At 39.4% G+C, this 530,670-nt stretch overlaps 7 protein-coding genes and 1 long non-coding RNA gene across 29 annotated transcripts; 5 read left to right on the top strand and 3 right to left on the bottom strand.

The window, feature by feature from the left end:
• Window positions 1-4,719: 4,719 nt before the first annotated feature.
• Window positions 4,720-25,130, bottom strand: TMEM242 (transmembrane protein 242). Its single transcript, XM_009095289.4, has 4 exons — window positions 24,964-25,130; window positions 23,070-23,170; window positions 18,359-18,496; window positions 4,720-5,911 (listed from the first exon to the last, which is right to left on the bottom strand). Exons 1-4 carry the CDS (start codon window positions 25,097-25,099, stop codon window positions 5,813-5,815), a joined length of 474 nt encoding a protein of 157 aa, XP_009093537.2. The 5' UTR covers window positions 25,100-25,130; the 3' UTR covers window positions 4,720-5,812.
• Window positions 25,131-44,892: 19,762 nt separating this feature from the next.
• ZDHHC14 (zinc finger DHHC-type palmitoyltransferase 14) lies at window positions 44,893-139,943 on the top strand. 5 transcript variants are annotated; one of them, XM_050972927.1, is made up of 10 exons: window positions 44,893-45,517; window positions 46,457-46,989; window positions 98,637-98,809; window positions 107,799-107,957; window positions 118,765-118,902; window positions 122,535-122,583; window positions 126,228-126,330; window positions 128,052-128,161; window positions 130,587-130,689; window positions 138,719-139,943. In XM_050972927.1, exons 2-10 carry the CDS (start codon window positions 46,739-46,741, stop codon window positions 139,118-139,120), a joined length of 1,488 nt encoding a protein of 495 aa, XP_050828884.1. In that variant the 5' UTR covers window positions 44,893-45,517; window positions 46,457-46,738; the 3' UTR covers window positions 139,121-139,943. The 5 variants fall into 5 exon arrangements, with proteins under 5 accessions (XP_050828884.1, XP_009093539.1, XP_009093538.1 ...); XM_009095291.4 differs by lacking the exon at window positions 44,893-45,517 and having other exon boundaries at window positions 45,673-46,989; window positions 98,637-98,797; window positions 138,764-139,943; XM_009095290.4 differs by lacking the exon at window positions 44,893-45,517 and having other exon boundaries at window positions 45,673-46,989; window positions 98,637-98,797.
• A 42,081-nt stretch (window positions 139,944-182,024) lies between these two features.
• Window positions 182,025-240,910, top strand: SNX9 (sorting nexin 9). Of its 3 annotated transcripts, none has more exons than XM_030235370.2 (18): window positions 182,025-182,186; window positions 197,985-198,071; window positions 200,483-200,557; window positions 201,721-201,843; window positions 215,264-215,447; window positions 216,239-216,392; window positions 217,454-217,538; window positions 218,259-218,384; window positions 218,669-218,786; window positions 221,585-221,715; window positions 223,131-223,234; window positions 225,509-225,612; window positions 228,342-228,419; window positions 233,614-233,690; window positions 234,446-234,535; window positions 235,892-236,006; window positions 237,442-237,533; window positions 238,849-240,910. In XM_030235370.2, exons 1-18 carry the CDS (start codon window positions 182,175-182,177, stop codon window positions 238,894-238,896), a joined length of 1,803 nt encoding a protein of 600 aa, XP_030091230.1. In that variant the 5' UTR covers window positions 182,025-182,174; the 3' UTR covers window positions 238,897-240,910. The 3 variants fall into 3 exon arrangements, with proteins under 3 accessions (XP_030091230.1, XP_050828883.1, XP_050828882.1); XM_050972926.1 differs by lacking the exon at window positions 182,025-182,186 and adding an exon at window positions 196,062-196,124 and having other exon boundaries at window positions 216,242-216,392; XM_050972925.1 differs by lacking the exon at window positions 182,025-182,186 and adding an exon at window positions 196,062-196,124.
• LOC127059443 (uncharacterized) lies at window positions 236,448-254,957 on the bottom strand. 2 transcript variants are annotated; one of them, XR_007777292.1, is made up of 3 exons: window positions 254,735-254,957; window positions 254,215-254,311; window positions 236,448-236,889 (listed from the first exon to the last, which is right to left on the bottom strand). It is a non-coding gene; the product is annotated as an uncharacterized LOC127059443 (long non-coding RNA). The 2 variants fall into 2 exon arrangements; XR_007777291.1 differs by lacking the exon at window positions 236,448-236,889 and adding an exon at window positions 250,535-251,724.
• A 203-nt stretch (window positions 254,958-255,160) lies between these two features.
• On the top strand, window positions 255,161-321,428 carry SYNJ2 (synaptojanin 2). Of its 2 annotated transcripts, XM_009095294.4 has the most exons (27): window positions 255,161-255,296; window positions 264,471-264,557; window positions 272,690-272,960; window positions 275,358-275,583; window positions 283,811-283,894; window positions 285,661-285,722; window positions 288,478-288,574; window positions 291,645-291,817; window positions 292,227-292,308; window positions 292,538-292,687; window positions 292,785-292,950; window positions 294,748-294,939; window positions 297,035-297,119; window positions 298,357-298,497; window positions 301,466-301,658; window positions 303,324-303,482; window positions 303,700-303,856; window positions 305,624-305,741; window positions 307,567-307,785; window positions 309,014-309,092; window positions 310,464-310,632; window positions 311,047-311,196; window positions 313,744-313,878; window positions 314,889-315,001; window positions 315,714-315,822; window positions 317,080-317,282; window positions 319,003-321,428. In XM_009095294.4, exons 1-27 carry the CDS (start codon window positions 255,176-255,178, stop codon window positions 319,780-319,782), a joined length of 4,521 nt encoding a protein of 1,506 aa, XP_009093542.3. In that variant the 5' UTR covers window positions 255,161-255,175; the 3' UTR covers window positions 319,783-321,428. The 2 variants fall into 2 exon arrangements, with proteins under 2 accessions (XP_009093542.3, XP_050828875.1); XM_050972918.1 differs by lacking the exon at window positions 255,161-255,296 and having other exon boundaries at window positions 264,493-264,557; window positions 272,800-272,960; window positions 319,003-321,425.
• Window positions 321,429-323,003: 1,575 nt separating this feature from the next.
• Window positions 323,004-347,643, bottom strand: SERAC1 (serine active site containing 1). Of its 8 annotated transcripts, none has more exons than XM_050972923.1 (18): window positions 347,514-347,568; window positions 346,188-346,434; window positions 345,139-345,230; window positions 343,752-343,788; window positions 343,292-343,428; window positions 342,887-342,976; window positions 341,840-341,971; window positions 340,168-340,289; window positions 337,989-338,117; window positions 336,545-336,658; window positions 335,103-335,265; window positions 332,765-332,915; window positions 331,828-331,969; window positions 330,945-331,045; window positions 328,348-328,445; window positions 327,624-327,806; window positions 327,118-327,261; window positions 323,004-325,349 (listed from the first exon to the last, which is right to left on the bottom strand). In XM_050972923.1, exons 2-18 carry the CDS (start codon window positions 346,232-346,234, stop codon window positions 325,321-325,323), a joined length of 1,911 nt encoding a protein of 636 aa, XP_050828880.1. In that variant the 5' UTR covers window positions 346,235-346,434; window positions 347,514-347,568; the 3' UTR covers window positions 323,004-325,320. The 8 variants fall into 8 exon arrangements, with proteins under 8 accessions (XP_050828880.1, XP_050828876.1, XP_030091731.1 ...); XM_050972919.1 differs by having other exon boundaries at window positions 323,004-325,326; window positions 347,514-347,566; XM_030235871.2 differs by lacking the exon at window positions 346,188-346,434 and having other exon boundaries at window positions 323,004-325,326; window positions 347,514-347,643.
• Window positions 347,644-347,647: 4 nt separating this feature from the next.
• On the top strand, window positions 347,648-350,808 carry GTF2H5 (general transcription factor IIH subunit 5). 3 transcript variants are annotated; one of them, XM_018919991.3, is made up of 3 exons: window positions 347,648-347,727; window positions 348,751-348,846; window positions 350,408-350,808. In XM_018919991.3, the coding sequence occupies exons 2-3, from the start codon at window positions 348,812-348,814 to the stop codon at window positions 350,586-350,588; spliced, it is 216 nt and encodes a 71-aa protein (XP_018775536.1). In that variant the 5' UTR covers window positions 347,648-347,727; window positions 348,751-348,811; the 3' UTR covers window positions 350,589-350,808. The 3 variants fall into 3 exon arrangements, with proteins under 3 accessions (XP_018775536.1, XP_030092257.1, XP_018775534.1); XM_030236397.2 differs by having other exon boundaries at window positions 347,668-347,813; XM_018919989.3 differs by having other exon boundaries at window positions 347,700-347,856.
• Window positions 350,809-364,855: 14,047 nt separating this feature from the next.
• On the top strand, window positions 364,856-510,244 carry TULP4 (TUB like protein 4). Of its 5 annotated transcripts, none has more exons than XM_050972915.1 (16): window positions 364,871-364,925; window positions 388,189-388,243; window positions 391,225-393,507; window positions 459,890-460,018; window positions 460,335-460,496; window positions 476,489-476,669; window positions 479,160-479,294; window positions 483,533-483,699; window positions 492,575-492,799; window positions 494,994-495,228; window positions 495,718-495,862; window positions 496,722-496,866; window positions 498,095-498,188; window positions 499,519-499,662; window positions 503,097-505,681; window positions 507,426-510,244. In XM_050972915.1, the coding sequence occupies exons 3-16, from the start codon at window positions 393,256-393,258 to the stop codon at window positions 507,540-507,542; spliced, it is 4,716 nt and encodes a 1,571-aa protein (XP_050828872.1). In that variant the 5' UTR covers window positions 364,871-364,925; window positions 388,189-388,243; window positions 391,225-393,255; the 3' UTR covers window positions 507,543-510,244. The 5 variants fall into 5 exon arrangements, with proteins under 5 accessions (XP_030091407.2, XP_050828872.1, XP_050828871.1 ...); XM_050972916.1 differs by lacking the exon at window positions 364,871-364,925 and adding an exon at window positions 364,991-365,042; XM_030235547.2 differs by lacking the exon at window positions 388,189-388,243 and having other exon boundaries at window positions 364,856-364,925.
• The last annotated feature ends 20,426 nt before the right edge of the window (window positions 510,245-530,670 follow it).

Here is a 530,670-nt window from a genome sequence, read left to right as displayed (position 1 = left end):
AGCTTGCTAGCAAAGTTATTATCATTTGTGACTATACAGTAGCAATTGGCCTAAAAATTCAGATGAATTTTTTATACAATTTGTGGTACAGTTTTTAAGGTGCACTTTATTTTTCACTGAAATGTTTTAACATGGAGAATTTTGAAATATGCTTCTGCAGACATCTATAGGAATTGGGAATAGAAATCCAGTACATTAATTGAAAAGAACTGGCTGCAAAGCATTGGTTTTGATTGACTGCTATGTACTTTGATATCAGAGTAGTGTTTGGCATGAAGTAAGTCATCCCTGGTATGTGAGCTTCTGTTTTTCAACAGGATCATTGCAGTAAATTTTCTTTAACTCATAGTGTGTTCTAATAGATGACAAAAATAAACTTGTGACCCATAAGGACAGATTTCCATAACAGAGCCACACTGTGGTCCCACAGGACATACCAAAACATTACAAATACAAATACCTAATGTAGTAAGGCAATTTTTTTTTTAAAGGCAGATAACCCTGTGTGCCCAACCTGAAAATCCTTCTCCTCTAAAGGACTGCAAAAACGTACTTGTCAGTATTGCCTGTTTTTCTATTATCAATCAAGCTCTTACTGTGAGTATCTAAAATCCCCACATCTAAAACCATTTCTCTTTTTTCTTCATTCCTTTTAAAGAAAAAAAAAAGGACCTAAATGAAAGGAGAAGGAAAAGTAATAAAGAACTGGTATGGATCTACATACGTCTCTGTAGAACAACAGAGTATGAAAGCAATGAACCAGACCCAGATATATGAGTGAATCCCAGACTTTCTGCAAATCATCTCCACAGTACTCTTGAGATAAGTCGTACCAAATAATAAATAAGCTGCGTAGCCAAGCAGAGTCAAGAACAATAACCTGTCCAGTGCATTTTATCAATTTTAAGTCATAGTCCGACAGCCAAGAGGAAGGATAGGAATCAGGAATAGAGTTTAATCAGTTGCTATTGCTTGCCAGAGCTCCAGAGGCCTTACAGAAAAGACAAATGCAAATAAGTCCAGTGGTGCACAATAAAAGTAAGTTCAGTCTTGTGGTGAAAATGTTTCTTCTAGGGAAGAATACAGAAAGTGTTTTTCTACTGGAAAAATCCAACCAACCATGAAAGTAAATGTTCCCATTCTGAGCTGGTTTTTTGGGATTTTTTTAAAGGAAGAGCAAAGCAGAAAGCATTGAATTTGAAATAGGTCTTCATGTCCCAGGAGGCTATCCTGGGGCATATCTGACACACTGTCAAAACTGTTCCCCCTTTATGTTAGATATTCTTGAACTTTACCCTTTCCTATCCTAAGTGAATAGCTTGACCACAAAATTGTCAGTCAGCTCCTCAGGTTTTTTCCTCTTTCTCTCCAATGTAATAACCATTGTGTTATTTTCATTCAATGAAACAGCTTCAGCAGGAGATAATGAGGCAGATGCTGTCCCTGCACGTTCCTAAATCATACATTTGGCAAGAGAGTTTTGGTCTGGGAAGCTTTCCTGAGGCTGAGTGGGCTCTGCTGTAGAGCAATTGGCAACTGCTCAAACTCTTTGGAGTGAGTGAGTGAGTGAGTGAGTGAGTGAGTGAGTGAGTGAGTGAGTGAGTGAGTGAGTGAGTGAGTGAGTGCTGCACCTCCATCCTCGGGAGAGGAAAGCCTTGCACTGGCAGGTGAGTGCAGGTGAGCCAGAGTGAGAGACAGCGGTCACAGGGCAAGAGCTGCACCCCTACCCAAATTGCTCATTGTCAGCTACCTGTTCCCTGCTCTGCTGCTGATCAGAGTAACACCTCAGACTGGAAGGAGAGCAGGATCCACAGTTGTCAGACTGATGAATAACTGAACAGATTCTCTTGAAGCTCCAATTAATAGCAAAAAGTCTTTCACAGAAATGTGTCCAATTAAATAAAATTGATGATTTTGGGACATGGAGAATTAAAAATTTCTTAAACTATCTACGTAACAGACTACAAAATCTGATTTGTTCCCTTCCAGAACCTCAGGATTAGCCCCCAAATATGCCTGAATAAAGTCTCTGCAAATAGCTTTATTTAAATGTGAAAGGAAAAATAACTTGTTCACTCCATTCTAAGTTTCTAGTGCTCAGCACCCATGAAATGGATTGCTTATGGTGAGATGATGTCTTTCTTGTGCCTTCCAAAGTCTGTGAAGAATGTCTTCCTGGCTAATAGGTTGATTTAAATTTTATATGCTCCAGAACATGAATATGATTATTTATCATACTTGCCCAAGATAATGACAGTAAAGAAGACAAGGCTGAAATTCTTTATGATTTCCTCTCTCTCACAGCCCGTGACATTCAGCACACAATACACAGATGGCATGCCACATAAAGGATCACATTAGCTGCTAAACATTTTTTCTTCCCATTAACTAATTTGACAATATGTCCACACTATGAAAGAAATAGACAAATTACAGAAAACTTCTGTCAGCTTAATCCTGATTGCTAAAACAGGCCATTTGCCCAGATGGAATTGTTTTCTGGCCTATCAGGTTTGAAACATCTAGAAATTCTTCAACCACCAGCCCAGATTCTCTCAGTGTTGATTCAGCTCTTCATCCTTAATTGCATTTCAGGCATTAAACTCTCTGGAGAATTTTGACTGACAGCCTAAATATTGAAGGCTACTCTGTTCTGTGTGCATGTTAGGTGACCTGAATTTTCTGAAGAAATGAGCTCTTAGGAGCCTGCTTTAAGTCAGCAGATGCCATAGGTGACAAAAATCACAGCAGAAGCCCCTGAGATTTTTTTGCCAGAGTGGGCAGTGGACCAATATAAACAAACATTCCCAGTTTGTTTTAATTTGCTATCTTCTAGAGCAAATACACTGTTAGTGACTTTGGGGCTGATGGCACTGCGGGAGCTCCCTCTGTAATCACGAGCACAGCAGAGATGGGCAGAGATGGGCAGGCTCCTGATCTTTTCTCATCAGTGTTTTCCTATTTTTCTTTTTGCTTCTAAGCAACACAGGAGTATGGAGGAAGCTCATGGATTATTAAGCATTAGCCTACAGGCTAATTTTAAGAACATACATGCCCTCTGTTATTCCTAGAACTAAATGTGACCAGAAAGTTGAGAAAAATCAGGGGAAATGAAACAGAGACCAGCTGAAGAGTAACTTGAAAAAATTTGAACTCACTGTGGCAATTCTACGTTATCCACTCTGAGTATCAGTGTTGCAAACATCATCTTACTTAAGTGTTACTTTTTGCACAGGAAAAGTTGACGATGAAAATAAACTTCTGTTTCGTTCTTACATTTCCCCGAAAGAGGAGAGTAAGCCAGTTTTAAATAAAAGTAAGCAATTAAGGGGTCACTGACCCACTAACTTTTTTTGCATCAGTATCTTCTTCTAGTAATTGTTAGGTCTTTTTTTAATTACAATTTCCTGTCTATTGCTGTTTTTTGCCTACTTTTATTTGCTCAGTTTTAATAACTACATACACTATGGTATATAGCGTCTATTGATATACTAAGTATTTTTCCCTCTATTTGTTCATAGAAAGAAAAAAATGACCCATGACAAAACCAGAAGAATGTTCACCGAGTGAAGAGAGCTGCACAGTGCAGTAACAAATATCCAAGATCTCCCATGTTTTTCATGTCAACTGAGACATGATTTATGCTTGCACTCTTCTACACAAACCCTTATCTAGAGAAAATCCACTTCCAGCCAAAAGCAATAAAGTTTGGAATATGATGATCTACTAATTCCTCTCTCTTTGAAAGACGTTTAATGTTCAGCCTTATACCTCAACTTGGATTTATGTCATCAGTCTGTACTTGCCCTATAAGTGTGATTCTCTACTAAAGATTTCTCTGTGTATTTCACTGTTAGTGTTTTTTGAAGAGCATCATCTGGTATGCCCTTGTTACTGGGTACCCCCAGATTTAATTAATCTGATCTGTCATATGGATTTATTTTTTTAAATAATACAGTTACACTAATCCAATGGCTAACCATTTCCAGAAGGAACAGCTCTCTTGTGCCAAGACTCACACCTGCCTAACCCTCAGAGTTTTATACTCTAGAGGACCACTCATATTCCTTCTGAGTTTCTCCTTACTGTGTCCACTTGCAGTCACTGTGCTGATGGGGGTAAGCAAGGGTAGGACAGCTCTCTCCAAAGCCAGTCAGCAGTCAGCACAGATTCCATGCTTTGTACAATTCCAGGGACAGCCATTCACTTCAGTACAGAGCAAGCCATTTCTCCATTGAACATGCAAGGCACTTTGAATGACTGATTTAGGTGAGCTATTTAACCCAGATAAAGATGACCCAAATCCCACCTTAGAAACTAAAAGTAATCCTAAGGACATCCTGTGATTTGCATTTATTTAGTCCACTTCAGTGTCTGACCAGCTATAATGACACAGCTGCTTGTTAAACTTGGTAAGTCAGCACTAATATGCTTAAAAACAGGAAAAACAGGGATCACCACTCACATGAACTAACAAAAATATAAAAATAGTACCATTTTTCACGTGTGTATGATGGCAGTATTCACCACAATATATTTGATATTGAATTACAAGCATCAAGCTCTGGAAAAGACGTCAACTATTACACTTTAATTGTTTTAAAGGTATTATTTTAGTGTCATGTTTCATAGGAAAGCTATACTTCTCTATTATTCATCTGACATTTAAAGCTTTTTTATATTCTTTCCCAGGAATATAAAGACTTAAATCACAAAAGACAAGTTTTAAAAGGACTTTATTAAATCTGACAACTGACTAACTGGACTTTGTGCAATTAATAAGAAAATCTGGTAACTGAGCAACAAAGGACAGTTCACTGATAGCACTTTTTATTTTATTTCTGCAGTTTTACATATCTTTAGTTCTGCAAATACATTTGAGTAAGACATTTCTCTTTCTAGTTTACACCCACGCTTCATGAGGCTGCTGCAGTGTGGAAAATGTCACATTGCTTCTCCTGGTAGAAGAGCCACAGAAATGACTGGGACACACAGAATTAGTCCTGCTCATACACTTGGCTGAAAACATTTGAGTAGGACTGACTGGGTATCTCACTGTTTTATACCTTTTTCACTTACTGTTTCAATTGATATACAAATATAGTTGAGACTATTATACACACGATCAGATTCATTACTGTGGGATCCAATTTTAAAAAGTTAATATGAGAAAACAGTGAACTTTGTAGAGATCTGATGTTCTGCAGAGGAGCTCATAGGTCATGACTTGCATATTGGGTTTTAAACTTACTCTTCAGACGTATAAAAATGATTTAGATACTTTCTCTGTAGCAAATTCAAATATGTCCTTTATTTTTGAAGAGTGTACTATATGCTTTACCCTCAGGCTCAGCAAGAGATCTGTTATGATTGACTTGATGGTTATATTCCTAATAGAACAAGTCACTGAAAGTAGTGTTCATGTTTCCTAGAGAAATTTCATAAAATTCTTCTTGAAATGCAGGACGGGACAGGAGTTTACTGGGATTATATTCACATATTTACTAATCAAGATTAGTTTATTCTCTAAGTCTTTGAAAAAGTCTTTTTTCCAGATGAATCCAACTTATCTTGGAGGGTTCATTTTCTCATGAATCAACTATAGCAAACATGCTGAAAAGTACAGTATAAACTGGTTTGGTTTGGTTTGAAATCTCTTCCTCCTGGATGTCAACTGGCATTCCCAGGTTCAGTGCACTCAAGTCAGTAACTTGCTCAGTCTGAGTCTTCTTTGTTTTTCCAGAGGGGACACTTCTGCTACTTCCACTCCCGTTCTTGCTGGAAGAGATATCTCCAAATGGCTCTGAGTCTTTCACTTGGATTTAAGTAAGTTTTCCCATTCAACACTGGACTCACTATTTTTAGGAATTGCTGGAAAGATTGACTGCATCTTACTTTGGAATTCTTTCATCTATAAAAGAGATTTAAAAATAAAATCAGTTAACTGCTACTAAGGAACAAATAAAGTAGCACCATGAACCTCACAAAACAATGTGTGTGAGGTAAAGAATAAGTAAAAAGCTTTTAAAATAATAGAAAACCAGGACTTTCCCCAAAAGCATTAAGGGACCCACAACAATCACCCCTTCTAATGCACCCCACTGGGGTGCCTGATTTGGAGTGCTTGCCTGAATGATCCACTGCTGTTACATGAATCATTACACACACACACACATACACACACACACTCTTAAAATATTTTTGTTTGAAGGAAAATCACCTCCATAGAATGTGCCCCTATTTTGACTGCAGTGCCTTTTTCTACACTTGCAGTGGATAAAAGGTCCAGTAGTCTGTTCAAGGATTTTAAAACAAGGGCTAAAGAAAAATGCTGTTCAGCTCTGACAGCTTAGGTTTATCCCACCATGTGGATAAAGGTGACAAAACAGTCTCATCCAAATGTATAGAACAGCAGGAAAGAAAACAAGATTCATTACTATATATGGGACAAAGCTTTTCTTTCACTGCTGTTAAAATGCTGTGGAAGAGGAAATATTTCCATATTATACAGATATAGATAAAGATAGATATATGATATTTATAATTTATATTTATGCTAAGAACTTTATCACCAATATGTGATTCAATAGTCCTGGAATGCCAAAACCAAACATTCATTTAAATAAAAATCACTTCTATCAGAATATTTAGACTTAGTGAGCTTCTTTCTTTTTTACATGAGTTTTACATGCATTTTTATATAAAATTTATTTTTAAAGGATAGACATGGAAAACCAGAACAGTGAAAATCCTGTTATACAAGCAGCAGGATGTACAAAGGGAAGTTTTGAACTGCTATTTTTAGGAAGATCTATGACAGAATCTATGACATTCACACAGAGAAGACAGATGTGGTATTCAAACATTGGACGCAATGACCTCTTGAAGAGCAAATGCAGTCTCAGGCAGTATGTCCCACAGAGAGGTTCCAGGAAATCTAGATATTCCAAACAGCCACACAGGCATCTACTCTCATATGCCTACATTTTGCGTGTTATAGGTCATCAGAATTTATACAAATACCTCTGGGTTGTTTTCTCTTCAAGTCCTTCTGTGTATGAATAATTCTGACAAAGAACTGGTACTTCTTTGCAGACATGCTACTGGAATACAATTATTTAAGTTACAGCTGATACAAAGAATGAAACCATTCACAAAGAAATTACCAGTCCTTTACTAAGACAGTAGTTAACTATGATGGATAAAAGCATTTCAGAACCCTAGTTTTTGTGTAATAATGCCTGGGTACTTTTAATCAAATAAAAACACATGTTATATAAAGTAGAAGGAAAATTCAGAGCCAAATTATCCTTTTTGATTTTCTGATTTTGTTCCTAAGTAAAACTAATTCACTCTCTATTTTATATTTCATTCTGATCAGATAGTTGTTGTGATTAATTATTCCTTCTTATTTTTTAAAAATCTTGGCCATCACCCACAATTGTTCCTAAACTAACATTTTTGCTTCTTAGTTAAAACTGAGAAGCTCTCATAAACAGCTAATGTTTCCAAGAATAATAAACACCAGTATCAGAGCTGACGTAGAGGAACAGGCCAAATTACATTAAACAATTGCTGCCAATTCAATACAAGTATTTACAGTAGGAAATGTTTTAGGAGCTTTGGCTTAGCTGTTTTTTCCAGTCCTATGTAATTCAGTTATCCCAGCTCACTGATGGGCAGAAAGCATTCAATTTACTTAACATTTTTTGCTTCCTAAAGAGTGATTCAACTCTTCTACTCCTTCACCTCACTCTAAGTATTAGCTGTGTGCTTGGAACACAGGAATGGTCAAATACTAAACTGATGTAAAATGCTGTAGCTCTGTTGATACAACCAAAGACAAAATATTCAGCACAAGCCAATGATCTGGTGCAATATGGATTTTCTGGCTGCTTCTAAACCCAGACTTAAATTTCTCTTAGTGATAAATTTAAATGATGCAGTCATAAGCTCTACAAGACACCTCTGTTACCACACTAAAGATGCACAAAACCAAAGGGAAACTAAAAGTAAATGTATAAAGCCTCCAAAAATAAGATGATGGGTGGAGTAACTCAGAAATCTGCAGTGACTCCACTCTGACAACCACCTCATAATTATTAACATGCCAAACTCTAACTCTTGAATGCAAAAAGCAATCTTGTCTGGGAAATAAAACACTACAACTCGGTTCTGAAAGAAAAGAAAAGGTATTTATTTAGACAGCACTGAAACACTGCTAGCAGCTGCAGATTTAAGAACATTAGATAGATTTCTGTCCCTCCAGAATATTAATTTATGTTCTGCAGGTAAAAGCAACTAATTTCCTGGAAAAGCAATTTTTCCTAAACACATGGATCAGATCTGAAATATTTAATGTCTTTCTTTTGTGAGAAATGTCCTCAGCCTTGTCTTTGATGCTTATTTGTAAAACCACTTTGAAAGTGATGCCAGACTCAGTGTCTCATCTGCCACTTCCTCTCCCACCCGCCCTTTTCCACAAGCCTGCTCTGCACAAAAATAGCTTCATTGTGATTCACAACTTTGACCATGTTTACGGTTTTTCCACAGATTTGCCTCCTTAGTGATTCCTGGACATTGTTCTATTTCAATAAATCGTAATGCCAAGCTGATCACTACTGTGCATTGTGTTCTCAGGGTAACACTTCAGGCTGTCAGCTCTTTAGGAAGGACATTATCTGCAGTGACTGGCACGGGCCTCATAAATACCTGACTTCACAGTATGTCTAAAAGGGGGCCAATTTCTTCCTGGGACAAATGTCATAGCTACTCTTACTAGAAGTTTTCATTTTTAGAGCACTTGAAAGATACTACACATGATTATTTCTCTCCACAACAGGTTTTGAGTTCTCACTAGTAAGACGTTAAGAAACTTAATTAGTACCAGTCATGGACTCCTATTTCCCCCCTCTAATCCCAGTCAGAAAGTGCAGTCCAATGTTTCATTAGGGCTTTGATCTGGACCTCTAAGGCACCTTCCCCTTTCTTTCCTGTTCCACTAATAACATCAGCTTTTGAGTTTCTTCCTTTATTTCCACACTTGTGCTTAGTGCTCTCCCAATGCACTTCCAAATCCCAGTCATTGTCTTCCCTGAACTCAGCATTCCTCTAAAACTCACTTATCTTAAATCATGAAGAAAGCTTTCAAAGAGAACTAAGATCTGATGTCACAGAACTGGTGGATATCCACATATACAACCATGAAAATCACATCCCTAAGTTCCTGTCCCTTCTCTCCCACTGACAATGTGTGCCTCCTTACAAACCATTCTAATATCCCATTTTAGGCTGTAGCTTCTTAATGGACAAACTTTATGACCTTAGAGGTCTTTTCCAGTCTAAATGATTCTGCCACTTTCAGTCAGAAACATGGAATTCAGTCTTCTGGGCCTAGACAGATCAAACCCTATTTAATATATTTTTATAATTAGGACTAAATTTGGCCTCCAAAGTACCTCACACTGGCTTCCAGGTTGTTCTTGCTTGCATTTAGTTGAAACTGTATTCCTAGGCCCACTGCAACTTCAAAGTATCCTTGCACTGAAAGTAAAATTTGTCTGCTAAACATTGAAGTTAATCCTTCAACAAACTGGGCTTACCAGTGCCTAGTCCTCCAGCAGTGTGGTGAGCTTCTTGTGAAGATGATTAATCAGCTTTATGTTCTATTAATACTGAACACTTGAAGTGTGAGAATTGGGACCTTGTCCTTACTTGCTTTAACTCTTGGGACAAACACACTTCTTGATGAGGAAAATGCTGCAATTGGGAATCTCTGTCTTGTCCTGCCTTTTCTTTTCAGCAGATGTGCAACACAAGAGGTCTCTTCTCTCCCCTCCCCTCCCAGAAATCTCCTCCTGTATATCCTCCAGATTCCACAATACTCAAATCAAAAGGCTTTAATTTAAGTACAAGAGCTAATGTGCTACGTACTAAGCACTGGCATGTTTTGCACAGCTCACTGCAATTGCTGCCTCTTTATTATTGGCAGCCACACTGGCACTGGGGTACTCAGTTCAACTGTGATAATGTCTTCAATTAATAGCGCAGTAAACCAAGCACTAAAAGCTGAATGTATTTTACCTCTCCCTGCTGCCTTCAGTACCATAGGCCACTCTCAACTGCTGCTCCTGAACCTAGTGGTACATGAACAATTTGTAACACATTTCTTAACATTCCAGCATGCTCCATTCCTGCAGGCAATTCTCTGAAGTGAATTTCACTCAAGTGAATTTTATTTTTTTGTCACAGATATTACAGAGCTTTACGCTGTTTTTTCTCACCACATAAATTACAGTAACTGTTCTACCTCTGTCAGGCTTCTTTCTAAAAGGGTATCATCTACCTTACTGCATTAAATAATCTGTAATAGCTACAGATCACTGTTATTTTCTTATCTTAACCTAATGATCCTGCCTCAGATGGCAAAAATATGGGGACCTAAAAGCATCTTCCATTTAATAATCTCTTTTTAATGTACATCGTTGACAGAATGTCACACAAAAATTGGGATAGCACTATTACTGAGAGCACTTACATGGCCGTTCATATTAAAATGAATGGAAGAGGGGCTAAAAGAGTCTATTTGATTCCTAGAATGAAAGTTTTAGGAAGAAATGTTCTCTTTAATGTCTGACATTCATAATAGGCCAACACAGATTCCAGGAATTATTAGTTTCCTATTTTAGTACTCTTATCAGTAAGAAGTGCTTACATTAGCTTCCAAGTGAAATGAGGTTAGATGCCCTGAACTGGAATATCAAGTGGCAGCAGAATGCAGTATGTTCATGCCCTCAGTTCTCCTCAGCCACCATCCATTTCACAAGGCATGAAGATGAGGCAGGCTGCCCTGGATTTAAAAGCATCAGTGAGGATTGCTCTTGCCACCTTTTCCCAAATCTTAAAATGATTGCTGTTGCCCTTGTTAGCAAATGATTACCAAGGGCCACAGACAGAAATAGCAAGTTATTTGTAGAAAATGACAAATGCTGAGCCTTTGCAGGACTGGAGGAGCAGAGCAGCCAGCTTGGTGGCTCAAGGTGATTGTCCTTCTCTCAGTCTAAAATGGGGCACTCACTGAGAGTCACTCTGTGCTAGCTCTGGAGTAACATGGAAAATAGAGCTCTGGCTCACATTCCTACATCTTGTCCTTCGCTGGAAAAGGCATCATGAACGTCTGGATTATGCAGAATGGCAAGTTTATGAAAATGGCCCTGAGAGTGTCAATCCTGGCAGTAAACAACCTAATATTTTCATGTAATCTTACAGTACCCTGTTCAGCACCTATCTGCTAATTCCAGCATTTCAGGCTTACACAGAGAAAAGGAGCAGCAGAATTGTGTTAAACCATCTAGAGGAGTCAGCAGTTCATACTGGCCCCGTCTCATGGAGGCTTACACACACGCCTAACCTTGTGCAGTGTTGAGCACCCACTGTGAAATCAGAGGGCTATTCGCAGTGCCCAAAATTAAACAAACACACAAACACATTTTCCCACAAATTTCTCTCTATAAATCCTGTGTAAGTGGGTAAAACATATCCTGTGCTTTTTAAAAGAAAACCAACATGAAAATAACCTAAGTGAACTTTACAGGGAGAGAGGAAGAGGACCATCATTGTTTAGAGTGAAGCTGCCACAATTCCCAAACAATTTTCAGTATGTAGTAGCCTCCCACAGCTACTCCATATTCTGTCTTGAATCACTGGTGAACTACAGAGAACTGAGAAGTCATAGGGGTCAGGCTGCCTCTTTTCCAATTATTGGGTCACATGAAGAGATAAAAGACTTTAAATACTTTCCTCACATTACTTTTCCATGAGTGCAGATGTTGCTCATTCATAAATGGGAAGAGAGCTGATCTACATCACAAACATGCTTCACTAGCCTCCCTTTGATTTCATTTCTGTGCAAAAGTGACTTAGATCCCAAAGTGGGAAGAAGATGCTAGTCCAGTAAAAAAGCTTAAAGAAAGTAAAACTGCTCTGGGTTAAAACTAGATTATTTTGAATTCTAGGGAAAAAAAAGGACATGGTTAGCTAATTACGTCAATTCTTTTATTCAGAGTGACAGTAATTTTGTAAACTGGATTCTGAAAAAAAGAAGGAATTTCCTTAGGTTCAGAAATACAGAAGTATTCTTTTCACTTTTATACATTCCCATGTTGATACTTCTGAAATAAATGTGAAGGACTTAAATTTTTGTAGTATACAGTATGTTAAAGTAAAGGCTTTTATGCCATGCAGAAAAATGGAGTGTGGCTATAACTGAAGAATGTGCCATTTATTTCTGCAGACTCTTACTTTCAAATCTGGGTGCCTGGAAAGGACATCCACATGATTAGTCTATTATGGTGTATCAGTCATTGCCCCTTAGTCACCCTAGGCAATTTGAAAAATTAGTCTTGAAATAATTTTAAATTTAAAGTAGTTAAATATCCAAATTTATAAAGCTAGATGGTTAATGGACCCAAAATCTCAGAATGAGTGACTCAACCCCATAAACTCTTCTGCGCTGTAATTTGGATTTCTGAATTAAATTCAAAAATATGGATTGTCTGTTGAGCAACTTGAGTAATTTTTTTTTCCTTGATATGTCCAGGAATTCTATTACAATTATAATTATAATTATATACCATCCACGAGTGAGATTCAAGACAGGGGAAAGGGCCAGCAAAAACCTGAAACTCTTCAGTGAGGCTTCAGCTTCATCACCTTGATGGGGGCTGAATTCTATGCAGGAAGCTGTCAGAGGCAGTGTGACACCCAGAGGCAGGCAGGGACAGCCAGATGCCCCCAGGCAAGCAGAGCAGCAAGGGTCTTGGCCCACACTGGGCAGGCAAGCATGGCCTTGCACCACACTTAACACACAGGATGATGCCATGGAATAAGATGCAGCCTGACTAACTCACACCTGTCAGAGAAGCCTGGATTCAGATTCTACCTGTACATACTCAGTCTGCAGTTACAGATGGCCAAGACAGGGATCAACCCACTCATCCATGTAGGGTGGCACAGGGGCATTTCAGACCACAGGCTTCCCAAAGGGTTGGTGACAGCCAGCAGCTGTGAGTCACTCCCAGGACACAACAGCAAAACTCCTCAAGACAGCTACAGTCACAGCCTTTCCATTCCTTGAAATATTCTCTTACAGCCATCCCTATTCAGGAAAGCAGACTGTAGCTTTCCAGCACAAAAATTATTATCTTAATCCTTGAATAAGCATTCTGCCTTACCAAGTAAACAGTAAAGTTCACTGGTTTCATTTTTTTTTCCTTCTTGAATAAAGTACTAGCAGTACATATGTGTGGAGGCCAGTCTTCTCCAAACCAATTAGGCAATATAAGCAGTAGAGCAAAATGTAGTACCAACAGGAGGAGGAAGTGCTAACTTGTACTAATACTCCATCTTCTTTCTAAGAGCTTGAGTTTAAATTAGCATTGAGGAAATAAAAGAGCATTTAAAAATGGCAGATTTGATTTATATAGAAATATGTGATCATGAAATAGCAAGGAAAAGGTAAGTTTCTCTTATGCTATCACACACCAGCATGATAAAGAATAAAAATTTCATAAATAACACTTTTGTGAGGATTAAATACAACAATAATTAAAAGCTAACAAGAAAATATTTAGGAATTTCTCTAGGATTACTCTAATTATTTTAGGAGATATGGTGCTTTTAAAGAAACATTTACTCATTTATGAAACAGAGTAAAAATTTCAGCCACTGCAATATGCCTACACTGGGATTCATAAATCTTAGTACAATTTACAGATGCCATATATGAAGACTATGTCTCCATTCTCCCATCTTCTGTTTTACATTAATCCATTCTTAAAGCCAATGCTACTTTGCATTTATACTGAGCCTATGACTATACCTTCACAAATTATAACAAATATCTCTCTCTATAACCACAGGGATGCTATTTTTACGCTTAAAATGGTGATTCAGAAGTTAGATTTTTTTAATGGAGAAAAGCAGTTCACTTAGGAAATGTTCTTACCATCAAAGCCACAACGAGCATATATTCTCTGCATTGCTTTTAATTGTTTTAGATGTCTCTTTATGGCCAAGCAATTGTTTTAGACTCTTAATATTTTAAAGGTTAAGATCAATGAAAAACAGGATATTTCATTAGGAGACACCATAAAAGTGATAAACTAATATTTTATAAGTATATTAGTCACAAATTGCTAAGCAATTCTTCTAACTATTTTTCCAGCTTTCCACAGAACAACAACAATCAGAATCTCACCAACCTACATATGAATTATCCCAGCCCTTTTCCTATGGGACAGAGAATGCTTTTATTTTTGAGGAAATACAACCTAATTTATTGAGGACTTGAAGAACAAGAGGGCTTTTAAAGCCCTTTTAAATGATTTATCTTGTTTGTTAATTGTTGTACACTTCAGTCTACAAAGGCTGAGGGCACTGCTCTGCTTTTAAAAGAAGGTTCATAATTGCTGGCAGCTTAAATAAAAAAAAAAGAAAAAAGAACATCAGACATTAGTAGGTATGTTTTAGTATCCACCAAGTACTCTATAGCTGTGAGTTTAATTTAAAAGAAAGGTTTACAACTCCAAAGTTAACTTCTAACAAGTTCTAGAAAAGGTCTAGAAAATCATCACCTGCTGTAGGTGACCCTGCCTTGGCAGAGGGATTGGACTACATGATCTCCAGTGGTCCCTTCCAACCCTAGTTAATCTTTGATTCTATGACACTAAAATTTTTCCCAGTAATAAAAAGATGTGGTGGATCATAACACTAACAGAATAGGTAAATAAAATTTAAAAAGTTAAATTTTGGAAACTTCAACGAAAATACTTGTTTAGTTCAACTGTAACAACAGCAGCTTTAAGATATTTTGAATATTTTACTTTTAAAAATTTTTACTGAGTAAAATGCCATTTATTCTTTAACTGAAAATTTAAAATTTCATTGAACAGCTCATATGCAGAATGTTGAAATAAGATGTTTCAACTACTATTCAATTTTAAAATAAACTGGAAATCATAAGTTGGTCAAACCCAACCTTTTCTACAAAATTTCTTTCAATACTTCTGTGTTTTCCATCAGCAAATAGCCATCCCACTGCACTAGGAGTGGTCACTTATATGGTTTGGACATTGCAAGCTCAAAACCAGTAAGGTAATGTCATGGAAGATAACACCATGATGTGGAAGTTGTTAAATAGCAAATAAACTTGTTGAAAATAATGGTTCCATTTTATTTCAAGTTTGTGTTTAACACGGCACGTGTTTTTCCACATGGTAAGGTGCCTCAGAAAGGAAGGCTGCAGGTACATCTGGATGAGTCCCAGATTCAGATCAGGAGTGCTCTTTGGAAGCCAATCTCCCAGTTGCCCAGGCTCCCTGGGCATGAGTCAGTGTAACTACTGCACAATCTCAAAATGCATGACCAGCAGTTCCTTAGGGTGACACAAATCTGAAGAAGCATTCTAGCAGTGCATGTAACATAGTCCAACTGCCAACAGGATTTTAAGCCATGTCAGCATAGGGCAAGGCCAGTGTCAGTCCAAAGTTTGAAAATTCCTGGAATGGTTGTAGATATCAGGTCCTCAGGCTGCTAATGCTAATGCTGCCCCAGTGCTTCTGGTCGATAATACTCACTAATATAGAAAGAGTTTCTATGCTCAGAGATAATCAAAGCTGGTACAAATTCAAATATTTTCCTGAGCGATTGCAGGAAGCAAGTCAAAAAACTCTGATTATCACTGATACCTTATTTTCTCCAAGAATTACAATATAAAAGTATATAAGCACCATCTCTTAGGTTCTAAAGAAAGATTTCTTTTATGCTACTGAAAAATACAACTTAAACCATTATCCAACTAAGTCCTCATTGAACCATCACTTCTTCATTTCAGAATAGGAGCTGAGTGGAATTTAGTAGCATTTATTACTCATCAGCCTGTCACCGGATTACAGCAGTGGTAACTGCAATCAGAGAATGTTAAAAACCTAACCCGACACAGCCTAAAATCTTTTATATTCCTTACTAAGACATAAAGATCAGCCACTTACTCTCAACCCCTGGGTTATGCTGGCATAAAAGCAGCGGACTGTAAAGCTATAGGGAACCACCTTTAACCATGAGGCCATTTAAGAGCTGGAAGGTATTGTCACAGCACTATTTTAAAAATTAATGCACCACAGAGATTAAATAAAAATCTAGAATCACCAAGTCTGGTGTATCACCTCAGTGCCTGGAAGAAACAAGAACCGGCTTCTAGGACAAACACAGGCTGTCTCAGGTGTGAGGATGAGGCACCCTGCACTGTGGTTTCAGTTTCCTTCCTCAACACAAACTGCTGAGCAATCGCACCACTAACACAGATTAATTACAACGCATCAAGAAACCATCACTCCACTTTGCTTTTGTCATTTCATCTCTGGCTTTGGAAGCAATGGCAAGATAATTTAAACAGACACAAAGCTTAGGGTAATACATACTTTATCAATGATTCACTGTCCCATCAGTAATTCACACTCACAGGAAGCATGTATCCCACCATGAGGAGCATTTTGGCAGCGATGGCCAGTGAGGCCGCTCTGCTGGGCTGTGGCTGGGGGACAGCACGGCTGGGCAGTGCAGCACGGCTTCCTAAAGCCCGGCTGGCTGTGGGGCACAGCCGCAGTCCCGGGATCAGGGACGAGCCGGGCCCCCAGCGCGGCCGCTGCAGTTCTGGCCGGCGCCACCTGGTGTCGCTGCGGGGCAGCGGCGGCGCCCCGGCCGCGCCCGGCCCCGGGGGAGCCACCGGGAACGGGGCAGGAGCACAAACCCCAGAGGGCAGGAACATAAACCCGGGAACCCAACCGGGAGTGGGCGGCAGCAGCGCCCCCGGCTCAGTTCTGCCCTCCAGGTGTGCGGGAGAGGCTCGCCACCGCTTCCTGCCGGGCCGGGCCGCTCACAAGGCATTCCCGGCCGCGGCACAGGGATCGTTCCCGCCCAGTGACACCGACTGCACATCCCACTGCCTTCACGGCGGGGCGATGCTGCCGTGGGCAGCGTTCAAAGCACAAAACGCACCGAGCACACCTTGCACTGCACTGCACCAAGCTCAGAGACCAGCTCTGTTCCTTCTCCGGCCCAGCCAGGCCTGCCCCGATGTGCTGCAGACCGGCCAGGACGGGAACTGCCCCATGGCCTCCCTGGCCACACCAGTCCCGCACCATGATCTGCTGGCTCTGTTACTCCTTTTGGTGTGGCTTCTGCCAACCCATCACACCCCATTTTCCACTGAGGCTTCTCGTACTTTACTCTTTCAGATGACTCGAGCCATTAAACACTTAACAATTCAGTCTTACTTGGAACTCCCCTTCAAACCCTGCAAGTGAAAGTCAACTCCTTTATTCACCAAGATCCCACCTACAGAGTCACAGGGACTGAGCTGGCAAAGGATTTGAGAGAGCGCTGCAGCAGAGGTACTCCTACATGCAAATGAAGCATCCTCCTTGTTTGCTAAATGAAACACCTGCACTGCTTACAATCAGAATTTTACTATCCTTCACAATTTAATACTGAAAAACAATAGTAGTACCGTCTTTCTCCTTTATAGATGCTTTGCTGAATATATAAATAATTGCCATATAAGATAAAAGAAGTCTATTCATTCCTAGTCCTAAAGAGGATGCAAACAGCTCTCCCAAACTTATAGCTGCAGGGGACAATTTAAGTCATGGCTCATTACTAGGGGCAAACAAAAATGCTCACATGAACTTAAGTGTTCACACTCAACACTGAAATACTGGAACATAATCAGTTTACTGAAGACTGCCATAGTTGGTATCCTGGGATGTACAAATGCTTCCTGAGCTTCTTTGCCTTGACGTGACATGTCAAGGACCACCATTCTAAGGCACAGGATACTCAATTTTCTGTCCCTTGCCACTTCTAGAAAGCAAGCTGGCTTCCTTTCAGTTTTTCTACATCCTCTGTGCCCTGATGCAAAAAACAGAACTTGGACAAATAAATGTATTGCTCTAAAAATAGGATTCGGGGGGGTAGCCTTCAGTTCAATAAACTAAGTTAGCAGCAACTATTTTAGCCTCTAAATTAGAATACTGGCTCTTCTGTGAGATATCTGAAACATCGGTGCAAATAAACAGAAAGCAGGACAAAACTGTTCCTCCCCCTAAACTGTCTCCTCCCACAGAATGCCATTTTTTGCAGATGTAAGAACACCTCCCCTGTTAGCACACATTCTGGTTAGTCATTCTACAGGAGGTGACTGAAAGTGTAATTCTTAGGCTGAGGTAGTATAGAGATGCTATCCCAAGTTGCATTACCCAAGGAAAAATATGGACTTCAGGGGATCATATTTGTTACTCACACTGTGCACGCCCAGAGCCTTCCAGATGGCAAAACTCAGCAATCCAACTCCACACCATGCATAGAGAGAGCCCCACCCTAGGGCTCGTAAGGCCAGTGATGAACCACTCTCTGGTAGCGCAGCTGTGGCAGTAATCCCCTAGAGCCAAAGATAAAAAGTTCATGACAAAGTGAACAATAACTGGAAAAAAATAAACACTAAAAAAGTTAGTGATTTAGATTTTTTCCTGACCTGCCAGTTGCACTAGTGTGGCCACAGAAAATTTTATGGCTGCCAGCACACCTCAAGAGCCAAGAAAGGGGCTGGATGAAGTGTCTTCCTACCAGGAAGACTTCACTGTTGCCAGTGCCAGCTGGGGATGACTTTCAGTCAGTTGTTCCATGGGCACGAGAATCCAACACTCAGTTATCTCACCAGTCAAAATAAAAAACTGAATCTAAACCAGCCACAAGCCTTTATGCCAGTGACATCTGAACATAATCACTGCGTGCCCTTGATTTTGGTACTTTTTCATGGGGGGGCAACTGATGGCTTACAAGTCTTTATCTGCACTTGTGGAACCTGCATGAACACGAGCAGCTTTCATCTGAACACAGAAAGGGTATTGCCGTGACCCAGGGACTAATTTAAGAGGGCTACAACTCTGAAGAAGTTCTGGAAACCATTAGGGAAAATTGTGTAAAAGCAAACAACACTGAACCCATTCCCCTGCAGAGCTCACCAAGCAACAACACTGAAAATGCTGTGTGGTCTCCACACTTCTCATTTTTGTTAGAAGACACCTACAAGAGTAGGTGGCTTTAAGATACTGCTGCCACAGAAGTTTGCCATGAGACGTATCCTGAAAACACAAGTACCTTGAAAACGCTGTCACTTGGAAAAGCCACCTCAGGCCAAGAATGCAGCCTTGGCTATGATGGGGTCCCAGCCATAAGGAAACCCCTCTGTTACAGCACAAAAATGGACACTGCAGCTCCAGGGGCAGCAGGCACCTGCTGGGTGGCATCAATCCATGTGTACCCCACAGTCCCAGCTAGCCAGCTGTTCTCACCTCACAGTGCCCACCGTACTGCACCTATTTGTTAGAGCAAAGCTTCAACCTGTGCAGCCACAGCAGCAGTAACACAGACAGAATTCTCTTGCTCACAGTGGCAACTGCCATTCACAGGACTTTTTTGCCTTCTGAAGGATCACTGTTCAGTTGTTCACATGCAAACACAGATTTCAGATGGTGACTGTTAAAGATTGGCATTTATGGTCCTTACACAACTCAACAGTTCTACTTAACTGGGTATCTTGGAAAAAAACCAACCAAGCTCAGGGGTAACATAAATGAGACTACACACATAAAATCACAAAAAAATATTTCATTTATAATCTAAAATACTGAAAAGCAAAATTAACTTTTGGAAGGATCAAAAAAACTTTTCTCCAAAACATGCCAAATAACTGTTCTTTTTTTCTCATCACAAAAAGTGGGAGGAAAATATTTTGTATTCTTGCTTTAAAAAAGCTTTGAATTTTTTACTTATTTTTAAATGCTTCTCTTTCTTCCTTGACACAATTAAACACACTTAATATCTACCACTATGGTCAGTCAAATAGCACCAGTAGTTTTTCTCCTCTCGGCTTTGTATTTATTGAAATGTTAAAATGATCCCTAGACAGTCCTCAGCATTGACACTCCCCCTTTGGGATTCAGCTGTAGGCACAGCTACCCAAGGACAAACATGCACTCGGAAAGGGCACAAGCAAAACATATCTTCACCCTTATTTATTCCAATTTGGACATCCCAAAGTGGAAGCTGTTAACAAAACCACTGCTCTGTAAGTAAACACACACAAACAGCAGAGCTCTCTAGTCATGCTATAATATCAGGTTCTATTATCTCCTTACCACAGATAATGAACTATTATAACTCTTTCAGTAGAGACTGCTCTGAGTATTGAAATGCTGATTACTTTTGACATTTTTCCTGCTTCCATAGACTAACCATATATAACAACACTGAAAAAAAATGGTCCCATTTGGAAGATGGGAAATGAATGGACAAAAATACACTCTACACAGAATCTTTAAATAGGAGTCATTATCTGTGAAAATTGCTGGAAAAAAACCCAACCAACTACTATTTAAATGCTTGATTGTCCCAGAAAAATGACGGTAAATGGAAACAACTGATCTGGTTTTACTGACTGATACGGGTTTCTGTAAACAGGACAGCTGGTTAAATGATTATCAGATATGGTGTTCAGAGCATCAAGAAAGTTGATTAATGAAATGCTAAAAAATTTAAAAGGACAACGGTAGCATGGAAGAAAAAGATGACATCAACAAAAAAAATTTTTAAGATAATTGAATTTTATTCACTAACCTGCTATTCTATGTTCAAATTCTTAGCTCATCACTACTCTTATGAATTTTAAAGAAAACATTCTTTAATTTTAAAAATGAGCTTTTAAACAATATTGAGTCTTTCCAAAAACAGGCCAGAAAAAAACAGGGCAGAATTAACATATTTGTTTTCCAAATATATGCTGCTTTTTTTCATTTTCTTGGTTGCTGTTGTTTTGTTTTCCTCTGGAACATATAAACAGGAAGTGGGTGAAGGAAAAAAAATCATTGCTTTTTTATTCAGACACAGGCCTTGATTGTGTAACTGCCCCTTTGTCTGCAGAGCATGTCCAAAAGGAAGCAGTGCCTAAAATAAAGTGTGCTCAACTGTTTTGGTTGATTGTATTCAGCGTGTTCACTCTTTTGTGTGACCTAATCCATTGTGAAATTAAACACCTGGATAAATGCTGGTAAAACTGGACCCTTCTCAAAAGGAGGCTGCTGCAGCTGAGCATTTAAGTTTAACAAAAAGCCCCATCAATTAACCAGGATCATATCATCAACCCAATGGCATATGTATTGGTGGCTTCACTGTAACAGGAAGAAAATGCTAGAAACTGAGGGCTGGTAGAATTAATTCTTTCAACACCAGTGCTGACTGATGTTGGCTTAAAGTACCTGTCAAACTATGGCCTCACCTTAACATGGAAAAAAGTCATATTTAGGCATAGAACATCTAAAAAAGGTGAAATCTTCTGTAGTTATTATTATACATGATGTATTATCAAAAGTTACTTGCAGTAAGTAACTATAAATGTAAGTAAGAATGCTAAGGCAAAACCTCATTGGTACCTCGGAGAGCTTCTATAGAGTTAAGCCATTCTCAAAGTCTAGTCATTCCTTTTTAAAACTGCTCACTGACAAGTACCTTAACAAAAAAGTATCTTTCCACACTCTGGAGTACTGAAGTCAAGAGGCCCATGAAATCACGGATTTTTCTAGCAAACTGTTGCAATTCCTTTGCACAAATAGCAGCGAATACAGTTTTCAGCAAAGATTGAAACAATATGTATCACTTGATGACATTTCTAGCATATATATTCTCAGATGTCAATGCAATGTCACTCTTGATTAATTTCACATTGGTAACAGGACAGCTCAGACACTCAGGAATATATGCAAGCTGGAAAAAATGCAGTACTCAAGAGAAAGGAAGTTAAAAAAACATGGCCAAAAAGGAGACAATTTCCTTATGGCAATGTATTTCCACAGCTTGTGAAATAACTTCTCAGTAAATTTTTTATTTTGTCTATTTGAAAAGAGAAACTCATGCTTATGTTGTAAAGGCAATGAATGAGTTACGACACAGCCTACAGAGGAAAATAGGAAAGCAAAAGAAGGATCTCATGCTCTTTGACCAGAAAGGGAAATTATGAGTGATCAGAAATGAAGGTTCTGATATAAACTACAATGGAAGAATTTTTTTTCTCTTGATATGCATCGAATTAACTTGATATGTTATTGAATCATAATTTTTAAAATAAAAAGAATTTATGAGTTCTTAATTCCTTAAGAACATCTGTCACACATGTTGCATTTTAAGAGCTTGGTGGAGATGAGACTGATCAATTTTAAGGGCCTATTTTTATGCTTTTGGCAATAACAAAGCATTGGTGAGGAAAAAAGTATCCTTCAACTAAATGCGCTGTGTTTCAAATTAATACACCAGCACGGTGTAATTGCTAGCTCTGCTTTGCAGCTCTTTTCTTCAGAATGCACAAGTGGATCCAGTTAGTAATTGCCTGAGCTCAGATTCATTTTGGCCATGAAATCTCACAGTCCCATAGTACTAGTTCTCATCCTTCCCCTTACACAGTGAGATGGGAGTAGAGAGCTTTAATTTTGACTAAATGATCCCACTTACATATTCCACAGCTTACAGACCTTCTGCCTCCTCATTCCCATCCTTACTGCAGTCACCTCGCTTCCAGACTCACTGTAGCACTATGAGACTGCACGGTGAACTGGATCTCCAAGGTGATGCAGGCTCATGTCTTAAGTGTGCTCACATCACAGAATTAAGAGAGATCAGTACCTGTATTTCACTAACCAGAAGTATGATTCCAGCAAACGGTGTAAGCATTATGTATTTCAGCTAATCTCAAGTACTAAAGTATTTAGCAGGGCCTACTCTGAATAGATTTTTAAATTAATCCTACGCCTGTAACTGAATTCAATAAAACCTAGCGCTCTTATCATCAAATCTACCAAGTTGCACGTATACCAGCATGTCTATAAAGCATTCAATGCATTCTTCTTTTCTGCGTTATCACTACTGGAAAACTTAAAAGAACTTAAAAGCTTAAAAGAACAAACCTTACTGAACCAGTCTGGGTTCTTCTTTTTTGTCATTGCAAGTGTAGTGCCAAAACCTGCTATCATTCCTGCTGTAGCAACAGTACCTAGAAAAATTCCACCTGCCAAGAAAAGTTGAAGAAATAAAAATCAAGACTTTGTTACTTAAGGGGAAGGAAAAAAACAACCAACCTATTTAGAAAATAAAATCTGAAAATGTAAGATCTGTTAGCACATACTGAAGGGAAAGGCCCAGTTGTCTACCTTTTTTGTGCTCAGTATGACAAAATAGCAAGACAAAGAATTAGTTCTATGAAACAGGGCATTTTGAAAAAAATGGCATGTGTATGTATTTTCAAGCCACACTCAAAAATTCAAATCCCAGGATGCTTTTCTTGCAGTACTTTGACATTCCCCTCATTCCAGAGCCAGCCTACTAAAATCATCTTATTCTGTGGAGATACCTCACCCTGCCCTAAATGGGAAATGTAATTGGTTTTGTTGCATCATTTGTGATTTCAAATGGCCACCACCAGTTCCTCTAAAGACCATTACATAAGCAACGCTTGTTCTTCAGCTTGAATGTTTTAATGCTCTATTTCTTTAATTAAATAACTGAATTATTTTCAGTTATTAAAAAACGAAAATATTAAAGTTATATTAAAAAAGAAAGAAAATTACACCAGCAAAAGCTATCCCAAGAAAGAAAGCATCCCTTGCTTTTCAGTCCTTTCAGGGTTTCAAAAGTCACTTGAGGTACCTTGATCCTTTCTAGCTCTTGCACCAAAGGTACATGTAACTATACCTGCCCACTTTTAAGAAAAAGGCTTGTTATTAAGACTTACTGCACTGTAGAAACCAACCTGATTCATATTAAAATTTAAAAATTTCAGGGGCATTGCATATTCTTCCTTACTGTGATAAGGAAGAACTTCCTTATCACAGTAATCAGATCAATAACTTTTTTAAAAAGTCTCACTTTTTAAAAAAGTTATTGATCTGATTACTGTGATAAGGAAGTTTCCTGTATGCGTCAGTGAAATCTGTAAGGTGCCTCCTCTGCCCGGGAGCACAAAGACTTCGCACCTTGGCCAAATTACCCAGTCCACTAAGATTTACATTTCCAGGTCAAGTAACCAATAGTTCCCCAGTTTCAGACACAATAACTGGCGGCGGTAGGTCCATCCTCTAGAGGGGTCTGCTGGGATGGGGCCGCCTGAGTCCCGGCCTCCGGTCCGCCGGGGGGCGCGGGGAGACCGAGCAGACACCGGGAGCAGCCGGAGTTAGGGATAAAAATTACAATATAAACGTAAAGCCGCACAGCGCCGCCAGCCCGCCGTGCGCCCGCTGCCCTGCAGCTGTGTGCGGCTGCGGACACTCTGGCTCTGCCCTGGCCGCGGTTCTCCCAGCTCGGATCCAGCCCAGAACACCGGCTCTTTCCCTTAGGGAATCCGCAGAGCGCTGCCTGGAGCCCGCAGCAGCTGGAGGGCTCCCGAGGGCTCCGGCGCCCTGGAGCCCGGCAGCGCCGAACGCGGACCCCTCAGAGCTGAGCTCCCCGCCGGGCAGGAGGCGGCCCCGTTGGGCGCTCGCCCCGCCCGGCTGCCGCGCCGGGTCCGCTGCCCCGCGGGAGGGCGGCTGAAGGGTGCCTGAAAGGGTGACCGGCGCCGCCGCTGCCGAGGCCGAGGGGAAAGGCGGCCGGCGCTGCAGGGGCTTCCTCGCTGTGTCCAGAAGCCTCGGCGAGGCCATTCCCAAACGTCTGCCTTACTCCCCAGGGGCGGGAGAGAGGAACAAGACCTGGGGCTACGGCAAGGGGGGCACGGCTGGGGACGGTCTCAGGCCTGCCGCACACGCTGCTGCTCGTCCCTAACCCGTGCAGGGGGAGGAGGAGAGGGAAGGAGAGGAAGGCTGTCTGCACCTTTGATTAAGAAGAGCTTGTCCTGGGATGCCGCAGAGCTCCCAGCCCCCCGGGGCAGGGACAGCCCGCGCCCAGGGTCCAGCGGCGCTGCGGCCACAGCCCCGTCACGGGTGTCCCCGCCGGCAGCCGCCCCCATGGCCCAGGGCACGGCAGGAGGCGGCGGCGGCGGCAACCCGGAAGGAAAGGGAGCGGGGCTGGGACACGCAGCCGCCTTCCCTCCTCCTTCCCCTCCGCGGCCGCGCAGCCGGGCGGGATCCAGCGGCATCGCGGGCGCGGGCGGAGCTGCCGCCCCCTTAGGAGGGGCCTCCGCGCTTTGGGGCGTGTTCAGCATCCCGAGAGCCCGAATCGTGCAGAGGGGAAAATGGAAAAAAGTTGTCAAAGGCTCTTTTAGATCAAGTCTTTTGTATCAGGCTCATAAGGGTTTTGGTTTAGCGGGTTTTCTTATGGCCTTGGGACAGATCGCCTAATGGACTTTACGAAATAAAACTGGGAGAGACTCTTAATTCCCTTCTTGATTTAGTAAGCTGTATCTTGAAGAACGATGTTGCTTTAAAGTACATATTTTCATTCCAAATTGTCATTCTTTCAAGTTATGTAAATAGTTTTCCACACTACGAGGATATACAATTGGGATTTTTTTCATCTCTGTGCCACCCTAATTCTCAGGTGCTGATGAATATAAACTGATGTGCTACCTAATTTTATCACTTTATCAAACAGTGTGCTAAGATTCAGTATGAACAGGTTTTTAGTTATTACAATAAGTACTTCAACAGCAAACAATGAATCTAAATAAATCCAAACCAAGCGTTTCTTCCCCAGCTTCCTCCTTTGTATCTTTTAACATAATTTATAGAATGTATCTAAGGGTCTAATTATAGGGACTGGGTTGCTAGGCAAAAAATGAGTATTTTGGGAAACTTCCTGTTCATGATACTTCTAAATACCAACCCAAAGCTGTTTCCTAATAGTGTGCTGTGTAAATTAAGCAATATTTTACACAGAGAGCCCATCACTAACTCATTTTTTTCTAATCTGGACAGCAAGCAAATTATTCCTTCTTTCCTCTAGCAAGCAAATTATTCCCTCTTCTTTTTCCCATGATAAAAATACCCCAAAATCCTGCGTGTGCTTTGGAATAGAATTGGACTTTGCCACAAATAATAACAAAACATCCTGGAAAAGCTTAGAGAAGGACATCTTAGAAAAACTGCAGTGTGACAATGTGAAAAGAAGAAATTACTTTTTATATAAAGTATTTAAATTTATTAGAATGCATAAAACTAAAACAGGAACATGCATGTCATTTTGATTGTTATTGGTGTCAGGATCATCACTGCACCACCTGATAGAGGAATCCTTGAACTGTGAGAGAGAATTAGATTATTGTGTCTTTTGTATTATTTTGTGTCTTTGATGATAATAATCCTATATTTTCTTCTCAGAATACTTTTTTGAGTTCACATCAATCAAGACATCACTTTCTTTCAATTTTTTCCAGAACCAGGAAGAAAGAGAAGAGAAAGGTATAATAGTGTTATTTAATCCTGGTTTGAACAATGCCAAGAGTCTATATTTAAGAGAGTCAGATCAGATCTGTCTCTATTAATCATTCAGAGAGACTGAAAGTAGAGCATAAAGAGCATGAAATCCACTCTGAATAAGTTAAAATTCTCATTGTTGTAAATTTTACTTGCTTTAAAAAACCCAAGAGATACTCAGCAGAATTGTGTTCATTTAGGTTACAGTATTAATCTCTTCTTCTTGCATAATTGAATATAATATAAGGCTTTTTTTCCCCTTTTTATTGCAAAAAACTTTGTAAACCAAAAGCAGACAGTGAGAGGGAACCAATGTGTTCCACTTCAAAGGATGTGTAAATCTGCACTTGTGATTCTGATGTTATGGTTAAGAATTTCATATCAACCCCTGGGTTTTAACAAAAAATTGGTAACATGGTGCCTCTCCTATGGGAGTTCATATTTTTGTACAGTATTGGCGAAGGAGAAGTGTGGAGAGTAAGCAAAAGCACAAGGAAGAAAATAAATTTTAAAATAAAAACCAAAGAAACAAGTTAGCATAAATATATTCCCTAAGAGATTTTTATAACCCTTGCAAACACGTGGCATTGCTGCCAATAAGCAGCTCTATCAAGAAACAGAACCCCAGTGTGCAAACTTCTTAATGTAATGCTGTGAGATATTTCAGCCCTGGCCTGTGTGTCTGCTGCTCTCCTTCCTCTCTGGTGCAGGACTGCACAGTGGAACCTGGCCATCTCCACTAACAGTGAGACCCACTTGAGCACCAAGCTTGAAATTTAGGTATTCAGAGGCAAAGAAGCTTGTTGATAAGCTGGCTGGGACTTAATAAAGGCAGTCATTTGTTGTGTTCAGTAAGTTAGCTGTCTGATTTATATAGCCAAAAGTCTTGAGTGTGCCACTGCAAAAAATGTTGGCACCTGAGACATGGTATCCTGTTTGGAGTTTGAAAATCCAATTCAAAACATAGATGAGGTTGATTTGCATACATTTGCATACTGGTTAAACGGACATGTTCAGTAACTAAACTGGATTATGTAAAAGAACTTGGGAAAGAGCCGAACGCTGGTTTTTGAAAGAGAGAAAAATGCAGCAGTTGAGCTGCCCTTTGGCTCTCAGGAGAGCTGAGCTTTATTCTCTGCCTGACTCACTGGGGTCATTTCCTCTATTTATGGCAGCTTTGATATTCCTGAAAGCACCATGCAGCATCAGCACTGTGTACAGGCAGGGGCATGAAGAAACCAGTTGCATATTTCCAAACAATTTTCTAGTCGATTGGAAAAGAAATTAAAGTGTTCTGCAGCTATGATTTGGTTTCTGCAGAAACCTCTGTTTTTATAATTAGCTGGTTACTGTTGTGCATCTCCTAAGGATCTGGTGGCTGAAATTCCCATGTTGAGAGCCTGTTCTCAAATCTCTCGCCTCACTGCAGCAAAAATCTGGTCACTGAATAGAGATGTGTAGATTTCTTTAATTACAGAAATACTGACAAAAGGCAGTGATCATTTGTCAAATTCCTCACAATTGTAGGAAAAGCCTTGCACTGGAGAATCAAAAGACACATAAAAAATACTGGTTGAGCTGGCTTCACCCACTTATGGAGGGGTACTTTTTGTTTTGGAGGTGATGAGGAGATTAATAATTTTGCACAAGGTTTTGCTGTGGTTCTCCAAGCAAAGGCAGGAGCCAAGAGGCCGAATCTCCAGATTTCTAGCCACCTACCCCAGCCCCAGAGGTGCTTTACTAAACTGCAGCTTGCTTCTGCAGAATATGCAACACTCTTCCTTAATTCCACTTCTGCATTTGGGTATTCAGGAGCATATGTGAGGCATAACTTTGGACAAGACTGGGGGTGCAGGCATGCTGCAGAGACATCACAGCAGTGTTGTTTGTTATGGTCACAGCCTGGCCACGTTTCAGTAAATGGCAAAAGTCCCATAGGCAATCTGGCCAGAGTTCCAATTTCAAATCCCAAATTAGCATTTGGGGATGATGACATTATGGCTGGTCAGAGGCGCACTACAGATTTCAGAGCTGTTGATAACATATCAAGGCTGTCACATGCCTTGGACAGAATTCAGGTGGGGCTGCAGAGATGAGAACTCTTAAGTAGGGTCTTCTTTCATATGTCTGTATCTATTTTTTTCTGTTCTTGTCCTTTACTAAATTATATGTTTTATTACCTGCTCAGTGTTTATAATAATCTCTCGGCATGTGAAATATGCCCATAACTCTTTGACTCTGCCCACATTTACTAGAGAGGAAAATCACAGATCCCTTCCCAATTCCTGTGGTTATTCCCACTATCTTTAGTGACCTAGAAAATATATTTACAAGTTATTTTTTAATTTGACTGGATACCACATCTTTAGTGGTCTTAGTATGTTATATTTCATTATCAAACTTTTAATAGTTACTTTGCTGTACCATTTTAGAAAAACCTCTACTGTTGTCCAGGAGAAAAAAGTATTTCTGACTGAATTAAAAAAAAAAAAAAATTATTATTTCCATGATGTCACTAGAGCATGGCCTGGTACTTGTGTCTCAGCCACTCTTACTGGAATGCTGCAACCTGAGGTAGCAGCAGGAATCTTGAACCACCATCTGACGAGTTTCTGCTGGGTGACAACCTGGGAGCAGGATTTCTACAGAGAAAATCTACTCCTGGCCCATGGGGCCAGAACTGGAAACTTCCAAAATTATGGCTGGCAAGACAAAGAAGGCCTCTCTCAGTGACAGCCCAATAGACAGAGTTGGACTGCTGTGGCTCTAGGAGATTACTTTTTTGGTAACTCAGACAGGTTCCCACAAAAATAGTCAGGCTGAGATCAGACTGGCTGGAGAGATTGTGCAGTTTCTTTTCAAGGAAGATTTCATGAGGATAAAGCCATGAGTAAGCTGCTCTGAGCACACAGCTTGAACCTGCTTTGGGAAGGAGGCTGCACCAAGACCTGGGTGTCTGGTTTGACTCCTCCACAATTATGTTCATGGGCAAGCATAACTTCAAGCTTGGCTCTGATGGAAGCCCCCAGACCATGGTGGCTGCAGGGTGGGAAGGGCGTGCTGCTAGCACACACTACTGGGCAGCAAAGGGTCCCTCAGAAGCTGCTGCGTGGCATGTACCTGTGGGAACACTGCTGTGCCCACCCCGTGCCACTGGCCATGCTCATATGGGGACCCTCAACAGTGGTATGTGCTGCAGAGGGAAAAATTGAACTGGCATTTCATTTATTGTGGGAAGGTGGCCACTATAGATTTGACTTGTATATGCTAGTAGTATGTCACCTGCTGAGAAAGCCAACTGTAGAATTAATTGTCAGGAATATGAGATGTATATTTTTCCTAATTGGCTTCAGTGCAATCATATCCAAAGGCCCTTTTCACAGTCATTCACAGAGCTTAATTGGTATAGTTTAATATTACAATCTAAAAAGGCCTGGAAGGAGAGCTGGTATTAGGCTAGGTTCCTGATTAATTTTAATTATCACTTTGTGTAGATGGATGGAAAACATTTCTAATTAAATTAGTCTTGTTACATAAATTAATATTGTGCTCTGGATAAAGCACTTCTGATTTCACATCTAAAATATTAGATTTGAGCACCAAGTTTGTGCCAGAATTTTACTTGGCCGGTCAAATTGTCTTTTAAAATTACTTGACTTTTCAGTAGCATCTTATGATAGGTTTCTGCATTGAAGATGTTTGGCAATGACAGAATGATTCACGGGTAGGACAGCAAATAAAGTAAAATATAATAAAATAGAACTATGCAACTAGCATAATTTCCTAGTTCTATGAGCATGGGGGATTCACAGTCTGAATGACAGGAATTCATAGCATGACTGTCACACATTTTTTTCCTGTATTAATTTCATCTCCATCTGAGGGTGTTTGCGAGACATGAACCGCTAATCTAATACTTTGAAAACAGGGAAGCTCATTAGCAGCTCTAGGGAAGGGAGTGAGATGGGTGAGAAAGGTGCAGGTCATTAAAGGTTTAAAAGTAAAGGAAGTGTGAAAGTTTTAAGAAGGATTCCTCCATGTGCAATCTGTTTGTGCTCTGTAAAAACCCAAAGATTTTTGTATATCTCGCATTTCTTAATCATTAACAAGACCTGCAGTGAATAATGTAAGCAGGCAAATGGAAAGATGGAAAGGTGTCAGCTGAAGATGTCAGGCTTCATTTCAAGGAGTGGATTATAGACAGTCACTCCCTGATGACCAGCAGCTTCATGGCTTAGTACATGCAGCCAACATGTCAGGTGTAGAACGTGGCCCTTTCCAACAGGCCTCATCAGAGATTCAGTTTAAGTTTCCTGAGCAACTGGAGTCTGTGACTCCAACAAGGTAGGTATTTTTCAAGAGCATAACATGGGAGATAGATGGCCACTTTCTGGCAGAAGGTAGTGGGAATATTGTGTCAAGACACTCTGTGCATATGGAAGACCATTCCTGAATTTTTCTGCATGCATGCCCCCTTGTGTATGCAGTACATTACAGCTTACCATATATATCAGAATTTGGCACTACTGTATCTCCCTAAACATCGCATTAATCCATCTGTCTGTCACCATGGTAACAAGGCTCCCTATTGATGACTGAAGAAGAGCTGAACCATTAAAACTAAATGTACACTGTTTAAAAAAAAATCAGTAAGCTCACTTGGAATAGCACCACAGAGAGACAAATGATCAAAAATAGGCTAACTAATATTTTTAACGCATTATTTTTATAGATTATGTGTATTATGGACCTGAAATAAAGCCTGTTATTGAAATGATCCTTAAATCTGGTATTTGCTTCTTCGTCTCTATTTTTTATATAATCTGCTGAACTCAATATTAAAAATTGTGCATTTTATTAGAAATTTGCATGCTCCATAGTAATTCATCCTGGAGGATGGAAAGATGAAATTAATATCCTAAAACCACCACATACAAAGCAGATTAGAAATATCACTGAATATTTTACTGCACTTTTTCTTTCTCTCTCTTTCTCTCTTGCTTCCATACTTGTAACTTTGCCAAAATAAAATCAGTAAAGTGCACTCATTCATTAAAGGATCAATGTCTAACTGAGCACAGTTAGTTAGTTGGACCTGAGACTTTTTGAGAATCACGATATTATGGAAACTCTGACATGAATTACTGGACTTCATAAATCCTTCTTGGGCAATGTATTTCCATTTCTTATTACACTGGCGCCATGCATGCTATTAATGGTAGACTTGAGTCTATAATTCTATTAGGATTTAAAGAGGCCTTTGATTTTAGAGCCAAAATAGAACTTCTAGCTAACAGCTGACTTCTCATCTCCTTCTGTGTTCATTGGATGGTGCTTTTGGTTCTCTAGAAATGAGAGGACTAGAGAAAGAAATGGGAATACTGCATTTAAGAACACCCTGTCACATTCACTGAACTGAAAGTCTGAGTATTCTTGCTTATGTCAGGATTGATATCTGGCTTAAACTACAGCTCTGATCTTATGATAAACTCTTTGGTCAGGAGGCAGCTCATAAGGGTGCTTTATCAGCCCCATGAAAAGCTGACAGGTTGGAAGGTCAGATGGGGTCATTGCTCTGTCTGTCTGTGTGTGGGGATATGGAGTTTGTACATGTGCATGTATGTTGCATGGATGTATTTCACACAGATTTTATTAACTCTAACGTCCCAGGGGGCAAACATGGATGGTTTGTCCTGTTACAGGGTATATGAGCCTCTGGAGGACACGAAAGATCAACTGAACCTGGAAGATCAACTTGGTAGAACCAGGAGGCACAGATGCTACTAAGCAGTCTAGAGTTTCTGATTAACATCTGACATTTAAAATGTTTTCGGCTCAGAAGAAGCCACAGAAACTTACAGGTGTGGAGGAAAGCTCCCTTGCTCTCTCTTTTCTTTTCTCACTTCCTCTTCAGGTGGGTGAAGAACTGTGATCCCTTGAACTGACAAAAAAGGGTATTCCTGTGTGATATGAAGCAGACAAGAAGGCATCAACCAAAGAGAGTCCTCCTAGTTTCATTTTTGACAGAAAATAAAAGTACAATTCTGAACTTTATAAACACCAGGGTTGTGACATGTGGGTGGACAAAGACATGACAAAATGATCTGACAGCAAATGCTTTTGGAGGGCATAAAAGTGGCATTTGGCCATGCAGATGATGGACCCCTGTGATGTATGCTGTGATCTAATTTGTGTTGGTTCCAAGCAGTACATCACTACCACTGGATACAGCAGGCCTTCCAAAACAGTGGCAGCTACCAGCACAATTTCTCAGTGTTCTTCCAGTGAGCTAAGCTGTTTCTGATTTTGAGGAGCTCTTTGTTGGTCAATACAATTTATTTTGCTTTCCCAAATGTTAAAACAGCAATGTAGTTGTTTCACTGATACAATTAATTTCAAATAGTTTATTATATAAAGAATAATACAGAGCAATAGCCATCCTAAGGATGGAAGGAACTTTGCTTTTTTACTTACAAAATTATAAATTGTACCAACTTTTTAATTAAAACTCAAGAGAGTGTGTTAATATTCAAAATTCAAAATCCTTACCATTAAAAATTAGTATTCCAATTCTAATTATTATTGAAAAAAGAGTATGTTCTCTCAAAGAGAGCATTTTCAAAAAGAGTATTCTTATTTTCATGATTTTCAGAAATCACACCATTTCTCTTTGATTTTTTTAATTTTAATTGCATTTTTCAAAATCTAGACAACATCTTTTGTCACCCCAGTGAATTCCTTCCTCTTTTGAAGGAAATGTGAAAATTTCCTTCAAAACAGGAAATTGTTTGCCATTGTAATAAAAACTTGGTTTGAATCCTCAGCTAGCATGAGAGAGTTATTTCCCCCCAGCTGTATGTCTGTCTTCAAGCCATGCAGTAGTGATGTCCGCTCACTCCTGGTGTAAGAAATTTGAATGTCTATAGAGGATATACTTCTGCACTGCTGGTGGCTTTAGCTGCTAATCATATACCATGGAGCGTTTCTTCAAAATCTCTTTTGGCACCTTCCCCTTCTAAAAGTGACTTTCACCCTGTTAAAACCCCATCCAAGGAGGAGCCACATGGGTTCTGTCAGCCCATCAAGCAATAGAACTAGCCCAAGCAGCTTCCAGCCTGAGCATCCCTTATCCATGGTGGCCAAATCTGGTCTTTCTTTTCTGAAGTGGTCTCTGCATAGCGACACTAGTTGGAGACTTAAGACATAAGCACCTGAGTTTATTTAATTCAAGGGGGTTAATTATAATGAACTCTTCTACTTGTGAGAAGTACTTAGATCTACATGCATTGTACAACATGTTTTTATTTAAAGTTTTCTGCTTGCCATTCATTTTGAGTGAGATGTTCAAAGGCAGGCGTTTTCTTCCTTCATCTCAGCTCCATGGCTGGCCTCCTGGAGGGGGATAGTACAGAATGTGGGCTGCCTCTGTCTAGTGGGTAAATGGAGCAGGAACAAAGCAGTGAGATACAGATGATCTGCCCAAAAGAGTCTGGGTTTTGTTTTTGTGTGAGCCTTTCAAGATACAGGCCTGATTACTGACCATCAAAAAAAGCAGGGGAGGAGCTAATCTTACCCAGTGTAAGAAGATGGGGAGCTGTATCCTTCCGGTAGGTTGGTGGAGAGAAAAGATAAACTGGTGGTTTTCATGAGTTTGGAAGGAGGTGGGAAAAGGAAGTGGGAGGACTGATTTTTTTTTTTTTTGGCCTTTTTGTATAGAGAGGAAACTTGTATTTGTCTTCTTGAGGAGGTGCAGAGGAAGGAAAGAAATGAGTACTTTTTTTTTTATATGTATGAAGAGAAAAATTATGCCCTGTAAGCACTGGTTGAAATGAACATTCATTAAAGTAGTGCCTTTCTTGCCCTACAGCCCTACAGACCCAGGTGGTGCTTATGAGGCTGTGTTGTTGCTAATACATATTTGCCTACTGTCCCAGGGCTCAGAATTGTCTAGAAGCTGAGATAGATATAGACAGACTGAAAGACATCATTTTACCAGGCTATTCCACATTGAAGGGTTCACCAAATCCTGCATACAGAGATGGTGTGGGATGTACCCAGTCATAGGGATTCTCACAGAATCTGGAAAATTGACATTCCAAGAATCCTGGCAGTCCACCTGGTCAACAAGCTGAGTGCACAATCCCTCACAATCCAGCATGTATGCAGGTTGGCTGGGTGCAGACACTTCATCCAAGATAAAAAATCAGCAATGCCTGAAATAAGCACAAGTTCTCCAGCTTTGCAGAAGCTGAGGTTCTGCAGTGGGGGAGAGAGTGCCAGCTACCCACTCTGGAAGAGTAGAGAGCTGACAATAAGTGATATTTTTTCTCTTCAGTGTAGTTGTAAGAACTGCATAGACACATCCTGTGGGAATGTGAATCCTGTCTTTTGTTCCTGGCAATGGGGGGAGTCCACACTGGGCAAGAGCTATCAATATTTTCAGTGTTGCTGAAGATTATGTAAGGATATAAACTGTGGAGAATGGCTTTGAAGATCTTGATTGAAAACAGACCTTTGGATTTGCTGAAGCTCATCTGTACTACATGCCTCCTGAATATGCATGGCTGCCCAGAATGCCAGTTCCTGCTGAATGGCAGGTGCTAACTCTGAGACAGGCATCTGGCATGCAGAGAGCTTTTGATTATCTGCTGCTTGTTCCAAATACAGACCATAGCATGGTGCCACAGGGAATGTTAGTCTTCAAGATGCAAAACCTCATAAGTTATGAAGTTACTGAAAAAAAAATGCATTTCATATAATTCTAGAAGTTCTTGCAAGGTATTCAGATGTGATATCTAGAGTTGGCTAATCTGGCTCAGGCAGGCTGAGGAGAGGCCTGAGATGCTGTCAAGATTTCTTGAGCTGTTGCACAAGGAGCAGGTAGAGCAGGCAGCCAGCAAGCAAAGCAAAATAACAGGAGGTGGGGTGTTTGTAGTGTAGGCTGCACAAAGGTGACAGGTGTGCTTGGCTTATTGTGAGCAGCATGCTGTGGTTAGGGACTGCGTTGCTGAGCGTTGTGCATAATGCATGACAGGCAGGGCTGTGGCATGCAGATAAAAACAGTGTGGGATGGATTTTGCACTAAAATAAGCTCTGTGAGTGTGAAGAAAGCCAGCCCAGCTAGGGCTCTCCCAGTGGAGCCAGTCCGCTAGGAAAGCCCTAGCTTTGACCTGTGTGCCAAAAGCTACTCTGCACCAGATGCCTTGGATGAAGAGAATCACAAAAAAAAGGGAAGTTAAACTGGGTTCTCCTAAATCCCCCTGAGCTGCCCCTTCATGCCACCAGTTATTTGCTTTTTGTTAGAGTTTCTTTGTGGAAGAAATCTTCCTAATTGCAGTTATCTTCGGAAGTGGAAAAAAAGGGCAAGTTTCTAAAGATTATTTCCCCTCACAAGGTGTTCCTTCTGAGTCCCTAAAAATCCACCGGCAGTTTCTCCAATGGGCAGTGAATGCCAGGCTTTCCCCTGTTGATATCCTCTGTCCCTAATCCTCAGCTCTGAGTAGCCACCTGAAGATTCAGGAATCAACTTTACCAAGTATTCACCATCTCTGAGGCATCAAGGGCTGATGCTGTTTGCATGAAGGACTCTCAGTCCTCATGGAAGAAGACTTCATTCTTCTATATGAAACCCCACTTAATGCATTTTTGCATATAAATATTTATATTTGTATATCAATGTTAATTTTTTTCCTATTTTATTCCCTCTGGTATTCTGTACCTACACTTCTCTTAATCAAATAAAACATACCAATTCAGAATGCCTCCAAGACTAATCTTTGAATATTATTTATTGCATGAATAATTTTCTTTAGAATTCTGAATAGTTTTCCTGGATTTTCTGGTTACAGTTTTATTGGTTTAAAATGTAATTATACTCCAGACTGCCATTTGCTCATCAGAATTAATTTAGATGAATGCTAATAGATTAGCACTAGAGTTAGATTAAACTAACTCTAAAAAAAAATCAGATTTACAAGCTCACTCTCCTATTATGGTGCAAAAAATCATATGTTCTAAAGTATTTACAATCATTCTCAGAACCTTGGCCAAAACATTCTCTTGACCATACGAATAATCCCCTAGCTTTTCTTAAAAGAAGTTCTTGAATTTTTTAAAGAATAATTATTGGTTAAAATAATTAAGGTAAATAAATCTAACAGGAAAAAGAAATAGGTCTAATGGCACCCACATGGACATATTTGAAAAAGACAAACTTCTGAGAACATTTTAATGTGAGCCACTATGTTGATTTCAATATGGAATATGCATTTATTAAGTGAAAATCAGATTTCCATCAGAAGCTGTACTAACGGAAGAAGTACTTGCTAAAACTCTGCTTCCATAAACACATATGTAGTCAGGCACACACTTGTGAGCAAAGTCCATCCATTTAAGTGTTCACAGAAATATCAGAATGATCACTATAGTAAATACACGGACAAAAATAAAAGAAAAAATGTTTTTGTTTTATGCCTCTGACCACATTTGTGTATGATCAGTATCACATTTCTGTTAATTGTCAGACTTCCTTTCTTACTGCAGTGTTTTCAGCCATATGATTCATGAGTCATATCTAGTCTTTTGTATACAGAGCTCATTGAATATTCAGATTCCACAGAGTATAAATTACCAAGTAAATGAACTAATTTTTTTTTTATCCTGTTTGGTGAGGGGGAATGGAAGGAACTCAGGCTTTCCAAATTTGAAATTAATTAAATCTTTTCAGTGCTGCACCCCTGAGCAGAAGTCCTGGCTTATTCTTCTGAAAACAATAGCTCTGAGAGGTGTAAAATTACCTGCTCTCCCTTATTCTTTTTACTCATTGTTTTATGTTAGGAAGGTGGGAAAGAGGGGTTGGTATGAAACCCAAGACCAACATTGCTGTTTGCTGAGATAAAGTATTTACAGTGAGGGAGGGCAGGTCTCAGACACAAAACCAAGTAGTGGAAGGCAGAGAAGGGAAAGAAAAGAAAGGCTTAAGAGAAAAGCAATGATATAATACTAAATTTTTCCCGGTAATGATGCTGAACATGACAATGAGATTATTTTTGCCAGCAGTTAGCTCCATTTTGAGATGGCCTAGTTAAGTGTTTCATGATGCAGGTAGCCCCACTCTGGGATTCACAGAAGTCTCTAACTGCCTGATTCCTCCAGAAAGCCTTCTGTGTATTTTGTGTTAATCCATATAAGACATCATGGATGTGATCCACTGACAGCAATGGATGGTTCTTCTGTAAATGCTCAAAATGTGTAGTCCAAAACACTGAAAGAGCCCACAAGTATATTATGAAGAAAGCTTTTCTCAAAATGAGTGTCATGCTCCTACATAAGCTGGATGGAGTCACTTTCTTGCACTCCACAGCAAAGCATAAGTTCCTACTTTCCCACAGTGCTGTGAGTGGGTGTTTACTGAGGCAGCAGAGAAGAGAAGGAAGAGGCACAAGGAAATATACGCAGAGGGGGGCAAAAAAGGTTGTAGATGAGATAAACTGGAGTGTATTTGCAATTGTTGTTTTGTCAACCAGAAGTACAGTTCCTTCTATAGCCTCAAGCAGGAAACAGGAGGGGAAAAAGAAAACCTGTAAAAGGGATATTTTTTTAAACAGGAGATACTAGTTAAAGAACAGTATCAAAACATTTTTACCACATTAATTAGTTCATTAAAATAATTGTAGTTGACACCATCCTTTTAATTGTGTGACCCTTTGTAGGTGTGTTCTTTGTTTTGTTTCCTATGGGAACAGATTTTGGCAATTGTTTTACGTGTCAGTCTTCTGATACTCTTCACAGAGAATAAGTTGAAACTTGCTCAGCTGAATGAAAAAGAGAGAAGATGCTTCAAGTTTAACTATATTTTTTTTAAAGTTTCTAGAAAATCAATGAAAAAAAGACAAATTGATGCCAACACTTATTAAAGTACTTGGGTGTGATGTACTACCACCCCGGACAAGTCATGATGAGCTGGCTGATCTAACAGCCCATCACTAGGGGATACAAAGTCCCGCTCTCCCTTCCTTTTCTGTCTTTAAGCTGTGTCTTGTGTCCTCATATTTTGCCAGCTCTTGCATCCTGTGGAATGCTTCCATGAATACATCTGGTTGAGCCTGAATTTCAGTGGTAGATTAGACCAATCCAGCTGCTGTCTACAGCCTTACTCTCTGCCCCTTTACTTTATATATATTCAAGTTTATATAATAGATATTTTTTTCAAGAGGAAAGCTCTTTTTTCTTTCACTTCCCTTTCCTTGGGCACTCTGTTCCTGCCCCTCCCTTGTTGAAGTCCTTTGTCATGCTTTGTCATGTCCTTTGCCAAGTCATTTCAGCATGTTAAAGCAGAAGAAAATGAATTTCCTGAAAAAGTAAATAATTCTGTATTTTTTTTTAATTCTGCTGATATTCTTTACCAAGACAGCTCTGCAAAACATCTGATAAGCTGTGGTGAGACTGCAAGGGAGAGGGTGGAAGGATCTGAGGAGAGGACAGGCCAAGAGCCACCCTTCAGTGCAGGTTCAGGCACAAGGAAATGTGGAGCGAGAGAGGCTGTCCTCCCCTAGTGCTGGTGAGCTGCAAGCTCTGCTCAGCACTTGCCCATCTTTTTTCACTTCACCTTTGGTGATGTGGTGGCAGCCAGCTGGCCCCTGGCAGACTGTGGGCAGGCTCCCATCAGCCACAGTGCAGAGTGTGGTGGGCATTGTGGGGCACAGCAAGGTGGCTGTGATGGGAAAGGGAAATCCAGCTTGCTTCATCCACTGCCCCCAGTGACACTTGTCTTTACATTAATTGTGCAGAATGCAAAGAATGACACCTGGTTCAATGTCAGGGAGTTGAAAACAGCCAGAAAACAGCCAGAAACTGAAAAGCAGGTGTGTGGTAAAGAGTACAGAAAAAAAAAACCCAAACAACTGGCTTGATGAATTGGGATTAGGATACTGAAAATTTCTGTACAGTACCAACTTAATAAATGATACTGTTCTGCATCTACAAGGCTCTTCACAGGGGAGCAAAGCATCAAACAAACTGTAATTCACTCCACTCTTTGTGCAGCGTTTTCTACTAACACATCATGGAAGACTAAGTAAAATTATTTCCTGGCTCCAGTGAGGGAATTTCTGATGTGACTGGTAACACTGGAAAACATGGGGGTTTTCCTCATGTAACTGTACTTTCTTGGCCCTTTCTTTTGGCTGGCTCGTGTTCTGTGTCAGCCTCCCAGAATGATGATTTTTTTTTTTTTTTTCCTTCAGTCAATTTAGAGCAAGACAAAATGTTCAATAGGCTTAAAATACCACACTGACAACTTCATGCTCATCTTTATTTTTTCAGCTGAAACTGTAAGATTTTGAGGCCATCTGCCTTCATCTTTGGAAACAGTCATTGATCAGGGAAGCATGGCCAATCCCAAAAACTTCTGGAGTTTAATTGCATTTTAAGGAGAATTCTCATTTTATTTTGCTGGAATAAATTAAAATATCCATCGATTCTGATTTCTATCCAAAACAATGAAATTGTATGGTAGAAGGCCAAAGTCAGAAGTTGAAAAACTACCAAAATATTCCAAACTTTATATGATTAGGCAATTTCAGATTTTTAATTTACGAACAACTGTGTTTCTAATGCTTCGAAACGGGGGGAAAAAAAGCCACCCCAATCAAGAGATATGGTTTCAATATGCAATGGATAAATGTAAATACAGAATTGATTCTGGTCTCCAGAACTTGCAATGAAATAGCTCTGTTACCTCATCTTGCCTTCTAAACTCACACACTGCAGAGAAGTAATATATGTTGCACTTTGTTAGAAGGCTGTTCAGTAAATGCCAGTCATCTTGGTCTTTCAAGAGCAAGACTTAAGAGACACTTAACAACTTTTTGGACCTAAAACCCCCTATTTTTTTATTCTTTAGAGAGATTCTGATGCGCATTCTCACTCTCTGTTCCAGCCGTCTCCTATGAAATGTAATATTTCTAGTTTGCACAAAACCTTTTTCAAAGAAATCAAGTATTTTCACAAAGTGAATAGTTAATAAGACTCTAAAATGATGGCAGGGAGAGGTAGCTTCTGAAAAACAGCACAGAAAAAGGAGAGAAATATTTGGTAATAAAACCAGTTATATTGTAGTAAATTCTTAGGATTATTTGCTCTTAACATTGTAAACTGGCATGTGTGGTGTACTGTAGCATTCAGCAAGTATGGAATGTGCAAGACACTGTCAGTGTCTTGTATGGCTATGGTATTGTTGCTACTTTGTTTGAATGTTTAAAATTTATTTTTCCAAATTAATTGTGAAGGGTGTCTAAAATGTGCCTGGAAGATGTGTCCACAGCAGTGCCTAACTTACTTTCCATCTGTAAGAATAGCAGGACTTTCTGTTCAATATTTGACACTTCAAGTATTTTAGATTTTTGTTCATATAAGCCCTCTTTTTTGATTGGAAGCAAAAAGCAATTTGGCAGTGTTGGATGTATGGTGTACAGAGACTTTAAGTCCAAAATGCTAATGTCTGGTAGTTTGTGTTTATTCAATCAATTAAATACTTTTCCTGATACTGCTTCCATAACATTCAAGCAGCTTCTGCCATAAAGCATGCTAACAGATATTCTATAAATGTAAGGTGACATGTCATCAGAGCAAATTAGCTTCCCTGTTGTTTCAAGACTTGCCCTTGTGACACCTCCACACTGTAGACAGGGTAAGAGACAGGAATTTTCAGCAGAAACAGCTTTTTCATTAGCATTTGCCTAACAGAAAGATAGTCTGTCTTGGTTTCTTTTAAGCTACGTAACATTGCTGCATCATATTCATCTTTTGCATGAGATCAACCTGAGTCACAGCTAAGAAATTGGAAGAGTACATACTGCAACACATGAACCTACAAAGTTTTTTGAAAGAAGAATATTTGTCCTACCTACTGTAAGATTTCAACTATTTAGTGCCTCAAACTAATTTTCATTAATGTGATAAACAATAAGTACTTTGAGGGATAATGTTGAATCGTGTGAAATATTAATATTTAGTGTTTTTTGTAGGGGAGTTTTCAGATTGCTTTGGAAAAAAACTCCAGAGAGGTATTGCTATAAAAGATTAACACTTTAAATTCCAATGCAATACTAGTACTGATTAGGGACTAAAATAGGCTATCATGAAAAGTACAATGTGTAGGACTGGATGATCCTGGTAGAATCAAAATAGAGTCACTATTGAAAATACAAGTGTGTTTGTTCTCTGAGTTTGACTTTAAGAATTATTCTTCCCAGTACTCCTCAAATTCCTTTATGTATTTCTCTCAGTTAATATGCCTATGCTTCACTTCTCAACTACAATGCCTTAAAATCCAAGGAAAGACTGTGGCATGAGACAGCAGCTTGAATGAGGTGCTGGTATTGTTTACAAGTGTTTCGCTTTTGAAGAGTGTTTCTGAAATTAGCCTGAGTGCTACCTGTGAAGATAAGCCAACAATGACATTTTTGCATAAACCATTAGCTCTATTTGTGAATGTCTAAAATATTCCATAATCTCAGGAGAGAACAGTGCCATTTGACATGATACAGTCATTAATATTGTCAAAGCACAGAAGACAGAGCTCCAGCAATATGCTAATAGAAACCTGATGAAGACTAAAAATGCTTGTCAGTGAACCAAAAAAATCTGTCAGCAGCCTTCTGAATACATAGGTGCTGTATTCATTAAGAAAGAAAGAAAAGTTATTAGCTGTTTAAAAAGACCATTTCAAAGAATAAAAAATGCTGTGATATCTAAGTTATGAGATTGCAGGCAAACTGTTGACAACAGGCACTACAAGAGGAGAGGGAGATGGGAAGGAATAACGTACCTGCATCTATTATATGTGTGGAAAAAGGATGCCAATGCATTTTCATGAGAGATGATATCAGAAACTATTTTTACATCCTGCTGCCAAAGGCCTTCTTCTTTACACCTTGCAGAGGGAGACACCCCCCCCAATATTTTTTCCATGTGTCATTAACATTGCCAGAATTATTTCTGTGTATCAGTAAAATGGATTGTAGAATCACCAGCAGAGTGTCTACCAGGCTACTCAGTGTAATTTGGTTACCAAAATAATTAATTTCCTCCAAGGAAGGGGAAGTTACCCAGTGCTGGTCAGTCTGTTCCACGGTCCCTTTGTTATCAGGCATTGTTTATGGATAAAGAATTAGCTTATTGTATTAAAGGGATAAATATTCCATTCCAAAATTCAAAATGAAATTATGAAAAGAGAAAACACATTGCCTGAGAACTCAGCTGCATCCTTACGTGTTTTTGCTGTCTCTCCTAGGACAACATTCAGTCATGAGAGATGCAGGTGATTGTAATCAACTTTTTTCCCCAACTTTTTAGAAGAGTTTGCTCAGTTTGCTTGTGGCTTTTCTGAACTGTATTGATTCCTACTGCATGTCCCAAACTAGCACACTCTCTATAGCTTACACAGCTCTGCTAGTAAATTGCAAAACTGTAAAAGATGAATCAAAATGAATCTTTTTTAGCACTGGTTTATGCCTGCTTAGCCACTGCAGATCATAAAATTATAGAATAATTTAGTTTGGAAAAGAGCTTTAAGATCATTGAGTTCAACTGTAAACCTGGCACTGCTAAATCCACCATGTCCCAAAGCACCATATCTACCATCGGTGGTGATTCCATCACTTCCCTGGGCAGCCTGTTCCAATGCTTGACTATACTCGTAGTCTAGACATTTTTTCTAATATCCACTCTAAACCTTCCCTGGCACAACATTAGGCCATTTCCTTTTTTCCTATTACTTGTTGCTTAGAAGAGACCAACCCCAGCTGGCTACAACCTCCTTTCAGGTAGTTACAGAGAGCAGTGAACGAGAGTCACCCAAGCCCCCTTTTTTCCAGGCTGAACAACCCCTGCTCCTTCAATTTCTTGACATAAGGTGCTCCAGACCCATCACCAGATTCATAGCTCTTCTTTGGAGAATGTACTAGGAGAAACAACAGCAAGCAGCTTGCCTTAACTGTGGGAAGCCTCCCTGGGCTTTCTACACACACCCCTGCAACCAGTGCCCATGTAAGAAGGGCTTGGTGCAGGATGGCATTTATAGTTTTCCCTTTGTGGCTCATACCTTTCCAGGATGTGCAGTACTTTCTGGGATGTGCAGTCAGGACACAGTAAGGGTCTGTATGAACATGTCAGCATTGGTGGACAAACCTTGTACTTCCAGCAGTATGCCCCAATGTCCATCCTGGCCTGCATCAGGAGTGGTGTGGCCAGCAGGAGCAGAGAGGTCATTCTTCCCCTGTACTCGGCACTGATGAGGAAGCACCTTCAGTGCTGTGTCCAGTTCTGGGCCCGTCAGTTTAGGAAGGATGCTGAGATCAGGAGCATGTAAAGAGAAGGGCACAAGGCTGGTCTGGAACACAAGTCCTAGGAGAAGTGGCTGAGGGAGCTAGAGTTCTTTAGCCTGGAAAAGAGGAGGGCCAGGGGAGACCTTATCACTCCCTACAAAAATCTGAAAGGAGGTTCTAGCCAGATGGAGGTTGGTCTCTTCTCTCAGGCAACCAGCAATAGGACCCAAGGACACAGTCTTAAACAGTCTTAAACTAACCCAAGGGAAGTTAAGTTGGACATTTGGAAGAAGCTCTTCACAGGAAGGGTGACTGAGCACTGGAATGGACTGCCCGTGGAGGTGGTGGAGTCACCGTCCCTAGAAGTGTTTTTAAGGTAAGACTGGATGTGGCACTTCGTGCCATAGTTCAGTTGACAAGATGGTGTTACTTCACACGTTGGACATGATGATCTCAAAGGTCTTTTCCAACCTAGCTGGCTCTGTGATTCCAGCAGCAGAATGAAGCATGTGGATGCCGCCGGTGGAGCAGCGAAGCATTGGCACGCAGGAGAAGCAGGGACAGCCGCGCTGGACCTGCACCGGGGCTGTTGAGCGCTTTGGGCGGGGGGACAGGAACCACCTCTGAGTTACACCGGCTGACCCGGAACGCGGCGGGGCGGCGCCGCTCCCGACGGGACGGATTGGGGGCTCCAGCGCCGGCCTTCCGGCCTGACTGAAAGACAAACTCGGACGCAGCCCTTCGCGGTGGGGAAGGGCACGTACAGCTGCCCGCGGAAAAGCGAGGCCGTGCATGGGGAGACGGATTCAGGGAAGGCCGGGGAAAGTCTCCGCCGGCCGAGACCCGCCAGGGCAGGGCAGATGAGAGTAGATCAGCCCGGCCCGGCCCCGCCCCGCCAGGACGCCTCAGAAGGCATGCTGGGGCTTGTAGTCCTGCGCGACGCCGTCCCGCCTCCGGCGGCAAAACTACAACTGAGCGAAACTACAACTCCCGGCGGGTAGAGGGGCGTGTCTCGGGCGCCGTGTCCGAGCCCGCACGGGGCGGAGGCCGATCCCGCTAGGTCGGGCCGCACGGGCGGGGCTTCTCCGTGTCCACCGTTCGCTGGCGGGACTCGTCAGCCTTCGGCCCGGCAGCGGGAGCGGGGCAGGACGCGGTTGCCGCCCGGTGCTGGCGGCACACACCGCTCGCGGCACACACCGCTCGCGGCTCAGCGGAGCGTGGGTCGGGGGCGGCTCGGCTGAGCAGGAGGCGGTGGCAGTGGGAGCGGGGCTCCAGCGCGGACACCCGCTGCCCGACTCGCTGCCCTGCGCTTCCAGCCCGGCCGGCGGGCGGCTGCCTGCGGGGAGGTGGCGATGGAGAAGAGTTAGTGCAGTCACCGCGCTCCAGTGGCCGGGGAGAGGACCGGGCCGGGCCGGCTGGTGAGAGGGACCTGCTGCCCTGTCGCCGAGAAGCGGCTGAGTGACCGACCGGCCGAGAGCGGCGGAGGGTGCGCGCCTGTGTGGTCCCGTCCCCCGCCGGCTCCTCCCGCGGGCGGGCGGACGGGCGGGCGGCCGGCGCTGCGGTGGTTACCGCCTCCCCCTGAAAATGAAGAGGTGGTGGCAGCTGCTGCTTCGGGGTCTGGCTGCCGGGGGGAAAACCTGGATAGAGGCTCGTAAAGAAGGGTGAAGAGAAAGTCTCCGCTCTCTGGTTCGCGAAGGGGGAAGCCGGGCGTTTTTCTCACCTTGCTGCGGGGCCAGAGCACAGCGAAGCCAGGGACGCCGGCGGGGAGCCGCTCCTGTGCGCCGGGGGAGGGGGCGGGATGCGGGGGGGCGCCCGGCACCGCCGCGGGCCGTGGGCGAGAGCCTGCGGCGGGGCGGGGTGCGAGCGGCGGCGCTGAGCCGGGCGGCGAGGATGGTGCGGGGAGGGAGAAGTCCTGGCAGAGATCTAGCGGCGGAGAAGCCTCCCTGTCCCCTGCCTCCCACCCTCCCTGCCGCGGGGCCGAGGCGCTGGGGAGCATGAGGCGGCGGCGGGGACCTGTTGTGTAGGGGGAGGCGCGGGCAGGGAGCATGAGGAGGACCCGCTCCCGAAGCCCTGGTGTCTGTCGGCGACCGGCGGTGCCCCGGGCTGCCACGGGCTCGGGAGAATCCCTTCCTGTGGAGCGGTGACAGGGGAGCTCTGCGCCCCTCGGTCTGCGCGGAGCGGCGGCCGCTTCCCGCTGGACTGCGGCTTCGGGAAGAGGAGAGCTTCAAGTGTTCTTCGGAAGCTGGAGTTGCAGCCTGGTTCCTTACTTGCCTTTTTTTTTTTTTTTCTTTTTTCTTTTTCTTTTTTTTCCCCTCCCCTCCCCCTTAATGATTTGTTTCGCGTGTCTCTCGAGGGAACGTCTTAGGAATGGTCATTTTTAGCAGTGGAATCTGCTGCGCAAAGGAGGATTATAACAAATCTCTATGAATGATAGACTCGATTGCTAAACCTTGCCTTGACCAACCTTCTGACCCTCGGAGAAAACTCTCAGGGTGTGCGTGGGAAGGACAAACCCTTCCCATTTGAAAATAAACTTGATTAAAAAAGACTGTTTTTTTTTTTTTTTTGAGAGCCTAACTGATTTATAATTACTTTTTTTTTCTTTTTGTCTTGTTTTGTGATAAGTTGTTTTTAAAAGGATTGTCCTACGAGGCTGTTTTGTAACTGGTGGAGAAAGGAAGGATCCCTCTCAAGCGTTTCTGATATGACAGCTTTGGTTTCTGAAGAGTTAAATGGTGTTTGCATGATACACCTATTGCTAGTCTGGTAGCAGACTTTTCTTCGTTTTATTTGCTTTTTTTATTAACTGGGGCTGGTGGAGAGGGCTCTCTTGATCAGAAGAATATTTGCACATATATATTTGTATATATTTTTGGTGGGGTTCTCCCCACATTTTACTCTTTCTTGATGACTCCTGGAGGTGGTAGTGGGCCCATGAAAGACTGTGAATACAGTCAGATCAGCACACACAGCTCTTCGTCTCCCATGGAGTCTCCCCATAAGAAAAAGAAATCAGTTCCCAAGAGAAAATGGGAGGTTTTTCCTGGAAGAAACAAATTCTTCTGCAATGGGAGGATCATGATGGCTCGACAGACTGGAGTCTTCTACCTGACTCTTGTTCTCATCTTGGTCACCAGTGGACTCTTCTTTGCATTTGAGTAAGTGACTTTAAAGTCTTCATATATCCCTTGACCTCCTCTAGTTATTTATTTTCTGGCTGAAAGCAAAATTAACATTTTTATTTAGGAGAGGATGCTGACTGAATTCCACCAATATTGATTTATGTAATTGAAAATACCATCTGATAAGATGCTGAGGTGTTTGGGTTATCATGCTCTGTGGAAAATTAATGAGAATTAAAGTTGCAGTTGATTTTGTACCATAGGTTTCCAGCTCTTGCTGGTGTTGAAAGAGGAGTGTAAAACAGCAGGTTTGGGATGACCAGGAAATTATGAGGCTCCTCATCTGTCAGTTGCTCTGAGAATCAAAACTGGCACATGCCAAAATACTGACCCTTTGTCACAGAACTGAAGGCAAGAAAAGCAGTATTTTTCATAAGTTTATTAATTGGGCATGATTTTTTTTTTCTCTTGACATCACTTTAATAGCTTGTAAATGAGAATTTGAAGTGAGGAGAAAAAAAAGAGCTCAATTTTGCATGTACCTAGCTTTCCACCACTAGGTAACAGCATTACCTTCTCTTTGTGATAACTTGAATGGGAGTTTTGTCTTAGTTTAAGCTACATTTGCTTTGGAGGTTTTGACTGTATTTTTTTTAAGTAAGCTTCTGGTGTCCTTCTAGGGCCTTTTTCTCTGCAGCTCTGGAGTCCTTTTCATCTGTATAAAGTGAACACACAGTGACAGCAAATCAAATATACTGATTTTTGCTCTTATGTTGTAGTAGTTAAATTAACTACACATGGCAGTAAAGAATTAGGCACTTGATGTGAGCAATATTGTGTAACTTTTATTTGCTTACTTTTATTTAGGAACCAAGTACAAAGAAGTTCACACTGCTAAAATACTTTCCATAAGATTAATTGAGTTATCTTAAAGGGTTAGTAGTGCTCCTTTACCTGCTTTAAATTATTGTGGTTTGACTTGTGGCAGTAAAATATCTTCAAATTACTTTTTTTCTGCAATAAGAACTATTATTTATAACTAAACTTCAATGCTGCCTCCAGAAATTATTTTGCTGAGCAGTACAGTTGAAAACCAAAGGCCCTTCATTACTTGGTGCCTTCAAGCCAGAAGATAAGGACATTAACAAATCCTAAATTGTACCTGTTAAATGCAGATCATCTTAACAATAGTGGTAGCAGTAAAGAAGGTAAACATGCTCAGCAGGTAACCAGTAACTAAATGTATATATGAGCTCAGTAGATGAATTGTCATTAGTGGGCTCCAGGTTACTTTAGAGGGCTTTATTAAATGTAAATTCTTCTGCAGACATTATGAAGCAGCTTAAGTATCATTTGAGTAGTTGAAATAAGACAGACAGTGATGGTGTCCACGCTGCAAGTGTGTTTACTTTCCTGGTTTTAAATGGGTATTAAAGGTGTAACCTTTATTAATATGGTAGTATTGCATTAGGACTGGGTGCTACTCTCTTTGCCGTGATTAAGCTTTTGGAAAGCTTTTCTATGTGGGCTGACACTTCTGTCTGTGTGCAGTCTCATCACCTTCAGGACAGCCTCTGAAGCCTGCTGGACTTCCTGCAGATACCAGAACATTGAGAGTATAATGTTTTATAATTAGGATTGTAAAACTGATTTATTAAGCCACCATTTGCAATTTATTTATATGTTTTAACACTTTGATCTTCCAGAGATAAATTTTCTTTGCAGCTGCATGATTCAGAACTTCTAAAACAGGATGAGCTGCTAGCTGTTCATCACCTTCTGATTTCATCACTACTGTGAGCTACATGCTCTACCGGTCTTGAATTCTGCAACTTCCATTGCATATTTGACAATATTTGCAGTGTAACCATATGTGATTGACAAGACTTTTAGTCAAGGATTTTCATTTATACTTGGTGCTTACTCTTACTGGCAGTCTTGAGGCAGGGAGGAATCTTGGGCTTTATATAATAGAACTGTATAAATTCTCTGTGTGTGTACTGGTCTTGAGTCATTCTTGTATCACTTGCATTCCTAAAGAAAATCAAAGTAGAAGGTGACAATGGTATTTCATTTTTATAATGATAAGGTAGATTTTGGTCTTTAGAAAGCCCTTGTATTGAAAAATTATTACTCATCTTCTGAAGGCTAATTAAACCCCAAATCTAAAGACTGTGAGAATTGTGTTCAGTATGTCTATGATAGTTAGACTGCAGAGGATTGTTAATGTTAGAAAGAGGGAAGTCTCTTACTGAAGAGTGTTATTTTCAAGCAGTTTCTACTTGGGTCTGTTCCTAGTAGTGTGAAGTTACTGTTGATTGATCAGTGATAACATCCTGAGTGTTAAGTGTCACTGCCATTATTGGCTGATTTGATTATGGCGTTCCTCATTAACCAGGCATTTATTGAATATGACAGAAATGTCTTTCAATTCTTCATGTACCTGTGGAGCAAAGTGGTTTGTAAATGAATGTGTGCCCTGTGTGTCTAAAACATAAGGTCAAACTGCCATTGAAGAGGAAGGTACCCTGTATGTTCTTGGAAGTGTTTGTTCTTTTTTTTGCTACAGTGAAAATAAATAATTTTGTTCCCTTTGGTTTTGGAAACTTGAAAATGGGTACTCATGGTTCAAGTCATTCCCCGGTTACAGGCTGGGAAGGGGGGAAGTAGGAAAGGTTACTTTGACAGCTAATTCCTTGGAAAGCATCATGCTAACATAAACATGCTGACGTGTCCTTTATACTTTGGCTTCATTTGTTTCTTACGTGTGATTTCCCTCCCTTCTATTTTACTCTTGACATCCATGCATCCAGAGCTGTATCTCATGTGCTTTGGAATACTCTTTAGGGAAGAAATAGATTTCTCAGAGTCAGCAAATCCTATGTCTCCAAAAGCAAATGTATGTCACACATCTTGACCTGTATAGCTTTTGACATTGAGTCATGCCTTTGTAATCTTTCTTTCTTTATATTTATGCTTTTGTGCTTTTTTCCTGCCTACTTTCTTTAGCTCCTGCTTTCAGCTTATTTTATTTCTTTATCTCTGTTGACTTTTATCTCTCATATACTCGAAGTGCATTGCCACTTCTTTTATCATTTCACAGTTCTTTTTCATTTTCAAAGACATAAGCCAGAATTTGCTTAAAAGAAAAACAACAAACCATGAGTTTTCAAGCAGGTAAAATATTTATAAGTCCTGCTTCCCTCCCTTTCCAAAGGAAGAGATTGCAAATAACAAGCCATTTTATTTCTGTGACTTGTTTATTAAATGTAATGCGAATGCACTTATGGGTCCTAAGAGGGATGCTGTGCTGAGCTGATCTTAAAAACTATGCCTATTTTAAATTGCTCAAGATGAGACACCACAAATTACTGGATTTTTCTTTGAAATTTGGGTATGTTACTTTACCTTGAAATGTTTTTCAAACCCTGAGTTATTTAGCTGTTTGTTCTTTTTTCTCGTTAATTTGGCCTTGTATTGTATTTTGGTTTTTTCCTTTGCCTTGCATCAGTACACAGAGATGTATATTTTCCCAAACTATTTAGCACTCATTTATCAAGGTAGATGCATTTGAAGCTTAGAAAACAAATTTCTCTCCACAGAGCAAGAACAGCATTTGTAACTGAAGGACAGATCTGTTGCTGTGTGTAGCCAGTTGAACCATTGTATTTACATGTATGTGAAGTCCTTTATTTGTGCAATAGAGGCAGAACTAACATACTTCATACTTACTGCACTTAGCTAGGTATACATATTCAAAAGAAATAAGAGCCTTTTATGCTTGTGGTCATTTGGGGTCCTGTTTCTGTAGGTTACAGGAAAGAAAATGGAGCCTGAGTGACACATTTAACACAGTAGGATTTGTGAAACAAACGTATTGTTGTTAAATGGCAAATCTCATGTGGATGCACAAGATCACAAGTTCCAGAGAGGTGGCTGACGACCTCAGCTATGTTCCTACTGTGGGTTGCCTCTGGGTGCTGTCTTTCCTCTTGGGCCTTGCAGGGGTAGCAGGAAAGAACATGTCTGCACCTGAGCTGCTTCAGCTCAGGCAGGCAAATTAAACTTATCATAAAATGTGGGTTTAAGGGAAGATGCCGACTGAACTGAATTGACTCCGGCAGAGTCATGTTTTCTTCTGTCAACTTATTTGCAGGGTGAGTGGCTCTGGAAGAAAGTTGAAACAGATGGTAGGATGCTGGAAGGGCTGAAGCAGTGCAGCTTTTTTCTCTGTAAATGTGAATCAGAGCTCTATCACTTCTGATACCATTTGACGCTTGCACTGATTCAGCAAGCTGGAGGGTTTTTTAGTTTGTTTGTTTTGAGCTAACTAACACTTGGTTTTTTTAATTTTTGATTTTTAGTGTGCATTTGTGTTACTGCATTTTCTTCCAAAGGATGTATGCTGGAAAATTATTTAAACTGGGGCTGTTTATGTGCATACGTGTGTACAAACCATTGATTTCTTTGCTCTCGCTGCTGCTGGCAATCTGCTCCGTGCCTCCCACTTTGAAAACCGGTGTGACTGGAGGACATTGATGAGTCACACTTTCTGATGCCATGTGTGGATTGTTCAATATTGAACTTCTGTGGTGGAGTGGTGTAACTTGCTGCTCACTGCAACAAACCTCTGTGTGTAAACACTGATGTCAGTAAGCTGAGCATTTTTACTGTGGCATCAACAACCCTTCTCATCTTGTGGCAGGTGTTTACTGCTCTTGCAAGAGGTGGTCTCTTAGCATGACATTGTATGCCAAGTAGGTGGAATGTTCCTCTAATAACTTCCTTTATCTTGGTTCCTCTGCTCTTAAGGCAAGTAAGCTACTTGTGCCTCTTGATGACCCTGTCATTAAACTATGAGTTCTTAGAAGAAAGTGCTACCAATCAGACTTCAGCTGTTAGAGGCTCCTCTAAACTTATAGGGCATTTCTAGTTGAAGATGTCAAAATGGATTTTAAAGCAAAAATCATAGTATATAAACTAAAATTATTATTCAACAAGAGAACTGCATCCTTTTGTACATGGAAGGCAGTCACTGCCTAATTGTGCATGGTGACATAGGCGAGTGCAGTGTTGAGTGGGTGTTCTTTTCTCCCAGTTTTACTTTGTTGGTTGTTTTTTTTTTTTTTAACTTGTCATTAAAATTAAATCAGAGGAATATTTCTCTTCCTTATTTTGTCATATTACACACCTCTGATAACTTAGTGAAAAAGACATGGAATAGAGTAAGTCTAATCTTTAGGGTTTACACTTTGTATTGAGCAAATGACTTCTAAGGAACCGTATGCATTCCAAGCAGAGTGTTTATTCTTTGCTCTTAATTGCCCTGAAAATGTTTACTGTCAGAATCAAATGTCTCCCACCTACTAAGTATATCTAATACTATTTTCTTGATGAGGGACTTTTCTTCATTACAAAAGAAGAATCTCCTAAGTTTCTCAGTGATCTGAACAAGTGTGTCTGCTGAAGTTTCTCCCTGGCCAAAAGAGAGTAGTTTTGTACTACCATGTCTCAAAAGTAGTGCATCACTGAGCAGGTATGTCAGTATAAGCTTGTAAACCTGCTTTGAATTAATTGTATGATATAAATTGAAATAATTCTGCTCAGAAATTAACTAATGGCGTTTGATATTAGGTCATGCACTTCTGTTTTTCAAGGCTAGATCTATTTACATGGAAACGGACAATGATTAAGTGCTTCATTTTTCACAGTAAAATTCTGTGAGGATAACAGAAGGAAGGATAACCTCTCCTGTTTTTAAAAGTTCTGTCTTTACTTCCCCTGAAACTGCAGAAACTTTTAATGGTTTTGTAACACTAACCCACTTTCCAAAAAAGCTTTTTTTCTTTCTTTATGAGGGTGTTTGGTTTGTTGGTTTTTGGGGGTTTTGTTTTGTTTTTAGCTGGGGATTTTTTGGGTTTTTTTGGTTTTTTTTTTTTTTTTTGCATTCAGCTTAGTTGATGGCCTTTATCTGCTGTTTCATGGAGAAGTTTTGAACACTTCTAAAACATTTTTCTACTGATATTTCCATCTTTTCTTTGTGGAGGTGCAGGGAAATAAAAATAGGGACTAAAGTGGTATAATAGGATGTTGGCTTCTCAGATACTATATCATTTGGGGACCTCGAGGAAATCATTGTGTAGCTTTGAATCATTAATACAATACACATGCATGTTCAGAGTGAAATTAATGGTCAGCTTTGCCACCCAAAGCCTTGGGAAATTCAATCACTGCTGGTTGGTGGGTGATTTCTAGGCTCGCCATAAGTCTTGTAGATAGGCATAAATCTTTATCTGGAATATTTTATATTCATTCCAGAGAAGGAGGAAAAAGGTAATTTTAATAGTTTAATTCTTCTTTTATATATATATATATATATATATGTACACACATATACGTGTGTGTATATGCATGTATATATATGTATATATTCAAATGTTTACAAATGCTGATGGCTAATACTTCTCTGCATATTGAATCTCCTGAATATGAGTTTTGACTTGTGATCTTCTGACAGTTGTTTGATACAATCTATCTTAATTTATCACTGAAAAGTTTGAGGTTTCTGTTATGTGCATATTATGCCTGTTTTATTTTGTCCTTCCCTGAGTAGGTGCTGTTATCCCTTTGTCTAAATGAATGTGTGTTAAAGGTATAAAATGTATCTTTTGGAGACTAGTGTAGCCATGTTAAATAAATTTACACTATTGAAATCTCTATCTGTTCTTCTTGGAAGACTGGTATTGTCATGTGGCTATCTGGAAGTCTTCTCATATCAACTCTGCAGAAATTTTCATTTGTGTTTTAAAGGAAAGATGGTCTTTTCAGGTGTTTTTCAAGCTGGTTTCTCAGGAATCATGTTATATGCTTAGGTTCATATAAAGTATTCTTTTAATTCATGTTGAAAATTGGGCTAATAATGCAAAAAGTACCTTTGTTGCTATATGATTTAATTTCTGTAATAGCTGTCATGTTGCATTATTATTTTGTAAATTGCATTTCAGACAAAACAAAGTATCTCAGTGAATCTGGATGACCAAGAAATTTTCTTCTGAGTGTGGGCAGGGGGAGGGATGGTAAAATACTGTATTAAAAATATCTGGGTGTTTTTTTTGTAGATTTTATCACCTAAGTTTTACTTTTTAAGTAGTTAAAAACCTCAGCAGACTAAAGCTTCTAATGGAAATGGCCTCTCCATTCTAGTGCAGCATTGAACTGTGGACTATAACACTCAAACACGAACTAATTAATGAGAAGGTGAAAATTACTGCAGAAGAGGAGAAATCTGAGAATATTTTTAACTTTCTAAGCTGGATGCTTGTTTCAAAACAGCCCAGTCAAAAACCCTTACAACACTAGCCTAAAATACTGGAACATTTTGAAAAATTGCTTAAAAAGTTGAACAGCTTTATCTAGGAATTTTTTTTATCCTGATAGGTGATTCTTGCAAGTGAGGCTGTAGCTGATGACCTCTTCAGGTCCAGGCTACCAGTAAAGGTTTGCACATAGCAGTGCAGTTCATCTTTCATGTGACAAAGCTGATGGAGAAAGGGGGAAATCCTCTGAAGTGTGTTGGAACTACCAAAAGTTTATCAAACTTCATATAATTACAGGTCATTTATTTTTCAGAACTTAATACAAAACTGTAAAGTGGATACATTTTTTACAAAGCAAAGAGACAAAATGAGAAATCAAGATGAAGCCTATAGGTAATAGCCCCAAATAAAATTCTGTTTGTGTTTCTCATGTTGCAGAAGTACTAAATGATACTAACATAAAGCATACTTACAGAACGATGCTGAAGTTGCTTTGAAGTTTCAGTTTAGGGAAACACACACCCTGTCCCTTGCTGTGTGGTTTCTGTTTGTATTTGAGCTCCTGCTCATACAGCAGGGAATAGTCAAAGGGGGCTTTTTGCAGTGTGCATCAGTGGAGCTCTTACCCAAATGGATCCTAGAACTTCAACTACTAAGTTGACAGTGTGCTTTAGTGATTATATATGATGGTTGTATATGATTATATATGATGATACAATTCTGTATATGATCACTTCCATTTCATCAGTGTCCATAGGGTTTATTCAAACCAATGTGGTATGGTGCCTAATGAGGTCTTACAAAATGAGCTTGGCTAATGAGATCACAGCTGGTTTTGTTTTATGTTTTTCCACCCCTGCTGTCCCCTGAAGTTGCTTACTGCAGTAAATACTGGCAGTGTGCATTTGTTGTAGTAAATATGCAGTCAGCTGATGTACATAAAATCTGAAGAGAATTTCATTGTTTAAGTGCAAGATAACCTTTTTACACTGTCTGCATTGAATGAATATATGAAATTAGTTGGAAGGCTTTAGTATATGTTTCTTGTACATACGATCAATATATATCAGCTCTTAAGAGCAAGGAACAGATATATTAGAATTTATTGATATTTTAACATAAATACTTGGCATAATACTACAAATTATGAATGTAGATTAAAAATGTGGTCAGGAATTGGAAGCTTCCTCTTCCCACCACCTTCCAAAAGGAGTAACAATACAAAATTTCTCTGATTTTGATAAATTTTGTATCCCCTCTCTTTTGGACTGTATATCACTGTCTATATCAGGAGCTTGCAGTCCTGGTCTTGCATGTCCATTGCACATTTGTGCTACCCCACTGGTTATGAGTGCCATGATTCCAGGCAGAAAAGCAAGTGTCAAATCAGCCTGTACTTAAATTTTGCTGGCATGCTTGTTTGTGCTCATGGTGTGGGTTTTCATGGCACATCTATGCATTTTCCTTAGTAAACACTTGTATTAGCAAAAAGGGTTTTCTGGTGTTCAGTTAGTATATGGAAGAATTATAATTCCTTATTTGGAACTGTGTAGAGCAGTTAAAAGTACTAGGAAGAAAAGCAAAAGCTGGAATAGCTGTTGTCTCTCGTCAGCACTGTAACTCATTAATAAACTTGCTTCTTCTGAGTGTGGTTTCCTTAGAGCTGAAGCTCATAATGCATCTATAGGAGGCAAAAATACAGTTTTTAAGATACTTTTATTATTTAACATGGTTTGAACTCTTTCCAGGTCTGAGAGGCACAGGGTGTGGGAACAGCAAGTAAACTCTGTCATTAGTCTGGGTAGATGGGTTCATGAAGTGTGCTGACTGGTGTGACACCAAAGATTGGAGTGCATGGTTAAAAGAGGATATTCACTTCTGGTTTGCTTCAGTGCACTAATATGGAGAAGAGAAAGCTTGTGGGGGAATCCTATTTAACAACTACCTGATGGGGGAGAGGGAATGGAAAAAAAGAGAAAAGAGCCTTGGACCCTTCTCAGTTGTGTTCAATGACAAGACACAAAATAAATTACGTTTAAAACAGAAGAAAGAAGGGTGGGGTTTTTTGGTTATTTCTTTTTTTTTTTAGTCTGCTTGCCTGTTTTGTTTTGATTTGTGCCTTTTTTTTTTTTTTTTTTTTTTTTTTTTCCTGTTAGGGTGATTTGGCATGGGCATGGGTTGCCCAATGAGACTATGGACACACTGAAAACCAGCCAGATATAGACCTGAGCAGTCTCTTCTAGCTGACCCTGCTTTGGTCTGCAGAAGTTAGACTGAATTTTCAGAATTCCTGTCCTACCTCAGCTGCTCTGTGTTATCTGTGAAAATCAGAGAACTTACCATAACACAGCAAAGCAAGATGTTTTTAATCTAGCAAGATAATTTTAATCTTGTTTTGATGACTCATTTATCACCTGCACACTTTGTGAGAACTTCAGTTTTATCTAGTTGTAAAATATGAACTTAAAGTCTCAGTCTAACAAAAGTGAAAGTCATAGCTGTTCTTTTTGACCCTTCTCTTTTCTCACGTTTGAATGTGGCTTTCTCAGTTCAAAGTGCACTTTCTAACAGTTTTTGGAGGTTCTTTTCCTGTTTTTTTCTGCTGTTCCTCACCGAGCTTTGCCCTCTACTATTCATCTGGCTTTTGCTGAATTATAGTTAGTATTTTCTTTTCTTATAAATAACAGCATTAAGTTTCAATAAAATTCATACAGAAGAATGTCTCTGTATGCAGTTGTTCCAGCAGTGTTAGATGTTCCTCTGGTTGTCTTAGTCTTGCTTTCATAAACTTTTCTCTCCTTCCATCAGTATTCCTAGGTACTGGTTCACTTTTAATAGGCTAAGATCACTGTTGCTGTAGGAGTGTGAATGCAGTACAGTTGAAAGACTTAATTTTTCTCTTTCCACAGTCATAAAAAATAAGCCTTTTTTTCCCCCCGTAATCTGCATTGTTTGCCTATATCATTATGCAGATATGTGAAATCATGGGGTCTGTCTCCTAGTGCTTTAGCAGGGTCAAAAAGTCCTTCAGATCCTGCCAGTTCAGCTTCCTCCTTGAGCCTGCTACTTGACAAGATCACCTTCTGTACCTTAGATGATAGTGTGTTCCAGCTTCTAAACTTCTAGATATGAATGAAATGGCTTCTCTGAAAAGCTGCTAAAACTGGATTAGTTATCTTTGGGGAATGGAAAACACCCTAGATATGTCAGATTAGTCCAATCTCCCTTTAAAGGGTGATTTGCTAAAAAAAAAAAAAAAAAGTGTAAATAATTCCAGCGAGGCAGGTGTCCAGTTCTGGATTAAAAACTGGAAATAAAATAATAAGAGAAAAAAGCTTAAATGGTACAGAGCGTATTTTACCGAAGCAAAATATATATATGTATGACTCTCTATGTTCCATAGCAGCTATCAGAATTAAGTTTCTTCAAGGCTGGTGAAAGCCAAGGGGGACATCTTCCCATACCACATATCCAAAGCACTCATTTTTTAGAGTGAACTTCATGTCTGTAGAACTGCCTGCTTTGTTTGAGAGGCCAGAAGTTGACATTCTGCTCAAGATTTCAAACAAAACTTGAGAGGATTTTATAGGAGCATCCCAGTTTCCTTTGTGTTTACAAATCTCCATTGCAGGAAGATAAATCTGATGGTTGTAGAGTGCTGAAAAGGGTGGACCCACCTCTTCCCTTCTCCAGGCCTCAGATGTCACTTCTTTTGTCTCGTTCTGCTATTTTCTCCACCCAGTGGTGAGCCACTTCAGGGAGTTCCCTTCCTGCACAAAGACTGTCCTTTCCTTCTGCCCACACAAAGAAAAACTTTCAGCTGCTTTAGATCACTAAGCTGAATCTCTAAAAATTCAGAAAAAATATTATTACTAGTGGGAAGCAGGAGGTTGACAGATCATCTCCGCTGTGATTTAGAACTGTATCCCAACCTTAGGAAACTTGTTAAGTAGTCTTGGCTCTTTGGCACCTGTGAAGGTGCAAACAGAACATCTTAGTTGCTTTATGAAAATCTACAGAGTTTGGACTTTTTAACCATACTTTACTTCTGAAGTAACTGGACTGTAGTTTGTAGAACTTGAATTGCAGCATCTTTCAAATAGCGCCCCTTAGTTAATGTCTTAGAGATGTTCTGGTTTTGTTTTTTTTTTAAAGTCATCCAATTTGTAACACAGCATGGGCAGTAAGTGAAGCAGGGTTCCTTCCTGCATCATTTCTTGGGTAGTCTGTGTTCCCCATTTCCCGACTACCGAGCCAATATTGCATTTGATAGCAGAGCCTATGGAAAGCTCCATGAATGCTTCTTGGCTTTAGTCTTTATAAAAACAGCTGAGTTAGCTCAAAATATGTTAAACTGAACCAGGATGGGAGCACCGTCAGTCCTTGCCATTTCTCCCAGCTTCAGCTGAGACAGCAAACCACGTAGGGAATTGCATGTTTCTTCACAGGCCCATTTAGTTGCCTGCTTAGGTGGGGTTTTTGGTTTCTTGGTTTGTTTACTATTGTAAATGTCGAAGCTTTCAGCTTAGGAGGTTGTAGGAAGGATGATAAAGCAGTTAATGGAAATCTGAACAGCATGCAAGAGACTGTTGGAGTGTATGTCTCTATTCACAGTGCGATTAAAAAATAGCCTTTAAAATGATTTTGTTAAATAAGACACCTAAAGCTAATTAGAGCAGAAGGAATTGTCTATAGAGCAGAAGACGGGGAAGAAGCTGTGGACTGAAATCTGATAGAGATTAATATAATTCAATATAAGACCTTGAAAGGGTAATCATTCTTTTACAAGACCCAAAGCTCAGAAGGCTCTCTTCACCTTGAGGTATGGGGGCTTTGACACTTCTCATCACTGATGAGGTCAGTGTTCATCTTTGGAGTAGAATATGGTTTTTTTTCCTCCACAGACTTTTTTAGGATCAAGCTGCCCTGTGCATTGTTTTTAATACTAGCCTCTGAAAGCTGGAGTCTCATTTCCAGCACTTGAGTATAACACAAGCAGTGTGCTGGAGGGCAGAGGGACATGGCAGAGGAAACCCTACAGGGACTGGGTGGAGTAAAATAATTTTGCTTTTTTACTCAGCTCATACTCGAGAAGTGTTTCGGAAACAGGCAATTGCCTATGAATGTGAAAATCCAAACAGTCTGATATGTGAAAAACAACTGACATACTTGAGTCCCAGTAAGTGGAACTGCTATGGGCTGATATCCAGCTCCATTGAAAGGTAAACATGCCTTTCCCAATGCACATACCTTTCTATTATTGCATCCTAGAAAACTTTAACCAACCCTTCAGGCTGCTAAGTGGTACTCTGAAGGTGCATTTACCCTGGTTGACTCTTCTTGGTGAAAATAAGCTTATTTTCTGTTCTGAAACTTTTATAAACAGTTGTTGGCACTAGTTGTTGTTGTTGCAACAAAGAAATGCCTTTTGCAAAAGGAGATCAAAAGTTTGTTGCTTCTTCGTTCAATACAAAAGAAGTGACATTTTATTGAAATAATACTGTCACATATAATATTTTAATTTCAGCTTTAATGCAGGTGTTATTTCTGACTGCCCAGTAAAGGTGAAAAATTTAGGGGGCATATAATTTGTTAGTGAAGTTGACCCCCACAGACAAGAGTTGCACAGTTCTGTTATTCATTCAGAATAAGTGCAGCTCTCCACCAGCTATACTTGTCCTCATATTCTGATGGGAAGATGGACAGTTTTGAAAGGTTGTTCAATACATGCAGAAGCGTTGGGGGTTGAGGGGAACAAGAAGAGAAGAATTGAATTGTGGTAGTATTTGCTTCTGGAAATAAATTTCGTATACTCAGGGAAAGTTGTTTTGTTTCCATATATCCAAAGTAATAACTTTGGATAGGAGTGCTGGATTTTTCAGTTGTTACTGCATCCAGTACTGTAGACATAGTTGGACTGTACTGTTAAGCTGCTTATGCATGTTGTGTCCTATCAACATCCCTCTCACTTCAGAGCCTGAAAGTAAGAAATAAGCATATGAAAAATAGGTGTGAATAGATACGAAATGTTGACAAGACACGTGATGAAATGCTGTCAGTCCTGCTTCATCAGTGCAGAGTTAAGAATGCTGGGAATGATGCCATGGGGCATAGGAAGAACTTTGTTATTTGTCTCCTTTGGAGTTTGGTGATTTATATATTTGTTTTAAGAGTGGGTCAGGAAAGAGAGCTGTAATGGACAGTTATACTGGTAGTGCTTCAAGGTTTCAAATTCTTTTTTGTGGGTTTTTTTTTTCAGTCCAGAAATACTCTGCCCTTTTCTTACCATTCTTGATTTCTCTTGTGCTAATTTTTCATGACCAGGAAACTCTGTAGCTCTTCTTTTTTGATTTCCAGTACAGTAATGGTGAGAGAGAGTGGGGAGACTGGCTTGCAGGTTACATGTAGAAGAGCTAGTGCGTTATTCTGACTCTTGGTTGTACATAGGCAGGAGTTGGCAAGTGTGGCGGTCCCTCAAAGATGTGTGTTGTGTTGTCTTCATAAAAGTACTGACATTTGCCAAAACTTGATTTTTAACAAGTAAAATTTGATATCTGTGCCTCTGCTGGACATGCCTCTCTGAGGGCAAGGCAGAACTCCTTCACTGAAATTACAGTTTTGAGCAATGCCAGCTTAAGCACGAGTTTGGTAGCACAGCTGGTTTTGGGAATTAAGCTTTGCTCTTTGGGGCTGCTTTCACCTGTGGCTGTAGGCAGCATAAACAAACAAACTCTTTAAATTGCTTCATTCACCACTTGCCTTCCAGTTTCTGCAATTTCGAGTTCTGTACCGTGCAGAAAACATCTTTGTGTGAACTCCAGTTCATCTCCAGAACTGTCCCACCTAAAGGCGTAAGGGAAGCAGGATTCTCTGGAGGCATTTGAGGTGGAGGTCTCAAAACTAAAAGGCAGATGACAGAAGAAGGGGAGCCTGGCAGAAGAGTATAAAATTTACCTTCTACAGGCATACTGGCATTTTATTTCTTTTTGGCAGTCTTGAATGTAGCAGTCTTACAGTTTGTTTTAGAATAGCTTTTCTGTGTGTAGTTATTAGACCAGTAAGTTCCCAAACAGGCACTATTTCTGTTCTTTTCCACATACTCCTTCCCAAATCATTATCTTCCCTTCTCTTCTCTTGTACTAACAACTTGCATGTGCTTGCTCTTTACTGTTACGTTCTGTGGATTGATGCTTCTTCCTCTGGGTCTTCTTAGAGAGCCATAAAAGGGGCAGCACTGCCTCTTCTGATCAACTCACTGTAGTTACTGGAAGAAACTGGGAGATGCTCTTTGCAGGCAGCAGAGTACATTTGTAAATGAATGGAATTGGGTGTTCTGCACAGGAGGCTACTGCTCTGCTGTATAAAACAAGGTGGCTTGATGCATCACCTGTTTTTCACGTGGTACCTAATGCATTGTACAGAATACTTGATCAAGTGTGGCTAAATGCTGCTTGTATAGGAATTAAAATATAAACCCTACTTAGTAACCCTAAATACTGATACTGCTTTTCAGTCAAAGTTCTAAGCAAGTTTGATTTAAGTACACACCAGGTGTGAAACCTGTGGTGTACAAAAGTGACTAGTGAAACTGCCTAGGTCTTGATGACATGGAATTTGTAGCAAATGTAGGTTAGCAAGGTCCATGACAAAATGGTTTTTAGTGTTTACACTTTTCATTTCGTGACTATTTTATGTGCTTAAGATGCTATTCTTCACAAGGTAATGTAATGCAGATGGTTTGATGATTATACCAGCCCTATATTGACTGGTTTAGATTTTCATATTGTAGTGCTTCAGAACCTTCTTGTTTGCTATCATTTTTTTGTAATTACTTCCAACATAGTTCCTGTGTTCTGATTCTGACAATCAGCTTTCATGTGTGCTTTTTATATATCAGCATTAAATATTAATGTGTTTTGTTCTGTTTTGAAGGTGCAGAAAATTTACTGCTTCAGCTTTGGTCATATATCGTAGTTCTAAATTTATTTTCAGTTTGTAAGATGACTCTACCTTTTGAGTAGACAGCTTGTCTTGACTGAAGTGGACTAAAGTTCATTTACCAGTGGAGGAAACTGAGGAGATCAGCTTGGTTCTCCAGTGACAGCACTGGTCTAGTATGGATGAAAAAAGAATAAATACATCAAAGTAGTGTTTACCTGTAAGTAGTATTGTAAGAGGGTCAGGTGCTGATCAGACTACAGGCAACTCAGAGGTGTGTGCATGTGTGTGACAGACATGCTGGATGAAAAGTTTTGCTCCAGTACAGATTTTTTTCAGCTGTTGGTCAGCGGGCAGAAAACCTAGTTAATACTAAACAGCTGTCAGGATGGAGAAGCAAAACTACTTTTGCTTTGCTGTTTGTTGTTATTTATTATTCCAGTCTGACTTGGAGTAGGTTTTTTTTCAGTAAGATTGGCACTGGCTGCTTCCTCAACTAGTTATGAGGGCTCCCTGCCATTTTGAGTTTATTTTTCTTGCACAAAGCCTGGGAAAAAAGATGACCCTTGTTCTGAAGGTCACTGTGTCCAGCTGTCTTTCTGAGCAATGGGAGTGAATGCATTTCAGAACTACTGACCCTTCATATAATATTGTGCCACTGACTGCCCTCATTTCAAGCAAAGACCCACAGGAGACTGAAGGGATTGCAGCAGTGGTGGAAATAAATAAGGAGCATGTCCTGTTAAAGTAGCTGAATGCCATGGATTCTTGTATTGGCAGGTTCCACTGGAATTCTGGAATTTTCTTTAAGCAAAAATTCATCCACAAACAAACCTTTTTCTATATTTGATGACAGCAGAGTTTTAAAGGAGTTATCTTTTTCTTCTGATAAGACATGGACTAAATTTTCCTGCTGTTTGTGACTTTTGGTACATGAGGCTGTCTGCTGGGAGAGCTTGAGTTCAGTAATCTGCTTCTGTCTCTTCTCCATCTCATGGTTGTGAACTCAGCTGTGTCATCAGTTTAATAAAGTTATATCTGTAGGGTGGAGTTTGACACATGAAAAGGAGAAATTGGCCACTGAGAGATGCAAGCTTTTTTTTTTTTCTTCCCTTTTTCACTGGGGACAAATGACATCCTTTACTAAGAGGTAGCTGACATGTAGTTGTGTTCTAGAAATGTGGGGTTTGGCACAATTCATGCTACAAATTGAAGGCCAGCTCTAAGGTCTTGTTTCTTACAACCAGAAATATCTTTTGTGAGGCACTGTATCTTAAGGTGTTTTTTCTACAACCTTCTTTTTTTCATATGCTTATACTTCAACTTGTTCTTCAAAATTTCTGTTTTCAGTTTGTATTCTGCCAGCAGGACTAACATAGTCAAACCAAACCCTTCAGAACAGTACATTTCTCCTTGCTTAGATATAGGATAGCAATTCAACACATTGTGTGCTTTTTGTTGTGCAAAACAACAATGCAAAATTTTTAGAAAGAAACCTATTCTTAATGAGGGGCACTGAACTGTGACAAATAGGGCTATAAGGATCCATTCAGAAAGCAGATTAGATCAGATTATTCTCAGATTTGAATGATGATTTCTGTGAAGTGAAATCTTCACATATTTGGAAGACATCACTGGTAGTGCTTATGATGTGTACAAAAATGGTTAAATCCTGTAAGCATCAGTGTAAAGTGTTATTGTAGATCAGAAGTGGCTTGTATTTAATTACTTGAGCATGTTGCTTTTACTGGAGAACTCACTCTCCTTCCTAATAGTCCTGATGGTGCATGGCATTATAATATACAGGCCTATATATATTATAATGCCTATAGGTATTATAATATAATGCCTATAAGCATTATAATATAATACCTATAACATACAGGCAGTATAATGGAAGATACTGAATTTCCTTGGGTATTGCTTTCTTAACAATGGATAGGTTAGGTTGTTAAATTGAGAAATGTTTTGAATATTTTTGTTTCAATTTTCTGAACACCTTCCCTTTTATTTCTCTCAAAAATAGAGAACTCATCACTAAAACTGGCAGTTTTCTTAATCACAAGAATTTCTTCCTTCTCCTCCCCTTCCCTCTCATATCCTCAGATATAAAAAAGGCTGGGGTTTGTTTTAGTCAGAGGGGATGATGCTGAGAGAGTTACATTTATTCCTTTGGTTATGTAGAAATATGATTAAAAAATAGTTCTCCACATTGTTTAGGATGTGACAGGACATTATGACTTTTGAGTTGCAGGAGGAAGAATTCAACTTAGAGCCTAGTAGACACTAGGAGAAAAGAGCCTTTTCCAAGAACAATTATGGATGAGAACTGAAATAAATTTCCTAGGAAGATTATGGAATTCTCATCACTAGAAGTTGTTTGCAAGCCATGGCAAATCTGAAGTAATTCGTGATCTTTTCTTGAAGAAGAGTAACTTCCAAAGATGGTTCCACTGCCATGATTCATGAATATATCTATGAAATACAAGAAGGATTTTATCTGGAGCTGTTGTTTTTCATGTCTTTATTATTAATGCAGCACAGCTGGGGGTTGGGAGAAGGAGTGTGCTGTATATTGAATAGAATATAATTATGTCAATTATACAATGTATTGCAACTATTACGACATAGAGGGGATATTAGAAAGTGAACTTTCAAGAACAGAGATGCTGTTGTGACTCATGTAAGTTTTAAAAGGAACCTACAATCTGGAGTTTAAAGTAATCATAGTAAACTATTTATGTCTGAAGAAATCAATATAAATATTCACTGATGCCTTAGGAAAGGTAATTCATGAAATATGACATGAAAAATTTCATAGGTTGCCAAATTGATTAGATGGTATTTTCCAGTCTTAATACATTTAAAAAACCCATTTTTTTGTAAAACATACAATTTTTTGTCTGTTCTTATTAGTCATGTAGTTGAAATGTATTTTATTGTTAGTAGGAAAAATCACACCCCACCTAGTGAACATATAACTTGCTCATTGCCCACTAAGGTGATTCATTTGTCTATCTCTTGCAAAGCCCGTGGGGTTTTTGAAACAGATGGTGCTGCAGTCCTGGGCATATTTTTTTCAGATGTCACCTATGATATGTATCTTGGTGTAATAGGTAAGAGTTGGGCTTCTTTATTCCCCCTGGAAGAATAATGACAGAAGAGAAGAGCTTGGTGATGCTCACAGCTTGTTTGATGGCTAGAGGTAGGCTGGACCAAGTAATTAGGAGTGGTGTTTAGCTCTTGCCTGGCTGATTTCTTGAAAAGTGTGTGCATAGTTTCTGGGAAGCCCTGGAGCTGTATATGTACACTTAGCAGCTGTCTTGACATGTGACATGGAAAGGGCAAGTGCCTGCAGCCATATTCTGCCACTGGGAAAACTTATACAGTTACCTTATTAGAGACTCTGTGGTCCAGTATCCTAAATTTATTGTACTAAGATCAAAGGTAGGATGAAACTTGCAAAACTTCCAAAGGGCTTCCATGTGATTTACAGAGCTCTAAATATGTGAATTTCTAAATGATAGTATGTGTCACCTTCCAGTGAGTTAGAGCAGCATTGACAAGAGATATATTAAAAATCAATAGTGTGTGAAAATATGTTTGATGTGGACTATGTAAAATAAATGCTTATGGAATCTGTTCTTACTCTTTGCATTACTGAACTCCTAAATTTTAATGAACTAGTACTTAGGATTATCTTAGCAGGTTTACCTGTCCTGTGTTAGCTTTGGAATCAGAATGAGTCATGAAAACCTCAATTTAGCCAGGTAACTTAAGAGACAGGCAAAGGCAGGCGATGAAAGCGTAGGCAAACAAACTGCAGGAGCGATCTTGAGTTCAGTGGCAGGACTACAGACTGGCCCACAATGGCACTTGGAGGGTGGTTTGCTTCTTTTCCACTGTTGAAGTACATTTGGGACAAGGCTTTTTATGGAAATAATCTCTTAAATAAGTGTGAGGCCAATTTGATAGTGAGAAAACACCTGGATCTTGCAGCATGGTTGGAATTACTATGCTCCATTTGAATGTTCAGCTAAGTAATTTGAATAGGTAACAACCACCTCTGAACTGGTTGTTTTGCAGATCTTTGGCATCTGGTTTGTGAGTTGTTCTCACTCAGTGCTGCTGACAGTCTCTACAGCACTCAACAAGCAAAGACCAGCTGACCTGGTCTGTTGGTTACAGGTCACTTGTAACTCATTTCCTAAGGAGCAGAATCCTGCCCTCTTGCTACTCCCTATCTGTGACCACAGCTGTGATGGTGCATTAAAAAGGAGAGAGAAGAGATTTGTGTTATGAGTAGAAGCCAAGCTATTTTACTTTCTGTTATTTTGTGGCTGTAATGTTTTATGTTGTAAAAAAAATACTTAAGGTAACTATATGGGAACAGTAAAGCTTTCACAGCTGAATGTTTAAAATTTGTGGGATAGAAATGGGTCATAACTGCCTGGTATCATATTAATTGTGCATCTGTCTGAGGAGGGAAAAAAGCCAACTGTAGATTTTAAGTTCAAATATATTCTTCCCCAGTGCATGCCTGTTAAAAATACTGCTTTTGAGGCATCCTCTTCACTAATAAAAATTCTAAATGAGTTTCTTTGTAGGCCTGCCTTGTTTCCTGACAGTGGGACTTTGCAACTAATTTCATCTTTGTCCTGTTTTGTTGGGTTTTCTTCCTTTTTCTTCCTAAAGCCTGATGTAGTGTGGCAAAGACAAATTTAAGGTAAATAGTGTTACCTGTTTTTCAGATATGGTAGATTAATTGATTGTAGACTCTAGTGAGGTAATGTGAAGAAATAGGAACATATTGCTGTGGGTGATGCCAGACAAATCAGTTAGGGCTTGGTGTTGCCCTAACCCATTTCAGTTGGTCCTTTCAAGAAGTTCAAAATGTTTTCTGAAAAATGGAATTGAAATTGGTAGTGGAATTACTACTTGGACATGTTTGAGAATTAGTCAATGGAATGGATAGGGCCATAGTTCTCCTGCCATCTTTCTTCTGCTCCCATTGACTGATAAATATACATGTTTAAACCTTTAATATTAGCTGACAAAGAATGATTTGTATCTCAAAGATTAGAAAATAATGTAACATACAGAATAAAGATACAATTCTTGCAATGGTTTGGTTCTAAATTCATAAATTTTGTGTGTATTTATCAAGATCATAATGTTCTATTTTTTCTATTAACTACTTGATTATATTGTCTTGAATTTTTGACAGAAAGCACTTCAATTTTCTGTCAATCTAGGAATATTTAGTCATAGATTGAAAAATTGTAAATATTAGGAATACTTGAAAAAAAATCCTATTCAGTAGATTTAACCCCCTCTTATTTATAATACTTCATTGAGATCGACCCAAAATCATGTAGTAGGCGTTATTCTCAGTTGGTATTTTCAGGTGTATAACTTCAGATTAGGTGAAAACTTTGTGTTAAGGAAACCTAGGTGTCTCAGTGCCTTTAAGCCAGCAGGCAGTTTCTTCATATATTCTGCTTTTTTTTTTTGTAATGCACTATATAAATAGCCCTCATGGCTTGTACTGGCTTAGTGACTTAGAGAACTTTCTTTGGGGCACGCTTCTAGTCTGCTTAATTTACTTTGTTGGGGTTTTTTTCTAACACTAACTTATGTGAGGTCTCATTTTGAAGTGTGTACAAGTGTAATTGGTAAAATTATTTGGTAAGTCTGTTTCTTACATGTCATTTCATGATGATAGAATTATGTCTTTGTTATTTTAGGTCCAGAATGTAGTCACCAGAGTACTTATCTTCCTAATTTGGCAGCCATTAACGTACTTGGATTTTGTATGTGAGGTTTACCAACATCACAATTTGATTCTGGAAAGTGAGTAGAGTAGATTGTTTTGTGTTTCCAAAAGCATTGATTTTAAAATATTCTTATAATTATAGTTCTTGGGCAGGAGAGAATAGGTCACCACTTGAATAATAGCCAGTTTCACTACTATTGAAAGATACTAATATTTCTGTCAGTATTATCAATTGCAGAATTTTGCAGAGACAATGGTGAACTCCTTTGATAAAAGACAAAAGGTCACGAAATCAATGAAATGTGGGAATTGATTTTTTTTTTAACTTTACCATTGCAACTTTTAAGGTTTTCATTATGTTTACACTGAGTAATTGCTTGCATAGTCAAGGCAGAAACATAAACTTTTTGATGAGCAAATTCATTATTCATCCCATGCTGTCTGTTCTTGCCTTTTTTTGAAATCCTATGTGGATCTTTTCTAACTTTAAATATTTTGCTTTATTCTACACTTCTGTATGTTAAAAAAGACTTTTTAATGCAAACTTTTTTCTGATTTTTGTCTGTAGCACAGTCCTCTCTCAATATCTGAAAAATGCAAATTGAAATTACCTTCGGATCATTTTCCTGACTTAATAAAATGCTGCTGCAGAGTCCATGAATTTTCTTTCTCTGATTTTCTTAAGTTAAGGAATGCAAGTGTGAAGTAAAGCTTTCTTCCAGGTTTTTCTTTGGAGTTTGTTGTCTACTAATTTGTTGCTGATTTAATGCAGCAATATGCCAGATAGTTCAATTAATTTCTTTTGTATACCTCTCTTTTCTTTTATACACTTAAGAGTGATCTGAAAGACTTTGAAATTAATCAGAATGGGTATCTGCAGGGTATTCTGGAAATCTAAATTAAAGTTTGTTTTGGATATCTTTTGGAATATGTATTGTTATTGTGTCTTGTATGTGCTGTAGTTGGGGTTTGAGTAGATCCTGTACTTTGGCTACCTGAGCCAAGATTATTTTGTATGGAATTTGTTTAAATAGGTCTGGGTCTTGGTTTCTAGCAGATAATGAAGATTATATTAAATCAGTTGTTAAATCTCCTTTGCAAATGAGCCAGTCTGACTTCCTTCTCAGTGGAAAAATAGGTTGACTTCTCGCGATGATTTATTTTGTTGATGCAAACTATTTACAATATGAGCAGTATATATGGAAATATTGTTTCATTTCTGCTGTGCCTCTCTTTAAAAAGTTTCTGGAAAGAGGCCAGACTGTTTTCGGTTTTTGTTTATGGATGAGATTATCCAGAGATAAGGACAGGGAGAGACAGGACTATAAGGACAGTTCATTTCTAAACCTCGACAAAACAGTCAATGTGCCTTGGTGAGTTGGAGATGACTAGAAACAAATATAATCATGGAAGACACAGAATAGCATAAAACCTGTTGCCATCTTTGTGTTGGCAACTCAGATAGATCTGACTGTGCAGGTGTTGATCTCTCAGACTCTTTCAGTGACATCTTATTGCAAGTATCTGGCAACTCAGGTTTAGCAGGACTAAAACAAAACAGCCTCCTCTTTCCACATCTTTGATCAGTAGTAGCAGTAAAATGTACTTCCTATAGATTTTGGCTTGCTGGCATTGAGTGATGGCCACTGATCATGCAATGACACAAATGGATTTCCCTGACTTGCCTTTTCTCATCTGGGATGGCAGTAACAGCAGTAGATTTTGGTCTTGTGTGTAGGCAGTGGGAAATACTCTATTACTTGAGTACTTTGTATGTGTAGCCCCCAGCTCTCTTGCTGCTTGCACAGTGGTTTACTTTTGGTGTCCTGCCAGATGTTTGCTGGGATTTAGACATATACAGAGGAAGAGGGATTTGTAAAATGTCTGCTGTAAACTCATGGAAAGGTATACAGGAAATACTATTATAGATGACATGCTTTATATTTGTAGAAATGTTTATAGAGAGTGCTGTGGTTTTCAGAATTTTGCTGAAAGGGTGTAAAAGCTACCTTTGTACATGAAGGAAAACTAATTTGGGGCTATTTTATTTCATGGCTGTCTGTAGACCCTGACATCTGGTTGTGGAGTTCTGTCCTGAATTAATCAGTAATATATGGTGAGGAGACTTCAGGGTGTTAAAACGAATCTACTTAAAGATGAAGAAAAGAAGTGGTCCCATTTTGTGGACCAGTTGTAGTTTTTATAAAGTAAGCATGTTTTTGTGCTGCTTTTCAGAGAGCAGGAGTCCAGATCCAGGGCTTCTTCTGAATACTGTCATTACTAAAATCTGCTCTTGCACAGTTGCTTACAGGAGAAAGCAAATGTCTCTTTGTTACAGTCAGCAGAAATGTGAATAACTCCCATCAAAGTAAGCATTAATCCAAATTATTTTTTTGGATGTGTCAGTCATTCTACAGAGTAAGTAAAGAGTGGTCTGTTTTGGCACAGTTTCTGACTTCATAAATTTAGCCTTGTTATCAAATTTGGTTTCCTCCTTCCTTGCAGGCGAGGAATTACATTACACGATACTTAACAGAAATGCAGCAGAAAACACAATCTTATTTACCCACTTTCACAATAACCACCATTATTTTTCCCTTATATATTTAATAAACTCTTCTTCTTTAAGTTGTCAACCTGTGTTTTCATTGCTCCTGACATATATACTCGGAAAAAGGCATTTCTGTTTAAAAGTGTAATTTTATAAGAAGAAAGTAGTGAAGCTGCTTTTTAAATCTTCCATAAAATCCTTTTAAGATAACTGAATCTCCTCTCTGGGAAAATACCATGGAAAACCCTCAGATATAACACCTGTCCCCAGCACCCTCTTACCCTTCTCCCACTGTATCTCCAATATAAAAGCTATTTTGTGGAATACTAACTTCTTTAGCACCTCTCCCTTTTGATTTTAATTAGAACAAGCAAGTTGTTAGATATTCTTAAGTTCTTTGTACTTTCTCAAAATCATGTGGAAGGTTTGTCCCAGTCTTTTGGAAGTTCTGGAAAAGAAGCTGGAAAAGAAAGAGTAGATGGACAGCATGATTGTGTGCACTCTGATCCTTTGAATGTCTAATGTGACAGTAAAATGTTGAACTTCATTTCAGTTCTTCTTCACTTTCCTTGTGTGGTGGAATGCCCAGCAGAGAGTTTTGAGTGGTTTTTGTATACATGCACACACTGTACACGCTATTTTAAAATGAGGTGAAAATACTCAAATGATATTTAATGTAAAATGTAATTAATGTGCTTTTGTATGTTTCCCTTATTTTCTCTCTCTTGAATTCTTTTAATCAGAGGTAGACAAACAATTGAAACTTTAAAACTTTTTTGAAAACTAGGAGTTGAGATGGCATGCTCCCTCAATTTATGCCTGTGATCACAGTCTGAGTGGAAGGAGAATGTGCACAAAATCCTGGAAGTGCAGATCATGCACAATGAAATGTAATGCAAGTGAAAGAGTGATACTGTCTTGGATATTCTCTAGTTTTCTCTGATGAAAACAACATGCCAAATGCAACAATTTGCATTTTTCATCATGTCTTTTCCCAAAATCGTGTCTGTTTTTTCACTGAGATACTTCAAGGCTATTAGTTAAAATCTCAACAGTAAACCATATAATAGTTTATATCTGCCTCTTTCATGAAAATATCTATGTTTGCTTTTGGATGTTCTTTTGTATATACTCTAAATTATTAGAAAATGTGTGAGAGAGTTGTGTAATTGTTTGCCCAACTTATCCGAGGGGTTTTGTGGCAGCTGCCAAGGCTGGATCTGTAACTACAGAGAGGAACTGTTGCAGCTGATGGTCACAGAATGTTTCTTTGGCATTTATACTGTTACCTGTCTTCTCCTTGAATAGGAGTTCAGAGACACCAATGCTTTGGCTGCATCCTGTGCTTTCATGTGTGTCTGACTGAGACAGATGCCTCTCAGCTGCTCAACTAAACATTCTTAGTTTGAGAACCCTCTGAACTTGCATGCACACCATGTAGTTAAAATTTGATTTAAGTGTTAGCTAAACCATAGAGATTCTTCTGCTTGTGTTTCACTGCTGCCTAGGTTTAATGGTATTGAGCTCTGTAGAGGAATTGGCAAGTTTGTTTTCAGCAAACACATGTCATCCACTTGGCATAAACAGGATGCTTGTATGTATTTTTAGCATAATTGACTGTCTTTCTGGTACTTCAGATATGTAAACTCCTGGTTGTGATGTTTCAATGAGGTTTTTTTATTTGAAATAAATGGTATCTTAAATCATGCTGCTATTTATTTTGCTTTTATATAACAGCAAAAATAAACTGTTGCATCTTTCTCATAATAAAGTTGATCCCTATTGGATTATTCTACAAGTGGACTTGGGTGCACAAAGATGTTCAGATACCTGGTTTCCTGGTGGAATCATTAGAGATTCAGAGAGACACCTTGAATGCATTTTAGAACCTGGCCACAGGTAGTTTTAATTCTTTTTAGGCCTCAGCCTAAATAGTTGTGGTAGCTATTTATAGTGATCACTAGGTGAACTCTTCTTTGGAGTGATTACTTTATTGTTTAGAACTGTAAGGTTCTCTTGTGAGAAATATTGGTATGATAACTGTGTATCACAGCAAGAATAACCATATTTCAAAAATTTGATGTAGATCTGTATATACAAGCAAAGTTTTTTTTGCTTGTTGCCAAAGTGCTGCACAGTTTTGTCCTTTAAGGGTAACTTGACTTTGCTTTAGGAGCTGTGAGAGACAGTTACTGTTTTGGTAAATAGCCATGGTTTGAATATTATATTAAGCTGCCTGCTGACAGAAATTATTTTAATTGAGAATGTAATTAAAAAGAAAAAACTAAACAAGACAGCAACAACAACAAAGCTGCTCTCCTAATTTATTTAACCTTCTTTAAAAAAGAACATCAGTGGTTGTGAGGGAAGATGGAGGAGTAAATATGATCAAGTACATAGCAAATTGAATTTGAATATCAGGAAGGAGGATGTTTAGCATCCTAAGGGTGCTATTCTACCTTGTGGAGAACACCTCTGAAGGAGATCGTTACCTCTGGCAAAGAGGATAGTGATGAACTTTTAGGGTAGTGAGTGTTGGCTTGATTAAATTGCTTGTAATAATGTGTTTATTACATTAAAATAATGAAGAATGGGAGAATTCTTCATGGAGTTTGTGGCTAGAAGGGACCATTAAATTGTCAAGTCTGGCATCTGTTATATACAACAAGTCTTTATATTTCATTAAGGTCTGCTGAGAATGAACCTTTTGACTTAACTGACCAAAATGCAGTTTCAGTTTGTGCTTAGCTAAAATGCATTTTCCAGAAGTATATCCATCCTTCATTTAAAGATGGGAGTGAGAAGGCACCACTTTTTTGTGCTAGTTTTCCTCTCATGGTTGCTTCACTTCCTTGTTTGTAGGAAAAAATGTACTTCTGCATGATGGTAGTGATTTGAAAATGATCCTGACTTTTCAGGTGGATAACATGTGTAACAGCTGTACCTATAGAATAGGAATGCATATATGCACACAGTATGTGCATAGGTCCATATGCTCTGTCTTCATTCCATTTAATAAATGTTCTGGTTTGGAAATTCTGCTGTGCCCTTTGTCTTTTACATATGATATATGAATATAGTACGAAAATGACAAATTGATTTGAACGTAAATGTTTTTATTGTGGTTTTAATAAGTATAAATCTTCTATTACAATTCTGTAAATTAATTAATAGTAACCCAATTATTTCCATTTTTATTAATTATTTTTGCTCTGAATTTGGGGTTCAGAGCTTTCATTAAACAACATTATCAGAATAGCATTGCACGAACATCTGCCATAGATTGTAATAACTTCTCATATTTATTTTTGAGCATGTGGTAGTTGGATCTATAATTCTTCTCTAATTCTTTTTTTTTTTTGCAATATTTTACTGAAGTTGTATTTTTATATTTATTTTTGTCTCAGGTGTTCATGTTCCTAGTAGTCACCAATTCCCACACTGTATGGGGACTGAAAAATCATTTTGGCAGTGGACAAAATCCCTAATGGCTTTGCAGACTTTGATGAGAGGGTTCTTTTCAGCCAGGTTTTGGGTTATTAGAATCTGACCCACATAGTATTAATAGACCATCCAATATGGTGTTATTTTCCTTTCCCTTCATTATGTTGCTGTCTGGCGTGCTGCTGCAATAAAGTGCAGAATTGCATTCAGTATGTATGTTTTGGTAGACATTAGCATTGTTTTCTGTCTTGTATGGTTTGCTTTTGGTCATGTTGTGTGTCCTCCCCTTGCCCTGTAACAAAGTTTCGGCCTTTCATAGGTAATCCTCTTATTTTTAGTATGGTGACCTACATTTTTCAGCCAAGTATATCTGTTTGAGAAGCTTGGGACTACTAGCCATATTGTTGACTTTATTTTAGAATTTAGTTGTAGAGTAGAGCTCAGTATTGTGTTGAGATTGGGGTAGTATTCCTACCTTCCCCAGGTTTCTTTTGGTGATTGTCATAAAATCAGAATTTCTGTAGTCACTACTTCTTGAATTTTTTTTTTTTGTTTGACTTAAGAATCTAGAATTTAACTAAGAAAAGTGCTCTAAGCTCTCATGTGCAATTGAATTAATGGTAATTTTGTGTTAAGTAAATACAAAATTCTACTTTTATATATAATGAAAATACTATGCAAGTACACCTAGTCTGGAAGATATGCTGCTGAGTGTTTTGGTTTGACACCCAAACTTTGAATGTTTTCTGCCTTTCTGTGCCTGAATTCTTCCATCTCAAATTTTGAGGTAATGCTTTATTTTGGGGTTTGGGGATGTATTTTCAGGACAGTGTTTTGTAAGATGCTTAGTTGATTCAATTATGAGCCTTATTGAATACCACACCAGGAAACTAAGGAGTCCACCTTTTTACAAAAACTTGAGTAGTGCTCAGTAGAGAAGGTCTCTAACTGTATTTCAAATGCTGAGAAGCAAACAAAGTACTGAGTAGTTGCTCAGTAAATGTGTGTTGATTCTTCTTTTTAACTGAATCAGGGAGCAGCCTTGTGGGTGGTGGTAGGATGTAATTCTATAAATAAAACTCTCCATAATGCAGGCACACAGGGCAAGGGCAGATCAAGGCTCCCAGGCATCTTGCCCATTGCTTCTGGCAATGACTTTGACATTTGCTGACTTTGGAGTGCTTGATTTTGCAGCTTGATTTGTCTCTAGGCACGGTGTCTGTTCCAGGCTCTGTAACTAGGAATAGCCTGCAGAACCTATGACACGAGTGAGATATGGGACGGAACAGCTTTTAAAAGTTGATTTTGACAAGGGCCATTGTAAGGTTGAAAAGAAAAATGTCATGCCAGAAAAAAGGTCAGGCATTTGGGGGTTAAGAACAAATGACTGATATGCCAGTGTATTTGTAAACTGTGTTTAATCATTGCTGTGGACAATCCATAATTTATCTGCTACTAAGGAAAAGGAACATGAAATTTTCTTCTCAGAATGAGCAATCTAGTGTGGGAGCTATTCATCAAAGTTTGAATGTCAGAAAGGTCATGGGAAGAGATTTGTAAAATTTTCATAATTCCAGAAATAACCCCTTCGGCATCCAAAAAGAAACTTGAGTATTTAGGAAAGAACCTAGTGTATCTGATAGCATCCTGCAGCAGGGTGGGTCAGCTCTGTGATGGATGTTCTGTTCAGCAGGGCTGTATGTTTTCTCATACCTCTCCCTTCCACCCTGTGGGAAGGAAGGGGGAGATAACACATACATTCTGGGACACAAACAGAATTCATGCCCTTTGCTGCTTATGTCTGTGTTGTTTTGGTTTTCCTATTCTGTATGGAAACCAACAGTATACTTTAGAGACCCTATATTAAACTTGCTGTTAATTAAGTTCTTCAGATAAAAATCTCCCAGCAGGAGATTTTTTACTTGGGAGGATTTAAACTGGAGCTCTCGTACAGGGCCTCCTGCTGTAACATGCTGTGCTCTCTGTGAAGGCTCTACATAACAAAAATGTCAGAATGTGCAATGTATTTATCAGCCTGTTTGTTAATATTTTTTTTCTATTCAAATGTTTTCTACCTCCCTTCAGTTTTGTCATGTCTCTCTCCTGTCCTTATTTTTAAGTACATTCTATCTCAGAATGGTTTTCCTAGTATTTTTTTTTCAAGTTCCATCTCTTAAACTTGTTAATATCTTATGATTGCACATAGGAAAAGGAAATGTATTTCAGAGATTTTTTTTTTCCCCCTGGATTAGGTATGTCAAGATGCAAAATATTTGGTTGCATATTGTAAATGTCTGTGAAGTTCTCTTGGAAAATTCTGTTTCCAAAAAGATTAATATGAAAAATCAATATTATTCCCCTTTTTGCTCAGTTTCTTTCTCCACTCTCCCAAGAGTTTAAACATCTCTGATCAGTATTGATGCAGGTAGTGGCAGAGAATATATTCTTTTCAAAGCAAAAGTCACCGGAATTTTCTTTAAACGTTATTTTCTTTAAAAGCAATGCGGCTTTTAATACACAAAAAGGTCACAAAATTATTGAATTGTTTGGACTGGAAGAGAGCTTAGAGATCATCTATTCCCAGCCTTGTTCCACTAGAGCAGGTTGCTCAAAGCTCCATGCATCCTGGCCAGGAACACTTTGGGGATGCAGCATCAACCATGGAGCAATAAGTGCGCATTGTCAGACAAAGGAACACTTGCTACATAATTGGTAGGCTAATATAAATCTTGTAGGGAAGTATCTGATGGCAGCAGGCAATATTACCATGAATTTAAAAAATCCTCTAAAAGAAATTTCCTCTAAAATAATCAAGGCAGAGAGCAGAGACCGTTTAGGAACATCTTAGGTTCTTCCCTTACTGTTTCCATTCTTTGAGTAGAAGCAGCATGTAACAAGGTTTTTGAAATGTTCTCTCTTCCTTGATCTAAGGCTATTGATACAGTTCTTACAAAAATATGAAGCTTTCAGAAAAGAGTGTGGTTTTAAGAGCAAAAGAGTTTTAAGCATTTTGAGGACAAAGATCACAATGAACAAAAATTTGATTTTTCTATAGAGATTAAAGTGTGACTTCTATCTGGTTTTTCAAGAATGCCTGGTGTTGCATTAATGTTTTGAATTTTGCCTGTTTGGTCAACCATTTAATCTGTCTGCATCCAGTTTCATCTTCTGTGTAATATTCTGTGCCATTTTTTTCCTGTTTTTCATAATCTAGAGTGCAGCCTGGCAATTTTGTTCTTCCTGTATAGTGCTGATATTTGTAGTAAAAGATTGGCACAAACTTCTTAGCCAAGCCTTTTCTTGAAAATTGCTTTACAGACGAGTTGTGAATTTACAGTCATATGCTACTCCTGTATGAGTGTATCTAGAGAACAGGTTTAATTGCAATGATGTTTTGAAGTGCCTTGACCCTACTGAAAGTGGGTCCAGAAAGGATGAAAACTGCTGTTCTTAGTCTGAAAGGAATTAGCAGAGCTCAAGAAGTGCTATGTAATGGTTTTCTTGATGATTCATAGCACATTTTTTAGCCAAGAACAAAAAAGTTACTTCACAACCTGGTGCTTTGAAAAACGGTCAAAGAAATTGAGGAGGTTTGTTCTGGAATGCATCACTCCTGTTGCAAAGTTAAAATGGGTTTAAGTGCTAATCTGAATTTATTTTTATATATTTAGTTTTTAAAATAATTCAATTCTAAATTTATTTATTTGCTTTTTTGGATATGGACGTACCTTATGATAGAACATTTTCTTTTTGATGGATTTTTTTAGGCCAAAGAATAATACAACTGTTACGAATTGTGGAGTTGCACTGTCAGTTTTGCATCCTCTTGCATGTATCAGTGCTGCTCTGCAACAGACTTGCTGGTTTTAACCAATTGCTGAATTGCAATAGTTAGTTCTGATGAGAGAATACAATGTCAGAAATACTTCTTGTGAGCTTGCTTTGTCAGATGTCCTGGGAAAGAAGAGAATTTCCAGCTTTTCTCAGGCCAGATATATTTTTTATTCCTTACAGTACCATACAGATTATGATTAGTAGTACCATGGTGTGAAGATACAGCTGTAATGCTCTCTTTTCAGAATGGACTCCCACTGATGTTCAGACTTACAGCTAGCTAATGTTAGAAGTGGCAAGGGTCTTTATGTTGACTTTTATATATTATTTTTTCAGTGTATTGTCCAATTCCCTCTTTGTAGAGGTTTAGGTCAGCTTTTTACAGTTGATTTTAAAAAAGCACAACTCTGGCACTGCTAGTGCTAAGCCTTTGCTTTGAACCTTTTTTCATTTTCCATCCTCAGATTTCTCAAATTCCCCTGCACTAGCTAATGCCTGTGTCACCTGTCTTTGTTCTTCAGAGATAAAACTTCAAATTCAATTTTGGGTTGCTCCATAGCTAGATGCAATTACACTGGGAGCACTTCAAAGCTCCTTGGGACCCTGAGGGTCAGAACACGTGTGTGTGTGTGTGTGCACTCAGATGTATAAGGATGTGTGCGTGTGTATCTCTACAGACTTGTGTACAATATTAGATTCCTATTTTTGTTCAGGACATGAGAAGACAAAGAAGTCTAGCAAATTCCTAGGGGCTTTTGAGATTTACATGTGCGGCTATTTCAGAGGAGTTTAGAAATTGTGTAAATTCTGGGACTCTGCATGAGGGGATGGATTTTAGAGCAAAACATCTTTAATTCCCTGTTTTGCTTAGGAAAACAGGGAATTAAAGATATTAGGAAGCTTCCTGTTATGGTGAGCAATTGAGATGCTTATGATTTCATATACACAATTCAGGTATCTAATCTCAGTTGGAAGTCCTGTAACCTTTGCTGTCACCTTTGGAAGCTTTAATAGAAGACTAAATTTAAGTTTCTGTAGCTAAAAAACTCTTCCAGTCTGGATGATATTTAACATGATGTGTTGTGGAGTATTTGATGTATCCTGTTACTGTATCTGGTATGTGACTGCCAGCTTTTCTGATTGCCTTGGTAGCAGCATGATGTAATGTTGTGCTGAGAGTGAAATTAGTGTTACTTATAATGAACATTTTTTCTAAGCTTTTAGTAGTTGTATTTAGCAATACCATGAGTAAAAATAACATTTTGAAGTGGTTTTGAGGAAGCAAAATGAAATATTGAGGCAAAATGATGACTTAATGGCTTACTGCTTTACAATAGTGGCTGCTATTACAGCAAGATTTTTTCAAGTAGGAGTGAGACAGCAAATGTAGTACTCGAAAAAAAAGACCTTAAGTGCTGTTTGTGTTGGCTGTCTACCGGGGATGAATTTGATGCTCAGACAGAGAATGTCAAAATGAGTGGCTGTAAAAACCCTTGCAAAGCCTTGGCAAAGGTTGAATGTGAAAATAAATATTGAAAGAATAGTAAACTTCAGAAGTTTTGGGGAAATACAAGTCTTTGTTTCAAAGAGTGAGGCAGCAGTTTCTTCAGCTGAGACAACCCGATGAGAGGTTACTGTTACCAGAGGAGAGCCATCATCTTCCTAATCCCCTCCTGCTGCTGTGCCTATGGCACTTTCCTCTCCCGTGCTCCAGTTCCCATGCTCCATGGACTAGGCTGGGATTTCCTGCAGTGGCTGCTGCAGCTGGAAGCACCCTTTGCCAAAGCCCCCCCTTTGCCATGCCCCCCCTTTGCTATGCCCCCCCTTTGCCATGCCCCCCCTTTGCCAATGCCCCCCTTTGCCAATGCCCCCCCTTTGCCATGCCCCCCTTTGCCATGCCCCCCCTTTGCCAATGCCCCCCCTTTGCCAATGCCCCCCTTTGCCATGCCCCCCCTTTGCCAATGCCCCCCCTTTGCCATGGCCCCCCTTTGCCATGGCCCCCCTTTGCCAATGCCCCCCCTTTGCCAATGCCCCCCCTTTGCCAATGCCCCCCCTTTGCCAATGCCCCCCCTTTGCCATGCCCTTTGCCATGTATTTCCCAGCCCTTGAGCTGCAGAGCAGCTGGCCAGCTCCCAGGGAGGCTGGTACGGGGTGGGCAGCAGGACTGGGCAGTGCAGAGGGTGTGGGCAGAGCAGGACTAATTGGCTCCTTCTGTCACGCTGAGTTCTACCTTTGTCTGTAATCCCTCTGCTTTTTCATGCTACAGGGCAGTCATTTTCTAAATACACCCTGCATTAAAGTTCTAATTTTGCACATTTCAAAACCACATTGCTGGTCTGTCCTACCAAAGCTGCTCTGCAAAGGATCAGATTTCCTTGATCTCTGCCTCATGGGGTTTTTTTAGGACTTGCAGATTTTAGACCTCACCTTTTAAACATATATTTTCCCACTAGCACATTACAGTGACTTAAAATTCTTTTTACTGAAATTGGACTTTTTAGCCTTCATATTTTGCATACTATCTTATCAATATGCCTATTGTAACTTACAAAAACTCTGAGTTTCTTACAAACTGCACTAATCCTTTCTTGTGAAGCTTACAGTACAAAATGTTAACATAATTTTCTGCCTCAGCTCCTGGTTGATCTTTTTTTTTAAGCCTATGCCTCTCCTAATCTAAGGATTAGTACTGGTTTCCTATAAACTAAACAATTTAGATGAGGATAATTCTTTTGGCTAAAAGTCTTTAAATGTGCAGCTTTAACATTATTATTAAAAGTTTCTCACAGACAGAATTTTACTATTTTTATACAAGTTAATCATTATTAAGAAGATTATTATTTAATATAAGTGAGATTTTTCCCAGGTTTTCAGGAGTTCATCAAGAATTTATATTTTAGCAAAAAAGTGTAAATTTGAATAACTTTAATCAAGCCTAGACTTTCTCTAAGTCACTTTATTTGCTATAGATCAAAGATGCAGTCTTTTTCAGTTGTTTGCTGGGGGTAATTTGCAGGATCCATCACTTTCTGTTATCTATAGATTCATTTATTATTATGTGTGCCTTGGTTTATTTTGTGCAAGACTGAATTTATATTTTTTTCTTCTTCATTTTTTTTTTCTGAAAAACATATTTTTCTTTTTTTCTTTGAAAATTGGATTCAAACAGCTGTTTTCAGTGAAGCTAATTCATATCTTTTCTTAAAACAAAGTTGCTTCATAGCAGCCCTTTTAATAAATTAGGGTTGTTTACTGTAGTAGTAATCTAGGATCAGAATCTGCTTTTAAAAAGTGTTCTAATTTGAGAAAAAAATAATTGAAGCAGGCTGTCAAATAGAGGGTCAACCACTTCATGTTGGCTTTTTGACTTACATGTGGAAAATTAAAATTGCCAAAACAGCTAGGGTAAAAATGTGATTGTATTGGCAAATGCAATGGACTGTGTTCTTCAGAAATTCCTCTCTGTTCTTTGTCTTTTATTTTAATGGGTTATTCTCCTTTTGTGAGCTCCTGTTATGATTTAGATGAGGTAGAGGATTTTGGCCATCTGGAGTAGAATAAGGGCTTGGGTCACTGTGCAGGTGTTTTTGCAAAGAGTGTGGGACCCTGAATTGGGCAATGTGTGTCTGGATAGGACAAGAAGCAGGAGTTTCTTTGTAAGTATTATTAGTTCACCTCAGTTGATCAGTAAATATGGAAAGAATAATAGTGGGAGGTGACACTTTCATTGTACTTTGTTTACTTTCTTCAGTTTGATCTTTCAAAGTGTGTTCTAAAGCATTTTTTATGGTCATTAAGGCAAATTCAGAGTTCTTGTCAGAATTGGTTTCCAAATGCAATTATTTCTTGCTTGCTATTCATATGGTAACATATTACTACTTTCTTAGACTTGTTACAAAAACTTCCTACTTCATTTCTGGTTTAATATGCTGCTTTATTCAGTTTTCTGGACTATCATTGCCGTTATTTCTAATTTTTCACATTGTATCCTCCAGGCTTCATATATTCAAATGCAAATGTCTGTTACTACTCTTCTGTCCTCTCCTGAAAGAGTCATTCAGGTTCGGTTCTTTCATGAACTTTCCTGTAGGGACTACAGTTCCCATCCATACTGGTTCCTCTGCTGTCTTTGTAGCTGGAGAATTCTTTAACCCTGTGCTGTGTCTGTGTATCCAGCTTTCACATGGGTGTGGAAACCAAAACTCAGTGTTACTCTTTGGGACTCCAAGATCCAAAATCTGGGTACTGACTTCATGCAAAAACATGTTATAAGCTTTAAGTTAAAGTTTATACACACAGGGAGAATCTGTATTTCCTTCCTAATGCCTCTGCTAGACATTTTTGCTTTGGTGAGTAGATTTACACATAAATTAATCTAAAGTGGATTGGGTGATTTAACTATAAAGTATAAAGCTGCTTCAGCTTGCTTACAGTCCTGCCTTTAATTAAGATGATGCAACTCTGAGTGTGAATGAGACATGATTAAATTCTTAGTGCAGTTGATAGTGTCTTTCCATTCTGCTTTGTTAGACCAAGTGAAAAAAAAGTGCCACAAGAAGTGTTGCTGGTTGAAATAATGCACAAATCTAGTCTTAAGTGTCACCTGTATAACACATGAAAGTCTGACTAGATGAGGATTTTTAGAAGTGTATTTTTGTACTTGGTCAACCAGATGGCACTTGCTGGTCATTTCCATTGTGTTGACCCAATTTACTCAGTGTCATGTCCCTTAACACAACAGTAGTGGTGGTGTGCAGGCAGTTAGCACAAATACTTTCAAGAAAAAAACCTTGTTAACTAAGGATTGCCTGTCTTTTGGATGTTTGTATTTCTTCAGGGATCTTTCTTTTATTTTCTGAAGCTCCAGGCCATGCAAGGACATATATTTTTGTATGGCATTCATCATTCACTGCACTGTTGGGTTTCGGTGGGTTTCTTTTTTCCCATTTCAGACTTTGCCATTGATTGCACAGTCACAGAGTGAGCTGCAGGGCAGAGAGGGAAATGTACTTTCCTGTCACTCAAAATTTGCTTTTGTTGGAAAGGAAGCAGTGCTGAAAGGAGCAAAAATGAAGCTATTCAGTCAGTGCTGCATTGAAAATGCCTTTCCTCCCAAAATTATTCTTTTCTCTTTTATTATAGGTTTATAGCACCAGAATATAGCTCTTTCCTAGCAGTTTGAGATAATTGAAACCACTGAGTTACAACATCCCTCTGTATAAAGAGGCTCTCAGGTGTAGTCTTGGTAGTTGTTTCACTGCTGAGCAGAGGGAATTGTCCTCTGTCTGGACTCTGCCATGTTGGAGCACTGAAGTATTTGTCAGATGCTGAAATAGTCTTATGACCTAAGTAGGAATAAAAAAAATGGTTGCATTTTTATTTATAAGAACTGTTTATCAGGATGTGTCCCTGGGCTTCCATCTTTTAAAAGTTTAATTTCACTGTGAACACAAGGTGCTGCTTTATGGCCACTCTCCATGTCTCATGGCTAATGTGCATGGTGGCTGGAAGGACAGCCAGCACTCAGGACTCTTCAGTACTGACAGCAGGGATTCATCTCTTCACAGGAGAGGGCTGTGAACTAAGGAGAGCTGTTAGTTTGGAAGGAAGGGGTTTTGGGGCTTCCCAGCTCAAATGGTCAGTAAGCACCACTCCTGAGTCCATTTGTAGTCCTGCTCCAGTGTTAATCCTTTCCCAATTTAGAGGTGTTTGTGTCATCTTAGAGGTGGCACTGAGTATTTGGCTTTTGGATTAGGCTCATGTGATTCATTCTGTTTGCTGGAGTTGATGTAATCAACTCATCCAGGCAATGGGAACAAATAAAGATTTGCCCAGTTTCTTAAGCAGAGATTTCTAACAGTAAATGCTGGAGAGACTGATGTGGAGATGTGCTTTTCTTGCAAGCAGAAGGTGCAAAATGTCTGATGTCTGTATTTAGGCTTTAAAGAAAGAAAGTGAAAAATAAGGGAAGTTTGACAATGTAGGAGGTTTTTTACCCATGGAATCATAGGATTGTTTTATAATTTACTTAAGCCTAGAAATCATATAGTTATTGAAGTATTATCTCTAATTATATGTTGTAGTGTGGAGAATATATATCAACACTAACAATTTAAATGTTGTTCTATCCCAAGAAGATTCCAGTTCTACTATGTAAAATCATACAGCTAATATTTTTGCTTGACACAAGAGGAAGTTGCAAATTTAACAAATCTTATATCAAGTAGCAGTAACTCTCATATAATACCAACACTTTTCTTGTTATCTAGGATTCAGAGAACTGCTATATAACAAAATCAACAATAAGAGAAAGGAGCAAAGTCAAACTTCCCTTGTTGCTATGATGGTAATGATAGAATTTGCTTTGTAAATATAGTTCATATCTCTGCAGATGACAACCTGTTTTAACTTAGATAAGTGTTTTGAAGAGGCTGAGTGGAATTGGAATTTCTGTTTCAAAAAAGTTTTGTGAGTAAAATTCTGTGGAGTTCAAGAGCAAAATGTTGAAAGGGCTAGGGATTTTTATGTGCTTTGGCTTATTTCTTTGATCAGTCATCTCAATTATAATGGGCTGCAAGTTTTCCTTAATAGGACCTATTCATATTATCTCAGAATATCTGTTGCTTTCCTTGAAAGTTCAATATTACTACATAGTACTTAATGTGCTGGAGTCAATCCTGTATTGTGCCTCAAATTAAATGGATGTGTCTGATTTTTCCCTGAAAATATTTCAAAGCTTTTCTCCCTTGTAGCTGTGTTTACAGTTTAACTGAATATTATTTCACATCTTTGAAAGCTGGTGGTCATCTCTTTATTAACAATCAACAACAAGTCACGGACAACTCTAAACAATGAAAACAAACAAAAGACCATGTCACTTCTCACTCCAGCACTTACTCCCTGGAATATTGTGTCAGCACAAGGCAGGAGTGGAAATGACTAAGCTGGCTGAGAGGAAGAGGAGCTTCATTTGGACTCTAAACAAAAAGTTACTCTCAGCATGCTGGTGATGGAGGAAATTGCTTTGGTAGCAAATAGATAATATCTGATTGCTTCAAGGCTCAGATCCTGAAATTCAGAAAGTCTAGGGCTTTTTTTGAATGAAACTACTTTCTTGGAACATGCTTTTTTCTCAATATCATTTACTCCACAGAAAAAAAGGAGAATTCACATATCTCTAGAAACTTTTTACCCCCCACAACTTTGAAGTAATTTCCTTAGAGTTATTGTCTAAAATATTTGCAAAAATGTGCTGCCCATACCATACGTGGAAAGTATGTGTCTGTCAGCATCAGGTTCCTATTAAATATATTTGAAAACCAGTAAAGTTTTTGTTTGAAGCTGAATTGTATCATTTTATAAAGCAAGATTAAAACATATAAAGGACAAACACCTTGTCTCTTTAGGAGAAGCTGGAACACTTTTGGATTGATAAATTTTCTTAATTGTTTTGTAACCGTAGTATTTTTTACTGACACAACTAATAATCAGCTTAGTAACATATGGAGTTTCTATTTTAAGTCCTCCTTCTTTTTCTTCCCCTGTTGTATTGTGTAAGCCAAGCAGTGTTTCCTGTTAGTAATTATTTGTATTTCAGTATTACCTAGAGATTTCAGCTGATTTGCTTGCTGCTTAGGCAGTGTTTTTGTACAGTAGTGTCCAAGACCATCATCAGGATTCACTGGCAGCAAAAAAATCCCCCAATAAAAATAAATAACCAGGGGAATGTTTAGAGTTATACAGGATTTGGCACATAATTTTGTCTTGAATGTGTCCTGGGTAGGTGTATGCTCCAAAAAAGGAGAGGGATCAGAGTGTGGTGAATTGCCTTTGCACAAGGTCACGCAACAGAATGCTGGCTGATCCAGGAAGCCAGCTTAACTGATTCCTGGTCTCCTGCCCCATGCACTGAACTGTTTCTGACCTCTATTGTAGTGGGCCTCTCTGTCTCCTTTTTGAAAGAAAATAAAATATTATTTCATCAACCAAAAATGAAGTCCAATGCATACGTTCAGTGTCCTTCACAAGAAACAAAAGAAGCAAAGATGGATTTTTCATTTAGCCACAGTTAGAGGATACAGTATTGTTTGTGCAATACTCATTAGGTCTCCAGAGATTGTTTCCTAAGGATAGAAGGGCTGAGGAAGTGAAGGCATTGGCATGGTGTCGAAGCAGCTGCAGAGGGTTGGCTAAGCTACAAGCATCTGACTGCAGAGTAGTTCAAAAAATAAGGAATGGTTTTTGTTGTTTTGAAATGCTTATATAGTTTTAGCTAATTTTAGTATGAATATTATAACATCATATACAAAACAGAGATGATTGCAGTGTGGGGTTGTAATGTGGCATATTAACAACTGGGGGGTTTACACCATCTATTTCAAAAATATTTTCCATACTTTTTTTGTAATCTAGGCACTTCCCTGTACCAGTTTGACTATAATAGACTGCTTCTGGCCAGTAATGCTACCAGGGCCTTTGTTTGCCCTTTGCTTACTTTTGCTGATTACCTTGGCATAGAGATTTAACATTTAATTTAGTTCTTCAGTACCGTAACAGAAATACCTTGAGAGGTTTTTGTCAAGGGCGGTGTGCCTACAGATTTTCCAGTTATTTTTGTCAATTGTATGTATGTTTCCATGAACAAGAGACAAGGGGTTAATAAAGTAAAAATGAATAAACCTCTCTCAAACACTGGATTCATATTGGCACTAGGTTGAATTGCAATCAATGTTAATCGTGTTCCTAAATGCTGTCCTTTTCCTGGAACTTTACCCTAGGGTAGGACAGACTTTCAGAACAAGTCTTAATTTTTTTTTTAGGTTACAGAACAAAATACATCTGAAGATGCTATGAATAATTATCACTGCTGTTGAGAAGCAGCAGAATGTATTCATGTTCAAAGAGGGAGATTTGTGCTGTCCTGAGGATGTTCTCAGTGAGATGATCATACCCTTTGTGTAGTACATGAGCCTGAAACACAAGCCTGGCAGTGGTTCTGGGTTGGCAGATGTGGACTGTTACATTTTAATGGCTCTTTACCATTCTGACAGACTGAAAAATTGCAGAGAGCTCTTAGTATTTCTCAGTGTTGGTGAAGATTCAGACACCAGTAATAGGGCTCATATGAATTTGTGGCTATGAATTTTAATTCAAGAGTAGTTGCATTAAAAATCTTTTGGGAGAATGAATACAGCTGTACTGGTGACTTGGCATTTGCCATGCTGCTTGCTCTTTTAAGGTTTTTAGCTTTTCTGAATAGGATAATTGCACCCATAGCTCTTGCATGTTTACTTCTATTTCCCTCCAGCCCGAGTACTTTCTGCATGTTGTAAGCAAGGTTGTTAGTATGTATTTGGGACATCGAGGTTATTAATGCTGTATTGCAGTTTAGGACAAAAATGCAATGTTTAGCATTTTAATTAACATAAATTTGAAATAGAAGTTTCTCTCTGGATTAGAGTGTGGTTTAGGATAATGTCTTGTTTTTATAAGATGTGTAGTCTTCAGTCCTTTTTTCATCCATTCAGCAAAATCTCATTAGAATCTTCTGTATCCTTATAAGCTTTGAATTCATGGACAGAATAAAAATGTATCTCACAAACTGTCAAATAAGAGAAAAGAATGGAAGTGTTCTAGGAAAAAGGGGTTTTGTATACCTGTGAAGAAACACGAGCTTGTGCTCCTGGTCTGTCCTTTATTTGTAAATAGAAATTGCTTATTCTGCTGCAGTGTGGGATGTACACTTTACTCTGTCATTTATTCACTATGAGTTTTACTCTAAATTTTTAGAACTAGGAGCAAGATGCATCAAAGTTGCTCCTTTCTGAGCGCTTGCAGACAGAAAATGCTAAAAAACCCCATTATGTTGCACCTTCTCATAGAAAAACTATTCAGAAACTGGGCACAAGCCTGAAAACTCCTGAACTTTTTTGTCATGTAAGGGACACAGAAAGGAAGGAGGAGCAACACATTGGGCATTTATCCTTTCATTTAGTGTAGCTATTTGAAGTGACATAAGCAGCATGCTTCTTAGTTCCATATAGCTCGTGTCTTTGGCTGTAGTGTGTTCTGCCAACTGAAAGGCAAACTTTGCCATGGAGAAGAGATGTAATCAGAAGACAGGTTAGAAGAAGCTGTAGAAGGTTACCAAACTTTGGAGCTTCCTCCTGATTATGGTCTGCTTGTGTTGCTGTGTATGAAGGCCCTGATTAATGCAGGGGGTAGCAGCTTCTCTTTAACTTCAGTTGCAAATATCCTCAGATAAATTGGGACCGTGGTGGGGTGTTTTAAAATCTGCAGCTCCCCTTGGGTGCTGTAGCATGAAGAATGTGTGCATTCAGATTTGGCAAGAGGGCCCAGGCAGCTTCTCAGGCAGGGCAGAGGCTGAGGGACTGGCCAAAGCAGCAAAACTTGTTAAAGACAAAACACCAGGGCAAAAGATGGAGCTCATGATATCAATGCTTGAAGGACTCGGTGAAATAGGTTGCACATTGCTGATGTACATTTAGAGATGGTGCACTCCAGTGAAGTAGGCTGTAATGTGATGTCATTTTGTACAGCCAATGGCAATCTTTTATTTTATTTTAGCTTCTGTGCAATTGTTTTAGGTATTCAAAAGATTTCCATTTCTATTTAGCTTCATGCCCTGCTGGTTTCCTTTTATGTAAAAGTGCCAAAGTGAAGAGCAAGAGTTGGTGTAGTATTTGTATGGTTGAGAGTGACTGTGGGAATGGTTTTTATGTTAGCATCTGAAACTGAAAGGTGGACAGCAGAACATGTTTGACAGTGGAAAGATGGAGAATAAATCTTGTGTAGCAATTCCAGAGAGCATATTCTGGGAACAATGAAGTAACTGAGCTTTTCTCTGATTTTCATGGCTGGTTTGCTTTAGGGAGAGAAAAGCTTGCGAAGCTGTCTGCTGATGTCTGTATAAATACTGGCAAAAAAAGTATTCTTTCAGTGGGGATCATGTCATATGCAGGTGCTAGCAAGTTGCATAATTGAAATGTTAGAAGAAGAAAAGAATTTGAAATTTATAGTCACAGTGGATGTAACAAAGACCTTTTCTTTGCTTCACCTTCTTGTGACAATTTTTAGGAGTTTTGGCAGTCTGACAAAAATAGACAGATGTTAAACTGAAGAATAAATGATACTTTCAAAGAAGGATAGCAGTAACACCCTGTGTTTGTTAATCTCCCTTACCTGAAATTCTATTTTGGTTCACATTAAAATTAGGGGTTGTGGTAATTATTGGACAAAATTGCATATTAGTTGGGAAAAGGCTTGAAAATCTCAATGAAACAGTAGTAAAGGAAATTTGCATATGACAAAAAATTAAAACTGAGTGGGAATTTTGAATAAAATATTTTTAAGAAACTGTAAAAACTGGGCATTTCTTTGTTCCTTTTACATTCAGATCTGGTTTATGCATTAGCAGTCAAAATACTTGGTTACTGTACATCATGTAACTGTAAAGTAGCTGTTGTTCTTAAGTGACATTTGTGTGAAGAGCATAATTATTTTAAATGTGGAAATTTTTTTGTTGTTGCACTTGCTACAGAATCTTCTGTGATATCCTGAACTTTAAACCATTCACAGGGATGATTTTCAACCTCAATTCTTAATTTTTGAAGTAACTTTTCTGTGATAACTACATTGTACTTTTCTGTGATCTGTATTTTTTGATGTAGCTGGCTTAAGAGAAAATATGCTGGAATATGTTTTTTCTTATTTAGATAGGTGATTTAATCACCTTTATTTAATAAAAAATCATTAATTATTTAATCACCCAATTTAATGCAGCATTGATGTATAGTAGAAATAACTTTTGGTGAATCATAGAAGTGTTCAGGAAGAGAATATGAAATTAATCATTTCAGTCAATGGCCTTTCCCAAGAGGAAAGTGCCCCTCAGTGATGTGTTTGTGGAAGTACAGAGAAAAGGATAATATGATAAAGCCACTGATTTTCAATTTGAACATGGTTATCTAGGTTTGAGAAGTATTTAACATAGAAGTCTAGAAGGAGCATTTGAATGTCTTCCAAAAAAAGGAAATATTCAGATGAAAGTGTTGCATTACTCAAACACTACAGCCTTTTCTGCATGCATGCCTGAAGGTAATTAAATGCTATGACATTGCTAAACTCTCAGAGGCAATCTTTCATTGTAGTCTATTTCTTAAACTTTTCATGCCTGGACTCCTGTGACTTGCACCCAAATCTCAGTTCTAAGGCAAAACAGTAAGAGGCTATTCCTAGTTGTTTCAATTATATTGCTAATCCAAATATTTGTAGTGGTGATGCTCTCTGTGTAGATGAAGCACTGTGTGCTTTATTTTTTCTATGAAATAAATGATTTGCCTCAAGCTGGTTTTTGCAAGTTGATATATTTAAACTGACCCATTTTTAGATATGGAGATCTGGCACTGCTTTGGAATCAAGAGTGCAAATTAGTTGTTGGGGTTTTTTTTCAGTCTGAAGTAGCCTGCAGTATGCCAGTCTGCCTCTCCAATGAGTGCTTAGTGTGGGACAAGAGATTCTCATGAGACTGTGAGGAGGCAGCAGGAGAAAGCAAAGGATGCCATTTCAGGTAAAACTCCTCCAGCACTTGTGGAGACCCGTGGCAGTGAAGTTACTACAAACAAACCTCTTGAGTCTTTTTATAATCAAGTTGCTGAATTGCTCAGCTCTGCTTCATTTGGGGAAGAGGAGGTTAAGCTCTCTTGGTTTTATCCTCCTCCTTGCTTTATGTTCCCAGTTGCTCTATTTATAACAATGTGATATATACTTTTGATATGTAGGGTGGGTAGCATTATCAGTTCTCCATTTTTATAAGTAAAGGATCCCTAGGAAGTGCTGGATCTGCTTCTCAATGAATATTCAAAGGCTTTTATTATAATGGCTTTCACTGAGAAGTTAAGATGTAAATATTTTTTCCTGTATTTTAGATGAAAGTTCATTTGTATGTTCTATACAAAAGACTTGTGATACAGAGAACTGCAGAGGAAATAAGAGTAAAAAAAATAATAATAATCCAGGATAAATGAGCAGCTGGGTGGTGTTTGGATATCTCCCAGGTTAAATCATGGCAATTAGACACTGGATCCACTATTACTAAGATTATGATTATGGGTGGGATTTCCACAAAGCAGCTGAGTGGATCTAGAATTCACAGTTGAACTTCATCCTGCCTTCTGTGTGTTCCTACCTGTTCTCTGGCACTCATTAATTGCACAGTGAATCAAATTGTTTAGGAAATTGATCAAACAGAAGATGAATGTTTTTGGGAGTTTTTGAGTTTGGTGGTCTTGTTTTTTTTTTTAATTTGGTGGGTTTGGTTCTTTTCAGAAAATGGAACAGATGAAAAACAATTGTTCTGTTTTAGCTCAGCATTAGGCAGCTCATTTGTGCTGTACAGGGTGACAGTGGAATGTGACCAAAGGCAGGGATTGCATTGACAGGCCTTGGCCCTTTAGCAGGAGCTAGGCTTTACATCTAGCCTTTATACCCTATAGACTGGGGAGGGTGAAAACAAGCTATGGCTCATTGAAAGCTCAGAGTCCAATAACTGGCAGCAGCTTATTTGTGTGTGCTTCAGTTTCCAGAGGATGCTGTGAAAAATCATCTCGAAGCTCACACTCCTTTAGGGACTTCGTTGTGGCGTAAGGCATTTCCGCTTGTTTTGTCCCAGTTTTCATTTTGCTTCATTAGTACTTGGGATTAACCTGATGGTTTAGTTATAAAATCACATAACAGGAAATAATAAGAAGTAGTAAGGAAGCAATATGAAGCACAACAGGAAAGAAAGTGTTCTATATGGGCTGTTTAAAAGAAATTACAAGTTTATGTATTTAGTGGTATTCATTGAGTGGTGGTCTTACACTCTGAAAACCAAACCTTGAACTGTATGCAAAACTGGAAAATTTAAGTGCAAATATATTTTTAGTTTTTCAAGTAAGTAATTAATCAGGCAATGGAAATAGCAATAAAGCAAGACTTCAATTTGCTGTGTGTTTGGAAGCTGTGCCTTTTCTAAGTTTGTCTTTTGAGGATGTGTTATGCCTGCATTGACTTTTCATAAGTTAGGCATTCGATGTATCTACCAGTTTGGTAGATATTCCCCATTTTCTTACTACCTTGCTTGGAAATTTCTGGTCAACAGGTGATGGAATCATAGTTTTTAAAATTGTGTTTTGTAAAACAAAGATGTTCCTTATCTCTAGAACAAAGTAAAATATAATTGCCCTTGTAGGAGCTTCAGTAATCACATCTGTTTCACAGACAGGTTCATTTTGCATTATGCATTTTATTTATTCCAGCTTTGAAGTTTGACAGCAGATTGTTAGAGGTAATTCACAAAGCAATAAAAATTGGGAGGTCATGCAAGGCTGTTACTTTGATTGTTGTATATCTGCTGCATTAAACCCTTGAGATCTTCACTTGTAGGAGAGAGTTTGTGGTTATCTTCTACAATGTCCTAATCAACAGTGCTTGCTTTGCTTCATCTGAACTCCCACATTCAAATTCAACCAGTGTAAGTCTTATTTCAATAGTAATGGATTACAATTGAATTGAGTCAGTGCTGTAAGGAGTTCCATTGAATGCTTGCAGGTTTGAGCCAGAGGAGAGAAGTCTCTGAAGTCTCTCATGCTTAGTAATTGCTCATGGGTTTGAGCAGCTTTAAAGACCAAACTGCATCCACTTTCTGCATGAAACTTGGAAGACCAGTTGTTTAGCTTGCTGTTCAGGGTACTGTTAAGCTAATTTTATTTTGTAATAGGTTGGAGAGAACCTATAAAACACTTACCTTGTTAGGTTTAAGGATCATGCTGGTTCAGTAATCTGTGGGATTTCATCATATTAATCTTCTTTGTTTTAAGTAATTGTTTCTATGTGCTGGTAGAGGCTAGAATACTTAGTTACATGCTAGAATCACTACCAGTTTATATGTGTTTCCACTTTAAAATTATTTTCAATTAGAATTAATTTTAAATGGAGTTAGCCCCAAGAAATATAGCAAGTATTGAAAAAATAAGATGCATCTAATACTGTAAAATAGAGAATAAACTAACAATGGTTCTCATCTGAATCCATTCAATAAATATGCCTTTCTGATTAAGACATAATATCTGAGGTTATTAAGATGATGAGGAGGTTGTAGTCTGGCTATCACTTCTGTTCCTGTTGTCATTCTGCCTTTTGTTTGACAACTATTCTGTTTTCCATAGTCTTCACATGCTTGCAACATTCCAGATTTCCTGAATTTAAAATGAAGGAAATTGTCGGAAGAGTGATTTTTGTCTTGTATTTTATCAAATAGGTTTTTGAAACTGCTTTACCATTGTAAAATGAGGGAGTGTATGATTTAGAAAAAATGCTCAAAACAAATAATAATGAAATAAATTAACTTTTTAAAAGTAAATTTTAAATCCTATTGAAATTAGTCTGTGTGTCCCTTAATATCCCTTCAAACAATGCAAAGGAATTTTTAAAGCTGTACAAAAGAATGAAGCAGTTGTAGGAAACTAATGCAAAACTTCCTTAGCTACTCTTGTTAGAAATTTACGTTACTTGGACTAATCTATACTCAAATTATACCACATTTTTTGTGTGCCAGCAGCATGCTTCTGGAAAAAACAAGTAAAAAGAAGGAAGCCTCCAAACCCCAAAACAGTGAAAGTATTTTGCTCTGATCATTCTCTTTGTCCTGTTTATCTTTATAAATTCTTTATCAGGCAGCAGCTTCCAAGGTTTTGCTTTGCCCTCACGTTTTGCCCATCTTTACGTCTTCCTCTGCCTGTGTTGTTCATGCATGTCCTTGGCTGCACTGGCAACTTATCATTAGAAAAAATAAGTTATAAGCTATTTTTGTTCTTCTAGCCCAGAGTCTTGCTTTGCCTTTAATCTGTCTATATATGGGTATTCTGTTGCCATCTCTAAATTGGAAGAGGTCAAGGTTAGAACAGGGTTTCACAGGAGGTTGTGGTCTGAATGAAAACCTTACTGACAGCTGCTGAAACTGAGGTCTCCTCCCACTGTCCACATTTCCCTCTCCCTGTGGTTTCGTGTGTGCTTCTTTTTCCCTTGCTTTGTGCTAATATCCTTTTCAGGTGTATGTCTGGTTTGTTAGAGAGACAGAAAGAGAAGTCAACAAAATGGTGTCATTTTCATACATTTTAGTGAACTAACTTCGCTCACAAAAGAACCTGACGAAGATTTGTGTTGGCATAAGGGCAGAAGTTTGGGACAGTGGCTTGAAGCAATGATGTAGTGAAGTTGAAAGGAAGGGTAAGCTGAGAAGAGCTATAAATGAGAGTGGAAGGAGAAACAATCCCCTTGGGCTAGTTTAAGAGAAAGCAGCCCAGTCTCATTGAGATGTTAACTTGTAACATGTGGAGCTGAACCCAGGGTGCCCAGTGCCAGCCTTCTCCCTTCTGCTGGGCATGACCTGCAGCCAGTAGACACTGGTATATTAAACAGGCAGTACGTGCAGAAACAGAAACAAAGGTGGTGAAAACTTTGTAGGAAAAGCAACAATAATTTTATTTCTTTATGTTATGTCGCTCAACTATATTTATATTTTTCCTAGACTACATATATTTTATATCTGCTGCAAAGAGTTTTATATTGATGAACAGCTTGACATAGAGTATCCTCTTAGCAGTCTTGCAAGCCAAGCTTGTAGGGCTTTTTTTTTTACATTAGTGTAATTAAGTGTGATAGCTATTTCATCTTTGCATTAAATTTGTGCTTTTATTGTTTTCTGCATGCCAACTGAGCAAATATTAATTTAAACACTTCAGTGTATAAAACCCTGGTTTGTTGTTTGTTTTTTTTAAATACAGGCTCAGCCCCTCTCCAGATACCCATAGTAGATTGATTTGTCATTTACTGAGTCTCCCCATCAGTGAATTACTGTCAGTGAACCTTTCAGGAAAGTCATCATCTTTTCAGGAAAGACCTTTAGAGGACTTCTTTTCTTTCCTCCCCTTTTCTAATGACAATGCTTGAAAGTTGTAGGACTCTGACTGTGCTCCTCAGCACAGTTTCTAGATGTATTTTTCTGCTGATCTCAGTAGCCACAGGGAGTATGATTGCACAGTTACGAGGGCTGCTGGGTGGTAAGAGTTGCTTTTGTACTTCCCCTGCATCCTTTGTTCACAGGGGTGATGCTTGATAATTATCTCTTCTGTGCCAGGGAGTTTTTATTTTTATCGAGCTGTGACAGACTAGTCTTCCACCAGATTTTATTTCCCTCCTACACTCATGCAAACTTTCACATGATGCTTCAAAAAAGCAGCTGAGAAGCCAAGCAAAAAGCAGGGCTAAAAGTATCAAAGTTCTCAATTAATTCAAAACTTCAAGTCATGTTACAGTTTGCTGTATGCGGATCCAAACATTCTTGTCTGGAAAAGCCATTTTCACAGGAACAGTTTCTAATGGGGTCTGTGGTCTACTAATATTTTCTAAAAATGTGTTTTCTGGGGTAGACCTAGTCAGTACTTGCTGTCCTTACAGATGCTGATTTAAAACAACTGTTTTATCCTGTCTAAGATGTAAACTGAGGATGTCAGTTCACATCTAGTCATCACCAAGTGCCACTTGGAAAAGGTTTGTCACTGCTTGCTCTGTCCTGGAGCTCTCTGCTGTTTATCAAAGTGTTACTGGCAGTGAGCAGGTCTCTGCACAGGGATTCCCTCTGCAGGGAAAATTCTGAAATTTGATGTCAGGAAATACCCACTAGTGTACCCTCCAAAAAAGATACTTCTTGTAATATTCAAGGAAAGCTGCTGCCTGAAGGGATACATCCTCAATTAAATTAATTAAGGAATCTGAGCAAACATGAGGGATAATCTTTTTCTGTGTTCAGTATTTGACAATTCTAAGAGTAGTAACACTAGAAGTGTTTAAAATAATATTGACTTAATGTAGCAGTACAAATACATTTGTTATATAAGCATGCAAATATAAAATGTATAAATATGCAAGTATTTGCATGTATAAATCTGCATCTGTATTTCTACAGATTTTTTCACAATTTTGAGCTGAGATCCATGTTTTTAATTTGAAGGCACATTTAATAAATTTTTTAATAGCTCAGGAGAAGTAAGTTTTTTTTTCCTTTTTTTTAAACAAATGTGAAGAAAAAAAGTCTAATGGTATCTGCTGGTTTTTGTTTGGTTTGGTTTTTTTAAATTTATCTCACAAGTATTTCAAAACTTAATTGGATGTTTTTAAAGGAGAGATGTCATTGAGCTCTCTGTGAGCTCATGTAATATTATATGGTCTGTGCATAAATCAGGCTGTATTATATGGTCCTGCCCAGACTTACTGTCTGAATCTCTGTAAGGAGCTGCTGTAAGAAACTGGTTTCTCAGCTTGAAATAATTTTTTAATTGGTGGGATATGACTTGGTTATTATTCCCAAAGATGCCATCTTCAGTCTTTTCTGCATGATTGCTGAATTAATTTCAAGTCAGAGGTGGTAAAATATATGCTGTTAAACCTTGAAAGCAACTTTAGGCAAAGCAGATTACCCCACACTTGCTTGTTGTAAAGATTATACAGGGCTTTGAGGGTGGGAATTTTTTCACTGCAGGTGGACTTGGTTCAACAAGGCAGACAGATTTTTTCATGCTTTTTTACTGTACTGAAAACATGGCTTTTTAGCAGTGTTGGGCTTTCTTAGTATTTCAGCACATCGGCTTTTTCTTTCTACCAATTTTGCATGAAATTACTGTTAAAAGGAGACATGTTAGAGTCATGGCCCTTAGTTTCCATCCTGTGAGAATTAGTGCATGTAATGCCATTGCTGGTTTTGTGTTGGCAAGTGTTGAAATAGTACTGTGCCTGCTGTGCTACCCTGAGATTATCTCATGTTACCTTTCACACACATAGAGCTCTTGTTTGGTCAACAGACTTAGGCACAGTTGCAATTTCTTGAGTGCATGTAATGAATAATGCAATAGAAGAGTGAGAGAACTGAGCTATATTTAGTGTTCATTAATGTACACGTTCCCTCTAATCCTTTAAAAAATATGTTCTTGCAGCCTATTTGTACTCTTCTCTGAGCACATTACAGTGGTTTTGATTTCAGTAGTCCTTTGTGGCAAGAAATAAATTGAGCAGGACATTGATGCTATATGAAAGCTTCTCTTCGTTCTGACTGGCTGCTCCTGACACTAGAGAAGCAAAGCTCATAGCTACCAAGGCTTACATTTTGCTGCTGCTTCCTTTAGCTAGTACTGGTTTCATAAATCTGGGTCTTTGAAGATTTTCCTAAAAGCATACGTTTGAAAGATGTTTCCTAGCATTTTACCTGTCTATTTGTTATGTGAAACCCCAGTATCTTTTGGGCCTCTTCTTTTTTTAATCCCAGGTATCTTTTTAATCTTTTGTAACTTGTTGCACCTGTAGTATTGCATTAATGTAGGGAGAGATGATTTCCACTTGTTATGGTGTACACCATGTAATGCATATGAACTCACTGCATCCATGAAACCATCTAGGTTTGGTGAAGCAACCAAGTATTTTTTGAAGGGTTATGCAGGGATGTAAATGCTTTGTACATGGCAGCTGGTATGAAAAGTGTTTCCATTCTCTCCACCTTCCTGTTGCAAAAGTGATGGACAGTGGAGCTGACATTGTCATCACTTGCTTCGAGTTAACATTCCACTGAGGTTAACTGACTTGCAGTGCAAAAGCTTGCATGTCTGAATCATCATTTAAGGCAGTCAGCAGAAATAGGGAAGATAATGTTAATTAAACTTGATGAAGAAACTTTAGATTAAGCCCTAAGGCTTAGAAGTTACTGATTTTTGACTTCTGTTTTTAAGCTTATTTTATGACTTCTTATGCAGACATCAGAAGTACATGAAGCCATCTTGGTATTCTACCCACACCTACTTAATTATAAGAGCTATAAAGAGAGTCTTCAGCCTGTGTGTTTTCTAAGATGGTGCTGCAGTGCTTCTGTAATATCAGTGTTCATATCCCTTCTTTTTGCAGAGCTGTAAAGAGATACTTGTATTTATGTATTGGTTGGATTCCAGTCTTTCTGTTGATTTTGATTTAATCATATGTGAAACTCAGAGGAAAATATTAAACTATAATCCAGTCTTAAACCCTGCATGTGCATTGTAAATCTGGTAAACATAGAGCCATTTTTGCCCTGGTCACGGGCTGTTGATGTTGCCATAGACGTGCCCTGGGATTGTTTGTTCCCAGGTGTGTTGAACTGTCGTTTGCATTCTTCTTACTTTGTAAACGAGTAAACAGATTTACTAACTTCCAAGAAATGGGTTAAGAAGAAAAATCAGGAGTGACGTTAAAATTTTGATATGCACCAAGACTGTTAAAGGAATGCGTTGCATGTTCTTGAGCCCCATCTTTCTGGTGGATGATAAATCCATTTTTATAGACTTAATTATGTATTTCAGCATGGCTTATTTCTTCATGTTATGGGCTTCTTCAGGTTATTTCTTCTTTCCTCTCTCTGCCCAATTTACTTTTATGTAATTGGGCAGCAGGTGAACAAATATATAAGCTTATAACGCTGCGATAAAAAATACTTTATCTTCTTATGTAAATGAGCATTGCATATAGTGAGGTCATTATTATGCTACTTGTGCCTTTATTATATTGAACATGTTATGAAAAATTGCAGTACACCTAAACAGAAATTTCAGCTTCAATAAACATTCCATGGCAAGTAATGCATCAAGAGAAGAAAGTGAATTCTTCGTATGCATTTATAGAGGTAAAGAGTTTTTGAGAGCAAGTTGCATTATGTGTTGCTGATTGTTGACTCTTCTTCTTTTTCCAGTTGCCCGTATTTGTCAGAGAAGATTACGCCTGCTATACCTGCAATTGGTGGGATTCTTTTCTTTTTCGTGATGGGGACCCTGCTGCGCACTAGTTTCAGTGACCCTGGTGTCCTCCCCCGCGCAACACCAGATGAGGCAGCAGATCTAGAGAGACAAATAGGTAACACCGAAGGTCTGTTGTCTCTTCGCTTTCCTCCCGAGGGTGCATGTACTGTGTGAAGGCAGTGTGCTGCTCTGCTCGTGGCAGGGGTTACTCCTACCTTGCCACAGTGATTTCTCTGCAGCTGTAAAGTCTGGTGATGTTGCAGTGATTCCTGTGGAAAGATGATTGATCAGGTCTTCACCAAGAAAGTAAACAAAACCCTGGCCTTTTACAGCGATAGTTATTACTGTGAATACTTCTCAGCAAGTCTGGTAGAAATCTCTCTGTGGTACATAAGAGAATACTTTCTGAAATGTTTTTGACAAGAAAGCTGATTTTGCAAAAGATCTACAATTGTGCTTTTTTAAAACAGTTTATTCTCAGAATTTAACTGAATTATGTCATTTATACTGCAAAAGAGTCAGATAAGTCTCTGTGTTAATAGACAGTAAAAATGTTAAATTTTTTTTTTTTGAGTAATGCCAGCATAACTAAAGTATAGAGCTGGATTTTAACCATTCTCGCTTAGCAAGAGCACTGTTAACTAAATTCTGTAAGTGGGACTTCTACAGGTACAAATGTGCTGAATAGCTAAAATGTGCCACCTGGATAAGAGAACACAGGATGAGTTTGCAGAGCTGCTTCATAAATAGTGGGTTTGTGTGCTTAGTAAGCTACTCAGCCTTACTAAATGCTTCTATATCTCCTCTGATATGATAGTCAGTGGAAGTTCCGTTTTTTTGGAAGCTGTTTCAGAGAAATGCTCTCTCATGTAATTGAAAAGACAGGTAACAGGTCTGTGCAAGCCCAAGAGAAATACTGGCAGCATCCTTAATGTTTAATACCATAGTATAGTCCTAGGCTTTTTATGATAGAAGTATTAAAATGTTTGCTATTTATCTGAATTTCAGAAGTGCATAAAAATATGGAGAAATATAATGAAGCATTCATTTAGCACCTTTTTGTAACCAGTGTTATGGTTTACTTTTATTGATCCCTTTCAAGAAATTCTTTACTTAGAACAAGGTACCACCTTTAGTGCAAAACACAGGTACAGGTTCCTGTTCAAGGAATTGCTTATTTGCCCTGTGTTCACAGAAACATTGATCTATGTCAAGAAATAAATTATTTCAAATAAGCAGCTCACAACAATAATTTTATGTTGTCATCTGTCAGAGTTTTGACAAAATACAAAACTAAAAATACAAATTGAATTTACTAGAGGGGACAGTCAAAATGTCCTGTGTGCAGCAATTTCAGAACTTGTGTTTAAAAATGATAATTATTTTTAAATGGTATTGCATACTTGTTCACAGGTTGAGGCTGCTGAGCTGATCAAAGCCATGGTCTTTTCCTTTTCTTCAGCAGTAGCAAAGGCAGTACTCTTCCAAGAGGGGCCAGTGGAATATTGAAGCAAGGAATTACAGTGGCAGCAAATGTGGAGTCCCCAAGCATGAGGGCTTATGGCAAGTGTAATGGAGGAACAAGCTAGGTAGCTATAAGAAATCATTCTGCCCTGAAATTGTGATTCTGGATTCAACAATGGAAGTGGAAAGAAACGTTTTTGTACTGTTACAGTATGGGGTTTTTTATGTGCCCATAAAAGGTGTATCCTAGTGGAGTGGTATCTGTGCAACAGGAAAAGCTGAATGGCTCCTGCAGCTGAAAAGAAGACTAGATTTTCCAAATCTGTCATGCAGGCTGGATTCCCTTGTAACTTGCTATACCTTTCAACTTGAGGTACCTTCTAAAGATGGGGTGAAAGGTTAACAGTAATTTATTTTAGACAAGGAAGTTCTTCAGATAACTCACCTAAAAATAATGCCTTTACTAAATAATTTCTTTGTTAAAATGTGCTAATGTAACCTATCCTATCTGTAGCTTTTACTCTATTGAAATCATTCTTAGATACTTGAGTCTTACCCTGCCCTACTGGTCTCTTTTGGAAGCAACCTATCAGAAATTATTACAGATGCACTGAGAAACCGTTGTCCCAAGACAAGGAATTGTGATTTAAGAATGCTGTTTTCAAGTTCTCTTGAAATGTATAAAACTTTTTTTTTTTTTACTTTAGAAGGCATAGAATAGGATGAGCTGATTAGGAAGAATGGTTCTCAAAATAAGACCTTCTAAAGAAGCTTTGTCCTTTCAGGTGACTTTCTGGGAACAGGGTGGTCATATTAAGAGCAAAAAATATTTCTGCTTAGGCTATCAGCCTTCTTCAGGTGAAGAATGGGGGACTAACAGAGCTGTGTTGCTGCTATTTCCACCCCCTGTGTGCAGGAATAGAAAGCAATTATTTCTTGAGAATTTGCTATGTTCATAGATAAACAAAAAGTGAAAAGAACTAAAAAAAAAAAAAGAAATGTCCAAAAACCAAAAGGAACTTTTTTATTCAAAAATACTGTATTTAATGCAATTCATCAAGTTATCCTCATACAGAGGAAGGTTGGGAAGTGTAATAAGAGGCCATTTTGACTGTATTTGATTGTATTCAAAAAGATACTAGTGCCAGAAGTGGAGATAGTTCCTAAAGGTCAGTATAAAAGGATGGCACAAGCATATTGGGAAAGACAAAAGGAAAATAAAGTCAGTTACAATCAGCAAGGAGCAGTAGAAAACAACAGGACAGGATCTGTTAGAGGTCAGAGGAAGAAAGAAAAGCTGAAGGCATGCTGTGTAATTGGGAAATGAGAAATAGCAGAGGGCAATCTGTAGGATTCAACACTGCTTTGATCTCAGAAGATAACTTGTATGCTTCTCGATAGCTGATAGAAAGAGAAGAAAGAAAGTAGTTGTAGTTTAAAAGTCTTAATCCACTATCCTGTATCTCTATTGGTTCATATAGTGTTCTGCTTTAATAGAAATCTGTCAATTCTATCACTAAAAACTGTTCTCTGTCTGGAAAGACATGGTACATGATCAAATTATAAGAATTGTGACTGTCAAAGAACCCTTTGACAGTCTTGTGTCTATTGTGGCTATTTAAGTCTCAAAACAAGAAACAAAGAATTTCAAGAGAAATTGAGTGTAACCAATCTGATATCCTTCATTGAAAGAGTACCTGTCTTGGTGGGAAAGCAGAAGATCTGCTTCATTTTTCACTCTAATTAAGCTCTTGATGGTGTCCTGCATAGGATTCTTTCTATATAAGTTTAGGAAATAAGTTCTAGATTAAATTGCCACAAAGTCAGTAAGTACCTTTTCAAAAAGATACTCTAGCAGCAAATGCTAAGTGCTCAAATAGGACCTTTCAGAGACTGATTGTGGGCTCATGAGGAATATGCTTAACTCTAAAGTTGGTGCTGAAATGGAGAAATTTGCAATTACCAGGTTTGATTTTTTTAAAATGTATTTTAAATCATTTGAGTAGCGTTAGGGAAAAACCACAAAATGCATGAATACAAGTGGAAATCAAATACTAATGGAAAGGGGTCTAAGTGGTGAATGGTGCAGGAAGAGGAGACTTGAGTGTTATTTCCAAACAGATTGGGTTAGCACTGTGATATGACAAAAAGGAGGAATCCTTTTTTGGGCATGTTAGAAGAGTGGTTACATGAAGGAGAAGAAGTGACATTCTGGGATACCCAGTGGTGACGAGGGCTCAGTTCACTTTCTGGTTTTCTACAACATATGTAAAAACTCAAGAGGAAGGCAGCTAAATAGAGAAGTCTGGAAAACAGGACCTGTAAGAATATTTAACCCATACATGTATTTGGTCTAAGAGAGAGGAGAAGCAAAAGTCTTAAAACACTCCAGTATGCTGGGGTTTTCATATAACATAATAGAACAAGAGCAACTAGATGTATGAGGCTTATATAATGTAAAAATAACTGAGGGTAACTTTATTTACTATAAAAGTGCTATAATTTCACTGAAATTCAGCAGGATTTTTTTTTCTTTCTTTAAATGCAGCATTAAATGTACTGATGTAGTATTTCTACTTCAATTATAACTTCCATTAAAATTGAAAAGTAATTTTTCCAGGGGTACCCTAGTTGTAATTACATTATTGTCATGATGCAGGTAAGCATAGCTTCTGCAATCACACAAAATATTATATTGAGAGGGGCTTTTTCTTCTGTGGAAACACAAATACTAAGAGCAGCCTAATTTTGTAGCCTCTTTGCAGTTACATGTCTTTCTTGGAGTTAAGTCAGTGTTAAGTCACTTCAAGTGGAAAAATTGTGAACTTCCGCATATGAAGGCTTAGAAGGATAACCCAGTCCAGGAGAATGGGTTTTGTAAGCAGGAAAGCACTTGTCCAGTTGATGTATAAAAGTTTCACAATTCTTCCACAATATCAATCTTGCATCGGATAGGTGATGCAGATAATTGAAAAGATGGTCATGGTAATTTATCCTTATCCTTATCCTTATCCTTCCAGCCTTAAAATGCTTTGGATTTTTCTTCAGGCTGTCATAAGTTATGTATATCTTTCTCATTTAATCTGTGCAATTAGCTCAGGCCAGTTCACAGGACAGCTTCTGCTAGCTTGCTTTTGTGTTTTCCAAGCCCTGAACTCAATGTATGAGCTACACTGGCACAGTATCTCTGCAAATTGGCTGTCTAATTTACACTGATGCTCAAGACCACATTTGAGACTCCCTCAGAATTCCTTGCCTGCCTTTCTTTTGTTTTGAAATGCACAATTAGATTTCATTATGGCCTTATAAAATTAAATCCATGCCACAGCACAGGCATTTCATAGAACTGGCTGTGGCCTGACCGAATTGCATACTATTTGTGGTTATCACATTTTGCTTTTTTTACAAAAGTGGGATACCAGCTTCCCAGGCTTATAGTTGTACCTGATACACACCCTTAAACAACATTCTTAAAATAAATGTAGTGAAATTACTTTGTGTGTCAGGTAAGTCTTAGAAAGCTCTTCCTGTCTATGCTTCTTTCCCTCAGCAAATCACTAAATATTATATTTCTTTCTGGGAATGAGCATACCATTCACATGAAATTTTAGGCTTCAAGAAGATCATGAAACTCTACTTTAAAGAAAATAATACATTATAGCAGAAGAATCTAGGGCAGCAATTCCTTAAAGTTAGGAGCAATATGTGTTCAGTATCTCTTGATAGCTATCAGATGAAAAACTATGTGAAGAATGAGTTAGCAGCTGCTGGTTTCAGTCTAAACCAGGTTCCCAGTGTTGTTTGTCCCTGAGATTACTGTCTTGAAACAAGAGCATTTTATTTAAGTTCTCTTCCCCCCAAGAAATAAATTACTTTTTTATCTTGTAGCCCACTGTTGTTAAACAGTACCTTTAATCTGAACAGTTAAACACATAGGAAAACATTTCTTAGAGATTTGCATTGTTGGCTTTGGTTAGAATTTTTTCTATTGTTTTTCAGATGTTACGGATTATACATAAAGATTTTTTTTTCATTACCTTTTCATTTAGTCCTCAGGAAACATTAGAATTGTTTCAGTTTATTGATTTCTCAAATAATGTTGCTTGAAGATTGAAATTGTGTCCTTTTAAAGTTGTCAACAAACATTGCATGATAGGGTTATGAAGCTTGCATAGAGACAATGTAGGGCTGCCTTCTAGAGGCTGTTTGTCTCAAGTCCTTAGGAATGTTGGCCCAAAAATCCAACTCTTGATTGAGCAGGAGAGTCCTTGGCATATGTAGACAAACCTGCAGCTTCTGTCTTTTGTCTGCACCACTTATTTGTTTGTAGCATTGAGAAATCTAAGTGGAGTTTGTTGTCCCATTAGAAGGTTGCTAGGTTGTGTTGTATCTCCATTAAATACTTGGAGTATCTTTCTTAGAGCAGTTCAGGTCTCTTGGTCCTGCAAGGATATGGATTGCTTACGTGGGATTTTTGTAATTATGGTAATAAAAATGCTGGAGCCCCATCTAGTGCATGAACAGTTAACCTTGCTAGAGAAGTTACAAAATATGTCAGAATAGAGAGGATGGATGGCAACCCTATTAGTGGGTAAATTTTAGCCTTTTTTTGAAAGAACTTGCATTACTACATCTGTAATAGGTTGGATGAGTGAAATGTAGCAGTGATCAAACACAGTTTGTTTGGGGAAGGTGATTCCATAAAGGGTAATCTTTTTGTTCTTCAAGGAGACCTCATATATTGAAAATTTAACTGTGTTAGACCCCAAGTATGAGCAGTTGAATTGAAGGCAAACTACACTCTGAAAATTCACAGTGAGACCAGGACATGTTCAGCACATTTAGGTTAGATAAATTGTATTAAATCCAAGCACATTTGACCTTGCTCTGCAGCTTGTTTCCAGGAAAAAGCTGTTAGTAAACAGAAAGACTGGAACATTCAGGTTTGATTATGCAATTTAGGATTTTGAGAAAAGTTCTCAGTCCCTGGAAAATCAGCAAGACTGCTTACACTTATTTCATTTGCATGAGCTTTCACCCTTGGATTTCAAGATTAATTTGCCTTGGAGAGCTAGGATTTGCTGTCTCTGTGAACTTCCCTGCAAATGTTTGGGAGGAAATCCTCTTAGAAGAATGGTGTTGTAAATAAAATGGGCAGGACAGTAGTCTCACTTCTCCACCAGAGAAGACAGAGGTTGCCTTTGAGATTCTGCCAGAGCCCATCTAAAATAATTGTGGTGCACTTTATGAGCTTCTTGAAAGGAGGGGAAATACTGGGTTTAGTCAATGTGCCTTTTACAAAATAAATGTTTATGTAGGAAAAAGAGCATTTTCCCTCTAAAAATTCCCCTTGACTGGTTTAAGTAATTTTCTTTCAATTATTATGTACATACTCATGAATAATAAGATTTTGTAAAAGAAAAAAATCTGAAATATTACTGTTATGTTAGGAAGTTCAATGCATCAGTATTTCTAGCATACAAAGCTACACCTAGATGAAATTCAGTCTTTAGTAGTATTTTTTATAATTATGCACCTAAATTTGAGTATCAAATGAAAATATTTGGGTTTTTAATGAACATGCCATGCCAGCGTGTGTTAAATGCTTTATTCAATAAAATAAATTTGTAGGGCTAATGACCTATATTTATGTTCACAGTTTAAGCCTTATCTCAACCAAAATATGGTCAGAAATGGGTCTAACATTGTGTTTTGTAGTGCCCAAAGATTTCTAGAAGGACTGTGACTATTACAAGCCAATTGGTTATAATGTCACCGGAAGCTTTCTTAAAGTAATATGAACTAGAAGCAATTCTTCCCTCTCTTCTGGATTTAGGTTACATCCATGTCTCTCTATAGCCTTAAATACTATAAGCACAGTAGTGCTGTGTCTTCCAAAGAACATCTTTTCAGCTTATATGCTGCAATACACTGGTAGCATTACTTAATCAGAAATATTTGTCAAGTAGTATTGGCCTTGAGGTCAAAATCAGTATAACTGCTAGTTATGGGAACCACACAATAATCCATGCTTCCATGTGCAGGTTGTAGGACCTGGCCAAGCACCCCAAGCACATTGCAGGAATTGCTTTATATTGCTTTTTATATATATATATATATTCAACACAAGTGAATGTCTTTACCTCATCAGGCTGTAGGAGGCTGCTTCTATGCTGCTCTTTTTTAGTATTCACCACTTCATTCTCAGAATGGATGTTTAGGAGCTTTATACCTAGATTCCATCCATCTCAGCTATTGCCCTCTTCATTTCATCCTCTTCTCCATTAGAGTTTTCTGAAGTCTGGTTGTTTTAATGGTCAAGTTTATGGTGGTGTCCCAAAAAGACTTTTATTTATTGATGCATATTTATGGGTGAGCACTTTGCAGATGAGAGCTCCTTAAGCTGGATTTGCTGCCAAATCAGCACGTTGTATAATTGCACCTTTGCTAGCACAGCTGTGCTGTTGCCAGTTTGAATGCCTTGCTAGGTGGGAGACTTTCTGGTTGCCCTTTTGGAAAATACATAATTTGTAGGCTGTGTAATTAGCAGAAATTGAAATCGTGGGTGATATTTCTAACAATTTGTGCTCAAATACAAGTCATAGATCTTTTAGTTACAAGCCCCACATGAAAGCAGGACAATTTAAGACGCAGTTGTTCAAGTGACTTGAATGTGACTTTGAAATGTATTTTCAATCATATATTGGAAAAATATTTCAATTTACTTCCCTATTGTCTTAGCTGATCTGTTTTCCAAGTGTAATAAATTTAGGGGTTTCTTTTCCACTTCTGTGGTTTGATTTGATTGTGATTACACAACAGAAAAACCTAGAAAAAGGCACCACTTTTATACGTTGAAGTTTCAGACTAAAGCTCAGCTTGGGCAAAATTGAACTTTATCAACCTAATCAGTCCTTTTGATGGTGGAAAAAATATTGGTAATATCCTAAAATAAAACAAAATGAAGCTTAGAAACAAAACCCAAAACTCTACCACTTGTACCAAACAAGGTAGCTCGAAACTGGTTTTGTGCAACAAACAAACTTCAAAGTGTGTAGAGGTAACACTGGGAGTTGAGTGTCCAAACTTCTAAACAGCAAAAGCTGTAAAATACTTTTGTGAATGTGCTCTGTTGAATCACAGCATGCAAGAGATCTCAACATTCACCAGGCTCAGATGACAGAGCTGCTGTTACTTAAGTAAATGTGCAGTTTCTCTTCTAGGCTGTAGAATTCCTGCAGCATTTCTAGGGAGATTTTTTGTTATTATAGGAATTCTGAAAAAATTAGGAAGATTCTAAAGGTAACTTCCAAGTTTTGCTGTCCTACACAAGTAGTTATAGTTGCTTTAATATGTTATCTAAGAGCTATTAGGGGGTATGAAACTGTAAGAGTTTTGGGATCAATGTCATTGTCAGCATTTGAGAATTGGGTTTGGATGGTTTCTTTGATTCAGATTGATTTGCTTTGGATGCTATTTGCAATGAAATGTCTCTTTGCTGCTTATTACTCGAGAATTAGAAAGGGAAAATTTGTTTATTTTAAATGTGAACATACGAATTTGAAATTTGCTATAGAATGCCATCGAGGACAGTTTTGTGCATACATCATGGCTCACATGCAACATTTCATGTCTTGTATTTTCATGCTTAGATATAGCAAATGGCTGCAGTTCAGGAGGATATCGTCCCCCTCCCAGAACAAAAGAAGTGATCATCAATGGACAGACAGTGAAACTAAAATATTGTTTTACTTGCAAGATTTTCCGCCCACCTCGTGCCTCACATTGCAGCCTTTGTGATAACTGCGTAGGTGAGTAACAAAAAGATCCGGCATATGTTCAGTTTGGTGGCTTAGATCTTGAAATGAATACTTTCCATAGGAGACAGAAAAAAAACAGTTAGTGACAAGATTAGTCATGAGGTGACTTGCTCTGTTCATCTTTCTTTCCTACAATATCTGTTAAATGTGAAGAATTTTAGAGGAGGCAGAAAAGGAGACTTGGCCTGGGAGATGTTGCTGGTCTAAGAAGACTTTCCTGACTGCCCTAATGACAAAGAACACACCCAACTCGAATAAGGCCACGTATAATGTGCAGTGACCTTTCCAAGCTTTTGGAGAGTCTCAGAATTGTTTTTTTCACCAAACTAAATTGAGGGCAAGGAGCTGCTTCTCCAGTTCATTAGTAACTAACTGTAAGGCACCGTTCAAATGGTTAGGGCTGGGTGACCAAAATACACACTGCAGGTGATTCTTACCTTTGAGCAGTTCTATGACTAGATGTACTTATGTCAGAATCCATAAATTACTGGGCAAACATGCTATTGTGAGAGTAAGTACATGTTGTCAGGACCTAAGCATATTTTATAATTATGGGGTTGTTTTTTTCTCTGTGAATATCTTGTCCTTTTTCATTACTGTTTTCTATGGAGGTCAGACAAGGTGATTAAGATATGCTTGGATTTAAAAGCAAACCAAAAAACCCCTACCAATCAAATCTGAGTGGTTTCCAGTTAATTAGATCACATTTGCAGTTTAGTGCAGTTGATTAGAACACTGTTGATCTTATGCATTCAAGAAAATAATGTAGAAAGATGTCTCCAGCTGAGAAATGTAATTGCAGCATTCAGCAGTGATATTTTTAGATATAAAGTAGTCATTGGAAGAATTGAAGTTTTATGTTTAGATGATACTGGTTTAGGGAGAACACTTACATCAGACTGAAAAGCTTATTAGCCTTTTAGCCTTATAGAATTGATTGGTATCTGTAGATGGTTCCTTCAGTAAATAAATTTTTCTGATGTGTTAAAATTTTGTAAGTGTTGCAAAAGCTGTTGAGCTGGCTTTTATTGAGCAAGTAGGGATGTTTATGAAATGCAGTTGGTACATTTTTCACTAAAAATACTTTAGCAAATGTGTAACTTTAATGCTACAGTGTTGTGATGCTGCTCAGCAACTGGATAATATGTAAATACAGTTGTTGTCCAGTGTGAAAAGTTGAAAAGCTGTTGTCTTTACCAAGAGAACAAAAATAAGAGCAACTTCCCCTGTACAACCTGAAGCTCATTTTAAAATAACAATTTGGGGTTTTAATGCACTGGTATGAAGGATTTTCCAATAGGTTATTCTGTAATCTGTGTCCTTTTCATACCACATCTGGAAAACCTATTCTGTAAAACAGTAAAGTAGTGATGGCAGGGAAACAACTTATACAGTCTTCTGATCATGTCTGTGATGAAAAAACAGATGTGAATTATTATGAATATTTATCAAAAAAGAGTGAGCAAATTACTTATATAACTGAGGTGGTTTTTCTGCTCATAAGATAGGTATGATCATTGTAATTTCCTCTTGCACATTTTTATATTTGGAGTTATTTGTTTTAAAGTAATTGAATGAATTTGCTGTGGTTTTTCTCCTCAGTGTTTATAATGGGAATTACAATAAATAGACTTTTACAGGGTGCACTGTATAGCAGCTTTGTTTCCTGATTAGATACAGGTCATATAAATATTTGGGTGTACTGAATGCAAAAAGTGAGATCTACAAGTACCGGCAACGAATTTTCTATTAAAAATAGGTATCAAGAAAATTGGGTGGCTCATGTGTCTGTGGAAATGTAACAATCTGAGAGTGTACACTTATCAGAGTGTGTTACGCAATTTGCCACCACTTCTAAGTTAGTATTGTCTATATGATGATGCTTTTATTTAGTTTCTGAATAAATCTTTGAATAGCAATGAGTATTCTTGTGCCACTAATTGTCAGTTCCTTACTGATTTAACTAAACCTATGCACAAGTAGTCCTACTTCACATGCATATGGATATCTAAGTAACTTATGCTATTTAAACATAACATATGATATTTAAGCAGCTCACTACTTGTATGACCATGCATTCCTTTTTACCACATAGTTTCCAAAGATTTTGCTGCAGTTATAAACCAGCTAAAGACACTCTGTGGTACAGGAATGGAGTCTGTCCTCAGACCAGAACTGCTCAGAAAAAACAGTGTACTGCTTTTACCTTAATGTGTCTTACGATACTTGGCAAATAAATGCAGTGTGAAAGAGAGGTTCTTTCAGAGTTTTCTATTAATGTTTTTTATTCTGTAAGGAATCTATGGCAGCATTTTAAATATGTAAGTACATCCAAAAACTTACTCTTTATTTCTGCCTAATTGTTTAGTAAGCATATCTATTACTTTACCTTGCTTGATTTTTGTATCACCATTGTTTTTTATAAATGTCTATGTGGTATTTGTAGATAAAAATAACAAATAGCTTAAAATATGGAAAAAATAAAAAGAAAGAGCTAATTTGAGTTCTAGCCATGGTAATACTTCAGACTCCTTTAGCTCTGCAGTATTTTCCTATTAGTGTCCAGAGAAATCTCTATTTTCATACAAATGTTGTTTGTTCCATTTATGTAATACCTTAAAAAATTTGGCTGAATAAGTGTTCCCTGAAGCACATACCTTGGGTATGATTTGCTGTCTTTACTGCCTCTGTGAATGTCAGTTGGAAGTTAGCCCCTCAAGGCTTTTGTGTACCATTATGTTGCACAAGAATTACAAATGAGTTAAACATAATATGCATCTGAAAACAAGAGATAAAGACTTCAGAATAAAAGTAACCAAACCAGACATTAATTCTGAGCTCAAGGTAGTTATTGCTGTGCCTTGACAAGAGGTTTTGATGGCACTATGTAGTGCTAGAAAGAAGGCAGTGGTTGGACTTGCTTCTGAAATGACCTAATGGCGGCTCTTAAATTTATTTTTGGTCATTGGAACATCGACTGTGTGATATCCTTTTGTTTTGTTGGATTTTAAATAATAATTTTTGTTTTGTTTAATTCGGTTTCTATGATGAAAGCTGGACAAGAAGCAGGTGGCTATATCAAAACAATATGGGGAATTAACTTCCAAAGCACATGTAATACAGAAAATGTAAGTGAGAATTACCAGTGTGTTCTGGGGACAAGCTTTTCCCTGTTACTCCAGATACCCCCATCTTCCTAGCTGAAGAGCACCAATCACTTCAAAAGCAGGCTGAGAGGTGCATTGTAACAGTTTGGCTTTTCTCATGCAGACAGTGTTTCTGAGAACAATTTTCTCAGGACTTTGTAGTCCTTGATAATCAATGTGTATGTCAGGACTTTGGTCTGCTTGGTTTTAATTCTCTTCTGTAGCACTCTTTCTTCAGTACCTTATTATTTCCTTTCTTGCCATCACTTCCTTTTCATGGCCTTTGCTTATTTCCTTCCTTACATTTCCTGCAGAGAACAGAGTACAATTTTCACTTCATTTTGAACCTGTTAAACCTTAGCTCCAGTTGTCTTGCAATTACTGAATCTTTTGCTGAACAGTTAAAACCACAAATTTGGCTGCTGTGACCATTTCTTTATTTTCTTATGGATTTTCCCCAGTTTTTACAGGTGAGAAATGGCTTGGACTCTTTTTGTTTGGGTGCCCCAAAAAGGTTGAACAGGAAGCTGCCAAATGGAGTGCACACGAGCACTCTCAGAAGTGATGTATTATTTATGATTGTGCCATTTGTAAAATTAGATGGACTTTGGAAATTCAGGGAGCATGGCATGTGAATGTCAGGGTTTCTAAATCCTAAGCCAATGGACTGAAAAATATGTTAGTCTTTTTAAGAAAGAAAATCGTAATATAAGTTACTTAAGAGAGGTTGTGGCTTATGCATTGGTCTGTGTATGAAAAAATGCAGAGATGATCAGAACATCTGACTGTGTAAATGATGTTGTAAACCTCAAGGTGTCAGAGTAAAAATTAAAGAGAGAAATTACCAGTTAAAAAAATTAGGAACCTAAGAAAATAAACACATATTTACATTCAGTAACAATTTGCAGAAGGGTTAAAAAACCCAAATTCCAATAAAAGACAGCAGTGGAAGTGTGTAAAAAAATGTGCTTTCCTGTAGAAAAGAGAAAAATTAATCCATAAACTTTGTGGATGTTGTTACTTAGTAAGGACACTATGCTTCCTCTAGGGACAAATTTGGGGGTTTAAAATCCCTTCCTCCACAGCTGGGTGTGTGTCAGGCACTTGTGTGGGTATGCCAGGGTGTGTGTACTCAAATGGGTACCTAAAGAGAAATTGTCAAGCAGTGAGGTCCTTCACTGTGCACTCTTTGTACTTCCCAAAGAGCAGCCATTCTAAACTGCTGCTGCTGCCTTTCAAAATGTCACCATTAATGTGCATGCAGCCAAAGGAGTTTATTAATTAGTCAATATTTATTATTGGTGAGTGCAGTGAAGTGATCTATGTGACAATACAGTTTAATTATTATGAGCTATCCTAGGGCAATGGCTGGGTGTTTTCCTAATAAATCAATTGCTATTTTTATGTTGAAAATGAAGCATGTTTATTTTCTTTTTGTGAATAGCAATAGTCTGTTAGTAGTAAAGTTGATTAGCATGCAAAAAGTTGTTGTTGCAACTTATTTTCTTAAAACCCCACCCATAGCTGTCTGGAACGGTTTAAACAGTCATGGAAGTGGAATACATGTTAAGAAGCTCTTTTGTTTATTTTTCTGATTAACTTTTTGTTGTAGATACCCATGCACATTATTAACTTTTATCATTAATAGAGGTCCATCTTTCCTGGTGTTACATTACTGTTTCAGTTTTTTCAGTTCACATCACCTTGTAGAGATTAGTCCAGAATGTAATTTGAAGTAAACTTTTCCCAACATGAGAGTCAGAAGATGTAAGCTATTTCCCAACATGAGAGTCAGAAGATGCTCTCTTTCTGTTTGGTTTTCATGGGGTGTTTTGATTTGGAATCAGTGTCTGAAAGTGCTGAAGCTTGGTGATTTAAAGGATCCATTGTGCATTGTCTATAACAGATGTTCTAAAATAACATCAGTGTGCCTATAAATGTAACTTGCAATTGATCTTTTGTTATTCACTGCTTTTTTCATTTAAATTTCTACTCAGATTTCATTCCCCAAAAGTAACAGCAAAGGTATTGTCAGGGGAATGACTGTCAGGCAGGTGAATGGTGTGTTAATTAAATTGATCCAAGGGTTTGATTGCTGTTGCCAGTTGATGGCAAATCCTATCAGTGGGGGTGTTTTTTTAAATATTATTTAAAAAATAATTTTCCTAGGAGTGGTGATTTCAGTTGGTGAAACTGAACATCGGAGCTAAGGATAGTTTTTATGAATATGCTATGATTATTGGACATACATTTTTTTGTTATGTTAAATTATCAGATATTTTGAACTGACTGTAAAGGACTTAATGTAATGGTTGTATTTACTTTTGTACCTGTGTCCATCGCTTTCAGCAGTTTGGATTGGACTGCTGTATCTTAGAAGAAAATAGATACCCTTTGTAATAAAACATATTTCTTATATGGGTTTCTAAAAACCTCATTTGTTTTCTGAAGCATTTCAAAAGCAATCAGATTCTGAAGGTACTATTTGTTGTACAAAATGTCAAGTCAAGAAGCCTGAATGGATGTGATCATGTCCATGACATCACAGTTCTTCAAAAAGCTTTAATTGTCACCAATATAAATATGTGCAGATGTGTCAGTCTCTCTACATAATTACTCAGTGTGAGTCCTTGACAATGGACATTGTGGTCCTGTGTTGCACTACTGCTACTATCAAAGTAATTTCGAGTCATCCTGGCCCAGTTGGTTGAGCTGTCGTGTGACTTCTTACTGATGCAGGATTTGCATAGTGGGCTCTTGACTCTTTCCAATCATGGGACACCATGTTTGTATGTTTTAAATAAAGCTGGTAACGTTCAGGGAATGCCTTAGGTTTGTGCCTTTGTCCTACAATTCTTTACTTGCACAGGGTGGAAAAATTACCAAGTGAATTCTAACTTTTGCTCACTGGAATCTCCTGGTAACATGACCTAGATATTTTTGCACCTGTCGACTTCTTGTCTTTGAGTCCTACCTTCACACTGAGCTTTAGAAAATATGTGCTGGTGTGCAGTGATCCAGTTGAGCAAAGAAAAAAAGGAAACAGTTAACAAATACTGCAGACTGAAGGGACAAGCTGGCCTACAAATGTTCCATTTAAAAATGCTTTTGCGTTCCTTGTAAATTATTAGGCTTTCATTAAATGTTTTGAAAAGGGAAGGAAAGCATTTGGGTCATTTTGTGCATGGTTTCCTGGAGTGTAGTGAATGAAAAATGGAAGCAGGACATTTAAGTATTTAGGAGTCTACATGCTGTGCTGTGGAAAGGTAGAGATTTGACTCTTTAGTTCTGAGCAGCAAGGAGCGTGCTTTGGTGTGGCTTCTGAAGGAAACGCTGCATGTGTAAGGCCATGGCTTAGTAAAATGGGAAATGTTCTCAGTTTGGTTTTTATCTGAGGTATCCAACAGGTAATGTTTCTTATGCAAGTTTTAAATGTAAATGTTTCAAGGAAGGTAAAAAAGGGGGAATGTATGAAGTAGAGTGTTTTTCTGTCATCCAGTTAGCATAGATTATTAGGTGAGTGTTAATCAGACCGCTTGGGTGAGTGTTAATGAGAACACTTAGTCCTGCTGACAGCTTGCTGCTTCCAAAGGGATTTGAATGTCCTCCTCTTTATTTTTCTTCCTTATTTCCATGATTCTCTTGTTTGTGCCTGTTCACAGACCATTTGGTAACACAGCCATTGGTAAGACAGTTTTTCCTACTTATCAGTGAGGAAAATAATTCCTTTTTTTCTTTCATCATCAGCTTAGAAAGAAGAAAGTGGGATGAAGTGGCAGGAAAGGCAGCATTTGACCATCTCTTTCACTGCTACTATGATTTTGGATTGGCTCAGGTATCCTGTGAGGCCTCATCCTTTGGATTTAGTTATGGGGGTGCTGGCTATCCTCAGAAGTTATTATTTAAATTCAAAGATGCTGATCACTTGGGAAAGAGTAATGAAATACTCTGTTTTACTGTTACTGACAGTTCCTGAAATTTCTTATCTCTTTGGTTTTCTGTGACTTGTACAGCAGCATTTAGAGTCTCCATTTACACATCTCCTCTTTTCATTGATGCTTTACTTTATAAACTCTTCACACATTTTTTTCAGTCTTTTTTTTATTTTCTTCAGGTTTTGATCTCAGACCCTGAAAAATTATTCAAAACTGGATTTCTCTTGCAGTTGTGATAAGTGCTATCCTGTAGTAGGGTTGGTGTCGCAGCTAGGCTGAATTAACACTTAGCTGCTTCTGAAGGTGTTATTTCGTTCCTTCTCTGGCAGTGTGTTCTCAGTGCTTCACTTGGGCCCACGTTGGTGTTTGTCTGATGAGGTGATCTGAGGAGATAGGCAAAAGGAAGCCATAGTTTTAGGTTCATCTGGCTCTGTCAGCCTGCTCCCTGCAGAGTAAAATGAGCACCAGGCTTGGCCTAAGAATGGAGAGCCATGAACACACAGGTAAAAGACTTCACAGAACTGCTGGAAGGGTAGAAACTGGGCCACCTGTTCTTATCACCAGTTCTTGATTAGGTAGATACGAGATACAGCTGTAACATGAAGAAGGCAAATATCTTGCTGCTTTTGTTTGAACTGGATGTAGTGATGATAAATCACAATGTTTCTGTCCCATAGAGTGTTTCAGCTTTCTTCCCTCATTACGAGTTCCAATGCGCTTCTCTTAACAAGAGTTTATATTGCCAATGTTTTAATTGTCTGTTTGCCTCAAATATTTTTACACTGACCTTGCCACAAATGTTTGTTTGAATACAGTAGTATGTATCCAGAACTGCATTCATTACCTCTTAACAGTCTGTTCTTCACAAGAAATTGCATTTCTATTTGCTCTGCATTTTAAGTTCATGAGGGCTGGAATTCCAGTTTTTCTCAGCATTTTCAGTTTTTAATTCTCAGTTTTTCATTTCAGTGAAGTTGTCCTTATTGTTGTCCTTCATTTCAGTGAAATTGTCCTTGCTGCCAGCATTGTCCAAGTAGAGATGTCAGAGCTTCCTTTACAAAATCATTGGTTGTTCAGTTTTTGGACATCTGGAATGCTGGAGGTGAACCTTAAGACACCATGTTACTTCTTCATTAATACTTACTATTAGGTCGTGTGTTTTTCTGAGGAAGAAGAAACAGCTCCAGATTTAATAGATTTTATATTTCTTAACAGCATTAGAAGTTTCTGCTTAGCATTTGCCTCCTCATTTGCCAGGGTTGGCAATTTTCTCCTGCATTAATAACTAAGCAGAGCAGCTCACAAGCTGTAAGGCTGTTATCTTTAAATTGCATTTACATATTTGTATTCGGCTGAGTAGAATGTCTTGCCTTTTAATATACTGTTTTGTGGCACATGTCACATGCCTTTCTGTCTTCTGACTGAGAAAAAAGAGACCAAATTTATTTATCATAGGATTCACGTAAACCTTTTAATATGCCTCTTTTTCCAATAGAGTTGATTCCAGTTTAATACTGTAGTAGTGGTTTTTGCATCCAGCCTTTTTGGTCCATTCCTCCTTTGTAAATATCTTAGGTAGTTACTTAACTTCACAATAATTAGTAAGGTATTTATTGATATAGCAGAGCTTTTCTGTTCACCAGGAAAATTTGAAGATGGAAATTCAAGAGGACTGACAAATAGGTTAAAAACCCCGAGTCAGTCCTCAGAAAGGAGTGTGTGTATATATAGGAACAGGAGTCTATAGATGGAGGGGTTGTGTGTATGTGCCTGGCTTTTGTCTGCATTTATCTGAATCCATCAGATAGATGTCTGCAAATATATAAATGTTATTTCATGGCTAGCAACAGCTTTATGTCTGTTTTTATTTTATAATTCGTTTCCCTACCATGTCAGTATAAAGGAGAATGAATCTATGTGTACGGAATTCATCTTCCAAGGCATGTCATCTATATTTTTTAGCAGTAGGTTACAAAAATACCCTAGGATTCTGCTTTTTAAAATGGTTCTGTAGCTGTGTTTTTTTGTGGTGTTGTTTGCTTGTGAGTTGCATGTATGAATGAATTCAAATGAAGTAGAGTGATTTTCAGAATATGAGGGCTCATTCAGAAGCACGGATTTAAAGACAAGCACTTTTAAAATGCAATATCAATTTATTTTGGGAATACAACTGTAGTGCATTGAGAAAAGGTGGGTATCACCTACCCAGAGTGTTTAGTACTCGATATTCTTAGCAGTATTCTCTCAATCACAATATTATGAAGCCTTATCCTAAGAAAGTTCAGTAACTTCACCTTGAATAGCCCTGTTGGAATTTGAAACAGATTTATGGCAGAAACATGTGGCCCAAATAGCTGTCATGCAAAACCGTTTTTAAAAAAGCCTCTGAAAGACTAGTAGACTCAAAAATCTGTTGTGCATGTTGTTTAAACTTTTTTAATATTAAGATAATACTAAATACGTCTTTCAAGAAAAACCTCTAATATAGGCCTTTAACATAAATCCACCACTAAAATAAGCTGGTGTACTTGGTAAGATGTGCCTTTCTAACCCAGGGCTTAAAGGACTTTGGATTTATAGCTTGCCTTTCCTGTGAAATTACAAATAGTTTGATAGTACATCAGTGAAGGCATAAAAATCACAGAAAAAAAAACAGGATTTGGACAATGATCAGAGAGTGAAAGAAAGAGTCAGCATGAATGCATGTCTTATGGTTTTGGATTTGATTAAAAAAACCTTAAAATTCTGTCAGTGTAATCTCTCCAAAGTAAAGTTAGGAAATGCAAGTTTGTTTCCTGGCAATAGCTCTGTTTCATTACCCAACATACTGGGATGTGGAGGGTGGGTTCAGGCTGCCTGGGGAGAAGCAGAGTCAGTCATTCCCTCTGCTGCTTTCCTGCACTGAGGCATTTCCCCCATGTTGGGGACACTTGTTTCTGATCCACCCTGGCCTTTTCCTATCTGATGAATGAGTTTCTCAGAGAGGTAAAGAGAAATGGTTTCACTTAGTAAAAAGGAGACAGTCTATAGTGCAAAGGGCAACAGAGCATGCAGATGACCAGTTTTTATATGATGTATTTAAATTTTAACATTTGAAAAATGTTTGATGGGAATGATTCTGCTATTTTTAATGATCTTGTATGACAGCATCAACTCCAAGTGGAAGAATAGGTGGTCTAGAATGAAGAATGTCTTGAACAAAGCAATAAAAGGAAGTGGGAAGGTGTAAATATTTCATGCTCCAAAAATGGATGGATGATATGATAGTAGGCATAAGTCAGAGGTGTGATCATGACAGATGTAAAGGAAAGAACTTTAGAAATTCCAGTATTGACTAGAAGATGCACTGAAGAAAAAAGAACCACCTTGTTTTGAAAAAAAATCAAATACAACTGAGTTGCTAATGCCCCATGTGACAATGGATAAATGCATGCTTGCTGGTCTGACTGCACAATTGGTCACAATAAGGCTGTTAGTTTAACAGGAACTCACCTCAGCCATGCTTTAATTTCTTTAAAAACTGTAAGGTTTCATTCAAGTACTCCTTTCTTTTCTTTTCTCTTTTTTATTCCTTTCTAAATAAGAACTTCTCTGTGGCTACTTTGCAAATTCCAGAGTAATCATAAGTTTTAGTATAGTATTCAGAGAGCATTTTTTTGAATAAACAACATTTTATTAATTGTTTTCCATTTTTTTTTCTTCTGCCTCTCATTTCAGAACGGTTTGATCACCACTGTCCCTGGGTAGGCAACTGTGTGGGGAAAAGAAACTACAGATTTTTTTATATGTTTATTTTATCTCTGTCCTTTCTGACAGTCTTTATATTTGCATTCGTTATCACCCACGTCATCCTTCGTAAGTATGCTGGTGAAATCAGATTACGTATGTAGCCATTTGCTTGAGTTTTTTAAGTTAATATTTTGATCATTCAGGGTTTATTTATTTATTTATTTGTTTGTTTATTTGCCTTTTCTCTGAAGCTTCACAATCCCCAGTGAGTCCCATTCTGGTCTATAGTAGGCACCACTCGTAGTAGTCATTGGCCTGGCACTGGCTTTACCTTAATGCAGCCTTAATTTTTTTTAATTTTTTTTTTGTTGTCCCTTTATGGATGATTAATTGGAAAAGCATCACATATACTGTATGTTGAAGTATACAGGTAGTATGATGTACCTAAAGAACTTCTGTGTGCTTTTTTAGCTGGAAGCATGGGTCACTTGCCATCCAGACAAAGAGGTCAATTACTAGAAAATAGATTGGAGCTATACTTTCTGTAGTTTGCTGTTTAGCTTTACACCATTCTCAACCCTATTTTCATTTGCATAGACATTCTGAGAATAACCAATTCATAATACAGTGAATCAGAAATATTAATGAGTTTGAGACTGATTTTTATTTGTATTCTGGGTTGTGTTTGAGGTCCACATTTTTTTGGGTACTGTCTTTTGTTTCCATACCCCTGACTAATTTTGCTGGCTCCTATATGATGATGATGATGGTGACATTTATGGTGACAGGTTACATGACTTGTGTTTAAACACCTTTTGTATGTTGGGTTTTTTAGCCCATTATCGCTAGAAAAGCATTCTATATTTTTCATGTGTTATATAGGATATTGCCTTAAATTGTGTTTCTTTAACCACTTTGGAAATGTGATCTGTTTATTCCTTTGTATTCTGTATTGCAACAGAAACCTCGTAGAAATAATAATTTCAGTATATAACATATTTATAAAGCTATGTTGATAGTGATAATATTCAGAGAATGTTTTACTGGAAAAAATATGTCAGATTGTGCTCAATTTCCAAAATTGTTTGCAGCATGCAGGGAGAAGTTGTGTTTTAAAGAGCAGAATGCCTGCTCTTACTCATTCTTTGCAAAACTAAGAGGCAAGCACTGAGAGGCCCTTCTATAGCTCAGAAATCTAGTTCATAGGCTAGAACTGGGATATGTAATTTTGAGGGAGTCTGAATGAACAACTTGTTTACACTACCAGATACAGCATTTCTAATCCCAGTTGGACAAAGCAGAGATAAGATCTATATATTGTTAAAAAAGGAAAACTACTGGAAAAAGAACACTTGCCATTAATACTTAAGTGCTTGTTATTTATCTGGGCATACATGAGCATATACATGCACACCTTTTACATTTAAGAAGAAGGGCACATGGATTTTTATGCAATCTTTGCCAGTGTTCACGAGTTGAAACCATTCCTAGTCTGACAACTAAAAAAGCTATTTTTGACATTAACTTACCTTCATTTCAAAAGGACTAGAGTGCTTTTTCTTTAGTTTTTAGTATGAGTTATCAATATAATGTCAGTATTTCATTTTATGTATGTTAGGTAGGTTTACCTAGTGGTTTTTAAATTTACAGTGTCCAAACCTAACTCTTGAGTATGATTTAGACAAAGAGCAGAGTAATTAATTGTGCCTCTGTGTGATTGAGAAGCACTTGGGCATTGTCTAGGTGTTACAGATTATGTATAGTAAAGGTTAAATGCAGAATTGCCTGTCAGCTGCAAAATATTCTTTCCATGGAGGTTCATCTGCCTAGAATGAGACAAGAAGAAACATCCTTAAGCTCTAAAGGTTGGTCACTCCTCAAAGGCAATGGGAGCAGGTATACATGTGATTAGTTCATTGATGTTTAATTGATATACTGGAGCTTCAAGCCCAGCATTCAGATTTGTCTGCTATAGTCTTGACAGTGTCCAAAAAAGAGTTGTTTACAAATAAGGTTTTCTTATCACTCCACTCTCTTTATGCCTACCATACCTCTAGAAGTCCTCCTGTCTGCCTTTCTAATAATTACCACTCAATAGTTTGTGTTCTGGTTTGTAGCTCTTCAGTTCTTTAGCTGATGCTTTTCATTAAGCAGGGTTCTCAGTTCCTGAATCTGAACCTTTGCTCTCAGCATAGACTGCTTTTTGTTAGCGTGGCTGAAGGAAGTCTTGGTTTTTAGACCTCAGACTATGACCTTCCTACAATATTTCCAAGTCATACATAAGTCCTGGCAAAATTATTTTAGTGCCTTTTCATTTAGACAAATTTTTAAAGTTTGTACATTTTTTATAATGCATCTTGCAAGGTGGCATTTTACAGATTTTGGTGGGCCTAAGTGGTGATGAGATATAAGATACATCTTTTTGTTTTCTGTGGCCTTCTGAAGCATATATTGGAAATTTGTTCTTTCTAGGTTTAAGAATATGTGCACATAACATTACTGAAGATAATGAAACTAATTTGTAAATCAGTTACTAAAGGTACTGTCTTGTGAGATTTTCTTCCCTCTCCCCAAGTTGAGCACATTTCCAGCAGTAGAATCTGTCTTTACAGTTTCTTGTCTCTCTTTGAGACATCAGTATGTCACCTGTTTGTTGCAGTGAGGAGCCTTCCATCCCCTTCTGATGTTTTGGGCACTGCTTGGAAAAGTGTGACTAGCAGTAGGGCATGGAAATCACATCTATCTGCTGCCATTGCCATTTAGGATACTAAAAATAGTAAGAAGGCAGGGAAAGTTCCATTAGGCTTGTACCTTGAGACTAAGAACCAATTATAAGAATCTGAAAAGGCTCAGAAATACAAGGTAAGTAACTTCCCACTTGTAACAGTAAACAGTAAAACTGACCAGATAGGTCCAGAGAATTCTACATATATTTCTTTATTCTTGTCAAGAGAAGATTCTTCTCTCCCTACAGATCTTCAGATTCATTTAGCTAAGTGGAAATTTTTTCCTCTGGGGAAAACTTTCAGCCTGATGCATTTAAATCATTTATGTTATACAGTAAAGTTCAACTGTGTGCCTGTGGCTATGTCACATTAAGTCAGTTTCTGCAACAAATTCACTTGTTGCAATTGTGAAATCACCCTAATTGATTCATATCTCATGGTTATGGAACCCAAGTGCTCTTTTACTTTGCCTACTTCTACATTTCTAGTTGATGGGCTCATGCTTTTTTTGAGCTGTTTTCAGCTACTGGATTGACTTTTAGTTGCCCAGAGGCAATAGTAACCTATTAGAAAAATCTGCGTAGGTGCAGTAGGAGCAGAATTATAAATAAGAGAGCTTTGCTTCCAAAACAAAAGATGGAAAGTTGGGAATCTGAGTTTATAGAATAAATTTTCTAAGTCAAAAAGTTACTCTGAGAAATGGTATTTCAAAACTAAACAGGTGGTTATTATTTTTGTTTCCATATTAGGTCTGAAAAGAACAAGGGTAATCAGAAATTTTGTTCATGGGAAAGTATGTGTGCATCAATTTAGTATGATTGAGAAATTACCCTGCAGATGTTAAACCTGATAAGTTTCTCGAGGGCTTTTTTGATGTTGTTGCTGCTGAGCAACATATTCTCAGATTCATATTAGTAAAGCTATTCTATGATTATTTGGTTATCTTCAAATGTTAATTATTTTAACTATAGTAAAAACAGCCCATAGTCCAGTTTCTTATTTGGCTGGTAATTTTGGGTTCTATTTCTACAGGTTCTCAACAAACAGGGTTCCTCAATGCTCTGAAGGACAGTCCTGCAAGATATCCTTTCACTGAAACATATTGTAGATTTTGTTGCAAAATAACATCTGAGATGGTTCTGCTTGTTTTCTTGCTATTGTTGAATGCGTGCTTTGAAATTAATCAGTTAATGATTTCATCACTTCCTGCTCAATAGGATTTTTTGCCACATGTTGGAGGTAGGAGAGAAGACATAGCCTGGGGTGGTTTTTATTCTTCTGTTTTGCAGAGCAGTACTCTTGACAAAGATCTGTAGTTTCCATGTCCATTAAATATGCTTCATATTTTGTGGTGGAATTCATAAATGCATTTTGCACTATACACATGCTGTGGTTTCACTAAAAAAATTCAAGAATTGTTCTGCTTTTACAACTGAAGGTATCCAAAATGGCTGATAATTTTTGGAATAGATTTTGGAACAACACAAACAACATGCTTTCCTTGAAGAACTCAATTTCTGAAACTATTCTTTATGTTTTTAGAAAAGTCATTGTCAAATAGCAACTTGCATTAAGTTACATAGCAGTGTGTAAATTGCATACACAGGGACTACAGTTGTTGTTTGGGCTGGAAAAGACAAGGCTCTGGGGAGATCTCATTGTGGTCTGTCAGTATATAAAGAAGTCTCAGAAGAAAAACAGAGACTTCTTAGCAGAGCCTGCAGTGACAGAACAAGGTTTTAAGCTGAAAGAGAGCAGGTGTAGATTTGCCATAACAAAGTTTCTGCAATGAGACTGGTGAGATATGTGAACAGGTTACCCAGAGATTTGGCTGATGCCCCGTCTCTGGAAATGTTCAGGCTGGGTGGGGCTCTGAGCAACTTGGTCTAGTGGAAGATGTCCCTACCCATGGCAGAGGGGTTGGAACTAGATTACCTTTAAAGTCCCTTCCAACCCAAGCTATTCTGTGGTTCTATTCTGTAAATGCTCCATGAGTTTTTTATCACTTCATGGGAGCCTTCTGTATATTTTCTACTCAGTGAGATTGGAGCCAGAGAGCAGCTAACTTAATAGAAAAATGGGAAACTGATGAAACCACTGGCTAGTTTCTCTACAAACAGTAAGCTTCCCATTGCTTATGTATATGTTTTGAATGATTCCTGTCTGAAAAAATAATTTTCACCTCTCACAAAGACCCTATAAGGAGTATTCTTTCCTATTTGTCCATTGTCCCTCACACATTTTGCTTTTCCACACAAAGGTAGGAAGAAAAAACTGTCATTCATAGTTGTGCACCTCTTTCCAGGTCATTTTCCCAAGTGTCACATTCTGCAGATATATTTTTTTGTGTGCTTGTCTTCATCAGGTAGAATCACTGAGCTGTAAACTCCCTTTTTAAGTAAAGCCATGTTCAGATTTTTTTTCGCAAATAATTCTAAAAAGCACAAACAAACAGTTCTAAATAGAACAACAAAGCTTCCAATTAAAACAATTACAATCAATTCTTACAAAAGATAATTCTTTCAAACTATTTTCAAACTGAGAATAGCTTTCAGTTTTCCTTCAATCAAAAGAGAATGGCTTATGCATTTGAGGATTTTTGTACAGGAACAATAGCCTGGAATTCATAATTTTGTTCAGAGATGTGCTGTTTTAAAAGGCTTAGTAGCACATCTTGCAGAAATGCCTGCCTTGGTAGTGGTATGTTGGACAATTTAAAGCTTGGTTACAATTAACAGCAGTAAAATATTAAATAGTCCAAATAGCATTGGGAATGCTACTTTGGAGCCAGTTGATTCAGGCACAGAGAACATGGCCATTTAAATCTTACTGACAGTCCTGTATGAGATACTGAGGGAAAATTATACTGTATGATGCTAAGAAGATACTATACCATAATATGCTACAAGGCTGTACTTTGTTGAGAATGCATTGCTTTTTTGTGTTTGTTTTACAGTTAATGGACTTCAGTTGAATTAGTGGATACTGGTTCATTTGATGTAAACTACCCCTGCTGTTCTCAAGTTGGTTTTGGATCATTGTGTGGGGAACTGAAAAGTGTCCCTTTCTATGGGGAACTGAAAGAGGTCTCGAACGGAAAGGATTCCCTTTTTTTTTTCCCCAGCACGAATTATGTTATGGAGGGAAGAGCACACACTTTTCAGTACCCTTTTGAGTGCAGTTGTGATGAGGAGCATCCTGTTGATGTTATGTTCAGGCTGGAGGGAGCTCTTTTCCTTCTAAGGTTCTTCTTTTCTGACCTGGTGAACCTTTCTCCTGGTGTGTAAATTCTACCTAACAGTGCTCATCTGCAGCCTTCCTTACTATTTCTATTCTTTCAAAGCCCAGTCTGTATTGTGCATGATATTTTGGGCTATTTCCTTCTTTTACACATTTTGGAACCCTCTGCCAAGAGTCTGTTTCCTTACCCATTGTCCCTGGTACTCCTTGCTTTAGCTGTGGCTGCTGCAGAGAGTCAGAGTTCTTGTCTTGTGTTGGTTTGACATCACAGGGCCTGAGGAGGAAATGAGAGGCAGAGCAGTGAACCTGCTGCTCAGCAGTGCACTTTGCTCATCCTGCTGCTCTTGGAGCACATCTGCTCAGAATGCAAATGGCTCTTTTCTGGCTTTAAACCACTCTGATTGAAGTAGGTCCTAGGGAAGATTTTACAAACTCTTGAGGTATCTCCCAGTTCATTAGGGGCGAGCAGCCCTGCAGTACAAAACTCTTCACTTTTAACTAATGTTAGGATTTTTTATTGCAAGTATTTCTATCCATCCATGCCATTTCCAGGCCATGTCTCTGTGTAATGGTCAGGAGCTGTCATATTTTTCTTCTACTGGTATGTTCAGTAATAAGGGTGTATTTTCTGTGCTCTAAGGCTATGTCCTTGTTCTGGAAAATTTTGAGTTGACGTTGTCTTGGAAACTGACTTCACTAAAGGTTGATATGGTTAATATACAGATTATTTTTATCCTATTCTTCTCTCATCATTTTGTTCCTAGTGATGAAATATATGTATTTTTCTAGGAACCAAAGCCTTTTCTTCTGTTGAATTGTGTTCCCTTAAAATAATCCCAAAAATATTGAAGTATTATAGAAAACAGCGTTCTCAAAGTAGATGTTTTCTGAGTTCATGGCTGTTCTGTGTAAGTAAATAAATAAAAGCTGTAAAAAAAAGCCTTCTACAGAAAGTTTGGAAAGTTCCTCTTTATGCTTGATTCTATAAAGTTTAGAAGCAACTTTATTGTCTTACTTATGAGATGATGACTCTTTTCAAGTTAAAAGAATGATATAAACTGTAGTAAGTATGCAATGTTGAGTGCTGACAGTTTTTCCTAGTATACCAACCCATGCATGTGCACACCTTTGCTGCCCCCCTGGAGGAGACGATGCTCATGCTGGACGTGTCCCTGTGCTCTTCTCTGTAAGTCACACTGTGAGGGCACCCCACGAGCTCCCCCCCATGCACCTGGGGTGTGCAGCCCTGGACTTTGCACCTCACAGCAGCAGTCTGCTGCTGGGACACACTCTCCTCACAGGGTTTGGCAGGGGTGGTGCTGTGTCTGGGCTAGGCAGATGCCTTAGAGTTTCTTTCTTGCTGACCTCTTTGAAGTACTCCAGAGATCTCAAAGGACTTGTGTGCTACCCTGTATTTTGTGATTTTAACTACTTGTTATTGGATTTTTTTCCCCATTTGTGTATATTTCCTTGACTTTTAATTACTGTGCTGGAAGCTGTGGTGTGTTTTTTCTCAGTATGGTCCATTGTTGGCCTCTCAGGTTTTCATACATATTTGATCAGCTCCAATCAAACAACAAATGAAGATGTAAGTTTGTAGTATATTTCTACATATGTATTTCTAAATAGTAATGAGGAGGTTTTTCTCAAGTCAGACAAGTCTGCATAATTTTGTGAATACCTCAGTAGGAAAGAAGGAATTAATATAGTCCTGCTTGATTCAAAAGATCAGTTGAAATATTTTTTGACTATTTTTGTTGTGGTTTGAAGATGTGCTCGTTATGTACCTACTATGTCCATTGTGGTTGACACATGTAGGATCTCTATCTTGAAATAGGAAAATACAGGAGGGAGGAGACAAGCAAGTATATTTTATACAGTAGGAAATTAGTAAGTGCTTTTCAGTATCTCCTTTTCACTGGGAGGGGCAAATATTCTTTAACTCAAAAATTGCGTACTGTGAAACTTAAATAATGTGTTGAATTGTCTAAACAAAAATTTCATCCTTTATTTTATCTTACTTTTGAAACTTTTTTTGCCATTCTGAGGTCCAAAACCTCTGGCAAGGAGTATATCATCCATTTAAAGATGAACTTTCTCATTTCTACAGCTCTATTTTGCATATAGGATTCCTTTGTTTTGGTGTTGAATTATGCTTAACTGTGTGTGGAGTCTTCATGTGTCCTTCCCTAACTAAAAGGAAAAATGTTTAATGAATGAAAAAAGTATATAAAATTAACTAGGGAGCTGATGGTGTAGAAAGCCTTTGGAAATTTAATAAGTGATCTAACAAAGCACTGCAAGCTTTGAGTTACTTTATTGTAATTTTCTATTGTACCTTTTTCATAGGTATCTGGTAGATATAAAAGTAGCATCTTTATTATTGTCAAATATGTTTTGCTATTGTTTAAGGTCACAGTTAAAAGTAGAAATTTTACAGTAAATATCAATAAAATATCAGAAAAACACTTCCCAAGCAGGATCAAAATTAATTATGCCTCAGCATCAAGTATCAGAACAAGTAGCCTGACTTGGAAGAAATCTCCCTTGTTAATAAGACAGATGGGATACCCCGTTATTCCTCGGTCATTAGGTTTACTCAAGGTTGTCTCTCTAGATGGACTTAGTGTGCTTCCACCCTCTTCCCTCAAATAAATGTCTCTTCTGGATTGTTGAAAGATAGATAGCAGGGAGCTACAGTAGTGGAACATGTCTGAATATCAAGTAAACTGTTTAGTAATTTAATTTAAAATGTAAATTCGCAGTTGAATACAGCAAGACATTTTACTCAGGCTCTCAAGTATCTCACAAACAGAAAACTAGCTAAGGGGAAATGTAATAGGCAATAAAAGGTAGCAATGGCTGCATTTGCTTTTCCATCTTTTAGAACCTTTTGTGAACCTTAGGGACGATAAAGTTGTGTGATATTGCTCAGCTTACAAACTTACCCAAGAGTATGGAAAAGAAGTGCTCAATTGCTAGCTTTAATCATATTTTGCAATTGAGCCTCTTCTGCAAAACATGCTATAGTATTTGTAAAATTGAACTTGGACTATTATGTTTAGATGCTGAAATTCCTGGTTTTAGTATATTGATCTCTTGAGATGGTGGGTTGTCTACATCTATGCAGCTAAAGCATATGCTCATAAGGTTCAGCCTTCATAACAACTCAGAACTATTAAATTATTTGGAAAGTGTCATTATGGATTTTCTGTGGTCCCTTCTGCAAGTAGCATGTGCAACCTTAATTTCTCACAGCCATTTTCTGTATTGTATTACATGTGATGCATATTGTTCATATCTCTTCAGATTAAAGGATCATGGTCAAATAAAAGAGGTAAAGAAAATTATAATCCCTACAGTTATGGCAACATCTTTACTAATTGCTGTGCTGCTCTCTGTGGGCCCCTCTCTCCAAGGTAAGAGTATCAAAAGTGTTGTTAGCATAAATGAAGCCATGTGATTATTAATGAAAAAAATATTCTTTTTGATTATTTGATTTTATTCAACAAAATGAAATTTTTGGATTAGTGTCCATTAGAAGCTTTAAGTTTTTCTTCAGTGGTAAAGAGATAAGTTGGTAAATTGTGTTTAAACTAAGTGATCAAATCTTATAAAATTACATCTGAAATGGAAATAAGCTTGTTTGTTATTTGAACTTTCACCACTACAGTTAATAGCTTAGAGCAATAAAAATTTTCTAGTAGTTAGCTGTTGCATGAAGGTCAACCTTGAAGTTTATGAAACTTTTACATATATAGCAAATGTGACATGAGTCGAGGAACCTTAAATCTACAACTAGCTTGATAATTGTTGATTTTTAACTCTGAAATGTTGTATTTAAATGGACAGTATTTTTTTTTATTTGTTACTGTTAACATATATACATTGAATTGATTTTGGGGGTCTTACACCAAAGCAATTCCAAAGAACATGTAATGCATAATGTTTTGCTGAATAGAGTTTCGCCTCTGGAAGTCTGAAATATTTATATATTTGAGGTTGGAGGTGTTTTTTCATCTTGAAGAAAATGTAGTACAGAGCTGAGACTAGAGAAATAAAACTGGCAGCCAGAAAAACTTAATTCTTTTCTTATTCCAGTGCTCAGTGGTTAGGCAGTTCATGTGCTACATACACAGTAGGGGCCCAGTTTCACTGTAGAGCGGGGCAGAAAAATTTATAGATAATTTAGTGGCCTGCTCCTTGGTTGGTATGTTTTGCTTTGCCTGGAATTGTGAAGTTATGAATCTGAGCAAAAAGAAAGTAAATTACTTTATGGTCCAGAGTCTCAGGTGTTTAATTGGAGTGAGATTTCTGGCTTTGCTGTCAGGAATGTCAGAGGCAGTTCCACGAGCAATCAGAGTTTAACAGGGGAGACTGACATCTTTTCCTAAAGGGGAAACAACAGAATAGAGATTTCCACATACAGGGTTACCCCTGGTGAGAGTGAATAGCTTTGTCTCTGCTTCCTTCCTGTGTAGATGTTGCCTGAAGCCAACCTTTTAATTCTGAAATTTTACTTTTGATAAAAGTATGTGACATAAAAGCTCCATGCCACGCTTCAAATTCTTTTGACTCCGGATGGAAATCTTTATTAAAACTACATTGTGTTTCTCAGTATATGAAATAGTACATTAGGCTGATAAAATTGGACCAGACTGGCATTGGCTCATGTTTTAGAAGAGTTTTATGCGTTTTTTCCTAAATTCTGTGTAGGAACATTATTTAGACACTGACATGTATATATAGAGGCTCTGCAGGGAGGTATTTTGTGACTACAGGGAAAAATTTACTGACTGTAACATGTAAATTATAAGCTTGCTTCTTTTACTTTTAATCTCAGCTATGTCCCAAGTCACTAAATATTAGGGTTTTTCCTTAAATTCTGGAAAAGTGGCTTACCTGTAATTTCAGCTCAAAATTCAAAACATCAAGTGCCTTGAGCATGGAATGCAGATGAAGAAAGGATCCGTAAATAATCCAAACTTACCTCACTTATGTTGAAGATCATTTATCATTTTTAAACCTATGCTAGCAAATTCAGAATCTATTTAACATGTCCTCAACAGTTACTTTCAAATCCTAATTTGATCCTGGGCTATCAGCATAGGTCTAACCAGTATTCTGGTGCAACAAATTATATGACTACTTTAAGCTTCTTTTATCTTTAACTAGATTGGATTATTTCATTCTATGTATTTGGTTATAATCTTACACAGATTTTTTTTTTTTTTTTTTTGCTTACATTTAGTAATTTCTCCACAGAGCATTTTCTTAGAAATAAGAAATTTTATGAGCACATCACTTTGGTAAGCACAGTGGAACACTCTAAGCAGTGTTAAGTGGCTGTCATGAAACACCTGGCAAGTTAAGCTGTCTGTCAGAAAGAAGGATTAACTTTTCTCCATTCCTGCTAAATTTTGTGATTAAGTAGTTTCAATTTAGATGTGGAAGCTGGTAAAAAAAAAAAGAACCTTTGAAAGAGATACTGAATCAAAGTGCCCTAAGTGAGTTTTGTCATTTGTTTTTTCACCTGTGGTTTAAAATTCTTTGGTTTTGTGGTATCTGCTGGTGAGCTTCTAAGTCTATGGGATAAAAATCAAAAAGAGTAGCGGTGTGTGTGCTTATATGACAGGCAGTATCACAAAGAGCAGAAAGTACCTTACTGATGAGTAGAAAATCAAGTCTAGTACTTCATTTGACTAAAAGGGAACATTAGAAGGTAGTGGTGAGGTATTAAGGTCTGTTGTGCAATAGAAAGTTTTTATTTCTTTTAATTTAGAGGAGATAGTTATTGATCAGCAATGTCTCTAACACTTTTCCTTTCTTGTGATTATTCTGTAGCTTAATTGACAGAAGAGGATTTATACAGCCAGATACGCCGCAATTAGCAGGACCATCAAATGGCATTACCATGTACGGGGCCACACAGTCTCAGAGCAACATGGTAGGAGTCATCCCATAGTGTTGTTCATCAGGATTCCTGTGAATGTTTTTCTTCTCCACTTTCATGTGAACTAATCAAGTAATAACTAACTGGATACAGCTGACACACTGGGTGGAATAAGAGTTGTTTAATAAGAGTAAAGAGAAAAAAATAAAGTCCAAGGCTCTTTTTAATGTACATTTCACACAGTGTAATAGTTACTGCTCATGGATTCTTAAAAAAAAAAAGTCTTTTCTACACTGTTGTTTTACTGAATATACTGGCATTTTGACTTTTGCTGTTGATACCTATTGTGTTTTGAACTGGAATATTCAAGTATCATGGACTTACTCTGGTTCGTCATTTTCCAGCTAATTATTGTTTTGTGGCACTTTCTTCATACTCTGTTTCCTTCTTTGCTTGTGCACTGTGGTTTTGCATAGACTAATGTATTTTAAAAAGCAAAGATGAACAAAGAGATGTTTCTAGGGGAGAAATATTTTGAATACAGAGCAGGAGGACACTGAACACAAACAAAAAATGGCAACTGAATTGTTACAACAGAAGTTCTTTAAGCATCTTTGAAACTGTGCCAGTAGTGTTTACTTTGTTTTTTTGCTGGTAGCATTGGCTATCATAATGGAAGATAGGATTTCCAGTGCCAAGAAGAAGAGAATAATTGGAAAGAGATCTTTTTCTGAAGGCAACCATCTTGCATATGTGCCTATTTCTGAATTGTTGTCCACATATCTTCACAGTATGTGGGTTCTAATACTTTGTCAAAGAAGTCGTGAGTTACGGATACCCTCCCTCTGCCAAAAACGAGGAAGCCACGAGGCCTTCTGACATAGTTCAGCCTTTCTTTTGAACAAAAGAAGAAAAGATGCACTCTTCCCAGACAGATTAGTTTTAGTGTCACTGATAAACTCTTAGAAAAACTTTGCTGTAGTTCCTAAGCTGATTTTACTTAATGTTTTGAGAACTAAATGGATTTGTTAGTCTCCTTAATAAGAAAATGTATTAGAGACATGGTATTACATCTGAATCTTCTGAAGTACAATTGAGCAGAACAAGGTAATGCTCTGTGTAAATTTTATTCAAAATATTACAACCTGAAGAGAGAAAAGGGAGTTAAAAAAAAAAATAAAGCAAACATTAGAAATTGTCCGAGGTCTTTCAGGAATTACCCAAACATTACGATGCTCTCAAGGCTTCTTATTTCTGAGGATCATAAGCTCACACTATGTCCATGACATCAAATTGTCTTTATCATTGCAAGAATTTAGACATTATCATTATTCCTAGGTATTAATGAGAAAATCTTCACCAGTTTGTTAGAAAATTGACTAAGTTTGTCTCTAGAAATGGAGAAATCTGTTATGTATTACTTTAAGTCAAACAGGTAGCTGTTACAATTTTAGAGTGTAATACCTCTAATTAACAAATTCTTCAAAGATTTCTTCTTATATCCTAGAATGAGCTGGAGAATGAGCCTGTATCCACATGAGCTGGGAAAAGCCTGTGTTATTTAACAGTTGGAAATGTGCAGATTTCACTCCTGAAAATGACCTCTTAGAAAAGCTTGAAAAATGTAAAATGTCTTGTTTGGGTTGAAGGAATATTTTGGAAGACTGTAATGCCATTTTTCTCAGGGCATCTTTTCTCTCAGTCTGTATCCAAGACCAATTGGTTTCTAAGGACTGCTGGCTGTCAGCATTAAAATTTCTCCCTTGAGTTTTGTTGTAAACTGTTAAAGACTGGCTTCGTTTACCCATCTCTCTAACACTATTTTCCCTTCCCTGTTGAAGGGGATATATCTGGTACTGGAGCTGGTATTATTATGATTTCAGAGAAAGACAAAGTGAAATTCCTTGACTTAAAGGAGTATGTGTAGATCATAGCCATAGACCATAATATTTCTCCAATCGCAGAAGTTTGGCCATTTATACATTTTCAGAGATATTTCTACTACTTTAGCAAGCTTAATTCTTTTTGATTACAAGAAATAAATCAGCAGAAGTCTGAAGCATGTTTCAGTACACCTTTGTGGTGTGTCTCTCTTGATTTTATTGCAGAATGTATTATATCAGGTCTTCATGTCTAAATGTTACCCTGCTTAATCCACAGTGTGCTAAAATATCTCTCTCCATCATTGATAAAAAATAAAGATTTAAATCAGCATATTCTCTCTCACTTGTCTTCTCTTATTCCTTCCCTCTTTCATTTCCTTTCTTCCCTCAAATCTTTTATAGAATCAGCTAGGTTGGAAAAGACCTTTGGAATCGAGTCCAGCCTATGACCAAACACAACCTTGTCTACTAGACCATGGCACTCAGTGCCACATCCAGTCTTTTCTTAAACATTTCCAGGGGTGGTGACTCCTCCACCTCTCTGGGCAGCCCATTCCCATGTGTAATCATCCCATCTGTGAAGAACTCCTTCCAAATGTCCTAAACCTCCCCTGGCACAGCTTAAGACAACGTCCTCTTGTCCTGTCCCTAGTTGCCTGGGAGAAGAGCCCAACCCTCACCTGGCTAAAACCTCCTTTCAGGGAGTTGTAGAGAGCAATGAGATCTCCTCTGAGCCTCATCCTTAGGCTAAACAACCCCAGCTCCCTCAGCAGCTCATTATAGGAGTCAGTGACTAGTGGCTTTCTAAATAGAATTCTTGTGTTTCACCCAACGAGTCTCTTGTCCCTCATTGTCTCTGTGGGTTGCTCAGTATAATACTCTCTTTTCATTTATTTTAATGAATCTTTTAGCATAGCCTCATTTTTGCAGTTAAGTTCAAAATAAATATCAGGCTAAGTGTAAAGATGCCAGACGCTGGTTTTCAGCACAACACATTATCTCTTTTCAGGATACCATTTGTGGGGCACTCTATTGGTATTTAACAGCTTTTGTGGTAATTTTATCTCTGATACTTTGAATATTTAGTACAGGATCTACCCTACTCATGGTAGCAGCTCAGTTTGTCACAATCTCAGAAAGTCAGAGTCATAGCTGTAATCAGTGCTTGATAGACCCATACTGTGATTTTAGTTTTTTTCTAGATCTTCACAGAAGAGGTTTTTCTCATGTTCTCTCCATAGTATCTATCTTGTTTTACTAAAAGCTGAATCTCTATTGACTTCCATGAAGGCTGGAAGCACATACAATTATTTTCCTGGTGCATTCCCAGTGTTTTTAATTTCTTTTTCAACATAATTTGAAATTAGTCTGGTACATTCATTAGCCAGCTTCTTAATATCTTTTATCCACATGAAAAGCATGGTCACTTGGAACTCATAATCTGTAGTACTGGTAATTTCCAAAGTATTTCCCTAGTGCATTTTATTGCTGATTATTTTTATGAGCTCATCATCAGTTTGATTACCCAAGTATTTTCCTTATTCTTAAGAATTTTTTTGTATGAAGCACATTACCTCACCCATTATGAAATAATATTTTTCTCTGCAATTTATTCTTTCTCTTTTATTTTAAAGCTTGTTTTCTTAGTGTTGTGAAAAAAATTCTTATTTACCCATAAACCCATGAAGGACCAGTACTTGGGTCTGGACCACTGTAGTACTTAATTTTATCTTAAAGCAGGGGTTGATTCTTGGGGTTTGATATAGGGTATTTTATTCTTTAGTAATCCCTTCGGGGGAAACACAGAATATGTCTCACTTGATGAAGATTTTTTGAGGAATTAGTTTGGTTTATATTTACTATGATATCTCTAGGAATTCTCTAATGCCTTATAAAGTGATAGACTTTGCTTTGGTTTCACACCATGTCAGGACAAGTGTATTTCCTTATTTTTAAGAAATTTCCTTATATTCCTCCATTCCTGGGCATTTCTTCTTCAGGGTATAGGTAGTGTGTCCCAAATTCCCTTGTTTCTAATTCTCCATTTCCTTTCCTGGATGCAAGTTTTTTAGTGTTTTCTAACATATATGTACTGCTGAAAATTGTAGGAACTGTAGTGCATGCACATTTATTACCAGTGATAAATGCAGGAAAGTCCTCTCCCACATGTTCACTTAAGTGTTTCTGTTACTGATCTGGAAATAGATCCAGCTGACTCAGGGAGCATTAGCTCTGACCATCCTTTGATTTTCATTCTTTGCGTTATTTGGAGTAAGTATTTCTATCATGACAATAACAGAATTGGCAAGGACCACAGCCCCATTTTTCTGGGAGTTTTGCGAGTGTGTTTCCTTGTATATTTACTGATGTACTTCCCAGATGCCCAAAACAAAACTCAGGGTTCTTACCAAGTCAACATTACCACAGTCAAGGTTGACAGAGGTTTTTCCTTAATGCATTTTACTTCACAGGTAAAACGGGTTATGGGCACATGCAAGTAAATCAATTTCAGCATTTGCTTTGCATATGTTTTAGGAGCAATTCTTTTGATAGTGCATGTTTACTGTGTTTTTATGATCTAGATTTATTTTAGAAGATACACCCCTGGAATGCACCCAAGTTGCTCTGAGCATTCTCAGACTTTCAGTCCATAAGAACAAACAGTCTCCAGTCTGAAGTAAAGTCTCTGGGCCATGAGTAGCTTCCTGTTTGGCTTCAGAAGGCTTCATAAACCTACTCATCATGAGTCTCTGTGTACTCATCTACTAGCACTGTACTGCATGGCAGTAGAGCCATTGGCTTGGTGGGGCTTGTGGCTCAGCTGCTGCACAGCAGCCACAGCACCCTGATTTTGTTAGTGAAAGCCTCCACGGCCAGGAGCAGTCACACAGCTCTGTCCCTCCACTCCTCACCACTGGTTGTGTCGAGAATTTGGTATTTCTGCATTCTTCCTGTGACTTCATAGCACTGTCAGCCTCCTCTGAACTCTGTGTTGTTTGTACTTTATTCAGAGTTTGTGAGACTACTCAACCTGCTTTTTTCCATCTTCTGGAAAACTGTAACAATTCTTGAGTGTTACTAGCATTTAGGAAATTTTAAACTAAGTTTATTTAATATTTAAAGTAAATTATTCTGATTATTTAAAAATAATCACATTTAGAAATGTGAAAAATATATTGCCATGTAGAACAATATTATCATATTTTTGTGTAGCTTAGAAAAAACAGATTTTCTTCAGAAAAAAGAAAATATTTTTTCTTCATTGTTTGTATTTATTGTGAAATAAACACAGAATTCCAGGTTTTGTCCAATTTGCTTCAATTTCTACCTTTTTATGTGGAAATAAACAGATATCTAAACATTTCTGTGCATACATTTAGTTGAATTTCTGTACTTGTAGAACTTATTAAACTTGTCCTACCTTCAGAATCTGCTGTTTCTCTGAAACAGTGGAAATTTTAAATGAAAAATAAAGTCAGCATATCTGAAATAAGAAGATGCTGGTGGAATAATTTTTGCAGTAGATTTTTAGTTATTTAGATTTTAATGCTCAGCTTCCTTTTTGTTCCAGTCATGGGCTTTTTTGTTTTATTTGAAATTCTGGTGTTGGATAATTCATATAATTAGTAGCAGCTAAGACTTCCTGCCCTAAATTTCATTCAGTCAAGAGTGAAATAACAAAGTCAACAAAAAAAACCCCACCATGCCAACCCTATAACAAATATGATTTCCTTGGTTTAGTTTTGTGTTGGCTGTTTAGGCTCAAGAATAGTCTACCTGTGTATTATGAATTATTTTTATCAGATGTTTTTGAGAGCCTCATAGAACTCACATACTTTTTCTGGCTTAAACCTTGCAATAGCTCCCTTTCTGGAAAGCTCTTTACAGCCTGTATTTTCCTAAGGATTTTGTGCTGATCACTGTTGAACAGACAAGTAAAAGAAAACCTGAAATTTATCTAAATGAAAGGAGAGGCTTTAGGGCAGTGACAAGTGGAAAATGAAGAGATATTTAGCACCTGAAGTTGTAACACTATTTAATGGAGCTTTATGAGGCTATCTTATCTTTTTGATATTAATTTAACTGAAATGCCATAGCATTCCTTAAGAAGAAAATTAATTCAGACTATAGAATGAGTTCAAGTAAATTATCTTCAGCTAATACAAAGCTGTGTGCTTGTATTGCCTGGAACACGTTAAAGATTTCCTTTGGAAGATCAGAACTGAATGTTCTCTAAAGCAATAAGTCAGCTGCTAACATTATTTGTTTTCAGTGTACCCCAGTGGTTATAAGCATTCCTTTGTTATTTAACTTGTTCTTTGGCTACTGCCTTTCAGAGAAAATAGTTTGAAAATTCAGTTAACATATTTTTAAGGTCTGCATGGTAAGGTTGGTTGAAGTTTTAATTTAAATAAGCAGGTGTGAATAACAGGATATTAATCAAGAATGAGTTATTCACACTGAATTAGCAATTGAAAGCTTTACTTTAAAAGATGCTGACAGTTTTCTTCTTAGTAAGGTTCTTAAGCAAGGTTATGGCTTTAAGCCTGTGACTAATCCCTCTGAAATGATAGGGAACCACTTTAGTTGTTTGGCTGGAGCTGTTCATCATTTTGTAGGGTGAAGATTGCTTGCAATTTATGTTAAATCAATTTATGTAACAGAAGGCCAGTCCATTTATCTTTCTGAAAGCAGAAGTCTTGGAAATACGTACCTGAAGGATTGAGCTTCTGCCTGTCAAAAGTAATTGGTCTGGGAGTCCTAAACCACTTAGATGTGTTTTAAACACTACCTATCTCTTATGACCAAGTAGTCTGTTTGCACACTTGCTGAATGTTAGGTGTGTGCATCCAGCATTCAGCTATTCAGTGGTGAAATTGGAGAACCTGAAAATAACAGATTTACTTTAATTAACCATTTTTTATCGTGATTTTCATCCTACAGTAAAGGAGGCAAACGTCTTCCCATGAGTTCTCAGTGTGGCACAGTGGCATATTAAACTCAAATGGGCATTTTAGGGAATTGCCCATTTTGTAACAATGGTTATGGTCAGGAATATCTGAACAGATGATGGATCTGTAATATGTAGTAATTTGATAAAAATCTAAGAAGTCAGTCATAGAGCAGAACATACTGCTTTAATAGAATACTTGAAATAACAGTGAATAGGATGTCTTACCTCTGGATATATCTTTTATTCTGCTTGCTTGCCTCCACGTCTTTCATTGCATTTGTAGTTGTATTCACTGGTTGTAGTGTTTTTCTTACCCAGCAGAGCAGTACTTTGGCAAACTAATCTTACAAGATTTTGAAAAACTGCAATGTTATAACTGATCAGACAATGAATTAAATATTTTTTCCATAGGAGCTCTCAAAAATCATGCCACTTCATGTTAAAGAAACTTAATTTGGCAGTAGGCTATGCACTTAACTAGCTGGACATTATTAAAATGCACACCTGTCTTTTCATCTCAAGGAATGAGGGGTAATTTTGTGTAAACTGTTTTTAGGAATTGTGTAGAGCCAAAAAAATCAATTTTGGTAACACTCACTGAGCTTAACTGGATTTATATAATGCTGGATTTGGCTTATTATTGAGACAGTGCTTGCCAGAAAACTTGTGTTTTGTACCTTGATTCATCACATTGTCAGGATTAATCAAGAAACAGCCTAAAATTCATTAAGGTTGATCTCGATGCAACTGCAGTGCTGCCTGCTTTCTACACATCCTCTGGAGTATGGAGTATAGTGTAGGATATTCTCTAGAATTTATATATAATGTATTAAATTGTGAGAAGAAAAAAATTGTAACTCATGGAGCTTTATTACTAACTGTGTAAGATATCTCTGTCAAAAGAATTCTTGTTCTGGAAAACCTCTGTGGTAGGTTAATTCCTATGTGTGAAGACCAGTTAAAAGGAAAAATTTGCCTAGTGTTCCCTTAAATGAACACTGTAAATGTATATCATCATTTTCTTTGATAATAAGCCAAAGCATTGGCTCAGTTATGCATGCCTTTCTTTCTTTTTCCTGGGCAGCATGCGATGGGATGTTTGGGTGGCTAACCATGGAATGATACTAATGGCTTTCTTTTTTTCTCTTCACATCCCATTCTTTTCCATACGTTTTTATCCATCTCCTCCCTTTTTTTTTTCCTCTGTTTTGTTTTTATATGATTTTGACACCCTTCCATTCTACAGTGTGACCAAGATCAGTGCATTCAGAGCACTAAATTCGTTTTGCAGGCTGCTGCCACCCCCCTCCTACAGAGTGAGCCAAGCATAACTAGTGAAGAGCTCCCTTTACCAGGAAAGACTTCTCTCAGTGGGCCTTGTGCAACTCTGACTCTAGGGCAACCAACACCACCATCCTCTATGCCTAATCTGACATCAGACTCAGGTCTGACAGACATCATACCGTTAAAAGAGGAGCACGAGGGCCACCAGTTCCTCACTCCCGAAGAGGCGCCGTCGCCGCCCGGGATGCTGCCCAGCGGGAGCCCCATCGCACACAGCCGCACCATGCACGTCCTGAGCCTGGCCAGCCAGGACTCGCTGCACGAAGACTCCGTGCGCGGCCTCGTGAAGCTCAGCTCGGTTTGAAGAGCTTTTCTGGACGCCACGCCGTGTCCTGGTGGCTCTACAAATCTGTGCTTGGCAGGAGTGACGCTGCAGTGCCGCTGTAAGGCTTCGTAACATGCCTCTAATAGAAACTTTATCACTTCATGGAGTCTACTAAAAGGACAAGTGATTTTTTTCAATGGAGCTATGGCATTTTTTTGACCAGGTTGTTAATGGTTGTGCTTTTACTTTTAAATAAAACCAGAAAAGGTCAATAATCTCGTTTCCTGAAGGTTGGGTACAGCGAGTTGGAAGCCAGCCTGTACCAAACACCATGTACAATAGAAAAGAGAGATTCTTGGATGTAAGTGTCATGCTCTGTGTTCTATGCTCTTGTAATACACACTTGTTACGGCTTACCACACCTGTGGCCAGAATGATCTGCACTTACATGTTATGCTACCAATATTTGAGATAGAAAATTGCCATTCCATTTGTTAATACAAAACAAAACAAAAGACTGCAGATGTGGATTTGCATGCCACGCTACAGTATGTGTTACAGTGGTGTTGGTATTAAGAGAAAGTGCTGCTTTTTTATTTGTGACTTTCAAAGTGCTGTTTCATTTAAAGACAGTACAGCAAACAAATGAATGGACTATATTTTTTGAATTTATTAAATTTTATTTTAAATTAATCAGTGGTGCCTAGAAGATGATGAATTACTGATTTGATCATGTTGCATATCATTTAACCTTCTGTTTAAGTGTTTAAGTGAGGTATTGTGTTGTGCCATACCACAAGATTCTTCCACTCCCTAATGTGATAAAATTACCTGTGGACCTCCAATAAAATGACATCCTCTATTTTTGTGGACGTGTACAGTTATCCTTGCACAGTTTTCATGGGGCAAAGATGGGGAAATCATGACTTGTTGACATAGTTTGTAAAGATTTGGCTGGAATATGTGTGCATGATAAAACTAGAGCTATGGAGGAATATCTGGTTACAATTAGGATTGCTTCACCATTTTATATGGGTTTGTTTGAGCTGTGTATTTGTTCCCAAAGGAGCTTTATTTGGAGCCAGTAGAATTAACCTCTGCTTGCACTGTAATTCACTGTGGCTGAAGGGTGAGGGGCTTAAGATTCAAGACAAAGACAGAGCTTAGGGAAGTAATCTTAAATGAATAATAGTCTGTAGCTCTTTCCCGGCCATTGTTCATCATTTGTATTTGTCCTTTGATATTTTAAATGGAAATTCTCATTTCGTGGAATTCTTCTGTGCTCTTTCTTTTCTTGCTTAAGTGCAACTAAAATGTTGAAGAGAATTTTATAAGTATTTTTTGTGGCAGCGGAAGAGAACCTTAGTTAAGCTGAAAAACTGTAATAGCTTTAATACTGTATTTACCTGCTTTTCAGGGTGTGGAACCTGGAGTCTTCTCTTCCTAGGACAAATTACATGCAGAATGGGCTTTATCCAATGTTTTTATGGCATGAAAGCATTTGCCAGTTAAGAAATATAACAGTTCTATATTGTTGACCGTGGTCATTCACTGACTCCAAGCTAAAAAAAGTCTTTTTTCTTTTAACTTTTGTTGTTGAAATTGAGAATAATCAGCCTGCAGAAAATCCTTCACCCATGCTATTGAAGATTAAGACAAAATGCTGACAAAATCCCTACTCCTGTAAGCTTTCATGAGCAGTCTGTTTCTAAAACTGATGATGTTACCTTGGACCTAATTCAGTGTGTGGAACACAGCAGTGCTTTCTGTCTGTAAGTGCCGCAATGGGTCCACCAAAGAACCTCTGGCAGACAAATCTGTCCTGTTATTTGAACCACTGAAGAAGCTCTGGCAGATAAGTCTGTCCCAGCTATTGTAAACCACCTTCCCCGTATTTTCCAGAAGGTGGGACAGTCTGGAGTTCTTTCCTCCAGCCAAAGTGTAGTGACAGACATGTCCCAGTTGGCTGGTCTCCCAGTAAGCCATGAGTTTCAGCACTTTTGTGTCTGCTCTTGAAGAAGTCAGTGATGCTCATCCTCTTGATTTCACCTCTCCCCAACACAGCTTCTTGGGTATGAAGCCATGAACACCTGCATTAAAGCAGGCAGTGGATTGAGGGCTGGGGATACTGCTCTGATAGACCTGGGGAAAGAATCCCAGCTTTGAGTTTGTAGACTAGTACTTGATGAATCATTCTGTTCTCTGATAGGTGTCTGTGGGTAGTTAACTGTGGATGCATTACTCACTACTTAGAAGGGCAAGTCAAATATTTTTAATGTGGTATCAAAACTTTCCATTTGTACAAGTCATGATGAGGATGATTATTTTAAGGAAATTGTTCTTTTTAAGTTTCCCTGAAATAGCAGATGGATTTTATGTTTCCAAGAATACCGGCTTCGTGACAACATTTGTATGTCACTGCCACTAGGGAGTAGTGAAGAAGGCTCTGTGCACAATAAAATTAGTGTCAGTTTTAACATGAAAGGGAAGGGAGGGGGACAGGAGTAGAGTCTTTATGCTATTTACCTTGTGCTCGTGCTCTTCACCATCATTTTTTGAACCTTCTGTTTTGTTTACATGAGAAGTGTAAGAGTTACAGAACATGGTGGAAACAGAGGTTCTGCTTCAAATGTACTTGTTCAGATGACTTTCTTTTAGTTTTTAAGATGGCCCTCCTTTTTTCTGAACGGGCTGCCTATGTTTTTAAATTTGGCTTTTGAGAATATACTGAATACTTTGAATTCGTTTATACATTTATATCGCCCCTATTTTAAGTCTTTTCCTCCCCGTCTGTCTGTTCTAAATGGTGACATCTTGAACCTCCCAGACATGCCTGCCTTGCGAGGACATCTGCTGGAAGGCTTCGGAACTAAGTCCTAACCCATCCGGATCGGTAATTGCAGCCCTTGACTGGCAGCAGTCAGTGGTTCAGCAGCAGGTTGATCACAAAGGTACCTCTGACTGGGCTTTTGGATGCTTCCCCTCACCTCCATCACACCTGTCTTCAGTTCTGGGCACTCCCTTCGTTGGAACTTGTGTATTTATTTGGAATGAGTCAGCAAAGTAACTATTCATCAGCTTCTCTACAGATTTGATTGTTGATATTTTATTTTGAAGTATGATTACAGAGCATGCACACTGAGGATCCAAAATTATAATCCTTGTGAGTACTGCACAGGGTTTTTTCTATTTTTATTTTCTGTGACAGTATACTACTATTAAATAGCTCTTTCCATGTTTGATTTATAAATCTAGAATAAAAATTGATATTTTCAGAAGAGTAATTTTTTTTCTTAAAAGCCTGAAATCTTTGAATGTGTAGAAACTGGTTAGTCTATCTTATTTAAAATATTTGTTCTGCTTTGGTTTTTTTAGTAATATTTTCCCCTTCTAGTTATCTATATAATCTTCTTTGTAGAATGAAATACAGTGCTTCATAAAAAATTTTAAGGCTCTTTATTTTTGTGATTTCTCAAAGATACTTCTGTCTTAAAGTGAGTTTTGTATTCATAGCAGTTAAACAGTAATGTAATAAATATCCAAGTGCTACTGCATTTTCCTATTATAGTATATCCTTTGGTAACTTTTCTTTCCTTCCTGTGAACTCATGATACAGGTAGATGTATTTCTGCATTCCTTAAAAATAATCTCATAGGTGGAAGATTAGCTGGTTTGCAGTTGTGTGCATCCTAGACAATGCTCCCAGAAGAAGCAAACTGATGTCATAAACCCAAAGATGTAAGATATGGGTAAGACAAATTTTGAGACACGTCTTACAAATGTGATGACCAGCTTGCAGTAATGGAGATTTTTTTTCTAATTTTTTCAGTCTATTCAATGATTGTAACAGTTCACAGTGCCAGAATGGTTGCTAATGTTCAAAATCCTAAACAAAGGGGCTTCACTGGAGAGCCAACAAAACTGAGCTTCTATTTGTCTTTTAGTTCCCAAATTCAATACAGTTTGAAGAACAACTCAGCAATGTTGTAGAGAGATCTAGTCCTTACTTTAGTTATACTCTGGTTTAAATGATATGTGGGAACTGTCATGTATTTGTTGACTTATTCCTTCTCTCTCTTCCCCTCCTTATCAGCAGTGGTAATCTGAAGCTGAAGATGGATATGTTAGACCATGGGCCATTCTGAGTCTTGCTATTAAAAGCCAGTTGCTGTGCCCAAATGATCCTGTTTTAGGGACTGCCATGAAATGAAGTGGTATACTTCAACACAATTTCAGATACTCCTAGGCCCAAAATATGAATGAAATGTGTTTTAGGCAGTTGTGTGTGGATTTAGCTCACTTAAATTAGAGCTGTCCTAGTTCTCAGGATTCATCTGGGTCAGGGCTCCCTGATTTTGGTTGCCTGCCTGCAAAGATGTTGCAGTTTGACAGCTGAGTGCACTGCCTGGGCTACCAAAAGGCTCATGAGATGTAGTGAGCTATTTAAAGCTATGGAGATCTAGATTAATTCTGAGTCATTGCAGCAATTCAGTTCTATCAGCAGAAGGCAGCTGTCTGTTGCCATTCAACTACACAATTTGAAAGTTGATGACAAACAAGACAAGTTGGGGAGACCAAGTTTTGGATGTTCTTCTAAGGAGATTAAATAGGAGTTTGTTTCTAAGGTAGGTCAGAGAGGACAGAAATAAGAAGATGAGAGGGAGAAAGAGTGAAAGCAGAACAGATTATCAGGTGACATGGAGGAAAAGAATAATTACCTGTAAGCTGTGGAGGGCAAGGGAGGGGGCAGAAACAAAAATGTCTCATGGGAAAAAAAACAAGGACGTCTGTCAATGTTGATCATACAATATATTTTTAAAACCCAAAACAACAATTACTCACTGGTGGTTTTTGGGGTTTTTTTTTGAGAAATTTCTTAAAAGTCATTCTAGAAAAAAAAATAATAAGGTCAGACTTTTGAGAGAAAGTGATTGTAGGAAGATGGTAAGGAAAATGTGAGTAGTTAGTTTGCCCTCAAGCTCCTCTCTTAACATCTTTTTCTATTTCTGTTTTGAAAACACATCTGTAAATATAAAAACAGGTGAAGTCTTGGCTCCTTAGAAGTTGACAGGAATATAAGGACATGGATAAAAATGAGACTATGATAAAATGGGACTATGATAAAATGGGTCTATGATAAAAGTGGGAATTGCTTTAGCATTTTGAACTTCCAGACTGTTAATCATTTGAGCATTCTGTATTTCCATACCAGAAGTGCCATTGCCTTGGAAAAATGAATGGGGTCTTATGGTTTAGTGTTTCTTGGTGATGCCTTAATTAAATTTGCCCATCCTTTAGTGGAGTGTTTCACTCAGCAGTAGTCTCACCTATTTAACATGAAGCCTGGAATTCAGTCAGAGTTTCTGTGACTATTGTGCAAACTGGAATTCAGACTACAGGCTAGATAAAGTTTGTGGTTTGAAAGCTGGAAAGATCTGTCCCACAGAGATGTATTTACTTTGCAATATATAATGCAGTCAGTTCCACTGGCAACAGAATGTTGATGGCAATGTTACCTGGATGTATTTTACACGCTTTCCAACTTTAGCTACATTGCCACTTCTGAAAACCTGGAAAACAGAACCAAGTTTAATCCTAATGTAATTAAAATCTCCTCAAACCCAAAGCTGGTAACAGCTGCTGGAACTTATCTGTATTTAAGTGTAGTTACAAAACAGAAGGGACCACCTTAAAACAGCTTGGCTGAATGATTACTGATGTGAGGAGAGCTCTTGTAGCCTTTCTTTAGCTCCTCTTAAAAGCACTGTCTACAGCTGAGAAAAGCTAAAAGTGTCTCACTTTGGGCTTGTGCCCTGCAGTCTGTCCATGGCAATCTGCAGGGATCCAGCTGCCCTGGGCACTGCAACTCAGAGGTGGAAATGAACTGGGTTGCTGAGGCTGTACTTGATGGGAATGAGCTTCGAGGGCAGGGAGAGTCAGCCGAGGCGGCGGCACTGCGGTCACAGCAGCGTTCCCGGGAAGGCTGGGAGTGATTCCTGTCCTGTGCTCTCACTTGGCATGAGGGGTTGGGTGGCAAAGGTGTTAAAGTCCTGGCACCTGCTTCCTGAGTCTTCTGTCAGGAGAGAGTGCTAGTTCAGGATGGCTTCACACAGGAAAGTTCATTTCTCTATTTCACTATTCTTCATAGTCGCTAGTTTGAGGCTATGCTTTGGATTTGTGCTGGAAGCAGTTGATAATTCAAGGATGTCATGTAGTAGTTTGTAGTTTGCAGGCAAACTACAACAAGCAAGAGAGATTGCAATAAACAGAAAATTGATTTCAGGATATCTAATGTGTCTGCCCTGCTACCTGCTCTGTGGTAGGGGAGCAGTCGATGGTGGTTATTGGCTGGAATGGGAAGAACGCAGCTAGACAACCTTCCTTTTTTTATTGAAATGTTAAGTTTCCTTCTATGTAGGTCACAGAAAATTAAAAGCATGCTCTGTAGTGCTGACCAGCAAATTTTCTAGCATGCAGAGGATTCCTAATATTTTTATGTACCTTAGTTTTCTTTCTAAGTTGAAAGGAAAAATAAAGTTGAAAAAATTTTCCGCAGGTTCTGGAGACTACAATTGAAGAATCTTTTGGAACACAAATGGTGTTTGATTTTTAAATAAACAGTAAGTGTTTAGTGTTTATTTTATTACATATATGAAATTGAAATACTAAAAAATCATCTCAGAGTTCTTCTTTGTTTTTTGTATTCACAAAAACATAAGATGGTTTGGAAGGGATGTTAACGATCATCCAGTTCCAGCCCCTGTGCCGTGAGCAGGTACACACTTTTACCACAGTTAGACATGAAGAAGAAAGCAAAGCTAAATGCTTTATTCCATAATTACACGTGTAGCAGCTGTTTCTAATATTCTTGTCTTACTCTTTAATGTTTCTTTCTCTCATATGAAAGATTTAAAATCTTCTTCCATCTGTAAATTAATGTTCTGTAACACGTTGTACTTTGTTTTTTTAATTATTTAATAAACTTCTGATAGGATAAGTCAGAACTACTAAAACCAGTTTACACAAATCTGGAGAAAAAAAATCAAAATGCTATTTTTTATTATTTCTGTCACAAGACTTCACAATAGCAATAGATTCATGCAGTCAGTGTGAGATGACTTGCTCTGGATTCCACATACTGACCCATACACATAGGAAACCATCCTGAAAAAAAACCTAAAAAATTTGCATTGACAGCCTAAAATATGTTATGGAAAAAGAATATATTGGTGAGGAAGGGGCAAGAAGATTTAATCCGAATGTTCTGGATATAAATGCCTGGGACCGAGTTTCTTCTGGCCTTTGGCTGAGTATGTATCCACATAAGTATTGCATTTTGGAAATGTGTTTTCTTGTTACCTCTGCTTAGCACTTAGACTCATTCCATGGAGCACTCTTGTGAAACAATACAGGTTTCTTCTAAATAGAAAATTAACCAGAAGGTAAGTTCAAGCAGCATAGTTAATGCAATCCAAATGCCCCCAGGACCAGACTGGAGCTGGTCCAGAGTTTCTGTCCTCAAAACAAGTACAGTGTGGACATGAGGTGAGCAGCACCAAATCTTTTGCTGCAGAAATCTATGCATATTAAACTCACTGCTTGTGAAAGTGGGTATAACCACAGATTGATTTTCCAACTGACTTGTATTGTTCCTCTGGTTCATACTGCTGAAGTTGTGCTCTTTCTTAGCTGAAAAAAACCCCAAAAACTAAAAGAAAAATCCCAAGAACCTAGTATCTGTCAAAATTAGCTTTTATTAATTCATAGGTTGTTTTTCTTTAAAATATAAAAAATAATTCTTACATGAACAATGTGCTGAAAAAATGCTCCTCAAAGTTTGTGAAATGCAGGACTAACACCTGCATTTCAAGGATGAGCTTTCAGTAACATCATATTCCTCTGCAAGCTGCCTATTCACTCTGACAACCTGTCATCTAAAAATCTAGTGGCCTCTTTTCTGGTCCATATCAGTTTGGTTAGCTGATGAGCCTTAGCATGAATTTTTATAAGGAGATGGCTTCTACTTTGTTTTAATTTATGCAAGTCTATTTGAAGAGTTTAAGGTATGTTTTATTTCAACTATTTATGTTGTTGCTGAATTATGGCAAGATTCTTGTCTCTGCTCAATAGGCTGTTGCTCTGATCTTACATCCTCGACACAGTAATTAGTGATCCTGATGCTTCAGGAATGGATCAATGTTTTCAGACTGATGGTTGCACAGTTGCAGATTTTCTTCCTACATGCTTCTGCTGCTGCAATGACAGAATTTTACTGGCACATATGTCAAGGATAATTAAGGAGCACTGATTAGATTACACACCTGAAAAGTCTTTAAGAGGTGCATTCCTCCCACTGACTGTAAGGAAAGAATATTGAGTTGCATTAAAGAAAATAGAAACGTGGCTTTTATCTAGCCTCATTCAAGCAGTATCTCATTCACATAAACTTGTATTTGTGGTCACCCTACAGTTTGTAAAGAAGCCACATGAGTGTGAAGAGGTCACCTTAAGGTCTTTAATTCAGTGTCTTTGCAGCGAGGTGTTAATAGCACAGTTCAGTGACAGATGCATTGCCTTTTCATTAAAGGAAAATGAGTGGGGGATGCTGCCTGCAGCCTGGTGCATGATTCACAAGGACTGTGTGTTAATCAAGCACACATACAAGCCTAAAATTTCAACTGGTTAATACTTTTGTCTTAGTCCAGGGACTAGCTCTTGACCCAGCACGCTGTTGATGTTATCCATGCTTCAACATCTGCATCGAAGCCATTTGTTCATACTGAATATTCTGTACCAAAGCACACTGTAAGTAATCAGTCTCAAAACACATCAATTTCTTGATTTTTCTTCAAGCTACCTCTTGCTTATTTCTAAAAAAAAAAAAAAAAAAAAAAAGGGGGGGGGGATTCTTTACAAACGGTTCCCCAGGGTTATAATTAGGCAGTTTTATGTAACCAAAATGTTTGAGCTAACATGAATTAAAGGACATGCAGTGACATGATTAGTTATTAAGATTAAATTTACAATTTGTAAGTAATTTAGAAATAAAACCACATGCATGTCTTCATGTGAAATCACAATTTTGGATATCTGCCTTGAGAGTGCTGGTAAGTTTAGATAAGTGGAATTTCCAAAAGAAAAATATAGCTCAGAGGCCAAAATCTCTGACTTAGTTCAGGCAGCCCCACATAATTAAAGGCTTCATATTTATTTTGGTTTTATCATTTCAGGACTTACAGAAATAACTCCTGTGTTCATACAACAGGCAAATACTGTGTTTGTGCAACAATATTCTTGGCATGCAGACTCTTGTAATTAAATGAGCAATATTTTATGAGCAAGATAGATTGAAAGACCAGTGTACTATTCTGGAGTGTAGAAAGTCTGTTTGATTTTACTTTTTTTAAAACACAGCCTTGCAATACTCTGTTCTATTATATTTGATGTCATATGATCTATATCAAAAATCAAACAAATATCCAGGTTTGTTGTCTCAGTAAGGTGCTTAGCTGATTTCACAGAGCCTGGTGTTTTCCCAAGACATTATGATCATGTAGATCTGAGATGCTTTTTCTGTCCTCACAGATTTAGGCACTGTTCTGCTTTATTTAGTGCTCAATGTTGAAACTTTTTCCAATGGATAATGCAATTACCTACAGTTCTGCCCCTATCAAGGAGGAGGAAATCTTTCCAGGCTTTTTTTCTGCTACTTGAGTTTCATACTTACCTCTACAGTTTCCCCTGCACTTCCTTATTCCTGGAGGAATAAGGAAGTGCAGGGGAAACTGTAGAGGTAAGTATGAAACTCAAGAAGAACATTCTAGATGTTCTTCTGTCCTGCTCTGTTTTTCTGATTTGGTTCTAGAACAAGATGTTTCACTAGGAAATTTAATCTAATGAAACATTTAGCTGTGTTTCTCTTCTGATTTCTAATTGCACCTTTTTCAAGGAGGGGTCAGCTACAAAGAGAGTTTCAAATGTTCAGTTCTTAGATTGGAAGCTGGTGAGGTCTATAGCCTTCCACTGAGCCTCAGGTGTCATGTCTTCTGTTTGAGACAGGACTTGGTGTTGGGGGAGTCCCCTCTTGTGTAGATATTTTTTAGTTTCCTCAGTGAATATAGGAATTTACAGGTATAACAAAGATGCAGTCATATTTATGATCAAGTGAGTGGATAAATTGAAACTTGTTCTGGTGATGCAGGACCTGAAAAAAGTTTTCCTTGTGGTTGTATGAATTTCAAGGAATAGGAAATAACAAGATTGTATTGGATTTGTCAATGAAATACATTTCAAAAGCAAACAAAAAGGCACACCCCATTAACATGGGAAAAGAGCTCCTCTACACTCCGGGATTTTTAAAGGGGGCCTTTTTTTCTGGCCACACTCACCTTTGTTACTTACACTTAACTGTCACTTGTCATCACTACTCATTTTTGTGTTTCCTTTTGCTTTCTAAATTCGGAACACACCAATTTTGACTCTGAGCTAGCTGATGGAGGAGTATATTGCCTCACTCTTCCCATTTTAGGGGTATAGGTTTCCTGCCCAAGACTCATATTTCCTATGATTCTCCTGCCATAGCAGCATGACCATCTCCCACAGCCTTGTAATGTCCACATATGTACAGATATACATAGGTATATAGATATAGATAGATATAGCTATAGATAGATAAGCACACACATGCATGCTCCCTGTATTGCTCATGGGGTTTGTTGTGCTCTGGCTGCCCTGCTCTGTGTTGGCTTTTGCTGCCAGTCCTCTGTCCTGCCTCAGGCAGCCCTCAGCACACTGACAGAAGCCCATCTCCACCCACCATACAACAGCTTGCTGTCATCCTTCTCTGGCAGCTCCAAGGGTTTTGGGAGGATCCACACCCTCAAGCTCATGCTGAGTGCTTGAGTCTGGTTTTCCTTAGAAAACCCTTCTAAATGGTCTGCTCAGTTTTGCTCTATGCTTTGACTTTCTTTACAGGCAAGTCCTCTGTAGCACAGACTTCTATCCACACACATGTAATGCTGAACCTGATTTTGTTTTCCTGTTCAAAGAATATAAGCCATAGAGTAGAGCTTTTTTCAGTATACTTCTGCAGCTCCCCTGTGTTTCTAAGTTTTATCTAAAGTAATTCTTTGAGCTCATTTGAAAGTCTGCTGAAAGCTTCAAGATAGCAGATTACTTTGTGTAAGTGGCTTGGTGGACGACTCAACCAGTAAATTATTTAGTACCTGTCTTTCCAGAAGGGCTGAAGCTAGGTTATGTGTTCTATAATTCAGAAAATACTTAACACTTGAGTGAACAGGCACATACAAAAAGAAACATGACTCACCCAGTATTAAAGTAAATCTGTTGCTTTCAGGTGTAATTTTTTGTCCATCATTGTTCAATGTTCCTTATTCTACAATAAATAAAGTAAGGGATGTAGGATTATGCACCCAGATCTAGCAGGTAACAGGAACAGCAACAACCCTGTTTTATTGTAGCATTTAAAACCTGTTGGATTATAAAAACTGGTGTTGTTTGTTCTTTTTTCTTCCAGAATAACTGCTCATTTCGCTGCAGTTGGGTTCAGTGATGTGCTATTTCAGTCCTCCAGAAAATTTACTGCTTTTTTCCTGTGAAAATATGTATTTGCAGAAGGGATCTGTGCTGTAGATAAATGTGTTATCAGATCATCTTAATATGCATCTCTTCCATTAGTTTACTGAAGTGTGGTTCATAGCTGCTGCTTTCTTAAAAAGGAAAGTTTCCATACAATAATTGTGCCCACTTAAAATAATATGGGAAGATTGTAATGTAGTTTTTAGTAGTGAAGCTGAAGAACTGTAGTGAAACTGAAGAAAAATGACTGTGAAGTGTGTCTTCACATATGGCACCTGTGCAAAACTGTGCTCTCTATGTCTTTATGTTGTGAAGACTTTGTTCTTGAAATGGGAGATTAAGTAGGAATTAATATATTTACCAATCAACGAAAAATAAATGTTTTTTTCAGGATCTGATGTAGACAAAATTAGCAAAATGGTGTGAATAGGAAAGAGTTTTGTAATAATTCCGATGAGGAAAAAAAGGACCCCACTTCCCCAATTTTGTCTGCAGTCAAGGTCATCTGAAAGTCTTTTCCTGCCTACCTGTAATGCTGCAAAATTGGCTAAGCAGTTGATGGTTTTACCCATTGCATGTAACAGGAGTTGGAAGCTAACACACATGGTTTTATACAAAACTTCATCGTCCAGTGGTTTGATCAGCCAAGATTTAAATAAGATTAACAAGTAGGGGAAAAATCCCTTTTCTTTTGATCTCTTTATTGCATTATCCGCCAAGCTTTGAGTCACTGTTGCCTCAGGTTAATGTTTGAAAAGAACAATTAAGTAAAGAGGTTTGCATTGATGCAGGGTTCAATTTCTAAATTATAGAGTCAGTGGTGCTCTGCAGTGATGAGAGTTAGATGTGTGTGTGACCTAGCAAACAGATTACATTTTTGTTATCCTCTCTTGTTTGCTGCTTTAATGTTGCCTTCAGTAAATTCTGGGATTTGGAGTGTTTATTTGTCTCTTATAATTTCCAAGAAAGTAAGAAGCTTTTGTGTCTTTCAGGAAATTAGCTGGGGATTTTTTCTGCTTGAAGCCTCCAGTCTTAAAATTGGTGTCATTTGTTCCAATTTAACCCATGTTCTAGGCTCTGGAAACGGAAAGTTTAGCCCTACAAGGAAGCAAAATATGGGTTTTAAGGGTGTTTTTTGTTCCCTACTCCCATTTTCACTGTGAGGAAACTAAATTAGAGGTGTGTGGCCCAATCAAGTCATTAAACAGATGTTAGTACTGCAGTAGGTTATATCTCCCAGAAAACAAAATATATGGGTTGAGTGTTAACCCCAGATTAAATTCAGGAAATAATTATTGAGAAGGAGTATTGCTGGAAGGGACCCTGAAAGCTTCTGGTCACTCCTTGTGTCCCAAGACATACAAATACCTGTCTCAGTCCCCAGTTCAAGCCTGAACTGTTTATGGTTATATCATGTTTAATGAGGGAGACTCTCCAGGCTCTCACCTTCTGTTGCTTCAGCAGCCTGAATTCATTAGACACGTTTTCTTTGGGTCCCAATTCAATCTTAAATTATCTTTCCTATGAGTTTAGGTACAGCCTCCCACAAGGTGACTGGTTCCTATTATCCCTTGTCGTGGCTGTTGGGGGCATGCTGGGCAGGCAGCACTTTCCTTGGCACTGGCACCTGAGTTCTCTCCTTGAGCAGAGGTGCCACTGGTTTGCTCTGGTGAGGCTCATTCCCCTTCTCCCACCTCTCACTGGACAGCAGAAACCCCGTGGAAAGCCAAATCTGAGACTCTGAGCCCCAAATCTTTACTGAAGAACTGCTGCCCAGCCAGCCCTACTTGCTTGAACCATGTTCTGTACTGTTTCCATAGGACACTTGGGGCTGTTTTGTAAAAACAAGTAACTGTTGTTATTTAGGGAGGCTTTATATATCCTGCTTGTAAAGGTCTTCAATAGACATCTTACTGGATTTGATTTTATTTCGGGTTTTTTTTTTTCCTAAGATGCAATAAAAGTGACGTAAATCTGAACAAGTACTTACTTGTACTTAAAGTACTTACAAGTACTTTTATCTTACTGAAAGTATGGGGAAGATAATGGAGATTTTTTAAAAAATTCATTTCAGTGGATGCATTGTTACAATCTGATGCCATTTCATTCAAAATTCCTCATACAACTGGTATAATTCCTTTGAAAGAAAGCTTGTCTTCATAATACAGTTCTGATAAAGTTTGGGTACAGCACAGTTCAGGAATGGAGGTCTGTTGGGAGGTGGATGGGGAAGGAAAAGGAGAGAAGGAAAGAGATGAAGTAAAGAAGAAGCATGTGTTTCTACAGGCAGGAGCTATTACCTGGTTTGAGTCTAAGTAAGAAGGTTATTTGTACGTAGTTCTGCACTTTAGGATGTGCTGTGCTGAAATCATTTGGATATACGGAGTCTGTGCTTTGCTTTTACAGGCAAGTTCTGCTTGCTCAGCACAGAGTAAGCAAATTTTACACTCCAGGAGCTGCCTCCTGAGTGTTCTGTGGAAAGGACCTTAAAAGCAGCAAATCCCCTGCTCTCACCCCAGAGAAAATAGTACGAATAGCAAGTACCTAACCAAACAGAGCATGATGTGTAGTTTCAAGCCACCATATATGTACCATTTGCAAGGTATTTGTGGATTTGCAGTGTTCATTTAGTCCCTCAGGCTCCCTTCTCAGTCATGGGGGGCACCAGTGCTCCCCAGTAATCCTGCAGTAAGTGCTGAGTCCACTTGTTCTGGTGTGAAATATCCTGGGACACAGCTGTCCCAGCAGAAGTCTGAGCATGCAGACTGGTCAGTTCAGGGGTCCTTAGCTCCCTTCTCTGACATAGCTGAAATGCAGCCTGTGTATGAGAGATTTATTGCTGTGTTTGTTTGTTTGTCAGAGAACTTGAACTGAGCAGCACTGCTGATGTTCTCTGTTTGATGAGAGGCTGTGTAGGGCCAGAAGGGAGCTCCTGTTCACTGGCAGGCAGCATGGGTCTCGTGCTGTGGTTCATGCAGTGCTCTAAGTGTGTTCAGGGGATTTGAAAGGGAGCTCCAAGGAGCAGGTGAGAGGTGTGTAGGCAAGGAACTTTGGGTACATTTACCTCCTGCCCTAAATAGGCAACTACACTTCCAACAGTTCAGTCTTTTCCAAAGCAAATTCAATTATTCTTCACAAATGGCTTGAGGAGATAGCTGTAGAGGAAGAGAGAAGTATGAAAGACAAGTAGAACCTCAAATGCATGTCAGCTTCTGGTTCAGCTCAGCCCTCAGCAGAAAACTTCTGGAAAGCCTGGACATCTCAGCAAGCAGAGGTGAAGACCAGTCCTCAGAAATCCTATAAAAACATCACTGGCCTGGAAATAGCAGAGCCCTGAACTGGCTATCACTTACACAGCGAATTGGAAACAAATTAAAAAAAAAAAAAAAAAAGCAGGAAGCACAAAGTTATAGCAGTCATTGCTATGAAAGTTTGATGCTTCACAAGCACTCAGACCTGGTGATCTTTCCAAGGTGTTTTTTATTGAGATAAAAGCCCTCTTTTGAATACAAGGCAGTAGCTCTAAGGGGTGGGGGGTGGTTTGTAAGATTGGGAACCATTGAAGGCACGTCTGCACAGTAATCATGGGCTAATTAATCTTAGTGTACAGTCAGCAGAGCCAGTCATGTGGAGCAAGTGTGCCATGCAGATCTACGCTTCGTGACTGAGTCGTGGGACTCAGGAAGCTGGATGGCTGACTTGCTTTGTGTGATCTCAAGCAAGTTGTTTATTGTCATCATGTTTGCTGTACCAAATGTTCCACAAACTGGTTGAGTTCATTTTGGGAACTAATGTTGTGTTACAATACAAAGATGCAGTTCCCAGGCAGAAAAGGAATTTCTCATAATCTTCTGTTTCCTCGTACGTAAAATGTGGTTTCATGCTCCTGCCCTCCCCCCTCCAGAGAAGAATTGTATTTATTTAAATTTGCTTACTTCACTGAAGACCTGCACCAGTGATTTTGAACTTGACAATTCTGGAGTTCAAGTTTCTCATGTCCTGCAGTCCCCAGGTGCTCCAGGTTGCTGGAGTAATATGTGCTATAGTGTGATATGCTTTAAGTGTATGTTATGGCACTTTATAGACTTGTCAGGGATCAAGTATTTTTCACACAGATCTTTACTATATAAATTTACTACTTGCATATGTGCACATGTACCTACACCTAAGCACATTATAATAGCTGTATTTGTGTGTAGATAAATGTGTTCTGATATTGATAGTCATGGCAGGTTACAGTCAGCAGAGAGAAAAATCACTCCCCTTCCTGAGTTATCCTCAGGCATTAAACTGTCTCCATTCAGGGATGCTTTGTTGGGTAAGGAGACAAAATATGACAATGTTGTGCTTTGATTTATTTATTAATATTTATTATTATATACTTATTAATACTCAATAAATTAGGTAAATACTATATTGCTAATAAGTATATAATGCAAAGTGGCATTATATTTCTTAAGTGGAACGTGTTTCCTATAGTATGCTGCTGAACAAAAACTTGTGGTGACTTTGACCATGTGTTAGATGCTATACAGGGATCTAATGGTAGCTAAAATAGTGGCTTCCACTAAAGTGGAAAGTCTGTTTCTCAGACCACCTGCAATTTTTGAACTTCCTGTTAGTCTATTAAAAAATTAGCTGGTTTTTTTTTGTTGTTGTTGTTGTTGTTTTTGTTTTGTTTTGTTTTGTTTTGTTTTGCTGCTGCTGTTGCTGCTGTACTAGACTTAACAGAAGCTGAAATTTATAATTTGGTTTTTAATTTGTTGCCTCAGTAAGAAAAAAATGGTTGTTATTGCCATAAAGATGTTATCAGTCACTAGCAGAAGGAAGAGCAGTCATTTTCAGTCTAGGAACTGAACTGAGAACCTCTGGCTCTGCCAGACTTTTCCAGACAATGTTTCTTCAGTGTCTGCCAAGCCACATGATTCTGTACCGAGCTGAAACCTTTTCCTGCTCTTCCAGAATCTGTGTGGACAGATTGCAGTCCAGGTTCAGAAGATCTTAGTGCAGCTTTGTTTGCTTCATTGTAAATCTGTCCTTCAGATTTCCGAGTTGCACAGGAGTTCAGGCATGCCAGGGTGTTGAAACGCCAAGTCATGCCTTTCCTCCCCCAGCTGTCTCTCCAAGGCATCACAGAAGCACTTTCCTGAGGCATAGTGCCACCTTCCAGATCCTGAAACAGTTTTTATGGAGTCCTTACTGATGGACCCTACACATTGGTCACAGGCAGGATGGTACAGTTCTGGGAGGAGACTGCACAAAAATTACTTTACTCTTTGTGCTGCCCCAACCAGTGACAGCTATGAGCTGTCCTGATGCTCTGAGTAGCAGGTTGGTGTCCTAGAAATTGCGGCAGCTCAGGCTTATCTGATAATATTTGAAGGAATCCAGTGCAGCAGAAAAGAGCTGGCAGAGTGCAAGGATCCAGACTTCCTCATCCAAGAGGAATGCAGTGCAGATGCTGCACAGTCATGGTGCCACTGGAGATTTGCTCTCCAGTGTGCAGACCTTGCAGTGACATCAGCCTTAGAGCCTTTTAGTGCTGCCAGGGTAGTTCAAAGCAGTGACTGTGCAAGCCAAAAGCTAGGCCAGTCCCTTTTTAAGCACATGGAGTTGGAATAGAGGAGGAAATATTTCTTTTATTTGGGCTGTGGCCTGGATGAGGCTGTCTCATTGTTGTCAGAGATCAAATGTACCTGCCAATGTCTGGCAGACATGTATGTGGAGAGACTGGAGAAGCAGGGATGAAATGGTGTTGTCCAAATTCTAGGGCTGTCCTTACTGGATGCAAAATAGGAAAGGGAAGACAAATTTCAACTTCTTTCCATTGCAGTCTAGCCGTACCCCAGTGTGGACAGCAAGTTTTTTTTAAGTATCCCATTCACTCTGACCCCTTCCTTACCTTTGTGGTTATCCACAGCAGAATATGTGCCTGTGCTGTAGCTACCCTTGTTATTAATTACCTCTCTCAATCCTAATTTTTATTTCCTAGGAGTGTGTAAGCCAGTATTTTCTGTGATCTGCATTTCAACACAGTGCATGGGTCTATATCCCATAGCACAGTCTTACTTCTGCACCTTCTTTTGTACTTTCAACCCATATTTCAAGGTGATTCAGATGTAGTCATGTTGGCTAAAATTATACACCTTTGAAGGGTAGATATATGTTATTTTCAGCCTGTCATTAAATCATAGTGGAATTTGAATGGCTATTCTCCAGGTTGTAGCTGGGGTGGTTTGTTTGTTTGTTTGTTGTTGGGGTGTGGGTTTTTTGTTGGTTGGGGTTTTCTGATTGTTTGGGTTATTTAGATAAGTCAGTAGATTGCAAGGAGAGGAGAGGGTTTGATTTCAGTCAGCCAAAGGCAGTGATACATGCCTGCAGTAGACCCAAGGGAATGAGGACCAGCTGTATCTGCTTGGCTTGCAACTGTCCTCCCAGTGCCTAAATGAAGAAGAAAAGATACCAACAGCCAGTGAGTTTTTGTTCATGCTGAAGCATTTTCTCTATGGAAAGTATCTTAATGAAATTAATAACTTCTTACTTACTGAAATTTCTAGAAAACTGTGAAGAAGCTCTATAGGTTAAGTTCAGCTCAGCACACTTTAGGAAAATAATAGTTTTTAATCCTCCTTTTCACTAGCACTCATGTAAAAGTAAAAGCTGTTCTGTAGAAAATTTTTGGCTAATATCACAGTTTTGTTCCCTAAAAATCCAGTAGTAGATCAAATCTGTTCAACATGAAATTAATTTTAGTATTTATTTCTTTTTGTTTAATTCCCTGGGAGCAGAAGGGGTGGCATCTGTAGTGTCCTAATAAATCATTTAGATTAATTCAGTCAGGACTGGTTTCACATGAAAAGGTTCATAGAGCTGGTTGGTTTCTTTATTTCCTTATTATTCAGGATTATTTTAATCATTTCAAAATGTCTTTGTGCAATTAATAAAATAGAAAGAGCAAGTTTCAGAAGTAGAACTATGTGTTACTTCAAGTTGTAAAATTAAGTTTTGCCTCTTCTTTAGGCCTTATTACACATATAAATAGAACCAGAGGAGCTGGCAGGTCACTATCTGTTTAGTCCAGTCATATTTGATTGCAATGGCCAGAAGGAAGATGCACTATGTCCTGCCATGAGCAGTGAGGAAATAATCTCTCAGAGGAAGGGCAGGTCCAAGATAGGAAAACTGCTGACTTTTTGCCATTTCATAACATCCAAGATGGTGGTGTTCTTTTCTTGTTTAAAAAGACAAATATAAAAAGCTGTGTTTCCCTAGAAATTTCCATTGCTTTTTGTTCCCACTAAGATCTTGGAATTTGTTTTGCTTGGATACATGTGGTTGTGGCTTTCCCGATTAGTCAATACATGTTTCCTCCCCAAAAAATAACTTCTCAAACACTTTGTTTTCTTACTTTTGATCCCCTTATTAAATACTTTGTTGTTATTTGGTTTGTTTTCTCTTTTGCCTTCTGAGGCAAAGCAATCAGGTGCCTTGCTTGTCTATGATACGAGGTCATCAGTGAATTTAGGTTTGCTGCAATTTGCTTGCACATAGAGAGAGATGCAGGGCCAGTTCTGGACAGCAGCACTCCTTGCAGATCATCCCTCTTCACAGCAAAGCTCAGGACCCCCTGGGCTGTCTCCAGAAACTGCTTTCTCCAGGACTTGCCTCCAGTTAAATCACTGGAGCTGAGCTGGGGTACCTCCTTTTGTGCAGCTGCCTGGCAGTACAAGTAGCTATGGAGCTCTGACCATCCAATGTGCACATTTAATCTGGGTTTATTTAAATGCAGCAATGTCCAAAGCCTTCTTCAACAGAGGCTGAGGGCATAAACCTTAATGTCTCATAGAGCACCTTCCAGCTAAACATGGACAGAGGGCTTTCACTTCACAGTGCCTGCCTGGGAAAGCTGCAGTGGTGATTTGGGTCTACAAACAGTGCAAATGCCATTTTGACTTCTGGTTCTCTGATATTCGTGCAGTGGTGGCAACAGCCAGTATCCATCACCCAATTCCTGTGCTCAGCTCTCATGTGTTATTTGCTCTTAGTGTACACTGCTATACATCCACAAGGGTTCTGGTAATGTAGTTGAATTCTAGAGAGGTTTAATTATGCCCATGCTTTTCCTTTCCTATCCTCTGGTGCCTGCTGTTAGCGAAATAAGACCTTGTGATCAGGAGGGCAGGAAAGGCTGACCACCAGTGCTGGGAGGCTCTGGGAGCTTTCCTCAGACTTTCCTCCCAGGGCAGCAAGAGACTGGAGCAAGAAGGGTTTGGCTGCCTTGTGCTTGCTTGTGTTGTTGATCTCCCAAAGCAATTTTTAAAAAACAAAGAGATTGCCTGAATCAGTGTTTTCATAGCCTTTGTGCATGACACTTGCCCGCTATTTTACAGTGCCTTTTTTTAAAAAGGGGTGCATTCTGCTGCCTGATGCACAGATATCCAGCTGAAGTAATTCCATCACTATGCAGTGAACCAAACAGATTTGTTTGAACAAGTAATTTTCTTGGTGAATAGAAGCAGAATAAATGAGTGCTCTAAATGTATTCTCAGCAGAGGCCAGTGGTTTAGGTTGTACACAGCACTAACCATGCAATTCAACATTTTTTTCCTAAGTTAGGGAGTTTGAGGTTCAATTGAGTGTCTGTGCAGGAGGTGTTCCCTCAGCAAAGCACCCAAACCCATGTGCTCTGAAACAGCTTTACTTTTCCCAGGACTGATTTGTGACCCTTTTTCCCCTATCATTTTGCCATGTTCAGTAAGGTGTGCCTGAGGAGTTGTTCCAAATTCCCTCTGAGTTCCTATAAAAGACAGTAAAAAAGCCATGCTTGTTTATCTAATGTGAAAGTCTTGGATTCCCCCTTTTCTAGGTGACAAGCTGTAGATGCTGAAAAGGGTTGAGTCTTTTCAGGGTGTATTTGCTAGAGACAACTTCAGATTAACAAAGAAGGATCATTAGTATATCCCATTTTTACTTTATTTTTGAGCCTGGAGTTTCATTTTCCTGTCTGCCAAACTTTGTGCTGTCATCTCCTGCTGCAGTTCCTGCCTTCCCAAATGTTAAACTCCATTAAGTAACTAGCACTTCAGAGCCAACCTGAGTCCTAACAGATTGCAAACCCACTGTGAAACAGAATGTCCTTCCACACGAGGCTGGACAACATTCATATTGCAGGTTCTTTCACATCATTATCCATGTACTTGATATGAGAATATGAATTTATGGGGTAGTATACAGTATAATTTGTCATATAAAATTAATGGGGTTTAATGCACATAACCTATTACTGTGGATGAAGTATTGATTAAATCCCTTTACTGCAGTATAGCCTCTGTGAAGAAGAGTTTGCCCAAACCCTCCTTCTGAAACAGTGAGTTATCTCTTCATGGGACTTATTAGTCAAAGCAGCACCCTTTGGCTTTTCTTGGCCAAGGCATGAGATCTAAAACATTACCTGGGTGCAGATCATTCCTTCTGCAAAAAGAGGCCTGGGGGAAGCTGAGGGACAAAATCTCTGTCAGCAGACTGCACCACAGTCCCTCACTGGGGCAGGAACTGATGTACCATAGGAAGCTCCCCAAGGCGTGGCAAAACCTGGGACCTTACATGACCTAGTACAGAATTCTGTGCTTCAGTGTAGGAGCTTTCCCCCATGGCAGCTCCCTGAGCTGCAGCTGCCTTGGGACATTTATCCCTCAGTATGGGGCTGTTACTGCTGTCTGAGGTGCTTCAGGACCTGTTGCTATCACAGCTGAATGCTTTGCACATGTCCTGCACTTGCCCAGGATTTGAGCTGGCACCTGCTCGTAGCACACTGCACCTTAGCTGTCCTGTCCCTGCCTGTGGCCTGGGCTGAGGTGGGGGTATGGCTGGGCTCTTCCACAACCTCCCTTCAAGTCATACCAGCACAGTCATACCCAACTGGTAAAAACCAGGTCTGCAAAGGTAGTGGGCACCTGCTACCTGCTTCAGCAGTCTTTGTAGGAGTGCTGGCACTTAAATAAGACTGGTGCTTAAACTGTTTTGAAGACTCGCTGTGAAGCATCTGAGTGAGGCTGTGTTGCAGCAGGGAGGTGAAGTGTGCCCTCCAGGACTTACTCCTTCTGACCTCTTCTGGAGAGGAAAAAGGAAGTCAAGTCTTCTGTTCCTGGTGCACTCCAACTGCATTTCCTCCCCTGAGCAATCCTCCAGCACAGTCCATGCCTGGTGGATGGGAGCCCATCATTCTACCTGCCTATGGATCGTGCCCTGCAAGCGTGGGATCAGTGGGGTGCACACATCCCAAGTTTCCCCCTTGCTGGGCACTTCAATGCTGCATCCTTGCAAGAGCAGTAGGAATTATAAAGCAGCCAGCCAGTTGGTGCCCTGGCAAGGATTCAAGTTTGCTTAGAGTATCTACGTTGGCCAGAACTGCACAGCTCCCTCTTCTGCCTTCATCCTGGCTGAATAAATGTAGAAAGACACCTCTCAGTTAAAGAGCATTCCAACATCTTCCCTGGTGCTTTGAAATGTTTTCCTATCTCTTTTATCTGTTAGTATTGGCAAGTGCCTGTGTTGGCAGCTTTCCGGCTTTTGTCAGAAGCCATCGGATTGCTCTGTTAAGCCTCAGCTCCTGAAGCCAAATGATAAATGACAACCTCTAGCCTTGAGGGTTTTTTTTTATGGCTGAGAAAGAAATGCTGCCATATCAGAATTTTAAAATCTAGAAATTAAGGGGGAAAAAAAGAGAAGTGACTACTCATTGTTGTTAATAATAATAAAACCATGATGTTACACTAGTCACACTGTGAGACATGTGGCAGTGAATAACCCTTACCAAAGGTCACAGAAATTTAAAATTTTGCTAGGAGAAAATTCTCCAGGGAACAACACACTGACACAAATCTTCATGCTGTATTGCTTCAGCCACTTGGGCAGCACTAGGTGGGTTTGTCGGTGTAATGACTGGTATCTGCAAAGTTCCTCACTGTTAGCAAGGACGCGGGTGCTTTCCGAGGCAGAGCAATTCCCTTCCTCCAAATGCCTCTCTGTGTCCAAGGCTTGGCCTGGCATTCCTGCATTTCTGCGCTCTATTTCCAAGGGGATTGTGGCAGCCAGCCAGCATCTCTGAGCGGAGGCGATCACGCAGAGGTAAGCCGTGATTTCCTTTGTGGGAAGGACAGAGAATAGCTCCTTGTACAGCGCATTGTAGCAGCTGCGGGGATGTGCTCTGCCGGAGCTCAGGAGCGTGGCTCCCGGTCGGAGGTTAAAGATTAGCAGCAGCACACCTCGAGCCACAGACAGACCGTGCCCCTTGCACTTAGCTCTGTCCCCGGCTGAGGGCTGGCTGTGCCGGGGGAGCGCTGATGCCTCTGCTCTCCCAAAGAGCCCCTGTTTGCCCAGGCAAGTGCAGCTGCCTTGTCCTTTTCCAGGGAGGGAACTAGGGACAGAGAGGTTAAAATGACTAAGCAAGGCCAAACAATGAGTCAAAACCAGCAGCCGAGCTGGAGCTCACGAGTCCTTGGCTAGCGCTCCCGTGTTTTCTCTGCTGCTGGAGGAGACGGGAAGCCGAGAGGCGGGCGGCGGGGAGAGAGGCGGCCTGCGGAGGGCGGAATAAATACTCGCTTGTGCGCGGGGGAACACAACCTCGTCTGTCTGCTCCTGAGCGCCGAGAAGGAGTCCAGTGTGCGCTCCTGCCATAAACTGGAGAGCCAGATCCTCTCCTGCACTGCAGCTGCTTTGTGCTGCCCGGAGGAGCGTGGCCCCAAGGCTGGCACGGCTGGGCAGGAGGCGACACCTCCGGCTGTGCCATGACCGCTTTCCCTGGGGTGCCGGAGGGCTCCTGCCTCGGCAGGCAGGACTTGAGCGAGCGCACCTGCAGATGGCTGGCAGGGTGCTCCTGCAGCCTCCGTAATTTGGGTATTTTGGGGAACCTACAAAACACCAAGATCCACTTGACATCCGAGTTCTGGGCACTGTCCTTGGCCACCACTTGTAGCATGACAAGCACAGAAAAATGTTTTACGGTGTTGGCTCGTTAGATGAAAATAGCTTTTCTGAAAGTACCGCATACTTTTGATCGATATTATTAATGTTATGAATCCAGATGGTTTGAATTATGAATCTGGATGGTTTCATGCCAGATTTCAGTCCAGACTGGAACTTTAACAAATGAAATCTATCCTCTCCTTGAGGGAGCTGCTCATGGAAAGAACAATATACCTTAAAATGCAGTGAATGGCAATGTCAAATAGTTTCCTTATAGTGTCATATAATGTGCATATAAAATTTAAAAACTTAACTGCTTTACAATTTACAATTTAGGCCTTATAAAAATCAGAGGATATTATGATGCTTGAATTAAATAAAGCTAGATTTGTTGCATTCCTGGTCCTGCCAATATGAGGTGACTAAAAGGTCACCTTCCTTGACCTCCTGCCTTTTAATTCCAAGATGCTTTTGACTGTTTCCTGGCTTTGTTTAGCAGAAGCATCCAGCTCTGTCACGGAGCTGACAGTCACTGAGAGTGTCATGCTATATTTGTGCTTTACGCAATATTTGTGTCAAAAAGCCTCTGTCTAAACAGACTCAATGTCAGTAAGAGATGACCCTGGAACAAATGGTCTGAAGTCCCAGAAAGCTGATCTTTTCCCAAAAGTGACTAATGTGAGGCAAATGGAAAATACAATTCTGAAAATATTGTCTGGTCCAGCTGTGTGCATCTGATTAAAAACATCAATTGCTAGAGTTTTATTCCATATTAATTATTACACATTTTGATTAAACAAAACCAGGAAACTTCCAAATTTTAGGATGCATTTAATTGTGTCAGTATCTCATATACTGACAGTTTTGGTATCTATTTAAAGGAACTCCAATGTAAAGACAATATATACTCTAACTTTTCTCCCAAATTGCTTTTGTTTCCTTGCATCCAAGATGGAAATTCTTGTCCCCCCTGGCAATCCTTCTGAAGATCACATACAGCTGGTTTTCCAGTAAGTCAGCTGCTTTCCTCCAGCTGGCCTCTGTGCAATTGGATAGGTTTTTTCAGGCCTTGTATAGGTCTATCTGGAGTGTTTTCACTGTAGTCTGTACTCTACCTAGTAATGGGAAATTTTTTTAAAGTGTGTAACAGAGTATAAAATCTGAGGAAATCTGATAACTCAGAAGAGAAAAATTCAAGATGAGAAAAATCATGTCATTTCAAACAAAAAACATTATCACCAGAATAGCTTAATCCAAAGAAATTCCCGTCAGACTCAGCATGGTCATATGACTTTAGAAAGAGCTGAAAATACTTCCTAGCACCATTCTTCTTAGGGCTTAGAATATCTATGAATCTGATTGTAATATATTAAATAAACAAACAAAAAAGCCATCTCAGTTCAACAGCTGAAAAGAAAATCTAACTCCTAAGGTATATGCTCCATGTAGATGTCAATAATAATAATCATCATCATCTGCTTCTAATAATGAATTTAGTAATTACAGCCAAACTCCACTGGCCATAGCAAATGGTGGCAAGAATTACTTCAGAGGAGATCTGGCACTTCTTTTGAAAGTAACACAAAGTGGAATGTTTAAAGCACATTTTCAGGATGTTGGACTGCTTGAACTACTCTGACCTGTTGAAATTTGGGCAGGTGGCTTGACAGGGAATTCAGCATAGCATGCAAGAATGCTTTCTAGTTACAATGTAATGTGGCAAGATAAAAATTTGGATTCAAGAACTAGTTGTCAGGAAATTCAATCTCCAATGAGCAGCTTGGGACACAGGGAAGAAGGGTACAGGAACTGTATGAGGTGGTGTATGTTAATACCCATGGTGTGGTTTTTTAGACAGAAGCAGTAATGGGGCAGCAAAGAGGACTGTTCCTGAATTCAGCATGAAGAGTTTCACAATGCTCCTAAGGAAACACAAGGAGCTACTCCAGTACAGCAGCCCTTGCTTCTGTACCAATTTGTTTGGGGAAAGGGTGAGCCAGTCCATTACACACAGTGCAAGGGAACATCCTCTGCTCTACCAGAGGATGGCAAAATTAAAATTGCCTCAGACTGAATCCATCTGTCACCACAGCATGTTTTGCCCTCTCTGTTGCAATGTGCTGATAACAGTTCCTGATCCCTCTGGCATGTCGCCCTAAGGCAGACAAGGAGATTAACCTAAATTTAGCACGATATTATTCAAAAAACAACCTCATCTCTCAATTTTTTTTCCTTAACTAAGCAGTGCCATTCTGGTAAGTGGAGAAGGTAGGAAAGGGAAATGCCTTTTTTGCAGGATAGAGGCCTCCTAATTGCAGGATACCATCTATCTTCTCAGGATGCATCTGACACTGAATTTCCTCCAGAGGCTTGTGAAAAAGAAATATTTTATCAAACATCCTGAATTTTGCTGCTGTTTGGGTTTAATTATGTCATTTGCTAGTCAGGAGAATTCTGAGATACCTAAATATGCCAAGATACTATGAAGTTCTTTGAAGGTCTTTTTGTAAAAGACCTTATGCATAATTACAAAATTCTTTTGTAATTATGCATAAATCCAGTCTGAAGGAGATGCATCCAGATAAAGCAGTGTAGGTTGACTAAAGCTATGTAAGTCATTAGAGTGAAATTCAAGATTTGTGTTGGTTTATGTTCTTACTGCCTGTACAGGATGCAACCTTGATAGTTGCTACATGATCTAACAGAAAAAAAGGTTGTGTCTTGTCCAAGGATATGTGTTAAATCTATTTTTTCTGTTGTATATCTAATTACAATCTAAACTATACAAATTATTTTTGTGTGTAATAGTTGCTGCTTCCTCCAAAGTATTTGTGACAGGCATCATAGCAGCTATCAAGGGCTAGCTTTTCCAAGACTTCTGTGCTCTGAGTCCAAGATTCTTCTGAAAAATTTCTCATGTGACACCTGCCTATAACCTGAGCTTGTGTTTGTTCAGAGATTTTATACTGTGCTGTAAAAAGTAGTCAGATATTCCACATAGGCCAGAGCCAGTTCTGGGTTTACTTGTGTTTACTGAGTCATTTTCTTCAGCAGGTCTGTCTGTAGGGGTGAGAGTACAAGGAACTTAGAGAAAAAATAGGGGGCAGCCAGCACTGTTTTGAGGATGAAGTTCAGCACTAGCACAGGTATGGGGCACCAGCCCCGTGCGCTTGCTCCAGTATAGGCTGCTGCTCAGAGACACCACCTTGTCACTGTTTTTCAAGCTCTTCCTGAAGCTCTTATCACATGGTCCTTATTTATGGTTATTGCATCAGGACAGCGTGAATAGGATCTATTTGCTGATGGGTGGAGGACTGGTTTGGCAGAAGAGCCTGATTCAATTTGTGAAGCAATTTGGCCGGTGGGTCATTAAAACACACACACACACACACAGAGAGCACAGCCATGTCTGGGGAGATGTGTAAGTAATGAGTAGCAGAGGAGATTAAACACCTGCTGACCCATCAGGTTTAAAGAGCTGGGAAAAGGATGTTGCCTCTAATCCAGAGCAAAGCACGTGATGAAATAGCAGCAAACTCATGGTTTAGGAATCCCTGAGTGGATAATTCAGCCTTTTCAGGCTGCAGTGATGAATCACTGAGTGTTTTTCTGGGTGTGAGCCCTCAGGTGAGGAGATGCTGGCCACACTGGAAGTGACCTCAACAACAAGCTCGCTGGCACAGATCAGGGCTTGTTCTGAAGCAGAAAGGCAGTGGACCAGCAACACAGAGCATACAGCTAGAGTTTAATTGTAAGGTTAGGATTAAATAATGATTTGTGAAGATTTAAGAGCACAGCTTTATTACATGTCTGAGGCCAGATAGGTACTGTTAGCATCTAGCTCAGCAAATGATAATTATACATGCTATCTTCAAAAGAAAAGTAATCTGAGCTGCAGTGAAATTAAGTTATAAAGGTAGCAGTGACTGGAAAAAAAGTGAGGGTTTTCTCTCTTCTTTGTCACTGCAAAGAGCTGATGGAGAGACATTCAGATTTTGTGTTTGGAGACTTGTGATCAAGTGTAATGTTGTTGTAGACCCATCAAATCAATGAAAATGCTTTAGGCATGGATTCAGTCATATTTCTGTGATCACAGGATGGTATATCCATCTTAAAATATAGCATTTGAACAAAATGCTAAAGTAATCTTAATACACTCAAGAGTTTTTAAAGTGCATATGAAGTTTTGACCAGGTAAGTTTGAGTAGCTGTGTGTACATACTCAATGGCTCACTATGATATTTCTGGGATATTTTGTAAAATGGGTTATCTTGTCATGCTGCAAGTACCTTCAAAAATAAGTTACCAAAAAAGCAAAGAACTAGAGACAAGCTAGCACAGCAAACAAAACTACCTGTCCCTGCATAAACAATGCTCCTGTGCTCCAAGAGGACAGACAGACAGACACCACTGTAATTGTAGTGAAGGCCAGCACCTTGCAGGCATCAACATTGCTGGAAATGAGGGTTTGGATGTCAGGAGTTTCCATAACCTCATTGCTCACAGAAGTTTGCTGTCTGGGCAGAAGTGCTGTTGCTGCAGCAAGCCAGCTCTGCCCCTGGCAAGGACTGCGTGAGGAGGGCAGTGAGGGAGAACTGCATTGAAACTTGACAAATCACTGCTGCTGCTCATTGCTTTAGGAATTGTGAGAAGTCAGGAAACATAAGACTTATTCCTCTTCACCTTCCTGATTGCCATGTAGGAGAATACATGGACAGCAGCAACCCAATTCTGCAGCCTTCTCCAAACCTGGTGGGTTTAAGGGGCAATCAATTTAAATTTCATAAAAGGACAGCTCTGCCTGTTGGCAGGCAACAGCTGAGTGCTCATTGTACTGAGTCATGCTCCCTTCCACGAAAAGAGGTTAATCTGTCTGCCCAGCCACAGCTCTGACTTGTGGCTCAACAGAAGTCTTGATCCAAAGCTTGTCCACGGTCAGTAAAGGGGTGTCTGTCTGTCAGCTTTGGTGAGACTAAAACTCTGTGAGGATTCCCAGTATCCAGATAAATCTGCTCAAGGGCTCTTTGGCCACAAAAAGGAATGCATAATGTCTAGTTTTAAGAAGAAACATGAAGAGTGTAGACATGAGGAGAGTCTGGTGTTTGAGCAGTGTCAGTGCCATTAAATTGCTGAATGGAGTTAATTCAGGAACTCCTTTGCTCACCAGGCTGTAAAGTCTCCATTAAAAAAATTTTTAAAACCCAACAAACCAAGCAGCAAACACTTCAGCTTTATTTGTGCTGTTATGAAAAGCTGAAAATTATAGAGGGGGGAAAAAAAGCAGCTGTTTACAATTTCCTGAAATTTGAGACAATGCAAAAAGTTTTATTTTGTCTTGATTTGCTATTTAAGTGCTAAAAGAAATTTCCTATAATCAAAAATGCTCTCTGCTTTTATAAATCCAACTGTACACATTCCACCAGCTGAGGCAAAGCTAACAGGTTTTGGAATGTGGCAGAAAGTTTTACTAATGAATGATTAGCATTTATCTCACAAATAATATCGCTTTGTTTCAGTCTGGCATAGGACAAAAAAGTATCTGAGTTTTAAAAGCCTCCTCAATAAATCATTACCATAAACTTAAAAACACCCATTGCACTTGAGAACAGGGAAATTGGAAATTAGCATGCTGACTGTGCTGACTGTGCCCTCCTGTAATTCTCCCTCTTAGGGATGGCTCCAGATAAAAAGCTGCTGCCTCCCACACCAGCACCTGCTCCAGCATTTTAAGTGTCAAGAGAGGAGCAGATCTGGTCTGGGGGCATCATTTTTTGTTGGGAAAAATTATCTGCCATGAGTCCAGAGAAATGGCTGGAAGGGTGGAAGTGATAGAGGGCACTTAGTGAGATAGCTACAGCTTGGTGGCTAAACAACTCTCTAATCTGTTAACACTTTGACTTTAAATATGGTCACTTTTACAGTATTTTCCTCCCACCTACAAGTTCCACAGTCCATGAGAATATGAAGCCCTATAGAAAATTTTTCTTTGGGAAATATATTAATCCAATATTATAATAAAATGTCACATGATTAATACTGTTCATTAGGATTTGTTTACTTCACAGACTTGGTTAATGAGGTCAAAACCAAGAACTTTTATTCAGAAATAGAGTACATCCACCTACATTTTAATTAATTAAAAACCAGACATCCCATTTCTCTTCTGCTGGTCCGTTGACCTCTGCCCCTAAAAGTCTTGCTCTGGCTATAGGATGGCACAGAACAGTTTGTGGGAACAGCTCCTCCACCCAGTAAAACCACTAATGTCACAGAAAGGACTTTGTGGACTAAATTCTTTTCTCCCTACACAGGGTCTATACTTCTAGGCCATGCTTGTCCACAGGTCCCTTTTGTCCATTTTTCCTTCTTTTGTATTCATGTGTTACCACTTGCAGTTTGGTTTTACTGTAGCAGATAACTTCCTACTTTAACAGCATTGAACTTTTGCCTATTTGATCTGCTGAGGTACTGGAATCAGGAGAATTCTGCCAGCTCTTCCACATACTTCCCATGCAACCTTGTGTGCCAGGCACTTGGGCTGGGCAGTATCATCCTTACTCATGGTGATGACCATGGAAAACACATGAGCAGTCCCACTGAGTGCTCTGGCTACAACACATGAGTGAGCAATCACCAGCGTGAGCAAAGGTTACAAAATCCTGTACATAACTTCTCTGCACCTGGATTAACTACTAGGAAAAAATATTATTTCATTTTCTTAATGAGCGGTGCGAGCTAAAATTCCTTAGCTTGAGAAGAAAGATACTGCAGAAGGGTAGTGGAATGACAGGATGAACCTCTTAAGCTCCCCATCCTATGTTGAGGTATTCAGTAGCTTTGATAATGCTCTCTCTGAAATCCTAAACAGGTGACTTCCTCCCAGGTGTGAAATATTCTGGGTCAGAGCCCAATTATTGTCTCTGAGCTGTGCTCCCTGGCCTTCTGCAGAACTTCTCTCTCAGAACAAGCATCATGATCAGATTTAAACATTAAATCTTCTTTGAAATATATTACTAAAAAACTTGACCGAAATCCATTCAGAAAATATCTGTTTCTGACATAAATTTTGAGTTTTTCTGATAGGGGTCTGTTTGTTTGTTTCCCTTTGACAGAAAAAAATTTCATGTTGTCTCTGCCAGATGAGGAAAACAGGTCATGTTGGAAACATGGGTAACATGCTGTCAGCACCCCCACCCCCAAACAAACCAATGATAAATGCTACTTGAAGCAGGTTTAACATATCTAAGAGATTAGGATCAGTCTTTGTCTCTACCCTAGATAGCTTGCTTTTAAATGTGACCTCTTTTCCTTGCCTAGACAGATGCTCTTTGTCTGCTGGGACCACTCCTGTAAAGCCATCCTGACAGCTACTTTGCTTCCCAGTCTCTCCCGAAGGGCCAAGGCTCTTCCAAGTGGTTTCCTCCTACTGAAAAGACTATAATTAGCTGCTTCCTCCATTTTCTTCTGTTTAAAATTGGTCTTATACAGCCTTTCTTCCTATCTTCTGAAGCCTCATCCCCCATCCTGTCCTGCTTTTGTAAGAGGAAAATGTAAAAGGAAATGCTATGCTATGGGAGTGTAAGCACATTGTTCAATAAAGGCAAAATACAAAATTTTATAGTAAAGAATCGACATTTTCTTCCTTTCCCATTGGGCTGTGGCTTATCTGCTACCCAAAATAGATACTACCTCCTTCTTTCTGAACTCTGACTTCCTCCACATTTATGCTAAATATTGTTATTATCCTGTTTATCTCAGTAACCCAATTATTAAGGTTTCCCTTATTGCTCCAGTATATTTTCCCCTATATTTAAGTAGCTGTATAATAAGCTTTCCTGTCCATTTCTATCAGTGGAATAGCTTTTGAAAATGTAAATCCAGCAACAGTACTCAGATTCAAAAACTTCAGCTAAGAATGTATTTTGAAAGAATGTTATGAGGAAATTCTTGGTTTATAAAGAATTTGTAGCTGAGAAGTCTCCAAAATCTTAAAAGCAGAGACTTTTCTTACAAAAAAAAGTCGGATTTCACGGTTAATTTAACAGAATTTAGTGTCAATGTTTTTAAACTTTTTCCAAAAAAATCCCCAAAACAAAGAAAAAACCAAACCCCCCAAAACCTCAGAATCTTAGCATCTTCTAAAAATTGGCTCTGCAAATTTAGGGAACTTGTCTTAGTTAAAACAAATTATGTGCCAGCTTTTCAGATTTTTCCTACTCAATTATGCAGGTCTCAAAGCTCAGATCACCAAAGAAATGACTGAAAAGCTATTTTAAGTTATTTCATGTGCTAGTTTATCCAAGCCAAGCTTTGTAATAAAAATGTGACAATTTGCATTCCTTTGTAATTTAATACAAATTTATTCCTTTTTAATTTATTATAAATTTATTCCTTTTAAATTTATTTCAAAGGAGGATAACTTTACAAAATAATTTTCTAGATTTTTGCATAGGCTTTGGCAAGTACACTCTTATCTACTGAACTTTATGTGTTTGAAAATAGATATACAGTACTTCAAACAGCAGCTCTGAATTATTGTGGAAGCATAGCTGTTAGCATGTGTTTCTTTTTAGCTTTCTAGCCTAGGACATTTTGTAGGACACACATTCACTTTGCCAGCTGAAGTTCTTGTTTCAGTCTCAGTCTTGAGAAGCCCTAAATCCTGTTGTTCATTTCCATACTTTGTTCCTGTCAGTTGTATCCATCAGTTCATAAATCTAAAGTCAAGTTGCTGAATCCAGAATCTCCACCCAGTCCAAAAGGCTTCTGCATGTCTTTGCACACCATAACTTTCAAGATGATTACCCTATCAAGACCTATAGAATAAGCACCCAGTTAAGTTTTGTGCTTCAAGGTACTCAGATTACATACTAGACAAATCTCACTTATTTCTTCACTGCTAAACATAAACTTCAGCTAAGGTCTTAATTAGTTAGTATTAACTAGAGGAATTTCCAGTAGTCAAAATGCAGTAGGTTGAACAGGGAAACATTTAAGATGTGAGCAGTTTCACCCAAACTCTCACAAAACTCTAAGACTACTCAAGAAGTTTATCCTGCTCCTTGTCTAAACTCAAGCTTATTGCTGGGTTTTCCTGGTCAGGATCTCTGCTATGGTAGGTCATCTACACTGGTATAAGCCAGTAAAGAAAGTATATGCCCTAGGAAATCCAGTGTGCCTGGGGATGTTCCCAGCCCAAAATGGAGCCAGAGAAAATGTCAGTGACTGCCTTTAGCCTATAATACAAACAGTCTCAGAAGACTGGCAAACCTCAGCAGTACTGTAGGCACTTGGTTCTGCTGTGTTGGCATTAGCACAGGTATCTTCTGCACGTGCAGATGTTCAGAGCAACAGCTGTGTGCACTTCCAGAGATTCTGTGACATGAGGTATCAGAAAGAAGAATCAGTACCTGTCACTGGGAGCACTTATGCTGAAGTTATGGGGAGCCCCACAAGCTGTTCTGCCATGAGGATTACACAGTAAAGCTCTTGTCTTGCTTGACAAATAAAATGTTCATTTGATTTTAACAGAAATATACTGTGACATCCCTTATCAGTGGAGACAATATTCTGCTTGAGAGAAAGAATGGCCAAATAATGATACAAGGCTGACAAGAAAGCTGACAAAGAAAAGCTATTACACATTCAGCTTTTATTTAAAATTACCTTTGGCCCCTAGAGCAGCCAGGGCACTTCCCCACATGCTTCTGCCACTGGTGGCAGATAATGAGCCTTAGAGAGAGCAAAGTACAGTAGCAGCAGTGGCAGCATCATCCCTGCCAGGCCCCAGCTCTCTGCTGATTCAGGTTGTCACTGAGCCAACAGAGACTTTCATTGCAAAACAATTAATCTACCAATGCTTTAAAACAAGACTGCAGCCCCTTTCCTCTTTTGACTGGCTCACTAAAAGCCCACAGCAAAGTCTGCTGGTTTAACTTCTCCTATGGATGGTAACATTCCAATTATTTTGACATTGTGAAACCTGGACTTTGCTAAGCAGGTAGGAGAAATAATAAATGCTATTAGGTTACTCTGAACTGTCTGTTGGCATTCATGTCCCAGGAGCCAACTGGTTGGAATAACAGCTATCAGGCTCAGTTATACTGGAAAGACACTTGAAGCAAAAACTGCCAGTTAATGGGGATACCTGAAGGAGGGATGGTGTCAGAGAAACTCAGCAGAAAACAACCTGAAGTGTCCCTTCTCACATGCTCTGTAATTAAACATAAGAGGAGTCAAGATTTTCCTTCAGAAAAAAACACTCCCAAGGGAGACTCAACATCTTACATAAAAACAAATGTGAGAAAATTACTCAGAATACAAAATCCAAGGCTGTAACACAGCCAGAGGCATTTGGCTGAGTGAGACAGCAGCAATTGCTGCAGGGGACACCACTGTAGATTTGGCTGCAGAGATGTTTCCAGGCAGCCAGCCCACATGAATGGAATAATGGCACCTACATTGCTGAGAGATGTCCCTGCTGGATCAGATCAGGCTATTCTGATGGCTGAGTTAAAGGAACAGTCCTTTTTGTTTAAAAGGAGCATATCTGGCTGTCTCATTGGGCACAGGATACACATGTATAGGTTTGCCTGTGTTAGGGAACACCTCTCAGCTTCAGATGAACAGCATTTTTGCAGAAGTTCCACCTTGCCTGTCTCCATCCCTCCCCAAATCATGTGACTGGGAGACTGGAGAGTTTAAGTCTTTAAGTCATCTGTCCTTGAGGAGAATTCTGCAGTTAGAACTACTTTTGTGCACGGAAGCTGCTGAACAGCTGGAGCCTGAGGAGAAAAAAAACAACCAACAAATGGTTGTTGCCAGCTGGGGTCAAAGCAGAAGCTCAGCGGGGCTTGTTTGGAGATTGCTAGGGAGAACAATAAAGAGGTTAGCAATGAGAGAAGTGGCTTCTTCAAAAGTGAGTTTCTGTGGACTGGGAAAAACTTCTTGGCAGGTCAGGAACCACCTGTAGGGACCAGAATGAGGTAAGGCCCAGATTTTTATCAGTGTTGCAACTGCCTCCTTGATGGTGGTCTGCAGTGCCCAGGGCTCACTTCTCTGCAGAGACACTGTGGGCCTGGAAAGGTGCTATGAAACTCTTCAATTTCACTGCCATTAAAAATTTCAGGGAAAAGTGATCTCTGGATCTGATGTGGAATTAAATCTTTGAATTTGCTTTGCAAGGAAAAGAAGGAGATGGTTAGGAAACTTGACAGGTCAACAATTTTGGAATGTGGGAAAACTGTTCAGTGTGGGTACAGTCCTTCATAGGGAAGGCCATGACTGTAGATTGGATGGCCAGAGCCTGCCTCCAGTCCTATCTCACACAGATGCAGGGCAAATCCTGCGTTGTTTATGGTGGAAAACAAAGCTTGGAAATAGAAGATTCACAAAAGACAACTAAAAATATTTGGTTTCATGACTCACTGCAGTGCTTAAGGGGTTTTATGTTTGTTTGGGGTTTTTTAAATGTCATATTACAGTCACATTTCCTCTACCATTTGTTATCATAACTTTAAGGAGTTTCTTTTCAATTTAATTTTGTGACATTTTCTGTAGCAGCAATTTTTTATTCTTCTGACCACCTTGGACTAATGCAGCAATGACAGGAAAACACCAGCAACCTTCTAATAAAGAACACCTTTCAGGTAAACACACCACTGGAGACAAACTGAATGATGTGATTTGCTGAAAAACCCCACAGATTGGGTTCAAGAAAATGAGAAAAGGTGACCATCATATAGCTGGTCTTGTCCTCAGCATCTCTTAGGTAAGCTCACTGCAGTAATTTCTAAATGTCAGCTGTTACTTTGATAGCATAGTGCTTTTGTATTTGTTCAGTGACTGCTTTTGATGTCAAGAGCAGCTGCATTCAGTCTTCTTTATTTTAAAAAAAATAGAGTAGAGCTTAGCATCTGAAAAAATTTGCTTTGTGTGACTAACCACAAACAGGACACATGACTGAGTGGTGCTGCGTTTGCTGTGTTCCCCTTCAGTTTGAACAAGTAAACTTAAAGGGGAACTCTCAATTAACAGAATGTGTTTAGAGCTCCTCATCAAAGCAAGCTCCAAATTTTACCCTCTATCAAAAAAAAAACCAACCAACCAACCAACCAACCAAAAAAAAAAAAAAAAACAAAAAAAAAAAAAAAAAACCCAGGAAAAGTGAGAGGCAGAATTTGCTCCTCTTTGTCTTCTCTCTTTAACCTCAGTGTAAGAGTCAGATTTCCAGGAAATAGTTGTAGGGTTTTTGACATCTGCCTTTCCTGGGTAGCTAGAGCTATCCCTAGGGCTGCTTCTGATAATTTGAAGAAAAGAAGTGCCAGCTAGTATGAACATCTCACATGCAGAAAGAAGTGAAGCACTTAAATCCCTAAGGTATCATTTTTATTTTAACACTGGTAATAAATTAAATGCTTGAGTAGAGTCATTGGTCTTGCTAGTAATACTGGATTTTTAAAAAAGGTTAGAATACTTAATTCTATAAAGTACCTTGGAACTGCCAACTATTTAATACTCCTACTAATCAATTATCTTGTACCCTGCAACCAAAGAAAACTGTTTTTCTTCAAAACCTTAGGCAATGTTACAAAAAAACCCATAGATACTTGAAATTTTCTGACCTGCCCACAGTCACATAATTTGCTTAGCAGCAATGAAAGATATTCAGCCTACAAAGCCTCTTTTGTAGCCAGCATCTAGTCATAGGCTTTCCTTTTTCTTCTCTTGTGCATTATTATCTCTGTACTGGGACAGCATGATCTTTAATGGCTACAATGTGCAGAAACAAATCATAAGGGTCTAAGGGACCTTAGGATCCCAAGATCCTCTCTCAAGAGAGGATAAACTTATAAGAGGTCTACATCTAGTTATAGTACAATGCAATTAATGAAAGCTTCTACTTGCTCCCTTTATTTTATCTCCCCTTGGGTTTATCTGGCCTAGAAGACAGATTATGCACTGGAGATCTAACATGGGTTGACACAAGTGAGAAATTTATAAGCATTAGAAAGAGGCTTCATTGCTCTTTCTCTAGCTGCAGGGCACCCTAACCCTACTAAAGAGAACACTTAGTGGAAATTAATACTACTTTGCATTTGCTCTGAAGCATTTCTCATCACCTTGACCTTGAAGTGATCGTTAAATGTGGGTTTATGAATGCAGGGAGACCTGCAGATCAGCAGCTTCTTCCTGTGAAATAATTTCACTGACAATTATTTCTAAAGGGATCAGTGACTCAAAAAAATATTTGATGGTTAAAGGATGCTAAAGCCTGATTTAGTCTTTTTTGGTGATCTCATAATACAAATGCTACAGGACTGAATTCATTGTGTATGGAAACACAGCCAACAAGAGACCCTGAAATCCCCAAAATTTCCATTATGAAAACTGAAAAAATGTGACAGAGTAATACACTGTTAGAAATGGAAAATCACAAACTATTTGAAAGGTTGGAATTGTATTGCCCCAAAACATCTGTCTGTGTCATGGGGAAAAATTGTGAGTGAATGCTGTGCTCACTGGGGAGCAAAGAGTAAACCAGGGATACAATACATTTGAAACCTGTGCTGGTCAGTTGAAATGATAATTCTTGTTTTCATAAAGAGAGCACACAAATTAGTATATTTACATTTAAAAGCATATACTCATGACAGAGCATTTATCCACAGGGTCTGCAGCTTTGCTTGCTCACTGTCACAATGCAGAGGAAACCATGCCTTACAAAGGTTTGATACTGACTTGAATTTTAATATAAATGCCCATAGATTTGACCCAACTTTCATTAAGCTGCCTCAAAACCCTGCAGGCTGGTGCTACACTGGCAGACTCATAGTGTGCCACTGCTCCCCTCCAAAGAAACTCAGAGACCAGCACAGAAGGGCTCAGACCACATTTGTCCTTCCGTAGCCTTCTGTAGCTTTCTACTCAGTGAGGATAAACAGGCTGGACCTTCATCTCAACATGTCAGCAAAAAATAATCGTTTACATCTTTGTCACAATCAGCTATCTTATGTGTTGGAAGACAATTTGCATGCCATCTTAAAAAGCAAAAGCTTATTAAAGTTGACCTCATCATTTATTGACTTGTACATTTAGGTGAATACGCAGTGGATCACACTTTTGTTGCTTTGCTTGTTGAAACTGCAGTCCCCTGAGATGTGAGGGCACAGCAGCTGGCACAGCCCTTCCACCTCAACAGGAAAAATGGAAATAAGCCACAGGCAGACAGCACTCCAGATGGAAAGGGTCAGTGGTGGTAAGAATCAATAGTGCTAATGGTATGTCACTTTTACTAAAGCTAGCAAGAAGAAAATGGAAACATCCCTTTTAAAATATACTTTTTACTAAACTGTATTCTATTTTTCAGGAAAGCTGAGTTCAAAATCTCTTGATCCCAGTAGCCCTTGCAGTGAAACACAAATGAACATAGAGTATGAACAAAAGATCTAAACCATCTAAAAGTGCATGACATATATGTAGGTACAAGTATCCCATCTCAGATGTAAGCATCTATAATACCAGTGTACAACTCAGAAGGGCATGTAAAAAAGTAAGAATTTTATTAGTGTTAGGTGTTTTAAGAAGCACCTTGCACAAGAAAGCATGATTTTTGTATAATTTCTTTCAAAGCTTATACTGCTATAAATTACATATATCTATCACTGATTATTCTGCTGAAAAGTGAGAAAAAGAGTACCAGAATTGTTCAAAACATTGGTTACAGTAAAGGAAAAGAGGGAGAGAAAACCTGGTCCCTCCACTATTACCTAAAGAAAGAATAGATCATCATGACTAAGCAAGCTCTGAACTGTTGCAGCCATGGTGCTCATCCATAAGGATATGCACTAGGTATTTAATCCATACATCTCCCTCTCCCCTGAGTGTGATCAAAGCAGCACCAAAACATGAGCTTTGCAATCAACTTCACAAAAGAAAAAAAAAAAAGGAAAAAAGATAAAGACTGCTTTCAAAAAATTGACCATGTCTGAAAGCCCATTGCAGCAACATCTTGTCTCTGGAACACCCATCCTTTCTTTCTCTTGCTCTCTCTCTCTCTCTTTTTTTATGGATTTTTAACAGAAAATTGAATCTGGGGAGTTCACCGTGACTTCAAACTGTTAGCTTCACAAAGATGTGTTAAAAACACCCCAACACCCTGAGTAAAGAATTTGGCAAAGCGTGGCATTGCACTTTTCCCACAGTGTAAAGAAAACAGCGTATTCATACACAGCACAAAACCAGTCTTGGCTGTATGTTTATTAGAAATATAACTATATAAAAACAGAATTTACCTTGAAAAGGGCTAAAATTATATGCCACAGTTCAGATAATAATGATATTGGATTGTCAGCTCTAAGAAGATAAAATCCTTAATTCACAATCAAATGCATGAAGAACAGTTCTTCTCAGAATTGCTTATTTGGAGAGAAATTCAGAGACTGAAAACTCACAGGAATTTGGGTGCAATTTTGGGTGGAATTTTCTAAAGCAGCTTTTCCAGGAAAGTCTGGAGCTAAAATCCAACAGTATTTCAGGACTGCCTTACTGTTTTGATAGTGATCTTCCAGCACCAGGTGCAGAGTAAGATTGGAAAATGTGTCTGTAATCTCCTGAGCATCATTTTAAACTGCCATGCAGAGTTCTGGGTAAATGAGAGGTAAAATTGTGCTTTCCTGCAAATGCCATATGATCCAAGATTTCAAATACTTTGTGTCCAAAAGTTCCCAATGTAAAACAAAGGAAAATATTAGCATTTTTTCCCTTAGAATACATTTTGTTAAATGTATTTTTCAGATACATTTGCAAGTGATGCCACTGGACATTCCTGAACAGAGCAATTCACAAATGGGATTCAGCAGCTGCTCCCTTCCTGCTCTGTGCAGATAACATTAGGTTTCATGCATGTGACAGCTTCTATCATTTTCTGTCTGAATCTGGGGGAGGGAAGGATACAGAAGATAGGAGGAAGCAAAATTCTCAGAAACATTGAAGAAATGGTGTTAACACAATTGTGAAAGAGAAACTGCTGCTCAGCTGAGAGGAAACATGACGCCCAAAAACCTCTTGGAGAGAAGGGGGTGAAGGTGTGCAGATATGACTTTTGAAAATGAAGAATACAGTTCTTATTTGATTCATAAACCAAATACATTTTATTTTGAGGCTTTAAAAATGTGAAAAATCTCTACCCCTTCTTAAAACAAGAGGTGTGTATCAGGTGACTAAGGTAAACATGATAATTAAAAAGAATAAAAAAATAGTTGGAATGTTTTTGTAATTGCTCCCTAGTCATTGTTAGGCTTTCCTGATTAATGTAGTTAGAAACCTCGAGCTAAAAGCATTTAGTGTGGAACTGATGTTATCGTGCACACCACATTGTTAGGCTTTCAACCAAGAAAAAAATCACTTCTGCCTTTATAAAAAAACCTTTGAAAATAAAGACCTAGGACAATATAATCTCCGTAGGCCTCCTGCAAAGACTTCCCAAAACCATGCATTTGACAGCCTGCTCCATTTGCAAAGTTGTTGCCAGTAGTGATAATTGCTGCTGAAAATGCCTCCAGAGGTGAGGTGAACGCCTCAGGGCCACCTCAATCACCCAGCTACTGCTAGGGGCACAAACAGGGGCTTCCAGCAGGGACAAATCCAAGGAGCACCACCTCAAGGAGCTCCAGAGGATGGTAACTTATAAACCCAAAATGTAGTTCTTTCTCCAGATGGTTTTCAGTTTGAAGGTTATTTGAAGAACACTGTTTCTTTATCATTCCCCACCAAGTTTGCACAAGTCAGAACATACAAGGTCACTGACTTCCTGTGAGCTTGAAGCTACAGGCAGGCCTTGCTGAGCAGAGAACATACTCAGCAAATGTTCTCAGTGTCCCTTCTCAGAGTCCATCTTTAATTTAAAAAATCTGCATATCACTGTTGGCAGGACCTTTTCATTTGATGAGGCTCTGCAGAAGATCACTTCTCCCCGAACTCTGAGTTCCTGGGAACCACTGTAGACCAGCTAGCTGAGAAAATACACACCTAGTAGAAATCTGTAGAGAGAAGTTACTTATGTGCAGGGTAAGAGATTTTCTTCTGTTACTGATTGGTTTTTTTCTGAGGTGGAGATATTTGTTATAGCATACATTGGTGCTTTAGTGCAAAGTGAATAATTAGTCAACTGTGTTTGAAAGCTGATAAGCTCCACATAGAGCACTACACTTCAAAACTACCAAATGCTTAGATATGTAAACAACCCCACTGAAGCCACTGAGATTTCTTTTATGTCTAATGCTAAGCAAACATCCAGTCCTAATTAACTAGGACATAGCTTGGTAGCAGAAAAGTAACTAATTTCAGAAGTCTGGGAAATTTTAGGTGGTTTCATTGGCAATTTGTGGGTGTTTGGCTCTCTGTGTTAAGAAATAATAAAGCTTACTGCTAAGAAGGGATAGGTTTACTTGTAATCCAGAGTGATTCTTAAGAATATCTTCATTGAAACAAGAATTAACAACAATTGATTGCAAATAGTATTGGGAAAATCCCATTAACTTTTTGTTCCTCAGAATATTCTCTCACAGTGAAAGAAATGGTAATATTTCCCTCATCCCACAAACTTGTCAAAAAAGACATTTTCAGGAGTACCTCACAGTGGAAAACTGTGGAGGCTTTAAGCACACAGAGAGGCTGAACAAGTCATGACTGTGCTGTTCATTCTCCAGGTGGCAAGCAGAGCTCTGCTAAACCACACTGGGTAGCAGCTGCAAATTAAACTTTTCTGGCAGTAAAGGATGACACAGACTCAAGCTTATGCTAAAGCCACAATTATTATATTTCACATAGCAAAGCAGCATCTGGAGAAAGGACAGAGGGTGCTTCACAGTCTTATCAGCTGGGGATCCCTAAAGGAGACAGTGCTGGGTCTCTGGGCATCGTACCTCTCCCCTTTTTATAAGATGTTCACTAAAGGACTGGATCAAAACATGCCATGTTGGAAAGATTGTTGCTGAGAAAGTGGAAGAACATGGTATCTTAGTACAGAAATGAAGCCACCTTCAGGGAGTTTTGCTTGTAAGGTAGATGAGATGCCAGTCTACTGATGGACCACATGGCAAAACTGATGCTAAATATAATACTTCAGCTTAAGGGTGGTGTCCTACAATGTTACTTGTGAGCCACGCAGGAAGGTTTCACTTTAGGTACTGCTGTTCCATAAGGAAGTTGGAAATGTTGTATTTAATTGAATTCTGAAAAAGCTAAAACCAGAAGCAAATGAGTTTGGAAATTTCTGAAGTTAATCAGTTTAATCACTCAAAAAGTGGTGGCAAATGAACAGCCAGCTTCCTCTTATTTCCTCATTCTCACTTTCCATGGAAACTATTTCACAGGTCCAACTAGGAAAATTTTTTCCAGTGTTCAACCTGTGAACGTATTTTTCTCTTTTAATAAAGCTCTCACTGAGAAACTATACCAATAGCAGAAAAAAAGCTTGTAATTCTATGGGCAAGGAAATATAGATGTAGAGTTTTATGCAGTTTCCCTACAGCCTACCTGCCTCCTAGGGCTCTCCCTGGTGTCCCTGATGATTACACTGTGTATTTCCTTCTACAGAAAGGGAGTCTCCTGATTCCAGGCCAACCACTATAAATACACCAACAAGAAGCTGCACTTTTTGGATGGTGCAGTACCTTGCACGATCACTGCCACCGTATTTTCAAATTCCCTTTGTTTTAGCCTCCCATCTCATCTCTCCTGCAGGCCGGGAGTCAAGTGGGGCTGCAGGCAGTTTTTATGAGACGGTCACAGAGCGTGCAACAGGAGCGCTACCGACCTTGAGCAGCTCGCTCCTGGGTGCCTTTTGCTGCTGCTGATAACTGCTGTACACCAAGGCCCGGCCGAAACAGGTCAGGGACGACGTACACCGCCCTGGCAGCCGTGGATGGAGCCTGGCCGAGGAAAAATTTGCTTTCCTTGCTGTATGGTTGCTTTGAAATTTCCATTCAAAGGCACCCGAGGGGCACATAACGCCTTCCTGCGGGCTCTCTCCCTCACGCGAGCAAATTTGAGGCCAAACACTGACTACAAAGCAAAGCCATTGAGGGCAGGGGGGGTGGGCGACGTCCGCCCGCCGGCCCCCATCGCCCCCGGGACGGGCCGGGGCGGCTCCCCCGGGGATCACCGCAAAGCAGCGGGTGCCTCCCTCCCCCGGGCCCTGCCGGAAAGGCTGCGGGCGAACAGCCCCAACAGCGTCCTCGGGTGCCGAGCCGAGCTCAGCCGGCGGAAAGGGCGGCCGAGGCGGGGGCATCGCGGCGTGGCCACATCAGCCCCCGCCTGCCCAGCGCCGGCGCTTGGCTGCTGAGGCGCACAACGGCCCCCAGGAGGCGGCGGCGGCGGCCGGGGACGCTGAGGAGGAGCCGCCTGCGCGGCCCAGCGGCGGCGGCGGGCGGGCCGGACACACCGACCAACCGACCGACGGACCGAGCAGCCGCGGCACGGAGAGAGGGAGGGAGGGCAGAGCGGCAGCGCAGCCCGCGCCGGCAGCGCCATGGCCACCAAGGTGAGCAGCGCCCGGGGCTCGGGAGGCGGCGCCGGGGCGCCCTCTGTGCCAGCGGGCCCGGCCGGGCGGGCGGGAGTCCCGGGCGGGCCGGGGGTCGGGGGAGCCGGTCCCTCCCCGGACCCTGCCGCCGGCCGCGGGAGGGACTGAGGGACGCCGCGCTCGGGCCTCGGCGCCACTGCCCGGCCCCTGCTTGGGGCTCGGCGGAGCAGCGGCGACTCCGGGGCGGGGGAAAGTTGTTTTTCTGCTGTGTTTGTGCCCTTCCGTCCCCACTCCTCGGCGGAACGACCGTGGGGTCGAAGAGCCGCCGGAGGCCGAGGGTGCTGCTCCTGCAGCCCGGGCGCCCCTTGCCCCGCTGCCACCGAGCCCGGGGAGCGGCGAGGCGCTGGGAGAGGCCTCGGCCACCGGCGGGCCCGGCTGTCCCGGCCCGGCTGTCCCGGCCCGCTCGCCCCCCGCCGCCCCGGCGCGTCAGGGCAGCTGATGCTGACCCCCTCGGTGGCATCCGGGGGTGGCTGTGCCGTGTCTCTGGTGGGAGCCCAGAGTCCGCACTGCGCGATCTCTTTAGAGTAAGCTGTGATTTTACACGCGAAAAAAAAAAAAAAACAAACCAAACCCAACAGCAACAACAAAAAAAGACAGGAAGTTAAATTGTTTTGTTCAGTTCTTCAACAGTATCTGCTGCTAATGCCGCTGTCAAAATTAGCCCATCCTATCTGAAAGTGGCCCCTTTCTAAACAAACAATATTTGTTTACTATATTGGTTGATGAAAGCATCTCTGCTTGTGTAGGTGTGAGTTAACATGCATCAACAACTCATCTGTGACTTGTCTAAGTATCTCAGGAAGACTTTTTTGGTATTTGAAGTATTACTTTGAGTCACCTGATTCCATTAGGTTGGCCATCAGTTAAAAAAACTTCCTTTTACTGAGGCCTTTCTCATACAGTGCACTACTTATGTTGCTCTTCTCAGCGTTGAAGAAATTCCACATCTTGAATGTGTCAGATTTAGTGTATAAGTAGCTGTCTCTGTAACCATGTAAGCTGATGGTGGCTCATGTTTGGGTAAACTTTTTCCGAAGCACCGAGAACTTGATTTTAGATTTCAAAATCACTTAGGCAGTTTAAAAATACAGTGAATATAGTCAATATCGTGAAATTTATGTTTCTGCTGAGCTTTTAGAATATTGTTGATAGACTTGGTTTTTACATTGGTGGGTTCCAGTAATTCGTGGGATGTGTGTATGAATATATTTTACTCAATCTAATGATTGTAGGTAGCAAGAAAATTATTCTGGTGGCTATATACCACATAATACACAGTATGTGAGGCAGATACTGTACTAAACCAGTGTACTGTTTCTCAGCTCACTTTGGGGTGCACTATCCTCATGGGATCCTGTGTTCTATGCCAAACACATGATCCATTTTATTCATACATTTGGAAACTTTCACTTTGCTGTTCTTTAAATATTTTTTGGAAACATTATGGCCCCAGACGGAAGGGCGTATAATTTCTGACTTCCTAATCCAGACTGGCTTAAAATCAGGTGGTGCAATTTTTTTCATTCTACACATTGCAAGATATCATAATGTACTTTGACTTGAAGGCTAAAATTGGTAAACGGTAGTCAGGAAAGAGTTGGTATTTTATTGCTATTATTTTGCTATGCTGGTAACTCTGAGCAGTACTGAAGAGAAGCTTACTTTATTTTCTGTGAGCTCTGCCCAGGAGATGGGTCCCTCTCTGCAAACTGCCCTGGTCTGGATTTTATTTTGTTCACATTGTGTGAACATCAGCTATAGTAAAGGATATATTGTCTTTTTGAACAGTGTAAGGGAGTAACTGGCTGAGAAAACAGTTTTTAGGAGCTCAGCCAATTAGCCAGTCACCATTTCATTTGGAAAGTAATTTTTTTTTTAATTGTAAACAAATTTCTCACCTTCTGCTTGTGCTCTTTCACAAATTGCCTCCTTTTGAAAGAAATATGCAAGGTGTATTTGTATTTTATGTGAAGTGTTAACAAAACTAAACTGTAAGTAGTTGTCTGGAGTATGAATTTTTTGAACTTTGTTGGTGTCAAATCCTATATTAGCTGATAAGGGTGACTAGCAGTCTGGCCTGGCCTGTGCTGCACGGGCTGTTAGTGCTTCCTGAATCGATTCCTGTTTAAACTAGAACATACTTTCCTTGGAAGGCTGGGGGCAAATGCAGTCTTGATTTGAATGCTTTCAATGATGAAAAATTCAGTCTCTCTTTTTTGTTGATGTTTCTAAACCATCTCTCTTGCTGTTGATGCATCTTTCTTTTGAATCTGAACTTGCCCAGCTTCTCTTTTCAGATTTATCATTTTCCCTACAAGATTTACAAATGCTTGAATCAAGGTGTTAGATTTCGTGAGGATGGAGGATGCAAATAGGTATTTCTTCCATAGCTATCTTGTAATCCTTGGCCAGTTTTCTTGCTCCCACTTTGATAAACCACAGCAACTAAATTCCTTGAGTTTTCATGTATGAAGATGTGATATGCAGTTGTGTAATGTACTGACTCTTTTCTGTACCATTCAAAATCAATGCAAAGGGGAAAGGACTACTATTTTCATACCAAGAAGCCTTTACTGATGCTTTCCTAGCATATTTGTTAGCTGGCAACTTGGTAGGGAGTCTTCTGTCAAAGCAGGTGGGGTGGCTGTAGGCCTTAAGCACTCTGAAGGCTGTGGAGGCTGTGTCTGATGTTGTGAGCTACATTAGCAGTGGCCATTGCTCCTTCTCCTTTCTTGCTCCTCATCCCATGCTGTATGTACATCCCAGGAGTCTACTCCAACACCTGTCAGGCCTGTTTTTAAGATACAATAAGTTGCTGAAATAGGAAAAATATTCACTGAATAGAAACAGCAGCATCATTTCTCCCGTTCTAGGTAGTTGCAGTAGTTGAAAGTTTGCTCAGAGCTGATACAGAAGGTTGGGTGGGGTGGTACAGTTGGCAGCAGGAGACTTTCACAAAGAAGGGTGAAAATATAAATGGGAAATGGGGGATCTAAGGCTTCTGGAGGCAGTTCTTCTGTCGGCTAGATCCTTACTGTAGCTTGGCAGTGGACTTTGTGGTTTGCTCAAGGTTATGTGCTCAAAAAACTGAAACAAATGTTAAGCCCTATCAAAATAAGAAAAAAAACAAGGTTGTTTAGGAGACTTCTAGCATTTCACAGTCATTTAACTGAACCCGACTTCAGAGCTAAAGTAATTTCATGTCCACATTTAAGAACCAGTGATTTAAGCTAGATACTTTTATTTTGGATGCTTCCTTCAGAAACAGAGTTAACCTTACTAATTCCTTCTTTTTAACTGTGTCACAAATGATGTGACACAGAAAGTGGCTGAGCCTAAAATATTTTCTAAACTTGGTCACAAGGAAGATGCAGTTAAATATTTCTGTCACAGTTGCTTACAAAAGCCACAGGTGAAATTGTCATTCTTCTATTTGTTCCTTTGTGGTTTCTTTGGCCTTTCCTATTCTTTCCCCACTAGAGTTTGCCAAGTCCTAGCTTTACTCATGTCCTTTCTTTTGTTTTTGAGCTTCATTGAATAGGGAGAACTAGAAATGTCAGGAAGTAATATGCTGGCTTTTAAACAACATTCTCTTTACCTTAGCCTATTTTTAAACTTATTTATTATTTTAAAATGTAAGCAAGTCCTTTTCTTGAAAAGGCTGATGTTTTGCCGTTTGTTAAGCCCTGATTTCAGAAGGAAGTGAGAGAACTGAATAGGCTCTGGGCAAGACAGTTCTTCCAGTTTTTTTGGAACCTGTGCTGATAACATGTGGTGAGAGTTTTAATTTAGAAGTTGAAACTAGGCGCTGATTTATTGGTGTAACATTGTTGATGTTGGTGACATTGCTTTCCCAAGAGAGGTATTTCATAGTTTTTGATAAGCTTTGTGAAGTTGTGCCCCTCTTACTGTCAATTCCAACAGATTTTTTTTTCTTTATAACTTTGAGGACTCATTTATCGGTTCTGTTTTCAGGACTGGGCCCCTTTTTGTGGGAGGAAATCCTTTGAAATGAAAGCTTAGGCTGCATATTCTGTTCTTTAAAGAAGATACAACTTAACAATACTTCTAAAACAAGGAAATGTTGTTCAAGGCTTTCTTATCCGTCTAATGACGTTGGATTTTCTCTTTTAATGTCACGGCCAGGTATAGTTGAATTCAGCCTGGTTCTCGTAGTTGTGGTGAAGGAGGGCCGTGATTTACATATGAAAATTTCAGGCAGGGAAAGGTAGCAACACATTAGCCTTAAAGATTATTATCCCTAAGTGTGTATCCTTCCTTTCATCTTTCTTTTTCATTCTCTATTACTCTCAACAGTGTAAGGCTTCCCAAAGAAGTCCCACATTTATACCATCACTTGAGTTGGTTAGAAACAATTCTTTGTTCTGATTTGCAGCTGGGAAGTGAAGCATCCTTCTGTGCTAAACCCTCCAAAATACCCAGACTTTGTGTTCTGTTAATCTGCATTCTGCATTGTCCTAACTTTGGAAGTAGACTCCTTTCATAAATCTCATCTTAAGGGAAGATTCAGTTAATAAATCTTAGACATCTGTGAGTTGGGATGATCCACTACTATGCAGGTCACGTCATAATCCATTCAACATGTTTCGTTATTTAAATTCAGCAAAACAAGACATAATACAAAACATGAGATCACAGATGATCTGTGTACTTAGGTTGTGATGGAACAAAATTATAGGTGAAGTAATAATTTTGATGTTACAGTCTAATGATATGAAATGTTGTTGGGTCTTTTAGGCTAGTATTAAGTAGATGTGGGGATACTTCCTGGGGCTTTTTAGATTATTTTGGTTTGGTGGTTTGTTTTTTAAGGGGAAACAAGTTGACTAGAGAAGGGCAAAATGTTTGGTAATGCAGATTAGCCACAAATTTCTGACCTAGTGGAGGAGCGAGATGCTAGGATGAGCATGAGAACTGATGCAGTTATTTTATGAAGACACAGGTTTTCTGTTCTTATGTCTTTCTGTCCGGCCTTATGGTCTTTTAAAGGTTCAGTGATATGTGGTTTATGTTACATTGCAGCAATTACCAGTTCAAGGTTTCTCATTTTTGTGCTGGAAAGCTGGAGAGCTGGTAAGATTCTGAGTGATGCTGTGCTTGAGTAATGATTCCTCTGACTCAGTTTTTCAAAGTTATTTTGAGCACCTAGGCAGAGTCATCAGAGACTCATTACCAGAGGTCATAATTTAAAAACATGATTACAGCAGCCAAAGAGAAGGAAGTCTGATATCAAATGTCATAAGCTACATCTGGTTTTTAGATTCAGAGTTTCAAGTTTTCACTCTGGTAGAATTTCTCGTATATTGGTATTACTTCAGCAATAAAGCTTTACAGTTAACTGTAGCTTCGTAAGAAGGTTTATTTTCTGCATTCTTTCAAGGTTTTCCTCTGAATTATCTTCGTCCTCAGATTTTCAGGTCTTGAAAAAAGTCCTAGAAGAGTGTCTGAATATTCAGTAAGCCTCTCCTTATTTGATTAGGGCATCTGGCAAATTTCAAAGTTTACAGGGATCACCACAGTAAAAATCATTTGAGAATTTTGCCATTTCAAATATGTGGGTTCCCTCCTGTATTAAATTTACAAGCAATTGTGACATTTATGATGTTGGAAGCAGACTTTTGAAGCATTTTAAAAGCAGGTAATAGAGAGGAGACTGTAAAATAGTGGGAGTGATTTGTTTCAACCAGCCCTGCAAGAGAACAGATGAACATTTAGATATCTAGAATGGTTTCAAGTAAATAGATATTGCAGTGTTTAGCTTTTAAAGCTAAACCTCTTCTATTTCAAATCGTGTTTCACAATTACAATTTCTCCGAATTCACTTTACACTTCTCGGAGGGCTGAAAATCAGAGCTTGTGCTTTTATTTTCTTTTGTTGCATTCCTGCTTTCTCAGCAGTTTATGGTTGGAAAGGAGCTTCCCAAGTAACTGAAAGTTCAAACAACAGAGCAATTTTGTAGTAGTCCAATAAGCAAAATTCAAGTGCTACCAAAGAGAGAGAGAAAAAAAGTATATTGCTTACAGGAAAATGTAACTTAAACTCTGAGAATTATCACTTTATTTCCCAAACCTTCTTTATCTTTGAGCTTTGTATGAATAAGAAACCTCTGTCAACAATATATTAAAAAAAATAAATTTAAGAGCAGAATCATTTAACTTTGGCAGATAGTCCTCTGTAAGACCCACAGTAAGGGGAGAAGGGCACAAGGAACAGCTCTTCCTGTAGGGAGCTGCTGTTATGTAGCCTGGTCCGGCTGTTGTGTAGTTGTGAGGAGACATTTGGGACATGGCATGGTATGAAGGGCACATGAGCCATCCTGGACACTGCTGGTAACAGGGTGTGTGCTCATAGAAGTTTGCTGGGTAAAGTCAAACCAGTGGCTGTGTGTGAACATGTGTTTTGTGGGTAAAAGCTCTATTTCCTCCTGTGTTTTAGGGCAGCTCTTCCCCCAGGTCCTGCCCTTTAAAGGAAGCCACTGTACAGGAGGTGTTTCCAATGTGCAAAATAGGTGGCTGGAAGGAGGAGGAGGTGGTGAGAAGAGGGGCAGTGCAGCCTGTGGGAGGTCTCTGGGGAGTCCAAGCAAAACAGCTGCTTCTGGGGAGAGGCAGCCATGTCTGGCCCAGGGTTTCTGCAAGTGGGACTTGCCCAGCTGAAATCATTCAGTCCCACTCCTGTAAAAAAGTGGAGACTGGTGAAGAATTGTTTGATGGGTCTTATTTCTTATGACTTGTCATTGAGTTACTGACTTCTGCTCTGAGTTGCCATCTGCTTCTCCTTGGCATGGGAACTGTTGTGCTTTAATTTTGTGTATTCATATGGTATCTTTGTTTAAACACAGTAGGTTTTGGACTTGCTTTGCTTTTCCCAGCCTTCTGAGACTGCAGTTCTCATTGTTCAGAGCAAAATTAGTTGTCATCTCAATTCAAGCAAAGTGTTTGCTTTCCTGGTTGATAGAACAAAATGGCTAATTTGCAAGAACAGCTATAAAAATACTCTTAGAATAGCTTTAGACTATACCTCCCTTCTGTATGATGAGTTTGGGGATTTTTTCCCCCCTCTATGGTGATTATGTAAGTGGTTTCCAGAAGAAAGACAATTGATATATGGCTATCACATTTCTTGTTTTTTCTAGTTCTTATTTAAATTCTAGTATTGCCTGAAGAGCCTAAACAATTCATCTTTCTGCAGCAGTAAGGCGATGACTGATGAGGTGCTTCACCTCATAGCTTCATTGGGTTTGAGAGTGAACCTTAAATGTCTTATTTCCTCCACTGCCTTGGTTCTTTTTTGGGGGGTCAAGGTTTAATTCAGTAACTGAAAATCGCAATTACATATGATAATATAATGTAATTAGTGCTTACCTAGTTACAGCACACTTCTTTCAGCAGTACTGTAATTTCCTTCCTTAATAGCCCTGTATTTTTCTTCTGAAAATGATTGCTTGTAGAATACAAAATTAAGCATCTTCCTTGCTGCAAATAACTAGACCACAGTCTTGGATGTTTCTGTGAAGGTTGTTGAATGACAATTTTTTTATCAACCACTCTGTCAAGCTGCCAAATTTTCTAGTAATTTGTAAGGAAGCAGAAGTTCTAACTTTCTTTACAGACTTATTTGATACTTTCTGTCACTGTAAAGGTTGCTGGTACAACAAAAGTTTGTTAGGTGTTCTGTCAAACTTTGAATGTTGCATGACTTAATCCAGTTCTGTCATTCATTGCATCTCTTGGTTTGTTTTTTTATTTATTAAATTCATCTCTTCAGGCATTCTTTTTCTTCTTTTTTTCTAACTCTTTGTCTTAAAGTGGGATATGCTTACCCTGCTGGTGTGCATATTGCATTAAATTGCAGGTCATTAATGTCCAGTTCAAGTACTGGGTGTTCTCTGGCCAGGTCTAATGACTGAGATTTGCTTATTTGAGCTGCCATTTATCATGAAATACTTTGTAATCTTACAGGGTCATGTACTTTTCTACACTGCCACTAGAAAAGCCTAAAATAGCTGTAGGCTTGGATACTTTAGAACCCAAAAAATGTGAACCTTGCCCACTTCTAGAGTAAAAAAGTGATACAATGGTAATGCATTTATGTTGGTGTAGCAGTTTCCTCACTTGTGTTCATAAAATGAAAGTAAACATAGGATTTTACAAAGTAGTGTTTCTAATATATAAGAGATATATGAGATATAACAAAACAGTATACTGATTAATGTTGGTTACTCAACTAACAGAGAATTTAGCAGAATTCCATGTGGAGAGCTCATCCTGCGGTGTTTCAGATTCCTTCCCAACTGCTTTCAGTGAGCATGCTATTCAGCATGTATTTTCCTATTAATATTTACCAGTGTTTGGGACTTCAGAGTAGTACAGCAATTCCATTCTGTATTTTATGGATGAAGTTTATTTGAAGCAGCATCATTTTAACATGCACTTAGTTTGCTTTGCCAGGTATTCATTTGCTTCTAGATAGGCCTGTGCATGTGGTACATTGAGATCCACAATATGTAATAGTGTGCTGAATCTGAAAGGGCTTGAAGTTTGCTAGATAACCTTAGCAAAACTTTGTGCCTCTCCAATTATTAGATAATTACTCATTATTTCTAATCTCTGCTCTCGTAGAGGCAGCACTATTGTGGCTACAAGCTGTCTTAATGAGTAGGTCACAATGTGGCAATTTTTCTGGTGAATGCTGCTGGCTTTTTCTGAAACCTTCACATCTTACTGGCTCTATTCTTTGGGGACAGAGCTGTGCCCCAAAGTTTTAGGCAAATATCAGGGAACTTGGCACAGCAGGCTTCTGAAACACGCCATTAAATATTGGTTCAGCAAACAGTTGTAAGTTTTACAGTTTGATTTCAGAGATACAGTAATGATTAATCTAGGCAGAGATTTTAATCACACTTGAGATAAATGCATCCTGCCTGACATCCATAAATACAAACCCATGCTGCACTTGCTGCATTTATTACTTGCTGTAGTCGTGGTGAAACTGGAATTAATGTTATCAAATTCAAAATTGTTGAGTTCCCAGTTTATCTGAGGGTCTGGGAAAGATTGGTATTCAGAAAGGAAAACATGGGGAAGGCTGGGCACTTGGAGCAGTGTAGTAAATTGATTCTGAAAAAGATCTGGTATCACTGGAGTTCCTCACTTATGGTAGGAGTTTTGCAGTACATTTTTAATTGATGACTAGTTTATAAGTAATGTTTTAAACAAGAAAAAAGCTTTTCAGGTGCTTAACCCAATGGAAAGCTCAGATGTGATTCAGGGGAGTATCTGAGTCAGTATTTGGAAATATCTCTAAATCACATGGGTGTCTTAAATGTATTTCTGCAACTGAATTTCCCTTGTTTCAGTATTGCTTGGGTTCATGGAGATTCTGCTCTTGGGTCTGACAATACCCCATAAATAAGTCAGTATGATAACACCAAAATGTAACCAAGCACCTCTTTTAGTAGTGCCTGATTGTTATTCTGAAAATATGCTGGTTTTTTAAACCACTGAACTGCTTATAGATAATTCTCAGACTTTAATATTTTTAAGCACTGCTGTAAATCTGGAAAACATCACAGTTTCTCTTTGCTTTTTTCATGCTCTGTGGCATGGTTATCTACCCACCTGGCTTATAACTGCATGGAAAGAAGCTGTAATTTCTTTCAACATCTTGCAATTTTGAGATCTGTTTTACTCTACCACTTTTAAGAGATCTTAGTCATATAACCATTTTAGACCTCATTCTGCATCAGTGACTTTTAGTCCCAGATGCTTGAGTTGAACAAGAGGCTTGCTGTGTAGGAATTCACTTGAATGCAAGCTCTTGGTGTGCATTCTGCCTGTAATGCTGGCCAGGAGCACATTTCACTGTGCTTTGGGGTGTGGTGATATTTGCTGACAGGTAGACAGCTGTAAAGAAGCTCATGTTCTGTGAATCAAAAATAAAATATGAAACAAAAAATGAGTGGGACTAGTCTGAACGGAGTTCAGATGGTCTTTCATGACCAAAAAATTATTTTCAGCAAGACAGTGAAGTCCTTTGTGGTAGATCTGGAGAGTCAATCTGTCCTCACTGAGGAAAGCCCAAGTTGCTGAAGTGGCCAGTAAGCTGTTGTCTTTATTACTACAGGAAACATTTCCAAGTCTCTTTAACACTTGAAAACTTGCCGAGACACTTCTTTCTTACTTCCATTCTAATTCGAGAAGTGCCAGTGGTTTAAACCACACACATGTTGGTGGGAATTGAGTATTGCCTTCCTGTCCCTTACCATATAAATGTGTCAGACTTTGTGGTTTGTACTTTTTGGAAATGCTTCGTATTTTGTTGTCAATTCCAATATGCTATAGACCTTTTAATCCAGTAAAAATACTTAATTAAATACCTTCCTGAAATATTGTAGTCACATGCAACTTCTGAGTTTTGCATCTGTCTGCAAACATATTTTACTAGTGGAAAGAAATTACACAAGTCCTTGTTTCTTAGATTTTTGTCTGTGTTCAATTTAGTTCTAATATGCTTTTAGTCAATACTGTTGACTTCAAATGATTAGCTGCAGGCGAGTGAACTTATTTTAGAGTTGAAAAATTACCCAGAGGAAAGTGAGCCAGTGGGTCAAGAAACATTTTTAATGTGAATTTGTAGAATAATATGAGGATCCAGCAGTTAGAGCTGGTGAGAGAACTTGGACTAATGATATTTGAATATTGTGGCCTCTCTTCATCCAGAAGTAGAGTTCTTTACTGAATTTAGTTCTACTTTTTGGATGAGTTTGATTTAATTCTGATGTTGCTAAAAGGAAAACAAAATCATATTGAAAAGAAATGTAATACTAAAGGGAGGTTTTAATTAAACAAGTGAATTTTATTTTTTGCTTGTTGTTCAATAAAATCATAGTATAAACTGTTCCAGTTTCTTCAAGCTAGTTTTCTAGGCAAATGTTGCTGGGTACGTGCACAAGAAGTGATGCCTAGCCCAATACAAGCAATATACATTTTCTCCAGTGTCTCTATAGTTCAAAAGATAAACATTTGTGTCTCCTTCTTAATAAATCTTTATCACTTTACTGGCAGTTGGTAGTATAATGGATAATCTCTTGAATTCCTAAGGTACCGTTTCTGTAGGAGTCTCTCTTAGAAGACAGTGTCCCTTGTGTCCTCCTAGTCTTCTATTGTCAGTTTTGGTTTGTGTCTTGTCTCTTAGGAAAGCCTGTGAGAGGAACATGTAGACATTTCTTTACCACAGTCAGGACAGAGAGTAGCTGCTTCTCCAGGCCGAGAGTCATAGCACTTGAGGAGCCACTTGATATTTCTGCATAGGCCATCCAAATGCACACTTTGCCTTACAGTCTGATAGAGTTTGATAGAGGGACTAAAATGAAAAGGCTTTTTTTTTTTGTCAAATCATAGCCCCAGATGTTTCCTTTATCAGTAGTATAAATGTTTTTATATTTTTGAGGTCAGGCAGGATGGGGCTTTGAGCAACCTGGGCTAGTGGAAGGTGTCCCTGCCCATGGCAGGGTTTTTGAAACAAGATGATCTTTAAGGTCAGTCTGGCCCAAACCATTCTATGATTCTGTGATTCAGTGCTGCAGATGATGCAGTGAAAATCTCTTTGGACTTTGAGCACTTAGAACTTTTGAACGAGCTTAGATTTCAGGCTAAAGGGTAGGGAAATTATTAAATCTCCCAAAATGTTAGGCACTGTGGGAAGAGAGCTGGTGTCCTCAGTCCTCTGAGGTGGGAAAGGCATGAAGGGCTCCTGTCTGTATTCCTGTATTCTTACTGTTTTTCGCAGCATTTTGGACACCAGCCCTTTTAAACTTCTTGCAGAATTCCCTGTCATTTCCACAGAAGGACTTAGCATGTGTTTTGATCTGTGGAGAGTTTTTTCAAAGATGCATTAATTAAAACATGGCAGCTTAAGTGGTCTGTGAATGGTGAGACAAAACAATGGCTAAGCTGTCATTTAGATCTGTGTCTACCCTGTGTCTTCCCCTGAGCTTCACTGGCATAGTGAAGACAGAGAGGGGTTTAAGGCTTCTGCTTCAGCTGATAACAAGTCTGGTGTCTTGCACTTATTCTAAACAGTAAAATACCTACAAACCACTAGTTTTTTACAGACAGTAAACACAGGGCAAATTGCTGGGAAAAATTAGCAGAGGAAGGAAAATGCAAAAATAGTTTTAAGTTAATTGGTTTTTGTGTGGAAGAGTATTGTCACTCTTTAGACTAAATGCTTCATTTTGAACCATTATTTAGGAAGTAATCAAAATATACTGCTAATTTCTGAAGTGATGTATTTGCAGCTAGGCTTTTTTCTTTATTATTTTCTTTCTGCTTTCTTAATTTCTCCAATCCTGAGATCCCAACCTGTATCCCAGCTATGCTATTTCAGTTTTATTCTCTTAGAACTGCCCTTTAGAATGAATATTTTATTTCTAAAAACAATATTTGCAGGAAAAAGTAATTCTGAAAAAAAACTAGTGAAAAAACCCTCACAAAATATGTACTAAAAACCAAAACCCAAACCCACATCCAAAAAGCTTTTAGAAGATAACTAATAAAATGAAGTCTGGGAAGAAATAAATGCAATTTCCTCTTCTGTGCTTCCAGGTGTGAGCAACGTAGTGCATATCAGTATTTCACAAGCAGCAGATTTCAAAGGCTTACTATACCTACTGAAGAATATTTGTACTAACTGAAGCAGTTTTTGTAGCAAGCTGTTCTGAAGTTTATTCATACCAGATGTGTTACTGGAGTTACTTGAGGTGACCAAAAGCCCTTTGTTGTTCATCCCAGCTAAAAGCTTAGGCTTCTGTCCTAGAAGAAAAGTTCAAGTCTTCTCACTGACACAGCCCTTTACAATGTGAGGACTTTGACTTGTTTAGAGCCAATGCTAATGATTAACTTTTCTTTATTTAAAAAAAATTATTTATTTAAATTTTGGCATTCTTCCCAAATTATGGTTTCTGCTCTTCCAGTAGATGCAAGTTTTAGAGAAACCTGCACTTATCTGCCTCATATACTTCCCAAAAGAGAAATCCAGAATTTGATCCTCTTTCTGTCAATATGGGAGCTGCTGCCACCAGCATGAGGTGTTGCCATCTTGCTGCTGTGAGACAGCAGTTGTATTTCTGGCAGTGGCAAAAAGCAATTTAAACCTGTGAATCCCTGTCTCTTGACAAGAGCAGTGCAGGGTGGCTGAAGCTCTGAACTGCTGAAGTGCCAACTGTGAAGAGAAATGTGTGCAGTTATGGGAATTGCATGCTATGAAACTTCTATGGATATAGAAGTTTCATAGCATGAAATTTCCTTTGGAAAATATGGATATTTCCTTTGGAAATTTCCTTTTCACTATCTGTCACTGCCAGCTGACCAAGAAAAGCAGTTGTGGTATAAGTTTCCTAAATTGTAACACATGGTTGAAACAGATGAATCTATGGTGTAACACGAGATCTCTTCCTAATACAAATTCAGTCCTGTGCGGAGGGAAAGCATTTTCAGAGGCGTGTCCAATTTTTTAGGGGCTTCTCCCAGTTTTTGTGCTATAAATCATACTTTGATGCAGAACTGTTGTATTGCAGTCAGGAAGTCCAGCATTACTAAAACAATTTGCTTCAGAAGTGGAACTTAAAGAAAAACCAGTAGTCATTTTTTGTGGGTTGTTGACCATTTATCTCAAGGAAGGCTGAGGCAGGGAAGATGTTGTAAAAGCTGCTCTGGGCACAACTGATGTGCATTAGCTCTTAGCCTGTCTGCTTATGGCTGGTGAGGAATACACAGGGGCTTTCACTGTCCTTCTCCATGACAGAGCTGCTCTGCTGCAGCTGAACTGTAATGCAGGCAAGTGTGGCCCTGTGCACATCAGGATTGTTCAATTTTGGGGTAAGGTGCTTTTCCTTTTTTTTTTTTTTCCCAGTAACTTTAATTTCACTGCCATATCTGGAGACTCTAGTATGTACATTTTTCCTTGTATTAGACTGAAATACATTTTACCTTTCTAGTCTGGTCATCACTAGGGATGTTTTGCCAGTTTTTCTAAAGGCTGATAAAATTTGTCTGTTGCCTTTTTTTCTGATAAGCTCTCATCATTCCTGTGAATAGAAGCAAGAATTTAATCCTATGGTATATTACTTGAAAAAGGCTAAGAAGACTCCCTGGTTAAGAAAGCTGCTTTTCCCATGATTCAGATGTCCAGCATCTGAGTGCTGTTAAATTGACTTGCAGAAAATGGATAAATTCTGGCAACCTACTGGAAAAAGGACATGTTCAACCCCTCCATCTGCTACTGCTGAGGGAAGAGCTCTGGAGGGAGAGTAGTGCTTTTTACGCCCCAGCTTAAAATGTTATTGTATTTCTAAAGGTGTGCTGCTTCTCTTCAGTTCATTTTTCAGGAAAGTAAAGCAGCTTATTCTTATATTTTCATTGAGGCCAGATGTGCTGCTGGAAAAAAAGCAGTCAGTGTTATTACTGAACACAGTTTTTGCCTCTTCACCTCTGTTTTACATAGCATAATGTGAAAGTGCTGAAAGCCTCCATTCTAAGGAAAAAGTTTTCATGCAAGGGAGCATTCAGAGTTCTTAGGACGCATGGTTTTCTGCAATGTTGTGCTGCTCTAGTGGAGAACACCAAGTGTTTGATTTGTTGTGCACATGGTTTGGGGTTAGATTTGTCAGCTGAACAGCTGAAACATGTGTGGGTTTTTTCAGCTCTGTTTTTATTTACACTGAAGTAAAGTATCTTTTGACCAGCCAGAAGTATTTCCACATGATACTCATGAAATTAAAATGTAGGGGTGGGAAGTTCTGTTTTCCTGTGGCTTTCTGTAAGAAATTGCATCTGGGTGAGGATTGTAACAACCTGCAGTTTTGAGACAGGCAAGACTTGATGGTAAATGTCTTTCTTTTGGTATTTTTTTTCCTATCACATAGCTTACTTTCAACAGAAATTATTTTATTGTCTCCTTTGACAGAAAGTATGACTTTTTGGTTAGTTTTTTTTTCTTCCCCTCACCCTCCAAGTATGAGAAGGAACTTATTGCTGTACACTGAATGATGTTATTAGTAAAATGTTTCAAACATTTCTTAATGTGGTGTAATCGCAGGGTCAGTGCACAGTAAAGCCTTTGTGTATCTAAACACTTAAAAATTAGATTTGTTTTGTTTTTCCCTCCATCCTCATGCCAGATATAACAAGCCTAGTCTCACTGCTTGTTTCTGCATTTGCATAATTCTTCCCATATAGAGTCTCAAAACATAATTTTACATATTACATTTTATGCACAGCAGTGGTTACTTACATCTGCAGTTACTTGCTTTTCTTTTTCTGAATTGCTTGCTCTGTGAACTACTTCCCTTTATCCAAGTTGGAGTTGGAATATGTCTTGTATAAAACCAAAAAAATAAAATTGTTTGCTAAAGTTAGGAACCTTTCCTTCTTCCCCTGGAAAACATTGTAAATATAGTTCTGGACATGACAGAGAACTACCGGTCTTAAATCCCTGTGCTAGATTATCTCCAACAAGCTCCACATGAGATTTTTGTTTTTTAAAGTTGTTGTTACTGTTGAGTATGCAGTTCAAATCTAGGAAATGTCAGCTTCCTATGTGCTGAGTTGCTCTTTGTACATTCAGCCTTACCCCACTTACTATTTCTGTAACTTAAGGATAATTTGTGCTGATGCTTTCTTAATGAAACTTTCTAAGGAAGCTGGAAGCCTCACTGTTACATTCTTTTCCACATATAGGCTCGTGTTATGTATGATTTTGCTGCTGAGCCTGGAAACAATGAGCTGACGGTCAGTGAAGGGGAGATCATCACAATCACCAACCCGGTAAGAAAACTGAGATGGAATTTGCTTCAGTGCACTTTCCTGACCTGCTTCTATCAGCAGATGGAAGGAAAACAGTGGTGGTGACATCTGAAAGGCCCGGCTACCCTTCTCTGAAGAATTAGCAAAAACCAGAATACAAAGAATTTTCTAATAATCTTGTGGAAACAAATGCAATGTTTTGGAGGATGGGGCCTTCTCAAACTGTGCCCACACACGTAAGAATGTACTCAGCTTTGTTTTCCTCTAAACAGAGCTGAGAGACAAGTAAGAGGAAGGAACTAATGGTGATAATAGCCTGTACATTTGAATGCCTTGTCTATTTTTGTGTGCCTAATATTGCACATTTAGTGTGTATGTAGTCTTTCATGTGCTTGCCATTGCATTTAAATATGAAATCCAGCTCACTTCTAGGTTTTGGGTTTCTTAATCAATGACTTCAGCATTCCAAGTTTGGTAAAGAACTCACAACAAAAATTTTTTACTGAAATTTTGTGTCCTTTCATAATTAAAGAAGTATGAACAAGGAATAGGGAAGAAGTGGTGACAGTACTATCACAATGCAATCAGGGTGTTTTTAAATGAATAGGGCTTTTCAGCACTGACATTTGATTTATGTCCACATTTTGAATTTCAGTGTACTTTAATTGTCCTATATAATTACCCTTGGTAACAAAGTATTAGTTGATTCTGCTTTGAATTTTATGTAATGATATGGCTTATTGAATAGGCTTGCCTTTTGAAACAAATACAAACAAAAACTACCTGATCATGAAGGGAGGTCTTATTTATCCATTTGTGTAAAACACATGCAGAATAAACTCAATTTTTTGAAGATCCTAGGCATGTGTAATCCTTATAATTTTTAGTTCCAATGATCTTAATGATCTTAAATATTTGAAGCAGATATTTAACAGAGCCAGCACCCTCTTGGATAGTGTGCTGTGCTATGACAGGGGTAACATCTTGAATGAATTCAGGAGTTTAATGCCATTTCACAAAAGTAAGATTAAATGTAAATAAATAGATCATCACTTTTAAGCTAGTCCCACTGACCAAGACATCTGTGGCTTAAGGCAGTATACTCAAAACTAAGTAAAACTTTGTTTTATGCTGTCGATGATAAATTGCCGCAAAGGTTCTGATCTTTTTTTATATGATAAGTTCAGATGGCAATAGCTGAAGTAATGCAAAGTCCACTGATGATTGCTTTCAAGTGTAGCAGTGCAAATATGACTTCTGGCTCAAGATGTCATTGCTCTTGCAGTTTAACCAAGCTAGCTGAATTTATAATCTGAGATGACTAATTATTTTTGTGTTCTTGAGTATTAAGCTTTTAGGTATGTAAGAGAAAATAAATGCAAGTTGTTATTTCAATAACTGCTTGATCTTTACTGCATAAAATCTCGAATACATAAGCAGGCTTCTCCTTATTGGAGTGCTTGCAAAGTGCAGGACTATATAAAATTTTGAAGTAAAAGAACAAAATTGTGAATAAAGAAATTAAATTAATTAAAAAGCAAATTAAGAAAATCTAAAATTTAGTAATTGCTGTCTGGCATATGTGTCTCCAGTTCTCATCTGTAAGCTAGCTTGATGTGTAGCTATGTGTTCCCTAAAAAGATTGATTTAAAACAGAGCTGGCTTATTCCAGATAATGTTGTCCTGGAATTAACTTCGCTTAACTGCAAAGGTCTACAGAACTTTCTTAGTGTACGTAGAATATGAGTTTACAAGACCCCAGACAATATGAGGATATTGTCACTGAGATCAAAGCTGAACTGTTATTAGTTCCTTCTAAGCTAAAAGCATAAGACTGCTTCTGAAAAGAAATGTGAAGTGGAAAGAATGAGTTCAAATCTAACATGGCATGTGGCTCTTTTAATTTTGAGAATAGCCTTAGCATTTCTGTGAGTGATATCTCTCACTCATCACATGTCTCTGCACCTTCAATAAATGAGGCAGAGATTTTACAGATATCACCAACAGTTGTATTCTTTGAGTCTTGTTTCTTTATAGTCTGTTTATTAAAACTAATTCATTGAAATGGACATACTAATAGCTGTGTTTATATGCAGTCTGTGGCCAGACAGTTGATTGTGGTTTCATAAATGATCAAAAGTGCTGAAAAATCAATTATTTTTCCCCTTCATGCTTGTTAAAATCTGAAGGCCAGAATAGCTGTGTAAAATCAGCATGGTCTGTGCTATGTTTAAATGAGTATCTGCTGCTTCAGCAGCTTTGAGTGAGTTTGTTCAGTTTCACAGTCATAGCTGTGTTTTGAACATTGACAGCAAGACAGTACTTCCTGCTGAGCATTTGACATTTGACAGCAAGACAGTGCTTCCTGCTGAGCTATTTGAAGCATGTTGTGGGATCCATCTACAAAATTATTTCTAAATTACTTCTTTTAGGATGTTGGTGGAGGCTGGTTAGAAGGAAAAAACAGCCAAGGCGAGAGGGGACTTGTTCCAACAGATTATGTTGAGGTAAGTGACTACACTGCTCAGCACTAAGAAAGCAGAACTGCTGAAAAGGCCATCCTCTGGTTTGCTGACCAAACTGAAATGTTCAAACAGAAAGCTTGGAATATAATCTCATTGTAGCAATTGTAGCTGACTTTGGACACCAATGCAAATATGCCATCTGAAGCTCCTGAGCTTCTTAGTGGTTTACCAAGAAATGCAGCAGGAAGCTATCTATAGTAAATACAGCTGATCTGCAGAACACAAATTGTTTTGAAACTGATTTGGCTTTGGGGGTCTCATAATCCAATAATTTGGGCTTTTTTCTCTCTGAAGATAGCAATATGGAAGTGAAATGAGTAATGCACATTTGCACTGGTGTTACTGTGGCAGACTTGACGCATGCTTATAAATCTGGAATGGAGCCACATTCCTGGGACTCAGGATGTGGGTTACCAAATCCAGGGACTACTCAGCTTTTCCTCCTACTGAGACCCTCTGTTGTCTCTTCAGTATGTGCTGTCCTGATTGTTGTTTAAAGACCAGCAGTATGGTTTTGGGAGTGGAATGGGATTACAGTGCAAAGACTGCAATCACATTCACTTTGGACGGCCCAGTGTCTGCATGTGTGCGGGTTGCTGGTTAGGTGGGTGAATACCTTGGCTGTAATTCCTTCAGCCTCTTAGGGCATTTGTCTCTCTTCCTTCAGCACTGCTGTGTTAATTAAAAAAAAACTAACAAAAGGGGGAGGAGGGGAAGGGAAAGCAGGATCACGCTGGCTCACATGACCTTGTGTTTTTGCTTCAGTTGGTTAGCTCATGGTCTGGTAGCTTTTGGCTTTCTAAACATACTGTGCCAAATCCATCCCCTGAGCACTGAGTTCACAGTCTCCAGGCACTTGCATTAACAACCTTTAATCCCTAAGCAATTTATAGATAGGTGTTCACTGCCACAACAGTCTTGTATGTTGTAGTTGTAAGGCAACCTGGGTCCATCTGGTGTGGAAGTAAATCCTCCAGAGTATCATGTCAGTTTCTTGTAAAAAATTCAATTGAATTTGAATTTAAAAAGGTTATATGCAAACGTCTTAAAGTCTACTGATATGAGTGTTAGGATGATTATACATGATAAAGCCTAATTTGGTTTATTGAAGCATGAAAAATCTTTCTCAACCTTTTCCATTTCAGATTATAACAGAAGCTGCAAAGGATGGCATTAGCTGTGGTAACTCATTAGCTGATCAGGCCTTTTTTGATTCCCTTTCTTCAAATACAGCTCAGACCAACTCTGCTGCCAAAAGCAGTAATCAGGTATGTCTTGTGGGTTTTTGGGCACTGTGGGCATGGAAAATTTTATTGACGTAATTGCTTGCTGTACTTTATTTGTGAACCTTCATGAAAGTACTAATTAAAATAATTGTGTTTTCATTAAGGAACATTTTTGTTGAATATTAATGATGTGTGTGACTGGTCAGATACTGTCACTGCTGGAAAATTTAGTAGTCTTAACACTTTCAGAAATGGAGCATTTTTATTCTTTCCAGTCTGCAATGATACAAATCTGTGACTACTTCAGTCTCTGTAAGTGTAAGTGCACTCTTAGCAAATTTATTTTATTTTCAAGCTACTTCTTTTAGTATGCTAACCTTATTAAGGAACCAGAGCTTTCTTTTTTGATGTCTTATACAATTAGGCTATCTGTACATCAGCAGCCAGAGTGAATAGATATATTTCTTTCTCAGAATTTGAGCAAGAGTAGTTTCTTGGATTAAAAAAGATGAAGTAAATTCATGCATTATGAGTTGAATAAGGGGCTGACTTTTGGTTTGCTGCAAGAATATTTTTGTTCCTCTATTCACAGCTTTTTGCCTGGTGCACCAGTTCATTAAGCAGCAAATATTTAGTTCCAGGTTAGATATCTGAGGACACATTATCTTAAACACAAGCGGTTTATTATGGTCTACAGACTGGTGCATGTCCCACATGTAGGAAGTTAAACATTTTGAAGTTCATAGGTCAACAGAAGAACAAAATCTGCTTTTTTTCCAACAGCAGCCTGCAAAGGTCTTTTGTGTTAGAAAGTAAATACTTTACTTATGGTAACAACTGGGGAAACACACCTGGTTTGTAGGTCAGTTAAATATCAGTTATTAGTTCTCTTAATTGCACCACAGGACTTTGACATGAAGTGAGATCTTTTGAAAACTCTACATGGGACATTTTTGTATGACAGTGAACGTAGCTGTTCATTGACTACAGAGTGTTTGATTTGGGTTCCTTGTAGTCAGCTGGACAATGACAGGATTGTTATTTTGTGACTGCATGTCCTCACTAGAGGACTCCAAACCTCACTGTGACTGTCTCAATGTTTATTTTTTTTTTAATTGATACCCAGTTAATATGTAAGGCTAAATGCAAAACTCATGAAATGCCTCATGAATTTTTCATGTCAGACTGAGCCAAAGGTTTTGATTATAGGTTAGTTTTGCCTCAGTAAAAATTGCAGTAGTTTGAGTGCAGCATGGGGAACCTCTTTTTCTCCTTGCTGTGTGTTACCCTTGCCCCATTTTTTCCTGCTGTAGTGTTCCTAGCAAAACTTTGCATCTGAGAAGGCTTGAGATATTTGCAGCATCTACTTGCTGCCAAATCAGAGAGTACTGTTTCTCAGAGGAGAAACCTAATTTAATTTGATCTAGGAAGAATTACTTACTAATCTAATGCAGAGAATATTTTGAATGGGAATAGAGGTATCTGTCAGATCTTGTTCTGTGCTTAACACATGGTCTTGTGCTTGGAGAAGAGAAGAAAAAAGGTCTTGTCTGTGCAGAGGGAAAGGTTAAAATAAAGGTATCTGTTATATTCTAAATAATAGAGAGTTACTCTGGCAGTCTAGGCTTGCAAGTTGCATTTCTAGAGCAGTGAAAAGCTTGAAAATGCGGTCACTTTACACTGTAGTTTACACAAGATCAGCAGTGTACTGTCCCTGTAATATATACAGATAGCAGGGTTTTTCATAGATTTTAGAAAAGGGTAACTTCATGAAAACAGCCTGTCACATTTGCGTCAGTGCCTTACTCTTAGAAGTGTCCTGTTCCTCTCAGTTACCCTTCAAATGCTGTGTGAGACAGCTGGGAGGACCACTGTACTGTAATGCATTATGGTAAAACTATATTACTGACATTAATATAGTTAAGGAGAGTGGGGGAGAGGAGGACAGTGTGCACCTGGATGTAGTCAAGGCTATGCAAGATGCAGGGGAGACAGATTTCATCAGGCTGGTGTCTTTAGGTCTTCAGTTTTCATGGTTTTTTCCCTAGGAGGAACCATTCTGTTGTGTGGTCAGGGTTCTATGTCAAAAGTTATTTTCATTTTCTCAAGTCTTGTTTTCTTTAACTGAGTTCAGTAACTGCTGTTTGGTTATATGCATTTTCTAGAAAATTGTAGATCTTGATTTGAAGACTGGTTTCTTCAGCTTCTGACACATATCTGGTAGTTTTTTCTAGTGGCTTATTGCTAATGGGATTTTAATTTGTATACTAAGCAGTCTAGAAGTAGTTCTGGCTTCCACTTTTGACTGTTAAGCCTTTCTCCCAGATCAGAGAGCTCTCCAGTGCAGGCATTTTCTCCTTGCAAAAATTCTGTGGCTAATTGTCTTCTTAATTAAGAAATTCTGTCTGTTCATTCTGTCTGTGTGGTGCAAGACACTATTTTCTTGCTCTCAGGAAGAAAAGCAAGCTTTCTTTTCTTCTGCAGTGACTTTGATCTTGTGTCTGTGAAGTTGCTCCTGTGTGTATCTATCGCGCGGTGTCAAACAGATTTGACATTGCTGTGCTGGTGTAGAAACACCTGATGGAGAGAAGGATTGCATTGGTTCCAGTAATACTGCACCAGAAGGTCAGGCTGAGTCACTCATCCCCTGCATACTGACATGTCTCTTTGAGCCACTTTCAATAAGAATGCAATCTCCTACTTTGTGGATATGGCCCTTTTTCCTAGATGTATTACTCTGAATTTGGTTGTGATAACATTTTTGTTTTTCACATGAGTTTGCTGAGGCACTTTGACTTGAGGTCAGATGCACAGCCTGTTCAAAGCTTTAATGACCAACTAGGTCAATATACAAAGTCTTTAATCTTAAACAAAACTCACATCAGGCTATGGAGAGTTAAGAAAAATGACAAATTATGTGTCAGTGTAAGGGGAATGGATGCTGGAGGTAGCACTGTAGTGGAAACTAAAATGTTTGTAGATAAATTAGTCTGGTAGACTGAGTAAGATATAGCAATATTCCTAAATGCTGACATTTGATGGTATCTATTATATTTTGCAGTAACACAGTGGGGTTGCAAGTTTATTACAAGAAATCTTTATAAAAACAATTCTAAATAAACAGGATGTTTTAGGATTTTTTTCTTACTACTATTGTATTGAAGAAATTGCTTTCTATAAACATTGTCACTCTCACATACACATGGTTGCACAATGCCCCCACCCCCCAATTCAGTTAAGTCAGAAGATGTTTTAATTCTTAGAATTCCTTACATTCTTGTAACAGTAAGTAAAAAAAACCCAAACCAGGTTGTTGTGTAGTCTTTCAGTGCCAAGATTTATTAAAAATAATAGATCTGGCTGAGTTGAAATGTGAGTGTGGTGCTTTTTCCTTTTCTATTTTTAGGAGTCCAATTAAACCACAGTGCCGTGGTTTAACCCTGGTGGGCAGCTCAAGCCACTCAGCAGCTTATTACCACTTCAGAGGAGTGGGGGAGAGAACAGAAGGGTAAACATGGGTAAACTCTTAGGTGGAGATAAAGACAGCATAGTAGGTAAAGCAAAAGCTTCTCATGCAGGCAAAGCAAAATAAGGCATTCATTCTCTGCTTCCCATGGGCAGTCAGGTGTTCAGCCATCTCCAGGAAAGCAAAGCCCCATCATGCATAACCATTACTCAGGAAGATAAATGCCCACTCTAGCAACTCTTCTCCTTCTTCCCCCATCCCTTTTTGCTTTCCAGTCAAACAAGAGACTTTTGGTTTCCTACTCTGGAAACCATAACTTTTTGGTGTTAAGGAAACATCATTGACTCAAACAGTTCTGCTTCTTGTCTATTTTCCTAAGAAGGTTTTTGTTGTTTTTCAGCAAATAATCTCCTGAAAAGTAATTAAAGAGCAATAATTAAAAGCAGTTTCTTTTCCTTCCTTTTCTTCAATGAGAAAGACTCAGTAATCCCAGCAACATTTTGATATTGTAGCCTACCAGAGGTTGCCACAGATGTAAAGTGACAGTAGAAAAGGGGCACGGAGATATTTCCTAAGGTGAAGAGAAGAATTCCACCTGACCCTTGGCAGTTCACTCTCTCCAGCTCATTCCTTGCATCAGCAGTGTCCTAGCAATGGCTGCCTTGATAAAGTTAGCAGCTGCTCTTATAAAGAACTATCTGAGAAGATGCTGAGGACATTGAAGCAATCAGAGGAAGCAGTGTAGCTAATTAAAGACAAAATGAGGGAAAATTTTGACTCAAGGTGACTATTCACACACTCAGAAGAAAAGCAGATAGGAGAATTTAATGTTGCGTCTGCCTGTAACATTTGTGCTTTAATGTCTGAAAAGCTTTAAAAAGATTATTCAAGAAAATACAATTTAAGGAAGCCTTAGCTGCCAAGGATGGAGGGTTGGCTTGGCTTTTTTATGAGTCTCATGCTGTTTTGACTTGGTAGCTCTTAGATTTCTCATTCCCTCTGCTCTCTATATCCTTCTTCTCTGTCAATCCAATCTCTGTTCCTCTGAGTGGCAATGCAAGGTGCTAATTTCAGTCTGTCATTTGGAACAGCCAGTGAGAAAGTATATCAGCACTTATGCTATTTCTATTGGTTAGAGTTGCATATATATATTTATCTTAAAGTAAGTTTTCTGTAGACTCTCTTGGTATTGGAATAATAATGGCACTGAAATGAATATAAATATTGTCAGGATAAGCCAAGTGAACGTAAAAAATAGAATGAACAAAAAGATTGTAATTTCTGATGTAAAATGCATCGCGTGTTTTTCTCTTATAGTATTTCTTTGATGCTGAGTTTATTCCAGAGGCTGTAGCAGTAGAAGATATTCTCTTTCACACTTCTAGATAGTGCTTCTTATTGCAGTTGACAAAGAGGTTATTATCTTGGTGGCGTTTGAAGCCTTCATAATTTAAGTATGTGTGGAAATGCAATCAGTAATGTAGAATTCATTCTGAGTTGTCTCCTCCAGCTCAGTTGGTTTGGGGTTTTTTCTGGTGGTCAAGATTGCTGCTTCTCTAGTTAAGGATGCATTTGCATTTATTTGGTTTGTGTTTCAGGTTCAGGGACTGCTGTTTTAACAGCAATGATCTCTCTTCCCCTATTCTGAACCACAGCTTGTGGTGTTTTTCATTTATCTAACCTAAAACACTTTAAAAGTTGTGAACAAGTAGCAGCTCTCTTTTAATGATAGTATTTATCTGAATTATTTAGATTTTGTTATAACTATATTGGCACAAGTGAGTTATTTTTGTTGGGAAGTTAAAACACTCTCTGTACAGTAATTTCATTAGTGGTCCATCAGAAGACTGTATGTACAACTTATCACAATGTAGTCCAGCTGTTTACAGCCTGTGTAACCTGCAGCCTTGAACATAGGATAGAAATGCTATAAATTTTAGTATTCTGTATATTTTAGTTTGTATGGTTTCTCCTCCCTTGCTTCTAGAGTTCAGTATAGCTTTTTTATTCCCCCCTTCTCTGCAGAATAGAAAGCTAGTATTAGAAATGTAAAAATGAAAATAAATTAGGCTACTGCCTCTCTGTTTCTGGATGGAAGTGGATCACAGCTTCATTGACGTAAGAGCTGTAGATGTGGCTTCCCTATATTTAAGATACAAAAATAATTCTTGTACCAAACTGTATGTTGCATTTGTAGAAGAGTTTGTTCCCTTTTCTTGACACTGATTCTCTAATCACTGCCAAGTCTAGTTCTTGATGAAGATGACTGTACAGTTGTTCTTAGTTTGGGATAAAATAAGTATCCTGAGAGTTAGCATTGTGAAAAAAATCAAAGATTTTTCCTTTGATTCGTGCTGACCCTAGAGAATCCACATGTTTTGTGTCTTCAGCAGAGCAGCAAGGCCTCATAGATAGGTACAGGAAGCATTTAACAGAAACCTCTGATGTTTGTATTGATTTATCCAATGGTAAGAGTGAAATCAGTTGGGATAGTTTCTCTCGCAGAAGAAATGTGATATAAATAGATTCATATGTATGCAAAATCCTTTCCTTTCTGAAAGCTGTGGGACTTATGTATAGACAGGATGAATAAGTAGCTAGTGAAAACACTTAGTTTGATGTCCAGGAGCTGAGGCAACTCAAGTTACCTAGTATGTAGACATAAGTTGTTGAACATGCGTAAGGAGAGCAGCAAGGAAGCTTTTCCCAAAACTTTACTTCATATCTTTCAGGCTTTTTGGAATGAAGTGCTGGAAATGCAAATTATCATTGTTAAATTTGCATACCATAACTCCCACTCCCCCTCCCTGAATTGCTGTGAGCAGCAAAAAATGCTAAGAATAAAGAAAATAAATATAGTGCTTCTATTAAGAGTGCAGTATTCTACTTATGTGGAAATTCTGACATGCATGTTATTAAATTCCAGTAACAGTGTTTCTGTTCTCTGATGAATCTGTGTGTGTAGTAAAGGAGAAGTATCATCACAGGAAATGTAACTGGCTTGCACTTGACTAGGTCCAGTTTGTCTTGTTAAACCAGTATCCTAAATTATCATATAAAACATGCAGGTAGGTTCACCAAGGGAGTTACAATTACAGTTGTAACTTCTAGTTCCTGTTACAGATAATGACACTATAAAATCCTCTGTTGCTGCATGTGATTTGAAAACAACTCTTTCCCCTCCACCACCTCAGTCACAATATTGCATTCAGACTGGTAACAGGAATTTGTGACCAGCTTTCATTTAAGCAAAGTACAAGGCAGTGGCTTCTCTACAGTATTGAAAACAGTGGCTTGCTTGCTTTGAAATGAATCACATTTACATATTAAAAAATAACCATCAACATATGACAGTGATTTTATCAATTCCAATTATAGAGTTGTGTTGAGCTTTTTTGTGGATGAGCCAGTGGAATGCAAAGGTTTAGGCAGGAAGCTGTTAAACTGGTATAATACTGTGATCACTCGTCACCTTCATCTGCACCCTTACCCTCAGGCAAAATATTACTAGTGAAAGAGTTTTCCACAATTTACAGTGTTGGAATGCTTTTTTCCTTGTCTGATCCACAGAATTGCAGAATGGGTCAGGCTGGAAGGGACCACAGTGGGTCATCTGGTTTGACCTCCCAACTCAAGCAGGGTCATCCAAGAGCACATGGTACAGAACTGTGTCCAGATGGTTGTTGGCTATCTCCAGTGAGGAAAACTCTACAACCTCTCTGGGCAACCTATCACTCACACAGTAAAGAACTTCACAGTGCACAGTCACTCACACAGTAAAGAAGTTCTTCCTGATGCTCAGGTGGAACTTCCTGTGCATCAGTTTCTGTCTGTTGCTCCTTGTCCTCTTGCCTGGCACCACTGAACAGAGCCTGGACCCATCCTCCCTGCAGATAGTCATAGACATTGATGAGGTCCCCTCAGTCGTCTCTTCTCAAGGGTGAACAGGCCCATCTCCCTCAGTCTTTCCTCATAGGAGAGATGCTCCAGTCTCTTAATCAGCTTTGTAGCCCTCCTTTGGATCTGCTCCAAGGGCTCCATGTCTCTGTTTTGCTGAGAAGCCCAGAACTGGACACAGCTCTCCAGATTAGCCCTCACCAGGGGTGAGCAGGATCACCTCCCTCAACCTGGCAATGCTCTTCCTAATGTGCCCAGGATACCATTGGCCTTATTGGCCACCAGGACCTACTGCTGGCTCACGGACAGCTTGTTTTCCACCAGGACCTCCAGGTCCTTCTTTGCAGAGCTGCTTCCCAGCAGGTCAATCCCCAGCCTGTACTGGTGCCTGGGATTGTGAGCATTTCTCCTAACCTGCAAACTTACAGTGCCACGTGGTACACATGTGTTGCACAGTCCCCTGCACCACAGCAGGGGGCTTACTGCAATATGTTGTTTCCTTCCCGAGTTGTTTTTTTTTGTTTTGGGGTTTTTTGTTTGTTTGTTTTTGATGGCGTTCTTTGGTTTTTGGTTTGTTTTTTTTTCCTCACTGAGCACTTCTTTTAAAGTAGAATCATGGGCATTTGTAATTGAAAGTGATGAACTGAAAATAGGCAGTAGCGCTCTTAAATTCCTCCAAAAAAAAAAAAAAAAAAAAAAAAAGAAAGACAACTAGGGACACCCCCTTCTCTGTTTCCAAATAAAAATAGAGTGCTTTTCCCAAAAAGGAAGAATAAAACCTTGTTTAATCTTTGTAGCCGGATCCTGGGATGTCTAGATGACACAAGTCAACTTCAAAGAGGAAGAGGGAGTCTTTCTTCTCTTTCTGGCATTGCTGTGATTGCTACTTAGAAAACTGTCTGAAATTTCTCATCTGTATTTCAATAAAAAACCATTAAGAATTGAAATCAGCTTAAGAGAAGACAAGGATATAAAGAAGTGACTTGATTGCCATTTACATGTGCAGGTGTGAGTAACAAAAACAGGAACCTGAGAGAGCTCCATTGAATAAATTATATGACATTTTTAGTGTCTGAAAGTTGAAACTAAGCAAATTTAATATTAAAAAAAAAATCATTTCCTTGAAGCAGTCAGGGTGACAATAGATGTGTTTTCCCTCCCCTCATCCTATCACTCAGTATTCCTTACTCAAGTCTAAATTATGTATCTTTCTAAAACACCATTCCATACTTCAAAGATGGATAGATGGAAATTCTGTGCCTGCACTGTGCACAAGCAATGCAGCCCCCAGTCCAGTTTGGTTGTGAATAACCTTATAGGTAAGGAAATGGGATTTGAAACAGGAAAAGAACAAAAACTAGCTCTGCTCATGCTACTATCTCAGTTTGTCCACTGGTGATTTAGATTTATTTCCTGCTGAAAACAGGGAGTGTCCAGTGGTTGTGTCTGGGCTTTGTGTTGTTTGTGGGCTGGCAAAGCCCAGCTCTGGTGCAGAGTTACGAAGGGGGTATTGGGGTTGGTAGTGGAGGTGTTGGATGATTGTTTCCTCAGGAAGGAAGTGAAAAGACCAGAATGGCTGAAAGGCAAATGGGCTCCTAGAACAGCATTACTACAGCTTCCTTGGCAGCTGCTTCCGGAGGTCATGTTGCTGTCAAGTATTTATCTGCGGGAACATTCTAGTGTCTAAGTCCATAAAGCTGGTTATTCATTAAAATGTAGCCCATCTCCTCTTTTGCTTTTCCTAGAGGATTTCTTTAAGGATGTTTATGTTGTACTGTAGAAAAAAGGGCCTTCCTTCAGAAGTGGAAGAAATGCCCTGGACCACAATGCTAACATAATGATCTACCAAGAAGAAAGCTTAGCCATAAAATATTGTGGGTATGGCAGCTGCTTTAGTTATCTGCTAATGTGCACACTCTTCCTATCTTAAACAGCACAGTGAATGCAGTTCTGTGATTGCTGCAGAATAGGCTTTTAGCCCTTCATCTTTCTTCATGGAGAAAAACACTTGATTTTTAAGGTGTCTGCCTATATACTCAGTTGTTTGGTGTTTTTTAAAATGTATCTATCAGAGACTGTTATCCAAAGAAGTTTAGTGTAATGTCTGAGTATGCTTAAGGCTTTGTTTCCATGCAGGTAACTAAGGCAGCTATAAAACTGGAGAGGTATGTTCATTCCTGTAAGCTATTGAACTGAGTCACCTTGACTTTTCTTGTGTTTTCTGCCATTGCTCTGCGCTGTCTGTCTCTTTTAAACCCCTCTTCAAGAGCATAACACTTCTCATTGCAGCTTTGGCTGTCCTGAACTTCCCTTGATCTGATCAGGCTTACTTTTGCTACTCACTGCTTCAGCATGGCTTCTGTCTCTGAGTAGATTCCAAGGTGCATTTCTTACAGTTGGAGGTCATTATTTTTGATGGCACACTTCACCTAGATCATTCTGGGTACTTAAATTAGTTTTACCATCTGAACATTGTGTTTGTTTTGGCTTTTGTCCTTCAGCAGTAGAATGGATCTATTTGTCCATCAGGGGTATGCATTAACAGGCGGAAGGAGTCTGCGAGAAACAAATTAGTTGGCCAGGAGAGCAAATACAGATTTTTAGCCAGGGTGGAGAGATACCTCAGTGCCTTATCTTAACTTTACTGTCTATAGCTTTGAATTCTCAGGAAAACAGCAAATATGTCATTTCTCCAATTTAATTCATTATTCATTTGGTAAAGATACTGACATTCCACTTCCAAGCTGAGGATTTTTCTGTTGTGGTGGAATTTTTTCTCATTCAATTATTATTGGATCTTTAAAAACATACTAGGCTTCTCTTCCCATCCTCCAGGCCCCACCAGTAATGATCTGTTTCTGTACTGAGCTTGAATCTGCCCTTAGTGGAATCCTCTTAGAACATTCAGCAATGGTTCCCTCTGTTGTCAGTTCCCAACATAGCCCTTTTGTCTTGTTTTTACTCCTAGGACAGTAGGAGTGAGCAAGTCCCTAGCAGTCTACAAAAGGGTAAATCAGCTGCCTTTTAGGAGTTTATCCTTAAATTTCATCTCAGTGTGCTTGTTTGAATCACCTGTGGGTTGAGCCCTGCTCTCCTGATCAGTCTTTGGAAAATGTGCTGTGGCTGATGTACCTCAGGGAGCAAGGAGATGCAGTGTTTAATTTGAAGGCTGATCAATTTCTTAGTTGAGGGGTGTGGCATTTCTTTTTGTGTACATTTGAGAAGGCTTGAATACTTGGATATTAGGTGGGCTGTTTCATATTATATTGATTAAATATTAGCTTCTTGTAAGGGCTCTTCAGCTTTCTTGTGATGACTAAGGAGAGATCAGAGGATTATCAGTTTCAGTTGTGGAAAACTAAAGCTGTAAGAACGTGGCTTGATGCAAAATACTTGAGGTTTAATTAGGGTTTATTCAGCCAGAGCTAGGCCACACAAATGGCTTCTCATATGAAGATTGTCAGTGGCTGAAATCCACAGAACTGCTCACTGGGGCTGAGATGAGCTTTTTAATGACTGCTATGTCTTTAGCTGGTCCTCCGTGAGGACCAAGACCTTGAGGATGGCAGGCCTGATTCCTGAGCCCTTCCCCATGTTTCCTGATTGTTGACTGCCACTTAGGAGTGTCTACAGTAAGTGTGCATGTAGGAAAACATTGCAAGAAAGGTGAAGAGGGTCCTGTAAGTGCACCTTGAAAGTTGTTATCTATAGATTCCTAAGCCATCTTTTACTCTCTTGCCCAGTACTTCAGAAAGAAATGGGGACCCTTTTGGCTGAAAGGAACAGAGGGGAGAATAGCATATTCCACCCCTTTTATAGCCTATAGGTGATACACCTAGGGGTAAGACCTTACCCCACAGCTTTCTTGAACACTTTAGGAGTAAATTTTCTGATTTGAAAAGTGCTTCCATCTAGGTACATGTATATAAGACATCTGGGAGCACAATTTAAGTAATACATTTCCCTTTGCTCTACAGCATCTGTGTATATCAGCATTCGTCTGTGAGTGTGATTGCTCTTGACAGTCATTCTTTAGTAGTGTCAATATTATTGCCCTCCTCTTTTCTGCAGCAGATTTTAAGGTTTCTTTACCATTTACTGATGTATCAGATTTCATATGAACTACTACAGAAAAGAGGAAAACTTTACTCAGTCTTTTGGTGATCATGCCACTTCTGGACTTTCATTTGCTAGTGATCAGCAAAACATATTGCAGAAGTACTGGTATATTAATATTATGCAAACTAGTCTTTGCTAGATGCTCCAAGTTATGTTAGAATCAAGGATGATTTTCCATGTGGTTGGGCCCCAGCCTGGTGTGTTTTCATTTAGCCAGGAATGAGCTCTGGCTAATGCCATGTGTGGTTATTTCTCTTTACATAGACTCATCCCAGGTGAAGATAGGAAGAGAACAGACTGGTATAAGCTGTCTTTGTAATTTGCTCATAGTAGCACTGGTATCAGCTACCCAAGAGTATTGCTGCCCCAGGGAGTAATATTCTTGCATCAGTTTCAATCTCAAAAAGAAAAAAAAAAAGAAAAAAAATAGTTCCCAACTTATCACTATAAAAGCTTTCCATGTAACCTATCTCTCTCTCTCAATTCCTAGAGACCCACTGACACTTGTGAATGGTGATTTTTTCCCCCAGCTTGGGGGCTTGGTCTTCATTTCCAGATCCTGTAAAGTTGTGAACCTAAATATATAAAGGTGTTATGTGATAACATAATTTTTGAGTCTTTATGATTTGATACTGTCTATGAAATCTGACCGTCAGATGACTTTATTTGAGAAAAAACTGAAGGGAAACATCTTATTCCTAAGTAGAATATCAAAGTTAAAATGGGAGGAAAGAATATTTAGTGGAGGAAATTGAGATGTGGAGTAGCTGTACCTTTTTTGTGTAAGACACTTATGTAACATTTTTGCAGATAATAATTTAGTTTTTAGTGGGAGTTTTATTAAATTTCCTGTATTGGCAAATGTTCTAAGATACATGTAAATGTTGTAGTCTAATAGTAATTAATTTATATAAGGTACTTCTTCATGGTAAAAATAATGAACTAGCATCAGTAGGATTTGAGACTTCTTTTTACAAAACTCAGTTTCTCCCTCTGCTGAACAAGACAAGCCTTCTCAGCTTTGTTTACTTTCCTTCCTCTTCTCTTTCTTCCTCCTACACTTTGGGTGTGTGGGTTTCGATATGTGTGCAGCTTTTTCCTTCTTCCAGCAAGTCTCTGCACTAAATGTCTGGAGTAGACTACACTTAACTAGTCAATGCTTTTTCAAAGGGTACTGTTAAAATCAAGGACCTGAGCAGGATGCTAAGCTATTAAGCCAAGATGAACTTGCCAAATGCAGCAGTTAGCATGTCTGCTCTGCACTCCTTCTGAGGTTTCCACCTCCACAACTGCACTAGCAGAAGGGGGTGTGTGAGTGCCTTCACCACAGTCTTATGCTGAGAGAGTAGATCTACAGGGAGATACCAGACTGTTCCCTGGCAGATGTCTGTTTTCTTCTTCCATCTTCACTGTGAATGAGTTAAGCTCTGACAGGGAAGCTATTCAGGCTAGGCTTTAACTCCCTAACTTCCGCACCAGTAGTGATGGTGTGGATGGGCAATTCATTATTTGCTTTTAGTAAAGCCACTAATCTGAGTTTAATAAAATAAGTATTTACAAAAACCTAATTCTGGACTTCTGAGTTCTGGTTTTAAATGTGCTAATTAGCCCATGGCTTTAGGTAATTACTAGTTCACAAGTACCATACTTACTAAGGTATCAGTGTTAAATAATTACCATGAGTGAGATTTGCTTCCTAATGCTGTTGCAACAAATAATTTAGTTACCCTGAGGAAAAGCACTCTTATTAGAATGTATTGGTGTCACATTGCTGGAAAGCTGATCAGTTCTTCCCAGTGCTTGCTGCATGCAAGAGTTGTGTAGCTGGAAATGCAAGATTTGACAGCTGGTTCTAAATCAAACAAGTGAAGTGCTGAATGCAAACTCAGCCTATCAGCAGGAGATGAAAGACTTCATGGTTGTACATGGTTGTTGGTCATTTCTTCAGCAATTCTTTACTTTTGTCTTCATACAATGTAGGCAAGCATTGCCAATGATCCTTGGTCCAGCTGGAACGTTGGGAAGTCTGGGAACTGGGATAATGGAAATGCTGTTGACAGCTGGGCAACAAAACCTGAAAGTGCACCTGGCCAGAGAAACAGCGCTTCAAATAACTGGGAGGCAGCAGCAGCATTTGGTCATCCACAGGCATATCAAGGACCAGGTGTGATAATAATGCTCTTTTTTTTCCTTAATAAATTAGAGTAAGTGGACAGTAGAGATAAGAATTACTTAATCTTTCATAACTATAGACCATGGTTTATTTAAAAAACAAAACCAAACCAGGTTCCTAGTAGCACATTGCCATATGGGTAAGCTGGACACTAAAATAGTAGGGGTTTTAAAAATTAAATAATTTTTTTAAAATTGATTCCACAGTAACATCTCAAACTTTTATGGAAATCTGACAGACCAAAGTCTTGTGAATACATGATCTCTTCTCAGGCATGTTGTTCAGCTTGTGTAACGAACTTTTAAACTCCCTTGAATTTGTGCTCTTAGGCCTTTGAAGGAATACTCTCTTAAATCCTTAATTTTAAGAAGTGACTAGCTTTTCAGAAGGCTTCTCTACCTTTTGTAGTAACAGCCTAAATTAAGGGAAGAACTCATAACTGGGGAGTTATGGGTTCTCCCATAACTCCCCAGTTATGCTAACTTGGAGTCTATGAATATGGAACACAGTTGAGTTCATCTTAACACCATCATCTTTTTTTTTTTTTCCTTTTTTATTTCCCCTCTCCCTCAGTGGATTTCCAGTGCACTGCTTTGCAGGTTGTATTTGATGGAGATAGTGGTAATTGAGGGGGAATAGTAAAATGGAAGGCTGAAAGAGATTTTAATATATTTACCTGGTTGATTGTTTGTATGTGAGTGCTGAAGTACCTGCTTCTGCTTTTGAAGAGAAATTATGTAACTTTCTCTTTTCCCTGTCCCCTGATCCCTCCTGTACTTCAGCAGCTGCTGATGATGATGACTGGGATGATGACTGGGATGACCCAAAATCAACTTCACCATCTTACCTTGGTTACAAGGAGACTGAGGCATCAGAGGCTGGGGGGGTCCAGCGTGGAAATTCTCGTGCAGCTGCTATGAAGCTACCACTTAACAAGTAATGGAAAATGCAGGGGAAATGTGTATATATTGAAGAGAATTGGAATTTGTCAAGATGTGTAAATTCAACATCCTTGATTAAGCAATGTAAATATTACAGTTTTGGGGCAGAAGGAAAGGTGGATTTGTTGTTCAGCATATTCCTTAAGCAAGCAGAGGACACAGATCTCTGAAAGCTTAAAAGTATATGACAAAGCTGTGTGATTTTTTGAAGGTGTCATACAGACAGATGACATTTTCACAATGCCTGAGCTTCAAGTCTTTGAAATTTAACTGTGTTTGACAGTCTATTCTTAATGAAAGTCGAAGGTGGTGGATGACTTGTCCATACAGTAGAAACTGATTAGAGATGCTGCCCCAGAGTTCTCGAGTAATCTGAGTTTCTAGTGGGGAAAAGTTCTGTTCTACTGTGTTTGTGCATCTTCCAAGTTGATTCTTGAGCCACAGAAAGTTTGATTTTATAGACAAAAATCTTACAGTAGCATCAAGCAAGGGCTAATTATCTTCCTAATTACAAAGAGGACTACCATTTGCTTTTTATAAGGCATTTTGTAAGACTTTTAGAATATTATAGTGGTTGTTTGGCTCTCTTTTAATTGGTGGAGAAATTATTTAAGATAACTCATGTTTCAAAGCACTTGATAGATCTTCTGTTTATCATTCTTTCAGATGATTGAATTCTTGTAATTTGAAGTCTCAGGTGCATGAGCATCTGTGTGTGTGTGGTGTTTCCAGAGAGGGTGAGGCTGCAATGTTATGATAGATGATACTTTGTGACCTCCTGTTATGTTTGGTATGATGGTCAGCAGAGCAGGAATAACCACTTTGCTCTGCAAGAAAGGGCCTATTACACACACAGACACACAAGATACAAAAAAACCTGGATGTCAGTAGCCAAGATTCTTCTGCGTTTTTCCATGCAAAATGTTGACTGTTACAGTAATTCACATAAACTTTTTTCTATGCTTGAGAAATATTTAGGATTTTTTTCCTGTAATAGCAGGTAGTTCTGCATGTCAAAGGAAGGAGAATTAACTTGTCACTTCATTTTATTGTTAGGTTTCCTGGATTTGCAAAACCTGGAATGGAACAGTATCTATTGGCAAAGCAGCTAGCAAAACCCAAAGAAAAAATTCCCATAATTGTAAGCTGGGGTTGTGTATAATTTTTCTGTGTGGGTGGTATGGGTTTTTTTGGTTTTCTTTTTCTGGTTGGTTGGGTTTTGTTGGTTGGTTGGTTGGGTTTTATAATCATCCTCACCTTTCCCTGTTTTCTCAACTGAACTTTAATCCTCAAGGTTGCTATATATATTTGGATCAGAAGAAACTGATGCTGAACACATAATTAGAAATAGAACTGCCATAATAAAAATCATAAGTGTGGTAATGATGATGATTCTTTTCAGTACTTTTTTCCTCATGCTGTATCTGCATTACTTGTGATGAACATATGCCTTTTTGGGATTGAGATGCAGAGCAAATGCATTACACTGCCTATTCATTATCTAGATAGTTACATGTCAGAGCTACATTTGTAGAGGTTTGCAATATTCAGTCCTGATGGTCAGGTCACTTTCTGATCTGAAAACCAAACTCTTCTGTCTATATGCTGTTCTGGGTGAAATGTGGTTGAAATAGCCCTAGAATTCACCATTCCTTTGTTATTTGGGAAAAATTGTAAAATACACAAGATAAAGTCAGCTGCGGTCTTTTGTCCCTGATTGCAAGAAGCCTCTGTTTCCAGACTCTCAGCCTCTCACTGAAATCAATGGAAGCTCTCAAGTGAAGAGAGAAGATATTTATCACATTGTTTGCAGCTTGTGCAACATGATGTATTTAAAGATAATATTTGCAATTTCTTACAGATTGGTGATTATGGCCCAATGTGGGTATATCCTACCTCTACATTTGACTGTGTGGTGGCAGATCCCAAAAAAGGTTCTAAAATGTATGGTCTCAAGAGCTACATTGAGTATCAGCTGACCTGCACTGTAAGTGTATCTGAAACAGGATCTTTTGCCTCACAAATATGTGTCATTTATACATAAAAATAGAAATTGTGTGACTTGGTAAGAGCGTTGTAAGAGTAAGTGGTAGTTGTAATGTTTTTTTACCTCAATGATTTGCTTTTTTCTGAAATTACAAGTTCTTCTGTATTAAGGCTCTAATTCATAAATTTTATTTGCATTCCATGTGGTTACTGTTCTGGTCATGCTTGTTTCATGTGACTGTGTGTAGATGCCTGTCCAAGTTCAGAGTTGTGTTTCTCTTACAGAACACTAATCGGTCTGTCAACCACAGATACAAGCACTTTGACTGGTTGTATGAGCGGCTCCTGGTTAAATTTGGATTAGCCATTCCAATCCCTTCTCTTCCAGACAAGCAAGTAACAGGTAATTATTCCCAGTTCTGAATTCATGGAATGGGAAATAAGGGAATCAGATTTTTATAAGGTTCAGTTATTTCTTACTGTTTGTTTTTCCCATTATTTTAAAATAATGTTTCTCCACTCAAAACTTACGAGTTGTTATGACTGATTGATAATAATAGATCAATACTAGGAGAATCACTTCAAAACTCAGGTTCATTTATCTAGTCCAGTGATTTTAAAAAAGGTAATTAAAAGCAAAACAAATCCCCCTAGTTACTACATGAGATAATAATTACTATTGGAGAGAAGAGATAGATACTTATGTTCCGTATTTGCTGATTGGCTGGGCAGATGTTTTTGCATGGGGTTTTTTTTAGGGCTGGGGAGGGGCATGCATTGTGTTTGGTTTTTTTTGGGTTTTTTCTCTTTTGCATTTGATAGTCACAGGGTTCCCAGAGGAAAGGGAGCATCCCCTGACTTGGTGGGATGGGGATTTTTTGCTTCCAAGTGAAATGTTGCAGCTGTTTCTCCTCTTGCTTGATGTCACACTTGATTTAGAAAGCATCTTTCATTTGTATAGTGTTCTTGTCTGGTTTGATGTCAGTTCAGCTTGACCAAGCTGTCTGAAGCTTGTGGAAATCTTTTGTTCTGACTTTAAGAAAAGTGTGATTGGGTCCTTGTAATGCACTTAAGTTTAGTCATTGCAGCAGAATGTGACAATGCCTATGCATTTTCAGTAGTCTCTGGCTTCCTTTCTACAAGTGTATGCTAAAGGGCATGTGAAGGAAAGAATGGTCACCTGTATAGGAGGAAAATGCTTACTTTAGCCCATTTCCACTTGTATGTTTTCTGGTAAGATTATACAGTGTCTAAGCCAAAACCAAACATTTAAGCATTGGCATGTTGCCAACCACATGGCCATGGGCATCACTCAAAATGCAGCAGCTCTGCTGTGCTTGAAGAAAGCTGAGCATTGATGAAGTTGCTGGGATAAATGCCGAGGAAACTGAAAAGTGAGGAAGTGACTTCTTTCCCTTAGCCTCGTGTTTAGAATTGACCAGCATTTCTATTAAACGTGTGCATGTCTGTTAACAGGAAACCAGAAGACATGATGGGGTCCCTAGATTTCATTGTAACTATGTCTTAAAAGACCCAAGAGTCTGGTATCACACTTTGGCAAAATCCATTGTGTGTGAATTTCTGTCTTCTGGAATCTGTGGGAGAGAATACCTTGCCCCATGCAAAAAAATAATAATTAAAAAAAAAAAAAATTGTGTCTCTTTTTCTAAAACATGAAGAAATTGAAAAAAGGGTGCTTAACTTTCACTGTGCTTAGGAGGCTTCTTTCTGAAGACTGTCTACAAAAAGCATTTCTGTCAATTTGTCTTGACAGAGCAAGATTCCCCACTGACTTTGTCAGGATCCTGGTTTTAACGATATACTGGTGATGATATGCTTAATGATCAGCATGTAACTTGCAGCTGCTGCTGTTCTGGTGTTCTGCACTCCTTGCAGGAATGCTGTGGAGATTTCTGTATAGATTAAAAATTAAGCAAAGGATTACTGAAGGGTATAGAATGTCTCTTCCAGTATTTGATTTTTTGGTTTTTTTTTGGTTTTTTTCCTTATTTGCAGGAAAAATACACATACACAAAGTTCATTTTTCTTTAGTTTTGTTGTTTACCTGCTAGTCTTGCTAGTTTCCATATTTGCAAAAAAACTAAAAACCCAAAAAAACTAAACCCCAAACTACAAAACCCTCAACCTTGTAGATCTGCTGCCATAGAAACTGTGCAGTAGAATTATATTGGAACAGTACATGCGTTCAAGGCTTGTCATCTGTGCTGCTGTGGAAATCAGGAGAGTTGGGTGCTGGAGGAATTTCTCTTTCCTTACAAATCCTGTTCACTGTATGCTTTACAAGTCTGATGTCATGCATTTTTTTTAAATTAGAAAGGATTCTCTCAAGGAGACACTTTCTACTTAAACAAAAAGGTTCTCATGAATACGCAGTGATGATGCATTACTGGTTTAAGAAAAAATGGTTACTTAGTTTGTATTAAAAATATCTTAAGTAAAATAAAATCAGTTACAGTCTTACATGTATGTGTATATTCTAACCAGTTTATGCATATGATTTATTGATATTTTTTGATTTTTTTCCACAGTTTACCTATATGGAAGTACGTTTAAAGGAGACACTGCTTTTTAGATCTGTGATTTGTGTTTGAGTGATTTCAAATATTTTTGAGCAATCCAATTGTAATGCTTTTTGAGCTGTTTAATTTCAGTGCTTTGTTAGCTTGTACTTGGCAACTTGTAGTTCTTTTTTCTTCAATGGTTTTGAACCTCATATTGACCAAGACTTTACTAGACTGTTCCAGAAAAATGCCTTCATTCCAGGCCTATGCCTGGCTTTTCTCTTGAGTCATCTGAATACCTAGTTTTTCTGTCCAAAAGTTTATTCATTTTTTTCCAAAAAAAAAATATTTGAATTGTGGGTGGGTATCAGGTTTTTTTTAAATATTTTGTGGCTATCTTTAAAAGGATCAGAACTCTTGATCAGTAATCAATATTTAAAATTAATCAATTTATGGTTCTTTTGGTTTGTTAGCATAATGGCCCATTTTTTTATGAGCTGGACTCAATGATTCTTGTGAGTCCATTCCAACTCAGGATTCTGTGATTCTTGTAAGTTCAGAGTCATTAAATTGTTAATAACTCACCAGATGAATTACAGGTGGTTTCAATTTAAATTTAAAAAAGGAATTTGAAGGTGCTAGCCTGTAAATGTAACAATTATTGTTCAATGTGTAACAGGGCGCTTTGAAGAAGAATTTATCAAGATGCGCATGGAGAGGCTGCAAGCTTGGATGACGAGAATGTGTCGCCATCCTGTTGTCTCAGAAAGTGAAGTTTTCCAGCAATTTCTCAATTTCCGAGATGAGAAGGTAGGAAATGAAATAAAGCTCTCACACAGAATGAGATTGAGGAATTGCTGTCTCCCCGCATTTCCCTTCAAACCAAGAGTTTGGCTCTGTAGCCGCCTCACTGTGGGCAGTAGTGATGGGCTAGAAACTGCTGGGATTCCTAACTCAGCTGATTGATCAAAACAAGGCATAAAATTGCTCTGGTGAAATGCTACACTCCATTCCCACACAGCTGTGCTCTTCACAGTAACTTTGTTACCAGTTTTTCACCGGACAGTTTGTATCCTCCAGCAGAATAGGAAGATATATAAAACTCTTTTCGCTGTTGCCCTGCTGTGTCTCTGCTGGATTTAGTAATCACTGTGATCCTCTGAGTGGTGCTGCTCTGCTAACAAAAGCTACTTTATAGCAGATCTAGGTTGTGCCTCTATTATATTTAAAAACAGCCCCCTGCCTCATCCCTATCCCTCAAAGCCACGGTTTTTCACTGAAATGGGTTGTAATAGCACTATGTTGCAGCCTTTATCTGATATAACCAGCCATTTTTTATTTGCACACACACTTTATTATGCTTTTTTATAAAAGAGATTTTAATATCTTCAGTAAACTATAAATAAAGTAAGTAAATCTTCAGTAAATAATGGTTTCTTCATGATTGAGGTCCAGCTCTGTTGCTAATTAGGAAATAAACAGAAACACTCGGCTGCTTTCTCCTCAAAATAATCATACTTCTAAATACTCATAAAATTTGCTGAAAAAGTAAATTATCCAGTCTTGTCTTAAAAATTTCCAAGGTTCAAGTCCCCTGTGACTAAGGTCACAGCTGACCAGTTTTGAATCAGAGGCTGAACTAACAACATACTTCTAACCAGAATTATTCTGTGATCCTGTAAGTAGATGCTTAATAATGTAGTAAGTACTAGTCCTGGTGAAATGCTAGTTGGATGGTTAGTGGCTGCCAGCTACTCAGCACTTCTTAGTTTCTTCTTTATAGATGTATAAACAGAACAGATGTTGCAATACATAGGGAATTTTTAACCACTAAGAACTTAGCATCATAATTGCATAATAGTTTCATGATCTTAAGAAGCTTCTGATATGAGACTTATCCTACATGTGGAGACAGCTGAAAATCATTGTTCTTATACTGTATCTCAGTAATACACTAGAAGGGTCTGTTGATACCAGAATTTAGACAACAAAGTGCACAAAGGAGGCGGGGGAGAACTTTGGGAAACTGTAAAAAGCCTTGGCTCCTCTGAAGATTTCACTTCCTAATGAAAGGTTTTAATTCAAGGGTGCTCCGTTGATTAACAGTTCTCCTAAACATTTAATTCACTCCTAAAGCACATACCTTCAAAGAAGGATGAGTGGTGGTCAAACTTTGTGTCTGTCTTGTCTCTCTTTTCTTTTTCTTTTTTTTTTTTCTTTTTAAGGAGTGGAAAACTGGAAAGAGGAAGGCAGAAAAAGATGAAACTGTAGGAGTCATGATCTTTTCTACAATGGAACCAGAAGCTCCTGAATTGGACATGGTAGAAATGTAAGGTGATTTTTTTTTTTTTTTTTTTTAATGGGCATTATGCATCTGGTATTCAACAGATGCTGAGATAATCCAAAATTCAGATACTAAGTGTGCACGTATATTCATGGATTTGAGGAGGTATTCATCAAGGCAGAGCTGAAAATTTGTTTAAATAATGAGATTTTTATATCAACTCCTCCAATACTTGGTGGAACTCTACGTGATGTCTTTTTGACTTCAGTGGCTGAATGCTAATCCTAAAACAACTTATGTGAAATTAGTTGATAGTTGATTAGTTGGGATAGAGTTCTGTCAGATCCTATGGAGTTATGTTTTATATTGCTGTGGAAGTGTGGTTTGATCTTTAGTCTTTCAACAGTTCCAAAACATGCTAAACTTACCACGTAGCTTAGGAAAATTGTATATGGACCAATAAGCAGAACAATGTTTCTGTAAAAAAGTTGCATGTAACATGCACACAGTATTATTTGAATATCTGTAATCCATGGAAAGCTATCAAAAATTAAAAGTAATTTAAATTATCAAATCTCATTCTGGAAATGCAAATGGATATATTTATTTTATACATGTGTATATTACATATACATGCCCTTAGTGTATATTCTGTAGGTGATAAACCTTGGAGTTTCACAGAGTTAAAGACTGGATTTATTATGCAGCCTTTATTTCACTTCTTTAGGCTTAATAAGTTTTCTTAGCATGCATGACAAGCTTTTCTTACTGTTCTGGAGCACAGAAACCTGGATGTTTTGTGTGTGTGTGGATAAACTCGATAGAAGTTTTTAGATCCATATTGAATGGATGCACTGGCTGTGTGGTAGCAGTTCTGTACCAGCAGAAAAACATACACATTTTTAGGTCACTTACACTTCAACCTTAACTACTTTGCTTTAGTGGTGTGGTTTCTGTATATCCCAGTGGTGTAAAAGCTGAAGGGGTGAATGAGAGGGATGATTTTGTACCCAGGGTGCAGGAGAGGGAATGTACTTCATACACATCCCTGGCAGAGAGTGCCCAGCATGTGGTCAGCTAAACAGTTTGTGCCCAAGCAGGGAGGGCACACCAGCCTGAGGAGAATGCTCACCAGGGGTATGAGTTCCTGGGCTGGGGCTGGCAGCCTGGAGTCATGCTGGGGACCTATTTCCAAGCAGTTGCAGGGGTGGCTGTAACATCTCAGATGTCCACATGTTCTAGTGCATGGTAATGATGTTAAAAGTGTGTGTGTCTTGAAAGCCATTACTCCACTTACAAAGTGGGCAAACCAGCTTGTTCAATAACTGTTAGGTTCTTCAGTGTGAAGATGTTCTTTACTGAACAATTTTGCTACTATTTTGAGAGTCCTGCACAGACTCATGACCATTTTCAGTGATCTTGAGACCATAAAGCGTGAAGTTTAGAAAATTGAAGGATGTTTTGCCCCTGAGGTAAGGGGAGTAAAGCAAGAGCCTCTTAGAAAGCCCAGGTGCTGGTTTTGTGCAACTATGTGTGTATGGTTTCCAGCTGAGGAAGGAAGTGCTGGTGGGGAAGTGGGAACCTCTAGGTTCTTGGGCCACAGCTGAAACTGCTGCCCTGGCTCTGGGGAGTCACTCAGTGTCCCCTTGCTGTTACAGCTGTCTCGTGCAGGCTTTGGTTGAGAGCATTTGAAAGATTGGATGCAATTTAAATAAATCTCATTGGAAATTATAAAATACACATTTAGTTTTCTTTTGTAGAGTTCACAAATCATTGCTGTGTATGCAGTGCTGTGATAGTGGAAAACTGATAGCTGCATGCAAGCATGCTTAAAGAGGAGTACAAAGGCACATACTAATTCAGAATTCTGGTTTTTTGCTCCCTATAATGCAACTCAGCACAATGATATTGACAATATAATATGAAAGGATGCATATATATTTCCCTAGGAGAGTTGCTATATTACTTTTTATTCACCTATGTTAGACTTCTATCAAAATACTTGACACAGTTATTTTCTTTTTATCTTTTCATTGTGTATGTATTTCACTACTTCTGTTACACTGTAATAAGAGTGCTAGTCCAATGCCATGTGTCTATGAGTCTAATAGAGGAGGGAAAATGGAACAAATAATGCCCATATATAAAGAGGGGAATTCTGAATTCAGTGAAATGGCAGAAATTTCAAGGATTGGTTTATATCTCTGATATTTTTTTGAGAAAGAGTTGTCATTGCTTAACATTTCAGTATTGTGTTTAAAGTTAGCATTATGCATGTATTAAACTGCCTTTTGCTTTTGCTTTTTCAAAATGCCACAGAGAACAGAAATGTGATGCAGTGGGTAGGTTCACCAAAGCAATGGATGATGGAGTTAAAGAGCTGCTGACAGTGGGACAGGAGCACTGGAAGAGGTGTACAGGGCGTAAGTGTCCTTCTGAACTCAGCACTCATTTCTGTGGTGCTTTTCTCTCTTCTTTTTTTTAATGTGTATAATTCAAGACACATCTTTAAAGAAACTCCTAGATTATCATGGGAATTGTACAGCATTCTGGCTATTTTCAGTCTAAGAGTATAAATTGGGGAAGTTTTTGGTTAGTATGTTTGATGTGGGGCTTTTTGTTGGGTTGTGTGGGTTTTTTTCTTTATCTCAGAAATATCTGTTCCCTGCCCATAGGTTTAAAAAGACTTAAAAGTAAGTAATTCCAGTAATGCAGCTAAAGCCCTTGTTGGACCTGTTCTCATATATTGGTCATTTATTTGAATTTTAGTGACATGGGCAAAATAGACCTGTTTATTTGATGAAATCATATTTTCAAATAATTGCACCTTATTAACCCCTTATTTAGGATCCTTGCATGCTAGGAGGAGTGATTTAAAGATGAAATGATTTTAAGAGAAAAAGAAAAGAAAAACCAACTTGATTCTAACTTAATCTTTAGCCCAATTCTTTTTTTTCCTATCTTGTCTCTTCCTTCCCACAGATATTTAGGGTTGCAGAACTTCACACCAAGTCCCTATGACTCTGCCTGGGCTCTAATTTCCTAGTCCACAGCAGTGTTCAGTGTTTGTGGCCACCACAAGGCAGCTATTGAAAGGAAGCAGGTACTACAGCTGAGGATCATAATAAGAAACACTTCAGGGCAGGCTGTAGTGTCTGGCAACCAAAGACCTATCACATAAATCTCCTTGAATCACCTTAATTTTTTTGCTCTCCTTTAAACTCCCCCCCAAAAAAACCAAAACATCAAAACGTTGTCCCCAGAACTTTAAGTATATTTCCTGAGTTATGTTATTGCCTCTTACTAATCAAACACTACAGCTGAATATTTGGGGCTGACCAGAGAGAATGGGAAGTGTAGAAGCTCCATCTCTCATGGAAGTGATTACATTAGACTTCAGTATCTATAGGATGTTAACTTTAAATTATTTACATTTCTCAACTTTGAATGAAAAGGTTTCCTTCTGCAGACCACTGACCCTCCTGCTGGACAAAAATAGTCTAACACATGACAGAGCTCTAACATGGTACAGATCTTGCTTCACTAGCAAATTTTACTGAGGGGAAAGTGGAGAACAGGAGAAAAAGGAATAAGGTTCCTCAGATGAGACTAGAAAAAACAGCATTGCTATCCAGTTACAGAAGCAATGATCAAACCAAGGACTGGCTGTGACTTGTGCTTACACTAGAAATTCAGTATTTTTTAACTGCCAAAGTCTTCCTAAACTTACAACACTAGAGCTTTAGATACTGAGTGACTCTTCTAACACTTACAGCTATTAATTAGTTAGCATACATGCGGCAATACAGTTGCAATTTTGTTTTTTAAAGTCTTAAAAATTAAATTTTTTAAAAAACTTTTAATTTTCCAGACATTCATACTGAATTAAAAAAAAAAAAAAAAAGAGAGAGAGAGAGACTGGTAAACTGGAACATGCAAAATGTTAGTAATCTTTTAGGTTTTAAGTTCCCTGTCAGCTCTAGACTTGACTCTTAATCTGAAGTATTTTTGGCACTTCCTGAGAAATAGTTACATGCCTTCCATTCAGTGAGATTTAATATAACTGACAATGGAAACTTCTTAAATACATGTGAAAAGAAGCCCAAGATTCTTCACTAAAGTTTCCACTGAAGACTCAGTGTAATGGCTGATAACAGAACTCTAGTACTCTAAATTGTACTCATAGTGTAAGACAGACCAGTTATCATAAATAGTCTGACTTCTGGAGACGAGCTTGATCAAAGATAATCAATAAACTTAGGCAGTTGGGGTGGGAGGTTGATTTGGGGGTTTTGTGGTAGATTTTTATACCACACAAAAGTGTTCTGTAAAAATCAGATACTGTGGGATGCTAAACAGCTAAAAACCTTCTATATTGCCTGAGCAGTGTACCCCCTGAATACAAATATCTGATAAAACCCATACCTACTTGGGTTTTTTTTTCTGCTAGCATAGGCAGCATATAAAAAATTGCTTTTGCTTTTCAGATTGCTTTTTAGGCCTCTGGAGTGATGCTGTTCAAATTGTTAATAATGAATGCACTCATAAATCACAGCTGATTGATGTAATTGTGATGGAGTAATTTATGCATGCATGTTCAATAAATAAATTGCAAAAAACAATTTTATTATTCAGATACTTGCATAATTTTTATATCTAGATAATCTTGGGTTTTAGTGCCTTTGAATATAAAATTCATTATTTGTGGAGAGTTTAGGTATTATGGGTCTGTAAAATAATCTCCTCTTTAAAATATTAATGAGACCTATTCTTGAGATCACACTGCAGCACTTCTCCCTCTTTCCCCATGAGGGGGAAGGGAAAAAATCTTACTGTATGTATAGAAGGACTCAGCTAGAAATGCAGTGAGATTTCTTTTTTTTTTAAATAGCATTCACATGCTGTTTCCCCAAACATTTGTACTTTTCAAGAATCCAGATTGCAATTGCTTTATCCAGTTTTGGAACATTTGTAGCAGGGGAGGGGGTAAAGAATAGGATTGTAAATGTGTCACTAGAGAAAATGTAAAACCTAGTTGTTTTTGACATCTGCTTCATCAAGTTTTGGAAATGCTGCAGATTTAGTCTCACTTACCCATGTCAGTTTTTTGCTTTTGTTTCCCCTCTTTTCCTCATCCTTTTCCCACTTTCAGCACTACCCAAGGAATACCAGAAGATAGGAAAAGCATTGCAGAGCCTGGCACTGGTCTTCAGCACTAGTGGATACCAAGGTAGTTCTATAGCTTCATTTGTACTTTGCTTAAAAAGAGGTATTTTAATTACATCATGCTACTTTTTTTTTCCCCTGAAGATCTTAATGCTTTCCTCTTTGAAAATGAGATGTCAAACAGGGTTCTGGAAAAAATTCTAAAACCTTTCTTTTGTGTATGTTATGGTGTTTTTATGTTCTAGTCTGCAATCTTGTCTTCTCTCACTGTGTAATCTTGTGGTGGGCTGGTGGTGGTGGAAGAGTTTAGTTTGATCTCTTAATATATAATCTGGTCACTGACCTAACTGGTCAAACATGCTGTAGCATTTTTGTGATATCAAAGGAAAAGGAGAGAAAAATGAGGCCTTGAAAATGGCTGTCACAGAACTATTGTGCCACTTCACGATACAGCAACTCCACACGTTGATGGAAGAGTTACTACAATGTTTTAGAATCCATTATGTGGGCTGGCTACTGTAGCTTTTTTCTGTAGGGTTGGCTACCCTAGCCTTTTCTTGTCCTTCACCTTTGCTTGTCCTTCACAAGCCCTAGAAAAGACCCGGTTGTGTTAGGTAGGAGGGAGGGAAAAGGAGAGTATCAATTGCTCAAAGTTTTCCTAAAATGTATTTAGACCAAATTTAAAATATGTTAAGCTCTACTGCTGTTTTCCAGACAACTGGAAAATATTTCCTCATAGACAGAGGGTGCCTGTTGAGTCAGTTTTCCCTGAGATTCTCCTTTCAAAGGTGTTTGAGGTTTTGGGTTTTTTCTTTCTATACTTGATAGCAAAATTACTGTGTTCTAAAACCTTAAGTGCTATAGCATAGAAGCTTCCTGAAATGTTTTCTTAGAAACAATCTTAGAAATTTTAGTTGACCAGTACTTACTCTGACTACTCATCTGTATCTTGCTTTATAATCGTAAAACTTTTAGCCCTATAAATGACGTACTAAAATGCAACCTTCTGAAACACAGGTTCTCTGCTGCTGGAAGTATTGGAAATAGTGCTTGGAAGTATTGGAAATATTGTCCCTATAGATTTTTCTCATATGTGTCCTGTACTTCAACAGGAAGACTGCTTAGTTAGAATTGAGCATAGCATATTGCTTAAAAGTCACTTTTGGATGTGAGAATGAAGTAGGGGATTTGCATGGTTATGTATTCTTAGCATGGGTTAGAAAACTGTAAATTCTGCCTGGATAAAATCTGTAGCAAGAAGTCTTGAGAAAGAACTGAAAATTGCTTGGGCTCTAGCACGTTCTTTTGGCAGGGTAAAGGGAAAACAGTATATCATAAAGCTAGGATACAAAATTGCAGATCAGCCTTAGAAAGGTAAGCTTTTATTTGATTTCCAGCATCTTTGATTGGTATGAAAAAATTGATCTCATGATAGTTTGGGAACAAGGCAAGCATGTCTGTCTTTGCTTTTTGCCCAGTCATAACTGTTTGCACCTGTATCCTGTTGAGAAAAGTACCCTTCCTACAGATGCCTTTGCCTTGATTCCACCTTTTGCTCTTTTCAATAATTTGTACCTTTATATTATTTCCAAATTAATACTATATGGGATTCTTTATTTTTTAATTTGAGTTCCCAGGAAGAGAGAGCAAGTAAGATGCAGATGTGGCTTTAAATGGCTTCATCACTGCTTCTCTCACTCTGTCCTGCCTGCTGCTCATGTATGGATTCACGTGATCATTCCATCAGATACAGGTCTATGGATTAAGCAGAGTCTCTGCAAAAGACATATGCACCTGGATTTAAACTGATAGGGTACAGCTTTCAGGATGTCAGTATATAAAAGAGGACACATTGCTTCCAATGAAGAAGTAGTTAGGCTGAGTATGATGTATGATTTTTCTGGACTATTAGTGAAGAGGAATGGTTCATTCAGCCATGCTTGAGGACACTCAGCTCATTTTCTGTTGGGAGCTGAATCTCTTCATCCTCTTTTTTTTTTTTTATTATTTGGATGGGTTGCTTTTTTGGATTTCTTGTAATACTAGTGTTCTGAAAGTTTAAGCATATAGGCCACTGATGATTGCAGAGATTGATTTGATGACAGAAACATTTCTAGATACTGGTAGCTGGTATGACTTCTGACATACTTAATTTATTGTTAGTTGGTTCATTTGCATAGTTAGTATGGGATGTATCTATTGCCCGTCACACTTTCATCAGTGATGCCTGCTTACTCTGCAAAGCTTTATGTGTAATGATGTCTTCTGCCTTCTCTTCTAATTTCCAGCCTAAAATATTTAAGATTGCACCAGCCAAGATACACTTGTTAATCTGACTCACTCTAGCTCTTTTTTCTTATGCTACAGAATGAGCCTTATCTATTCACTGCCAGCCCCAGTGTGTGTTATGGATCTGTTCCCAGTACTTGCAGAGGCAAGGGTACCTTTAAAACTATTAAGGACACACTGAAAGTGTCTGATTTAACTTGGCTATGGACTTATGTACTGTCCAGTTGGTTCCAAGAATGTGCACTTTGCAAGCATGATCCTGGTCCAGAAATGTGTATTGGACAGTACCAGAACAGGCCTGGAAGTGTCCTGCAGCCTGGTAACGTGTTGCCTATGCTACTGTGTCATAGGATACTCTAAGGTTAACACAGCCTTAAATAGCATGGTGCCTCTTTTGCGGCACCAAATCTGGAGGAGTCTTTCTCCTATATTAAGAAAATGTGAATGACTGGTATGCCATTCAACCATAGTAAACTCCCCTAATCCTACATCACCCCTCAGGAATTCTGTTAGGGAGTTACACACAAGTTTCACTATCCTGTCAGCTAGCAGCAGGCAAATCCTGCTTTACAAGCTGCTTGTGTGCTGAATGAATCAGTTTGAGGTGTACTTATCAAGAAAAGCTTTGCTGCGAGTATTTGCTGCTAGTAAATCAAATTTTGTGATTTTTCCTACTGAATTATATTAAAATGTACTTTGAAAGAAAACAAAAATACTTTTTGACAAAAAAAAAAAATTGTCTGTCCCAGACAAGACTTGGAATATTAATTCCCCCAATATGTCTGGATGTATTCCTTCTGAAATTATTATCACTGCCATCTACCAAGCAGTTGAACTGCTAAGAGATGTTCTATTAAACATCTCCAAAAGGCTTCTCATAGTTTTATGTGTTTCTTAATCTCCTTATGTCTACAGTATGTAGACTATAAATCAATGAAAATATCTGTTTCTCATTGTGGTTGGGTTGAAACATCTGTGGAATATTACTGGCCATTTTAATGCTGTTTTTATAGCTACCTTCAGTCAATGCTTTTAGGCCCTCTCTGTTTCTTCTGGGGATCTATGTACTAAACACTAACATAATTTTGTTATAAATGTTAGCAACATTTGGGGCTTTCTGCTACTCTGTTGATTAAAGGACCCCTGACATCCTGATGTATCCTTGCACTGGGACCCAACTCGCTGAGAGACCCAACTCACAGACTGAGTTAGAGAAGGCAATTCCCAGCTTTGCATTGGTTCAGAAGCTGAGAATGCCAAAAATAAAAGATGATTGCTTTTGGGAGGGTTTGTCTAGATCCTTTGAAGCTCTCATCTACGGAGGTTCCTTGAGTGAGTACAGAAGGGGAGGATTTTGTTGCTCAACTTAAATATACATACATACTCTTACTCTTTTTTTTTTTTTTTTTTTTTGGTACGTTATGGAAAGTTACCATATTTTGTGGCGTTATAAAATGAATAGCAACATCTAGACCAACGTGGCTTCTGACTCTGAAGCCACACCATGTTTTATCCCAACATCTAGGAGTCAGTTGTCTAAGCAGCTGTTACTTCAAGTTTACTTCTGAGCAGACAAAAGAATTCTGAAATACTGAAAATACTTAAGCCTTAAGACTGAAATAATAAAATTCATCACCCTCCAATTTTTAATTGTTTTACAAAAAGGTGAAGATATGTTATGAATTGTGTACCTCTTGAGTTTCACAATGGGAATTAGTCTTGGTGGTTTTATTTTTATTTTATCCTAATAGGCCCAAATAGGAGAAAAATAATTATTTGTTTAGCAGTGTTTGTGTTACTGGACTGATTAGTTCTTAGGATCAGTCACTTTGCCTCACAGCTTTTTGACTTTATGAAAGCAGTCTAATGGAAAGTAGGAATTGATTGATAGAACTGAAGCAACATTCAGTCATTACCTTGTTTCCTTTAGGACATGCTAAAATGAAGGAATCCTATGTAATAAATCTCTAATGCAGATTGGACCATATGTTGTAATAAATGCTCAGATTAATCATTAATGAAATCTATAGTACTTTTCAATTAAGTCACTGATTAATATCTATAGAATAAAAAAAAAAAGTTCATAAAAGACTAACCACTGCCTAATATCAAGACAAGTCTGAAAGCATAAGAAAAACTCTTTTTTCTTAAACTAAAGTTTGATATCTGCAAACTATACCTTCGCCTTTCTACTCTCTACCTCAATTTGCTTTCTGTACTGTTGACTACGTGCTTTGGACAAGCTAACATGGATGGGAAGGTGAAGTTGCATGAAACGTACAAGAATGTAAGGCTTGTTTCCATCTTTGTCCCACGTAGCCTGTCCTGTTAGTAATACACTGTTATGAGTGCTTGTGCTATTGTCTAGCTTAGGATTTACAGTGATGTTTGTATTGTTAAGCATAGATTGTAGGGTCCTTTGATCTGTTTCATATGAGTATGAAAGTTAGAAACTCAGTCTGAAAACCAGTGATTTTTACAGAGCTTGAAAATATTGTCTAAGAGTTCTCTAAAAGATCAGAAGTCTTGTTGTCCAGGTAAAAAGTTACTTGAGCCCCCCTTTTGCTTCTCTGACCTTTGAACAGTTATGGTCCAGGACTGTCAGAGAGCTCAGGAGTAGTAACACATCACCTTTGTCAGTCTGTCTTTTGTAACCCTCCTCATTCTTCCTTCCTTTTCATCCTGGTAGACTTCCTGTTGCCCCATGTGGAGGAATACCTCTGTATTTAAACTGCATAAAATTATTAAATGTGGAAGTACTGTGGTAGAACATTAATTTTCTACAAGACCTTTAGTTTTCCTCCTTTAATGTTTTAAAAAGTTCTTTATTTCTGCTGGTTATAAAAGGATGGCTAGCCATTTATTATTGTAAATAGGCTGTTTTATAAATTTGCCTTGAATCAAGGCAAGTTTCTTGTTGTAATTGACTTACTGTAATTTGAACACTGATGTTTGTTGAACACTTCTAGGAGAATCTGATCTCAATGGAGCAATAACAGAAGCAGGGAAAACTTATGAAGAAATTGCCAGTCTTGTAGCAGATCAGGTAGGAGTATTGCAATGGCATAGTGTGTACAAACATATCACCTATTTGGATTTCTTCTGACTTTTCTTTTTTCCTCTTTGATTAAAACATAGCTGCTAGTGCTATAGGCCAATTAAATTGCTATTAACACTTTTGAATGCATTATCATCTTCTTTTCTACTCTGTGTCAGCTCAGGGGGAATGTGATGAGAGTGTATTTCTGTTGGTCAGAAAGCCCTCATTCTGGTTTCTAAAATACCAAAATGATTGTTTGGTCTTTAAATGTGTTCATGTAAAGGTCTTGATTGGTCCTCAAGACATGCATTGATGTTTAGCATGTAACACTTAAAGTCTCCAAAATGCAGATTCTCTTTATCTCAAGGCTGAGTCTGAAATTTCTTAAGACACCTTTCCACATTGACAACTAAGGAGATGCACCTGTGCATGTACATATTTGTATATGTAATGAGAGACTGCACTGCAAACTCTTCTTGGGTGAAAAGGCAAAACCCCATCACTTCATGAGCTAGTGTTAAATGAAACAAAGAACAGAGGCATCTGCACAATGATGCTCAGTGCCTTGCTCTAAAAAGCTTATATTTTTTTAAAAAACCTTTTCATATATGAAAAACTTGCATAAACAATATTTTGGTTGGGTTTTCTTGATTGTTTCATCCCCTTTTTTCCCCTTTGCCCTTTCTTGCCATCATAGTTTCTTTTCTGTGATGTTTATTTGCCACAGATACTTTTACTTACGCTTATGCTTTGTTTATTAGCCAAAGAAAGATCTTCACTTCTTGATGGAAACAAATCATGAATATAAGGGATTTCTTGGTTGCTTCCCTGACATCATAGCAGCTCATAAGGTATGTGATGTGCCTTTCTTTTTAAGGGCTGGGCAGTGGGGACAGCAGCAAAAGTGGTGGTATGGTACCCTGCATTTGTGCAGCAGCCTGGCCCCTGCTGCTGAAACACTGGAAGTTTCTGTGAAACTGGTGTGTTGATTTTTAAAATAAGAAGTACTTAGAGGGAAGGAAAACTAGAATTTCTCTCAATAATATCACAACTTTCTGCTATAGTAGAGCAGTAGAAAGTTCATGATTTTCTTCAGGTTGACTTCATGTCCCAGTGGGGTGAATAGCAGTAGCGTAAATTTGTAATATTTGAGCCTTTATTTTTTTGATAATAAAACCATGTGAGTGTTGTAGGAAAACTTGTGTACACTGACATGGCTGGCTTGCTGATATGTGATAAATAATCATGCACTGCATTGAAGTTTCTTTAATATCAAAAAACAGAGATCAGAGCTAAGCTCTAACATTTCTGAGGGAAAAAACACTAAACAAAATACCAGCAACAAAACCCAACCACTTTGTTCTCTGTAATCCAAAAGCCACAGCGTACAGTTTTGGATATTTTGCCTTTTTTTTTTTTTTTTTTTTTGGGTCATAGAGTTTTCCTTATGGTCATGTGTCTGCTGCAATGTATTTAAAGAAACTAAATATTGTGAAGTCAAAACAAGTGCACAAATATGTGGGGTTGGAGGTTTTTTTGATCACTAGATAAAAGCATATCAGATATGTGTATTCTTTCTTCAGGATGTTTGCAATTTCTCATCCCACAGAATCATTGAGGGAAAATACCATAAAAGGAGAAAAATGTTTTTAAAACTTGAAACATAAGCCTACTGCCAAGAGACATGTAAATAGATTCTCTTGCATGTTGTTTGGCACAAATAAATTGTGAAGGGGAGGCATATCTTTTTATTCTTGTTATTTATGTGACTCGAGGATTTTCCTGAATCAATGGCTATATATTGCATTGAGTTGTAGTCTCTTGAAAAACAGTGTTATGTTGCCTTCTCTTGTAAAATGTGCAAAGAAGATTCTACAGGCTTTCGAGTGTCAGTTAAGTTGGTCATCTGTAATTTCAAACTGGGTCCATTTGTCTTTTTTGTATTTATTCTTGTGTATTACTGCCTGTACCAAACTCAGTTTGCTGATGATTCTGATCATGCCTGTGTTTGAAGTCACTTTTTGCAAGGACTCTTGGAATCAATAAAGTGAAATAACAAACTTTGGATGAAAATGTGAGAAGGCAGAATCGATCATTTTGTGTACATATGTGTACTGAAAACTCAAAATGTAGCTAGTGGCATTTTAGATTACTATAAACACCCCTAAGTTGACTACTCTTAACCTTTCTGCATTTGATTTCTACAGGGAGCAATAGAACGAGTGAAGGAAAGTGACAAGTTAGTTGCAACCAGTAAAATAACACCACAAGACAAACAGAACATGGTGAAACGTGTGAGCACCATGGCTTATGCACTACAAGGTAAACCAAATTTTGAGATAAATGGCAGTGTTGTAGACCTCTGAAGGACTTCTGTTAAGCAGCATACTTTGAAAAAAAATCTTTTGCTACCAGGAATAAAACCTTGGCATGGGTTGTTTGTGGGGGCTTTTTTGTGATCTGCTTAGAATTTTTCTAAATTGCAGTTATTTTGCCTCTCCCTTTTTTTAAAATATCACATTGCTGTTGCAAAAGACACATATTTTGAAAATGCAATTAAAAAAACCCCAAAACAACTTCCTCAGGCTGATTCTTTGATTTGGAAGTAATATGTCTCAAATAAAAGCATGGACTCTGGTGCAAGAAGCAGGTCATCATTAGCAGAAATGTTTTTCTGACTTTTAGCTTAGTTAGACATAATCCATCTCCCAGATGAAATTCATGTTCTTTTGGATAAGATCTTTATTTCCTGGATATTTTTTGAATGATCTTTTTCCTCTTTAGGTTAGAGGTGTTGTAAATACAAGGTGTAGTACACCACACTAGAAAAACTGGGGAAGTGAGCAGTCAGGGCTCAATCCTGCAGGATATCAAGCCATTAAGTGCATCCTGTTACTGACTTCAATGAGATTACTCATTACTGAGGGGGTTGCATCATTTTTGGATGATCTAAAGGCAAGAGTACTCATATATATATTATGTGACGAAGTCAGAGCAGCACACAAAATTGATTTTATTTAAAAACAACCAAGAAAACTCCTCATCTCCTTCCTCTTAGTCACAGTAACATGAGAAGATTGTGTTTTATGTGTGGTAATTGGGGAAGAGACCTCTAGGATGACTTTTTACAATGCAGCATATTTCTTCTCCCTCCATTGATTTCCCAAATTATATTTAACTTCTTCTTTCAGTCATAAGCTGTGATCTGAGAAGAGATGTAGAAATTGATGTAAGGTGTTACAGGTTCAGTAATGCTGTTTCTCAGGTATCTATTGAAACAGCGTAAGTCAAGAAGGAGTCACACACTACTGGTTGTATCTTTTTGTTCATTTTGGTTGAGCTAAGTATTTACAGCTGTGGCTTACAACTTGATAGCTATACCCTTGGAAATCTGAATGTCTAAGCCAAAATTCTGTTGGAAACGCTTCAGGAAGGAACAGTTACCTCAGTAGAAGAAAATCCTGCTTGTATTTTTTATCTAATCTTTGTGCACCTGACTACTGTAATACAAGGACCTGGCTTTGTCCAGGAAGTGCCCAGGTTGGTGTGTAATTGACCCCCTACAAATCTGACAGACAATTCCACTATAACTTGAGTGCTGCAAGCAGAACAGGTTGTGGAAGCATGAGAACAGTCCTCCCCTGCTGGCAGGGCTGGACACTGAGCTTGCTGCAGAGAAACTAACTTGAACTGAGTGAAACTGTTCCTAATTATAAATGCTTCTGTTAAATAATTTGTCTCCTGGGTCTGATTGCAGCTGAGATGAATCACTTCCACAGTAACCGGATCTATGACTACAACAGCGTCATTCGTCTCTATCTGGAGCAGCAGGCACAGTTCTATGAAACGGTAAGGGACAGGGCTTCAGCACTCTTTGCTTGGCAGGTACTGTGCTGCTGCTTTTATAGGAAATACATGCTTTAATCCATGCTCCCACAGAGCACATATTTGAAGAAATGTACAAAAAAAAAAGTAAAAGGAATCACTAAAAACCCCTGAGAACTGAAAAAATGAGTTAAAATATTTTCCTTAAAATACTGTCTTATGTATATGATTGTTACAATAAACCCAGTAAAACTAAGAACTACTGTTCAGAAACCACATTGTTGATAGCTTGACTTTTTTCTTTCCCCTTGCTGGTACTAGGGTTACCAAGAATTTTAGTTCTCCGATGTGTAGTAAGCAAGGCCTGCTGCACTGAACAGAACAATAAAACATTTCAAAAAACTTTCCTCCCATAGGATGGGAGTGAGAAGGGAAGTTTTTGTGATTTAAAGCCTGATGTATACAAGTGTGGGGCAGGAGGGACAGGAACATTTCAGGTGACATTTAATATTTTAAATCTGAGCACTCTCCCTACCACTGTAGTTCTCATTTGACAGTGTTCTCATGCATGTATCCTTTGTGATTTTTAAAAAATAAACCAAGAACAAGCTTTCCAATGTGATATGCTGGTAAAACATTTGAGTTTGAATGTGCTGCATCCTAACTTCTGTCACTAAAAGGAGTCTCATGAGTAACTGGTGCCCCTTCAAAGCCATAAAAGTTGCCAGTGGAGCTTTAGAGGTATCTCAGTGGGTGACAACTGTAGGTCCCCCATCAGGTCACTGCTTACTTTCCTTGAAACATCTGATGGGGTTAGGCTTAGGTTGCCCCTTACTGTCTTTCAGCCTCTTGTCCAGTCTTTTTCAATCCTTCTGGTTGCAGCCTCACAAGTTTTCTTCTACCAATGCTCTCTCCCTCAGTACATGTTCACATGTGGGGTCATGGCTCCCATGAGAACTGTGGGGAGTGCACAGGAGCTCTGTTCTGATGTTTCAGCATTGCTTCACCAGGGAAGTGGGTTTCCTGGAAAATCTGGCTTTGTTCCTGTAGCTCTCTTGTGCAGTGCAGTGCGAGACAGGCAGAATAACAGCCCTGCCTACAATGCTTTCTCCAGCACAACTGGAGCAGTGAAAGTACCAAATTAACGAGGCAGAAAGTGTATATATGAGAAGTCTTTATAATGGAATGTTTTGAGAGTCCTGCATACACAAAACCTGCAGTAATGAAAAATGCAGTTTTTCATCAAATGAGGGAACACCTAATTTTTTAGCTTGCAATCATATTTATGCACAGTGTAAAGCGACTGCATATTAAATATCTTCTGTTTATTTTTTTTCAGATTGCACAGAAGCTGAGGCAGGCACTCAGCCGCTTTCCTGTGATGTAGAGAATAAGGAGTATTCAACAATACAGAACAACTCCAAAGTGCTTTTCTGATGTGGGGGCAATGCTAATAAAAACTTGTTAGCCTTTGCAAAAAAAAAATCCCAAACAACCCCAAACCAACAAGAATCAGTTGTTAAAAAAAGTATTATTTCAAATTTTCCTTTATCGGCCTAAATCGTACAATAAGGCTCTCCTGTCTTGAAAGCTCTCCCATTTATAGCATTATTTAAATAAAAACAGCTGAGTAATGCTGTCAGTTATAGGGATCTAAATTATCAAGCTGATATGTTGCCATGGACTTCACGAAGACTTGTTTGATGTTATTCCAAAAACTCTGCATCAACACCAGAGTGACACATTTGTAGCTTTTTTTTAAAATGGGAAAGCAGACAAACTTAAGAAAATGACCTAATATTCATTATATTCAGCTCTCCAGCAAATCAGTAACCAGGAGGAATTATATTCATGTATGTTTCTGGCACATGTTTGTGATAATCTCCTGAACGAACACTTTGTTCTTAAGTTTTGCTTCCCATATGCAGCCATGGCATCCTGCTCCCAGTATGACTTCTGGTAAATATAAATCATTCTTCCCTCTCTTCTTTTTCCTTCTAATGAAATCTTGTTCTTGTGGCGCACCACCTCAGAGCTTATGTCAGGCTCACTTTTTCACTATGCACTGTGTAAGAAGACAAAGTACAAACAAGGAACGAGCCATTCAGGAAAGTGTGAAAAAAAAACAGTTTTCCATACCAGCACTTTGACACCCCAATGTTATGCCGTAAGGCACTGGTGTTTCTCAGTGCTGTACAGGGCCAGCTTCCCCTCTGACAGTTTGTAGTGTTTCAGCAGAGGGGACAATGCCACATCTAACCCCAACTAGTAGACCTCCCGAAATTCCAACTAAGCTCAGGTCTTCGTGTAGTAGTATGGTGTGCTATTGGTTCAGGTTGACTTTTTGTTGCCTTCTAATGCAAACTCAAAGGTGACAAAAGTACTGAATAACATCATTAATTATTACACAAACTCTGTTATTTGATCATCATCTTTCATCAAGTGACTCAGTATCCTCTTCCATACTACTGAAATACCATTTGAGGCCTTGGCTTTTCACAGAATCAAACCAAAAAAAGCCACCACCAACTGTGTTCACAATGGGCACCAATACAGTAATTCATTTCTTGCCATAGGCAAGCAGGAAAGCCAAAACACAGTTTCTACTAAAATGTGCCTAGAAAATAAATATTTTAGTTAAAAAAAAAAAACAACTAAAAAGGCATTTTACCAATAAGCCATTCTAAGTGACGGGTACAGTCTGCCAGTTCAATAGTTGCCTTATTCTGTTTTGCATTGGTGTTACTTTTCTGTGCTAGAGGAAAATCTGGGTCTGCCTGAATAACCTGAAACCAAACCAAGCCAGACTAGGCCTAAGTCTAGATGCTTCTCAGTGTCACGAGTTTTGTTCACCTTTTATAAACCTTGTCTTTTTCTCCTCCCAATTTTAGTTTGCTTCCAAAATTCCATAGTGCAGTGTTGTTTGATACAGCCATTTAAATATGTACAAATTGTAAAGAATGTGTATAAATGTTTTACACCAAATGTAAGATCTGCTTGCATGTAGAAGCAACCTATATAATAAATTGTTACAATGTGTACAGTAAATTCTGAAATCACTTTTTCAAGCCAGCATTTTTTTAGCATTTGTATATTCACTTTTTGGTAATGAAATCTCTTTGTAACAGACTCTTCATTTGGGAGGGGGAAGGGGGTTCTTTTTACCAATCCTTAAATAGTTCCATATGCACTAAAGTTGAAAGCTCTTTATCTTGAATAGATTGTTTTGGAATCTTAAGTGTGAGCTCTGCATTCCCAGTGCAGGGAAGCTATGACAGTAGCAACTGTGTCAGATGCAACATTTTGGCAAAAAAATAAAAAAAAAAGAAAAGAAAAACTGTTTAAAGATTTCTAGAAAATGAAGTTAAACTGATAATAAATATTTATGTACATCCACCAGACTATTTTATCTTTTTTTTTTTTTTAAATCATCATGTTGGTTTTTAACAAGGTGAGTAGTATGAGGCAAATCTTCTCTGTAGCTTTTCACCAGCTTACACACAGGCCAGCTGAGGAATGAGGAAGCATCCATGTGTCTTCCATAAAGCAGGCATCCCGACTGGATGGTATAATAGTGCTAGTGACTGTAAACCAGCAAAGGCTATGCATATGCTGTAAGCTTTCTTTATTCAGGTCAGTCCAGCTCATGGCTGATGGAACCCTCCTGACTGCAAATAAGTAGTAGAGCACAGTGCTACTGTGTGTTCCTGGCTTTGTGTCAGCATGGTGTTGACCCAGAATAGAAATTCTATTGTCTTTGATATTTGTTTTTTAAATTAGATGTGAATAGTGTCATAGTTTAATTGCATGAGTTGGGGGTAACAGAAAATGGGCACACTAAAGATGTAGTCATAAAACAGAAATAAGTTAGTGCAAGTTAGCGCAAGGCTTGAGCAGTGCCCTCCTGTGTTTTGTTTGTCATAGCTGAATAATTAGTCTGCAGCATCCACAGCCTTACTGTTCCCTGGCTTATGTTTTCCTTCCAGGGAGAGCCAAACACTGGCATTAGCCCAGTGACTTCATAAAAGACATCAACTGCCCAAGCTCTTGGGTTTAACTTTATACTTGAATTGCTTATTCCGTTACCGCAACTACATCTATTTTTTAAAAATAAAATGTAGCTTTACAGAGAGGAAGGATACCTGCATTTCTTGTTTGCAATCCAACGTGGAATTAGACTGCAGCAGCAGACTCTGTTATAGGGTGTGGTTTTGGAGGTGTACTGTTGACTGCAATTAGAGTGTTCTTCAATAAGTCCTAATTTTACATGAGTATGGAAATTTTTACACTCCTAAGTAATTCCTGTCTTCTGGCACAAGATAATTGAGAAAGTCCTACCATAATATACACTAGATTCTGTAAATCCTAATTAAATAATACATCAATTTTACTGCTACCTAAATTAGTCTTGTTCAGGCTCTTAGAAGGAATTCAGACTAACAGCCTTGTGAAGAAAATTCTCACAAAGGAAGAGATGCATCTCTTGTGCTGTGGCTTAGTTTGACATACACCAGACACTCTGCCACTCTGGATTGGCCAAAATGACTCCCTCCACAGCCTCAGGCAGTGCAATGCAGCAGCAAGGAAAGCATTCACTAGGCAGGTGTCCTGTTATTGCTGCTTCTGCTTTTTGTAGGACTTCCCATGAAGACGTGCGCATGCACAAGCAGAGGCCTCTTAGTTGGTAAGGGGCGGGGAGGTCTTTGGTCTCTGGGTTTTTTCACATACATTCCTATAATTCCTCTGCTAAAATTAATGCTAACACCTGAGGTAACCACTGGAGCAGAAAAAAACCCTTTTTTCCTGTCTAAACAACACTAACAAAAACAACCTTATAGAATTAGAAATATATTGACTGGCTGGTGACCAATCCACCCATTCTGTCACGTGGCAATGTCAGTTACACCCATGCTGTTCTAAAGAACATTTGAGTCACAACTTGGATTAGCTGTTTTTTCCCTTTTTTTTTTCCTCCCATGGCTCTTTGCACATGAGTTGTGACTCTGAGATTTTGCAGTATTTAAACTGGCCTAATTTCCTTGTCTTATAAAGAATGTGTTTGCCTATTTTTAATCTTCTGGGCCTTTTAATCTTTCCTGATTGACCAGATTTTCCTAAACTATCCTAAATTTTTTGTGTCCCTTCAGATTCCAGCTAGTATTCTTACTGCCTTCCTGCTGAACTTTCTGAACTCTAGATTCTTCTCATTTACAGATTTAAAAACTGTTTGCTTCACAATAGGATTTATTAGTTTCTTTGAACTGATCCTGTCTATCTGAAGCCAGCTTTCTCATTTTTACTAAATATTGTTCTTCCCTTATTCTAGTCTGTGGCCATATTCTGTTAAAATGCATTTTTGTATGTCAGTTTTCTGTTGGGGCTGAAGCAAGACTGCATGTAATACTTATTATTTTCTTTTAACAACAGACTTCTGCTACCCTTAGTTTTCCTTCTGTATCTACCATCTTCAACAACTATTCATTTTTAAAATATATTTGCTAATAAACTTGTCATAGCACACATTTGTCAATTCAAGGTCACTTTTAATTCACATTGCCTTCTGTTGCAATTAAATCTCAGTAGATCTAAATCTGGAATTGTTACTCTTCAGTCATTTTTAATCTTGTGAAATCTCATTCCCAAAAACTCCACATATTTGATGAATTGTTTTCCTAAAAAGTATGTAATTCTAAAGATGTAATTAAGTTGCTGGCTCCAAGAGGTTTGTTAGAGGTTATCTTAGAAGAATTACAAACAGCAGGATTTTTAAAAATAACAGAAAATATAGAAAGATTGTGGGGACTTTTTAAAAAACAGTATTAAGTGGTTTGGTTTCTTTTGAATTGTATTTTAGTTATTTGACCTTAGTATTGACCTGTCCCTATTAAAATGTTTGTCAGAGCCTCCCCCCACACCCACCTGTGTGATTATGGGATGCCTCAATGACTAATGAGTTTGGTCACTCACAGGAGATGCAAAAATAGCGGGACAGCAGACTGAAGTTTATAGAATGAGGATTGTAAAGAACGTGTTCTCTTCCTTTTGATACCAAAGGAGAGGATAAAGGGGTTGAAACCATGGCAGTAATAAACTGGAAGACAAGACAAGCCTTTTATTTGTGACCATTTGTAACAGCATATCTGAAGAAAATCAGTCTGTTTAAAAAAATAAAACAAATACAGTTGTGGATGGAACTGGATACCAAATATAACAGTACTTCCAATGGCAAAGCTAAATATTTATCAGCCTTCATTCAATCTGTAATTATATCAAGATTTAGGTGTCTTAAGGTACTAGCTATTGTACTGTATAGCCCTTCATATAAGGAGTAGTAGCAGTTCCTAGGACTATTAATTATTTGGAATAATAATTATGTAAAATAATTTGCAAATAATATTGCCATTTCAGACACAGTTCAAGAAACACAAACTCTTTGTAATATTTGTAAATCTAGATAGAAGTTGATCTCTTAATCCTATTAAATGAAAATATTAAATGTATCACTTCATTATGTTCACTCTTCTGCTTCATATTTTGAAGGAAGAGTATCTCCCTGCTCCCATATGATCCTTGTGCACTGCCTGCTCATCAAGACCTTTTTGGACCCATCAAAATTGATTGCACTTCTGACATACATTGCACTACATTCACTTTGTTGGCATCTCTGAGACCCTGTATCTGCTGTAGGGCAGGAGGGGGTCATTGCTGGTATGTTCTTGCCATTGTATTAGAGTGTTGTGAGGGCTTTGGTAAGCACAGCACCCCCTTACAATACTATCAGCACTCACAACTGAACTATGAATCTGAAATACCTACTGACATTTCTTAAAGTCCCTTAAAATGTGAGAATCCGAACTTTGTATTTGGTTGGGGTTTTTAAACATGTCACTATAATGTCCAATGACAAGCTGGAAACAAAGCCCAAATGAAAGAGTGATGCTGTTTATCCAATGATCATCTATCTATATTTCATTATTTTTAACAAAATTCCAAGCCAGATACAGAATCTTGTCAAGTTTGGTGTATCCAATAACTTATCAAGTTAAACTCTTGCAAAAGGAAAAGATGCTTCAAAGTAAGGACCAAATAGGAGTGAGGGTAATTTTTCTAACTGTTGACTAGTTCCTGACTAGTTGAGTCCTATTTTAAGCTCAGTAAAGATTTTGTTTAAAAATTCAACAGCTGGGAAAGAAGTGAAAACTTAAACATAGCGTCTGTTGCATTATAGTAGGAAAATATAAACAAGGCTGCTTGCTGATGGGATGGATTTGCTGAGCTTGACACACTGCCCCAGAAGATTCCCATCTGACTGCACTCACCAGGACTGCACCATTCCAGATGGTTATGCCAGCAGAGAGAACTGAGGAGTAAGAAAACTCTTCATGTGTCTTCCCTGTTTAAGTAGCGACACTTTTCTACCTGCTTACAAATAGGACCAACCAAACTTAAAGCAAGGACTTTTTTCCAAGCCTCTGGGAAGGAGGTAAGTCTAGAACACTTCTTCCCTACTTGGAGCATGTTTATGCTTGTTTGGCAATAGTAACAACTTGTGCCAGTCTATCTGCTACTTACAACCACAGTCCTAATGCTTGTCAGAAAGGAAACAACATCCAAAAAAGCCTCCCAAACAAATAAATCCACAATGCAACTGTTCATGAAAGTCTTCCAAATTTAAACCAAATTCACAATCAGTAAGAGGAAGTTGCTATCCACAGACAGCTATACTACAAAATAAATCTGCGCGATGGCTGCAGGATTTGGGATCTATTTGAATGTGCTGTAAAATTATCACTGAAAAAGGGCAACTTACAGGGACTGCAGTGGTTTCACAGGGGATTGAAGGGCTGCTCCTAGAGTAAGAGTGGAGTTCAGGAAAGTTTTTTGTAGGTACTGTCTGGCACAGCTCCCCTCTGAGCAAGGAGTTCATATTGTAATTTTCTAGTGTTAGAATCTAATAAAAATGACTAGTGGTCTTAAGCCATTTTTAAATAGTAAAATAAAACAGCACTTCCTGAAGGGATTTTTTTTGCCACACAGAAGAAAACCCAAAACCCAACCCACAAGTAAACACTGTCGTGGATGTTTGCAAGGGAGCTCGAGCAGACACCTGCAGCTAGGCCCTGGGCTGTTTCTCACTGCTGTGGAGCCAAGGAACAGGAATCAGCTCAGGTGCACTGCTGAACCCTGGCTGGGTCTGTGTGTGTGTATGTGTGTGTGTGTGTGACACACAGGTCTGCTGATGAACTCTGCACATGGAGAAAGACAGGACAGATGTGCACTGTCACTGTCTGATTCCATCCTGCCATTCCATTGGGATGAAATGACACCTCAGCTGATCCTTTGCAGCCAGCTAAGATCTTACAAAGCCAAGTGGTTCTGCCCTGTGCTTTGCCAAAGAGGCTGCCCTAGACAGCTGCTGGCCTTGAGGGCAGAGAGGAGGTGTTGAGTGTGAGTGTAGCACGGTAAGGAAACATTCTGAGAAATCTGTCTCAGGATACCTTAGATTTTTCTCCTATGGGACTCCAGCCACCACCAAGTTAAACTCAATAGCCAGCATTAGGCTATTAGTTCAAGTGCAGATAAACAAAAAGTCCTGTAATCACCCTTATCTACATGTACAGATGTGCTTCTTAAAGCACCAGGTTGCTTAAAAGTAGTCATAAAGACTTCTCTGTGATATGTTGTATCCTGACTCATCCATTCTGAGCAGCAGCCTCTCCAATTAAACTGAGATTAGTTAATCTGACTTCCCAGAGGCATTTTTAAACTCACAGAACATCTCTGCTTTTATTCAGGCAGATTTTCAAGTCTCTGCAGCAGTGTTTCCATGTGGAAAGGATCTGCACTGGTTCTGGCCCTTCCATGTAGTTTGCAATAAATCTCCAAGATCTGGCAAAGTCTATTTCAAATTTCTGGAATAAGTAAAAAGAGAATTCTGCTGAACTCCCACAAAAATATGCAGGGAACATTATTTAAGATAGCTACTCTGTAATCTCAGCACAGGAAAGCTGTCACTGCACAAACCTTTTTAAAAGACACGGGAAGTAATTGCAATAGCTATAGGTGTCAGGGTCACTAATTACAGAATCTAACCATCAATGGACCAACTGGGCCAAAAGCATCAGAGAATTAAACAGGTGGAGGGACAGAGAAGAGGAAGGGTAACAGGAGGGCAGCAAGAAAGGCAGTCCAAAGAGCTACTGATGTAGAGGTAAAAACAACAGCAGCAAACACATTGCACAGGGTGAATCCTAGTGGGCAGGGTCTGTGACAGAAGAAGGGCTCTGACTCTTGGCTTCAGAGGGATGACATGAGCTGGTTTTCTCCCAAACTACAGCTTTGCTGAGCTTTTCCAGCCACACCCACACAAGGTCTTTCCACTACCTGCCTCCTTCCCATCAAACTGCTTTATTTTGGCCTACCCACCCTCTGGGCTCACCCCTTCCCACACACAGCAGCATTCCCAGGTCACTGGTACTGCTGGGGTGTCTGTAATGGTGGCGGAAACTGAGAAAGTGTCCTGAGCACAGCCTACAGAGAAAGGTGGTTTCTCACCGTCCTTTCACTCAGGTAACTTTTGAGATAAACACACACAGAGACACACACACATATTTGGAGTGGAAAAAAAAAGAATAGTAGTCTGCAAATGAGTTAAAAAATTATGTTAACTTGGGCATACACATAGTCTGTGGATTTAACTGGTGTATTAGGAATAAAGTAATATACCAAAATGTTTGTTCAAATAACTTTAAACCTTGTATCCCCTCAGTTCTTCTCTTTTCTTCTCTGTTCCCCTCGCTCACACACTGTGCTTTGTCAGCTACCCCTTTACACAGCACTGACAGAGGTAACACCACATTCTGCAGTCCTCCTTTCCTTTCAAGAAAAACATATGCTATTCACTCTGCCTTCACCATAAATGGGGCTGTGAAATAGCTTGACTCCTTAGCCAGTTCGGTCTATTTTACCATTTTAGTTTTTATTTGACCTTCTCCAGTTCAAAACTGGTGGTATACTGAGGAACTCCATTAACTACTGTGATTTGAACTAGTTCACATTCACTGTCTTTTCAAATTATTCAGTCTGTTATCTTGCCACAAAGCTGTTGAGAAGCAAAGGAACACCTGAGATTTATTGCCCAATGCCATTCAAACTTTACAAAAGGCAGTTGAAAAAAAAAACAAACCCCCAATTAAACAAATACGTTCTCTTCCTTCACAGGAATGTGTTATTACACTGCCTCTTGCTCCCCTTGCTCTTTGGTCTGAAACCTCTGCTAAATCTGAAAATTAATGGATAGGGCTTTCTAAAGCATGGGGAGGCATAACACCACAAAGCATCTGTTTATAAAATGAAATGAGAGAAAGAACCCTAACTTCATCTTAAAAGCACCACATATGCTGCTGTACTGGAAACAACTCAAATGGAAAAAATGTTGAACATTTGATCACAGAAGAGTGAATCTATGCATGCAAGACATTTTGTGTTCCTTTTAGACAGTGACTGAACGACTCTTTTTGCTATGAGGGTTAGTATCTGGCATACAACCACTAGTCCATTACCAAAGGCATGAACTAGAAATTCTGTATCTTAAAATAGATGCAGGAAACAAATCCCAAATCTTAAACCTGGGGAATGTTTCCCACTGAATTTTGATGTACCAATTGAGATTCTGGATTGTATTTCCGATTTTGGCGAAATTAGCCTACTCATTCCAGAGATGTAAGGTTTTTCTCAGTAGTCGTAGGATGCTGGTACTGGTTGTGAGGTGGCTGATTTGATTGTATTAAAGAGGTGTTCTCCAAATAGAAAACTATTTTAACCTTTTTTTTCCCATTCATTTACTTGAATAAATCTGAAACTTTTAAATGGACAGGTTATGTCCAATATTCACTTTTGTTCACTAAAAAGAAAAAACAAAACCACCTTAATTTAACTTTTACTTTAGTTTTGTGTTTTATATGTGAGAAAAAAACAGAACTGAAATGTGAAAGAACTTTAGGATATAAGCCTACATTGGGTTTATACCTATATTTCTGTTGACACAGAACATGTGCTCATCTCATTAACAAAATCCTGTTATAAAATACAACTGTAAATAGCCAGTACTGGACATAATAAACTCAGTTAACATGTCCTATTATGTTCAATCAACTCCCACTAATGTTTACACACAGAAAATTCATAAAAGATATTCTCCCTTGAATGTCTGTTCCCACTGAGGGCAAACTAGAGTTCAACAAGCTTTAAACAAATTAACATTCATTAGTTATGAACAGAACACGGAAATGCCATTCTCTTTGTCCTCTCTTCCCACCCCCTCATTTGTAAATGCCTCATTATAGGTCTCACCTACCTTGTATGCTCCTTTGTTTTTTCAAGTATAGTCTGTGTTATCAAATAGGACAAAATTACTAAAGATTTTTATACTATCAGAATTCATTTACAAATTAATCATAGTAAGAGGGATCAAAAATTAACATTTCCCTCAATAAATAGAGTGATAGAGTGTACCATAAAAATTATCCAGAAACATATGAAGTCCTGCTGTCACTTGCCTGGCTGCATTTTGTCCTTGACTTTCCTGGTTTTTGCATGATTTGGTTACTCTAAAAATACAAGGGGGGGATCTTATAATTTTAAATTATTTAGTTTTCAGGTCAATTGTCTGAATCATAATCAGCTTTCTGTTGTGTTCTAGCATTGTCCACTCCTGTATTCATCTGTTTCTCTCTGTCTAGTTGCATCTCAACAACAATGAAATTTAAGGGGTTCTGAACAACCACGAAAACTCTGCTTTTTCTTCTTACATATATGGAACATCAATAGAATGGTGAAATTCTTATTTAAGACTGAAGATAGGAATCACTTTATTGCAGGCAGTCTCTTCCAGTAGTCCAGTGTCATACCATCTGTGACAATGATGGCAACTATATACTGCTGAAATGCCACAACTGGCAATGTGGGATTGCCTCTTCCTGGAGTTTTCTTCACAGCTGATTTATGGACAAAAGGAAAGCATTTCTTTTGCCTCATCAAATCTATATCCCTTGGTATGAGGTAACCAGTAAACTACCTCCACTGCTGATAAGCAAGAGAAGTGTGCACAATTTTTGATGATGAGGCATGTGCTCACTGAGGAAAAACTGCCAACATACTTGCTTCAGCTCTTCCTGTGCAGATATTAAGCAGTCCACTTTAAATTCACATTTTCTATTTTATTAAGCGTTTTGTTTTTCCCATCAGGAGTTCCAGAAAATGAGGCAAGAAGCAGTGGAAAACTCTGTGGCTTCCTAGTCCTTTGAACATAAGAAAAGGATACCTACAACTAATCATAAGCATGTCAGTCTGGAAGAAAGAATAAAAATTTTATCTGGTTGTCTGGTCACTATTACTGCCTAAATAAACGTCATCTGACTAATGTTGCTCTTCTGCACATAGTTTTGGGATGAAGAATGTTAAGCTTTAAAACAGCTGCTGTTACTGAAAATAGTCTCTTAGTAAGAAAAGGCCAGTGCCTGTAAATGCAGTGGATCTGCCTCTCCAGAGGGGCCTCTTTCACTTAGCACACACAGAGTTAAAGTATAGGTGGAAGAGGAGGTGAGAAATTCCAATGACCTCCCAGCAATGTGGTTTTTCATTAGCAGCATTTCTAAAACTGTTAGCACTCCACCAGAGCATCTCTAACCACTTCTGCTACACCAACAAGAGCTTGAATTCACAGCCCAATCTTCTGCCAATCTGGAGCTACAGCCTGCAGCTGGATAGACCCTGACTCAGTCTGAGCCTAAAGCTAGTTTGCTTCCAGTCCAACCACCTTGAGCAGCCAGACCTGCACTGTTTATTCACTTGAGAAGCAAGTTTATTCACCCAAGCAAGGAGCTACGAGATTTATGCTACTGATATACTTAAAGTCAGGCATATGTTTAGCTCCTGCTGAACCAGAAGCTCAGGTCTGAACCTACCCACCCACCCTCCCCTTCCAAATAATTGGTTAAAGAGTAATACAATACAGACTAATTAGCATTAAAAGTTTCTTTTTCCTATTATAAGGATCACAAACCGAAATGGCAAGGAATAAGGGAAGCTTGTCGGGAAAGGATGTAAACAGGAGCAGAAATTTAAAAATACTGTCACTAACTGAAGCAAAGAAAATGTCCCTGCATCTCTCCTCTTACACTCATGGCAAGGTCAAATGTTCTTTGTCAAAATCTAAACAAAGCCATATTAATTTATCACTCATGTTTCTCATGCTCTTCAGTTATTTTTGAGGAAATGCAGTTGATTTTAGTGAGTAAGAGTGACCTAGCTCAAACTGTATTGGATTGTCTCTGTAACAAAGCACCATATGTGTTTTGCACACAAAGTTCTTTACTAGGCCAAGAGAAGTGCAACCAACTAGAATAGAAAGCACTTCTCTCACCAACAGTGTTAAGAGTTGACATTAAAACCCCACAGTTACTTTCAGAGCAACATTTTGAGCACTTTAGCCTAGAAGTTATAAATGCTTCTCTGTGTCAAATTCAGCTGTAAATTTCATTCTAATGTTAGCTAGAAAATGTGGAAACATAGTGGAAGTTTTTGCATATTAGCAGCAGTTACTTGTTTTGAATGCCATGTGCAGAAAAAAAAAAGCTGAGATATTTCCCCTATTTCTTTACCTGCTAAAGTCAAAAGTTTGTTATAAAAGGCAAAACCCAAACTGTTTTCAATGACCTTATAAGCACACACATTTCCTGAGGAATTTGTGACCACTGAGGCTATGTGCAAGTGGCCAAAAATCCTGAGGAAATGCCGTTATATATTTAATCTCAGAGCTTCAAAAAGTTACCAAAAAAGCTATTTCAGTAGCATAATATTGGACAAAGAAAAGTATCTTTTGTTTGTTTCTACAGTGTATCACCAAAGCGTTTTGTAGAGCCCCAGACTGCAAAGTTAGATACAGTAGACAGACAAGTAATACTACAGGGACACCAATCCTATACCCCAGAGTCCAGGATATGGGGTTCACAGAGCTATTCCAGACAGAGAGCAGACAGCTAACCCAAATACTCCTTGCTCTATCCAGTTCTTCTGAACTCTGTCTTGCAACATTCCTGTTGTTCCTCTTCAGATGGTCTTCATTCAAACAAACAATGCCACCTGCTAAGAGCAGCATGCTCTTTTTCAGGGAGGCTGTTATCCAGATCCTGGAAACATCCATTATCAGGAGGACCTAGGAACAGGAGTGATTATGATGCATAGCAATGCTTCCAAGGTAAACAAGGAGCTGGGGAGGAGAAGGGATTGGAAATTCAAACCAAACGGAGTGACTTTGCAAAAGACAGAAGTGTTCAGAAATTACACTGAGGTGAGAAATTACACTGAGGTGATTTCTTCTGCTGAGGTAAGAGCTGAATGCTTAAAAATATGCACACAGTGTGGACATTGTCTTCAACACAATTTATACCACAGGTGAGTTAACAAGGACTGAACCTGATTTAGTAGCTGAAGGCTGTGTCCTCCTACCATGGAGGCTGCCCCTGACATACTACTGCTGCAATTTTGTTTGAACTGCATTTCACATAGTTCCACAGTCAGCAAACATCATCAGACCTTAAGGATCCCTCCACTTCTGATACAGAGGGAGAAGGATGTCCTGGCCCCTATGAAGACAGGAGATGGAAAAAGAGTTGGAAAGAGAAAAGGTAAGCAAAGGGACATAGCTGCAGACAAGAGATATTCCACCCTCCAAAACAGTCCCACTATTCTATGCATGCTGAATAGCAGAGAGAGCCCACCGACCTGTTGCTTCTCCCAGCTGAAGGCTGCAGGGGCAGCAGCAGATCACCTCCCACTTTTTAGCTGTGGGAACATTCAGAAAGCAATGCAAAATATCTGTGACTGCTCAAAGAAAGAGTGATAAAGAACCAAAGATGGGTGAAGAGGGGCAAAGAAGCAAGGATGATGAAATTGTCAAGGCAGGAGATTAAAAGGAAGGAAAACTCCACAGAGAAAGAAGGATGAAATGAAAAATTGCTGAGGAGGTAATGAGAGTGTATGGCCTGGGTGAAAACAAGTGCTGTGGCAAGAGGGAATGAGTTCACCTGAGGGACTCCTCAAATGACAGCAGGAATTAATACTGCCATGATACTCACATACATAAGATCTAGAGCAAGACAGCTCAACTCCACATGTCTGCTAAAAGATGCTCTGTCAGTCTCAACACTTTCCCTTAAAAATGGACTTCCATGCACTGAAATACAGTCTGAAGAGGAACAACAGGAATGTTGCAAGATGAAAAGATCTTATCAAAAGAACACTTCTGCACACATCCCCAATATATTGAAGAAGGTTCCTATATGAGCCCTAAATTTAGATGTCATTCTTTGAGAAGGAGTTAGTAAAATGAATGGTTTTATTTACTGCTACTCTTCACCATTATCTGATTGTTACTTCCTCAGGCTTGTGTTTCCAACACAAAGCCTAATGAACTGACTTACTGCTTTTTGAGTGGATGTACTGCAACTGGAACACACTGAAGAGATCTGTTTGTAAGAGCTTAGAACAGACTCAATCAGAGAGCCACCTATGAAGCAGTGTTTTGTTATACACACTGTTAAAGATCTCCAGTTTGCCACCTTCATCTGAGTTTTTCTCTCACATCCTTATCTGATCATTATGATTTGAGGTGCTAAAATGTACTATCCTAGGTGCACCAATCCTTTCTTCAGTATTTTACCCAACAAATCGGACAGTAACCTTTTTCTTAACAATCCCAAATTGTGTGTTCTTGGAAATTGCAGTGAAAAGAACTAATGACAAAAATTAGTAAGGACTTGAAACACAGGCAAGAGAGGGACATACCTGTGTCCTCCCAGTGAGAGTTTGTTCTCATGATGGAGTTTAAAGGGAATTGTGAAGAATAACTCCTCAAAGACACACACACACACACACACACACAAAAAAAAAAAAGAAAAAAAAAAGAAAAAGAAAAAAGAGTGGGTTTTTTCTGCTATTTTTAAACACATAAGTGTATGATCCAGGGCAACTTTTTAAAGTGATGTGTAATATGACACAACTCTCTTGGGCAGCACTGATTAAGCGATACTTTAAGTATTTAATCTCAAATGAGCGCTTTTCTCTAGGGAAAGAGTGAAAGATGTCAAAGACATTAACTGATTTTTGGTCTGCCATTCACATTGGGTAGCAGTTAGAAAGGATCCCCTTTCTGTTTAAAATTGAGCATGGTTAATCTATGTTCTTACATCTTCGAAAATTCCCAAACTTTAAGCTATGCACTGTCTTGTTTTTTTCATCCTGTTCACTTAATTTCTACAGTTTCTGGGTAATTTATTTTGCTTTACCCAGTACTTTTAATCTCACCCTACATACTATAACCAAAGTTTAGGATCGGGGCAGGGGGGGAAGCCCCATGCAAACACCAATCCCACTTTCCATACCAGACCCTTTCAAAATGCTTTTTGAAGAGGCACCATAAAACATAAAATCAATCTCCTTTCGTAAGTACTGCTGGTTATAAAATAAATAAACCAGATGTGTGTGACAGAAAAACAGTCTGCAGTTTTCTCTACACCTTAATTTAAGTTATAATTCGTGATGTTAAAAAAATAGAATTCTGCGTGGTTTACCCGTGTATGAATAGGACTACATGTTCTGCTAGCGGTTACAGCGAGTTTTCTCTGATCCGAACACACTGGCGTACCTGTGCCTGCCTCCTCAATCCACTCGTTCTCGGTGAACTCCGGGAAACAACCAGCACTCACCCAGCACAGACTCGCCAGGGAACTGTGGTGGGAACCCTGCAACACCAGAACACGTGCACTGTGCCTTTGCCCGAAACTCTTATACCGCGGGACAGCGCGCAGTGGGAAAGCAGCTCCGAGGGGAATTCCCTGCCAAGCGAGGAGCGGCGCCGGGATCTCGGGCGGCCGCTCCCGCAGGAAGCGGGAAGGAGCGCGGCTTCTCCCCGGGCAGCCGCGCCGGACGAGGGAACAGCTCTGGCGCCTCAGGGCGCTGCTGGGCCGGCCGCGCTCCCGGCAACTCGACGGCGACCTTCGCCACCCGCGGGGGTGGGGAGCGGCACAGCCGGGCCGGGGCGAGCAGGGCCCCGGGCACAGCTGGGCTGGGAAGCTCCGGGTCGGGCCGGGACCCACAGCGCGGCCGCTGCTCCTCCCCTCACCCGCGGGCAGGGCGGGGGGCAGCGCCCCGCCGGCGGCTCCTACCTGTGCCGGAGGAGGAGGAGCCGGAGCCACGGAGTCAGAGGGACAAAGTTAACTCTGGAAAGTTTACCGTGGGTGGGAAGAGAGAGGCGGAGAGCAAAGGGGAAGGTCGCTCCCGCCCTGCCGGCCGCAGCCGGGGCTCCCCGAGGAGGCGGCCGCAGCGGCGGGTCCGCCCGCGGGGGCCGCTCCGCTTCTTTCGAGCTGCGCTGGGCGCCCCTCGCCGCGGAGGCACTCGGAGGCCTGCTGAGGTGACCGGCGAGCGGCAGCGGGGCACGGCCGCCCTCCTGGCCCGCCTGCTCGGTAGAAGCGGCCCGGACCGGGGACCGTCGCCCGGAGAGGCTCCCGCGGGGCTGCCGGCGGCCCTCGAGCGCAGCGCCGTGCGGCTCCTTCGCCACCCTCTCCGGCGGGACCCCTGCGCCCTCCGCCCCGCGGCCGGCGGCTCCCATGGCTCTGAGCAAAGGGCTGCGGCTGCTCTGGAAGCAGGAGCCGGGGCCGAGCGCCCTGCTGGAGGCGCGCAGCCGCCAGGACTGCCTGTTGCTGGAGGCCGGCACCGTGGCGGCGCTCAGTAAGTGCCTGCGAGGGCGGCCGTGGGTGTCCGTGGGAGCACGGAGCTGGCATGTCCCTGAGTGCTCACTTCTGCCTGTGAGGGGACAATGGGGTTAGACGGCAGCAGGCGGTGCCTAGGAGCATTGGGGCGCTTTCTTCCGTGACACAGAGAGAGGAAGGGGAGCGCGCAGAGCCACCTCAAGTGGGATGCTGGCTGCGGAGGGCGTCTCGCCTTACTTACACCCCGACCTCCAGCACTTGGCCACTTGCTGGCGCATTTGGGTGACGCCCGGTACGTGCATGGAGGGTTGCCCAGCATCTCCCGATCCGTGTTCCATCGCTGCTCTGGGTATCTTTAGCCTTCTCACCAGCAGCCGGGTTAGAAGAAGCAGGAGAGGCCACCCGGCTGCGGTGGGGTCTCGGCACAGGGCGCCTCTAGTATACAAACAAGACTTATCCTCTACAGCCTTGGCTGCAGAGGAGGGCCCAGGTAAAGAAATCAGGTCCGCTGCCTCTTGAGGAAGTTTCTAGTCAGCTACATCAGGGGCTAACCAGCAGTAAAGATAGCCAGCTCACAACAGAGATGTTTTGGGACGACTAACTTGAGCCATGGCTCCCATAAAAAACTGGCTTCTTGCTGTGTTGCCCCTGTGGTTTGAACGGTATTTGGTTACTTGAGTGTCTGGCTCTTACTGGAGGAGTCTCGTAAAGCTTCTCAGGGTTGTCTCACCTTGTTCTTTTGGTACTTGTTAGACCTGAATTAATGCAATGCTGATGTCGCTAATGTTGAGGCAAACACAGAAAAATGAGGTGACTGGGAATGCAAAGGGCAAAAACCAATGTAGGAGGACACATGCTTGTGCTGTGTTCTTTAATTGTGTTCTGTGAAATACCTGTGCCTGCAATCATACTGCTGTCCACAGCGTTGTAGGAGTCTGTTCAAGAAGCTCAAACTGTTGTAGTAAGATCTGTGTGTACATTGCGATTTGCAAAATGTCATTTCAGGATCTGGGTCCACTGAGCTGAATCTTCTACAGTGTACACTGGCAGGACGTGCAGAATAAAATGATGAAAGCCAGAAAAGTCATCAAGGGGCAGCTGATTTCTCAAGAATGGTTCTGATAGTGGGAAAATTTTGACCAGTCATGGAAAAGATGGTATTGCCACACTGTAGGGATTTTTGTTTGGTTGGTTTATTATATTTTATTAGCGTTTCATATTGTGCAATATATTGGGGGTTCCGTTTCTTGTGAAATTCTTTGGTAATGGTGGACATAAATGTGTTACATTTTTCTAGAGAGGGGTTTTTGTGGCAGTTTTCAGTGAAATGGCCATGAAAATTCAGTTAGTACTGAGCAGAACTAGAACTTTACTCACTTTCCCTGAAACCCTAAAGCCTGTTGACATTAAAACTCTATATTACTATTAATGGGGTTTGGTCTGTATTTTGTTATTCTGAAAAAATCTAAAGCAGCTCCACTTTTAAAGCCAATGTGCATGAATAAAAGGGAGAGTCCAGTATTCACCTAGCCAGCCCTGAGCCACCTGTATAACCAGTGGTTGGAACCACTTGAAATCTCACTAATTAAAGGAATCATCAACACAGAGTAGTTTTTTCTCCCCCAGTGTTGCCATCCCCTGTTTGAATTGCTATGCCTGAAATGATTTAGTGGCTGGAAAGTTGCCCAGCCAAAAAGGACCTGGTGATGCTGCTCAGCATCCATCTGAACATGATCCAGCAGTGTGCCCAGGCGAACAAAGAGGCCAGTAGCATCCTGGTCCATCTCAAAATAGGAGTGTGTCCAGAGAAGAACAATGGACCAGAGAAGGATCTGGAGCACAAGTCCTGTGGGGAGCATGTGAGGGAGCTGGGGTTGTTCAGCCTGGAGAAAAGAAGGTTCAGGGAAGACCTTATCACTCTTTACAACTGCCTGAAAGGAGGGTGTAGCCAGGTGAGGGTTGGCCTCTTCTCTCTGGTAACAAGTGACAAGACAAGAGGACATAGCCTCAACTTGCTCCAGGGGAGGTTTAGATTGGATATAAGAAAAATTTCTTTGTGGAAAGGATGGTCTGGTATATGGAAACAGGCTACCCAGGGAAGTAGTGGAACTGCTATGCCTGGAAGTGATCCAAAAGTGTGTAGATGTAGAAGCTGGGAAACATGGTTTAAATGACGAACACAGTGGTACTAGTTTAATGGTTGGGCTCAATGATCTTAGACATCTTTTCTAATCTTAATGATTTTGCGATTCTATGATTATAGAATTTATCCAGTCTCTCTTAAAATGTGTTAGAGGAATTCTGAAGTAGTGATTTGTATAGGGTTAAAAGCCTGTTTGCCATGCCTTTTGGAAGTCCAGTGTCATGTCTTGAGATAACTGTGATCATGTCTGTGTTGGCATTCAGCCCACTCCATGGTAATAACTTTGTCATTTTATTTCATTTGATTCCTCTTTTCCTTCCTGGGTTGGTTCCTGTATTGTAGGAAAAGCTAGTTTGTCCAGTGGAGCCTGTTTAGATAACTTCTGTTTATGCAGCAGAGGATCAGAAAAGGAGGGAAAACCAGTAGTAGGTATTGTGCTGGTGAATTTAGAAGAATTGTGAAGAGGAAGCTTCCCAGCAGGGTGGTAACAGAAACAACATGAATTCTGTTTTGTTTGACTTGCCTTTAGGTTACTAACCATAGAACATGACAGTGGGAGGCTAACATAAACTTTGTATATGTGTGGTTTCAGACATACTAGTGCTAGGATTGTGTTAGCTTTGGCATCTCTGTCTAGTTTTCTGTTTCTAAAATAAAGTTCTTTTAAAATTGCATACCTGTGGTGAAAAGGAGTTTTGCAACTGTGCCTCTACACTAAATAAAAGCAGATTGGTATACCTGGAGCACTTAAGTTGTATAACAGTTTATGTAGTTTTGCAATTGCACCCTCATGTAAACAGAACTGTAGAGAGGAATAATCATAGATGGACAGTGAAGGCCTGAGAAGAAATTTTAGTCATTGTTCTTTTTTTTTTTCCCATAATTACCAAGTATCTCTGCCCTTGAACAGGTAGGACATCTGCACTTGTGTAAAGTTTAATTGCTTCTATAATAATTTTGTACTGGAAGAAATTTAAGTGTTGGATTTAACCTAGTTCAAGTGGCAGAAGGGAGTGAGAATTGTCCTAGAAGTGGTGTTACAAAAAAAGCAATCTGAAAAACCACACACTTGTACAGAATCAATACAGGCTATAAACCTCTGTCAAACTCCTCATTAAAATAAACACTTTCAAATGTGTAAGCTAACAATTTGATGCTGTCTTGTGAATGGATGACTTAATACTTTGTTATCTTTATAAGATATAAAGAGAGGAAAATGACAATTTTAGTCACAAATTGATTATGCTTCATAATTTCCTTACTGCATACAGAGATTTAATACCTGAAAAATATTTGCATCCTTGATATCCTTTGCATCCTTTCCAGTAGTGGAAAAGTATTGTAAAGATCTCTAATTGCCTGAAGGTCATCAATTTATAAAATGAGAACACTAGTCCTGTAATGGAAACCTAAACTAAAAAACTTTTGGAAAAATCAAGAAATCAAACATCACTGCAGGAAACCTAGTTGCATATCCCTAAACCTCTTAATCTGCATAGTGATGTGATATCAACAGAACAGTTTTCTGTTCTACTGTAAGTTAAACAGTATTTTTGAGGATAGGAGTTTGTTTTCCTTCTCTCATGATGTCACTGTAGGGTGGAGGGTAAAATTCACTGTTTTGAATTGAATGACACATTTTGCTGGAGGCTTTTTTTTTTTCCCCTATCCACTGGCAATCCTAAAGCTTCAGTCATCTCCTGAAGGAGGGGTGACAGCCTGAAACAATTCTTCCAGGAATTCTCTGAACTAGAAGATCAATATATTCTGTGGAAGAAACCTAGAATCATGAAGATGAAGAAAAATTGTCATTGATTTAGAAATTTTTGCTTAATACAACAGGGAATATAGATAGATATGCTGTTCCTAGTTTAACACATTACAGTTTCAGTGGCTTACAGATGAAGTGAACTGCACAAGGTAGTTCTGGACTGCTGTCAAGGCAGTTGCTAAACTAAACTAAAGCTATAGTGCTGAAAATATGGTGATTTAACTTTATTATGGCAGGTAGTTTCAGTGAAAATCTGTCAACAGGAGTACTCTGCTATTGAATTTCAGCATAATAATATGTTTTCTTAAGGGCAGAGCCAAAGGCTGCAGAGATTTTTTTTTCCCAAGCTCTTTGATTCTGCAGCTGGTTTTATAAAGGATGTTACATCACCTGTTATGTTAAATCCTAAATGACCGTGGTGTCTGGAAAGTACAGAAGTTCAAAGCTGATACAGTGTGTGTTTTTGCAAATATGTCTGAGGTTTTTCCTGACTTTTACCCACAGATCTGGGAAGTTAGCCTTTACTGGAGACAAACTTAGAATTAAGGTGTGTGTGTACACTCTGTGGAGGAGCTCTGTGCCTCCTCTGCTGCTTCAGTTGCAGGTGTGTGTGTGTGGTTTTCTGATGCAGTGGAGTGAAATCAGGGTAAAGTCTTGCAAAACCAGGAAGCAGCAGTTATTTACCTGTGCATCTTTTCCTTCTTTTGTACAGAAAGCTGTTTCTGTGCTGTGTGTATAGTCACTGTTTACAATTAGCTTTGGTTTTGTGTTTATGTGAGCAACTGTGCCACTGAATGGGGTGTGGAAATCAAGCACCAATACTTGTGTAAGTACTGTGAATGTATTTCTAAGCACTCTATCCAAAACAGTGAGCCCTCCACCATGGCTCATTTCTACTCCTGTGCTAGAATATTCATCCAGCTAGCACAAACTTTTGTGAGGTTTTCTATAGTTTAGTGGTGTTCAAACTTTTCCATTTGTGGAAGCAGTCTCCAGAGCAGAAGTCCTGTCTTCCTTGGTTATGCTGGCACTGAGCACTTGCAAGCTATGGTTTCTCAGGCTGAACATCACTGCTTTAGATTACAGGAAAAAGTGTGTGTTGCAATTCTTTCACTATTGTCAAAATGCCAGCTGGGCACAGAGAAGAGGGAAGATGTGTTCGTGTAAGTGTAGAGTGTTGATTACAAGACTTGTTTTCTATGCTAGGAGACAAGTAGTGGTTGTGAGGGATGAATTCTTTGTAGTGGTTATGTCTGCAGTTACTGCTGCAAGTTTCTATGCAAATATGAGTCATCTACGGCAGAAACCACATAAAGATAATGGCCAAGCTTCAGAGAAATCACTTAGAGACTTCCCTTTTATTTTCTTGACTGCCTGCAGCAGCATGGAGCTGGCCAGTAGAAACTTGGTGGTTTCATTAATCCATTAATCTTTGATTGTGAATTAATATATTCATATATGCACATCCAAGTATGCAAACATAATCTCTCACTAGGAGCAGATTGCTCTCAATATAATACAGAAAAACAGGGAACTGGTCTTTCCAAAATGCCAATTTTCTGGTTTTTTCATCGTGTTTTCAACCAGAAATGTATCTTACTAGAAAATTGGTAAACACATTGCTTAATGCTTTAACTATTTGGATTCTCTTAACTGTAGCTCTGACCACAGACTTCTTCCTAAGTCTGTACTGCTTGGCCTATATGCTGTTTCTGAATACAGTCTGACTTTCATAATGCCTGTGTAGCTTGGATAAAATGTGAACAGGAAGATTTTAGTGGTGAAAGATATTGAAAATACAACAAAGTACTTTAAATGTGTCTGCAGATGACTGAAAACACAATTTGGAGGCAATTGTCTAAACTTATATAATACCAGACATTGGACTTATTTCTAGGGAAGATGCATATGGTAAAAAAATATGGGAGTTTTGGTATGAAATTTCAGTTTGATTATAGTTTTTCCCTGTTTCTGGGGAAAGTTCACACCTCTTTCCCCCAAATTCAAATGACACAAATAAAGTCATCCCATGACGTTGACCTTATGTTTCTTAAAGTACTTAGAAATATACTTCAGATTAGAATTTTATAGCAGTACCTACAGGTAAGCAAGTGACTCTTTCCAGAGTCAGGCTGAAAAATCACAAGGGAGAAACAGAATCTATAACCCAGTCTCAGACTCTTTTTTTTCCCAGTAACTTTTCCTGTATTTTTATCTTGAAGTTGCAGGTATTACTGTGTCTGTCCTTAGTGTTGTACTTGGAATTTTGGTGCCTTTCTCTACCCTCTTACTCCAGTCACTGACCATTCTGGGGTCCATTTGCTTGACAGTTGTGCTGAGTCTTGCTGAAGTCTGGGGGTTCAGCCCTGAGGAGGGGTTGCATGAAGGAAACTGTGTATGTTTGGTCAGTTCCTTCTAGCTGGTAAATTGAAATTGCAGCTTTTACAAGCAGGAAGTCACACTTGGTTAGGCCATATGGTATAATGTAGTTGTATATCTTTTCCTGGTGTGGGGTGTTTTGGCTCTGAAATATTTTATGCATGGAACAGGTCACTTTTAATTGATTTTATTGCAGCTTGGTTTCATTGAATTATTGTATGCCCCTTGTTTTACAAGGGTTAAAGTGTTTCATAGAAATATTTCCCTTTAACTCTCTTCATACAACAAATAGCACGTAAGTTTTTTTCTCTGTGTAGCCAGACTCTTTCTGATTCTGACTCATGTCCTGGCACTCCTTGAATGCTCTAGGAGATGTTTTAGGTTTTGATGACAGTTATTTGAGATTTCAATGAGACTTTGAGATCTCAATACTTCTTTTTAATAACAGGATATGAACCTGGCTCAAGCCCTCTTCAGTAATGTCCTTTGTGCAACACCAAGGAGTTTAACAGGACAGGAGACTTCAAATACCCTTGGTATCTTTAACAAGGGGAATTTACACCACCCCTCCAAATGTGGTCCATAGGCAGTAAAACATTCTGGCCTCTCTGTTTGCATGACCCACAGACATAGTTGTGTCTGTTGAGTGCCTTCCTTTCCTGCTCCTTCCTTCCAGGCAGCCCTGCTGGTGCTGCTGTCTGGGCTGATGCTGCTGTGCAGGCACAGGTTCTGACAAATGGCCTGCCCAGAACAGCGGCGTTCCTGTACCAGGGCTGCCAAAACTCAGCAGTTTGGCTGCGTGTTTGGAGGAGTCCTGTGCCAGGGCTGACGGGTGTGTGATGCCACTGGCTTGACCTGGGAAACTCTAGTGGGTTCCATACATGCCAGTGGCAGGTACTTCTTGCCAACAGTGGAATGAGCTATGTGTTGCCTAATTCTACACTGCAATAAATTCCATTCTTTTGGATTGTGCTCTTACCAGACACTTTTAACAGCCAAGTGTCCAGCTTGTAATTCTATTTTGAAGAGCATTGCCATGCTTTCGAAGTGACTTTTGAAATGCTTTCAGGTTGTGCCTGGTCTGCAGCTTTATGAGCTCCTGCATCTGTCTCAGATCTGAATCTCTTGGTGTTTCCTTTGTTTTAGATTTCTTCCTAAAGCTGGAATATATGGAGCAAGAATTTTGGTTTTGGTTTTCCCTTTTTATTTAAGTAGCACAATTATTTTAGTGTAGACAGCTTTTAAAGGAGGGAACAGATTTAAGAAAAAATTGTCAGTGTATTGTTGCTGCTCTTTTCTACTTAGTAAAGATGCCATGGAAAGAAAAACATCACCTTCTTAAACCTGCTTTTTTAATACGTAAGAAAGCCTTGACAGGGAGGTTTTTTTCAAAGACAGAAATGTTGTTATAGTCTATCTAAACTGCTTTTGTGAAATTTTTTTTTTAAGTGCCTGAGAACTGAGTTTGCAGAGTCTCAGCCCTTAAAATGTGCCATTACTGAGTATTTAAATCGTTATTGTCCAGAGATTTATGTTACCCAATAAAAATCACTTTATCCTCTGTCTGCGGCTTATGCTTTGCTTCACTGGTGTGTGTGGTATCAACATTTTGCTAGTTTCTCCTGATTTACTCAGTGTTCTAAGAAAGTAGAGTAAGTAAGTTGTGAAACTATGGCAGTAAAAACAAAATTAAGAAAGAATTAAGTCTTTTTTATTTGTCACAAGTGCAAAAATTGAGATAAACATGTTTTAATTACTCTTGGGGGTTGCCTCTGCTAAGGAATTTTGCAAGAGGAATTGTCCTTCATTTCACTTCAAAGTGTCAGCAATATATGGGATATTTATTTGTTTTCTGTGTTTCTCACTGAGCTCTTTGCCTCTTGAGATTTATAAAGAGAAGTCTCTTTCTTTGCTCTTCTGTCATCCATTGCAAGCAGTCCAGTTTGTCCTTTTTATACCCGGAGGTTTCAGGTTTTAACTGCTGAAGTTAATTAGGAGCATAAGATTGCATATTATTAGCAAATCTCTGAAAGTGCTATTTATGCTGTTTATCTGTAGTAAAAGGACATTTGAGGGTTACAGTCTATTTTCCTCATTTGGGAGATTAACCTTGCTCCTCATTGGGAAAATATACAAAATGCAGACTTACTCATTCAGGAAGTATGCTGGTTTTATGTTAAAGTAGCCAGTGGCAAGTTTGATATGTGGTCTGGCTTAATATCTAAATGTTCATTATGTGCCCATTGAATTTGCTTGTTGCAGAAAGGCCCAAATATAACAAGAGCATCTGACCCTTCATTTATTTAATTAGCTAATTCTTACTTCACTAAAATATGTGTAATTCCTCTTGAAATCAGCATCTGGTGTTGTGTCTACATCAAATCATGTTATCTTGCATAAAAAAATTCCAGTTCTGTCTGGAATTAGACTGAGAGTCTGGAAGTATAAACTCTCTCTTTTTGTACATCAAGACATATCAATATATTATCATCAAGATAATATCATATTATCGTATTTTAGCTTATGGCAAGACTGATTTATTCTTGTTCTTATTTTAGAACAGTGGAAATTTTATATGTGCTCATGTATTTCTTTATTTATTCTGACTGCGTGGCATCTGTACCATAGAATAAAATTGTTACTAACGATCACGTTGATTTGAAAATAAAGTGAGTGCTCTTTTTTCTTCTAGGGTGGTGTGTGGAGTTGTGCATTTCTGTCCAATCATGTTTTATTCTCTATGGTTTTACAGCATTTTAACCCTGCCTTTGTACTGTAGTCTTGTTGACTGAGAAAAATCAACTTAGGTAGCGTTGGTTTCTGTGCAATAGGAATAAAAGCAATCTGAAAATTTTATGAAGACTTGGTAACTAAGTTTCCTGCCTTTCTTTCTTCCTTAGCTCCAGAAGAAAAGGATGCAATTAAAGGACAGTATGAAAAGCTCATGGATGCTTATGGCTGCTTAGGAGAGCTTCAGCTTAAATGTGGTAAGTCACCATCTGTATGCCTGAGATTATAAAATGCCCAGGCAATGCTAAATGACAATAAGTGGCTAAAGTTGTCTAATTCCTTAAATTGTGAAAGCTAGTTGAACTTTGCCATGTACAGTCTGGAAAATATCTGTTTCTTTTTATATTTTGGGCCAAAACCATATCACTGAATGATGGATGGATTTTTTTCTTAATTGGTTTTGTCTAACATTCTTAGCTGCCTGAAGATAATTGCCATTCTTCTTTCCCTACCACATTTGCCCAAGGCAAGCTATGATTTCTTAATTCTTCTTTAACGATCATGTTTAGACACTGATTATTATGGTCATCTGAGAGTACAGTACTGCAGATTGCCAGTCCTTGCAATAATGCCTAATTGCCTTTAGTCATTCATACAGATAAGGATTTGCAGAAGAAGGCCTCTGGCTTCAATTAGTATAGTAAGGAATGTTTATTGTCATTGCAGTAAATTTTGGAACAGTTTGGGAATCTTGATTTAGGAAAAGACTTGTTATTACACTGCCTGCAGGAATGTGAAGTGCTTAAAAATCACAGATTATTTAGATGCATAAATAAAAAAGCACTGTACACGTTATTCCTGGGTCGGTACAATGAGCCCTAATTTTCACTTGGAGAAATGACAAGACTTTTCCATATAACTTGATGCTTGGTCAAGGAGTCTACCAAAGGCAGTGGTGGTGTGAGCAGTGGTGTATTTAGGCCAGTAGATATAATTGTGTGGTTTTATACCTTGCTTACCATTTTTCAGCCTGAGAAATATGACTTGAAATTGACCTGAAGGGGCAACTGCAATCTGAAGGATTTTTGTGTCATAATTTAAAACTGTAGGTCCTTCTAGTCTTTTTTAATGCATGTGGACTTTTTGTTTGTTTTGTTTCTTGTGGAGTTAATTAGACATTTCTCTGGAGATTTATATCAATTTGCTAATGTAATTTAAAGTGGAGGACTCGTGATTAGTTTTTCTTGGCACTTGGGTCTGTTTTTCTTCATAGAAGTCTAATGAATCCTGTTGAAGTAATAAAGGAATATAGCTATTTAATCCAATCTCTTCAAGCTACATATAAGGGTAGTTTTTATATGTAGTGGGAACCAAATATATCCAATTTTCGTCTTCATGTTAAAAGGTGAATGATTTCAAATGGGGTGTGAAATATTTTCAGCCTTACTGTTTCTCATGTACTTATTTCTTCTCAAACAACATATGCTTAACTTCCGTGCTCTGAAAGTGTGAGGGTTTTTTGTTTCGGAGTTATGTCAGGGTACCTCTGCCTGTACCTCTAATCTAGCATTAGATTACAAGTTGTGGTACAGGACTTGTTTTGGAAGGGATTGTTAAAATTCAGAGAAAAGTCAGAGGGTCATGCTGTAATGGTAAGTGAAGGTAAGCAAACATTTTCTGCTTCTGAACATGTTTCAAAAAGCAAAGATACATGTCTGCTATCTCACTATTCAAGATGTAGCCCAATTTTTTGTCACAGTCTGGTTTAGATTTTTCATCTTAATTGTGAGTTCCATCCCTTTATCTGTCGCTTATGTTAAAGATTAACACTTCAAAGAAATTGTTCTGGGTTTGTGTAGCAAGGTTTTGGTAGCAGGAGGGGCTACACGTGAGGCTTCTCTGAAAAGCTGCTGGAAGCTTCCCCTGTGTCCATGGAGCCAATGCCAGCAGGCTCCAAGACAGATGTGCTGCTGGTCAAGGCTGAACCCATCAGCAACAGTGGTAGTGCTTCTGGGATAACAGATTTAGGAAGAGGGAAAAAAACCTGCCCAGCAGAAGCTGGAGAAGGGCAGAGTTAGAATATGTGAGAGAAACAGCTCTGCAGACACCAGGGCCCGTGAGGAAGGAGGGGCAGGAGGTGCTCCAGGTGCCCGAGCTCACATTCCCCTGCAGCCCCTGGTGCAGACCATGGGGAAGCAGCTGTGCCTCTGCAGCCAGGGAGGTCCATGGTGGAGCAGAGATCCACCTGCAGCCCAGGGAGGTCCATGGTGGAGCAGAGATCCACCTGCAGCCCAGGGAGGTCCATGGTGGAGCAGAGATCCACCTGCAGCCCATGGAGGTCCATGTTGGAGCAGAGACCCACCTGCAGCCCATGCCAGAGCAGGGGGATGCCTGAAGGTGGCTGTGACCCATTGGGAGGCACACTGTGGAGCAGGCTCCTGGAAGGACCCATGGAGAGAGGAGCCCATGCTGGAGCAGGTTTGCTGGCCAGATTTGTGACTCTGTGGGGGATCCACCCTGGAGCAGTTTGTTCCAGAAGGTCTGCACCCTATGTGAGGGACCCACTCTGGAGCAGTTTGTGAAGAACTGCAGCCCATGGGATGGGGTCATGCTGGAGAAGTTCAAGGAGGACTGTCTTCCAGGGGAGGGTCTCCATGCTGGAGCAGGGGAAGAGTGTGAGGATTCCTCTCCATGAGGAGAAAGGAGTGGCAGAGACCATGTGTGATGAACTGATCACAGTCCCTATTTCTCATACCCCTGTACCACTGGGTAAGAGAAAATTGGGAGTAAAGTTAAGCCTGGGAAAAAAGAGATGTGGAAGAAGGTGTTTTGGTCATTGTCCTACTCTGTTTTGATTAGTGATAAATAAAACTAATTTCCCCAAGTTAAGTCTGTTTTGCCCATAACTGCTAAATGATCTCTCCCTGCCCTTATCTCTACCCATAAGCCTTTCATTTTATTTTTCTCCCCTGCCCAGCTGAGGAGGGGAGTAACAGAACAGCTTTGGTGGGTACCTGGCATCCAGCCAGAGTGAGTCAAACAACCACAGGAATGCAGTGAAGCTTTTTCCATTTTTGTATAATGTATTTTAGCAGCTGCTAACACAGGCATAATTGGCTAGCTCTTCACTGAGCTTCAGTGATTGCACAGACTTTGTTCAGAAGTATCAGCATTTTTCGTTACTACTAGAAACATGCAGACCATAAGTATTAAATTAACTGAGAGTATTTGTGAAAATACATTCCACTGGGATGTTAAGAGTATATTTGCAGAACAGAAGGGAAAACTTTTTGCCAAGACATGAAAGATGTCTCTGAACATTTCAATTTATCTGTAAATATCACTACTTAGAAATCCAAATAAATCACATTGTAAGCCTGCCAAAGTAGATCATGCTTTTCACAAGAAAGTAGATAAAATATGTGAAACTGACTCACAAAGTTAATGTTTCCCACCAGTAATAACATTCACTTGTATGTACTTATGTCTGTTAACATGACTCACTAAGTTCTGCTTTCTTTTGTGAGATGGATGGCAGCAGAATGAATTGTACAGTGTCTCTGAGCTGTACCTCAGCCAAGATTTTGCTGCCAAAGAAGATCTAGCAGTGACAAATACATCTTAAGCAAAGTGTTAGAAGTGCTGGCTTTACAGTGGTTTTTTCAGATACTGTGATGTCAGGAAGAGATGCATACATAAAGGGATATTTTAACACCATCACCACATAGGTTGTTTGGTTTAATACAGCTGCTGTATTTGGGGAGGCATTCTGAATTCATGGGATTGTGTATATACTCTCACTCTTGTACATAACATGGTGTATAGTAGAAAGGAAGACATTTCAAAGGCAAAGAGGACAACTAAGTACCTGTCTTCTGTTCTTTTTGCACGTATCCTAAAAATGTGGTTGTGTTTAGAAGAAGGAGAAAGAGGAGTATCTTTGAGACTAAAATGATAGTTTGGAAAGTCTTGGCTCTTTTCGTAATTCTGCTGTACATATACTCAGGAATTTTCAGCTAGGTAGTTAGAGTGCACTGCTTTGCTGTGTTCCGTTGCTATTATTGAAGACAGATGAGAGGTGAAATTGGTTTTTAGTGGACTACAAAATGGAGTGGAGTATGTGTGGAGTGGAGATGGAAAAGTCTGAGCATGACTGTGATGGAATGGAGAAAGAGTAAAAATTGAAGAAAATCCATTTTGGAAAGAAAAGGCAGTCTTGAGTGAAGTAGTTACAGTTAAAAAGGACAAAATAAAACTTGAATATTGACTCCTTTTCACTGTAGCTCAAAATAGGCAACATTGAAATCATCCCCTAAGCTGCAGGGGAAACAATTGCTTTGAGTCATGTAGACAGGTTAAATACAGAAACTGCAGCTTATTATTGTATAGTGTGACGTACCAGAACTGCATTTCCTGTTCAACTTGGATAAAGGCAGTTGGTTTCACAAGAGCATTTGGAAAAAATAGATGGAAATTATTATTGTCTTGTTTCTTTGCTAAATATTCTTCATCCTCTGCCTCTCTTGTGCAACCTAATAAAAGGGCATTCAGCACCAATCACTGTGAGCAAAACATTTCTTAAATTTCTTCAAAAGTGTTCTTTACAGATTGTTGTCGTGATTGATAGCTGTAATGGGGCAAAATAATGATCATCACAATGCATGAACCTTTGTACACATTTATCTGAGATCAAAGTTTGGCTCATAAGCTTTGAAATAATTTTTTTCTTTTGTATTATATGTGGGTCTTGCTTTTTCATGGATGTGTTCCTGTAGAAAGCATGATCAGTAAGGAACACTTCACTTCTTGCTCTAAAATGATTTCAGACATTTCTTTAAAATATTCCATATTGCATCCCAAGGATAGGAAGGACATTTCTACAGTTGTGACCTTCAATTGAAGTTCTTAGAATGGCTAGTATTAATCAGGAGTGTACATTAAACTACATGTGTTAGTGAAAGGAGAAATAAAAATATTTTTATTTTCCAAGGTGGGGTATGGTAAATAATCTACAGTGGATGTGGTTGGTGATTGGTACCAAGTGAAACTGACCTGAAAAGGCAACTGAAATCTGAAGGACTTTCATGTCATAATTTAAAACTGTAGGCCCATCTAGATGTTGCTGGTAAAGGAGGGAATACAGGGAAAGCCTTCTCTGTGTATAGCTGTATAGCTTAGTGGTGAGTAATTTCTTGTACCTTAATGGAAACATGACTAAAAGATCATAGTGGAGCAGTGTTTTGGCAGCATTAATTCTGCTGTGCAAGGTTCTAAAAGGGTGAAAGGTTGGCAGGAGCATTGCCTCTGTTCAGAACCCAATGGCTACATCTGTGCTGTGAATAAAATGAGCAGGACACAGGCACAGAGGATAGGATATTGTGATTAGCTTGTTCCCTGTGCCAAGAGGACATGCACATCAAACAGGGATCTTCCTCCTGCAGACAGTGCAGTGATAGCCCAGAGCTGGCTCTCAGAACCACTGTCCAAATACCACCTAGAATGAAAGTGCTATCAGAGGATAGGGCTTGGGACCCTTTTCCAAGGTACAGAGTTAGAGAGATTTGTGTTAAGCTGGGGCTGTGATGTTATAGGGTTTCTGCATTGTCTGTTTTGCAGCAAATCCTGAGTGATTTAAGCAATAAGAGAAGTCAGAGCTGTTCTGAAGACCACCTCAACTCACAGAGCAGCCTGGGAGGACTAAGTAGCAAAGCAGGCTAGCTTTAACATACCTTAAATCTCTCTTTTCATCCTTTTTCTCCAGTTTCTGGGCTGTAAGTGTGAGCTCCTCTGCCAGCCTGTCTCTGTTCAAAGGTGTCATGAAAAGTGTGTGGTGTCTACTCTGTAATTTGGAGTACGGTAGAGAGACTTATTCTGTGTGAATAGAACTGTAGAATGGCTTGAGTCAGAGAAGACCTTTATAGACCATCTATTTCCACTGCCCCTGTCAGGGGCAGGGACACCTACCTCTAGGCCAGGTTAGTCAAAGCCCCTTCCAACCTGGCCTGGAACTCTTCCCAGGGGTGAGGCACCCACAATTTCCCTGAAAAACCTCTTTCACTACTCTTATTGTAAAATATTCAATCTAAAGTATTCAATCTAAATTTGCCTTCTTTCAGTGGAAAGCTGTTGCCCCTTGTCCTATCACTACAAGCCCTTGTGAAAAGTCTCTCTCCATCTTTTGTTATAGGCCCCCCTTCAAATATTGAAAGGCTGTAATAAGGTTTTCCCTGAGTCTTCTTTTCTTCAGGCTGAACAACCCTGACTTTTTCCTGTGGATTTAACTGCCCAGTGGTAGAAGAGTATCACAGCTTTAGAAAACCAATCTCCTTATACTTCAGGGACAATGCAATACCTTCTCAGGCATGGTAACTTTTTTGGAGCTTTTTAGCTAGTGATTTAAGGGAGTAGAGATGCTGGACCTTGGATGAGAGTCTAGATGAGTATCCCATTTGGGGGTGAGTGGTTGAGTGGACGAGTTAGTAAAAACAGTTTATAATCTGGTAAGCGAAAATAAGTTTCTAGTTAAGACTAATATTCCTATCCAATTCCTTCTTGAACTAGAGGATCATTCTGTTCAGATCCAGTGATTTTCCACTGGTTGCAAGCTCCTCAAAGGACAGAACCACAGGTAACAAGCCCTGTATTATTAAGTTTTTGTTCTCTTTGTCTAATTTAATGTTGACTTTCTCATTTGATGTCTTCTGAACCGTCTAGGAAAGCTTAAGGTCACCGAAGGCAATGAAAGTACTTGTACTCTTTGTCTCAGCATCGCTCCCAGGCAGCTCTCCAAGTCCTTCACGTCTGGTTTTTTGTGACTAACAAAGCTGACTGATATTAAGGCATGCTAATAGTGTTTCTATGCATTGCTTCCAAAGTCTCGTGAGTGAAGGTTACTTTGAGCTGATCAGTTTTGCATGGTTTCAGCTAAGTCACAGAAGCTTTTTGCTATCCTGAGAGATGGCTAACTCCTCCTAACCCTTTCTGGAGGCTGCAAGGTAGTATTTGGTCAGTTATGAACTCTCGTGGTGATAACTGACTTGTCTCCTCCTCTTTATTCTTTATAATTACACAAAGTCATGTGCAAGGGAGGAATAAACTGTCAGTATTTCTAGCCCTCTGCTGTGATATCACAAGCACAGAAAATATACTTCTTGAAAGCACTCAAGAGGGAGAACACGGCATAGTGTTGTTACAGAAAGAAATGTGATGAACAGAGCTTTTTAGTAAATACCACCTACTGGCCTTTATACAAAACTGGAGTCAGCAGAACAGAATGAATAAGATCTAATCTCCCACCTTGTCCTGCCATTCCAGTCCCACGTGCCTACACAAATATTCTGGCCCTGCTGAAAACCACCCCTAACTCTAGCTTCTGTAGCCAGCCTGTTATCTGAAAGCAAGGACTCCCCTACTGGTGTTTCAGAAAAAGAATATTTGTTATGTGAGAGCTGGTGTGCATTTTCAGACATTGGGTCACCCTGGAGGGTTGAAAAGTGATCCTAAGTGTCCCCCTTTGCTGTCTGAAACCATACTGTCCCAGATTGTCACTGTGCCCTTAGCTAATTAACTTGCTCTTGGCAGGTCAACTGTTGGTTCTGTTGTCCTAAATTAATAAATCTTGGCTCATTTCCATCTTTTCTTACTAATTAGAGTGACTAGGATGACATTGTCTCCATTACAGGCTGATTTAAGTGAATCAAGTAGTTTCTTTGTAGCAAAACCAGCATTTCCAGAAAAAATTGTTTTACTGTTTCTTAATTATCATTTCAGAGAGAATGAGCAGAGGTTGAGATGGATCTGTGTATGAGAGATCTGATTACAGTGATGTTCTCAAGCTCCAAATTTATCTTTTAGTTTTGGAGCCCTGAAGTTCAGCTGCTTCGTTATTTCACAGTTATGGCAGCTGTAATGGTTTTATTGGTAGCTGAGATTGTCGTTGAATCATGTACATGCTTTAGTGATACAAAAAGCAAAATCTTAAGAATTGGTAATACTGAATTTACAAATGTCTGAACGTCCCCAGCTTCAGCTGAAGCCAGTAAAGAATCTGAATGCTGTATGTTCTGTAGGGTGGTGAAATTGATTTTTTGAGTAGTGTTACAATGGTAAGCACTTTGCTCTTCATAAAGTCGGTGGCGAAAACACACTCTAGTGCAACAAAGGATGTCGATGGAGAAGTGTTATGGAATATTGTGCAATTGCAGCCACTTATCTGCAGTCAAGAGGAATTTGGAAATGTGAAGAACGTGGCCTGCATGCCTGTTTTTCCTGTTTGTTCGCTCGTGAAGCAAAGACGCTGGCCTCTGCTGGAGCCCTGTCGGCATTGCATGTGACGAGGAGCCGAGTCCCCCTGGAAATAACCCTTTCGTAACTGTCTGTCACTTTCTAGGTAACACTCGGCTGCACTTTCTGGTCCTGGTGACAGGCTGTACGTCGGTGGGCAAAATCCTGGATGCTGAAGTTTACAAAATTACTGCAACAGATTTCTGTCCTCTCCAGGAAGAAACTAAGGAAGATGAGCGTGTTACTGCCTTGAAGAAAATACTGAACTCTGGGATGTTCTTTTTCTCCTGGCCTAATGCAGGCTCAAACTTTGACCTGACTGTGCGGGCTCAGAAGCAGGGTGATAACAGCTATGAATCTGGTAACTCGTTCTTCTGGTTAGTACTGCATGTTATACCTGGGGTCTTCTGTTGTCCCCACCTGTATCTCATTGGGCAGACATTCTCAGAGGGAAATGAACACAGGCATTTCAAGTCCAGCTCCTTTCATTTCATTGACATGTCCTTTTACAGGGCAGGTGGCTTTAATGAATTCATGGTAACTTGTGTTTAATTAAAATTGATCTGATAGTGAAGTGCCATTTTAAAATGACATTTTATGCTTCAAAGGGGGAAATACAAGATATATATTGCTCATACTATAGAAACATCTCTCTATATGTCATGAATAGTTTATCCTGCAGTCCTTTTAAATAATTTTCCTTAAACTTATCTAATGGAAGCGTGTGCTTGAAATAAATCAGCATCGTTTGCACAGAAGTATCTGTTATTTTTTAAAAGTATGTGTTTAAAGTCTGTAGTTTATTGTTTCAGTAATGTGCACTAGTTTTTATGTTGAAAACATCAATATTAATATGTTTACAGCTCAGTGCAAACACAAGTTGCACAAAACAAAACTGCCACGATACACTGCTCTGTGCTTTTTACTTGCTTGTGCTTATAAAGCAAAGAAAAATTATCTTGTATTGTGGTAAGTATTGGTTGAGGGGAAAAGAGAAAGCACAATGCTGGGTTGATGTAATTCAGTTTGTTTGCTTTGCAAGTTTTGGCATAATGCTTGCATTTCTATACCCTTCCCCACCCCCGCCCCCTTCTTTTTAAACAAAAAGTCACACAGCAGGCATAGCTGTTCTGGAAATAAATGAGGGTTTGATGTAGGTGGAAAATAACTGGCAGGGTTAAATGTGAATGTGCTGCTAGAATGTGCAGTGAGGCTTGTGGCCCAAAATAGGTGAATATTAAATAAGCAAAAAAGTTCATAATGGGTGATAAATTAACATGAGAGAGCAGTTCAGTTAGGCTAAATAATCTTTCCAGCTATGATGTGATTTTGACTGGTAAGATCTAGTGGGTTGATTTTTAAGCTTAAGAAAGATACATAATAAATATTTGCTTTCAACTGTGCTAGTGATGCATCCCTCTTCAGAAGCTCATCAAGCATTGTCAAGTCAGACACATGGCAGAAATTACTTGTACTCCAGTGATGAGACTGCTAAGATGGCAATATCCCATAATAAAGAACATCTAAAACAACTCTTTTTCCCTCTACTCTCTTTTGAATCTTTTCTTCTTGGAAGATAAGTATATTTGCTGCTTCTGGCTAAACTAGAAGTAAATTCTGAAGAGTTTCCATTCTCCAGTGTGTTGTAGAAGAGGGAAAAGTGGTGACAACTTCACATTAAAGGCAAAAAGATGCTCCAAAAAAAATTATCTTGAGGTATTTAGGTGATATGGGAAATTTCAGACAAAAAGTAGATGCTTGAGGAAAGTAAACAATGAGATAAATAGTTATACAATGAAAAGTGTAAGATGACCCTAGTTATAGGCAACACAAACTGCCTGTTTAATGAACTGCAACAACAGCAAAAAATTCTACTGCAATTTGCCTGAGTGAGGACTTCCTATGTGAGAGGAACTGGGAGAAAGAGGTGGAACAGATAGCAAAAACGGCACTTAAAAAGAGTTAAATTGGGCTAAAAAAAAGGAGCTGCTTTTCTGTTACATATTTAGATTAAAAATATAATTATGCCTTGCACCTTTTTTGGTAAATGCTGTACTCTAAAAGAACAATTCTTCAAGAGTTTCGCTCTCTTTTACAGATCCTCTATTGAGCAATGCATGGTCATATAAGATATTTTCCTGGCCCTCCTATGTGACTAAAGGCACATTTTGAAACATGAAGAAAAGAAAAACTTCGTAATAGAAGAGATTAGCATCATGGTTAGCTAGACATGACAGGTTTCTTGAATTGTTGATCTTGAAGGTTAGAACAGATTTTCCTCTTCATTTTAGTTGTACTTTTTGCAATATCTCCAGTGACTTACAGATCCAGTTTCTGCTTGGATTTTTTTTTTTTTTCTGAAAATCCTGTTGGATTTGGAACCAGTTCTTCATCTTGCAGTGAATGCTAAGGTCCAGGCAGTACTCTTCCAAAAAAAAGTAATTAGCTTGACATCACTGTAATTTATGAAAAGAATACTAAATATAAATTTCTAGAGCTGAAAGAGATGACATTTGCATCTGAATTTGTAAGACAGGTACAAGATATAAAGACAACACCTTGGTGGTAGCTGTGTGGTTAAAATTTGCCATGTTCAGTTCACTGTAGTAGTTCACAAAGGTTTCTTCCTGATATTTCCTGGGTTGAGATAAGGTACAGCAGAAAAGGGGTCATAAAACATTAATTGATTAAATTAGAGATTGTTGTCAGGTGGCACCCATGCCTGTCTGTTTGTTTTACTCAGTAATGTGTCTGTGTGTTGTTGAACCTTTCAGGAACCAGCTATTGCATGTGCCCTTCAAACACTACCAGGTGAACTGCTCCGACTGGCTGCTGAAGGTGGTGTGTGGAGTCGTGGACATCCGCACTGTTTATGCTTCCCACAAGAAGGCCAAAGCCTGCCTCATCTCCCGCATCAGCTGCGAGCGGGCTGGTGTCCGCTTCCACGTCCGAGGGGTCAATGATGATGGACATGTGTCTAACTTTGTTGAGACAGAGCAGGTAAGTGCACCTATCCAATGGCTTTGCATAATTTAGGCCACTCGTGTTTAATTGGGGCGGAATTTTCAACGAGAATTAAAGGAACTCAGCAAGATTTTTTCAAGAAAATTTAAAGTATTATTGCATAGCAGATCTGTCTGTTCTTGTCCATTAAGCATTTCTTTGCAATCTGCTTTTTTTCTCTGTTTCTGACTTTTCCATTCACACGGTTTTCACTAACACTTTTCATTTTTTTCCCCGAGTGTGGAAGTCTGGCCATTTGATACTGTAGTGAAATGTAGACAAGGGTTTTTAAACCATTCAGAAAGGTGTCTAGCAAAGGTGCTGGCACCTCATCTTTGACTAGGAAAGTTCACTGTCAAATCATCTTTCTCTAGTAAAGAAAATGTTGAAAAAATAACATCTTCTCAGAGTCAGCCAAATTCCAGTTCAGCTAATTTTGGAGGAGACTGCTTTTATATTCCCCACTGGTTTGTGGGGGATCCTCTCCAATGTGAGGTGGTATGACAATTTTTATACATACGTGGTAAAAGCCTCATTTCCAGCTGATGCTGAGACAAATTATGTGTGTGAAATGCATTCAGCAGTCTCCCTTGATTGGCACAGCCAAACAAAATAACTGAATCACTTGGTTTTATTGCACATGGTTTAGCTTGCTGCCTTGAAATTCAGTAAAAAGCACTGGACCATGGAGAATGAGAATCTGAAGTCTTCTGTGCCAGCTGAAGTGAGTGCTTTCTTACTCAAGTACAATCAATTTTCCTTTTTGAACTGAAGTAGTAATTACTAGCAGTCAGAACCATCACAAAGAAATGGATCCCTGTATAAACAGAATAGACAAATGGCTGGTAGTTTTCAACAAAAAGCAGGGATTTGCCCCTAGAATTTGGTTGTTTTCAGCATCTTCTGGGCATACCTAAAGAGCTGCATATGTGGCTTTGATTGTGTGTGTATGTGTCTGTATATGTAGGTGCATGTGCAATGAAAGTAGGTTGCTTATGTGATGTTCATAAGGGGAGCATGAAACAGTGAGGGCAGCACTTGAGCTGTGTCATTGAAAGCCTGTGCCTGTTGGCTGAGGAAGGCACCCCCTCTCAAAGGTGCCCACACTTTTGTGGGCTGACAGCACTAGTATTTCCTCTGGGCAATGTGTGAATATAGCAGCTCTCACCCAGTGAGCTCCTTCCTGTTATCCCACTGCATGAGCCAGGCATGCCTTCAGGCAACTGTTTGTGCAAAATCCAGCCATTTTTGGGTACTTTCCACATTTCCTCTAAGATGTTGTCTTTGTGATACAGCTTTAACCTTTTCACCTGTTTCTGCCTAAAGACACCTGTAGAGCTACCTTAGATTTGACAGTGCTTTGATCCTTAGGAGAATGCCTGGAGGAGTTGCAGACTGGTATTCCCCAGCCTGCTGGTGAGGTTTGATTCCTAAGAGATGCTCAAAGCATGCCCAGTGTTCCACGTGTGATTTTCTGCCCAGTGGTCGAGTTCTCTCTGGGCATGTGGGTGACTTTGCTCATGTCCCTCCTTTTCCTGGTTTGCCTGCATTTTCAATTAGGCTGACAGTTTTCCACTTAGTGTTTGGGCTCCCACAAATTCTGCCTGTTGAATGTGAAGCTCTTCCCCTGCAGTGCTTGGGTCTCTAATGCCAGCCTCCAAATTTTCTGCTAATAATTCTCTTGTGTGCCACTGCTCCAAAGCAATTGCAAATGAAGTCCTGTAACATCTACACCTTTCTAGAAAGTCTCTCAGTGCATTGGGAGATACAGCTATGTCTGCTTACTGGAGAGTGGAATTTTCCTCTGGAACCTGGGGACAGAAGAAGGGAGATCTGCCATTTTAAGTGATACCTGGTACATTCTGCTGTTTTAGTTGAGTATCTTCTTATGAATATTAGTGTAAAGCACTAATCTTGTTACTCAGGATTTGAAGAATGTTCTCTTGCTGAAATGCAAGGGAAAGAAAGTGTTAGAAAGGGTTGTCAGCTTTTTTTCAGTGAGTCTCACATTTGTGGCATGGTACTTAGCAGTTGACTTGTTATGGGAAATACTTCTGCTATCCTGCTCACTAGGTGGGTCAGAAGTAACTCATTTTATTTTGTTATATTTCTGGAGTACATCATGTTAAAAATTATCAGCATGAAAAATAAGGTGGCCTTTGCATTCCAGCAGAAAACCTGAGGATGGGCTCCTGGTGAGTGGCAAAATGGTACTTGATTGCTGATGCTTCCCTTAGCTGGGTCTGGGTCAGGCTCTTCATGGGAATTGCTGTACTCTGCTCCCATTCAGCCATATGCTGAAGTGGGAAAACGGAAGGCTTTTGAGTGTTTTTTTTAACTGGGTAAGCAAAAGTGCAAGAGTGAAATGGCTTTAGGGTGAAAGGCTTGAGCAGGTTCAAAATTATAACAAGAGTTTGCAGTTTTAAAGGGTTGTGTGTTTTTGTTTGGTTTCAAAAACCAAAGAAAAGAAAGAAAAGAAGGTTGCTGTTACTAATGGTGCTAAACACTAGTTTTACCAAGCTGCATGTCCTAAGAAAGCAAAGTTGGGCTAACCACTAGGATGCCCGAGAACCAGTTCAAGCTGGCATCCCCTTGCCATTAGGAAGGAAGAGTCCAAGAATAAACTCTCTCCTACTTTCATAGTAAACGACTGACTAATCTCCTGTGAGGTAATATCTTGGCAAAATAGCATTTTGTTTCCATTTGCTGGAGCCTGTACAGTATAATGGCATGTTGGCTATGTGCTTTCATGGATAAATAGCACCCTAGGATTCTGAAAACCAAGGACTTTTCCCCTCTTTGTAGAAATTGCTTCTAACATTTTTCTGTTTTTAGAAGAGGGAGAAACAATTAATCTTATCTCCAGGCAGCTCTTTTATGCATCGATGGTATGCTTTTGTCTCCCACTGAGTTAGCCTTGTGGCATTTCAGCTCTGCAATGAGTCATTTTTTTGTGGGCTCACTTAACTGCTGTGAGTCAGTGTTTGACAAGAAGGGGGAAAAAGTAAAAGATCTTCACTTTTTCTTAAAAAAAAGAAGAATAACTTATACTATATCTTTAAGCTTTTTGATAATTTGGCTTGTGTCTTTATGAAGAAAGAAAGGAAATATTAGAGGAAACACATAAGGAAAAAGAAAATGAAGGGAAAAGAAGGCAATCCCTTCAATGTGTACTTTCAGATTTGATGACAAATATTTTGTAATGGGATGGTAGCCCTTCCTGCTTGCAGCGCTTGCTGTATTGCAGTTAATTCTCAAGCAACTTTTAAATCAGGCTGTTTCTCAGTTGTAGCTTAAATGTTTCCCTTCATCTTTTTTTCCTCCCCTAGTAATCCTTTGACTTTGCGACTGTGTTGCATTTTTGTAATTCTTTTCTTCTGATAGCTTTGAGGAACTAGAATTGCTTTATTCATTTAGTCTGTGTGCCTGTTACTGTTTACATTTCAGTTCTTCTCCCAGTTATCCTCCAAAGAGTTATGCTGAAACTTTAGTATATGGATTACAAGGAACAATTCTAATTAACCCAAGACAAATAAATTGTTTCAGCTTTTCCCCCTTCGTGGAATTGTTCAGTAAAGAAAATTGAAACCTTGAGAAAGCACTAAAAGGAAATACCATGAATTTGAATGAACCTTCCCTTTCTTCCAATTTCAGAAAAATTTGTTAGACATAGATTAAGGAAAATGATCCCTATTTCACAATACCTCCTAGACTGTGTTGGATAGCTCTCCAGGAGAGGAATGAATGCAATCATGTGGTTGATTTATTTTCTGGTTTTAATATGATCCTAGGCAAGGCAAAAAGGATTATTTTGGCAGATAAATCCTTGAGTCCTGTGGTCTGAGCTAAAGGCATTCACAGAGATGTGTCTTTAGGCCATCTGCTGTCCACACTCTTTGTGTGGCAGTTGGGGATTCCCCAGTAAGCCATCTGAGTATGCATTTCATCAGGGACTGCGTCTCTGTGTACCCCTTGAGTCTGTAGTGAATTTTGCTGTTTGAAGTTGTGACCGGATGATTATTATTTCTAATGAAGCTGGGTGATGGAGATTAGTGAATAAATTATTCCAAGCAGTAAATGGTCTTGGAACATCAGTGGGTTGACACAGATGTTTGCTTCTTGCCCAGAAGCTTTTTAGCAGTACCTGTTAATTTGCCAGGAAAGATCCTTAAATTGCAGGGACAAGGTCTGGCCCTATGCAACAGAAGAGAAAGTACTGACAGTTCAACGGTACATTTTTCAGTCTATCACCCTTGATCCTGGAGAAAGAGGCCACAAAGAGAGTCTAAGACCACAGAAGCAGAAATGAAAACACAGCAAATTCTAACACTGGAGGTCAGAGGCCAAGTAATCTATTGTTAAGGCAAATAGGTCTTAACATGGGTTAACTGTCCAATTGCTACAATGCTGTCTGATGGGAACCTGGTCTGGAAGTTCATGCAGCTGACTGGGTTGGACTGTAGTATGGGCCAGAACCCTTGAGATTAATGAAGTAGACCTCAAGGTTTTTGAGGATTTGATAGGAATGAACATTCTCCCTGGGGTACATAGGCACCAACTTGCTGTTATTTTGGATCTAAGACAAGAGATAAGACTCCACAAAGACAGAGATTTAGCAGGATGTATGAATCCTAGTGACCAAGTGTTGTCCAAAAAGTAACTGATTGTTGTTGAACTTCTAGAGGAAAACCAGTATGATCTTCTTGTCCACAAGAAAAGGAAAACAAAGGACCGGAAAATTCTGGACATAAGGCATTTAACTTTTCTTTAAATTTCTTGTCTTAAAGAACTGTTCATCTTTTGTCTAGTACCTTAGAATAAAGGCAATGGCTCTGCTAGAAGACGGGGTAAAGTTAAAACTAGAACAACAAAAAAGTGGGACAGATATGTGCTTGTAGAAAACATAACATTGTGCACAAAAACTGATCAAGGCTGTGAAGAATATGAGAAAAAAACTGTACTTGTCCATGCATAAGCAACAAAGTTGGATTCTTTTCTTTATGAGTGTAATTTCAATCTAAATATATTATCAGTGCTTATTTAAGATTTAGCAAATAGGGTTTCTTACAGTGTATGTGACTGCTAAGATTATGTCCATTCTTGATCTGGAAAGTTGTCTTAGTCTTTAAACCTGCTTTCTTAACAAGTCTGCTGGTAGGAAGTCTGTTGCCACTAATATTGTAAGATCAACAGATGTGTACACTAAAAGGCAGTGTCAGGACCAAGGGTCATGTTCCTTGGAGTGGTGAGTGAAGAATAGTGGGTATTACTGAAATTGAGGGGAGATTTGCACAGTTATAATGCTTAATGAAATGGTTAGAGTCTGTTTAGGAAGGAATGACTGGCAGAGAAGTCATTTTAATGAGTCTCCCACTCATTAAAAAAATATTAAGTCTTTTTCCAACTCGCTGGCAGCTTGGAAGAAAATAATTTTGGATTCATCTGGGTCATGAGAATGAGGTGAAAGGATTGTGAAAGACCAGAAAATTGCTCCAGAGAACGGAATGATGAGCCCTGTAAGTGAACAGGAAAAAAAAGTACTTTCTTGTGAATGACTGTGTTGGAGAGGCTGTGCTCCCAGTTCAAAAACCTCATCTGATTTCTAAAAGCTACACGGCAACATACATTAAAAACGTCAGTTTCTTTAAAATGCTCTGCCATCATAAAATAATCCTGTATTAGAACTCAGCTTCACAGAGGATCTCTCAGCCCATCACATCAAGGTTTAGGCATTCTGTTTAGGTTACAGGAATTATCAAGCAGTTTGAATATTTTGGTTGTTATTCAGTTCTTTAAAGGGACAGCTTAACAGAGCAGAAAATAGAAGAGCTAATGGGTCAAAACCAGTGAACAGAAAATATGAGTGGTAGTGGTAACAAACATCTGTTAACTCACTAATAAGTAGAATCAGAGCATCTGTTAATGTAGAAATAAATGTTTGATCAGTATTTTTCTTCTGTATTTGGCAGGAAGAAGGTAGGTTATATATTCATGGTCTGTAACTGAGGAAATACTTTCCATTTAAACTGTAACTCAGAAGGATGTTAAACTGCAGGTACTGAATTAGAATCACCATCTGTTTATCAGTGGGTCTAGAGATTTGCAGCTGGATGTCTAAAAGAGCTGGCCAAAGAAATACTTGAGCTGTCAGTTTTGCAGTTAGGTGTGGAAATGGGGACTTCCCAGAATACTGTAAAGAAAATTGATCATCTGTAGCAAGCTGTTTGAGTGGCCACCTTGTACTTCAGGTAAAGCTTTGTCTCTATTTGTCATCATTAGGTGTTTCGTTTCTACTCAATAATTGTTAAGATGATGATTGTTGTCAAAATTTTAAGTAGGCCAGTCCTGAATCTTTTTTTTTGCACAGATTCAGGTGTTGATATTCATTTAGTATTAGTCAGGATAATGCTGGGACTGTAGTAGTGCTATTAATTTGCTTTACCTTGGAGTGAGCTTCTTTGGCTCCATGGCTGTGAGTGAAAAGATGATTCCGTGTGTAGAAGTGTCTGACTCATCTTGGCACAACCTATCTCAGGGAGAATGTGATAAAGAGGAAGAAGGTGGGGCTTCTTATTCCTCTCGTAGTCCAGCTGCAGAAGGAATGATCTCTTCTGAGCATAAATGTACAAAGAAAAGGCACACCATTGTGTTGCCATGGAAATTAGCTCCTTCACTCAGGTGCCAATAATGTTCAGAAAACTTTACTGGAAGAGCATGTTTTAGAGCCACATTGCTCAAACTGTGGCACAGGCCTTGCAAGAAAGCTTTTCTGAGCAACCCCTCTCTTGCAGGAGGTTGGGCTAGGATGGAATGTAACAGAGAAGAGGGTTCTTAGTGCTTTGGTGAGAGGTTAAAAAGATGGAAACGTAGTTTTGCACTATGTCTGGGCTGGCTATCCTTCTAGCACTGACATTGTGTCCATGATGAAGCCACTTAAATCATCTTAGTGAAATGGAGACAGTTTCAAGTCCTCTGCAAAAATATGGTAAATATTAAATAAATGTTTTGTCACCAATTTTATCTAAATATATCATTTTCACACATGTAACTCTAAAAACTGTACATTGATAATGCTTATGAAGATGCCAGGTCGAGGTCAGGCACTTTCCCTGAGCCAGCCAGTGGCCACATCTAGTGGCAAATCCAAAAAGACAAAACACTTTAAGGCTGTAGAGAAATCCATTTTCATGCTCTATTCTATTTTCAGAGCTCCTAGCCAGCTGGCAGCAGCTGTGCCAAATGATATGATGTGGTGAGAGCAGCTACCTGGATAACCTGGATAGCATTCCTCCCCAGGGCCACAGAGCAGTCATTGTCATGCATGAGATAACGGAGATGTGTATCATGTGTATCAAGTATCCCCCGTGGAGAGCAGCCAGGATTCCACTGCTAAGTATAGGCCAGAGGAGGGAGCTGGGCTTTGCACAGTTGCTCTGTGGTCATATTCAATCTGAAGATAGTACCTTTTATGCTAAGTTCACATAATATAACACTTTGGGTACTATGGATGGGGGAAGGCAAAAGGGGAAGTTAGTCTTTGTGGTTTGTGTGGATTTGACCCAAAATCAGCTTGTTAACAGTGATCCTGAGACCACATAAAGGGAGCGTTTGAGGTCTGGTTGGGAAAGGGAGAATTTGGAACCTCTTGTTGTAAGCCCCCTGGAAAAGAAGTAGATCACATTGCTGCTCACTGTACCTCAGGATGGGAGTGGCAAAGCTGCTGGTTTCACCGAGTTTTATTTGGATTCTCTGACAAGGCACAGCATGCAGTGAAATAAGAAATGGTAAAGGCAGCAGGAGATAAGCTTATCCTCCACCTGACGTTACCCATCATCAGTCACAAGGAGCAATGACATTTTGCACAGTTGAGTTTTGTGAGAGGGACAGCAGGAGAGTATATGCCTGGTCTTTCCGAGTGTCTCCACCAGTAGACCAAATCCATCTTGATTGTGGATGAAAGATGTGGTGTTGCTTTAAGTTTTCACTTGTTTCTGGTGAGAAGTGAGTTGAATCTGCTGTGATGACATGAAAGCAAATACGCTGTGCTTTGTTCCACTGCCTGTGAGACTATGGAAAAGAGGCTGAGCGGTAAGTGGATACAGGGAGATACATGGTTTCCTTTTTTTACCCTTTGAGTTCAGTGTCTTCAACTGTCCCCTGATGAAGGGGCCACAGGCTGATAGATCTAACTGCAGAACTACTTTCCTTTTTTTTGTTTTTGCAGACAATTTACTTGGATGATGATGTCTCTTCCTTTGTGCAGATCAGAGGTTCTGTTCCATTGTTTTGGGAGCAAACGGGGCTTCAGGTAAACAAATATTCAGAAAGCCTACCTTGCTTCTCTCGCTACTTATAATTTAGAATTAACATAAATATATATATATATATATATTTAATATGATCTTCAATGCTCATTCTGTAAAAGTGCTGAGCTCTTTCATTTTAGGTTTATCTTGTAGGAAATTTTATGTGTTTAGATAAACAGAACTATACCAGACAAATGGGTATGGGTGACTGAAGTTTAAAGTTTTTGTGTGTTTGAATGCCTCTGCAGGGAACTCTTTGTAAGGGACTGTGTCCTAATGTTATAAACTGTAGCTTACAGCTATATCTTTGTAGCATTTTCAGTTTTATTCCTCTGAAATGCCTGGTTGGCTTGATGATATTGACCTCCACAATACAACTGGAGTATCTAGGTTTACCAGTGCTCTATAGGAGCATGGTATCATGAAACATAGTAAAATGTCTGGATGGTGTGTTTTTGGGATTTCAGTCATAAGGGTGATAATGATCTAATCTGATCTTTTGTGAGGCAGAGATGTAGGATTTCATCACAAGATTATTGCATCAAATATATGGTCTGTGACTTGCAGTTTATATACAGTTGTAAGGCCAAATAAGAATCTTCCTAGCACACTTTGCATTCTTTTAACAGAGAGATACACAACTGAAATCAGTATGCACATATAGTTGTGTGTGTTAGTAGAGAAAGTACATTGCATAACTGTTTTTTAAGACACTTTAAAGGTTACATGGTACTTTTTTTGATCATTAAACTAGAACCTATATACTGTTCAGAGGCACTGGATTTGGCACAAAAGGAAATGACTAAAGGATCCCTGTCTTGTTGTCTTTTTTGCACCATCCAGTGCAATACTTGCTTCTTTTTATAAAGCAAGTTTGTCCATATGATTGTGCCGCCCATGGTGTAGCTGTACCCAGCACTGTTATTCTGTATGTTACAGAGCCATTGAGCATTCCCTCAAGTACTTTTGGCTAGTGGGTAATATCTCTATTTAAACAGAATTTTTGATTTTTTTAGTAGGCCTGGTTTTTTTGCCTAATCTTAGGATTAGATTATGTACTCTTACTCCTTGGGTGTGAATGTACTGGCATTGGTGTTAGAAAGAATTGCATAAACCAACCTCATGTAAAACAAATAAAGATGATTAAGTATAGGAAGCAATGCATGATCCTATGCATATTTAGGACTGTAGTTTTTGAAGAGGAAAGAAGCCGTCTGTAATAATTTTGTAACAGTAGCTACCATTCAAAAGGAACTTGAGGCTACTGTTGTTGACATCCATATCAAAAGACCTGTTAGTTTGATGGTACAGAATTTCATCCTTCATATTTTTGAATCACTGTTCTGATACTTTTGAAAGAAGTCAGAACACACAACCCATGGAACTGGCATAAATGCATCCCTCTCTACCAAGGCAAGGACAGTAAAAATGCTAGGCTCACAGAATACTCATGTGAGGCAGTGTGTGCTATTTGCAAGAGGAAGCTGGCAAAGAGATGTGATTTGTTTGGCCATAAAAAGATGTGTAGGTATCCCTTTGCTTAATGGTAATTGTGTTTTCACTTGTAATTGTAAATGTTGTCTAATAAAAGATGGGGCTTTTGTGTTAAGGATATTATGTGTGGGGGTGGTTGGAGTCTGTTAGAGATGTCTGGTGCTGTTAAAAAAATGTTTTTCTCTGAAGGAAAAAGGGAGACATCTAGTGACTTAGGACTCTAGCAGTTTAAGAAGGTTTTTCTATTTCTTGGTCTTTCAATATTTTATTTTAGGTTGGTTCCCGCCATTTAAGGCTCAACAGAGGTCTGGAAGCCAATGCACCTGCCTTTGACAGGTAAGTTTCATTCCACTTTGGAATCAACACAGCAGCCGGGCATGTATCCAAGGTTCCACAGCTTGGTTTTCCTAGGAAATCTTGAGAAACATCTCTCAGATGATGTGGCAAATGCCCCAGGTGTAGCAGATTATTAAGCTGGTTCACTTAATTTAGTCACTTTTTTGGTGCTTTTTTTCTTCTTGTTTCCAGTGGTAATTGAATTAATTTGGTCTTCTGGCTCACTTCTGTAAAAGTTTAGAAATACTGAGTGATATGCAAAAGAAGTGTTTATGCAAACCTTTGTGAGCCAAGAGATGTGAGTTTACACTTATGGTACGCAGAATATGTGTGCTTTACCACTCTAACAGAAGTAGCTAAAGAGTAAACACTGCTTTCACTCCATTCTGGGTTTGGTCTTTTCTTCATTGTTTTCCTCCTACACAGAAATAGCAATGCCTTATTCTGTGAGCAGTGTTGTATGATGCTATTATGCTGATGTTTTCTATTTTATGTCCAGACTAGCTTGTAAATGTTTTTAAACCATTAAGACTTTGTCAGCTAGACACTGTAGAAAAAGACATGCATTAGCTTGATTTCCTTTGACTAGGAAATGCTATCCTCTAAGGGTGTATTTCTACTGATATCCATGGGAACAGTGCCTGAAAAACACATGAAGAATTTGGTCTGTGGGAAATTTTCACCTTGTAAGTGCAGGTCAAGTGATTAATTTCTATTTTGGTTTGGTTTTGGCAGATCAGGTTGTATGTTAATTTTGTGTAAAGCCTCTTTATTACCACAGCTGTTAGCACACAGGACATTATTGACTGTTAATGGTTTTGCTGCACTGAAGACCCCAAACAGGGATTAGAATCTAAAGGGACTGTGCACCATAGCAGTTTCTGCTCCAGAGGTTCTTGGCCTACATCCTCCAAGCTTTTAAGGCTCTTAAATCCTACTTAATTCAATGGCCTTTGAGACTCTTGGTCTCTTGGCCATCTGGTGATGTGATAACTTGCCCTGTCAGTGTCCCTGAAGCTCCATCCGTAGAGGTTTGCATTCCACAACAGAGATATTTCATGCAAGTAGAAAACAGTAACTTATTCAGCATCCTCATGTACTACCCATGAAAGTGAGAGTACCTCAGGAAGGAACAACCTTTTTCTCTTGACCCTAATACAACTGGTGAATAGCTTTTTCCTAAGAAAGGTGAATATAAGGATAAACTTGCACAATTCCTTCTTTCCCTTGCGCCTGTAAGTTAGATGAACCTAGGGATCTCTGCTTACCAATCTGCAAATGACAATCCTTTGAAAATGGGCAAGAAATAAGTGACTATATGGAAATAAGTGCTTATATGGAAAAGTACACTGGAATTTAACAACCTGATACAGCTTTTCTGAGATGTTAATTTGGCCTGTTACATTTAACCATGTGAGAAACGGGTAGTAATCTTGTTAGATATTTTTTCTTTCTCTGTCTCTCTCCCTGAGAAATCCACAGGGAGTTTTGCTTACAGTATTGAAACAGATGACTTAAGCTTCAGTAGTTTCGTTGTAAGGAAGCAACACTGGCAGAAGAGCCACCTTCTTGATGGTGGTATCAGAAGGGTGCGACTATATGGAACGAGTTGGCATACAGAGAACTGGTTGCAGAATCAAGAATACACCAAAAAATGTATTTAGCTGTGTTTTCTGAAGGCAATGGTGATGACTTCTTTCTTTTCTCCCCTTCCATGGTTTTCTGTGTAACTTATCTCTGGTTAAAAGATTTAAGAGTAATGCCAGAAGATGCATGCTTGCTGGTTTTCACTCACTTTGCCATTACACGCTATTTTGCAGCATGTAATAACTTCTCATTTTTGTGAGTTTATTTTTCTTGTCTATTTCTAACCAGCTTCCTCTGAAGTACTACTACAGTGTTGTCTGTACATGATGGAAATCAACTTTAAGATCTGATTATGTCTTGATGAGCCAACACAGCTTCTGCAGACCATGCATTCCAACTTGAGAAATATATTTTGAGGGGAGAATGGGTGTTTCGGCATCTGGCTAAAAGCTCTTGAGAATCCCTAAATGTCAGGCTTTGAGATTTTAGCGACATAGACCCAAAATTCCAGCCCACTTTATACTTGTCCTATTTTGAGCTTTTCCTGCAGAATCTGAGCCAAACAACTTGGCTAAAAGGACCTTTGTTCTGATCCAGTGCAGCAGTTCTTATGATTAGTCATACTCCTGCTTGATTTGAGTTCAGAGTGAATGTCTCCATGTTGCAGTAGCTCAGAGATGTTTGAACCCTGTCACCTGTGACGTGTGTTTGGACTTCTCTGGCCTTGGCAGTGGAGTTATAGGCCCCACTGCTGCTGCTGACTCCTAGTAGTCTCAGCTCTGCAAGACGCCAGACAATTCCTTTTGAAGTGTAATACATTTTCCTCTCTTCTTGTCTTTCTGTGTAGTTCCTAGGATAGCAGCCAAGAGGTAGGAGCAGGAAGTGCAATGTCAAAGCTAACAGTGACATAAAAGATTTGGGACCTATTTCCTAAGACACTTCTTTCTTTAATTTCAGTACAGAATATTGTATCAATTCATTGCATACTTTCACCATTTTTACTTTAATAATGGATTGCAAGGAAACTGAGAAAGATGTCTGTAGATGGTATGGCTAAGACTTTCTGCTGGATGAAACAACCAGTGATCTCTACTTTGTATTTTGAAAATGGCAGTTGGCAACATAACTTAGTTTTGTTTAGTACCTATTATGGTTGCTTTTGCTGTAGGCATATGATGCTTCTGAAAGAGCAGTATGGAAAACAAGTGATCGTTAACCTATTGGGAAGCAGAGGAGGAGAGGAGGTGCTCAACAGAGCTTTTAAGGTAAAAGCAATGATTTTCATTTTAACCGCTGATTTCCCTTGAGCCTCCATGTTCTGTTTTCCTTCTAGCCCAGGAGGTGATAAACAGTATTTCTAAAGAAATTATGTTAACTCTTTACCACATGTTGCATACTGAGAATAGTGCTTCTTGGTTTCATGGCTTAGTTTCCAGCACGACCTTTCTGCTTACTTCTTCATACATTTGTGTACATTCCCTTAACCAAACTTAAAAAGAAATTGCCTGAATACTCCTAAGGATAGTTCACATTTGCAAAAGTGAATCATAGCCAGCTTTGACATTGCATGCAGCCACCTGTGCAAAACTATATCCCAGTCTCCTGGGATTGCTGGAGCTGCCTGGGGGCTGGGTGAACCTCGATCACTGAGCCCAGTGATTTAGCATCACTGAGCTGTCTTGCTCTGATTGTAATGGGAAATAGCTATCTGGCACTGATTGTGTTGGGAGTTGGCTGCCTGAGCACCAGATGACAGTTTGGTATACAGAGAGAGATTTTCCTGGCCTCTAAGTGTCCCCAGGCACAACTAATACCTGAAAGCAAGGATGTCAGGGTTGTAAAACTAAAGCTATGCTGCTTTCTAGTGTGGTATTCTTTTTAAAACTGGTGTGAATTTAAAGCCCCAGATTAGCACTGAGTGGGATTTGCAGCAGTGCAATAGCTGCCTGAATCTGGCTGGGAGTTGATGGAAGTCTGCCTCCTTAAGTGTTTGTTTCTTTAGCAAACTGACATAGATACTTCAGAAGTTATGTTCCTAAAACTGATAGGATGATTTAAGTACACACCTGTAGTAAGTGCCATGTATATATCATTGGTAGAGAATGATACCAGCAGTTCTGAGCTGAAACATTTCTTATGTGAAACTAAGCAAAATAAAAATTGTGGTTAAAGAGTAGTGCCTGGTTTCTTTCCCTCTCTGTTGCAATAGGGAATTTAGAGGGAGTGTCAAGTTTGTTGATAGTTTTTCTGTGTGACCATTTCCTCCTCCTGCAAAACAGCTGGAAAGGACTATTTACTTCCCCAGCAAAAAATTATGAAGTGAAGGTCTCCCCTTGTACAGAATGTGGCCAAAGAAAGTGATTAATGGCTAAAACTTGCAAGGCAGTGAGGAAGGCACAGGAGTGGAGTCTGGTCCTGGTTTCTGTTTTCAGCTTCTAACTGAATTTCTGCATGATATGGCTAAGACTCTGTGATCTTTTGGTTTCCCTCTCTTCAAAATAGTTTGCTTGTTTGTTTTACAAACCCCACTGAAATTTAAAGGTAAAAGATAACAAACTCTGAAATGCTGAAATAACTTATGTGGATAAAAAATGACATTTGTTGATAATTTGATACTGTTATTTTCTCAAACTCTCACATTCTTGAAGATCATGTTCTAGCCAATATCATGCAACCAGACATTAAGTCAGAGACTGGGCATCTCTAGAATAAAGACCTTGCATTTGTTAATTTAATTTAAATAAATTTTAAATTGTTTTATCTAAATTGTTGCTTTTTTGCCTATTTTAGAAATAAATAAACTCTGAGAATACCCTGTGAGCTCAAAGAATTTAGTCTGACATAACTGAAAAGAAATAAATATTTTATTTTAGAAATAAATAAACTCTGAGAATACCCTGTGAGCTCAAAGAATTTAGTCTGACATAACTGAAAACCAGTTTTGTATTAATTCAGAATGACTCCTTGGTCATTTCTTTACCTTTGTATTTTAAGAAATGGATGTTAAGAAAGAATTTAGAGTTAATTTGACTTTGATGATTTTAAAGGGCTTGAATTAAAAATTAAGGAATTCATAGGAGTGTGATTAAGGTTGCAAGCTTGTCTCCTGTCATTAGTTTCTCCATCTTTTTTTTTTTTTTGCTTTTATTACTTTCTCTTCACTCTTCCTTCAACCTTAGTAATTCTTATCAGCTTTGGTTCAAATTTTTCTTGTAATTGCTGTTGCTGGGCTCTCTTGATCAGAATGCCAGTTACCATTAATTTACCATTTATTATGCATTACCTGAATCAGACCAGACCAAAAATCAATACTGTTCCCAGGAAATGCTGTTCCTCCCACAAGCATTCCCTGTAACAGATGTAATTATGTTTACAGTAAAAGCAAGACTGTAGTGTAGAGTTGCAAATACTCTGACAATAATTTACACTGCAGCAGTGGGTAAATGCCATCCTCAAGTGCATTACTAGTGCCAGCATCTGTCAGGGCAGATTGGGGTGTCAACAGTAACAGTCTAATGAAATACATTTTACAGGTCTCTTTCCAAGCACTGCCTTTAAATTTCTTTCTGCAGGAAAGGCTTAATGACTTACTCAGTACAATTATGCTGGTGTAACTGCTACGTGTACACTTTTAATGTAATATCAGGTTTGTTTTGTCCAGTGTGTGTCACAATGTAAGTGGAGAAAATCATCCATCTCTTGGTGTGCAGGAGGGAAGAGAATAGACAAAGGCTTGCATAGTTTGAGTTAATGTAATGGTTCTCTCTGCCTTTCTTGTGGAGAACAGGATGTATTACTGTTGCAGATACCTTAATGATGTGGATGTACTGTTGCAGATACCTTAATGAAATTTGTGGTGATTACGGAAATGCATGTGAGGTCATTGAAATTGGAGATGAAATACTGAGGCTATTTGTGCCTCTTCTTTCACTTCTGCAGTTTACCACAAACACTTTATAGTACGTTTCCTGGGGTGTAATTGCTTACTTACTTCTTCCCCCTGAGCCTGCCTAAAGCATTGCTAGTGCTGTCCTCATGCACAGAGGTAGCAGCAGCCCATTGCTGAAGGGCTGCCACCAGCCAAGGCACAATTCTAGTGTATACTTTGCAGTTACAGTTTTCCTGCAGGAAAATTGGGTTCTAACAATCAGGTTTACTTCTGTGAAGAAAACAAACAGGGAACTTCAGTTGTCTTTTTAATGTCTGGCCTTTCAAAATTCCCTATGAACTATGTGATTAACAGTCAAGACTTATTAATGATAAAAGTGTGCTGGTATCAATCCTTATATGTGGCTTGAGCAGGGTTTGTTTTCCTTCATTCTCTTATCTAAACAGAAACTGCTATGGGCCTCTTCCCATGCGGAAGACAGTCCCATGATAAACTTTGACTACCACCAATTTGCAAAAGGTGGGAAAGCTGAGAAATTGGAAAATTTGCTGAGGCCTCAGCTGAAGTTGCACTGGGAAGACTTTGGAATCTTCACAAAGGGCGAGCATGTAAGTCCACGGTGAGTGTCTCTGCCCCTCTGTCCCAGTGTAGCCGGGCACTGCTTGTCCTGGCCTTCCCAGGTTTCTTGCTGTGTTTGGACCATGACCATAAATTGACCGTCTTGAAATCAAATTTTAAGACAAAGTGTAGTCTTGGTGCTAAATCAATGATTTGGCTTAATTGCGTCTCCATGGTTTCAAATCTGCAAATTCACTAGTGCGTGGATTTGCTAATATGGTGTTGCAGATGTAATCAAGTAATTAGATGTGTTAATGGAATATATTGTGCACAGTGTGCTTGCACTGTCAAAACGTGGGTGGGTGTATTCAGGCTGAACGTTTGATGATCTTGTTCAATCAACTCATGATTAGATGTTATTTTAAAATATACCATTTTCTCCTCCCTCCTCTTGTGTTTGGTTACCAAAGCCTGCAGACAGGTACTTTTCGAATGAATTGTTTGGACTGCCTGGATCGTTCTAATAGTGTACAGTCCTTCGTTGCACAGGAGGTGAGTTTGTCAGAGGACCTTCCATGGGATACTTGTAGTACATACATTGGCTGTTCCATGGGAAAGACAGGAAAGAGGCTGTAAGTCTCAATTACGCAGGTCAGTCTTGCTGCTCAATGATACAGAATGGTGCTGGCTGGAATACTGAGGATAAAAAGCAAATACATGTTTGAAAACAATGTTGGTTTCTTTTTTGTGTTTTTTTTTTCTCCTTCTGCACCTAATCTAGATACTGTTTGCTCAATTAGAGAGCCTTGATTTGAACTCTAAACCTATAATTGAGCGCTTTGTGGAATCCTACAAGGAGATGTGGACTCTCAATGGTCAAAATCTGAGCAGAGTATTTAGTGGCAGTCGTGCCCTTGAGGGGAAGAACAAGGTAAAGAAAAATGGCAAAACTCTTAATTTACAAGTAAAGAAAGATGTCCTCTTTATGCTTCAGTGTCAGTTGTATTCGTAATTCCTGTCTGCTGTAGGTTGGGAAGCTCAAGGATGGTGCCCGCTCTGTGTCTCGTACCATCCAGTCAAATTTCTTTGATACAGTGAAGCAGGAAGCCATCGAGTTGCTGCTCATGGGTGACTTCTACCATGAGGAATATGCAGACAAAGGCAAGATGCTCATGGACCAGACTGCACTGCTGGGTAAAGCCAGTCTAAACGCTCCCTTTTGCTTTTGCATCTGCTTGTAGCTGTCAGATATAAGCAATTGTGCCCTCAATCAATATATAAGCTGCTGTTGCACAGATCTGTTTTTTAAAGCACTACTTTCAAGTGACCATAGCACAACTCTTACACTTATTTCTCATATTTTGTTTTAACTTTCGAGTATATTTTTCTGCTCTTTAATGGTGATAATCTCTGACAGTTTAGAGTTGGACCAGAGGGAAGTATTTTAGGGCTATATTCCTAGTCTGTCCTGAGTTTGTCTTGAGGAAGTCTCTTGAGCTCAGCCTTTTTATCTCCTTCGGTGTGTCCTTGCAGTTTGCACATGCTTTTAGCCATTTGCATCTTTAAAGGCACATCTCTGTTATTTTAGTTCGTTTCCTGCTTTATTCCAGGCTCCAATAGTCCACAGCATAAACACATTTGTTTGCACCCATCTAGAATAAACTCAGCTCTCTCTGAGAAGATATTTACATGCAAAATATAAAATAATTTCACCCACAATGAGTGGTCAGTTTACTCCAGAGAACCATTCAGCACCACTTCAGTCTTGGGCTTGTTCACTGATGTTGACCACAAGGAAAATATAGATTACTTCTCTATGCCTGACTGCAAGTTGGGTAGTTAACAATTAACTCTGCTTCATTTGTTTAGACAGCAAAAGCACATTGCTAATTTTCTATAGTTGTCAAAATAAGTGAATATAGCAGTGGTTTTTTTTGAAGAGTTTGCCCAGCTAGAGAGGCACGGCAGTGGTAGATTTCTACTGATGTGAGACTGTGCTGCTCTCCATCTTTTCTTCCACATTCTAAACTTCTAAGGGCTTCAGTTTAAGTTGCAACTTCTGACATGCTTGATTGCTTGTCCTGGTTTCAGGAATAGAGTTCATTGGCTTCCTCGTGTGTGGTATGATGTTGAGACTAATGAATGAGCGAGTGCTTGTGTGTTGTACTTGGTTGCCAGCTGGATTTAAACCACAGCAGGCTGGTAACACACACTGAGAGTTTTAGTTGTTGCTATATAGTGTTTCTACTAAGTCAAGGACTTTCCACTTCTCCTGCTCTCCCATTCAGAAGGCTGGAGGGCTACAAGAAGCTGGGAGGGGATGCAGCCAGGACAGTTGACTCCAAAGGCCAGAGGAATATTCCATACTAAATGATGCCATTCTTGTTATATAAATTGGGACGGGGGAAAGCTGACTGAGGGCTGCTGCTTTGGAACTGGCTGGGCACTGTGCCACACTGGTGTTGTATATTCTAATTCTATTATCTTCCCCCCCCTCCTTTTCTGTCCCATTAAACTGCCTTTATCTCAATCCATGAGTTTTCTCACTTTTACTCTTGCAATTCTCTCCTGCATTTTGCTGCAGGGGCAGGGAGTGAGCTGGGATAAGTACTACTAGGCACTGGTTGCCCAGTGGGGTTAAACTATGACAGTGCTGTAGACTAAACTGAAAAGATTATGGGAGATAAACGAATTTTTTTGCTTATTACTTGAAGAAGTACAGAAAAATGTAAGCTGAAAGTGGGTGACCAGCCATTCCCAAGCTTTCAAAGGGTGCCTGGTTTCTGGAAGAAAAATTGCTGACATCAACCCCAGTTATCTTGTAGCTACTGCCATTGCCATAGGAGTTATTCCCTATCTTTTGTATTGTTGCTGCTAGGGTAATGTTATTATTTCAGAGTGACTTTGCTGCTGCAGTTGTGGATGGTTTCTGTTCTTTTATAGCACATTCTTCTTTTAAACACCATCTTTCTCTCTCCCCTCTTCTGTCAGTAACTCCAAGTATTTTGAAGGCCATGTCAGAGCGTCAGTTTGAATTCACGAGCTCCAAGCGTGTTCGTGTTGCCACAGGGACCTGGAATGTGAATGGGGGAAAGCAGTTTCGAAGCAACATCCTTGGTACCAGTGAGCTGACAGACTGGCTGCTGGATTCTCCCAAGCTCTCAGGAGTTTCAGAATTTCAAGGTAAGACTTCATAGTCAAAATGTGTAAGCAGTATTTGCTGGCATCTCTAGAGACAGTGAGTCAGGACACAGGATTTGACTAGCCTTTCAAAGGCAGTATATTTTGGAGGGCATTTTCTGTCAGTTCTTAGGGGTGTATTTAGCTTCTCCATGCTTTTGCTGCCGCCCTGCAGAAGTGGAATAGTGTGTAAAGAGCTCCTGACAGTCAGAGGTCTTTGAACACTTTGAAACAGTCCATGTGACTGTTTCAAACTTTCAGCAGGTCAGAATTCAGAGCTCTCTTTCATGCCATCCTGAGATGCATCTGCCTATTCTGCACCCTGTATGTCATTTTCTTCTTCCATATCTCTGTTCTTTGTTATTTATCATATGCAGGAGCTACATGCTTAGGTGCCATCAGAGCATCTTGGTCTCTTATCTGGAGCTAAACATATCTATGCAATCTGGACTATGAGCTTGTCTGGAAATGTTACTGTCAAAGCCTTCAAACAAAAAGATTTACTTTGTTGAAGGCAATATTTCCTTTCTTTAGCATTATAGAGAACTCTTATGCTTGTGGCTTGATGAAATTGGCTGCTGAATTTCTTATTTATGGAACAAGGTTAGGTATTGCAATTGGTTTACAGATTTTTTTTTTATTAAGGTAAATGAAAAGGGAACATTCTGTCATTTAAAAATTGAGTGGTTGCAAAACCCATGCTTTTGTTGTTACAGTGGAACATTTAGTTTCCTGCAGGCATCATGAGCATAGTCTTGTACCTAACCTTGTAGCTCAGGAATACATTCCTCAGATCCTTGGCTCCTTTATACAAGTTGTCTCATTTGAAGCCTTAGTTCCTGAGTGGCGTGCTCAGATTTCTGAGCAGCCTAGGTAAGTGATTAGTCCAGTCTAGTCTATGTCAGAAACACTTCAGATGTGTTAGCACATGACTGTGCCCATAATACTAGAATTTGTTTAGAGCCTGTCATGTGTTAGCCTTGCCAGACCATCCCCTGAGAGAAGCAGAGGAGCAGGGCTACATGGAGCAGGCAGCTCTGACATGGCAGGTCTGAGCGGCGTCTGGAAGAGAGCTGAGTTATGTGAATGGGCAGGGCTAGGGTGCGACCATGGAAATGTCTAAATCCATGTTAATGTCAGTGCAGTGCCTACACAAATGGGCAAGTGTTCAAAGACAGATGTCCAAAATTATTAATGGGAAATACATGTGACAGTGCCTGTCTGGTTAAGCTAGTAAAGGAGGCTAGCTGTCATGCTAGTTTCACCCTTGTGTCTGCACAGAGTTGCTGCATATGCTGCTTTTTGTTTGTGATTTCTGAGTCAGATTTGATTTAGGTTCCTATGTTTGTGTATATTTAGATCTTCATGTTGAATTAAGTTACAGTCACTGGGGTCATATGGCACTTTAAAAAAATGTAAAACTCTTTAGGCAATGGACAGACCTAATGGGTCAACAGATTTGCTTCAGTCTATTTTATGACAGTATCTAATCTTTGATGTTTCCTCACAGTAATATGCACAGAGCCAGGGAAAAAGGGATAGGGGTCATTGTGCTCTAGGGTGATCTAACCTTAAATACAAGTGATCTAAGAAGGACTTGGAAGAAAGAAGGCAAGAAGAAACTTCAGAAGTGTCCTTAAACTAGATAAATTTTCTAAAAGCATTGAGTTGGAGGTGACATACTGGAGTTTAGACAATTAAGTTCAGTTACACAAGAATCTGTGTGAGAAAGGAAGAGCACACTGGGTAAAATGACAAGTGGGTAGGAGATGGTGAGTAGTGAGGTGTTGTGGCTTTAGTGATGAGTGGGGTGCAGGAGAGAGGGCTTAACACTGCTACAGTATAATGTTCTGTTCTGAACTGCTTCCTGCAAGAGAGATGGAGACCAACTGGTGGGAGAAAAGCAGGAAAAAAAATCAGAGGAACTGCAGGGGATGTTTTATGAGATTAGATTAAAGGAGCTATGAATATGTATTGCTTGGCAGGGGATACACAAGATAGAACTACAGGAAGGATCTCTGACAGAAATTAGAATACAAATCATTAGAAGAAACAACAAAATTGTAATTCTGGCATGACTTTTCCTTCCTGCCAACAGATGATGATAACTGCCCTCCTGACATATTTGCAGTGGGATTTGAAGAGATGGTTGAATTAAGTGCAGGGAACATTGTGAATGCCAGGTACGTAAAAAAAGCCACTAAACAAACAAAACCAACAAAACCCCCTAATCAACCAACCTAGAAACCAAACAAACAAAAAAAACCCCTTGCAACTATAAAAAAACCAGCCCAATCAAACAAACAAAACCCCAACAAACAGAACATAATCTTCCCCAAAGGAACTGGCCATGTTCATTTTTATGGTCACTGGGCTCACTTCGTTCCAAGTCTGTTGTTTGCAACCAGAACTGGAAATATGTTTCCCATTAAAAAGTGTCACTGGGATGATGTTGAAAGGGCTCAGTTTCCTAAGTCTTTTAAGTCTTCATGTTGTCAGAGAAGAATTCTGATGGTTGAGGTTGATCTAACACTTGTTCTTAAAGCCCTGTCTGATGTTGGAAAAATGTGCTCAATGACTACAAACCTAATTGCCATTCATGTGGGAATTCAAAAATTGTCTAAAAATGTCTCTGTGGCTAATTATATTTGTGAAAACTGTGGCTAGAGAACAAGTTAACTGCGAAGCCTAAGGCTGGGAGATCAGCGTGTGCAGTAGGCCAATGTGTTTACTGGTCCTTGTGAACCTGAATGGAGTTGGAACCCTGAAGATTATGTTTCCAATGCTGATTCATTAGGCTGGCCATTTAGTTGTCTCTTTTGGGAATGACAAGTTGCATCAGTGTCTTAGCGTGGCTGCTGGGCTGGTGGTATATCTGCATGGATATGTTGACTTTGAAGAAAAGAAAAAGCTAGATCCACTGACGTGAAGGAATACACAACTGTTCACAAACCTTTGCTAGGAACAGCCAACAGCTGTGAGTAGCCAGTCACCTTCCAGTCACAAAATCCTGAGAAGATCTCTCCACTGTGAGCATAGGAAAACTTACAAGTCATGAGATTGATTTGGAAATTTGTTTTTATGGTTATGATTGCTGTAATCAGCTTCCAGTTAACCCCAGTGAATGGGTGTATCCTATGTCATGTGAGTGTGGATGTTTCTAAGTGTATTAGACAAAATCCCTCATGCATCCAGAAGCAGAATAACTGTATTTGTGTGCTGTGCCTGGGCTCACTGACCCTGCTAACTCTAGGCTGGCTTACAAGGAGGTGTTATCGGTCTCTGCCATGCATTCTACAGCACTTTGAGTTCTACAGCCTAATGGGTTGTCTGTAAACCTAAGGCACAGTTAGTCTGTTCATTTTATTGACTGTGTGTGGTTTGTTTTGATTCCATTAAATGATTTTATGTTTGTTCCAGTACAACGAATAGAAAAATGTGGGGAGAGCAACTTCAAAAAGCTATTTCCAGGACTCATCGCTACATTCAGCTGACATCAGCACAGCTTGTTGGTGTTTGTCTTTTCATCTTTGTACGACCATATCATGTCCCCTTCATCAGGTAAAAAAAAAGCCAAACCAAAAAAAACCAAAAAAAACCAAACAAACCAAAAAAAAAATCACCCAAAAACCCCAGCAAACCAAACAAAAACAAAAAAACCCTCCTCAAAATAAAAATAACCTAACAACAACAACAAACCCCAAACCAACCAACTAAAAAAAAAAAGCCCCAAAATCCACCCTGTGTCTTTAGTGACATCTGGTGTTGGAGTGTGGCCAGAGAACATGGAGGGGGATTGCTCATCCTTGTGGGAGTCATGCAAACCTGGATTCTGGTCTCTGCTCAGCATAGAGAAGAGGCATGCTTCCAGACAGCAACAGGATGGAGTCCCAATCCCTGGGTAGCACAAAGGCCAGGCAGCCTCAGTGTCTTCCTCCAGGTAGCTGAAAAGCCAGGCATGCTCCAGGTGGGCAGTCAGGGTGGAGCACCTTGTTTCGGTGCTGTCTTCCTGGGAAAGGAATGACCTGGGCCAGTAAGTCCAAGAGTGGTTGATGCACTGAATGAAGACAGGTGCCTGCCTCTGCCTGAAGGGCAGGTTTTACTTCTAGCCCTGCCCATACTGTTTCCTTATGGAAGCAGACCTGAAAAGAATGGGGGAAAGAGACCTAATTTTGGCCCTTGACATTTTATAGAATTGAGAGGTAAGAGAACCTATGAAGTGTTTGTCTTTCCCAGATGTCATGAGAGCCAGAACTGGATGCCCAGTCAGGAGGGTGCAGAGCTATATATCCTCTGCTTACTAGCTCAGCTGTCCCTGGAGAGTGATCACACTCCTCCTAGAAAATTACCAACCCATGGGGATACTTGCATTAAAATGCCTTTGCTGTGGGCAAGATTCCTTTGCTAAGTGTAAAAGAATTATGCAGGCTAAATGTAAGTGGTTAGGAAGTGAATAATTAGCCAAAACTATCTTTGGGCATCTGTCTGACCTTAATGATCCTAGATCCAAACACTCCTTTCTATCCCCATATTAGGGCACTGATTGGCCACTGCATTTTGTGATTAAAATATCAAAAGCTGCCTCTTTCATCCCTGTGATCTCATATCTACTGAAAACCTCAGAAAAGAGCTTGTGCAACATCAGATGCTGTAGGCCAGGCACAGCAATACAGGGCAGGTAACTGATGGTCTTGCATTGCTGCTTTCCAGTAATCTTTCTTCAAAATTATTTTAAAGGGGTTTTTTTTTGTTTTTGTTTTTGTTTTGTTTTTTTTTTTTTTTTTTTTTTGCTGCTATGAAGCGGTCTGGAGGAGAAGTGTTTCTCTCAGTTTGTGACTTTTCTCCTGGCTTACAAAAAATTTGAGTAATCCAGTAGGAAATTCATGGTTTAAATGGAAATCAGAAGCAGAACAGCACAGCAGTTCTGTTACAGTTGTCAGACTGCTGGAAATTGGATGTAGCCCTTTGCAACTCAAGAGAAAAAGGGAAGTTGATTTTAGTGACCAAGTTTCATTATTTAATGCAAATATGCTGCTATGTGCCATGTGAGCATAATCAAATCTAACCCCTGTATGCTTGCATATTTTTCCCATGTCTAGAAAAGGAAAGGAAAAATGTTTAGAAGTGCAAAAAAAAAAAGCTTCTGTGCTTACAGAGATTGAAGAGATTTAGACAGAAGATAGAGAATAGAGAAATAATGAGACAAGATTAACTACAAGCAGCTGAATTTACAGTGGGTTATCTCAGCACAACCTTTGCCATGACCAAAAATCAGTTGAATACCAGTCAGGAGATGGGTAGGCAGACAGCAGGAAGGGAGAACTTTAGAGTGAAAAGACTGAACACCATGCTTCTGTAGGAGTGCTTAAAACCCATTGTTTCATAGAAAACTTTGATGTTCCTCCTTTGCCTCCCTGAGGGTGTCTTCTGGTGGTGTCCTACTGTCAGGAAAAGACAGGAAATTAAAGATAGAGAAAAAAGGTACAAAAGATGGGGGAGGAAGAGAGAAGAAAAGAGAGGGGGTGGGGAAAGGAGACCTGTAACATCTTGCATCATTTACATCACAAATTTCTGAGAATAATTCAAATAAGATTTAGCAGTTTACTGCAGGTCCCTTTTTAACATCAATAATATTCTTGTCAGATCTGCTTGATGTTTTCTCTGGAAAGTAAAATTTTCTGACTGGGAAAAACATGCTGGGGTTGGCTGAAACAATGATTTCATCATTTACTTATCTAATCAGACAGCCATGCTTTGTTCTTGGAGTAGCCTGGCTATTTGGGAGAAATTACCCTGAGATGAGAGCAGGTGGTCTGCTTTATCAAGTTATCTTTCTGTAGTGAAGTGTGTGCTAATCATCACATTGAAATACTAAGTGATTAGCAACATGGAGACCTTAAGCAATTTGTCATCAGTACAGAACTCATTTGAGAAGTTACATATAAATAGTTGTATCCAATAATCTCTGATTTTATCACATCTGATTTAATGAAGTATGGGTTATGATCTGCTGCTCTTTAATTAAATGGAAAATCCATCATGAATTGTGAAGTTGGGTTTCAACACATATGAACAATAAATTGTTAACTGTCTGAAAAGCAGATTCCCATATGTTCAAAAGTAAAAGGAAGCATAGTAGTAAATTTAGTTATTGTCAATAACTTAAGGATCATGGGAGAGAGAAACTTGAAAAGTATATTCTGTAGAAATTCCCAGTATTTCAGAAATTAGGTCTCGCTGGTCTGTTTGGAAGGGACAAGAAAAGTAGAAAAATATTTTCAAACAGTTTTATTTCTGTAGTATTGTATTAAACTTAATTTGAAACATAAGTACATGAACATCAAGATATTAAAAGATGTGCCTAAAACCCTAAAACCAGCAAGCTTTCTAGAGGGGAGAAGACATGGCATTGTAAACTGGCTTTTCCCTTTATGTTGCAGTCAAAGTTAATTGAATGTTTGTCCCTGAAGCCTTTTACTCTGTTCCCTTTCTATTTTTTTTTTTTTTTTTTTTTTTTTTTGTAATGCAGGGATGTAGCAATAGACACTGTGAAGACAGGAATGGGAGGAAAAGCTGGGAATAAAGGGGCAGTGAGCATCCGTTTTCAGTTCTATAGTACCAGTTTCTGCTTTATATGCAGTCACCTCACTGCTGGGCAGACTCAGGTGAAAGAGAGGAATGAAGATTATAAAGAAATCACACAGAAACTCAGCTTCCCAATGGTAAGTGTAGATGTATGTGTGCTAAAAATTTTGGAGATAAAGGTGGTATCCTTACATCATGAAAGCTGGTCTCAGGCTGCCTTTGACAGGTCATCAAAGAAAGCATCTCAGTACCATGAAAGAAAATGTTAAAGAAAATGTTGGCAAATAAATAAATAGGGAAGCATGTTTCACAGAAGACTAGGTGCTACCCAGTGTAGCACTTGCTTTACAGAAGTACTAATCCTTTCAAAAAACAGAGTTGCTCCAGTGCTTAAAAAGTCCTTGGCCTTGTACAGTTAAGCTCTAGATGACTGATGTTGGAACTGGAGAGCGTGATATTGATAGCTCTTGCTGGCTCTAGTAAGTGAGAATTCCTGAAAGACCATCCATGCCATTCAGTGCAGCAGTGCCTTGGCTGCTTCTGGTCGGGTGTGATGGATCAGTTCTTGGGCACTGACGTGGTACCCTCTGTTCTCTTCCTTTCATCCTCGTGAATGTGTCACTCTCAAGGAACTGCTGGCTTCTTTCAGAGCATGGCAAGTAGGCACCACTGGTCTGCATGAAAAACTTTTCCCCTAAATTGTGTCAAAGCAATCACCCTAGTGTTTTAATTCCAACTTGTCCCCTCTGGACAGTCCATAATCCATGGGATTTGGTGGCAGGGCTCCTCTGCTTCCCTTAGTGTTGATTGCTTTAATTTCCACGATATCTTCTTTCTTGGGCCTCTCTGGAAAGGCCTCAGCCAGGAAGGGATTGGTTGAGTTTGTGTATTCTGGTTAGTCAGCAAAAAATGGCATTTAGGTTGCAAAGCATAAAATTTTACCTTCCCGTTGTTTGTAAGGTTTAGAGGCTTGGCACGTGCAGCATATCAATCAGTTGGTTTATGTAGGAGCTAATACTGACAGACTGGACGTCCTGCAAAGAAGAGCTGTTCCAAATGGCCATAAAGTTGTGCTTATGGTAGTTTTTCTTTCTAATACCTCGTTAACTATTTGATGTCCTTTACACTTTAAACAGCTAAAGGTACCTTGTGTGTATAAAGCATATAAAGAGTGCCCTCTAGTGCTGTGACAGCCACAGTCTGGAACGTTTCCCTTATGAATCTCTGGTGCTTAGAGACTTATAGCTGTACTGGGAAGGAAGGAAAAAAAAAAAAAGACTGGTTAGAGGATAGGGTGCTAAATTTAGAACTAGAGTGAATTTTCATTGACGTTTTATTTAAATACCTTTACAAAACTGTGACGGGCACATAAGATTGAATTTGGAGGTTGTTCTTACTCAGGAGCTTGTTGCTAAATTTGCCTTGGTACCAGAAGCACATTTTGTGTTATATTTAGAATATGCAAATATATGCATGTGAAATGTGTTAGGGAAACAAACATATTTTGAATATTCATGACAGACAAATTGTGAATATAAAGCTAGGATCCAGCTTAGACATACCTTCAGGAAAGAGGGGTCAGAGTCTGACATTCTTGTTTACAAAATTCAACTCAGTGGGATGCCAAAGCCAGTGAAGGAGCCATTCTATTTTAGCATAGAATTAATTTTGACAAATAAATAGTGACAAGTAGGTCCAGTATTTAGTAATTCAGAGAGACTGAGTGCTAAATTTCAGTGCATTTTAAAGGTGTTTTCATGAATGTGATCTAACATTAACAGTATTCTGTACCTCAAAACTAGGGGCAGAACATGTTCTCCCATGACTATGTCTTCTGGTGTGGTGATTTTAACTATCGCATTGATCTAACGTATGAAGAAGTCTTTTACTTTCTCAAACGTCAAGACTGGAAGACACTTTTGGAATTTGATCAACTACAGCAGCAAAAATCCAGTGGAAAAGTAAGGCAGTGTGTCTCATTTTCTTGAATAGCTGCATGTTGGCCGGGTCTTTCTTGTTCCTTGAGAGAGTGAAGAGGTTGCACTTTCAGACTCTTTTTTGTAGCACATGAATGCAGCAATTGGTTTAAAAATCAGAGCATTGTTTGCAAGGAAGTTGATATGTCACAGTGGCACCTTCCTCATCTGTAACTTAAAGAGATGTTCTTTATTTAATTAGATTTTTAAAGACTTCCATGAAGGGACTATTAATTTTGGACCAACATATAAATATGACGTTGGCTCGGAGGCTTATGATACAAGTGATAAGTGCAGAACCCCAGCATGGACTGACAGAGTGCTTTGGTGGAGAAAGAAACTGCCCTTTGAAAAAACAGGTGCGTAGAATCCTTCTTTAGCTGAAAGTTGGTTTAGAATTCACCTAGAACCCACTTAAGGGGTTTTAATCTACTGAATGGTGCTTTACTCGAGCAGATGTTCTTTCAGCTTCACTGGATTACGTGTCAGAGATAGAGAAGGCCCTTTCTTCTTGTGTGTGAGCAAAGGCTTTATGCTACAGGTGCTGGGAGCTCACTAAGAAACTGAAAACAGCCCAGCTGTAGTAGTACAGAAATAATACTGTTGTTTTTCAACAGAATCATTAGTCCACATAAAGTTTCTGTGTTACAATGGCTAGATAGTTAAAACTGCATTTCTCAGTAGATGTAGAAACAGTTTTCTGTAATTTCTTCTGTACTGGTAATTCTTAGGAATATTTCTGCTAGTTTATAGAATTGGGAGAGGTTTCATTAATTAGTGCTTATAAAGTACTTTGAATTCATGAGTGGCCAACACAACAGAAAGGCCGATTGAACTGGTTATTCAAAAGTTGCAGTTAAGAAATAAAAAGTATTTCTTTGCATATCAAGAGATAGTTCTCATAATCATTCTCTCAGTCTGCAGGATTATCTATCCCCCAGTGTTTCTAAAATTTAAATAAATTCATATTAGAAGTGTAATTGCTGGACAATTAATTTGGTCTGTGCCTGCAGATGTGGTTTTTCACATGCCTGGAAATTTCTGCTTAGAATCTAAGTCATACCATGACTATGTAAAGTGTAAAAACTACAAAGCAAAACTAGGGCAATGAGAGAGTGCATGTCATCATGATGCAGATATTCACTCTAATCTAAGGAATGAAAAACAAAGTAAAATGAGGAGCTTAAACCGTTGATAGAGATGCAGTCCAGGAAAGAAAAGCTTTCTGAGAAGTAACAAGGAAGTTACAAGTGCCCTCTTGTGTAGGTCTCCCACAGCTGGCTCACATGGGTCCATAACTGACTGGTACATTCCCAGCCCTGCAAAGCTTTCTTAGTTTGCTGCCAGAGTCCCTCTCCTTTACTGCTGGTGGCGAGGCTCTTCTGCCTCTCAGCTCTTATTGAGTTACGTCTTGGTGTTGTTGTAGGCTAAATGATTGCTTGTTTTACCAGAGGAAAGTGTGGCCCCAGTGTGAGTGATTAGGAAGAAATACCATATTCCATATTAACTCATTTTCAATTTCACAGGAAAGAGGGACAGAGTTATCCATTAATTCAAGCAGTGACCCAAAAACTTCCTTGTTACTAACAATAGAATACCTCACTCTAAACTCATGTCTAGAGCACTTTCTGTCACCTTAAGTGTTGCAATGGAATTATTTGGAGGTTGGATTTTCGTGGGTTTGGTTTCTCCTATCTCTTGTGTATTATTTCTCTAATCTCTGTCTAATACTCAGATTTACAAAATAATTTCCAAGTGCAGTGTCTGGTTTTATGCTCAGTGTTGAGGTAGGAGATAAAATACTAATATGACACTATCAACCCCTGTTGTACAGGGGGTACAGATAATTAATTGGGTGACATTCTGGTCAACAATTTTGCACATGTCTTACTCTGCTGATCAGCTGTCTCAGTTTCACTCTCAGTCCTTTCTCTTTTTTTTCTTTCTAGTCCCTAATTTGTAAGTCTTGTAGGATACAAGCTCTTCTTAGAATGATATATACACAAGAACTAAAAAACTCCACCACCCACTAGCAGGGTCTATAGAGAGCTTCCTAACAAAATAGTGTTTAACTGCTAGTAAAACTAGATTTGAGTGAGTTTTAAATTATGTTTTGTGCTGCATAGCTGGAGAGATCAATCTTCTGGACAGTGATCTGAGTGCTGATACTAAAGTCAGGCACACTTGGACCCCTGGAGCCTTGATGTACTATGGGAGAGCAGAGCTGCAAGCATCTGACCACAGGTAACTAAACAATCAGAGAGAGTTTAAAATGTGCCAGGTTAAAATGTGCCATGCTGAATTACATCTTCAGAGCAAGGGACTAAGTCTGATTAAAACAGGAATTATACCTTTATTCCATGTTCAGTACCTGCTTGATGGGTCTTTTCCTCTCATGGTGAATTTTATACCAGAGTGGCCAGTATCTAAAGTCATGTATTTATTTTTCCTGCACAGTGATTGCAGCAAGGGTTGGAAAAGTTGCAGCAAGAAGTACAGAAAACAGAGCTTTCTGTTGCTTGGTTTTGAAAGGCTCTGATAGCTAAGGAAGCTGCTCTGATGGATTTCCACTCAACTTGCTGCGGGAAGGAGGAGGTTGGGACTGTGTGGCCTGAAGAGGTGTAAGCCAGGCCACACAGGGACAAGTTTGGCCTCTTCACAGTACTCAAGTGCGGGGCTTCTGTGCCTCCTTTAAAAATGGAAATGGGAAAAGGTAGAAAATCAAAGGCCAGCGTTTCTGGTTGGTCTATATAATTGACTTCTCTTTAGGGATATGAATGACCTATATTTGATAAAATTGCTCTCTGCTTCACTTCTGAGAAACAAATTCTGAGATAAATACACTTTGAAAGGTCCCTTATATTCAGAATACTTGTCTCACCCCTTGCATGCTTTGTGGAAATGCTACAATATTGCTTCTCCTAGCAACGCTCAATGACCCCCCAGTAGCTGTCTGTGTGCTTCTGGTGGTGCTCTTGCATGCCAGGACTGTTCTGTATTCCTCTAGCAGTGAAGGAACATGCCTTTTGCAATCAATTTCTTTGTGTCAAGGCTCTGACATTGCTGTGTTCTGCAAAGCACAGCAGAGCTACTGCTCTCATTATGTGGGACCCTGAGGATGCGATCTGTGAAACATGACTGTTATACATGGTTTTCTATTTCAGCAAACTTGACTCCAAAAGTTGCTTTTTAATTACAGTCAGCAGCTTTGCTTTCCCAAGGTTTGTGCTAGAAAAAGGGCATAGCTGTATCTTTGTGACATATGGAAATGCATTATCATTCGCAATGCCAATGGAAATAGTTAATGCTTCCTATACATTTTTTCCCTCTGTTATCCCTTTCTAGCCCTGCTGTTGTTGCTTTCATATGTTCTGGTAATGTGTATTCAAGAGCCAGGACAATTGCAAGTAGAAGGCAGCAATTTTGACACAGCTGTAAGAGCAGCTGTCCCAGTCACTGGTCTGTGTGTATGTGCAGGTGAAAATCTGAGAATGTGGATTGCACCCACTGAGATGAGTTCTACTCTTTCAGACAGCTCTCTCAATTTTATTCAGACCTAACACACAGAGAAGTAATTTGTAAGAAATGGCTCAAGAAGCAAGTTTGCAGTGTTGGCTGCTTTAGTGTAATGAATTGGCACATATTTGCTGCATGACAACATTATACATCTAGAATACCTTGTCCTTAGTTTTTGGAAGAAGATATGTGGCCTTGTCTAACAGAAAATAATATATTTCCATATATATTAATAATATAATATATATTAATAACATAATATATTTAGATGTTTGGGGCCACAGCTGTTTGATAATGAGTGAAGTATCCTGAAATTTTGGTCTGTAGGTTGCCATAAGTGCTTCATAAAATTGTTATTTCAATTAACTTATGATGTGTCTTCAATTACATTCAGCTAATGAAGGTCTTGGAAATATACTTAATAGTGCTCAGAACATGATGCTGACCACTGCAGAAAAAATGAAGCTTACTTGTCCTCCTTCTTTATATAGATTTTAATTTTATATAAGCAGTTCTTATTTTTAAATAGGTATTTTTCCTTTGTTTTGTGTAGGCCAGTGTTAGCTATTGTAGAAGTGGAAGTTCAGGAAGTTAATGAAGCTGCCCGTGACAGTGTTTTCCGAGAAGTGTCATCTTTCCAGGGACCACTGGATGCCACAGTAGTGGTGAATCTGCTATCACCAACACCTGAAGAGAAAAATGAATTTCCTGAAGACTTGCGTACAGAGCTTATGCAGATGTTTGAGGATTATGGCACTGTTGTTCTGGTCAGGTGAGTTTGGGATGTGGAATGGCATGGCATCTATTAAAAACCACAGACTGTCCTGACAGAGTTAACTTTGTATTGGAAAATTAAGTATGTAGAATTCCTTTACTGCACTTTCAATTCTTCGTTAGAAATTGAATGCAAGTGTTTTGAATATCTTACACCTCTCAACAACCTTTTAAAGAAGTAATCCAACAGCTCTCTTGTCTGACTGGAAGAGAATTTTATTCACTACAATGCCATAAAGCAGAGACTTTGATGTAAATCATCATCTTTATATGCAGGCCTCACTTCCAAGCATTGCTGCTTCTGGTGGATCCTCGGGCCCTGCTTCACCTCCTCTGGGGGTCTGCTCTCTTCCACCACTCTTTCAGACTTGGCAGGAATTCCTGGCTGGCTCTCCTTCCTGTTGGGGGTCATTTTGCTTGTTTGTTAACAGTACAGCTTCTCACAGAGCTATCACCCACTGGGTTTGAGAGGGAGAGTGTGATACCTTCTGGCAGAGCAGCTTAATTTCATTCTGATTGATTCTCTACAGGGCTCCAGCACAGCTGTGAGACTTCTGTTTTGAGAAATACAGGCAAAAGACCTAACAATGACCTCTGGGAAACACTGCCAAAAACTTGTTCATGTTTATTTGATTCATTTGTTAGTGGAGAAAGCTGATGACCTGTTCTTGTGTAGATGTATGAAGTACCAATATAAGCTGAGGGTTCAAAAGCAGCTGTGCAGGAAAAGCAGCACCACCTTGCTTGTAAAGAAAAGGAGCAAGAAAAGAACATGTTTTGGTGGAATGTTCTTGGTTTATTTTGGTTTTAATTGCTTTAGATCTTGATGGAACACTACTCTGGGAATATCACCTGTCATCTGAGGTGAAGGGATATGCAGAACCATGGAAGTTAGTCCAGAGGGGGTGTAGATATTGGACTGGGTATCCTTTCAACAGTTACTGAGATGTTTGTCCTGCTATTCCAGGGGTGATCGAAAAAAGGGCAGGGTGCTGGGGTCACACAAGGGAGGATTGGAGAGAAAAGGAGCCCAGCTGGGATTAATAGATCAGCTGCTCCTCCTCGATAAATAGAATTGTGAAGGAAATTACAACTAAAACCAAATGCATAGCACTGCATAAGTATGCTGAATATAGATCTTTGTGGTGGTTTTCTATCATGCTAGCCTTTAAAGGATTTTATTCAATGGTGAAATAAAATTGTTTTTCTCTGCCTTTTTTCACTAGGATCTGTGGAGGTCAAATGCTGGTGACATTTGCAGACAGCAAGTCTGCTCTTCGTGTTATGGATATAGATGGTGCCAAAGTAAGACTTTCTCAAACATATAATAATAACTTCATAACAAATTTCTCAAAAGTGGTTGCTTAGAGTGAGGTACTTGAGTTTCTACCTAAATCAAGTAGCATTGTTTCAAAGGGAGTTAGTGCTCATGAAGTCCTTTACTTTCATATCTGCTGAGGCTGCTAATGCAGTACTTTAGTTTCAGGATGCCATGAGGTGACTTTTCATGGACCCCAGGCAGTGCTTAGGATCTGGCCTCTGACACCTGTGCAGAACACATGAACTTGTTCATGGTTGTGGCTGCTTGAAGCAGTTCTGACATTCTGTGTGACTTCATACTGTGGCCAAAGCATCCTCATGATTGTGGTTTGGAGATTTTTTATTGCTCCACTGTATCAAATAGGCTCCTTCTGCTAAGCTGCAGCATGATTCATTGGCTTCCATGGCAAATCCAGCATTAGCAGTAGGCGTTTACCTTCACATCCCCTGCTTTTCCTTCCCACACACATACTCTACAAATCATTGACCCCCTGTTGAAAAAACTGCTTGTGGTACTGCCCTGTAAACTTAATATTAAAGTAATGGATTTTAACTCTCATTCTTCTTTTGTATTTGCAATTTTATCTTCTAATTTGACTCCTGCCATTGATGTAATTTACAGCACAGACTGAAACACAGTTGTATGCACACAGTGTGTGAAGGTGCTGGGAATCTGAGTTGGGAACTTTTAAACTGATTTTCCTGTCAAAGCTGCTGTCTTGTCTGCCTTTCACCCCAAATGTCATAGAGCAACACACAGAAGCAGCTGAAGTCCTAACGTGTTTGAAAATACACCTTCCATATGCATCACAAATAAGATTTTCTGGTCACTCTCCTTGGAGGTTGCAGCAGATACAAAACTCTTGTGTGTTTTAAAGCTGCTGACTCAAAAATGGCCCTCTTTCATGCCAATATTGCTATTTCAGTGTCGTTTTGACAATATTTTATGTTTCACCTATTTCTCCAGTATTTCCCAAATGCCGCAGCAGTGCTTTTGAGCTGTGAAGCTCATTTTCTTTCAAGAATATTTTTACAGTCTGAAAACTTGGTTGTGGGGGTAAGAAGAGTGTTTCCTTTCCATTTGGCTTCTAAAGTGAAGCGTTAGTCGCATCAATTTCTGAAGCACTTGTACAACTTGGTCAGAGCATGGTGCTAATATCATCGGGGTCCTGGGTTCAATGCCTGCATGGGCCATTCCTTTAATAGCTGGACTTGATGATCCTTCTGGGTCCCTTCCAACCCAGAGTCTGTGACCTGTGTGTTTCTGAACAGGCTGACAGAACTTGATTGTTCTGTTCTAGTATTCTTGTTTTTTGAAGGTGCTTGGCAAAGTGAAACAATTCTTTCTGTGCTTAGGTTAGAGGCAGAACAGTGAAGATCCAGCCCAAGACTAAGGACTGGCTAAAGGGCCTTCAAGAGGAAATTGCACGGAAACGAGACAGTGTTGTCCCCATGTCCCCCACAGCAAACTCCCACCTTCTGGAAGAAAATTTTGACTTCTCAAGTTTGGACTATGAGTCAGAAGGTAAGCAACATGCTTCTAAGCTAAGTAGTGAGAAATTGCTTTGCTGATCTTAGTTACACAGAATCAGTGCAGTACAGTATGAGTGTCAGTGGCACCTTAATTTGTATTGAAGCCACACTTCTTAAAAAGACAAGTGTAATTAAAGCCATGACCTGACTCTGTGCCTGGACATAGAGCTGGTACTTAGATCATCCTGTCAGTTCAGTGTTACATGTTAGCAAATTCAATGTATGGTACAGCTGTCTGTAGAGACACACTGTAATGAAACACATGGCGTGGTTACATAAGAATCTTGCCTAGACTATATATTAAATTATTAAATTAACTGATAGTATAGATTAATTAATTGGGAGTGTAGAGAGACAGAGAATGAATTTTCTCATTAATTCTTTGTTACCTAATATTTTAATCCAGGTGATATAGAGGATGAAGATGATTATTTAGAGGATGCTCTGTGTCAACACCTAGCAGCAGACACAGCAGAAGATATGTCGGAGTGCCCTGGACACTGTGCATCCATAGCTCTTTCAAACAAATCTGGACAAACCCCTCGCCTGTATAAAGGTAAAGTATCCACCTGCCTTAAGGTGAGACCTGAAGGACTGTTGTTTGTTCTCCTGTTGTATATATTTCCCTGTTCCTTTATATTTTCATTCTAGGTTCTCCTGTAATACCTATTCTTGCTCAACTCCCTTTAAGTTGATGAAACTCATGATGATTCTTCTTCTCTCTAGGCTAGGGCAAGGCAGGCAAGCTGGAAAGTGCTGGTTTTCCTTTTCTAGCCAGAGGAAATTTAATCTTTTTATCCATTTGATGTTGTTTGGCACCAGAACATAAAACAAAAAAATTGCATAATATTTTCTTATTGGTGAGGGCCAAAGCAAAATCAAACCAGAATAATCCTGTTGATTCAGTGATGGGCTCGTCTCTGTCCTTTGAGCAGTAGCAATGGCAGAGGAGTTAGCTGTAAGCTCGGAGGTTGCTGTGTTTAAATTACTTCAGAGCCCTGAAGTTTCTCCTTTGTTCCCATTTGATTTATTCCTGAAGGAGTCGAGGTTCATAGAATATATATACATATAATCATTCTTTAGGTACTTCATGAATGTGTAACCTTTTTCCATGGTTACCTGGCTCGTTTGCACAATATTGTGAAGTGACTGGGTAAAAAGAAGATAAAGCTGTGGAGAGAAAACTGATGAAAACTGAGTCAAGAACTAGCCAAGCCAGTCTTACAAGGGTCTTACAAAGGGATGTGATCAGGATGTGCTTGAGTGGCCAAGCATTGACAGTCTGGGATATGTATTAAACACCTGATTGTGACAGCAGTGATTCAGTAGCTGTCATTCTGCACTCTCTCAGAAGTGCTTTGTCTTCTGACATAAAAGTGAAAACTTTTAATACCCTCAAAGGTTGAGTCAGAAGTAGAGTTCAAAAAGATTAAATGAAATTCGTACACTTACACAGACAGATTTTCCAAACAGAGTGATTTATGGCTTTCTTGCCCACCTTGAGTCATAGGCTGAGTTCAGTGTGGCCAGACCCAAAGCCTTTCCCTGAGTAAAGGAGTAATCAGTCATTATTAAATACTGTGAAGTCAATCACTTTGTATTATAGGGTGCCTTGCCCTCAAACCACCTCTGGCCTATTGTGTGATGATTCATTAAACCACAGAGAATTGCAGTGATTCTTGTCACTCACACTAACTCTTCTCCACAAAAAAAAATCTCAAAGTAAACAGAGGTAATGGAGTATAGTTTGAAGGAGGTCAGGGTGGGGTCATGGTTTCACACAACTCAAAATATGATATATTCAATTAATCTTAAAGTGTCTGCAATTTCAGATTCCTCCATAAGCTCCCAATTCTGCCTGAATAACTTCTAATTGAAGGTATGATGACTGTGTAGCTGGTGGTAGGCACGGATGGAGAACAGGCACAATAGTATGTGTGTGTTTCTGAGGTCAGGGAAGGGCACAGCTTCACTAAACTGATGTCCCTGCCAGCAGCCTTTCAGGGATGGAATTGAGTGGTAATGGCTGGCTTTTGTTGTGTTCATTTTTACTGCCAGAACTTCAAACCGTGCCTCCAGGTGCCTGCATGACTCCTCGGGTCCTACTGATGAGCCCATATCTGCAGCTTAGAAGTACTGAAAATGCAGAGAGCGCAGGGAGGGCGGGCTGGGCAGACCACAGGCTCTGTCTCTGTGGCTGCCATCTGCTGCTAGGTGGGAGCAGGAAGCTGTGAGGCAGCTCCTGATCCCCTGCAGAGCGCAGCTTCCGAAAAACAAGAATTTGTTTACACATGCCTGAAGTGCAAGAGACTGCTGCTGCATAATTCCTTCCCCATCTCTCCAAAACACAGGGACAAAATGAAACCTAGTGAATCTTGGAGCTTTAAAGAACAAAAGCTGCATAGCTGGGCAGCCATGGCAGGGTAAGAGGACTGAAATGAAAGTCTTCACTATAGCAGATGTGGGAGAATAAAGCAATCCATACTTCTCTCCTCTCCAGCTGTCAGAAGGGCTTAGGTGGGATGAAAGACGGAGTAATTAGTTAGGATGTAAGGTGTAGCCAAGAGCTAGCAGATTGAGGCCGCTGTACCTTTTAGGAGATGTTGCTGGAAAGCAGAGATGTCATGATTGAGCCATTCAGACAGATTTTTCTCTAGTATAAAAACAGTTCTCCTGTGGAAGAGAAGGTGTCTAATCCTCAAATAGAATTCCTGTTTGGGGAGGGGAGCAAGGGATTCACCATGACTAGCCATGACAGTTTGAATGGGAGCAGGTTGCCACTAAGTCTGGCTGTGAAAATCTCAGAATCTAACAAGGTGCCAGGTAACCCTGGAATGAGATGCAGGCACTCTTTATGTTGGTGCAAACAGGTAATAAATGGTGGAAAAGGAGAGAGAGAGAGAAAGAAGCATTTGACAAAAGGGTCGATGCAGTGGGAGCAGGCAGACATTGGGGGAGAGCAAAAAATGTGCATGGAGCTGTCGTGTTGCTGAGAGACCTGGCTGAGGCTTGCCACTCATAGTCACCTCTCTCCTGATCTCTCAGATCTGGTGTGCCTCACCCAGTGTGTATCTAACTCAGACACTTCCTAAAATGTCCCTAGATGATGCAGACCTCGCTGATTTGAAGCGGGAGCTGGAGGCAAGTGGGGAACGCAGCCGCCGCATTCCAAGCAGGTCTCTGTCCATTCCTACCCGGCCTCGGCCACTCCAGCCACCACAGAGGCCTCCCCCTCCTGGTGAGTTGAACTTTCTTTAATGTGGTGCTGGCCCCAGCTGAACAGCTTTTGCCTGCCATGTCTGGGTGACAAAGAAGGTCATACCTTGTTCTGAAATGTCAGGTTGTCGAGGGACTTGTACTTCCCAGCTTGTTTCAGCCTGGGTATTACTGCCATTAGTAATGGGAGAAGTTTGTCTTCAGGACAGTTACTCCACAAAAGAAATTGTCTTTTGTAAGGATAGAATAGCCAGTATGTTTCATACTGACTCACCACTCAGGTTAGTGAGTTGAGCAGCCACTTTGTGGCAATAAAGATAATTGGTACTTATGCCTGATGACTTCTGAAGTCACTGAGTGTTTTCTTGCAGTTTTTGGATTCTGAATTAATTGCAATCAGAATTTTAAAAACCTTTGACAAAATACTTATTCTGGACAGTTTTTGTCCTTTTCTTCTTCGTAAGCAATTCTTGTCTTTATGAAAGAAATGCAAAGTGGATTATGATTTTCAGTGAGGCACAAAGGGAAGTGATACTTTTTACTAAGCTCTGCCTCCCCTGAGATGCCATTCAGAGCTGTGCTACTCCTGTTTTTATGGCTGCTTCTGGATGAAAGCTGATTGCTAGATGAGCATAATCATCTTTGCCTCCTGTATAGACAAGGTATACATCATGTTTTTCTTGCAGCCCAAAAGTTTCTCTCTTGTGTACGTTTTCCAGACTCAAATTAGAAGCTCTGTGATGCTCACATGAAAGAAGATGAGTTTTTTAGGATTATTCCCATTCATTTTTGAGTCTGTTGCACAGAAATGCCAGCACTGCTATCTGCATTTCTGTGCCTAGAATGCAATGTTAGTGCTCAGCTGAGGTTATCTAATTAATTAAATGAAAGAAATACTAACTACAAAACTGCTTGCTGAAACAGTTCAAGATTTTGAGAGGCTGATGGAATGCACATTGGTTTTGCTCCATTGCAAATAAAATTTTGTACCAGCTCTTGAATGTAAAAAGACATTTTTTATTCCTCTTCCAGCTGGAACATCAGGCAAAAAGTCCCCCTCAGATGGTTCCCTCTCTCCAGGAAGCCATTCCACCTGCTCCATCCTGGCAACAGCAAAGCTGCTTCCCGGAGCCCCTCAGCAGCCAGTGAGTCCTGCTGCTCAGCATGGCCCCTTGGCACTGGCCTGTTCCCTCCCATCCACATGGAGAATCATGTACAGGATGCACCTGTCATACCAGGAAGGAATCCATCACATGTCTGAGCTGAAAATGCCAAGATAACTTCTTGCACTGTAATACTAAACTGTAGGCCCTGCTAGGCAGCACAAAAATGTTAGTAAGTTAACAGGAGTTAGGAAGGCCAAAGAGGGAGAGACAGAATGAGTGGTGTAAGACCAGAGCATTGTTGCTGTTTTCTGACAGATGCTAACTTGAATTTTTAACACTATCATCATATGGTTTAATTATTTTCTCACCTCTGTTTTGGTGGGCCGTGTTAGTGCCCAGAATGTAGGAAAAGTCTTGACCACTGCTAGCAAGGCTTTTAGTCCCTTGAGGGGAGGCCAAGACCAGAATGTGGAAATGCCTCCTCACTCCTGTCTTGCTGGATGAGGACCCTGATGCATTGAACAAGGGATGGCTAAGGGACTAGCTGTGGCACTCAGGCACTGGCCTTCTGTCAGCTGCCAGCAAAGATGTACCATTTGCTGAGAGATTCCCATTTCTTAGTATTTATAGATCACTGAATAGCCCCTTGCAAGAACAGAATTCTACAGGTGTATGAGCTTAGCTGTAGAATTAGAGGTGTACAAGAAAAATGAGTTTTCTCAAGATGGCTTGTTCTGCTGTTTTTTTAAAGCCCAAGGTCCGGACTGGAATAAGCAAACCTTACAACGTCAAGCAGATCAAAACCACCACAGCTGAGGAAGCAGAAGAAGCTATTAGATGTCTTATGGAGGCCAAAGGAGGTAAGCACAGCTTTCTAACTGACTTCTAAAAATCTTTAAATAAAGAAAACTGTAGGTTTATTCATCTCACCATAGCCCAGATGCACATATTCCTATTCAGAATTTCACCTGAACACATTCTTGCAAAATTCTATGTGGTATTCTCTGTCAGTTCTGATAATATTAACCTTGTTTTCAACATTATTAAAATTTTATATTTTGTTGTAGAACCTGCTACTAATAGAACCTTGGGTTATTTATGCCCAGATTTGGTCAGAAAAATGAAAATATAAAGATGGAATTTTACTAAACTAATGGTGCCTGTGTTAGCTCAGAGTTGCATAAAGGATATTTGCTGCTCTATTTACTGAATGCTCACTATTCCAAGCAGAACTACAGAGCAAATGCAGCTCTAGGAGGAATAACCTGGATTCTGTTCACATTTGGACAGCAAGTACAGCTGTAACCTAGATAAAAGCTTGCACTACTTCAGCTTGAATAGCTAAGCTAAAAGGCTACTCTGTGTTTAGGCTCTCTGTGTAGTCCCTGGAGAAGAGAGCTTCTTGCAAGGGCAAGTTAGGGCACAAAACTAGCTTAGGTACTGTGAATGTACCCCCCAGGGTTGCATGCAGTCTTTCTGCTGATGCTGTATGAATGAAAATGGCTGCCTGAGTTTGCAAGGCTCTCAGTTTAGGAGAAAGCCACCCCTTTTCATTTATACCTAATCCCATTTATTCAGAAATATCATAAAGGCATCTTGATGTTTGTTCCTCAGTGCTGTTAATTTCATTTTGAAATGAGATTTATTCTCCATTGATTTTAAAATTCAGATTCACTTGGTGTGGATAAGAAAATAAGTCTGGTCATCATTGCTTCCAGTCCCTTGTGCTGTACCACCAGTTGGCATTTACAGTTCTTTCTAAAACACTCTACAAGATGCACTTGGTATCACTAACTTGGTTTTCCAGATAATGGCAAAAGGATGCTCAGAGCTTGAGCCCAGTACTCCTGAACTGCCAGCCAGTGTTTTTTCCACTTGGCCTAATGGTGGCACAGCACTGCTGGTTCGGCATGAAATTATTTCGGACAGGGAAGTTTTCCCCTAACAGCCTCTTACAGATGTTACAGGATTGCAAAGTGCTTAGTTCCAAAACCTACCTTCTTGACCTGAGTTGGCCCTATAGGCATGAACATTTTGGGAAATGTGGTTGTGAAAGAAATTATCTTGCATCTATGTTCTGATCAGGCCGAGATGCCATATTTGCTTTTGCTTTTCAGGAGTACAGGAAGATGCAGTAAAGCCTGTTCCAACCAGAAACCAAACTTCCTCCAAACCCGAGGCTCTTCCCAGCATCACAAAGTCAGCATCATTTCAAGGGGTGCAGGCAGGAGCAGTGCCTGTGCCTCATCGTCCCCCACCCAAAGTTCCAACTCCAAAGAAGCCAGTGCCCCTGCAAAGGACCAGAGTCAAGGGGGAAAATGTAAGAGAGTTGCAGCAAAATACACCCAGCCTCCATTACACAGTGTGAATGATGGAGGGGTGGGCTGGTTGTTTTTTGCAGGAAGTCCTGTCGAGTCAGCAGCTGCTGGAATAATTTTGTGTATTACAGTCACCAAGGCATAAAAATGCAAGAAAAATTGGAAAGAGAGTCATATGTAGTTTTCCTATTTGTCAGTCCATTCTCTTGTTTTTCTTCTGGTTTGTCTAAACCTTGTCAGGATTTAAGACTCATTTGTTCTTTATCACAGTCTCTAATTCTGACCATGTGTGGTCTGCTCTGTAAGGATTTGAGGCAGCTTCTTCATCAATTCTGTGTCCTGTGTCCTTTCTTACTTTTCTTACACACCTTGTAATGGGATTCAGCCTTTCAGTTTGAATTCTGTAGTCTACTCAAGAGTTCATATTCTCAAAAATACAAAGCTATAGGTGTTCAGGTTTTAATATATGTCAGGTCTTTACAATGGAGATAATAGTTCACCTCTAGAGCTGGTAAAATGATTATCTAATCTGTAAAGCAGTTTGAATACAAGAGGAAAGACAAATACAGCCTTTTATATTCTTCCTTTGACAGAATCTCTGCTAAAGAAGCTCTCTTCTAAATTGCTAGGGCTCCTGCCTTACCTTCCTTTGGTAAAGGCATTTGCCCCTTCCCTATAATGGACTTTGTGCTTTCTTTATTTAGCAGATTCACCAAAAAACCCAACCCAGACAGCACAGTCTATGCCGAGGATGGTCAGTTTGTTTTGTTTAGGTTGTCACCATTCCCAAGTCACTCTTGAAAGGTGCTGAGAGGGATTGCTATTTTGGTGTTAGTTATGTCAGAGCTTCTGCAGGAATAGGTCTATTTCAGGTTGACTCTGCCCTGGAATTCCACTCCTTCCTCCATCTGAGGGAGGTCAGATGGGAGTTGTGTACTTGAAAACCTCTACCCAATCCCCCTCTACCACAGTCGAATGCAGGCAACTTAACAGCACATAGGATGAAGTGGCAAGGGATATGTCCAGCATGAGATACTGACTGCATGAAAAAGCTTGTACATTATCTTTTAATACTATGCAAGAATAATAAAGAATTTAAATGCTTTCATTCAGTCACACAGAGTGTGAGAAATCTGAAGCAGTCCTTGCCCTCCTAGACTGAGCTGGGCTTGTTATTTATATACTTTTAAATGGTGGATGTAGACTGGACTTTGAGAGCTTATTTTTATCTTCAGTTGCCAGCATCAGTGAGACAGGACACAGCCCTTAATGCATTTATTGGGTTAGCTTAAGCTAATTCTCCTTCAACCTTATCTATCCCAATAAGCTACACCTAAAGGCATGGGCCTCCCTATGCAATCTTGCTTAAGTAATATTAGTCAGCAGAGAGATGTAACAAATAACTCCTCAGAACTGTGTTAATTTTGCCCCGAGCAAAAATCCTAACCTGAAAAGGTGATGGTCAGAAAGAGCTGTGACTAAACAGGCTGTAGGGTCCTGGTCCTTCACTAGCTCTCTGAAGGTGAGTGCCAGGTGCAATGCATGAGCCCAGAAGGTACAGTGGAGCACTATGCTGTCAAGCCTCCTCTTTGTAGTGCTTTTTTTTTATTCCAGGACTGTCAGCTTTTCTTAGTAACGCTGTCAATTAGACTTGCACCAGTAGTGACTCAGAGTTTAAGGTCCCTTTTTGTCCTCACATTTCTTGTTCCATTTCCTCCTCAGGCCATGTCTCCAGAAGACCAATTAGACCAACAGACAGCACAGTCTCCTTTTGGCTTGCTAGAGCCCCATCTAGAAGCTGGAGCTATCCTTAGACCAACCAAGATCACTCCAATCCCTAAACCCAGAACACAAGCTGGGAAGCCTCAAGAGAGCAGAGGAAGCAGTGAAAGGCAGCCCCTGTCAGCAAGCACAGCTGAGGCCATTGTACTGCCTCCCCAGAACGCTCCCTTTGCCCCAAAGGTGCCACCACGAAGAAAGAAGTCGGCTCCTGCAGCTTTTCACCTCCACGTTCTCCAGAGCAGTGACAGCCCCCTTTTTAGTGGGTCACTGTTCAACTCCAACAACAACAACCCTGGCTCCTGCCCCCAGACTCATGGCCCTGCTCACTCGGGTCTCACAGCCTCTGCCGGCCCAGCAAACAGCACAGCTCAGCCCTTGGCACCAAGTGCTGCAGAACTGATGGTGAAGCTCCAGGGCCCTTCTGCACCAGCAGGCCAGCATCCACAACGACTGGATAGCAGCTCCCTTCCAGAGAACACCAATCTTCTGGACCTGGACATTCATTCTTCCTTCCCTCTTTCCACACAGGCACCGTCAGCTACTTCTCCAGCACACACTTCAGAAAATTTAAATCGCCCCAATCTGAAAGATTTCAGTCACTGGGTTACATTTAGTGATGATGAAGACAGCAGTGCAGTGGCAGAAGGGTTCAACAAACTGCTCGTCTTGGAACAAAACAAAAATACCTTAATGAAAAAAAATACCGATTTAGAGTTGTAAAATTTTACCCTCTTAGTGTTCCAAAAGAAATCATAAATATGATGCAAAATTTTTAAAAAATATCTTTTTTATATTTAATGAAATATATCATCTGTCCATGCTACATTTCATTTTCACGTTCAAAGATATGGCCCCTAGAGCAAAGTATATAAAGTACATACAACTTAACATTACCTACAGCTCATTTGAAAACTTCCTTATTCTAAGTTATTTCTTTTTATTAATCCATCTTAAGATGTTTTATTTTATTTCAGGTAAATCATATGTAAGAACACGTAATGATGTATGGAAAAGAAGACATTAAAAAAACCATTTTCCTTTGGAATATATATTTCAATCAATTTCTGTTGTTTGAAATAAAGCATCCTTACTTCGAAGAGTTCGTCAGCCAGTTATTCTGGAACAGACATCCCAAGGGGGAATGTACACCAGTATAACAACAGCAGTAACACTGGTATTGCTCTGCTGCAAGTTTCCAAAACTCACGCTGGTTTTTGTTCCCAAGCCCATGTCCAACAGCACAGTTTGAGAAGGGACTGTAGTTTTCCAATGCTGTTTCACTACAAAGAGATGCCATAGGCTGCTTGTGCATTGTCTGTGCAGATCCTGAGGAAATATGGGGAATGGCTGAGACCAGCTGATGCCACAGGTATTGTCTTATGTTAAAGGCAGTTTGGCAATTCAGTAGTTGTGTCCCTGTTCTCACTCTCTTTTCATGAGCAAATGCCATGCCAGTCTTCTATATCCACAGCACAGATGAGGAGTGAGCTGGTCCTTTTTGCCTTGCCTGTGGGGTAGAACTGCGCACGATAGCTGCCATTTGTGCAAAGCAGGCAGTTAATAACCAGATTGCAACTTGTCATGGTAACTTGTTAAGAGAAGTATCAAGATCTTTCATTATCAAAGGAAAGAGAACATTTTTAAGCAGGTGGTGAAGCTGAAAAAACAACTAATTTAAAAAAAAAAATCAAGATGTATTTAAAAAGTTAAGAAAGTCTTTTTCCTTTTTCCACAGAAAAATTAATTAGCTTGTTCTGAACTTCCTGAACACTGGGAATGCAGCCATTTTCTTCCCCACAATGCCTACCTATTTCTCTGCCACTGCCAGATTTTGAACACACGAGATCCTGTAAGAGAGGATGCTGCCTTTGAGCACCTGTCATCCTCCTCTGCTCTCTCGCTTGCCAGACACTTCAGAAAAATCCCCAGAACCTTCAAAGGCCAAGCCCATAAAGCCCAGTGCTAAGCTTCTCATGTGAGTGTCAGCTTAACGTGGTTGCAGGCTGGTGAATAATATAAGATACTCATTTCCCTACAAGATGACACAAAGCCTTTGCCTCTTGGTCCTCCTCTTAAAAAATACAGTGAATATTTATGGGCACATCTCAGTATAAAACATTAGCAGTAAAAAAGAAAGAGTACGGTATATGATCACATCCAACATTTTCTGCAAAGATAATTAACAGCTCTAGGACAGCTAATTTACATGTTAATGAAAGTGTTAGCAGGAAAGCCAATTAAACTGGATTTATACAAGTCAAATAAAATCTGCTTTATTGCTCTCCTTGAATAAGAGACGGATGTGGCCTTTAGCATTCTATCTTATGTCTGTGTCTGTGGCAAGCTGCCCACTGAAGGATGAATCCGGCAGCTCGCTGGTTTATGCTATCAGTGACAGGAGATATTGCTCAGTCGCAGCAAATCAAGGGAAGGGGACAGACAGTCCAGCTGAAAAGGTTACAGCACAGAATGAGGAATCTCCTGTCTCAATAAATTACCTTCCGCAGTGCTGCCCAACGTCCCAGCCAAGTGTTTTCTCAGAGGCAGGAGCTTGTGACCTGCTTGTGATCTGGTGGTTCTAGTTTCAATAGTCAGAGGAAGCAAAGCAGAGCCAGACTTGCTCCATGTTTGGGAAATCACTAGGGAAAACTCAAGACTGCAGGAGGCAGTGACTCTTTCCTTCTCATTTGGGATTAAGCCAGGCCCCACCATGTGAAAAAAAGCCAAGTAACCTGATCTCTTACTACCTGATGTCCACAGCCAGGGAACCCACAGCACAGCTCTGTTCTCAGCTCTGCTGCCCATCCTCACTGGGACATAATCAATGGAAATCAGTGTCCTCAGGGACAGCTGTCACTCTTCAGGGGCATGTAATGGGCTGTAGGGAGTGGTTATCCTGTGACATTCTTCCAGTCATGGAGCCAGCAGTTGGCAAAAATTGCTGATGGCAGTTGTGAAGCCAGGTATGATTTACCAGACACAAGTCTCCCAAGTGTCTGCTTCTTTAGTTTGTGAGGCTTTGGCAAGCCACCACACGTGAGCTTGCCCATGGCTGCAGTACCGCAGCTTCAAGGTGCAGTAGGCATCCTGGTGGCTCTGCTGCATTCGTGTTTGGGGTGGGTAAGTGGCTCTCCCTGGTAAAGCAACTGCCTGATTTAGTTTTTTTAGGGGGGGTTACCACTAAAACAAACAAAAGAAAGAGAACTACTACATTGGTTAGAATTTTCACTCTGACAAAACAACACTTTTGCTTTTCCCTTTTCATCCAGAATTGAGATTTTTACCAGATGGAAAATTTCTCATTTCCAGCCAGCTACTCTGGCTGGCACCAGGGAGCACAAATCACAGCAGAAGCCAGTTCACAGCACTAATCACAGCAATGGAATACTTGGTAGCTGTTGCTGCTAGAAACACCAACACAGTCACCCCAGACTGCTGGACAACAAGGGCAAGAGGAATGACCAGCCCCTTTTAGCCCTCCCTTCCCATCTCACTGTTTCCTCTTGGATGCCACAATGCAGATGAAACATCATCTCCTCAGACAACTCACACGCAACCTGCCTGCCACACCTGCAGCTGAGCCACTGGATGGCATTAAAAGAATACTTTGAGACCTGAGAATTTACAGAAAGACACCACTCTCAATTAATGTGACACCAGGAAGCATAAAAGTATCCAATTCCTGGTGGGAAGCAGACATGAATGCTAGGCCACAGAGCTGCTGGCCCTCAAACTGATGTCTGTACACGCTTTAGAAGACACTGCTGCAAAATCCAAAAGTGCAACTGGCAAACTGCTCAGTTTGGCAAAACATGCCAGAGCAGCCACCCCCTAGCGCTGTGCCTCTTACCCAATCAAAAGGTAACGTTACATTCTCCCAGCACAAGACAATCACTAAAATATTTGCAGATCTTTAACAAAAAAGAACACGGTCCAGAGTATTCAGCTGGCAGATCATTAACCTTTAATACACATTGTGACATAAAGACAATTTTTAAATCACATTTTATTACTATATTCAAAAAAAATAAAACCCAAACCCAACAACCCCCCACCAAATATTAGTTTTAGTTACACATATATAAATACAGTTACAAAAAGGAGAATTCCAGTTACAAAACATAGATGCATTTACTAAACTTAATGTTTTTTTAATGTCACTGATCTGAATCCATGTAAGCCAAAGGAGTCTACTAAAACTAATAGATTTGTCACATGAAACAAGCATTCAGTTATTAGAAGTCTTGTCTATTCACCATGAATTCCACATACTCTACTCTGTGAATACAAAGTGTACTAATATAGTTACTCTCTGAAGTCTAAACCACAGTGTAAAAAACATAAAGCTCTTCAGAAATAAGGACATTTCTGTTACATTTTCTATACAAAACACTGCCATGCAGTGTTCTTACCTACATCTCAGGAGGGGAAATGCTCTTTTTGCCAGTGTAGTGCTGTACAGTGTCTGTGCTGCTCTTGTGAATTTTACTTTGCAGCTCCCTCAATTTCCAGAAGTGTATTTTGAGCTACAGTGTCCTCCTGGGCTGCTCTCAGGACCTGGCAGGACTGCAGTGCCCACAGCACCAAGCCCATGCAGAACTGCAAGGTGCATCCCACCTCCCTGGCAGCTTTCACAGCCACCATTTGAAGGACACTAATACTGGATCCATCTCACAGGAGTGGCATGAGGACACCCCTCAAGCCTGTCATCTATACAGACCTTATTTAACAAATGGTCAGCAGAAGAAGTACAGCTTTACACAGCCCATGTTTGTTTTCAGAGAGGGATGCAGGTGTGAAGAAAGGGAGTAATGAGACCACAATAACATGAGGCTGCTTTTAACCACAGTACAAATTATTTAAGACTTCAAAAAAGTGACTGTGCACTGCCACTTTTTCATCTAAAAATACTGATTTCTCATCAGTACTGTTAGGGTATCCTAAACATAAACATAAACTCAAATAAGACACTGCTGGTTTTCTCTGTATCTACACCAGCATATATATTTGGGCCCCAGGAAACCAAAGCATTTGTGGTAATTTCCAGTGAGGCCTTACAATCACCTGATTTTCTTCCTGCTTTACTTTTTTCTACCTCAGCTCCAAACTCCAGCTATCAGCTTTCTTGTCAGGGCCTACATCTCTTGTGCTCCACCTAAGCATTTTCAATGCTCTTCTTTAAATCAGCTACAGAAAAGTTTCTGTATGAGTAACACGAGCCAGGGAATTGAATGCACCAACTTCTTGGAGTCTCCCAAGAGCAAAGAAGAGCTGAGCTCATCAAACACATCTTCAGTGTGAACAAGCACAGAACTGCCCTGTCTGACCAGATACACACTGTCCTAAGGAAAGCAGTCTCACAAGTTGCTAAGATTAGGAGGGAAATGTACAAGGAGATGAACATTTCTTTTCTTTTGTTTTCATTAAACCGACAACAATTTTCTAAGCAAGGCGAGCGACCAACCTGTCTCTTTCTCATGCAGAAAAACACATGCTGTGTCTGCTGACCAATCTGGGTGATGTGTTAAAAGAAAAGGCAAATGACAAAACCTCCTAAAATTGGGTCACTAGGCCAAAACACTACCTTAATTCACTTGAGTACTAATTTTTCAGGCTCCAGTCAGGCTACCCTAACATGGACAATAAACCAAAACTTTGCAGCAGCTACATACTGCTTCTCCCCTTTGACACAATAACCATCTCATTTAATTGTTTCTAATCCTGTCTATAAGACTTTATCCCAGGTGTATATTTACCTGCTTTCAAAGCAAGCTTGGAGTTATTTTTTTGGGGTGGTTTTTTTTGGTTTTTTTGTTTTTTTTTTTTTTGGTTTTTTTTTTCTTTTTTTTTTTTTTTTTGTTTGTTTTTTTGTTTTGTTTTGGTTTTTTTTGCTAAAAGAAGATACCCTGGGCACACACTTTCTTTTTGCCAAGTTTGTATTTGTCTTGAATGTATTTTGAGAAAGAAATTGGACAGGTACCTTAAGTTCAAGATGTACAGGAAATTATTCAGCAGCAGATACTATTGACACAGCACCCTTGTAACTTTCTGCAGATCCCCTAACAAATGTTAGAAGTTTCTGTGTCACACCAAACACAGGACACAAGCAGGAAAGGATGGCAAAACCTCAGTCTCACAGTTCTTGGGCTAAAACATCCTGAATGAACTGCAGTGTACGTTGATACAGGAAAGCATCCTTCTTCTTTGGCTTGCAAATATTTAGATGATTAACATCCACTGGAATAAGGTCTCCAATTCCTATGTCTGGAAAAGGGAAAAAAAAAAACCTACCAGAGTTCATATGACAACCTAGACTGAAAAGAACATCTTGCATTAGCAATTTCTCTCTCAAAACCAACTTCTCCTATCTTCAGTAAAACTCTTCATCATTATTTTATCATGTTCTAAAAGCATCAGTACACACAGTTATGGCCTGACAGAGCTCTGTGCTGCCACAAAACCCACACTGGCACACAACACCATTTAGGTCAGAGTTCTACTGTCTTTGTCTGAAATACACAAATGTACATTTGTCCATACAGACAACTTTGCTGAAACAAAACTTCATTTACTGATAGCACAGTCCTGACTGAGGTTTAGGCATTGAAATGATCAGGGATGTAGTTTAATGGTAACTTGAACCTGATCACCACTAATTGCCCATATTCCTTACCCAAATACTTTTACATGGACATAAAAATCTGGACTACAACGAACCTGAAATATGCTGCAAATCACTATGCACATTTCCAGATAAATGAAATATTTACATTGCTTAATTGTAGAATACAAATATTCCATTTTCAGCGACTGATTTTGGGCACACTACAGCATTTATTCTTTCTTGACAGCCATCACCACTGACTTTCCAGTTAGGATACTGTGACTGCCACATCCCAGTTTATTGAGGATTCACTCATCACCTAGAGAAATCCTCCATTTTGCTTGACTTCTGTATCTCAAACCATGGAAAACTACACTAGAGCAAGACAAAGCTCTGCTTTCACAGAGTGGCCTGCTACAGAACTGCCATGTGCCCTCTAAAGGCTTTCAAGAGCACTCATGGGCTGCACTAGGTGTCACTCCTAGAAGAGGAGACATGCTACAAAATTACAAGAGCACAGTACTCACTTGGGTTCTGTTACTCAGCCCTCCTTTTAACATTATTTTGGTATATAATAACAAAAAAAGGTCCAGATTTTCAGTCCTGGCCAATAAAACAGTATCAGCAACATTTTTGCAAAACATTGCTGCTCAAGAAGATATGTTGCAAAAAAATGCTAAATAGTGACTCAGATAAACAGGGATGTATAGCCCAGCTTTTTCAGAGAACCTAACCTTGCACTCAAGCTAGTGGATTTAGCTGGTGGAAAGCCTGATCTAAAACCTAACAAAGCAGTGGTTTCTGGCTTTACAGATACCTCGGGCAGTGCAAAAGAAAGACTGAAAATATAAGACTTAAAACAGTTTTCTAAGTTGAACACACATAAATAAAAGCAAGGGAAAAAAAATTGTCTGGTTTCCCCTTCTCCTAAAAAAGGCAAAAAGATGGAGGGAGCTCTACAGGAGGCAAACTCTATTGCTGGAGTTCACGAGATGTGGAAGGTAAAGGATTCTTAACACTGAAAACCAGCTTTGTGACTTTTTCCTTCCACTAGCAGTTGACTAATTTTCTTTCTTAGTTTTTTAAAGGAGAAAATAGCTGGAGTTTATAGAAGTATCTGAAACACTATGCAGCCTACCTATTCAAAGATAATCCACAACTAGTCATAATTTCAAATGAAAGGACTACAACATCAGACCAGGGTATACCCTGCTATTTTAACAAATGTTATTGTGATTTCAAAAAATCAAAACAAACAACTGCTATTTTAAGACCTAAATGTAGCTGCTTCTGATCTCAGCAGTCAGAAGTTTAAATCAAAAACCCCCACACTGTAATAGATTTATTTTATTACGTTATTTCCCCATAATATTTATAACCTTTTCTTGTTATTGATGTTTACATCAATATGTATCATATTAAAATAAATTAAATGGCTTTTTCTCACTTACCTGCTGACTCCACAGGTACAACATGCAGTTTTAACATGCTGCCTATGTGTGTTGGTAGGGTTTCTGCAAAACTCAGCACAGAAAATTTCTTGTCTTTGGCAAAAGACAAGAAGTCATCATTCAGTTCTTTAAGGGCAGGAGAATCTGAGAAAGAGCAACATAATTTTTACAGTGTTATAAGATTACAGCATTCTTCTGGCAAGACTACGCTGCTAGAGATGTTTTTATTACTATGACAGTAAAAAGTGTAGCATTTTGTTTGTAATCCCTTTTTCCAACTAGCATATGCAACAATTACTTCTGACTCCCCCTTTTCCCCTCACCTCTGCAATCAAATGAAACAGCTACTCAGAATTGCTTGCAATAATTCAACACACAACCCAAAACACAAAAAGGAGATTTGTTGTTTTTCCTTAGCTTTCTCTGACAGCACAATGAAAAAACCCAAAGCACCAAGAACAGATTAGCAGAGTTCCTGTTGCTAGATGATAGCAAAGTGAACATACCCTTGCTGAGCTCTTTAACCTCCACAGATGGGAAGAGGAGATATCTGGCATTTATAGAATATTCAGCTAGCTGGGAACCATGGTGAGGTACGCTATAAAATATGATTCCTCTGGTGTTGTTTACAATTTTATCCATTTCTGGATTCTTAGAAGCATCCACCAGCATCTTTTTGACTAGAAGACCTGGCAACAGAAGCTGTATTAATGGAGGGATTTAAATCACTGAGGAATAATGACCATGCTATATTAACCATGAAACAACTAACCATATTCTTGCTTTGGTTGATTAGTCCTTAGATTGTCAAATATGTAAAATTAACTTGAAAAAAACCCAAATCACGCTTGAAGAGGCATCAATATAAAATGTCAGTGAATGATGCAAATCCAATTTTGATTTCTGTTATGTGTTGCTAATGACATTTACTATATGCCTGATCATGGAGAAAATTTTGCCTCTGGATTTCCATTTACATGAATTTCAACTCATTGAGTTTTTAAATCAACATAGTAAGAACAAACAGCAATAACAATCCTTTCAAAATGTATATGCTGCTAAATATAATGCACTAAAAAAGTAGAAATCTGTTTTTCATTTTTAGGTCTTTGCCAATTTTTTAAATAAACTGTTCTGAATAATTGCATTTCTACCTGAATTTGGTTAATGGCTTATTCTGAAATCTTTAATGCAAATAAATGCTTTATATCAAACAGGCAACATGCTTACCACCCATGCTATGGGATACCCACACCAGAGGTCTGTCTCCAATCCCAGCAGCTTTGAGCTTGTCAAGCAGCTCACTGCTCCTGAAAGCAATAGACTCCCTGCAAAGAAAAAACAAACACAGGCAACATGGAGTGTGACAGATTAAAAGGCAATGTTAAAACACAATGAATTTTAGTGCTGCACATTTATGAAAGCGAATTAGGTAAACAAATACTAATTATTTAATTATTGTTTCTACATTGAAAAAGGCCGAGAACTTTTGTAAGGATCACTTCACAAGGACAATGGGAATTGAGCTAAATTCAGTTTCTTGCTCTTGCTGGAAAGTCTTTAATTTCACTCAGCAAACATTTCTATTTTCTTGACAAGTTGTTTTATGGAGTTTTAAATAGTTTCATTTACACACTGTAGCAAAATACTTGTTATTCTATGAAAGCAACATCAACGCATGATGAACTTTACACCCTGCAACATGAACAAACCTCATACACACTTTGCTAAACAATGCTCAAAACGTGGAGCAATGCAGAGAAATTTAAAAACTAAGTGCATGATCAACCAATACATTTTAAAAATTACAACCAATGTCAGTTACACTTGCCAGACAATCTCCGAACGCTTTCCACTGGAACAGTATGAAAGCACAATAATCTCCATTTTATAGACAAGAAGACTGAGCTCTGGAAAGGATAAGCTACACACTAAAGTTTGAAAATGAATCTGTGGTAGATCCAAAACAAAACCAATGCCAATGCCCAATCCAAGCTTGAAAGTGCAACACTTGCACTTTTCTTTGCTCCTTGCAGTGTAACAAGAATCAAACACAGAAGGCCCTTCTGTAATGAAAACATCAGGATATGGGGGCAACCACTGTGCCAAATAATTCACTTCATCTCTATTGGTCTCAGCATTCTCACTAGAAATTGCTTTATAACACACATGAAAAGAATAATCAAATGTGTCTTTTCAGATGAACAGTACGCTCTAGGCTAGCAGAGAGACATAAAAATTCACTTTTAAAACAGTGAATGAGACCATACATATAAGATCAAACCTATGGTTGTTTTTCTACTGCAACCTCATTGTTCCTGCTAGTTAAAAATATCTTCAATATCTGTCTTTTATTATTAACCACATAAAATTATCAAATATTATGGTTGGGTAATCATAAATAGCCAGTAATGAAAAAGATGTTATCTTTGGGAAAGAAAAAGGAAATCTATGTTTATTTATTTTCACATACTTGCTCCAGATAGACACAAGATGAGTTTTCTTAGAATCATTTATGTTTAAAAGACCTGCAAGATGATGGAGTCCAACTGCTAGCCCAAAGACAGCCAAGTCCATTACAAACCCATGTCCCTAAGAGCCTTCTCTGCCTGTCTTTATATTATCTTCAAGGATCAGGACTCAACCACTTCCCCAGGCAACCTCTTCCAGGGCTTGACGATGCTTTTAGTGAAGAATTTCTTCCTAATACCCAATCTAAACCTCCCCTGGTGCAATTTAAAGACAATTCCAGTCTCTTGGACCTTCACAGGCAACCACCTACATTCTCCTTACTGTAATTTTTCTGCCTAATTTCAAATAGGCACATTAACAGTCATGTGTTTCTCATTTTCTCCCTGCTTACTTGTTTTCCTTAATGCAATAATTGCCAGAGAGAGGAGGGAATGAACAAGTACCAAGTTCCCAGTCTATACATGTTGATTTTTTTTTCTTCCCTGCATAAAAAACACTATTAATTTTCAGATTCTTAACTTGTAAGCAGCCATGCACCTGTCCCTGCTGAAGTACACAAGTTGAATTTGCAGTACTAGTTACATGCTTAAATATCTGCATAAATGTTTGAAGGATTCTGATTTAAAGATCAGTGAACCTAATAACCAAATTCTATTCGAGACAAAAAACCTTTATAGGCTCAGTGTTCTTATTCTTCAACATGTTTGGTGGTAGCATCTTCCTCTGACCTACCCTGTTCAAGGGCAGGAAAAACAGCATTCCTCTGGCAAGGGCAATTACAGTAACTGTATCTGATTCAATCAGAGTGTATTTTATCATCAGAGTAACATGTGATCTGAAACAGGCTTCCCAGGAAGTGTTTCAGTCCCCATTCCTAGAAGCTTTAAAAACGCATGTAGATGTGGCACTGAGGAACATTGTTTTGTGGTGGCCTTGGCAGTGCTGGGTTAATGATTGTACTTGATCATCTAAAGGGTTTTTTCCAACCTAAATGATTCTATGAAAAGATATGCTTTATTTTATCAGGAGTATAAAGCCACAGTACAGTGATTTTTTTGCTGTGCTTATGAAGCATTACTGTGTCACTTTAAAAAAGAAACCCTTAAGATATAAAGTTGTATTTTCATTTACTAATAGCATCATTTAGAGTCTCCCTTAACATGAAGCAAAACTGTAAGAATTCATGAGGCTAAAAACTTTAGCATACCATGATTATATTAAATATTTTTCCTAATTTGATTTTTTTAAAGCATCAGGAAAAGTTAAATTGACTCTTTCACAGCAGGTGATCCCAAGGATCAGCTTTATAGGTCTATGTCCTGACCCCCCCAAACTGCAGATGCTGCATTTCTTACCTTTGAGCCTCAACAGGACATTTTGCTTTCCAGTCACTCAAATGAGTGTCATACTCCACAGATATGATTCTAAGGGAAGGACAGTCTGAAGCAAGCCATGTCTAAATTAAAGAAAAGCAAAACCAAAGGAGCTTATAATTGATGTACTTAAACTCTTGAAAGCAATGGAGAAAAGGTGTTACTATGGGGACCATACCAAGAAAGACCTTTGCTCTTCAGTTAATCCCCAAATATATGTTACACCTGGATTGTCATTCTTTTATCACATGCTGGTGATCTCTAGACTGTTTCTGAGCCACAAAGCAGGCAAAGAATGGAGATTAATCTCTAACTTGTGCACTCCTGGCTCCCTCTCCTGGGTGCAACGAGTTACTAAGATTACCAACAGGACTGATCAGATCAAATTTCACAGACACACTGTTAGTGGCTATACCAGTGAGAGTTTGCTTGGAGCAGTAATTACTTATTCACCAACAATACTTAAATAGTAATCTGCACAAAGTAAGGTACTCATACACCAAAGAGAGAAAGGGAACTTAATTTAAAATATTCTATAAATCTTCCTCAGCAATAATGTTCCATTAAAAAAAGAAATAAAAAAGAAGAGAGAGCACAAGGAAAGCAGCCATTGCCTCCTCTTTCACTAGCATGTGAATGATGTTGAGAACATAAAACTTAGCAGGGATTTTTCCTTGCAAGAACAACAAACAAGTCATTAACAAAAATTTATCATCAGGAACTTTAAACTGCCACTTGTAAAACAAACTACAAGTAATCAAATTAAAAGAACACATCTGCCAGACAGTGTCCTTCTAGATGCTCAGGACAGCTCTCATGAATGAGCAAGCAGCAGCCACATGTGAAAATGTTACTGTCTTTTTACCTTTGGCCAGCACTGAGTGTAGTCCTCTTCCCCTTCTGAGGCCCTTCTATCCAAGTGCCGGTCAATGTCCTGCTGCCGCCAGGTTTTAAACGCAGCTCCCAAAAGGCCATGAACGAAAAGGATGTCTGCTCTGACAGGCTGGCTGAGCAACCAAAAGGAAATTTTAAGAGATGTGGTACGTGTTCTTTTAGCAAATTGGAACTTTTAACCTAAGGGATGCCAAAATGTTTTTTTTAACATTACACGTGACTTCTTACCTTATGGACAATATTTAATGACATTTCAAAGAGCATACTCGGATAAAAACAAAAACTAGGGAACCTCACAGAAGAAAGATATAAAATGAGGTACAGAAAGTACCCACCTCACAAATCATAATTTTCTATAATGAAAAACACCTTTCCTGCCAGCTATTGTTCCTGTGGCTTGCTAGCTCCAGCCTTACCATCACATTAGATCTTCACTGTAACCAGAGTAACACCAATGACCCAGGGAATAGTTGCTACTGACACCCGCGCTGGAGACTGCTTTAGTCCCAGACACACAATCACTATTACTGAGGATGAAAATTTACTGCAACTTAGGCCAATATGTGCTGTTGTCAGCAGAATAATTACAAGGCACTGTATCCCAAGAAAAAGTGCAAAGGTTAAACAGTTGCAACCCACACAGAGCAGTAATTAATTTCATGGTTTGTGTTCAAATTTTCCATGCATTACAGTAATACTCTGTCCACACCCAGGGACTTCTCCAACCAATTTTACTGTTCTTCTACTTGACAATCTAAATTCAGTCCTTTAAACCCACCAAAGAACAGGAGAGGCAAGGTAACACCTGTACAGCAGCACTCTGATGCTAACTCTTCCAAAGTTTTGTAACAGAACAGCAGAACAAGTAACTCCAAGTACAGGACGTACAATGGCTCCTTCTACTTTACCTGCTACGATACTGTGGATGTAGGACATAAACACCATCTGCATATTTTTCTTTCACCATGTCCCTGTCTAGATTAGCCAAAGCTCTGGATGCATGAGAAGACTGAATGATGTGTGGGGATTTCATTACTTCAGCAAGAACAGAAACCCAGCCTACGTTGAGAAAAGGAAGGGGCAGGTCAAAAATAGAAACATCATCTGAACAGAATTCAGAAACATCAACCATCAAACCATACATCTGAAAATAGATGTTAAAACTTAAGAATGGCAACATCAAAATAAATTATTTCAATCTACTCTTTACCTCAGCAAAGTCAAGGCTAGGTAAGTGGAATGTCCTAAATTCAAAAATTCAGATGTATTTTACTACTGTTCATCTTATGATCTGAAGAAGAAGCCCTTCTCAGAAGAAAAAGAAAGTGTATCAGCAGGTCAGTACAGCTATAGCAAGAACAGATTTCAGATCTCTTTTTCCAGGTAAAATGCCAGGAAGATGTAGACAATGAAGCTTAAAGCAAAAGAAAGGCATAGAAAACAACCTACAGGAGCAATGGCAGATAAAAAAATTGATGCTCGCTGGGAAAGTACAATAATTTCTAATTTTAAAATCCAGTGTAAGAAAACTCTCTATGTGATTAAAATATCTTTGCTATTCTAAAATTTGTATACTATTTATACATTAGAAACATAAGACAAATTGGATACAATCCTCAATAAAATTTTAAGTCAAAGATACTATGGCTTACAAACACAGTATGATACTCTTCCTAAGGTGTAAAATTTTCTCTAATATGGAAGGGAATTGTCATAGACTACTGAGAAATGTAAAGGAATATCTTTCATGTGCATATGCACACATTTCTTTAAAATCCTGATAAATCTTGTTGTTGCTAGCAAAAACGGCCTATAAATCACACTTACATTACAGTCAAGTCCATAAAGAAAACCTGGGAATTTACTTCATGAGCACTGTTTCAAAACCATGTACTTACATGTTGTTACTAGTACAGTCTGTAAGCTGCTAATTCAAAATCATTTACTGTAGACTGAGGGAAAGAACAAATTGACATTCGAGTTTTGCCTTAAACTAATAAAACTACAGGGACCTTTGAGGACTGTAATCTTTATTTAAGAATAATGTATTTAAATTATGTATTTAAGCAGAATATATGCTGACCACTGTGAAAGTTGTATTTAAGAAGAGTACTATCTAAAGTCTTCTTTCAGTTCTCTAAACACAATGGAAGACTGCCAAGACTGACTAAAACTAGCTTGGTCTCTGGTTTTGCATTTCTCTTAAATTAGTCAAGACGAAGAGTCTAAAATAACTGTTCAGAATCAAAAATAAGTGTTCTGCCCCCAGATCACAGCCACTACAGAGTGCATTACTGTTTTTCTTCTTCCTGTGCCAGCAGTTTTTGCAAGAAAAAGAGCCTTAGAGGTTCTTTCTTCTTATGCATCATCCAGCAATAAAAGAGAAGCTTTATCAACTCTGGACTAGCAGTATTCAACTGCTTATCTCTGGAGTTTGACTCACTGACTAAAATTCCTTTTGTACTGAGAGCTCTGTTCCAGGGAGCTGCTGACTGTCCTGTTTCAGTCTCTTCTTCTACACGTATGGTTTCACCAATCATTAGAATTTAAGAATGGTGTCAGAGCCTGGGACAAAGGCCTTTATGTCCAGCTGCATTTCTTCAGAAGTGAACAGCATGGAAGCTGCAGACCAATATATGAACAGAGCAACAAAAGGACAATTATACAGTTCTGATTCTAGTCTATACCCTCAGATTTTCTGCAGCCAACCTGGTTTCCATTTGTAGAACTTTATGGATTTTTCATTTCATAAATTTGTCTCATCACTCTTTGAAGCTCTGTGATTCTTCAACTACCATAATGTTTTGTGGCAAGTTTTATTTTGGTCATGCAATATATGGAAAATACTATTTATTTGTTCTGTCTCTTTATGATTTAATGTACAAGAACCTTTGGTCTTGCATTACAACAAACAGCAGATGACCATTCCCTCTTTGCCTTCTCTATACCAGTGAAGAGAATTGTATAAATCTCCATCATATTCTCTTTCAGTTGCTTTTTCCATGCTGTCTTAGCCTAGTTATTTGTTCTTCATATCACAGCCATTGCAAATTTTTAATCATCCTCACACTCTTTTCCTGTGCCTTTGCTACTTCTCCTTTGTGTAAAAATGCACACTGTATTTAACAGGCAGATATCAGCCTGGATTTATAGAACAGCATATTGACATTTTCTATTTATTTATTTTATTTATTTATCTGAAACTTTTGGAGTAGAAATCTACCACTGAGACAGCTTTTCTTTTACCTGCACGTACTATGGATGAGTGCAGATGTTCATCCAAAGCCATATTCCCAATAATGCGGATTATGTTCCTCTGTATCTTTGCTGAATCTTTACGTAGCTGGTATATCCTCTGCAGTAGCTGGAGGCCTCCTTTAGCTTCAATTTTATCACAGTGAGAAGAAATCTGGCATTACAAAGTAAATGCAGTGACAATAAATAGACATTCTGCAAAAGGTTTTTTAGATGCTGTTAATTCATAAAGTAGGGAGTTTTAAGACGCAGGTATAACACAGCCCATGTTGCATAGAAATTATATTAATTTAGAATTTATTATGCCACATTAGAAGAGGAAATAGATGTTTTAATATGCAAAATGCATAATTCCTATGAATTGACAACTTGAAAATCTCTGAGTACCACCTCTCTACCCTTCTTCATGTCTGAGGGAGATGAAATGGTCTCCACTTGGCATGATCAAATTTCAACTCAACTTTGAGAGTCTGAACAGGTCAATTACCTGTATTTGCTAAAAGCACTATCGCAACCAGAGCCACTTGTTCATCACCCAAAATGCAATCATTGCAATTCCTTCTCTTCAAAATGAAAAAGATTTTTTACATTCCAGATAGTACTGCTATCATTACTGATCCTAGGACAAACAATTTAGTCCAGATGAATATGCAGGGTAGCTTTGGAAACTGCTGATATCCTCAAGCCTGTGGCTTTCAACAGGCATTTGGAATGAGTAGAGTCACAACTTGATTCAACTGAAAATCTAGAATATAACAAATTCTAGACTAAGTCAGAATTTCTATGTACATGGAAGATGTGAAAAGAATACCAGGAAGCTGCACTTTATCCATCCCAACTATCAGTAACCATTTGGTGTTCTCAACATTGTTTTTCAGTGCTCTAGGCTTCTGAACAATTAACTGTAAACAGAAGAATGTAGCAATAGGAAATAAGAAGCAACACTGTTACAAAATGTCTTCCATACTCCTCATCTGTGCCAGCAAAAAGCAGACTGGTCCTGGGAAGGCCACACAATATTGCTGTGCAATATTCTGCCCAAAGAATACCTTTGTGTACAGGTGAGGTTTGCATTCTGTTCTGGTTTCTGATTAGAGTGAATTCATGACACTATTTTGCTTTGTGAAAACCCGGCATTACATCAGAGCCACACTTTTACCTCTTCAAAGACATACAAGTATAGTACAGGGGAATTTGTAAGGGTGAATTAGAAAAAAGCAACAAAACTTCCATACACTTCCTCATGAGAAAAAAAATTACTTTGTTACAGGAAAGTGCTCATTTCACAGCCATCTCAGTTGTTTAAACATTCTTACAGAAGGAGAAAGGGGTAGGAGACAAGGAAATGGCAACTCCTTCCCAATACATGAGAGTGCATTAGAGAGGAATGTCTATAAATGTAGCTTTTCAGCTACAGTTTAAAGACAAATTACCTTGGAATGCTGTACTAAAGCCTGCAAGCAAAAGAGTTCCACTGTCTCTGAAGGAATTTTACTCAATGTCTCACAATATGGAAGTCCATTTCCTCCAAAACACCATAAGCCTCCCTGAAATGAAAACCATAAAAATAGTAACACATTTCAAATGGCTACATAAAACAAAGCATTTCTAATCTAGAATGTTAAGTGTGTAATGATCTACAGAAATTGCTTTAAAGAGTGCACAGCATGCATGCACTTCTCAAAACGTACAAATTACACAACAGTACATCATAAAAGTATTTACTATTTTTAACTGGAAATATTAACTAGATTTTCAGTGGGGTCTCCTTAGTCTATTAACTTCAAAACATACAATAAAGGGGCAAAATGCAGTATTCTCATTTTGTTAATGAATGTCATCTTTTAAGATCATTTGCTTAAGCAGAAAAAAGCAAGAATCAGCGTAACTCTAGACTTGCAAAACTTAGAAGAGGAGGAAGAAAGGTCTTCAATATGTGGCACAGCCTCAGAAGACCAGTCTCTCAATCACGCAGCAGAAAGACCAACATAACCTCGATAAAAATCAAAATACTTCCAAGTGTGATGTCTTACCAAAGCTCCCTTTGTAGCACGAGCTCTGGCTGTGAAAACAGTAAAGGAGTGATAGTATAAAAATAGCACACATAACTCTGTCATAGAAAATAAGGAGTTATTGCACTCTGGAAACTCTAAATGAAGACTGACAAGCATTGTTATTAAAATGACATTCATTTTTGTTATTGCATCTTATAAAAAAATAACAGTCACTGATTAAGGAAGTCAGAACTTTTAAACAACAAAAAGTAAAATTCATAAGAGAGAGTGGATGAAACGAACAAAATATTATTTTAAAACAATAATGGCACTTTAAATGACATTCCTAAAGCCACTTAGGAAGTTGTTGCACAGACACAGCTGGAGAATTCCTAGATCCAGGTCCAAACAGACCATAGACTACTGCAGTTCTGGTTTGGTAACAGGGACCTATTTCAAGGAGGCACTTCCATGTGATGTAATAGAGTTCACTATTTAAGGTGTGCTAATAACCTACCACTTTACTAATCTCATCAGTAAAAGAACATTCAAACAACAGTAAGATGAAATGTGAAAAAACATTTTATGAGCACTACGAGGGGAAGGAATGTTTTGGACAGAGTGTTGAAATGTCTGCTTAATGGGAAGGCTTGTAAGACATAATCTTTAACCACGCCTTTCAACTAGCACAGCTGGGAAATATAAACAAGCTTTCAATCAGACAGACTGTATTTACAAGAGATTTTGCTCATGTTCTACACTCACAAAGTGTCTGTATTTCTCTTCCTCTTACAATGATAAAAAATATAGGAAAAGATTTGTATCTTTGAGCTCTGCAGGCACAAAGAACCCAAACAGTTCTGTTTTGCAGATGGCAACTCACCATTTGTGCAGCAAGAGTCTGGCTACTTTCACGTAATGCAAGAGATGTGAAGTACTGGACACATGGATCAAGACCAGTCTGAGGTAAAGATACCAACAACAAACGAAGTTCATCTTCTATGGGATAATCCTGTGAGAAGTAAGCATGAACAGCTTTTAGGTTATTTTGTTCAAAGCATGAAGAAAAATGCAGAAGAGAGGAATATCTGAAATAATGGAATCAGCCATACTAATGAGGCCACAAAATCTGAACCTTGGACTTCAGTGCTCTGCAACTTCAGTTTAATAGTTTTATCTGTAAAGACTTTAGAAACTGATAATTACAAAATCACCAAATAAATTATAAAAAACCAAGCTTTACATTTCATATTTTGGTGACATTATTCTAATGGTTTCAAAGACTAGAAGAAAAACCAATTCCTCTTGGCAGAGGAAGCTTAAAAGTTCACCCTTAACTAAGAGAAATTTTCATAGAAACATAAAATACTCAGAGTTGCAAGTGACCCACAAGGATCATAGAAGTCAAACTCCTGGTCCTGCACAAGACCACCCCAAGAATCACGCCATGTGCCTGAGAGCATTGTCCAAAACCTGCTTGAGTTCTGTCAGGCTTGGGCCATGAACACTTCCCTGGGGAGCCTGTTCCACTGCTCAACCACCCTCTGGGTGAAAAACTTTTCCTGATATCCAACCTAAACTTCCCCTGACAGAGCTGCAGGCCATTCCCTAAGGTCCTGTCACTGGTCACCAGAGATCAGTGTCTGCCTCTAAGCATCCCCTCACAAGGAAGCTGTGACTGCAATGGTCTCCCCTCAGTCTCCTCCAGGCTGAACAGGCAAGTGACCTCAGCCACTCCTCATGTGGCTTCCCCTCAAGGCCATCCACCATCTTTGTTGCCCTCCTTTGGACACTCTCTAGTGTCCAAAGGAGTCTAATAGTCTAATATCCTTTTCGTACTGTAGTGCCCAACACACGGTGCTCAAGGCGAGGCCACACCAGTGCAGAGCAGAGTGGGACAATCACCTTCCTCATCCTCCAACTTGTGATGCTGTACTTTTGGTGCTGCTCCATTAAAATGAATGTATACAGTATCAGTAAAAAATGAAGACATTTCTTTTAATGTTTGGTCTAAAAAATTAATATAAGTATTAGTTTAACAATCCATATATTGATTGATAGATTCAACAAAGTAATTTTATTTGCCCACCATCATTGAACTTGCCGTTATTCTAATTCTTTGATAAAATCAGAGATGGAGACTTATTTATGTAGAGCTGCCACAATGATTTGCTTCAACTTGCTGAGCAGCAGATTGGTAACTCAGCTTCAATCACCTAGCAATCATATTGCTCTAAAAATATATCCACAACCATATACACTAGTGTATATTTAAGGACTGACAGGTCCAGATCCACTAGCACATAACGTTACCAAGGCAAGAAAGCAAAAACTGAGAATATCACACCCAATCAAAGCTGATATTCAGAGTTCTGTTGGTTAAGGTACACAGGTATTTTCTGACAGGGCCTTCTTCCCCTCTTCATTGTATTAGCATTCCAAAACCTTGTATATTATACTTCATAGGCCAGTTCTGTTTATTGAAAAAGCTGATGTCATAACTCCTCAGACCATCATATATAGAACATCTACATACATTTAAAATGTGTTAATTTTTAACTTAAAAATAAAGCAAGGCCAAATTTATCCAATAAGGATCTGCTGGCACCCAAAAGCTGGCAGTGAAGAGGTGGGCCTACAGTAGAGCACCAACTACTACTGAGGAGGAAAAGGCCTCCAGGAGCACGCTCCATGTGTAGGATTCTGTCCATGTCAACAAGGCAATCCAGGATGATTTCTTCACATTGCCTGCTGGATGGAGACAAGCAGTCTCTGACAGACTGGTAACTGGCTCAGACTTCATTGCTTGTAAATATGTCATGTGGATAACAGTCCAAGAATAATAATTGATCAATGCTTCCAACCTTATTTCTTTCCATCGTGCCACTCCCTAATGCAGATATACCCCAAGGGTGTATCATATATTAGTTTTGTATTTTGGTATTTTACTACTAGTCAGTTACTTTAAAAGAACTTCACTTTCAACAAAAGTTAACAACAAAAGTAGTAAAAAAGAAGTAAGCAACTAAGAATCATCTAATACCCACTTTTCTTTTACTTACAGTCTTGATTTTTGGCAATGGTGGTGGAGGCAGGAAAAAGCGAAGGTCGACATCTTTGGATCGAGCCAAACCTATAGCAGTCCTTTGATCACAGGTTTGAGCAGCTGTGGCATACTGATAATCTGTTGTACAAGAATTTCAATGTTGGAGTTAAAACTAACCTTAAATACTTAATTTTGTTTGAAATGTAGTTTGTGATCTTCTTTTCAAGTAAATATACTTGAAAAGAAGAACCATCTCTCTGCAGTCTACTTAGAAAAACTCTTTGATTTTCTAACCACAAATTCCAAAAGTTAAAAACTGCAGATGTTAGACCAGCACTACACTGAGCTGAAATACACCTGGGCACTAACTGTTCGTTATAGGCCAGTTTGATAATTCAGTGGCAAACTGAAGGAAAAGAAAATAAAACCTTGAAGTGGATCAACACTTTTTTCTACAAAAATTTGATTCTATTCCTGTTACTGTTATACAGTTCTAGAACAAAACTGACAAGGCATTTAAAATATACTTTTCACAGTCATAGACTGGCAACACTTTTCCTTTGGTGGAGGCAATTTACATCTGCAAACTGAACTCACTGGAGCTGAACACTTTGGTCCTAACAGAACACTTTGTCCTAGTTGTGAAAAATCAGCACATACTTTAAGTCCTAAACTTTCTTTGACTAGGTTTTGAAGCATCAGGTTAAAAAAAGCCTGTTTCCCTCATGAGGCAGTTGACAAGAATACTTACTGTTTGTGAAATGTCCAAATACTACAACAAGGAGCACTACAGAGAAAGGGAGGTAACAAAGGGCAACTAAATTTCTGAATTACTGTGCTCTGAAATCACCTGCTAAGAGTATTCGTCTACAAAGGACAAAGTTCAGTTTTGGTACACCCTAGCTTTGAAACATTTTCAAACACAGTTTGCTGGTGTAAATTCCCTGTGAAAATTATTTAGAATTTGAAAAAGTAAATTTGAAACAAGATAAATCCCATGGTGTGAAATTGCACTGGAAGAGTGAAAGATACACAACTGACTAAATTACCAAAACGAGTGTCCAGAATGGAATGTCACCTAGTTTATGTAGCCTAGTGATGGAGGGGAAAGGAGGAAACACAAATACACAGACGCACACCTCCCCTTTACTTGGGGTTTCAAAGATATTTGCTGCTAGAGCAAGAGGGAGAACTTATTACTATTAAATAATAACTAGGACAAAAAATGGCTTACAGATAATGCCTGCACTCTACCTCTGGTTTGCCAGTACTACCTATCAGCTCCTAACCAATTTTTATTAACTTAACCAACGACCTTAAACTCACTCCTACAGAGGCTTATTAAAAAAATCACTGCCAAAACTTGTGACTGCATTAGCAATCCCAACAGAAAACCCAAGGAACTAAAGAGCATGAACTGCTTTCCCACGCCACAGCAATGGTTACAAATCCTCTGGTGGGAAACTGAGAGATGCCTGCACTGCAGACACTCACACTGTGTCAGGGTATTAGGAAAGAACAGCTACTTGATATGTAAATAATTCCCCCACATTTTAGATCAAGTTTCACAGCATATTTAAGCTTCTTGCAGCTACTAGCTTTTCTTCACGTTGTCAGCAGACTTGGAACAGCTAACTGAGACTCTGTGGAATTTTTGGGACAAATTAGGCTACATCAGCATACATTACCATGCCAGTGACTGTTGCTTGCCAGGTCTTGCACAGCCTGCAGTCGGACTGCTTTGTCTTCTGACTGACTTCTCTTTAAGAGAAGCCATAAGGCACACTCATGATCTTCTCCATCAAAGGTACTGAATTGTTCTTTGACCAGGAAGCAAATAAAATCCAAGTTATTAATGAGTATTTTAACCAGCCACATTTCTATTTGTGGAGTACAGAAATATGTAGTTTTTTAATATTTGAGTATTACTTGCTCACAGTAATTCAGAGCGTAACATTTTAACCTTAAATTAGTACAATGAACAAGGACAGAACGACATCAGTAAAATGCTGATCCTAAAATGGTGAGTTTGTCTCATTTTAGTGGCACCAAGTTGATATTTCATGTACCTACATGACACACACAACCCCTGGCTGGCACTTACCAACCATAATTACCAGCAGGAGCTGCAAATTACTAGCAACTCTTGAGGCTCTGACCTTGAAGAATTAATTTCATAAGATGACAGTGGACATGCACATTGCTATGATCATTTAACAGAGAGTTAAATAAGAATAGACAGTATGCCTCAGGAGCACAGTTTCTGATACAAATGGAAATTCTTGTTTCAAATTACTTGAAAAAGCAGCAACACTGATCCAAAAAACTGTGCTGCAGTCAGTTAATACTGTCAATTTCGATGAAAGTATACATAATTTTCTAAAATAAGATTTTGAGAGTATTTCATCCTACAAACACCTTTTTTACACAAAAATTATATCAAATATTAACTCGGTATCTTAACTTTTAAATCTCTTCTGGAACAAAGAAGAAAACAACCCTCAAATATCCTCTTAACCATCACTTTCATTGACTTGAAGAAATTGTTCTAATACACAAAAAATAGACAACTGACTGATAATCCATATATATAGAGAAATTGTAAGCTATATTATCACTGTTTCAAGAACAAAAGAACATGTAAACTTGGTAAGAAAAAATGTTTTACTTCCTAATTTCCCTACTTATTGTTAAAAAATAATAATCATAGATAAATTCCTACTTTCAATACCTACCACTAAAGGGTCTCCGGAAGATTTTAGCTTCTGTTTCTAGAATTCTCCTCACTGCTTTATGGACTTCTTTTCTGGCCTTGTATGTAATCCCTACAAAAGTATTTTTGTATTACTGGAAGTCTGAAAGACAGTTCCCTCACCTCACGTTTCATAAATATATGGAAAAAGAAACATACACACATTTACATACAGACATTGTATAAAGAGAATTATCTGATATATAGAGAACTATGTACAGAAAGAACTATCTCAGAAAAACCCCAAACCAGTCAGCAGCTTAAAATAAATTTGGTGACATTTCTTTGTAACAGATTTCAGGAAATATAAATTTACTTGTTATATTAGGGTGACTTCCAGAAACATTCTATTCTCTTAGAATAGAACTCAAACAATTATGCATCTTACCTTGATATTCACTTGGACTTAGAGAAGCTGTACGTACGTATACATAGGATTTAACTTTTTCTTGATGTAGAGCTTGAGTATCGATTTGCAGTAACTTATTTAAGGACAGGACTTCATATGTAATGAATACAAAGCCTCTTTAAAGAAAAAAAAAAGCTGCATATGAATATCAACTAAAGCAACATAATAAAGAAACTAGCAATCACACTGGCATAAACCATAGAGATTTTACAAAATACATAACAGTCTGTAGATTATTTTGATTTAGCAAAGTAAAGGCTATAAAATACTTGAAATAGTTATAACTATATACTTAGTTATAATTATCAGAAATTGTGCTTCAAGACTATATTCTACCATGTCTAATGTCCCCTAGTACTATCACATTTTTGAAAGACACACATATTAAAATTTTCACCATATCTTTAAGATACATATATGGTCATTAGTTACAACTTACCCTAGTATAAGTGATCCAGTTACCTTTGCAATTTTTCCTTGAAAAAATCAAAACCAAATGTCAAACAAAGTTGTGTGCATCACCTCAATATAACCTACAGTTACCATTTGATTATCAGACAGTAAGAATACCAATCATTAAGAACAAGCTTTAAAAAAAAATTCTATTGCTTTCTAGCTTTCAAGAAATTATTAACCAAATTTACAACTGGAGAAAACATTACTAGATTCAGATTTCCTGCTCTCCTAAGCAAGATGATAAAACATGTATCTTGCCAGTGATATTTACTTTGAATATTGCTACCTCTCAATTGCATGCACTGCTCAGCTACCAGAATCAACAGTAAGCCTTCTCTGCCTGTAACACTAGCAGTGATTTGGAACTCAAAATAATTTTAAGGAGTTCATGTTTTCTTACACGTTGCAGCTATTTCTTCAGTATATATTATTACATACAGGACTATGTATGTTTTTGAGAAGTCCTGCAGAATCTCCATAAGCAAATACAGTTAAAAAAAATTCAATTGAATCTAATGTATAAAGCAAACAGATTACAAATACAAGCTACTTGCAACAATTTGCCTTTTAAACAAAATTATTCCTTCCAGATTTCAGCTACTTTGTATCTACAAAGTTGATCTGATTATCTGGATATAAGGATCTCTATAGAGAGAAACTCTTATCATTACCAGCAGCAGCAAACCCAATGTAACACATCTCACCTATCATGAATAATTTCTTTTCCTCAGCATGAATTGGGAGATTTGCCCCACAACCACTGCTATCAGCTTCCATCTTTGTGAGGCCATAAGAATTTTGCATGCAGACAAGAGGCAGCAGCTACATGTTGAAGAAATAACTGGCAGAGAAGTTTGAAAAAGAAAAAAAAATGCAATGCTTCCTGTAGAGCAGAAATTGAAATATCCTATCTCTAATGCTCAGAAATAAATTTCAGAACTGTAAGAATTGTCATTATATGCTGAAGACACCAAAGAAAACAGAAACTAAGCAGAGCTTGAAGTAAATAAGGAAAAATAAGTAATAGAAACAAGCTTTATTCACTGTTCATGAATGTAACTATTTCAGGGCTCTTGAGATTACAAAATAAAAAAATCAGATACAAGTGAAATTGAGGATATTTAAGGAGATCCCATTTAATTAGGGAAAGACTCTCATCTAGTGTTCATATCTGTTCCCAGATAATCTGCTGGTGTCAAATTACATATCACCATGCAAAGCAAGGTCAGAAGCAGAGAGCAGGAACAAACAGAAGCTTTAATCACGAAGCATTCAAGGGCTTAAAAGTTCAGTATTGTTTAATTAAGCATGGTGTCATGTCGCTCCTTTTTATTAGAACTTCAAATCAATACATAATGAACTCTACTTACTGATATCATTCCAGGGTAGGTGTTTTTTTGTGGTTGGACCAGAAGTTCCTATTTTTCTGTAGCAAAATACACAGTAAGAAGCCACTGACATTCTGCATATTGAGAGGGAAAGAAAAAAGTAACGATTGATTAGAGACTTACAGCAGAAATCCTGTAGAATTTTTTTTCTGTCTTTTTACAGCAAAGGTCATGATGGGAAAGGTCACAATAAACCATGTTTGTGTCATTTTGCTCCATATAAAGCACACTGACTAAAGAACTCTATAAATTTCTCAATTTATGGACTGAATAATGGGCTGAATTTCAATTATAAGAAAAATTTAAAGCACTTTTTTATCAATTATGTTACTGTTGATTTTAGTGACTAAGTATCTCCAATTAACTTCTCTGCTTCTAAGTTTCCTTTCCTACTTCTTAGTCACTCTTCCCTAAATACCAGATATGGTCCTATCTCCATCAAGACATGACTCAGTATGACATGAGCTTTAATACAACTCAGTAACCAACCCTTTTAAAAGTTCATAATTCATTGTGTTGGCAAGTTTTATTTTGACTAACAAGACTTAAAGAGCTACTACATTAAAACTAACACTTTTTGCATACAGTGCAGAAGTAACATGAAACTCCTATCTTCTAAGTGAAATTTTAGTGTTTGCATTGGTGCAATTATAGTAACTGAAATACTGAGTTACTGTGTTTACAGGCATGTAAAAACACACCAGTATCTCTCACATACTAACCAAATTCTTGTCAAATTACTTCAATTTGACACAATCACAATTAACTCAAAATGATAAAATGTCACATGTGTAAACCCGATGCTGAAATATGGAAGCCTGATAGTCTCCTTGAAATTAAGGTAATCTCTGCAGACCATGAAAAGTGCTTATATCACTTTTATCATCAGTGCCCAACATCTCTAAACAAGGGGATTCTTTTTGTGTCCTTCCTTTAATAAGTCTTCCCTCTTTTCTTATTTCCCCAAAAGTTTTGATTTTTCCTTTCTCTCTTGCTTGTGTTTGAGAGATTTTGAAAAACATCAGCATTACCCCAGCATTGTCACAATCACTGCAAACTGCGTTTTGACTTCTGTCATTTCCACATCGTTTATCCTTTCACTTCAACAGAGAGCAACACACTGTGAAACACTTTAAAGACTTTGACCATCAGTCCTCTAGAGACACCTCTTCGTCCTCCAAACTCTTCTGCCTCCAAACTCCGTCTCATGACAGTTCCTTTACCACCTTTACTCCCAGAATTGCAGCATTCCCATTTAGTCTTCTCTCTAACCACAGTCTGAAACAAACATGTGGTTCAGTGACAGCAGGTACCACAATTACTAAAATTTAAAACATGCACCTGCAAACACAGGAGGACAAAGTGAGCACCACTCCTCTGCTGCCAGGAGCTCCTGTTCTGGTCCAAAAGCCAGCATCAGATTATCAAATGTTAAGGGTCTGGAATGAACCTTAAAGATCACCTAATCCCAAGACCCCTGCCATGGGCAGGGGAACCTCCCACCAGACCATGCTGCTCAAGGCCTTTTCTAGCCTGGCCTTGAACACTTCTAAGGCTGCGGCATCCACAATCTTCCTGAGAAATCTGTTCCAGTGTCTCCCCACCTGCACAGTCAAGAATTGCTTATCTAAATGTCTCCACTTTTCGTTGGCACCCATTGCTCTTTGTCCTATACTACAGTTCCTGACTAAGTGTCCCTCTCTGACCCTCCTGTAGCACCCCTCAGACACTGGAAGGTTGCCGCGGGGTCTCCACGCAACCTCCTCTTCTCTAGGCTGAGCTACCCCGACTTCCTCACTCTGCTTTCACAGGGGAAGCGCTCCAGCCCTCTTATCAACTTCCTAGCCCTTCTCTAGGCTTCCTCTAGCAGCTCCACGTCCTCCTGATGTAGGGGAGCCCAGGTGAGGTCTCGCCAGAGCTGAGGAGGGGGGCAGAATCGCCGCCCTGGATTCGCTGCCCGCTTCAGCCGGTTGCTCTCGGGGCTGCGAGCGCGCACTGCCGGCTCACGCTGAGCTTTCCAGGCTTAGGCACACACCAATATAATGCAAAAGGAGCCATTTCGCACCGTTGCACAGCTGGCCCAGGCAGCTCCGAGCCCCGTCCCGCACCGGTGTGCGGCCCCCACCTACCCGCCAGCGACTGCGCAGCTAGGGCGTGTTGAAAAAAAAGACAAAAACACCACCGCAAACCCAACTTTAAGCAACACAACACGAAAAGGGGCAAGGAGCCAGGCTGGGGTGGCTCTGTGCCTTTCCAAAGGGGAGGAACCGCGCACCCATTAACCCTGACCCCGGCCGGCCCGCCCGCCCAGCGCCGCTCGCCATCCCCGCGCCCCCGGCCCGGGCCGCAGTTCGCACCTTACGCCTGCGCCCCCACTCCCTGCGGCGGCCCCCGCGCGCCCCGTGACGCCATCGCGCCGCCGGCAGCCCCGGCCAATCCGAGGGAGCTGCCGGGGGCCGGCGGGCTCGCGCGCGTGCGCGGGCGAGGCACTTCCGCAGGCAGGGAAGGGGCGGGGCCGAAGGGCGGGGGTGAGAGAGCGGGTCGCGGGGAAGCCCTCTGCGTGTGCTGGAGGTGAGGGAGCGGATCCCGGGGAAACCCTCTGTGTGCGGCGGGGGTGAGGGAGTGGAGCCCGGGGAAACCCTCTGTGTGTGCTGGAGGTGAGGGAGCAGATCCCGGGGAAACCTTCAGTGCAAGGCGGAGGTGAGGGAGCGGGCCGGAGCCCCCGGGAACCTCTCAGTGCAAGGCGGAGGTGAAGGGCAGGCGGGAGGGGGGATTTGGATCCCTTGGGAGCCCCTCTGACCAAGGCGGAGGTGAAGGGCAGGACGAGCCAGCAACTCCGCTGGGGAGTAGGGTTGTCCAAGGAGTCTTTGAGTTTATTTGGATTTGTGTGTGGGGCGTGTTGTGCTTTCAGATTTCCTGTGGTCGCCAGGGCTATTATGGATGATAATATAGTACTGCCTTTCGCATTTTTAGATTCGCTTTTTGCATCTTAAGTAGTTTGATACGGTACAATTTATACTTAGGTTAACTGCTTTTGTATACTATAACCTGTCAGTTTGTGTATGCACTGTATAGGTCATATGAATATGAATAATGTGATAAATATATCATAAGCTTTATCAAACTGTTAAAATAGAGACGAAAATCCTTCTATGTAGATAACTCAGAGAATAGTGTAAAGCAATAAGTTTGTTTCTTGCATCTGTGGACTGGCCTCCACAAGTGATAACAGTGACAGAAAACAGAGCATAAGCATCTGGGAAGGATTTATCAATTCTTTGCCATCAGGAAGTGTGAAACAACAGGTTAGAACTACAGAAAGAAATAAAATACATGGACCCTAATCTACAGAATGTCCTGTAGACAAGTCAGAGGTTAAAACCAAACAAGAAAAACATCAAAATCTCAATAATGTATAAAGTAATGAGTATGCATGTAACCCCAGAAATGTAACTATATATTGAGAACATTATTTTAGGCTACCTTTGTGCTCTTTGGCCATTTGCCAAGGCACCCCGGCGCTGGAAACTTGTCCTTCTTTTATCCTTTACTAAACTTCTAAAAATTCTAAAGAGTGAACTCTGTTTTTCACAGTGTGATCCAGAGTAGGGGTTGCTCTTGCCAACTCTTCAGTGTTCGTGTGGGAGCTGGGAAGATGGTGAATGTTCTGAAAGGTGTTCTGGTTGAATGGTGAGTAACAACATTTACTGCCTCTCCTTGTGTCAAAGACTGTGTTTCTTTAGACCTGGAAGTAACTGAAGAGCCCAGACAAAAGGAATTATTGTGGGAGGGATGATTCTGAACAAGCAGAGAAAAGTGTGGCCTTTGGGGGAAGAAGGAAAAGGCAACTGTAGATAATCTTAATGCCAAACTCCCATTTTTCTGTTCAAGAGACTGTTTTCCACTTATGCCTAACCTCTTTAAGAAAAGAAAACTGCATATAAATATGGGGTAAAAAAATAGGATGTTGAAGAAATTAGCAATCACATTGTTATAAAAATCCAGGTTTTTTTCAAAATGTATAACAGTCTGCAGATTATTTTAATTTAGTAAAGGTAGTAAAATACTTAAGATGAGCATTAACTGTGAGAAATTATGCTTCAAAGCTATATTCTACCATGTCTGATGATCCCCTAATATTGTCCCCCTGACATTTTTTGAAAGGTACACAAGTTAAAATTTTAGCTGTATATGTGAGTTATCTATATGCTTGTCAGGTACGACTTACCCTAGTACAAGTGATCCAGTTATCCTGACAATTTTTCCTTGAAAATATTCGATGTTCCCTCTTGTTCTTTTATTGCTTGCAAACAGAGTTTCTTGCTGTTGTTGTTTGTGAACAAAGTGTTTCTCTACTGATTCTTGAGGGAGATGAGGTAATCTTTCATTTCTCCTTTCCTGTTTTGTTTTTATTTAATCAGCTCTAGACTGAATTCTGTGCAAGGCTAACATGTGGTTCTGTTTGTAGATCATATTCAAAAGGAATGTGCTAGGAGTTGGTCAATGTCAGTTTTTGGTGTAGGTGCAATGTACCTGTTTTCATATAATCTCCCCTCTGGACTGAGACTCAGGCCCCTGGCTACCTCCAAAATTAAAGGAAGCATCACTCAAGATTTGTGGGGTCATTGTATAGAATTATAAGATGTGAAAGATTTCTGCTGTACACCTAATCTCTTAATATGTTTGCAATCTATAATTGCACAAAAGCAGTTCCATACTTCCAAAATGTTTTCTTCTAAACATTTGAATTTTATTTAGAAGGTGACATTGTAACTGTTGAGTGTGAGAAATGTATAATTCTTATATGAGCACTCTTTGTCTGTGCTATACAACTTTGAGTGAGATCTGTGTTCTTCTCTTTTTTGGTTATCCTTATGCTTTAAGGAGACATGTTTTTATGAGGCTATTGCTGAAATCAGAAATGTAAATTCAGTCTTGCCTTATTGAGGGTTGGCCTTTTGAATTTTAGTTTTGGATTTGGTGTTTTTGAAGCTTCCTAAGCAGCCGCAAACAGAAATTTCTCTGCTAATCAAGCATCTGGTTCTACTCATTAGACTTTATTACCGTTTTATTTTTTGTCTCCATGGGAACCAAAACTACTGGAGAAGAAATGACTTTTACTAAACAAACTGTATTTAAGTTGTGAAAATTAATTTTAGTTTAATTCCTTTGGGAATGTCTTTGAATGGTGTTTCTTCTGTTTGCAACTGTAGCTAACTGTGAGTTGGGTCTGATGTGTTTGTCTCTACAGTGACCCTGCAATGAAGCAGTTTCTGCTCTACTTGGATGAGTCAAATGCTTTGGGAAAGAAGTTCATCATACAAGACCTGGATGAAACTCATGTCTTTGTATTAGCTGAGTTGGTCAACTTCCTCCAGGAGAGAGTGGGCGAGTTAATGGACCAGAACTCGTTTCCTATTACTCAGAAGTGAGAAAAGCCAGAGAAATGAGATTACTGCAAGTTTTGGAACCGTGAATTTCAGTAGTTTGGGTTGTTACTGTTTTAATAGATAACACTGTGGCATGTAAGTTCTACACAGAAGTGGCTACTATAGAAAATGCATCATTTTCATAGACAAAATAGTCTGGAATTGGATTTTGTTTCTCATTTTGAAAGAATGTGGTATCTTTATTAAAAGACTTTAAATTATACACTTGAGGAGCTCCCTTGAGAATTTTTGATGCATGCTCTCTGGTTTTCATTTAGATTTTTATCTTGCAAGATGATATGACCCAAAAAATAGAGTAGTGTTTCTGTATTGGAATGCTGTATGAAGTCTTCTGATGTGTTGTGTTCCTGTGTGTGATTGAATCTGATTGTAGTGTGACTGATAGAAAGTAAAGAATGTCTGTTGAATCTGTGCTTGATGGAGCATCTCTAAATTGGAGGCATGGTCCGATACTGCTGTAACTTGATGGGTTTTATACAGCAAGATGAGTTGGTCTGAGTGTTTTGTTGTGTTGTTTGGGGTTGAGAGTGTTGGGGTTTTGTTGTTAAAACATGTTACAAATGCCCCATACTCCTTGCTGACTTTTACCAAGGCTGTGCTTTCTGAGTTGTTCTGAGTTTGGGGAGAGGTGGTGGGAGTTTGGAGGAGAAAGAGGGATATGGGGGGATTGGGACAACAAAATCTATTGCCCTAGAAAATCATAAATTAAAGGGGTAATGGGAGAAATGGGAGACCAATCACATAGATATAATTGCTTGTATTTTTTCACTGAAGCTGATTGTCACAATAAGCTATGTGATCAGACTCCCATGCTGTACCTAACAAACAAGAAAGCTGCGTTTGGATTTTTGCTTATGGGGGTTTTTTTTCTTCAATTTAGTTCCCATATTACCTTTTGCTGTAGTGTCATGGTTTTGTTGTTTGGGGTTTTTTACACTGTGTTTGTAACTTTAGCTCAGACACTGGCTTGGTTTTCAGACCTACTCATGTACATTGGATAGATGCCACCTTTTTGTCTTTGAGAAAGAACAAGTGTAAAGAGAAAGGCTTTTATAAGGAACAGTTTTCCTTACTGACTCTCCCACTACTGCTTGTTTCTCTTGTCCAGTAGATATCAGATTACTTGGTAGGTTTGTCCTTGTTTTTTTGTTCAGATTTGTTTTTTGGTTTGCATTGTTTTTCTTCAGGAAGAAGGAATTTTCAGGAAAACATTTCACTAGATGTTTTTAATCAAAAAACTGTCTAAAGAAAGTTCTGTAGAATTGTGCATTTTCAGGCTCATGTGGATGAGCAACTAGCCCTGTAAAATTTAACTTCATGACATTTCTGGTACCTTCCCTTTTATCTGACTGTATAGAAAAATGAGGTTGTGTCCAAATTGTGTAATTTCTTTCTTTCACAAGTGGGTGCTTCCCTGATTAAGAACCAGCTACATGTCTTTACCTGAAATAAGAAGTTTAAATCTTATTTATAAATCTTATTTATAAATGGATTATGGTTTCTTACCTATTTCTTGAGATTGATCTCAAGAGACCGATCAAACACTGACCTCATAACTGTTATTTTTTGGAAGATTATTTGGTGCTCATTTATTGGAGAAATTATCAGTAGTTTTAACATGGCATTACAGTTTAGTACAATTTCTTTAGAAGTGTCTGTTTCCTTTCTTTGGAATCCTAATTTATTTTCCATCCAGATTCCTCTGAAAGGTAAATCATCCATCACTCTCTTCAAATTTCAGCATTTGAAAACTCATGTTTGGAATCCGACATGTTAAACTTCTCTGTATTTCGTATGTCTAGTGCTCCATTTCTATTGTGACTTTCCTTTTCAGTCTATAATAAACTTCTTGCAGTTCTTGTCTTTTTCTCCTGGTTAACTATACAGCTTTGCTGCTGTATTCCCTGTATTTTAGCTTATATTTACAATTGATAAATGGCTTATGCAATACAGAGGGATAGATGTTCCAAACTGTATAAACTAAACAGTTGGGCATGCATTCTTATACTCTCTGCCCACAACTTAGTTTTTTTTTGAACAAACAAGTTAATGGCCTTTTAACTTCTAAACCTGTCAATACTTTTGATCCTTCCTGTACCCTAACAAGGCATAACCAGTTCTGTGCTGAAAGAATAAACAAAAGATGTGAAGATGTAAGTTGGTATCAACATATGTAGTCTAGGGAGCTGAGTTCACTGTAGTTCCTAGAGAAAAAACAATCTTGAATCAGATAGTATGGCGAAGGAAATCCAATGAGGAAACTTTTAGAAGTTGAGTATGTGTATGATTTTAAAAAGCATTCAAATGAAAAACCCAAACAAGGGTTTCTGTGATTTGAATAAACTTGCACCTCTTAAAGGTTTGGTTATTTTTAAATGCATGTAGTCCTAGAATTTACGTGCTTCAACAACAAAAATATCTGCCCAAATGGGAGAAAAGTAGATACTAGTGTTAAAAATACGTACACATTTTGAGATAATCAGCATTTACACTTACAGATTTTAAATGTTTGTGCTGGTTTTCATTCAGATGCGTAATATTATTGGTGAGTACAGCTTGGAATGAAACACTGTTAAAGATAGATTTTTTTAAAGGCTGGAAACATTTGAGAATAAAAGCTGTAGGAGATCTGTTCAAATAATCCATGCTTTGATAATAGGTGAGAAAGGGTGAGAAAGTGATAGGGTGAGAAGGTCAGCTCTCACTGTATTTGGAATATTGTATATTAAGTTAATGTTTGCATCCATAACTAATATGTACTTTTTTGCTAGTATCTATCAAAGAACTACAGTGTTCTCAGGTCCTGCTTGAGCAGCAAAAGTAGAATTTGAATGACAGACTTGTTGCTGCTTGTAAAAGCACCAAATTTTATCTTGAAGGGTTTTCACTTCTCACTTTTAGCTCTCAGTTTGAGTTGAAAGTATTTTGTGTACTGGAAGAAGAGCATGGTAGTACAATTACATAAAAGACACTTACTTGAGCTTCCTTTATTGCTTGCTACTTATTTATGCTTAGATCTAAATAAGATTGCAAGTTTACTTTTTAGCATTTTGTGATGTAAACAGTTGTTTTTGTGTAGTTATTGTAACTTGAACATGCTCATAAATTCTTCTTTTGTTAACACATGCAGAAGCTAAAGAGTTGTATTTGATAGAAGGATGAGACAGATCTCTAAAGGAAGGTTAAGAGAATTTGAACAACTTAAACAACGTTATGTGGGAAGAGAGGGATGGAAACTGAAAGTGCAGCTTCCTAGTGAAAGAAAGCAATAACATTTCATTTTTATTGAAGATTCTACTATTGGGCATTTTGGTTTTTTTGTTCGAAACCTCAGATTTTTTTTTTAAATTTTGTTTATTAATGGCCTTCAAAGAAAGTTGTGTAAAAAGCAAATAAGTCTAAGTGCTGCATATTTAGATATTCTTATAAATTGTGGGATAAACTAATTCAGGAGAGGGGTTTATTTTAGCAGGGGGCTTGGCAGCACAATGAGTATGATCCTGGTTGGTCAGTATAGATAGGGGTTGTAGTGACTTGGTTCACTTGTGACCAATGCCTGAGTCCCTCTTCCTTCTCTCTGATACAAGAACTACCCCAGGAAGAATAATTGTCCAGTACAGTAAAGGAGGAAATAACCGACAATCACTAGAGAGAATGGATGTGTCCTCAAGAAAGAAAATAGAGAATGGTTTAGGAAATTCTACCATTTTACCTGAGAGAGTGAGACTGAGTGGATTTGATTCTGTAGCTAAACTGCCTTTCTCTCACAAAAAAAAGTAGGCATCTGAACCCATTTGAATAAGAGTGGTTTTGTTTATTTGTTTAATATACTTATAATGATAACTGGGAGACTTGGGGGGGTTATTTTAGGTTTTTGGTACTTACTGGTGAGAGCTAGATGGCTGTCTGATGTGCTGTACTAAACCTCCAAGTGCTGTTATACATTGAGAATTCCTGGCTTTCAGTCTTTCTAGGTTTTTAGGGTGCATTCAAAAGCATATCCTCTGATTCCCTCTATTTTTTCTTTTCCTAATTTGCCTTAACAACTAATTTCACAGTTTTTTTCTCACTCAGATATGCAGGGCCAACTCCTGTGTGTGAGAACAATCCAGAGAACATGTATTTTATGTATTAACAGGATTGTTTACTGTCAGCTGAAGTAAACAAGATTGTTTACTGTGAATTAAAGATAATTGTATTTCATGGTGTCATAAAAAATTACTTATATTTAACCTTTCTTAGTTGGCTTCTTCACCATAAAAGTTCAGTCAGCCCCTAGGCTGACCTTACAAAAGTAGGGCACTAAAAATAATATATAAATGTGTTTACATATAAATATATATATCTCTGTGTGTATATATATATATATATATATATTATATATATATATATATCTGTATATGTATCTTAACAACTCTTTAATCATATAAACCAACACAGTCTGAGAAGAATACTTTGCTTTTAAATCAAACTCTAGGCCATTGAAGAAAACAGTAAGCTTTTTTTGGAACAGCAGTTCCAAATTCCATATAAATTTCCACGCTGACTCCTTGATTATCTCACAAATGATCCCATTGAAGCTGGTGGTGGTTACTGTGAAATGAATGCCTTACTCAGTATGTTAGAATTGGGGGTTTGTTTTGTAATTTAGGCTGTAGCAAGGCCTTTATGTGCTATACAAAGTCAAGGATTCAAAATAAGTTGAAGTTCACAGGGATGGAAGAACAATTTCTTCCTAAATTAAGTCATTATCTTTGGGTTTATGACCTAGCAGCTAATCAGAAATGTAAACAATAGGACATCTGATATAAATTTGATGTGGACCTGGGCGTTTTTTTGTTTTGGTTTTGGTTTGGCTTTTTTGGTTGGGTTTTTTTTTTGGTTTTTTTTTTGTGTGTGTGTGTTTGGGGGTTGTTGTTGTTGCTGTGGGGTTTTTTTTGTTTGTTTTGTTATGTTTTGTTTTGTATTTTTTTTACCTGAAATGAGGAATATAAGTAATGTTTTGCCCATTTTTGTTTCATATAAAAGGGTTTTAGGACTGAAGAGCTGATAGTTTGAAAGCAGACCAGTAAGGGGAGCTCTTGCCAATATTTTAAGTTGCTTAAAAAAAAATTGTTGCAGCTTGGGCAGTGGTGGGTCAGGGACTTACTGTGTTTTAGACCTCAGATATGCTTTCAGCTAGAGGTGAATATTCAGCTTCAAAGTGTCCTTCTAAAAAGATATTCACTGTTAGAGATTTTGGAGTATTTTTAGCTCAGAAATTTCTTAGCTGTTTAGGTATCCAGTGTTTTCTCTCTAAGCGTAGGTACACAGCCGTGTCACATTAAAATGATGAGTCTGAAATGTGGTCTTGCTGTCAGATGTTACTGGTAGGTCTGTGTATCTCCACACCATGAGCCTGCTTTAGAAGTTGCTCCATATTAAGTTACATAGATTTTAGTGAGTGTAAATCAAAAGTATTCTATTGTTGATAAGAAGTAAGATTTATTAATTTTTTTCTCTTTATTTCCTCATAATACAAAATGCATATGATTGTAGGGTACCAGTTCCTCAAATCACATGCATCATACTGTGTGGAAGACAATACAACATTCAAATTTACTGTATTTCAGTCTGCACTGGGGATTTCTGCATCTTTCTCCTTACAGTGTTGCTCATAATGCATGGCAGTGAGACATACAGAAAGTTTTTCTCTCCTTGGCCCGCAAATGAGTAGCTTTATTGGTTTACACATATGTAATGGAACAATTCAATACATTCCCTAACCAAACAAAAAACTACAACACCTACCAATTAAGTTTTAATATGAGGGGCAACCCCCTCCCATGGTCTTTGAATATTAAGGATTTTATTTTTCATATAGACTGAAGAAGTAATTTTCTCACTTCTGATTGCTTAGCACTAAAAAGAAGATTAAGACTAGAAACAGACTATAAAATTGCTGTCCAGTGAAAAAAATTTTAAAGTGAAAATTTTAGAGCATTGCTGCTAGCTTTTAGCTTTTTGTACTTGAGCAATTCTAGGTGTTAGTAACAAGAAGTGTAAGGTTCCTGGAAGAAGTCTTAAGACTCATAATACCAATGCAGGAATGTGCTTGAACACACCAAAGAAAACCCATCCAACACCAAAACTGACAGGTAATTGATTAGCCCCATAACTAGCCCATCATGAAAGAAACAGCAAAATTTCTGGATGACTGCAGGCTGAAGGAGTTGACTGTCAGAGCTGTGCAGCCAATCATTTGTCTATTACAGAAAAGATGGCCCCAGCTGTAAATGGCAGGATGTGCAGAGCCAGGGTATCCTTGCAGCTGTGAAGATCTCACTTGCAGATAAGATAGTGGTGCATGTTTCTGCAGTGTTGGCACAGCTCGTACACTGTCAGGAGAGAGAGGTACACACACCAAGCAAATGATCTCTCACCATTTCGTGTGTCGTGCTCCTGATGTACCAAAGGTAGAGGGGTGACGTGGGAGGGCAAAAGAGAAAAAAGGCAGGAAAGAGGGGGGAGAGTATTTTAGGTTTGTAACTATTATTTCCTGTTAATTCTGAAATTTAACAAGATCAGAAGGAGCATAAGGATCAAAAAATTTACTTGCAATTAACTAGATCTTAATTGGTTTACAAAAGGCTCTGTGTTTATCCAATCAGAGACCAATTATAATTCTTAATATTTATCCTACTTAATATTTCTCAATATCAATTTCTTAATATTAATTATTAAATAATATTTAATTAAACATTAAATATTAATTTCTTAATATTTCACCTACCTTTCTTAATATTACACCTACTAGTCTACTTGGCTCTGTCCTGAATGGGACCACTTTTCTCTGTGGAATGATAGTATAGTTTTACTTTCTCTTAATCTCTTAATTCTCCTACACTGGCAATTTTATTGTGTGTAAGTCATATTTTGCCTGTGTGTCATATCATTAGATATACAGGTATTCCAGAAGCTAGAGTTTCAGCAGAAGTGAGTAACCCTGGAATAATGATGAACTTCTGAATCATCAACCAGATATGAAAGAAAAATTTCTTTTCAGCTGTAAAATGAAGGATGTTCCCTATATTTAATTTTACTTTTGGTCTAAACAGACTAATTTTATTTTTCATATAAGGAAAGTTATAAAATCAGTATAAAACTGAAGAAAAAAGAAGCCTGGTTTCTTAATGAATATTTGAACTCAAATATTGGTTAAGCAAATCAAATTGTAATGAAGGACTGTGACAGCTTTTAGTGTTGGTCAGGTTGCCTTATGGGCAGAGGGAGCTGCAAATAGCACTTGAGAGGAGCCCTAGAGGAGGGATGAGGAGTGGGCAAAGCTAAGCATCTGACCAAATTAGGAGGACTAGGGAGCCTGAAGTCTTGGAATTAGTAAATGTTTCCCCTTCAGGCTTTAAGTAGGGTTTTTAAAGCTATTTCTGCCTGTTTAGCCTGTTGTGTGACAGCAGGAGCCAGAAGGAGCTGTAGGGAGTGGGAAGGGAACAATTCTGAGGGTGGATGTGTTTCAGAAGGTGGTTCCTAAAGTATTTTGCTGCAAGTATGAAAAACTAGACCAAATTGAGACTGTCTTTTCAGTGTGCAGTTATTCTAGCTCATTTTTTAATGTACTATAAAACAAAAGAAACCGTGAAGGTCCAACAAAAAAACTTTTATTGTTTGACTTGGTAGCTATGAGAAGCAATCCACTACACTCTAAATTTGAAAGAAAGTGAAGGAAGCCTTCATGTAATGCATTTTTGCATTGTCGTCATAGTTACATGAATATCATAACCAAAGCTAGTCATAAAAACAAATAGGGAAGACTGTCAATATAGTCTGCCTGGACTTAAGTAAAGCCTTGGACACCATTTCTCACTGCATTCTTCTGGAGAAGCTGGCTGCTCATGGTTTGACCTGGTGCTGTTTGCTGGGTAAAAAGCTGTCTGGATGGCAGGGCCCAGAGAGAGGTGGTCAGTGGTGCTTCATCCAGCTGGCAATCTGTCACTTGTGGTAGGCTGAGTATTGGGCTCAGTCCTGTTTAACAACTTTATCAATAGTCTGGACAAGGGCATTCAGGGCACCTTCAATCAGTTTGCAGGTGACACCAAGGTAGGCAAGAGTATTGATCTGCTGGAGAGTAGAAAGGCTCTGCAGAGGGATCTGGATAGGCTGGACCAGGGGGCTGAGGCCAGTGGTACGAGTTTCAGTAAGGCCAAGTGCCAGGTCCTTCTCTTGGGTCACAACAACCCCAGGCAGTGCTACAGGCTGGGGAAAGGTAGCTGGAAAGTGGCCTGGCAGAAAAGGACCTGGGGGTGCTGGTCAGGAGCTGAGCATGACCCAGCTGTGCCCAGGTGGCCAAGAAGGCCGATGGCATCCTGGCCTGGATCAGCAATGGTGTGGCCAGCAGGAGCAGGGCAGGGATTGTCCCCCTGCTCTCAGCACTGGTGAGACTGCACCTCAAATCCTGTGATCAGTTCTGGGTCCATCACTACAACAAAAATACTGATGCACAGGAGTGAGTCCAAAGAAGGGGAACTGAGCTGGTGAAGGGTTGGCACAAATCTTACAAGGAATGGCTGTGGGAGATGGGGTGTTTAGCCTGGAGAAAAGAAGGCTCGTGGGAGACCTTATCACTCTCTAGAACAACCAGAAAGGAGTTTGTGATGGGGTGGGGGTTGGTTTCTTCTCTCAAGTAACAAGTGGTAAGAGGAAATGGCCTCCAGTTTTGCCGGGGGAGGTTTAGGTTGGATATTAGAAAAAATTATTCACCAAAAGGTTGGTCTGGCATTGGAACAGGTTGTCCAGGGAAGTGGTGGAATCGCCAGCTCTGGAAGTGTTCAAATGGCATGTGGATGTGGCACTTGGGTATATGGTCTTATGGTAACCATGGCAATGCTGGGTTAACAGTTGAACTTGGTGATCTTAGAGGTCTCTCCCAACCTTAATGATTTTATGATTCTACAGCATGCTTACTCTGTGGGAGAAAGACTTTTCCTTGCCCAACAATATTTTTTAACATTTAGGGAGGGAAGGGATTTTGCAGTCCTTAGACTGAGTGGCATTACTGTAAGGTGGAGGTCTCAAGGGGGAATAAACATAGAAAATTGAGTGCTAATAAGGATAACCGGACCTTTCACATCTAGAATTTATTTTTGTGTCCTTCTAACACTAGGATTAAAAGGATCAGTGAAATCCCTAATCAGGTATTCATGAAAGTAAGGCATGTTTCTTAAATAATTTTGTTTGGACACGGAGCTGCTTTCTACCATTGTATTATATTTTGCTAAAACCATTAAAAATACAAAAAGTCATCATATTCTTGCAGTGTATTTTTCTACTCTTAAACTAGGTTGAAATGTCTTTTTTTTTCCAGTGGAATAAATGGACTGAAATATTTGGTCATGTTCCTTTATAGAACTACCCACAATAATGCAGGCATTATGCTGTAATTAAGCTGGATTTAATTTGGGTGTTTTTTTAAAACGAATTAACATTTCAGTTTGCAATGGTCTCTGTATTTGTCATATCTTCTAAAATAGAAGGTGATAGTACCAACTACACTAATTTGGGACTCTGGTGCTAAACTGTGCTCAAAACCTTGAATATTTTGGTGGCTTTTCTCTTATTTCACATTTTTCAAGATTTATCTCTTTGCTTTTGTATTTGAATATCACCTCCATTGAATTTTGGGGAAAAAAAAAAAGACTGCTGGTATGGGTCTCTTTAGATTTAAGCTGAAAAAGATATAAATTTATATCTCAGCCATTAAGGCACTTGTCTGAAAAACCTAAGGACCTTGGAAGTATTTCTACCACCTGCTGTTTGTTTTAATATTCTAATGTGCTCTTTGCTAAGAAAGTTATATTAATATATCTTTTTTATTCAAAGGGCTCACATAGAACTAGGGTTTCATGATGCTAGACTTCTTGGGAAGTGCATAAAAAGGGAGCCTAACCTGATGCAGTAAGTGAAATAGGCAAAATTACTCTGTTTAATAGAGTAACACACAGATAGTCATGTCTATTTCTCCTGGCCCTCCTTAGTACCCATTTCAAGTTTAATTTAATTCTTCAATGTAATTGATCAGCACACTGTATAGACCAGCACACTCTTTTTCATATTCCAGAACTCTCTTTGAAATTCTGGGAGTATTAGCTTCTTTCATGATGTCATCCAATACCTTCCAGGTATTCTGTTGCTGACTGACAGATGCAGATTTTTCTTCTCCTCTCTTTTCACTTGATGCCTTCAGTTTAAAATTTTCAAGACCATCAATTCATGACTTTGTACTATCATATTTAATCCTATTCTTTTTAGTGGTCTGCTTCTGGGGGTCATCCATTGTTTTCTGAATGATGTATCTATTTTGAGTCTAGGCTGTATTGTTGATCCTCAGTTTGTGTGATCAGCAAATTTTATTCGCACACTCATATTTTTGTTCTAAAGTCACCTAAAAAATATTAGAAAGGACATTATAATGACTAATTCTTCAGGGACTCCATTTATTCTATCTCCTCTGTCTGTTTTCTTTGAAGCACCATCCACTGCCACACTTAACTAGTTCTGATCCCTTGCCATTTGTACTAATCTTCATCTCTTCAGTTATTATCCTGTGTGGCATAATTTAATACTATGTAAAGTTAAAAAAACCCCAAAAACAACCCACATGTGAATATATTTCCCTTTAGTAGTGTAGTGTTTTGACCCTGTCTGGGTGCCAGGACTCACCAAAGCCACTCTATCACACCCCTCCACAACTGAACATGGGAGAGAAAAGAGTTCATGGGCTGAGGTAAGGACAGAGAAAGGTCACTCACCAAATACTGTCACAGCCAAATCAGACTTGAATTAGAGATATTAATTTAATTTATTAGTAACAAAATCAGAGCAGGATAATGAGAAGAAAATGAGACCTTAAAAACACCTTCCCTCTCATCCCTCCCTCCTTCCCAGCTCCACCTCCTCCCCCTCTGGTGCAGGGAGACAGGGAATGGGGGTTCTGGTCAGTTCATCACCATATGTTTCTGCCACTGCTCAGGGAGAAGAGTCCTTCCTCTGCTCCAGCATGGGGTCCCTCCCAGAGGAGACAGCTCTCCATGAATTTCTCCTGTGTGAGTCCATCCCATGGGCAACAGTCCTCCCCAAACTGCTGCAGTGTGGGTCACTGCTCCATCGGACACAGCCCTGCAGGCACAGCCTGCTCCAGCCTGGGCTCCCCACAGGGTCACAAGTCCTACCAGGAATCCTGCTCCAGTGTGAACTTCTCTCTGAGGGGCTGCAGGTCTTGTTTTCCCTGTTCAGGTCTTGAAGAAGGGGGGCAAAATATATGTGGAAGGTTGGAGCTGCTTCCACAACAAGCTGGAGTGAACAGCCAGGCAAGTGGAGGGTTTGGTCAGTCCTCATTCAGCCTGGCTATTCCCTCAGCTAGAGAGGAAATCCTTGCTTTGTTGGGGAATCTGCCCAGGTTAGCTGACTTGTTTCTCTTTTTTCCTCTGTGGTGAAGGAAAATTCAGGGCAAGGTACATCAAAAGGAAATGCTTTTTGGAATCAGCTGAGCATATGAAACTAACAAAAATGCATTAAGTTTATGTGTGGAAGGAGTGAACAGATTTGCATGTGAAAAAAGGGAGCAACTTTGCGTATGAAACTCTCTAATGCATTAAAAATACAATCATTCATGCTGTAAATTCAGATAGAGGTGAAGGAGAAAAGTAGAATAATGGAGGCATCTACAAAAACAGCTTTTGCATTGCAAGACACTTCAGTACCTATTCTGGGTTCTGTGAGGTAGTGTTCTGCAAGATGAATTCTATGTGCCTTTTTTTTTATGACCTATAAAAGAAATTTTTCTATTTCTTTTAATTTTTTCATACTGTGAGCACCATAATCTAATGAACTTGTACTTTAGGTCAGACTTTAGTAGACTGGAGGAGGAAGGGATGAGCGGGCTAGTGAAGGAAAAAGTTGTCTATTTCCTTTGGGGTTTATATATTTTGTATGTATCTTCAAAAATATTGTGAAGTGTGAATTAAGTATGCTTTAAAATGCTTCATTATCCTTTAATCACAGTAAAATTGGTTCAAAAAAGTACAAAGTAGTTTCCCAAACCTGTTGCAATACAGCAGTGGTATTTTCCCAAGAGTGATCTGTTTCATTTATGGAGCAACAGTGTCCCCTAGGCAAGTTACAGGACCATGGTCTATTGCTATAAGTAGTAGAGATCTTAACTTCTGTTTTCACTTTGGAAGATGAGGCCTTGTCATATCTGTAAGGATACCCCTTGGTTCCACTCAATCAATCAGATTATGGACTCCATCTGAGATTGCTGTAGCTTCCCTTCTGCACATGGAGGAATGCTGTAGGCCATCCCCAGCATGGAAAAAGATCTTGTTGATTCACACATGCAGATGAAAAGATGGGAAATTGTTCCTCTGTTGCAAGGTTTAAACACCTGAAGTATCTGGTTCTAGTTCCTGGGACTCTGGTGCATCTGTGTAAATTCATTTCTGGAAAACAAATGTGTTATGTTGATAGAGTGAGATGGAACAAACATCTTCCCATGTATTTTCCTTCATTCCTCATCACACAAGAGGGTACAGAATGGGTGGGATTCCTGCAAGGTATCAGTCATGGTTATAGGGTGTAGAAGCTGGTGAGCAACTACCAAACAGATTTCAGTTGTGATTAGGAACCAGCCACAACTTCTCATGCAGCTCAGGAGGGACTAGTGGGCAACACTGTTGCACCAGAGTTAATGTGCCTGGGGTGAAGAGGACAGGATTACAAAGGCAATTAAAGCTGCAGTGGTGCTTTGCAAAGCTCTCTTTGATTTTTTTTTCTTTCCTACCTAAATTTAATTCTTATGTTGGCCAGTAAACCAGGAGTTGAGCTAAGACACGGATGGCTGAAGTTGAACACAAGAATTGAGTGAACAGTGGTTTGAACTATTCTGGCTCCTCAAAATTTTCTACTGAAATATATGAAATATAAGCCTACCAGTGGTGGTGATGGCTGTCTTGTGAGGATATCCAGTGGGCAATTCAGGGAGGAACCTGGTCTTCGCAGCTCACCAGTTGATAGCAACTCTGTAATGCACCCAGAAATTGAGCTTTTTTTAAAAAAAATATTATTTATTTAGCTATAGGATCCTTTAAGAGGTGTCCCAGGGTTTAGCTGTATAGTGTAACTGAAAATCTTCAATAAAAAGCAACTTTTTTTTCTAAATGAGAATTTTATTAACAGACAAAATGTATACCCAGGTCTAACATATCTCAGGCTTCAGTCTTTCAGATTTTTGCACATGTAGCTGGTCCTCTGGCACAAAGTTTGGCCCCTTCTTGCTATAGGTTGTAAGATAAAATCCTTATGGAGCTTTGGACAATAGTGTGAAAAATATGTATCTTTATATTTTCTGAAATGTTCTGTAAGTTTTGATTACTAAAGCCAGCAGGGGATAGGGCCTTTTCAGTTCCTGCTCCCAATGTACTATCCATTGTATGACTTTTCTAGAGCTGATAAATGCACTTTGTTCGAGGTTTCCTTAAACTACTGAGTGCTTCACACCTTTTATGTTCAGGCATTTTGTTACTTCTTTCTGAAGAAGTGAATGTGCATTGAATGTGATACCAGAACAAATCATCAGAGTTTGCTTTTACCGAGGCTCCCCCAGGTCTTGTAGTTGTTGGTATCTCTGGAGTGTATCCTTTATTTCCAAGTTTGAAGGGTAAAGGCATTCTTTCCGACAGGACACCCCCGTGACCCATCACTGTGAGCGTTATTTTCTGGGAGCACAGGTTACGCTTAGCATGGAACACTGGTCAGCAGAGTTAACTTTCGCTCGCTGTGGCGTTTGGTGCGAGTCAAAAATGCAGGAATACAGCGCTTGTTATACCTGCGGGGAGGAGTGTGAAGTACACGATGGGGCTCGATGCCCCAGATATTGGCACCAACTTACTTTCCTTCTTTCTCAGCCCCGAAGGCAGGAGGGGCAAGCCCGCTCTCAGCGCTTTGCTGTCACATCGCACCCGCTATTGTGGTGCCAGCGGGCGGTGAGGGGCTGGGAGCACAGGGACGTGCTGGCGGCCCTTTCCCCCGTCAGACGAGCTGTTCCCACGCCGGGCTGCGGTGTGCCCCAGCGGTGGCCGTTCCCAGGCCGGCTCCAGCGGGCCGAGCTCGGAGCCAGCCCCGCTCCCGGCGGGCCCCATCCCGGCCCATCCCGGCGCGGCCGGGCGGGCGGCGGGGGCGGAGCCGGGCCGGGGCAGGGCGGCGGTCACGTGGCGGGGTCACGTGGCGGGGGAGCCGGGCCCAGCCGCCGCCGCCGCCGCTCCGGGAGCGGTGAGAGACGGAGCCGGGAGGCGGGCAGGGAAGGAGGGAGGGGAACAGGGAGCGGGAGGGAGGGAGCCCGCGGGCGCGAGTGGCCGCCGCCCGCTCCGCCGCCGCTGCCGCGCCGAGGTGAGTGCGGGAGGTGGGGCGAGATGGGCCGGGCGCTGTGCGGGGCCGCGGGCGGCTCCGGGGCTGTTTTCCTTTTGTTCCGGTGGGCGCCGGCCGTCGGCAGGGCGGTCCCGCTCCCTGGGGGCGGGGGGGCCCCGGTGCGCCGCCGGGACGTGCGCGTCCGCCCTGTGCCGCGAGCCGCGTCCTTCCCGCGGCGGTTCCCCCGCGTCCTGCGGGCACCGGCCGGGATGAGCCTCGGCAAGGCGGGCGGGAGGCTGCCCGGAGCCCCCGTCCTGCCCGTGCACCTGCGGCTCCGGGCCGTGGGGCGGGGGTGGTGCCCGCCCTCCCCCGGAGGTCCGGGAGCGGCCGGGGGTCCGGGAGCCCCGGGCGGCGGCGGCGGGGAGGGAAGCGCTGGCTCCGGCATCACCTGTGACTCCCCGTGCGCCGCCCGTAGCGCTGCCATTTGTAAATATTTTTGTCTTTTTCTTCTATTTTTTTTCCCTTCCCGCTCCGTCCCCCCCGTGCCCCCGCCTTGGCGGGGTTGGGAGTGGCGGGGGGCGCACGGTTCGGAGTCGTGCCCCGCGATGTGCAGAGATCCGCCTCAGGAGCGCAACTCCTTCGCATTCTTTGTGTTGTGTCTTCTCGTCGTGCCTTTCAGTAAGCGCCTGTGTGCGAACGTGTTCCAGCGCCTTGGCTTCCTAAAGGTTTCCGAAAAAGTGCAGGAATCGTTTACCAGTTCAGTGCTTAAATGTGTCTGAGACATTAGAACAGGCGATTAAAACCAGCTGTATGGGGTGAGATCAAAGGTCTGTCTTGTTTGGATTGCCGTTTCTGCAAGTGGCACGTAGCAGATGCTTAGGAAACACCATAACAACAGGGTGAGCGTGCTGTGATTCTTTGGGAAACCAGCCAGGCCTCCAGCAATTTGAGGTTAAGGGATTGCCTGAGTCAAATGTGATGTTTTTGTGTTTAAGAGTCCTTTTTTGCCCGTAGCTTAGATATACATGTTTTTCAAACAAGAACTAAACAAAGGCCTCTTAATAGAAAATGTTTATATTTAAAAAAATATAATTGCACTCATATTATTGTCATAGGTAGTTTCATTTTGCCAGGATTAAATTTGCCTGTCCAGGGATTACTGATTCATGAGCAACATCTTGTGTTTTGAATAGGTAAGGGGTATTTGCAATGGATGTTTTCTATACCTATGAAAACTGTAAATAAAAAAAATTGTTTCTTAATGTTTGTTTTTACAGATAATTTGCAAAATTTGAATCTTAAGGTATCTGTTGAATAAAATGAAGTATCGTAAGAGCTGTGTCAAAATAGCAAGTCTTTTACCATAATACAGTATTGATAGCTTTGGAGACAGTCATATGAACCACTAACATTTAACTGTTTATACTTAAGCTTAAAGACTTAAATTGTTGTCTCAGTGCGTCAAGATTTCTGGTAAAATTATTTTGAGGATACCATCACAGATTTTTTCCACAATAGCAAAATCATGGTGATCCCCTGGGATGCTAGCTATCAGCTTGATCCTGTAATCCTAATTCAAGAAATTGCTTCATGCCAGCAGTTCCTAACCTGATTGCTCTTATAAGGAACATTTTTGCGAGTGGGCCTCATTTTTCACAGGCAGTGGGAATGTCAGGCAAAGTAGAGCTATTTAAAAAAACTGCATATTCCCCCACGCCCCCAATGGAATTTTGTAAGAAGGTCATTAGCAGTTTCTTGGGGGCTGAAAGGAGGTAGTGGGTTGATAGTATATATAGATAGCTATTTATAAGATTAAAAATAGCTTAGAAAACTGACAACTATAACTGTTGTGAATGATTTTCATAGAAAGACTATTTTTTTGTACATTGCATCACTGCTTCTGACAACAGACTGGATTTCTCACCTAGTCAACAGATGTTTATTGTAAAACCCTTAACACATTCATTATTCTATGAAAATCCTACTCATGTTGAACTATACTAAGCCTGTGGTGGACAGCTTGAAATATTCATTATATTTCCTTCAGTAAGGCAGTGAATAGATTTAAATGGCTCTATTGTGAACTTGCACCAAGAAAGCTGTTGTAGTGCAGCTGATTCATTTTTATATCAAAAAAATTATTGATTCAGCTGAACTTTCAAATAAAATCAGTTTTGTTTATAGCTAGCCTTTAGAAAAAGTTGTACTTGTTTTATGTAATTATTAAGCATACTTAGAATATGCAGCTTTTAGCATTGCTTTTCATTAGTAGGTCTCAAAGCATCTTGCAAAAGAATTCAGTGTAATTATTCTCTTCTTATCTTAGGGTAATTATTATGTTATCTAGTGCTCATAAAGAGATCATTGTCTGCTGTGATTGCTATAAGAAGCTCTATATGAAAGTCTAATAATAAAATCAGACTTTTTGATTTAGTTCTTTTTTTATACAATAAAACTCCAAACTCACCTTTCTGTTTCTGTTGTTCATTTAATGAGGACTGAGGTAATTTCATACCATGCCTTCCATACCAGTGTTGGGAGCTAAGCCTGTGCTTTATGGAGGACAGACTTCTCTTCCTAGTGTCAGAAAAAACCTTGCTGAAGGCTTAACTAAATTCATTGATGAGTTAGGAAATGCTTCAGGACAGTTCCTGTTAAGATGATCCAGGTACTAATGGGGCATGTCTCTAGTTCAGTTCCCAGGGAGCTTGGCTGCTCAGAAAGTTTGTCCATATGTCTCTTGATATTGATCAGGATGAAACAAAGGCTGTGTGAATGAGTGAGTTACATGGCCAGCATCCTCTTATGTGTTTTACTTCATCTCTGCTGGTGTAGAGCTGGTAGAAATGGTACAGAATCTTTCATTTTTTTAGAGTCACCATCACTGTCTCATTTTTGTAATGCATCTGGTGGCAGAACAACTTCTTATGCTAGGAATGTAAAATACACATCTTTAAGTTGTTTTCCAACTGTCTCTATCGGTTGGGATGTGCAGCTGATTGTTACTAATTACGTTATTAGTGCATTTTCATGGCTACTTAGGACTTGAGGTCTTATGATGAGTTGATAGTTGGCAAAATAAAAAGTTGGTGTTTTTTTAAAAATTCAAGATAATATATTAGGTGATTGTCATCTAGGGATAAAATCCAAATTAGGAAATGTATGGTAAATTTCATAATGGAAAGATTATAACTTGAAAACTGTATAGTATAATATATGCTAAATAATATGGAAACTGTATTTCTAGACAGCGTAATGCTATCAATAAAAAGAAGCTATAACTATAGAGCTAAGAAGAAGATCTAGAAGAAGTTATAGAAGATCTACAACTTAGATCTAAGTTGTAAACCTTTTATTAAGGCTTAGCTACTGTAATAAAATGTTTGTCAGAAGTTGGGCAGGTGTAGTCAGTGATTTCAGCTGGCTCTCTGTAGAAACAGTGCCTTCTTGTTGGCAGACTTGCATCTAGATTTCACTTAGATTTGTGTGGCTTTGGATTATTTGGAAAAAGGTCCAAGAAGAAATGTTTTGAAAAGTCCAGTTTCAAGGAACTGCCTGTTGCTGTGCTCATTGTTTTTGTGTGACTCTTGTTTTGATCCATGTTTTTATTATTTGATCCATTGTTTCTGTATTGTGTAATTTTTGATTAATGCCTTTGTTTACATCATTTTACAGTATTTAAAACTTGAGTATCTTTTAAGTGGTTCACAATAATAGTTTTCACTTTGTGCTCACACCCTTGAAAGGCCTCAGTATTAATCTGCCTTGTGCCATATCCTTGAAAGCTATACTATACCAGATCTGATCTGGGGAACCTCCCACTGGAAAGCTGGGCTGTGTAGTGTGGAGGTCCTTTGTTGCCTTCTGCATAGTTTGAGAGCTAACAGACCCAGCTGGTAGTCATACACTTTCCTAGTGCCCTGGGTTTGAATAGTCTCCAACATCCTTCTCTAGTGCAAAATACTCTTTGCAAAACATTCCCTTGAAGGCTGACTCTCCCATTAGAATAGAAAGTTCTAGCATTTCTCAATACATCAATCCATCCTATCAGTTCCTCCTCTGCTTTGTACGTGCAGTGGAATAGATTAATCTCCTTTGAAAACACTCTTTTCATGACATATTTGTTGAAGCAAATATCTTGCAGCTGAACTGTTTTCTAAATAAAGTCCTTGTGTATCTCTTGTTTCACTAGTTTGAACAGTAAATTTCAAAGGTGGCCAAATCCATGCATATAGCCATTTAAAGAGAATTGGTACAAGTACTTTACCAGGGGTCTCTGGCACCACTTAAGCAGACAAAAGACACGAAAAGGAGCCATAAATGTTGGACACAATATGCAAGAAAAGAATCCGTCAGCATGTATGGCAAGAATATGATAGAAGAGCAGTGTTTTTGAAGATAAGTAGCAAGTAAAGTTATTGGGAAAAGCAAAGGTTGTCTGCCTGCTGTGATTGTGATGGATCACGGTCCACAGGAGACTCTTTAGTTGGAGAAAGACCATAACTAACAAAATTCTTAAATGAGGGAGAAAGCACTCTCACTTTTATTCTCTTTTGGATGCAGTATCTAATACAATGGTAACCTTGGTCTTTTGAGCATGCAAGCATTAGTAGCAATGTTATTGCTGTCTCTGCTTTATAAAGAACAGATCTCTCTAGTCTATTGGAATGGTGGGATGACTTTTATGAAACCTTTTCAATTGTAAATAACTAAAAAATGAAACACAACCCTGGAGATCTACCTATCTAAGATCTGATTAAAATACACAGAAGGTAGATTGACTAACACAAATCCTGTCTTGCAGATCATAGAGGGTATGGATAATAGTTACTGTTGTATAAAAATAGAAAAAATGTTACTCATAAAGCTATTTTAAGTGTTAAGCAAAACTTTTAAGGGGGAGTGAATTCAGCTAAGGGAGAGGGAGGAAGAGTTACATACTTGTGGTGTCTTCCCCAGCTCTCACGAGTCATGTAAGTATATTAAGAACTGTTACTATATAAATATCCTGGCTGCCATACAAGTGCCCTACATAGTGTTGGGAAATGAGGGACTTGAACAGTGTAGGTGTTGAACCAGCTTTAGATATTGTACCTTCTTTTTTCCCAGGCACAAAAATATGGACCTATGAATGGCATATCAGCTCAGACCAGAGGTGTTTCTGCATCGGTATCTTGTTTTTTACAGTGAATGATAGCAGATGCCCAAGGCAGAGTATGATAGGGTGTGCAAATAGCTGAGTGTCTGAAGGGAAGTGTCACTGGATTCTAGCAGGGTGCATTTTAGGGGTCTGTGTGCAGATGGTATTTAATCATTTGGGTTTTAATAGTTGTGGTGAATTTATGCCATCTCTTTTTTGAGGCCTTGATTGCTTTAGCACCTGCAGCATCCTGTGGCACAGGAATGACAAAAGTTTGACATGTCCGTTAAACTTTTAGTTTGTTTGTTGCCTGGTTAAGAGTTACAGTCCTCCACGCCTTTAATTTGCTTGATGTAAACCCCTGGGTTTTTCAATTTATAAAATTTGATAAGAAACTTCTATGGGTAAAGTGGAATGCTTGATGTGGAACCCATGGAATGTCAGGCCTTGTATGCAAACTCCTGTGTGCTGTGAAATATAAAGAAAGGACTCTTCATAAAAGTTCTTTTCACTTTGAGTAAAGTCCATTCATCTTAATATGGAACCTGAGAAGTGCTTATAGTGAGTTTTGCTCTTAACAGTGTATCTTTTTCATAGAGACTGTGGGGTTCCTTTCTACTGTATTTGAATTCTATCTGTAGAAACATTGTGAGCATAAAAAGCTGACCTGTGGAAAGTAATTGCCAAGTTCATAAGATTGAAGAAAGTTTTGATTGAGGTTTTAGGAGAGCTTTTTGTAGTTGCATAATAGAAGACTGGTATTGTATCTGTATTTGTCCCATCAGTCATTCAAAAAAGAAAAGACATTCCTGAATAATTTGGAAGCAGAACAATATGTAAATGAAATCTCTCTTTCATATGGTCACTACAGGAACTTTCATTTCATCTGTAAAGAAATAACAATGTCAAATAGGTTTGATTTGCATTTCCCAGCTTGGATTGGGCTGGAGTCTGTTGAGGACTTTTCTAGTTTGATGTGGACTTATCCCTGGTTTGGATTTCTGCTTCCTGCTCTTATCTGGTAGGGTTTGTTAGAAGATCATCTTAATGATGTTTGATGCTTAAGGTGAAGGATCCTTTATGGAACATATATATATGTATATATTTATGTTAATTTGTCATCAGAAAATGGGGCTACACCTTCCATTCTCCTGTGAGTGTTTATGAATTCAATTTGCTATAGCAATTAAAGTGTTTGAATTTTAGGAGATAATTAAATAAATGCATTTGTATTTTATATTGACACGAGAAGCTATGCGGTGAAAATCTGCTAACTTGCATGAATGATCAAGGGATAAAATTAAACCAGCTCATGTTACAGGTATGCAGTTTGGAACCATTTGCTGTTTTTCCAAAGTGGAGATGAAGATATAAAATAGATTAAAAATAGATTAGACCAGTGGGGGAAGGGACATGGTTCTTCTGAAGATACCTATACAAAGTCTTATGGTGAATTGTAGCAGAGCACTATGAGCAAAAATTAGTCTGTTTCCCTCAACAGCTAAATTTGATGCAGCAATAGGATTCCATTATAAGCAAATACAAATCATAGGATTAACTCCTCTTTCTCTGAGTTACAGACCTTTTAGAGGTGGATTCATTCCAGATTTTGCCAGCCCACTGAGGAGACATTCTGCCTTCCTTTATACCAATATAATAACCCTGTGGAACATGTATTAAATCCAATACAAGTTATTTCTCAGTGTTGCAAAGAGAATTTTTGAATTTGAAAGTCTGTTCACTGGACCTGTAATAAGATTGAGGAAAGTATACTATATTAAAAAAGTATGTTTTGAGCTCAGTACTTGTGCTAGTATTAGTGCAGTATTAGTCTCTCCTTCCAGAGGCCTCAGGGGCTCATGCTGGGTGAGTGCAGTGGCAGCATCTCCTGAAAAACACCTCAGCCTGCTTGCTGCAGGTCTCATTAGAAAGGTGCTGGTATGCTCTTCTACAGAGGAGATGGACATGGAGAGAAGACATAAGTAAACCAGCAAAGATGAGGTGTAGAGTCACATGTCATCCACATATTATCATAAGAACTGTGTATTATATACTTTACAGTAGCAAGTTGCTGACTGTGTCTTTTAGGAAGACATATTCTGTCAAAAAATACCCATATCCAATAGATGAATAACCAACGTGTGGCTGACAGAGAGATGGTGAGGGTGCAGAGAGGGGTGAAGTGAAGCAGTATGAGAATTTAATAACCATGTCGGCTCTTACGGGTAGGATGCGCGATGACTTTTCAAAGAAGGGATTTTTGGGTCTGGCTGCTGTGGCTTTTGCATGGTATCTTTTAAATCCTTTTAAGGAGTTATAGAGGGCTTTGTTTGTTTCCTTAGTTGTTATGAATTAGAAGTCAATAACAGACACCCCCCACCCCCCCCAAATAGTACTTACTTTTATTAATAAAGGAATTGGAAATTGCTCTTTCTTCCAAGGATTTAAATGAGAGACCACTGAAGAGAGAGTTAGGTTGTAGCTTGGGAGTTGAGGAAGAAGATGAATAGAAAATTCTTAAAATACAGATTCATTTTCAGTAATGTATTGGGGTTTTTTGCAGTTATTAATGCAGAAAGCAGGTGACCTGAATGGTGTTTCTTCTGGGCTAGAAATGACCATTAAGCTGCAAGATCTCATAAAAGATAGTCTCCTATTTCCATGGGATGCAACAGTAAAGACTTTTGTCTCTGTCATAGGAAGTATATGTTCCAAAGGTTGGATAGTTGTCTTCCCCTTATCCCTTTGGAGTTTGCTTTAAATATTTCTGGTGGCTTGGAGAGAAAATATTTGTGATTTGATTGTCTGGTGCTGTGGTGCCAGAACAAGCTCTTGCAGTTTTAAAATAGTATTACTTGTTCAAGCCCCAGAAATACTAGGAAAACTTTGTTGCCTGCTTTGGATTTGAAATTATGTCCATCCTTATCATCCAAGGATGCACAGGGAAACCAAGAAATAGCCAGCATTTGTTTAATGAAAATTCTCCTAAAACAATCAAATAACCTTTAAGTGGGAAATGATAATAAAATTTTTATAGTGCCTTCAGGAGGAGATTTGCTACTCGTTGTCCATTTTTTTTTAAGAAAGGTAGAATGGGACAGATAGGTTGTGAGGTTTTGGATCATACTGATTTGCCTCCAGGGGTGTTGTTTCAGGTTTGACAAATACCATGCCTGATGACTGAGCATCCATAGTGATGAGCAGCAGTCTGTTTTCACTTACATTTACTTCTGCTTTGTTTTGTTGGTGTGGAGACCTAAGATCTCAGGCTTTCTGAGTCTGACATGCTCAAGCTGTGAATTACTTTTCTGCTAAGAGGTTTGGGTTATTGCCTTCTTCACTGTCAGGACTAGTGTGGAAGGACTGAATGGAAAATCCTGAAGTGCTGACATTGCTCAATTTTGTTTCTGTTTTGATTGTCCCTAATGACATCTTTAAGTGCACCCATCCACATGTGGGGTGATAACACTTGATAAGAATGGGCTTGAGGTGATGGAGGTTTAGTGGAGAAAGCATTGGAGAACCTACTGAGGAGTACATGAGTTCTTTCAGTTTGTGCTCATAATTGGGCTGTGAGCTTGGGACATATGGGGTGTATTGTTTATGTGTATTTTTATTTCTTTGTTATGGTTTTGATTTCAAATTAGTTTTCAATGTTTAGGGCAGTTTCTTCTAGTCTTTCTGGTTAAGAGTTATGACCATATTTCCTGGGTGTTGGTTATTGTTACTGCCTGCCTTCATTGAAATTCACAATTTTGTGATTTTGTGGAATGCCAGGCAAGAGACTGCATTTTGTTATTGCTTCCTGATTTCCTCTACATCTTTATAAGAAATGTGATCAGGAGACAAATTTTGGGGGTTTCTTTTGTCTAGTTTTAAAACACCTAATTCTGTCAGCTGATCTATAAACTTACCTGGAAAATTACTCCAATTTAAAAATAAATAACAATTGCATGCAAGCATACTTGGTTGCATGGCAAGATCTATTTTTAGAGAAGGTTTCTGCCGTGTTTTTACTTCATTTTAGATTCAGAGTTTTACCTTCATTTGAGACATCCTAAGGAATTTTGGCTTATTTTCCAGTCCTTCATAATAGATTAATGAATGCATCCTCTGGATCAGATTTCAGAATTGTTTTTGTAAGGGAAGCCATGCTTATCTTCAGGTAACCTCAGGTATTCCAGTAATTCCTAAGGGTGTGTTTGAGGTTCTGCCTCAGCTTGTTTGTTGTTTACTCGTGGGTCTTGTGGTTGGAAAGGTGGAGTAGGTTGTAGGAGGCTGCTGCCATGCGGGTGCAACAACTTAAAAAGCAATTGCAACTTCATGCAAATGGGTGTTCTGATGAAATGACAGTAATTTAGGAAAAAAACAAAGCCATCCTATGTCAGTCTAAAGTAACACCTAAATTTTGATTGGTTTTTTTTTTTTTGCACTAGTTGATGATTTGATGATTACAGCAGCGGACTGGGAGGCAGAACTCCTGCGCTTCTCTCTCAATTCTGCCATAAGCTTGTGTATTGCCTTGAGATGCTTAATTTGTCTTTTACTTAGCAGTATAGTGGGAATAATGCTATTTTACTACTTTTTTTAGAAAAGTGACACTAGTAGAGCGCTCCTAGGACACTGGATAAAGGGTTCAAAATATCAGGGTCATGTGAAAAGAAATCATGGTGTAGTTGGAATAGAGCTAAATGTTCACTCAGCTGAAGATGACTAGTCTACACCTGCAGAAAGAGAGGGGCCTGAAATGGGACAGGTGAAACTCTAAGTACTCTTATGGAACTCCTAATTTCCTGGTGTTCCTGTTGATTCTTGAGACTGTGAGCTCTTAGCTTATCATTTAATGTCTGTAAACCATCAGAACAACACTGCTAAAGTTGCAATACTTCAAAATATTATTAATTCTGGCAAAAGTGCATGGCTGGATGAGGTACCCAGATAAGGTCTGTATTTGAACATACCCACTGAAGTGCACTTGTATTGAAAAATTCCTCCACGTGGTTGTAGCAGATAGTGAATCACAGGGTCCAGAGCATTGCTTAGAGTACTGTGTGTTGGGAGTTTTGGGAGTTAGCAATGACAAGTCTTTATCCCTCATTCATTGGTAAGGGTGTGTTTGTGAAAAAAGGTTAGTGCATTTTATTCACCCCTATGTAATCGAAAACATATCTGTGGAGTGTTCAGCTTTATTCGTAGAGATGCTTTCTGGCTGCAGATATTTATGTAAGGTTGTGGGAGTTTTCATTTTCACAGTCCTTTAGCAATGTTTGTATTTACTCAAGCAGTACAAATAAAGCAGGGATGCTCTTTTGTTGGATAGTCTTAGCCTACCTGTTTGGGGTTGTTTCTGGAGAACAGACTGCTAATTCCAGTTACAATTTTCTTTAATACTTAAGTCAGCTATTATGCCTCAGATTTATTTTTGGACAGCATAGTATAAAATATACAAAATATAATTTACTGATGTCAATGTTAAGATGAAAATGAAACATTAGGGTTATGTAGTCTGAAGTTCCACACAGCACTGTCTTTGGATTATATGTGAAGATGAGTTACATTAAAGTGGTGTTCTTTTCAGAGGAAGTAAGATGTAAGTTCATGATGCAGGTATGAGGCTTGCTCTCACACAGTTAATAGGCCTGCTGTTTCCTTGTGTCTGGATATAGGCAGAGACCTTGTGAAGAAGAGAACTGTACTCCAGGCAAAGAGGCAAATATAAAATGCCTTGGGTCACAGAGAGGAGTAGGAAAAGTCAAGAAGGTCCTTTTTTGTGGTTTATGGGTGTTTAGGTGCAAATGTTTGTTCAGAAATTCGCCTGAACAAATGAAATACGCCATGAAAAATGCAATGAACAAAATCACCTACTTCTCTGATAATTTTCTTCACTATGTTTCTCAAGTTGTGATGCAGAGCTTCCTGTGTGTCTCACCTTGTTACCTCTCATTGTTCACATGTCTTGTTCATCTATCCTTTTTTCTTTCTATTTTTTGAGGGACTTATTCTTTGCCTTTGCAGGTTTGCTTATATTCTTTGAGTAACTGAGTAAATTCAGGGATCTCTCAGGGGTTTAAATTGATCAGAAGATGATAGCACTGTCATTTTTCTTCCTTTTTCCCCTCTGCATTTTTGAGTTGTTCTTTCAGGACAGGCTCCTGTGGCTATGTGGATGATAGTGTGCACAGATCCTCAAAGTGAGACTGTTAAGGTTTTTGCTCTCTAGACTGTGATGTTTGTTAGGTGGCCTGTACCATAGTACTCAGGTCTTCTCTTTCAAGCTTTTCTTGCAGGGTATTTCAAAGCTGTCTGTTTTAAAGTAGAATAAGTGATAACAGGGAGAGAGAAGTTGGGGGAAATGCTGGATTCTGTACCGAATAAAACTCAAAGAAATGCACAGCTTGTTTGGCAGCATTGGGTTCTCTAGTGCACTTTGCAGCACACTTGCTGTGAACTGAGAGCAGAGACCTTTTGTTCACTGTTTTATAAAATTTCAGGCCCAGAACTCTTGCCAAAACAGTATTTAGACAAAAAAATGGTGTATAGGCACTGCTCTGAAAGCCATAGTCTCCCTTCTAATGTTGAGGTTTTTTGGACCATACTCTCTACTATTTTAAGGATCAAAGGCTTAATGAATGAGATACTTCAAATTGTGAATTATTTGCTCTAGCACTCGTTCACATGCAGTACCTTCTGCAGAATTTTTCTGGTATTCAGTAACAAAGTGGACAGGTTTTCCTCAAGTAGGTTTGTTTAGTCTGTGTTTAATTTTTTTTAGTTTTGTTCCCCTCTAGATTTAAAATCTTGACTGATTATAAACAAGACATTCTCTCATGCTAGTAATAAATCTAAATTTGCCTTGGGACAATTGCCTCTTTCATAGCATGATGTCAGTGGAAAGCCTGAAAGTACTGCCACACAGCAGTTTGCTTTCTCAGCTAGAAAAGCATTGTTGATTGTCAGTGCTTGTTAGATCCTTTTTGTCATAGAAATGGGTTGTGTATAACATAGTAGTGACATCCTTTGGTCAAAGCCCCACAATTAGCAGGGTATCATGGTGTTTTCATTTGAGAATATAAAGACATATTTTGCTGAACCTAGGCCTTGTTCAACTGGAAAGATTTCTTCCTACTTTCTACTGCTGGTTTTTTTATTTTTTGTTTGGTTGTTATTACATGTTTGTGTCATGCAGAAATGAAAATGAAACAAAGGTACACAGGTTTTGGGCTGAGACAGATGTATTGATTGTCAGAGAGGTGTTTTTGTGTGTCCTAATCTGTTCCCCCAGCTGTGTTTTGTGGTTACAGTAGTAGCCAAAAATATGTCTGGAAAGAATCCAGCATGAGGATAACACTCTTCTTTAGGAGCATGCAATCTGTATAATTTTTTAAGGCAAACACCTATTATATATTTCTATCAGTTGAGTCTTTAGGAGAATAGTATGAAGGGAATCATTGCCCTCCTAAATTTTTCTTCAGCATTTTCCTCTGTTTTGCTTTATTGCTGATTGTACATTATTTTAAAATAATACAGTCCTATCTCCCTATGTGAACTTAGTATCTGATTTATGGAAACAGGATTGTCTTGCATAGTGGATTTTATGGACATGTAATTTCTCATGTAAAACAGTGTAGCATTTCATTAGCATGCTGATAAACAATGCATCAGCAACTTTGGTTCTATATAGTTTGGGTTTGGTTTTTGTTTTTTGTTTGTTTGGGGTTTTGTCTGTTTGTTTGGTTTTTTAAGTGTAAAAATAATGTCTTACAAACATTATTACTAGTCTGAAGGATACAGATTCTCCCACTTCCCTTTCCCTCAAACCCTGTGTCCCTGCTTAGCTAGTTAAACATCCCTTGTACTAGATGGCTGATGATGCTCTAACATGTGTGTACAGATTCTTGGCCTGTTTACTCAGTCCAGGTAATTGATACCGTGCCTGAAGTCTGATTTGAGCCTTTTGGCCAAGGACTTCAGCATCATGGCTCAAAATGAAACTGCATGACTTCCACATCTTAATCTAGTTCTCTCTTTACCTTGTGAACCACCTGCCTCTTTCCAGTATGACCTTAATTCATCCCATTTTCCCAGAAGGAAGCATGCTCCTTTTGTCTTTGCTTTCCTCTTAGAGGGATTCCCTCCAGCTCTGCCATCAGCTGCATGACTGGGATAATGCTTGTCCTGACCTGATGTCACAGCTGGAGGGGAGCACATCAGCCACTGCTCAGGTTGGAGCCAGCTTCTAAAGATTGGCTCACTGCTGCCATCTGACACTGCATGGTTTGGCAAATAACCATTGCAATTTTTCTTGTCAAATGCATATGTATGTGGCCTTGAATGAGGGGAAGTAGAAATACAAATTTCTGCATAGCGTGTCTTTTATGGACAGGATATATGCATTGCTCATGCTGTATTCATCCATCAGAAATCTTGTGGGTGTTGAGATTGGAATTATGAAGGCTCTATTTTTTTCCTGATGCTTTAAGTAAATAAAACTAAGTAAATAAAACTAATACATCCAAAGAGTTTTTTTTTTTTTTTTTTTTTGTCTGTAAAGCAGACAAAATGTGTTGAAGTCTGTCTTTGTCCTTTCAATATGTCTTTTCCTGCTGTACCTGGTAGAGACTGTCACAGGTTTGCTGCTCAATGGTTAGAAGAGGATGTGTGCCTCTACCTTCTGCAATTCATTTTAGAATTTGGCTTTTTAGCTTGGTTTAGCCTCAGTTTTTCAACTGAGATTTGAGACCTTTTAGTGTTGTGATGGACGTGCCATGGGTCTGTAATGGAAGAGGAGCCTATGGCAATAGAATTGCCAAGTCTTTTTTTACTGTGCTGTGTTAGAGAACAGGGTGGCTAAAAATGGATATAAAAAGATACTATTTTTAAGTAGGACTTTCTTTGTCTTAGTCTATTGTAGTAAATTTAGCCTTTCATAAAAGTTGTGAAATCGAATTAAAATAGCTTTAATAATAAATTATGTGAGTATGTATTGCTTAAATGTTTTTGCTGAGGTTTTAAAAGTGCCACAGATCACTAAAATCAGGGAAATTGCTGGGTAAATAACTGGTTTCAGTTTGCTGAAGGAGCAGATCAGCTTGCAACAGATTTTCTTCAGGCATAGAGGAAAAATTGTGTTTATTTCAGTATAATTTATGTCAGGTTTTTTTTTCAAGGAGAAATTGAAAAGGATTGTTTTCTTCTTGGAAAATGTAAAAAATAAGAAATTTGATGTTGAGATCAGCTGTTTCTACTGATTTAGTGATTCAGCATCTAAAAAGTCGCCTTAGGTCAGAAGCTAAAGATAAATCTTCCTTTTGTTTAAAAACAAATTAATTTTCAAAGAAAAACATTATTAATATGAAACCGAAACATCTAGTATGTAGTTTTATTAGTAACATTCTCTAAATCTCCTAAACCTTGGATTTCTGTAAATGGAATTCTAATTTCCTTTGAAAGTAACTTGATACCATGGCGAGTTTGGAAGATAATCCTAAAATGCAATTCTTTAAAATACTGCTTTTTTGGGAGGATTTTTTTTTCTGTTACCCCAGCAGTGTTGGAGATTAGAGAGACATTAGATTCTGGACTGTTGTCAGCCTTGTTCTAGCCTGGCTCTTACAACACTTCAGGGTACCTTGCGCACTTGCAGTTTTATGTATGCATACGTTGTGTGTCAGTGGGGCATATATGGGAGTTTGGAGAACATTGTTCCAGAAGGAAGGACCATTTAACCATTCATTTTTTAAATGAAGACTTGAAATGGACAGAAATATTTTGAAGCAAGGTAGAAATAGACTGGAAAACATCAGCTGAGCTACACTCAGGGGTGGTACCACAGACTGGAAGCCAGTAATGTTAAATTCTGCCTTCTTATTTATGAAGAATGCTGTCTTTCCCTTCAGTATTAGGGAAGTTGCTCCAGCTCTGTCCCATGGGTAAAGTTCCATGGTGCAGCTGAGCTGCGCTAGCATCTTTCTGTTTCTGAAAGGTCTTCCTGCACCTCAGTCTTGTGTCTGCTCCTTGGCTGCAGTTCCAACACTCACCTGACCCATCAGTGATTTAATCCAAATCCCTAAAGCCACAGAATATTTCTCACTTTTTTTTAATATTGATCTTGTGGTGTTGTAAGAAACTGAGTGCGCCCAGGGAGAGGTTGGACGGGCACCTGGCAGTGAAAACAGGGATGAGGGCCAAGAGGATCTAGGAAGGGAAACTGGAGTGGGTCACTGAGGTGTCAGAGATTAAGAAGTCTTTTTACAGCATAGGCTTCTTTGAACAGTTTGTGGACCTTTGGGAAGGAATTGTACTTATCTATCTGAGAGAGTTGCTAAAAAGACTCTGTAGTGTGTGCATTCAAGGCATCATGGGGTGTGAGAGATTTTATAGGAGCAATCCTGCCTTACTGTATATGGAATGTACTACTGCTTTAGCCATAAAACTTTATTTCTCAAGAGACAAGATGTCATAAAGCTGTTGGATTGCCAGTGGTAGTGGGGACTCTGCCAGTCACGTACCAGCTCTTCTGTTGAGGATGGATGTGGTGCTCTTAGTAATTTTGTGGTGAGAGCAGGGCTCTCTGAGTCATTGAAGGTTGCTATGAGAAACCCAGTAGTGTTTCCATAGGGCATAGCAATGTAATTATAGAAGCTTCATTTGAAAATGGGTGAGGTGTCAGTTATTTGTAGCTCTGCTTCAAAGCAAGAGAAACAATAAATGTTGAAATTATTTTCTCTGCATCTGCATGTGGCCTTCAGGAGATGGGCTTGGGTTTGCTTTACATCTGCTGGAGCTCTTGCTGATCTGGGTACTGTTCTGAGAAGCAGCAATAAAGGACATTGCCTATCAACCCAGAGCAATTGCTTTGTAGCTTGGCTTTTGGCTTTTGCAAGGAAAGCAACAGATCCAAGAATCTCAGAACACATTGCATGAGGAAATGTTATTAAACAGTAAATGCCTTGCTATGCTCTGCTTAAAAATTTTGATAAAACGTTGACACATCGAGAGAGAATAATCCTGCAACATCTGTAAGGCTCTACATAAGAAACACTGTTTTACTGTGGAACATCCCAGCAGATGTGCTCCCCATCCCAGTGGGAGCCTGACTGCCTGGCAGAAGATAGTCTGTAATCAGATCCCTGCAGCTCTGCATTGCTCTAGTGTGTCTGCGTAGAATCTAGCAGTGTCTTGCTTCATTTTATGGTTCATATTGCTTTCTGTGAGATGGATTTCTTCATCTGAAATGAAAATTGGTAAACATGCAAGTCCAAAATAAAGCTTGGAGTTGGATTTATAAAAACCTATGTTATTGGTTTCAGTCAACTGAAAAATCAATTTAACTGGATTTTTTTGAATGTGAGCTCTAGCTTCTCAAGCTTTAATCAACATAAAATAACTTTCCAGCCTTTCTTGCTGACATTGATTGCAAGACTTCATAAAGTATTTAACTACAATTAGCATCTGAAGCAAAATCGTAGGGATTGGAAATGATATTATTTTATTGACATTTTGCTCTTAAAGGGGGGGGGAACATCCATGAAACTTGTTAATACTACCTCCTACTTACTTATCCAATAGAAGTAAAAAATTATGTGCATGATAATTAAACAGACCAGATAGGCTTTGCAGATAATTTATAGCTGCCTTAGAATACTGAGGGTAGAATATCTCAGTCTGCATGGATAGGAACAAGAAAGAAGTGCTAAGAGATTTCTTAAATCTAGTGTTATGCTTTGATCACTCCTGAGAACAGGGGGAAGAAATTTTGGGTTTATTTGCAGGCCCCTTAAATGTCACATTTGTGTGGGATTTTTTTTGTGGCTAAGTTGCTTAAGGACTATGTTTACAATAGGGATTTAACAGGAAATAATGGAATATTTGTTTCATGGGTTATCCATCAGTAAAATGTTGTTTATTCCAATTCTTAGTGATAGATTCTGGTAGGATTACTCTGATATTGACACTGTGGGGAGTAAAAACAAAACTGATGTATTTGCACCTGTGAGATACTGCACATATCTCTGAGGTGCATTAATTTGTAAAATTATTTGCTCCTATATGATGATTGCCTTTAGGGGTTTGCTTTTTGCAAGCTTACTGTGGAACATTTATCCACTCACTTCTGTGTTAGGGTTATTTAACATTCTTGGAATGGTGTATGCCATCTCCTTTCACTGTCTTATGGCCTTGTGGTTTTATTAATTACACTGAATTTCTCATCCTAGGAATGTAATGAGTGGTTTTGTTTTGTTTTTTTCTCATAGATAATCCTAGCAACCTTTCCACATTCTGTTTTGACCAGTGGCACAAGCATTGCACAGCCCCTTTTACGAGATGAATACATTGCAATGTAGATGTAAGGAGAAATAACAGCAGCAGTAAAACAGCTCTGCTGTGACAGTGTACAGGTATAAACAAGGCAGTATATTCACATGTAATGTAAATCTTGTTTTGTGCCTTTTTAGAAAAGAAATAGACTGATTTCAGACAAACATATAATCTGTGAATTTTATATTAAGTATAACAGATTTTTAAATTTTTTTTTTATCTTGCAGCATTTTAATCATGCAGCTAAGTAGTGAGTTGTTAGGTTGACAATCCAATGAAATCAGCATCTGTCAGGTAATATTTGAGGTTTTAGAGTCACTGAGTAACTAGATGTTCCCATATTTAATTTAGGTATTTAATTCTTTTAATAGCTAGGAAGAGAATTTTTGTATTATGATATTGTAATTTCTGTATGTTCATCATCTTTGTTTCATGCTGTCATTCAGTAGAAGAGTCAGTGAAAAGTAATGTATAATTTTAGTTATTGGGATATAATTTTCTTACAATATCATTAAGTTACCTAATTTCAGAAGCATTGTATGAAAATACTTTACATAATACCATATTTGAACCTTTTTCTCTAATGTTTATTGTGTGCATCCATCTGCTGCAGATCAAATGTAATGTCAGTTTCAAGCAGATGCTGAACTGTTGAATTCATTGTAATCTAGCTAATAGAGGTAACAACAAAGCATTTAGTTTCCTAATAGTAACCTGTGATTATGTGGTCTGTGAATAATACACAGTTAATGGAGAATGTATTAAGGTGTCAGTGCAGCATTAGGCACTGAAGTACTGTACTGTCTTATGTTCCTTGAATCTAAGAAGGAGCTGGAATATCCTGATCCTCTTAAGCTACTGAATTGAAATCCTGAAAAAGATGTTTTCATGTAATTTGTTTTAATAGACTTTCTAAGCTCAAGGGGATGACTGACACCACAAGATTATGATGTTACCTTGCCAAGCTGCTTACCAGAAAAAGCAGCAGAATTCTCCTTACACAGTTTGCAAGCAGACTCTTTTAATACAGATGTTGAACCTCCAGTACAGGTGTTGAGTTTTACAGAGGGAATTTTCAGAGTGGATTATATGTTGTTTCTTTTCTCTGATTGTTCTGCTTTTTCACCTCTTCTCAAAACTCTTAACATAGTAAATATTGGACTTTCATACAGTTCTGGAGGCACTTTGTGAAGTACTTATTTAATTAAAACAAGATTGTACTGAAATAGGCTTGTCTGAACATATAGTAGTCTTAGGCATAGAAGGAAAAAAGTAACTAAGATAACTATAAAATTTTGCATCAAAATAATGTTATGAAATGACCTGAGATTGCTTTTGTCTTATTGTTACTTTTGTCTAGAAAATGCAAAGTGTGCTTGAGCAAAGTGTGATTGCAGGACTCTGACCTATATTTGTCAGATTTAGCAGAAGCTGTCTGCTAAGTAGCACATCATCTACCAAATGCAATCATATTACTTTCCCAAATCCAGGTTTCTAAAATAAAGTACAAAATTTATGAAGCTGATATTCTTCAACCAAATCAATCTTTCCTCTGGCTATTTTGAAAAGTTTACAGTCTTCCTCTGAAGATCCTTGTGTTCCTTGGGAAAGGCAGTAAGGTGTAACTTGGCAATGGGAAAGAAGAAAATCCAAGGGGAAAAAATCCCACAGCAACATTCTTTCTCTTGTTTAGTCATGCATAACTTTAGCTTTAATTGTATGTGAATTCATTAGCTCTGTGTGAGTGTTTATGTAAAAGATACAGATTTAACTGTGGTGATGAATCTTCCCTTTTGATTTTCATGGTTTGTAGACTCTGAATCTGAGCTGTACAAAAAAAAAAAATCCCTTTGGGGTATAGGTTAGGTGAAGGTGTATTTAAAGAGGCATTGAGAGTTTTCTGTTGAGGAAGAGAAGTAATTGGGTCCAAGTAGTTTGACAGTTACTTCATTTATATAACTTCCTGGGGATAAAAACAACAGAATGAAGTTAATTATAGCACTAGCTGCCAAGTAATGAGAATATTACTTTTCCTCAAAAAAAACCACAGTAATTTACAACATTTGTTGACTTTCTTGATGAAACGTGAACACTTGTTCAATGGAAGAGCATTTCATAATTTTGTAGATATTTGAGTTAGAAGCAATTACTATCTGGTTGTTGTACAGAGGGCATTGAATGAAATATTCAGAATTCCTACTTAAAATAACTTGTGTTGCTCCTTGAATATACTTTTCTAGAGTTTTTGCAACCCTTTTTCTATTCATTCATTTTCAGCTGTGATCATTTTAACGTATTGATTTTTCATGTTTAAGAAAATAGAAGACACAGTCATTGGTAGCCATCCTCCCACTGAATACCTCTGTAACTGGCAATTTTTGAGTATTATGGATTTCTTAATAGAAAGGTTGTAGTGTTCTAGTCGTGCATGAGGAATAGCATACTGCTAGTTCTTATCCCTGCTTCAAAATTTTGCATTTTAAGATACCTACTATTTAATATTCATATTTATATGAAATAGGCATACTTCATATATCTAGCAGGAGCTAGGCCAGTATGAAGAGAGAATTGTGAAGACACCTATAAAACTACTTGGGCACAAGACTTCTCTGTGAATTTACCTAGGTGCAGATCTGCCTTCAGCTCACCCACCAGACCATGACTGTGCCTGGTGGACACCTGTGTCTTGCTGACCTCCTTGCTTCTGTCTGGACAGGTGAACAGTCAACACTTGGCTTATTAATACAGAGCAGATGAAAACCATCATTCACCTAACAGGGCACATGTGTGTGCAGCTGATCTGTGCCCTCTGAGTCTTGGTAGTGAAACAAAAACTTCCCGAAGTCTTTGCTTTGCTCCGAGCTTTTATTTAAAGCTCCTGACTTTATTGCATTTGTTTAAAGCATTTAACTTTTACAAATGCTTCTTGGGTGATTCTTGATTATCAAGGTTGCCTCTAGAGCAACCACTCCTTAAGTTAGTCTGTTTCCATTCTATTATATGCCTCCTTTAATCCAGAAATCTTGACACGACTTTCCAGAGCCAAGAGGAAAAAACATGGAACTTGGAACAAAAGAGGACAGGTAGAGGGAGATGAAGCTGTTCTTAAGGTTTGCATCTCTTTGTTGCAAGGGCAGAGTATCCCTGCTCTGCATCTGGACCTCTAAGCAGTGGTGGTGAGGTGAGTTCAGGTCCTCAAACCAGCCTGAAATCTTGATTTACAACACATTTGAGGGACAGCCAGGACTAGAGTTCAGTTCTTCATCCCAGAGCTGAAGACTGAGAAACCTAAGCTGCTTGAAAAATGCAACTCCTGTCTTTTTGTATTTTTATACACACACACACACACACACACACACACACACACACACACACACATCTCACAATCCATCTCACACCTGTGGTGCAGCTTGCAGGCATCACCACGAGCTCCCTCTCTGCTGCAACACACTGCACTTGCCCCGCTTCTCAGCAGTTATCAGGTTTCTGACTTAAATATGTTTTGCTGCCCAAAAGACATAATTCTTGTTTATGAGGCTCTTCTGAATTTTAAAAAGTGATGACATCTGTTGTTCTCTCCCTTCAGCTCCCCTTCCTTTCTTTTTTTTAATGTTATTGTTTGTTTCCAGTGTGGTAGTGTGTCACATACAAAGGAGTATTGGGAATTTTGAGGAGAATATTGAAAGTTCAGTGTATGTTCATAAGAAAGTATTAAAGAGCCTGTGGGCAGATATTGGAGATAATTAGGAACTAGCTGGAACTGCTGCAGACTCGAGGGATGTTTGCAGGCTGCAGAATGTTCCTACGGGAAAGAAATTGCTCTGTAATTACAGGCAAGGTCAGTGCAGTCAGTTCAATGGAAAAGAGATGGTGAGAGCTTGGGCGCCCTCCCATGAAGGTCATTGAATATTCTTACTAAGACACAGTTGTTGCCACTTTTTGATGAAGTTCATGGTGAAGTATACATTGTCTAGGGCTTCTCTGTGCTGTGAGGATTGCAGCCTTTTCATGAGAAAGAAGATTGACACTTATAAGTGTCAGGAGTTTCTTGGTCGCACTTGACAGTTTCTTTGAATCTCTAAAGTGTTTAGATGTGTTTTTCAGTGGTGTGAATCTCCCAACTCTTTAAAAGGCTAGTATGTGTTATTTGTGCATTTTTATTTCCTGAAACAGGTTTCTCAACACCTGTCTGGAGTATTTCAGCTTTTTTTTTTTTTTGAAAATGAGGCATATTTTCATGGTTGATGCGTAGCTTTGGCTCCAGAACGTCCAAGCCATCTTAAATTCATCCTCAAGAGGAAAAACTTTGCTTCTCTTTCTTCTAAGGACAAACCCCTGAGTTCAGAAATATTCTGTGCCCAAACTTAGTTACCAATAGTCTTCAATGGCAGTACTAGTTGCAGGTACTCCTCTCTTCTGTTTCTCACTTGTTTTGTACCTTGTCCAGTTTGCCAGTGCAGCTGAATGTGGGACAACACTGGGGCTGTGGCAGGGATTGATTCTACTTAAAAGAGCAAAAACTTTTGGGCACAGCTCAAACTGATTGAAATTTATTGCCACAATTCCTAACCCTTTTGTGCATGGTGAGTTCAGGATGGGAAGCTCTCTTAAAATCAGTTGCTGTTTTTGGAGAGTAAGTTTTCAGAGAGATCAGCTTCCAAGCCAGTTAAATTTTTCGTCAGGCTTTTTAGGAAAGTAGTTAGTCTTGTTAAATAATTTTCTTTCACTTTTTTTGATAGGATTGTTTAATGATTTTTGTTAATTTAGAGATTGGAGTAAATAAACAACAAATTGTATCATCTTACCAGCTTCTATTTCTATAGTATTTAACCTGTTATACAGTAACTCTATTACATGATGTGCCAATTTTGTACTGTAGTGTTCAGCAGTGACATTAGAGGTTGCTCCCACAGTCCCCATTCGATAGCTGGTGGGATCATCTGCCATCAGCTTGTGCCAAAGCAGTTGTGGCTGGCACTTTTAAAATACCTTGCTATCTTCATGGACACTGGTGTATATTTTTTCCTTCTTAGACTGCAAAGGGAGGGAAAACTACAATTTTCTTTGACCTTATGCAGGTTTGGCAGGTAGGAAATCTGGTTAGGCTGAAAAATCCTGAAGTCTTTTCAAACACTCTTTATCTTCTATTTCTCTCCTTAAGATGTTTGGGTCATCAGAATACTACAAAAGCAGGCTGTGAGTCCTTATTTGTTTTGGTTTCTTGGAGATAATAATTCAGAAATAGTGTGTACTCACTTCACTTTTCCTTCTTTGCTTTCCTTCCCTTCCCAGTCCCCTTTTATCCTCACCTTCAGATTCTCTGCTCTGCAGCCTTGAAGAGTAGGGGTTTGAATAAATATGAAATGCTGAAGAGCTTGCTGCAGTATTGGTACATTTGGCTGTGCTTGGCTTCTTTCTGTCAACAAAAGAAACACCTCAATGAAGGACGCATGAGGACAAACAAATATTTTTCTGGTTGTCCAACTGTGGCTTAACACACTTTATATAAGTTAGTAAGAACAGAAGATAAAAATGATCAGTTAAATATTGACACTGTGTTTATAAGCACATTTTTAAAAATTAGTACCTAAATTTTCTGTCATGCTGAAACGTAATTTGCTGCTGGGTTTTGCATTTGAGAAGAGCTATGCTTTCAAAACAAAATGAAAGAAAATAGTTGTGGATCCTGCTTTCCTCTGTCACAGGTCTAATATGTTTTTGTCTCATTAGGTGTCTGTGCTTAAATGTTTTACATCACTGGGCTTAGACTCAACAGCATTAGATGGTGAGTTCAAGTAGCATCTCCCTTTGTTAAAGGGAAAATCCAGAGAAAAGATATTTTCAACTACCTTTTAAGTGAGAGTGAAAGTAGAGAATTCGTTGATATTTATTGTCCTAGTAGTGTCAGAAACAATTTACCAGCAAAATCAGATTATGGTGCACTTCTGTGATTCGCCCTTGCATTGCTGTGGAAGGAAAGGTGCATAAAGTTTGATCATAAAAAGTCTTCAGTTAAAAATTTAGTTTGAATGAGTTCCATCTGGGAGGCCAAGTTTTCTTTCTGTGGTGAACCCAAACTAACTTTGGGCTAGTGGTAGGATTGTGCAGGTAACACCCAGCTCTTCTATCCTGCTTTTTATCCTCTGCTGTTACACACTTCACAACAGAGGTGGAAGCCATTGCCCTGGTGTTCCGTGGTGGGGAAAAACAAGACAAAAAGCTTGGTTTCAAAATACGAAAATGAGGAGAACTGTGAGGCTGCTGTAATGGTGGCAGAAGGGGAGTGTCTAAATTCCTGATTTGTTTAAAGGGAAGACTAGCACTTGAATCTTTTGGTTTGGTTATTTCTTAGGAAATACAGAGTGCATGGAAATTAAGAAGAAGGGAATGGAAAGCATTAATATATAATATGTGTAATCTTAATTCAGCCTGTATTTTGAGTGTTTGATACTACAGTCTTTAAAGTATTTTTTTCTTGTCTCTGAATGTAACATAGAGTTGATCCTCAGTGATTTAAAGGTAAAATTTTCTCACAGGTTCTATTGTATTGAGACAGTATTTGAAAAATGCATTTGAATAATGGCTGATTTTATTACTTTTGTAGTTATTTTAGATTTTCATCTTTCCCTGACCAGCATTTCTAATGCAGTTAGGATATTTTTAAGAGGAGAAGCCTTTGGTCTGTCTAATCTTGAAAGTGATGGTAAATGGACTAAGGCGAGAGAAGGTTATTGACCACGATGCAGATGAGTCCTTTTCTCAACCTTGTTAGTCTTGTATGCAGTGAATAAGGACAGAAGTTGCATACAGATTTTATGCAAAGCCGCTGTATCTATAGTTACCTGTATTTTAAAATCCACTTGTAAACTCATGATTCCTGTACAGTTCAAACAATTCTGTTTAGTGCTTATCTCTGCTCTCATATTTCAGAGACTTTGTTTTCTCAGTAAACATTTTTTTTTTATTTCTCTGTAGGATTAGTAAAGGCTTGCATCATAATACTCATGCTGCTAATATAAAATGTCAACTTTTGAATGCAGATGTCTGTTAGGAAGATTTCAGTGGGTATGGAAGCAATGGCACTGATCCTTCAGAGGATCAAGTTTGCTTATGGGATAAATGCAGAAGTTTGTCTACAAACCATTGTACTCCGAAAGTTTTTCTATGTTTTCCTATATATGAACTTTCTCTGGGCTGTAATTGATAAGCACCAGAAATTTGGAAAGGTGACATTCGTCATATCATCCTCTTGCCATGATGAGAAAGAAATTAATAGCAGCCATTGTTTTTAAAACTTCAGTGAGGTGTAGTGCTGAAGAGGTCTGGCAGTGACTCACCAAATCTCAGGGACAGTGTTTCTGATAAGTCAGCCAACTGTGTAGTGTTGTAAACTACTTTACAACTTTGCCTTTGTGTCTGTAAATTTGTTTTCTTATCTAGTCTCTTTTTTTTAAACAAAATTAATTAATATGTCCATGCTAGAATGAAATAAGTGGTTAATTACAGGAAACATGAGGTTAGTATAGTGCTTTATGTAATAAAGACCATTTTTACAGTTCTGATGACTATTATGAATGCAGCTCTGAATTTAAATGAGCTCTCTTTAGCAGTAACTGTGTAGATGCAGTAACTGTGCATATGTGTGCTCTTCGGATACAGCTACTGGAATATCCTGAATGGCCTTTTGCTTGGTCTCCTGTGCTTTATTTGTATACACTCTTTTGTATAAAACTAACTTCAGGGAATTTTTCTCCCCTTTTTCAAATGGAGATTTAAGCAGTATTTGAATAGTTTTTAAATTCATCTGTATTGATTCAGACTTTTAAGCTTTAATTTTGAAGTACCTTAGATCTCTTCAAAGCAGTAGTTTAAGCCCTGGAGGAATCTTCCCAGTCTCTTTGAGACTGATAAGTTCAGTTCTGTATTTTCATGGTTTGGAGCATCTTTTCTATGAGGAAAGTCTGAGAACTGAGACTTCAGCCTGGAGAAGAAAAAGCTTGAGGGGATCTTATTGTTGTGTACAGTTGATGGGAGGGAATTAAATGAGAGAGACAGGCTCTTAATGGTGGTATCCAGTGACAGAACCAGAGGCAATGAGCACAAACTGAAACACAGATGGTTCCCTCTAAACATCAAGAAACACTTTTCTGTGAGGATGACTGAGCACTGGCACAGAGAATCCATAGGGTTTTCATCCTTGGAGTTATTCAGAAACTGCCTAGATACAATCCTGGGCACCTGACTCCAGGTGACTCTGCTTGAACACAGTGGTTGGACCAGTTGATGTCCAGATGATGATTCTGTGATTCTGTTTGTGTGCCTCAGGGTCTAACCCTCTGCCTGCTCTATCACTAACATCTTCCTTCCCCATCTTCACTTCAAAGTTGTGAAATCTTTAAGACTTTGCCCCAGAGACTGTGAGTAGGACAAAGCTCTTCCCTCTACTGTCCCCCCCCCAAAGCATCCTTCCCAGATACATTTAATTAGCTATACATGTCCATTGTTAAAAAGTTTTGGGAATTTTGGAAGTGAAAAAGAAAATTTTGTAGTTCATCTTTCTGTGTATATCAAATACAAGTATATCAAACATGTATGTTCTGAATAATGGTTTTATCTATATTTAATACACTGTGTAGGAGTCCAGTATACAATCCTTAATCACAATACTTTGATTACTGTAACAGTAGTACCAGTATCTTTAACTTGTTTTGTGCCTTCTTTTATTCACTTTTTTCTTTTTGTGTCTGTGTGTGCTTTGCCTTGCAGAGCTGGAAGAATCCAGGGATTCCAAGTTTTGAGTAGCAGGCGTCTTACAAGATTACCACACCTAAACTGAAAAGGGAGATGCAGCTCTGAGTACCAGATTGGTGCGTGCACCGCATGTACATGAAATCGCACATGGTTTTGTCGTCACGTAGACTTGCTCTGGCATATTCCTGAGAGCTTTGCAATTGATGAAAATTAATTTGAGAGCCAGATGGAGCACCTTCGCAGCACAGGAATCAGTAATCCATGCAAAGACACCTGCCAGTAATGTTCAACTTTCCACATGGTCTTCACGGGTGAAAAAAGTCTGCAAGAAGAGAAAGAAAAAACACCCTCTGTGCAGGAGAAGCCTAATAAATACCTCCACAATCTAAATCGATAGCTGTGAAGGAAACAGAAGAATCAAGAGGACAGAGGAAACTGATTTAGTTCTAGCAGAGGAATAATGTATGGTCTTCAGCACGTTTTGCTTTGGGCTCAGTAGATTGTGAAGGGACAATAAATCGTGACCTTCTGCTGAGCAATGATGACTGGAAGTAAATAAGTTGAGGAACTATGGGACAAGTCTGGGCATTGAACTGAGCAAACCTCGCCGTCCTTCTTGAGTTAACCAGGTCATCAAACCTGCATATCCTTTCTCCCTCTCCTTTTTCCTCTTTTCACTTAGTGTGATATAAATACTAGCTAATTGAGCTCATAAGTGTTATTCAAATAAAACGATTGGAATACTTCATATGTTTCCTTCTTGTACAGCTGCAAATGTTGTGTCTGGAACTATGAGTCTGTGCTGTAGACAAGCATCAAGAAGGAAAGATCCTGTCAAACAAGCAAGGAAAATACCTAGAGAAATAGTGAACCCAGGAAGTCAGATTTTTAATGCTGCTTCTCTTTCTTTTTTAGATGATTCTATTTCTTCCTTCCTTGAATTTTAGAAGATTTTGAAAGAGTGCTTACTTGATGTGCTTTAATTCTGGCATTTGTTTTTTATGGTAGAATGAAAAGTCTGTGATTCCTTGTAGCAGAAAAAAAGGGAAAAGTAAAGGAAAAACAGCTTGACATTGTAGCCCGTTTCACAGGAGAGAGAACTTCATGGTTCACCTGAGGCAAACTTACCTACTTTGAAAGCTAAAAGCTTTAGAGCATTTTTGATTCTGCTATAAATGAAGAGGGGGTTCTTTTTCATTCGTGTGTGGCAGCAAAAAGTGGGAAAGCAGGCAAGATAGCGTGATAAACAGTTCAGGCTGTGTTGGGTCTCTGGTGGAAAAAAAGTGCTGCGATGAAACTTGGATTGGCTTTGGATTGCAAAAACTTTTGAGTCCAACGAGTGGTTCAGTACAAGAGGGATTTCCCAACTGGCCTGGCACACCAGTGCCTGCACAAGTTCGGGTCTGTTGTTTCACACGGTTTGTGTGCCTTTTTTTCCCTTTATGCAATCTCTTTCAGCTTTAGCAGCAGAAATACATCAGATGGAAAAGATATGCCAGAGGGCGGCTTGGAAAAGAGGAATGTCGTATATATACATATATATGTATGTGCGTGTGTTTAAATTTCTGCAACTGAACTTTTGAAGAAAATCTGACTGGAGGAAGTTTTAAAAGCCTTAAGTTACTTGAAACCTACACATTTGCAACTCTTTGTCTCTGGAATTGCATTACGCTAAACTGGAATCTCAGGCTGAATAAAGATTATATCAAGTTGAGCAAAAAGATGACTTAACCATTTCTTGAGCGCCTCTTATGAAGTAGCTGTTTCTCCAAAGGATAAGTGCACCCCCACTCTACAGACTCAAAACAAAAATGAACCTGAATTTTTTTTTAAGTGTTACTTTTTCTTAGCCAACTGCCATCATCTTTTATAGAGGAATTTTTCACTATGCATTTGGTGGATATTTATAAACACTGACCCCATCCTCCTCCCTTTCAATGATCTATCCAGGTCAGTCTTATCAATAAAAAAAAAAAAAAATTGATTTAAATTTTGTGCACTAGACATATTACTTTCTTATGTCAAAAAATAAAATATTTAAAAAGCATGTATGCAGCAGTGGAACATGGGCCTGTTCTTTGCAGCGATTCCAACATCCTCTGCCTCTCCTGGAAAGGCAGAGTCCCCAAAAGTGAGAAGGAGAAACCAGTGTGCAGGAGGCGGTACTATGAGGAAGGCTGGCTGGCAACGGGCAATGGCAGAGGAGTTGTAGGCGTCACTTTCACTTCCAGCCACTGCAGGAGGGACCGGAACACCCCTCAGAGAATCAACTTCAATTTGAGGGGCCACAACAGTGAGGTAAGCAAAACGTGTGTTACACGCTAAAGAAAGTGGTAGCTACCTCCTCTCTTCTCTCTTCCTCTTCTCTCTTCTCTTCTTCTCTTCTTCTCTCTCTCTCTCTTCTCTCTCTCTCTTCTCTCTTCTCTCTTCTCGCTTCTCTCTATCTCTCTTTCTCTTCTGCTCTTCTCTCTCTCTCTTCTCTCTTCTCTCTCTCCTCTTCTCTCTCTTCTCTTCTCTTCTCTTCTCTTCTCTTCTCTTCTCTTCTCTTTCTCTTCTCCTTCTCTTCTCTCTCATTCTCTTCTCTTCTCTTCTCTTCCTCTCTTCTCTCTCTTTTCTTCATTTTTTTTTGTTTAAGTATTTCTGCATGGAATTTGACAGAGTGGTATGAAGGAGGTTCAAGACTCATCCAAATGGGATTGGGGTCAGTTGGAATTTTTCTGATAAAGTCAAGCATACACGACTGCTGGTGGGAGGTTCTCTGGAAATGTGTCTTGTTTTGGTCTGGCCTACTTTCTCCTTCATTCCCCAGCACCTGCCAGTTTCCAAGCGAATGCAATAAATGCATGTTAATGGAAGTTGAAAGCTGTGATAGTTGACTGCTTTCACAGGGTAGTGAAGTCTGGCCTGGAAGGCTAATGGAAAGGCAGGGCAGTGGGAGAAAAGCTTGCTTGAAGTCTGCCAGATTTTCAGAAGCTGCAAACTGGACCAGCCTGTGACAGGAGATAGCTGTTATATCTGGAAAAACTTCTCATTCTGTTCAAGAAAAGGCCACGTGTGACTTCTCAGAGAAATGCTGAGGTGCCTTGCAGTAAAATGCCATAACTTCAGTGTGCAAAGCATTGTCCTGAGTACAATGATACAAAAGCTTTTTCATTCATGTTTTCTGAAAGGCATAAATCTGTTGGTATAAACTGGTATTTCAGCTGTGCTTTATCATCTTCTGGCACCCATCTCTTTGTGTAATGCTTCATGGAAAGTGCAGGTGATGCCCAGTAGCACAGCAAGTGTCTTAGACAACAGCAAGGGCTTAGTTTGGTTCTGCTTTTTAGTTAGGATGTGTTTGGATGTGCTCTTTGAGAAGAATCTGTTCAAATCAAAGATTTGCTCTTAGGTTGGTGGGTGGAATGACATTTTAAGTACTGAAATGAAAAGCAAAGATACACCAAATTTACAGTGTGTTTTTTCTTGTCTGTTTTGCTATTTATTGGGTGGACTCTTGGTATGTATGTTGCCCTTTCAACCCAAGCTGCACCAAAGTCTTGGGTTCTTGTGTAACATTAGTAACAATCCTCTTTTAACCAAAAAAAAAGGGAGCAGCCAAAAAATACTTAGTCTGAAATAACTGCTTCCACATGCTTTGTGTGTATGGAGGTGTGTGGGTGTATGGTAAATCATACAGACTTCCATATGAATAGATGAAAGACAGATTAATGTATATATTTGTATCAGATTAATTCAAAAAAATTACAGCCACATTTTCCCAAAGGGAGGAGTGGTATTTGAATCCAGCATTTTGGTTTGAGTGACAGCTAGTTGTCTCTTTAATTTTCAGTTACAAATTGCATTTTATTTTTTAAGTGTGTGTGACACAATAATCGCTTTTCTTTTCTCCATATTTTGTTATCTGACTTTTCAGTGAACCTGGACACTTGTTTCTCTTCTTTTGTGTAATATATGTTTTGGAAACAATATAGGAAGTTTCTGTTTCTGTGAAGTCTTATTGCAGAACTTGGAAATACAAGACTAGGTTTCAGTATGTGCCTATTTAAGTGGAGAAGATGCTCATATGCCTGCTGCCCTTTGGGTTTGGCTAGTTTTGCTTTATTCACTCCATTGGCCCTTAGAGTCTCTTTCTGGGTCATTGCATCATTGCTGTGTGGATTTAGCTGTGCTGTTTGCACATCCTTTCAGCTAACAGTGATTGGCATGAGAGGGAGACTCAAATGAAATGAAAATTCTCTATTTGAATCTTTTTGTTGTGGTTGTTTGGATCAAGCTTGTGATTAATAAAGGGTTGTGTTCCTGTAAGCAATCCTCCTGACAGCGGGAATTGTGTCAATGACCAGAGTAGAGACTGCCAATTTATGTCTCTCTAAAACTACACTGACATGGTGGGATATGAGTGAAGGAAGAGAGAAGTGGCTTTAGTGGAATTAGCTTTCTGTGATGAGTCTGTGGCTGCTATCAGATTTTCCTACTGTCATGCATTTCTGACCATCACTTTAGGTAAAAGTTTATTTTTACAAGATGATGTGTTACACAGCTTTCTTTACCAGGCTTACTGAATTTAATCCTTTTCTAGGAGGATCCCACTGATTTGGATAGGATTGTTAAAGATATATAGTTGAATGGACAGCGAGATTCTTTCTTTAGAAAGCACCTTTTCTTCTAAGACTGTCTGCTGAAAGATTCTTGGAAGAAAATATTGAACATCAGTGCTTATTGCTGCTATTTGCATAAGAAGAAGTAGTAAATGTTTTGGTTTTTTATTCTCCTGTTAAAAAAAGCCAACAACAATGTTCTCTCTGCTGTGTACCACCATTCATAATGGAAGATGCTGATTTTGCAAGCACATCCTGCTATGTGTGTCTGATTAAAGCCACATTTGTTGCACAGAGTGGGCCCTTAGATTGTGCTTGACTTAAAACTCATAAGCCTGTTTGATTTGCTGACCAGTTCTAGGAGCCTATTGTGTTGTCTTGTTCCCAGAAATGGTGATTTATACCTATTTTACAGTTGATTTATAAATGGTGATTTATACCTGTATTTTTGTCTGGGGTAAAGCTAGGGTGCCAAGTGAAGTTTATTGCTTTTCAGTCATACAGTGCTACTTCAACATTAGTGTGTGTTCAATTATTAAGTAGAAAATGCTGAAATGAACAGAATGGAAGAGTGACAATATAGAAGTGAAAAGAGTGACAATATAGAAGTGAAAAGTTTTCCATTTAGGGTGTAATTAACAATATGCTGTGGGCAGAGCACTACACTGTATTTCAGTTTTAAAGTGAAAATCTAGAAGAAGAGGTAATGTGGCAGCACTGTGCTTCTGGCAAGAATGTGAGACTGTTTGTAAGTGAGTCAAGAAGGTGAATGCTTGTGATGGATTTTTGCAATCTTTTTATGACTGCTGAAGAGGTTCACTGAAATCTTTTTGGTTTATTTTCTTGAGTCGAATAACATGCCTGTAGCCTATCAGAACAGACAAGAATGAGGAATCCCCAGGACTGAATTACTGACATGCATATTATAGTACTGGGTTTGAATGACTCATCATGTTGAACAATAATTGAGAATTAAAAGCACTGTAGTGTGAGCCAATTGTGTTTCTGCAAATGTTTTGCTTGGTTGTTAGAGTTTGCAACAACCTCTTTTTGTTTTGTGGTTACTAAGGAGAATCACAAAATTAAAATAAGCATATTCCTATTTATTCTGTGGCAAGGGGTGAAAATATTGCATTTTATGAAACAAAAATGTGTGACCAGTAGGCTCTGAAGTGTGCCAGACTGAATATTTTTTTATAGTGGTACAGAGATACCAACTTTCAGCATCTGATCCATCTTGAGTTTTCCGGGAAGAGATTTTCAGGAGGCTTTGTGAGAGATAATTTGAAAAAAAAAAAAACCCCAAACTTAATTTAGGAGGCTTCAATTAGCCTTACAGAGATTTTCCTTCCAGTGAAATATTTTGCAAATCTAATTGGTTGGATGGTGCCATTATAAGTGTTTCTTCTAATGGTTTTTGTTGCGTCTAGTGTATTAAGATGGTATCAATTTTTATAGCACCTAATGTTTCTTAAATTGCTAGTGCTTAAAAAAATGTTTTGCAGGTGTACATTTACTTTTGACTGTGCTAACTAAAAAGACATCTTTGATATATTTAATAAGAATCAGTATGCTAATTGCTAGACTGAGGCATTAAAAAGTATTACAAGTGTATGCAAATTAGATGCAGTGAATTAAGTAACAAGCTGAATACATTACTGAGCATATATAACATTTTTTACTGTAAAGATAAAGGAAATTATTTCTTTACATTTGTCATTATTTGAGTGTTCCAAACACATGTCTACAGCTGCAAAAAACCCTCCCTGTTTCATTTAGCCCAGATTTTAGTAGATAGGGGTGTAACCTATCTCAGCTGGACTGTCAAATGAATTAGTTACAGCTTTTCAAAGGAGCACTGTCCTTCAAAAATATTCAATACATGTTAGTTTTCATAATACATTAGTTATGCAAGTCTGCACAGTTCTTGGTTTTGTTTTGGTTTAGAGTAGAAGGAGTTTAAAACTGTTTTTTTCCTGGTTTTAAAAAGAAAGAAAGCTTTTCTTTATCCTGTCCCATTTTTTTTTTTTTTTGAGGTTTTATGTATCTTGCAGAGCAGATTTTTTCCAGCAGTCTATTGATTGTTTGGGAAATAAATTTTAAAAACCCAAACAAATAAGCCTTTTCAGTAGTGTTTCTTGATTTGTCACTGGGAAGATAACAGAAAAACAATACAGGAAAACTTTTTTGTTTGTTTCTTTGCTTTGTTCTAATGTGACTGGCATTTGAAAGTTAAATGTGATTTTTATTCTGATTCTTGGACAGAAAAATTGAATCAGCATGTGACTCTTTACAGTATGGATCCCTTGTATCAAATGTTGCTTTCAGACACAGCTGGAACAGTTGTTACTGGTGAATAATTAAAAAATCCTGAGGTAGAATGATGCCATGATGATGCCTTTTGGCTTTAGAAGTCTTACAAGACATACGCTGTTGTAACTGCAGTGGTGCTGCAGATCTCTTTTCTGTTTTTCTGTCGCTGCACAAAGAAGACAGGATGTTTGTTGGCAGAAAAAACTGTTTCTCTGTTAAAGCAAGCCAGTGTAATTGGAAAAGACAGACAAGCTTTTGGGCATACAAGATTCTGAAGAAGGACTTGTATTTCTGAAAGCCTGGGTGGTTTTTACATCCCTCCTACCTGATACAACACTAAATCTTTCTTCAAACCATGCCCTTCCTCTGTCCTTAAACCATTATGGCTACAGAAAAATAATGCTGCAGAGAGGCAGGACTAGTGGGAAGTGACTTGTAGGACAGTAGGTCCCGTGCCTGCCTGTGCTGGCTCTCTTTGGTTTGTGCTGTGCCTGGTGTGGCCAGGCTGTTCTGACTGCCTGCTTGCAGAAAGGACAGACACGTGGGGCTTTCCTGCAGCCTCCTTACTGCACCTGCTTGAACTGTCTGCTCTGCACTTAGTCGGGGTGCTTGAGTGCTTTTATTTCTTCAAGCAACAATTAAAAGAGCCAAAATACATTTTAAACCTTTTTGATAGTCTTTTATCAGTCTTTTCAACCTTTGCTGACGTTTAAACATGCTCCATGGCATGCAGAGGTGTCTTTCATAGCCTTCTCTTAGGAGAATTGTTAAAGAAAATAAATGGAGCACTAAGTTGGAAATGGTTGATCCTTTTCTCTTAAATGACAAATAGCAGTCTCGCAGTCTTGCTGTTTCCCATTTCTATGCCCTGTATCAATTTGCAAATGCCAGGGTATGGCCTAAACTTGTGTGCCAGCACCCCTCCTGTATAGCTCCTTCACTCTAAGAACTGTGACCACTTTCAGTGAGTCTTTTTCTTTTTCTTTGTGGTACTGTTTTTTTTCCAGCCACACCCTGCTCCTGCTTTCACAAATATTTTTGTGAAAAGCCTTTCTTTCTGTCCATTTTTCTCAATTGCCTCAGAATCCCAGTCTCTCTGTTCAATGTTTATTCTTATGCAGTTGTGGTTTTGAAGCAAACCATCCAATATTGCCACAATTGTTGCTGGGTAATGAGAGTTGGTAATGCTGCATTGATCTGCTACTTGGAAATTGCTCTTGTAGGTCATGCAGCAGTTTGTTTCCTGCAAAGGTTAGGTCATCAGCTTTGGAAAATTTTAAATTACAGTTTTTCTGGTTTGTAGTAATAAGAGTCTATATAATTACCCCGAAAGCTGAGGAAAAAGGGAATATATGATGTGAAAACAATACTGTCAGCTTTTAAACAAAATTAATTATATTTGTAAGTGGGTCATCCATGCAGTTTAAAATTTTATCATGACATAACATGTAGCTAAAGTTTTGTTGTTAGATAATTCTATTTAAAAAAGTTTGAAGTGGAATCAAGCTCACCTATATCAGAAATTATTCCAAGTTTTTTATTCAAAGAATTGCTGAAAGATAACAACATGCATATTTTCAGATACTGACATGCCTGAGGGGCATTCCTTGCTTTTTGAATTAGGGTGAAGGTACTTTGTTGTTCTGTATAGAAGCAGTTGTTCCACATGATAATTTGTGTGTTCAAGGAAAATAAATGCATTTTCTTTAACATAAGTTTAATGATGAAGGCCTATTGATGTACTGAATAGATGAGATTACTCACCTATTAGACAGTGGATACCTAAGCTTGGAATATGAGCACTTTCTGAGTAAAGTGTTCAATAAAGAGTTTATTATGAACTTCTGAAGGCCTTGTACATATTGAGCATCTGAATAGTGGAGAAATTAGGTTTTATGATGGCATTTCTGAGCCATAATAATCATTAAGGACACTTCCTTGGTTTAAACAGTTCCCAGAGGAGTTCATCAAATTATAGATAGTCTGAACAGATAAGATACCCATTACAAACTATAAACATTTCACAATATAATTGAATGTAGAGTACCAAGTAACTGCTTGTCAAGTGTAGCTACAATGTAGTAGGACAGACAAAAGATATTTTATAGGCACTTATCCTTGGGCAGCCAGCATCTCTGCTTTAATAGCAATCCTTTGTGAACATACATGAACTTCTGAGGAAATTCTCAATATCCTCTTTGCATTAGGAACTTCTTTAAAGAGAAATAACCCACTTGTATAATACAAATGTTATGGGAAGTAATGAAAATGAAGTTGAATTGGGGAAGTTCTTGTGCGTTTTCAAAAAGAAATGCTGGTTTATGGTTTTCATTGAAATGGTGATATTCCAGTTCTAGAATTACTTGACAAATTCATATACTGGGAAATAGTATCCTTATGGATTGATTTTTCTTTTTTTTTTTTTTTTAAGGAAATGAAATGTACGTAGACTGCTTTACTAATGAATAAAAACCAGCTTTGTTTAAAGGGCAAGTGGTGTCCCTGGTGACATCAGGAGAAGTATTGCCAGCTGTTCAAGGCAGGGGGTCCTTACCCTCTGCACAGCACTGGTGAGGCCACACCTGGAGGATCATGTTCTGGGCTGGGGGCTCCCCAGTAAGAGAGGTCAATGAAGGGCCACAAAAATGATTGAGGGACTGGAGCAGCTCACCTGTGAGGAAAGACAGAGAGCTGGGACCATTCAGCCTAAAGAGAAGGTCCAAAAGAATCTTATTCATGTGTGTAAGTACCTGCAGGGGGGGTACAATGAAGATGGAGCCAGGCTCTTTTTGGTGGTTCCCAGAGACAGAGGTGAAGTGCTCAAACTAAACTGCAGGAGTTTCCCCATGAACATCAGAAAATAGTTTTTTATTGTGAAGGCAGGTGGCTTAGATAGCCCAGAGGTTTTGGAGTCTCCATCCTTGGAAATAATCAAAAGAGCCATCTGAACACAGTCCTGTGCAAGCAAATCCATGTCCTTGCTTGAGCTGGGAGCTCAGAATTTCCAGAGGTTCCACCCCAATCACTCTGAGACTCTGTGAAATCTATTTGTAAATCTAAGTGAAATCTCTTGCACAAAAATTGGTGAAGCAGCATCAAAAAACAGCTCTTGAAGGCAGTTAGGAAGTGCTAAGCATACAGAAGTGTGGAGAGAATCCATTCAAGTTTGGCTAAAATGAGAACAAACTGCTGTGCTAGAAGAGGAGGAATTTTTTTTTTTTTCCTGAGGAGAAATCCATATGGTTTCCCAAGCAGTCAGAGAGTTGGAGAGCATAGTCAAAATCCTCATGCAAAGCTGCAGGCAGAGGTTATTAAAATGCAGAAGAAAGTCAAGCTGTTGGATGTGAGTGACTTCATAACAGAAAGAGAATTTGGGAAGGAAAATTGCCATTGAGCTGAAGAGAAGGAGCTGGTTAGGTGCACAAATCATGGTATTTAAAAAGTTTTAGAAGAAGCTACAGAACGTGAGTCTGTTGTAAGCTATAGAAACCTACAGCCCTGCTTAAAAGTGATAAAAATGCTAAATGTAGACACTGGAAGATCAGACTTCTGGAGGAAATTGTATCACAAGGTAGCAGTGCCTCAGTTACTGAGTTGGCTCATCTGCTTGTAAAATGAGAAATGGCAAGTAGTTGTTTCAAAGGGGAAAGAGAAGGCAGAAGTGTGAAGAGCCCTGCAGCAGCAGATGCACACTGCCTAGGAGAGATGTGTGCCTGCACCTGCCCATGTGCAGGAGCCACAGGTGCAGCTGGAGTGCAGCCAGTCTCCAAATGTTGTCAGGGTGGAGAATGGCACTGGCTTCTGTGAGGCTGAGCAAACGTGTGGGGGATCTGGCAGGCACTGGCAGTCAGCAGAAGGCAGCAGTCAGTGGCACAGCTGTAGCTTCCAGAGGATAATGGCCAACAGCAGAAGGCTGATTATCAGCAGTATGGCCATGTCCTGTTCATGTCTTGAGTGGTGTCCTGGAGAGGGGGGAAATACAACACCTGCAAGAGATGTTGGAGGAGTTGGGAAAGAGAATATTTCAGCCTGTTAAAGAAGAAATGCAGTCTTCTGAGTGGCAAAAAGAGAGTTCTTCCACCTAGGGAAGAGACAGCTCTAAAGCCTCAAACCTGAAACAGCTAGAGGGGGTTGAGTTTTACAGGAAAACCAATTCCCCCAAAAAGAATATTAAGGTCATTCTTCAGGTAGAGACACAACAGAGAATTATGTCAGTGGAAAAAAATAAAGATAGAAAGGAGACTCAAAAATCTTGATTGTTTGATTACAAAATACTAAAAACGGGGATATTTAACCTTAAGCTGTGCCAGGGAAGTTTGGGTTAAACATTAGAAAATAAATTCCTCACTGAAATAGTGATTGGGCACTGGAATCATCTGCCCAGGGAGGTGGTAGAGTCACTGTCCCTGGATGTGTTTAGAAAAAGACAGGATGGCCACTCAGTGCCATGGTTTAGTTGATAAGGAGGTGTTAAGTTGGACATAAGTTGGACTTGATGATCTCAAAGGCCTTTTCCAAGCTAGTTCATTCTGTGATTCTGTGTGATTTGTAGCTTCCCTAATGAGGACCTTTCTTGAGGAATGCCCCTATCTGTCAAGGGTGCATATGTGAGGATACCCCAGAAGGCTGTTTTGAGGGTAGAGTGAAACTGCTTTCTGGTGTTCTGCTTGGGGTAAAAAGAGTGTTGATGGCATACTAGAGATCCTGTTTCTTCTTCTTTCCCTTTCTTCTTCTTTCCCTTTCCCCAATTCTAATTTGGTCCTGTGCAGTATTTTTTGAGCCTGATATATACAAATATCTTGCTCTTCAGCTGAGCAGTTTCCTACAAGCATAGGAAACTGTGGTTCCAGCTGCTGCACAGAAGTGAGAATCTCAAATGTTTGATTAATTAATAAAGGGTGTTGCTGTGGAGGGAGTTGTGTTCATTTTAAGGAATGGATGCTCAAAAGGTTTAGTTCCTTGAAATAAGGTGTCTTTAAAAAATGCAGAGGTTTAAGTGGCTAAGAAAGCCTCAGATTGAGGGTACTTGTCACTTCTTGTTCTGGTAATATCTTGAGCTAGGCATATGCTTGATAACCTAAATGGGACCAGCACTGAACAAAATGTATGAAATGGAAGAACATTTGTTGTTCTTCCATCCAGGCTCAGATTAGTTTACTGTACAAAATGAGGCTTTAGCATAAGTTATGTTTATTGGTGTCTAAGATAAATGTTTTCTCATGTACATTATCTTAGCAATTCTGCTTTTGCCCAGAAGATACCCCATTGATCACAGATGTTAGAGTAGGAATTACTGTTTTCCTATGAAAAATCATCATCTCTGTGTTTATTTACATTTCACTGCATTTCCAGCATTCTTACTGTTTCCAGAATAATACTCTCAACGGTTTCTTCAGATTTAGTAGTCCTCCTACTAATTAGAGATTCCAGACTCTGCATTTCACTTGTGAGAGAAATCTGGTGTCATTAGCTTTCTTGAATATCAGCAACAATTATGCAAGTTATAAAAATGTAAACCAAGGCTTGTTTATTGAGAAATACCTATTGGCATATACATAGATGTTGTTCATGTTTGAAGGAAATCAGAAGTCTTTTGAAGTTGTTCATAATGACAGAATTTGTCCTGTCCTAACTTCTTTCTCCAGAGGAAACAAATCCAGCAGGGAGGTTAACAAATGAGATTTTGATACTGTAATTTTCATACATACTATTTATGAAACCAGTTATACCTTGTTTTTATGTCTTATGGCTGCCAAAAAGTTATTCTGTTGAATAAACAGATTCAAATTAGAATTTGACACAATGTTGTTATGTGTTGTTAAAGGACCTGTCTGAAGCTGGTGTTTCTTTGAGTTAATTATGGCAAGGGTTCTAGTCTCTGTGGTCGCTTGGTAAGGGTTAAAATTGTCTCCCTCAGCCAGCCTCCTCCTCAGTTGCCTCGGAGTGGAGAAGTGAGATCTGCTTGTGATTGCACTGCTCAGGGAGATGACTGTGTTTACTGCCAGGCAGTGGGTGTCAGGAATTACAGGTGGAGGTCATTTTTCCATCATGAAGGTCTTGCTACTGACAGCTAAAATGAGCCATCTAAAGCATGAAAAGGGAGAAGAGGCTTCTCTAAAATCAGGTGATCCTATACTATCATTTGAGGCAAATATGCATAATTTTGTTTCCATACATACAGAATATTTTCATAATGCCTCATTCACATTTTAATTGCTCTGTCTGCAGCTTTGATGCATAATTGTAACCATAATCAGAACAGGTTTGCCAGATTTGAAAAACTTCCATCTTGTCCATAAGACTGGAAAGCACAATATAAAGAATTTGTATGCTATGCATGAAGCATTTTATGACTTAATTTGAGATTTTTTCAATGTAATTTCTGAGCAAGAGACTTTTATACTGAGATGCACCGAGGTTTAGTAGCAGGTGTATCTCCTGTTTGAAAGGAATAAGACAGACATTTAAAAGATTTTAAACTTGATGGGTTTGGGAAGCTGGTTTTTAAGTTTCTTGTGGCCTTTACATTTGTAATCTCAAGGACAGAAATCTGAACGCTATTTAATATGAAAGTCACTCTAGTCTCCTAGGTTGTTTTTTCTGAAACTACTAATAGTATCAGAAATACCTTGCTATTAAAATTTGATTTTTAAACCATTGGTGCAAATACTGGTAGCAACTGAACTGCTAGTTTTACTTTTGCTCGCCCTATTATTATTATTATTATTATGCTATTGAAAAATACGTAGTATTACCTAGTGGGCATCCATTAGTACTCTTACTGGAATCTGTTCCAGTGGAGGTTTTAACTTACTTGATGTAGGCATCTAATATGTAATTAATTTCACATTAAGTGATAGCAGCTTTTATGAGAATAGGGAAAGAGCTCAGAATTTAGGTAGAAGTGGGAATGAGCCTGAAGTGTAGGTAGGGTGGGGGTTTTGGGACTGTTTGGATTCAAGATGCAGGAATACCTGGAGGAAGTGGGTGGCAGAGAATAGGGCAAGCCTGCTGCTGCTTTTTTAATGTGGCTTTCTGCCAGGTCTTGGGGTTGGATCTATAGTTGTGATGTCCTGAATTCATAAACAGCTATCAGATATCATCACAGTATCTTCATCCTCTGCAGTGAGTGATCCAAACCAGAGGTGACAACTTTAATAGCTGTTAGTTAAATGTAGATAGTAGATATCAGTCCTGCTCATCGCTTTGTGGGTTGATGGTGGATGTCAGGAGCAACATGTAGTTTATCCTACTTCTTTTGTAAAACCTTAGCAATTTGTCAGACAGCCATTGTGTATCAGAGAGAAAGATTGATCTATCAGAAGTTATGTAATGTCAGCATCAGCTGCACTTGATTTACCATGTCAGTTCATTTCTTTGAATGTGTTGGTGCACACGTATTGTGATTCAGTTTTCAATTACCTGGATACATACTCTTTCTTTTTTTTTGACTCCTTGTCATTCTCTTCCATTCAGTGCCTGTTCAGTGCCTGTGGGTGAGGGAAAGTTGCCCAAACAAGTTCCATGTTATTTGTTTTGGAAAGTTGTAAGTATGAAGGGAACTGCATGAAGAAAAAGTCAAGTGGTTCAGCAGTTCAGTGTTGCTGTGAAGGATTTTTTTACTTTTTACCATAACCTGGATGTATTTCTCATTTTATGAAAAATGGTAATTCTAATTTTTCTGTCTTTGGAACTGTGAAGATGAATCAATTAATTTTCATTGAATGATCTGATACTGTAATTCTACACAGGTAGCCAACATTTCTTGGCATTTGTCTTTGTCAGTTTAATCTTGGTATTCTTCTGGGTATCTGATTTCACAAGCCAATTTAAAAATAAATTTTCATGACTCATCTTCTGAGTTTGATCATGAGTAATATTTGACCCTACTGAACGTGGGCACCAGTACAGTGGGGTTTTTGGTATATATCTAACTAATCTCAAGGAATTCCTCAATGGACAGCATAGATACCTTCAAAGCTCAATACCTAGGAGTACAGCAGTCAGAGTAAGGGGATATTTAGCTATGTTTTACATCCAGCTCTCTGTGATTCAGACAATTAGTCAGCTTACAAATCACCTGTTCTGAGCTTTAGACCAATTGTAATGATGAGGATTGTGCCCAGAGGATGGATAACATGATTCATGTCAATGAGAGGTTTTAATAATTGAGTTTAGTGTTGTTGTAATAACATTAGTGATGTCAGATCTTACATGTTCTTATTAAGCTTGATTTTTAAAAGTATGCTAAGGAAGAAAATAATCTGTGATGTATTTATATGCTGCTGTGATTATTAAGACTGAGAATCACAGGTATTTGAGTCTGAAAGATGGTGTGTGACTCCCTTGGGTAGGTGTGAAAGCTAGAAGAAAGTCAGTTAGTAATTGAATTTTCTTATTGCCAATTAACTCCAGAATCACTTGAGAAATGATGGGAAATGATGAGAAACTTGGCAGTTTATCAGCCAACTTAGTGTATCCTCACCACTGCAGCAAATACCTCCCTGGTCCAAAAAACCCAGTTGAGCTTTTAATAGCTTTTAATCCTCACCAGTAATGAAGGTTTTGTAGGTTAATGTAGGTTTGCTCACCTAGATATTCTGTGAAACATGTATTTCAAACAGGTCTAAGTGTGTTTAATGACACATACTGTTGCATCTCTTTACTGTGGTAACTTTGAGGTGTTAACTTTTTATCTTGAATGTCAGTGGAAGTGAGTTTTGAATACACATGGGAACAAATTCATTGAGTATACAGTTGCTACTGTTAAATAAATCAACCTTAAGGCTGCATTTTCTAGTCCTTACATTGCCAAAATGAGGCAGAGGCCCATAAAATAACCTGCAGAAGGTGCATGAACTGCACTGGAGGCTTTAAAAAGAAGGTTAAATGTCTTTTAAAATAGTTTTTATACTTTCAGGCTGTGGCAGAGAATGCTTTTTTGGATTCACTGTCCAATGTGATGATGGCTGATTTTCCAAATTATTTTTACAAGTCTTCTTTGACAGTGACAGCTCCATCATACTGTGCTGTGGCACTCGTGGATAACTTCTGTCAGTGTAGATTTAGCTACTATTCTTGTGAAATGGGTATTTTCCCTAATAGAGAAAGATGGGTTATTATTTTTTAAATATTTGTGAGGGTGATGCTGCTTTTAGTGGAATGTGTTAGATTCTGTAAAATTTTAGTTAATCTGTTTATAGTGACAACTTTGTTTTGGCTTTTTTGTGGTTTTGTTTTTACAAATTGAGAGTATTTGAACTTTTCACTTAAAACACACAAAAGCTTTCGAAAGCCATTTGCTCACTCCTCTTCATCTTTGTGTTTCTGCTTAAAAAAATAGTCTGCTGCTTTCTTCATTCACTATCTGGGATGAGTAAGGAAGGGAAGCCTTGAAAACACTTCATTTAAAATTGAAGACAGATTTCTATTTCTGTGAGTCAGTAATAGTTGAAGATAAGAGGCTTGCTTTGAGGTTTTTTCAATCAGCTGAAAGTTTTTGGTGCAGCTCTAGTCACGACAGTCACAGAAGTGTTTGATGGAAGGCTGCTCACCAATTTGTATTCATTTTTGGGTGGTTATTAGCAAGCTAAGAACTCTGGCTGCTCTTTTGAAATTTCCTGTCACTTTGTCATTGTTCTGGAAGCAGATGAACAAAGATCTTATTTGGGCATTAAGAGAAAATTGGGTGCTTTGGCTTCTCCTCTTCCGCGTGACTGGACTTGGTGTGGGGCACTGCTGTGATGTCCTTCCCAGAACCAATGAAAGCAAACAGGTGCCTTGTAGCAGTGCCCTGTGTTTGTCCCTCAGGTGGAAGTTACCTGAGCAGCAGCTGGAGAATGGGCTCACAGCTGTGCTTTGCTGTGGTCTGTGTGTGGAGCCCAGGTGCTGTCACAGCCCTGCTGAGGAATGAGGTCTGGCTGCCTGTGTCTCCTTTGTGTTGCTACCCCCAGTGATGATAAAGGGTTGTGCCTTACACAGCTGCAGGAGCCACTGCATGTCTGCAGCACTCTGTGTTGTAGGTAGCTGAGGCTGATCTGTCCCTGGTGCCAGGCTATCCCTGAAGCTGGAGCAGAAGCTCTTTGCTTGCTTCCCCTGTTCTGCAAGGCCTTTTTTCAGTGAAAGATGCCAGCAGTAAGTGACCAAGTCAAGCTACAGAGCAGAAAAGATGGAGGGAGGATCTCTCAGTCACAAGGATGCCAAACACATTGACATCAAAAAGCTGTTAAAATTTACAAGTGTGTGACAAACCCTAGTAGAAATAGAATGCTGGATCTTTTAGGATATTAATCTCTTTTATGATCTCCCTTTTATAAACAAAGCTGTATAACAATGTGCTCCAGGGTCCTTTCAGATGAAAGGCATTAGATAATGACACCTTTAGATTTTACTTCTTGTCTGGGCCTGTGGAATCCTTTATCACTGAAATGCTTTATTGCAACAACTCTGTTCTTGCCCATGTGTGGTGTGAAACCCTTTGAATGTCATAGTTATTTATTTTAGATCATTTATTAAGTTTCCTATTGAGGCCTCTATGGCCTGAATTAAAACACTAAAAGGAAATCTCTGCATAAAGCTGCCAAATAAAATACATAGCCAGGCAAGATTAAAAATAAATAAATAACTAAATAAAAATCAGGCAGGAGGTCTGTTGGGCATGTCTTTATGCAAGCCACCCACAAAGGGATTAGTTCCCAGTTACTGAAAGGAATGGAAAAATATGAGTAGCAGATAAAAGAGCATAGGGAGGGGATGCAAAATAGACAAAAATAGCTCAGTTGAAATAAACAAGGCTTGCAGAAAAGGGCAAGAGAAGAAGTGCATGCTGAAACGTGAACACAAAAATGTGAGCTGCTATACAAGAGTGGAACTCATGGTGCAGTGGGGCATCCTGGGCCTGGATCTGATCCAGAGCAGGCAGGCTGCCCTGCTCACAGGCAGACTGCAGGCTGCAGTTTGGTTTTGCCTGGCCCTTTCTACCTGCCCATGGGTGACCAGCTGCGAGAAAGGAGATGGCAGTGCTGATACAAGTAAGAAAGCTGCTTTTCTGAAATGTGAGTTTGCTTGCTTTGCTTGGAATTGGTGTATTAGGACCCTTATCCACCCATTAAGCACAGAATACTCAAGTAATTCACTGTTTTGTAGGATGAAGCCCAGAAGTGTAAAGATGCATCCTTCTGAGGTTTTGGATGTTACTGGCCTGGGTGATATCTTCTTGCTGTCTTTCCCAAGGAAAGCCTTTTGGAGCCATCAGAATGTTATAGGCAAATGAAGATCAATGACAGGGCTTATTTAAATCATCTTGGTTTTTACAGATTTCTCCATAAGTGGATCTTCCTTGTTATAAGATTATTTAAATGAAAACTGTGTTGCTGCCATGTTTGTTATCTGAACTGTAATCCTTTACCTGTGCCAAATTATTGTCTGCAAACAGGGTTAAAGGATTGAGGGCAGAAGAAAAATCTATAACATGACTTAGTACTTTGGAAGGGTCCACCCATGCTCTCAGCTCTAAATTTCTAAACAAACACACCCTGAACATCATGCTGTGCTTTTATTATACCGTCTGGCAACCTGTGATTGGTTTCTGCATTGCATGACTGCCACTTCATGATGGCATTATTGATGGGGGGTTTTTCCACAGGACCCTTTCAGATGTTTATTTAAATGGTACAAATAAACAAATGATGATGATGATGCTAGTTGCAATAATAATAATAGTAACAATAATCGTCATCATCATGTTTAATTTCACTGCTGCTTTTTTCTCAGGTAACATTTCCGTGATTCACTTCCTGCCCCCTTACAGTTTAACCCTTTTTCTTTAAAAATATTTTAATAACTGAGTTACCATATTTTGCCTTTTCTTCTTTTATTCCTCTTGAATCTATTTATGTGAAATCAGTGTTTGTGAAAAGCTAGAACGTGACTCTTCTGAAGGATAATCAGAGAGATTACCAGTTAGAGTGGATATGCAAAAATGTGACAGCTGCAAGAATTTTTTCAGCCTTTGAGGTTTATAGTCACCTGTTTCCAGCAGTCCTGGTGCAATCCCTGGTGCCAGTGCTGGGTGGTTTCTGTGTGACATTCCCTATACATTGGCATCAGGAGCACATGTATATTGTCTGCTAAGTGAAAGATTTCAGTCATTACCGTCCTGTAAGAGCATAACCAAAGGCAGTCTGCCAGTGACTAGAAAAATGCCATGAATTCTTACCTACAGAGTCTTGTGTAAATTGAGCATTGTAAACCTTCTGGTTTATGACCAGTATCCAAGGGTTGTTGTACACAGTATGGCTGAAGGTTTATAAAGTAGGGAGACATTGCAGATTTCAGTTTCTCCTTACTAATATCTGTTTGGTGTTTGTAAGTTAAAAATAGAATGGCTGGTTTAATTTAAAATGTACATTAATTGAAATAGCTAAAAAGCAGAGTAATGATTGGTGTTGTATCAAGCAGTGCTATGACTCTGTTGAAGCTTTCATGGACACTGCAGTTGCCTTTGTCAGTCCAGACTTGTCATATCTGTGCAAAGCATCCTCTTCACTGTAGTTTTAAATAGATCCACAGATGGATGCTATTCCCAGATATTCAGGGGTGCAGGTAAAAGGAGTGTGATCAAAGAAGTCTGCTTTACACCCTTGTACATAATCTGCTGTTTAGCACTTCTCAATTCATGGTTTTCACTGGTATACTGTCAGACTTCTGACAGAAGTCACTAATACTGGTCTGCTGTAGTACTGGTTTTATGGTTGTGATAAAACAGTCTTCTGAACTTTCTGAGAAGGTGCTGTTTGAAAAATAGGATAATTCCCCTCCCCCCTTTTTAAATCTGTCATTAACCACACTTTAATTTTGCTTTTCTGTTTTCCTAGTATTTTTCATTTGGAAATACATTGAAACTCTTCAGCTTTATCTCATTCTTAGTGCTACTTTGTCTGGCTCATCTGACTCCTTGTCTTAATTACATCTGCCCCCAAACCCCATCTGTATTTCTGAAATGGCTCAGTCCTTCTTTGTTGTGCCATTTAGGTGCCCTCTGCTAAATTGCTTGGACCAGAGGTTTCTGCCTGAACTTTATGGTGTTAAGGAGTTTCACAAGGTCTTCAGGTGTTTATTGCAGTTGTGATTTGAACATTTGGTTTGGTAAGGCTCTATGCTGACATGTTATAGAAAAAGAAGTATGTTAAGCTGCCTATGTATACTAGGTTGCTTATAGATATACTGCTCAGTGTTCTTGAAATGTCCCTTGACAGAATTTTAACTTTATTATACAATTGAACTTTTGATGTGAAGAGAAAATAAAAGATACTTAAAACTTCAAATATTGACCTTTTGGAAACAGGAGTGAAAAAGAAATACAGAGCAGATTTTGCCAGAGGCAGAGAGAGAGGAAAAAAAAGGTTAATGTTGGCTCTGGCAGTTTTTAGTATTAATTAAGAATTAATGCTAAAATAGAATGAATAATAGAAATAATTGTCACTTGTTTGAGACGGGACAGCATGAAGTTTTACATGTTAAGGGCTTTGTCCACAGTGGTTAATAGCATCCACAGGGTATCAGATCAAACATCCAGATGGCACAGTGTCCTGTCTCTGGCTGTGGCTGGTACTCAACACACAGGAAAGGGTTTAAGCACCAGTAGGCTCATAATTTTGCTTTTCTGATACAGATTCAGGTGTCAGCAGCTCAGGAACTCTCTGGGCCAGGTGCACAGGTCTTCAGGTCTTGTTCTTATGACTTTCTTTTGTGAATTTGCCTTACTGCTATTTGCATCAAGTGTAAAATTTTGACCCACCCTGTATAATGAATTTACAATTTACCTATTGGTTGTGTGTAAAAATTATTTCCTTTGTTGTTTGAATATTCATACTTCAGATTTTGTTCAATGGTCTTTTTTTTTCCTTCTGCACTGGAAAAAATCACAACAGTTGTTAATTATTTATTCCATGACACACCAGTAATTTATTTTCCTGATTTGAATCATGCTAGTCTGTTGCTCATACAGAATCTAATGTACCCCTACATCTGAATAATGTGTTTTTTCCCTCTTCTGAGTCGTTTGAAGTTGATTTATGTGCCTTTTGAGACTAGAGGAACAACAACCACACGTAGCAGTAATGAAAACCCTACAGTGGTGTAATGCTGGTCTCTGTTTTCCCTTTCTCCCCCCCCTCCTTACAGGTGCTAATGAAGGCCAATATAATAATGACAGTTGCCACTTGTTATAGTTAGGGCTGATGTGTTTCTTTGAAAGAAAGCCTGGTGGGGAACATTTTTACTGGTGACAGATAGAGTACCTGACATGGGCTCCCAGTACAATTCCTGCCTCTTTGTTCCATGTAATATTTGTCAAAACAGTGGTGATGAATGATGATATGTATTTATTTTATTTTCAACGTGACGGATGGCTGCATTCAGCATGCACACAGGCAGATAAAAGAAGTTGAGCAGCTTCAAAAGCTGTGTCAGTCAGACTGTCAAAATCACATTGGCAGGCCTGGAGTCCTGTATGTACAGATGGGACCTGAAAGTAAGATCTATTTGCTCATGGGGGTAAAGGGAGCTTGATTTGACGAGACTACTGCAGGGAACAGCTGGCTTGCTTGTCTGTGACTGCATCTTCACGTGTCTTGTAAGAGGCTTGCACTAAATTTCTGCTTTTTTCTTTTTCTTTTATTTTTTTTTTCCCTGCAAGCCATGTTTCTCTCTTGGAAATGTGCAGCATTTGTGCACCATGGCCTCTCTGGGGCACCTGCTGCCTTTGCTGCCCTGGCCCTGCCCCTGGGATGCTCCTGAGCCACTCAGTGCATGGGGCTTCACAGGAGGGCTGAAGAGGCAGGAAAGCTGCCAGTGCTCTGAAGAGCCTGCAGGGAAGCCAACAGAGGAGCAGAGGCCACTTTTCCATGTAGTGGAGTTATGGTGGGAGAGCACAAAGCAAGCAGGTTGCAGGCTGTGAGCCCTCCTTCCTGAGCCTTCCCAGGGACCTGAATTCTCACTGGGTTTTGTGCTGAGGAGATGTGTGTCTGTGCTCAGGACATCCATCCTACATCCCTTGGAGAAATCTTACCAAGTGGCATCAAGCCTTGAAGCTAAAGCAAAGTCAGTTACCTGTTGGCTAGAAGATCAGGATTTTGTTAAACAGCTGTCAATTCAGAGCAGCTCTTCACCTACCAAGTGAATGGAAGTACTTGTATTTGAAATGTTGGGAGATTCTTCTTTCTGGCATCTGTAGCCTTTATGTATTTAATGTTGTTGTATAATCAGTTATCTGTATGTTTTAAAATGTGAGCACTAAAATATTTGTGCATGTAGGCAGTATATTTGACCTATCTCTCCTGACTGGATAATAGGTATGAATTACTTTGCTAGGCTTGGTCCATGGTAGTATGGTGTACTAAAGTACTGATCTGTTTTCTGGTGACTGGTTTTTGTCATTGCCTTTCTCAGAGAGATTTCATGTATTGAGGGATAGACTTTTGGGTTTTACTGGAGGTGTCCACTTTCCTGGCTTTGATCATGCTGCATACAGTGCTTACTCTGCAAAGAGTAGGTGAAGCACACAGGCACCTACAAACTATAGCAAATGTACAAAGGAACAAAATTGCCATTAGACAAAGATTTGGAAAGAACAGAAAAAACTAGGACACAGTACTAGTTAAAGGGCCAAAGTCTATAAAGTCATTATATTGAGAAATGGAAAAAGAGAAATTTTGCAAGGGAATGCAAACATTAACATAAATGAAGTTCTCTTAGCATAATTACTACCTAAAATGTTCTTCTAAATGTCAGAGGCACTTATTTTTATTGTCCCTTAAGTCCTTGTAAAGTCTGTTTTTTTCAATATTTGGTTTTTGTCTGAGTAGAGAGTTGAATTATTCCCAGTGACAAGCCCAAACTGAAAGACAGAAAATTCTCTCTAAACCTCAGGAAATGCTGTTTTATTGGGAGGCTGACTGAGCTCTGGGACAAGTTGCCCAGAGAGGCTGTTAACTTGGAAACACTCAAAAGCCACCTGAGCACAGTCCTGGACAGCCAAGTCTAGGTGTGACCCTTCTAGAGGTTGGGCTTGTGCCAGATGACCTCCAGAGGTCCCTACCAATCTCAGCTGTGCTCTATTTCTGCAAAAAAGTCCTTTAATTTTAAAAAGGAACATTTTATTGCTGTTTTCATATAAAGTGCTCAGCCAACATAGTGGATACTTGTAAAAAGATACATTCACCTGTAGATACTAAAATGAGCTTTTCAACCGAATAAATGTTTAAAACTATTTATTTCAGTGATAAATTAGGGCAAAAAGGAGGCTTCAGACCAGTGTGAATTGGGGGTTTTACGTTCTCTAGCTGCAGAATGGAGGTTTTGCATAGCACTGTTGATTAAACATCTTATTATGGAGGATAATATTCAGAAACAACCTTGCTGGAGCCTTGTTAGCAGCACTGAGTACTCAGTGTTTGACTCACTGGGATGCTTACTAATGTATTCCTGGGTGAGATCTAAAGCCTTTTGTCTGAGAAATTATTTTTTTAAAGTAGAAATGCAAAATTAATGGTGAGATTAATTGCCAACCAAATCTGATTGTTTGGCAGAGCTTCATGTGTAAATCCACTGGCATCAGTGCTTGGTCTAAAATTGTGATGACATTGACACTAAAATGGGAAGCACTGGCATTTTGAGATGACTCACTTTGGGAAGAAATACTCTTTAAAATCAGTCCTTCAGTCTGAGCTGCGGGCTGGGAGAATGTTACTTGCTTTTGATAAGGGATATGAAGAAATAATTGATTGAAAGTTTCCCGAGGGACAGAAATGTTGCAGGCATCCAAAGTTAGGCAAGGTGAAGCCCTCTGGAGAGGAAAAGCCTGCTTTCAAAGACACAGAATACTAGGTGTGATCCAAGACAGATACAAGCTAATTGGCTGGCCTTAGTGCATTTTCTAGGAGGTTTGGCTTGAAAAGCAGAGAAGGAGCTTCCAGTGGAAGGAAATTTTATGTCAGCTTCTTCAAACTTCATTCTATGACTTGCATTAGTAATTATCAACGTAGCTTGAGCTGAATTGCAACTTTTAAAAGTGGTACAGTGTTCCTTTATTCTAGTTAGTTCACATTTTCATTGCTTTGAATCGGAAAGAAGCTGTGGAAGTGTAAAGGGTTGTTGGATCTTTGGACCACTAGGCCAAATTTATTTACTTGCATTAATTTGTCCTCCAGTTCCACCCTCCCTGTGATTTCCCTTTATCTTCGTATCTACATCTTCTGTTGCTTGGAATAGATGGCTTAGCTGGGAATAAAGCTGAACATTTCATAATTTTTCTCAGAATCACTTAATGACTGTTTGTGATGCTAGTTTCCATAAGGAATGCATTCATATTTTTCTTAGTTTTTTCCTTTTTTTTGAGACTGTTCAAAACTTTACATTGTTTTGCTATGTCTAAATCTAAATGTTAGCATTTATTTACTTTTTTTTTTCTGAATGGCAAAAGTATCTTTTTATTACTTAAAAAAAACCCCTGTACCTAATATGAAATGCTATCTTAGTTCCCTGATATGTGACACAGCAGTAATCAAATATATTGTGTTTCATTCTCCATATCAGAGATTTACATAGCACTTGAGTCTTCTGTGGCTGTGGAGTTTAATAAAATTTAAATTGCATCTTTGCTTTGGTATAGAAGTTATTGTTTTTTGAGATACTGGATTTTGCTTCTTATATTTCCTCTCCACATCACTGTAACTGATAGATGCAAATCCATCTGCAGTTCAGCTCACTCTTGCTGCCTGCTACAAGATAAATTTGATTTTTATGGAGCAACTTGAAGTAATACTTTAATAAGAAAGAATGGTTAAGTTTATGAAAAGAATATTGTTTTTTGCTGCCTGAGAAACCAGACTTTGCCTTTGTAGATGTCTTTGAAAAAAAGAAAATGCCATGGAAACAGAAGGTCGTCTTAATATTGGGGGGGAAAAAAAAAAAGAAAATTGGGATAAGCGTCATCTTGGTTCCTATTTAGTTGGCCTATTTGGATTTCAACATTTATGGGAAAAGGTTTTCTGTCTACAGTTTTTAAAAGTTAAACCGTCCAATTACAGATTCTGTGCTGGTTCATAAATGGAAAAGATTCAAAAAGTTAATTGGAAGTAAAACTAGTCAGTTGGGATTAAATTGCTTCAGTCAGTAGGAAAAAAGAAATGTTTCTGGGGAGTCTGACATATGTTTGCTTGGAAAAAAAATTTGTGATAATAATAATGTCCATTTAGCAGAAGCTATTCACAGCAGGAACTTCACTTTAGAAGTCTGGTAGCAAGCACCATGGAGTTAAATGGTTTGGCTTGCTGGGGGAGCATGTAGGATGCTCTGTTTGGCTGCTGTGCAATGGCAGCAGTGTTTTGAGTGTGGTGAAAGAAATGAGATGGGGAGAACACAGCAGAGGAAGAAAGGAGATTAAAGCAGAAGCTCACTCCAGTAATAATGAAAAAAAAAAAATCCTGCAAGATCCCTGTTCTCTTTGTCCCTTTTCCTAATTGATGGTACTGACTAGTGTTTGAACCAGAACAGGAAACAGCCTTTCTTTTCAGCAGATGTCTTCCAGGAATTTCCAGTAGTGAGTAAATAGATGTGTTCAACACTGGGGCTGCATGTTTCTTTTTATAGGCAGATACTATTTTGGTTATGATCTATTTATAATGCTTTACTTTTTTAGTTCACTGGAGAAAAGCTTGTTTTCCATATTAGCATCTTTTGGTCCTCACATTTTCCATATCTTGGGAAGCTTCTGCTGAGTTGTTTCAAAAGTTAGGGTTTTTTTTTTAAATAATTTTTTAAAAGTGATTGATGACTTGAAGCTGCAGTGACTTCTAGATAGGTGATCAAGCTGTTGGGTTGTTAATAGGCTTAATTTTAGGTGATCTAAATTTTCTTGAAAGATTTGTGATGGCCAGCACTGTTCAATTCTCTCATTATTTGTAGAACTCTGCTTTTGAATGTTCTTTTCTAGGAGTCCAGTAGGGAAAAACCAAATAAGCAACTCTGATTTTTTTGTAAACGTTAGAGAAATCATTGAAGAAAAGAGATTGAAAGCTGCAAAAGTCAATAAGCTTATGTGATCTCCTGGAGAAAGAATGTAGATGTACTCTGCAGGTTGTCATTTACATTAAAAAAAAAATGGTACTAGTACTACTAGTATGTCAGTGCAAGCTATGATGATGAGTTCTTTCAATCATTACGTCAGCGTTTACATCATGAGTTGCAAGAATTAAACTCTTCAAAGCGGTAGGAACACAAGGAAACAGGACAGTGCATGATCAGATTTGGCCACCAGTAGGTCACAAACTGTAATACCAAGTTCACTGCAGATACAATAACTTGGGAATTGATCACACAATTTGTGTCAGATAAAAATTCTCTCTTGAAGTTGAAAAACATCTGCTCCATTTGTCTCAGATGTTGCAAGTTTCTGTTTCATTGAGGAAATGAAATTTGTAAGTCCTTGCAAATTTATTTTTTTCTTACCTCTAAGTAAATATCTAATGGCAACATCATTGACAATCTGTAATTGCTTCAAAGTACTACTGAAATCCTAACCCTCTGCCATGTAGCTGTCCAGAGCAGTGCAGAGGCTGCTTGATGCAGATTAATTGGTGGGAGCTAAAGGGACCCGAGGGCAGTCTGCTTGTAGCTGTGAGCAGAGATAACCAATGCTCCACTGCCAGTATTGTCTTCCTCCTAGTGTCAGAAGCTTTTCAAGTGTCTGTTATTGTTCTAATGAAGGACTGCAGATATTTCACAAAATCAATTATTTCAGTCTTTTCCTCTGGCCAAAGGGAAATTGAAGTAGTGTTTCATGTGATTGCTGAATTGCTACCAAAAGTGCCCCAAAATCAATCCTTTGTGGGAGATGTCTCAACACATGCTGCCTTTTCCCACTTGCATATGGACTGTGGAGAGATCAAAATACAAGTGCAGTGCAGCTGAGTTACACCTTTTAAACATAGTGGGAACATCACCTAAATTATCTGAAGTTGGTAGAAAATTGATGCATTCAGGTTGAGTTTTGAAAAAGAAAAAACTTGTCTGCATAATAGCTGTTCTTGAGAATATGAATATATATGAATATATGTTCATGTGAATCTGTTGGTTTGTTTTATATGTTGCCTATTTTTTAGTTTAAAACAGGTACAAGGAGCAGACCTATGAGTATTACCTACAATATTTTTAGGCTTTAGGGCAGTTTCTGAAGCAAGAAAGTAAATTATTAAGTCTAAACACAGAACTTATTTGCGAGGAGCTTGGTGAAAATCTATTTAGTCTTGGTCATCCTCCTTAAACTTGATTTCTGTTCTGCCTTTAGGGGAACAGTACAACCATGCATTTTAATAGTGTAAAGTAAGTTATTAATTTTGGAGTGTTAGCTTGATAATATTTCTATACATTTCTATTGCTACCTCTTATGGATTGGCTGTGGCTCTTTTTTCTTTCTCAGTCTAGCAATAGGCTGGGGATTACTTCAGAGCCTGTCACCACTGGTTCATATTCAAGCAGAAGAATGACAGCCAAGCTGAATGCTGGCCTGAGAGTGCAGCTCTGTAGCAGTTCCAGCTCCTGCAGTCCTGGGCAGGCAGACTGGGAAAAAGAGCCAAATTTTCCTCTCAGGAGAACTGCAGCCACATCAGTGAAGCCACTTGGATTGAAGGCTGCTTAATAGTTCTGTAAATCAGGTTAACTCTCTATGCCTCCTTTTGGGCTGTGCTAAACTGGCCACTTCTGCACAGTCTGTACAGTGACAGTTGCCATGGATAAAAGAATTACATAATGTTTTTGTACTTTTCTTGACATACAGTGCCCAAGCAAGGCACAAAAATTGGCTTCAGAGCCACAGGAAGTATGTCAGCCCTCCAAATGCTCAATGAAAACAATTAAAATTCTCTTCTGATTACAATAGAATCGGTCATGGTTTTAGCTTCACAATGAATAATGTATTTGTGAAAGGATGCATAGCCTTAAAAATTATTATGTGTAATAATTATTGTATATTAGGATTTTTCTTCAGGAGGATGAGCTAGTAATAAAAGAAACATTGCTATATTTTTATGTAATGTTTTATTGCTTACAGCATATTAATGACAGATGGCAGTTGTCACTATATTACTACAGAGGAAGCAGTCTAGAATGAGCTTCTTTTTTTTTTGTCTCTTGGTTATCTTTTATTCTGAGAGGAAAGTCCAATCCCCAAATGGTTTGGTGTATTGAAATTGAAAGCATCTGTTCTGGTAAACCACTTTCTTAGAATTAAATGCTTTCATTTTACCTTAAGTAGGATCGTACTAGGCTGTTTCTTGGCATGTTGCACCTGTTCTAGTGTTGAAATGAGTGGGTACAGTATTTTTTAAAAAGTGTGGAAGAGCACTATGGCAGGTGAAACACTGAGTGCCCAAATGTCACCAAATTCCTGAATTAAATTTGTCTGTGACACAATTTTCTACTTTATGCACAGGCTTCATGGACAAGTCTTTAAGTACACAACCACATAGTGGGATTTCCTCTCCTACAGCAGGATTGCAGAAATGCCTGATGGCATTTACTGTGGAAGCCTCCAAAACCAGCTTGGCATCATCATTTGTTATAATGGGGCTCAAAAGTAAAAATACTCTAAAAAGCCTATGGAGGAGAATCACCAACCTATGATAAATGTTTGACACTGCCAGTTGCCAGGATCCCTGGGAAATTGTTTAAAAATCAGTGTTTAAATCCCTGACCAGTATGCAGTAAGAGGTTTGTTAACAAGGTTAAAGGTTAGGAGAGTTGTAGCACATAGCCACAGAAATTTATATCAGGAGTTTTGCAGCTGTGAAGAACAATGCCCATTTCACAAATCAAAATGAAAGGTGCTAAAAAAATATGAAACCACTTGTGTTTCCACTTTGTATTATACTTAAAGTAGCATAAATTTTCAAAGTGTAAGTACAGGCTAGTGATGAAGAATCAGCTTGAGTAGGTGTTGAAGGATTAGAATTGCATTGTTAGTAATAGACTATAGTAATAATTTCAAAATGATAATAAAAGTATAAACTATGTAATAAAATATTGTAAAACATTACATATGCATAATACATAATAATGGAAAATAAACTATATGCCCTGTACAATATATATTGTATTATGTAATTATAATATAATAATGTTTATAATAATAGCACAGGACAAGAATAGGCTTTGATCTCATAGTTGACCTTGCTTTGAAGATACTTGCAGTGATCTCTTCTGGAGCCAGTTCCTGGGCTGAGGCTGCATTCCCCAAATGCTGCAGTGGAGTGAGTGCTTGTACAGGCTTTGACACAAGAGCAGAGATTATCTTAAGGGACAAGAAGATAACTATGCTCACCAGTTTTTCTGCACCAGACCTGGTGCTTGTTAGCTCTGGGGAGGGTCAGATGCCATGCCTGAGCCCCTATAAAATTTATTTTGTGGAGGAATTAGTGCCATTTTTTCTCTTTTGGAGGTTGCTGTCATTTTGCTTATTCAGATTACTGTGTGTATGAGCTGTTCACTGATTCTCTCCTTGGGTTGTGCTAGCAGTTTGTGGGCTCTTCAGTCTTGTGCACTGCAAAGATTAACCTGTACAGCTCATCATGTGCATTTTATATGGCAGTGATGAGGTTTTAACATGGCCTTGTGTTTAGACCTGAATGCTATTTGAGGAGAAAAGAGAAACACAAAGCCATCATGTATTTTAGAGGGGAGTAGGAAAGGAACTGAAGAAAGGCTGTGTGTGGAAAGCAGTTTTATAGGAGTTGGGATCTTGGTTGCTGTGGCTGTTCAGGGTAAAAGAAATAACAAGCCTATGTTGCTGCAGCCTAGAAAATGAAGGGTGCATGGATTAAAAATGCAAGAGCAGTTATCCAGTAAACTAAATTGCCAAGGGAGATGGTAGAGTTGTTAATTTAAGCCCATGTAATCATAGGACAGATGAGGCTTCCGTCCATTAGAGTTGTCTTAGGACCAGTGGCATTGGTTTTGAGACGTGGCAGCAAAACAGCTGGCTGAGAGCTCTCCTAAAATTAAAATAAGAAACACAATAAGGATCAGTTATTTGATGGCTGTGGTAAGCATAATGTTTGGAATAAGCTTCTCTTGATTTAGGTGCTCTTATCTGAGCTGCATCTTTAGTGCCAGCTCAGCCAGGCAGGTCTGGCTTAGAGAGGGAATGGAAAGGCTTTGCTTTTTCCAGTTTCAATCTTAATGCTTTGGGGGTTGGAGGAGACATTTTCTCAGTCATTTCCTCACAGTGAATTGTTTCTGCTCTTTTAATTCACTGCTGGATTTATATGTAGATAAAAGGTTTGGGTTCATTTAGGCACCCTGAAAGGCTGCTTCTTTATGGCCAAGAAAGCTGCTTCCCATGTGGTGAGTGACCATGAGTTCTCAGCATTATCTATAAAAGCTTGCCAAGGAAGATGAGAGTCTTTCACTAAGCAGTAGCTGATGATTTGGTACCAGCTCCAACTGCACAGTCTTTGGTAAGTGACAGTTTTGGTCAGTCACTTAATCTTTTTCTGGTTTGATTTTCCATTTATAAAGCATGAGTAATGTTAATTCTCTTCTTGCACCCTTTTGTTCATATATAGATTTTAAACTTTTGGGACTCTTTGTTGTAGAGTATTTGCACAAAATCTACACTGTGGGATCCTTGTCTCAATTGAAGCCTTAGAGCACTATTATAAGTAGTGGCAGAAATAATAAGCTCCAGTCCCTATTTATAAACTTCACAATAAGTAAGAGAGCTCTTTAGGTTGGTACTTAGTGCAAGTCCCCACGGACTGCTGAAGGCTTTAATCAGGAAATTGTTATCATATGAACTCAACAGAAAAAAAGTTGAATTTATTAGAGAGTTAATTTTTCAACCATATATTCCCAGTGCAAGCCCTCATTGCGATGAAAGTCATGTTTGGAATGTGCACAATTAATTCAGGAGAATCTGCAAAAATGTTTTAAATACTGGGAGCCGTGCAGCCTGTCATTAAGGAGAGAGTCCCCCAAACATGATATTTCCTGGAGTTAATGTTAAATTCCATGTATTTGGCTTTCTTCTAAGCTCAGAAATTCAAAACATATGAGCTACTGGTCCTCTGTGATGTGCTTTAGTGGTCAGAAAGCTGTGTTGTATTCCAGTTCAGATCAGGCTGACTAATTAAAACATGTAGAAATCTATATTTCCTATTGTTTTTTCACCCAGTTTATAGTCAGAGAACAAAAAGAAAGCCTTACATGTTGATTAGCAAAGCCTTTCCATGTGGCTTTTTTTCTTCCCTGTGCAGGGTGGTGATTGTGTTGAAAGAAAGGGACTGTCATCTTTCCTAAAGCTGGATTGCATCACTGTTACTTCAGATGCTCAGGGATGTGGCCATCCCTCTGCATTGGGGTTCTTAATGGAATTTTCTGCTCCAGAGCAAAAGTCATCAGTCCCTGTTAATTTAGAAAGAGTGGGGGAAGATGACATAGCCATTAATCCTTAAACAGATAAATAGGCAGAATTTTTGAATGATGCATGAGATTTCAGGAAGCTTTTAGAGTATGTGAGAGATTCTTACAGTGAGATCCCTTGGGACACAGGAATGATTTAAAGCAAGACTTTCAGCATTTTAGTAACCTATTCTTAATGTGATTTATATCTAGGCTTACCTCTGAGTTCTGCATTTTGTGCAAGTGTTGCACTTGCAGATGTTGCTATGTATGGTATTATTCATATGTAACTGTGATTGGATTTTTGCTTTACTTGGAAAGCCTTACAATGCATAAAAATGGTATTTGGTATTTCTGCAGTATCAGAAAGAGCAAAACTAGAAATTTGTTTTTTAAGATAGATATAAATGCTCTCTCCCCCTCCCCAACTGTGTTTTTATTGACAAATATAGAAATAGTATTTTTGGAGCCTGCTGAAACAAAACATGTTAATAAATATTTAATTTTCTGATTATTAGCCCATTTTAAAATCTCAGTTCATAAATATGCAGTTCAGATTTTGCCTCACTTCATTACTAGCCTTATTTCTTACTTTGAAAGACACAATCTCCTGCTGAGCTAAAATGTAAGTTGCCTACTGGATAAAATCTGTTAGGGAAGCACCTGGGCAGACCTTCAATATATCTACTTATTTGAAAGACAGAGATAATCTGCTGCAGAAATAAAAATAGCATCTGAATTATCTAGAGGAGTCAGAGACTGAAGCTACTGGACTAGAATGCTGCTCATTTGTATGTAAGTGTACTGTCTTTGTTCCTGAATTTGCTCCTTAAGCTCTGTTAATATGGAAGAGTAAGGGATGAAAACCATTCTTGAAATTGATCCAGACAGATGCACTCAGGTTAGTGCTGTGTGGCTAAATCATGATGTACATGGTGGGGATTATCTGGAAAAAAAATCTATACTTGAAAAAGCCAAGGTGAATGCCCTGGGAGAGCAAGGCACTGCATCTACGATTGCTGAGGCTAGTGATCCTCCATGACTTTAATCACATAAAGATTTATATTTACTAGAAGGTTTCAGTGCCTAGAAAATCAAGTGATAGATGCCTGCATTTTAGCAACTGTACATTGCTGTTTACCTGGGAATAAACATTACTCAAATGAATGGAAATCTTTAGTGGAAGGTTTTGGGGTTTTTTCCTGACTTGGGTACAGGGTTTTTTTTCCCTGCAGAAAAGTGAGGGAAGGAAAGCAGGGGGAGAAAAGAAAGGAAAAGAGACCCTCTTAGAGACTAAGAATTCAGCCAAACTTGCCAATAGTTATTTGCATATTTGAATGTTGTGGTAGCTCTATGGCTGGGCTCAGTTACCTGCAGCTTAGGCTCTCTTAACTGAGTCCTGATGCCATGCACTTCCAGGCCATACTGAAGCTGTCATTTAGAAACTTTGTGTAATGGAAATGTACCTAAGTAAGTCTGCACACCTGGCTGTGTGGGCTTTACATGGCATTCTGTCCATATCTAAAATTAGATATTCAGATCTGCTGCCACGGTTGCTCATCATGTCATGAAAGAACAGTTCTGAATCTTTCTGTGGCAGGAAAAAAATCAGGAAACAAAAATTAAGAAAACCAGGAATGCTTATTTGGAAAAAAAGCATGGATATGAAATCAAGAAATTGAGAAGTAATGTTAGAATTAAGGCGGTTAGTCTTCCTCAGATCTTCTTCTTCTTCATACGTTTTAGGGCTGTAAAAAGGGTAATTAATTCAATTAATTGAAGCACTGTTCATTATAAAGACTTCCTCACATTGCACAACCCGAGAGAACGTCACAGCAAACACTGAAAACCTGGAGCTAAACCAGTATGACAGATGATGCTTAAGGGAAATCCAATTGACAATAGGAGGAAGCACACCAAAACAAGATCCTGATGGTGAGGAGTGGATGGATGACAGGAGCACAGTGGAGGGGAAAGGATAATGGGAAGAATTATGGATGACAACAGGGTGTCTTGGCAGGGGGTTGGGAATAAGAATGATAGCCACTGTCCTGCAGGTTTCTCCACCACAGGAAATGGTGCATTCTTACAGTTTAGCATTTTCCCCCCTGAAATTCTGTAACTTTTATAAGTTGAATCTGATGCTCTTAAATGAGATGTTGAGAGAGAGATTATTTGCAATGAGTTTTGGATGCATTGGGCTATTTTATCTTACAACACGGAATACGCAATTAGGCAAATGACAAGAACTTTTAAAGAGTTGGAATTTCCTTATGTTTACATTATTATATGTTAGCTTAATCTTGCAGTCAGCGTTCCTTTTGCTTTACCACACTTAATCTGTCTAATTAATAGAATTTTTTAGTATCTTCCCATGCAGTACTTGCAGTAGTCAGTCTCTGGACATGCTTTTTTGCACAGAAATCATATTTTGCTGATCTCTTTAAGTTGCATCGTTATTGGTCTGTAGCACTTGGTATAAAATTGAGAAAGGTCATCTGAAAATAATTGTCTTGAAGGAAGAAAGCATGCTATGTTTGTTTTTTTCTTGGCTGGTGCACTTCACAGTCCGTTATCTCTTCCATTTGCATGACTTCTTTCCCACTTTATTTCGTCTTTTACCTCCTGGCAAATAGCAATATGCCTCAGCATAATGATGAGCAGCAGCAAAGGTAAAAACAAATATATTTATATTCTTCCCTGCCTTCCAAATTTAGGACTGAAAATGGAAACTAGTTAATGTCTACTGTTCAGAAGAGTAATAAATAAACACGGTTTGGGGAAAAGACTGGATATATTTCAACATTTTTTTATATTATGTTTTTCTGTAGTATGGAAAGATTTTTGTAAAATAATTTAGGAGTCACGCTGACAATGAAAAGATAAGCAGGAGGATAATTAGCTCCTGGAAACAATGTGTAGCTTTCATTTCACTGAAACTTCAGAGGCTCAAAGCTGAAATATGCTGAACTGTTTGCAGGATGAACTGTGTGGCACATAAAAAACAGCGTAGTGCATGCAGAGTATTTGGAGTCCATCAAGGCTTGGAATAACATCTTTAATGCACATATCCACCTACTGCTGTTTAATAATTCTGCCCACTGTTCCTCCTCACTCTTAAGTTAGCCTTCTAAATACTGCAGCAGAATCCTGTATTTCCATTGTCACTTGGGTGATCAGATGCTGGAGGCAGCAGTGTCCACTCTTGAGCTACTCAAAATCTGACTGAACACAGCCCTGAGCCAGAGCATGGGCTCCAGCTGACCCTGCTCTGAGCAGAAACAAGGAGATCTCCAGAGATCCCTTCCCACCTCAATTCTGTGATGAGGTAGCAAAGAGAGATGGTTTTTTTATAAAAAGTGCTGAAAGTGTTGGGTCGTGCACAGACTCTTAAGTACAAGGGGAGCTGGGGTTATGTAAAGGAGGCTTAAAAAATGTTGGCAGATCATGGCCATAGATGTGGGTTTTTTTAAAATGTCTCCAGAACATCTGTAGAACTAGTAATGCTAGTAAGTAATCAAAAGCAGGATGGGTGTGACAGGAGTGTTATCAATAATAATGATCAGTTTAGATGTAATAGAGGGGTTGATCAGGTAAGTTAGCAGGTGCTTAAAGGTTTTGAAATTAAAGAATTGGGGGCTAGATTGTCCATGGCTGGACTCTTCCACATACCCATCAGCGATTTCATTCAAAAATGGTTGGTTTAATATTGCCTTAATGATCAAATGTTGGGGTGTTTTTTAGTTCTTTTCCTTTCCTTTTCCCTTCTGGAAAGGCAGAGGGGCAGGAGGCAGCAGAAGCAGCACCTTTCAGCTGGTACCTTATGTTCCTCTGGCAGCCACATTTGGGCAGCAGAGCGACTGCAGGGCCACTGGGGCTTGCTGGTCACAGAGGTGGCTGGGGACATGAGCTGGGCCAGGACTGTTGTCAGCACAACTTCTCCCCTCCCTCTGGAGGGCCATGAGGTCATGGGGCAGGAACTCTGAAGTTTTATTTTCTTTCAGGTTGTTTCTTGGCCAGGAGTGCACAGGACTTTGAGTTTAGAGCAGATCATTGTAAACATTTGGTCAAATCTTCTATACTCTAGGCCTTGTGTTAATGAGCTTAGACATGGATTAGCTGTTTTTAGGAGCTTGATAAATTGGCTGTAGTTTAGCCAGGTAATTATCATCACTGTTACACATCTCCTCCTAATGATTGTTTTACCAGAATTTAACTTGTGATGGATCTTCATGAGGGTATGTGGATGTTGAACTAAAAAGCTCGAGGACCAGCTATGGCAAAATAAAATATGCATTTATGATTAATAATGGGTTAAAAAATGTTTTCAGGAAAATTAGGTTTAAGAGGTAGATACATAGTTCTATAAGCCTTTAATGTTTTTATCCTTGGTGATGTAATTCCAAGGCCTGATGAAGAGATGTAGCTGAGAGTGATGATGACAATCATGACTGTGAGAGAGGATGTGGTCTCCTGTACAGCAGTGCCAATTTAGTGGCTGGTTACTGGCAAAAAGCAGGCACCTCTCCCACCCCCAAGTATTTTCTCTTTTCTTTTTTAAATTGCTTTATTTATTTTTCACTTTCCTGCCAGCTTAGCCCCTGAAGTAGGGGTTATGTGAGTGCTAGGAAAAAAGGCAGGACAGGAATTGTTCCTTTCTGAAGCAGTCTTCAGTGAGATGGGCTCAGCAGTGTCATTCAGGTCCATGGGACCACAACAAACCCTGGGAACTAAGGATCTGACTAGGAACAACATAGTTTAGTCCTGTAGCAAAGGTTTGAAAAAGTCTGTATTTTCTGAGATTTCCGTTCAGATTCAGGTGCTTTGGCTTTAAAATATTGAATTGAGAATGTGGAGGATTACTGTAGGGCATTGCAGTGGGAGTGCATTGTTAGTGTGGAACATGCAGAGACACTGAAGTCACAGGATTGACACTGGCATGTCCACAATTTGATAACACCTCCTGAATAATACATGTGATGGGTACAGGATGCACTCACTGGTGGATGTGAGGAGAAGAAAAAAGGTTAGGGCAGCACGACACCAGAAATGTGCTTCTGCTTGTTTGGCTTCCTGATCTTACATATCAGGAATTGGAAGAAAAAGGAGGAAAAGTGGATGGTGCTTTGTCATCTTGGCTCACAAAATGGTTAAAATTATGGTATGCTTCTACAGACACATGTACATTTGGGAATTGAGTAACACCATCATGTTAAAGGCTTCTGTAACTAGGCTTTTCCTGAGGAAGCTGTTGACCTGTGGACCTTACTTTTGAAGATAATGTAGGAGAGAAGAAAGCAGTTTATTGCTATTTTTTTGGTGTATATCCTGAAGTATTCCAAATTTAAGAAAATTCTTAGAGATACATAATCCCATTTGTCCTTACTTTACTTATTGATTGCACTGGAGAACCAGGTAATTTGTGCTCTTTCAAACTTTCATGAAGAGCAGAAATTGCACAAAACATTTTAACAAAGGATTTTTTTCCTAGAATGTTGTTCAGCCTGTATTTGACTGTAGCCCATCAGAAATAAATAATGAGGAGTTTTATTCACTGAAGGAAAATATATCTCCCCTTTTCACATCTTTAAAGTGTGTGATGTTCATATATGGTTGTATTTTTATAGTGGCTAGAAGGCTTGGCAGTTCTGATATAAAAATGCCATGCATTTTTAACAATAAGCACCACCACTCCACCCACCCCCCCAAAAAAAGCCAAAATCAAATCCCTTTGTATTTGTGTGCATGAACATGACACATGTAGTATGTGTATGCTTATAATGGGGCAGTGACCATAGTGGTTTCCTTTGTGTCTGATTATATTTGTGAAAAAAGCCTTTCCACTCCAACACCAATGTTTGAATGGGATAAAGCCTCATTCCCCTGAGTTACTCCAGTCTGTAGCTATGTGGAGTCACAGAATAATTGAGTTTTAAGGGGCCTCTGGAGATTGTCTAGTCCCACCCCTGTGCTCAAAGCAGTGTCAGCTGGGGCAGACCAGCGCTGTGTCCAGTCAGATTTTGAGCATCTCCAGGAATTGTGACTCCACAACTTCCCTGAATCCAAATAGCACAGTGTGTGGTACAAAACATTGAATATGGGACAGGAAGGGAGATGAAGAGCCAAGTTTTATGATCCACACTCCGTGGAAGCATTTGAGCATATACTTCAGTCTTGCTACACTAAACACAGGTAATGTTTGGGTTTAAGTGCAGTACTGAGCTAGAGTCATTGGTAGTGTTTATTTACATTTAATGGTGCTTTTTAGATTGATTCTATTCAATCACAGAAATCAGATGGACAATTTGCTGCCTTTATTCGTGCCCTTTTATTTTCCTAATGTCAGAAAGAGCTACAGTTATAAAGGGACCCAGGTACAACCCTGTAACTCTGTGGGCTTTGGTCAGTTTTATACCTAGTGACTAGGAATATTTTCATTTTTATTATTGTAATACTACATAGCACTGTAGGCATTTATAATGTTTGCATATGTACAGGTGTCATTTATTTAAAATGTGTGCAGTAATATTTTCTTTTATGTCATAAACCATTTACATAAAGCCTTTGGAAAAGTAATAAGGCTGCAGTAGGCCTGTGCAATAATCTTGTCATCCTTAAATTATTTTTCTGAAGCACTGCCTCTCAAGCTGTCATGTGGGATACTTTAATCTCTTTTGCTGATAGCATTCCATGTGTCCGCTTCCAGGGCAGCCACAGGCAGACCTCTTTAGAAAAACAGATGAAGCAGTTTATATATAGCATTCCATTTATTCCTAATGAAATCAAATGGCCTTGTGGCCAGGACTTGGTTTAAAAAGAGCAGTTTATTGAGAACCTCTAAATAGATAAAAAGAGTAACAAATGGTGCTGTATTCCCAGGCTAGTTGCCTTTTCAATATCACATGAAAAATTTCCCTCTGAAATGGAAAGAAATCACCACACCCTGTTTATGCAGAGGTGAGTCAGTACTTCCTTGAAGATTTTATGAATAGTAAAAAAAAAAAAAAAAAAAAAAGCAAGCTGTACACCCTGTAATATTTATCAGGTTTCACAGTGTCCCTTCATGAGCAGATATGTCTGACTAGAAGTTATTTTTAATTGAGATGAAAGGACAATTAAAAAATAAAAATGCAATTCTGTTGCAATAATGAATTTGGAGGGTAAACCTGAGACTCATTTGTATGACTGCAGGGCCACAAAGACCTACTGACCATGATTCCTCATGGGCAGAGCTCTAAGTAGAAATTGTGTTTTACCTGTCAGTTCCCAGGTGGGTAAGACAGGACACATTTACACAAATACTGGTGTTGGTATGCTGCACTTACCAACTACAGACAGTGCTTTTCTGTGCAAAGGCATTCAGGGTTAGGATTGCCCCTAGATCATTAGCTGGAAGAGGTGCTGAAGGTACATCAGTGTTTCTTGGCAGAATGGTGCAAGAAATCCAAACCTATGATGCCTTCATCTATTCACCTCATTGACTGGACTTTTATCTTGATAATACTGGGTCTAAGTTTGCTTCTTGTAACTGCAATATTGGCACTCTGACTGAATTGTCTGCTTGAAAAGTTTGTTCTTCTAATAGGCTTCTATTAGAATATAATTCTTTAGAGTTCAGTTAGTTCTGTAACATGGCTTCATGGATAAAAATGTTAAAAAAACCTCTGAAGCAGTAATTTTACATCTCTGTAAGTGTTCTTGCTGGTTTCAGCTGGGGTGGAGTTAATTTTCTTCACAGAACTTAGTATGGGGCTGTGTTTTGGATTTGTGTTGAACAGAGCTGATAATATAGAGGTATTTTTGTTGTTACAGAACAGGACTTAGACAGAGCCAAGGCCCTTTTTGCTTTTCATAGTGCCACAGTGGCCAGGAGGCTGGGGATGCACGACAGTTTGGGAGGAGGCACAGCTGGGACACATGACCCAGACTGACCAAAGGAACATTCCAGACCATGTGACATAGTGCTCACTGTACAGAGTGGGGGGAGAAGAAGGGAACAGGAGATGTTTGAAGTGCTGGCATCTGTCTTCCCAAGTCACCATTATGTGTGATGGGGCCCTGCTCTGTTGAGGCAGGTGAATGCCTGCCTGCCTGTGGGAAGCTGTGGATCCTTGTTTTCCTTTACTTGTGTACATGCTTCTTGCTTTCCCTATTAAATTATCTTTGCCTTCACCCACAAGTTTTCTGCCTTTTACCCTTCTGGTTCTCCTCCTGATCCCACTGGCAGGGGAGTGTGCAAGCTGCTGCCTGGGGCTTGGTGGCTGGCTGGGGTTAAACCATGATGATGTTATATTCCATTTTATGTGTTTGTTGTCTGTCAGTCTGCCACTTTGCACCTGCCTGTATGCCTCTAGGCTAATTTCCTAGATAGGAATGCTTTTTCCCTGGATGCATTTCTTCCTACATTTTCTCCGGGTCGCCCCTGGTTTTCTACCTCTTTCTTCACTCTTTTAATCTCTTTTGATTTTTAGTACTTGGACACTTAGATAATGTTAATCCTCAAGGGCCAGTTGATTGAGACAGTTGACTCAGATTTCAATCAGGCTTGAGAGAGAACCTTCCATGGATGTGTGCTTAATTGTAATAAGCCTGGAAAAGAAAATTGTATGAACTTCAGCATCTTTACAGTTGAAGTGGTAGTTATTATTTGAAAGCCACATTTTTCAAATGCTAAGAAAAGTATGTATTTCTTAAGTGCTTGAATTTGCAGATTCTGGATGCTGAAGGTAACTTTCATTGACCCAGCTGGGTGTTTTGGCAGTTATTGGAAGAAAGGAGTGTGTAGCAAATTGGGCTTAATTAGCTACCATGGGCAATCCACGTTTTTAAATGTTGTAATATCAGAATTTACCGAATTAAAAAAAAATTACATGCAGAGATTTTATTTGGATTTCAGTAAGATTTATCTTTTAAATTTGAAACAGTTTTGTGCTAATTAGGTTTAACACAAGCTTCCTAGCCTTTAACAGCCAATGGTAGAAGTGGCCTTGGTTTCAAGAAGGAAACAAATGTATGGAGAATAGTAGAGCTTTTCTTCAGCCACAAGACACTGCTCTTCCACTTGTCCTCAGCTCTCCATCCTCACTTTTCCAGTGCTCTTGCAGGTAGTATTTCTGAGATTTCATCTTCAAGATTTCTTTTAGAAACTGAAGGAGACCTACTGCAGAGAGCAAAGCCTGCCCTGAAGCCAAATGTAAACTTAGATTGTTTATCCTTTTCCTAGTCTGTAAAGCTTTAGTTCTCTCTCATATATTGTTCTTCTTTGCTTGCCAACCCAGGAGCCAGATATCAATGTGAACAGTACACTGTGTCATCTAGAAGATACAGGTAAATAAATGCTACAGTGTGTAGCAGCTGATTCCAGATAGTTTTATAACACTGAGACTGTGCTCCTGGCTATGCTCAGCAAAGACCTCCATGTCCACATCCCACCTTGTGGCTCGTGCCCTGTCGGTCACCCGGCCAGAGCCTGGCAGAGGCACTGCCATCCATCTGGGCCATTTATCAGCTTTGACTGCAGTTGCTATTTTGGAGCTTTCAAAGAGGCACAGATAACAAAAAGAAATTATTTTGGAGTTAATCATATGGAGCTGAAAAGCAAGCAAACCACTGAAATCATTGCAAGAATCAAAATGTAGGGAAGGGAGAGGCAGGAATATGGAAGTGGGAGAGACATACACAGATAAAGGAGATGAAGTGTCACAGGTGTTAAATAGATGAATAAAGGTGATGAAAATATACATGCCATAGGAACTTCAATTTCAAATTAATATCAGTTTATATTGTAATGTCAGGGTTACACTTTATAGCTGGAACAAGAACTCTGTCGTAAATCCAGTTGAACCTGTTTGGTCTTCAAGGAACAGACTGAGGAATGACTCACTCTTCCTCAGAATTTATGTGTTGTTATTGTTAATATAAGGATGCATTGCCTGTTACACTCTGGAAATGAAGGTGTTTTCCCAAGTATTTTGAATACCATATTTACATACCTAACCATGGTTTCCAGGGAGGAGGTTTGACCTGGCCCATGCTTTGAGCCACCTTCCTGGAATACCCTGGGAAATGTGTTGAAATATTGGTCTGCTATGTCCCTTCCCAGGCATTCCTTTGACTTGCCTTATCATTCACATTAAGTCAGATTAAGGTAAGAGCAAATGTTATTTTATTGATGAAGTTTTCTTTATACAACACAATGTATGATGTACCCAAGAGACACCAAAAATGTAAAAGAAAACCAAACAATTGTCTGTCTGTTAGGTTAAATCAGGTATTCCTCCTAGCTTTTGTGGAGTAGCTCACAGCCTGCTAGTAATTCATGTCCCTGTGGCTGAGGAGATGTTTTACAAGGAAATATCTGGTCTTAATGTAGAGGTGGAAGAGGGTTTAGGTTAAATATAAACTGCTAGACCCCAACCATTTTTTGCTGTTTACTGGGGTTTCATTTGTAGTTAAATCTTCTTTTCCTTCTCTCTCATTCTTACACTTGTGTAAGAATTACTGATCCATAGTTTATTCAGTGATATATACCATCTGATCTGTTAAATAGGGTCACTCATTTGAAATACGAGGATCTCTTTGGCTAGATTTCCTGCAAGGCAGTAAGTTGCCTTTTTTGGTAGATGATTTTCTCTACTTGATTAAACTGTTGCTAAAATGTTGATTCAATGAAGAGGAAAACCATGGTTCTCATCTGCTAAGGAAACAGGAGAATCTCTATATAGTGCCTTTTCATGCTCTAGACCTCACGAGCATTCAGTTCAGCACCTTCCTACAGATACATAAACCAAGACTGAAGTATGTATTGCTGACTCCTGTATTATTCACACATATTATTCTATATGTGACTCTCTGTAAACCACTTTGGGGTAAAAAAGGGCTCGAGACAGCAGCATGTTTTTTTGTCCCCTCCTTAAAACTGTTTATCTTTTTTTCCCTTGCTCCTTTTCCTGAAAGTCACAGATTGAGTCTTTTGCTTCCCATGTGATGGCAATGAAAGGGTGCAATCCCATTGTAGGCTTAGTGTCTCAGTCTGTGACGTTGGACATTTTCTGATAGGATGATGAGTCATTTCTGGCTGTATTAGCTATGGCCAGAGCAGTGGGTCATGCACTTTCCTGTAGTAAGCTTTTGTAATATAAGGTACCAGGTTTTATTTTATGGACTGAAAACTATTAGAATGCCAAAGTTGGTTTCCAGGGGCCTTGTAGGAGACATTGCATGAAAAATCTGGTGTCTTTGCACAGCTGCATGATTGAATTCAGGAGGTTTGCCCTTTGCACTTTGAGGAGAGTAATTCTCATGTTACTATTTTTAATCTTGTACAAATCTTTTGATTTGCCATTGCCTTAACTTTTGTAGAGCTAATTAAAATTCCTTCTTTCAAGAAACCATTACAATAATTGGGGGGAGAAAAAAAGGCCTGAAAAATGTATTTCCACCCTGAGCTATAAATGCACTCTGGAAATGTGAAGTGTCATGCATAGATCTGTAATCCTTCAGGGATAGCATTAGCCTTTGATGGATCATTCAGTGAAACTGCAGTGTGAACAGCTCTTTAAATTTAAGATGGTGAGATTTTGAAATAGATTTTAAAATAGAATAGAGTTTGCTGTAACCATTCTGACTGCAATGCTAAATTCCTGTTACCGGGTTTATTTTTACATCTATTACTTGTCTTTAGCAAGCTTTAGAGAAGTCCCATCTCCTGATGTTTCTTAGGTGTTTGGGTGACTGCATCATGTGTTTATGTTTTGATATGTTCCCTGTATTTGTCTTGCCATTTGGTGCCAGTTTGAAGGAAAACAGGAGCACGCATGAACCTTTGCTGAATGTGTCTTTGCTCTTGTGCTCAGAATTGGTGTGGAGGGAATGGGTGTTGATGAAGGAAAGCATCTGCTGCTCTTGCTGCTCCCTGAGGAGGTATTCTGAGTTCCTAACAGTAATGCTGGAAGTCAGGCAGGACTTGTGCAGGTCAGCAAGGCATCCCCTCTTGGAGCTTGATTGTAGGCTGTCCTGTAATAACCCCAGTGCACTGTCCTATTAGTCATGGCAGCATTGCCTAGGGTATTTTTGGTATCTGAAAAAACCAACTCCTGACTTGAATGATTGCTGGATTTGCTTGTTTATTTTTTTAGGCATACTGTTGGATGAATGACCTCCAATGCCTCAGGCAAAAAAGCACCAATATGGTTATTTGCTTAGTTTTGGAAATGAATAATCCAGCATTGCTTTAATTTACATTATGTCAGTCCCGAGCCCTTCTACTAACTTCATCCATGTATCGGGTCTTTTTGTACATATCTTTTTTTCCTGAGAGTTTCTGAGAGCAAAACACAGCCTGTAATTTAACACCAGAAAGACCCCTCTGAAGTATTGCCTTTAAAAGTAATTTACTTGCACTGAACTGTTAAACTGAGAACTCTATTTGGCATAGCTTTAGTTTTTGATCTACAACCAGCAAATACTGGAAGTTACTTAATAGTTATGTAAAAAGCAAAGAATAAATCAACAGCTGAGTAATGTCCTCCTTTAATTACTTTTTGCTCTCGTTTTATATTTAATTTTACATCAAATGAAGTTTTCCTTAGAGTAAGTCAGGTGTTGATTAGTTAAATGGATTATTCATGAGTAAAAAAAAATTAATTGAAGTGAAATCAAACATCTTTGCATACATGTGAACAAATCCAGGCAATGTTTTTTTTCCATCTAATTTGCTTTTAGCTGACTTACAGCAGGAATATCACATCTCACAAGGTAGCTTTTGTCATGTGTATAGTTACTGAGCTCTCACTTGAGAACAACATTTTATTATTTTTGGTATACGGTGTTTTTACTTTGGCTGCTTACTAGAGAAGAACTGCTGGGGAAAAATGTGGGGAGGATTCAAAGCCTCTGATTTCTTGGTGCTTGGCAGGAACAGAGCCCAGAAAAGAATACACTAGGTGATGTAACTGCACAGAATACTTTACCTGCATTGGGAGCATTATACTGATTTTTTTTCAGAGGTATTTCTTTCTCTCCACCAAATTTTTGCCAGAAAACGAGAGTCTTCGCTGCTTCTTCTTAAGATGAAGTTGTTAAGCTGTCAGGAAAGTAAAGCGAAGTAATTTTAATTTCAGAAGGTTTTATGGTTAGATGGCTTTAAAATTAATCTGTCTAAAGACAAATGGTTGGACAGTAACAGTGAATAAACCAGATACTGCTGTGGAAACTTCACTGGATATAATATAGAGAGATCTGCTTTGGCACAGTTGCATTTAGCTTGGAAAATCCATATTGTGAGTTTTGTGTGCAGAGGATGTATTTCAGGAGCAGAGCAGACATGAGGTTGTCAGGTGTAGAGTGTGAATCACAGAGAGGAGTGGGTGCAGCAGACGTGTCCTCTGCTGCTCCTTAGAGCAAGTACAGCTTGAGTTAGCAGCATAGATTTTGCTGGGAGGGGAATTTTATCTAATGTCCTGAGTAAAGCAGCAAAGGCAGTCTCTTAGTGGAAAGGCTTGTGTGACTGAGGTGGTGTGACACCTCTTGTTAGCCACTGTGCTTTGCTGTGCTTACAGGTTTGTCAGCTGGGACCTCTGGGGCTGAAATTTTTGTTACTTGTTTGTCTGGTTTCAAGATGATCCTTCTTTTTTCTTTGAATACTTCTGTTTTCTCTGTCAAGGAATAGAGATTTCTGTCTTCATATTCCCCAGGTCTGCTTTTAGACCAATTTATAACTCCTTGAAATCTGAGGGAAGAAATTGAAATTTTAGCAGTTAAATATTTTCCTGTGCGGGTCAAACTGTACATGCATCCATCCCACAGAGTGACTCTGCAATGGTACCTGGTGCTCCAGGGATGAGGTTGGACTGAAGGTTTCTGCTTCAGCTGCTTCTGCATTGAAACAACCAAGCTGAGGGTGGAAATAAGGAAAAAAGAGAGCAGGTGAAAAGAAAGTGATGTGTATCAGCTGAAGGCAGAAAAGGGTGGGAGGGGAGAGCAGAATTCATGAGGAAGGGCTGTGGTGGGAGAAGACACGTGAAATTGTCTGGGAAAGGAGACTGGAAGGTGAGGAAAGCATTAACTGAAGGGGGGTTTGAAAGGGAAAGCCCATCCAGGAGACTGGGAGTGGGAACTGTCAAGGGGGAAAGAAAGGAAATGGTTGAGGAATGGTGCTTCACAAGGACATGAGGAAGCAGAGAAAGGGAAGCTAGAATGAGGTTATACAAAGATTTGGTGGTGGGGAAGAAATAGGATGAGTTTGGATAGAAAGGAGCTAAGGAAATTTAAGCATGGTATGACAGGGAAAACACTGTTAAACACCATGGCCTGCCATTGCCATGATAAGCCCTGCATTCATGAGTCTCTTGTCAGTAAATGTCTGTGCAGGCCACCAGGAAAATACCCCAGCACTGTGCAGAAGGGGGGGGGTCTAGGATACAGCAGGCCACTAACACTCAGTGGGAAAAAATAGAAGAATTGAGGTAGTACTTTTGACTCAGTGAGACACAGAAGAACCTGAAAATACCAGCAGAATTATGACCACTTTATCCACTCAATCCATTTGGTGCTATTTAAAGGCCAGCATTTGCCCTCAGCAGTGTCAGCTCCTCCTTATTCTCACTGTATGGGTAATGTAGGAACCTGCCACCTTGTTGGAGATGCTAGTGGTTTGGGACTCCAGATGCATGGGTTTAATCTCAAATTGGCCACTCACAGGCTGTATGATCTTGGACTAGCTAATCTGCCAGAATGTGCTTTATTTTCCCCATCAATAATTTGGGGATAATGATCTCTAACCACCCTCTGTAGAGGCCATTGAGCTCCACGAATGCCACAGTTCACTGAAGAGAAGTGCTGGTTGGGCTTTTAATGACTGTTTCTTTCTATCTGACTGGTGACTGTTTCCTTTTTCTCTTTGGACCATTGTGTGACTGTATTAGGACAGAAATTGAGAAGAAAGAAAGGAACTGCTGGGGATAATAGGTATGGTGTAACAGGGACAGCTTTCTGTCTTATTATCCAGACTCGCTGCTCGGCCAAAACTGGATGCGTTTGTGTCTGCAGGCTGCACTGACTCAGACTTCGTAGGGAGTCATTTCAAAGACATACAGAGCTCCCTAATGACACTTAGTTTATATGAAATCATTCTAAAGAACCTGGCTTTATTAAGTGATTGTGAGCAAGCTGGACCCTGGCCCCGAGCGCTCGTTTTGTAGCTGCTGCGATAGTGCCGCGCGTGCTTGGATCTTTGGGCTGCGGGATCAGGGAGCCTGCAAGGGTGAGAGACAGGCTAGGAAGGGGGGAACTGTAGAATAGCACATTTATTGCACATCATACATCGTTGCATGAATGTTTTAAGAACTCTGTGCACCTGCCAATCTTTGAACAAGACAGCTTTTTTGTTTCCTGTTTATTCTTACTCTTCTTACTACTTACAGCTCTCTTCAAGCAGAGAAGGCACCTCAGTGCTGTACTGTAGATGGTTCAGGTGCTGATTTATGGTGTGTGTCTGTATGCATGAATTTGGATTTGAATTCAAATGAGAAACTGTGTCAATGTCATAGGTATCTAACATTGAGAAGCAATTGCCTTTCAGTGGTTTATGTGCTATATTTAGTATGATCCTTATGAATATTTTTGACCCTTGTCATTCTGTCAGAGCTGACATTGAGGAACATGCTCAGGTCAGAAAGCTTTTGGTATGTCTCATTGTTAAAGGTGAAGATGATATCATATATGACATAGAGATCAAGAAAATTCTCATTTATTTCCAGTTTTTGAAGTAGCAATCAGTGCATTGCTGCATTCATGGGAGTCTGTGAAAGTAGTCAGGCTCAAAAGGCAGTTGGCTGAGAAAGTGCAGAGTTAATTCTATTAACATCTTGCGGTAACACCTCGTCTTGTCATCTTATATGAGATTAGAATCTTTCCTTCTTTCCTGCTCTTTTTGGTTGTTGTTTTTATTCTTGCAATTTAGTGACATTTTACAAGGGCATGTAGTGATAGGACAAGGAGGAGTGGCTTTAAACTGGAGGAGGGTAGTTTAGACTAGATAATAGGAAGAAATATTTTCCTGTGAGGGTGGCAAGGCACCAGAGCAGGTTGCCCAGGGAAGCTGTGGATGCCCCATCTCTGGAAGAGTTCAAGGCCAGAATCAAGGCCAATGTTCAAGGATGGTGCTCTCAGCAATGGGGGTCTAGTGCAAGGTGTCTCTGTCCCTGGTTTTCAAGTTTTCTTTCCTCCGACCACTCTGAGATTCTGTGATCCTGTCCATGAGAGTGAGCCTGGCAGGAAGCCAGCAGATGGTAGACTGGCTCTGCAGCCCAGTGTCTGTGCTGCTGCTTTGCTCCCAAAAGCTTCGCAGCTTTGGTCCTCAAAGAAGCCTCCAAACCCTTCTGGGAAGCTGGTACAAGAGCAGATTAAAGTGCTTAGATGTTCTTTTTGGGAACAAGCCCAATTCAGCTGGTTTTGAAGAACCAGATGCTTGTGAACTTTAGAGGCTGATATCTTTCTCAACTGCAAGATTTCTTTAAACCTCTTTCTTTAGTTGTTTCTGTCCTAGCTCTTTCTCTTGTAACCTGTGCCTGTTGGGTAACAGAAGCCAAAATTTGGATAAAACTATTTTGACATTCTTTTGCCTAAAATCTGTGTGAAAAGGTACAAATGAAGATTTTTATTTTTCAGGGAAGCTTTCACAAAACATTATATTGGAAGTATATTAGGTAAATATATATTTTATGTTGCATTTCCATATAGTGTAGCATTACCTCAGGAGAGCTCTTGTCTTTGTGCCATATGACACAGTTCTTCCTTACAAACCTGGCTCTGGGGCTGAACCCCTTTCTTACAATGTGCCTGTGGTTATGATTAGGAGTCTTAAAACCCTCCCTGGCAAGTTGATGATGCTGCTTTTATCATACTTACCTGTTGTCATAATATTTCCCTCTCTGCACCGCTGGTTGAAAATAGTCCCTTAAGCCACTTCAGATTGTTCAGTCCAGTGCTGTAGAATGGTCTTCTTTCTACACTGACCTCTCTTTGAAAAACATTTTTTTGTTAATCACCTCCTCTCATTGGTTTTCAGAAGAGCATGGCTGTAATTCCTGAATGCTCTTCATGATTCCCCAGCTGAGAATTTTTGTCCTAGAATAAGTACCTCCAATGTCTGCCATTATCAGTCATGAAATACCTTGACTAGTGAACAAAATACAGTACTGTAAATTGTGGCAGTGCTGATACAAAGTGGGCTTTATGCTTATTTTTAACTACAAAATGTAGTTAGTGTATGCTTCAGGAATAGAGAATGTCATTAGAAACGATGGTTTAACTGAATTGGATTTTTTTTTTTAGCAAGAGAATTAAAAAATCAAGAAGGTTAATGAAGTAATTGTAGTTTGTGGTCCATGGGAGCCTTTTAGTCTTTCTTTCTGTTCTTAAGAGTAGCATTTCTGTGTCCTTAGTGTAGTGACTGTAGACTTAGGATTTAAAAAAAATGGGGTTTGTCAATTTTACCCTTATTTCTGGAGCTTAGTTCTTATTTTACTGGATTGTGATAAAAATGAGAATTACTTAAATCCTACATCCAGAGAGTCAGGTTTTGGACTCTGAGACCAGAAATGGCTTAAAAGTATTATGCAGACTTCAAATGCTTGGGCTGTATGAGCAGGGATGAGTCTCAAATGAGAGCTTTGTTAAATAGTAAGAGTATGCACAGCTTGAGTCTTAGAACAGTGGGGATTTAGCTAAAAAAAAAAAAAAGAAAAGGGAAGACAAACTCTTTACTGTGGATGAATTATCATATCCTCTAGATTTTGGGTACATGGTGTGAGGGAAAATTAGCCTGGATCACATAGCTGCCCAAAAAGAAAGGGGTTTTAGGATTTGTTTGTAGAGTATATATATTTCTGGCCTTCACCCTTTTTTAATTCACTTCACATGAGGATTGTGCATTATTTATAGTGAGTGTGGGAGATGGAAAGAGTACTGTGGAAGAAAGAAAAATAAACCTTTCAATCACGAATTCTGTTTTTGGCTGCAATGCCAGTTTGGGGCAAGATGCCAATAATTTTGCACCTAAAATAGAAGTGCTAAAATCCCCCAAAATTCACCAGTCTCACTCCTGATCTGATATTTTTTTCAGATTATAGTTAGGAAGCAAAACACAGAGTCTTGAGGCATGCATCATCCTCGTGATGTGAAGAGCAGATCACCCTCTTTTAACTCGTGTCCTCCTGCTGCCTTTAATGGCCAGAGAGGACCTCTGTGTTCAGGGCTTGTAAAAACAAAGCACAGACTCCTTGGGTTTTGTTCTCCAGTGTTTGGTGCCCCAGCCTGGGCTGTACACCAGCAGAGGCTTCCTCTTGGCTGGGGCCAGGTGTGCCCAGAGCTCCCTCAGAAGGCTCCCAGGTTTTGGAGCTCTCTGGGACTGTAGCCTGTCTTGGGCTCCAGGGTTTACCAGACAGGTGGAACTCAGTGGAGAAGTTGAGCAGCGTTGGGCACAAGAGCCACAGCCATCAGATGAACGTGCTCTAGTGCATGGCCAGGCTGCTTCTGTCACTGCCATGCTGTCCAGGGGGCATGGATGCACTTCCATGAGCAGCCTTGTGCTATCACAGCTTATTCATGAAGTTTATTTTCCTGCACCGTAGCTCTGCAGCAACTCAATAGTGGTGAGGCATTCTTTCTGCAGCCTGATTTGTGGTGTGGCCACTCACACAACTGCATTGGCCCAAAGGAAGGAACAGTCAGATGGGAACCAGCTGTGGGAACAAGCAGCTGAACTGGGAATTTTGCCCACTGAAGAAAATTTATACAGCAGCTCTTCCTGAGTCTCCCACAAAGAATGATGCTCAGAAGAGAAGAGAAAAGAGAAGACAAAATTAGAGAAGAGTTCTCTCAACCAGCCTGAGAGGGTTTATGTAGATCCTAAGCACTGCCCTGGCACTGTTCAACAGGGCTGACTTCTTGTTGAAGGGATGCATCATGTCAGGCCATTTCATGCATTTCTTGTTTCACTCACAGCTGAACTGTTCATTCTGTTTAGTGCTACGGTAAGAATTACTCCAAGAGTTGTTTAGAAAACAGGAGGATTGCATACTGTGACTGTCAGCTCAGGTTACTTGTAAGGGAAGGCAATGCCCTGAATTGTTAAAGCAAGTCAAATGTTATTTATTTTGGGCATTGTTACAGAGTGGACTAATAAACCCCTGTTCAGCCTAGGAAACAGAGAATGTAAAGACATGTAATGCTTGAGAGGAACAAAAGGATCAAACAACATGGGCAGGGTTTTTTGTTGGTTTGGTTTTTGTTTTCTTTTTTTGGGTTTTTTGGTTTTTTTTGTATGTTTTACTTTTAGCATACTCTACTTGCTCCTCTATGGTTGCTAGAGACTGCAAAGGGACACTTTGCATGTTTAAAGTATCTTACATATAGACACTAAATAGCTGTGATGGGTAGGGCAAAGAGTAAGACACAGTGGTTCAGCCTGAATCTCTTGTGGAGCTGTTAACTCTCCTTATCTCATAAGAAAAGGTGAGAGCAGGTCTATAGGATAAGGGAGATAAGGTCTGTAGCAGATAGACCTTCTCATTGCCTTCATTCTCTTAGTTAATGTCTATCATGTTCATTTACTCAAGTATTCAAAAGTCATCTCAGATGCAAAATTTACAAATTTAAACTTTAAAATAATAAACTTTTACAGCTTTTTGTCTGTTGAACTAATAATATTTGTTATTCAACTCCTGATGACCACAGTAAAATACTTGAATTTTTTTGTGTGTTCAACTATAAATGAGATTACTTTGTAACCTTCTGGTGTGTTTTGAAATCTGACAAACAGGGAGAAGGCTACAGTAAAAGTGTTCCCTTACACAGCCTTTAACACCAGGAGCATTTTTCCCTGCAAGTGGGAGAAGCAGGGAAGGGAGAATCTATTCTTCCATCCACAGCAGATCCTGGGCAGTGCCTCTGCCCTGATGTCCTGGGATCTGATCCAGTAACTTGATGTTTTTTTGTGTGCTCCTTGCCTGGGGAGAAGCAAACTACTGTCTTCAGAAGGTGCTCAGCTCTGGGACCCTCAAAAGAAAAGTAAGCCCAAAAAGTAATCCTACTGCACATAAAAATGAACCCCAAAAAGCCAAAATGCTGGCAGTGGAGCACACAGCTGAAGGAAAAAAGAGGAACAAATGTGCTTTAAATGAATGAGAAGCTGGAAGTTGGTGAGGTAACTGATGGGTCTGCTGGGTGAATTGCTGTGCACAGAGGGAGCAGTTCAAGAAAGCAGAATATTGCAGAAATGTTAAATTATTTATTAGTACCAATCCTCACTGCAGATTTGTGTCCAAATTTATTGAGAGCTCAAGTATGAAGTGGCTGAAGTGTTAGACAAAATATATACAGTCTTATTAGAAACAGCATAATAAGAATGTGGAACTTTAAATGTGTTAGAATGCTCTAGGAAGCATCAAGAGAATTACATCCCAGTAAGCTTATACTGGTAGTTGGGAAATTAGCTGTAATAAGAATTACTTACAGGTCACAATTCATAGCTTGCAGCTGCTGAGATTGCACAGGAGGAAATGATGCCAGGCTGACGGGGAGAAAGATGTTTTGGAATATGGAAAATCATTTGATTCAAATCATGAAAGCTTTTAGGAAGTTTCATTGTCCTTTGTAGGTGGTTATTAAGAAACATGGTATGACTAAGATGGCTCAAAACCTGTATTGAGCATAGAAACAAAGGTGCATTAGCCAGTTAGATCTGTTAACAGTGGTGTGTTGATAGATCCCCACTTCAAACTGGTGGGGACTGCTCTGTTCTCAGAAGCATGAAACAGCACTGTTGTGCCATTTTGCCTGCCCCATTAGCCCTGCTGAAAGGCAGAATTGGGAATTGCCTAAATGGTGTCTGATCCCTGAGCATGGAGAGCTATGAGGCTGTCAGTCCCACATCCCCCCTTGGAGAACTCCACTTAGGAAGGAGCTGGACCTAAGAAGAGCAAGCTCTTTTTTGGTATGTAGCTGACTTGAAAAATACAATAGTAATGGAAAAAAATCCAAGTAATTTTGAAAACATGTCATTAAGAATGGCCATGAAGAATAGGAAAAGTAATAAAAAACAGCATGGAGATTGTTACCAGAAGTAAAAGCTGATATATCTAGAATGCCCTTGTCTCACCTCAAAATTGCATTCAAGAGTTAGTGGGAGTTCTGGGAACACAAGATGAAACTGCAGAAGAATTCAGGAAGTCTCAGTCATGGAGAATAACTGAAGAAAATTGTGACTCTTTACCTTAGAAAGCAGATGAGTCAGAGAAGAGGCATGCTAAAACTGTATAAAGCAGCAAATGGTAATGAGAAGGTAGATTGGGGTAAGTTTCTGTTTGCTTGTCTTAAAGAGCTAAAGTGAATGACTATTTAAAGAAATCAGAAGGTTGAAATTCCAAAACTGATAAAAGGAAATTCTTGTTCAGATCTGTGATTAAAGTGTGAAAATCACTACAGCAGTAAGTTGTTGTGCTGAAGAATTCAACAAGATTTTTAAAAGGTTATCTTAATGGATATCAGAAATATTTACAGCTGCCATAGTCCGTGTTGGACAATTTGGGAGGGAATATTAGACTTAAGTTTTTAAGACTAGCCACCAGGGATACCTTCATGTTCTGTTGCTGGTTGTCCTTCCTTCTTAACATAAAGTGTTAGGTTAGTGGTGTAATTCATTATTAGTTGTCTGCAAGGTGTGAAAATCCTTCTGATTCTCAGTAACAAGGTAGAGAGCACCCCTGTGTGGGTGGTGCCTGAATTCAGACAGGCTTGGTTCTGTTCAGGTATTGAAACAGAGTAGCCCAGGAAAGGATCATTCCCAGCATCTCTTGAAGTCACCAAGATCTTTGGCTAAACAGGTGCATGCAGGGATGGGATTCCAGACATGTAATCAGGTCAGAAGCCGATGTGACTTAAAATTTGGGTAGAAGGTGTTGAGTTGCCTTTTTTTTGGTCATATGTGCATTACATGTGGGAGTAGAAGATCTTTGTCTCTTAAAAAGGCATTAAAGCAAGTGAGCTTTCTGCACTTGTGTTCTGGAGTTCATTTCACTTACAGTGACTGGAAGGCATGATGTGAGGAACTGTTGTCTTTGCCTGAAGTCTTCAGTTAAATGGTTAAAGGAAATAATCAAACCTAAGCTAAGAAAATTATTGGTTTTGTTTACCTGCAAAAGCACATCTTGTTGGGGCAGTTCCAGTGCTGATGGTTTTCATGGATATGCATGTATGTGGATGTGTATGTAAGAACATAGTGATGAGCAGTTCATCATTTTTGTCAAGATTTTGGTCAGATTAAAATATATTTGCCTGTATATGAATTTGATGCTGACAAGACATCAGCCAGTCAGGTCATGAAGTCCTGCCATTTCACCTGATAGTAATCCCCCCAGGAACAATACCTGCAGTCTTACATCCAGCTCAGAGCTGGTGTAGTTATTCTCCTGATTTGTGCTTCTTTATAGGTGACATGATATTTAGGATGATTCAAAATATTCTGAACAATAATTAATGGTATATTAATTACCAACAATAATTGATGGGATATACAGATTTCAAAGGTATGAGTTAGATATTTGAAAATACCTTGGTAATCAAATCCTCCTGAGAAGGGAAAGCTATATATGCAAAAAAAAAACCAAAAAAAAACAAAACTAATTTCTGCATAATTGCCAGAAGATAAGGTAATTCCAAAATGTTAATGGAAAATGCTGATATTTGGCCTTCAAATGGCAAGCATAATGCAAACCTGCTGATTGGAATCAGTGAAATGGTATGGAAAAAAACCCTCCCTGCTTGAGAGTTTGGGGAAATCAATGCCTGATAAATTGTGCATATGCCTTTGCAGTAACAATAACAGAATTCTGGGAAGATTAAGAAGGCTGGCATGATTTCTGTTAAAATAGCGTTAACTAACTGGGTCATAAATGCAAATAAGATTATTAACTCTAGATGACTGGCTTGTGCTTAGAGTATCCCAGCTACTGGGCTTTCATGGCATTAGCAGCAGACTCTCCAGTGCATGACTCCGCATCACATGGTTTTATTTTTAGTACTGATAAATCAAATATTTCATTTTCATGTGAAGCTGGGCACTGAAGGTTTCTCAGTAGCTGCCTCTTGTGCACTCCCTGACTCTGCAGGGAGGCTCTGCCCAGGGCTGCCTGGATCGTGCTCTGTCCTGCTCAGCAAAGGCATCAGCTTTGGCAAATGGTGCCTTAGGAGCAAAACATTCTTCTGATACTGAGTTTGGGATTTGGTGATTCATGCAGTGTCAGGATGGCTGGGAGCGTGGCTGCAGGCCAGGCAGGATGCCCTGCCATGGCTCATCCCAAGCAGTGGTTGGGTGTGAGCATCATGGATACTCAGGCACAGCATTTTTGTTGGTATTTTCTACAGAAATGTACTTTGAAGGAATTACTGTAGAGAAATGATGGCAAAGTGGGAAATAACTGCAAGGATGTGGTTGGTGCTGACATGGAGGCTTGCTAAAATACTTCTGGCTGGTGGGCTGGCATGGCAAAGCAGGAGGAGGCAGCAGTTGCCATGAGCTGCATATCCGGCTTCCAGCTGAAGCTCTGGGATAGTGGATGATGGAGGAAGCTAGAAGGTGAGAGCTGTGGCTGTGGGATCTCTGTGCTCCACTCTTTGGGGATGCTTAGCTGGAGCCTTCTCAGCTCAGCTTCATCTCCTGCCCTGTGCTAGCTGAGCTTGGTCATGGGTCAGCTTTCTGGAGTTCCTTCCCTCCTGCATCTAAGCATTGAGGTCCTTGATGGTCCCTGTAGTATCCTTGAGTCCAACACAGAGTACTTGGTGAAAACCACTCTCTGTTGGATCTAGGGTCCCAGTGTTGATTCCATGCTTTTGATCTGTGGCTCTAGCATTCCATCTCCCTTCTTTTGGAGAGAGGGAGACCACCTGATTTCTCTGTTATGATATGATGCACTCAGAACCACCCATACAGTTAGTCTCCCTCCCAAGACCACTAGCTGCTTGATATGAACAAACAATTTCCAAGAAGAGCTGCTTGATCATCATGCTAGTGATGCCACTGCTCTAATTATTAAAGTTTCTGAGAAAGTTCATGTTTCCTGGGCTGTTTCACTTCATTTCTCTGTAGGAAATGTTGTGCTCTGGAAATGTAGGGAAACTAACATTTCAAAGTGTAACAAGAGCACACACAGAGCAAAACTTACTGGAATGACTGATTCCTTGCAGACATGAAAATAGCTCTCAGACCATCTAGACAGCCAGCCCCTATACCCCCAGACTACAGACAGACACAAAAATGTGATTTAATCACACATTTAATTAAGCTCATTCCTCTTTACCCTCCTGCACTGAAAAGGACTGTTCCGTATGCTGTATAGAATAGGACTTTTTCTTTATCACATACTTATCCTGAAATAATGTCTTTAGTCTATGTATGTGCAACACTTCAGCACTGAAATAAACTTTGAAGTCATAGTGTTCTGTAAAAACATTAGAAAATTAAAGTAACTTATGTTCATCAATAAACCACCATTATTTCTCTTAACTCTCAGTTAATGAATAAGAAAACAATGTTTTAATAAGAGAACCACTGAACTTCAATAACCACATCAGTTTAAAAAAAATTCCCTGCAATATACCTTTTTACAATATGTGAAAATTTGTATGAAGTTATTCCAAAGGTTGGCTTCATTCCACCTTTTCTTTTAGAAGACCGTTCAACTATTCTGTTCATTGCTGAAAGCTTTACTTGGTATTTAACCTAAAGTACAGTTTCCTGAATATCATTCTATTTCTTACAGTAACATTTAATAATATCATGCCTTCCTTCTTTTTTCATGTCATTCCAGTACTTGCTGACCCTTTGCATGACTACTTTGCCAGTATGCATTCTTTTATTATTTACCCACCCCTAATACAATGTCTCATAACTTGGATTGCTTTCCAAGCTTTAAAACTCTTTTAAGAAGCATAAAACTTACTTGAAAATCTGTAAATCATAAAGAAAAGGAAATTATGCATAGACTGAAGGCAAGTGTTTTCTCCAGCCCTGTCTGAAGTAATGCTGTAGATAAGAGGTCAGTGTTTTCTGCTTCTGAGTTTGAATTAATTGGACTGTGACACTCAAAGAGCCTGCTGGCAGTGCTCTTCCCAAAGGACCCCAGGACCCACTGCTGGCTCATGGACAGCTTGGTGTCCACCAGAACCCCCAGGTCCTTCTCTGCAGAGCTGCTTCCCAGCAGGTCTGGTGCTTCCCAACCTGTTCTGGTGCCTGGGGTTGTTCTTCCCAAGGGGCAGGACCCTGCATTTGCCTTTGCTGAACTTCAGACAGTTCCTCTCTGCTCCTCTTTCCAGCCCACCAGGGCCCTTCTGAAGGGCTGCACAGCCTTCTGGGCTCTCAGCCACTCCTCCCAGCTTTGAGTGTCAGTGAAATCTCCTAAGAGGCATCTGTCCCTTTGTCCAAGTCACTCCTGAACAAGTTAAACTACACTGGGCCCAGTATTGAACTTTGGGGGACACCTCTAGTGCCAAGCATCCAGCTGGACTCCATGCTACTAATTATGACCCTAACAATGTATTTTAAACATTAAATATTCCATATGCTGGTTGACGTGCAGGTGACTTGAGATAGAAAACACCTGCTCATTTTGCTTGGTGAAATTTTCTTAAGGATTTTACTGAGGGGAAAAAAAAAAGAACAGAAATGTTTGTACTTCCTGCTTTTCCTCTTTTTTTTTTTTTTTTTTTTTTTTTTTTTTTTTTTTTTTTGTGAAGCAAAGGATAAACTAGACTATAAAAATTACTTTCAAGTGTTGCAGTGCATATAAGCTAGCTGGCTCAGGCTCTTGGATACAGATCAGACAACTTCCATCTCTAGTCTGTGGTTCCTATAAATGGTTGGGTTGTTAAAGGTTGAATGTATCTGCTCTTAGGTCTCTGCAAGCCAGTTTTACCTCAGTTCCTTGAAAACTGCTTTCTGAACCACTGTAATGAATAAATTTCTTAATATTTGCATTAGATGGGATGTAATATTGTCCTTATGTTACCTGTCACCCTTCCTGCCAGCACTCTGACAGTTTCACAGTGACCCCTATAGCCCAGGGATTACGTTCCCAACCTGGAGGCTAATAGTAATTTTACAGTTCTGTAGAGCAAACCTTCTCTAGCCTGGTTTTTGCTTTGTCTTCAAGCCTAAAAACTCCAAAGGCTTGGTCATAACATGTACAGTTCCAACAACGTGGGGGTCAGTGTTAGTTGAGGCTTCTGTGTGCCACAGTGGTAAAGAACAATAGCAGTGATTTGTGCTTTCTGGGCTTGTCCACTTTGCCTGTCCAAGTAACTAATTTGACCCTGTATTTATGGCTCCCTTGTGTTCTCTGGAAAGTCAGGCAAGTGAAATTATTGGTCACTTGGCCAACTGCATCATGATACAGTTTTTATTTCATGGAGAAGTAGCAAATGTAGATAAAATTTCTTAAGAGAGGTTTGCTCTGAAAACAGTCTGTGCAGAATTGCAGGCCAGCCAAAGCAAGGATAGCATTTTGAAAATCTGCTATTTGGCATTTCTTAGAGCATGGCATTTCTTTATCTGGTATCCACATTGTCAGAAGTTTGTATCACATTATCGCAAATTAAGTGGGCCAATGTCTCTCAAGCCTAAATCAGACCTTCCATGGGGGTAATAGATGTGTGTTTATATTAACAAAATAAGTCTTGGTAGGTATCTGTTGTCTTATGTATTCTAATATGCTAAACTGAATGTCTTGCATGTAAATATTGGGATTTTTAGTTATTGTGTTGTTAATTTAGTTCTCTTTATACCCTTCTGTCCTGAGAGGTGAAGGTGCTGAGTGACTTTTCTGCCCTTTCTGCATTCCCTGTTTTACTGGCTGCTCCCTCCCTCCCATTGTCCTTCTTGGAAGGAGACACTCTTTCATTTTCCACTTTGTTTTCTATATCCCTCTCAGCAATTATACAGTCCCTTCAATAGCTGTCCTGAGCACCACTAGCTGAACATTGTAGTAGTGACCCCTCTGGGCAGCCAGTAGATGGGGTTCAGGTGTGTCCTTGTGCTGGAAGTCAAAGCAGGTGTCCAACCTTTGCAAAATAGCATGGTGGAATTTCCTCAATCTCACAAAAGGATCAGGGATGCAGTGTCTCCATGAGTCTCACAAAGACAGTCCAGGCAGTCCAGTGAAAATGTATATAATTGCTTTCTTTTCTCAGTATCTGTGACGAGTTTAAGGTCACCAGTATTCCTCAGGTGGACAGAAATGTTCTATAATGATGTGTAACTCACACAGAGGTCATATGGGTGGGCTTGATGATTGGGATAACAACAGTTGGGTATTTCAGATAGCAGAGTAGTCCCACTCCAGCAGTGAAGTGCCCAGCTGTACCATCTGCCTCAAACCCACCTTATAACTCAGCTTAATTACATTAGTCCACAGCTATTATCACCTGGGAGATCCTAATAGATTTGGAGAGCTGATCTGTGCTTCTGCTGAAGTTTGCTTTATTTTTAGTTCCTTGTGTTTGAAAAAAATAACTAGGGTTGAAGTATTGTAGCTCTTGGAGAAATAATCATGCTTGGACAACACTCTCTGACAATCCTTGTGAATGTTAAGGTTTTTTTCTGTTTACATGGCTGACAAAAATCAAGTTTTATCTCTTAAGGAGTGAAGTTCATCTCCTTGGAGAGGGCTTGCACAGATGTTGTGCTGCAGTCAGGTTCTATCCAAGGCTTGTTTGTTGGACCTTTACAGTGATTTCCTCTAAGGGAGTTAAAGCTAAATTATAGTCTAACCTGTAAAATCATGAAGATAGTCACTGATCAGCTTCTGGTTATAAAATGACCACCACAAATGCTAATGATGATGTTCAGAAACCTGGAATAATGTTACTTAACTGTTGTGCTGTATGAGTTTGAATATCTGATGAGCAAAAAATGATCTGTCACCTTGGTATATTTGAGATAGGCAGACTTAGTGTATTTGATAGGGGCAGATCCTCTGTGTGTGGTTGTGAGAGACCATTATTTTTCTGGCACTTCTGAAAATAGACTCCAGAAAGTAAAGAACTTGTGTTACTTCCTTCCTCTTGTTAACTAGCACAATTTTATATAACAGAATTTATATTACATTTTTAAGAGTTTTCAAATTTCCTAGTAGATGGTTTTTTTTTCTTTGTTGAATAATTTCTTTGTGGTTAATATATGCATGTAAAGTTATAAAATTATATTTCACAATTATTTGAACACTTGATCAGGAATTTTTAGCCACTGAATTAGGAAGATTGTGTGTAAGGGAGAGTGTGTCTGTCATAGTCACTTCACTGGCTTTTTCCAGCAGTACATTGCCCTGGGGATATTCCTGAAGAGGTACCATTTACAAGGTGGGAAGATAGTGCAGGAATTCCTAAGTAGATGCTGTTAGAAAGTAGAGTAGAGCTAGTTGATTCTGAGTTGGAATGGTTTTCAGTAGTGTTTATTGGTAACCTGTTTCCTCTTTAATTTTTGGTTTTTTTTTTTTTAGGAGGTGGATATCTGGGTATTTTTAAAAGGAAGATAGACAAGAAAAGCCATAGATTCTCTTACAAGGTTTCTATATCTCTGCATCCAATATTTTTCTCTATTTTTAGCCAGGTGAAAAAAAAAAGATAGTAAGTATTTGAATGTGCTTTATGCTTGGGGTGTTTTGGTTGGATTTTTTCTTCCCTCAAAACTTCTAACAAAGATGTGTATGGACTCTGAATTCATATAGCACTCGTGAGGCATTGGTGGATGTCAGTGAGTGTTATTTTTGTTCTTAAAGCATGAAGTTCATTTGCAATGAGCTTCTCATACTCAGTCCAAAAGTGAATGTAAATGTTTAGGTTTTTGAAATGGTCCTGCTTTATACCATCTGTAATGTAGTTTTGTCAGATGTTAGTTAAATGAGCATTAGGCTCATGTACTTTTAATTTAGTGTACACTAAATACCAGAGATTTTAAATCTACTGCTTTTTATTTTCTTGTGGGAAAATACTCTACCATAAATGCTCAAACCCAAGGAGCTTCCAGCTCAGCACAGTTATTACATGTGTCTTATTTTAACAGGAATGAACCTTTCCTGATGGTGCTCATCAGTGATTTGCTAGAAAGAGGGGGAGCTATATTGTTCTTGGTCTTTTGATCTTATAGCAAAATGATTGTTCATCTTGAGCTAGAATAGTTGTCTCTGCTTTATTTATTACCCTGTTTTATCTGTTGGGAAGCTACAACAAAGGGAAATCTTTTTCTTACAGAGGAAGGCAGTGAAAGTACTATTTTATCCTTTGCTCATCCTTCCCAACATTCAGTTTTGATTTATTTTAATTTAACTTGGACTTGCCCTTGCAGTTAAAGGGAGTATGTATGGGGAATTAAACAGACATATCTTACATCCCAAGTACAGGATGACTGTTGACAAGAGACAGTGGTAGGAGTGTGCATGCTGTAAAGGAATTTGCCTCAATGGAACCGAGTGAGGCATAACTTTAAAATTGTTTTTCTGTGGAAACAGCTGTCTTTTCTGTGAAAGAGCTTTTGGGACTTGAGAATCCCTGTGTAGGGAAAGGAGTCAATAGCAGACCATAGACCTTCTCACTGTCACACTGTTGTGTGCAAGATGGGAGAAGAGCAGACCTCCACCAGTTTCCCTTTCAAGAACATAATAGTGTGCAACTATCTTGGGCATATAGGTGACTAACTCTTAATTTTTCATGCCTTAATTATTTTCCTTCAGATTATCACTAACTATTTTCTTTAATAGCCCTTGAAGGAATAGTTAACAAACATACTCAACTGAGAACCAGTAGCTAGATACCAACATCTTCTCATCCATATTAGATTCATATCACCTGTTATTTTTCTCCCATGCAACTTTCTGTTCTGACCTGTCAAATCTTCTGATGCCCAAACTTATGTATGGGATATACTTTGGATACAAATCTCTCTTGGTGTGGGTTTTTTTTTTTTAAATGTCCCACAAAACTGTGGTTCTTTGAAGTCACAGTTAAACATGGTGAGTCCAAAGTGAAAAGAGTAATTCCTTTAGAACTGTGAGCCACTTCATTCATAGGAGCATTATACTTCTTGTTTGGTACCTGTGAGGAGTCTGGGGCATGCTTTCCTCTGAAGTAGGCGATGATAACATAACACATTCTGTGTTCTGTGAACAAATAAAATGGTTATGTGGCAAATCCTTGGGACTAATAGACATTGAGGAGGGTGTGTTTCTTGAAATGAAGTGTATCACTTAAGGAGACTTGTAAAGCTTTAGAGCCTTTCTGAGTCCTCATCTTGGCAGTTTACCATCAAGGCCCTTAAATGTATTCAGTGAGATGTTGACAGTCTAGGTATTTTTAAGACAACATCTTACACTAAAGGCATTCCTTCCTCAAAACAGGTCTCAAAAGAATTTTTTTTTTGGCCATTATCTATTTGCCAAAATCGTTTCCTCAAGCTTTTACAGATCAGGCTGGCATCCATTAGGGATTTCATGCCAACCACATGATACCTTTCAAAAATAGGTATACATGGTGGGTTGGATGCCAGCCTCAAGATACCTTTTAAAAATAGGTGTGTTTATCATTCATCTGCAAAGCAAATTAACAAAACTTGCTGGGGAGCATCAACATTCTTCCCAGTGGGTGAGCCACACTGTTACTTGCAGAGGCTACCAGCCACTCACACACAGAGTAAGTGAGCGCTGGGGGAATGGATACCTCCCCTGCAGGTACTCAGAGGGTTATTGCTGGTGAGCTGCACTGCTCCTACCTGGCCCCTTCTCCTTCTGCAGCTGCACAGGTGATCCCAGTCTTTGTCAGCCTGGTGTGTGCCCTGAGCATTATGAAAACAAACAGCGAGGAGAAAGGGGAAAAAAGAGCAAGTGCATCCAACAAAATGGCACAGAGCATCTGATGTATCCCTACATTGAACTTCAGAGCTTTACTTGAGGTGTTTGAGTTAGGGATTTGGAGTAGGATTTCACATGAAAGCCACAGAGAAGTCTGTGGTCAGAGGAAGGTACAGGATTGGACCTGGACCTTTCATGTCCATTAAGATTATCACTTTCTTGCTGGTCCAGCCTTACCTCTGATTTCATTTAGCACAAGGCTAACTCCCCAGGGGACATGCTTAGCTTGTTGACAATGTCATACCATGAATCAGATTGTAAGCTTAAAAAAAATTTAAAATATTGAAACTCCTTTTCAAAGAGCAGAACAAGCGAGATGACAGCAGCTGCAGGATAATACACCTCTTTCAATACAAATGTAGGATCCTGGGATAAAGGATGTACTAGTGGCAGTGGAAAGCTGTGCCACTGGCAGCAGCTGAACCCTGGGGGCTGTGAGCAGCTGCTGTGCCCTCAGTGCAGGGCACTGCTGACCTAAGCTTATCCCAAGGCACGGATAGGGAATATTATATGGCATCTGTCCCTCAGGTATCTGGAGGCTGCTCCAGCCCTTCTAGGAGGAGAGCTCACCTTTATTGTATAGTCTAGAGAAACATGGAGAATTTGGAATTTTGGTGTTTTCTGTCTCCCAGAACTTCTTTGCCATTCCTTTACGCCCTCTGTAACCTGCAGCCCCTATTGTGAGTTGGCAGTTTTTCTCAAGAAATGTAAATGCCATTACAGATTTGGCATTCTTTAGCTGCAGCACAATATTTGTTATTAATAGTAGTAGTTTCTTCTTAGTAATAATAATTCCTTGATGGGTATCATACCTAGGAAGGTGACAGCTCCATATGCAAATGAGGCACTTCCTCTGGTTGTAATGTCATTGGAAACAAAAAGTCAGAGCTCTGCAGGTGTGGGAGAGATAGGGAGTGTGTCATTAGAGAATGCAGTAGAAGACTAGGAGGATAGGAAAAATGGGTGATGCCAGCTTGCTGTCTACCACATCTGCTGCTTTTTTGTCTGGTATTATTAGGAGGAGAAATGCTTGCTTGATGCTCTTTGTGTGATTGAATTAGTTGGAATGGAGAGAATTATCCTGGCATTATTGTAATGGCACGAAATAGAGGTCATAAGGGAAGGTGAAAGTAAGAACAATTGCAAACAATCTGCAGTGTGAGAAATTAGGAGAGAGAAAACTTAGATAACCTTTATGTTAAAATATACTAATATTTAAAAGACAGTTAAATGTTTAATTGAACTAAACATGTGCAGAACCATTTAGAACTAAATATTGGTTATAGGTAAAGTATTGTGAGAAGCAATAGCTCGTTAACTGCAACTCTACTGCTTATTCTGGGTGCCTGTTCCAACATCCAAATTATATTTTAGTTACAAAAATCCACTTTGCTTAACTAACTTCAGTTAGTTAGCTAGAGAATATACAAAGCTGGCAAGGTTCCTTAAAGATTGATAGGGATGTGTATTCATGCACATACCCATGTTATAATTATGTAATATATATACCCATATGTGTATATACGTGTAGCTGTATCTGTGCAGTGGAGGGAGAGGCACTGAAATGCCTTTACTGCATGTAAAGGTGTTTTCTCTGGTTCTTGTACTTCAGTGTTCCATTTCTGTTCCTCACTCTACACCCATTTTTTTTCTTTAATAGATATACTTACAGATTTTTTCAGCTCTGTGGCCATTAAGAAACTGTAATGTGTGCCAGTGTTGCACCTACTGTATGCACATATTTATCCTTAGTTGAAAGCCTGACTAAAGACCAGTGTATTTATTAGGGAGTTGCATAACAGGACTACTTGATAAAGCAAATAGGTGATGCTCAGTGATTCCAGGTAGATTGTCCAATCCCTTTTGTCAGTGCTTTTTTCAGCCTTTATATGTTTCTTTAAAAAGTTGAGTACTTTCCTAAAAGCTTAGGATTGGAAGAAATCTTTGGACAGACTGAGTGCTTTACTCTGCTGCTCTAGGCAATAGCCTGATCTCCCTTGTTATTCTGTCCTGGGAACAGCTAGGTCTCTTACTGCCACTGCTTGGAAGGTGGAACTATTTCTTCAATAGCATTGGAAATGTAGTATGATTTATCTGAGGAGGGAAAGGCCAGCTATTCCATGTGCTCAATGGAGTTGTAATGTATCACATCTGTGCACCCTGCAAAGATGTCAACTTCACTTGTAGTTGCAGAAATGCTCATGCCAGATACAGGAACGTGGCTCTTCAGGTGTAGCAAATTGGGCAGTGATCAAACATTGGCATGGAGTATTCTCTGCTCTCTATTGCTGTGGCAATCCATCTGCAAGCACATATCCATAGCATTTGTGAAAATGAATGCTGGAGAAGACCTCTATCTTTAGAGCATATGCCTCTCCCCAGTAAAATGGATGGAGGATCAGAGATTTAAAAAAAATGAGTCACTGTGACTCACTACAGTATATCCATAATAAAATCCATCTAAATTTGGTAAGGAACTCTAGCAACTAATTGCCCTAGTTACTTACCTCTTTTATTTTTTTTTGTAGATGTTTGTCCCTTGCTTCTCTAGCAATTATGTACAGTAGGTACAGAAAAAAATGACTGTTGTGTGGTATTCTAGATTAAGGACTTCTGCTCTTGCACAAGATTCGTGTCATATTTTCAATTATCTCCTTCAAAAACCGTAATGAAATAGGGAATAACAAAAGCTCTCAGAATGCTTTGGATTTTAGTGGTCTTGTGTTAGAAAAATGTGAAAAAATTATTAAAAGTTTCAACAACATGTAATGAATTTAGATTATCAAACCTGGTTTCTCTAGGGAAGAGATCACGTTTACTATAACTCACACATTTGCTACTCCAAATTTGCAGTTACTCAAAATTTCTTGTCTAAAATCTTAAATAGATAATAACATTGCTAGCAGCATTAAAGTATGCAGTCAGTTCTTGGGTAGAGTTTCTAGCACATTGAGGATTAGTTAAATTTAATTCCTAAACATCAAGTTGCTAATTAAACCAGAGGTATTGAAGGTCCTGAATGCTGAACTTTTAAAACAAATTTTTTACCACTATTCCTTGTATAAAAAGGAGCTCAAAGAAAACATAAGACTGACTCAAAAGCTCACAGCTTCGTGGAAAGCATTCTGTCCAGGGCCAAATTGTTGGCCTTTACATAGTACTTAATATCTCAGGCCAAGTTTTATTCATGAGAGATCCTATCCTCTGTAAGACAGTGGTTTAGAAGCTGATTAATACCTGTGATACTTTATTTTTTTCAATAGTGGAATGAGCACAATTTGTGTCTTTTATAGAATTAAAAAACCCCACAACCAACCAACCAACAAACAAAAATAATTAGACAATATAGAAAGGCTGTGTGGGCCACAAATGGTCAACAGACAACTTACTTTTGTGTACGAACATTCTCGCTCTTTTGAGTTCACGATAAAAAAGTTCAGACCTTCAAAACCTGTGTGAAGATGCTAAGTAGAAAGCAGAGAACCATAAAGGCAGAAGTAGAAATGGGTCCTCTGTGACTTGAAGCTGTTAGTGAAAGTAATGATATCTTTGCATTTATGTGTTAGCAGTAAAATTCCTCTTTGTAGAGGAGTAATTCAAGTTTATGCCTTATTGAAGTGCGCTATCAATGGGACACGTTTTCATATGCTTTACATTTGAGCCAACATAAAAGCCAAAAGTCATCTTAATACCTGGGGCAAACCTTCCTTTCTTTATCTCTTTTTCAGCATGCTAAATGTCTAAAATGAAATTGGAAATACTCAAAGCAGTTGTGGACTCAGCACCTGTAGTCAGATGTTAAATGTAAATTACGGCATCATCTTTAAAATGACCTCGTAAAATAACATTTGCTCTGTGTTTAAATGGGTTGAATTTTCAAATTACAAATTTGCTCCCTTATGAGGCTGTTATCAGAAGGCATAGAAAAATCATTGTCTCGCTTTCATTTCTCATTATAAAGCAATAAGTTTGTTTTGGAAGTTACTAATTTGTATCTAATTGAGATGGATGAGGCTCTAGTTAATCTTGTTTACATTCAAATGTACTCTTGGATATTTTATCAAGTCTAAACAAAAGACAGGTTGTACAGAATCTGAATTAAAATTTTCAAGTTTTAACAAGATTCCTGTTTAAAATAGAAAAGAAACAAAACACAACAAAGTAACTCTTGTCTCTTTGCCCATAATTCATATTACAAAGTCAGCTTGTGTGTCTAATTTATAAAATGGTGTGTTTATCTCAAATCTTTGCCAGACTGAACAAGGCAATTTTAAGACAGGTAGTAGTGTTCTTAATGGTGTTAGCTAAAGCATTCATGTTATTTGAACAACTAGTTCTCTTTTTTTTCCTAAATTCTGTCTAGCAATTCATTCTGGTTTGATGCAGAATTCACTTGGTGGGATCTGTGAAACATGAGCAGTGTCTAAGTGTTTAAAGATTGGTGTTTTAGTGGTGATAAAACTTCCATTCATTAATGGTCATCATTAGCCTTAGCAGCTCCCAGCTTTTAAAGATGAAGATTTTTTTCAGTGTTATCTTTGAGTTTTCTTCACTTTCATAATACTGTTAGGCATTGCTGGCAAGTACACTTACTTCATTGTTGCATTTTGCCTCAGGGTGAATGAAATTATGGCTCTGTGGATTTGATTTATACCAAAATGAAAACAAAATTCTGACAAATCTGTGCTATTCTTGTTTAGGTGGAAGGGACAGAGTGAAACCTCCAACAAAATGCATCTGCTTGCATTGCTGTAATGGAATATTTTATTTACTGCTCTTCCAACATAAGAATTTTTTTTAAAAGCTGAGTGTGATATAATCCATCTAGGGGCATTGTATAATTTGCCCATCTGGAAACAGGACTGGTGACTTAGAGTGCAGCTGCAAGGTTATATTAAGTAGAAGCCAGTGTTTTTCTGCAAAATCTCAAATGGGATTCTTCTAAGCTGTGTAACAACAGAGAGGTGGTTTGTCATACTTGCTTCTCCCCATAAGCTTTAGGTATGAACAAAGAAATGGTTTTTCCTGTGGCTGTTTAATGGTTCAAGGGTTGATGCTCCAGGCTGGTGAGCTCCACTGGTAGACACATTCTTAAGCTGTGACCTTGACACTCTGAATAAGTGCAAGACCATCCCTCAGCTGTCAAGTTTAGGTTTTAGGTATGCACATCTATATCCTATTTCCTAGATCTGAAAAAGACTGCTGATTTCTTTGTGAAGTGGGAAGGGTCTGTCTACTTAGAGCTGATCTTGAGACTAGAATCTTTAGGAGGATCCATCTATCTCTGTAAACAGCAAAATATGGGAAATTTTGCCTGTTGCTTTTAGATGATTAATTATCTATTTAGCTTTATGAAAAAGTGTCATTACAGCTGGATGTTTATTAAGTAGTTAAAATGACACTCTACTAATTGAGTATTTAATATCTGTTTACTTTGTTTGCATACTCTCTGTCTCAATAAAATAGCTGGGGGGGGAATTTACTTGTTTGAATGTAAGTGTCCCATATATATCTGCATGGTTTTGAAATAAAACTGATTAGGAAAAAAAATTTTTTTGAGAAAAAACTAATTTGGAAAAAGTGTTTTTTAAGGAAAAGTCACTAACAGAAGGTAAATTGTTTTATTCCTAATTTTTACTTCAGGCACTAGGATGACATGCTTTTTTCAGTTTTATACTGTAGTCTGGAGAGATACTGTATTTGTTAAATTGGTGTTAATTAACAATGAGAGAGCAATTGGTCGGTTTAGACTTGATTAGATTCTCCAGAAAAGCTCAGATAGTTCTAATGTGGAGAGAAGAATCTAAATCTGCTTTGTATTCCTTCTGCACTCAGTAGCAAAGCAACTTTCCTATGAAATTTCTATTTTTTAATAATTTGAGACTCTCTGGGGTTGTTTTGAATATGAGTATTCAATCTGAGTATTTAAATTGTGTGCAGAGCATGCCACTTTATTTGAAGTCAGCAAGATGTGATGATTTGATGTAGAGTCTGACAGTCTCTGAGATTACAGTGGGAGAATCATTTGAGGGAGTGCTGGATAATCTGTGCAGGGCTTCCTGTTTGCAGCTTCTGTAATGCAGTCCTGTGTTCCAGTGCTCCCTGTGATTTTATTGAAAGTGTGCAGTGCCTTCCAAAAAGGCCTGACGGTGAGAGATTGTGCATTTCTTGACAACCATGGCAAAATGATTCCAGCTGTTCTTGAGACGTGCCTAATGCAGGGCTGAAAATTGCTATTTTGTGCATCTTCAGGGTTTAAATGTTTATTTGGCAGTGTTGTTTAACTGGTTCTTGTTAAATAGCTGTTAGCACAACCTGCAGTTTTGGTAATGCTGTTTTTGTTTGTAATCTTTTAAGGTTGTGCTGGTGAGGTGGAATGAACCATTCCAGAAATTGGCAACCTGTGATGCAGATGGAGGAATATTTGTTTGGATACAATACGAAGGCAGATGGTCTGTGGAGCTCGTGAATGATCGTGGGGCACAGGTTGGTATGCACGCTTTCTCTGCAGCCAAGAGTGATCAGGTCCTGAGAGGCCAAATGAAGAGGGCAAGGAATGGGACTTCATACCTTTCAAAAAGCACAGGAGAAAATGAAACATTTGTTTATTGAAAGGAACGTGCCAGAATTGTCACAAAGGCACTTGGCAAGCACAGTGCTTTCTCCAGTAGGCATGACATCAGAGCTTCAGCTGGGCTAATAGTTGGCCTGTCTCATTCTGTGCACTGCTGCCTTTTATTAAAACACCAAAAGAAATCCTACATGGCTCATATATCTATTTTCTTGTCTTTGATACGTTAAGGTAAGCGACTTTACATGGAGCCACGATGGGACTCAGGCACTTATCTCCTACAGAGATGGATTTGTGCTGGTCGGTTCAGTCAGTGGACAAAGACACTGGTCTTCAGAAATAAACCTGGAGAGTCAGATCACCTGTGGCATATGGACTCCAGATGACCAACAGGTAATGAAAATGGGGCATTTAGGGGTGTCAGTTGGGTTGCATTGGTGTGCTATGGAATACACCTCTTGAAAAGTTACCAAGTCAGATCAGTTTCCATCAAAACTGCTGCTCCCACTGACCATGAAAATTTGGTTAATCCTGTTGTTCTTAATAGGTGAATATGATAGTGTGCCAACCCTGTCATTACTTTTTCACCCTGATTCACACACAGTCTTATTCAAAGTTAGTTGTTTGAGACACGAATCTGTTAATTTGTTGTTACAGCTATCTTATAAATACATTTGAGCAAAGATACAGGCTGGACTATTAAACACCTTACTGGTCATTTCTGTGTGGATTGTCTGCACTTGCAGCAAAAGCAGTTCCAGCAGCACATATGGTTATGTTTTGCATTCACATAAGCAAATGTATGTAATTGAGTGTTGAAGAGATGTCTCAACCTTATGCAAATAAAATTTAAAAGAATGAATTTTGCTGAGCTTTGAAAAAGCCAGTTAAAAAAATCTTCTTCACCATTTTTCTGAAGAATTATATGATAGTGGACACAGCAGCATTTCCAGCATGGCTGGAGCAGGGCGCTGGTTTCATTTGCAGGATTTACACTGCTCCCTTGCCTTTCACTGCTGAGCTGACTGGATTGGTCTTTCCTTCCACATGCTTGCTGTCACTGTGGTTGTGAGTGTGTGTATAATTCAGTGCTGAAGGAAATGATGGCCGTAGAATAATGCCAAGAGAAACCCTGTTAGGATCACAGCTGCATTGTTTTCATTCCTTCATTCTACACCACCATGGAAAAGATTCTGGTTCAAGGCTCAAGGTACCATTCAATTTAGAATACTATAAATTCATCCAAGGTAGAGTTATTTTGGGAATTGCTAGTGGAATATAATAGCACTAATAATATACATTTCTGCTGCAGCATCTAATAATTCTAGAGTACTCTGCATAGAATAATGAATTAATTATTGCAACACTGCTTTTTAAAGCCAGCAGGCCTGCCTGCCTCTTTTTGAATCTAGGGAAATGTAAATCTTGACAATAAATAATTTACTTGAGATCAAGAGGAAGAGACAAGCAGCAGAAGTAGGAGGGGAAGCTAAGATCTAATAGCTCTCAGTCCTATGTTTTAAACATGAGGCTACCCCATTTGTGTGATGCTCAGTTGTTGCTACTGTATTTGGAAATATCTTCACTGGAGTGTTTAATTTGGAGTGGCTGACTGCCTTTAATTCAGTTTAGCCAATATGTTTGTACTTTCTAATCTGGATGCTCCATAAGTGGTTATTCCAGGAAACAAACACTTGTTCAGCATCCAGATAAATGCTTTGGAACATAATGGCCAATTCCAGCTATGTGAAAATTACTTGCTTGACTTACAGACTCTGCTGCTGACAAACTCACTGAAATAGAGACCCAAACCAGCCACGAGTTTGATGTTGCTCTGCCCACTTCTCCCTAACTATGTGGTTTCTAGGGGTTTGCATGTTAAGTGATGATGGATCTTTGTACTATTCTCTGGAGCTGGTTGAAAGAAGTGATCTTCTAAAATATATTTAGATGTACTTGCCTCTGGAGGCACGAGGAAACATGAATCACAGAGGTGCTGGGTGAGAGACTCTGCTCAGTTCAAATTAAAAATAGCAAACAGGGGGGAAGGACGTTGCATACATATACATAAATAAATGTTTATGGAAATGGATACCCTTACTAGCTTATTGCCTTACCCAAATTTTCTCCTGATTGGTATGTGTGCAAATGAGAACAGAATGCTATTCTAGTCTAGAACAGCTTCAGCCTCTTTCCTATTGCTTAATGTACTCTGCTTGTCAGTACAGTGACTGAAAGATAAATGTTGGCATTTAAATTTAGATTTTTCTACTGTTCTTTTTGTTACCCCTGTGGCACCTTGAAGGTTGCTAGTGAAAGTATTCCTGGAAAGTATTACACTCCACAGTCCCATGACCTTTAACACCATTATCTTTAAATTTTACATTTCCAGGGGGATTGTATTGTTCAGCATCAATTTTCTATTGTCCTGGTAGGAATTGGTTCAGTATAGCATGTCTGTTCACTCTTCAGTTCTCTTGACTTTCTCCTTCACTCCCTTCTGCATGCATCCTGGTGGTTTCTCCTGTCTCCTCCATCTTTTCTCCTGTATATTTAGCACCAGTAGGCTGTCACCTCTGTCAATCCTTGCTATGGATGGCTGTGTGACAGCTCTGCAAGAGGAGGGTAATTTCCTACCACCTCCTTTCTGCTAGAGACAAGGAAAGGCTGGAGCTGCAGATGGCACCATCCTCTTGTTTGACAGTGTGTGTGGCCTCTGGGTTTGTGTTGTTACTGTGCTTGAAGTAAAGCACCTTTGAGGTAGTGGCTAATGTGTAGAGATGGGATGAGAGCTAGAGAGGTGGCTAGGGTGGACTACAGTCCTGCTGAAATTGAGCATATCTTTGAACTGATGTGGTGCAGACTCTGCCCTGGTTAAGTTATCAGCTGGTTGTATTAATACTGGCCAAAATTGTTCTGTGTTTTCTTTGAGGAAGAGAGTGTTATCATTCTTCTTGTGGCTCAGTTGTTTTTCAGGTTTTTTGAGCTCTCCTTGTTTGCTGGGGACAAACTTACTTGAGTCACGTGGTTGACTGCAGTGCTTTTTCTCAGCATCATCTCTCTCAGATGAACTTCTCCTGAAGGTCATCGGCAGATTTCTGCTGTAGTTCACACCCAGATCTCGAGTATGGACTTGGAGCTGTGGGCTTCTTCAGCTAATTCAATACACAGGCCTTTTGAATGTGATTCTTCATGTTTAGTGCAGAGCACTGGAAGTCAGTTTTCTCACCTCACTGTGTGTCTGCAGGCCCACTCGTTCAGGCATTTCCTCCTCCTGTAGCCTAGAACCAGAGCACACATCTGGCCAAGACGTGGCCCCATTGGGCTCTTGGGGGGGTACAAATGGAAGATTTTATCAGGCTGGGCTCTCTGTCTCTCAGGCAGAGTGCTATTCTTGTGCAAAACTTGGATGGATGGGATTTCAGGAGTGGGACTTTCCTTGCAGTTTTTAAATGGTTTTTTTTCAGGGCTGCAAGAGGCTATAGGAGTCATGTGGGGTATTTTTCTGGTGAGCAGGCTCATCTACAGTCCTGTAGGGATGAAAAGTATACATTAAATGAAAAATAAATTTTTAATATCAGAGAATGCTGTGTCCTGTCTTGAGACAGTTCTATGGCATTTTCCCATGCTTGTTTTCAAAGAGGGAGTGTACATACCAAGCAGACTGAGGACTTAATAAGTGAGAAAATCTTGATTTTTGTCTAACCAAAGAGTTTATTTATAATTATAGAAGCAATGTCAATAAATAATTGAGGATTTTTCCTAAACCCAAAAGTCATACAAAACATCTTTCCAGTGCTTTATCTCCCTTCCTGTGTGTTTGCTGAGCTTGCAGTGACATTTTTCTGTCAACGTCTGCTGCCCTCAGGCCACCCTTTCCCTCTTCTTCTCCCTATATTTTACTCATTAAAGAGATTATCTCTCTTCATGATGGAGAAAGACAGTGTCATAGAACTGGGTGGGAATTGTAGAGGATTATCCCTTTGTTTACAGCAATACAGTGTAACTCCTTGAACTTCCCTGGGGTTGTTGCTGTTGCTGTTTCTGTGTGTGAAAAGGGAAATCACTCTCCAATAGAGGAAACCCTCAGTGAAAATGAATTAATGTATTTTAATTCCTGGATATCCCAGGAGGTGCTAGTAACCTATATTTGTTCCCTGCATCTCTGCTAGTACAAATTATTAGACTTTTCTGACAACTGTAGGTGCCTATTTCTGGTTTTCCCCCCTCCCCTTTTCCTGCTGTAAGCTTTTATTTGTGGACATTCAGGGACTGGACAGGATTCTGTTTGGCTAGGACATGGCAGGTATATGTATACATACAGGCATATGTGAACTTTGCCAGCATGCTTCCTTCTGTTTGCTTTGAAAATAAGTATATAAGCAGGTAGGCTAATTTGATTTGCATCCTGCTGGGTGCAACATTAACTGTTGTACCTGGTCCCATTGCAGTGCAACATGCACCAGTACTAAAAATGTGTAAATACAGGCCCCAAAGTTCAGCCTCTTCTGTGCCTAACCAGACAAAATGGTGCTCTTGGCAAACAGAAAAGCAGCCCCGTGTTAGGAGCAGATACCCTGTGCACTGAAGGGTCCTGTAATGCCCTGGAAGAGAGCAGAGAGACCAGCAGCAGATGAATTGCGTGGGAGCAAACACAAAGCAGGGCACAGGAGCTCTCTATGTCGTTTTTTTTGGAAGTCTCTTGAAGCTTGCAGTAGCTGTGCAGGGAGGCAGCTTCTAAGCTGTTACTCACTCCTGCTCCCTGCACTTGCCATCCTATTCCCATGGCAACCGCAGAGACGCTTCAGCATCTTTTTTCCATGACAAGCAGGAGGCAGGGGCAAGCTTCAGCTCCTTCCCCCTGCCTGCAGTGCATCAGGGTGGAGCCAGAAGGGAGCTCCACGTGGAGAAGGGGATGTGTGTTGTTCCTGGGCCCAGCAGTGGGGCGGGGTGGCATCCCAGTGCTGGCACAGCACAAGGTGCCATACGTGTCCCTGCACAGGGTCGGCTCCGTGCTCTGCTGGGGGGCAGCCACAGCTCTCAGGAGCAGTAGGAACTGACAGGAGTGCTTAACAGAGGTGCTGTCAAATGGTTACCAGTGGCATCAGGTGTTTCATGAGCTGCTCTCTCCGAGTTCTTGAGTTTGGTATGGCTTTAGTCCTTGGTGGGAATTTTCCCTAATAAATCCCCTTTAGTACAGTCTGCTTTTGGATCCCCTGTTTTCATCTCTAAACTGTGATTTGCAGTTGCTACTACCTTTTCAAGGGAATGGTGTTCTGAACAGCTCCTAAGCTGAAAGTAAGGGATGGTAGCCTTGCCTAGCTTCCAGAACACAGCTTAAAAAGACAGAATTTATAAGTGTTTGAAAATGTTGCATCTGTTTGGGCCCTGCTGTTGCCTTCTCACCTGCATCTGTGTTTGCCTGTGGCTCTGAAAAGAGATGTTTGTGCTCTCACTCATCCTCCTGTTTTGGTTTTATTCAGGTGCTGTAGCACGTTTAATTTGGGCAGTCCTTGCTGGTATGGTAGTCACACTGGTCAAGTTTAATTATTCTCAAACATCTGGAGTTGTGGAAAAAAGTCTTGAAGATGGCTTTCTAATGAGTTGACAGAATGATGAAAGGGAGCTACAAAGGGGCAACTGGGGCAGTATGGGGAAGGTAGCTATTTACCATAATGGTTATGAATGAAGAGAAGGAAGGACAAAATGAAAAAGGTTGCAGCCTGTAAATTTTGAAAATGTAAGCAATTATTTTGGTCTTTATTCAAATGATTCTTGTTTCTGTCAAGGACTTATAGGTTCACATAAAGGAGCCTTAAAGATGCCAGGGAATAATTGTAATTTTGTGTCTTAACATATAAGAATGCATTGTTTTCTCCCAGCAGTTCTGGATGTAGAGGCTACCAAATGATGGTTGCAATGACTAGGGTCACTCAAAATTGCACTGTAAGATACATTTGTTGAGGAAGATCTGATTTTCATTGATGGATGAATTACTCAGATTACTGGGAAAAATGGCTGGAGGCTTTTTATAGCATTGAAGACGTGTCATTAATTAACTAGGCAGTTAATTCAAGCCACAAGGACTGCAGACAATGGTTAAATCACATATAAGCATTTTAACATTGTATGCTGCATAATTGAGCAGCAGCATTAAAATGCAGAAAGAGGACAGGGGAAGGAGACTTCAGTTGTCTTTCAAGATAAATCCGTTTGTAATATAAAACAAACAGGTAAAACCCATCACAGCTTAACTGTCTGATATTTTGGACTGGTTTTAGAAGCATTTCAAACCTTTGTGGCAAACTGGCTATTAAAATTAATGATTTCTGCTTACTTGAGCTAAGGGGTCTGTAAATATTTACTAAGCTATTTCAGCCTTTTGTAAACAAAATATCTGGGGTAGTTTATATAAACTGAAAATGTTTAAATATTTTTGCAGAGTTTTATATATTTATACATGATGGAAGATAGTAACACTTTGGTTTTGCTCTTTGCTTGGGAGACTTGATTTTTATGATGGTACATAATAGTGAAAGATTTTGTTGGAAAAGTAATGTGAATTTTAAGTGGTGTTTTGCCTTTCTTTCTCCCATCTCTTTTTATTATGTTGTTTTCAGGCTGTATTGTGCTATTTCCTATAAAATAGATATCTCTTTTTTTCTCCCCTTTTTTCTGATAGCAGTGTATAGCTGTATTAGCATTGTTTTTCCTTTGCCTTTTTGTCTTTTTGTCTCAAGTAGGTTTTTATGCATCATTCTGCTGAGAGTACAGCTTCCAAAAAGAAGGAAGGAGAAAACTTAGCTTGGTGCACTGTTGTCATTTCTTGGTTGTGCTTTCCTTTTTCACTAGCAACGAGCAGCTACACTGCAGATTTTTGTGCTCAGATGAGAACTTTTAGGCTTTGCCTTAAGTTTTGGGGAGGGTAGGCATCAAGGATGTTCTCCTCGGAGCCTCTAGGTCTCATCCACAGCTTCAGGAGCCATGGCATCTATCTGGGGGTTTATTCCAGACAAATTTTTCCTGCCAGAAAGCCTAGTCTGTGCTGCACAGTTACTGAGTGCGTAATTGGAGGAGCAGAGCAATAAGGTGATGCTTCAATGTGCTTTCTTCTTCCCACTCGCTTCATCTGTGCCTTGCCTAATCTTTCCCTGGATGCTCTTCATCCAGCCTGCAGAGGCAAGGCACTGAGAGAGCTAACAAGATGGTGCCATTTGTTCTAGTCATGAGAGCTGTAACACGGGGGTTGTTTATGGGCTGACGGCATCGTGGCTCGTTTTCTCAGCAGCTCCTGCAGTGTTTCGTGTCAGGGCTGTTTCAGATGAGTCTTGCACAGAAATTTTGCACTTAATGACTCTGTCTGCAAGGAGTAATACAACTGTTTTAATGTTTTGCTCGTCCTTGTAGACAGGGTGTTTGATGTTTGTTAGTGCAAAAAGCAAATGCCTGAGTGGATTTCTGCATCCCTTTGGAAGCACAGTGTACTAGGATGTAGAGATCAACCTCAACAGTGCACCTTGTAACTCTTTCCCTGTGACTCTCAGGTCACAATATTGCTATTTTAGTTGACTGGAATCTGAAGTTTAAATGCTGCACATTTTACCACGTCTTTGCCTCCCTCAGGAAAGGATGATGTTGATGGCAGTGACAAGCCAGAGATGGAGGGAGAGATGAAAACTTGTGCTATTCAGTTAATGTGTCCACTTAGCATTTTTATACACGGTGCTGTTTTACACTTTTGAAGCATCAACGTTTGAGTCAGCAAAGTAAAGATGAGTGCAAATAGAAACAAGACCAGTCTCTGTGTGGGAGGTGTCAGGAAGAAAGTTGTTTGCCTCTCCTCTCACCTTGCTGGCACCTGTACAGAAAGATTTTGCTTATATAGCCTGAAGCTTTTAGTTCTCTGAGACAGGGAGTTTACTTGAACTTGTGGTTTTGAAAAGCTCTGTGCTAGGCTTCAGCCCTGGGGCAAGTAGTAAGCACGAGGTGGTGCAGTGCTCTGCAAGGGAGCAGCATGCACTTTTAGGCAGTGTAGGGAAAAAACTGAACCTTCTGCAGGAAGGTGCTCTCTAAGGAGAAGTCATATGTAGGGTAGGAAAATTGCTTTGTTTGTTCAGATTTTGAACTGGTCAGGAGAGGGCACGTGAGTGGAAGCGTAATTCTTACAGAGGGAAAACTCTCCAGACTGTGGAGGTTTTACAGCATTTTTCAGGAAAAGTCCATTATTCCACTGCCAAAGCCACTTGGCTGACAATACTTTGGCCCCAGGATCCCTTCAGTTCATCTAGAGCTTTGTGGTCTTTTCACTTCAAAAGAAACGTAGCTGCCAGTGTGGTTGATTTGAACTTTAGCATCACTGGTACTTAATCCATCAATTTTTTGGAAGTTTAGTAAGAGGACCGGGAGCCAAATGGGGTCTTGAACTTGGGGTCAGATGTCTTCAAGCCTGCAAACAGTCTGAAACCGTGGTGCCAAAAACAGGGATTAGAGTGATTGAATCTCGAGGAGGATATTTGTGGATTTCTGCACTAGGTTTTGTCTGGGAAAGCAAGGCCAAGTTTCATAGTAAATAAGAAAGGTGATATTTTTGGAAAGTGATATCACAAAGTCTTTCCATTGATTTGACAAAAAGAGATAGTATGCCAATGGAAAGCAGGAGCAATATCTCTTTATTCTCCAAAACCTTTTCCGTCAATATTTCATCCTGCATAGGTTCAACTCGAGCTCTCTGTTCTTTGTCCAGGATCCAGTTTCTTGTCAGTGTTCAGATGTTGAGGGATTGTTGGCAAGCTGAAAAGGAATTAATCCTTCCTTTCTTTCCTTGCTTTTTAAAAGAATAGTCATTCTTCTTCAGTGCATCATTTGGTAACAGTTTATTACTCAGCCTGACTCCAAGTTGACTCAGTTACACTTGACCTCACCCATTCCATCTATTTCCTGACCACGCTGAGTTACTGCTCTCTGCCAGCACCCAGGACCTCGAAGGAGAGGGCAGAAGTTGAGGAGCTAACTTCCATTAGTGTATAGCTTAACCCAGGGACTCCTTGACTTTATGTTATGAAATTCAAAACAGCAAGGACATTGCTTCTAAACTGCTTTGTATTGCATTTTCACTGGTTGAGAGTGCTGTCCTCGTTTCTAAGTAATACTATTTTAAATTAGGTAAAAAAAAGCCAAACCACAAAACCCCAACAGAAACTCTCAGACTTCTAAAGCCCTGAATGAGATTTTAGCTTCAGCAGTCAGCATATCTTTCAGGAAATAACTAAAATCTGACTTGGGAATAATGCAGGAGACTGCCAAGTGTATCAGTTGACTTCTTTTCCTGATTGAGTGTTTGTTGGTAAAACTAATTGCATTTTCCCACCAGATGTTGTTTTAGTTGCTATGTGTAATTGCATATTTGTGAAGAATATGTGTTTTCAGAGACAGACTTTCCTGGCAGTTTTGTGGGCAATCAGAAAACAACACTGCTCAAAGAATATCCCAGAGTACTTCTGCTGTGGGAGCTCAGCGGTTCAGGCTGGGAGTCCTGTCCAAGTTTTTGTCACAGAAGATGTTCTGTAGAAGGTGTTCAGCTGTTGGCCTTCTATTCATTTTGCATGCTGCTTCAAATGTGACTTTTTTCACATTTTAAGTAAACTGAGGCATATCATTAATGCCATGAACACTATATAGGAGGGCAACTCTTCACTTAAAAAGCTATAAGATGCTTGCTCAAAAAATGTCTTGAGAGTCAAGAAGGAATATAGAAATATGTGTGCCTGGAGTACACAAGTCAGAATTAGTCCAGGTATAATTACAAGAATGTATAATAATCAGTCTTTCTGTGATTTGCCAGAATGGTTTCAGATAACATTTCATAAAACATCTTTGCCTGGACAATTGCTTCTATCTCCACAGGTCCAGAGCAGTTAATAGCTTGATCCTGCTTTTAAGGCAACTTATATTTTTGACTCCTGAAGTGGCATGCAAGACTGTATATCATTCAGCTACATTATACTATTTCAGAGAGAAATAAAGCCAGTGCAGTTTGAATCCCCAGTTTTTAGTATTTCAATAGTTATTAAATGGATTAGTCACCAAGATCTCTGATGGGTTTACTTTGCCTTCTCATTTGATAGCTTTGTAATGGTTATCTAGATCCTGTGGACTTGGTAAAAGAGAGAATGAACAAGCCTGAAAGTAGGTAACTCAGCCAGTGCTGCTTTTGGAAGGATTAATGACCTTGAATGAGAATTTCACTGCTGTATGTCTGTTTATATATGTGGTTAGCTGAATGATCCTGGGCTGTGCCAGCCATGTGGGGGGCTGGTAACTCCTCACATCCAAAGGAAACAGAGTCTTCTAAGATTTTTGAACATAAAGGCAGTCAAGAAAAATCTAGTGCTTTCCCCCTGAGCTTGTATGTGAATTTTAGTGATGTCTCTTTTTGTGTCAGTTCAGGAAATCATTTTACAGTGGCTGAATTTTTAATGGAAATAAAAAAAGTATTCAGCAAGAGACCAGCTGTCTCCCTCACTCTGCTTTTCTTTATTTCTCTCTGTATTTTGAGGTAAAAAGAAGGAAAGCCAGAAATATGACACTGAGAAAAAACAAACTTCACTTTTTAATGAAAAAGAGGAGGTTGCTGCACTGTCTCCTGCTTTGTGGTGGAGAAACAGCAAACAGGAAAAGCCCAAGCAAAATGCAAATGCTACCTCTAAATGGACTGCAGAATGCTGGAGCTAAGCCTTGGCAAGACTGACGTTCTTTTGTTCGGCTAATGAATGAAAAGAGTTAAAGGCAATAATTTTCCCTGCACTTCCTTTGTTACTAAGCCCACCTGCATAAATAGAAGGTTGATCCATCATTTTGTGTATTTATCACTTGATAGCTCAGTTAATTTTGAATCAGCAAAATAGATTTATCTCTATCAGTATGATGGCAGTATGGTGACTGAAGGCTGTTCCTATCATAAATTCCAAAGTTTGTCCAGGTGGGTAAATCAGAGCAACCAAAACTAATTCAGCTTCCTTGAACTGCTCAGCATCTTCTGACATTGTAAATGGTTGACCTTATTGGCATTTTTGCAAAGTGTACTTTCTGAGGTGCCTAGTTTTTCCGGTGGAGGAAGATGGGGAAGGAGACTGAAGAAGAAAGCATAAAGACAGGTCTAAATTTTGAGAAAGTGAAGGTCAGTGAAGCAAAACATAAAACGAGGCTGCTGCAAATGCAGATCTGTGCAGGACAAGTTGTTAAGTGGCAGCAGTGATACAGCCTGGCACCAAGATTTCAGCAGGTGTGTGTGCCAAACACAAAGGCAAAGAGTAAAACAAAATCCTGAAAGGGCAAGGTTTTCAAGTGGTTAAGAGGAGGAATCCTTCAAACTTTGGAAGTACAGCACTGGAGAATGTTAAAAACCAAAAGCTGCTACCTGTCCTGTGGGAGAAGGAAGATCTTGAGAAATTTCCCAGTGGGGTTACTGACAGCTTAGCCACATCTTAGGGAAGATTAGAACACTTAAGATTTAATGACAGATTACATTAATTTTCAGAATGTTTCAGTGTATCCAGGAATTTAGATCCAATCTGTTTGTGCACCTTGCACAGTCATACAAGGCAAGTTCTGCCTGTATGTGAAAATTTGGGGTTTTTAGAATCAGATTGTACTAGGATGGAGTTTGCTAGAATCATTTTCAGTGCTGTTGAAATTAATGGAGTCCATGAGTTGTTTTGTGTTTGTGAGTTGTCAGATGTTTGTTCTTTGTAAAAAGTCAGACAGGATCTGTTAAAAATCCCGAGCCAGCAGGAGTAAAACAGACTCATGTTCCTTTTTTAGCTTTCCAGCATCACAATACTGGAATATCTCACTTGCAAAGTGCTACCCTAAAGTATCCTCCAACAGCTTTATATTTCTTCCAGAAGCCATAGCAAATCCAGCTTCTAATGCTTTAACTTCAGCTTCAGTCAAAGGTTTGGTTGTTTCCCTGATGCAGAATGACAGTCCCTGTTCTGAAAATGTATTGATTAGATTTCCTGGGAGTTTTGTTTAACCAGCAGCATTAGAAACCTCCAGTGTTAGTACTAAATGTCATGAAGGGAGGCATCTTGTTTTATCAATACCTTTCTGTAACATTATTGAGTGTTCAGTTTGTACAACCAAAACCTGAGATTGGGAATAATTCTGCCTTCTACTCCTCATATGTATTCCAATTATAATAAAGCTTGAGCATTCTTACAGTTGATGAGTTCTATTTACTACATTAAACCAAATTAAATAGCAACAAAATGTGTCATGTGCCAAAAAAGCACCTCTGTTAGAAAATTATACTTCCACAAAGCAGTGGGCTTCCTGAGCTGGACCTTCAGTGTACCAGGTCTTTGCTCACTCCACTGTAGCTTTGTGGATCTTGGTGCTGCCAAACCACTTTCTGCTGGTCCTGTGTCTGGTCCAGAGCATTGCAGCATCACAACAGATCTTACAGGAACTGTGGAGTTCAGCGCAATGTTATTGAAATTTTTGTAGCAAAGCCACCCAACATGTCCAAGCTGTTCCTCTTGAGCTGAATTTTTAGCTTCTTGGCTGTTTAATATTAATCTCTTCACAATAGGAATACTTCAGAGCAAAATATCCCATCTTTTGCTTACCACATGTCTTGGTGTATTTCAGTCTGTTAGTTGAAGTGTCTTTGATATCTTGGGCATTTAAGGGGGTTGCAATCTTCAATGCTAAGTTTCATGGATGATAGTTCAAAAATCTTTAGTTGAAAAACCTATTAATTTACCAAAACTAGGTTGTGAAACTCATCTCAAGTTAGCACATAGACTGAAGAGGTCAGCTCATTCCAGAGAAGGGTGTTTTTCAGGTATTTAGATTTGTTATAATAGATAGAAGTCACCCCAAGCTTGGGTTTCATGGAGAACCAAGACACTTGTGTTTCAGAACTGATCCCCCCTTTCATCTCTGGGTACACTTGGAAAGCCATGTGTGCTTTCCCAATGCTGTTTACCACAGCTTCCCCTTCAAAGCACACAACATCTGGGCACTACAGGAGCCCTGGGCTTGTGTGACTTCTAATCAGCTGCAGCTTCACTGTGGTGAAGGCTTGCTCATGTTTGATACTGTGTGAGGACATACTGTATTTATGTTGTGGTACTGACTCACACTCAGAAGGTATTGGGTGATTTTAGGTACTGGGTTATCAGATTTTCCATATTCTGCAAATGCAACTCTGTAGTTGGTAATACATGTAAGATGAGTTGTAATAACAAGCAGTAGGAAAGGAGAAGAGATGAGTCAAGAGAAGAACAGAACAAGGGGCCAAAGAACCACTTCAAAATAAGTGCTTGGGTTTTTATAAATTGTTCTTAATATCACTTAGCTTTTGTGTTCAAGGGTTAACAAACCACTATAACTTGTTCCCTTTTTCCAACATTCTGTCTGACCTCCTAGATCTGCAAACACACACAAAAAAATAATTGAAGTATCTAAAATGTAACTTCTTAATTTCTCTGTTAGATCCTTTAGGGATATCCTGTGGTTCAACCTTTTGTCTGAAGGTCAAGAGAGTTTTATTCATCTGACATAAGTAGCTTGAGTGTGGCATTTATAAACCTGAGTAATGTTATGGATGATAACACCATTAGACATTTTTACAGCTTCAGCAGGAGTTCAGCCAGCAGGACTATCAGGCTGATAAATGCTTTCATCTTAAAGGTTGTATTGCTACAATAACCCTGAAACTTAAAGCTGCTCCTTGAAACCTACAGCCTGGCTGAAGAGATGAAGTGTTCCCTCTGATATTTCTAGGTTGCTAAAGAGCTCTCTCAAGTTCCAGTGCAAGAATTAAGATGCTGACGTGCAGCTGTTCTGAATTGGAAATTACTGAGGACTTCATAATTTTAAATTATTTGGGGGCAGTGCTACTCAAAAGAATTAGATTTAGATTGAGATGAGACTGAACTGTTGAGTGATGAATCCAAAGATTTTGTTCCTACCCAATTATAAACTGTTTCTGTGGGGTTTTAGGAGGCAGACTCTTGTACTGCTATTTTCAGAAACAACAGAGGCTCACCTCCTGTCTGGGTATTTGCAGTTCTAGAACTTCTTGTAGACTAGTTAGAAACTAATCTCTAATAGACTGAGAGTGGTGTGAGAAGCTAGCAGTGACAACTGGTAGGATTTTGCCTCTGTAAAAGTTTGTTTTGTTGAGATCAGAGAGTGGCTGTGTTTTGAAAATGAGTAGTGAAAGTGGCTGTGCACTGATCATGCAGGTGAAAACAGTGGAAATAGAGAACAGTGTGAAAGGAGATGTGATGATACAAGTGGAAGAAGAATAGAATAAGGGATCACAAGGGAGGATAGCGTGAGATGAACAAAGGTTGAATTCTTGCTTTTACACCTAAGAATAGTATTCTGAGGCTTGTAGCAAACTTCAGTTGCTGTTTTAACCCAGCAACTATTTAACACAAAAATATTTGCAATATGTAATGATTACAGGTAAGGCAGCCAGATACTGACTTTTAAATATTTTTGATAATGGGAAACAACTCCATTGTTTTCCTTAAGATTTTAATGACTTTATGGGAATTCTGTTAAATTGCCATTCTAGTTTACAACCTTCATTATGTTAATCATAAAAAGAACTCTATTTTTTTTCTTTTGGTTTGTGGTTCGTTGGGGTTTTTTGTGTTTTGGGTTATTTTTTTGGTTTGGTGGTGGTTTTTTTGGTTGGTTTGGTTTGGGGTTTTTTTTTGTTTGTTTGTTTTGTTTTGTTTTTTGGGGTTTTTTTACTAAGGCTTAGGGAACCACACTTCCTTTCTGAAACTTTCAAAAGTGCAATAATGACAATTGCTTCCTAGGAGACTGCTGTTGAATAAGTCTGATGCAATACACACATTGCTTGCTGCAAGTCTGACACAGCCTCTCAGCAGGAAGATAGAAAGGAAAGACCTCTGAGAGCAGAGGTCACCGAGGGTGATTGCAGGCTGGGAACAACAAGTGTGCATGGAGATGCTAGGTGGGCTGTGATTCTTCAGCTGGGGAAAGAAATGACTGGGGAATTGCATAATGGAGGTCTGTAAAATTGTGCCCAATGTTAAGAATGTAAGTAGGGAACAATTATTTGTGTTTCTTTCAGTGTAAAGAAAGGAACTCTTTATTTCATGCCAAATGAAATTATCAGTTATCAGAGAAGAGGGAGTGTGGGGTTTTATTGTTGAAAGTTACAGAAGTGTGCAGGAGAGATGCTTTCTCAGTGCATCCTGTTCTTTTACTCTTCTCCAAACACTTGACCACTCTTAAAGATAAGATCCAAGGCTAGGTGAATTTCTGACCTGGGCATTTAATTGTTAGAACCTTAAATTTACTGGAAATAGGTGGTTGACTGAAGAGCAAGTGTAAGGTGTGACCTTCCTTTTAGCTTCATTTTTAATGCTGGCTAGTTTTCAAGTTGATGGGTGCTTTTAAACTTGCTTTAAAGTGCATTTGCCTCATACAGAATTATGTGATGGCAGCAACAGCCTTGGCTAATCCATTTATTGCTTTAGGATTTATTAGTCCTTATTTCCTGGTTTTTCTCCTAAAATTCATCAAATATGCAGGATCTTAACTTTCTTAAATCCTCAAGAAGAATTTATTAAAAAAGAAATTGCAGGTTCCAGTCAGTCTGCCTTCAGTCTGTGATTGGCTATGGAGTTGTTTAAGGGCAAGAAAAAGCTTTGATTATCCATTTTATGTTTGAAATGGTTGGTGGAAGGTGGAAGCTCTTCTCATCTCTCCCTGGATGTGCAGCATGTTGCCTTCCCCTTGGCTTATGTTAATCTACTTCCAGCTGCCTGATCATACTGCTTTTGCCTCTTTCTTTCTTTCTTTCTTGAAGGTATTCTCCCAGTTTCTCTAGTTCATCAACTGAATAACCTGTCCTTCTCTATTCAGCTTTCTATTTCTAATGAACCATTTGAAATCTCTGCTAGGACCTCACTTTTGTCAACTGTGTCTTTTCTTTTTATATTGTTATGACTGATGCACACCTTTTCTGCCATCAGGTTTAGGAGGTTTTGTATTGTCCAAGAATGCTAAATAATCTGTGGTGGCCTTTCTGCCAGCTCATTTTAATTGTGGTAATGATCAAGTGCAAATGAATGTAATGTCTCATATTAAAGTGAATGAAATTCATCTGCCATGAAACATTACTTGCTCACAGATTTTATAAAATTAACCTGTAGACTCTGCTGCTTTAAGTTCATTCTTCACCTTGATCTTTGATTCTGGCACCCCTTCACATCCATGGCTGCTTTGCTTTCAATTAGTTTCCAGGGGAGCTAGTTAATGGCAAGATGCATTTGAAGGAGGGCCCCGTGGCTGACCTTCGGTGGGACTGAGGGTTGTTGTGTTATTTTCAGGTCCTGTTTGGCACTGCTGATGGACAGGTTATCGTCATGGACTGCCACGGGCGCATGCTGGCCCACGTGCTCCTTCACGAGTCAGATGGCATCCTCAACATGTCCTGGAACTACCCCAGCTTCCTGGTGGAGGACAGCAGCGAGAGCGACACGGACTCCGACGACTATTCCCCACCACAGGGTAGGGCTATGTGCACATCCTCCTGCTGCAGCTTTGCACCTGCTCACCGAGACATCTCAAATGCCAGTGCCATGTCATGCCCTACAAAACCAGCAGGGTGCCACAGTTTTGAGCTCTGGTGGAGCAGAGGGCTGGTCTGGGAGAGTGGCTTTGTTCCCAGCTCTGCCACCAGCCTTGCTGCAGGTCGTACCTCGCCTGTGCTGCTCTGCCTCCCTTTGCACAAATGAGATAGCATCACAAAGCTCGATAAGATTTCAGTGAGGGTGGGTGAAAAACAGTAGACAGGGACATGTCAGGTTTCACTGATAAGCAGATATGAGGTATTGCAGTGGTTGGTGTGTCTGGAGGCACAGAGTGCAGCCACAGAAATTAATGCACTATAATACAGATTCATGTGAAAAGACAGCAGTACTAGACATGGTGTAAAGTATTATAGATTTAGCGTTATCTCTGTTTTGTAGGATTTCTGTAATGCTCATCCTTACAGTCCCATCCTTCACAGTCCTGACATAAAGAGTTCCATAAATACTGCAGAAGGCTCAGAAATGAAGATATTTCCTGCAATGACATGGGGTAGAAGCAGGGTGACTGGAGTTGGCTAGAGTTATTAATTCACATGCTTCAGAGCACATTGCCAGTTTGAGAGTCAGGAATAAATCCTTCCCTCTCCTTAAGTCTCAATGCAACTCGTTTGGTGAAATATTTTGGTTTTAAAGTCTTTGGAAATCATCAGTAGCAAAGACTTATGAGGCCTGGGTGTCCATGCACAGTCCATCCCACCCTTCTCATTTGAGAAATGATAATACTTCCCATTGATGTGGTTGATCACTTTATAAGCTCTAGGTGAGCTGTTCCTGTGTTTCAGTGTGTAAAGCCTGAACTACATTAAGAACTGGCTTTCTATAACAATCAGTGATTGATTAGTGAAAATTTTAAATACATAACAGTTATTAAAAAATAATTCTGAATTTTCATCTTGGATCTGAACCTCTGAATTGAGGACTTTTGCAGTTTTAATTCTAATTTGGATTCACACCAAAAAATCTACCTTTTCCAGTATATGTGTCTATATAGTAAGCTTATGTATTTAACAAATATTGAAAGAAGATAATCTGATCACCTGGTAAAATGTTAGAATATTTTAAAACTGGATTTTGTTTTGGCTTTCATGCCTCACTTCTGGTACTGGGTAAGATTTCTTATCTTAGATGGAAAGAAACTAACTTCAATCTAGCAAGCTCCTAAAGCGAGTCAGACAACAACAATAAATTGGATTTTTCCTGGGTTTTTGGTGTGTTTTTCAGAAATACCGAGGTTCCAGTTGGAGGATGGTGAAATTGTAGATGAGAGCTTAAGTGTTTCAAATATGTGTGTTAGCTTTTTCTGAGTCAGTCAGGGGGTGGGTGGACTCGTTACAAGCCTATTTTAATGATTACCCAAACATGATGCGTTTTCTTTAGAGCAGATGCAGCAGCATAAACCTCTCAAAGGTGACAAGCCTTTGACTCACACAGATGTGTAGGAAGGACTAGAAGTTTGCTGGGATTTTCTTATTAAATTATATACACATGGAGGTGATAGTTACTAGACATCTTTCTCCAAAATTCTTTCTCATCAGCTTTTTTCCAAGTTCAGGAAACAATACTACTCTTAACAGGTTCTGACATTTTTGTTGACTGGAAAGATGTTGGCTGGGCCTTGACAGGCACTTAATCAGGGACCAGTGGCATCTCCTCTCAGAAACTGTAAACAGGAGTTAAACACCAAAAGTTGCAGATGCCAATATTGGTCATGAAGTATTTGAGCAAAGGAATTTTAGTGAATTGCTGAAAAACAAGCTCAGAGGACCGGAGACTTTGCGGAAATCGTTCTTAAAGCCAAGTGTTCCATTTGGGCTCACCTCTACTTTAGGGTGCATTGGATCCTGTTATGCAGAATGGCAGGTCTCTTTTCATGCTGCTGCCTAGACATTTAGAATGCAGTTATTTGTGAACAGTCAGTATGTTCTCTTTGAAGTTCTTAAAATGTCTCTGTGTGACTTTAGGAGGAGTCCCTGGTACCTCTGCCCAAGAAAAAGGGTATAGAACAGAATGCTTTTAATGTCATTGTATTGTTCATCATGCTGGTTTTCAACTGGGGTTCCAAGAAAGTCTTCTAAGGCACTGGTTTTCCATTTTTTTGTCACTTTGGGGAGTTGAGAATGGAGAAAGACTGAAAAACACCACTATGTAACATAATAGTATATGCATAAATCCCTGTGGATATGGTGCAGTAAAAATTGACCAAGTAAAAGCACTGAGGTTTCACAGAAACAGAGAAGCTTAACTAGCTCAACCTGCTTTGCTTGTGCCCACAGATGTGCAGAAATGAGCAGGTAGAGAGGCTTGGAACAACTCCTGATGGTGGTAGGCTGAAGTGCAGTGTGTTTCAGCCTGGATGTGATTATTTTTGGTTGCTCACCTTTTGCTCACTCAGAGCCTTGTTTTGCAGATGGACCAGCTGCCTATCCCGTCCCGGTGCAGAACACCAAGCCGCTGCTTACTGTCAGCTTCACGTCAGGAGACATCAGTTTAATGAACAATTACGATGACTTGTCTCCCACTGTCATCCGCTCAGGGTTGAAAGGTACGAATAAGAAGCTGTTTCTCCCCCTCCTATGCCTTGTTTTTCTTGTATTTTTGATGATGTGTGCATAGGTTACAATTTTGTGCATCTTGCTCCTTAACCCAGGAGCCCTGAGCGCTGTTATTGCAGTTTCCAGCAGTGACACCTGCTGGAGGAAGAGCAGTTCTTGGCTGATGGAGTTTTTGTGTTTGAAAAAACGCTTCACAGTATTTTTGAGATTGTGTTTTCGTGGCAGTTTTGTAGGGCAACTGATCTGTTCTGCAGTTTTCCAGCAGAATGCAGTAATATGATTATGGTTCTTTGTGTGAAGGCCTCTGCCACATCACACTTTCTTTGCATGTCTAATTCACGAGGTCTTCCATGCTTTTGGTAACCTGGTATAAATTGCAATGCTGCTTTGGTTCTCACAATTATTGAAAACTTGCTGGAATTATTAATTGTCAAGAGGCAAGTTGTTCTGAGAGAGAAAACATTCCAGTGATTAATTACTATGCATTTTGCTAAGTGACGTGCACGAATGTTTGTACAATCAGTATTCCATGTAAAATCTTTAACTCACATTGAAATTTTTACTGTTCTTACCTATTAAAAATGTCCTTTACTCTGCCAGCACTCTCTGTGCAATTTACTGTGCTTTGCCTGCAGAGACATTTTAATTCAATACAGCACATAGGCACATGCTTAAATATAGGTTCCACCAAAGCTTTTTCATCTCCACAGGTGAATTAGTTTTAAATTAGATGAAAAGAGAATTAGGCTGTTGGAGCAAACTCTTAGCTGTTCTGAAATAGTGGGATGTTTTTGGTGAAAAGTTGCCCTAACACCATCCCCACAGTTTTGGGGTGATCTGTTATGTACAGTAGTCTTGGGAGGTAAAAACATTACCTTTGAGGTTTCTGTTCCATTCCTTTCTCCTTCTGTGCCAACCCCAGAAACGTGTGAGTGCCAAAACACAGCGTTGTGAAACAACCCTACAATCCAGAAACCTTCATCAGCTGAAAGGATACCAAAAGTGTGGAGAACTGGAGCCAACCTAAAAAAGCTTTTATGATACTCACCAATGGGTCTGCTCAGCATTTCTACAATATTAGAGTAATTAGGGTACTGAGCAGTCTTGAGTTGTCATCTAGTCTAGCTTTCAACTGGGAGCAGTAGGAGAAACAGACCCCATCTTACTCTCTCTTTAGAGTTGCAGGGCTCTATCTTGCTGAGGATGTCTGTCCTGTTTCTCCTTCCCCACTGACTTTCACTAGTGCAAAAAAGATCCCTTAAGTATATTACCCTTCTGTAGCAAAATGTTAATGTGCTAGATAGGGTAGGAATATTTTTATTAGTTATAAGGTGGGCTACTATTTTTGTCATCAGTAGACAAAAAACATGCAGCATCTTCCTGGTTTGGGAATGTGTGTGAGACAGAGAAAGAAGATTGGGATATTGTTGTTTTAAGCACTGTACAGTGGAAAGTGTTTTATGTCTGGTTTTATATAGATGTTCACATTTCCTGTAGCTTCATAATTTTTTTCAGGTGACTCTAAATTTTACAGGATTTTCTCACAGGCAGGAACGTGCAAAACCACTGCAAGTCCTTGTTCATGTGTTTATGTTTAAAATCTCAAAGTATTGCTCTGTGATCTCTGCAGCAGAAATCCTTGCCTTTATTGGCTGCTGTAGGCTACTCATTGTAGTTTTAAAGTAGGCAACTATGAAATTATTTCAAGCAGTAGCAATATATTTTTAATATATAGAGAATATACATATTCTACTAGTTTTGCAGAATTGTCATTTTACTGATAATATTTCTTTTAAATTGACAGAGGAAAAACCTTGATAATTTAATTACCCAAATAAAAGTTCTTTTGATCCAGCTTGAACAGTCCTGGTAGTTTTGTGAGTCCTAGTGGAGGTCTTGAACTGTTCAGATGTATCCTTTATTTTTTTGGTGCTTTTTAACTCTGTGATTCTCAGTGCACTGCTTCCTGCAGAACTGCTGAGCTACATCTATTAATTGTACTAGTTAGCCACAACCACTGCCTGTAGAGCTGTTGCTCATTTACAGTGCTCTGTGTTCAAGGTTTGCTGATATACACACCTGTGGTGGCTGGAAAGTGGATCAGTCACCTTGTAGACCATTACCCTAAATGAAACCTCCATTTGATTTTTAATCTCTGTGCTAGTGCTGTCATCATCAGTTATTTTGTGTAAAGGTCCAGTAGTCACTGAAGATCCTCTTGGCAGTGCAAGTCTGTCAGTAGAGCTACACTGCCCTGGAGGGATGGTGCAGTCCACATCCACTGTCTAATTCTAGGACTTTGAGAGAGAGAGAGAGAGAGAGAGAGAGAAAACTGCTGGACACTCATCTTCCTCTTGTCATGGGGATCAGCTGAAAGTTTACCTGAAGACATGTATCCAAAGGAGACAGTTTTTCCATGATGGCAGTTCCATAGTCATCCAGTTACCAAAAGTGGAGCTGATCAGCTCGCCTTGTTCATTTCTAACCCGCCTATTTTTTTCCTGTCCAAGAAACATGAATTAAATCCCATTGTAGGTTACTTAGAGGGCTGAAAACTAAGAGAAAACAAGAAACATACAATGCCTAGCTGTGGAAAAATTACTTTGAGGAACATGTGGCTTCCCTCTGATATGTACAGAAGCATAATTCCCATGAGAAATATCAGAAAGTTGAAATAATACAAAACCATTTTAAATTGGACATAAAAGTCCCTGAAAATGACAAGTTGACAACTTGAAACAATTTTGAGATCCTTCCTGCCAACTCTCATTTCTCCCTTGCTTCTTCATTTGAAGACAGCTTTTCGCCCACAAGTGTCTTCAAAAGGTTCTTGGCAGATTGAGCATCCCGGAGCACCAAAGTTTTGTCTTTACCTTCACTTTGTCTCAGCACAAAATAGCTGCCTTTCACCTCTGGCTTAAGAGTAAAAAGATTTAAAGACAAGCTCGGTATTCCTTGAAGATGCAAATCTGCCTTTGAAACACGAGCAGAAACGCAAAATGCTTTTTTAGAGTTACTCTAAGAGTGTGACAAAGAACTAGAGGATATAAGGGTTTGAAATAAGCATTCCCAAATTAAGCTGTGGGCGTCCCTCATCATGAGGTGCCTGTAAGAGAAGTAACTGATATGTATATTCATATCCATGGATATGAGAGTCTGAGCAGTCCCTGTGTGATTCCAGCAAAGCCCTGCTAAGCAGCTGAGTAGATTTTTACAAGTCACAATCACAGAATCATGAGGCTTGGAAGAGACCTCTGGGGATCAGCCAGTCCAACCCCCCAGCCAAGGTATGGTCCTCCAGAACAGGTTGCACAGGGACTTGTCTTGGTGGGTTTTGAATGTCTCCAGAGAGGGAAACTCCTCAGCCTCCCTGGGCAGCCTCTTCCAGTGCTCTGCTGCCCTCAGTGTAAAGAAATTCTTCCTATGTTGAGGTGGAATTTCTTGAGATTTAGTTTATGGCCATTGCTCCTTGTCCTGTCACTGGGCACTACTGAAAAGAGTCTGGCACCATACTGTCTGCACAAACCTTGGAGATTATAATGAGGTCCACTTTCAGGCTGCTCTAGACTGAACAAGCCCAGCTCCCTTAGTCTCTCCTTGTAAGAGAGATTCTCCAGAGCCCTCATCGTCTTGGTGTGATGGTGGCAAAAGAAAACATATGACGTGGGCCATCTGTATTTATGGACAAAAATCCAAGTGCTTTTAGGTTCATGCTATACTGCTGTAACTCTAGTTTGAGTTATGCTAAAAGTTGTATTGACAGCCATGAGAACATGAGGCATTGCCAGATATTCTGCTTTTTTTGCATTATAGGCCTTTCCAGACAAACACTCTTTGCTACTGTCTTAGTAAGATTATTTATCTGCATATTAACTTGATTCCACCGACTTACCCCAAAGCTGAATGTAGGATCTTCCACATCAGTTTCAACATCTCTAGTAAATTCTTGTCTTTAGGTGTTTAGGAGCAACTACTGATTACATTCTAGACTCACAGTAGAGTGAAAGAATGGTTTTTACACATTTTTTTTCAATTTACAAAATAAAGGGTCATTCTCAAAAGTGCATCTGTGGCATATTTTCTACTATTTCAATGAAAGGATATAGGTTTCTAAGTACTTAAGGAACTTTTGAGAGCATGTTTTATCTGTTCAAATCACTTGGCAGCATCTGGAGATGCCGTTCCTGTTGTTTCTAGTCAGTGGTTACTCCTGTCTCTGTGGTTTCAGATGTGGTGGTGCAGTGGTGCACCCAGGGAGACCTGCTTGCAGTAGCAGGCATGGAGAAGCAGAACCAGCTGGTTGACCTCAGCAATGGCTCCCTGCTGAAAAGCGCTCTGGTCAAGTTCTACAACGTGCGTGGGGAGCACATCTACACTCTGGAGACACCTGTGCAGGTAGGAGGCATTTTTAAAGTCTGTTCTCCATGCTTTGCTGACATGTTTTTCCCACATTAGCTCTTTGCTGTACACCTGCAATGTGGAAAAGGTTGCAAAATGTCCCAAATCCCTCCTAAAACACAAAATGTGCTATAAGCAATGATTGTTTGCATTAAGGGAGACATGCAAGACTCCACCTGATTCTAAGGTCCACTGTGCTAGGTATTATGGAAATACAAAAGGAGAAAGTCTGTTTCCCAAACTCACTGGGCCATGGACAGAAAAATAAAATTACATTGTTAAGTTACTGAGGAGGAAAAAAACAATAACTTGCTTAATGTTGTAGCAGAGCCAAGAGCTGGACAAAAATATTCTAAGTTCAGTATCTTAACTACAGGATTATTCCATTATTGTAATTTTCTAATGTACAATCATTTGGTGTGATGCAGCAACCTCAGTCATGTACCTTGCCAAGTAAATGGCAGCACATGATCTGTGAGCTGCTCGGGAGCAAAACATGCTTCATAGGTCTTTGCTGGTACTTCAGAGCCCAGCTGAATTCTGTGTCATTTTCTGCAGAATAGGGATGACTCCATTCTGACTTCTGCTGCTAGTAATGAAACTTTATAATAGCTTTGAAATCTAAAAGTGAAGGGAAATGCTGTAGATATATTAATTATATTTAATGACGATACCATGTATTATCATTTTTTTTCCAGTACCCTGACCTGGAATGGATGCAAAAGGGTGACATAGTAAACCATCTGCCAAGCCTTTGTGTTTGCTTATATTTAGCATTAACCAGTGCTTATTAACCTTAGCACTCTAATTTAGATAGAATTTTTTAGTTGTGTAAAGTGTAAAATAATGGTCTCTAAAGCTATGTACAGTGATATCTAATGCTGATTTAGGTACCTAAAGGACTTACCCATAAACACAGCTGTATTGTCTTCAACATAGCCCTTGCAGCAAAGTAGCACAGCCCTTTCCTCTCTGGATCAGTTCTGAAGAAAACATATTTATATCAGTGTTGCTTTTTCCCAGCCCAGGTGAAAGCAAACCCTGTTCTGTTATTTCAATACCAGAACTCAGTATGTGCACACTGGCTGTTGAACCCTCTGGTGCCAGGCTGTGAAATCACTCTGTGGTTTGAGCATCAGAACCCATCAGGTCAGGTTGTAACCTCTGTGTGTGCAGGCTGTTTCCTCCCTGCTTTGTTCCTGCTGATCTCAATTTCTCCTTCATTTAAATACTTTCATCTCCTCTAGTTCTCTGTGTGTAGCTTCAACTTCTTGTCATGTTTTCAGCCCTTTCCTTTCTCCTCCACCCAACCAGCTGGGAGAAAGCACACATTGTGCCTGATGTGGGGGCTAATTATTCTGCCATTATGTGAGTGCTTACTGGGCAGCTGAGAGGTCACACAGAACAGGTGCATGCCAAGTTTGTACTGCAGTATTTCTAATAGTGGAAGTAGTAATATAAGCCTTTCTGCTCTTTCCAGCTGCTATTTTTGTTGGGAATAGCAATAATTTAATGTGATGGTGATTTCTTCCCCCACTGCTTCAACTGCAGACTAAAAGCCAGCTTCAGAAGTTGTAAGCAGGTTGTTGAGTGAAGGATGAGGACAGTCAGGGAGAGGCAACCACCAATTAATAACAGAATCGAGGAGTCTCATTTCCTTTGGAAATTAGGATAAAAATAACATTCAAACTGATATATTTATGTTTATTAAAAAGTTGTGCGCATAAACCTACCTAAAATTAGAGCCACCCCTCTTCTCTTATTAGTCAGTGTTTAGTCTCTTTATTTGGTGCATCTAAATTCATATTTACTCAGCTGCAGGAGGAAGTGAGTGATCTTTCAGAAGAGCACCTGTGTCTGCTCACGTGGACTTTATCCTCCTATGTATTTGAATGCTGGTCTAGCAGTACTACCAGCTAAATGCCAGGTATGCTGGAACATTGTTATGTATTTGGTTTACTGACAAAGCCAGAGGAAAACCAGTGTTGCAAAAAAAATTGCTGGTAACTTCTGTTATGCTGTGCCTGTGCTCCAAAGATGAATGTGCAAAGATGAGAGTGAGTCAGTGATCCTAGTAATTTGTCTCAAGACAAATTCATCAGAATAAATTAATTAGCTTTCTGTACCAGTCAGGCTTGTAATGGGATTCTATAAGATTCATCACTGTTTACTGAACTTAAAAAAAAAAGAAGAAGAAAATAAAAGAATTTCCTCATCTTGAATACCTCTGCTAAGACTTTCTTATGAAGAAGCAAATGTGTGACTGGAAAAGCACATTGATTATAAATGAATGTTGTTCTGAATACAAAAGCCAGAAAAAATAAAACCACCATCAATATAAAAAATAATGGATTGCAGGTACAAAACTGATTTTCCATGTGGTCCTCTGTCCCAGTTCTTTGACAAAGCAAATGTCTGAAAAATTTATCAGTAAAATATACAGAACTGCTTTGTTTCTGCTGTTTGTCTGTCCTGTCTTTGGTAGGATAGTCAGGAAACAGATCTTATTGTTTATAACAAAACTCAGTCTGAGACTGACAGGATTTATATGCAACTTGGCTAGAATGTTACTGAACATAAAGTCACTGCAAACCCCAGTGGTAGAGTAGATTTGGGAACTGCAGGTAACTCATCTCAGTGATGGCTGTTGTCATGGATCCCTTCAAGATGTTCCATCTGCTGCCTTCTGCTCCAGCTTTAGTGTGGTTTTGGCATCCTCTGTCTCATTTGATTAACTCTCTGAAGCTTTTACCTTCAATGTAGAAATTTATAGTTCATAAACCTAGTTTGCTGACTATAAAGCTCTAGATAGGGAAATCACACTTGTTTAGAAGTACTGGAATAAAAGCAGTAGCTTTGCTTGACAAACAACAATCATGAACAGAGTGGTAGAGTTGGGATAGTGTAGCAGTCGCTCCTGTTCCTGGCTCTGGGGCTTCAGCCTGGCATCCTGCAAGGATGTGTTTGCAGAATAGAGTGGAAAGAGCTGGAAAAGCATCAGTAAGGGCTGGTCAAATATTGAACTGAATTCTGTGCAGAGAGCATATTTCAAGGGCTGGTGATCAGCTGATGACTATTCAAAAACATACTATCAATTTCTGTAAAATTTACCTCTTACTATGTCCATCCTTGTATGCACTACAAACACCAATGTGAGGTACCAAAAAGATGCCCAGGTTTTTCATGGTCCTGCTTTTTCAGTATTTAAAAATGAGATTGCAATAGCAGGCTGCCCTGCTGGTCATAATGTTTTTATTGGAAGGATGTTAATTTCTTACACTGTAAGAACATCCTTTGGTAAGTCCTCACAACGTTTCCCTGGCATCAAGCAAGGATGAGAATAATCAACTCATTTAAGACTGTTTTATAGTCCTGCTAAAATTGTTTACCAAATGCTGCAACCCAGTTCTGTCACTTTAGAAGATCTCCTCTAATGTGCAGACAGGTCTTTATTATATCAACTAACTTTACCTGCTGTCACTTCTGATTGGAAACAGATGCTTCATGTCTTCCTATATCCTGAACTTTGAACAGGAGTCACCAACAGGATCTCTTCAACATTATCTAACTGCCAACTTTAACAAACTTGTGATTTTTTTCTTTGTAGTGGTTCAGTCTTGTGGCTTATATTTGGTCCCTTCTTCAGATTTTATGATTTTTTAATACAACCTAGAGAGGACCAGGGGAACAAGAGCACAGATTTAGAAGCTACAATGCAGATCTCCTCCATACACCTTTAATTCTACAGTAAATTTACAGACTTTAAGGTTTTATATCACTCTGCAGCTAGTGTGAGTACAGATTACATCTTGAGTGCAGTGAAGGAGGATGAGAGGGAACTGAGCTTCACATGTGGTATAGACAACAAGAGTAAATGTAAAAAACCCATGTTTATCTGTGTCATCTTTTTAAACTGAATTCAAGGTGGTGTACCAAAGACTAAATTTTTATGGAAGAAGTTTCCAGAAGTCTTTGAGAAGGCAACCAGCTTGCTACAGACCTGCTGCTGTCAGCATTTCACAGACTGCTTCTCTGCTGGAAATGTCCCAGCCTCTAAATGAATAGATTTAAGATTATATGATCCTGCAGAAACCTGGTAGTTCTGTAAAGGCTAGAGAAGGAAGGTGCAATTTTAGGTTTAATTCAGATCAAAAGGTTCTGAAAGAAGAGGCTGCTTTTTATGTTATTCAGCTGAGCAGACCTTGCTTACTTTTCTTCATTTATTTCACACAGAGTGTTCAGGTTTGTTGCATCTGAATTAATGTTGCCTTTCATTTATATTGCCTAAAATCAATTTTATTTAGTTGTTATGGGATGACTACAAAGCCGCAGGAAGAGTTTATTTTCAAGAGTTTCTTTTCTTACAGGAAAAAAACCCCAACAGTTTAGAACTAACTGGTGAAACATGCTTTAGTATATCAGTAAAGACCTTGGTGTTCTTTATACAGGCACTGGATCATCTCTGCTGCAGGAATGGATTTTGATCAGCACTGGAAATTGAAGACACTTTTCTAAGCAACTCTTTCTGTTAAAATGGAATCTTGTTGTATTGACTTCTTAAAAAATACTGTAGAAATAGAGAGGGTATAAGAAACAGCTGCAAATCAAATAAGAGTTTATGACATCAAAAATCATATCAGGCCAGAGCAGTGGCAGATTTCTCATCATTTGTCGCCCTCAGATCTTAGCAGTTAATATTTTTCCCACTGTAAATATGAGGAGCAGAAGAATGAGGGAGTGTTGGGTTGCTTTCCCACACCATCCATGAATGCTGTGGCAGCACAGAGGTGTGCACACACAGCTCACAGGAGCCAGGTGGGCACTGCAGCCATTGCACCTTTCAGCTTGTCTCTGAGAGGGAGGAGTGTGCATCTCCACATCAGCAGTCTGGAGTGAGAGCAGGCAGGCAGCCTACTTACACATGCCACTCACTGGATATTTTGCAGTTGTGTTCTTCCTCCTGAGAAAAGTCCTGCTAGGTCCTGGGCTTTCTGCCCTGGAATACTATTTTTATTTCATTACCAGTGGGAGTCCCAGTGCCAACAAACAAGGGATTAGTTCAAGCAGCAGGCAGACCCCATGGCTCAGGATTTCTGAGCTCAAGGCAGGCAGCAAGAATCAGCTAGAGCAGTGTTTTCATTGACTGAACTGCATACAAGTCATGGAATGTATATCTGTTATGTTCTCTCCTGTAATAGAGACAGTAGAGTGAATCATAAGAAGCAACCACAGGACTTTGAGTGGGAATATCCATTCCTGCATGCTCTTCTAAGGGGAATCAACATCCCAGCTGGGGGTACAGATTTGAGTAGTTGTAGCTCACTTTCAAGCCCACTAGGAAAGAAATGGCAAAAGAGCTCCTTGTTAGTCACTTGTTGAGATGTGTTTTCAGTCAGTATTTCTCCTGATAAAACATTTTTTTCTTGTGCTTTCGCCAATAGTTTCTAATAGATAATTGTCATAGAGCTACATGTTGGTATTTAAACCCTGGAATTCATTCAGGTATTTACAGTTTAGGCTGATATTTTTCAAAACCTGATGATATTTTTATACACAAAGTGAGATTAGAAATTCTCATGTTATATTTGTAGCTGCATTTCTTCGTTCCTAGCAGAAAAAAAAACAACAACTGTGCAAACATGGAAAATAAAATTCTTCTGCCCTAGAGTCTGATTGTTCATTTTTTAACAGGTGAATGCAACAACTTTTGGATACAACAGCAATTTGGATACAACAGCTTTTTCCTTCCTTGTTTTGCTAAAACAGTGCAAATAAGTGGAAGCTTTATGAGGAACAATACTTTTATGTTGGATGTTGGAGGTCAATTGCTTTTTCTCAGTAGGGTTTGAAAAGAAAGCTGTGGCCAGCTCATAACTGACTTGCTGCAGTAATTGATTCATATCTCTGGTCCAGCAAAGGAAAGACTAGGAAGCATAGTTATTGAAAAATATTATTGGAGCAGTACTTTAAAGGTCAGGTCAGATCTGGCATTTGGGCAATCTTTTCCTTCTCCAAGCCTGTAATGACAGGCTAGTTTTCCTTGAAGCTCATCTGAAGTCTTGGCCCTTCGCTGTAAATTAAATGTTGCTGAACACTGGGCTGGAGGAGCACCAAGGGTCTGACCATTTCAGAGAAAGGAAGGCAAGGTATGTCTGGTGGTGTGGTGCAAGTGCTCTTTGTTGAGGTTGACAACATTAAAACATAATGAGGTATGTGGGGAGACTAATTGTACAAATGGAAGAGTAGAAATGTCATGATTTACAAACAGTACAGCACTTGTAGGTATTGCGTGTGTGTTTGTTTAATCATCCACCCACTCACATATTTTTTGCATATACATTCATAAACAGAATATAGGAGCATCATACATTGAGAAGTTTAGAAGGTGACTGAATTATGGTTGCCTGTAAGGAAATAGTGGTGAAGTTTTCAACTTCTGGCTTTCTACTCCTCAGTGCCATGTTGCCAGAGGTCCTACCCTGCATTTCAAAGCTTCTGAAAAATCTTTCCCTTGTGAGACCATGTTTTAGGTTGCAAAGGTTCCTGCACTGCTACTGTCTGCACCTCTGGTGCTCTCTGCATGCAGCAGTAACCTGAGGAAAGAGGTGGTTTTATTTGACTCTATTTGGATGAAGAATGTCCTACCTGGGTGTGATATATTGGGTTATAATAGCTGCAGTTTGAGACATCAGGTCTGGGTGTGCTGGATGGGATTATGATACCTGGGATATTCGACTTCTCTTCTGCCATTAAAGTCTCTCCAATAAATGAACATTTGTGTGCCAAGTCACAGACCTGTTTGTCCCCTCACTGTTTCTGTAGGTAAGCTGTAGCTGATGGAAAGTGAACAGCAGGATGCAGTTTGGATCCCACAGTAAAGATCAGGTAGATAGTGCTGTCCATGCTGGGATTCAGCTCTTGGGGAAAATCAGGGTCACTTCTACTGTGCTGCTCTCAGGCTGTCATACAATAGGTGTGGCAGGTACCTACCTTGTGCCAGTGCCTTTTCAAATGCATTTATTTGGAAACAGCTTAAACTGTCTCATTGCTGCCAGACAGTGTGAGGGCTGAGCCACACTCACAAATCATGAAATACCAATCAGTAGGGGATACCTCATGTGGCCTCTCCTCAAATGGAAGGCTGTATCCCACAGATTATGGTTAGGGCAAGCCATGTAGAATTATTGATGGTACACAAAGGATTTCTCAATTCTTTTGAAGTTCTCCACTACAAAATGCATTCAGCAATTACTGTGAAAATCACAAGGTTCACATTTTGCTTCTTTCTGTTTGTGTATCAGTCAGACTGAAGATTTGTGCCTTCGTGGAGGTGTGTGTGTGGTATTGCCTAGATGTAATTAAAAAGAAGTTCCTTCATTCCTCCTACTTTAAAATCAGTATTTTCCTTGAAATTTAAATCTTGGATAAGGTAACATAGTAGGGAAGATCTCTTATGTGGAGAGGTTTTTCATCCAGTGCTTTATCTTGATGATAAATGTTGGTGTAGTGCTGTGCCACCTGCAATTCACTTCATATCAGTCGCATAAAACAATCTTCCCAGTTTGTTGCCTTTAATCATCTTGAATTTGTAAATGGAAGGGAGGCTTTTTCCCCAGACCAGGTAAGGTAACCTCTGGACTGATCTAACCCTGCTGTCTGGATACCATGCTGCCAATAGAGGAGTGAATAAAAGCTCTTATTGGTGGTGTCTTGACCCTGTCTTCTTCTTTGATGTGTCTTGTGAAAAGATATTCCAAAGATACCCCGACTTTTCAATAAATACAGTTCATTATTTAGATGAAAAACATGTTTGCTTAAACTTCTGAGTGTCACAGATGGTGAAAACAAGGAAGACCTTCACAGAAAGGAGTAAATCTTTTGTACTTCACTGATGACAACCTGCTGTATAGCATTCTTCATGGAGTTAGAGCTTCATCTTTACTCTCTGTTGTTTATTTGCACAGAGGTAGCAGATGGGATTGAAATACCACAGGGTGTGTGTATAAGCAAATACAGGAGCTTTGTAACACAGAAAGCAAGAGATGACAGGTGGATGCAAGTAACACTTAAGGGCAAAAGTAATGATGATAAGGCTGGAGGAGGTCACAACAGACTGGTACTTTACAAGAAAATATGGGATTTAGAAGGAAAGTTTAGGGAGCTCCTTGCAAGCAGGAAACAAATGTTCTAAGCAGCAGTGTTTGATCATCATTATTCTGTTCCACATTGTGACATTCCTATCAGTTGGCCCTGACTCTTTCTGGTCTTACTGTCATGATTTGGACATTTCTGAGTGTAGACAAGTAGAAGACAAAAGGCCATTCTCTGTTGCATTCCTGGTGCTCTTTCACAGTTCAGTTCCTCTGGGAATAGTTCAAAGGAGACACTGCAGTGGAAGAGTTGGCACAAAGCAAGAAAGCTGGTTGGGTTTTCTCCACTTGTTTTTTAAGTGTCTCTGGGAATATAATTTAACTTTTCAGTTGTAAAATATGAGCTGTTACCAGTGGGTGAAGACAGATTAGATGACTCAATAAATCATTTGGACAGGGCATCAAAAGATCCTACTTCTCAACACCCTGTGTCTTTAAAGTCACTTATCCTATCTAGGTACTGAATTCGGTAGCTGATTCCTTGTGTGAAGAGTTTAGGCATCCTGAGTAAAAAGCACTGAATAAACACCAGTTACTGTTTCTGATGATTTGAGATGTTCATATTCTACTTCTAGGGGCAGTGATGGGCACTTCAGGTTTCAGGAAGCCTTAGAGTAATGTGATTAGTGTGAATTCATGTGATCACTTGTTGCACAGCCATCTTGGAAAAAGCTCTTGTGCACAAAATCTTTTGAGGTTGTATCCTTTTGCTCTTCATGCAGCGTCCCATCATCTCCATCTGTTGGGGTCACAGGGATTCCCGCCTGCTGATGGCCTCTGGGCCCGCGCTGTACGTTGTCCGAGTGGAGCACAGGGTCTCCAGCCTGCAGCTGCTGTGCCAGCAGACCATCGCCAGCTGCCTGCGGGATGACAAGGACATCAGCAAGCTGACCCTCCCCCCTCGGCTCTGCTCGTACCTCACCACTGCCTTCATACCAACAATCAAGGTAAAAAGAAAGAAATGGGTGCATTGGGAAGAGGGAAGTGTTGCTAGATCTTCCCCCTCCACGGTGCTCCTAAGTGGCAACGGCTAAATGATAAGATTGTATCATTTTAAAAGCTTTCATATGCTCTTCAAGACCCCACTGATGCATTTGGTGCCTATTAAAAATCTGAAAAGAAGGCTCACACATGCTGATCTGCATTATTCCATGGAGATGGCCTTTCCAAGTACATAAGAAGGGTAAAATATGCTGGTGATTCACAAAGACTTCTGAAGAAGCTCACGCTGGTGATAATGCTCTGTCACAGTTACAGGAGGGATTCACAGGGGTAAAACTGTAGCCCCTCTACATGTCACATGAGTGCTTATATTCCCAGGAAGGTTAGGCTTAAGACCTGGGGCTGCCCAAGCATTTCTACTAACACTGAGTTCTGCTAATCTTACTGCTCCAACAGTGCTATGGAATAATGAGCCAGGTATCACACCTTTTCCTGTACCACCAGCAGAATCATCTGCACAACCTGTTTGTTTCCTGCTTTTGCCCTCAGTAACATCTTGGGATTTCCAAGCTGTTTATCACAGCCTATGAACCAGTGCATTAGCTGGTAAATGCTTGACATTCAAACATACATTTTTGTGATTTTTTTCTGTATGTGTTACAGCAGTCTCTTCAGGCAGAGGTCCTCGTTAAAACAATGCAGAGCTAGAACAACTAATTTGATATCAGTGGGGCTGACCCAGCTTAAATGAGGAAAAAATATGCCTACAAAAAAATAATTTAGCATGGTTCCTGCTGAATTATTGGGTACTGCTAATCAGGGCAGTTTGTGCAACTGTAAATACTTTCATTTGTCAAAGAACAATAAATGCCTTGCTGTAACCATAACTCCTGGATCTCCAAAGATGCAGAGCATTTATCAGGCCAGAAGTCTCCAGTTCTTTCTAGTTCTTTCCATCTGAGATTCTCCCCAGCATGCTTCCATGTTGTTCCAGAGCCACCCCTCTCTAGAGCATCAGTGACAATTCCTGGCTGTCAGGGAAGGCAGGGGAGGGGACGGGATGGGCTGGATGAAGGCAGCAGTTGGCTGGGAGCCCTGATGGGGGTCGGAGGGCAGTGCAGGGACACATTCTTGCCAACAGACTTTGTGTCACCTCCTAGAGGAGATGGGACCATGCAGGGCGGTTGTGGTGCTGCGTAGCTGAGAGGTGGGAGCAGGGTTTCCAGAAGCCACGTGCCTGTCCTGTTTCATGGCTGTTTCTGGAGCCTCATCAGCACTTATACTTTACCCTGGCTCATCCCAGGCACCCACTGAACCTATGTTGTCAACCATGCCTTCAGTGCTAGGCAAGGCACCCTCTTCCCTGCAAATATTCCTCTTCCCCCTCCAGCTTGCAGACCACATTATAAGTCACTCCTCAGCCTATACCCATTTGCCAGGTTAAGGAAGCCTATTTTTTCCCTACTTTTTTTTCTTATACTTTCATTTTGAAAGAAACTCTGTTGACTTACACACATTAATAGTATTTGTGTCATACAGGCTATATTGTCCTAGACAAAAGCAGTCCTACTGCTTTAGGACTGAATTTTTCATGGATTAATACAGTGTGCTGGCAAGCAGGGCAAAGTAACCCAAGCTTTGTGTTTGTATTTCTCTACATGGCACACAAATACGCACTCAGCTAGGATAGGACATGTGCTTGGAAGTGATATAAAAAGTACAAGCTTCTTCCAGAGTTGACAGCACTGTAGCATAGTAGCATAGCATGTACCAGTACTAACCAGGAATGGGATCTGAGTGTCCAGGTTCGAGGGCCTGCAGGAGACAAGATACTCTGATACTTGACTTGACCACATTATTCAAGTTCAAAAAGAAGTTTCTGATAAGAGCTGGAACTTGAAGACAGGTTTGTTGTCTCATTCAGTGCTCTGATCACAGGTTCAACCTTCCTTTTTGATGTAAATAGTTTTAGTTTTCATTTTCTGTGTCCAACTGCTTTTTGATCTAACTAAATAACACACAGCCATTCTGTCTTGCATGTGGGTCCTGCATAACTCATGAAGTAACCTATTCTAATCTTCACCTGCCAAATTAGAGTTGGGTTCAAGTTGAGTTAGTTGTGTTGGGATTAAGTTACCACAGAAAAGAACCCCAACCAATATTAGAAAACTTTCTCTTTCCTTCCTCTGTTTAATGAAGCCTCCAATCCCAGACCCAAACAATATGAGAGATTTTGTCAGCTACCCAACAGCTGGGAACGAGCGGCTGCACTGCACCATGAAGCGGACGGAGGATGATCCGGAGGTCGGTGGTCCCTGTTACACTCTGTACTTGGAATACCTTGGGGGATTGGTGCCCATCCTGAAAGGACGTCGGATCAGCAAGCTGCGGCCAGAGTTTGTCATCATGGATCCTAAAACAGACGGAAAAGCAGGTACAATTCAATTGTTGCTCTGTGTAAAAGTGATTTAACAACACTTTGGACGCTAAATCCTCAGGAGTTTTAAAAAATACATATATGCAACATGGATGGTGGCATCTGATATTTTTTCTGATGTGAAAAAAATCTTTAGCGTGACCTAGAAGCTTCTGAAATTATACCCTGCTGCCTTCTGTTTTACAGAAGAGGACTTCTTGTATTCTGAGTAATGGAATATAGATTGCTAATTAGCAGAAAATATTCTTTAGTCTCAGTTTCGAAGTCAGTTGAATGCTATTCATCCCTCTGAATAATGTTCACTTGAGTTCAAACCATTGGAAATTTGGAGTTGGAAGGCAGAGTGGAGAACATTTAATTTTCCTCTGCAAAGTTTTATTTCAACTGCTGCCTGTGGATCGGGTTTATGCTTCTGATGACTGAGAGTTATAATTTATACCAGTTTTCTGAAGCAGCACTTAAATTTTCTGGGGCCTGTCTTGATAGATGAAATCTATGGAAACAGCTTGATTTCCACTGTGATTGACAGCTGCAACTGCTCTGACTCCAGCGATATCGAACTCAGCGATGACTGGGCAGCAAAGAAATCTCCAAAAATCAGTCGAGCTAGCAAATCACCTAAACTCCCCAGGTAATAATGTCTTGGATAGCTCTTCTTCTTTTTCTTCAAGTGGCCTCTCTTCCTTTTCTCCTTCCCTCTCTTGACACCTTGTAAAATGAAAAAGTAAACTCCTTTGGGCACATAGGAATTCTCTGTAAGATTGGGTCCTCTGCATGGTGCAGTTCCGGGGTGATCTCAAAGATTGGCATAGAGCTGGACTTAGGGGAAGATTCTGGGACAAAATGTAATGGGAAACAATTTCTCCCCAGGCAGTCTCAAAGAAAGATTTTATAAACTCTCCCACCTTTCCTTTTCTTTCTCTCTTGCCACCATGGAATATTTTTTGTCCTTCAAACAGACTGTTTTTTACTTTTTTTTTTGTTACATTTCTGCCAGTGAACTCTTTAGGTTTTTGAGCTGGTATTCTTGACTCCGCCTTGTATAGTGGGAGGTAGAAATAACTTTTGGCTAAGGGTAGGAACGCTGTCAAGATTTGTGGAGCCTTGGTTTGCTGTATATACTAATGTGAAAATCTGTCAGCTGAGGTGTCATGTTCTCATTTCTTGAGACTTTGCTCAAAGTCTGCATAGCTGAGATCATTCATCTCTATACCTTTTAGGGATTAGTGGAAGATACACCTGGCAGAATTGCTGTAAGCTTTGTTAGATTAATTAGAAAGCATCTAGCATCAGTTACTGCAAGTGTGTCAGGTCTTCTGTATCTTCAAGTCTGACCCATAATTCTCCATCCTGTAGGCTCTACAGTCTTTATTAGTCACTTGGAGGACATCCTACCAGTTGTCTTCTTCTTACATCTTTCCATTCAAAGACATGAGTTTTGTGCATTTTAGCTTGCCCATTGTTGATTCCAAGTATTGCTTTATGTGCAGAATCAATATAGAAGCTCGCAAATCTCCAAAGATGTCACGAGCTGCACAGGAGATCTCGAGATCACCAAGGTTACCAATAAGGAAACCCTCTATTGGTTCTCCAAGCCTGACACGAAGAGAGTTTCCTTTAGAAGATATTACTCAGGTATTGTGCACATTGTTACCATACCTGATTCAAATACATTTTTTTCACAAGGCAGCATGTTGTGGTAGAGATCAAATGATCAGCAATAAAAGTTTGCATTAAATTACAATAAGTAAATAGAACTAGAGAGTTGCATCTTCCAGTTCAGTACTAGTGTTTGAAAGTGCCAGTGGAGTATGAGATGCTGTTTGGTAAGTACCAGGACCAGTTACTTTTGTCAGTGTGAATCCATGAGAGAGGTTTTATTCTAAGTGATGTTGTTGGCTTTTTGAAAGTGTATGGGAAAACACTTCAGTTTCTCAGACCCATCTTAATGCCACCATAATTCTCTGCTTTGCTAGGGATTGCAGAGATAAAGAAATGTTTGCTTCAGAGGACAACATGATCTGTTTCATAATTAACATGAAACAGTCTGAATTGGAAGCAAAGAAAGGAATTACCATTTTGTGCTCTTTGTGGTGTTCATGTCCTCTGGCTAAACGAAACTTAGCAGGCTGTAGAACTGTCTAGGTTGTATATTTCATTAATAACAGCCTGGGTTATTTTAATTTTCTTTTGTTTGGCTTGGTTTTTTTCTGCTCTCTTGTTTTTCTTTTTCCTTTTTATGAAAAGTTCTAAACAGTTACATGAAGCTAGGACCAAAAGCCCTTCAAACAGAGCAGAAGACCTGAGGCTTAGATTTTTCTCCTGATACTAACAGCATAACTCCTGGCCTTTGAGAAAAATCTGTTGGTCTTTCAGACCCACAATGCGTGTACCATGGCAACAGTGGTTTGGGAAGTTGCTTTAGGAGCTCCAGGGGAATATATGTTTGTTGTTATGAGTAATTAATTTCTGTCTTGTTTATTGTTTTATAAAGTGGTGTATCACTCTCTGAAATACAGAATAGCCATGGTCCTGCTGGGCAGGAGCAGCAAGTGCCAGAAAACAGACCTGTTCTCACTAAACAGGTGTTCTCCACTAAGTGTTGTTCAGATCTTCAATAGCTCTAATCACCCTGTGGCTGATGCATACATCATTTCTGATGGTGTTAAGATATCAGAATGAATCTTCTTAATGACTGGATAAAACTGTTGCTACATAGGCACTATAGGCTGTTTCAATACAATAAAAACAAGATAGACTGAAATTGCATTATCACTTGCAATAGCTTGATTGCTCTGCAGTTTTTTATTAGAGCTTGATACAGATTTTATCAGATAAAAATGATCTTGTTTTTGTTTTGCAGCACAACTACCTTGCTCAGGTCACATCTAATATCTGGGGAACCAAATTTAAAATTGTGGGTTTGGCTGCTTTCCTACCAACTAACCTTGGTGCAGGTAAAAGTAAACTTGATTTTTTTGCATGTCAATTTCTTTCTAATAAACAAGAAACTTACACCATGAGATTTTTTTGCAAGTGATCAAAAGGCTTCCTTAACAAAACACTTATTTTCTGTGGACAGTGGGAATTAGATTTTATTAAATTGACTGTAACTAAAGAAGATTAAAATCTATAAATACAATAAGGAGCTATCAATAAAATGCTAAAAATCTCACTTGTAATAAAACAGTAAATCAATGTTTGAGCCCAGACCTCTACAGTTTATTGGAACAAAACACACACAAATAAAAAAAGGGTTTTGCAAGAGGACTATAGAAATAATAGGTTTTAAGTTACTGCCATAGAAGTATTTTTAAAAGATTAAAAATATTTTTATAGATTTTTATATTTATTTGGCTACAAATTATATGAAAAAGCTATTATGGCCTCATGCTCAAGATTCTTCAAGCCAGTGCTGAGCCTCATCACATGGTTCTCCTGCTGGAGCATCAGTAATCATTAAAAGCAACAGTTATCTATCATCAACCTTTTTCTGGGTAGGGCAGTTCTTGCTTCCTGTTGGGAAGGAAGAAGGCTGGGTAAAAACCAGGGTACCACCATGCAGAACTGAGCTCTGAACTGAAATATTAACACAATAGTTAATAAGTCTAGCAGTTTAATGAGCTCTTTAGAAAACTTATTTTGTCCCATGTTGCATTATGTAGTTGGTTCAGGAGTACATAAAGGTGCCCTGGATGCAGAATGAGGTGGATAGCTTTTGTGGCTATATGGACAGCTATCAACAGGTCATTCTAATTCTCTCACTGCTAGTGGCAGATAGTGAAGGATATAAGTGTAGAGTGAATGTATGGTGATACTTCTTTCAAATGTTCTCCCAGTCTCCAGTGGTTTGGTTCCCAGGGATTTCCTGAGCTCAGTGGGATTTCTTTGTATGTGGTAACCATCAGCAGATTTCCTTCCTGAGAGCTTTCCAATTTTCCCCTGTAAATTGGTACCATCCTGTGGTGAAAAGTTTCAAAAGTATAATGGAAAAAAGTATTTTCCTTCCATAAAAATAGATGTGAATACAAGATGAAGTAATTAATTATTTAATTACAGAGATGCTGCTTCCATTTAAAGAGAAATAGCTGAAAGCAACAATCTATTTTATCTCATTTATGCAAAGTGTTACATAGTGACTTGACAAATAATGGCTCACCCCTGCACATGTATACAGCAAATAACAATATTCATAGCCCTTCTGTCTGCTTTGAATTGCTTCTTTCTTAGCATTACATGCTATTTGTGTAACAGACTTTTTTGTTTCTTGTTTTGTTCTTTTTCTAGTAATATATAAAACCAGTTTGCTGCATCTGCAGCCCAGGCAAATGACAATATATCTCCCAGAGGTGCGGAAGATTTCAATGGACTACATTAACATGCCTGTCTTTAATCCAAACGTTTTCAGCGAAGACGAAGATGATTTACCAGGTAAGGAGGAGCTGGAGGGCTGCCCTGTTATGGGTTAAGCTAGATGGAGGTCAGGTTGGTTGTGTCATGGTCCCCTCTGGTAAACATACAAATCAAAATCCTTTAGTCTGATGGGGTCCTGTAGAACTGAGAATAAGGCTAGATATGTATTATGGGCATTGTTTCCTAGGATGTGTGGAAAATAAATCCATAAAGAGCTCCTTAGTTTCAAGTTCATTGGGAAATTAGTTGTCTGCTAATTCATGTTAGTTTGCTAGGAATTCTCCACAGACTGAAGCCTTGCATTCTGCATCTTGATAGGACGGAATTGTAAGGTGTTGGAAACCCAGGCAGGCTCTTCTTGTGACCTGATGGCATCAAAGCACAGACAGCTGATAGGAGCTTGGGCTGGAGAGCAGGTTCCCAGAAAACTCAGCCACCCTTTGAGAAGCGATAAATGCTCATTTGGATTTTATCACTACTAAGAGGCTAAAGTAGTAAAGTAGTCAACAAACAAAGCAGGATCAGGAAGAACTTTTCACTTCCCTGAGGTAGCAGAAAGTTTGGGTGCAGGTGATGTGATGTAGGAGGTGAAAGGACTGGAAGTACTCAAGACCTCCTCCAATCAAAACAAAGTCATCATGCCAATAAAATTAACAAACAACAGAAAATAAGATAAATTAATACATTTTCAGAATTTTCATATCACTGAGGGATTCCTGTTGCCTGGTCACTGGTTTTTGGAACTATGGAAGTGGCTGTCATGCCAGTACCCTTTAAAGAGAAAGGAGTGTGAGCGCTGCAAAGCAATTAAGAACAGTGCTAAAATCTACTGAAATAAATGGAAATATTCTCATTATTTCAGACCAGGGTTTCAACTGCTGACAGCAGCAAAGCTTTTGTCTGACCCAAGCATCAGAATAGTCCTCTGGACTTCTAAAGAAATATTGTATATTTCAAATTAAGCCCATTTTTTCACAATCTGGGGGACTTGGCTTGCTTAATTTCTGTCTACATGATACTCACCTGTAGTGTCTGAAGAAAATAGTAGAGACATTGGTGACTGTATTATTAATAGGAATCACCCAACATTTGCTATTATGAAGCATGGTCCAAGCTGTCAGAAAGTAATATAAAAACTAAATAGAAAAGAAAAAATAACATCTCTTCCTGAAAATGGGGTTGAATCTGTACTAAGAGATAAAATGGTGATTATAATTGCAGGTACATAAACAGAGAGAAAATTATTAGAGACTCTTGTAACAGCTCTTTGAGAAGGCCAGTAAAAGGATTATACTACTCTGTCCTTCTAACAGCCTTCCTCTTGTCCATTTTTTTCTTTCTAGTTTGTTCTGAAAATGTATTTCTGATTTAGTAAGTGGTGGCTACTTAAATCTTCAAAAATGTTTTTGGGGATATCCTTTCTAAAGCCTGCATATGAAGGAAGAAAATACCATCTACTAAAGGAAAAAGTATTGCAGGGTAAATAATGATTACCTGATAGATTAAAAAAAACACAGTAGAAAGCTGCTCTTGGGCAGTGCAATGTTCATAGTGAGGTACACTTGGGACAGGTGTTTTTTAATGTGGTCAGTAAAGATTTGGCAAGACAAATGCACAGTGAATTGATTTCACTTACAAAATATGCAAACTAATCAATTAAAAACCATTGGAGAAATGAAGAAAATGTTGGATTTAAACACTCAGGAGTAATAAGCAACACCACAACAATATTTTGTTGGATAAGGCAAAATGACAGCAACATTTGGGGCTGCTCAAGCCAAGCTAACAATTGAACCTCAGGCTCTGGCAGCTAAATTGCTAAGCCTGCAGGCATCAGGGTGAAAGCATGGCCTGCCAGCCAAGCACAGAACCACAGAACTGCCTTGGGGTCAGTTAAGTTTGGCTCTTGGTCTTCCCCTAAAGGAATGAACTGAACTACCACAAGTTTTTGCCAGTGTAGCCACAGTGCTGTCTGCACACCTCCCACGTTCGTGACTGATGCTGGTAAAAGCCTGATGTTACCGAAAATGTAATCACAGGGCATAGGTAGATGACCTGAATTTTAATTAGAAATTAATTAGGAACTGGGCAGCCTTTGGAGGAGTCGTGACTAATGGGTCTCTTACATGATCTGGTCTTGCAAATCAGACATCTCCACAGAATTTGGCACACTTAAATATGGATATAAAACTGGATAAAAAATGCATATGACACTAGATCCTTCCTCCCACAAACCTACTGACACAACTCACTTACCATTTTCTGTGGGTTTTTTTACAGCAAGTTTAATCAAAAATAAAGAGCTTGCAATATTCTTGGAAGTTCTAATATAGTATTTACTCTTTTCCCTCTTTATTCTGTTTTGTTCCTTCTTGACTACTGCACCTCTACTTGGATCCAGTGTCTTAATTTTCCTGCTCCTGCCAGCTTTTCAGTGGTAGTTCCTATTTGCACTTTTTGCAAAAGGAACTGCAAACATTGAGCACTCTTCACGCTTCTGCTCAAAATTAAGATAATTTCTTCTTGCCACATCTCCCCTTTTTCAATGCCACCACATGTGGGAAATTTTTCCTCATATACATATGCCTCTTTATACATTGCTGATTGCAGCCTGTCCAAACATTAATGTGCTGCAGTCGCCCTGACTACAATACTCACTTCTTGAATCTTACTGGCTTCCCATCTATTTCCTCACATTTTCTCCTTACAAATCTGAGAACTTGTAAAAGTTTTGTCTGCATTTCATTCCATTGTATTCCCCTCTCTCTGTTTCAGCTTCCTTCCTTTTGCATTGCTGGTTGGTTTGTCACCCACTATACTCTGCTTTTGCCAACTATTGTCTGTGTTCTCCAGTTCTCCCCAGCTCAGTGAGTCTAGGAACCTTATACTAGATATTATACACTGTCTTCAGTGCAGGTCTTCAACTTTCTTAGCCTCCACTTCTTTTGTTTATTTGCTTGTTTGCTTTGTTCAATTGTTTGTTGATTTGTTGTATTTACTATCAAAAGTCCCTCCCTGAAAACTAGTGAGTCCTGATTTAGCAAAACTTTTATTGATTTGAGCAGAAGCAGTTAAAACCTGATGATGAGTGAATGCTAAGTGATATCGTGACAGCCCATGGGGATCGAGGTGTAGGCTGAAAGCACGCTCAGAGCTTGACCTCTGAAGTGTCACTCCCAAGAAGTGGCTTTAAAGCTGATCACCAGCTGGTACAAGTAGCTCTTGTGCGATGGGCGTCACGGGAGACGTGCTGAAGACGTGTTCCCACTGAAGTCTGATCCACCGGTTTTGGGAACAGGTAGCAGTAGAGTCCCTACTGGTAGGAAATAGTTTGAAAGGCCCCTCTGTGACGGGGGCATGCCCCCGTTCCAGGCCTGGCCAGGCAGGGGAGGTTTGCCGGGGCGGGGAGCGGAGGCCGGGGCGGCGGTGACTCTCTGTGTTGTCCCTTGCAGTGCCCGGCGCCCCCGGCGCGCCCGCCAGCAGCCCGCCCTGCACCGTCAACATCCCCATCGCGCCCATCCACAGCTCGGCGCAGGCCATGTCGCCCACGCAGAGCATCGGCCTGGTGCAGTCGCTGCTCGCCAACCAGAACGTGCAGCTGGACGTGCTGGCAAACCCGCCGGCCGAGGCGGGCGGCGAGGGGCCGGGGCCCTTCCCGGGGGCTCCGGGCCGCTTTCCCGGCCCCGGGGCGGGGGCGCTGGCCGTGGGCGAGCTGGGCCGCCCCGCCCCGCCGCCGCTCGCCCCGCCGCCCCCCGCGCCCCCCGCCATCGCCCTGGCCGACCTGCGGGACCACGGCGACCGCGAGCATGAGCCCCCGCCCAAGGCCAAGGCCCCGCGGCCGGGGCCGCCGCTGGTGGAAGGGGACGCCGTCATCTTCGGGGCCGCTCAGGAGCTGCAGCTGAACAAGATGAACCCGCCGCCTCCCTACCCCGGCACCATCCCCGCCGTGCCCGCCACCCCCCTGCCGCCCCCGCCCGGGCCCCCGCAGCCGCCCCTCGATCTCTGCCTCAAGAAGGGCGAGTTCTCCCTCTACCCGGCGGGGCACTACCAGACGCCCCTGGGCTACGAGCGGATAACGACGTTCGACAGCAGCGGGAACGTGGAGGAGGTGTGCCGGCCTCGCACCAGGATGCTCTGTGCCCAGAGCACCTACACCCTGCCGGGCCCCGGCAGCTCCGCCACCTTGCGCATCACGGCTGCCGAGAAGAAGATGCAGCAGCCCTGTGCCAGCGCCACCTTGAACCGGCTCACGGTCCCCCGTTACTCCATCCCAGCCGGGGACCCGCCGCCCTACCCCGACATTGCCAGCCAGCTGTCCCAGGGCAGAAGCATGGCGCAGAGGCTGGACAGCAGTATCATTCATGCTACTCTGCGGAGGAACAGCAGAGAGGCAGCCCTGAAAATGGCTCAGCTGATGGATGGTCAGAGAGCCACCTTGCAACTTCCCCCTAAGGCCAAGAGCAACATTGTGTCAGCACAGTACCAGCAGAGAGTTCCCACAGCCTTGTATACCTGCAGCCAATGCAGCAGTGGCAGCGCCGGCAGCAGCAGCAGTGCGAGCGCTGGTGGCGCGGGCAACATCGCTAGTGCCAATGCTGGTAGCAGCACTTCCAGCATTGGTGGCATGAGACCAGATCTGAGCACAGGGAGTGGCTCCCAACACAGCTCTGTCATTGCTCACTCTGTCAGTACTTCGCCTCTGGCCTCTCAGTCCTCTTACAGCTTGCTGAGCCCGCCTGACAATTCCCGTGACCGAGCGGATTATATCAACTCCGCTTTCACGGAGGATGAGGCCCTTTCTCAGCACTGCCCAGTGGAGAAATCAGTACGGCACGTACCTGTGTCCTTGACAGAGGCTACCCTGAGTGTAAAACGGCCGCCACCGTACCAGTGGGATCCTATGGTGAGCGAAGAGATATGGGTTCCTCAGGAAAGGACATCTCAGAGCTCAGTGCCCAACCCTCTAAAACCTCCTCCGCTCATCATTGGTCAAGCTCAACATCTGGATATGTCTCGAGTGCCATTTGTTTCCCCCAAGTCTCCAACCAGTCCCACTGCCACTTTTCAGACGAGTTACGGGGTTGGAGTACCTTACCCAGGAAGCTACAGCGCCCCACCCCTTCAGGGAATGCAGGCCCCCTGCTCCCCCAAAGAAGCTCTGGCCCCAACACAGTTTGCACAGCAGGAGCCCACAGTTGTGCTTCAGCCAGGTTATTCATCCAACCTCCCCTACTGCCCTTTGCCGCCCATGTACCCGGGAAGCAGCACTTGCTCTAGTTTACAGCTGCCACCGATCGCCTTGCACCCGTGGAGCTCCTACAGCGCCTGCCCACCTGTACAGAACCCCCAGGGCACCCTGCCCCCCAAGCCGCTCCTCGTCGTGGAGAAGCCGGTGATGTCTCCCCCGCCAGCAGAGCTGCAGGGCCACGTGGGCACAGAGGTAATGGTGGAGACGGCAGACACTTTCCAGGAGGTGCTCTCCTTGACAGAAAGCCCTGTTCCCCAAAGGACAGACAAATTTGGCAAGAAGAGCCGGAAACGCCTGGACAGTCGAGCCGAGGAAGGAAATGTGCAGGCTATCACTGAGGGCAAGGTCAAAAAGGAGGCAAGGACACTGACTGACTTCAATTCACTGATAGCCAGCCCTCGGCTGGGTAGGGAGAAAAAGAAGGTCAAGAGCCAAAAAGATCAGCTGAAGTCCAAGAAACTAAACAAGACAAATGAGTTTCAGGACAGTTCAGAGAGTGAGCCAGAGCTTTTTATCAGCGGAGATGAACTGATGAACCAGAGCCAGGGCAGTAAAAAGGGTTGGAAAACTAAAAGGAGTTTGAGGACAGCCAGTGAGCTGGATGAATTCAAGTGCCGGAAGGCCAGTGAGAAGGAGGATGGGCGACTGGGAAGCCAAGGTTTTGTGTATGTGATGGCCAACAAGCAGCCACTGTGGAACGAGGCAACGCAAGTCTACCAGCTGGACTTCGGAGGGCGGGTGACCCAGGAGTCGGCAAAAAACTTCCAGATTGAGCTGGAAGGACGACAGGTAGGGAGGGTTGGCACACGTTTGCTGGAATGGGGGCCAGGATGTAGGAGAGCTATGCCAAGAATAAGCTGTCACTCATGCTGCAGAGTGCCTCTTGCTTGTGTCAGCTGTTCTGTGAAAAAAAGCTTTGCCGTATGGTTGATGAAGAACAGCTGCCGAAGGTCTAAGTTCAGCACGTAGGGTGAAGTTCAGCTGTAAAGTAAATACACAAAATATGTTTGGTCTTATTGCAGTCAGACATGGGAACAAGGGCCTCCTTTAGTCTGGCTGGCTCTCACTGCTGAAGGTTTTGTAATAAACACAATAGCTCTCCGCAGTGGTAGCTGCACTTGCCGTCAGTGATGGTTGTGGACGGCAGCTAATTGAGTGAACACTACTCCCTTCTTGCCCTGCTCACAAAGGTCTTGCCCTGCTCACATAGCCAGGCAGCACGTAGCTAAGGCAGTTAGCTTCCCTTCATGCCAAAATTTCCACTTGTGAGCAGCTACCAGGCCCCTGGGGTTGGCTCTTAATGCTAGAGGAGAGAGACACCCCAAAGCAAAGTGCTCCTGGGCCACCTGTAGATAGAAGAATCAATGGCTACTTCAGAAAATCGAAACATTTAGTTTTGGCCTGAAAATGGTATGTTACTACTACTACACCAAACCCAGGCTTGTAAGTGGTGCTAATTAGCAGGATGCTGGACTGAGATTCAGGAGACTCATATTTATTTCCTTGTCCAGCTGTAAGTCACTTCTGTTTTACTGAAGATACCAAGACTCTCAACTTCCTCTAATTTAAGTTGGGAGTTAGATGTCTTAAGTATCCAACATGAATGACCAGTCGAAATCTTATGGTTTTTCTTCTATGAAACAACAGCTCAAAGGCAGAAATCAGAGCCATTTGTACCCCTTTCTTCTTCAGTTAAATAGCTGTGGATATGTCCCCATGGGCAGCTGTGCAAAACCACCCAGCCAAGGGTTTTTTTTCTTGGCAGGGGTAACAAAGCCTGTCTTGATTTGCACAGTCAGTCCCCAGTCTAGCTCAAGGATCTTTGCTGTAGAGCAAGTAAAAGCTGGATTTCCGATGAAGTGAATGAAAAAGCAGTAATAATAGGCCAAATTTCAGGTATTCCCTGTGGAAGAGCAATGAACAACCTGACTGGTTTTGCTTTTTTTTTGCATTTCAAACAGCTCTCACTGCCCCTTTGCTAATTCATTCTTGCTGTAATTATGTGCTAGTGAAGGTATTTATGCAGAGGGAAACAGAACTGCAAAAATTAACACCTTATCAGCTATGAAGTGCTAGAGTAGGGAAATTGGTTATTCCCCTTTCCTGAAAGCTTCTTGCTTTGAAAACAAAATCTGTTTTCCTGTTGGGTTGATGGTAGGATATTTCCAAGGGAGAGACTGATACTTTCCTGCAGGAAGCATGATGCTGGTGTACCCATATCTGCTGAAGCAGTTGGTGACCATCCACTTAAACCAATGCTGTATGCAGTCTAGCATATTTTATCAGTTTACTCTGTGGAGTGAAATATTGCAGTCAAATACTCTATCCAGATGAAAAGTACAGTGGTCTCACTGTTCTTTGGCATCATACCCCCTCTTGTCTGTAGCTCCATTCATATTACCTGAGAAAGGGGGGTGTTCCTACAAAGCAGAAAAAATTCGCTCTTATTCTCTTCTCTGTTTCCTTTTCTGTGGTTCATTTTTTTTGACCTTGTTCTCTTTTCCTTCCCTTTTCCTGTTCCCGTGCTTCCCAGGTGATGCAGTTTGGAAGAATTGATGGCAATGCTTACATTTTGGACTTTCAGTATCCATTTTCTGCAGTGCAAGCCTTTGCTGTTGCTCTGGCTAATGTGACTCAACGCCTCAAATGAAAAAGCAGAGACTGGAGAGAGGAAAATGTTAACCTTCTCATAAAGTCCAAATGGAAAATGTCAGGGCAGCCTGCTTTAGGTGTGCAGAGATGCCTGGGAGTTCAGAAGGCAGTAAAACTGGAAAAGTCTCTTGGTGCCCACCAGAAGGGCATTAACTCTAATCAGTCATGGGGTGGAGGGTGGGGGGCTGTTTTCTGTTTGTTTGTTTGTTTGTTAGCTTGTTTGTTTTCTGGTTTCTTCTTTTTTTCAAGCATTGTGCTGGGTCTCAGAAAGAGCGAAGGGTTGAGAACCATTCAGTGTTACGTGGAGAAGTGTGGCTTTTGGCTTGTTGTGGTGGTTCTGCTGTGTGTGCTACAGTAGCTGATGTAAGCTCATGGGGGGATTAAAACAGACTGCTCTTTTGATAGACTGCCTTATCTCATGCTATTCTTTTTAAAACAGGGAACATGACTTTTTTCTGGTCCAGTTTGTACTTCTACTACTAAAACATCAGTGATAGCAGCAAAAAAGTAAAAAAAGAAAAGAAGCTATAATACTTGAAGACATATGTTTCTTCTCTGATACCTGCTATTAACTGAGTGCCACAGGTTCCAAGGAGGCTTATGTAGGTAAATGTTTAATTTATAAACAGTCATATATTACTCAGAAGAGAAAAAATTGTTTCCTGTGGGTGTTTGTCATTGTTTAGGAATGGTTTTCTCCAATTTAGTGTTTCTACTAAAACACTCCAAACCATGCAGCACTTGCTCACTGCCCCCTCCCCTTTTCCCTTCCCTGAGGTAGGATGGAGAGGAGAATTGGAGGCACAAAAAGTAAAGATCACAGGTAGATAGAAGAACCATTTACTGCAAACAGCAGTGAAATAAGAAAACAAACAGTAACAGCAGCAATGTTAATAACAGTGTAGGAGAGGTGAAGGATTCACACACGTGTGCCCACCAAGGGGAGCCTCTGCCAATACCTGACTGTGCTGCCATACTATGGGACCCTTCCCATGGCCCCAGAAACTGATGGGATAGAATAGGCTCTAGGTTCTAGCTATGTCTTCTCCTGGCTACTGCAAAAATTAACTCTGTCCTGGCAAGAAACAGGGTTTAAAAACCTGCTGTATCAAAGAGGTTGATGTCTGCTTGTTTTGTGTGCTGTTCAGGGGGATAAACATCTTGCAGTAGTTGACAGAAGACAGAGGAGCAGTTACAAGCACTGCTTCTTTTGTTACTGGCATAAACATCTTTCAGTAGGTGGAAAAAAACTGGAGAGGAAATAATCATGAGTGTGACTTTTTTGTTCACATTGTTCATCAGTATTCTAGAATTTGGCCTGTAGCTGGGAGAGGTACAGTGTGATCAGATGTACCTCTGAGGCCATGCCTGTGCTTGCTCCTCATTTCAGTGTGTTTACACCATGTAAACAAAGCTTTTCAGGCAAATAAGACCCAGTCCATTCAGTCCTCTTAGCAATCAGTATCAATCAAGTTCTACAGCAGTGCTTGAATTTGGAAGGAGACAGAAGTGTAGCAAGTCATTACAAAAAGAGATTTCATCAGGGAAGCAAATTCGTTGCAGAAAACAACATCATGGCTGGCTGGAGTACAAATGAGTTGAAAGAGAAAAGAAAAATTGGACTGAATCATGTCTTTTGTCACCCACCTTGCTACTTGCTCCAGCTAAGAGCAGGAAGCCAGTGTCTACATGGAGTGTGATGGAGGAAAGCTTAATACCTGTAGTATGACTGTGCAGTTCTCTCTGATGCACATGTGGACATGTTGAGCATTTCAGAAGGTTGCTTGCACAGAAGAGTTTCTTTGTTGTCCATGTGTTGTGCACACGTTTACTTGCTTTTTCTCTTTCCTCCTTGTCAGCATTTTGCTCCAGAATATGTTTTGATATGGAAATAGTTTCACCAGTAATATACAAACCCCCAAACTATTCATATAATTATTTGGACATTCGATTACAAAACATCACAGCATAATTTTGTAAAAATTGATCTTTTGAAGTGAAAAGATCACTGGGAAAGATATGCTGGTTGAGATGTCAACAGCTGCTTTGTCTTTCATCCACGGTTTATCTTCTTTACTTGAAAAAGCCCGGATAACTCAAGATGAATACATGTGCTTTTCTCCTTGTTTTTCTTGAGTCCTAGTAGTAGGGCCACTGTGTGTTGTGTCTGGTTTATTCTAGAGGAAGAACATTTCACATAAGACCCTGCTGTAGTAGAAATTGCAGTATGCAGTGAGCTGCTAACTTCTGCTCTGCTGAGGTTTCCAGAGCTGTACAGCACAGAGGAGCAATGCCACTAGAGGAGTTTCAGAGAGTTGCCAGGGGAGGTGATGGGTTAGATTGGATAATGCCCCACAGGGTAGGTCCAGGAAAAACCACCTATGAGATGGTGTCATTGGAGGGAGGAAGGAGAACTAGGAAGGAAGGAATGGGGCAGTAGATACCGTGCCTGTATTATCCCAAAGCTTAGCAGCTTCTGCTTGTGTGTGGGAGTGGTCAGGCTCAACCTTACCCTTGGCATCTATCAGACTGGTGTTTTCTTTAATTAATTAATTCTGCTTTCTTTAATTGTCTGGGCTCACTTGTGTTCTTTATCATGTGCTTGACTTATTCAGCTTATTCAGTTTGAGTGCCTGTATGTATAATGTGTGTGGAGCAGAGGAACTGAAATAGATTTGGTTCTGGTCCCTTGAAAATCAATGGAAATGTTTCACTTGTTGGTTTTTATTGAGGAAACACTGTTAAGCCCTTTTGTCTATATTGAGTTACATACTGTAAAAACAGTAGGTTGAATTCTTAGTCAACTGATTCCAGTACACAAGGAGGGAAATTGGCTGATGAGAGGCCTCACCTGCCCTAAGGTCTGTGCTAACCAGCTGTACCCTAATTAGTGTTTGACAGGCACACAGTGAACACTGTAAGACAAGAAACATACCAGGGCTGGCTTGTTTGCTTGCTAAGGGAAGGGCCACTTAGTCATATGTCAGAAATACTGAGCTGGAAGAACATGACCAGCCAAAATTATTAGGACATGGAAGCAATGTGAATGTTCTTTTCTTAAGAAAATCTAATCTATATAAGGACTTCTGCTTGCAGTTTCTTTAACCTTCCAGAGAACAGTATTCCTCTTCACTTTGTTTATTGCCAAATTTTGCCAGTAATCAGTAGTTTTATTCTAATGGAGAACCAAGAATTGACACCAGTAAAAGAAGTAACAGAGTTAGTAATTTGGTTTCATTGGTCCAGGTCATGATTGCATCCTTCTGATGGCACTCACAAAGAGCCATGGCATAGAAAGAGCTCTGGTTTCTGCCTCAGCAAAGAACAATGAATAATTGCCAAAAAAATTGGGAAAATAAATGCTATTTCCAACATTCTTTGTCAGAAAATTCTATAAGATAAGATAGTCTTTTATCTTTTTGAAAATAATTTAGCCGAGTCACTTTAATTAAGGATTTTAATATGTAGAGAATCCCCAGTTAGAGAAAGAAAATACTCTAAAATATATAGAATTTTAATGAAAGGAATGGTAAATATATAGAAATCTGAGTGTGCAACTGGATCCTAAATTATAAAAAGAACAAGTAAAAGTAATTTTATTTTCAATTGAGATACAATATAGGAAACAAGTTAGAATATCCCCACTTAATCACTTAAATTGTGAAGACTGCTATTGCATTCAGCCAAAAGATAGATGTTACATTTTCTATTTTGTTATTAAAACCCAGTTTTCCTGTAGGTAACTTAAGTACTTCTTGGAAGAATGTAGCAAAGTGTTCAGAAATAGCTAGTTATTTTATATATGCAGTAATTTCCACTGAAAGGATGTAAAGGATGTTTTTTCCAAAGCTTTTTTTTTTTCAGTTGTGCAATAATTTTAACGGTCTAGGGAGTTTGTTTTGTTTCTGTTGGGTTGGTTTTTTGTTTTAGTTTGGGTTTGATTTTTCTATAGGGAGTTTTGAGTGGTTTTTTGAAGATAATTTAATGCAGATTTCCTGTTAATGTCCAAAAACCAAATTATTTTTCTTGCATAATGTAATGAGTGATTTAGGGATTATTTTTTTACTCCGTATCAGTGAGTTATACACACTTATTTATATTTAAAGAGCATCTTTGTAATAAATTGTTTGCTAGCCGTTATATTTTGCTGCAGGAAATTAAAAATCCTTATAGGAAGACCTGGTTTTGCTGGATAATATGTAAAAACTTCATAATGCAGGCAAAAATATTTTTTGGCAGCTAAAGGCAATGAGTTTGCTATGGAGAACTATGCAGACTACAAAGAGTCTAGGTGAGTTCTTTGGGACCTGCAGAAATCTGCTCTCTGTTTTCCTTCTTTATTTGTAACTATGCTCTGATTGGGAGTGGCTTGAAAAATAGAAGGCATAGTTTGCTTTTTGTTGGGAGTGGCTTAAAAAAGAGAAGGCATAGTTTGCTTTTTGTTGAGGTACAAGATAAGGTGGGTTACGTGATAAGAGGGTGCAACAACACTGTTTGTCAGGAGGTCACTGTAGTTCAGTAGGGGTTGGTGATGGCACACTGCAGTGCCAGGTGGAGGTACAGGCAAGCTAGCTTGGAATCAGCTGAGGTACAAGGAATAGTGTAGCAGTTTCCTCTGAAGCATTTTCCCCTGCTCAGCCTAGAAGTGCTCCTTCTGCAGCGGGGCTCAGCTGCTTCCAGCACCGCCGCAGTGCTTCTGGCAGGCGCTGCACAGAGCTCATGGAGCTGTGCCCTGACGTTGCCTGCAGCAGCTTTGCCCCTTCAAGATGCTCCATAGGAGACCTGTTGGAGCAGGTGTTGCTCCACTCATCCTTCTAGGTCTGCTCCAAGAGCAGCATGAAGCTGCCATGGAGTTTGGCTGCAGCAGCTTTGGGCAGAGAGAGCCCTGATGCCAGCCAGCAGCCATGGTGTCCATCTGAAGTAAGAATCTGCTCTGCTGGAGTTGCAAAAGGATGAAACCAAAAACCTGATAATATTGAAAAAATAATGGTGATATCCTCAAAATAGTATTATCTCGAACAGAATCTAAAAATTTAAATTTAAAGTCTGACAACAGACTTTAAATATAAATTAAAAGTAAGAGTACATGATTCTGCATTCTTACTGTTTAAACAGTAAGAATACATGTTTCTGCAACATCCTGAGAAACTGTGAGAAGCTGGGGGGTAAGAGAGGGGAAAAAAAGAAAAAGGAATTATCACATTAGCAATTTTGCACTCAGTTCCAGAGACCACAGTAACATGTGCCACAGGCTGCCTGAATATCAGTAAATCTGTACACAGGTTAATCTCAGTTACAAAAGTTTGCTGTGATGCAAACTTTTACTTGTGTGTAAAACAGTGTTTTTATGAAGATGCATGAAGGTCTACAGGTGTCAGACAAGGATACCTAACTTTCCTGAAGCCTTCAGCCTAAACCTTCCATAGATCCAGGCTTTCCTTGAAGTGTCTTTTTAGTGTCCTCTCAGAAATTACGACATTGGAGATTTTGGAGCTTGTCTGACTGTTGTCTCAGACAATTTCTGTGCATTTGCTTTTTGCAGCCTGATGTGTGTGATCCTATGTTACCTTGGTGCCCTCTTACCTCTCGGAAACATTTTACATCCTCATATAAAAAGAGCAGAAAGTGCAAAAACTGATTTGATGAAATGAAAGGGGAGAGAAGACACAGTAAATTTTCATTAACTTTTAAGAATGTGTTTCCCAGAGCAGCAGTTAGGAATTGCATGTCTGCAGGGCCCAAATTACTCCAGACCAGTAAATCAGACTTAGAGATTGGTAAGAGATGAGACCCTTGTCTGGCATGCTGACAGAGGGCCAACTTCCAGCCTCACTGCATGGTTACACCAAGACACATAAGAGACCAGAATCCAACCCAAAAGGTACTTCCCCATTACTCTGTGGTTATAAGGTAAAAATTACTTGTATGACCCATACATATCCACTCAAGGAAATTATAGAGCATTACCCAAAAGCCGTGTTGACAGCTCTGTGTAACCCCCCTTTAAGAATGCTAGAAGTAAAATCCTGGCCACAGAGTAGTCATTCAAATTTTTTACTTTTATTCCCATTTGTAGGATTCCATTACAGGACAGGAGGGCAAGCTGTTTATGTTATTTAGAGATTGGCATAATAGTTTTCCCAGTGTAAGAGAGCAAGTCACCTATACTGCTTACAAAAATTCCAGTAGACAAATTGGTTTTTGTGTTCATGTCTCTTCCCCTTCAAGGCACAAACCTTCATTAGTAAATACCAATTTAGAGTCTTGCTGCCCTCAGGAATAGTCTGCAGGGGGGCACCACAGGTCTTCTTTACAGGATTGGAATTTACATGCACCATTCTCAAAGGAATAAAATTAATTACTACTCGTGAACAATGGTCTATGTGAATTATTTTGTCTTTGTATTTATTTAATATTCTTCTTAAGAAGTCCTACAGAGATGTTTTTAAGATTAAAAGACTGCTTTCCCTGTAGCCTGATATTACTGAAGATATATCAGGAATTTCTTTGGGTGGTTTGATTGTTGATGCATCCAGAAAATTTTTAAGGCAAAAGCAATTAATGAAACAAAAGAATGAAATAAGATTCAGTGAAGCAGTTCTTGCTAAGAAAACTAAAAGCTTCACCCTTTAACTTTTGATTTTGCAAATGAATCGGTAATGAGAAATTTGTGTTTCAAGGCAACTTGATTGTTTGGGAGCACTAGGCAAGTGCACTGGTTTGCTGACACAGAGCTGACTGCAGGATCAAGAAAACATGCTTTTGTGAGACAAAATTAAATAAATGAAAACACCAAATACTTACCTATCCAGAGTGTTCAATGAAAATTTCGATGGTGTGATGTCAAAGCCTGCCAGTCTGTTCTTAATCCTCTGGTTTACAGTTTTAAAATATGGACTGATCAGCAATTCTAAATCCTGACAAAGGTTGTCTATTTTTTTGGAATTTTATCTGACTGGCCAAATAGATGGCTTAAGATACAGACAACGATTAAAGTAATAATGAAAGAGAAATGTTTTGGAACAGTGTGTAAACACCTGAGTTTCAAGTATTTCACAGGAATAATGCTCGGCCAGTAATTCTTACCTATGTTGTTGGAAGCTATTTGTTCAGAACTTTTCTAACTTGCCCTTTGTTTCTTTAGTTTGCTTGACACTTGATTTGCCTTTGGTTGCTTTTCATTTCCGTTTCACTATTTCAGCATTTGCTCCTTCTTTTTCTGTTAGTGTGTTGTGTGTTTGGGGAAGGGTATGTCTGTTCAAGACCTTGTTGTTTATTGTAGATAAAATATATGGTGTTGTGGAATAGCATGGGGATGCATTCGAGTGAAAAGGCACTGTAGTGTTTCTTGAAAAAGAAGGGGAGTTGCATTTGTTTATAAATGCATTATTTTGGTACTATAACTTTGAAAGTGATTTGGGATTTTTTTCTTCTTTTTTTTTTCTTTGGTTTGGTTTTGTTTTTTAATTTTCCTTTTAAATTTAATGAGCATAGAGTCATGCAGGTGCATGCATTCTTAAATGAGCAAGCCCAGCATGTTTTTCTTAAGGCTTTTGAAAATTTGGTACACCATTTGTGAACTTTACTTACCTAGACTATTTTTTAATTATATTTTTTTGAATCTCCTTTTTTTTTCTCCTGAATATACCATGGTATACTTGGTTTCTGTTGTACTTAAAAACTACCCTGATCTGCCTCTCCTTTTATGTATCTTGTGTAATAGATTTTGCAGGAGGTGCCTAGAAAGTATTGTTGGTTTCCCTATAAAAGTGTGGTTTGTCCAGATTCTTTACTGTCTACATGATTGAGAGATGGACTGATTGCCCTATTTTTCCTTGATGATTTGGAGTTGTAAGAGTTGTCCAGCTGTTGCTTAATAAAATTTTGCAGACTAGAAAGTTGCTGATTTGTTTCTGTTGCATTCTGCATCTTGTCAAGCACCTTAAATACTTTTAAAGCAGATGATAAGTCTGTGCTGGAACAACCTGAATAATAATCAGCCAGATGCCATTACACTTTCTCTTTTCAGGAACCATACCCACAAGTTCCACTGGACGTGGTACATGTACCAGCCCCATCATACCTTGCGTCATTCACATGACAGGATGGATGGCAAAGATTTTCTGGGGGTAATGTTCCTATCTGCCTGGATATCAGCTGGTTCTTGTGATATATCTACCCTGCTTGCTTTCCTTTTTAAGGAAATTACTTTTGGGTTTTGTGTACTTCTGATTTTGTCATTGACAAAGTGAAAACTTTAACATCACCACAAGGGATTTCCCCTGTCCTCTCATCTTTCACAACAAATGCTATGATGGCCAGTGTTTATTCTCTGGTTTCTTAAAAAAAAAAAAAAAAAGGCTTTTTTTTTTCTGGGAACAAAGAAAACAAAAAAAATTGTGGTAAAGTAGCCTTGCCTGATAAACATCCCAGCTATATCACAAATGAAGAAATCCTGGCATGGATCCTCATAATGGACCTAGGTTACCATTGGAGTTTTGCAGGGGTTGTGCTGGATCCTCACCTCTACACCATATTCATGGGTGGCCTAGAAAAAGTTTGAACATTGAGCTACAAAGTTTATTGATGATGTGAATTATTCAGAATAGTAAAGGCAATGGGCAATTGTCAAGAATCTCAGAAAGTCATCATGAAACTTGACAATGAAATGGCAGGTGAAACACAGCATAGGTAAATGTGAAGTGATACATGGGGAAAAAAAACAATCCTAATATCACATTTGCAATAGTGATCTCTGCAGTGATCTCTGTTACTCAGGGGAAACCTTTTGACAGAATGATAGATAGTGCTCTGAAAACATCAGGTTAGTGCTGAGCAGCAGTCAAAAGAGGAAACTAAAATATTGGTAAGGATTAAGAAAAGATCTGATGGCAAAACAAAAGATAAAGGATCCCTGTATAAAGTTCCAGTTCACTGCACTTCATGTGCTGTGCAGTGCTGGTCACAGAAAAGGGAGAGATGTAGAGAAGATTCACAGAAGTGCAGCAGAAGGCACAGGTCAACATCTACATGAGGAATTAGTGTGAAGTCTAGAGCCCTTCACCCTGGAAAAGAAACAGCTTAAAGGAATTGCTAGAGAACCACCAGAACAGGAGTAGTGTTGAAAGGTGGACAGGGGTTACCTGTTGTCTCTTGCAGAAAAACTAGGAACTATGAAATGAATATAAAGTCAGGCTCTGGGAAGAGGAGGAAGGGAAGACTCCCAGCCTCATGCCTGAGTGCTTTGCACTGCAGCTGTGAAAAGTCCTCTTCTAGCTCAGAGGAGGAGTGCTGGGGCCCTGCCAGTGTTCATTAGATCTTCCTTAGCTCAGCTAAGGCATATACCAGGGCTATCTGATGATTTTTCAGATCAAACTGAACTTCTGCTAAAATACAGAAATTATGAAATTCATAGTTAAGTTTGGAGACAGAGAAATTGAACAGAAATATAACTTCTGGTCATGGCACTTTGCTTTGGCCTTTTGCTTTTTTGCTTTGACTATAATGCCAGTGTTTACCTGAATTAGTATCTGGCCAGGTGAGCTGAGCTGATTGACACAGTTTCCTTATAGATCAAGGTTTCCAGAAGTTTTCAGGTTTTTCCTTCTTTGTGAAGGATATTGACTTAAAATATAGTAATCTTCTGCTTCCCTGCCTTTTTTGTGTTAATTTGGGGATGTTCTGACAGCTACAGCACTGGTAATTGATTCAGTCACGGTAACAATCTGTATCTGCTTGGCTCAAGGGAGCTGAGCAGGTGCAGTTTGGTTTGTTGTTCCAGAAGATTGGTTTTGGAATGTCCCTTTCTGCTGGGTGCAACCAGCTAAGTTAACACATGTTGTCACTTGCAGTTTGTAAATAAACGTCAGACTTGTTGCATCACCTTCTCCACGTATTGGAACAGGAATGTGAATAAAAGAACACTGGAGCTGTAACTGGCTCTGGAGACAGAGGGGGTATGAAAGGAGGCAAACAGATCTGGCTTGTTCTGGGGAGACAGCTACTGAAACATGCCTGCCTGGAAATAGCAGAGGATGCAAATGCAAAATTTATCAGTAACAGGGGCTGCAGCAAACAAATAAAAATATAGACCTTTAGGAAAATAGCCTAGGAAGGTTCCTGTGATTGTTTTGTTGCCTTGTAGAGGGACTAATAGCATTTACTAATTCTTATTTATATATGATTGTGGTTGTTGATAATAATACAATCTTGGTTTTATGATTTGAGTGAACACAAGGGCAATTTATGCCTACTGCTGCCTGTTGTAGAGGTCAGGATGTGCAGGCACTGAGGGAACAATATTTAATCTGGGGCTTTAAAAAGACAAGCTGGTAATACAGCAACTATACATATAATTAAGTTTGTATATACAATTTAATAACAACTGGCTAGATCATTAACTTTTTCAGCAAGACAGGTTATTGCTGTTGATGTTTTCTCAGCAATGACGTAGTCCATTTTATATTGACATTCCTACCAAAATGACTGTCGATAACAAAATAACCATCTTTACTTACTGCTAATTTTTTCAAAAGCAGCTGAGCTTTCATTAGGCAATTTTAATGGGATAGGAAGCTGAGTAATTACCTAGTTGTGAGAGAGTTGTACAAGATCAGAAAAAAACCCAAAACAACCTGGAGCACTTCATACCAATCACGATTCATCTCAGACCTTTCATCTTGCTCCTATCCATTATAGATGTCTATTGCATATCCTCATTTTCTGTTCTGTTTAAAACTGACAAATTTCAAATCTTTGTTAGATCAAAGGGAAATCAATTCATCTGGGGGAATGTTTTGCTTTGTTGCCTCTCCTGATTCTTTTATCCTTTCCAGCTGTTCCACATTTTCTTCCATTTATCGCTTCCCCATGGATAAGGAGGAAAGTTATATTTGAACTCCAGGAAGTAACATTTCTTTGTTCTCCTTTCTCATTGCTCTCTATGGCAATAGTCCTCTCTCTTAAAACAAGAGTTTAGTCCTTCCCTTTATTGCACGGTTGTTGTGAGATTAATTTCTTCCTTTTTCTTTCAAAGCCATTTAACTATTTTTAACTTTTTTTGTAATCTGAAAGATTGTTTTAGAGAAGAGTCTGTATAAGGCTGTAAGAGCCAAAGGAAGATGCTAAAGATGATTTAAATGTCATGGAATTTTCTAATTGCCTCATGAAGAGGCAGCCAAATGCAGGGTCTCATCTGCAGAAGTCATGTAACTGTGATTTGACTTTTAAGTGACTTCTCTGTCTCATATATGATTTTTCTAATGAGAGAAGCATCCTTGTTTTCATCAGACCTATGAACATACCTTAGGATTTTTGTCCTTGAACTGATGTGGCAGCTAGTGTCATCTGAGGTGGCAAACAGTACATATTGTCACTTGTAGTTTGTAAATAAACTTCAAGCTCATTGCATCATTTTAACAGGTTTTATTTGTATGGCTTAGAGGGTCTCTAAAGCCAAGATTCCATTTTTGTTCAAAAACCCACTGCTAGTATTGGTGTTTATATGATACTAATAATTTTATCTGAAGTTTAAATGATACAGAGGTAGATCTGTGAATTTTGGTAGATTTGTGTCAAAAGAATCCAAGTGTGAAAAGAGAGAAGACATCTTTCTAAAACCCACAGCACATATATAATTCACACTGGAAATTCTGCTATAAACTTCAGAAGTTCCCAATGCTGATAGTGTCCTCTCAGGCCATAAACTGAGAGAGCATCATCTGGAGAGCTGCCAGAATCCACAATTAGATTCCACTTTTGGAGATTATGGAAAACTCAAGCAAGAGTAAAAATGACACAGACTGAGACACTATCATCAGAAGAACTGCAGGTTGTGCATGACAAAAAAGGTCTCCAAAGAGCAAGGCAGTAAATCTAAGAAAGGAGAGGTTTCTGGGAAGTCAGGGAAGATGTGGGATGGGGGACCAGTAGCATATGAGGCAGAATGTCAGGTAAGGACAAAAAAACTTCCTGAATGGAAGCATGAGCATAAATCATTTGTATTCAGATATATCAGTGCAAAATGCACAGTGATGGGCATCCATGGCATCATCACTAGAAAGACAGTGGCCATGGAAACTTTTTTTTTTTTTTAAACTGTGTGAATAGTAAATGTGAAAAGACTCAAAATACAGTGATAGATGGTGGGAATGAAGGCCTCAAGTCTAAATATTCTGAAATAGAAAATGTTGCATACTAAGAGCAGTTCCCATTCCATAAGAAAATATCTTTATTTACTCAAAGATAATAATAAAAAAAAAGACAAAATTAACAGCCTCATAGAAAGATTGCTGGCATCTCTGAAGTTATAAGCAAGCCAACGAAGAAAAAATCCTAGATGTGCATCTGGATAGGTCTGAAAGATTAAAACATGGAATTAATGAAGATAAATCAATATTTATGATATGCCAAAAGCTGTTGCATTCATCTACTATGTGTGGATTTCTGAGTGCAAGACACAAAGTTGAAAACAATTTCATCAAAAGAAAAGATTATTAAAATTCTTTTGACAACTGATGATGTCAACTCATCAGTCTTTAAATTGGATCTCTACATTCTTTTGGAAGAATTCTAGTGTGGCATGCAACTGAGAAGTAATCAGCTAAAGAAATTCAAAGAGCAAGATGTACAATGAAATTGGCTCTCAAGATTTTTATCTTAGGCGATAATTATATGGACGAGTTAGTAATCATACAGTGCAACTGACAGCCATGATTTAACTGATTAACTTTAAGATAACTCATGAAGAGTTAGTAAATATGACTTCAAAATATCAGGTGGGTGTTAAAACTTTGCTAGAGAAGTTTGAGGGCACGGTGGTGCAAATGAGGCAGATGCTGTTAATCCATTTACTGCTCAGCCAGTTTCCTCTCTGATGTTGTTGATAAAATATTTAAGTCTGTAAAGTTAGGGAAGAAGAACTGGGAGGAATGATACTGGGAGGAATTGTTTTAGACATGATTCAGCTGCATAGTAACATCATAACTAGACATCCAGGTAGAAAAATAAGATGTTTTCAAGGACCAGCAGAAAGAATGGAGTTGGAAGGTACTTGGGAAAGGACACTGGAGGAATTTCCTAGGAAAAATATGAATTGTTATACAACACAGAGATTAAGGATTCCCTGTGAATTACCTAGGCTCTGGCAACACTGGATTGTTGCAAGTGGAATTCCTGCTGATATCATCATCTCTGTAAGTACAGAATGAATTTTATCCAAAGAATGAAGTGATAGCTAAGTGTTGGCATCATCAGGCCATTAGCACTAACCAAGCGAAGCTGCAAAATTCATGGAATGTTTGATATTTCCAAAAGATGGCAGGAGAAAGGTTTAGATTGATGCAACAGAGGGTGCAAAGCATGTGTTCATTTCAAGAACAGAACTGTGCAAATTAGAAGAACACAGAACTGTGTAGCAATTGAAAAAGGCTTTTAATCCCATCAGCAGCGCAATCCTCATCAAATTTATGGCAAAACAGCCACAATTACCACTGAAGACTTATTTGTGCTTGAACTTAGCCTGGGATGCAGCAATTTTCTATCTTAGCCAGAACAGCTGATGATTGAAGTACAAGCCTAGGCAAGATTCACAGGCATCTGTGAAGTCAAATGCTCCCCTGAGGCTGATGTTTGTGGATGTGAAACAAGCCTCTGTGTCTTGTCAATATAAACAACTGCTGGGAGTGAGGAAAAGTTGGGAGGCAGAAAACTCATGCAGGTGTAGTACCAAGAACTGGAGAGTGCATCAGATGCCTTTGTAACATAGGTGAGGTGCAATCCTGTGGTGGGCAGTACTTGGTCTCACTTGGTTTCTTGTACTGGCTTTTCTTCCAGAAGGGGTGAAGTAGGTCCTTGCTGTCCATGGGCATGCACTGGAATTTGGAGGCAGTTCCCACAGTGCAAACCTCCCACTCAGTCCTGTAAGGTGTGGCCAAGTAAGTGGCACCCAGAAGAACATGGACAGGGAGTGGATGTTTGGATCCTCCCCACTATGTCTGCCTGTCACATTTATTTTCAGGTGTGGAGTCTGTGCTCATTGTACATGTCAAAATCAGTAATGCTGCTGCTTGAACAAAGATCTGCAAACTGCAGCCCTCTGCAGGTGCCAGCTGCAAGTCTGCCTAACAGAAGACCAAAATAAACATTGAATAATAACATAATTTCATTGAGATTTTTAAACAATGCAGGGGAATTATTTTGTTTGAAATAGAATCTTACAAGTGTGTTGTAGTTTATAAACATGTTAAAGTAAAATACTGTGTTGTCTGTTTAGGATGCTTTTAAACAGTAAATGAATATAATTCTAATTATATAAATTATCAATTTTTTTTTACTGATAAACTCGTGAAGCTTAAATGTTACAATGCATAAAATATGTTGCCAACAGACAGGGCACCATTTTAAAAAGCTTAATTGTTACTTTGAAGCTACTAAAGGCTGTAGGATCTGAAAAAAAAATCTGGCAACACAGATGTCTTCAAAAGCATTATTAAAGTTAGCTTCTTCAAATGACTCCAGCATCTGAATTTTCTGACCTTGGTTCATTGACTCTGTGAGCTGAATGCTGCTCCCAGGAGCTTCACACACAGCAAGCTCACCAAGTTAGCTGCATATTCCCCCCAGGTGCTTCCTCGCAATGACTTTTCTAAGGCAGTGACACAGAGAAGCCCTCTAACCACAGTTATCTGTGCTTGACTCAGAGTGATTGAATAAGCCAGCTTCTCAGCTCCACAGTGATGCATTCTAATAGCTTCCCTTTTATTGCCTTGTTCTTTATTTCCCTGGGTGTATTCATTGAGCCAATCAAAAAGGACAAAAAAATCAAAATAAAACCAACTTCAACACAACACTTTGACTTTCCAGCTGTGTTACACTCAGCATACCAGAGAGCCTCAAAGGAATTTGATCTATTGGTGATGGTTAGGGTGGAGGGAGCGGTAAGGGTGGGCAGGGGCTTTTCATGACACCACAAGAATAGAGAAAACATCCACAAAGCAAACAGCAGTTCCTGAGGTGCACCTGTGGTAGGAACAGGAAGGCAGGATTGTTCACCCTAATTCATTGGGTCTGCATGAATTCACTGAGAGAGAACTTTCCTGTGGAGCAGGTGATGACCAAAGATACAGACTGCAGCAATAGAGACTGAATATAACCTTTGGAAAGCCAAAGATCAGAGAACTGCAGGCTGCAGCAGTGTTTCATAGTATGACACAAAAATAAAGTGACACAGATCCTTGCTGCAACAGAAGTCACATGGGACTGCAAAGCAGTGGGTTTCAGCAAACTAGCGGGAGGAATACTCATTGTAATTCCCTGAGGGACCAGACAGTACACCCACAGGCAGCCAGAAGAGACAGCTTGGATCATCAAAGAATTTTGAGTCTTGAGAGCAATGCTGAGATGTGAGAAAGCAAATTGTTATGCTGGATTGCTCGTGGTACAGATGCAATGAGGAGTACCCAGGACGTGGATTTGGTATAAAGTGGGATCCAAAGAACTGTAATTCTAATACTTCTCAGCTCTCTCTTGTGGACAGCAGTAACTGGGTGGAATCCTACTACAGCTTGAAACATACTGTACAGCCCCCTAATGGAATGCTTCTAAAGAAATTCCTTTCTCACATAAGAAAAGTATAGAGGCATTAGGCAGTGTATCAAGAGATTCAAAGTTCTGGAGCCAATTCTGCAATTTTAGCTCTAAAGAAAATTCTCTCTCTCCAAAGTACATGAGGTACAAAGTACATGAGCTAACTTTGAGAAAAAATGTGGGAGTCTACCAGCTCTACTTTGTCACCCTGAGCGATGCAAGATGGTATCACACACTACTTACTGTGGGAGAACATATTGCTAAACTTGAGCACAGTTAACTCCTTCCTTCCTCTTATGCTCAAATACATGGGTAAATCAAGCACAAAATCAAGTCTCCTGCCAAACTCATTCCTCTGTATAGTTAATGACTTGCAGTAGTAACCAGAACTGAGCTGGGTCAGTTCATCCTGTTTCAATCTTTTTTGAAGAGTTGAGACTGGACTAGTGTGTCATCAAGAGTGGCACAGAGCAGGCTGAAGAGAATTTCAGCCAACTGGTGGGCAGTTTTCATGTATTTTTTACAGTCTGATATATTCTAGGAGCCTGAAAAAATGCTTAGCTAACAATATCTGGAAAAAGAATATAGACAGCAGGAAGTAGAGTAGCCATGTGGGCAAAATAAGAAGAAGGATTATACTGGAGTCAGTTGAAAACTGGAACATAAGGATGTTGAGAAAGTAGTTTTATGTTATTCTGGAGGGGAAAAAAAGAGTTCTTATTCCACTGTGTCCTTTGACACTATTATTTGAGGTTATTACCTCAATTTGTAGATAAAATTTCATTCATAGGGCATTTGATATAATAGTGCCTGGGGTTTCAATAAAGAAATTGGCAATAGCTTGTGCAAATGAGGTGGGCTTTAAATGGATTGTGAATGAAACTAGGGATCTTACAAAGTAGCCTGCAATGTGGAATCCTTGCTGAGTGGAGCATTCCTGGTGGGATTTTGCAGAGACAAGTGCTAGATCTGACAGTAAAGAGGGCTCAAAAGCAGATACAGCACTGTGGTTGATCAAATCTGTACATGGCATAAAACTGCCAGAAAGGTGAATAGCACTAAGGACAAGGCAATAAAACATTGCTGACAAAATGCATTTTTAATGCAGGCAAATGCAAAGCTATGCATTTAGGAGCAAGGAATGTGGAATGTCTTCAAAATCAGTAATTTAGCTCCAAGAGCTGCAGAACTGATTTGGAGGCACGGGTTAAAGCAGGCATCTCAGTAGGAGACGTTAGCAATCCTGAGATCTTCCTGCAAAAACAGCTAGTACAATCCTCAGATCTGTAAGTAGGGCAGTGGGAGGAGGGAATTGATTTCACCTGATAAAATACTGAGTATGCTACTGCTGGCCAGGCTTCTAAGCTGTCTTACAAGAAGGGAGAGTGCTGAAAAACTAAAGTTCAAAAACAGAAGAAAATGCCTCGCAGCAAGAGATCTGTCTGCTTAGCTTATTTCAGAGAAAAGCGCAATTACGTAATTCTCACTATCTTAAAAAACTTAACTGAATTTAAATACTAGTATCAAAAGGCACTTTAATTTAGCAGGAAAAGGCACAACAAGCAGTAATGTCTGGGGGCTGGAGCCAAGTACAAAAAGAAGGAAGACACACTATGATGAAAATTATTAATATTGGAACAAGCTCAAAGAAGTCGTGGATTCTCCATTCTATGAAGTGTTCCAAACAAGGCTGCTTCAGTTAGATGAATTTTGATAGATACAAGGTAAATGAGTGAAACATGCAATGCCCAAAGGCAAATTGTCTCCAGAGGAACAGGCAAGGTCTTGGTTCTCCCTTCAGCCAGCTGTTGACCTGTCTGGAGGAAAATCCTGCTCTTTCACTGTCTGCATGCCCAGTTTTCTTTCTTTCCTACAAAGGGAGGAGAAGTGAGGGCCTGAGGATGAGGAGACCCTGTCTCTTGTGGGCTCATGATTTAGCCACACATGTTCCCAGGCCTGGGACCTTAGAAATATGCCCAAGTCCTGCAAATTAGCTGTAGTCCTAAATGGCTGAGGAGGAGACTCATTTGTTGGTTTGCACAAGAAAAAGCTAATTCATTCCAGTGGGCTGCAAACACATGCAGGAATGCCTGTATTTTTAAAGTTTTCCCATTACTTTGTAAAAAAAAAAATTGCTATTTATAACTGGGTATTCATCTTTGTAGTTCAGAGCAGAAATGCCTGACAGGAGAAAGGAGACTCCCAAGCAAAGAATGAGGCCCTCCCCTGGTGATGCTGCATGCTTCTAGTTAGATCTAGCAGCACCTAGAGTGTCTCACCATTAATGTGTGACTGCATATGTAGACAATAATGAGCTTCTAAAAGCAGAGAAGTTTTCCAAAATATCTGTCACTTTTTACTATTTCCACGTTAGTTTTAATTGCTTCCCTTGAGATGTACAGACAACAGTTCAGAAAGGGAAGAATGATAAACAATGGAAAAGTACCATGTAACCTCCTCTCTGAATAATGACCTACTCTGTGTGGAGCAGGTAGCCAGGTGCTGGCAGGGGGAGCTGCAGGACTGGGTCCTGTGGGAAGCGGCCAGCGCTGCCCTGCAGGATGGTTTCAGACAGCTCCAAAATGGACCCAGCACAGGACGCAGCTGTGCACACATGGGCACAGCTGGTGGCACCTCTGTGGAAACATATTTGAGTTAAGGTACAGGCAAGAGGAGGGGACAGAAAGATTGAGAAGCAGCAGAGGAATGATAGGAATAGCAAATTTGTCTTTACAAACAAGCTGTGATTCTCCTGGTAGGAAAAACTGGGAGATAAAAGAAACAATGGGAAGGATTCCCCTGACTGATGAATGGGAAAAGATATTTGTCTTTACAAATAAACTTTAGGTTTGCTGATAAATGAAATTAAACATTGAAAGATGAAAGAAACAATGGGAAAGAAAACCCCCTAAATTCTGTAAGAATTAAAAATTAAAAGGGTGGGTTATACATTAGAGGGAAATCTTTGGTATCAGGCATATTGGGAAGTCTGTACCTCTGAAGTACCTCAGCCAATGGGGAAAGAGAAGGGAAATGAAGCTGGGAAATTAGGATAAAAAGGGAAGATGCATCCTCCAAAAATTTGAGAGACCCCAGGGGAATGCCCCATGGCCTCTCCCTTTATTCGAATAAAGGAAAAGGACTCCTCTGTCTCCTTTTTGGACATAAACCTCTGATGTTTGTGGATTCATTTTCCTAACAGGAACACCAAGGTTGGAGGAGGAAGAGGTGCTCCATTGTGGGGCAGGCCCCCCCTTCCCCAAAAGTCTGTTGTTTGTTGTTATCCAAATCAGTGCCCAAACGTTTATCTCAATCGACAATAAATTAAGTTCATTTCCCTGAGTAAAGTCTAGTTTTCTTCCAACAGTAATTGGGAAAATTGATCTCCCTGTCTTTATCTCTACTCATGAGCTTGTTTACTCTGTTCCTTTTTATTTTCCCCCTATCCAGCTGGTTTCAGGGAAGGGAGTAGGAGTGAGCAAGTAATTGGGTGGGAGTTTTACTGCTCACCCAGGGTCAACCCACCATGCATTTTTAGTCTGAGATTATAAAATTTGCATGATTATTAGTCAATCCTAATTATTCTTGAGAGATAAGACTGTTTCTCACAAGAGACATGAATTTCAAAGGAAGAGTAATAGGCATCTCAAAATCAAAACAAAGGTGTTCTGCCTAAAATAGGCATAGTAAAACTTCTGGATGTGTCATTACATGTATTTTCTCAAACATTGTGAAACTTTTTAGAAAAATACATCTATGTACCTTGAACATTGTGTTTAAAATTTTCTTTGAAAAACGCCTGCAGCAATATGCTGTGTGAGAACTGAAAAGTAAACATGGTGATCTATTTAATGGACTAAGATAACTAAAATACAAGTCACTGCAGTTAAGAATATGCAGTTGTCTAAAGTCTTCACTAGTTGTTATCTAGATATCACAAGTTGTTGAGTTTTTATTTCCCTTAGTAATATTCCTTTTAATACCAGTGGGATATTTAGGTTAATAAATGCCACCGGTAATTATTATTCCAAGTGCAGCTGGCATTTGAAAGCCAGTAATCAGAGTGAAACACCATATAAAATGTTAATTTATATATAGGGCAGGCAATCCAGTTATGCTCCCATTTCAATCTTCCCATTGCTCTCAACATGACAGTGGAGAGAAAAGCAGCCCAGCCATACCAAGAGGGACACAGAGCATGAACAGGTGTGATCAGCATTCCTCTTTGTCTTCCTTGAAATCACCTCACAAGAGATTCTTCTTCAATTTTGTTCAAAAGAGATTTTAAATCTTATTTTATTTTCTTGTCCTTACATCTCTTCTAAGCAGGATAGATGCAGGGAAGATTCATCTCCAAAGAGACAGGGAGAGAGTGATGAGTGTTTCTTGCTGCTGCTGTGAGGGTCAGGACTGCCAGCTGCAGCCAACTGTGTAGAGCTTTGTTCCTCCCAGCGATGACAAGAGCAGCTGTGGCTCCAAAGCCGCTGTCAGCTCAGAGATGATTTGTTATGGGTGATCTGTCACGAGCTGTCCCAGCTGTGCTTCTGTGCCACCTCTTCAAATAAACGAGAAGCTTTGCATCACAGCAAACACCGCCCTCCTGCTGAGCAACGTCACCTTTCTGTCCCCAGCAGGCTGCTGCGATCCTCTTCCTGCACAGCAAGGGCTGCGTGACAGCAGTTGAGTCACGTCATCGTCACATCGCTGGTTAGCTGTGACAAAGCAGGCTTCTGGCAGGAGAAGGCAGTCAAGCCATGATGGCCTGGGGCAAGGCAAGGGTTATTCCCTTCGAGTTAAGGCAGAAGTGAACAACAGGGCAGGTGGACCAAAGTGCCAAGTTTTCTGTGGGGCTCAGTATGGTATCCACTCTGCAGTTTGGGGATACCCAGTGACAACGCCTGTATGTGGTAAGACTCAGGGGCATAAATGAAGCTGTGTAACAGCAGCACAGGTTCTCTTATCTTGGCAGTCAGTGCAGATGTGTGCTTGTTTCTGTGTCATCTGATGTACCCATCCTTAATTCCACGTGGAAGGAAAAAGGCAGTTGCTCCTTTCAGCCAGCAGCTGCCACTACTGCCTTTCTCTGTCTCAAAACAGTTTTGAGGGAGAAAGTGTTTGTTAAGCAGGAGGATTTCTGTTTGTTTGAGGGGTTTGCTCTTTTATTGGAATAAAAAAAGGGGAAATAAGGGGACTTAGGTTGGCAGCATTTATTTTCTTGACCTCTCGGCTCCAGCTGCAATTGCTTCTGAAAAAGTCCAGAGTAATGACCCTCGTGCTTTTCCATGGATTGCTAAGCTTTGTATTTAACCACTATCCCAATATAATACATGTGGCTGATGCTGCAAAAGGCTCACTATATACAGAGAGAGAACCAGGAAGAAAAATGAGAAAGGAGACTTCTGATAAGCTCCACTCTCAAAAATAAACTCTTTCCACGTTATGTGATATGATGCAGTGCAGATATTGATTATATCTTAGTCTTAGACCCTTGGGGCTTTTCTCTCCCTCATGAAGTCCAGAAGCACTCAGAGGATCAAATGAGTTCCAAATGCTTAAATTCTAATTGAGACTGTCAGACTCTCAGCAGTACTTTAGATCAGTTTGTTCTTAGATGTGGTTTGTTGCTACCTCTCTTTTATCATGTGCTATGAAAATCAGCAAAATCAGACAGAAGGTGCTGTGCTTGGATACATGAGCTGGGGTACCCTGAAATGAGTGGGGTAAGTCATGCCCCAGTGCTGGTTATCTGCTGGTGACTCTTGCACCTTATTTGCAAAGCTGTCTATGAAACCTTGGCCTCCCTTTGCTTTTACTTAAGTTGTGCTTCCCACAGAACCAAACACATTTCTGTGCCAGCTCAGTCTGCGCTGTGACAGCACTGGACAGGAAAGATGGACAGCCAGTCATGGGTGAAGAATGATCTGTTAGGTCTGCAAGGCTGGGGTAAGTAAGCAGCAAGCTGAAATGTTCCATTCATCAAATATCAGACCTTCATAAAAGAAAATAGATTGGCAGTTTTAATAGAAGTGTCTGTTCAATATTAAAAATATGTTTTAATGCTTCTCTTGTTTACTAAAATAAGGAAACCTGAAACTTCTTTGATGAAAAGGTTTGGATGCAAGCTAATTTTTTTTTACCTTAAAAATGTTACTTAGGAATTACATACAATCCTGGTACTGCTGTTTTGAAGTGTTGTGGGCATTCAAAATGCATTCTTGACCTTCTTAGAGTCTTTTGAGTGTTTTAATATGGACCACAATGTGAATATACAGTTGCTTGTGTCTTCCCACAAGTTTTGCTATTCACAAGCCTAATTTTAATCCTATAATATCTGGTATTTGTTGGTTGAAACACTGTCTGGGTTTTTTTGATAGCAGAAGCTAATACATAGTCAAAGCTAACACCTTCTCTGTGAATAACCTGCCAACCTTCCATAAAAGAAGTGGAACTCTCGCATGGCATTTGAGGTGTAGAGAGACAAACACCATTTGAAGCCAGTCTGGATAATGTTCAGCACAACAAAGAACATTGTGTGTCTGGAATGATGCTGCTCTGGGATCTCAAAAAATGACCAAACCAACCAAAAAAACCTTTTGTCTCTGACTTAAATGTGCATGTGGCTTTTATCTGCTGCTATGTCTTCTCAAGCTTAGAAATATTCATAGGGAGGAAATAGAAATTCTTGGTCAGAGATGAACCTTCCTTTCTCCCCCACCTGCTGGGGAAGATGAGTTGTCTGTCCCTCTCCTACTGCGCCACCAGGAGTAACCTCTTCCCAGCACACATTTGTGAGAGATCAATTTAAGTAAAAATGCATGTTCCAGTCTTAGTATGTGATAAAATACAGACTAAGGGCAAGGCTGGGTAATAACCCAGCCCAGCTTCCTGAATGTCAACAGGGAAGACATTTACATGAGAGGAGCAGTACAAAAGACTTTGATATTTTTACCTTCTAGACACAATGATTGCATATCAAGAGTAACAGAATTTTTGCTTTTAATATGGATATCATCACTGCCATTCGCAGAAATTAAGGCTTCAAGTGATTGAGTAACTTATACAAGTTTAAATGTGAATTTGTTTATGAAGGAAAGTTTAATATGAATTAAGCTAACCTGGTGCTCTGTAAACTGACTAGAGTTTCAGTCAGAGGTTCTACATTTAGACAATGTAAACAGCATCATTCTTAGTTTTGGACCATTTACAGTGTCATGACCATGAAAAGTAGATTTAGCATAGGGTTTCTTTTACATACCTGCTACGTTGGGGAAAAGAAGCAATAAAAATCAGGGCATTTATTCTACATAGAGCTGGTATGTTTCTAAGGGAAAAAAAACAGTTTTATTAAAAAAAAAAAAAAAGATAAAAGAAAAGAGATATTTTTAGCAGAGGTAATGCGAGCTCGTTGCTTACTTCCCGGCACCGGCCGCCTCTCTCCGTGGTGCTGAAGCGGCTCCCGCCGCCCCCGAGGGTGCGGGCCGTGAGCGGAGGACCCGCCCTGCGTCCTTCGCCCCTGCATCCCTTGCTGCTGCTGCATCCCC

The sequence above is a fragment of the Serinus canaria genome, chromosome 3, assembly GCF_022539315.1.
Source record: "Serinus canaria isolate serCan28SL12 chromosome 3, serCan2020, whole genome shotgun sequence".
Lineage (NCBI taxonomy): Eukaryota > Metazoa > Chordata > Aves > Passeriformes > Fringillidae > Serinus > Serinus canaria.
Note: the sequence above shows the minus strand (reverse complement) of the source record. Positions and strands in the feature narration are given on the sequence as shown.

What these genes read in the sequence shown, in the direction of transcription:
- GTF2H5 (XM_018919991.3), top strand. Translation starts at nt 348,812, where the DNA reads ATGGTGAATGTTCTGAAAGGTGTTCTGGTTGAATG. An exon ending in AAAGGTGTTCTGGTTGAATG is followed by an intron (nt 348,847 to 350,407) that starts GTGAGTAACAAC and finishes TTGTCTCTACAG; the next exon opens with TGACCCTGCAATGAAGCAGT.
- SNX9 (XM_050972925.1), top strand. Translation starts at nt 196,077, where the DNA reads ATGCAGGCAAGTGTGGCCCTGTGCACATCAGGATTGTTCAATTTTGGG. An exon ending in TCATCACAATCACCAACCCG is followed by an intron (nt 198,072 to 200,482) that starts GTAAGAAAACTG and finishes TACTTCTTTTAG; the next exon opens with GATGTTGGTGGAGGCTGGTT. An exon ending in TCCAGACAAGCAAGTAACAG is followed by an intron (nt 218,787 to 221,584) that starts GTAATTATTCCC and finishes AATGTGTAACAG; the next exon opens with GGCGCTTTGAAGAAGAATTT.
- ZDHHC14 (XM_050972927.1), top strand. Translation starts at nt 46,739, where the DNA reads ATGACTCCTGGAGGTGGTAGTGGGCCCATGAAAGACTGTGAATACAGT. An exon ending in ACAAATAGGTAACACCGAAG is followed by an intron (nt 98,810 to 107,798) that starts GTCTGTTGTCTC and finishes TTTCATGCTTAG; the next exon opens with ATATAGCAAATGGCTGCAGT. An exon ending in TGTGGGCCCCTCTCTCCAAG is followed by an intron (nt 128,162 to 130,586) that starts GTAAGAGTATCA and finishes ATTATTCTGTAG; the next exon opens with CTTAATTGACAGAAGAGGAT.
- TULP4 (XM_030235547.2), top strand. Translation starts at nt 393,256, where the DNA reads ATGTATGCAGCAGTGGAACATGGGCCTGTTCTTTGCAGCGATTCCAAC. An exon ending in TGAATGATCGTGGGGCACAG is followed by an intron (nt 460,019 to 460,334) that starts GTTGGTATGCAC and finishes TGATACGTTAAG; the next exon opens with GTAAGCGACTTTACATGGAG. An exon ending in CCTTCATACCAACAATCAAG is followed by an intron (nt 492,800 to 494,993) that starts GTAAAAAGAAAG and finishes TGTTTAATGAAG; the next exon opens with CCTCCAATCCCAGACCCAAA.
- SERAC1 (XM_050972919.1), bottom strand. Translation starts at nt 346,234, where the DNA reads ATGACAGAAGTCAAAACGCAGTTTGCAGTGATTGTGACAATGCTGGG. An exon ending in AAGTCCAAGTGAATATCAAG is followed by an intron (nt 342,977 to 343,291) that starts GTAAGATGCATA and finishes ATACTTTTGTAG; the next exon opens with GGATTACATACAAGGCCAGA. An exon ending in CTTTAGTACAGCATTCCAAG is followed by an intron (nt 335,266 to 336,544) that starts GTAATTTGTCTT and finishes TTGTAATGCCAG; the next exon opens with ATTTCTTCTCACTGTGATAA.
- SYNJ2 (XM_009095294.4), top strand. Translation starts at nt 255,176, where the DNA reads ATGGCTCTGAGCAAAGGGCTGCGGCTGCTCTGGAAGCAGGAGCCGGGG. An exon ending in GGGAACATTGTGAATGCCAG is followed by an intron (nt 297,120 to 298,356) that starts GTACGTAAAAAA and finishes TGTTTGTTCCAG; the next exon opens with TACAACGAATAGAAAAATGT. An exon ending in AACCCCTCGCCTGTATAAAG is followed by an intron (nt 311,197 to 313,743) that starts GTAAAGTATCCA and finishes AAATGTCCCTAG; the next exon opens with ATGATGCAGACCTCGCTGAT.
- TMEM242 (XM_009095289.4), bottom strand. Translation starts at nt 25,099, where the DNA reads ATGGGGGCGGCTGCCGGCGGGGACACCCGTGACGGGGCTGTGGCCGCA. An exon ending in ACCCAGACTGGTTCAGTAAG is followed by an intron (nt 18,497 to 23,069) that starts GTTTGTTCTTTT and finishes CTTTGGCTCTAG; the next exon opens with GGGATTACTGCCACAGCTGC. An exon ending in AGGCTCTGGGCGTGCACAGT is followed by an intron (nt 5,912 to 18,358) that starts GTGAGTAACAAA and finishes TCTCTTTTATAG; the next exon opens with ATGAAAGAATTCCAAAGTAA.